The sequence below is a fragment of the Cylas formicarius genome, unplaced genomic scaffold (genome assembly GCF_029955315.1).
Source record: "Cylas formicarius isolate icCylForm1 unplaced genomic scaffold, icCylForm1.1 PGA_scaffold_8__14_contigs__length_24414737, whole genome shotgun sequence".
Classification (NCBI taxonomy): domain Eukaryota; kingdom Metazoa; phylum Arthropoda; class Insecta; order Coleoptera; family Brentidae; genus Cylas; species Cylas formicarius.
Genome location: NW_026844361.1, coordinates 21977933 through 22424261, shown reverse-complemented (window position 1 = coordinate 22424261; position 446329 = coordinate 21977933). Strand labels below are relative to the sequence as shown.

The following is a 446329-nucleotide window of genomic DNA, read 5'->3' as shown; positions in this document are numbered from 1 at the left end:
AAAAAAATATATGCCTAATACCCTCTCCGCCACTGGATCATCTGAAGTTTATCGCAAGGTTTCAATTTGTCCGTCATTTTTCAGGCTGAAACATTAAAACTAATTCATCACCTTTAACACCCATTAGTATCTTTTTAACTAGACAAAAACTTCATAAAAAAAATCGTAGTTTCATATTTGGTCACCATTTGTGAATCGCCTTCTTTCTATACGCCATGCAATATTGTGGCCAAAATAAAACACTTTCAAAGAAGTTTTACTTTTGGGATGTATGCTTAGAAAATTATGAAATTCAATGTCAACAGTTCTAAAAAGTGCTATAGCTTCAAAGTTGTTAATGATTGGAAACATATAACACGTGGAATCTCAAAATATTAATGTATAATCCAATTTTTTCTATACTTAAAACTATTTTTGTTCGGCGTGTTACATTTTTTTGACTTATCATTGGAAGAAAGGTTAAGTACTATACACGCTACTAGATGGTGCTAGATAAACGTTTCTATTTTAAGAAAAGAGAAAAAAAATTTAATTAATTAAGAGTCAAATGCCGTTTGCCGCACTTGTTGCGTAATGTACTATTTTCTTTTAATGTTTTCAAGATAACTAAATAAATCCATTAACTGTTTTTTTTTTTTAATTCTAACTAATACTCACAAATGTATAAATTAACAATTTTCGTAATTACGTAGAAAAGTTTTATTTACACATTTTACTTATATAACTTCATGAGTTAATAATTTGTGGAGTTATATACTTAAACGCAATCAGTCCATGTCATGTGCAATAGGTTATAGAAGAAACCTTTTGCTGGTTATGTATACAGAGTGATTTACAAAGTTATTTGGACACTGCCCCTAGAGGGCGTTAGTTTCACTGTATTATCGATTTATATTTTTTTATTTGTCGAATTAACCAAAATTAACCAACATTACATTCCTCAGAAATGGAATTTTTGTTTCAACCATTCAAGTTCGGCACTTTTTTGAAATATTAAAAAGATGAAAAGATGCGGAGAGTAATAAGAAATAGTAATAAAAATACTTCAAACCATTCAAATTGTAATGACACAGATAATAAGATAAAGGTGCAATAAATAACTGTGAAAATCTGAACATATAAACAAACAAATCTATATCGAAATATTTGTACATTGTAGAAAAGAGTTGATTTATTACAAGGTGATTTCTTGTGCATTTTAAATACATTTTTTTTGCTGGGTGTAGGACAAAGAAAATAATCCCCATTTTCTGGTGCTGTTGGAGTTTTTCTTTTAGTTACTTTACCTTATCAGACTGGCACTCTGAACCTCAGAGGCAAAAGCCTAACGACGGGAACACGCCTAGACGCATATTCTATGAAACAAATTCTGTAGCGTGTATTTGTTGGCCGAGTTGGATTCACAAAGAGCGAAACGCCCTGTAGATTCAGTGCCAGAGACAAATTTTAATTATTCATTCCGCTGTCGAAGTTGATGCGACGCGGACGAACGAATTACCGGGGTTTTTAAACATTGATGTAACGACAAAATTACCCGGCCCGCTCGTTTATTTTAATATTCAATAATTCAAATTTTAATTACCGGTTAATATTAATTACTGCGATAATTAAATTTATAGTGAATTTGAACGTGAAATTGCGTCGTTTCCCGACCGACTAAAATCCGCTTTAAATTTGTCATCAAGTCAATCGGTCGCAACGATTCTACGGGGTGTTTCGATTGATCAGCCAAAATTTGCAATAAACGTGCAGATTTGAACTTAAATCCCCTCTTTCTGGGACAAATAACACAAGTCTACAGTGTTTTTTATGTTTGAATGATGTTTGCTTGGGGCCCTTCTTCCAAAAAACGCTATATTTTTGCTCTATTACGTCATTTTTATTATAGCGTTATGTTATTTTATGAATATGACAAACAATGACAAAACTTTGATATTAAAGTGATAATCGTCGTCGACCCCGTCGTTTTTCCCTGTTCACGCCGGTATGGAGGCCGGATGGGCCCGGATGGTCCGCGGTGGAAGCGGGGGAAGCCGATTTTTTTGGTATCGGTCAGAATCGTTTTTTGCTATCTGAGCAAATTATTGGTTATTCTTCTTCTTTGTACGTGGTGGTCATTTACCAGAAGCGAAAATCCTCGACGGAAGTCGGCAATGGGCGAATGATCCTAGCAGTCGAGCCCAACATTTTTTTGTGAAACGCATAATTGAATTGAATTGAATGTCAGAGAGCCTGAAGTGTTTACCTTGAGCAAATTAAATGATTTCTTTAGAGAGTTGCACCTTCCGAAGGATGCATCCGAATTGTTAAAGTCCAGACTTCGTGACAAGCATTTACTGGCAGCTGGTGTCACATTATGCTTTTACCGTGATCGCGAAAAGGAGTTATGTCAATATTTTACGACCGCTAGTGTATCCCTCACTTAGTTTCAAAATTAGAAAATGTGCTGTTTATTGACTCAAGTAAGTGTAGTTTAAAATTAGTTTGAAAATTTGTGCATGTCTCTAGGACAACATGGGGGTTATACCAAAATTGGTGAGTGGGATAGTCGGGAAATGAATATTTAGAATAACCCTTACACCTGGTAGCAAAAATGTGTTAGGAGATAGGTTAGTTGACCTCAAAAAAGTTTTACTGCCACCTCGTCATCTGAAACTTGGCTTGATGAAGCAGTTTGTTAAAGGCATCGACAAAAACGGATAGTGTTTCAAATATTTGTGCCAGAAATTTCCAGCCATATCTGATGCCAAGATAAAAGAGGGTATTTTTTTAGGCCGCAGATTAGAACATTATACAAAGACAAGGATTTTCAAAACACAAAGATCAATGTCTGTAAGGACAAAAACTATTGTTCAAAATATCTTACACTTTCATCGTCTAGGTTGTAATATGGATTTGAAAGTGCAGTTTCTGTTTTCAGGCTTCAATTATTTTCCTGAAAATCTTGAAGCAGTTATCAAAGAATACAGAGAGAGGTTTTACCAGGACATTAAGGAAATGGAACGATCATCCTAAGGTAGATGGAAAGAGACGAAAATTTAACTCAAAAAGTGTTTTTTTATTTTGTTTTTAACTAGGATTTTACTTTTTAACTGAATAAAAAAATAAGTTATTTTAGAAAATTCATTTTTTTTCCTTTAATATTTGCAAAAAAAAATTTAATGATACAAATAAATGCATAGAATTTTTGAAATCATCCTACCAAAATATACCAAAAATATCTGTCAAAATTTTCAAAAATTTTGTAGACCTGTCTAATTGGTTTCTACTCTTGATTCCGAGCAGATATTTTGTGCCAAAATTGCGTAAAAAACTAGTACTGCATCAAAATATGGCTGTTGACTGTAAGACAGTATGTTGTATGTTTGTTGTTTAAATATTAATACGTAACCGCCATCGATACAGTTGGGTTCACAAGGAACGAGGTTGAAATTATACTCCTTTTAAATTTTAATCTGCTGTTGGCATTTTTGAAAATTCAATAAAAGTTTTTTCTAGTTTAAAAAACGTTTTTTTCAAAAACTATTTGATCGATTAGAAAAATTTTATGGTGTGATTATAGATCATGAAAAAATATTAGTTTTGGTTAGTTTGGTTAGTTAGTATAATTTTTATCTGCAACAGCTTGAAAGAGTATTAACTGAAATCCAGCTTGCGAGGATTTTTCAATTTTGCGATATATATCTAAGGACTTGAAAACTGTTCTGATGTCATATTCTTTCCCTATTAGTCTGATCTTTTCTAACGTTATACTATTTACGTCAGCTTTCTAATTGCTCGGTTATTTTTTAGAGATTTTGGCTCTTCCCTAGTCTGATCTGTCTAGTACTGTTCTTACTTTCCGCTGAAGTCCACTTCCATCTGATTCTAGCTTCAATTCTTTGGTTTTCAGACAAGCTTCACTAGAAAAATACCAAAATTAGATATATAGTAACAACTTTTATTCGGAATTGTAGTTTTTGTAATTAAGCAAAAATAGACAACGACATCGGCGGTTCGAAGTTCTTTCGGTCTGTCATTTATTTGGCCAATTTACGCCCGAAGGCACATTATTTGCAGGGAATAATACACCCTCTAGAAATTAAATTCTAATCCAAAAGCGAACGGGCAAAATATTATCCGCCCGCGTTCCCCCCAGTCACAATGACTTTCAATATCACAACAGATTCAATTTGCAATATGTTGTTCGGTTTCGCGGGGGTTTTTATTGGACGCTGTAGCGTGCGTACGGAACGGAGACGGACGAGCTTTATCGGCGCGGTGATTCATCTGATAAGAATGCGATAAAGGAGGAGATCATGGTAATTTTTGTCCTTTTTATTGTTACCGCCCCTTTTATACGTCACGACAGAATTCGTCGCGCCCGCGTCTAAGGGGAGGCATACACTATGTGTTTGCATTATCGTTTCGATCGGCTTATCTCGTATTGCCGGGAACTAAGGGGTGTTTTTTTTTCGATGTATAGAACTTTAAGTCAGTTTTTCTGGATGTAACGGTGTCTCGACATACACTTGAGGATTAGCTTCGCTCCAAATGCGGCAGTTTTGTTTGTTGACGTAGCCATTCAACCAGAAGTGCGCTTCATCGCTAAGCAAAATTCGCTTATGAAAATCGGGAACAACGGCAATCTCGTTTTGGGCCCATTCGACGAATCTGCGCCTTACTTGATGATCGTTTGGCTTCAATTCTTGCACGAGTTGGATTTTGTAAGCACGTAAACCAAGATCCTTCCGCAAAATCTTCCATAAAGTGGATGGACGCGGATCCAATTCCTGTGCTCGATGGCGGATGGACTCATTCGGGTCTTCCTCAATGCTACGCTCTACAGCAGCAATAGCTTCTTCTGTACGCACCGTACGGCGTCTCTGGGGATGCGAGTTATCAATAAGAGAAAACATGGTTAATCGAATTAACTGCTCTGATGGACGATTTTGCCGACGATAAAATGAACATGGTGCCCGCGCATTATTTTCGATATAAAAGCGTTGTTTAGGAGCAAGTCTATTCATGATGAATTGTCAAACCAAACTGAGAATAAATCACTTGACAGCTGTTAAATCGGTCGCCATCTTGAACAGTAATGCCAATTGAAAAATCTATACATCGACAAAAAAAAACACCCTGTACAATCAGAGTCAAAGAGTTTTATCAAATAAAAAGTCTCAATGTTATTGTTTGAGAAACTCATTGAGGGAATAGGGTTGGTTAATCGTACAGAAACTTATTTATTTATTTATCAAAATTAATGTTGTCCTTTTCAAAGTAATCCCCTCCCCCCAGATAGAATACACTTGTGCCAACGTCTTTTCTCCGAGCACTTCTGGTAAGCACTTTCTGGTGTAGCCTTGAATTCTGCCAGCGATTTTTTCTTTATCTCTCTCTGTTTCGTGAGTTTTGCGAAAAAGAAAAAATCGCAGCGTGGTTTCATTTTTGGCCAAAAATTTAGACACAAGCAACGATGAGTGAGCAGGTGCATTATAGTGACGCCCAATTACGGATGTGTTCTTCGTATTGCTTGTCGCACACGGTGCATAACTTCAAGGTAATACTCTTTATTGGTCGTATGACCTTGTGGTAAGAACTCTTGATGTACTACGCCACTATAATCAAAGAAAACAGTGAGCAAAACCTTGACTTTTGCTCGCACTTGATGTGCTTTTTTCTGTCTTGGCGATTCTGCGTTCTTCCATTCAATCCAATCCAACCCAATCATTCAAATCCAAAAGCACTAGACACATAATTAATTCTACTAGATCTAGATAATAATCTAATGTATAGGTTACATCATTTGTTAGTGGAAACCCGTAATAATTAATATAATAATAATAATCTTCTTTTCTTTTCTTCTTCTTTCTTTCTTCTTCTTTTCTTGATTGCTTGTAAACCTTTTTCTAATTGTTATCTAGCCATAGTAATAGAATACTTACGTGTACTTTGTAAATTGCAATATTTGTACATTATGTCGAGTACCGAAATAAATTAATAAATAATGTATACTTTTTACAAAACTTCTGCATTCCTCCTGCGTCGGTTTTTGCTTAGTCGAAATTGCTGACGTTTCGCCAATCATCCTGTTGGCTTCTTCAGAGCTTGACTGAAACTGAATTGTAAATATTTTCACATATATTTTGGGAACTGGATGGCAAAAGAATGAATAATAATCGAAAAAGAAGTTTAATGAATTGAGCTTCACATCCAGTATAAGATGTGTCAACCGAGCTCTATTGGAAGAGCAATCAGTGCATGACTGTAACCCATAGGTTTTTCAATAATCGATCGGATATCTGTCGATCTGTATTCGCCTTCCATTCATATCTGAAACGCTTTCTAAGGGCACTGCATATTAGGAGCTATTCATTGGATCACTGCTTCTTGTACGCCACTATGTATGATAGGATCACTCCTTCTATGCATTACTGTTGTATCCTTCAGACCAATTCTGTTCCTATTATGTCGAAAAAACAAAACTGAAGAGCTCTAAAATTTTTTTGAATCAAGCAATTTAAGCAAGTAAAATTAAAAGAAAATTCTGCTTATTGGGACAAAAACGGTATACACTTATATATATACTATGTACTATATTTCAAATAAGTTAAAACAAAAATTATATTTACATGGATCGCATCTATTTACAAATGCCGTAACACTTTGTCTTCGCAGATTGAACGTTATTTGAAAACAATGTTTTTTCTTGTCAATTTCGGTACAAACCAATATACGAACACTGTATCACGTGCTCCAAATTACATCAACATCACGTATATGTGCCTATATTTTACGAAGGCTGCTTTAACCCCAAAGTCCCCTCCTATTGCGTAGGCCCCCGAGGGTAGTTAGATAAAAAAGCTGTTCAGTGCGGTTCGATCATTGACATGTCTGCACCGTAATCTTTAAAAAGTTTGTGTTTGGTTGAGTTTCGATATCTTAGTCCCCTCCAGTTCGACACTTCACACCTTCACGGATTACAGCGGATCTATAAGGGAGAGCGTAAAGGAAATAAGATTTTATATAAAAAATAAAATATACTGTAGTTTAAAAATTGCTAAATAATCACAGATTGTATCCTGTGCGGCGATTTTATTAATTGTTTAAAATAATTCGTTTGTAATTAAGGTAACTTTTAAAAGGACATGTTATCTTATTTTATTTTAATTTGAAGAATAGATTGCCAGAAATTACAAATCACAAAGAGTGCTCGACTGGCAGAGATCACGTGTTTCACACACAAGCGACTGCCAAAACTACAATGCCGCTGTACGTTTCGTAGTTGTTGAACTCTACCTATGGAATTACTTTTTGAGAAATATTCTTAGGCTCTTGTCTATATCAAACCGCATCATTTTCAACGAGATAAAACTATTGTTAATTTAATAAATACGTATGACATCTTCGGTGACGTGTCAAAAATGTCAATGCGTTCCATATTCGGTCATATAAGATTTATATTCCATAAAAATTACCCTGGAAACCAAAAATCGGTGAATAGAATAGAAATGAAAGAGGGAGAACACACCGTGTCGTGAAAATCTGAACTTTTAGTTTTTATTTATTTTGAGAACATTAGACGTTAAATTGTTTCACATCTACTTAATTAACTCGGAAGAAAAACTACACTTTCTTAGTACAGATCGGCCGGATGAGCTTGTGGGAGTGCAAGTGATTATTAGCCTTTTGGGCCGACGATTCCTATGAAATTCGATCCCATTATAAATATACCGGGAGATTAGGTTTCGGGGTTTAATCATCGGAAATTTCGTGCTCGGAAAAGGGCCCCGCTTATTTCCCATGGTCGACTTGTTTATTTTTTGTTATAAGTTGCTTTATATTAGCGAATGGATCGACGAAATCGGTACCAGCAAGTGGTTTACTTTTAAGACAACATTAATCCCGCATATACCTAAGTAATATAAACATCCTCCTCGTTGCTTTTTTTTAACGGTTTCCCCGTCGAATAAAACATCCGTGAGTCAAGCCTAATATGCCTTTGTATCGAGTTTTATACGATAATTATACAGGTTAATGTTACACCCGTCGTATCAAGCTTTCAGGAGTACGACGCGAAGATATAACACCGTGGCGTTTCGGACATCCCTAGCGCTTCTACCGAGCGAGCAAAAAAAATCAATCGAAAACGTCGGTGGCCGATAGTCGGTAATGTATAACTCTATATGAACTAATTGAAAAGTGAGGCAAATTTTGCAATAGATAAAGTAACTTTTCTCGCGGAAGCAGAAAACACTTTTTAGGAATTTTTTGAGTCACCAATGTTTAGAAAAAACAAAAAAACAATAAAAACAATTATTCCAATGAAAAACATAAAGTTAATTGTCAGAAAAGGGTCAAAAAACTTAATAATGAATAATTAAATGTCCTCATTTAGTGGGTCTGTTTCGGGAAAATCACCACTACTTAGGAAAAACCGCGCCATAAATGTCAAATTAATTGTCAGAAAAAGATTAAATAAGAACAGAGGTAATAAAAATAGTATAGGAAATAAAATAACTAAATTCCCAAACTTCTGTCGATTTCGGGGAACGACCGTCATATAGGAAAATCAAAAACATATATTCAAGCAAGAAACGCGAAGTTAGTTCGGGTTGAATAAAAACAGATTGAATAAAAGGATAATAAATAAATTCTCTTGGTGTTTTAGTGTCACCACTATTTTAGAAGACACACAAATCCACACCAAAAATCTTTATTCAAACAAAAAACATAAAATTGGTTGTATGAAAAAGGGTCGAATAAAAACGGGAAGTATAAAAATATACATAAATAAAAATACCTGTAATAGTTAAATATATAAATTTTCAATTATTAGGGCTGAAATATTTAAATTTACATTATGAGTAGGAAATTGCCTTTTTTTTTTAATTAATTCAAACACAGAGAACGTTTCAAATGAAGAAATTTCTGTTACGGTGGTTCCTTTCGAGCCCGCATCACAGTGTAGTAGGATTTTTGGAAGATGCGTCGTTTTGACTTATGGCCACTATTTTAGCTTTTATTAAAGAAAATTTGAATACGCTCGAGTGTTTCTCGCCCAGCGTGAGGCCGAAAAGTCGATAAAAAAATAATATTATTCGGATGCGGCGGCCACTAAATTCTTTACAGCACCCCGATATATAAAACACCTTTTATGTTGTTTATAATGGTTATAAAAAATTTCGGTTTATTTACTTTTAACGCAAGAAATTATTTATTTTTGTTTGGGCATAACGTGAAAACTGGGTGTCTCGTTAGGCCGCATGGGGAAAAGGAATACCGATTAAAGAATTGGGAAGACCCCCTTTTATCTGAGATTGTTTATAATGATTAAAAAAGAGTAGCTACGACGGGGATTGCTTTAGGTAACATTTGATGTTCAAGCACGATATTTTCTAAATTATCCATAAAAGTATCGGCTAACAAAGGACTAAGTGGCTTTCCCATAATCAAACCTTCTTTAGAGATATAAATCTGTCCATTAAATTCAAAATAATTTTGGTCTAAAGATACTATTAAGCAATCTACTAAATCTTGTTTCACCAATGGGTTAACCTGTTTCCGAGTTAGGGTAAAATCTACTAATTATACCACATCCATAGGTGGAATACTGGGAAATAAGTTTTGTACATCAAAAGACAATAGTGTTGTGTTAGAAGGTATTTTATATCTTTAATTTTGTTGATTAATTCAAAAGAATTTTTTATTGCAAATTTTGGTTTAAAATCTGCGTGGAACTTTAAAATATTTACTAATTTTGTAGAGAGTTTAACTGCTGGAGCTGTTACATAAGACACGACTGGTCTAATGGGCATATCTTGTATATGTAATTTAACTAAATAATATAATTTAGGCGGTTGTGGATTCATAATTGTTAAAAAATATTTGTCTTTGTCACTAAATAGTGTGGAGCTAGTAATTACATCCTTGACTTGTCTTTAATATAACTATGTAGGATCGTGTTTGATACATTGGAAAAGTTCTGGTTTAAGAAAATTGTTGGTTTTTGAAATATATTCTGGGAGATCGATAGCTATGACCGTCTACACGTGTAAATATTATGTTATTTTCAGAAGCTTTGTTTTTGATAGTTTTAACCAGTGACATTTGAGAAATTTCTTTGTGTTTGTTGTTATCTATTAATATTATATTCGCAAATACATGTTTATTTAAATTAGAATCGTTAATGTCCTTAATTGCTAATTCGCAGTCGATCCCTAAACAGTCTAATTCTCTATTAATGTACGAGTGTTGTAAGTAAAAGCTGAAACCTTTTTCCAGAAATTCTACGTCATTTTTGGAAAATGTTGTGTCTGTTAAGTTTATGAACCTGTTGTAAAATTGATGGTCGGTATACTTTGTAATAAGTGGATCAAGTCTATGAGACAATTCAGAATGTATTACCTTTACATAAATGTTGTTTGAATCCCGTTTTCTATACTCGTGTCTTCGTTCTTCATTCATCCATTTCGTCCGGCCTTGGATCTGGGCTTCCCTTGTAGCGGGACTTCTGTTGTTGGTTTTTAATTTTATGTATTTGGGAAAAAACCTTATTTTGCAGACATTTGTTAAAAAACCAAATGTTTTGGGAACATATTCGGCAACGTAGAAGCAATTTAAAATACCAAATAGCCATGAAACCAATTTCAGCTTTTTTCAAAAATTGAACCGAGGTGGTTTTTACTTGATGAAAATCCATTTTGATCACGTTTGAACAAATGGTTTAGGCTTGTTTCACTTCCACTAGATAGTGGTTTGGCTGTATATATTCAAATCGTAACTTCCTCTAATTTTAAAGATTATTTTAATTCAACTCGTTGCGATGCCAAAAAATTAAGACAATCGGAGACTAGAGTTATGATTATTATTATTATGTTCCATGAGATTTTTTGTTCTTGTGATAAATTACGAAATTTCATCTATTTCTCCTGGTTGTTAATTGTATTTTCAATTGAATGCATAATATTTCTATTCACAAAAACATTTTTCAGTCAGTTTAGTTAAATTATCTATGAATTTAAAACAAAAGTCGTTATTTTTTAAACAAAAAAAGTTTTGAACAAAAAAGTTTTCGATTTTTATGTGAAACTTTTTAGTATATTGAGCAAAAAAGTAAGAGACCATTGGTAAAATAGTAAACTCTGAATGAATATTATTTTAATAACTAACTAGAAATTAAATATGTAGCCCAAAACGGCTAGTTCAAACATATGTGCAAATACGTGTTTTTGAGAAGAAATTGAGAAGATGAAAAATGGCAACACACTTGTTTGTACTATTTACAAAAATGATATTTTTTTCCTTTTCGTATTTTTAGATGGTCTTGTTTTTCTACTCAGTATAGTAACAATTTTCATACAATAATCTGCAGTTCCAACTCTTCAAAGTTTTTAAGAAGGTGGGATATTATAAGCAAAAGCGTATGCAATAGTGTATCCCTTCCGCCGATATTTCGCAAAAATACAAATTTATTCGGCTAAGCTCCCCAAATCTCGTAATTTAGTCACAGAACTGAAATTTTCTAAGTTACATATCTGCCTACTAATTATCGAATTTTAACAAGCTCACCCCTTATGGCGCAATTAATTCATTGCCGTCGTTGACTAATCAACACAATACCTCAGGAACAATAAGCTCCCGAAAACACCTGCTCGACGGCCGGTCGCTAAATTACGTAAAAAATCGTCCGGCCTTTTGTACCTTTAGTTGGCAGGATCAAGCGTTAGGGACTTTACGCAGACGCGGGTTGGCCGTCCTGAGGCCGGGTCGAACTCCTCTTTACACAGCAACAAACCGGATAAGGGTTTGTCGCGCGTTTTCGCTCGTTAACATGGTATTGTTTCAATAACCGGTGCATAGACTGACCAATGCTTATAAGAATCCGCTCGGTTTGATGGGCGCGTAGGCCAACAGTGTCGCGTAAACTCCGCGCGGTATCCGAAAATCGATATATTATTCCAGTTTGAACCGGGTTCTGTGAAGATTAGTGTCGGGTTCAGTGGTCTTCGCTTCAAGATGCTGTATCGTGGTAGTCTGCGATCGAGCTTTGCGTTGCTGTGTTATGTGCTCGTGCGTCGGTGAAAAACGGGGGGGGCCGCTTTTTTGCAATTGTCATAAGTTTTCTGAGAAAATTATTAATTAGATCGTAGCGGATAACGTGTAAAAAGCTGAGGCAGCTCGTTCGTTTGACGGGAAATAGAGAATTTTGCTCGAAAACCTACACTGACAGAGTGACAAGTGTTTCTCGGTGTTTATCGAACCGGACTTTACCGAAAAATCCTGTTTTCCGGTTGTCTGTGCGGACCTTTGTCGAGTACGTTCGGATTTTAATTCATGGATTCCCGCTAAATCAAAGAAAATCGTTTAATTTCTTATGTAAAACAGGTAGGTTTATTGTAGAAGTAATAGGAAGTTATGTTACTGGGGAGCCCCATTGACCTTTAACAATGTTTATTGTTTAATTATATTTCAATTAAATGGAAAATAGCAGTAAAAATGACTCAATGTGCTTGGTACAATCTTTGGTGACAAATATAATTTAAATTCAACGGTCGATATGAATTATCTTGTCCCACAAATAATGAACTTTGGTCGTTTGGCCCATATATTTGGCAAAGCAGACGTTCGTTTATCCGCATAAATTGCCGGACCAGGCATTAAAAGTTTTTCAATTCACGCTGAACTCGACGATAGGGGGGGGGGGGGGGGGAAGTTGTTTACGAGGTTGTTTATATTATGGACATTTATTTTATGAAGAATTCCATGCTTTTACTAGCTTATTAGTGGTCGCGGTGTCGTAGAAATTTTACCTTCGCCAACAAAGATGCACTTCTTCTGTCACAAATTTGTGACTAGAGAAAGTTTTGACGTTCTCAGCTCTAGATGTGCTAAGAACATGCTGTTGGAGTTTTTTGTTGATAAGTCCAACCCATCGCGGTGAAACTTAAGCTTGAATAGTTGTAGTTTGCTTGCTGTTTTGTAAAGTCTGTTCATAGATATAACAAAGTGACTGATACGAATTAACCCGGGCAAGCTGTAAGAATGAAATATGGCCGAACAGGTCCGTACTTTCCTTAGAATTTAATTATTTGGGGTTTTGTTAACTAAAAATATTAGAACTGGGCTTTTACTTGATGAAAATCCATTTATCAAATAAATAAGAACTAAAAGTTCAGATTTTCACGAAATTATATATTATGACATGACAATTGCTTCGACAACACCGTGTCTTTATCAAATGTGACATTTGATAAAGACAACAAGTCGCGGAATTTAAATTGAGATTTTTCTGAAATTAGAGAAATCCGATGACAAACCTAGCAACGAAACAATTGAAAATATGGTTTATTAACCTTAGCAAAAAACATTTTTTGTTGCGAAATATTAAAAAATATTTTTTAAGAAAAAAAATGATGTGCAATTGCTTCGCCAATTATCCTTTGTTCTTCTTCTTCTTCTTCTTCATAAGGGACTCAGGAGGAATATTTGTATATTGCCATATAGCAGCCGGTGGAAGTTTGTTTGAAAAAAATTGTAAATAAAAAAACAAAAAAATTGATATCTATTGATTTTTCGAACAAACACTGTTTTCAAGTAAAAAAAAAACTATTTCGGGCATGGTTAATCGCCGAAATTATAAAAATAATTAATTTTAATAAACATTAGATATTGAACTGAGGTGGCTTTTACATGATGAAAATCCATTTATCAAAATAAATAAGACCAAGCAGTTCAGATTTTCACGAAATTACATATTTTTACATGACAATGTTTCGACAACACCGTGTCTTTATCAAATGTCAACATCAACAACAAACAACAACAATTGTCATTTTAAAACACATATATGTTTTCAAAAAATATCTTTTGCTGCTTGAAAGCAGTGAACAGCACGTGAAAAATGAATTGAATATAAATAGTGATAAAAAAGTAAGATTTCCGGACATATACGGCGTTAAAAGTTCGGGGGTTTGTCTAAGTTCTACCAGAGACATACTTTTGAGAATACAACGTTATTGGATTAGGAAAAAACCGAACGAGGTCTTCTTGAACGTGGACAAGATTAGTCATTACTCGTAATTCGCTTCCAATGGGTCTACCTATATAACTAACGGTGAATCCAAATGGTCTTATAACGAGTATAAACGATGGAGTCGCATCGGCTTGGCGTGTGAGAGCACAAGTGCGTTAGAGCTCCGACTCGGTTCAGCGCATTTGTTGTTTCATTTTACGTTACGGGAATAACACGTATTGGGAGCGGCCGTGGTACCTTTGGAATTGAAGATAAGTGTTTCGCGATTATTGTTATTAGGATTTTTGCCGTTGCCGACTTAAATGGACCGCTGGGATTACACGTTAGAGCCGTTGTTGTCGTGGCGATATCCGATTGGACATTGCGTAATCGGATCGCTTTTTTTTTTCTTGTCGATTGAAAGCCATGCTATAGTACGCGTGAAAGAGGATTGCAAATAAAAACCCTTTTCCTGCGATGATGACATCAATCTGAAAATATACCGCTGAAGCTAGCAGCTCATGATACAATGTATGTATTTGTCTTTAAGTTACCAAAACGGCCAAACTACGAGGTTCCACAAAGTGCTAATACTATTCGAGAAGTTATTAACAAAACAAATGTCTGTTATCTGCAGGTAAGTTTCCTGGAGGTAGCCTTGTAAGAGATCCTGCGTCTTGCGACTAAGGCGCAGTTAGGGAAAAATAATATTCGCGGCGTCGACCGGGTTCTAGAAAAAATCGCCAAAATGTTTAGAAGAACTGGAACATATGCATAAAAAAGAAGACAATGAACAATGCCCAAGATTTTATGTGACGAATTATGCTTTCAGCTCTTATTTCTTTCACCCAAGCTCATGCACAATTTGATGTTGTCCATCACCATATCCGTTTTGTCACAAAACTTAAGCTACCGTGCTAGGAAATGGGAGCATTTCATTTGAAGTACCAGGTGATGCATTTAAAAACAACTTCATAAGATCTGATATTTTTCCATTTGTTTTACCCCATATTATCCCGAGCATAAAAAAAAATAAAAAAATGCTTTTTTGTTCTGAAATTATTTATTTTGTTGCACTTAAAAATACATTACGTGTGTCAAAAAAAAAGAAACATACAAAAAGTACCGGTGCGTAAATGAACCACTGGGAAAAAAACATTAAATAATGTTTTGAGGCACAGAAGATGTAACATATAATTTATACATAAATATACAAAACAATGTTCAAATTCGACAGAAAACAACTAAAAGTAGATTGTTTTCCGAATAGAACCACTGGTAACACCCGGTTTCATTTTTGGTGATATTTTACAAAGCATGAAGTATGTAAATGCATATTACACTTATTCCAAACATAAATGTGTGGCTGTGGCAGATTCGACGTCTCTTTCGGGCTTTATTAGCATGAATGTAAGATTTAAAATCAAATCGATCGCTTCGTCATCAAAACATAAAAAATATTTCAAGCGTTTTTCCAGAAAACCTATTTTTTAATTCCTCACATGACCTAAATTCATCGGATATAGGTGTGCGGGTGTACTCAATCTGACCTTTCTTCCATTTGACAGTAGAAGCAAGCCTGTCGTTCGCAGAAAGCATACGTCTTCTTTTGAATTCCAGGGTTTCATCATCTGATAAGTGCCATTGAGGTTCAGTAGTTGATGAATTACAGCATTGTTGAAGGACAGTTAAATTCTTGTAGATTTATGTTATCGTTCGTCAGTCAAGGTATCCACGTCGGGTGGAATATAGTCCGCGTCAATATGTTCTGTAAATATTTTTTCACGTTATATTTAGCATAAATTTACAAGGAATGGAATGCTACAATACATAAGAATACGTAAATCCAAATAATATTTACGACATTCATTGTTATTGTCCTCATCCGTCACGATCTCCTCCGTAGCCGCCTCTAATTCCTTTCGAGTCAAATATTGGTGCATTCACATAGCAGTAAATATTTTCAAAAAATAAAGCATAATCAATATAGTGTTTCCAATGTATGTTTTCTGCGATGTAATCTACATGATATAGACTTAACAAAAACGGCAATACAAATCCAAAATATTTTTCGCGATTTCTTCGGTTTTACGTCCTTTAGTAGCGATAATAATAAAATTTCTAAATGAATGTGCATTAACGCACCACTGGGACAAAATGGGTTAAAGAAGTCAAGTGGATTTCCTGCACTTGAAAAATCTGCTGTGGATGTCGTAAGCAAGTAGAATTATTTCAAAATAAATAAGAACTAAGAGTTCAGATTTTCACGAAATTATATATTATGACATGACAATTGTTTCGACAACACCGTGTCTTTATCAAATGTCTTGCTTCGCATTCTTCGAGACCTATGGACAACACGAAATAATGGGTGTTTTTTTTTTCCATGTCTAGAACTTTAAGTTGGCATTACTGTTCAATATGGCGACCGATTTAACAGCTGTCAAGTAATTTATTCCCAGTTTGGTTTGGCAATTCATCATGAATAGACTCACGCCTAAACATGGCTTGCAAATGGGCCCAAAACGAGATTGCCGTTGTTCCCGATTTTCATATGCGAATTTTGTTTAGCGATGAAGCGCACTTCTGGTTGAATGGCTACGTCAACAAACAAAACTGCCGCATTTGGAACAAAGCTAATCCTCAAGTGTATGTCGAAACACCGTTACATCCAGAAAAACTGACTATTTGGTGCGCTTTATGGGCTGGTGAAATCATTGGTCCGTACTCCTTCAAAAACGATGATGGCCAGAACGTTACAGTCAATGGTGATCGGTATAGAACTGTGATTACTAACTCTTTCATTCCTGAATTCAATAAGCACGATGTCCAGGAGATGTGGTTTCAACAAGACTGGGCAACATGTCACACAGCTCGTGCCACAATCGATTTATTGAAAGACACGTTTGGTGACCGCCTAATTTCAGGTTTTGGACCTGTGAATTGGCCTCCAAGATCTTGTGATTTAACACCGCTAGACTACTTTCTGCGGGGCTATGTAAAGTCATTGGTCTATGCGGATAAGCCACAAACGTTTGACCATTTGGAAGACAACATTCGCCTTGTTGTTGCCGATATACGGCCACAAATGTTGGAAAAAGTCATCGAAAATTGGACGTCCAGATTGGACTACACCCGCGCCAGCCGTGGCGGTCGTATGCCAGACATCATATTTAAAATGTAATGCCACAAGATTATCTTTCGGATAAATAAAATTCATGTCAATCGAATAATCAATCCATCGTTGTTTTATCGCAACTTAAAATTCTATACTTCGAAAAAAAAAACCCTTATTTATACCGAACTGTACTAGAACTGCTGGGATGTTATAGTGAGACAGTTAGAAGCTAATTACTATAAATCAAAGCAAACTACACATTTATGCTATTACTCGTATATGGAGGATGCCTCTGTTAAAGTAATTACGAAAATTCTCTTAGTGTATGAGTCCCTTGACGGAAGTTCGTACGGTTTTCTTGTAGTTTCTATGCAATTTTTCAAAAAAGCTTTAAAATTAAAGATTGCAAGATGCCAATCCACCAATAAAATATTCCTAAATTAGCTTGAACATTCTGTTCATAGCACAGGGTTTTGCCTGGGTGATTTTTTTTTATTTTTGTTATCTCGACATGATTTTTGAAGGGAAGGTACAACGTCTGGATGGAGAGGCTGGCGGTTTGTTTGAAGATAATTCACTCCCCCGTCTGTTTGCCGATTAAATATGTCGGAAGGCTCGTCTCAATCGGTTATCGAGCCGCAGAAGACGAGTCGGGAGACAAGGCACCACACGAAACGTTGCGCAAATATTTAAAATAACGTAAGCGTGTCCCGGGGCAATAAATACACTTTAAAATCGAAGATGTAGGCACACACGAGTTCTCGTTACGTTTTTCGGCAAATATTGGACCGAAGATCGTAGAAGCGAAGCACAAAAATACTTATTAGACTAGAACCATATTCAGGAGTCCGAAATAGATTAAAATTGCACCATATTAAGGATACGTTAATTTTTTTTTTGCAGTTTATGTTGGTACTATTGGGGATGGAGAGCACTAAGGGCCTCTTAATCTCTGACGTGACTTGACGGACTCTCAAGTGAGTGATCTGGATACTCTTAATTACCCGTAATGGCGAAGAATCTCAGGAGGTTTGTGTGTTTGTGATGTTATTATTTGAACAGATTGTTATTTAAAGCAACTTAAATCAGCTGATGTCCAATAGATAAACAACTTGGCAAGGGATTGAGATGGGCCGAAGGAATAATTAAACCGACTGAAGAACTGCAGGGAACTGCTGATTATCGCCCACAGCTTTTAAAATATATATCAAATAGACATTAAAAGGGTGGCAGAATAATTGGGTCGGTATGGGCTTCGATATGGATGCACGCGGGGGTACCCAAAAAACACCGGAATCATTTTTTATAAACTAATATATTGTTTTGAAAATCACAGAACGACCTTATCCCCCTCAAAATACTCTCCATTACAAATAATAGATTTGTCCCAGCGGTGCTTCCACTGAAACATTTTTTATATTCATCTTTGACTATAGCCGACAGCTCATCCCTCGTTTTTTTCTTGACCTCCTCAATGTTGTCAAATCGCTGTCCTTTATGTCCCTTTTCATACGTGGAAATAAAGTCACACGGAGTGAGACCAGACGAGTAAGGTGCATGGGGCAGAGGGACCATGCCATTTTTAGCCAAAAACTGCTTAACAGAAATGGCTGTGTGTGCAGTCCCCTGTCCGATACAAATCGGGTCTTTTTTGTCGAATACTGTTGCGCAATCTTCTTAAAACTTCCAGATAAAAAGCTCGATTAACGGTCTCACCTGCTGGAACGAACTCTGCATGAACTACGCCGTTGATATCGAAAAAGCAAATCAGCATCGTTTTGATGTTTGATTTGAGCTGACGACATTTTTTTGGAAGGGGAGACAGTGACGTCTTCCATTGGCTGGACTGTTGCTTCGTTTCTCGATCGTAACCATAGCACCATGACTCGTCACCAGTAATGATCTTTGAAAGAAAATCTGAATCCATTTCAAGCTGTTGATTCAAAGCACGACATGTTTCAACTCATGTTCTTTTTGCATGTCAATCAGAACACGAGGAACAAACTTGGCAGCAACTTTTTTCATTCCCAAATCTTCGGTTAAAATTCGCTGACCCGTGTTCCAAGACGACCCACTAATAATTGTTCAATTGTCTGTCGACGGTCTGTGAGCACAAACTCTCGAATCTTTTCAATATTTTCGCCGATTCGAGCAGTTGATGGACGCCCAGGACGAGGTCGGTCATCAATTGACTCGTCGCCATTTTTGAAGCGAACAAACCACTGGTACACTTGAGTTTTTCCCATCGCATCCTCTTTATAAGCTGTTTTTAACATTGAAACAGTTTCAGCAGCACTTAAACAAGTTAAATTTAAAACGAAGGTGGCGTTGAACTCGCAATAAGTTGTACTATCCACAACCTAGCGGCAGAAAGGTGTACTATACCAGCTCTGCGCGCGGCAATTCAATTCCGGTTTTTTATGGGTACCCCTTCGTATGATGCGGAAAACATATAGGACATATAGTAAGACCGGTATAAAAATAACATTTAGCATATTTGAATATAAATATGGGAGGAAGGTTCAACTAAAAAAAAAATCCTACCACTTTAATCACTTTAAGTAAATTAAACTTCGTATTGTAATTTGTATAAAAGTATATTATTGTGAATATCTGGACGAATTATTGGTGCTGTCCTGATCTTAATCCATTTGCATCAACCGAATGGCTTTATCCTGCAGTTTTCATTCGATTCGACTTAGCATTGTTTTTTTTTATATTTATATTCCTTTTAGTTTTTTTTTATTAAACTTAAAGTTTGATGTCGCGCTTTCACATTTTAATGCAAGGCATTCGCATTGAAACAGTGTATCTCTAATAAAATTAGAGATAATGTCGTGATTAAAACACAAAACATTTCGGAATAAATATTTCTAACATGTTATTAAGCTCTTTTTTATTTTGTCGTCAGTTTTTATCGAAGTAAATATTCCATTTGTAATCCAGTGTGTCAAAGTTAACTCACGCGGCCCTAATTTTTGGCACAGTTTGAAAATTTTAATTTGAAATTACTACCGATAACAATGTTTAAATTGATTTTTGGAACATTAACATTGTAATCATTTTTAAAGACAACAACTCGCGATTTTTTTCGATTAAGCTTCAAGTTGTGATCTTAAGATAACCGAGTTTTGAGGTCTTCATTTATATGCGTTTGAAATTCTTAAAAATTTGCAACACTTGTGTTGTCTTTTCATTATAGGAGGTAGTTATCATTCTTTAACTTTTTTTTTGCGTATGTAATCTTAATGAAGTTAGCTGTGACGTCACTGGGTGATTGGCTGCAAAATTGCCACGTGCTTGCCGCAATTTAACCATTAGCCATATAAGAAACCACTCCAGAAATCGCCTCTGATGTTCATACCTGTATTACACGCGGATCTCAACTCAGCGACTTTGTCGGTATCTGTTTTATCTTCCGCGAGGTATCTTCCTGTCATTGTTGGTTCGACAAATGACGGTACGGCCGTTATTCTTACTGTTATTGTTGTCATCGCGGCGATCTCGCGCGTTATCAGATCGTCGCGTCGCGGCGATGCGTTTCGCTACGAGGGGTTTTCGAAATTTCGAAGAAGTTCGAGAGAACCGCCTTTTTTTTTGCCCCGAAAAAACTATTAATTTTCGGCGATGACTAAGGGCTTCGCGCTCACAAAGACCTACCGAATTTTTACATTAACATAGAAGGTCGGGCACCTGCCACGATAAAGCGTGACGTTCTATTGTTTTTCGGTGCGATGTGTTGATTTGTCTATGCACGCCTAGGCGTTTTGTGTGCGGACCCCCGATCGCCCACTGCCATCGAACGAATTAGAATTGACTTCGCCTCGGCAACTATGTCGACGAGTCTCATCGACATTTGTGAAAGTCGTTGATTCGTGAGAATTTTTTGGCGCAGCCTGGCACTTGCTTGGAATACATTGAAGAATAATACTAGCAATTTATTTAATCATTTGCAACCAACAGACTCACAGTCCATTTTATACGCAAAAAATTTACTTCTAATAACTTAGATACAAAGAAAACAACATATTTTAAGTAATTTCTAACAGTCAACCGCTGATTTAAAAGGAATAACTATCTATATATCTGTTGCGACGGCCGTGCAGGCTTCAGGTCGCTCATGTCAGTCGAAATCACCTCAAGGATGATCCTAAGGCAAATCACGTCACACTCGTCTGGGTCCCGGGACACTATAGAATCCCAGGGAACTAGAGGGCAGATAGCCTAGCAAAAAGTGGAGCTTGTCACACAAGTACACTACCTATCGCTCCTACCCCAGTACCCGACAGTTATGTATTTGACCAGAGATCTAGCAATAGATTTCTCGATATGTGGCTTGAAGCTGAAGGTATGAGACATACTAAAGCCCTTTTTCAGGAGCCGTCCAGGACTCTTGCTTCCAGCCTTATCGGGGTCAACAGGAATCAGCTGAGGCCGACTATTGGGCTAATAACTGGACACTGGTCAATAAGAAAGCATCTTAGGAACATTGGCATTATACAAGATGTATTATGTCCAAGATGCAACGCAGCGGATGAAACTCCTCTGCACGTACTTGTCGACTGTGGACCACTCAGCGAACTCCGCAAGGAAATTCTTGGAGTGGCCTTCTTCACAGGGCCCTGGCACAATGACGCAATAAGCTGAGCACCCGGCTCAAATGAATTCAAATTCCAACATAAAAAATTGCTTTGGTCCTGACCTTTTTTTTGTCACAAATTTTACAGAACTTTGTTCGTTTAAAGTTTTGTTTTTCAATTTATACTAGTTCTTTGGAAAATGGAAGTGACACTAGACTATATTACCTGGAACCTGTCTCCCTCGTAGAACTAACGCTCATGGTCACCTTGCAAAGCCTGCGAGGTCGTCGTGCTACAGTTGTAGGTATCAGAAATCGATCCCGTCACCCCGGAAATACCAACATAAGCACATGGACCTTTAGACGACGACTCGAAGAAGCCAAAGAAACTTGTTAGACGTCATCGGGTTGTGCGCCTGCCTTCGTTGACCGGACTTAACTTTATAAGATCGGAGCCTTCTATAGATCTGAGATCATTAAAGAGCTGATAAAGGAAAACCCAAGGAAGCAATTTCTAAAACAATGGAACGAAAAAGCCGCCTTACTATGTGTGGAGTCACTAGTCAATGTAAAGCGAAGTTCTCTGTGAGGAGGAGCCACAATGGGCCTGGCGAGGCATATGTGCTCTAGTGTAGGCTACCCTCCTGCACTTTTTATACTACTTTATTTTTTTATGTATAAAATGGCCAAATACAAAAAAAAAAGGCTAATCCAAACTAACCGCACGCTACCATTAAAGAAACAAAAATAATTAAAGAAAACTGAAACTACATTTTTTTTTTAATATTTTGTTCTTTTATACCCAGTGATTTTAAGTGCCGATTGGTTAGTATCCCAGAAAGAAACGCTTCCAAAACAATCGAAAAAGTGGCATTTTAATCGTAGAATTCCACGCTAAAAGTATAAAACGGCGACAGCGGTGTTATTGTCAGCCATAAAATACCGAACTCGCGCGCGCCGGTCCCCCGTAAAAATGGTTTTTATTTCGTAAAACGGGCGAAATCGTTCTAGAAGAACGACCAACGATGCATAAATTTAATTCCGCTTCGTGGAAGCGACGATCTTGTGTTTTGGTTACAGGAGGATGCGGTTTTCGTTTTATTTATTTTTTTCCCCGTACAAGGGCCCTCCTCCGACGGTGTTTCGATTGTTTTACGCCGTGGTGCGAAAAGTTTACGCTGGTCGCGCGATGATCGAGCACAATCCGGAGCCGTTTTTGTCGACGTGTCGTAAGAGCAGAAAAAACGAAACAGAGAGTGACTTACCCGGAGACTTACCCTTTACGTGAAATGAACATTTGCACGTGTGTAGTGTCTTAAATTATTTATTTAATAATTTACCTATAACCCTCTTCAATTTCATGGTATTTTTTAAATTATTTTGGTCAATGGTCTGGTGAATTGACTGGCCAATTGACACAAAAAAGATTGGCCTGTCAATTCCACAACCCTGCCAAAGAGGATACCTTCAGTGATCATTCAGCTGACTCGAGGCGTATAGGAAGTGAGCATTACCCCTTGCAAACTTAATTTTTGTTTTTTTGTTGTGATTTTTTTCGAAAATTGTCGTTTTTTGTCAAACAAATCCCTAGCGATGCGGAAATGAGCATTACCACCCTTAAAACTTGCATTTTCGGAATATTTTGGTTATTGGTTAGGTGTCACCTTTTTGTCGTAAATTTGTCATAAACGAAAAAAATTGCGGTTTGGTATTTACAAAAAAAATCCGGTAATGCCAACGTAAAAGAACAAAAAATCCGCATCGTTGTTTTGAGAAAAAGAAAAATGGAGGTAATGCTTTACTCGGGAATTAGCATTACTTTCATTAAACCTTGCAATTTATGTGTTTGTTTTGTTGTGATAGTATTATTATTATTAACTGCATTCGGAATTTTACAACCGTCGCAAAATTCTCGGTTATCATCAAGTTATTATAAATTAACGATTTGATTCTTGTTCTATTGTTATAGATAGTGTTATGGCAACTAAAATGAATTTTTTATAATTTATACATATGTTTACTAATACATTTACAAAGAACAAATGTTATTACATTTAAACCTTCCCATTCAAATTAGCGACTTCCCACACATAGTCTCCAGGTAATGCCCAACGTTGACATTAGGCTTTTTTTCTATTTCTTGAGCTACAAAGCCACCAAACTCGGGATTTTGGTTTTCATGGACGTTAATTTTTAGCAGAGCTCAGCCGTCGATTGGAGAAACGTCCTGGAATATTCCTATTTTTCGGGGTAATTTGGAATGAATTTTAATGAATTTTTAAATGGGCTTAGCCTGAGCTCTTTTATTATCGGCATCTGCTTTTTTGCCACTGCTTTACTGAACTATCCAATTTAGAGTTTTCGGTAGAATAGAATGACTATTAAAAATTGTAAATTTATTTCTAGGAGAAATAGTATATGGATTAGAATGGCAAACAATGTATGTTTGTTCAAATACAGGCGAATTACTGTCACTTTAATTTGATATCGCAATAATTATTTACATTTCGACAATTACGTCTTTTTTGGTGAATCTTTATTCAAAATATTTGGTTTCCCACCAATAGGCATTCAGCTGAAAATCTTTGTATCTACGTAGATTGGAGAGAATTCGTCAATTTCGACTTCGTCTCATCAACTGTAACCCAAACTAACCAAAACTAATGTTCCATATTCATACCCTGTATGACACGGATTAACCATCAAAGAAGGCAATGTATGAGCTCATACTGTTATAATGGTCAATAGGTCAAATAAAAGGTTTTGTTCTATAGTACCATTTTTTTTTTAATAAATTGAAACCGAAACTTTGTGTACGTTTGATGGAAATATCGTTGAAAAGGTAATGCCATAGATGAATTTGAAAAGCATATCTTTTATTTCCTTGAACGCTGCAAACAACTTTTACGTACTCAATCTTGTTCTGGTTTCTGTTAAAATTAGAGATCAGAAATCTACTGTTTTTTTAATTATTCTGTATTATTGCTGATTGAAGTGGATATTCATTGAAAACTTGAGATTTAATAGTAATAAATGAAACATTGCAGGTTCCAGCAAAAAAAAATTGTTACTGTAATATTACAAAACAGCGTATTGGTGTTTCGTCGCACAATACCAACATCAGGGGGCGATCTAAGCAAACAATCGGGCAATAACGTCGAACATGCGGCGTTACTGTGTCAGTGTAATGGGATAGTAAACATTTCCCAGTTACGATTACACGGCGATCTCCATTATCAGTTTACAACGTCCAATAACGCGGAAAATTAATAAAGTCCAAAATTAGCGTCGTACGACTGCCATTTACAAGCGTATTTCTCGATTTACCCCCCTTAAGTGTCTATTAAATGCGTAGCAGTTCCGGCGGAATGGGTTGCACTACAGAGAAATATATCGAGGGATGCGAACCAAATTGCCTTCGTATGAAATTTTATCGCCCAGTATATATAGTGTGGTTCGTTAGAAATAAATCTCTTGACACACACGTTGTAATTTTGTCGATGCACTTTATTGCCGGCTTCGTTGAAGTCTTAAATCTTTGTTTTGTAAGTCTGTGAAGAAGTGGGGACCTTGAGGCGCACCTGATGGGACTAGAATTTGAGAAGTAAAGTTATTAATACGATCGGTCTCTATCCTTCTAACTCTACCAGAATGTTGATATAATATTGAATGATGGTGATGATGAGTGATTTGCAATGTGCAGCTGCTAATAGAGTGCCTGCTTCGTTGAAGTCTCAAATCTGTACCTAGTTTAATAAGTCTGTGAAGAAGTGGGGACCTTGAGGCACACCTGATGGGACTAGAATTTGAGAACTAAAGTTATTCACACGATCGATCTCTATCCTTCTAACTCTACCAGAATGTTAATATAATATTGAATGATGATGATGATGAGTGATTTGCAATGTGCAGCTGCTAATAGAGTGCCTGCTTCGTTGAAGTCTCAAATCTGTACCTAGTTTAATAAGTCTGTGAAGAAGTGGGGAGCTTGAGGCGCACCTGATAGGACTAGAATTTGAGAAGTAAAGTTATTCACACGATCGATCTCTATCCTAACTCAACCAGAATGTTAATATAATATTGAATGATGATGATGATGATGAGTGATTTGCAATGTACAGCTGCTAATAGAGTGCCTGCTTCGTTAAAGTCTCAAATCTGTACCTAGTTTAATAAGTCTGTGAAGAAGTGGGGACCTTGAGGCGCACCTGATGGGACTAGAATTTGAGAAGTAAAGTTGTTAACACGATCGATCTCTATCCATCTAACTCAACCAGAATGTTAATATAATATTGAATGATGATGATGATGAGTGATTTGCAATGTGCAGCTGCTAATAGAGTGCCTGCTTCGTTAAAGTCTCAAATCTGTACCTAGTTTTGTAAGTCTGTGAAGAAGTGGGGACCTTGAGGCACACCTGATGGGACTAGAATTTGAGAAGTAAAGTTATTAACACGATCGATCTCAATCCTTCTAACTCTACCAGAATGTTGATATAATATTGAATGATGGTGATGATGAATGATTTGCAATGTACAGCTGCTAATAGAGTGCCTGCTTTGTTGAGGTCTCAAATCTGTACCTAGTTTAATAAGTCTGTGAAGAAATGGGGACCTTGAGGCACACCTGATGGGACTAGAATTTGAGAAGTAAAGTTATTCACACGATCGATCTCTATCCTTCTGACTCTACCAGAATGTTAATATAATATTGAATGATGATGATGATGAGTGATTTGCAATGTGCAGCTGCTAATGGAGGGCCTGCTTCGTTGAAGTTTCAAATCTGTACCTAGTTTAATAAGTCTGTGAAGAAGTGGGGACCTTGAGGCCCACCTGATGGGACTAGAATTTGAGAAGTAAAGTTATTCACACGATCGATCTCTATCCTTCTAACTCTACCAGAATGTTGATATAATATTGAATGATGGTGATGATGAGTGATTTGCAATGTGCAGCTGCTAATAGAGTGCCTGCTTCGTTGTCTCAAATCTCTACCTAGTTTAATAAGTCTGTGAAGAAGTGGGGACCTTGAGGCGCACCTGATGGGACTAGAATTTGAGAAGTAAAGTTATTCACACGATCGATCTCTATCCTTCTAACTCTACCAGAATGTTAATATAATATTGAATGATGATTATGATGAGTGATTTGCAATGTGCAGCTGCTAATAGAGGGCCTGCTTCGTTGAAGTCTCAAATCTGTACTTAGTTTAATAAGTCTGTGAAGAAGTGGGGACCTTGAGGCCCACCTGATGGGACTAAAATTTGAGAAGTAAAGTTATTCACACGATCGATCTCTATCCTTCTAACTCAACCAGAATGTTAATATAATATTGAATGATGATGATGATGATGATGAGTGATTTGCAATGTGCGACTGCTAATAGAACTTACTGACACTAAAAACTAACTACATCAAACAAACTAAAAACAAAATAACAAAACTTTTTTTTTTTAGAGTGTCCTTTCTTGAAAATAGCGAATTTATGGTCTTGTTACAAGCAAAAATGAATAAATAATAAATAATGCAGCAATAATTTTGCTTAAATTTGTTGTCCAATAGAAGAACAATAACAGATCCAAAGTGTTTGGTAGTGCTGCAAGTAAAGTAGTAAACTCTCTAAATCATTTAGTTCATATTTCAAGTCGGCTCCTTGGCATACGGCCTTATTGCCTTCTCGCCTAATGATTGTTGCACTAAGATCGTGTTATATCAAATATCAAACTTTTTCGCTATGACCCCTCCTCTAGACTGAAGGTAGAGTATTATCACTGTGGCTTCTTGAATAAATATGATGATAGGTTCTACAGTTGTATATTAGCTATATAATCCTCTTACGAACTTGGGACACATAAGCTCTCCTTGTGCAGCAATTGTAGCTGTCTTTCATCTGTCGTCATTGGACAGTTCTGGTGAGGATGCCATAACATTATTATTAGTTAAATCAATATTGAAAAAGCGCAGGTATCCATTTCATTATATATGTAACATTACCTTAAAGCAAGAAACGTCAGTTTGGAACTTGTTTGTGATTTGAGGTGAAAACGAGCTATATTGATGTAATGTGTGTTTACAATGAAGGCTTGTAGGTCATCTCTTTGGTCTTCTTTTGGTATAACGTCGCCCATCGATGCGCAAGTAAAGCCGGCAACGTCGGTCTTGGGTACCGGAAACATCGCCGAAACCCGAAAAAGGTGGTGGTGGCAGATAAAAGCAGCGTTTCGGACCATTGTCACCGCGTTTGAGCGCATCAGTCATGGACCGGTAATTGATTTATGCCGAGACAACTATGCCCGTGGAATGACTTCCCGTCTTTCTGTGGGAGAATTTTCCACGATTCACAGTAATAACACGGTCACGTGTCAGGTGTGCGTATATAAATATAGACGTTTCCTGAAAGCGGCACTCCGTTTTAAGAACCATTCAAATTCCCGAATAGTTGTACGTCACCGGCGCTCATTGCTATAATAACAATAATAATAATAATACAAAGTGCGACGTAAATCGAATTTTTAATTGCAACGACCGGTATAGACTGGCGGGTTAAAAATTGGGCATTACCATAAAGAAAACCGATTATTACCGTAGTAACGGTATCACGCCTTTTCGTGACTGACAAAAAGACGCCGATAAAACTAATTAGTTATTAGAATTCGATATAGGAGAGAACCAGAAAATGGTCAAACAAACAAGCGAGGAACCATCTGCGCGCAAGAGCGAGACGGACCGCGACGCGATGGTCCTCATTTAGGTCGCGGCTACTTACTGCTTTTTTTTTATTATCGGCGATTTGTTTGAATGTCTCTGCTTCTATGTTATTACACGCTAATGGACACGGCAGTTTGTTATACGGAGTGTTCGGGAAACGGTGTCGCCATTAGTCGGGATGTTTACTCGCCTAATCAATTTCATTAATAAAAAATTGAAGTCTTGCGTCAAATAGTTTTTTATTGACAGCATTTTAAACAAGACGTGTCCGAAAAAATGTCGCAAATAACGCAAATTGAGTATAGAGCAGTCATACATTTTTTGACAAAAGAAGGGTTAGCACCTAAAATTATTAAAGAAAGGCTAAATGGTGTGTACGGCCAAAGTTCTCCTTCGTATTCTGTAGTGAAAGAATGGGCAAAACGGCAGGAGTCCCTTGAAGATGATTCAAGAACTGGTCGACCAGTGGAGGTCATAACGGAAGATATTGTTGCGATTGTGGAAGAGGTGGTATTGAGTGATCGACGTTTAAAGGTCACGAAAATCTCAGAAATATGCTTTCTGATACAAGTGTTGGTCGAATCCTGCATGATCATTTAGGTATGCATAAGGTTAGTGCAAGATGGGGTCCTAAAAACCCTTCGGCTATTCAAAAACAACGCCTTGTCGAGTGTGCGCGCTCTTTTTTGGAACTCTGTGGGTCGGAACCGAAGCCTGTGATAGAAACTATTGTGACGGCAGATGAAACTGGATTTTAAAGAAACTAATACCACTGTCAATGGTAAATATTACGCAGCATTATTACATATATTGCGAGACTGCATACGTGTAAAACGTCGAGGAAACTGACCAGAGGTGTGCGTCTTTTGCACGGTAGTTGGTGTTGCACAAGCTGCCACTTTAGAGTGTGGGTTCCAACAGATAGATCATCCTCCCTATAGTCCAGATATGGCCCCCAGCGACTATTATTTTTGGATATTTGAAAAAGGATTTATGTGGACGGCGGTTTAACGAGACTGTTTTAGCTCATTAGACATTTTGATTGTTTGAGTTTCTTCAATATGGACAAAACAAAAAATGAAAAAAAAATGGCAATATGAGAATCGACTTTCGATTTCGATTTCGTTGTCGTGTTTTATGTTATTCAAATCAACTATAAAAGTAGTACTGACATGGGTAAATAGGATATTAACAGCACAAGAAAAAATCAACCTTGCCCTCCTCCAGGTCAATTTAATGAAAAATCCTTTTAAAAAAAGCGTCAAGGCAAGAGTGCATATTTTCAGCTCTCATGTGCTTATCTTCAATGAACGCCTAAAGCAACATTTTTGGAGGGCCAAGGGAGTAATTAACAGGTCGGTAAACTGGAGTCCTAAAAGTTAAAATTGCAATATAAGAATATCACTTAACTCACTTAATGCCATATGAGGTGCACATCAGCTTACCAGCTCAAGTTGGTGTGCGTTTTTATTCCTGTCATGATCTTTGAAATTATGAAAGGAAAACATAATTGCATCAGTTTGTTCCAATTGAACTGCACCCAAAATAAAAATCATAACATCATAATCAGAATATATTTCGGGGTCAATGCGTTAAACAGTGTCCAAAAATGAAAATGAAACGGTTAACAGAAATATGGAATTTGTCGAAACTATCAACAAAAACAAAACAAAACCTTCTTAGGTCGTTATACTAATAATTTATTTTTCTTTATTTATTTAAGTGATTTTGATGTTTTATTTTTTATTTATTTATTTTGTTTTATTAATATGACATGACTGTTTGCTTCATATTAGGTATGATTTTTAAAAGAATTTATTTTTATGAATTGGCAACACTGGATAATATTACAATTCGCTGCAAAGCAACAGAGTTGGCGCAGATAAATAAATATATTTTCAAAATTAGGAAGTGTGTAGCGTAGCTTAAAGGCCTCGGTCCCGTTGGACAATTGGTATACTTAAAAGCAACATTGGACTCGAATAGAATTGTCCTCTAGAACAAGCCTTACACCTGGTAGCAAAAATGTGTTAAGAGATAGCTTAGTTGACCCCAAAAAAGTTTACTGCCTGCTCTTCGTATCAAACTTGGCTCGATGACGCGGTTTTTAACAGCCCTAGACAAAAATGGACAGTGCGTCAAATATTTGTGCCAGAAAAGAAAGTACTTTTATTGGGCCGCAGATAACACAATGACCAATGTCGAGAAAAGCGCCTGGGTTTCAGTTGAAGACGTAAGGACGGAAACTACGAAAATATTAGGTTAGGTAGGTTGTGATATGAGTTTGAAAGTGCATTTCCTGTTTTCACACTTGAACTACGGTTGTTAAAACGGGATATGCGCTTAAAATACACCGGTGCATGTCCGGACAACCCAGATTTCTGGCAAACAGACGAAGATTTCACTCAAAATAGTTTTTTTTCACTTTTTTGTTTATCTAGGATTCCACTTTTTTACTGAATAAACAAATGAATTATTTTAGAAATATCTTTTTTTTTCTAATCCCCTGTAATATATTGATTAACCTCTTCCTCCTACAATTTCATGCGTTTCGAAATTTATATGGTTTTTAATGGTTTATGTTTAATTTTATCGGTTTATCGGGAAATTTTAGTATGAGCCGTTAACAGTTTTGTTCGTTTTATCGAGCTGCACGTGGTATTTGCGGAAAGTATTTTTATTGTGGTATTTGTTTTTATTAAACGATGCTTTTGGTTTTACAACCGCGAGATATTAATTATTCCGACCAATTTCGTGTTGGTTACGGCACATGAAATAATCCCCTTTGTAAATTTATGCACCGACTTTAAGATATCAACTTGAGTCACAGAATTGGGAGCGATCGGAGATTCTAGCCACGGATGGGGTTCTCATTATATTCTAATTCAAAAACTAAGCTTGTTGCATAATATACTATTATAACATAATTTTGATTTATTGTTTAGAATGTATTTTTGGTTTTAATGTTTCTTCGATAAATTTATAAAACATTTTACTTGCTTACCACAAAGTAGTTTAATTGTTCTCTAATAAAACTAGTGTGTCTTGTAGTAGTTTTATAGAACCAGATCTTCATGATATACATAGATAATATATAGCTTGTTGCATAATATACTATTATAACAAAATTTTGATTTATTGTTTAGAATGTATTTTTGGTTTTAATGTTTCTTCGATAAATTTATAAAACATTTTACTTGCTTACCACAAAGTAGTTTAATTGTTCTCTAATAAAATTAGTGTGTCTTGTAGTAGTTTTATAGAACCAGATCTTCATGATATACATAGATAATATATAGCTTGTTGCATAATATACTATTATAACATAATTTTGATTTATTGTTTAGAATGTATTTTTGGTTTTAATGTTTCTTCGATAAATTTATAAAACATTTTACTTGCTTACCACAAAGTAGTGTAAATGTATCTCTAATAAAATTAGTGTGTCTTGTAGTAGTTTTATAGAACCAGATCTTCATGATATACATAGATAATATATAGCTTGTTGCATAATATACTATTATAACATAATTTTGATTTATTGTTTAGAATGTATTTTTGGTTTTAATGTTTCTTCGATAAATTTATAAAACATTTTACTTGCTTACCACAAAGTAGTTTAATTGTATCTCTAATAAAATTAGTGCGTCTTGTAGTAGTTTTATAGAACCAGATCTTCATGATATACATAGATAATATATAGCTTGTTGCATAATATACTATTATAACATAATTTTGATTCATTGTTTAGAATGTATTTTTGGTTTTAATGTTTCTTCGATAAATTTATAAAACATTTTACTTGCTTACCACAAAGTAGTTTAATTGTATCTCTAATAAAATTAGTGTGTCTTGTAGTAGTTTTATAGAACCAGATCTTCATGATATACATAGATAATATAACAGAATATAAGGGCGCCCGTTGTTGATACAGCAGATACAGCAATGAGCAATTTTAGATAACGGGATGAACCTATCAGTTACAGTTTTGGAATGTTATCCAAGTATGTAATTTTTAAAACCAAAATAACAGTTCACCAGTATGGCGAGAAGAGAATATTAAGAACCACAATCAGAACAGAAAATTACGGTTACAGAAGGTGGAGTATATTATAACTGCATCAAACTTTACAATCCTTTATGGAATACAGAGAATCCAAAGTATTTTAAAAATCAAACATATAAGACATTCTAATTGATATGGATGTATAGGATAAGAGGATCATAGTTGCTTATACATTGAAAGTGCTTTTTCCTGCTTTCTTTGTTGTTACGACACCATTTCGCTTTAAGTATACACATACGTTTGAAATAAAGTCCAGTTATTTTTATTATCTTTTAGTATAACAGAAATAATAATACATTAAAATGCAATGTCTTCTAAGTCGAAGTACATGTGCCTACCAGTGAATATACGTAATCCATCGTGTTCGTGATCTTTTACTTAAAAATAATTACGTAAACATCACCCACATGTAGACCGACCACTTACGGCAAATTGGCCGGCTATTAACGTTCGATAAACAAAGACCTCGGTGTTTATATTGGCTCTTTACGCACACCTACAGAAATCGAAAATTTCCATGGAGAAGTTATTGCCACAGTAATTGGACGCTAATCTCGCTACTAATGGGTGGTAGCGTCAATCGAAAATACCACGAGATATTTAGGAAATCGTGAAATGTCTCGAGATTGAATTGCACGGGCTGTTGGGCTTTAGCGAAAGTTTTCATCGATTTTCGCTAAGATTCTTTTCACTCATTAACTTCGCTCCCCATTGGAGTTAAGGTAAATTCCAAATCTGTTCTTGTTTTTCTAGATTTTTTTTTGTATTTGAAATTCGTAAATTTAACAGCGATTCCGGCAGTGGCTTTGTCACAGATGGACAGAAGAACAAAATGAACTGTGAGAGATCAAGGAGAGTGCGCAAAACAGAAAAAAAAATGAAAAATATATATATATATATATATATATATATATATATATATATATATATATATATATATATATATATATATATATATATATATATATATATATATATATATATATATATATATATATATATATATATATATATATATATATATATATATAAATAAATATCTTATCAAGTATTTTAGTTTATGTCTCTTTCATAGTTCGACTGTTTTCCTTGCTGACCACATCTGTATCTAAACCATATTAAAGAAACAAATATAAAAGCGCCCGTGAAAATATAAACTAATAGATATTTGTTTGCCTTTCAAATATTTTATCTTGTAGTTTATTTTATGTCATAAAACAACTCATAATGTTCGAAAATCTAAATATGGTTGGTAGCACAAAATTTTTCAAAATAAATAAGAACTAAAAGTTCAGATTTTCACGAAATTATATACTTTGACATGACATTTGATAAAGACGCGGTGTTGTCGAAACAATTGTCATGTCAACATATATAATTTCGTGAAAATCTGAACTTTTAGTTCTTATTTATTTTTATAAATGGATTTTCATCAAGTAAAAGCCTCTTCAGTTCAACAAAAATTTTATTATAATTATTATATTATTATAATTATTATAATTGTTTAAAACCTAACAGCGACCAAACAATATTTTTTCCTATTATCTTCATTCGGGTTTAAAGGCCGTCGTCGATTGGAATTACTTCCTAACGTTTCGCTAGCACGAGTGGCGAGCTTCTTCAGAGGTCCTTCCATCTCCGACGTTGGACGTAGACTGACGATTTCTCCAACCATCACCCAAGTCAAAAGTATGGGGTTATCAGAACCCTGACAAAACGAGCCCGAAGGATTTGCGAACCGGAGAACCTCCAGATGGAACTTGAACACCTAAAAACTGCGTTCGAGGCAAATGGCTACAGTAAGAGGGAGATCGAGAGATCAATGAACTCAAGATCATCAAGATCACGGGATACCGAACAACGACCCTCCACCTCCCACGCATATCTGCCGTATATATTCCGAGTGTCACCGACAGGATTGGCAGAGTATTGAAAAGACACGACATCAAAACAGTCTTTAAGCCTACAAAGAAGATCCAGCAGACCATCAGGTCAGCGAAGGACAAGAGGGACTCACTTTCAGCTGCGGGAGTCTACCGCATTCCGTGTTCATGCGGAAAGGTCTATATCGGAACTACCAAGAGATCAATGGGAACGAGACTTAAGAAGCATAAAGCAAGCTGCAGGCTAGGACATACAGAGAAGTCTGCAGTGGCTGAACACGCACTGGGCAGCGGGGAACACAGGATACACTTTGAGAGCTGTAAGTTACTAGCATTGGTCAACGGCTATCACAACAGACTAGTCAGGGAAGCCATTGAGATTCAAAAACACCCACACAATTTCAACCGAAAGGAGGAGACCCTTAGACTCAACCAAATCTGGAACCCGATCCTTAAGAACGCCCGAGCAGTACCGATCGAGCGGAAGCGGAACAAGCCCCGCCCTCCACCAATCGGCATAAATACAACCTGCGCAGGAGAAATCGTCAGTCTACGTCCAACGTCGGAGACCTCTGAAGAAGCTCGCCACTCGTGCTAGCGAAACGTTAGGAAGTAATTCCAATCGACGACGGCCTTTAAACCCGAATGAAGATAATAGCTTATCAACGGGCCGCGAAAGCCTTAACCAATTTATCAATATTTTTTCCTTTGATGGTAGGCTCTACTGTAACACCACAAACACAGACATACCTTCTTCTTAAAATTTTCCAATCATAGCTTTGTTTGAACTTTTGGGAAACTCTTCGTAAGTGATTCGTGTGTGAAGTTGTTTGTGCAATTTTTATTTCCAGGCCCTTCTAGAAAATCATAGTCAGAAAATTATCAGGGTTAAGAAATGTCCGCCCTTATGTGGTTCACGTTGTGTTTTATTAATTTGATTCTTCAATTTTTAATATATAATATATATATATATATATATATATATATATATATATATATATATATATATATATATATATATATATATATATATATATATATATATATATATATATATATATATATATATATATATATATATATATATATATATATATATATATATATATATATATATATATATATTGCGAAATAAATACAAAATATCCTACGCGGTAAATTACCATTAGGTACGCAATGTACGGTTTTCTTCATTCAATTGGCGATCAGCAGAACCAGTATTTTTGCGTCCGTTATACATGGGTAGTAGTTAAGTAACTAATTTAAAGCTAGATGAACAGGAGGAGATAAAACTATTCAACGGCGAAGCGGAGAGTCATTGTTGGGGCCCGGGAAGAAGTACTGTTTGCAGAATGCAACTGAGCGCGCTTATTGATGGGCCCGGGGCGACAAACGGTTCCGAATTAAATCGAGCGTTATCGTCATTATACCGGGCCGTTCGAGAATCGATCGCCTGTAATTGGAATATAAAATTACCGCCGATTGTTATTCGAAATAAACGATAGACAGTTTGGGAGTCCTGTGTGGGTTGACCCGTCGCCTTTTTGCATTTAATGCAAGCCCATTATTTATTAAATTCTAAAGCATTTAGGAAAGATTTCGACCATTCTATAATCGATTTATGTTGTGAATCATATTGGAAATTCTGAATTGCTAAATTCGTATCTCTAGACTCTAAAGTATTCCGTACTGATTACCTATTTGTTAGTTGTGCTTCAAGTATAATTAAGTACAAGCAGACGAAAATATTTACGTGTTCATTTTGTTTTGTGATACGATGTTGTCAGCTTTTTGAAAATATATACACTGGACCTTGTATACGGTGGGCACTTATTCAACAAAAATTACATTATAAGAGGTTTTAAACTAAGTTATTTGTTTTTATCACTAATTTCTCTAATGGTTAACACATTAAAGACATTTTTAGAGATCTTACTGTTTGTTTCTAATAGTGACCACAGATTTTCTTAAAAAGTTCTAAATATATCAAATATGTATTTTTTAAATGGAACGGGGGGTTGTTGTATTTTTGTTATCTGCTTTTAAGATCAGTGTGATTTGCAATCAAGATTTTACCTAAACTTCAAGGTTTTTAAAATAAAATATATAAATAATAAAAAATTTTGTGCTAATTTTAATTTCCCGAGCAAGTAAGAAGTATTTAAGTCAAATTTCCGGTGTAACAGAAAATCATATTTATTATTCCTCCTTTATTATAACCCCCAGCCCAATACCCATGAATTCCAAAGAGAGGTTGTTAAATTTTTGCTTACGCTAATTAAAATCCCAATTGGAAAAACTTCCCGTCTTATGCGGAGTGACTAAAAATTTATTCTAAATGCATAAGAATTTTAAATGGCTATAACTAGATTTTGTAACTTATCAGGGAACGGAGTTTTTAGTTACCCATCGAATTATAGTTGTAGCACGCCCTATACCTATTCTATGCACCATTGTGTGAATAACCCTGCATAGATGGAACGTATAAACCACTAGCTTGACCAGCTTCCCCTGTTCACATTTACAGATACGAAAAAATAATTTCTCTCGTGTACTGAACATCTTATTTTGTCTCGCCCGGTATTAATTATCGACGGCTAGAGCGTTCAACAAAAATAATCACAACGTTATTAATTATGTAACTTCATGATAAACAAACAAAATTAGAAAATAAAGCCGCGTTAATTGCTCTTCTCCATGGGGGTACGCGACGTTGCCGTTCGTTGCGGTGCGCGCTTCTTTGAATTTCAAGTCGGACGGTTTTTGAAAGAGGGAGATTGATAATAATTGTCGAATAGTTTTATGGGCATTGATGTCGCTAGTGTGCTTATAAATTGGAAAATATTTTAATTTTTTTTAGTGCTTAAGTTTGGCAACGTCGCGGGTATTAGGATCGCATCGAACACAGCTGGTCGCCACAGGTTCATTCCGGACGTCTAATAAAAATTGTGGTTAATTTCAATACGTTCGATTCCGCTCTCAGAGCATAATATATCGGAATTGTATAAGACCAGATAATAATCACTGCACAATATGGTTCAATTTCTTCGTTTCAAATCTCAAGGATTTCTAAAATGTCCCACACGGATTTGTCTTTTAATATCATTTGGTTTGGTTTTGATTCCTGTTAACTTTGATGCTACATTAATATTTTGAATTGTTAAGTTTCCTTTGGAGGTAAGATCTCATTGGAAACTCCTTATCTGGGGCTATTCGTCGTTTTTTTATTGTTGGTCGGAATAGTACAGAACCAACACGACGAAACGGCCAAAAAAAAAAGGAAAAGGACGACGCGGCCGTGTATAGAAATAATTTTCAACCGTTGCCTGCATACGAGAGAGAGAGGACGGTTGTTTCATAAATATTAATGGCCGCTGGTGTTTGAACAAAGTGTATATATATTCGCCGCGTAATTATAAATTAACCACAATGCAATTTCACGATTTACATAAGTAATTATTGGTGTTTGGCCTTACGGACATCATCATATTTATATTATACCGGGCGAGTGGGTTTCGCAGCGGCAGCAGCCGCTTACCGATTAAAACCATGCCATGCGATCGCCTTTTTCTAAAATACCGATTAAAATTACTTGAGTTATTTTCTAAAATTTCCCGACCTTTTTAGCGCACGGTATTCAATTCTTCCTTTTTTATTACTCTTTTATTTCTAGTTTTTGCGACCCTTTTGCATTTTAATTTTTAAATTCTTTTTCAGATGTCAGATGAGGATAGGAAAATATAGAACGATTTTCCAATAAAGTAGGTTTAAATTATTCACCAGAAAATAGCACTTTGCATTGCCCGTGGAAAACGATGAAACACTATTATTTTGTCAAAACTAACGTAAATGTAGGTCACTGATATTTATGTTCGAGACTGTCCAAATGTCCAAATATTTCAACCCTAACGACATTCGTATCGTAAAAGGTCGCTCCTTAAATATTTATAATTTTTGTGAACTTCAATTGTTTTGACGTGTTCATTTGTTGTTGTTTTTTTTTTCACTACTACAATTGGCATGAGAAAATGCAGGAAATAATTTCCAAACTCTGTATGTCGCTGAATTGAAATAGGGCGAATCATAAATAAATAATAACATAATTATTATTTGCGGTTAAGTGGGGTCTCCTGATTTGATTTTTTTTAAATAATTGTCTCCTGTAAAGGATAACGATCTATAAAAGTAAAATTACAAAAACTGAAACAAATTGTGAAGAAAATGTATATAGTTCGGTATCTTGCTACGTCTCAAAATAATTGCTCGTTACTCCAATCATGTCATAGACGAAATTTGGAGATATAACACGAAATTTTGACTTAAAATTTCGATTTTAATACAGGAATTTTGAAAATTTCTAAATAAAACCCGTTAGATCCTCCGTTAGTTTTCGATATGTCGCCAGTAATTGTTTGGTATTTATGTAAAGAATTCTGCTCTAAACTGCTATTCATAATTACGATTTAAAATGTTTGCATATGTAAATAGTCAAGTCAAGTCAAGTCGATGGTCAACTTTGAACTGCATAATAATTTATATTGATATAGTCGTAAATCAAACCGTGTAATGGAAGTACGAGGGCAGCACTAAAATTTCCCGTCCTGAATATGGAAGAAACAAAGTAGAGTAACAATTTTTTATTATTTTTCAATATAATAACAGTTTGTCTGCAAAATGACTTAAAACAACCTCTTTTAACTCAACCTCGTCCCTAAACCGCCGTCCACCTAAGTCCTTTTTCAAATATCCAAACAACTAATAGTCGCTGGGGGCCATATCTGGACTATAGGGAGGATGATCTATCTGTTGGAACCCACACTCTAAAGTGGCAGCTTGTGCAACACCAGCAGCATGGAGAGGTGCATTATCGTGCAAAAGACGCAGGCCTCTGGTCAGTTTTCTTCGACGTTTTACACGTATATGCAGTCTCGCAATTTATGTAATAATGTTGCGTAATATTTATCATTGACAGTGGTATTAGTTTCTTTAAAATCTATCAAAAGAATTCCTTCACAATCCCAAAAGATCGTGGCCATCACCTTTTCTGTTGACTGGCAGACTCTGAATTTTCTTGGAGGTGCTTCACCCTAGGACGCCACTCAATAGATTCTTTTCTCGATAGAGGGTCCCACAGAGTTCCAACAAAGACCGCGCTCGACACGGCATTGTTTTTGTGTTTTTTAGGAACCCATCTTGCACTAACCTTATGCATATCTAAATGATCATGACCTAAAAAAAAACGTCGATCGCTTAATATCACCTCTTCCACAATCGCAACAATATCTTCCGTTATGACTGGTCGACCAGTCGACCAGTTCTTGAATCATCTTCAAGGGGCTCCTGATCCATTCGAGAAAGTTTTGCCCATTTTTTCACTACAGAATACGAAGGTGAAGTTTTATCGTGATACTGGAGCTGCATTTATGCCAGGCCGGGAAATTTTGGCGCTAACCTCGTATATAGGAAGCACTGAGTAACGAATCTATGTAACCTAACGATGTAAGTTATTTTTGCTCTTTGATTCGGAGTGTGCAAGTCAAATCCTTTATTGGAGGTGTGTTAACAATCCTGTATAACTAATATTTGATTGGAAGTGCTTGAGTGTAAGTCAAACTATGTTAAGTAATCGTTGTTTGGGAGCGTAAAGTAAAACTCTCCATTGGAAGGTAATTTTTGATAACAAATGTAAGGTATTTTTAATTGAAAGATTGTTAGTAAAAACCGTGTATATAATCTTTGATCGAAACCGTCTAAGTTGAATTGTGACGTGCCCGTATACAGGAATCTTTCTCTCAAAATTGATTGATTCGAACGTGTAACTTTGTCAGTCGCGAAAATTTCCACGGCAGAATGTGAAACCGCGCGATGCTGGTCGGTACAAAAGCACGTCACTATCAACCGATTACGGTAGCGCTTTATGACATTTTAATAGCCCTCCATACGATCTCGACTTCCAACAGAAACGCCATTGTTGCTCGGAGGACAACAAAAGGGTAATTTTCCTAGAAGGTGCGTTATTATTTTCATAAATCGTGTGAACGTCGCGATAAAAATAAATTATTTCCCAACAACGCGGAGCTTCCGGTTTCAAAACTAACGAATTAATAATACGTAGAGCGGCTGCTCGATTTGTTAGACGTGATTTCTTACGTCTTTAATGGCCCCCGATATTTAGATTGAAACAACATTCATATTTGTCACTGCGAGCCACGGTAAAGGTTTGGTTTATTTATATTCCTTCGTTCTCTATGTGTCTTATTTATTTTAGTTGTTGTAAACTGTTGAACTAACTAAACGGGTAAGCAATAATTGTGAACTGCTTTTTCAAAGGTGTACAAGAGAGACGCGCCCAAAATAAATCATAATTCATCAGTCCTAAATCTCTCCAAGGTGTTTTGTCTGTTGATTTGTACAGCCAACTGCCTGTAATCATCGCATTGGTGATATTCCTCTGCTTTTTATCAGTTTCAGACATCTGTGACTCTTGTCCTATTACATAGATCTTTATCTCTACCCTGGTCTTACCCTACTTGATATCTCTCATGTTTGACCATCTCTACCTATTGCGATTTCATGTCCCAGGTGTATGTATTCGGCAATTACTTCAATGTTTGTTTTGTAGTGTCGGAAATTTACTGGCGGCTAGATTGTTTTGTTAAAATTTAATGTTTCATCGAGTCCCTCCCCACTCGCAACTTGTAGTGGCTGATCCATAGTTAACGAGCGAGTGAACCTGTGATGACATGAATTTTAAAACTACCGATGATAGATCCCGGATGGGTAGAACGAAAAATTCCATAATTCTACGGAGGACTGCCTAACCGTTTCTGGGAGAGGCAAGAATTCACGGCGATCTAATTTTACTATGGGGAAAGTCACTAAAAAACTGCCATTTGGTTCAGTTTGATCGTGAATGAAATTTTGAAATAACTATATGTGAATATGTATAAGGTTGTTCGGAAAGTCATTTCGTTTTTTCCCGTCAGAGGACTTAATTGCGTTTTTTCGAAACCAACTTCACACTTAAGCCGCATAACCATTATATGTCTTGAGAGCTGATATTGCAAGGCTTGTGTGTGAAAAAGTTCTATTAATTCTACGCAGTAGTTTTTGGTTGGTGTCCTTTTAAATATGGAGAGCAATAAGCAGTATTTTCGTCATATTTTACTTTTTTACTTCAGAAATGGTAAAAATGCTGTCCAAGAGAGAAAAAAATTGACGGATGTGTATGGAGACGGCGTGTTAACAGTATGCCAGTGCCAGAACTGGTTTGCAAAATTTCGATCCGGCAATTTTGATGTCGAAGATGCACCACGGTCTGTAAGGCCGGTCGAAGCTGACAAAGATGCGATAAAGGCATTAGTTGATGCAAATCGGCAAATAACCACACGAGAGATCGGTGAGAGACTAAATTTGTCGAATTGGACTGTTTATGGTCATTTGAAAGGCATGGGCTTATTCTCGAAGCTCGATGTGTGGGTACCCCATGTCCTTACGGAGCGAAATTTGTGTCGTCGCGTTGACGTGTGTGATTCGCTCCTCAAACGTCAAGAAAATGATCCATTTTTGAAGCGGATTATTACTGGGGACGAAAAATGGGTTGTATACAACAATGTTAAAAGCAAAAGGTCATGGAGCGGAAAAGATGAACCGGCTCAAAACGTGTCAAAAGCCAACATTCACCAAAAAAAGGTGATGCTCTCCGTTTGGTGGGATGTCAAAGGAATCGTTTTTTTTTGAGCTTTTGCCGGACAATACAACGATTAATTCAGAAGTCTATTGTCATCAACTGGACAAATTGAATGATTCACTTAAAGAGAAGAGGCCCGAATTAATCAACAGGAAGGGTGTAGTGTTCCACCAGGATAATGCGAGACCTCACACAAGTTTGGTCACTCGCCAAAAACTTTTACAGCTTGAATGGGACGTACTGCAACATCCACCATATTCTCCAGATCTGGCGCCTTCCGACTACTATTTGTTCCGGTTTTTGGATGGCAAAACCTTTACCTCAAATGAAGATGTCAAAAACCACCTGAACCAGTTTTTTGCCAGCAAGGACCAAAACTTTTACGAGAGGGGAATTATGTTACTGCCAGAAAGATGGCAAAAGGTGTCGGACCAGAATGGCCAATATATAATTTAATAAAATATTTATTCATTATACGAAAACTGTCTTTCATGTTCCCCAAAAAAAAACGAAATCACTTTCCGAACAACCCAATATCTCTCACAAAATGTATGTTAAATACTTAGGTCTAATAAAGATCTAAAACCCAAAATCTAAACCTCTAAAAGAAAACTTGAAACAATTTTTGCTATTGTGTAATCTAACATGTCTTCTAGTATTATATGCGTTTATCAATCATCAAGGATTTATATAGTTGCACAGGTTTTGCAACACCGTTGATCTGCTGAAAAAGGGCGTATGCTTTATGATCACTTCTTTTCGAAATACGTCCTCAATTATTCATTTTTGTCTTGTCAGTAAAAAGAAAGATGAGTTTCAAGTCTACGATAATGAATTTGAAAAGGTTTCGGCTTATTGGACTATGAAACATATTTTAATTATTTATCCGAGAAGGTTCATTTGACCTTAATTTGAAAACAGGTTTAAAGGGTGCGAAGGTAATGAGCACCAAAAGAAGACAAGAACAGGTCAGCGATTTTGAAAAAATTATGGCCGAAGCATCGTTATACTCAGTTGCTGGCGAAACTTGGGACAAAGTGAAGGGGAATACTTGACAAGGATGTTCTCCTTCGGCGAGACAATGCTTCTGTTTATGAGCTGTTAATTGCAGTGCAAAACGTTTGTTTGATTTAGTGTATGGAGACGGCGCGACTGGCTTTCGCTGCTCAAATTTGTTGACGTTTGTCGAGTTCTGTCGCTTCTGCTGGAACTTTAATTTTACTTGGTGGAAATCATTTAAAGATACTGTCAATGACTTATTTTATAAACATAGAGTCCCAAGGAAGCTATAGCTATGGCCACTTCAGAAATTGCTTTTTCGCACATTCTTCTACTTAGTCTTTGACAGTTCTTTATAGCTAGCAGCGATCGCGTGAAGTCAGCTTTGGAGACTGTTCTGATTAAACCAAACGATTCATCCAGGTTAAGGAATGATGCGGCGGTAACTTGAAATATGAAAAAATTTTCCTTAAAATACTCAATATACAACAATTTAGCAAAGCGGCCAAATATTGGCTCACTGATGGTGTTTTCTATATATAAAAACTATTTTACATGTATTACTTTTCTTAAGGGTTTAATGAATATATCGACATCGATAAATAAGTTAACTTGCTTTTATGAAACACCCTCTATAGTTGAAAATTTTTTTTAAATTTATATTTTGCGGTTCTTTGCAGTACCTACCCATTAAAGCAATTTTTTAAAGCAATGAAAAATTAGAGGGAAATGGTACTTTGCCACATTACAGCATAAAGAACATTTAAAGTGGAGAAAACCCCAGAAATGCCGATTTGATTTGAAGGTGTCAGGGTCCTTTCTATTTTTCAATTATTTTCCCATTGCTATGAATTTTAAGTACGTATTATATCTTTTTAACGAATTTAAAGAATATTTTTATTTTTTTTTAAGCAAGTACAGTGTGTCTCAATTTTTATGTCTCATGGATTTTAGATACAGGGTGAACAAGGCTCTGGATAGAGTTTGGTCAGTTTTCTTCTAAACCTCCCAAATTTCGATATACAAAACCAGTGTTTTTTAATGGAGCACTTTTTTAAAAAATTGTAAAAATATGTAACACATAAAAAGTATTTCAATTACACAGCATCTTTAATTTAATTTTTTTATGAGTAGGCCAGGGTACAAAGGTGGTAATATTTTAATTTCTCCCTCCACTTGATGTTGCTATGACTCAGGTCAATCCAAAATTACTTATATTTTGATAGGTGATTAGGTAAAGTCTAATAAAGTTTAGTTCGTATTCCAAAATTTGTGAGATTCAGGAGAAAATTGACTACGCCACTGGATCCTACCTAAAAAACCCTATCCAGGAAAGGCAGGGTTATTTAAAAATCCAACACACTCACGGCTGTGTGTGCCACCTTTCATTTTATGAAAAAGTAGCCTTCGCTCAGGAAAATAAGGGATATACCCATTAAAACCATTAAAAATGGTACACACTGTACTGCCACAAATCTTATGAATGAATAAACCGAAACTTCACGAAGACTGAATACTTATTTGCACAAAAAAAAGACATTCGTTTGAGTAAAGGTTACTGCCTCGTAATTGGTGCAGTATTTGTCAAGTTTCCCTCGTAATCTGAGCAGAACTGGAGCTGCCAATTTCGTTGAAGTATTTCTATAAACGTCGAATCCGGCGATAATCAAAATTACGTCCGCTCACATTTAAAATCGCGTAAGTTCGCCCGACGGGGGCCGGTCTATCATTAGCCAGTTTGTCTGGCGTTATGGTCGGGGGTCGATAAATCACCACCGAAGCCGAAAATATCGCACCGAAAACGCCAATTATTATTACCGGGGCGGTAATAAACCCATAAAATGTGTATTAGCCCGGGAAAATGAGACCCGAGCCTTGATTTAACGACATTTTCGCGAATTTAATGGCGTCGATAATGGACGAATTTTCGTGTTTGGAGCCATAGAAATCGATCACCCCGCTCTTGTCCGTGTTTAATATCCAGTTATCTGAGTTATGGACGCATCGCGGAACTCGGCGAAAGACACCGCGAAAACGTTTTCAGCGGAACATAATTTATACAGTGTGTCGTAATAAATATGCTCGAAAAACAGCTGAAGCTCAAAAAGCTGAAAATATCATCGAACCAAAGACCTATTGATACTGACTGATACTGACAAACAGAAATATAAGGAAGTGCAAAAGGACATCAAATATAAATGTCGCCAAGCTAGGGAGGAGTGGATAAAAGAGAAATATACCGAAATAGAAAATTTGCAGAGACTCCACGACTCTCACAGTGTGCATAAAAAATAAGAGAGTTTACTGGAACTGCTTGGAAGCAGAAATCATATACTCTTACCAATGAAGAGGGAAACATTGCGTTGGATATTAAAGATCAACTGATTCTATGGGAAGACTACATTAAAACCCTCTTCAACGATCAAAGAGAGGAAATAACTACCAACACTAATAATGAATCCGGACCATCTATTCTAAACGAAGAAGTACAAGCAGCAATAAAATCAGCCAAAGATGGGAAAGCACCTGGCCCTGACAACCTACCTGCAGAAGCGCTCAAGTTGATTGAAGAACAACACTTAGATGCTGCAACTTCCCTGTTTAATAAGATCTATGAAACAGGAATAGTACCAAAATATTTTAAGGTATTAAGGTAATTGTGACAAGATAATTTTTAAAAATTCAATAACAAACCGTGTTTATCGGATTTAATGAACAAATTCTTCCTCGGAAAATGTCTGAAGAATTTAAGTTCCTGAAAATTGGTTTTATATATAGCTGATAAAACCGTAATAATCGTAATTTTTGGACTAACGGTTTTTTGGGCAGGTTTATAGGCTGCGCGATAAATTTGAAAAAATCTAACTGAAAATCGCCGGTTGCGCATATTTTTTTTTTTTTTTTGAGTTGATATGACCAGGCCTAGCGGCTTAGTTGATAGGCGCTTTCTACAGGGTTTGTCTAATTACTTATCCTACGTTAAAAGCAGTAGCAAACTAGTAGCAAAATTACCGGTGCGCATTTTAATTCAGCGATCAACCGATTAGAATTCCATGCATTACACTCCCAAGTTTGGTTCGGTTTGGAGAGACCGATCGTTATTCAAGAGTTTTTTCCTCCTCTACGAATCAGACAAGGAAAATCCATGATTACACGTTTAAAAAATAACGGTCGATTTTTTTTTTCAATTTACAAATAAGACAGCCACACTCGCTTGATTGATTATTGTCCGAGACCCTCTAACGGCCATTTGCATAACAAAGGCGCCTCGAATCTAAATAATCCTTAAACATTTAAATGATTTCTGGTTTCCGAAGTTGCCGCGCTCTGTACCGTGGGTCGTTCGAAATTCGACTTACGTGGTGCGCTTTTTGACGTAAATGGGACTTTGTGTGGCGTGTGATAGAATTCAATTCAAGCAATAAATTCACAGGAGGTGTGAATTTTATTTCTACGGCTGTTAAAGGCGCTGTCACACCATTCGACTATACGCGATGATTTTTATGCTAGTAAATACGCGCATGCTCAGTATTCATTGTGACACTACCACAGTTCAGTGAAAACTTGTCGTTTAATTGTTTACCTTTTACATCAAATATTTTGGTAAGTTTTGCATAAAGTTCATGTTCCCTACATTGGATTTAAGTATTTGATGTGTAGTTTGAGTATTTTTTTTTAAGTAGAGCCAATAAATATAAAATAGAAGTTTGAAAGTTGTTTAAAATTAATTTTATGTGATTTTAGGTTACAAAATGCCACGGACTTGTAAAAATTCCTCAGATTATTTTTGCTACATTTGTAGGGAAGACACAGCGACATGTCATGACCGATCTGATTAAAACAGCTTATAAGCTATATTTTGGATTTTCTGTCGATGGTTGGTTGCCAAAAGTATGCTGCAATAACTGCTCAAGAACGTTGAGAGGTTGGCTTGAAGAAATTCACAAATCACAGATAAGTCCATTTTGGCACAAATTTAATTAGGTATTAGGTATTATCGCGCAGATTAGTTTCTTGCTTCGATGAATTGAGTTTTTAAATAAGTCAAGTGTAATGTCTATACTTCAAAAGCATCAAGCAGTGAGATTAATTTAGATCTATTTGTTATAGAGACGATTGAGCCTGATTGCTATATGTCAATAACAATTTAACCGACATTAAAAATGTCTGGTGTGGTTTAAAAGAGTTAGAAGCAATTTGAAATACCAAATAGTCAAGAAACCAATTTCAGCTTCTTTCAAAAATTGAACTGAGGTGGCATTTATTTGATGAAAATTCATTTATCAAAATAAATAAGAACTAAAAGTTCAGATTTTCACGAAATTTTATATTTTTACATGACAATTGTTTCGACAACGCCGTGTCATTATCAAATTTTAACAGAGGTACTTGACGGTGATTAGGCTTTTCAATATTTTGTGTTGGTATGTATGCATATAATTATTTTGGAGTATCCAGTCCATAAAAAATATGTAAGAAATAAGTCGATAATCTAAAAGTAAAATTAGAAGCATTCCCTACGAAATTAAGGGCCAATTAAATATTGTAGAAGCCTCACAAATCGCTTTGCATGCAGTTTTTTTTAGTTAGTTAGTTTTGTTTAGCTAGTCTGTTTGGAAGTTGCAAATATGTGTAATGTGTGCTAGGAAGTTATTTAAGGTTTCTATAGGACATAAATGAACAGAGCAATTTCAATTGTACTTGGATTTGAAACCATTAAACTTTTCTTTTAGTGTTGAATACTTATGAAACTACAAAAATCGCCATCTTTACTAATCGGACTATTTTTTAAAGCACACAACTCAAATATGTCAAACCAAGGTTGCCATTCCAAATTTTACTTCCGAAGTCTCATTGAATTACTGTCTTCATGCTATATGTCATTTCTCTGGTTCAACAAGAACAGAGTATTTGAACACTTGTTGATGAAGTAAGCAATCAATCGATCTAACCATTTCTTTATTAGCACCAGTGCCGTGCCGTGATTGTTTTCCATAGAGGAAAAATCTCGTCGGTTATTTGGACTGCTTTCACGACGCAAACGCATACAATGCTTCGCTCACCCGAGACTACGCGACCCTTTGAAGTAATCTCGAATAAGTACTCCAGCCCTTAGATTGACTAGACTAACTCTGTTACTCTAATCAATTTTTTTCGTTTCTCTTGTTCTAAGGCGCGCGCGCGTATGCTTTGCGGGACCGACGGGGATTAAAAGCGAAAAGGGTCGAAACCGTTAAGGGCGTTAACGTCGCACGCCTGCTCGATAATTAATTTACCTTTTACCGATATACGTACTACTAATTTGGGTAACAAAGCGTGCGAGTTTTGTTAGTTTGATGTTTATGGGAGTTAAGTTGCAGACGGGTTGCGTTTTTTATTTTTTCGACATCGGATAGCGCCAGAACTTTTGTTTCGTTTTTAGGGCAGCACTTTTTTGGGGCAACGCCGGGAGCGCAAAAGAAAAACTATCCAACTCCAAGGTGTTAGGAATGTCGACCATCTCATGGCGCTTCAGTATAACTGAATATGGTTCAGCTATTATTGACGGTGCCATAGAAAAACGAAACGTGTGCAGGGTGGCTCGGTTAAGAGGGGCCTATACCTATACAAAAATAATTACAGAAGTTGTTTCTATTAAAATGACTTTTATATTTACTTTTTTTTAATATCTATACGAACCGTTTCGAACTTATTAGCGATCATCTACAGAATTCGGGTTATGTTTAAACGATCATTGTTGGGTTGCTTATTAACATTTTACAAAAAAAAAATCGTTTCTTTAGTCAATGAGCAAATTTAAAATATTTTCTTAAAAAAATAATTATAATAATAAATTATGTATTTTTACATGACAATTGTTTCGACAACAACTACCTGCTACTATATATACCGAAAAATGACCATAAAACCTTAATTAATGTTGTGAGAATTTAAGTTCATTAAAGAAAAGGTATTTAAATCTAATTGATCGCTATTTATCCGAAACCTAATACAGAACACGAACAATTTAAAACAATTACATCCATAGGAGAACCTAGTGAAAAAGTTTCAAAACATTTGTCAAAATTTGGTTTAAAAATTGCTTTCAGAACTAACAACACAATAGGAATTTTTTTAAAAAACAATAAATACAGGTTGAAATGCGGATATTGTCCTAAAATTTACAACAACATTAATTAAGGTTTTATGGTCATTTTTCGGTATATATAGTAGCAGGTAGTTTGTAAATATTACATTTGATAAAGTTGTCGAAAAAATTGTCATGTAAAAATATATAATTTCATGAAAATCTGAACTTTTAGTTGTTATTTATTTTGATAAATGGATTTTCATCAAGTGAAAGCCACCTCAGTTTAACATTTTCTTAAAATTCGCGGTGTTGCCACGTTTCGCAAAATGATACTTTTCTCAATTTTCTTAAATGAGACAACCTGTATATTATTGGATTTTCGATTAGAAACCCGTACGTATGTTACATAATTGAAATTGCTATTAAAGTGGCAATTCGAAAATCGAATAATATACAGAGCGGCTAATCTGAATAGTTGTTCGGCACTGCGTATTCCGGTGCAATCGCGGATGTTCTTATTAGACTTCTCATTGTATAAAATTAGAACCGCTCATTAGAAGGGGTATCTTAAAATTAAAATAAAAATTATTATCAAGAATTTGAAGAATCATGGAAATTTGCGACATCACAGGAAGGTCAAAATGTTGATAAACGGCTTTCAATATCTCACCGACTTGAGGGAACCGTTCACGGAGACGGAGGGCCCTCTCCCGGTTATCTGTGCCAGAAATTATCGGAAGTTTAATACACCCAAGAAATACCAATAGATAATGTGCGAGGCCCCAAGAAATAGGTATGACGATGTTGCAAGAGTATTTCATCAGGCAATCTGTAAAACGAATTATCTAGTTGCCGAGTTACTTTACTTCAAGTATGAATTAAGAGGACAACACTGTTTTACTGTGTGTGGAAGTTATGGTCGTAATAATAACGATTATAGTAGAATTAAGGTCTTTATTCAAGAATATCACACACATTACAGACACATAAAAAATATATGTAATTAAAAAAGTATAAATATTAGCACAAAATTCAGGAAAGTTCGGAGTCCAGATAAGGCATCCTAATAAGGTATTTTCCTAATCACACTCAATCCTTTTAATCTACCAAAGAGATGAATAAAATGCAATCAGGCTTTAACACTTCTTCATGACTTACCAATTGTGTGGTTAATGATTAACAGTCTTTAAATGTTCCGGTAGTAGACCAATACCAAATAAAAAACTAGGGTCAAAAAGAGATATATAATGATATTGTGGTTTGATTTTATCTCTGCGCACTTGCACTTTTGGGTAGATCCGGAACTCCGAAATGAACACTGAGAGAAAAATGTCGATCAACCAACCCAAAACTCTCTGTTCCCACATTTTCCGCGCTTATCAAACCCTAACCAAACTTTCGACATAACCAAAATAAAACAATTTAGTCAATACCACGGCATGAATAATGGATGAAGCACCCCGTTAAAGTAAAAATAGTAGTCTCCGTGTACGTGCACGTCTAGGTACGGGAACTTCTCTCCAAATGGGTTATAAATACGGCCCATGAATAAAAATGGCAGCGCTTGGCGTCGGGCCAGATCACTCGCGAAAGTTTGTATAGCTTTGCGCGGGTAATTTCGCGAAAGGGTTTTATAATGGCGGCAAGTGAAACGTCTTTATTAGACTTCTAAATTAGGGTTCGAGGGGCGCAGGAAAAAAACTTGTCCGGGTAACTTCACACCTCCGCGTTTGTTAATTCGTCGTGACAGCGAATCGGTCCGATGTTCATTGATTTCTTTTTAAAGGGGCATTAGAATCGTAGACGTGTGTATTCGGCGTCCTTTTTTTCGGTACGCCGGAGGAAAAGAGACGACTAGACTATAATCGGACCGTATCCGATGACTTGCCTTGTTCAATGAAATATAAGGTTTCGTGCGTGGCTTACCTATACAGGGCGTGCTCGGCTAATTTGTGACGATGGGGTAAATTAAATCCCCGCAAGAAAGTACTCTTAACCGCTTTTACATCTCATCCACCAGGTGCATTCTCTCTCTCTCCCTCTCTCTCGATTCGACGCATCGGGTTTTTGTCAATAATCTATTCTATTGAGAGATTTGTCAATATAACACTGTATAACCATTCTAGGAAATCTGTTTGAATATTAAATTAGATATTGCCTCGTATGTTTTGGTTTGCGATATTGTCTGCATGAATCCACCATTTTTACTCACGAAGCTATTTAGAAACGACAAATTGCTCTGCGTTGTCTTCAGTATCTCTCTCAGGAAGGAGTCCGAGCCAGATTTTATGATTAACGATTACAATATTTTTGAAAAAGGTTTGAAACCACTCGTTATCCCTGGCAAAAGCGAGGGTTATGTAGACAGCACTACAAGACTTCCATCACTGCCTCATGTGGCAACGACCTCAATCTAGTCTCGACAATGTCTAACGATTCTAGTATTTAGTTGTATTTATTTGAATGAATTTGAAATAGAAATCTGCTTAAATCGCTGAATTCCTCGACAGCAACATTAACCTATATTTTTCTTCGATCTTCTCGTCATACTGCCGGCTCCATCACTACAGTATTTTTGACATTAAATTGCTCCTCGCACCTCTCTGGTGTTATTGGCTGTGATCAGTTACCATGTGCATAACTGATCTTGCACGATTAGGCATTTGGTAGCGAGCCAAATAAATAATAATTATGTAAGTATAAAATTTTACTGATACTAATTGAAATATTTAATGTTTTACTGAAAATTTCACTCCAGTAATAGTAATTAACCAATGAAAATTGATTTTTTTGACAAATTGCCGTGGCTACGCGCGTTTTTTACGGGAAATTTGCCTACCCTACCTATCTGCACGATTAATAGCTGGATATGGTTTAGGAGCTAGAATTAAGCTAGTTAAATTTTTAATTTTAAAAAATTTCGGAAATAATCGTTCGATTCGGATAACCAGATGGTTAAGCACTTTAAATGTTACCGCACTGTATGTCGAACTAAAGAGACCGGCATAAAGCCGCAAACGGCAATATTTCCATGGCAATTGTAGAACGGAATGCGAACGGCGATAATATCGATTCAAATTCGGCGATGAGTAATGACTAAACGGAATACCACCCTCGACCCGGCTACGAAAGTAAAAATAAGATATTCACTTGCGCCAGCTCGGTCTAAAAGGTCCCGAACTTCGAAATTTTCTCCCCGTTTAAGGGGTTCCAAAAGATAAATATTAGACGGCGGCGGCTTTAACTTCTGTCGATTTTGTACGCGGTGGTAATTAAAGACACAACTACGTGCACGAAACAAAACGTCCGTTATCGAAAACTTGAAGGCGAATACAAAACAGATCCCCGAAATAAATCCCTCGTACGAATAGGATCTGTTGGGCATAAAAATCTAACGCGTTACAAAACAGTGGTTTGTTGTGGATGTGGCGCCGTTAAAAAACATATTAATTAGTCGGGGTGTTAACTGCTGTGGCATATGTCAGTTTTATTGGAGCCGCTTCCGTTGTTGCCGCCTGACTGAGATTTATCGTGCTATAATAGCGCCATCTGAATAGATCCTGTCTAGGTTAATTTAGGATCGAAATTTGATCCATGCCAGCAAGCTTTCGGAATTGTGGAATTGTAACGCCCGTATCGCTCTATTTATATGATTTCCTTTGTTTTTCAAAAATGAATTCTGGTATTATGTATATGAGATGGACTAGATAGAATTTCTACTACTATAGAAGTAAAATGGACATGAATATTATTATTACTCAGCTTACACCTCCACATAAGTTCCGAACTTTTCGTCGTATGCTGTGGTACCGGGACCATTTTACCTCATGGGCTAAATTCTATCCAGAACCTGGCCTATCCCAAATCCAGCGTCTGCTGCACATCTGGAATAGGATTTGGCAACTGATTCAGCCTTCAGCGATAAGTCTGGTGACCTTGGTCGTAAAAAGTTACATTAGCTTGTCGAAGGACGGTTCTACTAATCATAATGTGGTGTGGTCTGGTATTGTCTTGCTGAAAACAGGATTTTGCAGTTGCTGAAGATAGGGCAACGCGACAAGTGGTTGTGTGTTCATATTTCTGCTCAAATAACGAGAGGCGAATTGCTTCCATGTGAAATTGAAGTCCTTCCCTTCGGTTTTCTACGATTATTGTGATTCAAGCTGTTGTATTCGTATCCATCTACCGGTTAATGACAATACGAATCGAGGATTGTCTGACTGTAGCCCATAACCTTCAATTCTTCGCTAGAAACATTTGATTTTACAGGTTGTTGTTTTGTTATTGAAATGACCTTCTAGGGTCCGATTCTTCATACAGCCTCACTGCCTTATATATTACGTACTTTTACAAGCAACTGATGTCTGCCCTCTGTTGTTGCAATTTTTCTTTCTTTTTATATGTAGAGAAAGTGTTTTAATTTTATGTCTAATGTTATCTCTCCATCTAAGCCAACGGTATTGCCTATTCGTCTTTGGTGACCAATGTTTTCTTTTTTTAAGAGGTATTAATAAACTTGCCTGTACAAGCTAAAAGTTTTGGCCGGTGATACATAAGGGATTGAAATTTGAAAGGTTAATTTTTCAATGAGAGTTTTACAGCTAAAAAACTACAGAAGAAGCAATGACCATCGCTAAACATAGTTATGTATTAGGTTGTACCTACCACTTGTATTTTTCAACTCAACAAAACTTCTGTTTCAAACACAGATATTTAAAAGGACAAAATCGAATTGAAGAATCAAAAGGAAATTATGACCCATTTATTTGGACCAGTTTTATTTATTTATTTATTTATTTCAACGGCTGAGCCAATTTACAAAGAAAAAGTAACAATATAAATATAATATAAATAGCAACATGAGAAAACAACAACTTAGATAACAAGCTTTTTAAATAACCCTATAAAACATATAAAAACACAAAAACAGTAAGAAACAGTAAACAAACAGTATCACACTAGTTACAACTATAATCAACCACCTGTTTTTTACAAAACTCCCGATTCCTCCTGCGTCAGTTTTTGCTTAGTCGAAATTGCTGACGTTTCGTCAATCATCCTGTTGGCTTTTTCAGAGCTGGACTGAAACTGAACAGTTTCAGTCAAGGTTCGAGTTGGCGTGATGAAATGGAATACAAAACATTGGGAAGCTTTGACGTCTTTGATAGATGTTAAAATCAATGGACTGGAGGAGAGCCGGACAGCTATATACACTGTTCAAAATTTTATAAAACTCAAGATATCGGAGTGGGTTCTAATTTCCAGGCTATCTATCCCAAAAGGCTCACATACCAGAACATGATTAATGTGAAAGTTATTGTAGATATTTATACCCGCTCTATATGCTAGAGCCTCAGAAATGCCCTCTGAACAGTCTCCAATCTATCAATGTGACACCTGTAATGTGGAGACCACACCACTGGTGCATACTCCAGTGTAGATCTAACTAAGGCGCAATAAAGGGTTTTAAAACAGTCGGATGAGAGCAGTGTACTATTACGGGTAATAAAACCGAGACCTCTCATGCTCTTGTTAACCGCTGATCCAAAAAGGTCAGTTTACTGTTGAAGATGACTTCAAGGTCCCTAACTTTGGTGACACACTCTATCGTTGTATTATATCTATTTTGAAGGGTATTAGTGAAGTAATACTAAAACACTTTCCATCATTTAGATCCAGACCATTTTCTCTGCCCCACGAACTAACATTGTTAAGGTCGCTCTGAAGAGGCTGAGATTCAATTGTTTTGTAAAATTGAAAATCATCTGCAAAGGCAAGATGTTCAGAATAAAGAATCACATCACTCACCTATGTTTGAACCCTGAGGCACACCTGAGTGCACCACAATTTCGCTAGAAATATAATTATCGATTCGGACTTGCTGTGACAAAATTCAACCAGGGTACCACCCAGTCCCATGCTCATGACTAACTCTGTCAAACGCACTACAAAAGTACACATTTATGCGTACTCTCTCTCTCTATCTCTCTCTCTCTCTCTCTCTCTCTCTCTCTCCCTCTCTCCCTCTCTCCCTCTCTCCCTCTCTCCCTCTCTCCCTCTCTCCCTCTCTCCCTCTCTCCCTCTCTCCCTCTCTCCCTCTCTCCCTCTCTCCCTCTCTCCCTCTCTCCCTCTCTCCCTCTCTCCCTCTCTCCCTCTCTCCCTCTCTCCCTCTCTCCCTCTCTCCCTCTCTCCCTCTCTCCCTCTCTCCCTCTCTCCCTCTCTCCCTCTCTCCCTCTCTCCCTCTCTCCCTCTCTCCCTCTCTCCCTCTCTCCCTCTCTCCCTCTCTCCCTCTCTCCCTCTCTCCCTCTCTCCCTCTCTCCCTCTCTCCCTCTCTCCCTCTCTCCCTCTCTCCCTCTCTCCCTCTCTCCCTCTCTCCCTCTCTCCCTCTCTCCCTCTCTCCCTCTCTCCCTCTCTCCCTCTCTCCCTCTCTCCCTCTCTCCCTCTCTCCCTCTCTCCCTCTCTCCCTCTCTCCCTCTCTCCCTCTCTCCCTCTCTCCCTCTCTCCCTCTCTCCCTCTCTCCCTCTCTCCCTCTCTCCCTCTCTCCCTCTCTCCCTCTCTCCCTCTCTCCCTCTCTCCCTCTCTCCCTCTCTCCCTCTCTCCCTCTCTCCCTCTCTCCCTCTCTCCCTCTCTCCCTCTCTCCCTCTCTCCCTCTCTCCCTCTCTCCCTCTCTCTCTCTCCCTCTTTGCCCTGCTTTGTATTTAGTTTGGTGAGCCTAAATTTGTATTGTTCTATAAATTCCCTATTCATGTCAGTGTGATGAGTAGGAGCAGCGCATTTACTGAGTTCAAAGTTCCGCGTATTATAATAATTAATATAAGAAAAATGACTTAGGCAGTTGGCCAACCGAATTCGTGAGTACCTCGCAAATTGTTTTCTCGGGGAGAAGCGGGACAACACACACACACACACCATCAAAGTAAACAAAGAAGAACGTTCTCGACATGACTTGGGTATGGAGGGACCGTGGGACAACGGACGTCTCCGTTTTTCCGTTTCCCATCTTTCTCACCGAACACGTTTCCCCCGAAATATAATATTCAGTCCGGCAAATAAACGCGTTTATATGGCGGTACAAATAATTCCGAAAAACCATGACCGGAATATCATAGAGATTAATTTGTTTCGGTACAAAAACAGAATTTTGATTAAGTTTCGAAAGCTTTCGAGGCCCGCCCGCCGGTAGGCGTATGCATACATGCGAAAATGTACGTATATATGGATAAAACCCGGTCGAGAGCGGGTATGTGTAAACTTTGTCAAAGCGTTATGCTAATTTTTTGTTATGGCACGGTCAGTTGGAATTTTGTTTGCTGGCGGGGGAAGGCTCGGGCGGAATTCGAATTTGCGACCGTCCCGCTCGTAATGCAGGAAATAAACAAACCGGAACCACGTTCGATCTGTTATTAATTATTAACAAATTAATAATAGTAGTAGAGAACTATACTGGAAATTGTAAAAAATACAGCCAGCTTTGTTTTATTCCTTTTTCGAAAAACCACAATATGTTCCTCATTGTAGAAGCCGAAATGTTTAAATCTTGAGGATATGGCCTACTATGTTGCGTACTGACGAAGTCAACTTTTCTTTCTCTTTATTTGTTTGGTCAATAAAGGAGTCAATAAAATTGAAGAGAGGGGATCGAGAAAAGAAGTCAGTAAAAGTTTCATACATACCTTTAAAGGTTCTTACTCATTTAACTCGCAAAAAACGAAGAAAATACACAGAATTTTTCAATAAAATTAGTGCGAGTGTTCAAATAATCCTCCGTTTTGTTGCACGCATAACATACTGCTTCTCAACCCTGCCTCAAATGCCCGTCTTAACCGACCGATTAAGATTAAAGAGTCCAAAATTAATAAATCGGCACTCACTAGATCAAAGGACTGGCAAGGCCGTTGTCTTTCAGACGCCTAAACATAGCTCTACCCGATTGACGTTCTTCCTGATATTTATTTAAGTACATCTAAAAACAAAAGTTGACTTCGACAGTACGCAACATAGTAGGCCTAATTTTTTTTTTCACGCGATTTTTGACATCGAAGGAAAATATTGTGGTTTGCCCAAAATGGTAACTTTCCTTTTTCACCCTGTATCGATGTAAAATAAAACAAAGCTAGATTATTTTCTGAGCTTTTCCAATATCAGATATACTGGGTAGGTAGGTAGGTAGGCACTTTGATATCTCCATAAAAATCTGCTGTGCTGCAATGAGAATAGTTGTTAGTATACGGGGCGTGTCATAAGTATCTCACAGTGCCCAATTTCCTTATTTTAAATGGAGCACCTGGTATATTATTTTTTTCGTGGTAGGTTTTTTTAGACATCTTGGTTTAATTAAAATTGTTGAAAGATATGTTATTCTAAAAATGTGCCTTAAATTCGAAAATCCGAAAATGGTATTGAGAATTATCGTCTTCAGAAATGCAAAACGTTTCTTCAAATACGACACGCTGTATGTTATTGTATGACGTCATGCATAATTTATTCTTTTCCTTTGCCTATACCTACTTTCATCATATATATCAATATATATATGATTTTTTTCGTTAGAATTTGTTTTGGTGATATTTCTTTTAGCATTTTGTTGGTATTATTTTTTTTTTTTTGCACGAATCGAAAAGACATGCTTCATACAAACGATACAAGAAGAAATTGATAAAATTAAACAAAATCAAGAACTCACAATAGCAGAAGACTTCAATGGAAGTACAGGAAGAAAAGAAAACGATGCCATAATAGGTTGATTCGGAGAAGATACGGTTAATACCAACGGAGAGGCTCTAATCGAACTATGCGAATTTAATAATCTCAAGATTACAAATGGCTTCTACCGACACAAGGAACCAGAGATCTCAGATCGATTATAGATTATATTGTAGCCAAAAGCAACTCCTCAATTAAAATAAAAGATGTCCGAGTGAGATCGTTAAAAAAATGTTTGAAGGAAACCAAATATCTATAAAAATCGAAGATAGACTATCAAAAAGCTTTAAAACAACAAAAGGGCTGCTACAAGGATGCTCCACATCACCAACATTGTTTAAAATATTTCTAGAGGAGATCTTAAAACCATGGAAGAAAAAATGTGAACAAATGGGGATTCCAATCAGAGGCGACTGTCTTTACACGTTAAATTTCGCGGACGACCAAGTTGCACAAGACGAAGAAGACCTAAGTTACAGGTTACGAAAACTGAAGGAAGAATATGAGAAAAATGGAATGGAAATAAATTTTTCGAAAACGGAATACCTGGCAACAACAGAAGATGGAGAAAACTACCTACAAGTCGATGAAAATCATCAAATAAAGAGAAGCAAAAATTTCAAATACTTAAGTTTCATAATATCTCAAAAAGGGACAACAGCCGAAGAAATGAACAGTAGACTAGGCCAGACGCGAAACTGTATCAGACAACTAAATCCAATACTCTGGGATAGACACATCACTCGACACACCAAATCACATATATTTAACACCATAGTACAGAGCGTAATGACATACGGCGCGGAAAACTGGGTGATCAACAAAAAATACAAAAGTAAAATACAGGCCACTGAAATGGAATACTGGAGGAGAAGTTGTAGAATTTCGAGAATAGACAAAGTAAGAAACGAGGAGATCGGGCAGCGAATGGGTGTCAAGAAAGATACCTTAACATTGATTGAAGAAAAGAGTATGGTATGGGCATGTAAGAAGAACGGACAGAAATAGGTGGATACACAAGATAACAGAATGGAGCCCCATAGGTAGAGGGAAAAGGGGTAGACCCAGAAGATCTTGGAGGGATGAAGTAGATGAATCTATGGAGAAAAGAGGTATCGGAGATGAATGGCAAGACAGAGATGGATGGAGGCGTAGGTTGAGAGAAGGGAGACAGCGACAGCTGTAAAAAACCCTATATATATTATATATATATATATATATATATATATATATATATATATATATATATATATATATATATATATATATATATATATAAAACGCAGTTCTACTTGTTCTGTGCATGATATTTTTATCCGTTATAATTTTTCCCGCCGATAGCAGTTGAAGGCCGAGCATGCAACAGTATATCGCGGAAATAATAATTTGAACCAAATAAGATCACACGCGTAACCTTAATTACGACCCCAAGAACAATTAATTACGATAATACGTACTTTTGAAGTGGCTCGCGCCGTGAATTATTATCCGTGTGTGGATAATTAAGCCCCAGCCTATAATCGAAGATATATTGTGAGCCGTCTTATCTCGATCGACTCGGTCTCAGGCCGGGCTGCTCCTTTTGTGTCGTTGTTCGTTTCCATCCGGCTCGAAGGACCGAAAACGTCGCGGATATCCAACGGCGCAATTTTTTTTTTCATTGCGATACACTTCGACTTGTGTGTGTGTGTTTAGGATTAAAAGCCCCGTTAAGCAGGGTTAGGGGTGGCGGCAGATGCTCAGCGAAAATAAACAAAATAAAACGGATTAGCACGGTGCTTTGAAGATCGACGTTTTTTAGCGAAAATTATTCGACAAACGTTGCCGTAATTCTTTTCGAATCAGAATAGAACGTAATCTTTCGGATTCGCTGGCAAGGAACAGCAGCAAACACAAATATAAGCCGTTGTCTACCGTAAACAATGAATGCAAGATTTGCTTCGGATTCGGCGTATCTGGGTATATCAGTGACGTGCGGAATTTACATCGTTCGTAGGTAAAAGGGTGTTTGTATGTTTGTATGAAAAATAAAACCATTGTACTGAACGAGACTTAGTTTCTTTGATCATCCAGGATTCAGGTTTGTCACAATTTATTCCTAGAAACCTCACACTTTTTCGTTTGTTTTTCGTTTTTTTAAGTATTCATAAATATATATTTGGATTCTCTTACCAAGATCCATGTTGTTTTTTTTATATTTTATATTCATTATAAGAGGGTTTTAAGGAGAGAGTTCACTTTTTTTTTTTGGGAATTTGAAAGGGGCAGGAAGTTATCTAGTTATCTGTTAATTTTTCAAAGAAACTTCGACAGGCTACTGTAATAATTTTTACAAAACTTCTGTATTTCTCCTGCGTCTGTCGAACTTGCTGGCGTTTCGCCAATCATCCTGTTGGCTTCTTCAGAGCTTGACTGAAGCTGGCTCGCATTTTACTCTGTACCTGCTTATATATTGTTTAAGGGAGGCAGAGCTAGGCTTACGTTAAATTCAAAAAATAAACAAGAGAACAACCATTTACTAAATGATGTCTATAAAGTTACTGTCAGACTGATGTTATTAATTTTTTTGTCTTTAGTGTTACCGCAAATTCTCATTGTAGAATCCTTGTGAAATTTTTAAGTTTTCCTTTTGGTTTTTTTATACTTCGTTTCGCCAATGAATAACCTCCTTGTCGTTCTAAATTGTTCACAAATTTAGTGTTTGCTCATTCGCGAATGAGTTACTTACGGCGCAAGTAACTATAGGTTCACTCTGGACATTTGAACTACTCCGTATGCCTGACGTAGACTTCGATATATGGAGTAGTAATTGTCATACAATAACAGTAGTTTGTCAAAAATGGTTATATTAAAAAAAAATGAACTAAAATTCAAAAAATAACTTATAGATATACTGATTGCATTTTTTTCAAATTTTATAAACGATCATTTTTTCCTTCTTTTTATTTTCGTTCAAGCGAGCTTGGCTAAAGCAAAAGAAGTTCGTGACGTGGCCGTGGGTGGGATATTTCAATTTAGGTCATTAGTTCAGTTGTCAGTTAGTTGGTGTTCAAGTGTTCCCGCTTACTATTGAAATATTAATGATAATAATACTTTATGGACAGATTCATGCATAACAAATATTATATTGTATATTGTATATTATATTATATATTGTCGAAATATTGAATAGTCGCCCCTTCCGCGCCGCCCCTGGCCGAAGAGTCCCGCAGCATCCGTCCCGAAACATTACGCCGCCGAAACAAAAGGAATACTACGTTCGCGCCGGTTTTATGTTTGTTTATAATTAGTTTTTATGCACCAGATGGGGGTTGAGAATAAACGCTGACTTATAACGTCGTAAATTTAGAAATTTTCGACTCGAGCCCTCCCGTTTGTCACACGCACCGACATTTATTAAATAATTATCTAATAATCAGGTGATAAATTACGGTTTCTTTTCGTGAATTCCGGACGGGCATATATCATATCTTCACGTTCCGCTTGACTCGGATTACGCGTGTTAATTTAGATCAACTTTTCTTAAGATATATAGTGTCGCCTGAGTAAAAAGATAAGCGAAAAACGCAGTCTCGTCGATTATTTAACATTAAAAACGAACAAAAGCTCTTCGTAGTCTTACATAGGCCGTTAACTCCGTTTTTGGCAATTCTATTTTTCTATTCTATAATTTGTATTATATTTTGTATTTGTATAATATTAATTTTTGTTTTTGGTTTATCCTAAAAGTACATTTTTAATAGAACTGTTTGAATTGATAGGTGATAAAATTATATCCTTAGATTCAACCAAATCTTAACCCGATGTTATTTATTTTTCATTTATATTATTTATTTGGAAACATCAAACAGAATAAGGTATAAAAATATTTATAGTATATATATTCGTTTGATTTGATTCGTTCGATATCAGTTCGTTCAACTTTCCCGCCATAGCAGTGACCACTTGACATAGGTCAAAATCAATTTTCATGTTATGAGGAAAAATATTTTCTCCTCATTCTTTATTGGTCCAAATTTTTTCCATTTGCTGCAAATTATTTGCCTGCCACTTCATTGTTCGTTTTTCTCAAACCTTTCCCAAAAAGATTCATAGATAAACTGTTTTCTGTAACATACCACCGTCGATGAAAATATTTGACATATTAAATTGTTCTGCCATTGGATTTAAGTGATACGATAAAGTATTATTTATTAGAGTTAATATTAAGTTTTCAGTATTTTACTTATTACTCAGTTTTGGTTATATTAAATAAATTAAATTAAATACGGACCTGGTTTTTTTTTTGAATCAATATAAACAAAATGCAATATGGATATGGAGTGTTTCTAGAAAAAGAAACGTACGGTAGGTTAAAGCGAATACGATATTGCAGAGCACCAAAAATAATGATTTGTTCTTACATGTTTTCCTAAAATCTACCTTCTAGTAAGAATAAAAAAGACTAAATTGCGAAGATTTTCTGAAACTGCGGAAATTTGTTTAAGGCAAAAAGGAATTTAGTAGGTCTAAAATTAACAACTGTTTGAATAGCTTCTGAATCTTTTTGTCAATGAAATGTAATTGACCCATGAAGAAAAGCCCCGAGATATGATAAAACTTTTTTATTACTCATATCAACAAATTTTAATCGACTGCCTGTAATTGTATATTAATATCATTTTTAAGGTTTCAGTATTTTATAATTTTAATTAAATTTTATAATTATTCACTAATATTCCGGCTTATTTTGATGGCGTGGGATCTCCATACGGGCCTTATTTATTGACAGACCCCCGGGATAAGATGCTAAAGCGTAGATTTTCGTAGTCTTGTGAAACCCTTGTTGTACCTATTAAGAGAATATCGTAAATCAAGAAAAAAAAAACACCCTACCGATAAACTAAAGCCAAAAATATGCCGCTAAGGACTCCTAACTTATCATTATAGGCGATTAAAGGTTTATCGCGGTTCTAGACCGGCCGACCGCCGAACGTTTATAATAAATTATAAATTACAAACAATAAAAACGCTCGCGTCTATTAACAGTCCGATATTAAGCGTCGATTAACTCTCCGAAAATTTTATTTACAATTTTAATTCGAACTCGTTATATACTTGATTGAAACGAACGCGTCGTAAATTATTTTTTACGTTAAGTGTGTGTGTGTGTGTGTTGTTCGTTTTACAAAAGAAAAATAACTTTTGGTAAGCAGTCGGTCGATGCTTCTACGACTTTTCGCCCGCCAGGGGCGTGCGATCGTCAATACACGTGAAAATCTGTGAAGAGATGACATACAACATATTATGTAATTCTAATTTTTATTTTAAAAATTGAACATATAACTTCAAAGAATACGGTTACACCAGCGACATTCCAAAAGTGGTTTATGAAATTTGAAAAACAAATGTTTAAAATGTAAAATAATGAATCAGAACGTTCATATTTTTCTGAGAAGCTTAACATCATTTAAGAATAAGTCTTGCATAAGCACCCTATTTACCGAAAACCTAGAGGATCTGCATGTACGTCTTAATGCAAGGGTCAAGTAAAACACGAGACTGTAACATAAACATTTAAGCAGCAGCATCGAAAGGAGTCCTCAAATAGTAAGGAAGACCCAGTACTTCGTACATATTATCAGGGGACCTACATAACTAAATACAGTGCAGGGTGGGAAAAATTGACGTAAAAAGCGAAGATCTATGTAGAGCCGATTGCCAGGACCGCAAAATGAAGGAGTAGCGTCTTCGGTGATGTGAGAGGAGATAATATTTTGAATTATTTCAATATTAATTGTATGGGAAAAATGTTATTATTAGTTGGTTGTTTTATTAGCTGAATTGGAGCAGACGCCACTGCATCCGCTGACTTTACAATGGTGAAAAGGTTATCTTTGAATGGCAATAAAATTATGAATATATAGCCGAATGTTTTCGAATAGACTGACAATGGAGCGTGAAATACGGAGAACATTTTATGTAATTGGCTCACGGTCTATCTAGAATCTAGAGGATAATTCCAAGATAAACACCAATTTTGTTACTGTTGACGCATCCGCTATACTGTAAAATGTTATTGAGGACGTCGTGTTGTGAAATCTATAACTAGACGGTTTGGGGATGTTGCCAAAAGCCAAACAAAGATTGGTGCCACTTTTTTTTTCAACTTTACCATTCATATTCAAAACAATGGCGACCAGAAACAATAAGATCAGCAGTTGGTTTCAACACATTTAGTAACTTTTTTGCAAATTTTTTGAAACAAGTAACAGAAATACATACAGCAAAAGGATACATTCTTTATCGTATTGGCTTTCGATGGACCCTCTTTTAATTTTAACGATGTTATTACCTATTGTTATTGGTCGTTAAAAAAATTATTCTTGCTTGAGTAACCAGATATATCTCTTTCATTCTGATATCTTTCTTTGTGTCAATGTTGAATAATCGTTTTTGCTGTGTGTTTCGAAAAATTTATTTTACGAGAATATAATAATGTTGCTTGAAGCAAAACAGATTTTGAAAAATGTGTATGAAACTTTAATCAGTAGAGGATTGATGAAACAAGAAATTATTAAAGAAACCTTTCTATTTACAAAAGCGCCAATATCGTCAATAAGGGATATTATTAATAGTGCAGAATTGAAGAAAGTAAATAGTGATCAGGACCTTATATTACACTAAATTATGAGATTGTCTCTCCTTCTTCAGAAGGGTGTAAAAATTTAGGATTATGGTTTGACGGTGACTTGCGGTTTTCTATGCATGTTGGCTTGGTGTTACAAAAGCCTTCATTTTCTCAGTAAGGAAGTCAAACTTAAATTCTGTGATATGTTAGTTTTATCCCACGTCGCTTATTACAGTATACACTATTGTGTATTGGCCAGCTATACCTAATCGAGATAAGGAGAGACTCCAACGACTCTGATTCGGGTTGGCTCAAGCTGGAGGACCGATATAAAGTTCCACTTTTTTTTACTAAGCCCCAATAAGACCCCGTCGTACTTGTTTGATAAACTTTGCAGAGGAAATGATATTCAGTCATTGTTTAAGATATTGCGTTCCTAGACACACCTCGATAACTTTCCAGAGATTTTTTAGCTCTAACGCAGTCAAATTATTTAATGAAATGAAAGTCCTTCAAAAAAACGTTAATATTGTTTATTACTGCCGCCCGTAACGATATATATACGGGTGTGTATTTTGTTGACAATTATGGTGTTGGTGCTGTTGTTCTTGGAAGAGCATGGACATGTCGCCACTCTTGTAGTGTTACTTATATAGTAATATTTTGAGCAGGAGTACATTCAAGAAGTTAAAATATATAGAAAAGATATCAGATCCATACTTAATCTGAGAGCACCTTCGAATAAATTAAAACGCATCACTATAATACAATTTGGGTCAGAAGACGACTAATTTTATTATGGTGAGGATACAAGTGCCGAACTTTTTGAATATTAGTTTCAAAACAATCTTCTAAAAAATATACCCAATAACGGTGTTATTGTCAATGGTAAATGGTCCTATATTCATATGCAATTAAAAAACAGTATGCACTTGGCTTTCTCTATGTTTAATACCATAGAGTTTTTGATAAGAAATGTAATTAATAAAATACCAATTGAGAACTGGAAAAATTCAGTACAGCACATTATAAAAATTGAGGAATCTTACATTTCTATACAAAACAATATAAACCCTATTATAATTAATCTCGATGACGGCTCTAATAGTGAAACAGAATTAGATTTTTGACATTTAGAATAAAATGTAATTATGTCTAGATATTCTTAGCTATGAATTTATTTGTATATATTTAATATCATTGTTTCTTCTAAATGAAAAAGAAAATCTTATTACGTAAACCTTTGAGAGTCCAATACTTTTTTTTTATTTTATTGCCGTGATGAAGATTGAGACGACTATACATAAAATGGCGGAAAGGCCGATTTTCACTGGAGCCCCTGTTCGAACCAGAAAAAAATGTTTTGTAATAACAAGCTGGAATCTGACCAAAATCGGCAAGAAAAACGTACTATTTGAGTGAGGTTGTACATTGTACGATATCTGCAGCTTTAATACAGTTTTCGTTACACCAAGTGGCGGGAAGGATGACTTTGACTAAAATATTATAGAAATGTTAGTTTAGTAAAAGTTAAGGGTTTGTGGCGTCTGCTCGGCATCCAAAAGCCGGTTCTCCAAAGAGCTAGCACAATAACCACGCAAACGAAGTAAGATGTTTGTATGTAATTTTAACATACAAAGGTTTTAAGGAAAATTCTCTTATATGGTTCGATTTGTCGGGAGTTTATCACTCTTTCCCAGGACGTTACTGTGTGTAATCTGATAACTGTCCCAGCCCACTCAATAGCCGTTTGCAAAATGTTTTCTTTTCGAAATGTTGACGGGTCCGTTAGAGGACGCAAAATTTGAGGCCGACAGCGCAGGCAACAATGTCGGTGGCATGCCCCCTAGAAACAATTACCCAACGCGGGCCGTTTTGTGATATTTATGTGTCTGTCAGGTTCGTAAAATTTATTCATATTTTATCGTTCTTTATAATATAAATTAACAAATTGCCCCGTTCTCTCTCTAGGCGAGCCCTGTCTAACTGTAAACGAGCTACAGGTTATAAATATGAACTGCCTCGCGTTCTAACATAATTGTAACTTACAAAATCTTTTACGGCAATCAAGACGAACGCGTTCGTCGTCTCCTGGCGATGCGATCGGTTAATAACGATAGTCCATTCCAATGCTGGGTCAGCACCGTCTATTGAATGTAGCTGATGAAATTCTTTTTGAGAATATCAAAATCGTTACCTATTTTCTCAGGGGTGGGCTCGTAGAGGTCGATGTTTTTTGTGATATACACTTTTATCTAACAGATTTAAATTTTGACAGAGTTATGTGCAAAATGTTTTATAAACGGAAATCTTTAATGAATAATGAACCTTTTCTTACAACTTCAAAACTTTTACAGCAAGACATGCGTGAATATAATGTTAAGGCATGTCCACATTGGAACGACGTTGTTCAAGAGTGACTGGTTTGGTTTGAAATAAGTTGCGGCATATCGATATTGGTGTTAGGGTTCAAGAAAAATTTGTAATGATGTTTTTTAAATGTTTCCGTTTTCGCAAATTATATATCTTAAATCTTAAAAAGGTTATTTTATTAATATACATACCTATGACGTGAATATGTTTGTTCCTTGTTAGGCATGATTTTTAAATTAATCGAATTCTATGAAATTAAATGCGATTTGGCAACACCGGCGAATATTAGATTTCTCTGCAAGTCAACTGAGTTGGGCCAGAATACAATACTTTACTCAGGAAGGACCGCTAGTGCATTGCAACAATATTCCTGACTGGAATCCTAACTTTTTTACTGAATAAAAAAATATATTTTTTTTCCTTTATTCTTTGAAAAAATACGTAATATACATAAAAGCATAGAATTTTTGAAAAAAAAAAGTCTGTCAAAAAGTTTAATTTTCTAGACCTGTGTTATCATCCGTAAGATGCAAGTCTTCTTCAATGTACACAATACACAAATTTAAAAAAATACAAGAATGATATATGGACAGCGGATTGCTCGTTATCTTCACGAGCTTAATCCAATTTAGCTGGTTTGGGCACAAGTATATAGGGAAAGGAACAAAGGGAAATGGAAAAACATGGAGTGATTAGTTGATCACTTCTTTTGGCAGTGCTAAACTGATTTAGACACTAAAATATTTTAAATACTGACCTTTAATTTTTTTTCAATCTGTTTTCGTAAACTACAAAGCATTGAACTTTATTAACAATGTATTTTAGTAACATAGGTTAAACTATGGTTGTTTGATGGCAAACAATATCAGGATGCTTTCAAAATGTCGAGCACCCTATCCGGGTTTTGCTAGACCATAGGGGATCTGCAAGGCTACGGGCATTGTCGAAAGTGACGGCAATTAATTTTCCAACGGTGCTAACCAATCAGAACGCAGCGACTCGTTCCGGTTATGGCGCCAAATTTAAACTGAATTTGTTACTCGATACGTGTTTACGGCGCATCACTTTCTTGACACATTACTGTGATGTGATTGTATGTGTTTATATTACTTTTATTTCTGTTTTTGCGGTGAATCTCGATATTAATGCATAATAATACATAATAAAAATAATAATGTCAACTTCTTGTTTGTATGATACATATGTACGTTGTTCTGTGTCTGTTTTAAATTTCCCAAAAAGATCTTGCTAAATCAGTGCTTATAAAAACTACTAGCGGACGCTATTAATTTCTGATAGCATCACAACTTCTCGCTTTTTCTCAAATGCCGTGCAATCATCCATTTAAAGTTGCTGTTAAATCTTTAATTATCCTTTGGTTCGCAAATCCTGCAGTTAATGTTTGAACAACTGTCTCGTGTAAGATATTATGGTTCATCAGTGTGCTCGACATTAGTTTCAACACACCTTACAGTAACACTGCGGCTGAAGTGTTAACAATAATTCTCAAGGTTTATTTTTTTATACGTACTACTATTTCTATCAATCTGTTTACCTATTCTTTACCGTGTGGGCAATTAGAGTTTACTTCTCTTTTCTCCCGGATCTTTCCAAATAAATTCCTTTATATTTAAGTTTTGATAAGGATTTAAATTTTTAAGTAACTCTGCATAAAGTGGAACGAAAGTCTTGTTTTTGAATATTCAGTTATTTTGGATCATTCAGATGTTGAATCTATATAACTCCACTCAAAGACCGATAGTTTGCTGAGGAGTTCCATTCTTATAGATATGACACCCGGAGTGCAAATAATCTCGTGTTCCCGAGTTTGCAGAAATCAAACCAAAACTCTCCTTCTTCCACTTCCACAAACTTCCACAGTAATACTTTTTACAAAGCATCCTGCTGGCTTCTTCAGAGCTTGACTGAAACTGTTTCAGTCAAGCTCTGAAGAAGCCAACAGGATGATTGGCGAAAATTAACGTACGCCACGTCAATCCAACGGGAGCAAAGATTCGTATTTCCGTCAACGACGGGGTCATAAAGGCGCCCACAGAAAATTTTCGCGATTTCGCGCGACACATTTTATCGTCGCACGTTACAAAAAGCGACTAAACCGCATTTATCGGGACATTTATCATGGCAGCTACCGCTACGAAATTCCCCGGTCGTCGCGGACTCGAAACGCATTCGGATTGCTCATTGCTGCCGCATCACGAACGATTTTGACACGTAAAGAAATATCATTTCGATGCTTTATATTATTGAGGCTCTGTCTGGACGGTACCGCGCGTTTCTTCTGGGGCGGTAACGGTACACACACCGCCGCCGGTAATAAATTCGACGTTTTTCATCGTCGATCGACGACGGACGGGCTCCTCGTTTCGAGACGCTCCTAATTAAGAGGATCGCGGCGGTCAACCCAGATCTCGCTCTCACGCGGACCTTGTACGGGGTAGTGCTTTATATTTTGCTCCCCGCCTCGAGAATTAGAAACAAAAAAGAGCTTAGCCAAAGTCTTAAGGCTTCGTTTCTGTTCTGTTCTGTTCATTGAACGCACTCTTCATTAATAATTCAAATGTATAATAATAATAATAATAATAATCTTCTTATCGCGCTGCCTCCTATAGCTAAACGAACTTTGGAAACTGCTGTTCTGAAAATATCATTTGACGAACATCCAAACCATCTTCGCATGTCTTTCATCTAAGAATTCTGCTTTCTTAAAATATATCAATTTTCATTTCTGCTGATTGGTTCCAGTATAGATATTTGATTATGATAAGGTCTCTTTTATCTATGTTAGTTGATTTCAGGATTTCCATTAATTTATGATGTCTTACACAATCAAAAGCCTTATTATGCATAAGTATCTACGTTCATATCTTTGCAGCGTTGGACAAGTACATTTAGAGAAAATAGAGCTTCACTTGTCCCCAAGCCTTTAGACGAGATTTAGGAGAGTTTTAGAAATACAGCTTCTAGAATGCAAATAGAGGGGCTTTTAGAGCTAGAACCTTTAGCCTTTAAAGCCGGAGCTTTTAGAACAACTTTAAGAACTAGAGCTTTTAGCAGCCCTTTTGGAAATCGAGCTTTTAGCAGCCCTTTTGGAAATCGAGCTTTTAGAGGAGTTTTAGATAAAGCCCTTAAGTTGAGATAGTCGATTTCCGTCAAGTACTAGTCAAAATCGGATTTTTGTCAGTTGCGATGGTTGCGAAATTCAGTCAGTCAGTATTCGTCAAAACTTTGGCTAAGCTACGATAATTGGCAAATTTAAATGTTAAGACTAGTGTTTAATGAAATTTACTTTATTAACTATGAAATTTACTTCATATCGATTTTATTCTTGTTTCAAAAAGAAACTACACTTGTACGGTTAGGTTGGATTATGTTGGTATCAAAACCCTTACTAATTCGGATTATCCTACCCTTCTAATGTAATACTTTCATATATTTAACTGCAACCTGGAAAAATTTTTTATTGTCTCCTTGCGATTCAATATCGTTTTCATTAATATTGCCATCACTTAGACATTGATGATGATTACGAAAATTTAACCCAACTAATACTGAATCGGAGTAGTCTGGTAGGGATCGGGCCGTGAACAGATATTAATATTTGTTCTCTTCTTAGGCGCCGTCTCTATTCTCCTCGGTTTTGGGCCTTGTCTAGGAGACTGTTTCCGTGAGTTTGTTTGAGTTTCTTAGTCACTTTTTTTCCCTCCCATGCCCCGTTTTTCATCCTCTTTGCCCTCGATAATATTTTTTATGGGTTGGACTTAAAATTTCTTCGCTGGCAATTTCAATGCGCCTTCTGACCTCCTTTGAATGATCTAGTTAGACTGAAAATAAGTGTGTCGGTCTTGGGTTGTTTATTTCTTTACTCCTTTTTGAATTGCGTTGCAAGCATCGAAACTACGAATCTTACAATGAAATTTAAATTTTAGACACTAGCATTGTTGTTATTAAAACAAATATTCGCGAATTTTGACGATGGTTTTGGCTTCTTTTAGTCGTATTTAAATTTTCGCCATCAGCCATGCATCCTCTGTCCGTTGTTCATAAATTCGATTTAACCTATGCACCATATTATTATATTAACCGCAGCATCATTTCTCTAAACATTCTTACGCGGTCAGCTCCTAGTCCTTTTTAGTTTTTCCAGATAATTATTTAACAAAAATAAGAGAAGAAAGTTTAACAGAAGGAAGTACAAATGTCTTTACCCAGTAAGAGCAAGAAGTTCCTCTCTGACGCATACCGAATTTTCATGAAAATTTCAGGCAGTGGTTTCGCCCTCGGAACATGTATTTTAAAAACTTCGCAGTTCTTAAAAACGTCCGCAGGGGTCTTGGCGACTAAAGTACTGTTCACAGGTCATTCCTTTCCGTTCGTATCCATTTACGACGCTAATAGGGGCGATCGCGGCAGTCGCGATACAGATCTGAAATTGGCGTTTTTCTTCTCTCGCCTTTTTACTTCACGAAAATGCAATTTGCCCCGAAAACGTTAAAATACCGTCCCATCGCGGGTCATTCCCCAAATACGTATCTCCAAACGAATATCGCCGAACCTCCCAATTAGCGTCATCGTCGTGATACAAACACCCCAATTCCAACGGTGCCATGTCTCGATCACAGCGCGCGATGTTGCCGCCGTTTACGAAAGCCCCGGCATTTCTCGTTTTGTTTTGGGGATGTGGTGTATCGAAATACTGTTGTTTGCACCGTTGCAAGTTTTATTGTCCCTTAAAATGAATTGTGATCGTAACAATGTCTATTCAAAACTTAATTTTACTGAATTTAAGGGGATTTCATTGATGACGGTTGGGAATGATTTCTAAGGCAACTTTTAACAAGCTAATGTTATATGAACTTTAGTTTCGGTACTTTTCACCCTTTCCTTTACTAATATTTATTTATGAGATCATGGGCATGTCAAAAATCATTTTTATTTTGACAGAAGGCAGTGGCCAACCGTAACGGAGGAGTATGTGGAGAGAGTAACATCCAGAATTAAGTTGAACTCAAAAAGTGTGGACGGCATCGATCTACTATTCTACTTACCTTAATACTAGTAAGATAACTTCACCATCATATTTTACCTGCCTCCCAATCTGGGTTTTAGGCCCGGCCACAGCACTAATGACCTTTTTAGGGCTCAGGATGTATTGCTATTACTTTCTACCAATTTTAAGGGGAGTGCCTCACGGCAGGTTTTTTGAATCTTTATTCTGATTATTATGATATTCAAATATACTTATCATTATTGATCAAAGATGTTGCTTTGTCTTGGATCTTGAAATGATTTCTAGAATCTCCAAAGCCCATGGATTTCAAGACGCAGGTTGTGCTGAAAACATTTCGAACATTTCGGAGCGCGAGCATTGAAGATGCCAAGTGAGATTTTGGCGAAACGTCTGCAGGATTCCAGTCGGATGCAAGATGTGCAGGATTCCAGTCGGATGCAGGATTCCAGTCGGAGTTCAACGAGCGAACGGATGATATCCCGGAATATAGTGTCATCACATTTTTCCATCCGTGAATCAATACGTGAGAATATATATATATATATATATATATATATATATATATATATATATATATATATATATATATATATATATATATATGTATTGTATTTTAATGAAGGTATTTATTTTTATTATTGTTATTATTATTATTATTATTATTATTATTATTATTATTATTATTATTATTGTTATTATTATTATAATTATTGGATTATACTGCTTATTATACAAACGAGGAGCGTTCATTCAAATCCCCAAACATCTGCGCTTTTTACATAAAATGTATTGTTCAAAATCGGCAATATCTATTTTTGAATGACCACTCTTTTAATTTTAAATATTCTTTCTGGATCGTTAAGTCGCTTAGGGCAGAGAGACGTGACAATCACCCTTTTGTGAATAGCGTTTTGGTTATTTCTTGTATTATTTAACAACTTATATGTGTAGTCTTGTTACAAGAAAAAAATTATGTAATTTTGTGGCAATCTCAGTGTAAATTGTTGAGATTTTAGAATTTATCTGGCAGCCTCTGTTCATCTGTTAATCTGTTAATGAAGATACTGAACCATATTCATAAGACATTGATAATATTGACAAGAACAATATGAGACTATGTGGTACAGTTCTTTGGTTCTTGTAACACCAATTTGCACAATTTTAGGACAACAACAACAATGCTCAAAATATGTAAATTATCTATCTATGTCAATTTTGGGTTGGTTTTTGCTCCTTTTCTGTGTTTAAGAGACAATTTAATTCATCACATATTTCTTTCGGTTGATGGAAGTGATCGAAATCACATCGAAGAAAAAGTGACATATTAAACTAAAAATTATTTTTAGGTTATGTTTACTTTAATACACTACATTCGTCTATAAATTTTCATCAATTCTACCGGAATTAGTGCAATTGCAATCGGACCATCGGGTTCACACGTCAGAACGTTTGCCAGGGAGCCTAGACGCAGCCTTTTTTAGACTGTGACTTGGCAACGTTGAGATGCGATATACCGGGCGACCGCCGGGGTCAGTCTCTTCAGGTTTCGAATGGCATTTAATGTGATGCGATATCGTGCGCTGTTGCGATGGGCGAAAGGTCAGTTGTCGATTCATTTCCTAAATGAAATTCGATCTTGATGGTCATTCGAACGAACGAACTTTGAAGGTGGATCTTCTTATTTGACTAACGATGGTTCCCGTATATATTTTATATTTGTTGTTGGAGCATTAAGTGAGTTTCTCTTTTGTTTGAATTTAATTCATTTTACTAAATTGAAAAATTTTAACAGGGGCGGGAAAATTTTCTTCTCATTTTAATTTGTATCATTATGCAGATCTACACTTAAAAATTAATGTGGAATTATTGAAATTTATTTAATTACACTTTTTAAAATAATTGCAACTCTTTTATTTTTGACCTAAAAATTTCTAATTGTAGTGTTTTTTACTTTTTTTTTTCATTAATTGTGTAAAATTCAAAGTCTTCTATATGGTCTCGATCTAATCCAGTGTAATGTCCAATCATTTATCAATGTTGTTGTTTTTGTTTGGCATTTAGTGAAAACTACAATATTTTGAGTTTTATGTATGTCTAATTTAAAGTATGATCAATATCGCAAGCACAAGTAAAACATGATTAAATAAGTTATTCGTGTAAATAATGAATATCAAAGGTTACAATGTGAAGCCTTGTGGGACTCCACAGTTAACTAGTATAACTAACCAGCTCACCCCTTCTAAATCGTCCATTTAGTAAATACGATTCAATTGAACTTAAATCGCTACCCTTGACATTACACTCTGCATATTTTCTAATTACAAAACGGGATTTTGTAACAATGGTTTCATTGGAACACATCTATGGGAGCGACGATCATTTGAAACTGAGGTTACTTTTCTAACAATGTCCGAATTTGGCAAAAGGTACGAAGTTGAGTGGAGTATAAAAAAAAAAGCATTTTTGGCTGTCACTTTCTATATATAATTATAATTTGGATGGTTATGACACAATTTAAACATATTTCTATATACAATACATGCGAAGTTTTGTAAAAAGAAAGTAACGTAGGTCAAAATCCCAAAGTCAAAAGATTTAACATATAATGTGAAACCTGTTTCACGCTCTCACGCACATTCTTCTTTTATGCCATATAAAAGACAGTCTGTATCACCTAACCAAATGTATTAGATCCCTTAATCCCTAAATGCTGCAAGTCGAGGACGTTTCATCCTTTCCGACTTTTTCACATTCATATCCCGAACACCGATTTAAAATTTATCTGAGCCTCTCATTGAATATTAATAGGAAAAAAAAAGTTTTTCGGTCCCTCGGGGAATATTCAAATCGTCTATCGCACATCCTGCGACAACGTCGTATTTAATCGGTACTGCAGTAACATAAACTTTGAAAATGTCACAAACATTGTGTTTCGCTCTCAACCAAACAAAATGCTCACGTTTTTCGCTAAAAAGTATGCGACTAAAATAAACAAGGGGGGCCATTAATTTCGTATAAACGAGATCTTCATCGTCGAATATAAACACTCGCCCACAATCTTGTCATAATGTTTTACTTTCGGGAAAGATTAATGCAGTTTGGGCAAGAATGACACGATTCCCAGATTATTTTCGTATTGAGCCGTTATGAAATTCGGCTTAAATTATTTCATTTGCCATAATAAATAAATTTAGATCCATTAATTTTATTAATCTGTTAGACGTTGGTGTCGGGCCTCTTCCCGCTTAAAACGAAATATGTATGTATATTAAAAAATAATGTCTTCCCTCAAAGCAATGGATGCAATGCAATCCTTATATGTAGGCAATATCAATATTGCTTCATTTTTTGATCCATTAATGGTATTAATCTGTTAGACGTTGGCGTCGGGGCTCTGCTCGCTTAAAACGAAATATGTATGTATATTAAAAAATAATGTCTTCCCTCAAAGCAATGGATGCAATGCAATCCTTTTATGTAGGCAATATCAATATTGCTTCATTTTTTCATCCAGTAGTTTTATTAATCTGCTACGCTTTGGTGTCGGGGCTCTTCCTGCTTGAAACGAAATATGTATGTATATTAAAAAATAATGTCTTCCCTCAAAGCAATGGATGCAATGCAATCCTTATATGTAGGCAATAACAATATTGCTTCATTTTTTCATCCAGTAGTTTTATTAATCTGCTACAGTTTGGTGTCGGGGCTCGTCCTGCTTGAAACGAAATATGTGTGTATATTAAAAAATAATGTATTCCCTCAAAGCAATGGATGCAATGCAATCCTTATATGTAGGCAATATCAATATTGCTTCATTTTTTGATCCATTAATGGTATTAATCTGTTAGACGTTGGCGTCGGGGCTCTGCTCGCTTAAAACGAAATATGTATGTATATTAAAAAATAATGTCTTCCCTCAAAGCAATGGATGCAATGCAATCCTTTTATGTAGGCAATATCAATATTGCTTCATTTTTTCATCCAGTAGTTTTATTAATCTGCTACCCTTTGGTGTCGGGGCTCTTCCTGCTTGAAACGAAATATGTGTGTATATTAAAAAATAATGTATTCCCTCAAAGCAATGAATGCAATGCAATCCCTATATGTAGGCAATATCAATATTGCTTCATTTTTTGATCCATTAATGGTATTAATCTGTTAGACGTTGGCGTCGGGGCTCTGCTCGCTTAAAACGAAATATGTATGTATATTAAAAAATAATGTCTTCCCTCAAAGCAATGGATGCAATGCAATCCTTATATGTAGGCAATAACAATATTGCTTCATTTTTTCATCCAGTAGTTTTATTAATCTGCTACAGTTTGGTGTCGGGGCTCGTCCTGCTTGAAACGAAATATGTGTGTATATTAAAAAATAATGTATTCCCTCAAAGCAATGGATGCAATGCAATCCTTATATGTAGGCAATATCAATATTGCTTCATTTTTTGATCCATTAATGGTATTAATCTGTTAGACGTTGGCGTCGGGGCTCTGCTCGCTTAAAACGAAATATGTATGTATATTAAAAAATAATGTCTTCCCTCAAAGCAATGGATGCAATGCAATCCTTTTATGTAGGCAATATCAATATTGCTTCATTTTTTCATCCAGTAGTTTTATTAATCTGCTACCCTTTGGTGTCGGGGCTCTTCCTGCTTGAAACGAAATATGTGTGTATATTAAAAAATAATGTATTCCCTCAAAGCAATGGATGCAATGCAATCCTTATATGTAGGCAATATCAATATTGCTTCATTTTTTGATCCATTAATGGTATTAATCTGTTAGACGTTGGCGTCGGGGCTCTGCTCGCTTAAAACGAAATATGTATGTATATTAAAAAATAATGTCTTCCCTCAAAGCAATGGATGCAATGCAATCCTTTTATGTAGGCAATATCAATATTGCTTCATTTTTTCATCCAGTAGTTTTATTAATCTGCTACACTTTGGTGTCGGGGCTCTTCCTGCTTGAAACGAAATATGTATGTATATTAAAAAATAATGTCTTCCCTCAAAGCAATGGATGCAATGCAATCCTTATATGTAGGCAATAACAATATTGCTTCATTTTTTCATCCAGTAGTTTTATTAATCTGCTACAGTTTGGTGTCGGGGCTCGTCCTGCTTGAAACGAAATATGTTTGTATATTAAAAAATAATGTATTCCCTCAAAGCAATGGATGCAATGCAATCCTTTTATGTAGGCAATATCAATATTGCTTCATTTTTTCTTCCAGTAGTTTTATTAATCTGCTACAGTTTGGTGTCGGGGCTCGTCCTGCTTGAAACGAAATATGTGTGTATATTAAAAAATAATGTATTCCCTCAAAGCAATGGATGCAATGCAATCCTTTTATGTAGGCAATATCAATATTGCTTCATTTTTTGATCCATTAATGGTATTAATCTGTTAGACGTTGGCGTCGGGGCTCTGCTCGCTTAAAACGAAATATGTATGTATATTAAAAAATAATGTCTTCCCTCAAAGCAATAGAAGCAATGCAATCCTTATATGTAGGCAATATCAATATTGCTTCATTTTTTCATCCAGTAGTTTTATTAATCTGCTACGCTTTGGTGTCGGAGCTCTTCCTGCTTGAAACGAAATATGTGTGTATATTAAAAAATAATGTATTCCCTCAAAGCAATGGATGCAATGCAATCCTTATATGTAGGCAATATCAATATTGCTTCATTTTTTGATCCATTAATGGTATTAATCTGTTAGACGTTGGCGTCGGGGCTCTGCTCGCTTAAAACGAAATATGTATGTATATTAAAAAATAATGTCTTCCCTCAAAGCAATGGATGCAATGCAATCCTTTTATGTAGGCAATATCAATATTGCTTCATTTTTTCATCCAGTAGTTTTATTAATCTGCTACACTTTGGTGTCGGGGCTCTTCCTGCTTGAAACGAAATATGTATGTATATTAAAAAATAATGTCTTCCCTCAAAGCAATGGATGCAATGCAATCCTTATATGTAGGCAATAACAATATTGCTTCATTTTTTCATCCAGTAGTTTTATTAATCTGCTACAGTTTGGTGTCGGGGCTCGTCCTGCTTGAAACGAAATATGTGTGTATATTAAAAAATAATGTATTCCCTCAAAGCAATGGATGCAATGCAATCCTTTTATGTAGGCAATATCAATATTGCTTTATTTTTTCATCCAGTAGTTTTATTAATCTGCTACACTTTGGTGTCGGGGCTCTTCCTGCTTTAAACGAAATATGTGTGTATATTAAAAAATAATGTATTCCCTCAAAGCAATGAATGCAATGCAATCCTTATATGTAGGCAATATCAATATTGCTTCATTTTTTCATCCAGTAGTTTTATTAATCTGCTACCCTTTGGTGTCGGGGCTCTTCCTGCTTGAAACGAAATATGTGTGTATATTAAAAAATAATGTATTCCCTCAAAGCAATGAATGCAATGCAATCCCTATATGTAGGCAATATCAATATTGCTTCATTTTTTGATCCATTAATGGTATTAATCTGTTAGACGTTGGCGTCGGGGCTCTTCTCGCTTAAAACGAAATATATCCATGAATGGTATTAATCTGTTAGATGTTGATGATGAAAGAGACTTTCGGTTGCAAAAAGTGAAGAAAAAAAAAAAGTTGAGAGTTGAATTTTTGATGGTACATTAGATGAAAAAAAAAACAAATAGCCCTTAATTGGGTGTCGTGAAAAATGTAATATCATTAAAATGATTAAATCAAGTAACCAGAGGCCATAAAAATATAAAATGTAAGAAACATAGTGCACCAACTGCGGGTGAGTTGCTCAAGGTGGTAATTTTATGCATTATAAATAAGTACAAGTTAAGTACAATTTAATTTTGAAAAAAATTTTAGCAATATTTTTTTTATTATCACAGTCGAATGTGTGCATTGTAGATTTTCTGTACAGTGAAACTAAAAACAGTATTTATATATGTTAATTTTTCTAGAAAGAGTGGCGAATATATAGATACAAGGATTTTCCTGTCTACCAACATAAATAAATGTCGGTTAAAAATTGTTAGGAACGTCACCTTCTTTTGGTTTGTGACAATTATTGAATGTGTCATCCTAACCGAGGAGGAGATATCTACTCATCAGCAGACACTGAGGGTTTTGACATGTTTAAATGTCGAGCATGAACGTGTATAAAAATTAAACTTGAAATAATCGGCCATTTAAGTCAAGTTTTTCCACGATCAGACTTGCGCTGTTGTATTGTAACAGTTACTTGTATTAATATAAATGAACTAATCAAAATATTTTTTGGTTATAACATCGTACGTGCTTGGGCAAAATATTTTTATACCTGCGACTTTTCTGCAGCCGGACACGTTTCGGTTCTCTATTCACCTCAATATTATCCCCCTATTCGATGTATACAGGGGTGTGAAGAATAACACCGGGGACAATAAGAAAAAAACTCGGCATTGAATGACGCCGTAAATACGGAGACAAATTTCGTGATTATGTCGAACCGTGTTTAGCATTGATTCGGGATTAAACGTGGGCAGTCCGGGTGACAAAGGCAGTCAGGTAAAAGCGTAGAAAAAGAGAAATCGAAAGCCGGACGAGCTATATGTGGATAATGGGAAATCGAGGGATGTAACGTTAGATTTATATTAGAGAATGTGGAATCGCGTATATGATGTATCAATTTTTTTTGTGAGAAATCTTGGGAAATATCTGTGGGAAGCATCACCGTGCATGGGAGGAGCGTTCTCAAATTTGATCTTCATTTGATCACTTCAGTATTCTCTGTTTGAAATTCTAATTCATCTCTTCTTTGACGTCTTCTCCAATGTAACAGACAACAGTTCATTTTCCAAGGGCACAAAGCGAACAAATATTTTTAGATATCCTGTGATCTTACGAAAAGTATGATATGATTTAAATTAAAACATTCTTATATATTAATTTCTGCAATAACAGTTTATCTTACTAGAAGTGGCTAATTTAATGTCTAGGTTACATTTGAACTATAATGTAAGACAATCATTATTTCGTTCAATACATGTATGTAACTCTGTAACTGAAACTTTCCAAAATATATGTATCTAAAGCAATCTAGACACTACTTGCATTTCAGGTCTTTCATTTAAGTTTTTTTGAATTAACTGTTAACCAAATTATCCCTAAATGCTCCCTGTGATGGCGCCAATTGACATTGACTATTATTGTCATATACCATGAAATAATTGTATGTCTAAGTACCACGGTGCGTTCGACTGAAAATGTTTTGATTGTTTTTTTATCCGAACCAAGAATTTTCAAAAATTAAAAGATCAATTTTCTTCAATATATGTTATATTCCGAACTTTGTAAATATGTTCATCTATAATTGGTCTGTTTCAAGTAGTCCGTCGAGTTACATTTCTTGTATCAATAAATAAATGAATATCTCGGACGGTCTGACATGTTTAGAAAGAGGGGTTTTGATATTTGATATTTTCAATGATTTTTGACGGAGAGATATGAATACCCGAGTTGATAACTCGATTTCGAAAAACGAAAAACATGGCGTGCCTCGGTGTCTTTTGATTCCGGAATAAAAGGCGTTGACGTGTAAAACGTGTACACGGAAACGCAGCTGCGCGTAAGGCAATTAAACTCTCTCATTTTCCACACCCTCCGAGGGTAGAAAATAATAAATTTAATATAAAGCCCATCGAGAACAGACCGCGTAATATTCTGTCGAATAAGTAAAAAGAGAAGCACTCAAAATTTGCAGTTTCTGTTGGGTGTTAGATCAATATTACGGGATTGCCAGATCTGAAAACCAATAAATACTGACTGAACTAAACAAAAAGTTCAATTTACTTTAAATATAAGTGCCTTGCATTAGATATCCTAATTAGGAGGCTTGAAAAAGATGAAACCGGTGTTAAATGACAAAAGGCATATTTTAATGGACTCTTTTAAAATTCGGAAATGGCGAGTGGAATGTCTAGAAAAAAATAGGATTTACAGAGAACAACAAAGGCCAATTATTTACTTGGATTACGGAAAAGGGTTGGGTTGACTCAACAAACAAACACGCCATCAAAAAGAGGTGAAAGAATAACTATTTTGCATGCTGGCTCTAAAGATGGTTGGATTCCAAATGGACTATCGCTGTCTGCAAAAAATATTAAAGATTCTTCTCTGGATTAGCATGAAGACACCACGGCTCATTTATTTAGTTTAAAAACAAACTAGTTCCAAACATTCCTCCTAATTGCGTCATTGTAATGGACAATGCAAGTTATCACAGTGGACAGTTGACTAAAACCCCTTCCTCATGTGACTCAAAAGCCACAATCCAAAACTGCATGTATAATAACGACATTTATTTTCGCGAAGATTATACCAAAAAGCAATTAATTGAAGTTCTACAAAGCTTGAAGCTACAAAAGCAATACGTCTCTGATAATTATGCAAAAAATCTACCTACCTTACCACTGTATATTTAATCCCATTGAACATGTTTGGCACCAACTGAAATCCGCCAATCGTCGTAACAGTGTTTTTCCCCGTGTTAACTCCAAACTTATAGGAACCGAAGTTTTTAACCTCCCTCAACAAAGTTGGGCAAATTCTGTTAAACATATAGAAAAAGCAGAACAATCGTATATCCATATTGCAAATAATACAGAACAAATAATAATTAGAACAGGCGATGATAGCGATAGATTTTAAGTAATTTAAGTAGGTAATAAAAATAATTTGTAATTTAATTTTAGATTTAAACATGAATACATATATAAATAAATAAATATTGTTGAGTATCTTTCCTAACAAAACCCCAAATAATTAAATTCTAAGCAAAGTACGGACCTGTTCGGCCATATTTGATTCTTACAGCTTGGCCGGGTCTTTCCTTAAGTCGTATCAATCAGTCACTTTCTTATATCTATGAACAGACTTTGCTAGAGTGCAAAGACGTTTCCATTCATTAACAATTATTAAATCAGCAGCACCAGACACAAACATTGAATAAGATATACCTTCGAAAAAATCCAAATGTCAAAATCAACAACACCCGCACAGAAATAAGTAACCATAACCTCTACATATGTCAAAAAGGGAAACGGCAAATGACTTCGACACGTTCCCAATCGAAATCGGTACCCCTACTTATCGGAAGCGGTTTGCTATGTGTGCTGAATGCGACCAATTTTAACCCGGGATTTTCCAGCATCACGGCATTATCGCGGAGAAATAAAATCACTATTTTACTACTTCCTTTTATCGTAAACGCGGCCTGTGCGTTTGTCCGCGTGCAAGTCGCGTTTTTTTTTTTAATAAATGCGATATACGCTTAAATAAACATTCGTTTCCGCGCGATAAGGCGTTTTTATTATTCGAAAAAAAAATTAGGCATTATCTTTTTTTTAATAAACGCACGCACTACTTTATCTTGACAGCAGGTGAGCCGATTTCGAGCCCACAATAGTCCGACGTGTAATATTTAATACGAGGTGTTTATATTGTTATAAACGGTGTTTAATTTGCTCGGTAAACAATAATAATACGGCTCGATGCTTGGGAAAACATATTTGAGCGCGTCTTTCCGTTATTCGGTTCCCGTTTGGCGACGGAGATTTCGGTAGTTTGGGTAAATATTAAAAATAAGTCAACGTCGAAAGATACACCGGTCCCATTGTGCGATAAGGCCCTTATTATCGTGTCGTATGAAATAGGCGACGACATGTAAATATTTACATTACATAAAAAAAAATAACAAAAATTATTTTGAAAAAATCTTCTAAGGATGATGTTATAACAATACATCCAAGACCACACCAGTACGTCATTGCAAGGTTGACGCGGTCCATTTTCCAACATTCATGATACTATCAACACCCCGAGACTCTGCTGCGCTTTGCAGAACGAAGCCTGCTGCAAATATTGCGACGCACCAAATACAGGCCCGTAGGCCAAATACTGTACTGGCGGATAACCAAACCGACACAATGTTCGTCATGCAGTTCTCCGCGCCACCAGAAATCAAATATACATCTAAATCTGATGAGCGAACTTCGTAGCACATTCCACGCAATATGGCGTGAGACTGATAATCCTGATAATTGGTGTTCTGACAGGTACAATGTGATGACGAAGATGCAGAAAGTAGTTGTCCTGAGGTCTCTTTGGCGAGCTTGGTGAACGATCGCTAACCGAGTGGATCTTGCCAAAATAATTACTTAACCTACGAAAATGAAGTCGAAAGTAAATTAATGGAAGTTTAATTCAATTACTTGAATATATATACCGGATTATTAAAAATTCAAAATCGTGAGCTGCAAAGAAAAGGGAAAAAGGTCGTAATAAACAAAAATATGGAAATATGGTTCGTTAATATGATGACAAATATAATATAAGAATTTTTTTTATGTTGGTTTCTACGAGGTTAGCGCCAAAATTTCCCGGCCTGACATAGATGCAGCTCCAGTATCTCTATAAAACTTTGTCTTATAAATATATATATCTTAGTAGGCTGCGAAAAAGAAAGAAAAAAAGTCTTGCGTCAAATAGATTTTTATTGGCAGCATTTTAAACAAGCCATAAAGTTTTTGATAAAAGAAGGGTTAGCACCTAAAAATATTAAAAAAAGACTGGATGGTGTGTACGGCCAAAGTTCTCCTTCGTATTCTATAGTGAAAGAATGGGCAAAACGTTGTCGAATGAGGCAGGAGTCCCTTGAAGATGATTCAAGAACTGGTCGACCAGTATAGGCCATAACGGAAGATATTGTTGCGATTGTGGGAGGGGTGGTATTGAGCGATCGACGTTTAAAAGTCAAGGAAATCTCAGAAATTACAAAGCTTTCTGATACAAGTACAGTAGTACAAGATGGGTTTCTAAAAACCTTTCGGCTATTCAAAAACAACTCTGTGGGTCGGAACCGAAGCCTGTGATAGAAACTATTGTAATGGGAGATGAGACTATGGTTCTCTATTATGACCCTCTATCGAAAAAAGAATCAATGGCCTGGCGTCGTAAGGGTGAAGCACCTCCAAGAAAATTCAGAGTCTGTCAGTCAACAAAAAAGGGATTGTGAAGGAATTCTTTTGATAGATTTTTAAGAAACTAATACCACTGTCAATGGTAAATATTACGCAACATATTTTGATAAATGGCGAGACTTCATACGTGTAAAACGTCGAGGAAAACTGCACCTGTCCTTACTGCTGGTGTTGCACAAGCTGCCATTTTAGAGTGTGGGTTCCAACAGATAGGTCATCCTCCCTATAGTCCTAAAAGGATTGAGTTGTTAACAAAGAGATGTAATAAGTGTATTGAAGTTAAGGGAGATTATATTTAAATGTAATAAAAAATTGTTACTCTACTTTGTTTCTTTCATATTAAGGCCGGGAAATTTTGGCGCTGCCCTCGTATGTAAGTAATTTTCTTATACAGATATTTTTTAGGTATCTTGCATTAGTTTCAATTATTTATTCATACTTATATGTTCACACTGAGCAACGTGAAACAAACCAACATCTTGGAATTCTTGAACAATATAAAATGCCTTCTCAAGAAAATTAGAAGGTTTGTGCTTTAATTGTTTGATAGGCTTTCGCAAATAATTGGAAACTTGTTTCATAGTTTTTTTTTAATTAAAAATTCCATGTTTCTGTGTTTCTAGTGTTCTGTTCGCTTTCTCGATAATTATTTTGGAACAAGTCAACTCAAGACAAGACCATTAATTATCTTGCAAAATAACAGATTAGAATTTAAATTGGAGAATAGATCTATATCTAATATGCGTGAATTCTATGAGGCTTATGGTATATTGAAACGTGTAATGGTACACCATTCCCGGGATAATTAGCACTGAGCATTGTTTTTAAAGCAAGTTTTGCTCTCTTCTTTGTAGAGTCTTCACATATCATCTCTTCGGGTTGTAATTATTCTCTGCTCCGCGTCTCTTATCCTTGTAGCTTGCTTTTGGGCAGCAGTTCCGCAGTGCTTTTGATTCAGTTTTCATAATGCTTAGCCAAAAATTCTATATGACAGTGTTGTGCATAGTTGTAAAGAAAAAAAAAAGAATTAAAATCAAGGAAAAAGTATAAAAACTTGTGGTTAAAGTTTGCAAGCACCAAACTGTGCGCGCGCGTGTATATATAAGCCGAAAACAAATTTTGTGTCGAATACTTTACGGTTCAATGCCATTTCATTGTTAAAATACGACGCTCTAAAAGTTTTAAAGTTCCCCGCGCAATGGTCCCTCATTAGCATAAGAATTTCACTTAACTAATACAAAATCAATTTGAATACAAATTATGTACGAGAATCGGTTTTTTATTTTAAAATTATAAGGTTTTAGGTTGCCTGCGTTTCGGATTCCACGAACCGGGACCAACTGGAGCCGCACCGTCGAGCGAGATATTAAAGAAAAGTCCTTTATTTCCACGGACGAAAAAGAACAGAATCAAAGGCGAAAGTACTCTCACCGGGCGCAAGTGTTTTGTCTTTCGGCCGTGTTTATCAAAAATCAAATTACCAAACCTATTATAAAGTAATCATCAATAAAAAAAAAGAAGGTGCATAGAAAAAGGGTTTGAAAATCAGTAATTGGTATAAAATTAAAAATGCCTCGGGCTCGTGTATACGATAATCGCCCTCGGACCCTTGGCAGCCTTTGTGTGTGTGTGTGTGTTGTAAATCAAAAAATATTAAATTGGGCGTTATGGCAGATGTTTTTGGGATGAAGCCCGACCGTCACTTTCAGGTCTGACCGCGCGCGTCTGTTTACGTGACTCAAAGGAGAAAATACGTAGCCATTTTTTTGTACGGGTCTCACAATACATGCAGCCATCATAGGACTTTCAATGTCAATAAATTATATCATTAAATCGCTGGTTTACCGACTTATATTCAATCAAAGATAGATTCCTGATAATTCCACTCTAATTATCTAAGCAACCACCATGGGTGGAGCGTATAAGGACGTCACTACAATTTTCGGACAGAAGAATACTCAAAATAATATGCAGATATACCCATTGTAGTCCCTCCCTTATATAAGAAAACTGTACTACAAAATATCCTTAAATTCTTGTTCTTTTGGTACCTCTGGTCCATTTTGGACGTTAGCAATATTGGCTATCACGACTTTGATAACAGCATATCACATATCCAGGTTCATTGAATCCGCTCTCCATACGCCGCGTTGTTGACACTATCCGGCAGCACCTGCAGTTCTTCCGCACTGTTATCCCAAGTTGTTGATACCGCCATCGATTCCGTTAAGGGCTTCTCTGACGATGCGTTAGAGTATAGATCAAAATGAAATGGTGACAAGATTGTATTTGGAATATTGATCCGTTTATCGTGTTTGACCAAGTCGAACGCTTTGTAGAAATTAATGAAACACATATAAACAGGATGACTGGACATCTTTGGAAATGGACTTGCACGCCAAGTAGTGCGTCTCTGGTTCCAAGGTTGTTGCGGAACGTGAATTGGACCTTGCTCAATTGCTCTTCCACTTTTACGTATATTCTAGAGTGTGATCATTTCAAAGGTCCGCTTTATCCGTGTTTTATTTTATTTTATTTCAAAAAGTTGTATTTAACAGTATTGTATTGTATTCTATTTAAAAAAATATATTAAACACACATTTTAGTACAATAATAATAATAAAAATTATGCCTTGATAATTTATAGAATATCCGTTATTGCCTGCTGGCAACGGCGCGGCATTGACTCTATCAACTTTTGAGTGACATTTTCTGGAAGATTTGTCCAAACTTCATTAATTTTATCTATCAACGATTGTTTATTTGGAAACGTTTGTGTACGAATGCTACGTTCTACTTCTTCCCAGAGATTTTCAATTGGGTTAAGGTCTGGCGACTGTGCCGGCCACTGCAAAACTCTAACATTGTTTTCTGCAAACCACTGTTGAACGAGTTGTGAAGAGTGTGATCATTGTCCTGTTGGAAAATAAAACGTAACGGCATTTCCCCTATAAACAAATCGATCCATTGTCTCATTAATGAAGTGTATAGGACCTACTCCATTCCATGAGAAACATCCCCATAAAAAAAACACTGCCTTGACCATGCTTAAGGTGTTACGTACTTAGGGTTAAACCTTGTATTAATTGGTCGCCTCACACGTCGCATTCCATCAGAATTGAATATTTTATATCGCGTTTCATCGCTGAATAGTAGAACTTCTTTCCAGTTTAAATGGCGGCGTGCAAAGGTCAACCTTGCTGTTCTGTTTCTTACTGAAACTAGCGTTTTTTTTTGCTGGCCGTCTACTGAACAACTTTGAAGCTACTACTCTTCTTTTCTCCTCAGTTCGGATACCAACCATAATTTCTGGAATTTCGGCAATTATTCGAGGTGCGGACTTCCGAGCAATTCTTTTAATGCGCCTGTCAGTCAAAACCGTTGTTTTTTTGGGTCTTCCCGATTTCGGCAATTTTTCTAAGTGTCCAACTGTCTTGAATTATCAGCTTGATTGGTACCTTCCATAAATGCATTTACTGCTCTTTGCTTTAGGTCTTTTGAAATTGGAATTCCTCTTGGCATAACTAGTCCCGCGCACAAATGGTTAACTTAGCACAAAATAAACCCAACACGAGTTGTTTTTGCATTTACTTTTACTAAAAGCGTCTTTTTGAACAAATTTTAGAAATGTCGCTCTATTTTCAAAACTAATGTCAAAATTAATTCATTTGTTTTGTTTGTGATCATCAATAAATCGTAGCCTACTTTAATGTCCTCAAATGTATTGTATTTGTATACAATACCTTGCATGTATAATCATAATGTTGGGACTTGTGTTAAATATATCTTGTTTGAAGATGTTGCTCTACTTTTGTCTGATAGTGTAAGCATACATGAAAATATTCAAAATTTACGCTGGGATCACGATAGCTGGGTGTTTTCAGAGGCCCCACATATTCACACACACACACACACACACTGCAACGATACCCTGGCGATGCAACATCGCGGTCATTAAATACATTGTTGCAACGTGTAATTAAATTTATTCAGCGCAGTCAATATTTAAATATTTAAATACGGCGTGTACCTACAGGAATTTGTTAAACTAAATAAATGACTCGACGTATATAGTCGTAGTGCTTATCTGCTCTTTTTTTACTCCATTAATTTATTGGGACTGTACGTTATGTCTGCGAAGAGTAGTCATTAATTTTTTGGTTTATTAACGCGGATCGCTGTATCTACTGGTTAAATTCTGGAAAGGCAAAATTGAAACTACCATTAGAGGCCATTATTCGGAATCTAATATAAACGTCAGGATCATTAGCTGGTAATTATCATTCCGAAAATGTGTTGACGTAATTTGTTGTTTTCTGCATGAAATTCGGTAAATATCGAAATGTTTTAACTGTAAATACATTTTTTTGTCTAGAAAAATGGTTAACCCTTTATTTGGCATTTTCAATTATCCGAAGCAATTTGTAGAAGAGCACTTTGAAGCAAATTTAATCTCTCTAAGCCATTTAACTGATTTAAAATTTTATTGCAATTTTTTTTTATTTGTTTTTGAAAAAGAAAGGAAAAAGAAAACTAATCGAGAACAAAACATTATTGTTTTCTTCTGCTTCGACAAGTTTAATCAGCTCTAATGATACTGCAGTCTGTTTGTTGTATATAACTGATCAATTCAATGAAATTCGTTTGTTGCGACAAAAAACCAAAACGACAACCGTCGCAGAATCGAAAAGACGCAGACTACGACTGCTACGAGGCACCCACATCTACAGCGGGCCAATTATTTTCTCCTTTGCATTACGCAATAAATTAAATTTAACGTGCAGCTTTGAATTATTTCCAGCTACAATGTACGTTTTCAGACGTTTGTGATTACGTTCGCGTCCCGATAGGAGGAATGTGTGTCTATGCATACACGCTGCTCCTCTAACCTATACTTAAGTTAAATAATGGTTGTTCCTGCTCTGTCTGTGGTTTCATGACTGGCATGACAAAACACGAAGGCATATACACACTCGCACTGGCAGAGAACGCACCCCGATCCTGTTATGCCGGTAATTAATGTAATTAGTAGAGGAAACGGTGTCTAATAACTTCTTTTAATGAAGGTCTCTTCAAAAAAAGTAGACGAAAATTCACTCGTACACCAGCGTTTCAGTTTTCCTTTCACGAAAGGTTTTCCATCATTAAAATCGACTGCGCATACATTCATTCGTTATTCTTTTATCAATGGTTTACAGTTATGAAAAGCCTGGAAAATAATATCAAAAAAGTGCTTCAGGTACATGGAAAAAATGTATTATTCTACTCCCCACTCTGAAATACCCAAATAAGCACGGACCAAGCATGTGGAAACGGTCACTTCAAAAGTCTACTTCGTTTTTCCGAAGTTTCCGGTACTTTAGTCACGGGTTTAGGAGCGATCGGATATTGTCGGTGGTTCGTGTTATTTTGCAAAAATATACCTAAAAACTGAATTAGTTAATAAACTTCTTCAAACCCGTGACTGAAATTTCCTTTATAAGACTTTTTCGATAATATGCTATTTTCCCCCAATTGCCATATTGCCAGAAATGTTTGAATGCGAAATTCTATAAGACGTTTACAAAAGACCATTAAGTGTTTTTATTAAAATTAGAGGTGGTGCATGGTGGATGTTGAAACGCGATGATTAATTATTATTATATTCTATTTGAGGAACGTATTTTTGAGTGCGTGCTTCTAGAACATTTTCTTATCACTAACTTCACTCTACATTTTTGATAGTACCAAAGCTAACCAAATGCCAATAATGCTTCATTCGGCACTGTTATAAGATTACATGCGTTTCACAGCACACTCAAGGAATACAATGTTAGTTTAACCAAGAGTAAGAGTGACAATTCAAAATACTCTCGCAGTTTTTTGGTTTTTAAGAAGTATCACATCATATTTTAATTTTTTTCAGCCAATAACGAAATAAGCCGCCACCCATACTTATTAGGAACAGGGTTTATATTATTTTGCCGTAATAATCGGTAAAATTAAGTTAAATTAAATTAAAAAAGGCCAACAGAATGAATTTTTTTCTAGCCACAATCCTTAAAAAATAAAACCAATTTTCAAGAAAAACTAATAGAGAACTGCATTGAAGAAATATAAATTATGGATAATGTGAGCCTAATGAGCCACAGGATAGAAATAAAAACTAAAAAATATCTAAAAAGCGTACGCCTAGTGTCAGCTTTTTGGGATAAGTGATGGTTATATGAATATTTAAGGCCAATTTCAGTAATATTGTTAAATATATTTTTTAAACAAATTGTTCTTTCACAATTTTGTAAATAATCATATTTGGGAGACGCTATAAACTAAAAATATTTAAATTTTCTAGGAAACCATTCCATCTTTTCTGCATTTAAAGGAGTTTTTTATGAGCTTTTGACTATTTCCAAACAATAAGCAACACACCCAATCGGAATTGATTTTCTCATCGCAAAGTTGCATTTTTAATAGAGGTTAAACCCATAACTAACACTTGGTGCTATTTTCACTCATAAATTGTACATTTAATTGTCAAATTTCAGTCAGTCCGCGCATGCGCATATTCTCAACTTTTTTTTTTGTCGCCGCTTCAAAAGTGGCAACATAGGCGTGTCTCTTTACACAGTGGATCCAACTTAAGAACTGTACACCCTTGTAAAATCTGATTGCTCAATTTTGATAATTCTTTTTTGCTGCGTAGATATTACTGAAGAGAAATGAGCTTTTTTTTTAAAACATCGACTAAAGTCATGGCTAACTGACACAGTTTTTTTAATCGGAAAATCGAGCAGTACTTTTAGATATGTTTTCAAATTGAAGATGACAACAGATTCGCATTCAGGACTACCTAAAAGTAAGTAACCAAAATTTTTAATGTTTTAAAAAAGTAAATATTGTAAACCTGGTAAATTACGATTATTTTGAATGTGATTTGCAGATCTTACAAATTTTAATTATGCAAATCTGAAAAATAATGATAGAAAAGACTTTTTAAATTATCTTAAAACAACAGCATTAATAAATGTTAGTATTAGAAAGATATAATGTAGACAATAATAAAATATAAATTAGCGAGTGAATTTACCCGTCGAATATGCGCTTCTCCATGGCAAACTCGATTTTACAAAGGAAGCAGTATGCCGATGTCAATCCATTTTGATATTTCTGTTATTTTCATTGTTAGAAGAGAATTAAATATCCTTTTTAATTAAAAAAATACAGCGTTGTAAAGTCTTTTTAGTTCGTATCTAATCCTCTCTAATGATATTTGATTTTAAAAAAATCATTAGTGGCCTTTCAGTGATGATCAAAATTGAGCCATAAAACACTTTATTCCTCAATGAAATCCCTCGGTATTTGACATCAAAAATTAATCCCAGTTAACCATGAGTTGGTTGATGTTATAAGAAATATACGGTTTTAGTGCGTGTTTGAGAGATCTATCCAACAAAAAAATTATCAAAATCAAATTGTAATGCAAGGCTTTTCAACGATGTATAGTATTAAACGGGACGCAAACGATATTTCAAACACCCCGTATTGAAACATTTTAAAAATTGATATAGTTGGGTTCTGAGTAATATTGAATTGAATATTGAAGCTTTGTATTTTGAATAGAAACCGCTTCGCAGTTTCTTGTAGCAGAGGGAGACATTGTTTTTCTATCGTGCTCCTATGGACCACTTTGGAACTTTCGCAAAAACGATGTAATTTTGATGTTCATACACTCTGTATAAAGGGTCTTTCAAGTCTCGCCGAACTTCAAAGTTACGGCAAACTTTGTTAAATATTTCAATTTGTACAAACAATAGCGATATCCAATGATATTTTTTCAATTATCTCGCGCACCCTGTACGATAGACAAAACCTGACACTCTCTCTGTCGACACAATTCACGATACTGCTTAAACCAAATTATCCCATGTTTTATAGTTTTTCATTTACGGGTAACAATGTTACCAACGAAAACGGCAATTTTCAGAGACTTGATTTTTTGTACATAATTGAAAAAAAAACTGTACATTCTTGAAAAATTATCAGGAATAAAATTTTTCGGAGCCAAATTTTTTCTGTTGCATAAATAATTTTCGAGAAATGATATTAAACGCGTATTTTTTTTTCCAAATACTTCCCGAAGCCCCAACCCCTCCAATTTCAATTTTCAATTTTCGGAAGCTTGTCGTGTTTCATAGCAACGTCTAAAAAACAGTCGAAAATGGAAAAAAAAAGATGGACGCCGAAGTTTGAACGCAGCCATTTTTACATATCTTATGTATCCCGTGGAGTGTAAAAAAGGAGCAAAACTTGAAGCGTTCCGTTCGGAAGTTATCGCCGAAAAACCCTGGAACAGAGAACGGACAAAGAAAAAATTTTTTTTATTCGACGCTGATCATTTGTGTGCATTTTTCAGAGACCTATCCCATAAAAAAAATTATCAAAATTGAACCGTAAACAAAGATTTTACACTTCTTAAGTGGGACACACTGTATATATAGGATGAGCGATATGTAACAACTAACCAAAGCCTAACATGTGTTTCTTTATTTCAGGTGTGTTATCATCACGCATATAGGCTAGCACGATGTTCGTATTAGTAGTAAGTATACTCATTTCCAATTTAGTTTATTCGTTTTTCGCTATTTATCGACTCCTCCTCGATGTCGAAAAATCTGACCGACCTAATTGTATTTCCGGAAGTTGGCAATTTGGCGCGGCAAGCTGACAGGTAAACACATCAAAGGGGCAGAACCGTCTCATATTACCTTCTGTCCCACAGGTAGAATACGGCCAATTTGCGGCGTTGCCGTTACCTCGCGACGTATATTTTTTTCATCACTCGCCGTTCGTCCGGAAAAGCTCTAGCAAAACGGATTAAGCTCGCATCGACTCTCGCGCGATAATTAATCGCCTGTCATATTTCTCAATTAACTCGCGCTCTCGTAACTTTCGACTAATTAATTTCTTCCACTGTTAATTTGCTTTATTAAAATGTATGTTGTTCTAAGGGGCGGAGGGTGTAAAAAATGATCGTCGCTCTTTGATTTATCGTTTTCGCCGCGCGGCCGCTTTACTTTGGGGATGTTTAAAGCGCCGCGTTGTGTAAAATCGCCATGGGGACACTCTTTCCACGAACAAAATATTTAGAAATTTAGATTCGATATATATATATATATATTTATCTTAATTCAAAAAAGCAAGCAAAACTATTTCCACGCCCCCCAACCCCCCCAAAAAAAAAGAACAAGAAAGAATGTAGAAGTAAATTCAATTTAATCCGAGCGAAACACTCTTATTGCTTGATTCCTAAATGAATTGAGTGACAAAACAAAAATATCGACGTGCAAAGAACAACTGTCATAATTTCTTTGCAAACGATATGGGTGAGTTGCTTCCTAAATTTGTACTTAGGCGCATAGAATAAAGCAGGCGTTCTAGTTAACAATATTGTGTAAAAAATGCCACTATGTATTATTCGCCTAATAGATAATTGCATTAAATGATACACATATTAGCTAAGGTTCATGAGAAAAATAAACTTTTTTTTAATGCTTTCAATTCTGTTTACACACTTGCGATATTGGGGAAGCCAGATCACACTGCAAACTCCAGATGGGACCGCACGTAGACGTTATAGAGTATGACCAGCAACTTGGGCTCTTTAAATTCTTTGCTAACCCTTGTAATAAAACCCAAGGTTCTGTAAGCCTTTTTCACTATGTTTTCAATATGAATTTCCAGTTTTGTGTCTATAGTTACTCCAAGATCCGTCATACGTTTTACTTCCACCCTGAGCAACGTAAAACCTCGACTTTAATTGTAGGACTTTGGCCTAGCCCTGGGCATCTTCTGTAGATCGGAACTGATGTTGGGCAGTGTCATTTTATAGGTTTTTAATAATATTGTGAGTTTTTCTATTTTCGTATTTATTGGTTAGTTAGTTTGTAGTTAAAGTGTTTCTAAACTTTCCGTTAAAGTTGCTTGGAGCGGACAGTAAAGGCATATGTAAGCTTTCTTTGTAGCTGTCGGAAGTATTATTTCATAAGGTTTATACTCTTAAATTTCTTTATAACCAGTTTAAAGTTAAACTCCTTAAAAATGTAGTATTAGTAGCAATATTTTATGAAACAATTAGATAAAATTACATCCAATGATGGAATGGAAATCTCCGCTTCTCTCGTATCATCTTTTCCATCTATCCATCCAATTTTGCATTCCTCTTCTCTTTATATCTTTTTGATCCAATTTTGTCCATTCCTCTCGAGATCTTCCCCTTTTTCTCCCGTATGACGGTTAGCAAATTAAAACCTTTTTTGGCCAACGGTTTTGCTCCATTCGTTGTATACGTCCATATCACCTAAGTCTCTCCATTTCTGCAGGTATCGTTGTAATTGTTGTTTTTACGTTAATTCTTCACTTTATTTCATTGTTTGTGATTTTAGGCCTCGGTGACACATACAGCTGGTCGGTATGCTTCTGGTTAGGTCCATGGATCATCACAGCATGGCCTAAAATAGATATTCAAGCCAATTCCTGGAGTCATTGAGTATTACTCGAAAGAATACTCAAGCAAGGATCTGCATCCTCATATGAGTGTTAAAAAATGTCTGGAAGCGTGAAATATGGCGCCAAAAATCCGCGAAACTAGTCCCGTATAAACCGGATCTTGTAGCGTCCGACTGGGGAGGGCCTAGAAGCGGCGCGCCGCTCTTTTTATTATTTCGAGGGTTGTTAAACCGACCCCGACATCCATTAATCATGTAGAATTTATTAGGTTATATTCACTTAAGCGACGCGGCGATGTGTATCAGCGAAAATGGTAATTTTAAGGGCCACTCAATTAGTTTTTATCCGGGCAGTGTTTGCGTTTTTCTTTCCGACCCCGTCGTCTTTTTGTCTCCGCCTCCGTGGTCGGTATCCCTGTAAAAGTGTTGCCGTGTAGTTTAAAAATGCTCGGAAACGGGCGGTCGACCAGTCATTTTTCATACTGACCGTTTACATTGACAAAGGATATACTCGGGGTCCGTTAATTTTGGTTTGTTTGAACGCCGTCGCACAATGCGCAAGTCTCTCAATCATCCTCTAATAATTAGCGCACTAAAGGTAGTTTAAAATATTTTTTTAGTCAACTAATAAACAATGGCTCTAAAGTTAAATTTTCGTGTTCAAATCTTAAGAAATCACCTTCGAGAGTATTGTCCATATCAGTTGTTTGAAGTTTTCTGTGGCATATTTTTTAATCTCCAGGTATTTGCTTTTTTTTTTTAATATTATAGGAACAGTTATTAGTCCTTCGATACGTTTTTAAATACCGAGGCTATCTAAAAACTTTTTCAAAAATGCTCTTTTTGGTTTCACTCAAAAGTGCCGCACCATTGCGGAAACTTGGAACTGACATACTCCGTAGACTTGGCGAATATAACAATGACATATTCATCTATCAGTCATGTTCACGGTCATTTGTATTTGTTAATTGTGTTGCATTTTGCTTTGTTTGCTTCTTTTGCTCATTTGTCACTTATGGGCGTACCCATTTCACAACTTTTAAACATCTAAACGGAGGAGATTACACTGGTCTGCAAAAAAATTTTTTTTTCTCTCCTTTTTGTTTTCATGCATGAACTCATCTTATTTTATGCTCTAAACACGGAATCTGATATACAAATAAGTACCACGCGTAGGTTTTTAATTTAATATTTATTTCATCAAAAAACAATATTATTAAAGTATAAATTATTGTAAGGAAATAAAAAAACGTGGTCGCTCGAGTTTTACAGTAAAAAATCCTAAATTATATTAACAAAACTAATAAATATCGTCAGTTATTTCATTATGGAGTGATAGAAGAAGAATTCAAATTATTTAGTAGTTTTCTTCCTCTTCATAGATTCCATTGGAGTTTCTCGGTGAATTAACCAACAGAAATCAGCAAGCATTGCTGCTGACCATTTTCCATTGTAGCGTTTTTCAATTTGCATTATATCCTGATGAAACCTTTCACCATGCTCATCTGATACAGCTCCAAGATTTTCAGGAAAGAAATCTAAATACGAGTCTAAAAAGTGGATCTTGAGTGACATCCTAAAGCTTTATAAGCAGAAAGTAGCTCCCGAATGATTTGTTGATAGTTGTCACTTTTTGCGTTCCCAAGAAAATTATGACACACCTCCACAAACGCTACCCAAGCTCTTTTTTCTGCTTTGCTCAACTTCGAATCAAAAACCTCATCCTTCATGAGCTCACGCTTCTGCGGACCTACAAAAATTCCTTCCTTCAATTTCGCGTCACTGATTCGAGGAAATTTTATTTTTAAATATCGAAAACCTGCACCATCTTTATTCATAGCTTTCACAAAGTTTTTTATCAGCCCCAACTGAAGGGGTGAAGGGGCGGCAGAAAAATTTTCTCGCATGGCACTAACGGTTTATGTGAAACATTTTTAAGTCCAGGAGTCAAACTTTTTCTTGATGGTCAGGTTTTTACTTTGTAATGTTTGTCTCTTGTGCGGCTATCCCACTCACAAAAAAAACAGCAAAATTTTGTGTATCCTCCTTGTAGTCTAGTCAGTATAGCGACAACTTTTAAATCAGCACAAATATTCCATAGGTATTGAGAATATTTAATTTTCTCAAGTAATACCTCAAGGTTTGCACAATTTTCTTTCATGCTTGTAGCATGTGCAACGGGGACAGATGGGTATTTATTACCATTATGAAGTAGAACGGGTTTCAAGCTTATTTTTGAAGCATCAATAAAAAGTCTCCCTTCACTAGAATCTTCTGGAAAACTTAGTTCTTGAAGAAGCAATGCAGCATCATTACAATATACTAAATCATCTTCTTTGGAGAAGTAACTTGTAAAACTTTCTTGCCTCGTACGAAAATATGAAACTCTGGTACTTTTAGCCAATAGATTCCACTGTTTTAACCTTGATCCGAGTAACTGTGCCTTAGATTTTGAAAGTCCCAACTCTCTAACAAGATCATTTAAGTGGCCTTGTTCAAGTAAATGAGGTTCTGTAGATGGACATGAAGATCCAGATAAAGTGCATGAAGAAAGAAAACTCGATTGAGTTTGTAGACCTGAAATATTTTTATTTTCAGCCTCCTCATTAACTGGTGAAACTGGAGGTGGTGTCTTTATCACGAGGAATTGGTCTCTTTGCAGATAGGTGGTTCGGATAAACAATCTTATCTCTATTTTTTTTCGAGAATCCTCGTGTAGATGTCATGCAGAAATAACAATCATTCTCATGATTTTGAGGCTCACTCCGAATCATCTGCACTGAAAACGGCATGGATTTATGACTTTCTTCAGGGCAACCTCTCAACGTTCTTGAGCAGCTATTGCAGCATACTTTTGGCAACCAACCATCGATAGAAAATCCAAAATATAGCTTATAAGCTGTTTTAATCAGATCGGTCATGACATGTCGCTGTGTTTTTAGTGTGTATTCCCTACAAATGTAGCAAAAATAATCTGAGGAATTTTTACAAGTCCGTGGCATTTTGTAACCTAAAATCACATAAAATTAATTTTAAAACAACTTTCAAACTTCTATTTTATATTTATTGACTCTACTTAAAAAAAATACTCAAACTATACATCATATACTTAAATCCAATGTAGAGAACACGAACTTTATGCAAAACTTACCAAAATATTTGATATAAAAGTAAACAATTAAACGACAAGTTTTCACTGAACTGTTGTAGTGTCACAATTTACTACCATAAAAATCACCTTCGGCACTTCCCTCCTTTCTCTTACAACTCACCGAAACTCATTTTGTATGTATATTTACTTTTTGTAACGTTGACGAATGAAAAAATTGGTAAAAAAAAACAAAATTTTGAAATATAAAAAAAATCGGCCAACGGGGATAGATTCAAAACGTTTGAATCATTATATTTATCATACAATTTTTTAAAGGAGGATTTTATTGCCAACCAGTGTTATTATTGAAATTTAAACTAACTTGTGAACAAATTCAAGAAGATTAGTTTAGAAGAATTATAGGATTTCTGAAGTACGGTATAATGTCAATACACCAAGTAGAAGTCGTAGATTGCTTTTAGGATACCCAACGGAGTCTGAGGCAACAGCTGACACCCCAACAGAAGCTAGGCATAGGGACACATAGGGAAAAAGTTTTCTGGTTTATTGACCACCAATGGTACCTAGCCAGACGAGGCATGCTCAGCAATGCGGAATTGCTCACCAGGAGCTGACCGATCAACAACTAATTTCATAAGCTATTATCTTGATTCGGGTTTAAAGGCCGTCGTCGATTGGAATTACTTCCTAACGTTTCGCTAGCACGAATGGCGAGCTTCTTCAGAGGTCCTTCCATCTCCGATGTTGGACGTAGACTGACGATTTCTCCTGCGCAGGTTGTATTTATGCCGATTGGTGGTGGGCGGGGCTTGTTCCGCTTCGGTTGGTCTCGGGATATCGATCGGTACTGCTCGGGCGTTCCTAAGGATCGGGTTCCAGATTTGGTTGAGTCTAAGGGTCTCCTCCTTTCTGTTGAAATTGTGTGGGTGTTTTTGTATCTCAATGCCTTCCCTGACTAGTCTGTTGTGATAGCCGTTGACCGATGCTAGTAACTTACAGCTCTCAAAGTGTATCCTGTGTTCCCCGCTGCCCAGTGCGTGTTCAGCCACTGCAGACTTCTCTGTATGTCCTAGCCTGCAGCTTGCTTTATGCTCCTTAAGTCTCGTTCCCATTGATCTCTTGGTCGTTCCGATGTAGACCTTTCCGCATGAACACGGAATGCGGTAGACTCCTGCAGCTGAAGCCCCTCTTGTCCTTCGCTGACCTGATGGTCTGCTGGATCTTCTTTGTAGGCTTAAAGATTGTTTTGATGTCGTGTCTTTTCAATACTCTGCCAACCTTAACCAAACTAAATCCAGCAAGGAGCACCGAGGACTCGAGGATGTCGATTTCTCTTAATCGGAAATCTCTCTGCAACTTGCAACTCTAAAGATTCTTCGCAAGCAAGCAAGCAAATTCTCATGAACCTGAGGTGTTATGTAAGATTGGGCGATCGGCCGTTCAGAGTTTTCTCAGTGTTTTGTTTGGAGTGCTGCCGCATAGTCGTGCGACACACTTGCCTCAATCTAATCGCGGAATGGAAATACACGATCATTCCATATATACAAACGGAATAAATACGTTTGCGCGCGTATTTACGCCGCCATTTTAGTCGGGCAACGTTAGCCGTCACAAGGGAAGGGTCAGTAATTTAGTCGTTCTGCCGCTTATGGTTCCGACAATTTTCCAGTTGCCTTCTAAGTTATTTATGTACGGTACGTTCGGATTACGGCACGCCGCCGGCCATAACAATAATATAAATAATAAAATTGTTTGATCGCCGCCCGCCCGGTTTGGAGATGATTAATTTTATCGCCTCATTATTCCAGCTACGTATACGTTTGGTATTAGAAATACAACTCTGTGGTGGAGCTGGCCTCACCTGTTACTTACATTGCGGCGTTGATTTTTCTTTTTCCAAAAGCAACTTTAAAAAATGTACAAACCATAAAATACGAGTTTTTTAATTGTTTGGTGCTTATTAGGTTATCAAAATCAAAATTAATTATTAATATACACAACAAGAAAGTGTCAAAGAATGAAAAACACGACCCTCAACTTCAGATCATTTTGAACCCACTTCCATAGCGATAAATTTAATTTTTAATTTCAAGTAATTAAAGTAGGTATTTCAACTTAACGTCAATTGAACCGAAACAGTCTGGAAAATACCATAGTTTGTTCTATACATGATATTCCCAATATCTCTGCTATTTCAGAATATAATTTGTCTCTCAAGCCGGTTTGGTGTTCAATAACGAGGGTTTTGACCGGACTTCTCTATTTAAAATCCCTGTTCTATTTATATTAGGTTAGGTTGTTCTATTAAGGTTGATTTGTATAGGCACAAGAAAATATTTAAATTAAATAATACCCCATTTTGACAATCTAACCTATTGAAGAAAAGCGAAATATAAAATTTAAGTCCAAGAAATACGCACACAATTAAAGTCGGTAAAATTGTCCGCGTGCTTTCGACGTACGTCACTGTTCTCGTACCATTAAGGCCCGAACCGCTGATTAGTGACTTTGGTCCCGTTGTACGTTATCGGGACATATTAATCCGTAACCGAGTGGCAGTTGTCATATATTTATGGTACGATCTATTGAAAGGGACAGAGACAAGAGGCTGCGTGCGTCCGGGATGCCATCTCGCGCCGGCGACTTTGTCCGAACGTCTCGCGTCGGTCTGACGTTTCCATTTTGTTGTCGGATACTTAGGTGCACGGTTGCCGACATTACGTGCTACCCGTGCCCTGGAAACGATAGTGTTGAGAGACTACCCGGATCGCAACTGCCCGCTCTAAGATGGACAGTCTAGTTTCAGGAGCAAACACTCGTGCGAATCTACCGTTAAAGAATGGATAAAGAGCTTTTTAACTGAAATGGTTATCGGTTCTTAAAGTTAAGTTCAGTGGATATACATATTAGAAGAATAGTATATTTTTGCCTCATTTTTCGTATGTTTGTTCATTCTTTATATCTTGTACAAAAGAAGATTTAAATAAGTTTCAGTAACAACAAAATAGAGTTATGAGAATCATACTGAACTGTGATAGATATACTCATATAAAGAGTAGACAGGCTAAATGTCGGTTTATTGAAAGCAAGTTTGTTGATTTATAGAATTGCAAACGATCACCCACCAGGCTATCTCAAATTATGGTTGGAAAAAAGGTCTACACTTCAATGTTTCTATAGTAAAAACTACAAATTTACAGAAAACTGTATTCTACGATGGTGTTCCTAAGTTTGATGAACTGCCGGGTAATATTAAAAATGTGTCTCGTCTAGGAGAGGCTTGCCAGGCATTTGCGAAGTTCATAGTTGATTTATGTTAGTTTGCTTATGTAAATATTATTATTATTATTATCGTGTGTAAATCAATTTGTATTCTATATAGTCGCGTCAACATGGACGGGGATCAACTTTCATACCACCTAGAATTAAAAATAAGAGTGTCTTTCTGTAATATAGTCCTTACGACCTGTGATGGCATAGTCGAAAATAATATACCAGACAGAATAAAATATACTGTTCGTGTTGCTTCCGCTTATACTTCAACAGATGCTGTCCCGCCCTAAATGTCTATTCGATTATATTACTTGGGAGTAAGAGACACAGAATCAGTTGTACTTGGCTTTTATTTAACTAGTAGGCCCATATTCAGAGATGGATTTGTGTATTTTGTATGTAATAAGAGATCGGGATGTTCCTTAATGATATGCGAATATTATTGGGATTATTATTATTGGAATCCGGTATTCTTTGAAGAGGGTTATATGTCACGCGTAATAATTTATAATAAAATATATATTGTTATTAAATAATGATAGGTAACACTAGGTAACAATTTTTGATTAGTCAATTGACCACACTGTATACAAGTAAATTCAGTTTGTATGTACGATGAAACTTCTTGATCATCACAGCCAAAATTGGTGGTGCTGGTATACCGTTATATCAAATGTATTCTCTTTTTCACAAGTTTTCTTTTATTATAATTTCTGTATGTGTTATACAACTGATCCAATTTTCTTTGGTAACTGTCTCGAGAGTTGCCTGCCAAACAGGTACTTCTGCGGTGTCATCTTGCCTTGCCTCACTTGCAATATTTTCATTAAAAAATATTTTCCACTGAGCGCAAATCAATTCTATGGCTAAGGAGGCAATCTTAAAACTTGATGACCCATTTCACCAATTCTTTCGTCTGTACCATACGGCAAGTTTGTTCTGTAAGTTTTTGTCATTGTTTAACAACTCACCTTTTAGACCATTTTCTGGGTAATCCGCTTATATTTGGTGCTATCTCTGTCCAGTGTACGACACTGGCGCCTAATAGACAAAGGTAGAACACAGGCAATCTCCATTCTTAGTATATGACTGGAATCAGGTAAAATACTGAGGCGCCTTCTCGCTTGGTTTTGTGACGGACTGTACCGCTGCAAATCGTGCCTACTATAGTTGGCGTTTTTTACCAACTCAAGCAAAGCAATGTGTTCAAATACATATCTGACCAAATTTTTAGGTTCGATTTGGTTAGGTAGCCGACATCCGACACCTAAATTTAGGTATCAGCTATGGCGGACTTGGTTTGCGATGCTTGATACTTCTCTGGACTAGGAATGCATTAGAATATAACATTAAATATTTGACAAATGCATCACGCCTAGGAATACTTCCCCTAGCACAGTCTTACTAGCCTAAATTCACCTATATATGGAGGATTCTATGTCCGCCTATGATGAAAATATTGCAGAAAAAAATGGCTGCATTTGCTTTCATTTTTACACTAGTACAGAAAACACGAAACTTATTATATCTCGACAACGCGTTATATTCGTACATGTCATGTTTGACCTCTATTAACATACCCTCCAATATGAACCAGTCAGTCACCATGTGTATAGTAATAATCATAATAACGTCTTTATTGCAAAATAGCAAATGAAGAAGTTTAATCTACTGCTTGCACTACCAGTTATAAGAAAATACATGCATTGAATCCAAGAAAGAAAAAGAGAAAAGGAAATTGAGAAAAATATCATTTCTATCATGTAGGTCTCTGAAGAGCAAGCAGATGAAATTTGAATTGTTTGAAGTTGTTTAGATTGAAGTTTCTAAAGCTTTTTTTTCTTCTTTTTGTTTATTGTCCCATCAATATAAACGGGCTCATGGTGGTAGCCAACTGCGGCAACGCCGCAAAGGTAGGTATCCACCGGCAAGACGAATTTCGTCTTAGTCATTAGTAATGTTCATCGAACTGGAATTCATCCCGTTAATAGGTTTAAATGTTTCGTTATTCGGCTTAACGACGATTTTTTTCCTAGCCCGACCTAAGCGAGTATAGTCAACGACGGAAAAATACTCCCAGAAAGTGTTAATGCAATAATCGAAACTAATTTGTTTAAAATGGTTTCGCTCGTAATCTGTTGCACGGCCGGGCGCAAAAACGTCGACAACAATGGGTTTATTGTTTGAGTAACACTTTTGCGAATTGTCTCACCGACTGTGAATACAGGGTGATTCATGAAATATTAGAACACTGTCACAATTCTCGAATAAAACTGACAATACTGGGATTATTCCACTTTTGTGTTCCAAGATACCAAGGACATGCGAATTATCAGCAACCTGTACTAGGGTTAGAAAACGGTCGTGAGTATAGAGGAAAAATACTCTGAACCTGTACAAAATTCGTCGGGGAATAAGACAGCGATGTCTACTGCCACTTCTGCTATACAACCTCTGCTCTGAGGACATCTTTAGAAGAGCGTTGGATGGAATTCGGAGTAGCATAAAGGTAAATGGATGACGCTGTTTTGATAGCTAACAGTCTAGAGAACCTACAAGAACTAGTGAGGTCTCTTAACGAGTACGGTCTAGAACTTAATGCCAGAAAGACAATGTACATGATAATCAGCAAAACTAAAACACCATATACAGAACTGCTAATCAATAATTAAATCTTCGAAAGGGTGGAGAAATCCTCTGTCTGAAGCATGGGATCGTTCTGCGGAGTTTTAAAATGTCGCTTAGAAAAAGCTCGAAGCCCTTTTGCTACAATGGAAAACCTACTCACCAACAGAGACCTCAGTTTGAAGTTGAAAAAACGATGCTTCTGTATAGAGTAGAAAGTTGGACAATATCGGAGGGCGAAACGAATAATTGCCTTTACGATGTGAATTTACAGAAGGATCCTGAAGATACCTTGGACTGATCACACGACAAATTATGAAGTGGTAAACAATGAAAAAAAATAATGAAAAACGTAAACTTGAATACTTTGGGCACGTCATGAGAATAAATATCGCCTACTACAAAAGGAGAAGGAGAATCTACTGGTTGGCAAACCTTCGCAAATGGTATGGTGCTTTTTTAGTTCATGTACGAGGACAGTGCCAAAATTTCCAGGCCTCAATATGAAAGGAACAAAATAGAGTAACATTTTTTTATAATTTTTCAATATAATCCCCCTTAACTTCAAATTTTGGCGCTAACTTCGTAACCCTGACGGATTTCGACTTATTTGCATTTAAGAAGTTCAAGGTATATTTTCTGATTTAGAAAAAAATAAAAAATAAAAAGGCAAATGAATAAATAAATAAATAAATAAATAAAAATTATTAACTATCGTTAAATATTGTTTTCTATAAATAAATGAAATCAAGAAAAACCTCGAACTTTTTAAGTGCAAATGAGTCGAAAACAGGAAAGGTTAGACGGTGCAAAGGAGAGTACCTTTTCTGCCAAAAAATAAACATTCTGTGAAATTATCGCGATTCAACCTTAATCCAAATGGTGAAATTAGCGGCCCCTAGTAGTATTATATTATGAAAACTGTCTCTATTAATGAGAAAATTCAGAATAAAACTTTGATTATAGTGTATATTGGTGATTCTGTTTTAAGTGCATTTTTTTGTCTTGTATTTTCTCACTGGTGATAACTTTAGATGATCATGAACACATTTCATCATATTTTTTAATTAATATACTTTGTCATTTAGGGTGAACCCAGTCAGTACTCTGTCCTGTGCATTTCTAAAATATGTCTATAATTTCTTAATTTTTGTTTGTCTCAATAAATGATTTATACTAATTACCTCATAATTTTTTATTTCTAGGATCAATCTAAAAAAAAAATGACACTCTTTTGGTTAATGTTTTAAGTTAACCCTGACTTTGAATTTGTATGACTCGATCTACCTTGAGATTCGTGAGTGAATCATGTTGGAACTACGTCATCTGAGTGCTGTTTACAAACACGGAGTTGATTAAATAGTGGACAGAGTTTGTGTGATTTTAGAACTCAATTTTTTTGTATGTGTGGATAAAAGAGTCGGTACCGTGGAACGGAAAGTTTGAAATTTGGTTCTCGTGCTTGCCGCATTGAAGTTGTAGTAAAATATAGTAAAATAGATGAATAGTATGCATAAAAAAATTTTGAAAGTCTAGTTTTAAAATTTCAGAAATTTTAAAAAAGTAACAATTAGCACCGAATCACCGCGTGTCCCAGATTATCATTCGAAATTATTTAAACACGGGCTTTGTGTGTGAGTGTCGTCTCCCGATTAATAATCCAACAATTCGGGGTTGGGTTTCGCTGTACGACATTTTTGTTTCGCCCGGGAGCGGGTAAGAATCCGCCGCTATGAATTTTTAAGGGAATTCCGGCATTTAATCCGAATAAACGACAGACGCAACGATTAAATTCCCAAGTCCCGTGTTTCACTTTGAGTCGAATTTCCTTATCCGTCGTCGGCGTGTATACGGGATGTCCGAAATAATAATAATAATAATAATAATAATAGTAATAACAGACCAAAGCCTAATTAAAGGAAATTGAAACATAATGTTTAAAAAAATACAGCGAAAACCATATTCGAGGTGTTCTTACTAGTCAAATCTGTGCCTATAAGTTGTCCATATTTTTTTGGAGAGGTTATTAAAAATTGTACAACTTCACATATGTCAATTGTCAAGTTTCGGTACCCGTACGAATATATCTTATGTATGCTTTAAAGCAATATTTGGTTTTTAACTCAATAATTTTGTCTTTGTCTTTGTGTGACTCTGTTAATCAAAATACATCCCGCTTTAGTAAACTAAATACAAAAACCAAAATCAATTCTTTAATAGGAAGTTAAGAATCGTTTTTTGACTATTAACGATAGATGGTCATTTATTTCAGTATTTCTTCCCTAGTACATTTGTTTCCAATTTTACTAAAAACCATTACACCGAAGTTATAGGGTTTAAAACGACTTCTATCAGAATTCACTTGTCTTGTCTACAGGGTGTCCCAATTTTAGACTGCTACAATTAACATGTTAATTTTAAATAGATAAAATGAATGTTGGTAGCTTCAGGGCATTGTGCATCTAAATACACGACTTTTATCTTATTTAATCAACCCTGTGTCTATATCTGTCTTCATGGGAATTATCTTCAACGGAATTATCCTCACCAATTTCTGCTTCTGGGCTTTGCAGTTGAACATTGCTTGAACATTTCGGCAGCTGCACTTCCCTGCACAGTCCTTTGTACATTTGCAGGAAACGGTATTGAGAATTTCAACTCGATTTTGGTGTTTATTATTTTGGAAAAAGCCAAGGTCCGTCCTCCTCCATATCCAACTCAGAGGATCCTTTGGTCTATCACACCCGACCCGGATTTGATGGTACACCCGCAGAATATTTTGGGCAGCGGCCGCACTTGTTGGAGGAAAAGAAGTCACCTCGAAAATTGGCTTTGTTAGTGATCTTGAAAATGTCTGTTAGCGGATTTGGTCCAAAGAGATCTCCTTTCACTTGCTGAAAAGAAAATCTCAGGATCTGCATCTTCACGATGAAAATAATAATATATAATTCGAACTCTAGTGATATTACTTACTATTTACAAAACTTCTGGATTCCTCCTGCGTCAGTTTTTGCTGAGTCGAACTTGCTGACGCTTCGCCAATCATCCTGTTGGCTTCTTCAAAACTTGACTGAAACTGGCTCGTATTTTATTCTGTACCTGCTTATATATTGTTTGAGGGGGCGGAGCTAAATGAGAGGCATAAACACCGTCTCGGATGACTGATTCCCATATTGGTGACAGGTAGAGACCTGAGTCGCGGTTAAGACTGTTAGGTTGTTATAGATTTCTATGGAGTCTCGGATTTTTCGTTGGTAGAAGAAGTCGTAAGGCTCTTTCGTGTTCTTTGAGTCTAGTTGATATTTTTTGTCCGGTCGCTCCAATGTATGCCGCATATGACGGGCTGAAGATGTTTTTTAGACACGTGGTGAATCTGGTTTTGACGTTATACCTCTTTAGAACTTTTGATATGTGGTCAGTGATGTTTTGAACGTAAGGATGGACCACAGTGGCAAGTGTAGGATTGCTTTCGGTCTCATTGCTATTGGAAGGTTGTGGTGAAGTGTATTTTTTGATGGAACGCTTAATATCTGTAATGTGGAAATTATTAGAGAAAAGAGCAGATGTAACGTGTTTTAATTCTGGGTTCAGTGACTTGGGCTGAGATAGTTTTGCGGTCCTGTAAACAAGAGAGTTGATAATCGATGATTTTTGTGCCGGATGGTGATGTGTTCATGCATTAAGGTTTCGGTCTGTGTGCGGAGGTTTTCTGTAAACACAATGACCCGATGTGAGGTCTGATTTTCTATTCATGAGTATCTAAGAATGGAAGGTTATTATTAGTTTCCAACTCAATGGTAAAACGTATGTTAGGGTGTATCGAGTTTAAATGTCTAAGAAAATCTACTAGGGTTTCTTGACCATGAGGCCAAATATCAAAAGTATCATCAGATTCAGATATATCTGAAATGACGTCGAGAGTTGAGGCTGTGCAATATTGAATTTAGGGGGGTTTTGATTTTTTAAAGATTTTCGCGGTTTCAAATCGAATTTCATTAGCTATTTGACATGGCAGTTTGTTTAGGATAGACTCGACATTTGAAATGATTTCCTCTTTTGGGACAATACGTGGGGCAAGGACGTAGTTGGAACCTTTTGAAATAACTAATTTACTAATTGGTATTACTTGTTAAATTTGTCAACGTCACTTGCAGAGACGGACATAATGGTTGTGAAGTTATTTCTGTGACTTTTTTCGGTTTCTTACTATAAATGCCCCGAATATCCCAAATATTTAACAAAAGCACGTTACATGCAACAAAATAACTTCGGCGGACATTCATACCTCTAGCACCATATGGTAGGCGTCAACCCCCGAAAAAATTACACGGTTTAATCGCTTCTCATTATCCGTGTATGCTAGGGACGGATTTTTTTGCGGAAATTCGTCCCAGACGTTACAACGCAAATATTGATTTTCGGACGGGACGCGTTGTATATTCTCATAGAGACATCGGCCCGCTCTATATATAAGATATTATAGAGACAGGCATCGCGAGCGTCTTTTGTGCGACACATCTGCTGCCCGCCCCTTAATGATCCCAGGGACGCATTGAGGGGGAATTCATATAGAATACTTGCCATTTGTTTGGAAACTGTACCCATTTTTCTTATTAAAACATTTTCGCATAGTTCCCAAGAATTTTGTTTCTGCCCGCCCCTGTACATTTTCAATGACCGGAAAAACTTGTTGATCTTTGATCAAGAGTAAAAAAACCTACCTTAAAAAAGGTTAGTTAATAAATAATAAAAATATCTGCAACTGAAATAGTCAATGACCGCACGTACATTTTCATGCGATCTGTAACTTTTTTTTTTAATCATAGATTCTTTTTTGAACATTGAGTATTAAGGATTATTGAAAACTTGCTTGAAAATTTTTCCCTACCAAATTTCATTACTATGCAGCTAAGGGTACTTCTTCAATGCTACAAGATGTCATTAAACGTCTCTTCGTTGTTAGTGGTGTTGGTTGTTGTAGATTTGGCGGTACTAATAGCAACTGACATCGGTTTTGCAATAGATCGCAGAGTAATAGAGTTATACCTTTCTTGAATAGTCAACAGCAAATTGTGATTAGTTTATGGGGTGACGTATATAAAACAATATATAGGTAAATTTATATTTGCTCGAAATGTTCCGAAATCAATTTGCTGCAGTGGGAGCAGCGTTGGTCCTTAAATTCTAAAATAATCTAAAATAATTAAATAGAAGAAGTAATAGGATAGGAACAGCTCGCCCCATTCTGGATATCATCGAAAGTAAATAGGTGACCAAAGAAAATCTCGGATCGGGTGCTGCCAGAAAGAAAGAAAAAAGAGAAAGACCACCAAGACGCTGGAAGAAGTTTAAACCGCCTCGTGCGCATTTTTTATGAACTTTCGGCTTTGGTTTAAAATGATATAAATGTAGTTTACGTACGTTTTTTTTTGCCGACTGATGAACACAATTGAGGAGTAATATAAATACACCGTGATTATTGTCTGTTTATTAACGTGTTTTCCCTGCTACGTCAGCAGAACGGCCGTGCCATATGCCCAGTCTGGGGACTAGAAAGTTCCCAATCCACCCCTAGTTAAACCGATCGTGAAAAGATCAAACAATAAGGAGACAGTTGCGAACAATTTCTGATACTGCCAGATATCATTTGTTTCGACGTTTTATAGGGTAGTTTAGGGGTCGCGCGGCGCCCCGCCGGGCGTCTTAAATCACCCCTTAAACACCCTTCGACAATAAAACGTGTTTTTTTTTATCGAGATCGGTATTGCCTAGTTTATTAGTAACAAAATAACAATAATAATCGAATACGACCTACGAGATGGCCTAATGTAGATCGCACTGTCGACGGGTCGTTGCCACGGGGCCGGTTAATTGATTTTTTGGGTGTGGGAGTCATTGTTTCTCAAATCTTACCGGCAAACGGGAACATCGAGGCTCGTTCGATCTTAGATTTTGTCTCCAAAACGGTTAAATCGGAGCAACCAACTGGAACTTTTTTGTTTTTTCCGAAACTGTTAACTAGAAGCTATAAGAACCATATATCTAATAAACGAACGCCTAGGGTGTTAAGGGAGCTATATGAATTATATAAATATACATATATGAAATCGTTGTTATTCTTACACTGCGTAAACTGGAAAGTTTTTTGAAATTTCTTCGTGTTTTTTAGCGAGTAATTAATTTGTGGCATCCAAATCAATTTATACATTGGCTCTTCCGTTTTGGTGATATTATTAAATGGTTATTATTTTTCCGTATTTTTCAAGAACCTGGTAAGCTCTTATTCCACCAATGGAAGTAAGGGAAGCGGTATATCCGTTCACCTTGTAAAAATGTATGTAAAAATTCTTGAATAATTAAGTTTTTTAGTTTGCATTTGATGATGAAGAAGAATCGGTATCTACTGTTTACTAAAAAAGTAAGAACTTGAACATTTTAATTGTTTTTTAACCCACCCTATTAGTAAGCTGAACGTGTCAGGAAATAAAATTTGTTCAAACCAAATGAAAACAAGTTCACTAAATTGGGCACTTTCAAATAAAAAATTAGGTTAATATTAGTGAATTGCAAGTGGTTTTGGGATGTAATGGTTGTTTATAGTAATAGATATTTGGCAAATTGGCAGCTGAAAAAAATCTCGCCGAAGGGACTCCATTTGCATGAAAATGACGTACAGAAAGCAAACATCAATAACCGTCAACAATTATAACCTCTTCTTAAAATTTCCCACGAATTCGAGCCACTTCGGACATTTCCGAGATTTTACCGGATGTTTTAAGAGATATCACCTCACGGCTTGAATTTTGACGTTTGTCAATTCTGACGGTCATGTCAGTGAATGTATTCATGTTTTGCGAAAATGAACCCAAAAACTGACGGTCGTAGAAAAAGTATAGCATGCAACACGTTCGGTAATACTACTACTATACTATTATACTACTATACTACTATAACTTTCTACGGTATACTATTCTACAACCTTTTGGTTATAATAATATTGGCACATGAATTTGATCATATATCGGGAGTCCACGTGAGAACTGTAGATGTTCGATATTTCCTGGTAATTCGTGATAACGCTCTACACTGTGGGAAAAATGTACAAATTTGCATTTTCATGGAATGTGGGTTTTGCAAGCGAAAAAACAATTAACTTTTCATTAGCTGCCGCCGCGTGTTCGAAAACAATGTCTAAATATTTATGATGACATCAAAATTTAAGTAAATCACAGATAACGCTTACTCAGTGTTGCTTAGCGGTTAAGTTGATCGGACAACGAATTTTAACCCAAAATAAACAATTCCTAATAAATAATTTTTAAAAATAACAAAATATTTATACAAATATACAAATAAATTATAAAATTAATATTTAATAAATAATAAATTTTATGACTTCATAGGATGTAGTGTTTTAGCATCGTTTTTATTAGGATTTCGTTCTAGATAAGTACACATGAGTACTGATCTAGCTAGGGTAGAAAGTTTCGCTAGATATCTTTTTGACTTTCATGCCTCTGAAGGGAAAACTAGCCGAATTTCCTAAATAAAACCGGAAAAACGGAATTTCAAATGAGAAATATTAATTAGAATTTTTTCGGCAAGTCTGATCTAAAAATACTATTTACAACGTTGCCATTTTACTTTACATTTACATTACATTTTTTATTTAAATTTTTTACTTTTGCTGAAAAGTTTCTAATGTATTAAGTTTTATCGTCGTATCACTATTAGAATTTTTGCATTTTATAATAATATGGTATATAAACGGAATTAAAATTTTACGTTATTAATAAAGTTGAGGGCTCCGTATGGAAAACTCCATATGAAAAGCTATTGATAACCGCTGTTAATTCATTTCATAACTTTATGGCAAAGCCGACTGTTTGGGAACACCTGGTATATGATTTCAAAATTTCCTAATTTGGTGCGGTTCGCGCTAGGTAAGTCGCATATAGTCTCAGTCTCAGTCTCAGCTCATGAAACACTTGATAATAAACTAAATTGATTCAAGAATATTGATATTGTACAATGATTCCTATATATACGAGAACAAATATAGGAGTTTGAATGTAATATTAATACCCCTACAAAGACGTACAATAAGCTTCCAGAAAAATTATATTAAAAACTCTAGCCTATGATAAATAATTGTAAAAATTCCGAAGGAGAGCTATTAACAACTACTTAGAGAATTTGTACTTATATATTGCAATAATTTAAAAAAATAAAGAAAAAAATGAAATAAAGCCCAATCCTTGTATTGGTTTAATTAGCATCAGCTGAAGAGGAAATTACGACTGACTGACCGCTGACCTAGCCAGAGGTCACCGCGACGCATTCTCTTCATCAGGCACCAACGCGCGCGAACGCACACACACACAAACGTTCACGACCCGGACAAATTGAAACCTTACGTCAAGACAACCTACAAAATCTGATAAGAGGAACCAAAAAGTGGTTCATAGTTTTCGTCCTTCGGCGTACAAAAGCGCAGAATGTGGGTGGAGCCGCGATACACGCCGGCCGCGCGACGACGCCCGAAAGCTCCCGAAGCTCGCCGATCGCGAGCTTGATGACATCTTCGGGCTCTCTGGTCGATGGTAGATGCAGCAACGAACGGTAGTCGGCGCTTGTATGGGTCGTTCGTTGCACGATCGTTTTGCGGCAAAAACGGGAATACGGTTCGCAATTGGTGCAGTTTGTGCACGTTTGTGGCCATTTTAAACGCGTCGGACGTCGACGAGCGTGTCGGGTTGTTCTCGCGGCCAACGATTCAGTGTTTTAGTGACTCGTGTTCAGTGGTGGATACCTTGGTCACTGCGGAGTCTTGATGTAAGTTTCTTGCTTTTCGCAGTAACGGGAGTCGACGTCATTTAATGTTTCGGCATTACCTAAAAAAGTGATTTTCCGTTTTGCAAAGTTGCAAAAAGTTGAGGACGCCTGATTATTTTAATTATCGTTTTTTACTTGGTTAGCCAACCTGTTCGCTTACCTCAGCGACGAGCAACTGTGATCTAAAACTTTGTCGAATGGTATACGAGGTGGTAAGAGACGCTGCTATAATAAGGTTTAGGCTCCGTTTTCGCCGAATTCCTAAAAGCGATAGTTTTTGATGTCGTTCAACTTATTTTTTTCTCACGTTTTGGCCTTTTCACGTATGAAATACTCTGAAAACTTGCATTTACCCGATTTATCTTTACATTGTCTTACGGAAATTTGAAACACTCACGCTCAGGGTCTCGGTATTATCCTATTTGCTCTTCGTATTTTCGTCTTCGTAGTTTTCCTTCGAAATCGTCTTTGTTAATGCTTTTTACGATGTCATTGTTCGATTAGAGATTAGAATTCGAACTTGATTTCGCGTATATCGAATTTGAACGTTATTTCTTGGTTTTTATATGTAAATAAGTGAACAGAAATACAAGAGTCTAAGCGTAGAAAAAATTTGGTTATTAGCAATCCAGATTTAAAATCCTCGTTGAATATTAATTTGTCCAAATTTTCTTATTATATTCATTTGACATTTTTTATTGAATAGTAAAAATGAAAAATAGAAATAAGGTAAGAATAAGCAAAGGGTAATGTCAGAAATCACGCACAGACTGGCTATCTGCCTTATTCGTCAAAATTCTGAAGAATGTTAACCCATCTTACCTGCTTAGCTTGCTACTTTGTAGTAAAACCCATAATTTTTCTTCTTTGTTCGACTTTCTCTCGACATCACTTGCAGATTTAAAGGTTTCCATCTTATTTGCCGAATGATAGGAAATATTTATTTGACTTTGGTTTGTTATTTTTTAATCTTACGATTTGCCAGGTCTTGTTTGCTTGCGGGTTGAAGATTTGTTTAATAAAATATACTATCCTGCTCCCGATAGGCAACTCTGTGTTGCCGGACAATTTAGATTTTTCGTAAATGTCTATGATTTGTTCTTTTACGTGAACGACTTGTTGGATCGCTCTCCCTTGATGAAACGTTTTTGGGTACAAGATCGGCACAAATCCAACAGACAAACACGTGCTTGTTTGCGAAGTCCTATTGAAAAGAAAATCATAATATTCCTTCAAAAAGATGCGGGCAGCACTCTTAAGAACGCAAACCACTCGAAGAGGAAAGTACAAACACTGTTTCGTCTTAAGAAGTAGCCCAAACATACAGGGTTTGACCCGTTTGACTTTTGTTAATTGGGCGGGGATTCTTTTCAGTTTTCTGATCAATTTAGGTTTTCGCAGGGTTTGGTCCAATTGGCATACGAAAAAGTTATTAACCGGAAGAAGTTGATAGAAATAGAAATAGGAAAAGGCCCTCAATATACTTGTATATCGTCAAACATAGGATCCTGGTAGAAGATTGGATGTAGTTTGGACCGTTGAGTTCATGGTCATGTTTTTTTATCGATGGAGTTTCGAAATATTAAAAGACGAAACAACCGAATTCCCTTAGTCTGCTATTCCCGAGTATTAGTCTATTTTTCGTAAATCTGGCCCACAAATTGTAAGAAAATGTAATTTCAATTCTCTAAAGTAGGCACTAAGAACATTTGCTTTCCTATGAATGGTGAAAAAAAAAAAGGAAAATAGTTACCAATTTAGAGGAGCTGAATCACTTTGAGGATTGTCCAATGAATATGTGGTTTGCTACTGAAAATGTCAAATACGTTAGAAGTTTTGATAGTAACAATGGTTTGCCGGTGTGGACTGAGCGATCATTCTAACTTCAGTTATCAGTTAACTAATTAAACTAAGTAACTAACTAAATAAAAATAACGTTTTGACGTACCAAACGTAGGCAAGGCGGGTTTTTTGTCGGATGTCTTTTGAATATGTCAGTGCATTCGTGGGGGGTTTTGCTGGTAATATTCGGTGTATTTGGGATAATCGGGGACAACAAAGGATAACCAAGGATCACTGGTATATCCAGTGGCGTAATATTGGATGCAGATTTTAGTTTTAGAACAATATATTTTTCATTCATTCGTTCATTCATATATTTGTAATATACCTTCTAAGTTTTTATTTCCTATCACTGTCACTAATAAAGATATGGTTCAGCTCACTTCACTGCAGGGATAATTTAATTTTTTATCATATCCTAACATTTCATAACATTCAAATTTAATATTCTGTGGTTCGTTATTGAAATGTATTTGTTATAGGCCAAGATTTGGCAGAGTTAGCAATTGGCATGTCCGTCTATAAGATCTTTTGTGACTCACTCTACAGCTTTTTCTTCCACTCCCATTAAGCTTGTATTATGTATCTTCAGTCGCCAAGTGACTCGTTAGTAGAGTTATATCATTACGGCTTTTCTTTTGTAGCCTAGCAGATTGGCTGGAAATTTGGGGGATTACCTCTGGGCATATGATGGCTTATTTTGCATAGAAGGTTTCTTATTCAATCATGTACCTTAAAGAGCCTTCGCGAGATACTTCGTCGTTGAAGGCTCGGGGAAAAATGATTTTACAATTGACTTTTCGGCAGCTTTTCTAGTAGCTAACAGGAAGCCCTAGAAGAACGTCACATGGGCGTTAAGGTGAATGGTGTGTGGGTCAACAATATACGCGGACGACATAGTTCTAGTTGCAGATAAAATGGAAGATTTGCAGAGTATGCTCAGGATTGACGAACATGGTCTTAATATGAACACCAAGAAAACCAAATTCATGATAATTACTCATAAGCTAGAAGAATTTCAAAACGCAAGCCTAACATATGACAATCAATCAATAGAACGAGTACGGACGGCAAGAAAAACAAACGATGAGATCTTGAGAAGACAATCAAACGCCGAAAAGCAGCATATATAGGCCACGTGATACGTAACGAAAGATATCAATTCCTACAGTTGATAATTGAAGGGAAGATTGAAGGAAAGAGAGGAATCGACAGGAAGAGGACGCCTTAGCTTCGCAACATCAGCCGGACATCAGAGCGGACAAATGTGATCGCGAACATCCATTAATGGATATGCAGCAGAAGAAGAAGAACTGAGATAGGCTGAGGGGAGATAACTGGATATGTGCTATCCAGCTTTATTACGGAATAGACGGCAAAAAAATACTAATTCTTGCTGCAATGTTCGCCAGCATAGGGGATGAACGGCGACTTCAAGGTTCAGCAAGGTACCGCAATTAAGAATGAATCATTCATTTCACAGTACCCACCGGTTTCGTGAAAGTAGGCAACGACGAACTTATATTTATGATCGTGTCGTAAAGGGCACCACCGCGCCTTCCGAGTTATTCACCTAGATACAAAATCCATTATGGAAGAAAGACAGCGCCGACTACGTTGTAGACCCGGCGAGAGCGAGCGCTCGACCTTTCCGTCGGAACTATTTTAAATTTAAATTTCTGAGAAGGCCCCCGAGTAGCTAGCGGAATCGCTAAAGGTGGAGAGGGCGCCTGCAGCCCGGTATACACATACGCGCGGACTCGCACACACGCGCCTAAATTGAACTGACACGCCAGAGCGGGCCCGCGATTAATCAAGATCTTTATCGGGCGAATGAAATCAATATCGCACGCCACTGCGCGACAATTTCGTATAATGGAAATTCTTAACGTTGTTTGTTTTCGCGAAGGAGGGGTCGGAGGGCGGGTCGACATGCGATCAATCCCGGTGACCTAATTGAGGATTTCGAGTGTCTCGAAGTTCGCGTTAATTGCATGCGGCTCGAGGATAGGCGTCCGTCTCTATGGGTTGAATCGGGACCCCGATATCGTCATTGCGGCAACGAATTGCGGATGGGTAGGTGTGAGGCCAATTTGCACTGAAATTTTTTGAGCGGTCCCGTCAGCGCTGCCGTAGCAGTCACCATTAGATTTGAGTTGGGGGTCGATAACTCTAGATGACACAGGGGAAACTTTCGCTCGGTAGACCACCAAAGTCTAGACAGCATCAAAGAACGCTAACGTGTTACAGGACTCTTCCTTCATTCCAATTACGGCAAAAAGACCGCCAAAATTATGTTTGGATGAAGCGGTCACGTCAGAAAACTCTCCAAATACAGACTCGTAATGTCTACGACATGAAACCATCAACAACCGAGTACTACGTGTTGGCTTGTTCCAACCGAAGCGGAACAAGAATACATTTTGATTTTGAAAATGGCGTTTCAACTAGTTAACGATCCGTTCGAGCAACCTGGTGAATTCAACGGCGTCGAACGCGCGATACCCGGCTAATTTCCACAACGATTTAAGAGTTCGAGAAATATCCAATCTAAAAACCAGTTACTACGGCCACGAAGAACTAACCGACCGATCCGGCCTGTTAAATCAATTTATTAATCAATAATATATTTTACCGCATACATAAAATATTTGTTAAAACGTATTACGTCGGGGAATTCATATTTTATCGGTTCGTTTTTTCCACGATCGAGCGCTCCGTATTTATGAGCGATCTAATTCTAATTTATGGATTCGGCTTTTTTCTATAAATATTAATAATAAATCTACGGGCTATACGGTGTATATTATGGAGATGGTCTGCGTGCATCCGGCGTTGCCGTCTTCCTTTATGGAAACGACCGGTATTCACGAAGGACGGACGTGTACTTTATATTAGGTTTTTTAGGTACAAAAGTACCTTTCGTTTTGGCCATAAATACCAATGATTGTTCTTATATTATCGACATGATGGCGTAATCGCAGCAATTGCGTATATTAAAGACATAGCAGATACGATTTTGGGAAGTAGTACTATTATTTCCGTCGAAGCAAAGAACAAATGTTTCTACGAAGGAGACAAAAATCTACATCATGTAACGAGAGCGTCGCCGGCCTTTGGAGAATTAAGCTTCAAGTGTCGTAAAGGAATCCAATTTAAGACTGATTCTAAAAATAGAAAAATAATGCACCTGATTAAACATCCAAATATTAGGGTGTGTGGTAGAAGTACTGTTTCATTTGGTGAATATGAAAGATTTGAAGAAAGGAAAGTACCAGAAAAATATGATTTTTAAAATGGAATCGCTATTAAAAGTCCGTCAAAATAATAAATAACATATGTAAGAAAATTAGAACTGCAATCGTAAAGTTTACGATCTCGTACCTATAGTAACCGTTCTCGTTAGTTGCTAAAAAGTTTAGCAGAATTTTTCCAAAATACGACGTTACGTTACGACCCCCTGTTATTTTTTGTCGGTTGCCTAGCTCTTTCGTCTATTATCAACCCACTAAGTGGAACGTAAGTGAGGCCGTACGATGCTAAATTGGTCCTTCTGCTCAAAATTGCCGGCCGGTCGGCACCGCATGGGCGAAAACCGCCTACGTTTGGCAACGTCGGAAGTGTCCGGGTGCCTTCGATCTCACCAGTAGGTATATGGCCTGGACCGGTTTTTCGTTTTTAAGCCGGAGAGAAGTGCACACACAGACACACACACACGCGAAGAGTATATAATTTGGAATTTTTAACTCGAGCGTTGCACACGACGGACGGGACCGTATGATTCTGAATTATTTCGGCCAAAACCCGTGCCCGCAAAACAAACAGACAAATTGAAGATCGACTTATCTGACGGGCAGGAGGGTTTGCTATTGCTTCTTAATTTACATATTTTCCTTTTGATCACTTTAATTATACGAATTTTGTCCGAAGAAATCTATAATTCGTGACTTCGAAGACACAGCCGGTTACCTCCCTTGTTGACCCACCCTGTGCAGGGTGTTTCAGACAACACGAGTCATCTAGAAATAAGGTAGTTCTAATATACTAATAATATTTTCATTTTTTGCAATATTTTACACAATTTTTGTCCGACTTTGTTGAAACTAACCAAAAGTATGCTGCAATAGCTGCTCAAGTTTGTTTTTTTATAAATATCTTCAATACATAATAAACTTAGTTCTAAAATATTAACCCTAATGAAAAGATAAAAATGTTACAAAAACCATTTTTTATTGGAAACTAACATTTCTGGTTCTACGTTTATATGAACTCTTTAAGAAATACCCTATACATCGCGGTCTTTATAAGTTATAGGAAGAATAATTATTGGCTCGAACGAAGTAAAAACTACCTTATTAAATGATTTTTATTTAAGTTTTTGACGAGGAATTCGAAATACACTCGTCAAATGACTTCGATTTAAAACTGCAAAGTTTTTCAGTCAAATACACTAGAAAAGAAAAGACTATTTTATGTGAAATCGCTATATCCAGATATTCGATGTTCGACCAAACGTTTATTAAAAAAAATTGAGTTGGTTTGCTGGAAACATACCGAATAAGGAACACGAATCATACGAGATGTCACTTGCGCCACTAAATTTACGCAATTCCAAGAACTATTCGCATATGTTGTCGAAAGCATAAAAAGAGGAATATAGGTTAGGTCATAAAAGTCAGATGGTTCCGCATTGCGGCCGCCAGAACCATCCAAACAATGGGCGGGCCGGGGGCCATTATAAATGACTTCTCCGCCTTTATTAGTTTCCGATAGGACGCTGCCATAAACAGTTGTTGGAGGAGTTTCATAAACAAATCATTAGCAATTATAGAATGAATTCGAAAATCGGTTTTCATCTTTTTCCAAAATACACATAATAATTGACAGAAAGAGAGACAGCAACACCATGGTATAATGAATATGATTTAATTGTAAATTATACCTCCAACCATCTCGTAAACTTCCAACAAGGCTTTCGTTCTGTCTTTGCTTTGGCATTTGGGACGGTTTCACACGAGAGCACAAGCCTCGACTAAGAAAACACTACAGTTTGTAAAAATTATGTCCATAATTGCGCCTTTGTTAGCAAATTTTATTGTCCGTAACTTTGCAATTGTTAGTGGATTAAAATCTCAAACGTATTGAATTAATAATTTGTAATGAATTCCATCGTATCAGGAACTCCGATTTTACACCATCAGTCAACATTTTTCAAAGTCGCTGCGGGAAGTATTTTGTTGAACCACAGTTTAAGTGGAATTGGGCAGGACATGGACAAACCAATTGTATCGAAGTGCTTCTAGATGCGATTGAGTGAGACCTATCCACGCGGCAGCCCCTTGAGGCTGAGCGATGATGATGATGAATAAATTCCGTATTTCAACAAATAAATTACCCAGTTCGCCCGATCAAACTCGAGTGGCGAAACATCAACCACCATTCGTCGCTCTGCCATAAATGCATATAAAACGTATACGAACCAGATTAGGAACGTTTCGAGAGCACAGTCGGCATGGAATTTTTATTAGGCGTTGAAGCGTTTGACGCAATTAGTGGTCAGATCGCGTATAGCCGACGGTGCTGAATCTTAAACGCGTAAAAGGGGAAAACAAGCCACGGCTTAATTATAATTTATAGGGTGCGGGCATCTTTAGTGGGTGCTAGTTTTGATGAATGCGATGCGAATAATTATCGTGCGCATCATGGAGACTTGAGATTCGATGTGGCACCTGAACTTCTATTTACGACCGTCTTAAATATAATTATTTGTTTTTTTTTTTTTAATTCTGATACTGAAATTTTCTTAAATCATGTAAATTTAGAAAAAGTGATATTAAATTATACATAGAGCAGGTGGAATTCGAAAGATTTGTATTACAGTAGCCGGTGGAAGTTGATGGGGACAAAAAACGCACGAAAGGTTGAAGTTATCGAAATAGAAGGCCTAAAATCAATAGATTTATGTTAGATATACAACCGGTAATTTTTTTTGTGTCGATTGACCAGAGGATAGATGTCTGAAATAATAAATAAGATGCTATTAATTTAAAAGTCTTCGCATAAGGATAGAAAACAGCCCTTAAAAAGTTATTGTTAGTTACTTATCGAAAACAGCAAGAAAGGTAGCATTAGCATGTTGAAAACTTTGAGTTGAAGTCATAGTTTTCAGGAAGAAAATAGTACAATTGAACAGTCATAAAGAAATGCAAAAAGAGACACCGTTCAGGAGTTTGAAGACAAACTACTACTACTAATAAACGATTCCATCTTTTCGAATTACGACTGCTTTACGGTCATGCCAAAGGGTTATTTTTGAGGAAGGACATACGTGTCTCATTTGAGGAAACAGCGAGATGGATCAGATACCCTCTACCGACCATAAAACGAAGCAGCACTGGATAATTTTCGTGGGGCAGGGTAATTTTTTATTCTGAAGTCTTTTTGAAAAATTGGAGGTGTTTTATGCTGTCGATGAAGGTATTAACTATTTAAATGAATTTAAAAATAATTTAATTGATATTATGTGATACCATGTGTTTATATTCTACCTAAATTGAGATAGCTGTTCTTACCAATCATTTAAATATTATATATTTTTTTAACAAATAAGTATATCAACCTCACCTTTAATTTCTACATTTTTTTACCCAGCGCAAATATAATAATAATAATAGCCTTTATTGAGAATTGAGGTACGTAATATCAGTCAGTTACTCAACATTAATCCAACACAACTAATTGGCAATAAAATTTATAAGAAGAGAACCCGTAGTAAGGAAAAATAAAATATAAACAAAAGAAAAAAGTAAGTAAGTAATTATAGAAATAATCCTGTGATTAATTAAATGACGAAATCCCAATCAGCACTTTATTTATTTAATAACACTCCTTTAATGTTCTTTCGAAACAGTTTTAAGGGCTCGTAAAGGGCAGATCTATGTTGAGGCACAGTTAGTGTATTCTCCCTAATATTTACATTGTGGGTTTGGCAGCAAAAAAAAATTATGTGTAAAAGGAAAGGAAAAAGCATTAGAGGGACTGAACGACTCAGTAACGAAATAAGCCGACTTACGTTACATTGAACGAAATTGAAATAAAAAGGAACAAAAGAAGATTTCTTTTCTTTTGCTTACTTTACTCTGATGTTATAATCGGTATTTTGGGGTAGGTAGGAAAGCCAATGTTCGGCAAAATGATTTTTGTTTAATGTTTTTGTTGCAAAACATCGAAAAATTGTATTGTTGTTTTTTTACTTGCATGGATTCGATTGAATATACTTTAATATTTTTGTGGTTTGATTTCTTTTAATTTACATTAGGATGTGTAAAAATGTGAAAAAATCGATTGTCAGATTTTTTTGAAAACCGGCACACTTTTAGAAAACTAAAATTTAGAAATTTTCTAAAAAATGACAACGTTGAAAGGTAAAAGCATTGGGTCCCGGTCTCCAAGGAACCATCAATACGATACACATAGAAGCAGGTCAGGTACATCGAAAATCGCCGCCGAGATAAACAGGGGCGTCGTTTTATTTTTATAAAACCGTCATGGGAAAAATTACAGATGCGGCGGTCCGCGCGACTGAATAATTCACAACCGGATAGATTAAAACGGAAACAATGGGGATTAGCGCGACGTCTCGGGCGTCGCGGCGCTTGACAAAACACCAGAAACCCGATTAGAAACCAAACATCAGCCCGGGCCGAATTTATCAAACGGTAATACCCGACCGGATCCGTATTTAAACAAAACCGGAGTCGGTCGGAACGGCTGAAGGGGGAAACAGAATATCGGGAATGCCGGCGATAGTCACTTAGTCTTTTTTGACGTATTTTAAGAAACTTCTGTTTTTTTCCAATGTTAAAGTAAATCGAACTGAATTATATTTTTATATGACGGATGTTATTTCAAAAAATTGGTTATATTTTCTAAAAATAGTTTTTAGTTCACAGGTTTCCTGCGCCTTCCTGTTCCCAGTCTCCATTCCAGTCACCTGGTCTCAAATTTCGTTCTGACATGGCTGGTTCTATACCTTTTTTCCACGTTATTTTAGGTCTTCCCCGTTTTCTATTTTCTCGAGGCCCCCAACTCGTCATTTTCTTAGGTATCCTTCGGTCATCCATCCTTTGGACATGGCCAAACCATCATAATTGGCGCTCTTGGATATCTTCTACAATTGTTCTCTCTACTTTCATGATCTCTCTTACTCTTTCGTTGGTGATTCTACCGCGTCTAGGTATTCCAGCTGATCTTCTCCAAAAGTCCATTTCGATGGTATTTATTAATTTAAAAAAAAAAAAAAATTACAAATTTTAGTGATTTAAATTATGTTCCAAACTCAATAACATTTGGTTACCTCTCTTGAATTTGCCCTATATAAATATATACTACTACTTAAAATAATTGTAATTGTAAAATGTTTAATTGTTTAATTCTAATTCAACATATGAAAACTCTTCCTTTGTTCCTACCCACAAAAACTATACTCTTTAATTTATTAATGGATGGTACTATCCTGACTAGATTTGCCACTTTAAAGGATCTGGGGATGTTATTTTACCAGAAGTTCTCTTTTGTACCATTACTAAAACAGTTTCCAGTGCAATGCAATACTGTTACATTAGGTCCAAGCTTGACAATGGCTCGCTGGTATGGTCGCCAATATATAACATCCACGGTCAGCAGGTTACTGAAGTATCTAATAATCGGGTAGGAAGGTTCCTATCCTGAGAGGGGAGTTGATCATGATCCAATGCTGGGAAGGTTCGATGTACTGTATGTGAGCTTGCGCAGAGACTTGTAATCTGTTTCATTTCTCCATAAGTTAGTTCATTACGGAGTCGATCGTTTTTCTGGAAGGGAGAGATCAATCAACATTTTTTCCGCAGTTACCCATTTTGAAAACCCCATTTGCAATATGTGTGTTACCTTCAGCAATCTATCATCGAACTGCGATTTATATTATGATGGCGTCGGGTTATCCGTATTGACAAGTCTGATCCTCTTTTTTCTCGTCCTTTCCTATTGTTTAGTTGTAAGATTGTTAAATTTAAGATTAGTTTTAATGTCCCCTGTGTATATATATTATATGATTTATATTTAATATTTCCTGTAATTGAGTCATGTTCCCTGTTGGAAATAAAGTACTGTTATTATTTAGAATTGATTATTACTTGACACTCTGTTGTTAGTTTTGGTTCGTTGTTTGTGGTTAGTACAGCGTCACCAGAAAAGTCCAGCTCCATATGGGAACATTTTTTATTATTAGTTTGATGAATAAATTAATTTATTGTTTGTTGCCTTTATTGTTATCGTTCAAAATGTATATATATATATATATATATATATATATATATATATATATATATATATATATATATATATACAGGATTTTTCACTTAAAAGTTCGCACGCCAATAAGTCCAAAACGAAAAGAAATATTTAATTTATGTAAAAAGTAGTCAAAGTGTGGGGTCAAGTGGATATTTCCTAAAGTTTAAAAAATTCGACGCCTGCAAAGAGCTGGGCGTCGCGACGCGTCGAAAAATTATTCGATTGCAGAGATTTTGGAAATACGCGCATACAAAAGTACATATTATTTAAAAACATTTTTGTTATTTACTCAAACTTATTTACTTTACCCGTTTCTAAGTTATACCGATTTATAGTAAACATTTCTTGATTAATAAAAAATGTGATTAACGCTTATTTTTACAAGTATGCCATGAATGTTAGTTACTATGGCCACCATTGTTATCGCAGTTGTTTTAAGTGCAATTACAAGCAATAGATTTCAACTATTTTAGTATGATTTTATTTATTATTTTTTATCGATTTAGTTCTGATAACATGATAAATAAATGAAAAAACAGTAAAATACCTACAAGTTAATAACCAAAATTATTATTGCAATTAACTACATAATAAGACATTTCAAAAATTTTGTTCAAAATTATGTCCATCTGCTCGAACACAACTATCAAAAACTTTTAACAGATGAGCTTGCGTCACTTGTAGGAGAGTCCTTCTTGTGATAGCGACACACGCTGCACTAATTTTGTTAATGAGATCAGCCATATCTTCGATAGGTTCTTCATAGATAACGTTTTTTAGGTAGCCCCAAAGAAAATAATCTGGTGGTGTAATGTCCGGGGACCTCGCCGGCCACCTTACCGTTCCATTAGTACCAAACCATCTATTGAGATATTCTCGGTTCAAATATCTCGTTACTATTTGGGCATTATGTGCAGGCGCTCCATCCTGTTGTAGCCACATATTCATTCTAGTGTCAAGAGGCACTTCTTCTAATAGTTCCGGAAGTGTAGTTTGAAGAAATCTTAAATAGCGATCTGCATTTAAAGTTCCTTCGTAAAAGTAAGGTCCAATAAGGAATCCATTTAATATGCCGCACCAAACATTGATACTAAAAATTCGTTGGTTACCTCTTTCTGTAATCCAACGAGGATGGTTTTCGGACTAAAAACGACAGTTGTGTCTATTAACGATTCAATTATTTTGAAATCGACTTTCGTCGCTCCATAAAATTTTCGAGAGAAAATTTGCATCTTGGCTATACAAATCGGATAATGTCGCTAAGAAATATATTTTTCTAGCATAATCGCCTAGTTCTAGTTTATGAACTAGTTTACTTTTGTACGGGTGAAAAGAGTTTCTATGTAGAATTCTCCACGAAGAACTTATGGTAACACCGGTATTTTCTTTTATCTCTGATAGGGATATCTTGGGGTTATTATCAACCTGCCGAATTACAGCAGCAGTATTTTCATCATTTGTAGCCGTCCTGTTCCTATCTCTTTTAGGTTTTATGAAGCTGCCATATTCTCTTAAGTTTTTACATAAACTTGAAAAGGTTTTTGCATCGGGGACTCTTCTATGCGGATAACGCCGTGCGTAAACTCTTTTTGCTTCTCTACAATTGCATCTGCATTCTCCAAACACCAGTAACATGTCTACTTTTTCCTCATTGCTAAATTGCACCATTTTCACATAATAATTCTTAGTTCTTTTTAAACCGAACAAATTTGGATATTTCTTGTGACAAAATGTGACAATTTTTTGATACAGCAATAACAACTTACGTTTGTAATTGCACTTAAAACAACGGCGATAACAATGGTTGCCATAGTAACTTGTAAAAATAAGCGTTAATCACATTTTTTATTAATCAAGAAATGTTTACTTTAAATCGGTATAACTTAGAAACGATTAAAGTAAATAAGTTTGAGTAAATAGCAAAAAAATTTTTAAATAATATGTACTTTTGTATGCGCGTATTTCCAAAGTCTCTGCAATCGAATAATTTTTCGACGCGTCGCGACGCCCAGCTCTTTGCAGGCGTCGAATTTTTTAAACTTTAAGAAATATCTACTTGACCCCACACTTTGACTACTTTTTACATAAATTAAATATTTCTTTTCGTTTTGGACTTATTGGCGTGCGGAGTTTTAAGTGAAAAACCCTGTATATATATATATATATATATATATATATATATATATATATATATATATATATATATATATATATATATATATATATATATATATATATATATAATGTTGAGTTCAACAAGCGAACGGATGATATCCCGGAATACAGTGTCATCACATCAGAAATTTGCCATTGTTTTTTATTGAAATCTTTGAAAAATACTACACCGATAGTAAAGACACGCCCCTAAAGCGGCGATCAGGTTTCCCGATTTTGTCGTCGCCGCCCGACTATATCGACTTTAAATCGCGTATACTCGAGTAGGTATATATATAGCAGGAACGCCGAACAATGCATTCGTTAATCCGGTTCGCAGACGACGAAGACTTGCAGTACGAAATTAAAACAACGTAAAAATATATTAACGGCGTACGTTTTCGCCCGTTTTATTGTTTTCGTTTTAATTTAGAGGGGGCCTCCGTTAAGAGGATAAACCCCCGGATATTGTTGACGCCGCCCGCTCGTCAGGCGTTTTCGTTTATAGTCCGGCCGATCAGACACAAAGTTTCGTGAAAACCTTGGCCGATAAAATTGTAAGACCTAAAGACCCCGAGTATCTAAAGTTTTGATTTATTCGTTATAATTGTTTAGATAATTAAGCCGGTTAGTTCTTTTTTTAACCTTATAAACTGAAAATTGGTTAGTTTGAAGTTTACAAATTACCCACTGAAAAAAGGACCCTTCGCGTTTTTTAATTGGTACAGATGCGAAAGCTCTTCTAGTAAATTGAAGATTCATTTCGCTTCATAGCAAAATAGTTGTTTGACTCAATGTTTTTTTCCTTTTGGTTCAAATATTTGCAGGAATGCGACACAAGTCAAAAATTGTTTGTTTCATATTGCACAAGACTTGGCGCAAGTAATAAAGTAAATTGAATCATCTCTTATATTTCTTATATATTTTTCCATAGAAATTGCTGTTGCCCAAGCGACTCGTAAATAAATTTCTAAAATTTTTATGTAAAACAAAATTATGTTTATATAATTTTTCGGTATGGATTTGAATAATTGTGAATGTATGATTGATGAATGTTCACCATTAAAATTGAAATTTACAAATAAAACTTGACGTTTTCAAAGAAACTTTCACGGGCTATTGTAATACTATTTACAAGTTTTCTGGACTCCTCCTCCTGTTGTTGATTAAAATCAACCAGATGTAAATATCGGCTCTTTAAAAAAATAATGCAAATAACATCATAATATACGTTTTGTGCTTCTGCATTTTCGTTGTGTAGTTTGTATCCCCATCCTGTTCCTTATATCTGATTGTACAAAACCAAAAGTGCTTGAAGTTCGTTCTACAGACGCTACTATAGGTATTAATGCAGTCTTCTCTCTTGTTCTGTTGCAATTTCAAATATAGTTATATAAATTTATGCCCATTTTCCGAAAATTCACAGGTACACGGGTACATTGCAGTCAGGAAATTAATTAAAAGTATTAAGTTATCAAAAAAGAATGTGTGTTAAATCCCTAGCTTATAAGTACATGTTTTTACATTTACGTTCTGAAAAAAAGAGAAATATTTAAACATTTACTATTAAATAGGTTTATCTAGGTCATTAGTTTATTTACAAAGTATATATAAGTATATATTGCTGTTTTTCTCTAAGTCTTATAGCTATTTCTTAAATTTGAAAAAGTAATTTGAGTTCATGTAACCAATTAAATTCACGAATTTTAACTTTTTTAAATGCCCCTCCATCTTTGAAAAGTCACGGAGAAGCATCCGTAAAATCAGCTATTAAGAGTATTTCAGCTTCAGTAAAGAAATAATATTTTTTAGAAAGAAATCTATGATAACGTTCTCCAAAGTATGCGTGTACTTTAAACTAACCAAATCCAAATGTTAAAAGTATTCATTGACCGCGCTGTTGGGTGATATCGGTGAAAAATAGGCCGTTGCCCTAATATTAACTACCTCGAGCATTTAATAACAACCGTCGATGTTATGCGAACGTATCATCGGCCCTCCCCTATTTAAATAAATTTCCGAGCTATCATCGAACGGTTTCCTTTAATCGTCGTTTTTAATCGTGATCGAGATAAAGATCGCCCGTCCCGCTTATGTTTATAAGTTTCGGTTATTTACAGACTTAAAAATGCAGAATACATTTGCATAAATTCGACTTAAATCTTCTTAACTCCTCGGACGTAATGAAATAATTCGGTATACGTATAGCTAACTATAATTAATACCGGTATACCGCGAGGCCATGGGAATCGAACATTGCGATCCTGCCGCCATATGGTCCGGGACACTGTCATTTTCTAGGGCGTTTATTCCATTTTTAATTCACTTCAATTCCATATTTCCAATATTTCTATAAAAGTGTGCCTGGCTACCCGAGTAACATTGAGAGTTATCAGCTAATCTCAATTTTAGGTGTCTTTTCCAAAATTTTCTCCAAGGTAGGTAGGTAGCCTCTCAGTGACTTCGTGTTGGAAAAAATTGACATATATATTAATTTATTTTGAATTAACCGCCCTTTAAAATGTAGTTTCGGTTATCGTAAATGCTTTAGCGGTTTCACTGACACGGATTCCGCAATTCCTGGATGCACTCGCGGATTATTTAATGCTTTAGTTGTCGAACTCTCCCAGGAACACTTAACATGTCGTTTCGTATTTAATGGTCCATAAATTCTCAGTAAAGACCATACACATACACATACGGGATAATAAAAGTTTTCCAAATTTTATATTATGTATAAATATAATTTATATTTAAATTTTAGGTTTTTGGATGATCAAATCTCTTTTAATTTGCCGTCTTTAGTCTCATTTGTTTGGTTCAATCCTTCAAATAATCTATAAAAACTTTGGATATTTAAATCTGGTGAATAACATAACATATTCAATGTTATAATTATGTTTTTTATTATCTTTATTTAAATTTCCGAAATTCGTATTCGTAAAAACAGTTTGCTGTCAGCAGATTCTTAAAACTTCTCTTTAAAGAATTGTTACCAAGGCGTGTTATATTATATAGGTAATTTATTATTGTTAAAGTTCAGGTTTAAAGGATTCCTGATCGATTTCGGGGAATCATTAACTGGTGTGCATTACGCGTGGCTAGGAATGAGTGTTAGATTGAACAGAAAAAGTAAATTTATTAGAGTGAATCACGATTAGGCTGTTGTAAATGAAAGTAGACGGTAAAGTCATAATATGAATGCTGGGAAACTGTGTTCCACGGGATTTTTTACAGTCCAAACCAAGAAGAATTCGGAGAGGCTTTTTTTGAAGACCGAACACTCTATCATAAACAGTAGGGATGACAATGATTTACAGAGGGAGTCAATATGAATAGACCAATATAATCTAGTGTCAATAGTAATTCCGAGCAGAGTGAGAGATACGACAATGTTTGTTTGTTTGCTTTTATTTATGTTATGGTTCACATTTGTATTGCATTTTTTTACTGTGCGGGTTGTTGTTATTTTTTGTTTCCTCGTTTGTGACATTTCTATAAAATAAATTCTATTTTTTACATTTGTTTTTATTTATTTATTTGTTTCTATTTTTTGCCGAAAGCTTTTTATTTTATACCGATGTATTTTGCGTATACTTTAATATTAAGTTAAATAGAATTTTAATTTTTATAAAAATTATTACTCAGTTTTATTTGTGATTATTGTGAGGTGTTGGGTATTTAATAAATATATACGGCTAGTAGATGTGCTAAAAATTCAGTGTTATTTTGTGTTTCTTCTTTATTTACGAATTTTCGCATTTGTTTTCAAATATTTACCTGGACATTATCGGTTTTATTGTTTTCATAAGTTATTTTCGAGACCATCAGAATGACTCGTAATTTTTTTTATATTTTCGCAAGTGATAATGACGCGCGTCGTGTAGTACCCGTTCGAAAACGGTTTTAATGGACATATTTATGGGCACCATGGTGTATTGTCGGTGTGCGGGAAGCCCGCGTGAGTTTTTTATGTAGTATTGTGGCCCACTCGCGGTGTCCCGACAGTTTTTATAACCGATAAATATATCACGCGCTTTCGCGCAAATAAAAAATGTTTATACTGGATATTGTCACCGTGTCTTTTTTTTTTATTGTTCATTTTCGGCTATATACGCGCTTCGGCGCGCCGCTGTTTTGTTAGCCCGCGTTGCATACATTGTAGCCGAACACAGACAACCGTTTATCTTTTGTCACGGACAAGAGTTTATATGGCGCGAAATTCGGTTTGATAATAGGGACTTTTTATATATATATATATTTATATTTATATACGTTACTAGGTAATTTCAGTAATTCCCTAGCAAAATTTGATTTACTTCGCCTGATTTATGCCCCTGAAGTTCGTAAGCATTATCAAGTTGGCGATAAATAGACGTGAGCCTTATTTTATATAACGATATCGCCGATGTGATAAATGGATCTTTGCTATATTTTATTTTTATTTTATAATTAATTTTTTTATTATTTTATGTGCCGGCGAATGGTTGTCACGCTAACAGTTCAGATGCATCCTTTGGAAGGTGTAAATCTCTAATTGACGATTTAATTGTGTGAAATCTGAGTCATCTGGATCGGAATTGGATCGGATTTTCTAGTTCTTTTGGGGCGGTATCTATCATCTGATCCATGAGAAACTGGTCGAATAGCAGAGTCAAGATTGAGATACATAATTTGTTGCAACCCTGTTGCTTTGCAGATAAACATAATATTATCTATATTATAAACCAACAAGAATATACAAATAAGGAAACAGCTTTCAAATATCAAAATGAGTGTCAGATATTTTGAGATACGTGTTTATAGGAACCCTTTGATGATATGTATCGTTATTAGTTCTTTTAACTCAGTCTTTCAAATATATTTTTGTAATAATATGTTTGTTTTTGTTTGTAGTTTTTAGATTATTTTTTTTGTCTCAAGTGGCTTAGAAGAAAATATTTACTGCTCGTTAAAATTGAATTTTCACGAAATTTAAAGGAATGTGCCTCAATCTTTTCACGTTTCGCTGTCCACGGAAATTTGAATGTGGCAGAGTTTTTCAAATGTCTCTCTTGTATGCTTAAAAGAAATACAATAAAAAATATTTGTATTTGTCTAAAATATGGTCGTCCCACCAAATTGCTTGTGTTTTTATTGAGTGACTTTTGTGCCGAAAATTAAACAATTCCAAATCGCTGTGGTAATCGTAAATCGAAAAGTTATACAAGATAGTTACAGAAATTAATAACAATAGTAATTTTGTTATTTCGAAGCTATCGACGGGAACCAGAGCAACCCTAACCGTATTCTCGGGTGCGAGACATCCCTCGGGTTCCCGTTAGTAAAGTCTTACGTTTCTCGCTCTTCCTTAAGTTAAATGATATGTTTCTTTTCTACTCAAGTCCTCATATAGATCAACTGGAACTAATAGTAATGACTTATTTATTTTAGATAAATTAAAACTTTATATTATTACAGTAATTCCCTAGCAATACTGCCATCTTCTAAAATTCGATTTACTTCGCCTGATTTATGCCCCCGAAGTTCGTAAACATTATCAAGTTGGCGATAAATAGACGTGAGCCTTATTTTATATAACGATATCGCCGATGTGATAAATGGATCTTTGCTATATTTTATTTTTATTTTATATTTAATTTTTTTATTATTTTATGTGCCAGCGAATGGTTGTCACGCTAACAATTCAGATGCATACTTTGGAAGGTGTAAATCTCTAATTGACGATTTAATTGTGTGAAATCTGAGTCATCTGGATCGGAATTGGATCGGATTTTCTAGTTCTTTTGGGGCGGTATCTATCATCTGATCCATGAGAAACTGGTCGAATAGCAGAGTCAAGATTGAGATACATAATTTGTTGCAACCCTGTTGCTTTGCAGATAAACATAATATTATCTATATTATAAACCAACAAAAATATACAAATAAGGAAACAGCTTTCAAATATCAAAATGAGTGTCAGATATTTTGAGATACGTGTTTATAGGAACCCTTTCATGATATGTATCGTTATTAGTTCTTTTAACTCAGTCTTTCAAATATATTTTTGTAATAATATGTTTGTTTTTGTTTGTAGTTTTTAGATTATTTTGCTTGAAATAGGAAATGTTAGACTGTTAGCATTTGCTAGTAACATTTTGTCTCAAGTGGCCTAGAAGAAAATATTTACTGCTCGTTAAAATTGAATTTTCACGAAATTTAAAGGAATGTGCCTCAATCTTTTCACGTTTCGCTGTCCACGGAAATTTGAATGTGGCAGAGTTTTTCAAATGTCTCTCTTGTATGCTTAAAAGAAATACAATAAAAAATATTTGTATTTGTCTAAAATATGGTCGTCCCACCAAATTGCTTGTGTTTTTATTGAGTGACTTTTGTGCCGAAAATTAAACAATTCCAAATCGCTGTGGTAATCGTAAATCGAAATGTTATACAAGATAGTTACAGAAATTAATAACAATAGTAATTTTGTTATTTCGAAGCTATCGACGGGAACCAGAGCAACCCTAACCGTATTCTCGGGTGCGAGACATCCCTCGGGTTCCCGTTAGTAAAGTCTTACGTTTCTCGCTCTTCCTTAAGTTAAATGATATGTTTCTTTTCTACTCAAGTCCTCATATAGATCAACTGGAACTAATAGTAATGACTTATTTATTTTAGATAAATTAAAACTTTATATTATTTCAGTAATTCCCTAGCAATACTGCCATCTTCTAAAATTCGATTTACTTCGCCTGATTTATGCCCCCGAAGTTCGTAAACATTATCAAGTTGGCGATAAATAGACGTGAGCCTTATTTTATATAACGATATCGCCGATGTGATAAATGGATCTTTGCTATATTTTATTTTTATTTTATATTTAATTTTTTTATTATTTTATGTGCCAGCGAATGGTTGTCACGCTAACAATTCAGATGCATACTTTGGAAGGTGTAAATCTCTAATTGACGATTTAATTGTGTGAAATCTGAGTCATCTGGATCGGATTTTCTAGTTCTTTTGGGGCGGTATCTATCATCTGATCCATGAGAAACTGGTCGAATAGCAGAGTCAAGATTGAGATACATAATTTGTTGCAACCCTGTTGCTTTGCAGATAAACATAATATTATCTATATTATATACCAACACAAATATACAAATAAGGAAACGGCTTTCAAATATCAAAATGAGTGTCAGATATTTTGAGATACGTGTTTATAGGAACCCTTTGATGATATGTATCGTTATTAGTTCTTTTAACTCAGTCTTTCAAATATATTTTTGTAATAATATGTTTGTTTTTGTTTGTAGTTTTTAGATTATTTTGCTTGAAATAGGAAATGTTAGACTGTTAGCATTTGCTAGTAACATTTTGTCTCAAGTGGCTTAGAAGAAAATATTTACTGCTCGTTAAAATTGAATTTTCACGAAGTTTAAAGGAATGTGCCTCAATCTTTTCACGTTCCGCTGTCCACGGAAATTTGAATGTGGCAGAGTTTTTCAAATGTCTCTCTTGTATGCTTAAAAGAAATACAATAAAAAATATTTGTATTTGTCTAAAATATGGTCGTCCCACCAAATTGCCTGTGTTTTTATTGAGTGACTTTTGTGTCGAGAATTAAACAATTCCAAATCGCTGTGGTAATCATAAATTGAAAAGTTATACAAGATAGTTACAGAAATTAATAACAATGGTAATTTTATTATTTCGAAGCTATTGACGGGAACCAGAGCAACCCTAACCGTATTCTCGGGTGCGAGACATCCCTCGGGTTCCCGTTAGTAAAGTCTTACGTTTCTCGCTCTTCCTTAAGTTAAATGATATGTTTTTTTTCTACTCAAGTTCTCATATAGATCAACTGGAACTAATAGTAACGACTTATTTATTTTAGATAAACTAAAACTTTAAGTAGAAAAAATTTTCTTTATGGTTTTCAGTAAAAAAATACAAGCTGTGCTCGATCATCATCAGTGCTATCATGGTTTTCTTTTTCAATAGAATAATTCTTGTTAAGACGTTTAATTAGAATTGGGAGTGTTTGCTCCAAACAACGTGTAAGAGTTCATATATTCCAACTCCTTGACTTTTTCAGCCATCTGTGTACCAGGTTATTCCTGCCATCGTTGGTGGGACATTTTTCCAGTCTTCTCTCGCACTTGGGTGTAGTGCTATCCTTAAGCAGCTCTTGAACTTCGTCTCCCTTTATATTTCTGTAAACTTGTCAGACGCACCCAATACAGACAAAACAACGGTCTCCTCTCGAGTCTCCTATTTATTTATTCACCTATGTTCTTCTTCTTCATGTACCGTCTCCACTTCGGAGGTTGGCTATCATCATTGCTATTTTGATTTTGGAAGCTGCGGCTTTAAATAGGTCAGATGATGTAACATTAAACCATTTTCGTAGGTTTCTAAGCCCAGGATATTCTTCTTCTTCCAATAGATCTTCTTCCCACAATTTTTCCCTGGATTATGAGTTGTAAAATTTCATACTTTGGTCCTCTCATGATGTGGCCGAGATATTCAATTTCCTTTCTTTCACTTCCTGTAGGATCTCTACACCTTTCTTCATTCTTCTCAGACCCTCCACGTTGGTCACACTCAGCATCCTACGATATGCCTACATCTCGAAGGCTTCCAGTTTCCGCTTACAAAACAGGTTGGGGGGGCCAAGCTTCCACACCATACAAAAGGACCGGGAATACATAACACTTGAGCATTCGAGTTCTCAGATCTAGGCTCAAATCGCGACTACAGAGCAGCTTCTTTATCTTCACAAAGGCTGCACGGGCGTTCTCAATGCGAAGAATAATCCACATTGCAGTCGACGCTCGTACACAGGTAATCATATCTCTCGACTCTGTCCAGCTCTTGGTTTTCAACATACAGATGTTCATGGAGCACTTTGGTTTTGGTGACAATCATGTACTTGGTCTTCTTAACATTGAGTGTCAGACCATATTCTCGATTAGTCTTGACGACATTGTTTAACAATTTTCGAGGGCTTTGGTGAAGATTTCCTCTGAGTAGACGTTGAAGATGAGTGATGAAAGAACACACCCTTGTCTAACTCCTCGCTTGATTTCCGCTGCTTTCGTCATTTCAGCTTGGACGCGAATCGACGCACTTTGGTTTAAATATAGTTTTACTATTATTTGTATATCTCTTGTGTCAAGGTTTTTATTAAATGCGTTATTATAATCAATAAAACAGGCATATATGTTTTGGTTGACATCAAGACACCGTTGCATCAAGACATTATAGGCAAACAAAGCCTCCCTTGTGCCGAAACCATTTCTAAAACCAAAATGAGTATCTGCTATATCCTCTTCCAGCTTCTTGTGGATGACTTTGAGAAAGATCTTCAGTGTGTGGCTCATAAGGCTGATCATACGGTGTTCCTCACATTTTTTGGCATTAGGCTTCTTAGGAATTGTGACAAAAGTTGAATGGAGCCATTCCTTTGGTATTATTCCTGTTTCATCGATCTTATTAAACAGGGAAGTTACAGCATCCAATCACCTATACTATTCTAAATGCTATTCCAACAGTATGGGCCAGGTGTATACAAAAGTATTATGAGCAACGTTTTTTTCTCCGCCCTTTATATGCCTACTTAATATTATATTTAAAAAAATACCGTAAGTGGTAGGTTTTTATTATTTAAAATCTTCCCACCTAAAATGGAATCGGTCAGAAGTGACGTGGGCAGCTAATCGGCGAGGTGGGGTTTAATTTTCACCATACCGAACGGTATGAAATTTTTCCACCGCAACGAGCAGATAAATAACTCGCCAGTATAACAATTAAGTTTTACTACATAATATTTATCTTTAATACGCGGCCATAAATTTATAACATTTCAATTTCTTAATAGAGAGATATGCCTTGGCGATATCGCCGTGAGAATTTCGCGAGTAGGAGAGCCCCCAACTAGCGATATTTCACGTATACGCATAATTTAAATTATTTTATTATGGCGCGACGTTTTCAATATTTATCCCGGCCCGCGATGGTTAATGACATTCTGCGCGAGGTTGGGATTAACAGGTTGCTTGCTTATTGTTCATGGCGAAATCTCCACCGCGGGCATGAATAATTGTACACACCTTAATTGTCCATAATAATAAGGCTACCTCGTTGTAGGTACATTGTTAACATGTTGTTACTTAATAATATTCGCACACGCGGAACTCTCGCGCCTAAAAAGTGGCCGCAGGGGTGGGGACGTCGTAAATCCCATTGCAAGTTATCGCGGCGTTGTCAGACGGTACTTTATCGTCGATGAGACTACTGATTTTTAATTAATTTCCAACACAGAGAAAAAACTAACCCATATCAAGGATTACAAAAAAATACCAGAGTTTGTAAATCGAATCCCTATTCTAACAAGTTTTCTTTATTATTTTGTTAGTAATTATTTCATTTGATAAACCCATTACTCTGGGTGATTTTTTTTCTTAGTTATATTTATGTGCCTGGTTCCGTCATTATTTTTTTTAAAACAACATCACTGGCCCTTTGTCGAGCGGATCTTTCGTAAAATTGCAAAATTAATTGTATTCGTCTTGTGCTAAATGTTTTTATTTAGATATTTTACACTGTCTTTGTTCTGGGTTTCAAATCTAATGAAAGTAGCCCTAATTTTTATACTTAATAGTCTTGTTATTGTTAATTATTTACTATAAACTATAATTGACAGAAATTCGGGATGGTAATAGTGTACAGGACAATTTTTTTTTCTGGTAGTATGCAGTTTTTATGTACATAATTTAGTTGAAATTGTAATCTACCCAGAAAATTATATATGCAAGTTTCATCAAACTATACGAAAAATGTTATTTTTAAAAGAAAATTTAACCCCTTGTATGGCAACATAATTTTTTTTTATTAACGCAAAATATTATATTTTAGATTTTTTGTAATGCGCTCTTGTTTTTTTGTTAGTTACTTAAATCTAAATGTTTTCTAATCCGCCTTTTTTGTGATTTTTATTATTTTATATTGTCTGATATTCTGTCACTGTAAAATCGTTATTTATTATCGATTAAATTAACATATTGGCACAAAATATCGTTCTCAAGTTTAACTAGTTTTATTGTTGTCTGCAGAACCAGAAACTTAACTTTAGATTAACTTTAGATTCTTAAAACGAGAATTTTTGGGGAGTATCATAAAATCCATGAATATTATAAATTGAGAGTATCAACTAATGATGGCGAAAGGTTGGAGGCTTATTTTATAGTATTTCTGAATGGACCTTATTGACCTCTAACTTCGATACAAAATTCAATCTTTTCGGAAAATCGTAGATATTTTAAAAAATTGAAAATCTAAGATTTATGAGGAAAAACATGATGATTGGGGGCTGAGGAGGACATAATAGTATGTGCGGATAAACCACATTCAAACTGACAAACAGTATTATAAAAATACATGAAAATCTATTAGTTAATAAAGGGTGATTCAATAAGGGTTTCCACATTAAAATAATAAAAAAAACTCGGAAGAATATAAAAATATACAATTATTTTTATTTGCCATTTTAGGTTAGTATATTATAATTAATATTATAAGTAATAAGTAATTCGTTTATTGAAATTTCCTATCACTTTTTGACACAATTCAGGTTCTATGCCGGCTATTTCGCGTCTAATCTCCTGAGAGTAAGATCACATGATCGCAGCGGCCAATTGATATCGCCGTTACGTGAGATAATCCGACCAGGAAACTACTTGCCCCGCAGCAATTGCATCGTTTCTTTGGATGTGTGACAAGTGACTACATCCTGTTGGAACCACAAATCCTCAATGTCCATACCTTCCAACTGCTCCCAGAAAAAATCAGATATCATGTTTCCATAGCGAACACCATTAACCGTAACAGCGTTCTCCGCATGATCCTCGAAAAAAAAGGGCCAAATATTCCTCCGGACCAAAATGCGCACCAAACAGTCACTTTTTAAGGATGCATTGCTTTTTGAACAATCTCTCTTGGATTTTCTAATTCCCAAATACGAGCATTGTGTTTGTTCACAAAGCCACCATCGTGAAAATGTGCCTCATACCCCTTGTTCTCGTATCTATTCTGTTGATGATCTCAAGGTTTCAACTCCTGAGTTATTTGGACTTTATATGAGTGTAGATGCATGTCTTTTGTTAAAATTCGCTGTGTGGTTGAATACGTAAGTCCCACTTGCTGCGATCTATGACAAATCGATGTGTTTGGATCTTACACTTTCGCGAACAATGGTAATATTTTGATCTGACCGACCTGCACGAGCACGTTGAGGGACTTTGAGGTTAGTTACAGATCTAGTTTACCCAAATTTTTGAACCATATTCCAAATCGTCCTCTCAGAAGGTCGATTTTGATCGATCATTTTCATAATAGGCTTGCACAATTTTTACACGTTGTTCAGTCGTATATTGCTCCATGACTAATTTTGTTTATGTTTTGAGGTTAGAAATCTCATATGATAATAAACCAATACAGTGGCGTTTCAAAACTATTTCAGATTGTAATGCGGAAACCCTTATTGAATCGCCCGTTATTTCAGATAGTTACCCACACGTAAGTGTACGGAACGGTGTCGCGTCCTACCGACTGCGCCAAACGCGTCGAATCGTAACTTGCGGGGACGAAATTAAACGTTGCGAAACAATTTTTGTCATCTAACTGCAATTATTATTAATTTCGTATGCGAACCACTTTTCAATGGTTAATTTTCCGTCGATTTGCGAGCGCTACAAGTGAAATGGCGACTAAAGTTAATTTTGCGGTTTCTGCGGTAACGGTCCCGGGTTATGTAAACAATTTATATTCAACGACAATGGCGGACGGTTTTTGTTTTCGCGCCAAGTCTAGGAAATGTAAAAGCGGCGCATTGTGTTTGCGTTGAGCAATAAAAGTTTACACGGTTTGATTTGATCGTTGCGCGATTTGTTTATAACCGACTAACGGGAAAAACGTGAAATATTCGCAATTTGCGCTAAAAAAAGTTGTGTAGGGACAATAGGTTACTTACACGCCTGAATTACGCCCGGAATAACATACTCATGGTAACTGTTACTGAAAATATATTTTATTAATATTCTGGGAAGTAATTTTGAAGATATGAATAAGAATGAAAAAGATTCTTACTCAAATCCTACCTGAACAGATAAAGCTATCAATATATAAAAGCATATTCGCGACAAACACTGGAAGTCACAGAGATGGATTTTCTTCAAAGCAGCTGTGGAATATCATCAATGAAAGAATGACCAAACAACGAAATACATCGAAGAATGGATGTACAAACAACGATATCGAAATTCAGAGCCACAAAACTAAGATGCTTGCAAAAATGCAATAGCCAGTTGGGTCTCCACGTAATTTTTGACATTGCGTAAGTTTTTGTGGTATGCTGCAAATCAAATGATCAATATCTGCCGGTGGTAGATCCTGTCACGACAATATTACCTCATGAAGTAGAAAATGTACCTGGTCTTAGGTCGACGTCAACTTTATTTTTTCTTGTGCTCGCCATATTGGATTTTTGCAGTGTTGGATAGCCCGTATTATAAATTATAAATTCTAAAATATTATTATAAAAACAGTAGAAACGGTGTCAAGACAATGAACTTTGTTTAAATTGGATAGAAATCTCGCTGAGTCTGCTTCGTTTGAAAACATTGTTGAATTAAGTCGTCCTGTATATGGGAGTAAATTTTGAAACACCCGGTATCCATAATATTTTATATTTATAATATTGCATCTAAATCCACATTTAATAATAGGTACATAATTATGTACTATAGAAAAATGTTCTCACGCACCCAAAACGTTCAAACAGTTATTTAGGTTTTTTTGTATTTATTTGCTTTTTGTTGTTTTTATGCAACTTCGTGTCAATAATAATAAAAAAGATGATTGGGTTTTATAAAGAAAAGAAACAGCATATGTACAGATGATAACAATTTATTATATATTGCGATACTTTTTAGTTTACAAAATTGAGGCTATTATAATGAATTTTTATTTTGTAATTGTAATTGTAAATTGCCGCGGATGGTAAAAAATACTGTAAATTCAGTTTTCATTTATTACACAATCTTGTTACGCAAAAAGTTTCACCAACTTTTTACTAAAAACTGTTGGCATGATTTCGTATAAGAAAAAACGAATTTACATTTTCTTCATTAAGAACCATTTTTCGGAGGAAACAAAAAGTGTTAATTCAGAAGTTTTTTACGAAATTTTCGAAAAAAATTATGTAATTTTAATTAGGCTGCAGTGGGACCTTCCACCCTTTACTTATTTATTATTTATTTATTATTATTAATGTCAGAAATTCAGTAATGTTTCGAGTTGTCTGGAAAATAATGAACATTTGAGGTGCTTACTATTGCAGTAAACCAAAGCTGCTTGTTCGTTATTTTTTCATTATTTATTATTCCGAATTTGTCCCGACCCAAACGAATAATTTTTCAACCGTGATTCATACCTTTCCATCGAGTTTTGCATATTATCATTCAATGCTTCGTTGCTTTTTATTTCGGTGCAAATCTCGTTAAAAAAGTAAAACGCGAACATCACGCATCGGTATGACCTAGTTTGTGTTAATTAATGTTTTTTTAAATATTTCTATCTCCCGTAAACTTGCCAGAACGCGGAGCCCTTTTTTCTAGCGAGCTCATTTGCCTCGCCTCCATTCGCTCACATCTTGCACCCTCGAAAACAAAAAAAAGCCTCTCTTTTTATATTTTAAAATAGCTGTTTTTCAAGTATTTTTAGAAAAAATATTTCCTATGAACAACGGTTTACATGATAATCAAAATGCGAAGAAGAAGAAGTTCAAAAACAGGGATCAAAATTTTATTAGCAACTGATTCCACCATGGTCAATAAATGTCAAAAACTAGTTTTAAATACGATCCAACAATATCAAAATTTTTGCCATTTCGTCACGCTTGGAAATGGACAAAAGCAAGAGATAAAATTGACTCCGATTTGAGTGAGGGGTCATTTTTGCACAGTGCCCATTGCTGCTTTAAATATTTGTATTAAATTTCGTACAAAAAATATTATTGCCGGTATCTTAATGCGAAAGACTAATAAAATGTAAGGTTGGAATGAGAGGGATCACTAAACAGAGTAGACAACTTGAAGGTTATATCGGAAAGTTCATATAAATTGCAACGATGGTCGTCCACACTATTTCGAATGCAATAGAAAGACAAGTTTGTTGTTTATTAGAAATTAGTTTATTATTCGAATAATACATTAATAAAGTGATGAATATAACAATAGATTCTTTTATTTATTTATTTATTTATTTATTTTTATTTTTTATAAAAAAAAAGAATTCTGTATGTTCCATTAAGATATTTCGTCTGTTGGTATACAATCATTTAGAAGAAAAGCAAGTTTAACATCTTTGTTTTGGGTTCTTTGGATTTGGCAGTATTTTCCCCAGCAAGGAATCAGGTAATAATGCAAGTGAGAATAGTATGAAAATCGACAAATTGTAGTAAATGTTATTATTATATTATAATAAATATTATTATGTCATCAAAATTTGGATGGTTTGTTATGTTATTTTAATTTGTTATTAAGGTCCTAGTGGGTTGGTAATAAACCCTATAACTAACTAGCTGTAATGAAGCCTGTTAGTGTGTCAAAATATGGCCAAAATATGGCCAATATATGGTCAAAATATGTACGTCTCATTAGAAACGGAATATAGTTCGTCGATTCGTTCGATTTTTTTTTCCATCATACAATCTTTACTAACCAAAAAACTTCCAAGTTTACAGGGGTTTCTTCGATAACATTTACATAATATGATAAATGACACAACACAAAGATGGAGGAGTAGTCATTATACGTTTCTCGTGTCTTAGCGAAGCCATAAAGGCATTACAAAAAATTTAATATCGTTGCAAATTTCGGTACCTTTATAAAATATTGAATTTCAATGACTTAACAGTAAATCAGTATTAGGGAACCTGACGGGTGGTGCATTTAAATTTGTTATTAACTTCCAGATACCAACTCGTACAACTGCCCTATGTTAACAACCCGTTTCTTATATTTTAACAAAAACATAAATAATTTTCGTAAAATTATTGGACCGCGGTATAATACATTTTGTTGGTGGTTCAATAAGTTGTTTTTTTTATTTTATTTATTATTATTTATTATATATTTATATATTTTTTGTTATAATAGTTTTCTTCTTTTTAATGGTGTATAAAAACTATCAATGCAAATATTTATCGAGTTCAAATAAAGTCCTTTATATATTATTGTTATTATTATCTATTCTGAAAAATAGTTTTCTTTGTAAATAACCATAATAAAATGGCTGTGGATTAAGGAGAGATAGCCTTTTCGAATGGGTACACGAATCTTCTCACTGGCATACTCTATGTCAATTCTATGTCTTTTAATCAAGAACAAATTGTCGATTCGATACTTAACGGTCTTCCTATCTCTGCGCGCGTGTGTGTGTACGTATGATTTGCATCATCTCGTAATATCCGCGAAGTATAACAGTTAGACAGAACGGAATCTTTCATTATTTGTTGATTAAATACTCGCGAAAGGTCAACATCTGCCTGTCTTTTGCAAGATTAAAAATCCTGCAACAAAGAGGGTTCGCGTTCAAAAGTCGTTCGTCCGAGCGTCGATTATACCAACTAACGCAAACATCGAGGCGCAAATTGTAGTTTTTTGTAGACGAAAGACGAATCCAAAACGAGCAAAGCGCCCCCTTCGTTGTTTGCTCCGACCCCATCGTATTTCAGTCATTTTTCGATATCGAATCGACCGAAGCGTCCTGCTGTCGCGGTATCGACAAAAATGTAATTCGATAACGACGCCGTGCTGGTAACTCCCGACCGGCTTCGCAATTAAATCGATTAGCGCTGAAAAAAAAATGTTGAGGCAGGTGCTGGACGGAAATTTAGGGCTTTAATTTCGTTTACCCGATGGATCTGTGCAGATGTTGAACAAAGTCTGTTCAGTTGTTTGTCTGTTTGCTGTCGTAGGACGAGAGAACTGTAAATAACTCGAAATGCGCGTATCTATAAAGAATTCTACAGTAGGATAACTAAACTCTAAGTTCCTCCTCCTCCTCCCCCTCAAACTGGATAGCCTGTTGGATTATTCGATTGACATGAATTGTATTTATCTGGCATTACATTTTAAATATGATTTTTGACATATGACCCCCACGGCTGGCGCGGATGTAGTCCATTCTGGACGTCCAATTTTCGATGACTTTTTCCAACATTTGTGGCCGTATATCGGCGAATGTTGTCTTCCAAATGGTCAAGCGTTTGTGGCTTATCCGCATAGACCAATGACTTTACCTAGCCCCACAGAAAGTAGTCTAGCGGTGTTAAATCGCAAGATCTTGGAGGCCAATTCACAGGTCCAAAACGAGAAATTAGGCGGTCACCAAACGTGTCTTTCAATAAATCGATTGTGGCACGAGCTGTGTGACATGTTGCGCCGTCTTGTTGAAACCACATCTCCTGGACATCATGCTTATTCAATTCAGGACCGACAGAGTTAGTAATCATAGCTCTATACCGATCACCATTGACTGTAACGTTCTGGCCATCATCGTTTTTGAAGGAGTACGGACCAATGATTCCACCAGCCCATAAAGCGCACCAAACAGTCAGTTTTTCTGGATGTAACGGTGATTCGACATACACTTGAGGATTAGCTTCGCTCCAAATGCGGCAGTTTTGTTTGTTGACGTAGCCATTCAACCAGAAGGAAAACGCTTATGAAAATCGGGAACAATGGCAATCTCGTTTTGGGCCCATTCGACGAATCTACGCCTTACTTGATGATCGTGCGGTAAAATCCCGGAAATGTCCGAAGTGGCTCGGATTCGTGGGAAAGGAAATTGACGTGGTGAAGTGACGCTTTCCGCGGTGCGTAATTAAGTATTTTACAGACGGGAGTAGAAAAACGATATTATAGTTAAATATACATCAATGGAGCGAATTGGAAAGTAAAATGCATAATTATAAGTTGATCACACTACAATTTCTTCAACCCCTTTTTATCAAATATCAAGAGGATCCAAACTTTTTAAAAATAATTATTTGCACTGACAAGTGTAAAAAAGAAGAAACTTTTGGGTTACAAAAACCCCCATTTTGTTTGTCGTCTTCTCTTTATTTTAAGACTATGTGTTGTTTTTGATGATGTCAAACTCTCAGCGCTTTTATGGCCCTCTGGGAGGTCTAGTGGCATTTGATCTCTGTTCCTTTGCGATTTTTGTTCATCCTATTGACTTGGTCTTTCTCAAGCTCTTCTGGACTATCTGACTATAACCAGCACTTCACACATTGTTCTAATATCTTGTCTTCTTGTTCTGTCTCTGAGCGTTTTACATGTCACAATCACGTTTGCTCATTTGCTGATATATTGCTTCGGGTTCCTATTGCTCGTGATGTTAACCCCTAGATATTTAAAAGACATAACCTACTAAACGCTTCTGTTACAAATCACCAGATTCGGGGAATTCGTACAGTTTTTACAGATTGTACCCAACTTATTTTAAATTCTTATTTTCCTATTCTGTATCCTCGGTTTGTTGTCCATTATGATGTTAAAAAGGACTAAACGGTCGATATTGGCATTGTAGACGCCATTATTTACCCTTATTTACGTGCTGTTCATGTCTCGTACGATTTCAGTTGCCTTTTTGGTCTAGGTTCTGTTCTTTTAGTAAATCAAGGATGTCATGCATTCTCACCCTATCAAATGTTTGCTTTAGATATATAAAGGACACGAAAGCGGTTTTATTGTACTCTACGGTCTTTTCGGCAATTTATCTTTAGATGAATATAGTATGAATGGTCGATCTATTTTGTCTAAATCCCTGTTCTTCACTAATACCACTAATATCACTACTAAACAAAATCAATTGCATTAAAGAAAATAAAGGTGGCCTCTGGTTCAAGCAGATGTGGCAACACTGCAACGCCTCAAATGTTTTGAAAAATGGATTACTGAAGTTGGTTCACTATTGCTAAATCCTTTGTTCAAATATCCCGGCAACGATTTCTAGGATTAACCAAGGATATGATTCCTTAAATTTGAGCTACCTGCTTAGTTGACGCCCTGTATATTTACAAACGAGTTTGCAGCAGTCTTCTTGATTCTGTGACTATTTGGTCTTTATGTATTTTCGCTCTATGTTCCTTCTTTAAGTTTTATCGTTATTTATGCGATACATTTGTTTCTTTTGACATCTTGTTGACAGTGGTACAATCGTTTTTCCTTTTGCCGTTCTTTTTTACGATATACGAAATCTTTTGCGGGCGATATTGGCTTTTTTACAAGTCAAACAGGTTTCGTTCAGGGGATATTGCTCAACGATTCGTTTATTTATTAATAATTCATACGCCACATTCTCGGCAATCTGTCATGCGTCTAGTCGGAATTGCTTTCGATTCCATTTTCTTTTAATTTTTTTTTCACCAGTGCCTCATAAAACTAATTGGATACTAATTAGTATTTTTATGTATACACGAGTAACTAGTCATGCAAGCGACAGATAAATTGTTTAATACGTATTTCCTAGAGTTTTATGATGTGTCAAAGGGATAATATTTTTATTTCACTAGAGGAAGTAGCCTCAAAACTTGAATTGCAAACCACAATGAACAACAAACGAGAATTTAATGGTCATAAAGTTTAATACTAATCGGATGCTTCGTTTGATCTTCGCAGAACCCTAGCTTTACATTAAAGTCAGGATAAAACAATTCCTACAAACTTGTACTGTACTTGACAAACTCAGAAAAAAACAAAATGTAACAGTTACGCAAATTATGTTGAAAATCAATATTTTGCTGATTAACATGTTCCTTAACTTGGTTTTCGAACTTATTAGCTGCTCCCGTAATAGAATATTGCTGAAAATAATAAATTCGTTCTATTTCTTGTGGCGTAGTATTTTTATGGACATATGGTACAATATTAAACAAATCGATACAAATGTACGCTTATTCGACAGAAAATAACTTAATTGGGTATGGTGCACGCGAAAATGCATTACTCAAAATATAATTTAATATATAAATAAAAATAAAAAAATAAATAAATAAATAATAATAATCAAAAGTGGTGAGGAGGGGTGTTACGAGGGTAGCGCAAAAATTTCCCGGCCTGAATATGAAAGAAACAAAGTAGAGTAATAATATTTTTCAAAATAATCTCCCTTAACTTCATGCACTTATTACATCTCTTTATGAACTCAATCCCCTTAAAAAAATATTCTTTCGGATTTTCTGCAAAATGAGCCAAAACAGCCTCTTTTAACTCAACTTCGTCGTTAAACCGTCGTCCACGTAAGTCCTTTTTTAAATATCCAAACATATAATAGCCGCTGGGGGCCATATCTGGACTATAGGGAGGATGATCTATCTGTTGGAACCCACACTCTAAAATGGCATTATCGTGCAAAAGACGCACGCCTCTGGTCAGTTTTCCTCGACGTTTTACACGTATGCAGTCTCGCAATTTATGTAATAATGTTGCGTAAAATCTATCAAAAGAATTCCTTCACAATCGCAAACGATCGTGGCCATCACCTTTTTTGCTGACTGGCAGACTGTGAATTTTCTTGGAGGTGCTTCACCCTTTCGACGCCACCCCATTGATTCTTTTTTCCATAAAGGGTCATAATAGAGAACCATAGTTTCATCTCCCGTCACAATAGTTTCTATCACAGGCTTCGGTTCCGATCCACAGAGTTTTTAGGAACCCATCTTGCACTAACCTTAAGCATCCCTAAATGATCATGCAGGATTCGACTTACACTTGTATCAGCAAGCTTAGTAATTTCTGAGATTTCCTTGACCATTAAACGTCGATCACTCAATACCACCTCTTCCACAATCGCAACAATATCTTCCGTTATGACTTCCACTGGTCGACCAGTTCTTGAATCATCTTCAAGGGACTCCTACCCCATTCGAAAACGTTTTGCCCATTTTTTCACTACAGAATACCGGCCTTTCTTTAATAATTTCAGGTGCTAACCCTTCTTTTGTCAAAAACTTTATGACTGCTTTATACTACTCAATTTGCGTTATTTGCGACATTTTTTCGGACACGTCTTATTTAAAATGCTGTCAATAAAACACTATTTTGCGCAAGACTTCAATTTTTTTTTCGCAGCCTCCTAAGATATATTTTTAAAAGAGAACGAAGTATATTTATTGAGAAAAACGTAATAAAACGTTAATAAAAAAAAGCTTTACCACCAATGCCGGAGTTACAGTTATTTGAACTTTTTTCATAAAATAATCTGAGGAATCCATCATGTGTATACATATATTGCAAATAAAGTATTTATTTATTGATAAAAAGCAGTAAGTGCCTATAGCTCTAGATCTGTATATGGTGTATATAAATTATAGTAAGTGAACTTCACACAACGTCACATGGGACGTAGACCCTCGTATGCTTGATGCGTACGGTCGATCGAGTACGAAATCAACGATTTTGCGGTCGTCACTCGTTCGTGTATCCCTTCGCGAAGATTGTCGTCATAAAAATCGAATTCGTGCGAGGCACTACTTTCTAATGGAACAAGAATGTAGCGCAAGGCGTTTGCCTAATGGACTGCCTTTTTTGAATAAAAAGCGTCATAATAGTAAGGCATCAATAAACGTTAATTCCGAAGAACATTGGGCAAGGTTTTTCTGCGCTTAACAAAAATACACCGTCGATTTTCAACGTCTTAACGCGCGGACAATAGATGACCCAAAAATGTTTATCACGCGTAATATTTTTTCTGTGTCGTTTTTTTCCCCTTCAATAATCGAAAGTGAAAGGTATCGAAGTGTGAACCGACGTTTGATCGATGTGCGTTTAATATCGAAACGGTTGCCAATACCGGGTGGTCCAGAGTAGGCCGATTTATTAGAAGTATCTGGCGATGGGACCAACGGACTTACTGAACATTTTGCGCAAAGGAATTAACCTGGGGCGTCAATCATCATCTTGCTTAATCTCAAAGACAACCGGTATATATTAGAAACCAAGCACGATTTGTTCAATTGCCCCACAAGCACGATTTTTGAAATAAATTTCCGTGATTTTTGAATTTCTTATTTCGGCATTTTACTCTAGCAATTCAGTTCAAATAAAGCGGTCAGGATGTTTTCGCAATACGGTTTTCCCAGATAAATCCTAGAAACACTCTTTAGTGATTTTTTAAAAATGACGCACCCTGTATATTATATTATCATCGAATTCTATATAAGAAATTAATGTCAAGGTTATTAATTATAAGCGTTTATTTGGATTTCGAATGCGCTTTTTGTATTTTCGCCTCTCTAGAAGCACTCTTTAGTGATTTTTTAAAAATGGCACACCCTGTATATTATATTATCATCGAATTCTATATGACAAATTAATCTCAAGGTTATTAATTATTATCGTTTATTTGGATTTTGAATGCGCTTTATGTATTTTCGCCTCTCTAGAAACACTCTTTAGTGATTTTTTAAAAACGGCACACCCTGTATATCATATTATCATCGAATTCTATATAAGAAATTAATCTCAAGGTTATTAATTATAATCGTTTTTTTGGATTTCGAATGCGCTTTATGTATTTTCGCCTCTCTAGAAGCACTCTTTAGTGATTTTTTAAAATTGGCACACCCTGTATATTTTATTATCATCGAATTCTATATAAGAAATTAATCTCAAGGTTATTAATTATTATCGTTTATTTGGATTTCGAATGCGCTTTATGTATTTTCGCTTCTCTAGAAACACTCTTTAGTGATTTTTTAAAAATGGCACACCCTGTATATTATATTATCATCGAATTCTATATGAGAAATTAATCTCAAGGTTATTCATTATAACCTATTAATTAATTGGGAAATAGAGGAATATCTTGTTTTAATGAACGAAATTCTTTATTATATCTAACAGTGTTCAAATTGCTCAGGAATTGGAGCCTTCCTTATTCGTGTTACGTAAGGTAATAAAAATTAATTTTTATTTAAAATACTTAATCGTGTTTCTAGGACTCTCCTGTAAAACCTTATTTTTTTAAAATAATGTACGGTTTTATTTAAACTGTGTTTCTAAAATGAAATCCTCGTCCAGGAATGCCTCGCATAAGCTCTACCGACGAGATGAAAAAAAAAGGATTTTCCGAATTCAGAAATTAAGAGTTATAGACATATCTATTGCTTTTTACACTTGAGTAGTCAGATCAACTTATCAAAGTGCCGGACATGCGAAACACGCAACAAGTGCATGTTTATCGATTTGTTTAATATTGTAACATATAAACACAAAATAAATTCAAGGAAGCATAGAATTAATAGAACTTTTAATTAGTTTTAATACTGAATCACAAGAAACAGACTTAATTTCTGCGATATAATGGAAGCAGTGGCGTACAATCTTCTCCGAGAGTAGTTCGAAAAACAAATTAATTAACAAAAAGGCTCTTGTCGACGTAACTGTTTTGTTTTTTCCTTACTTGTGTTTAACTTGTTTGATGTGAAATAAAAAATTTTTTTATTGGCTAATGGCTACCGGCGCTCCGATTGTCAACTGATATGCCGTTAAACGAGAGACGCCATCGCCCTCTTCGTCTCAAACCGATACCCCAAAGGAGCATGCACCTACGCCTCTGTTCTGCCGCGTGTATAGACGCGAAACAGCGCCGTGGGTTTCGCTTTTCCTTATAATTTCCAATTCAAATAATGCCTCCGGCTCCAAAGGGATTTAATATAAACTGCTTTATTCAATTTTTAACGTTTGAATAACAATTTCCATCTTGTGCACGGTACGCCAGGCGACGTGTGGTGGTAGGTATGCTTTGTCTTGCGGTCTTCGCCGATTCGAGATTCGTTCATTGGAAAGAAAACGATCCAGATCGTCATACTACTACTTCCCATGCAAGCTCTAACCTGTGGAGAAGAAGGATTAGATGCTAAGTTTGCTGCTATAACTATTTCGCAATATATAACTTGATTATAATCGTTAAGTTTGGGTTTTAAGTTGTTTTCTTATTGATCTTCCGGTATTTTGTGAGTGGATCTATTCTGCACGTTTTCAAGCTTCAGGATATTGGCAGATCAGCACAATATGTGCTTATAAATCCAATATCTATTTAATATGGAGCCTATATCATTTATAGAAGTCTTACTTGGTTAACCTCACTTCTTTGGGGCTGCCATGCTCAGCTTAGTGATTGGATACGTATTATTTTTTATGCGACAATTCGACGAAGATGTTTTGATAATGGTAGACACTTCTGGTTGTACCAGCTTATTTTAAATTGAACATTATTTTAACAACCACAATGTAATGGGTGTTTTTTTCGATGTATAGAACTTTAAGTTGGCATTACTGTTTAAGATTGCGACCGATTTAACAGCTGTTAAGTGATTTATTCTCAGTTTGGTTTGGCAATTATTCATGAGTAGACTCACGCCTGAACAACGCTTGCAAATAGCGCAATTTTATTTCGAAAATAATGATTCTGTGCGGAATACGTATCGCGCACTGCGCCCATTTTATCGTCGACAAAATCGTCCATCAGAGCAGTTAATTCGATTAACCATGGAACGTTTTCGCACCACGTTTACTCTTATTGATAACTTGTATCCCCAGAGACGCCGTACGGCGCGTACAGAAGAAGCTATTGCTGCTGTAGAGCGTAGCATTGAGGAAGACCCGAATGAGTCCATCCGCCATCGAGCACAGGAATTGGATCTGTGTCCATCCACTTAATGGAAGATTTTGCGGAAGGATCTTGGTTTACGTGCTTACAAAATCCAACTCGTGCAAGAACTGAAGGCAAACGATCATCAAGTAAGGCGCAGATTCGTCGAATGGGCAAAAAACGAGATTGCCGTTGTTCCCGATTTTCATAAGCGAATTTTGTTTAGCGATGAAGCGCGCTTCTGGTTGAATGGCTACGTCAACAAACAAAACTGCCGCATTTGGAGCGAAGCTAATCCTCAAGTGTATGTCGAAACACCGTTACATCCAGAAAAACTGATTGTTTGGTGCGCCTTGTGGGCTGGTGGGATCATTGGTCCGTACTTCTTCAAAAACGATGATGGTCAGAACGTTACAGTCAATGGTGATCGGTATAGAGCTATGATTACTAACTCTTTCATTCCTGAATTGAATAACCATGATGTCCAGGAGATGTGGTTTCAACAAGACGGCGCAACATGTCACACAGCTCGTGCCACAATCGATTTATTGAAAGACACGTTTGGTGACCGCCTAATTTCACGTTTTGGACCTGTGAATTGGCCTCCGAGATCTTGTGATTTAACACCGCTAGAGTACTTTCTGTGGGGCTATGTAAAGTCATTGGTCTATGCGGATAAGCCACATTTGGAAGACAACATTCGCCAGATTGGACTACATCCGCGCCAGCCGTGGCGGTCATATGCCAGCAATCATATTTAAAATGTATCTTTCGGATAAATAAAATTCATGTCACACTGTTCGAAGTGTTTTCGGAGCGCGAGCATTGAATATGCCAGGTGAGATTTTGGTGAAACGTCTGCAGGATTCCAGTCGGATGCAGGATTTGCAGGATTCCAGTCGGAGTTCAACGAGCGAACGGATGATATCCCGGAATTTTTCCATCCGTGAATCAATACGTGAGAATATATATATATATATATATATATATATATATATATATATATATATATATATATATATATATATATATATATATATATATATATTATTTGTACAAACTGACATGTGGACCGTTTATGTTGGGACACTACCTTATCTCAGAAACTATAAGTGATGGAGCCAAAAGTTAAATACAAAAGTTAATTGGGGTATTACAAACCTTTAATTTATTTCAATTTTGTATATACAGGGTGTCTCATTTTTCGAGGGCGAGTCTCAACTTTCTTATTTTAAATAAAACACCTGGTGTACTACTTCATTTTTGAATTCTATACAAAATTCTAGGCATATTTTGTGCATAATGTCCTATACCTAACTCTAACCGTTTTTTGACATTGTTAATTTTTTATGCGAAGAATGGGGTTTGCAAGACTTAAAATGTCTGCCAATTTTTTCATTCGGAAGCATTTATTGTTTCACTCGAGAAGTTTTGTTGTCGACGAAGGATTTGAATAACGGATTTCATAAGAAATTTCGATACATAATAATACAGGGTACCCGAAAAATAAGATTAAAAATGAAATAAAAAAAAACTGCCAAAAAACCATTTTTATAATCTTGTCATATTTAGTATTGAAATTTAAGGTAATTTCATATAAGGTTCTATATGCCCATTATTTTTATTTTTTAAAATATTTCCTTTTTAGCATTTATCTATTACAGATAATATGCTGTTGCCATATAAGTTCTGTTAGTGTGCCGTGACGGCGTTTGAACAAAACAAGTGCGAAAGTTCTTCCACTTCATAGTTGACCATACTCTTGCCGATGCGCCTATAAATATCCAAAGATTATGTATGCATCATTTATATAAAAAAAAATAAAAATAAATAAATCAATTAAAACACAAAAATGGAAGTCTCGACTTTTGGGATAATCTAAAGGACTTTCAGGTTAGCGGAACCCCGTAAAATGGCGACACACTCAAAATAACCGCAGATAAATTGAGTCGGTAGGAAAGAAAAGTTCGAGACTTGCCTTCGGATTCGACAATTTTATATGCCGACGTCGACATCGTCGACCTCCTCCCTCACGAAAAATCCATTTTCCGTTTTTTCATCGTGTATCGGCCGTTTTTTCTTTTCCTTTCGCGCGCATCAACGTCGTTAGCCGCCGACGACCTCCCGTTGCGTTTATTCCGGGAGGTCTGAAAGTTTGTCGTATCCGCCGGTCCTTCGGGAGCAGTCCCGACCGGCTTCCCGGTGTGGATAAACGCAATAAAAAGTTACATCACATTCGAAAAGTGCCCCCAGGAATCTTTGGCGCCCGAAGGGAGGCCGAGCAGCGACAACCCGAAAGTAAAGTTCACCTGGAAAGAGGGTTGACGCGGGTCCTAACGCCGTTGTTGCGGTTTGGGGAGTAATTTTAAGGCCGAAGAAAACAAGCGACAAAATATGTTACCCAACATGGCGTTTAAGTTAATTTAACTTTATTATTACACTATAGATACGCTTTCCTTGTAACGTTAATTTAAGACGAAAATGTAGTATCAATTATTTAGGACTTTTTTTTTGCGCTAAAGTCTATTTCAGATAGGTATTGAGTAATAAAACCTCGTTAGGGATGCTGGTATCGATTCCATTGCAATGTTCTTTCTTTTTCGATTTATGGACGTTGCCTATTATTATCCAAAAATCCTTCCAAAGATTCTTCTTTATGTGAGGAGCTGTAATTTTCCCCGGACGTTACAACACAGAGGGTCATTTTTAACAACTAGCATTAATTAAGTATCTAATTTAACATCATCTAATAAACAAAAGTAGTCTGGGATTTCGTTGTCAACTAATGTAAGTGTATATTTCGGGATTTCTAATAAAACACTATAAGCTACCAACAAATATGACTTTGCCCACATCGATTCGGTGCTAAATCAGGACTATATGGTGGATGGCTCATCAGATCGACGTTTTTAATGCTCAAAAAGTTCTTTGCACTGATCGGTGAGATCTAGCATTGTCGTCGTGGAGAGTGATTCGTCTTCGGCGGTTGGTTTTTTCTAATTTCTTCTAAGACTTTCGGCAAACAAAGGGTCGTGTAACATTCAGAATTGACTGTTTTACCTTAAACCAAAGAAACAGTTGCAACGCGGTCAGTTTTCCAGAAAAAACGGGCTAACTTTTGTGCACTTTGTCTCATTCTGAAAGACTGCCGCTTGCCTTACACTATATTTTTCACGGCATGTTGACATTGCGGGGAAGATATTATATTATTTCACCAAAATACTCTTTAAAAACACCCAAATATAATTGAAATGATATAATATTACTACGCCGCTCTGTTTAAGAACATCATGTCATTTTTGTAACACGTTTGAAGTACACACGGATTCCAATGCGTCTGTATGGAGTTAGTTCTTGCTGTTCGACTATGTTTCTACTTCCATCTCTTCACACGACAATCTCATTACAAGATTTATGGTAATATGTCGATAAGCGGAAGCTATTCGAATTCCATTTAAAGCCACTGAAAAAGAAACCAAAGACCTAAACTGCTCCACACCGGAAGTTATAGCTCGCAGCGTGTCGAGAGACAAATTTAAATTATAACTAGCTAGTTCGTTATCAGCGTTCTTTTATGAACCATACCTCCTGAGCTACGCGCGTGTGTTCCGATGACGGGTAAATATTAATAGATGTTAACTCGGCGTTAAGTTGGAAGCGAATTTTTATGAAAAAACTGGATAATTTTTAATTTAATTTAATTTAGTTCCTCTTTGTTGAATAACATTTTTCTTTTTGTTTTTCATTAGGTGATTCTTATTATATCCAAAGAAAACAAAAATTCCTGATGCACCTGACGACTCCTATGAATTAAGGGCGTGTAGGGTCTTTTGGATATTATGTTTTTGGTTCTGCTAAACAGTAAAGCATTGTAGTAATGACCTATATATTTTTTTTAATGTTCTTGAACACACTTTAAGTGAAATGAATCCCTGACCAAATTTTAAAATAAAATTTTCATATGAACGTGGGTCCGCAACGGCCTCTTTCTTGGCATATAGTCTTTCAAAAAAAACTGCTCTTTTTTAATTATATTTCCGAGTTTTTGACAAAAAAAAGCGAAAATGTTTATCTTTTATTGATTGTATTATCAAGCCCTTGCGGACCCATTTTACAAGTATTTACTATAAATTTTTCGTGCAGTTTATTCTCGAGACGAAGAAAAATATTTCCCACCTTAGGGCATTTATATCTCTAAAATCTGATAATTTAATATGGCGGTAATATGGGCGCCATTCCGCTCATAATCTACATCGAATTTAACTCGAACCGCTTGCGACAGTATAAAAAAATTCCCTCAATAAATCACAACCGCGGAAAAATGTAATTTAATTATCACGTAATAACGTGGGACAGTATCTCGGCGGCCATAATTCAAGAATGTGACACGGTCGGCGGCAAAAATGTAAAAACAATGAACCTATAAATCGCGTCTATCGCGGCGCTTTTAGATATCGGGCCGATTTTAATATCGACACTGTTCGAAAAATAAAATTAAAGACCGGGGAGTAATTATGCAGGAGTGCCTTCCTCGATCGACGAGGAAACTGTACGAAATTCTACGCCATATCGATCCTAGATTTATCCCGCAATCTCTTTCTCGACGCTTCTTTCCCATTTGGCCCTCTCGCCCTTTCTATCTCGTTTATGGGAAGACACGGCCCCGTACAAATAGAACATTAGAACTACAAAAAAAAGTTGCAACGTTTCTGTTTACGGCGTTGCCAATTTTAAACGCCCGACGTCCTTGTGGCCTACATTACACAGGCTTCAACGACACAAAAAATTCCCCTACTGGCTACTTTAGGTTAGTAATAGTGATTACAGTCATCTCGAAGGATACAATAAAGTAAAACAAATTAATGGCCTGGAGAAAGTAGCTTGGGAGTTATATAAAGTAAACATATCGAATTTGTCATCATATTTTTACAGTATTTAGTTTTTTACATAAGGGTGGAGCATCCTCCTCTTGGCAAAGCAAATTTCCAAATTAGTGATCACTAATAATTACAGTCCTTGGACACATACACGGCGATATCTTAAAAAACAAAAGGGGTTAATTTCGGCAACGTGGCGTCGGCGACGGGGCGGTTGGTTGGGGCAGGTCGTCGGCACAAAAGAGAAAGGCCACGAAAATTTTCGAGAGTGCTCGAAATCCACGTTTGAAGTAGAGAAGAGAGAGGAGAGTGATTATTAAAAAGTTGCTTGTGTTGCAAAGAAACCCGCGGGGGCAAATAACCGCCCTTTGTACCCCCGGTCGTGTATACGCCACGATGGGCGGCATCTTTTTTGTATTTGAAAGAAACCCCCGAAAAAAAAAAAGGGATAAAGGACGCTTAGAATGCGATTTTTACGGAGAGATTTGAGTGTCACGCGGGAGATATGTTTTTGGGATGAAATGAAATTATTTCGACTTTTCGATGCCCGCCGCCCCGTGTCGCGGGACGTCATTGGACATTAAAATTAGTTTTATGTCATCGAACTTGATATAAATTGGAATGGCATCCGCGTGATAAAAAGAAAAAAAAAAGAAAAAAGAAAAAAATGTCTTTGTCTTGTTTATCTGTGTAAATGATAGAAAAAGATGATGATGAAAAATGATGTGTAGCGATATATTTCTTGTATATATATCATATACATATTATTACTATTATTATCATTATTATTAGTATTATTACCATTATTATGATTATTATTATTATTATTACAAAATTACAAATAAAGAACTATCTAGTGCAGTCAGTGAGGCTGTGTCACGTCAGATATGCTCTGAAATAATAGAACTGGATGGTGGGTCCAAACGCAAAAGTTCCAGAGTCCTAAACGATAGGGTCAAACCGCTTAAAGGATCTCTTAGCGATAACTCTAAATGTGCACTTCGAGTTGCTGAACGTAAAATCAGTTTTCACATTACTAAACTGCATCCGAATACCAAAGCTGAGGAGGTCCGACAATATCTAGCACCGATAGTTAGTGGAGTAGAAGTGTTCCAGGTCCCATCAATGTATCCTGAGAGTTACTCCTCATTTTGTGGTGTGGAGATACCAGTGCTTAATCTTATTTTAATCAATGTTTATCGCTCTAGCTCTAGAGGCAATTTTTCTATATTTGTAGAAAAACTTGAACTCTTGCTCGCTGAAAGCTTAATATTTTGACCTCACCATCACTTTTTATTTACTATACAGTCACTCTCATACATGAGCTAAAGAACGATATGCCTAAGCACTGTGATCGCCACAATTACTACACCAGGGGATCTGAATTAATTGTCCAGGGCCATTCTAGGCTGCGCACATCCGAGTTAAATAAATTGTACATTAATTACTACAATGTTCTACCAACCGTTGTCAAGGATCTGCCATTCACTAAATTTTGTAATATAATAAAACAATTTCTATTGGAGAACGCATTCTATACTGCAGATGAGTACATCCGTGTTGCGTCACGAGTGTCTCCATAATACTAATTGGGAATTTATTTATTTATTTATTTACTTTTTTTTTTACCTAATTTTTGTTTTGTTTTGTTTTGTTTTGTTTTGTTTGTTATTAGAATGTGTTTGATATTGTGACTTGCCATTTGTTGTTCTTGTAATGTATTTAATGGCCAATAAAGTCTATAGTCTAAAGTCTATTATTATTATTATTATTATTATTATTGTTGTTGTTATTGTTTGATAAACAAAGAATATTTTGCTTTTATAATATCTCCGAAAAAAGTGCATACAAATTCACATACTTAGAAATTAAAAATATTTAATTCATTTCGAAAGTTTTCAAATTTATTTAGATTGAGCTTGCCGTTTTAAGCTATCCCACCCACCACCACCAGCACCACCATATTTTTTTTATTGAATTTCTTTCATTATTATTTATTTAGCAGTTTTTTCAGAGTTAAAAGTATCGAAAGTTCCGACTTAGAGAAATTTGGGCATCTAAAGAATAATCGATCGTTTTAATACTAAGTAGAAAAATAAAACATCGTTATCAAACAGTTCAAGTCGAATTTTGAAAAATAATTGCTTTTCCGATATACGAAATTTCCATCGTTGAAGCGTAAAATTGAGAATTTAGCTTTTTTTTTATTATTTGCACATGAGAGCAATACATTTTTATATGTTATATTGCATTATTGTTTATTGTAAACACGAATATATCCAAAAAAATTAATATCTTAACAGCAAAATGAAAAATTAAAATGTAAAATAGGAGGAAATGCGGGGAGACTTATTTTCTTTTAGAATATGTACGAAATAAGCGATCCGTCCTCGTTCGTATATACATATAACCGAAAATGACGAACAAAAGACTAAAAACGTACACCCTTATGCAATAAAACGACGTCGACGACGTCGGAAAAGCTTCGCATACGATCCCTTAAGAGACCGATTTCACAGGAAGCCTAAAATTCTCTCCAGAGTGAGTAAGAGGCAAAGTACGCCGAAAAAAAAAAAAGCGCCCTCCTATTGAAAAAAATGGAGTCGACGGCGATAGCGTCGGCGGCGTCGCGCCTAGCATCGATTAAAACTTGACGCTTTAAGTACCTAGGTGACAAAAAAGCACATAAAAGAAACTAGTCCACTAATGAGGCATTACTCCCACTCTACAGGCCGTCAACCGAATGGCGTTTTTTTTTTAGATGTAATGAGAGCGGAATTTGGTACATTTATTTGAAACGAATAAGTATACAGCGTCAATCATAAAGATAGAATAATATTAGATACATTTTTAGATTTAGATTTTTTTTGTTTATAAGGAATGAGGAATCGTTTTATTCTCGGTTTCTCGAGTAATTTTCAATTCAAAGTTCGTCATTCTAAGCCCTTTTGTCAAACCATATTTCTCGATTTTTTTCCATCTGATTCCATTAATTACATGTAATAACATATCTGGTGGAAGTTTTCGAATTTGACGCAAAAATGTTTGATTTTCTTTTAACTATGTTATTTGCTTAGTTACTCGTCATATCATGCAATGGTTATATTTTTAGACGTGTTTGTTTAACAACACAACACGAGATTTAAAAAATAATATCTTCTATTACACTTGTTTTATACATTAATATTTAAATAATAAATAACATTTGCCTCAGAAAAACCATATTAACTGCATCAAGGAAACCATTCCAGTTTGACAGATAAAGTAATTTTAACCACACCAAGTTTGATGAAATTCCTTTATTCTTTTTGAAGATAACGCGCCATCTTTTCCACTGAAATGGCGAATATAATCTTTAAAGACAATTTTAAAACACCAGTTTTCAATTTTAATATAGCGCTTACTCTTTCTATGGATACCATTTCAATATTCTGACTGCTTTAGGTTATTGGTCCACCCTGTACATATGTACAATCCAGCGTATTCGATTTGGCGTTTGCTTCACGCAAAAAATATATCGATCCCGGATATAACACGTAAAAACCGTGTCGAAATTTTCTCGTCATCGAACATTGTCGATATTTTGTTATCGTAGTCGGAAAAACGGTTAAAAATAAATCTATACGCCCGAGAAACGCGCATAGATAAAGGCATCGATCCGTTCAAACAAAAAACAATACGTCGCCGATTAGAAATAGTGCGTTTTCCTATACCAACCTGGATGACGATGTAGTAAGCAAATATTCCTGTTGTTCGTCCGGATATTTGCGAAACATTCCGACAAATGCATCGGAGCAGTTTCCACATAACACTCGAACAATGTGTAACGGCCGAGTCAACTTTCCCACGTCACGGACTTACCTAATGATTTCAACGTTCGTTACTATAAAAGTCTTAACACAATAATGGCCGCGATAAAAAAAAAAGGCCCAAACTACAAAAGAGCCCTTATTCTTCGTGTACGGTGCCTGTGTTTTTACCGGTCGAGTATATGGTCGACACATACGGCTTTTTAATGAAACCCCAATTGTTAATCTTACTTACAAGTGCGTGATTATTACGCATACCAATTACACACTGTGATGACGGTATTTAAACTTTCGTTGATTCGACGAGCAAGCACCTTGTTGATGTAGGGAGTCGGCGGTGTACTTTTACCAATGGTTAAATAATAAAGAGTACTTTTTAATATGGGTTTCACTTTAAAAAATGTATGTGGAAAAATTTTTCTTTTTTCGAAAAAACCCACACAATTAAAATATTCAAGGACGACGAATAAAGAACCCATTTGTTGAAATATGTAATAATTATGCGAAATTGGCTGATAATGACTGAGATATCGGACCGATATATACATTTTTCACTCGTTTATTGAACACTCGCTCCGCTCGTGCCAAATGAACTAGTGAGTCAAATGACGTTTTCCGCACTTGTTGCATAATATACTATTAATGTACTAAAATTATCTCCACGGTAACGACAGTTCTTTTTTTGTGTTTGCAACAAAGCGATAGCCAATTTTTATTGCAAGTTGAATTTGATTACCCTTACAAGTGTTAAGTATTTAGTATCTATCAATTGACTGAAATACTTTTTAAAATGGAATGAAATTTATATTTATTTATATTGTGAATGAATGAAAACTAAATCGATTGAATATTTTTATTGGGATTCCCCGAATCACCAAGTAACGTATTCCTAAAAGTTATTGTTATTGTTATTTCAAATATTTTGATTGAATTTGACTAGTCAATTAAGAAGTGACCAGCCCCAACACTAGTTATATTGTGTTTTCCACATCGGCGCTGTGTTCGCTAATAGTATATTATGCAATAAGTTATAAGTGAAATTTTAGTTACCGAGTTTCATTTGGCAAGGCCGGAGCTCACTATCTCTACTATTTTCACCGCCACTGATTTTTGAGTATAATTTTGCAAATCACCGCGTATACTTTTCTTGAGTGACAGTCTCCGTTCGAGGGGCGAAGAACAAATAAATTATCTCCATTGTCGTCATAAAACACTTTTTCGCCAATACGTTCAGTCGAAAGTTCGCAAAAAAAAATTGTTGGACCCCATTCGATTAAATAAATTCTTAACCTTGACATACGTGGATTTGGGAAATATTTGACCCTTCTTTTTACATCTAAAATATAAATTGTTTTTTTACTCAAATATCCAGAAAGCTTTTGACAAAATCGATCACCAAATTTTTCCGAGTAAATTACTGAACATTGGAACTTCGAATGATTTATCGAAATATGTGTCAATAACCATTTAAAGGGGGTAGTTTTTGTTGCTGCGTCAGGAGTTTCGCAAAGGTCGAATTTAGGTCCATCACATTTTTGCTATTGGGCAACAGTGTTAAAAACCGGCGAAATCTGCCCGACATCTGCTGAAACTTATTTACACAAAGTTATAAGTAGTAAATCATATTCACATTTGGAAAGATTGCAACGTAATTGCTTAAAATATTTATCACACTTAATCAAGAGGATCTCAACAACTTTTGTTACTCTTTCTGTTTAAGCTGTGGCCGCACTGTATAAACTCGTTCCTAATTCTATAGGCTGTCCGTTTCTACTGAAGAAAATCCCTTCTTTAATGTCACTTAGCTATTTTGGAAGTTTAAGGGTGTTTCGTGTGGGTGACAAACATTGTTGTTTAATGTAAAGAGAGTCTAAATAATTCTCGCCTTCCTTTTGTTTTGTTTTTATTATCGCTATAAACATCTTTTGTTTTTGGGCGGGTATAAAATATAATAGATGTATTTTATTGTTTTGTTTTTATGTATTTTCTCTGATCGGGGGTTAAAAATAAAGCAGTATGATTATTATTATTATTATTGCTATTAACAATTTTGGAAACTAATAAGAAAATCCATTCTTTTTATGAACATGCGGTTATAGGTAATGACATCTATTTCTTCTTCAGAATTCATCGTTGACTCGAATACCATTCCTTGCGGTATCAAATAAAAAATAACAAGTGGAAACGCGAAAAAACCTTTTCCGCCCGATTGTGTTTTGTGCCGAGCAACGAAATTATATTACGTAAAATTGATTTCTCGAAAAAAAAAAGTCAAAGAGGCAAATAAACAAACCCGTAACGGGATTAAAACCGCGGAAAGCGCCTCTCTGTGTGCTTCATTATACGTTGATTTAATTTTCATGCTGCGTTATTTATGGAAAGAAAGTTTTTAAATTAGCCAGACCGGATTCGAATTTCGCGGAATCGCGAGATGAAAATTTAATCTGGCGCAAAAACACAACCTGTCGTAATATTTTGTACTAGTATATACTTTTATAATGTTTAATTAAAGTTAATTTTTTACTCGTTTTGTAAAATGTTGTCAAAGTTAACACCACGCCACTGACTTAAAAATAATTGAACAATGTATACAGGGGGGTTCATCGTGGACAATAAAATTGAAGTTATTTTTAAATAAAGCAAATTAGAACCTCAAATAAGTCTAATTCCCCCAGATGTCACATTACCTAACCTTTGGAGTTTGTTTTAGAATTTAAAAAAATATATGTTTTTTTCCAGTAAGTGGGAGATGATAGATTAGGGATCGGGAGGTGGAAGTCAACGTATTTTGGTGCAATGTGATGATAACTTTTAAGTTTTGAACTTAAGTACTATTGTTTTTTCTCAAAAGCCGTTCTTTGTTAACCATATACCTTGTTCTTTCGTTTGAATTTTTTAATTATTATCAAAATAAGATTTTAAGCATTTAATTTAGTCCAGAGTCTTAGTAGTAATAATAGCAAAGAAGGGCGAGTTTAGATAAAAAAAAAGTGGAGGTCTGATCCTACATCAAACCAAACCAAGCAGATGAATGCAATCAAAAAGTTAATGTACAAATATCTAACAAGTAAAAAAAAAACTGGAATGATGCAAACAAGAGAATATAAATACACTTACAGGATAAGAAAAAATAAACAAATAAAAAATAAAAATCACACCCGGGTTGACACGGTTATAACGGTTGTTAAATTTAGTTTCTGGGAAATTGTTTTCTTAAGTGTTCGTTTTGAAACTGATTCTTTAGGTTATGAAATTTGGTAGAATATAATTTCTAAAGACCTGAGGTGTTAGCGTTCTCCAAATATCGCATATTTTAATTGCATCTCATTTCTTTCCCAAATCTAAATCGTTTTTACATTAGTTTTGCATCTTTTGAATATATCTTTATTTATTATTAGTATTTTATGGACGCTTGCCGATAAATTTAGATCAACACACTCTCTATTTACATTACCAAATAAGTCCAAAGGCGTGCTTCATCACATAATGCCCAATAATAGAATCAGAATGATATTATTATTGGAAGCGTTAGGGATGGTCATAACCGGCGATTCACAAGAGTTTGGTTAAGTGAGAACTTAAATTTTCATTCGGAGACCGTTGGACATTCTCCGTAGTTTGACGTAGGCCTGACCATTGGGACCATGTGATTTGCGTTATATCTAAAGAGTAAAATTTAACATGCATACTCCAGTCTAGAGAGATATAAAAAATCGAACTCTAGACTGGAACCTTCGGCACTGCACTAACACACAATAACGCGTTTTACCACAAACCGAAACTCAATTTTACGTACTCCACGCGCGGTTCGCCAACCAAGTTGGCATCTTCAGGAGAAGATTAAAACTCAGTTTTTTTTTTAGTTTACAATCGAAGCAAACACCCAAGTCTTTAATACTAGTGACGGCCTCGATCTCGATTACACTGGTTGTGAACCATACTCAACGAACGACTAAAGCCAATACTACAGCATTTCTTTACATTGAACGCTACACCACATGCAAACACTATCCACGTCTCGCTGAAGCAGCAGAGCATCCTCGCGCGATCCGACCCTGCTGAATATCTTCAAATCATCCGCGATTCCGAAACTACACTAACAATATCATTTATAAAGAAGTTAAAAAGAATGGGTCCAGTGTGAGAACCTTGAGGGACTGCCGAAAAAATATCAATTTTACCTGAGACATAATTATTAATACGAACCAATTGAGTACGACCAGATAAGAAACACTCAAAGGCGTTCAATAAAAATTGTTGGTAGGTGAGTAAATTTGTTACAAATCCATGCTGAATAAGCAGTTTTGGAACCACCTGGAAACGCCTCTATAGTTAGCTACATCGCTTTTATCAGGACTCTAGTAAATCGCCAAAAGCCAGGCAAAATACCTGAAGACAAGGACAGGTTAAAAATATGCTGTAGTGGCCTACTCAAAGTGCAAACACAATTCTTAATCAAGACTGATGGAAGTAAGTTCATAAAACTATTCAAACACACTCATGGAGTTAAAGTCCAAACTACAATCAGGAATCACACCCTCACACTTTTCATAAGTAGAAGCAAACTGCTTTGCAAACAAGCCAACAATATCCTGACCACGGTTGGCCTTCCTTGTGTAGTTACCATAACAGCCATTTATATTTAGGCAAGATTCCTCACTCCACCCGCCTAAATGAGTATATTTTATGAATGACTTACGCGGTCTCTAGTTCTGGCAGTCATTAATACGTTCTCCAACTCCAAAGGAAAATTAGGTTTTAGTTTCGGAAACAGTCAACCATTTTCGTTTACCCGCTTCGAGCGTCCACCAATTTATACTGTTAATCATCAATAACCGCGTAGCATGTTGGCCTTTTCCTTGTCAAATATTTCTCGCATTGTTGTCATTTCGTTGAAACGCGCTTTGCACTTGGTTGAACGCGCGTTATTCAACGAGTCGGGTGGGCGGGGGGGTATGGGGGTCACTATAAACCGCCGTCGGGGGACAACCAGAGCACAATTATTGCTGCAACGCGAAGCGGGGACCTAATTTAATTGATAACATTTCGCCGCCGATCGGATCGAAATCGAATTTTTCTGACGTGACATTTCCCTCTGGCGATTATCCGTGCGACACCCAGTACGGTGGCAATAAATTACGGCAGCTTATACGCGGCCCCGCTGCATATTAAACAGCCGGCCGAACAATCGGACTCTATGATCTTCAAAAATTCTGTAATTGCTGTTGGTTACCGCGCGTGGTGCGTGAAGGAGAGATCCTGAGACGATCGCCGAAGTCGGAAAACGAACGTCGATAATATTTCGCGCAGTGCGAACAGTATTTTTAAATGCTTTAAATGTCCGATGCCCAGTCACTGAAGTATTGTGGCATTCAAAATGTACTAAAACCCGATTTTTCTATGTAAACCTAGTGTGAACGATCTTCACACAGCTAATTCCAAATTTAACCATTAAAAATTAGAATCAACAAATATTCCCAGTTAAGTCTAGTTTTGACTGAATACCTATTTTCAAATTGAAACAAAAAAATCGATGAAGTCGAATTTTTCGAAAGTATATTTGCTTTTCAACGAAACATATCTTCGCAACAGTTGGTGCTAGGGGACCCCACTGGACAGATCAAATCACCGGAAAAAAGCAACTTTTTTTTGTCTGTTTCTCCGTTTTCTGTCCTCCATTTCTCTGTAGATTTGGCATTGAATTAGCTCCTGTTAAGCAGTCCACAGGACGCAATCCTATGAGAAATTGACGCGATTTGTGTCCATGTTTTTTTAATTTTCGACTGTTTTTTGCACATCACTATGTCCGAGATTTGAAGCCATCGACTTCAAATTTGGCAGGTAAATTGCGTTTCGTCCCCTAAGGAAACCTATTGAAGTTGGGCGCGGCTGGGGGGCCGGGCGGTATTTTAAAAAAATTAAAACACGCTTTTGCAGAAAAAAATGATTTTAGAAAACCGTTTGTGGGATCGAAAAATTTATTGGACCAAAAGATCCGCGAGATTCAGTTCTATAAAATCTTTATTGTTGGTAATTGTGGAAAACATACAGCGTGTCCAGGGTATTCGCAAAAATCTGAAATAAAATTGGCTATAACTAGAAGAATGTGATTCAGTGTCTTACCCGATGATATAGCTCCTACGGAAAGCTAAAAGTTTTGTATATGATGTTTTAGAATATTGTATAAGGTGTTTGAGATATTCTATCGTATATTCCGAAATATATTAGATGTGTCCAATTTGCAGGTATAGACATCTGAAATCTAGAAATTGGCTGTAGTATAGTATTTTTTCAAATTTTTTGAAAATTTTTTTTGAGTTGTTTTGGCTTGCACAAACAAAATATTTTCTTTAAATCTATTTACCGGATCAACAAAATTCTTGAAACAAACGCGAAAGATCCAGCATTATAACTTTTATTTTACGCATTTTTTCAATTATATACACGGTTTTTCAATTATGGACAAAAATCTAAAAGACCTTGAAAATTGTTTTCGTCTATTACATACGCTGTTCGAGATATTTGAAAAAATCCATATGAAACTCACTATTTCTCGCCTTCAATCTAGACGCGATGACGTCATTTACTATTACGGCGTACGCATAGATACAGAAAATGACATATTTTCTCAATAACCATTTACCCTATTGGAAAAATTCATGGGCCAGGAAACGTGGGAAATCCAGGGCTCTTACAGGGTGTGTTTTTGGGCAACAATTCTTTGCTTCGCTTTGCAGTGACAAACAAATTTTGTCAAATGGTCCTTGCACACCGTAATAAACTTGAACCAGTTTTTTCTTAATGGTTCTTATGGTTCGGTGGTTTATTTAGAAAAGTGCATTTTCTCCAAAATTTATGACCATTCCTGTTTCGATTCACACTAAATGGGAAATTGGGATACTGTATTCAAATGGTCGCCAAATTTCCCAGCACCTTCGTCACACATCCGCGATTCTCGTGTGAGATTGTCGCAAAAGGACTTATTTATAACGGCATTCTTTATTTGTTATCCGTATTTTTGTCCTGAAAGTTACTTATTTATAACGGCACTCTTGTTTTTCTTTTTCAGGATGAAATAACGGCATTCGGCCAAAGTCCGCCTTAAGGGCCGGACTTTCCCCCGACCATGGGTTTCGTGCTGCGCACATTGCCTATCCTGGCAATACTGTCGCATCGGACCTGCGCAGAACAAGGTGAGCGACGATTTTTCTTTTAACGTTATCATTATACAAAGTCGTTATAGAATAATTCATACGCGACCCTTTGCCGCCCAAATTCCACCAATAACAGTGCCAGTATTTGGTGTTAAGTAACCCCCACACGAAATTGTTTTGTAATCGGCGCGTCGTTGAATAATAGAAAAAGGGGTTGTTCGTTTTGGTTTCGAATTTTGAGCCCCGGTCGTTCGCTCTCGCCTAATAACGGCATTAAATATGCATACCCATATATACGGGGTTAATATTAGATGCTTTTTGCGCTTTAAATGCGACTTTTCGGTTTTTGTTTTAATTAATTTACGTCACATATTGCATTCGATCGTGGCATTTTCTCGAGGCGGAAACCTACGCAACGACTTAACTAATATATAAGCTACGTACTCCCGGTAGCTAAGTGCTTCCTTCCTTAATTAGACTAAAGGGTTAAGAGGGTCATTAATATTTAGCAAGTGCTAAAAAGGTTTTCATTAGATGGGATTGGCCGCTTCGCTGAACTGCGGTAAAGCGGAAGATTTAAATTTATTTAAAACCAAACGCCCATAGATTACTACGGCGTGATTGGTTGTTAGCGCTGAAACCACCGATCGGATTCCTTTTTTTTAAGGGAATTGGAGGCGAAATCCTTTACGTAGCAAGCGCAGGGGAGTGTCACTCCCAGATGAGTCGTGCAATTCAGGTTTACCCACTAAAATCCGACAAGTTTTATTGCAGACACGCACATATGTCCCTGGATTATTCATAATATTTTGAATATAATACTTATAGTACAGGTTAAATAAGATGTCTCAGATTGTCTCGAAAAATTGGTGTTCTTTTATGTGGCCTTTGTATATTATGTATTGGACATTCACTATTAAACCTCGTAATGCTTTCGGTCTGGCTAGTTTTGTTGATCCATATTTTGGTTTTACTTCTGGTATTGATTCTCGAATGTGACGTCCATTCCAGGTGTCTCGCCAATCCTGAATTGTCTGAACTGTTTTTTCTTGTTACCAAGTAGTTTGCTGCTGCGATTTCGCCGTCATCTACTGGTTCCGTCGGTAGGATAATCTCAATTTTTTGAGATACTCTCAATGTATTTCTGCCAAATCCTTCGTCTACTAGAGTAAGCATGTACATCCGAGAATAGTTCGGGTTTTTGGATTTGTTTTTACACTTGTTGTATATATTGTCATGGCTACTTTTCTTCGTAGGATTAACGGCATCAATCCAGATCCACAGTAGTGTTATTGGAAAGGGGTTCCTTATTGTAATTAATTTTCTTTTATTAAAATTGTTTCATCGTCGGTCATCACATGGGGCTAGTATTATTCAATTATTATCATAATACCATGTTTGAAACATAGTTTACTCCCTGTGGTCATAACACACATTGATTGTATACTCAAATTTCCATTTGGGTTGCCCGTCTATTCTTGGAGGTTTATAGCAACTTGTATATTTATGGTTGAAAAACTTTCTTTTGTGAACTGGTAGCTTTCCTTCTCTTAAAAATTATCTGTTGGAACTGTGATTTCTGCGAATGAATATTTGAGGTACATTGCGTAGGAATTGTAGTTGTGACTTGTGTCAACTAAAAGACTTTTCTTTTTTTCTCTTCACACCATTTTTTTGTCCAACTTATTGTTCGCTGTAGCCCTTTTTCAGCCACTTCCTCTGTAAACTATGGTTTTGGTCCTTTTTTCCCAGCCAATATCTCCACATACGTGAACTTAATTGCCTTTTTTATGTTTTCATATTGGAATATAAACGAATTTTCTTATTTGTGTTATGCGAAACCACAATCCCGATACAGTTAAGTGAACTCTGTGTTTTCTGATTATGTAGTCAATGATAGGATATCTACATTTTCGTATATATTTATATCGATCGCTGATAGATGATGTGTGATCACAAAGTAAGGTAATTGGGTGGGCTACGTACATTCAATCTTCGATATATTTCTTGGTATGTCTCTAATATATTCAGCCAGTTTGCATGTTAATTTTTTTTTTAGCCAAAAACAAAACCACAATCATGCCTCAGCCACCATTTTCACCGGATATGGCTCCCTGCGACTTTTTCCTGTTCCCAAAACTCATGAAACCCATGAAAGGAGGGAGGTTTGAAACAACTCACATAAAGAAAAAATTGCTGGATTGTATCTGGGCGAGGGGAGAAGGATCACTTGGAAGGGGACACCATAAATTTTCACGAATAAATAAATACTTTTTCATAAAACTTCAAAGTCACCTTACTTTTTGAACACACATCGTGCGAATGTCTACTACGTTTCGAATTTTTATTTCCCATGTAAGTCTACAAATCAAAAGATTCAGCTCTTGTTTTGGTGCTGACAAATAAATTGGTCTATAATATTTTTTTTCTAATTTTGAAAAAATTTATTTGAATTTTACGACATTTTGAAATAAATATTTACCACCTTTTTAATGGACGGCCAGTCAATAAAAGTTTGATTCAAATAAATATGTCTTTTGAAATCCCACTAACGCGAGATATTTGTAAAAATATGGTTGCAGGTCGCTATTACTGGCACAAAGCTTCACATTTACCAAAGTTTGACGTGACTTTGTGGGTAGGTTGAGTGCATATTTGAAAGGAACTTTATACAGGGTGCACGCAAATTCCATTGATTTTGCGAATATCAGGAGCACGATGTTTTGCGAAAGCGGGCAAGTTCTTCCCTCAAAATATTATACTGTTATTGAATATCGATCATAATTTCATATCAACTACCACTGTGTGCTGTTACGAAGGAGAGAAGGTATCTTTGGCCCAAAAGTTGCGGGACTGTCGCAGACCCTTATTGGTTTTCCCAACCGCATCGCAATCATTGCCCCGCGTACGTTTGGGCCGCTATTAGCCCGGACGAAATCGAACGAATCCCCCAATTAAACTCGAATTAATATTTGAAGCTCTAATTAACCCCCGTCCCGCGCAACCTTTTACCCGCAATCTACCGTTAAACAACTGGCGTCCGGGACCGCGTAATGCGCAATACGTACGCCGTAATTAAGGTCTCGATTGCCGCGGTAATTGGTCCGTCGTAATTGCGATTTGTTACAAGACGGATCCACATACGCCGGATCAGATTATGTTCATAAAACAATAATAGTCTCGGGGTGCCGTAGTAATCGAGTTATGTCTGCGGAAACCCCTGGGATAGTGCGGGAATCAGCATGGTTGCCAGTTCTGGCCATTTCGGTCGGTCTCAAAAAAATTGTCATCATTCCGCTATACACCGACGACAAGAATTTTTGTCGCATTCATCTCACGTAGACGCAATGGGAAAGAAAGTCGGTAAATTTTTAGACCTTCTTTTAAAAAATCATACTGGCGCGATTTCATATATAAATTGTCACTTCTATCAGAAATTGCTTCAAGAAGAAAAATATATAATATAAAAAATATATATAAAATATCTTATTGCACTTCTCTTCCATCCTCCTTCCTCTAAATAAAATTTGCCTCACAAAATCCTTATTGGCTGCATTATCAGCCCCATTGCACATTAGATGGAGTTCACTGTTGGTAACCCCAGGGGTCAGTGGCGGGGACGGTATTTAAAATGAATACGTATGGTAGAGTACGGCTTATGAATATGAGGGCACGTGTGAAAAGCATCGCAAATCGGATTGGCAGATCGAGCCGCTATTTTTTTTTGCCAACGAAATGCAACGTAAGCCCGTACAATACAAAAGGCGTTTCAGTTTAAACTGTCCGCAAATTAAAACGAACGCGATGTGCGAATCGAAGCCGACATTGAATTATAAACAAAGTTCGCACAATGTGCAACTCATTCTCTGGTTAAAAGAACTGGATTAAAAGGTGGTTACGGGAAGGACAGCTTTACAAACTTTTTCCGGGTTGTTGTGCCATTTTGGGTTGAACTACAGCTGTCCGAATGTTTAATTTGGAATCGAACTTTTATATAAATTTTTACTGAAATTGTTCTTAAAATTGTGGCTCACGGTTCTCCTTGAAACACCACGAAATGTATCTTTAAAAGTTTTCATCATTGGTGTAGTTTTCTTTCTCGATATCTTTTTATGCAAAAAAAATTAAATAAAAATTACGGCAGAATTTGGGATCTACAACAACATAAATTGTCTTCTTTATTTAATTGGCAATTCTCAGTCTAGTGGCCATTGTAAGAATGTTTAAAGAAAACATTCAATCAAACAACTGCTACAACTGCATATTTGTTGAGAATTTTTCGATTGGTTTTGGTTTTTTAAAGCCAATTTAGAAATATGACTTACAATTTGATGTCTTATGTCATTACGAAGATTTATAGCTCTTTAAATATTTATTTATTTCTTTGGTGAATATTAGGGACACTGCAGAAGAACTCACTTCAATGCTTAGTGTGGTCCATATTAATTATTAGTGTTAGTCAATTTGAAAGGGTCCCAGATGGGAACCCTGTGGAATAATAAAGATGGGAGCTGGATTGAGATTTGGATCCCCGATTCCCAGTTTCAAAAATGTATTATGACAACCAACAAGGTAAATGAATTTGTTTCGACTAGGCGACCAGATATTTATTTGCCAGATAAAAAAAAAAATCGGTCGCCGACATTTTACTTAGAAACTAGGCTGTCCACTTGTTGATTTGTTGTATCTTTCTAGCAATAGTTCACAATTTAGATCAGCCGCTTTTTTAAAGAAAGGGTTAACGTTTAGCAAAGAAAAAAAGTATCCTTTAAACATCAATATTGTTGAAAGAGACGACCTTGAAAAGTACAACTTGAAAGATTCCCTATATCCTTTTCATTTTTGGCATTTTAGCAATAGATCTAATATAGAATGGAATCATTTTTTGAACTGATTGTAATCGCACTGAACTCGCAAGTAATATTGGTTAGTTTCAGAACCTCGTCACACAACCAATAGCATCGCGTGATTAATAGAGTAAGACCAGTATCGGCATTCAATGTAGGAGAATGGATCTGGAATGCTGTTGGCTGAGGCGAGAGTCTGTTTTGGAAAAATTATAATCAAATTCGCTTTCGACATTCTTACTGTAACTTTCTACAGGAGGATTGTTTAAGTTTTTGCTAGAAGAACTGCTTACCGAGTCTCTTTTACACGGAGGTTAATCAAAATTGATGGTGAAAAATACTTTCGCGTACTTTACTTAACTCTTATGGTGGGTGTTTGGTACGCGCCAGTTTAAACGAACATACCGTGTGTGCTCTGATAAATGTACCGGTCGAGTGAGAGAGCCATTATCTGATTGGAAACGCTAGAAGACAACGACAAGCCGAACATCGCGGCATTAATTTTGTTTTTGCAGGTTCGCCAAAAGGCTCGGGTGTCGTTCGACTCGATCGCATCTTGAGCCGTTAACCATATTGGCGAGGTTATCTAAAATTTATACCGATGTTATACGCGGGAGGTCTCGCGAAAATATAAAAACACACCCATCGAAAACGGCCCCGACCGTTAAAAACCCGTAAAACGAACACGGGTGGTCAAAATATAAATGCGAGTCTGTCGAGAATTAATTTTCCTAAAATAGGTACACAAAGCCCGAACAGTTTTCAAATTAGAGAAGTGTGTATCAAGAGCGAGATCAATCTAGAAGCGTAGCTGTCCAACTTTGAATGAATGAATGAATATCTTGTAGAGGAGGCAAAGTTGCTAATGCAGTGTAAACCTACTTTTAAGAATCTCTAAATAAAGTTTCAATAATGTATTGTATAGTGTATAATACGATAAAAAAATATATGTAAAGAGACAAGTAAATAAAAACAAATACAATTTAGAGATATTATATTAAACAATTTGAATTATTTATTACTAATTTTATAATTAAATTTAACCCACATTTGTGAATTCTTTTGTCGTATAAATTTTGGTTTTTAGTATAAAAAATATTAATAAGATAACATCCAGCATAGTTTGGAATGTTTTTGTATTGGAAGAGTGTTGACTGCGAGAGGATGGAAATGTTGGTCAGACATAGTTCAGGTTGATGCGGCTAGTATTCTCGGCCCTCTTTGATACAGCACATATTATACATTCAGGCTCTTGTGAAACACAAGAACGTGTCCAAACGCAAATTCCCGGGCACTTGAATTGAACTGCCTGATCTTTTTACCAAATTTTTTCAGTCGGTATATACGTAGAAAAACGTTTCTCACCAAGATATACATTTTTTCATTCATATTTAAATATCGGATTTTGAAATTTCGCTATCAACTGTTGGTGAGGAAATGCTTAAGATAAGGGCCCCGGTCCTGACGGAATTCTACGCTTTTAAAACCTTGTAGTTTTGTTTTCTCCCGTTTCCTTCACATTAATTTTAATAAATTAGTAATTTAAAACCCACCCAACAACAATAACAACTTTTCAAAGATAATAATAATAGTTTATAAGCTCATTAATCGACGAGCAGTTTGTTTTTTAACAATAATTGAATCTGGTTATTCATGTTGACCATCTGTCGCACGACTTGGATGATGGTGGTCTTCTCCATAGGTTTCAAGTTGCCAAGATATCTGTTCCAATAATTTTTCTAACCCCTCTGGTTTACCATGAATCTTCACAATATAAGTGCTCATCCATGGTACAAATGGCTGTCTATTGTTTCAGGTATCAAACATCAGTGATCCTGGAGTAATAATGGACTCTACTTTATCACTTGTTAGTCACCTAGATATAGTAGTTTCTAGAGCGCTTAGTATTCTTGACTTTATGCAAGCAACAACATCAGACTTTACAAGTATTTCTGCTATTAGATACTAGTGCTTAGTTAGACCTTTATTAGATTACGAAATCCCCTATGGCGGGTACAGCTATGACTTTAAATTGCTAAAGGAGAGATTTGAACTACCCACATTGAGGGTTAGAAGTGATCATGTAGATCTTAAGCTATTTGTTAAGTTCATTGTCCCATATTGCTTTCTTCATGGATTCTTTCAATTTCGTTTAGGTATACGTATTTTATCAGCTTATTAATTCGTTCATCCCATTTGCGACAGGACTCATATCACCTTGATTTTTTTGACCATAGCTTTGATAGTTTTGTGAGTCTTTTGAAGCTTCATGTGATGTAATTATGAATTCTATACTGTTTTCGTTTTATATTTGGGTTATAATGGGATAATCGCATGGTTCTTTGAGATGATTAGTTCTATTGTACCGAGAGTGGATAATAAATAAATAAATACAATTTTAATATCGTAACTTAGAAAAAACCCCATCTTTGTACCATTTAATAAAAATCATACGAGGTTAGCGCCAAAATTTCCCGGCCTGACATACATTCAGCTCCAGTATCACGATAAAACTTTGTCTTCTTTTAAATATATATCTTAGTAGGCTGCGAAAAAAAAAATGAATTCTTGCGTGTAATAGTTTTTTATTGACAGCATTTTAAACAAGACGTGTCCGAAAAAATATCGCAAATGACGCAAATTGAGTATAGAGCAGTCATAAAGTTTTTGACAAAAGAAGGGTTAGCACCTAAAATTATTACAGAAAGGCTGGATGGTGTGTACGGTCAAAGTTCTCCTTCGTATTCTGTAGTGAAAGAATGGGCAAAACGTTTTCGAATAGGGCAGAAGTCCTTTGTAGATGATTCAAGAATTGGTCGACCAGTGGAGGTCATAACGGAAGATATTGTTGCGATTGTGGAAGAGGTGGTATTGAGTGATCGACGTTTAAAGGTCAAGGAAACAACTGATCGTCGAATACTGTGCGCGGTCTTTTTTGGACCTCTGTGGGTCGGAACCAAAGCCAGTGATGGAAACTATTCTGACGCGAGATGAAACTATGGTTCTCTATTATGACCCTCTATCGAAAAAAGAATCAATGGAGTGGCGTCGTAAGGGTGAAGCACCTCCAAGAAAATTCAGAGTGTGCCAGTCAACGAAAAAGGTGATGGTCACGATCTTTTGGGATTGTGAAGGAATTCTTTTGATAGATTCGAAAGAAACTAATACCACTGTCAATGGTAAATGTTACGCAACATAATTACATACGTGTAAAACGTCGAGGAAAACTGACCAGAGGCGTGCGTCTTTTGCACGATAATGCACCTGTCCATACTGCTGGTGTATCACAAGCTGCCACTTTAGAGTGTGGGTTCCAACAGATAGATAGCCCTCCCTATAGTCCAGATATGGCCCCCAGCGACTATTATTTCTTCGGATATTTGAAAAAGGACTTACGTGGACGGCGGTTTAACCAAAAGAATATTTTTTTAAAAGGATTGAGTTGTTAATAAAGAGATGTAATAAGCGTATTGAAGTTAAGGGGGATTATATTGAAAAATAATAAAAAATTGTTACTCTACTTTTTTTCTTTCATATTAAGGCCATATAAAATCCTTGGCAACACTGCTGGCCCGCCACAGCCGGTTCGGAGTTCCACTTAGTTTATTATTTATAATGTCCGTTTAGATATTGCCCCAACAGCGGTTTAATTGATTAATACGCGGAAAGCACGACCGAGAAAAACAATAGAGGACCGTTTATGGGAGGCGACTTATTTAATTAAGGTGTTTCTTAACGTACATACTTCGTATAGTGTGTGTATATATACCCGTTGACAACGGAAATTATTAATGTATCCACATTCTCGACAACAATATAAATCAGGTTCCGTTGAAAATTTCTCAACAGTTTTATTTTATTAAATTATATTTCTCTTTGTGTGCGCGTAACACGATTTTGGTTTTATAGGGAATTTATGTGCAATTCCATCCCCCGCCCCGCGCGATAAACAAAAACGAACGTGTCGTGTCCTATTGTTTATAAAAGTCTAGGACGCTCGCGCTCGTTTATGACGTGGGACTGCGAATTCGTGACCAATAATAACGCTTTTTTAATTTATTTAACAAGGTGGGATCGGCTCACTAATTTGTACGGAAAAAATTGTTCGAATTTAAAATAGATTCGATCTGATTTATCGGTTCGGCCTTTACACGAATCGGTTCGAACGATTTTGACAGGTATTTTGTCTCGTTGCAGTTTACAAGCGAAAAATATCACGCTGTCCTCGTTTGGGTACAGAACAACAGACTTCGTTTCGTTTTGGAACACCAAGTGTTGTAATACCCATGCGAAACTCCTCGGGGACCTTCGATTAATTATTACTTTTTTTCCCTTTTTCCGATGACGATTTATTAACAAAAATAGGATAATTTATAATCAGCAGTCTTATCCCCACAAGTTAGTTTTGGTTAGTACACAACGTTTCAGACAGACGAATGATCTAGCCTGTTCGTCGGCGGAGTTTTTCTTTTTTACTGCGCAACAGAATAATATCAATTACACGACAAGAAACATTGAAAACATGAATCGCGTAAATTATTATTATTATAAGTACAAAACACTTTTTGATTTGTTGAGCTTAATTTGTAGTTTAAAACAATCTAAAATAACATAACCCTATTTAAATAACACTGGTCTGCAATTTTTTTTTCTCCTTCTTGTTTTCATGCATGAATTCATCTTATTTTATGCTCTAAACACGGAATCTGATATACAAATAAGTACCACACGTAGGTTTTTAATTTAATATTTATTTCATCAAAAAACAGTCTTATTAAAGTATAAATTGTTATAGGGAAATAAAAAAATGTGGCGGCTTGAGTTTTACAGTAAATAGATTCCACTGTTTTAACCTTGATCCGAGTAACTGTGCCTTAGATTTTGAAAGTCCCAAGTCTCTAACAAGATCATTTAAGTCGCCTTGTTCAAGCGTAGATGGACATGAAGATCCAGATAAAGTGTATGGAGATGAAGATGTACTACCAGAACGAAAACTCGATTGAGATTGTAGACCTGAAATATTTTTATTTTCAGCCTCCTCATTAACTGGTGGAACTGGAGGTGGAGTGTCTTTATCACGAGGATTTGGTCTCTTTGCAGATAGGACGTTCGGATAAACAATCTTATTTCTATTTTTTTTCGAGAATCCTCGTGTAGATGTCATGCCGAAATAACAATCATTCTCATGATTTTGAGGCTCACTCCAAATCATTGGCATTGAAAGTGACTTTCTTCAAGCCAACCTTTCAACGTTCTTCGCTCATCGATAGAAAATCCAAAATATAGCTAATAAGCTGTTTTAACCAGATCGGTCATGACATGTCGCTGTGTTTTTAGTATGTTTTCCCCACAAATGTCGCAAAAACAATCTGAGGAACTTTTACAAGTCCGTGGCATTTTGTAACCGAAAATCGCATAAAATTAATTTTAAAACAACTTTCAAACTTCTATTTTATATTTATTGACTCTACTTAAAAAAAAAATACTCAAACTACACATCAAATACTTAAATAAGAGAACATAAACTTTATGCAAAACTTACCATTGCCAATCAGTGTGATATAACTTGATTTCCGTGATATTATGCTTTTTAAATACGAGAGACAATGGTCAAATCCAGGTTTACTGGCCGAGCTAGTTTTTGTGGATGGCATAAATAGGATCGCAGATAACAGGAGCATATTACAACCTGAACCGAATCGGAGCAAAATAAAGTACACATACTTTTAGCGCTTCAATTGCCTAATAAAGGCTCTAGCACCGTTGCTATATTACTGGTGGTTGCCGGTCCCCCTTAGATTGCTGAAGACGTTGTTTACATGCTGTGGCATCCCTGATCATTTCTTTCTTGTTTTCTGTATTCTTCGGGTCGTACATTTAGAAAACGCTTGATCTGTCCAAGATACGACCTGCTGCATTCACAAGCAAGCGTGTGCACCACTGTATACCAGTAACGCTCCAAAAAGGAGGACTGTGAGTGATAGGATCTTTGTCTGAATTCAGTACGCTTTATCTTATTATTTCTTCTTCCCTCGACTTTTCTCTTATATATATGGTATATTGCTATATTACTGGTGGTTCCCAGTCTCCATTCTCGGCGGTCATTCCAGTCACCTGGTCTCAAATTTCGTTCTGACATGGCTCGTTCTATACCTTTTTCCCACGTTATTTTAGGTCTTCCCCGTTTTCTATTTTCTCGAGGCCTCCAACTCGTCATTTTCTTAGGTATTCTTCGATCATCCATCCTTTGGCCAAACCATCTTAATTGGCGCTCTTCTACAATTGTTCTCTCTATTTTCATGATCTCTCTTACTCTTTCGTTGGTGATTCTATCGCGGCTAGATATTCCAGCTGATCTTCTCCATTTCGATGGTATTTAATTTTTTTTCTGTTTTATTTAGTTGCCATGTTTCACATCCGTATAATAGGACACTTTTAAAGACGGTATTATATAATTGGTGTTTCCTATCTTTACTTATGTTTTTCGACCATAAAACGGAGTTTGAAGCTCCAATAATTTGTTTTCCTTTTATAAGCCTATTTTCTATCTCTCTCTCAGTCCGTCCGCTATGATCCATCACTGATCCCAAGTATACATATTTTTCGCATGCTTCGATTTTGTTGCCGTTTTCTAGGTCTAGCTCCTGTTGTACTCCACCAAGATATTTTGTTTTCTTTAAGTTCCCCATTTTTCATATTGTTCAATAAGCTTTCTTGCCATATATCCTAGATCTTCCTTGTACTGGGCTATAATTACCCGGTCGTGCAAAATGTAGTATGTATAAGGTGGTTGTGTCATCTATCTCTATTCCCATGCCCTGGCAGCTCCTTCTCCAATATCTCAAAATTTCGTTGAGATATATTTTGTTTGTGTGATAGTTGTTTATTCAACTTTTTGTTATAAGGCGTTGAGCAGTTGACTATTAAAAAATCTATTAACCTATCTGTGGGCCGGTGTATTTTCATATTCATTCATAGATGTTTTGTTGGCGTGTCCCCAAAGGTTGCTCTGTAGCCCATGCCATTTGACTTGTGTATTTAGGATATAAATAAAATTTGTTGTTTGCCTTCAAGTTTGGATTTTGCTAATGATTTTTAACTGAAACCAATAGAGTCGATATCAGACTCAATTAGTTCAACCTTCAACCTTACTGAGTGAAGTTTTGCTGGATGCCATGGCCTCTTTTACTACCCATATAAATGTCACTACTCGAGCATATATAAGCTTAGGTTTTGTTTCTGCATTTAATGTTCAATCAAGAACAAAAATTACTGATTGATGCTTTTAGACTGCGAGTTGCTAAATTAGATCTTACCTTAATATATTAAAGGGTTATTTTTTATTGGCTGAAACTTTTTTCGTGAAACCTGGTACGAAGAGTCAGTCCCTCTCGACGACCTTCTTCCGTCTTAAAAGCTTGGAAGCATCTTTTTCTCGCCTTAAACTTATAATCGTCAGCGAGTGTGTCGGGGTTCGCCTCAGAACAAATTATGTTTACAAAACAACGTCGTCGGTGTGCCTTTTAGCCCGAAAGGGTGAGCGTACATTTAAAACGGCTTATTTATATATACACCGTGGGTAACTTTGTGCCTCCGACGTTTGTCAGTCTACAATTGCGGTGGGTGCAGTCGACTGTGTTTTGTAAACCTACAGGCGAGCGTCTTCTTTGTTTAAATATTTTACTTGATTTCATGATTTTATTGGAAAGATGGATGATTAGTCGCTACGTACAGGGCGGTCCATTTATCTTGGAATACCAGGTTTCATATAAGTAATATAACTTATTATTATATATTATATTATTATTATTATTATTATTATTATTATTATTATTATTATGGTGAGCCTACTAAAAAGCAGCAGACTCCTTGAAGGGCAAACTCTGGATTCTGCAAATAGGGCTAAATCATCACAGACAGGTCCAATTAAGCAAAACGCCCCCAAGTCGGAGCACCTGAATAAAATTACAAATAAAGAACTATCTAGTGCAGTCAGTGAGGCTGTGTCACGTCAGATATGCTCTGAAATAATAGAACTGGATGGTGGGTCCAAACGCAAAAGTTCCAGAGTCCTAAACGATAGGGTCAAACCGCTTAAAGGATCCCTTAGCGATAACTCTAAATGTGCACTTCGAGTTGCTGAACGTAAAATCAGTTTTCACATTACTGAACTGCATCCGAATACCAAAGCTGAGGAGGTCCGACAATATCTAGCACCGATAGTTAGTGGAGTAGAAGTGTTCCAGGTCCCATCAATGTATCCTGAGAGTTACTCCTCATTTAGGGTATCGGCCATGGATCACGAAGCGCAAAAAATTCTGGATACTTCCATCTGGCCCACGGGTGTGTTGATAAATCATTTTTTCCCCAGGCGTCTGACAAGAGAAAAAACCGATCCAATTCCAGTATCAACAGAGAGACGTCTAGTGAGTGCGAATCCCGACCCAAGACTACCGATGGAGGTAGGAACAGCATTAATATCTTGAGCTACAATGTGCAGGGTCTCCTAAGTAAACTCGATGTGGTTACTGAATATCTAAATTCTATTGATTTTGACATTCTATGTTTCTGTAAACATTTTGTAAATGGTGAGGAGTTGCTTAATATTATTAAGGTTCACAATTATAAATTAGTTGGATATTATTGTCGTCTGAGTACCTTCAGAGGAGGAACTGCTATATATGTTAAAAATAATATTGCCTGTAGCAGTCTTAATCTGAGTAAATATTGTCTGGATCTTCACGCAGAGTTTTGTGGTGTGGAGATACCAGTGCTTAATCTTATTTTAATCAATGTTTATCGCACTGGCTCTAGAGGCAATTTTTCTATATTTGTAGAAAAACTTGAACTCTTGCTCGCTGAAAGCTTAATATTTTGACCTTACCATCACTTTTTATTTACTATACAGTCACTCTCATACATGAGCTAAAGAACGATATGCCTAAGCACTGTGATCGCCACAATCACTACACCAGGAGATCTGAATTAATTGTCCAGGGCCATTCTAGGCTGCGCACATCCGAGTTAAATAAATTGTACATTAATTACTACAATGTTCTACCAACCGTTGTCAAGGATCTGCCATTCACTAAATTTTGTAATATAATAAAACAATTTCTATTGGAGAACGCATTCTATACTGCAGATGAGTACATCCGTGTTGCGTCACGAGTGTCTCCATAATACTAATTGGGAATTTATTTATTTATTTATTTACTTTTTTTTTACCTAATTTTTGTTTCAATGTTTGGTGTTTGTCTATCTGATAATTATGTTGCTCTCTATGAATGTTATTAGAATGTGTTTGATATTGTGACTTGCCATTTGTTGTTCTTGTAATGTATTTAATGGCCAATAAAGTCTAAAGTCTATTATTATTATTATTATTATTATTATTAGATAACTGTTAGCAAATAATAGTAATAGAAAAGTAATAGTAAGAAATACGAAATAAAGTCTTCCCTTAGAGGTAAAATTTATTTTCAAAATTTATAACAAATGCTTGGTGCCTCTCTCTCTCTCCCTCGCTCCCTCCCCACCCCCGCCACTCTCACTCAGTCTTTATCTCTCTCCTTTTCGATCCGGCTAATAGGATGAACGTAAGATACCTGACAAAATCAGAAAATAAATTAAATTCCTTAAGAATATTTAGAAATCTTAGAATTCAGAATGTCGCATAGATCTAAAGGAATAGGGTACGAAACACCCTGTAGTAACCCTACATATCTTAGTATTTTTAGATTTAACTTTTTGTTGTGTGTTCAGTATTTTAGAACACGCCTTCAAGTTCTCGGCGAAACAAAAACTGCAAACAGTTGATGAATAAACTGTGGGATATAGAATTTAAAATATCCAGTAAATGTAAAAATATTTTATTAATTATTTAAAACGCGGTTGGGATAAATATAAAATATATTATTATTTTTTTTATTTTTATGTTTTTTTGAAAATTGATATTTGGCATGCTGAAACGAGTATATTCAATGGATTTCTCAAAAAATTCCATACTGATTTGCGCATCCACGTAAGTTTTGGATTTTTTGTTACAGGTGGGACTGCTTAGGGATGTTTTCGATAACCCCTATTATTAATCATAATATAAAAACATGTTTATTTATTTGTGGACAGTCATTTGTAAAAATGCTGAAGCAAAAATGGTATTGTTTTCTCCACTTCATAGAACGCTATATGAAATGCTGCGTACATAGAGCATAGAGCACGATTTTTATTACGTAGTTGGTATAACCACATACTGAGTTAGAAACACAGAAAAAGTATATTCGACATATTTGAAGCCCCCAAATATCGGTTTTATATTGATCGTAGAGAAATATATTATGTGTATTGAATGCCATAACTTTACTACGACCGTTATTTTTTTTTACCTTTTTGCAAAGCAACGTGAAAACATTGGGTCGATACATGACTTTTAAAAACCCTGCGTGAATAAGGAACGTGTCATTTTTTAGAGCATAAATGTCACGTTGAAGCATTTAGTGGTTTTCCGTAAGTTTTCCATGCTTGCTTGGATGTGTATCTTATTACTATTATTATTATTCTTGTTATGAGATTAACTGATTATTACCAGTATCGTAAATGCTATTCTTCTGCAGTAAACATCGGAATGCTAACTCACTCACTGATTAAGTCTTTAGTCGACGCCAATGGTTCGTCGTTATTTCGGTAATGCGACACATTGAGAAATTAATTAGTTGCGGAGAGCCTTAACGGCTTGGGAGGTGTCGGAGGCATAGCGCGTGTCAACGCGATCCGGAAAATAAATCGGATCGGTTTTCCGGCTATTTTCGGATATTTTGTGTTTTCGGTAGAGAAACTAGACCTTAAAACCAAAGCGTCGTTCGCGTCGCGGCCCCCCCGCCCGACACACCTGAGGCCGTTGGACCTTTTATCCCTCAGCGAATTGAAGTTATTGTTCGATAGCGTAATTATTACGGCTCGTATGTACTTAAGAATTCTTACGGAATTCGATCGCCATTTGTCATTTAAACCGAGACATTCAATCCGACACGCCATTAAGCGGAGAAAAAGTCTCATTACTTTGTTTTTTGTCCGTTACACTGGTTTCCTTAAACAAATATTTCCTATTTCTAATCGAATCCGATAGTGATAAACAAGTCAAACTGTAATTATAACTCTTTCGATTTTTTCAACGGGTTTTAATAACAACTTTTTTTCAATAAATGTATTTATCCCGATTAATTTGATCGTAATTGCCGTTCTCCGGGCAAAAATCGCGTGTTAATTATTCATTGGAAAAATATTAATAACGCACTGCCACCGTTTTGTGCGACTTGCACAGCGCGCCTGTTCAGCCGTTGCACTTTTCCGTTCTTCATGTATATTTTTGTTGATGCAGTGCAATAAATAGAAAATACGACGTAAGGCAGATTAAACACTACCGGTATATTGTAATGAATCGATAACAACAAAAGCCTACCCGAATATATAAGCTAGCATTAAATTAAAATCATTTTTAGTCTATTTCGGACATCAACAAAACTCCAACTATTGCTATTTATAGTTCAAACGCTGACATTAGAGTGTGATATTGAAATGACATTATATAACTTAATGACATAATTAGCCTCAATTTAGTTCTAACGGAAATAATAATTAATAATTGTCCTCAGTTCTTTAAATTTACCTACTCATACCAAGCAGGGGGGTGACTTGATGGGGGCAGTACACTGACCAGTATATTTGAAGGGGAAGCAAACGCGATTGAGATCTGCGCAAAGATGCTCTAAAATAAGCAACTTGCAAGCAAAGAAATAATATATTTTCGTACAGTCATACTTCAGAGCTCATCCAAGATGTAAGGAACTGCCGAGAGGCCCTATCCGTGTTAGGTTGGCGTAATCAGATAACACTGACATGGATATCAGGACATAGTGGACTGGAAGGTAAAGAAAAATCAACCTCCTAACATTCCTAATAATTTCACAACCGATCAGCAAGAAAAGCAATCAAAGCCTGGATAGCAGAGGATACTTTAAACTGGGACCTGAGGCTCTACAATTGTACGCCAATTAGCGAAAGTGACCAGTCTAACTTAAAGTATGTTCCAAAAGTGTAAGGCTCTGTGCTTCAGATATTCCATTCCATATTGTTTTCTTTTTCTTAATACTTGTAGGTTGTAACAGTATTACATTTTGTTTAGGTAAAAGTGTTGGAATTAATTTACCAGCTAAGATTTTGCTCATGATCTAGGTGCAATATTACCACATATTTTGTAGGGACCTAATGGAATGAATGAAATGGAAAAAAATAAAATTAAAACAAAGCCGTAATTTTAATCATAGGAAATAAAATTGCTAGTCGCCTTTGAATTAAGAATGAGAATGTCTGCCCGGCATTACTTATTTACTTTAAGTTGTGGTTCTCTTATTATTAAAATATTTAATCTTCATTTGCATAGTTTCGAGTTTAGTTTCACTATGTTTTTAAATACAATACCTGATAATAAAAAAATGAAATTTATTGTAAACTTGACTTGCGTTGATGATTGAAAGTGCATACAAATTTTTAAATTGGCCATATTGTTACTAATGTAATTAAATAATCAAGCGGGTGTTTAATACACTTTTTCTACGACCGTTAGTTTTTGGGTACATTTTCGCAAAACAATACGTGCGGAAGTCGCTCGAATCTGTGGGAAACGAAACTGACGCGGTGTAGTGACGCTTCCCGCACGCTAGATCGGTGTGTAATTAGGTAGTAGAAAAATTGATAAATTGATAAATTATACGTCTGGCGTCTTTTGGATCTAAGTTTGAGAAATTTGAAAACAAACAATGCAGGAAATAATAATTGTCTATCGATTATAAAATATCGCTGTAAGCTAGTGTCGAATTGCCCGGCGATCGGGGGCCCTTTGAACCGCGTTAATGAAAGTTTCTCCGCCGCCACCATTTCGTGTACCTCGATCCGATCCGTCCGATTTAATCTTCCGCCAAAAGTTTTCGCCACCTCACGTTCGACGAAATGTCATTGGCAATAAAACTACCCCCGAAGTACATGACGAAAACTCATACGTTTGTGCGTGGAATGGGGGCCCCGAGGGGCGGCAGACCGTGCCGAAGCTGACAAGTGAAACAAATTGAAGGCGATCGCTTTGAATCGACTCTCGGAACTTCCGAGTAACTTCTTGTTTCGACGCGAACGCGGTATTTTGAAGACGTCTTTAACGCGGACAGGCGGTCGCCATTTTTCCTCTTTTTCTTCGCGTGCTGATTGTATTTGATCCACGGAACGATGTGTCCGTCGATTGGTTGAAAACGTACTCATTCACTAAATTGTTATAAGATTTATTTGCGTCAGTTAGGGGTGAGGTGGTATTGGCGTTATTACGTAAGACCCCACTGGATTCCATAGATATCATCTATTGATAACTTAACGCAAGTCTTATCCTATTCAACAAATCGTCCTTGAGAGAAAAATATTTGAATACAAAATATTTAAAAATACGAATTTTCCTATCGAAATTGTTTTTTAACAAATATTTATGTACCGTGTACGTTTCGGCATTTTCGGGTGCAAAAAGGAATGCAATAAAAAAAAACAAACAGTACTATTTTCTTAATTATTCACCAGCTACTTACTGTATGTAGTATTAGTTGTTATATAATACAATACAACCACAAACAAAACAAACAAACGAGATGCCCTTTAAGACCTTAGAGAGGAAATAATCTTAATAAATCTTAGTTCTTTAAAACTGTTGAAGTCGGGTTCCTAAATAATTGCGTTTGATCTCTTTTGCATCGTTCAATGTTCAAATATCAGATTCATAATCCGCAGCCGACAAGATATTCTTTTGAGTGTGTCCAAAAACCTATTTATCACGAAGAAGATGCATTCGATCAATTATAAAATAAATTTTATCATTAATTCAAACAAAAAATAAGGCCACCAATTTCCTCTCTTACTATCATATCTATAGTCATATCAATAGTCAGCTGTAGGTACTCCTACCTCAGATCCCATCGGTAGTGGTACCTATGAAGAGGGTCTGTCTGTCTATGTACTTTAGTCAGGAGGTCACGCCTGATTTTCATCTTGGCATTTCCCGGAGTAAATCCGATTCGTCGTCGGGCGCTAAAGCTAAATAATTTAAAATTTAACGCAAACTGCTGCTAGAGAAAATCGAAGTGGAACGATCCAATTTATATAGTAACGCCAGACAACTTTATTTAGAGACTAAAGGCCATAAAAAGGTTTACGGTGGCCGGAAATTTATTCTTTCCTTTTCCTGGTGCGCTACAATTAGCCTTCCTTTCCGAAAAAGATCCATTTTTCAAGTGAGATTCAGTAGCGGCGCGGCAAGTTATGGTTCATAATAGAGAGAAAATTTGTAATAATATTTAAACAAAACAAAAAAAACGGACCTCTGCGTAGCTTTATAGAGAGTCGTGTGAACGGTCAAAATGTGAATGACATTAACTCTTGTTGAATAATTATTAGAACTGGAAGAGTTAGATGAAAAACCTTCACACTTTTTTTTTATAATTGTATGTTGTATTGATTGTATGATGTATATATTGTATGCAAAGAGAAAATTCGTTTTTTATTAAAGTGCCAATAATGGCTAGAAATGGCTGCTAATATTATAAATTTATGACGGCTTTTTTTAACAGAATAAAATTAAATTATAATACCACATTTTTTTTAATTCCTTCAGATTAAATATTTTCTCCGCGAATTTTTCCCCACTATAATTATGATAATATTTATATATTTATTTGTTTATTTGCAAATTTTGTTTACCCATATTTAGTACAGTTGTACTTAGTTAGAAATAAATTCCCTGGACTAGAAGTAAAAATGTCATTCATAAAATTTAACTCTTGTGTACGCCATGTCAAATGAAGCAGTAAAGCAATCAAAATTAAGCAATTATAATAAATAAGTAAATTAAAAAAGCTAGGTATTTAAATATAAGAACATATAAATTACACAATAAGTGTTTAAGTAAAATGTAAAAATCGCTGATACGCCAATGGCAGGACGTATAAAAGCTAGAAGAAAAAGTGCTGATCTAGCCTGTCCAGCAGAAAAACTTAACGAGGATGTGCATTTTCTTTGATGCTTTATTTCCCTTCGCATTTATCCTTATGTTTTTTCACGAAAGACGTCCATTATTTTATTAAACGGACGACCATCTGAATCGTTTGACGTTAACGACGGGGGTTGGAGTTATTTAAATGTTTGTTTTTCTTGTTGATCATTATTATTCGATTAACTTTAAAAATAGTATCCTTATAAAATTTATTTCCAGATGCAAAGTGGTGCTTTGGAAATATATTTTTGTATTTGTTAAACCAATTTCACGCTTTTTTGTTTCATCCTATAGAATAACACGCACCGCCATGTTTCAACGTCAGCCACGTTGAAAGAAATAAATTGCGGCTTTCTTTAGTAGTTTGGGGTATTCGCAAACTCCAACGCGTTTGCATTCCTCCCAGTATTTGCATACCACCTCTCCCCCCCCAACCTTGGAAGGTATAAAATATATAAATTGCCGCTTAAAGGCATTCAATTTGCCGGCAACCCTCTCCCCCGGAAGACGTTAGTAAAATTGATCTTTACTTCTTAGCGGCGTCGAGGAATTCACGATAGGGCGGTTGCGGGGAGCTGGCAGAGGTAGAATTTCGTCCGGAAGGGGGGTGGAATATTTAATTCATTAAAACGGAGTTCGAAATTTTATTATAACGCGGAAATCGACTATGGTTTCGACTTCATAGGAGGCCAAATTAATCCAATTTCGTTTTTGATAGTATAAAAATCAAAAATCCGAATAGATAATTAAACTCCAATGGGGAAGCAGTCAGCTCTTATTTTTTCTAAATTGTTTGCTAAACGGGTCACATATTCTACGCCTCCGTTGTATAGCAGTTCACCAGCTTATCAGAGATAACGTAGATTCATTTTTTTTCTTTTATCCTTAGTATGCCCTTTCTTTCTTTTCACTTAAAATTACCAAGGTGCACAAGACATCAGTAAATTAGCTACCCCCTAAAATATTAAAAATAATTTATCAACACCTAAGCCATATTATGACAGGAAGGAGGTGGCAAACTCTAGAAGTGGTGAATATCATGGAAAATATCAGGGATCCTAGACGGAAGACACGTTAAGAAGAACTCATTTGAGAGTTGTTTGGAAGTTATCGGTGTCAATATGGAAAATGTTACATTTGCGATGCGTTGTACTTATACTGTTGCTGCATAAAAATGTTATGGAATTAAAGTCCGTATTAAAATCTTTTGTTTGAAACTAGTGATTTCGTTGACATAACATTGAATTAAATCGTTAAAATCTGTATCGCTTCAAATAAAACATACATAATTAAAATATACTATAATATTTCATATACATCGTAAAAACCCCAATAAATTCGTTTGAGTTTCAAAAATAATACCGTATTTACAGAAGAACAATATTTAGGACTTAACTATACAATGTATGGAATTTTTGGATCGAACTCTAGACCATGAGCGGAGAATTAGCATAAAAAATATTTTATTCATTAAATTTCGGTTGCATACCAACGTGGGGGGGGGGCAATATCAAATGGGCGAAAATTTTTAAAATTCTTCATGACATCGGTACATCCGGAACGTCAAACCACCCATCACACGCAATTTAATGACATTCCTTACGTCTAGGACGCACCCCGTATAAAACGTTTGGGATATCCCAAATTTTTCCCCAGTTGAAATACACAGGGTGGTGCCTAGTGAATGCGCCAAAAGCAATCCTACATTTTAACTCCTCAAAAATAGTGATATTGAACCAAATATGCCTTGGCAAAATGTTATTTCTGGAATTCGGGAATTTTTCGAGATGGCGAGTACGAGTCAAATCAATGACTGAAAAACAGTTCATTAAAAACGGGTAGGTTATGAATTAGAATTGAACAAATTCACATTCACGTTGACATCATTGATATTTATTAATATAAATAAAATATCTTTTAATTTTTTTTAAAAAAAGAATGAAAAACTACCCTAAGTGTAGGGTAACTAACCAAACTAACTGTATTTAATAAGTCCAAAGTAAATTGTATATAACATTTTGTTACAGCATTGTTGCCGAAGAATGAATTAATAAAATATATCAAAATCAGACTAACGGTTGGCGAGGAAGCCTATTTTTATTTTTTTAGTGACTCTTTGTGTATTTAATTTCAAATATTTGGAGAACCTTGTGTTTTCTCGAAATAAATATGGTTTTTTTAATCTGTTCCGCCATCTCCAGAAACGCACGTGTCGATTTTTCAAAAACTGCTTGGGCCATAGAAACATTACAATTGATTTTCGCTAGTCTAATCAAAGATTGCTTTGTATATTTTTAAATTACACATTACAGAACATGCGTAGTGTACGAGAACTTATTCCGCTGGAGTGACAACGCTGTTACAAATTCCCGGATAACGGTCAAACCGGAAGGGGACGGAGTATCTCCCAGGATTCGGGGCGCTGCACTGTTTTAAGACGTATTTACGTCGCAAGCGAAGAGCGAAGCGAAGTACTTAGATAATTTAGAAAAATGGCCCTCTTTCTCCTCGGAAGCTTCTTAAGAGGCCCCAACGCATTAGGATTTACGGCGAGCGTCGCATTTTTTCTTACCGTCGCTTTCATTACCACCACGTAATGTGAAAATCACGATAATTGGTCACGATCCGTTACTACATCGATAATATCCCATTGAAAGATATCGAAGGAAAAATTGCATCATCTATAAGTACAGCTCGGTCCGAGCGGGGTCCTTGAAAGATGATGGAAACAATACAATTTTGCATTTCATGTTGTGCGGAACCGTGTAGTCAAACGGTGCCAATTAACCTGGGATAGCACACACCCAGTATACGTCTTAACATAGTTCGTGGACGTTTCGAAATACGACGTACCTGCTTCATAAAAAAGTGAAAAATTGCAGTTAAAATCAGAATATTTTGTAATGAAATCTAATTCAAACCTGCACTTATCAATCCTAATCCCCATTTTTTGCTTCGAACACCAAGAAGGATGTTTTATGGTGAACCTTTCGGATACAATGATCTAAATTTCGATACATTTTCAGTTTTTAATGAACTTTTTCGGGGCTTCCCCCTGTCATGCCCGGTAGAATAAAATGAACTTTTTCGGGGGTTCACCCGGTAATTCCCAGGAGAAATACATAGCGCATTTGTTTTGTTATTATTTCGACCTCAGATTTCGTTGGAGAATATTGAGGACAGACCTTCAAATGAAGAAGCGAAAACGAAAGGAAAATTCGAAGTTATACAAAAAATTAAAAGTGGTATGAACATAGTGATATTTGTCGTGAAATGAATTTGCCTAAAGCAAGTGTCTCCATTACCTGGAAAAAAAAGATAGGATCCTCGCGTCCTATGGTCAAATGAGTGCAAGTTGTAAAAGGTTCAGAAAATCAGGTCATGAGGGCGTCAATAAGGGACTTTTCAAGTAGTTTACCCAAAAAATTAAAGAAAATGTTCCCAAAAGTGGTCCAGTTCTTCAGCAAAAAGCAAGTGAAATGAGAAGTGGAATAGAATGAAGAGATTTTGTGTGTTTCAGAACGTTTTAAGAAGAGAAATTGTATCTCTGGAGGAGAAATTGTTGGTGAGTCTACATCCATTGATATAAATGTTGTTAATAACTGGCTTATAACGGTTTGGCCTGGTCTTTGCACAAATTATGACAATGACAATATTTCTCCTACGAGGCCGGCCTAATCTACAAACTAACAACTGATAAGACCCTGAAATTCCAAGGAGAAAGGTGAGCAAGTGGAAAATTGTCCAAGATTCTGAATTCTGGTTACTGCAAACATGTCTGGGACAGAAAACAGAAAGCTGTTTGTTATAGGCAAATTAGTAAACCCAAGTTGTTTTAAAAACAAGACCCTAGCAGTCAAGTACAGGTCAAACAGCAAAGCATGGATGACATCTGACTTATTTACCGAAGAGCTGCTCCAATGGGATACAGAATTGAAGCAGAAAAACTGAAAAATTATTCTTCTGCCGACTAACCAAAGCAAACTGGTTTTTATGCCACCCAATGCCAGTTCAAAACTGCAGTCCATTGATCAAGGCATAATCCATTCCCTGAAGTGTCACTATAGGATGATTTTGCTAATAAATATGATGATGAATTGCCTCTAACGGAATGGCTAAAAAAACATTCAGGAGATCCCGAAAATACCGAGGAAGATACATACACCCAGAAAGCCTTTGAAGCAGGGATAAGGAATAGGACTGAACCAAATCTTTGACAGAAGATGATGGCCGTGGTCAACGTTCCTTCAGTAAAAGACATGGCGGAAAAAATAACAGCGACGATTCGCACGTTTTTGGAGCCACGCGCGTTCCTGAGAAAGTTTGGAATTCATTTTGTACCCTTGAAAACTATAGTGATATTCACTTTTCTGAGACTCGCACAAACCAAAATATCCGACTTGTTTATCCAAGAGTAGGTGGATACATGTATTTTTTTTTAGGTTATTTTTTAGATATTGTTTACTTGTTACAACTTGTTACTTGCTTTGTAAAGAATGATATTTAATTTTCACTTTTCCAACATTACGAAATACCTATACACATCTGCACATACATATCTAGAAAAATGTTAGTATATCGTGGCATTTTTTTGCAAAACCAACGTACATAATATTATATATTATGTAATAACCTCCATTTGTCGGGTAAACATCAGGTGTGTACAAAAGTTCATTTATTGCTTGTAGTAAACTACGGATACAGCGAACCAATTTTGGTGAATCTTTCGAGTTCACTATATCCGGACTTCACTGTAGATAATTATAGTATTTTTAAAAGATTTAAATAATAATGCCATCATATACTTTTAGTTACGTAGTTCTTTTTCTTGTGTTGATTTGACGACTTTCATTTTGGTTATATAATCAGGTTTAATTAGGACCTTCCGCAAAATTGGATCAAAAATTATAGATTGTTGTTACTTTTTACGAATTTCTTGAAAACCGCCGGCTCAATATCGATTAAAGAAATATAAAAGGTCTCTCTGGGGCATCTCATTTTTTTTTGACGTGCAATTTCAAAGAGCACTCGATTTATGCGACGATCTTGAAATTCCCATTTGGACCAACTTTCATTTGGGAAATTTCAAAGGTAATAGAAATAAAATATAAATAGGCATCCTGAATATTTTCCGCTTGCGAAAATTATGATGGGATATTTTAGGGCGTCTACCAATTTTCCGTGCGTTTCCACATAAGTCGTCGCTTTTAACAAACAATATAAATTCGCTATATAACACAGGCCATATATCATTTTTAAGCTAACTATTATTTTTCCCGTTTTTTTTTACGATCTTCACGGCCGGAGGCGTTTTTTTTTCTCTCCCCGCTCGGGTTCGGCCTTAAATACGAAAGTTCGTGCGCTGGGTATCAAAGATAAGCCGGATATAAGTAGGGACGAGAAGAAAAAAAGAAATAACAAGGAGAAACAGCCGTAAAATAATTTTATATGTGCGTTGCGAAGGCTGATTTATTCGGGGCAGAAGGGGGGCTGCCAGCTCTAAATTGGACAGGGTTTGTTCCGAAAGGTACTAATAATATAAAAAATTGTGGGTGATATATTTGTAACACAGACGTTTTACCTTCCGCTTACGGAAAACATTTTTGTTCGAGACGATTGGCACTCCAATATAACTTTTTGGGAAAATGTCGTCAGTAGTTGTTTCGACTATAATAAAAACCAGATCAAATTGGATAGTCCCGAGAAGCTTTTGTCAAATTTATCACAAGAGAAACGTTATGACTTCTTGTTATTTTTGAGTTTTCTAGATGTTTTGTGATTGAAAACTTCTATGGGTACCCACAGGTTATTCTTCATACTATTTTGATTCCATATTTCGTATACAGCCCTGAAATGTCGATGTTTTCTTCGTTTCTTCAAAGAACTTTTCTCAAAACTACTAGATGGAGGACCAGTTCCTCTGCCGCTTGCACTAGTTCTAACATGGTCCTAGCCTAGAAAACCTACCATTGCTTATAAATAACCAATTTACTCCCAGTTGTAAGACCAGTTTTTTTAATTCTACTTTGTTTAGTTTGATCTTATCATTCGCGTGACCAGATAATGTATATTTGTGCATATTATTTAATGTAAATGCAAATGTAATGCCTACAATGGACAATCAAACTTTAAACTCAGTAAAACCAAATGGATGTTTCAGATGTCATATTATTTTAAACAATAGGTTATATTGTTTCATCATTTTTTATTGTGTACCAGTTGGATTTGAACTTCTAAGCAGATATTTTTGTTACTTATCTTTACCAAGTTACCAAAATCGGTAAAAAATTTGACATTGCTGCTAATTGCTGCAAACCTGACTGTTCTGTGATCCAACCTTACTCACCTAGACCTAATCGTCACATAAATAATAAATTTTGAAACAAATCAACATTTCGATTAACCGTTTGAGCAGAAAGTAGACACATTATCTATTACAGAGCGTCCAGTACCAAATTAAAACATATGAGACTTAGGCGTAAAATTGTTTTAACCATATCAATAAAATATAACAGGTTGGATGCAAATTATTATCATCAGAAAACGCTTTGCCTAAGCAAAAATTATTGCCAAATAAATATTTTCTTCATTGTCTCTGTCACAACATGAGTTGCTTGTAAATTTGTATTCTACGGCATCTGGATGTAGTGCTAGCTATACAGTGCTGTTGCAAAACTGCACGTGTCCATGCATTATTTTGGTGAATGCTATATTTTTACCGGAACCTAGCACTGTGCCATTGCTCATCATCATGTGGTCTGCTTTTGTTAGACCGGTTCCATTATTTCTGATATGGTCCAGACTGCTTGGGTCCGACGAATTGGAAAAAAGATGAATATTTGCCGAATCCGGTGGATGATACGCAAAGAAAATCTCACAGTACAATATAATATGAAAAATTACGCAAATTGTTGTTGTGTTTGTAAATTAGTAATAGTGAGTAGGATCATCATCATCTTGGACAATATTTATAAACTATGCATCGTATAAGAGGAGCTCCAAGATACTGAAAGTTAATCTGATTGAAGGTTATAAGGGCAAGGCATATAGTTCACACAAAACTTGGAATCGAGAAGTTTATTATTATTTAACACCGTGAGAGTGAAAGTATCTTTCTATAGTGAAACGACAATTAGCATTCGTGAATTTTATTTGGATACTGTCAATTCGACCCACATAATTGCGATACATCGGACTCCAAACTGTCGACGAATACTCCAGAACACTTCTCCAGTGGTTCTCAGAATAACCCCCAAGTTACGCAATGCTACCCCAATAGCCTCTATAATGGATTTGAATCCGGTCCAGAATCACCCCTAAATCCTAACCACGTTAACGCGTGTTTATTTTATGTGCTTCAATTTTAAATTTATATTTGGATTTCTCAAATGTTCATTGATAAAGACACGATGTTGTCAAAATTCTCCTCTATCCTTTAAATTTTTCGCTACAATTTTATTTTCACTCTGACTTTTATAGTTCTTCAGCTTTTTTAGAATGGCTCCCATTTCTTCAGTGGCAGGATCAGCGGTTCATTGACAGCGACTCTATGCCGATATTTAGGTTTGAGGTCATCCTTACTGCCGATATAGGATGACAGGCTTTGGAATTCTTTCCTCAGATTTTTTACATCTACGTAAAAAAAATTAATTTCCTTGTTAATGTATTTGGTTTCCATATCTTGTCCCTTATTTTACCCTAAAATTGTCTATACTTCTCTTCTTTGGTTGTTATAGTCTATTTTGTTTTGTCCGGACGTATGTCTTAATATTTCTATTTTAACTTTTTGCTTAAGACGTTTTTGTGCGTCTCTGTCTCTGCCCCGCTACGTCTTTTTCTGAGACATTCTTTTTTCGGATATATTTATTTTCGTAGCTATTATATAATTTCATCCTTCTTTAACTGTATTGTCCTTTATTTCATTCTTGTTGTATCGTTGTTCTACGTTGGTCTTATATATTTTTTAAATACTTGGATTTTGTAACTCGCCTGTTATACTTTTTGCTCTCCGTTTTTCATATCGTCGGTATGTATTCCTACCAGAAAATGATTTGAATAGATTTCTGCTCCTCGGTATGACCTGACATTCTTCACACTTTTTTCATTAATATATAGTGTCTAGAATCCAATTTTTACCATTTGCTTTTATTCGTATTTTCTTCTATATTTTCCTTTGCTCTCTAGTCATGTCGTCGTTTATATATATTTTATGTTATTCTACTTTTTTAAACTTTCTTTTGTTTCGCATAATGCTCTTATCTTTTGCGTTGCCTAGTTCTGTAACACAAGTGCTATTTCCTATTTTTCTGGTTGCTGTTAATATTATTCTTAATTGTAAATTTGTTGCACTTCTCACAAGCCTGCAGCGAGACGGCTTGAAGGCCGAACGAGATCACGCGACGGCGTATGTCGACCTCGCGTCGCGAGATATCATTCTCAACGGCGTTTTTAATGAAAATATAAACCGAAACCGTTCTTAATTGGTTCGCGACATGCCCTAAAAACTCAATTACTATGCAAATCGAGTTGATCAAACCAAATAAGCGCGACATCTTCGATATCGGACATTCGCCTGCGTATTAAACGTCCCCTCCTCCTCCTCCCCCGTCGGATTATTTTTTTCTTTTCTTTTTGCCGCGTCAGGAGCCATTAAGGAACACCTCACTTAAGTATTATTTATAACCGCCGATACCGATCTCGAATGTTTAATCGGTGCATTTTGATTTGTCAACTCCCACGTTCCCCTTACCCGAGTCACTCGCCACAGATAGGCTGATAACATTAATCAGACCGTTATCGTCGCGTATTAAAGTCAGCAAATTGGCAGCGTAAAAAATGACCGTTTCGTTCGAGACGAATATAAATATTTAGATGGCGGTGTCGGTCGCGGTTAATAAGTTTTCGTGGAACGTCGAACACGATCGCGTTTCTTTAAAATTGCCAGCCGAGTCGGAGATTCGGAAAAGTTGATAGGAAATATACGTGGTGAAAATTACGCCAAAAACGATAAAAAGTAGCAAAGTACACAAAATCACAGGTGTCCAGATGGATACAAACAGGTTATACCCACAACAGCGTCCTCTAAGAATCCAAATATAAGTACATAATATTATTCAAAGCTTATTTAATAACGAGAATAATACAAAAGAAAGAGAAAAATAAAATAAATAAATGCGTTGAATTGAGTCCGGCATAGAAAATAAATGTAACAATATAACTAATATTTCAGATTCAGTCTTATCACAAAGAAGGCAAAAGAAGTGGAAAGAAAGGAAAAAGAAAAGGTTCTGACTTATTTATTTTTTACGTGGTGTACTTTAAATAAATAAAAGCAAGAGAAGATTACGAATCAGATAATGAGTACCGATCCAGTAGCCTAACGGTCAGTCTCTTCCTTAAGGAATCATGTGAGATCGTAAATAAATCCAGGTCTAAACTGTGAAGGTTTGCAGCTCCCAGGATACGTAGCAGAGAAGAATTTTCTTGTTAATACGAATTTTATGCAAGAAAAGAATATCAGTGACTACTCTTGGATGTTAAGAGTATACAAAGCAGTCTTACGTTGTTTAAATCTTAACGTATTAAGTTACAATTTTCTTGGTAAGACGCTCCAAATGAAAAAAGCGACATTTATGAACCCAGGAATGGCTTCCTGAACTATATAAAATAATTATCAATGCCAACGTACTTTAAAAGCCGTGTTTAGTTTTACACTAGTTTTGTTTTTTTTTTTTTGTTGAATAATTTATGTTTTATTTGATATACCATTTGAATTTTAAAAACTAGAAAACTAAGCTGATTACAACATTATGTTGGTTTAAAACTAAACTCTAAAACACACCTTTTAGCTTTAACACCGCGAACCTCAGCAAAAGAAACACTTCCGGTATTTTGTATGTAAGATGTCACCAGAAACATATCCACTAATGGTAAATTATCAGTCTAACTAGCGAATTGACGTCACAACCGGTCACAGCCAATGACAGCGTGTTTCAAACAGGATTTAAATTTTACAATGTTGACTTAGACATAAGTAGATGTATAGTGCCGATATAAGCAACAGAAACCGTACATAACCTCAATTTCCTAACCCCCCCGCAGCGGGGGCCCCCCGCGCGTGGCGTCCTAGTGTCCCCCCTGTCTACCAGAGTGCGCTCCGCCCCCCACCCAGCTTGTGTAGCGTCCTGTTTTGCCCCGGTTCCGCCCGTCGCTGCTAGATGTCGCGCGCTTGTGTAGCGTCCTGTTTTGCCCCGGTTCCGCCCGTCGCTGCTAGATGTCGCGCGCTCCGACCGTCGTAGGCCCCCCCGGTAGAGGGCGGTGACGGTGCGGCACGGAGACGGTGTGGCGCGGTGACGCGGGTGATCGGGTCGTCGGTAAACAAGTCGAGTGACTTATACAGAGTGTCTCAATAATCACGGTTTAATAAAAGAAAAACTATAGATACAATAGTAAATATTTATTAGCTCATATGTAGACAACGTAATGCTTCGTACAAGCGGTGTTTCTGGTCCATGAGATTTTCTACTTCATCGCGGTCGAGGATAATTTCGTCGCCATGATCCCGTTTCAGTATCAACTCACAGCTCTCTTCTTCGTTCGAATAGGTCACCTCGATACTGCTCCCGATGTAGACTGTTATGTCGTTCCAGAACATGATTTCTCCCACCTCGTCCTCCAGAAAGAACAAAAAATCCCAAAAATCCTGGACTTGAAAATCTATGTGCTTGTTCTTGAAGATGAAACGGACACCTGAATTCTTTATTTCGAAAATCGTGTTTTCATCGATAGTGACCACTTTGTTACACATTGTGACAAACAGACTGACTTCGGTATCAAATTCAAATGTACTTATATATCAACAACCCCCCACTATCGGTGTAATTAAGAGAGATATTTACATTTAGTCAATTTGAATAAGCATTTTGCCAAAAGAAGCAAACAAGCGCACGTAGTTACATATAGCGGGATTAAAATAGTTTTTCGATCTGCCGAGATGTTGTATTCGTTACCGCAATTGTCGTTAACGCCGCCGCTGGTGTTATTGGAATTCTTGATAGCGATCGTTTGCCATTCGCCGTGGTCTTCGTAGCTCCGGTTCGCAAAAACGAAACGTACCTTGTAATTTAAATACGGCTTATCTGCGGTAGTGTTATTCGACAATGTCACGCTAAAAGTTTGTAGCTTGTCGATTCCGTTGACCTGAGCGAGTTGCATACGCGTCCACGTATCGGGCCAAATGCACCGATTATTATGATTTTTGAAACAAACGAACGCTTCAATCACATCCTTAGGTTTATGTATATAGAAAACGTTTTGTACCACAGCCGACAACAAAACAAAGTGAGCACTTAACAAAACCATGTTTCTAGCCCGAATGAATCTATCCTAGATCTCGGTAACTGCTTTTATAACACTCAAACAATAATGACATTTATTCTGGGGAGGTGCCGGGCCGTCGATATGCATTTTGCTGTCCGGTCTGTTATAGTGAACAAAGCAGGGCAAATGAGTTTGCAATTCAAAATTGTTGCGATGTCGTACTGGTAACTTATGCCACATATTTAACAAATCGTGCGGTCTCACATGCTCCAAGAAATGTTGCACAGGAATCAATTCAAGTTGATCGGTATCCAAGCTTCTAAAATCGTCGAAGAAAACTAACTTCTTATTCATTGTTGTGAAAGATCGATAACTTTCTTAACAAATCCCTAATTTGTTTAAAGACACTCTCTGTGGGACAATTAATTGCGACAAGACTCAAGTCTATTTCACCGACTCTCGTTAATTTATTCAAAAATTCGTTGTATTCGTAATACGTTTTCTCTTTGAAAAAATACAAATGTCCGTTGGTGTATCGAAACGCGCCCGACAAATCGTCGGGCAGACCCGGAAACAGTTCCGTAGTAAAACCGTGTTCACTCGCACTCAAAGAACACTCGTCTATTTCTGCATAGTAGCGTTTACCGTAAAATATATACGTTCGACCGCCATACGTATTAAAAATAGCGTTCACTGTTTTACCCGCAGGCACACCCAGTCGCTGGACGCTTTGTCGGTCGCCCACTACCGTGAAACTCGGGAAGTGAAGTAAATAAAACGAATCACCGGTGACTACCAAAAGTTGTCCGTTGGGTCTCTGGTAGATATGCGAAATAGGAGCGTAAATAGGGACATAATCTGATATCATTTTAGGTTCCATGTAGACTTTATCACCTAATCTTATTATCCAAACCCATTTGTCGTAAAATAGATACATATGATGGTTAGACGTAACCAAAAATATGGATGGATTTACGTGACACAAATCTGGTACTTTTGTTTCGTTTTTCCCTATCGGAGGTTTCGTAGTTGTGGTAGTAGTGGTAGTTGATGTTGTTGTGGTCGGAGTTGTTACGCGGGCGGTGGTTGTGGTTTTTTTACCATATAAACGTTGAAGACCTGCAACATCGTCGTATGACAATGTCTTAGAATTTAAGCTATACCAAGGGTACATAATGGCATTGCGATCGTTACTGTGCGCCAAACCCAACGTATGTCCAATTTCGTGGAACAACACAGTAAACAAGCTCGTTTTTCCTCCGGGCGCAGGCACTTCTAAACCGTAGTACCAATCTTCGGATTTATCCAAATGAACTTCCACGCACTCTTGTTGTTGATTTGGAAAAAATGCATGTCCTAATATGTTACCCCTTCCGTCAAAAGCAAAAGGACAGGATTCGTTCCCTTTACATCTTATGCTTTGTCTGTGGGTAGTATATTTGTCAGACATCAAAATCATTATATCCGGCTCTGAGTAATTTAAGAAAAAATTTAAATTTGATTCATCACTCCATATTTTAAAAACCTCGGTTGCCAGCACTTTTAACTCTTGATAGTGACTGGGCGGTACTTGAATATACCAATTTAAATCCGTTTTCTGCCATCGCGAAACAGTCGTGAAGGCATTTTCTATTACACCACATCGGGGTTTATTTATTAGTTCGACGGTTTCGTTATTAAGAGTACCATCCACCGGTAAATTATAGAAATCCTGAAAATCCATTAGGGCACGTTGCAAACTCGACGCATTGATCTGCGTTAAAGATTCGTTGTCGTTAGGTGAAAGGAATCCGAATTTTTGTAAATATTCAATCACACCTTCCTCGGGCAGCGCGGCGACTATCGTCGACACGTCCGAACAGGTAGTAAAGACAGCGTAGCATAGCAACAAGACTCTCATCTCGTTCAAGGTCAGTAAAATACTAAAATGTATTCGGTTCCTAGCTAATCTTTTATAGGTAAAATAACAAAGAGAAGTGATGAACCAAACGCTTTTAGTCGCTATTTTGCGTGAGATGACGCAGAATATTACTCGAGAAATGGAACGAAAAAAGAATTATACTTCAATAGATTACAGTTTCGCAGTTTGTATTCATATCATAGCATTAGCGTGCTTTATTTTTACGTGTAAATGTATTATTAATTTTTTTGGATTGAAATAAAAAGTCTTATTTAAATAAAGAAAGTTTTATTTCATACAGGGATCCTTGAATACAACCAATTATATAAAAGGGCAGAATTTCTCAACGCGCACATGCGCAGTCTTCCTCCGGAGTGAAACATGCAATGGGCGTGATCCGGTTGAAATTTCGGCGGATTCAACCAATTATCATCATCGAATTTCTCCACGTTAATGACTCTGCATGCGACATCCTCCTGATCCATTTTCGACATTAAAAATTCCATTTTTGATCTTCCTCTCACGTATATCAAGTCAGCATTTTCTATCAGTAGTCCGATCAACGTATCAATGTCGGAATATTGAACAAAACCAGAACTGTATTTGAGACCGTGATGATATTGTTCGAGCCAGCGTACCGTTCTTTTTTCTGCACCGGTCAACGTGCAATATTCACGCGGCGGTTTCAAAACGTAATGACTAATTTGACATCCATTGTAGACAGCCATTTCTTTAACGACAAATCCATCTTCTAACTGGAAGCCTTGAATATCTACCGCAACGATGCGCATTTTTAATATGACTGGTTAAGATTAGGTTCCTCCGGCGGTATTTATGTTAGATTTCGAACAATCTCGCTGAGCGGTAGTTGTTCCACGATACAATCGTGAATGATGATGCAATAGGCACGTGTATTCGCGGGAAATCCCTTTTTTGCTTCGATGTCTAACTTTACGTCGACAGTGCTGGATTTTACACTGTCGTTTCTTCGAGAACAGTCAATGACGAAAATCGCGCAGTTTTTGAAAGCCATATAGTCAAGCAACGCAGTTTTTTCCTCACATCCCTTATAACTGGGGTAGAAATCCGTGTAATTGTGATGCGCTTCCACGAAGTCATTCTTTTCAAAATCTAATCGTAAACGTTCGTGAGGGTAATATTCTCCGTTTAGTGTTAATCTTATATCCGTTACGTCGACGTGATCGAAAAGCGTCGCATTTTTCGCTTCGTTGTCTTTGCGATTTGTTTGAAAAGCGACTATTACGTATCGGGGGCTTTCGATAGCCGCGCACGTCTTGACAGACCAAATTTCTTTGGTAGAGCCCGCGGTTAGGGCAGGATATTCATGAAGTTCCCATCGTCTATAGGGTATCAATATGGGTTGATCTAATCTAATCGATTTCAGCAGAGCCAATTTGATTTCGTCGTTTGGAAATATGTGCTTGACCCTAAGATCGACACTATCAATTTTTAATTCCGCCGTTGTTTTAATTGCACTGGCCGCAACACCGCCCATTGGTTTAATTATCATACAATTTTTGTCATGTCTGGCTCTTACCAATCTTATGGTTTGTTTTCCACAAGTTATCATATTATAATCATTAAATATGTTTAAAAAGTGTCGTAACGGGATTCGCATGCTAAAATGTCCATTTTCTGTATCGTGAATCGCATTTTCAGGGAAATTCCAGCCGGAAATATCTAGATGCGATGAGTCATCTTTCGAGTAACATAGATAACCTCTAATCGTACTAACTATACCCGGATCACGCACGCTATCCACTTCTTTCCCATTCAGCTCGTACGATATAGTTTCAAAAAAAAATGCTCCTGCATTGTTTACAAATTGCACTTGGTCGGTTCCCGTGAGACGTTTCAGCGATCCCTTAATGCAAATAGCAGCGTCGTACATAAGCAGCCAGGCATCTCCTTGATTGATCGTGATCTCAATGGTGTCGTTGTTCAAAAAAGATTTCACAAAGGGATGATAGGTGCGGGTCTCCACGCGCTGGATAGATTCATCAAATTTTGGCTTTCTGTGTATGTCGAATATTTGATTCGATAACATCGTAGCCCAGTGATCGGAGAAATTGTTTGTTGCTCAATGTAAGACGACCTTTACGGATACGCCTCGGTTTTGTTACTAACCCTACCGTTTGGATGTTCGCTTTTTTATATTCACCAGCGTCTCCGATTGAGTTGAAAATCAACATTACGTTAATTTTTTAAGTTCCAATCTAATGATGATTTCTTCACCTCGGAAATTAACCAACTCAAAGTTTTGATCCAGAACCTGTAGGGTAATGTTGTAGATTTGTCGTTTGTTTACTGGCAAGTACGTTAGATATTTAGGAGTTTCGTCGATGGCGTACCCCGGATCGACGGACAAGGCAAACTCGTAAATTGTGTGCGAAGGTCTGTCGTTGTAGAACGCTCCAGACGTTATGTTACTATCTACATGTATCGTTCGCACTTTTATTATATCCACGGGTAAATCTGAGGAATGCATAATATTGGGCTCCAAAATTTTCTGTGAAAACCCCAATAATTTTCCGATACTGTCCGAGTGTTGTTTAAAGTTTACCCCGTATACGGGGCTGTAGATTTCACACTTTATCGTATTATTGTTGGGTTTGATTGATATCTCCTCTATTAACTTTGGGATTGTATTCTTCTCTTCCTTATTTTTTGGCAGATGTTCGTTAATGTAGGTTTCAATGTCGCTAATTTCATAGGACCCGGTCGGAATTTCAATTACGTTTTCTTTATTGTTACCATCGAAGTAGTAAAATTTATTCGAACCCTTATCTATGTTGGGAATGTTGTTGTAAGAGTGGAATCCAATCAGCGCTAAACCGTACTCTACATCTTCATCCAACTGCAGCGGATTGACAAAGTCGATGGATAATGTCGACGTGTTCCCTTTTAACGTAAATATGATCGACATGTTGACTGCTTATAGGTCCGCGATTTCAGTCCTTTTTATAGAGAAATTGCAAACACAAATGACCGCAATTGTATTGCGTAAACTTTTGATATCTATCGTGATTATAGTAGATATTGGCGCTGTTGCCGAAATATTTAACAAGTTCTGCGGGTGGTTTAAGGTTACCGAAACTGTCAAAATACTCAACATCGTTTCCCTTCCTCTTTTTGTATGCTACCCAGTGGGTTCCTCTATTTCGACGAACATCCAAATTTACGATTCCGCATTCTTGCGATCTGATTCGACGGGGTAAACTATCTCGCATAAAAACACCCCTGAAGTGAGGAATTTTTAATTTGCGCGCCAGAGATATTAAATCGACGTCGTATAGAGCCCTTCTGGGTAGCTTTATTGGGAGTTTTTTTGTTTCTTCAGATAAAGACCGAATCCGCCGCGCGGACTCTTTTTCAAGAATAGACCCGATCCCTTTTTTCCAATCTCTTCCATAGCTCGGTTATGGCGGTTGTCCTCTTCGAGTTTCTTTCGTGCGTTTTTCGCATCGATGACAGTTTTAGCGATAGCAGCGGCTCCGCCCGAGAGCGAACCTAAAGCCCCTAGCGCTCCTAATAACGGTAAAAGTGGTAAAATACCGCCCGATTTTGATTCGAACGGTATAATTCTAGGTACCCTAATTTTTTTACGTCCTCCCGCTTTTCTTACAGCGGCTCTGCCAGCTCGAAGCGCTTCCAGTGCCGATCTTCTAAGCATTTTAGGGTTATCGATATGAAACAATTGTTTCTTCTTTAATGCATTGCGAACCTTTTTCACGACACCCTGTCGAAACGAAACAGAGGGACGCCGTTGTTGACCCATACCGAGCTTACGTTTAGTTTTCATAGTCGCGGTGACAAAGAATGCGGCAGCTTTTTCACCAAACTTTGCGTCTTTAGATTTTACTCGCTGCCACGCACGCGTTTCCAATTCTTTATCCGCTTTATGACGTTCGTCTAACGATTTGTTTTGCGAATAGGCAATGTCGTGTACCTTACACGCAGCGTCCAAAGGATTCACCCCGCTATCGCCTCGGTTCAAGCGTTTTTCCAATTTTGTACCGGGACCGCAAAACTGGTAACCCGGAATGTGTACTTCAAAAGGTAACTTGTTAATAAGCGTGTTAACGAGACCACTTCCGGACGCGAAGCATAACATACTAATTAAAGGAAATTGCTTGTGTCGTATATATATACGAGGTGTCTCGAATAAACATTGTAGTCATGCGGGTGGTGCAGCAGAAACTCAAGCTCCCCATCGATAATTTAGATTTGGTTTGCGGAGATGGTTTCTTTAACAAAAGCAAACACGGTCAACTGCTACCCAATTCATTTAGGGCGGTGTTTTGCGGACCTAGCGGTTGCGGCAAAACCAACACCATGTTAGCGCTACTCTTTAACCCCAACGGGGCAAGTTTCGAAAATGTTTACGTCTACTCAAAGTCGTTGTATCAACCAAAATATCAACTGTTATCTCGCGTATTGAGCAATGTCAAAGGAGTTGGATATTATCCCTACAGTGAAAGAGACTCGATAATCGACCCCAGCGACGCGAAAGAGAATTCTCTGTTTATTTTCGACGACGTGGCGTGCGACAAGCAAGATAAAATTCGCGAGTATTTTTCGATGTGCCGACACAAGGCCATCGACGCTATTTATCTCTGTCAGACATACTCCAAGGTACCCAAGCAATTGATACGTGACAATTGCAATATTGTCGCGTTGTTTAAACAGGATGACATGAATTTACGTCACGTTTATGATGAACATGTCTCACCCGACGTTTCATACGACACGTTTAAACAAATTTGTTCCGAGTGCTGGAAAGAAAAGTACGGCTGTTTGATAATTGTCAAAGATTTCGACGTAAAAAACGGACGCTACCGCAAGGGTTTCGACAAATATATAAAAGTCGATATTTAATTGTCGATAGAAACAGTCATGAAGGCGACGTCCGCCGACATCGCCGACGCGGCGCTAAAAAAAAAAGTAAACGAGTTGTCTAGATCTATTCGAAAGAAGTATTTAACATTAAAATTGGGTAAGAGCGAAGAGGATGCGTCAATTCGGAAGCTTTTCAAACCCGTCAGCGAGCCGCTAGAACGTATAGCAAAAATAAAGCTATCACCGTCACCGGCAGAAATAAAAACTGAACGTCGAGGTGTCAAGCGGGAACACAAAAAGGAACCGAACGAAGAAACAAAAAATAAGGTTAACGTATCATTTTTGCCTATGGAAGAAATTCAGGAAACGCCGGATCCCAATAAGAGCGTTGAGATGCAAAATATCGATGAGGAGGAAGATGATGTGTTTGACACATCGAGCGTGGCCAACGCATCCCTTCAATCATACCTGGAACAATATCCAGAAATTTCCCATTCATATATTCAAAATTTATGGGTAAAATCGCCCGACACCGATATTGTTTACGGACCCGTTTACGACAAAATATCATCCAAATGGTTTCTCGGCAATAAATCGCTGGATTTTCATCAAGGATCTGGCGATATTATTGTAGACGGCGAGAGATATTCCGGTACCCGCGGCTTATATAATTTGGTGTTTTTAAAAGATCCCATAGCATACACAAAAGACGATTTGGCACAATATAAAAAAATAATGGAGGCTACCCAGGTGCACAGGGACGCGATCGGACGTCTGAAAGGCGCATCGACTGTACCAAAATATACCAAGGTCATCCGACCCTTAATAAAATCTCAGTCGCGTTCGTACTCGTACAGCGGTCAAGGTTATAATATGCGTTATAATGACGCTCCTACTGAATATGTATACTGGGACGACGTCAATGAACTCGTAGAGCGTCTGAAATTACTAATCGCGTCGAAACACGCAGGCAACACGTCTCATGATAACGAAATAGTTTCAATCGTTGAAGAGCTAAAAGAATCAGGTTTTATACGTTAGTTTAACGATGAGTCTGGACAAGTTTGGACGTTCTAGCGCGCTGCGCTCTAAACGACCCTTCACTAATACTGTGATTAGAAGCGCCCTCGACTATATGCCAGACGGAAACGTCAATATGAACAATTTAAAAATTTGCAATGTCCAAACGCCTAGCGATGACGGTGACGTGGCTAACAAAAAATATGTGGATGAGACAAGTAATTTATTAAAAATTGCATTGAGAAAGATTATTGGACAGAAACTCGAAGCGTACACGAAAAGATTACAAATTGAAGACAAAACTAAATTCTCGCGTCTTGAAGAACAACTGAAAATGAGTAGCACTACACTCGAAAATGAAATTATGCAGTTTCGCGAAGTTTTCCACCAAAAGCTAAGCGAAATGAGCGCAAAGAAAGATTTGGAAAAGCACATGACAAAAGTCGCCGTTTTGTCACAGCAATTTCATGATATTGTAACCAAAATGGAGCGACTTACGAACGAAAATGAGAATATAATGAAGGTATTGAAACAAAGGGTTTTAAATCCTCCATCGCAACCGAACACACATTATGAATAAAGAGAAGGTACAACTGGTTCGAGAACTGCACAAGCCGGCACGCAGAAATTATGCTCGCCGCCGGACTATAATACGAGGGATGGATGACCTGTGGCAAGCGGATCTGGCCCAATTAGATCGCTACAGCAAACAAAACAGAAATTTTAAATTCGTGCTGGTTGTGATAGACTGTTTCTCAAAATATGTATGGTGTCGCCCGTTGAAAACCAAAACCGGGGTCGAAGTCGCCAAGGCGTTTTCCAAAATTCTCAAGGACGGACGGCACCCTCAAAACTTGCAAACGGATCTCGGTAAAGAATTTTACAACGACACGTTTCTGAAACTTGTGGATAAGCATAAAATTAACCACTATAGTACGTATAGCATAAAAAAGGCCTCAATTGTCGAACGGGTGATACGTACCCTCAAAGAGAAATTGTTTCGACATTTTTCTTTACGCGGGACGTACAAATGGATCGATGTGCTCGCCTCTATCGTTGATGAATACAATAACACAAAACATAGAACGACGGGTACGAAACCCATCGATGTGAGTAAGAGCAACGAAAAGAGAATTTTGAAAACCGCGTATAGTAGCATAAAAATATTCGGTCCTCGTAAACTTAAAGTCGGCGACATCGTTAGAATCAGCAAAGTCAAGCACGTTTTCAACAAAGGTTATACACCGAATTGGACCACGGAATTGTTTAAAATTGTTAAAGTACGGGTTACTAACCCCGTAACGTATTTGCTTCAAGATATGCAGGGTAAACCCATAATGGGCGGATTTTATGAAGAAGAATTGCAGAAGACAGTTAACCCGGACTTATATCTCGTCGAAAAGGTGTTGCGCAGACGAGGCAATATGGTTCTCGTGCGCTGGTTGGGATTGGATAAGTCGCACGATTCGTGGGTAGACAACGTAGACGTTTTGAAATAAATTTAGTCTCGATTTAGAAGTTCTGACATAAATACGTGTATATGATGGCTCAAGAGAAAATTGTGACATCCAACGAATTGTATAATTTATTGGAAAATTTCGAGTTGCAATTTCCTTCATCAGAAGTGCTCCCGTCCAGCTTCGTTCCTGTAGAGCAACAAACCAAAAAATCTGCGACCAAACGAAAACAAAGTGCGTCGGTCGTATCCCGCAAGAAGAAGAAGAAAACTACCACAAGTGAAGCGTTTGCAGCTCCAACGTCATCCGCTGATTGGCTCGAAGTGTTCACGGACGGTAGAGAAAAAAGTGTCATTTGTGAGGCATTCAATTTAAAAAGAAACTTGGCGTCTCAGTTGTCGGGATTAGAGTGCAATATCAACGAAATTGAAACACAAATTGCGCTTTTTAATACAGACTTGCAAGTGGCGCGGATGCAAGCTCAAGAGTGCAAAAGAAAACTAGAACAATTTAATAATTTAGCATTTAACGAAATTGTAAAATAGTAATAATGTATATAATAAATAAATTATACAATTACAAACTTCTGTGTAATTATTATGCGGTGTTGTGGTGGTGGTAAAAAAGAAAATAGCGTCTAAATATATACATGTTTATTCTTGTTGCAATACAATGGCATACAATCAATACATAAAAGCCTTATCTACAGTTACATATGTTATAATAAAACCACAGTATTAATAGTTCAATGTGCTATCAGAAAAGCGTAACTTTTTTCCATATTTTCTCTCATAGTGAAGCATTAAATTACATTCATCTTCAGTTTCTACAGTGAACAAAACTTCTTCAAAGCAGCTTTGACACCAAAATTGTTTATCGTGATATACATCATTCAAATTATTTATATCCAGCTGTAAATGATAGTGATCCAATAAAAGTCTAAAATTTTTCTTTTTAAATTTTTTAACTACTTGAAATATAAAGTGACAAGATTTACAAACTAAAATTTCCGAATATTTTATCCTGTAATAACTGACCCATAAACAGTAAGCGGATTCTCCGTCAAAATCAATGGTTGGAGTTGCCAAAATGCTATTTCTGTAAGACGATCCAAATCTCTTATTCAACAGAATGAATTCTAAATTTAATAAAGAATTGCCATCAGACTGGAGCGCTAGTTGTTTAAGGTACCTCCATCTATATTTCGAATAATATTTAAATATTAGTATCGTTAGTTTCCAAGGCAAAGGTGACTCAAGCAAAAAATCAGCACTACACCTAATATTTTCGCAAATTGTTATAATACAAAGGCTTTCTAATGTAAGTTGTTTGACCATAATCTGTAACAAAAATATATTAAAAAATAATTACGGCACTTTATAATGTCCCCACGGAAGCGTTTCATATGAATTCGGCAAAAGATAACGTTTATCGTCTAAAGGACTCAAGGCAACTTTTGTTTGTTCGATGCTAAATACATTGTGAGTGTATGAACGAATGGTTCGTTGAGTGGCGTACTTTTCCCTAAAATTTGTTAAGCATTCTACGTAGTCATCAAATGAAATTTTATTTTTTACAATATTGTACTGAATACCCTTTGACTTTTTAACTACCGAACCCGTTAAAATTTTGAAAGTATACATTTTCGACCTTAACCCAGCATAATGACTAATGATGGTGCCATTAGTCTCATCCTTCATCAACCCCAAAACCTTTTTGTTGATTTGCGGTATATTATAGGGATTGTCATTAGGATAATCAGACGTGTCAAATTTTGTTAAATCGGCCTTAATAACGCTTTCATATGCGTCATAACATTTGATATTATAAATGAAACTGTCCGTATCCATGTATTGAATTTTACATTTTTCGGGACCCAAATTTGGAAGCATGTAATTATAATGAAACTCGTACATGGTCGTTTTCGACAAATCCAATATGGACATTCCAATATAAAGTGGCTTATTAAAGCAAAGTTCCGATTTTTTTAATTCTATAAGCAACAAATTGTTATCAAGTATGGTTCTACTGTGAAATCTAGGACTAGAAATTAAATTTTTCGCACCGTAGCGACCATCCCACGCTTTAACAAATTTAACAATACGATGCTTGCGAATGTTTTCCATTGTTTTACCGTAAGCGGCATTATTAAACAATTTGTATAAATTTATACCAAATTTTGTCTTTGCTTGGGTTCTTAATTTATTATTATGATCGATATAACATTTCAACCAACGAGATTGGTTAAATTTTAATATTTTGTGAATTTTCTTTAGTACGAGACCGTTTTTGAGAGCCTGTTTTAAATTGCGATAGTGTATGACGTATTTTTCTTTATTATACAAAGTAGTCATTAGTTTTGGTAACTTTGAATTGGGGGGCACTCGATGTTCGGCACAAAATGGAAAATCTCTATGTGTGTCATGTAATTTCTGCGGGTATTCCAGGTCTACCTCTAGGATATATCCTTGGGAAGATTCATCTGGAATGTTCATGACATTAAATGAATCAATCTCTTGATGAGACATCCAGTCGAATCCTCCGTAAGGAAGAGGCTCGCACATGGCCTTGCCATAGAGGTTATTGACGTCAAAGTACATGATATAGGAATCATCCCTGGATGAATCGTAGTTGGGCATATATTTATTGTTGGCCTCCGCATATCTACCAACACACACCGAAATTCCACCTCGTATAGCCCGCTCGATAAACATAATTTGGTCAATGTCGCGCAAAAGTTCTAAACGACATTTTGTGAATCTAAGCATGCAATCCCATGTATACCCGGGCATACTGAAATACCACGCCGGATCCAAAACGTGTGTTGCCATACAAGTTTTTCGAAAATTTTCGAATATATCTGCCAGAAGAATAACGTCGGTTTTTAAATACAAATCTGAATACTCGCCTAAATTTTTTATTTCAAACGACTGCCAAACACTTTGTGCGTGGGAATATTTTTCTTCACTAATATTGCTTTCACTTAATTTATTATAGAATTCTTCAATCGGGGGTAAAGTTGTTTCATTTAATTTGTCTATATGGTCGATGTAATCGTAACAAAAAATACCTTTTTGCGACAGTAAATTTAATTTTGATTCGTCGAGATCGGAAAATTCTTTTCTTAAAATATATAGTTCATTTTTATCCATACTGGAAACTAAATTATCCAGAGATGCTCCCAAAAATCTAAACGAATCTATAAATCTAAATTTTATGTTATAATCAGGTTCGAAATATGTAAAAGAGATGTATTTTTCCTTATTAACCGGAACTATGGATACATAGCTTTTTTTTGCTAAAACCGGAAGCAGGAAGTGGCTATCGTATCCAGAAAGGTTCTGGAATACTACGGGCACTACAAATATTTTTTTAAAATTTAAATTACAAGCCTGATGGGCAAAACCTCTAAATTTACCAGTAAAATGATCATGGTCACGAACAATAACATCTTCTTTTAAAAAAGGTTTTTCACAAATATGACAATGACTCGACCTTTGATCTAGACTAATTTCACTATCCATTGGTATAATATCCTTAAATTTTGAACGAACAAATTTTGATAAATTAGATATTTCCTCCACGAACCAATCAATACAATCTAGACCACGATAACTTTTGAAAAATGATATTGAATCATCATAAGAACATTTAAAGTAATATGCAGCACTGTAAGCTTCGTGCTTTTGGTATTTCGAGGTTTTATCTGAAATTTTCAAATTTACTTTTCTCAATTGACTCTCAAAATCGGCGTAAATTACAAACGGAGTCCTTTGTTTATATATATGGTTTCGAAATTCAACGTAATCATATTTGGGAAAAGACACTTTATACTCATTGAAACTGGAACATATTGTTTCGTGGTCATGTAGACGAGTTTCGTTATTGAAATAATTCAAACACCTATCGCAAATGTATTTCTTGTGATTATATTTACTGAGCTGTGAGGAAACTAATCGAGACAAATTTTTAATGTAACAATAGTGATATTTTATTTCTTCATAATCATTATCTTGCGGATCAGGATCAAAATCATTAACTTTTGGATAATATTTATTTTGTATTAACAACAAATTTGAATGTTTTTCGCGTTTTTCTTTTGTTAATCGTGCAGGTAACACGGAATAAAAACTAGTTTTTTCATTTTTATTAAGCTCTAAGATATAAACATTGATGGAAATATCATTGTCTTTTTCAAATTTGCTTATTTTATTCATTTCCATAGGTGTTTGTAAATTTTCAGTTTTCAAAACACTTTTGTAGTATGGATATGAAGAGGGTAAATACTGACGAAAACGTGCTGGAAAGAGTCCGCATACAACTGACCAATAAAAACACGCTTGATCGTCATTTCTAATGTTAATACAAGCCCTTTTATTCGCAATTTCTTTAGGCAACTCAACGAAGGATGACCCGTTACCCATTTCAAATTTATTAATGTTAATCTCTAAATAAATAATATTATTTAAAGCCCACCCGGAATCACGTTCCTGAAACTCTGACATTTGATTTAAAATTTTATCTTGCACATTTTCAACAAACCAATCATTCAATTCTGTTCCTAAATCAACTACAGCATTTCCGGTACTCAGATATTTAACATCAACTTCGCCTTGGACATCATTTTTTGCCTTAATAAATTCACCGCAAAATGTGGTATTTACTTTCAGCAATAAAAATTTCTTTAAAATTTGACTAATTTTTTGTTGAAATATTGGACGAGAATCGTTTAAAAATTGAATTAAATCTTTATGAAGTAAATTAATTATGACACCGGTCTGAACTCTTCCCTGGAAACACGACGCTACCGATTCCCATACAACCATTTCATTTGTGTTTGTCTCGCGGCTACTACTTTGTAATCCCAATCCAAAATGCTTATGTTGATAATTAAGAATAATTTTTCTAATAGCTTTCAGATGTTGAATTGTAGTTTGTAATTTTCTTTTTAACCCAATAGAGAAATCCTTTTCGTTAGAAACGATTTGGTTGCAAGATTCAATATTTTTATTTAGTCTCCTAAGCCACACATCACTATCTCTAAGAGTGAACTTGTCGGAAATATGCTTTTTTAATTTTTGTAAGGTTAAAATTAAGATTTGCGCTCTATGAATGATCTGCTTTACGCGCATCGTGGTTTATTAAATATATAACAGTAAATAAGACTTACCCTGTATAATATGTTGATTAATTTTGAATTATTTTGAATTTCTTTAAAGAGTTGGGCTTTCCAATATCTTTGGATCCCTCGTAGACCAGTTTGTACTGCCCCGACGCAAAGTGTTCTAGTCTCGGACGGAAAGCTTCTGTCACGCGAGTAGGAAGAAATACTACGGAATTTTCTAATTGCAGCAACACGGAATTGCCAAATTTTGTATTAACAATTTTGGCTCTAGTAATTTTAAACGGAACGCCTATCGGCAATTCATGCAGTTTGACAATCGGCTGCTCAAAATCACCTTCTGCAAGACAGGTTTGATTCAGTTGACTTAAGTCCATCTATAAATTATTATTAATTATTTTATCTCAAAATTAAAAAAATAAAAAAAACTTACGCTTAAGATTGCTGCTATTCTATTTGCGGTTACGGGTTGAGAGTACTAAGATGATCTTTAGGAACTTTATAAAATAATAACAAATGTTAAAGAATTAAAATAAGACAATAAAAAAGGTACTTACTGATTTTTTGTACGAACACCAAACCACTAAGTTAGCTTCCACGTTGCACGAATAATACCAAAAACAACTACTGACAAAACAGAGAAAAATGAGATGTATTTATACGGTGCGAGAATACTTTCTAAAAGTTAACAAACGAAGACACCTCCACATGCGTTGCAACAAATTTTTCCCATTACGTTAATCCCACGGAGCAAATATAAAGGGGGCAATTAATTATTATTCTCAACAAGCAAAACAACTTGACATTTAGACTCGGCGCGTTTTGAAATTCCACATCCCATACGGAGATTGTAAAAAATGAAAGCAAGTTGGCCTTGATCTTTTGCGGCAACATACGTTCGTCCAACGTCCGAAACGGTTGCGTTCCCGTGTGAAAGCGTGTTGACCCTGAGACTCCTACCTGCACGGTTGTCTGGCGACAACATCGCGTCTATTCAAATCGGCGTTGGTGCTTGTGGGTAGAAGACCTTTCGACTTTTAATTCAACCATGGAAGGGAGTGCATGTGTATAAATACGTTGCATGTGTATTATAGACTATATTCAGTGCAATGAATAGAGAAGTGCGATGTCCATTTCCCTACGACCCTACAACTGGTAAGTTTTATATTTTAATTACCTTTATACAGTGCGCGTCTTTTCTTGTGGGTTTCAGTTTGGGTTATCACTTTTTTGGTTAGTTTCTACCTGTTTTAAAATATGATACTCATCTTTTTTACGTTGCATAATAACCGATTTAAATTGAGTGTTTTTAATAGCTTTTAAATGACAGTGAATGGAAAAGGGAATTTTGGCTTTTAAAAAATAAACAATTTTTAAATTTGTTTCAAAAATGTTTTATTTTTTGTACTAAAAAATTGCAGTTTGCCTTTTTGACAATAATAATCGAATTAAATTGAGCGTTTTTAATATCTTTTAAATGACAGTGAATAGGGAATTTTGGCTTTTAAAAAATAAACAATTTTTAAAATTACTGAAAGTTTTGTTTCAAAAATGTGCGTTTTATGGGGAAAACGCGAAATATATACATATTTTTGTTTATTTTTTGTACTAAAAAATTGCAGTTTGCCCTTTTGACAATAATACACTTACATTTAAATGACAGTGAATTGAAACGTGAATTTTGGTATGCGCGTATAACTTAAAAAACAATTTTTAAAATTATTTGATAACCCCCCTTTTTGGAAGTTTTGTTTTAAAAAAAAATGTGTGTTTTATAGGAAACGCTACATATCATACTTTGTTTTGTTCTAGAAAAAATCGCGGTTTGTCCGTATGACAAGTCGCATATTATGTTGGCGCATCGCTTAGGGCGTCACATATTCAAATCACACAAAGAGTACCGGGGGTTAGAATTCCCGGTACGACATGAAACGACAAGGGAACATCACCAGCAGCAGGAGCAACCCGGTGGATCAAAAGAAACAAAGGAGCAGCAGGAGTACCCGGGTGGGTGGTCGACGGAGTGGGACGGCGAGGAGTGCACTTCGTATTTAGATTTCCTCCGGGAACGGGAAGAAGAACAACGCAAGGAACAGGAACAATGGGATGGTCGACTGAATCGACATAAAAAGAAGAAGAAACTCCTCGCCAGACCAATTTTATAAATAAAATAAAATAAAATGTATTAAAATTCAAGTTTATTTAATTATCCTCCCGATCCACCGCGTCACCGCGCCGCACCGTCACCGCCCTCTACCGGGGGGGCCTACGACGGTCGGAGCGCGCGACATCTAGCAGCGACGGGCGGAACCGGGGCAAAACAGGACGCTACACAAGCGCGCGACATCTAGCAGCGACGGGCGGAACCGGGGCAAAACAGGACGCTACACAAGCTGGGTGGGGGGCGGAGCGCACTCTGGTAGACAGGGGGGACACTAGGACGCCACGCGCGGGGGGCCCCCGCTGCGGGGGGGTTAGGAAATTGAGGTTATGTACGGTTTCTGTTGCTTATATCGGCACTATACATCTACTGACATACAAAATCATTTTTGTTTCGTGGTTCTTTTAATATTTTATGAGCAATAATTTTCAAATTAAAATTTTGTTTAAGTTCGCTATTGTCGAGTGTTATCTATCATTATTTAATAATAATATGTATATTATAATAACATATTATGCGTTTGTGATGTCCATAACCTATAACCTCTTCAAGGAATACCCGACCACGATACTCAGCAATTCGGGGAATCTCAATAAAAATGTCGACTCCATTTGGCCGGTCAATTGAGTAGTTGAGGGGAATAGGAAACCGATTCCTAATAAAAGAAAGAACGCAGCATTTTTCGATGTTAATATAGAAACAGCACTGAATATCGTCCTGGAACTTTATGTAGTCTGAAGGTGTGGTAATTTTTACCTGAAAATTTTCAGCAACCAAGATTTGCTATAAAGAAAACATTTTGTTATGTCAGGAATGCAAATTATAAAAAACAAAGGCCCCGAATGGGAACCTTGAAGGACCCCGTGTTACCTAAATATGAATGGTTACCATGGAAACCATCTAAGGTGGGGGAAAATAATCGCCGAGAGGGTCAATAAATCATCATAGCAGTGTGAGATCTAACAGTATTAAGAATTTGATATTTCACTATAAACAGTTACGTTAAATTGATGAGCGTTTGTCGAAAATCTGCAATAGATAATACACAAATACACAAAACAAGAAAAAAGTGACAATCGCTTTGGAAACACGTCCTCCATTTGTTTGCATAGACATTCAACAACATTTCGCAATTAAATCAGCCTAGTGCATTGCAAACTTCTGAAGATTCCAGCATTTCGGCAATCAGACTTTGTAAGATCAATATGCAAATCAACTTTTCACTTCCAAAAAGTCAAGTCTTATCGGTATTGTTAAAAAAAGAACTATTTGTTATTTTATGGGTAATAATTAACGAAAAATTAGCAAGAGGTTTTACTAACGTAGAGTCACTTAAATTTCTAATTTACATGAAAATATTATTCTGTGTATCGTTATAAAACCCGACGATAACCAGCACTAGCATCAATATTTGCATCACAGTGCATTTGCGATTTGCATTCTCAACAAGAAAAACATTGAATATCATTTTAATTTAATTTAATATCATATTTCTCCTATGCCAGAGTTTATTTTACTAGTCAAAATTGCTGAGTATTATTCTAGAGCACTTGGACGAAATTTTTTTTTTGCAATATTTTGTATTGTAGTCAGGGTGATTCTTCATATATTGATACCCCACGCAGTTCTTTCATGAGTTATTAAAAGAGGGTCAATATGTTTGTGTTTTACTATATATAGTTTTTGAATTTGTCATAAGAAAAAAAAGATTAAATATTGGATATGTATTATTTTTGTATGACATCAATTTTTTAAAATAAAACAACACGTCTTCAAGGAACATGTCTCTGCTGTTTTGGAGATATCGTCATCTCGTTTATTTAAATCGTTAACAATAAACTGACTGCGAATGTCATTTGTACCAATAATGTACCGTAGATATGCACAAGTCTTATTTATTTAGACTCCCATTATTCCATTACGTCCAATCCAGGTTTCCTATTTCTCATTGAAATATTTTTTTGCAGGTAAGGCGTTTTGTGGTGAGGCACAATCCTGGTACGTTCTCGGTATTGCTGTAATGGTAAGTTTTTAATTACATTTTTGACTTCATTTGTCACTATATTATGGTATCTTTCGCCATTCAGTCTTATAGATAATTGGGCAAATAATTTTATCATTTATAATGTCACCCTGAACATATGTATTCGTTATCGCGAAAATATGAATATGAATTTGCTTAAAATTAAGTTATATTTTGTAGCTATCCCGTCGAGAGTAAACCTCACCTACCTTACGCTATATATGAGTTTGCAATTCTGGAAAGCAGTTAATTATGAAGATAGATACATATTTCAACCACGGGAATTTTCTTTCTGTTCCATACTCTCAACAAATCCAATTATGCGCAGCTGAAGCGTCAGGAAAGTGTCACTTTAAGATGTCACCTTTGTTCGCGAGTCACTTCGAGCGGAAAATTTTATTGAAATAACGATAGTATTTTGGAGTTTGTCACTGAATCAAGCTGTTCCCGCTGTTTTCCAAAAATGTATCTAGAAACAAATAGTGGTAGAAAAAGTATAGTATATTTCGGGCAAACGGACTCGTGACTATAACGTGGTTTCTCAAGCTTGTTGCGTTACATACTTATCTTCTGAGTAGTCTACAGGAGAAGGTCCATTAATAACACCTCGTCACATTGAAATGCCGCTTGGAAAAATGTGGAACTTTATTTCGCATGTCCGACGCGGGGTTAGGAAAATAAATCGGGCTTTCGCAACAAATCAAAAACAATCGTTATTGTTATAAGATTTTTTTTTTAAGATCAACGACGGAATTCTTTCGTAGCGGATTACCATAAAGCACATGCGTACACACACACGCATATCATTCGAAACAACATACATATTTCATTTGGAGAAACGTTTACAAATAAAAATGCCAGAAAGAGACAAAGATTTATTCGAATTTAACCGTTGTCTAACTAGATCCTGTAAATCAAAGTCGCAGCTTGAGTGCGGTGGTCGAACGCGATTGGCCACCGCCGGACTCATTTGAAATTTAAATGTCAAACCGTCGGCTTATAAAATAATCAATGCTGTCATTACTAATTTGAATTTTATAGGATTACGCTGTCGATAACCGTAAAATATTGCCTTACCTTTTTTGATCATGCAAAACTTTTAACGAAAAACCATAATAATAATATTTAAGAAAACGAACCTCGTATAATACTATCCGATGTGCCTGATAAAAACAAGTCGCGGTTGGACAATGCAGCGGCGTAAAATTACTAGTTCTAGTATACTTAGGAGCTATTCTGGACTTCCATCATACTGTACACCAGAATCCATTAGGGGTCTATCTCTCGGATAATAGTAAGTTAAGTTTAAAGTAATACTTGTTCTTTTTTGTTCATCTTTTCCTATTCTTCTCCTTTTATTTGTCCCTTTTCCCTTGTTCCTTTCCTCTTCGATATTAATTGTTTATTTACTTACTATTATAGGCTCTCTCTATGGATTAGAACTTAGAGTAAAGTGCTTGCAACTTATCAGAATTTGAAAGGGCTGTGCTAAAATTACAGCAGACTTACTAAGCTACAAGATACCGACTGCTTAACAGGCATCTTAGCCTAATGGGAGTTGAAGATTTCCATGTTCTAGGCGTCACCAAACAAGAAGCAATGAGTTACACTAAGGAGCCATCGAAGCTATAGGGTCCAATCAGAGCGACGAGCCTGGATAAAGCTCTATAACTAGGGAGAGTTACATTTGGGTTAATCTTAATCTTACTGGCTATGAACCCAATCTGGGAATCGCTACGATAACGTTTGTAATTATTAACGTACGCACCGTTAGATCGGCTCTCATTAAAATTGACAGCTCGTTTACGGCCATAACGCAAACCGTCAAGAATAGATCGCCCGGAGTTCGGTCATACTTAACGGACGTTATTCGCATTCTGGTTCGGTTTTCGCTTAAAAGCGGAATCCGGGCCGACCCGGAATGTTACGTAATTAGTTTTGCGTTATTTTTAATTGTACACGCGTAACGTAATTCAGTTAAAGCGGCCGTGCCGTCGTCCTACTGGTTTTACATGGTACTTTTTTACCGCCCGGTACGATTAAGACGATGTTGAGTAATAGTGTGCGATTGAAATTGCGATAGCACGTTAGACCGTTGAAGATTTTCTGTATCGATAGTTGCGAAGTTAATTAAAACGGGGCAGGCGATTTGAATGGTGCCCCAAGTGTCGAGTACGAATGGGAACTGTTTGAGGGGAATATTCCCAATTTTTCCTAATTTTAATAATGATTTTTTTAGTCCATTTACGCCATTCTTGCTGCTTCCACTTTTCTCAATCCTCTCGCGTTTACATTGTTTAGGTGGTTCGAGACTGGTTGTACTTTTAGTCTCTCTCTGTTGTCTCTCCTTGTAATTGCCAACACCGTAGGTGCTTCTTTTCCATGTGCTGTCCATTGCTTTGCCTTTTGGTCGTTTTTGTTTTAATCGATATTTTAATCTTAAGTGTTTAAAAATTTGCTTTATTTGTTTTTGGTTCTCTTTAATTTCTTTCAAACACGTATCCAGACTCCAGTTTAGTCAACGTTGACTATGGAATAATGTACCAAGACTTATTCGTCGACCCACCCATCCCATCTTCATTCGCTCAGTGTTATTAGACTTTATATCTGATGGCAGCTCTAGAATGCTATGATTTAATATAGCTTCTGGCGGCAGTGGTATTACAGTACTAATTGCACAGTTCGTGGATTGATTCAGTATAGCGTAAGGTTTTTTGGCTATGTTGATTTGTGAATCTTTTTTTTCACTCATGTCATTTGTATTGCTTGCCAATCGTTGCCCATTTAAACCTCCAGCTTATGATATTTAATTTAATTTTTACAACGCTTCTGGATTCCGGCTGCGTCGGCTTCTTTAGCTTTAGTCAAGTTCTGAAGAAGGCAACAGGATGACTGGAGGAATCCAGAAGCTTTGTAAAAAGTATTACAGTAGCCTGTGGACGTTTCTTTGAAAACTTAATTTAATTTTTGCCAACTTGCCAACATAATTATTGTATCACCCTTAATGAAGTTTGTTTTTAAAGCTTATCGATAGGGCAATTTTTTCATGCATTAGAAGACATTCCGCAATGGACGTTCTCCCAGCCCAGAGTAACAAGTTCCTAATAGAGTCATATCTATATTATTGTTATGATATCTTTTTATATTTTTTAGTGAATGTTTATGCTTCTATTTAAAGTAACTATATTATTTTTTAAGGAATACTTTTTACTCAACATCCATTACCATTTAAATATTAATACAGGGTGCCGCAGCATAACTTCCTTTTTTTAAATGCGCGCCATTCAGTTAGTTGATGTCATAGTGGGGCGCTAGTGGTCTCGTTGAAGAGGGGGTACTGTAAAGTTTTGTCCCGACAGGGTTCAGTCGCCATCATGCGTTGGAATAGTGAGGAGCGTGCCTTTGCCGTTGAGGCCTACTTTTCAAGCGGTTGTTCGGTTGTTGCAACACAGCGTGCATTTCGGAATCGCTTTAATTTAGCCCCGTTGGCTCCCGTCCCAGACCGCAAATCAATTGTTACATGGGTCACTACATTCAGACAAACTGCAAGTGCGACAAAACGAAGAACTGGAGTCCCTCGGCCCGTTAGATCACCTGAGAACATTGAAGCAGTGAGAACTTCAATGTTGCGATCACCACGGCGTTCAGCGCGCAAACACGCATCTGCCCTTGGACTATCCGATCGTTCTGTGAGAAGAATTCTTCGTGATGATCTTCATTTTCATCCCTATAAGATGGCGATAGTGCAGGAACTTACAGAACGTGACTTCAATTCTCGGATGAACGCGTGTGAGCTTCTTCTTGATGTCGTTCCCGAGGGTGCTATTGTTTTTTTTAGCGATGAAGCCCATTTTCATTTATGTGGGTCGGTTAACAAACAAAACATGCGCTACTGGGCTGACACCAACCCTCGACAATTGCATCAAAGGCCTTTGCATTCACCCAAAGTCACAGTGTGGTGTGCAATTTCCTCAGCTGGAATTATTGGTCCCTGGTTTTTTGAGGAAAATGAGGTTACAGTGACAGTGAATTCGGACCGGTATGTAAACATGCTACAGAATTTTTTTTTCCCACGGCTAGAAGAGTTGGATTTGGGGGACACTTGGTTCCAACAAGACGGTGCAACAGCACACAATTAAAGAGCATCGATGGCTGTTTTGAGGGAACACTTTCCAGAGCGCCTTATCTCAATTAGAGGCGATTTGGAATGGCCGGCACGCTCTCCCGATCTGTCCCCTTGTGATTTTTTTCTATGGGGTTTTTTGAAATCCCTGGTTTATGTGAACCGTCCAAGAACCCTACAAGATTTGAAGACCAACATCGAAGAAGAAATTGCCAACATAACACCAGCTATGCTAACAAAAGTCATGACAAACGCCAGATATCGGTTTACGCAATGTATGGAGAATGAGGGACGTCACCTAACAGATTTGATCTTCAAAACAATGTAAATAAAAACTTTAGACATGTACCTACATTACAAAAAATAAATAAAGATTTTCCGATGCACACAATAGTTTTTATTGAGTTTTGAAAAAAGGAAGTTATGCTGCCGCACCCTGTACAATACAAAAAGCTATTCAACTACGTTATAATTTAAATAAAATAAATTGACCTTGTATGCAGTTTCCATCAAATTTGTAACCTTTCCTACATTCGTTTGTTATACAATGCCGAAAATGGAAACTGGTCCCAGCATTCAATTTTCGATAATTACTGTTAGTAAACAAAAAGTTACGTTTTAAACTCCTTCTCTCACTTTCCGAGGTATTAAAAAACAATCTATACATGGTTAAGGATGCGCAAACATCGTTACCTATGCTTTGCTAACAGTAGTCGTGGGTATTAAGTTAAGAAATTTTCGATCGATGAAACCGCTTGCTGAACCTCTGCAGATTTTGAGACGCGGACCAGAAAACAACATCAAAGCGAGGCTATCCAAAAAAACACTTAACCGAGACCCTCGGTAAACGTTGATAATGGGGGTACAAAGAATGATGACCGGGCAAAACGTTTATCTCGACTTTGTCTTTCCCTCTCCGTCTCGCTCCCGCGAAGCAAACGTCACAGATTCGGTCCCCGTTTCCAGTCCGAATTTTTGATGTAAGCCTATCCGGTCGCAGGTCGAAAAAATAAATCCGAGACGGGAAACAAAGCCCCATTGTTTTATCGTCCGTTTTTTCCATTTCCGAAGATGAAATAAGGTCGAAACCCTTCGATCGGTACAGAAGAACTCCCGCACGCGCTTACGACGTTGCCAGTTTTAGTCAACTAGAACAGATTTTTTTATTTATTTATCATTTTATACCAATATTTATTCGTTTCTGTACACAAAAGTATTTTATTACTATTCTTAGATAATCATTAGAAAAAGACAAGAAAAGAGCATGAAATCCAAGTATGATTAATTAGTACGGGCATGGGCATTATGGGTGTTCGCACCACACGACTGATTATGTATAATATTTGGAATCATCGAAAAATATCGATATGGAATCATGGAAAAACATCAATACCTAGTTTTGTAGTGGAATTAATAGTGGAATATATCTATGTGACTATGTGATTGGATAGGAATGGATAACTAGAGCATTCGAGGAACAACCGCTCAATACAACGTTAGAAGAAATCCAATTATTACACATAGAGGAGGTTAGAAAAGCTCTAAGAGAGACAAAAAATAGAAAAGCGGCTGGCGTGGGAGGTATTCCATCAGAGCTTCTCAAACATGGTTCAGAATAACTTTTAGGAATGATAACAAATCTCTCCCGAAGGTGCATAAATGGGGAAAACGTCCCAAAGGATTGGCAGACTTGTCATATCACACCTATTTATAAAAAATGATCAAAGAGAGAGCCTAAAAACTACAGAGGCATTGCAGTTATATGTTCAATCGGACGTTTATACTCGTGGGTTATAAAATCAAAAATTGAACAGCAAATAGCTACAAAGGAAATGGAAGAGCCGGAAGATCGGTGATAGACGATATCTTTACTCTTAAAATCCTTGTAGAAAAGAGGAAACAGAGACACACTTAGACATGTTAGACATAGGAGTCAAGCCAAAATTAATCGATTCGACCAAGAACCTGTACCAGCACAACACTGCAAGAGTTAAACTAGCAAATCTGCATCTAACAGAACCTTTCACCACTGATAAAGGACTACGACAAGGCTGTTGCTTATCGCCAACATTGTTTGTGATATATATAAATGAAAAACTTGAAACGTGGATAAGACAATGTAAAGGTATGGGAATAGCCGTAGATGAAAACCTCCTTATGACCCTCTTCTATGCTGATGATCAAATAGTGATAGCCGAAGATGTAGATGATCTGAGCTATATGGTACGGAAACTGAGCGAGTACTATGTACATGCCGGTTTGAAAATAAACATGACGAAGTCAGAATACATGATTGTAGGTAATGACGAAGTAAGAAATCTACCATTCGAATATCTGGTTGTAATATTTAATAAGGACGGAGATAGCAGGGAAGAAATTCGGGAAAGAGTAGCAAAAGGAAGAAAGATAATCCGATCACTTAACTCAGTACTACGGGAGAAGAACATAAGGAAGACAACAAAAAAAACGAATGTACTCTTCCTTTATGGAAATAGAAAAAGAAAATACAGAGGAAATAGAAAGGCGACAACTGGTATAATAGTTTGTGTATAAATAGAATCTATGAAGCATTATACATCTTAAGTTTCAGTACGATTGCAATATGCTTCTCAAACACGAACTTTAACATTATCAGCAACAAATTTGACAAAACAATTATTCTTAAAAACTTATCCACCAGCATAGATTCTTCAAAGGACGCTTTGAGGTTACCTAAATTTTAGGGAGTTTTATGCAAGATGAGTCGTTGCACTTTGGGGCCACTATTATTTTTTATGTTTACGTACGATATAAAAAATCTTTTCAAAGCGTACTTAAATCAAAACCAGAGAAGATTATAATAACCTCCAATCTGATCTTATCTGTCTAGATAATTATTCAAAAAAATATATATATATATATATTCTCTCATTTGGCCAGACCTCCAAAGGTTGATCTTTTTCTTAGTAACAATGAGAGATATATAGAAATAATTCCAAGAGAAAATAAACAACTTGGTCCTCCTATTTCTTTGTTCTTCTTCTCCTGTTTTTTGAGAGATTGATTACTTTTTACTTTGGCTTATGCTTTGTTTGCAAAATTAATAGCAATTTAAATGATTGCAATAAGATTGCGCACTTTGTTGCCCCCAAGCTGTAGACCAACTTTTCTGCGCCAAGGGGACATATTTCTTGTCGATATCTTCAAATCAAATTACATGTTACATTTACCACTGGGTATCGACGTAGCGGAACTTATAATAAAATACCTCTAGATGTTTTTCGCTTAAAACAGTTAAAATTAATGAATAATTAGGCCTTTTTTGTTTCCCTTTAATTTTAATTGTTTTATCTAAGTGTAACACTAAATAACTTAGCCAGTTATAAAAGGGGAAGAAGTATATGAAAATTTCGTACTCTTTTACATTCTTTAAAAGTCAAAAAATACCGATTTTCTTACATACGGAGTGAGTGTCGACGGATGTGTTCGACATCGCTTAAGTAGATGAATAACAACGTCGCCTTTTTTTTTTTTTCATTCTACGCGTTTAGCCGCGGGGGAATGAAAGCGGCAAAATTGAAAAACATTGTCGAGAACTGTGCACCGTTGGTGGTTATCGTAGTCAGGGGAGAGGTTGTTTTTATACCACGCGTCGGGAAAAACTAACATTACGTTAGAAATTAGGTATATCAGCTTTATAGGGCATTATGTTTTCATCACGGTGCCGGTGGCAAAATTTGAGAGAGTTTGGGGACGAGAAATGTTTTTAATTTCCTGTCGGTAGATGGGACGGTTATTAAGAATTCAAGACTATTAATTTCATTATACAATGTGTCGGAAAGTTAGTACCGATGCCAAGGGAACTAATAAATATAGGAACATGGCGGTGCGCAGTCCAGACCACACCAATCTTCAAGGAAACTTTTGAAATTCTATACTTGCGGAAATATTGCTTTCAAGATGAAAACTACTATAAATTAGAATTAGAATTAGAAAAGGTAGTTATGAAGAAACTTTTCTTTAGATGTTTCGGTGTGAATGCTTTAGAAAACTTTTGATCGTAGATAATTTTCATGTTATCATTTATTAGGTTTTAAAAATGCAGCACTTATACTGGGGACACCCGCGAATATTCATTATTTTTTTGCTTATTTTCTTATTCTTATATTCTTATTAGTGAAACACATTCATATACCTAGTATTTTGTTTTTGTTTCCAAAAAAATAGTGCCTTTTGGAGTTGGTGAGCATAAATATGCTCAAAAATTGGATCGCGCGCAAACGACGAATAAAATATGTTTCCAATGTCAATTACAAACGTCGTCTTCAGTTTTGAAGCGAGATAAATCAGTTTCCGTACTCTAATTTGTCCGCCAAACTGCCATTTGTCATCGGTGCCGCGCTCTCAACTCGGTAGGACGCAAAAGTTTGACAGTTAAATAACGACGCGACTCGGTATCGCCATTAAAACTCGGCACGTCTCGTTAAACTTCTCCGTTTTGATTATTAGTTAACGACTAATTTGAGTCGCATAATGTATGTTTCCGAGCTAATTGGTTGCCGCGCGCAGACGTAATCGCTTTCGTTTTCTAGTCGCTAATTGGCGATTAAAACGGCAACGATTTTGCGAAATTGACGAAATTCGGAAATTTTAAGATGAAAAAGAAAAAAATTCGGGGTCGGTTCGTGCGATTTTTAATGCTTTTTTCCCAACCGCCTCTATAAAAAGCCAATTACAACATTTTGGGAGAAAGAACATATCCCAAAATATAGTTAGAAACAGATCCGCGAATAAGACAATGGTTATTAAAACAGTGAACATGTTCTAATAATAATAAATTTTAGGTTAAAAATACCATATACGATATAGGTGTTAGAAATATGAAAAGGATCCGTTATAGTAAGCACAAAGCTCCCAGTCTCTTACAGAGCCTCCTCAAAGTTGTCATATTTCATCATGGCGGTACGCAAGTTTATTAGGGTCCTCTATTATTATTGCTAGTCTTGGCTAGTTATTAATTTCGTAGTAAAAATATCGTGAATAAGCACAAAAGACAAAAAAAAAACAAATTTGAAGGTTATAATCTGTTTTCACCAATTCGTGACCAATAGAATGAATTTCTCGTCATACAATTGAAGAGCTGTCACAAGCACTTGAGGATTTGGTACAGATAGGTAAGCCAAGCAGAGCAGGCGTTTAGGTACTGCCGAACCGGGCCTTCAACCAAGGAAGGCTCTGTTTTGTGTTTGGTGTAGTCGTACACTTTGAAGTTCTGGGCAAACAGTCGATGCTGACTTTTGTTGTCAACAGTTGGATCGTGTCAATCAATCTCTGACCAAACGATGATGGCCAAAGGTCATTTAACAATGATGGCAATTATGTTATTGATTAAAAAAAAACAAGGAAAAATATGTGTGGTTTAAAATAATGTTAATGTTATTACTATATATATTTCATCGCTTTCCCAAAGGGAAAGATCTAGCATCCCGAACTATTCGGAACGAGTGGTTAGTTCGATGTAGAAGAGAGGACAACTTAATCCAGATAAAAGCTGTCTGCTCAGTTCATTTTACTGAAAATGATTACGAAAGAGACTTACAAAGTGAGTTATTAGGTTTTTTTTGTCTTGAGTAACACACTAAATTCACCACGAATTTTAAATTTTAGGTTTACATTTAAAAAAAATTATAAAAAAAACTGCTGTTCCCACCCTATTATTATTCATTTATTATTTAACCAGAAGCAGGATTATCTAGATCAAATAGACTTCATTCCAAAAATGCCAGTACATTGCGGGCTACTTAGCTAAAAAACTCAAAACAGATATCCTCAATTTAGGAGATTATGCTCCAGTTTTCCGAACTCGGTACTTATGTTATTTTAAAAATTTGATAATCTAATTCGTTTTTCATCTAACTGAATATCCATCCACTCCCAAATACTCCCCAATAGAGGATGATTATTCATTTCATTTTCGCATTCAATGCGGTCAAGCTTTTTTTAGCTACATAGAAGAACTCATTTTATGGCGAAATTGTATTTTTAAGGTGAGGGAAAACGAAAAATGCTGGGACCCAGCAGTGGGAATCCTCTATTATTCACATCTCTGATCAAATGAAAAATACCTCCGGCATGTCTTTGTTTCTTTTTTCTTGTATAATGCAATGATAAATCCCATGTATTTGCGTTAAGTGCTTGCTCTCTGTATACATAGTGTTTATACGATCAAAATATGAATAATATACTTGATACATATCAACGCTCCTGACTCCTTTACTTTGATTCTTAACGAAATGAACGGTTAGAGGAGGATGTTTTTAACAACACAGGTGTACAGTATTTGTATGTTTTTTGAGAAACAGAATTGTGTAGCCCAATCTTGACTCTGCTATTCGACCAGAGATAGACATGACTCAAATAGAATGGCCCTCTGGAACAAGCTTTACACCGGGTAGCAAAAATGTATTAAGAGATAGTTGCCCAAAAAAGTTTTACTGCTTCTTATTCATATCAAACTTGACTTGTTAAAGCCCTAGGGAAGGAATTTTCAGCTATAACTGATGCCAATGTGTATGCAAAGACAAGGATTTTCAAAACACATGGACCAAGTTCGAGAAAAACGCCCGGGTTTCATTTAAAGAAAGAGACTTATTCTTGGGAACTCTAAGGACGAAAACTACGAAAGTATTGTTCAAAATATGTTACATTTTCGTCGGCTAGGTTGTGATATGAGTTTGCAAGTGCATTTCCCGTTTTCACAGTTAAACTGTTTCCCTGAAAATCTTAGAATAGTTAACGGACAACAGGAAGAGAGGTTTCACCACATGGAACGGCGATAGCAAGGGAGATGGAGCATAACGATGATGACGAACTGCTGCACTGAACACAGCCGAATGTCCGGACAACGCAGCAACTAACCAAAAGAGTAGAGTAGAACTAGGATTTTAATTTTGTACTGAATAAAAAAATAAATTATTTAAGAAATATCGTTTTTTTTGCATTAATGTTTGCAAAAAAGGGGCGAAAATTACGTCGAATAAAACCGGGCCAGCGGGGACCGACTGACTGACGGGGTTATTAATGATGTAAGATATGAACTTGTTGCTTCAGTTTACCTTTCAGATAAGAGGAAGCGCCTGCCTTGTCGACTATCGCTCTTAATAAACTGTTTAAAGCAACGAATTCATAATTTATGTTTTAATATGTCCGTTCGAGGTATACGGATTCCGAAATTTCCGGAGACGATGTAATATTCATATTCGACACTCGTTCCTGCACGTACTCTAACTGCGGGGTGTATGAATGTAGGTGAAGCGGTCTTGTTCCCGCTTTTTTGTGCTGCACTTACTTAGGGGTTTAAAACTTAGGCTGTCCAATTTTACTTCATAATTTCAAACTCAAATCTGAAGCATGTTTGAAATAATTTTGAGGATATAATCTGATCTAAATAAAGCATTACCTAAAATAATATTAAGCAATTCTAATTTGCAAATATTTAAGTGAATTTCCAAGTTTGTGATGGCTTCATATGGGAAAATGTTGGAAACTCGTTACTCACCAAACCTGGATGTAAAAAAATTAGAACTAAAAGTTCACATTTTCACGAAATTATATATTTTTACATGACAATTGTTCCGTGTCTTTATCAAATATAATATTTACAAATTACCTACTACTATATATACCGAAAAATGACATAATAGTTGTCTGGATTTGTTTTTTATTTATAATTTTATCTATAATGGACGGGTTGTAGCCGTTGTTCAGTGCAATTTGTTTAATGATGTTAAGTACTTTGTTGTAATTTTCTGTTGAGAGTGGAGTATTAAGCATAATCTCAAGCAAATGCCATATACCATTCATATAATCATAAATTTAATAATTGTTGATTAATTTACATAAATCGTTAACTTAAATTCTGTACCAGAGTTGAAACCAAAGGAACTGACCTTTTCGAAACACAGGAAAATATTTTCCTAGTTCATGACGTATTTGTCGAAACTTTTCATTCAAACCTGTCTCTGTAACGCAAGCCAATCTAAAATGTTCAAGAGAATTCAAGTTTCTCATCACCGTTCTACCGTTTCCCCCTAATAAAAAAGAGAACCGAATAACAGCGCATTGCAATGTGCTTCGTGTTTTGATTTAATTTGCGGGGAAATAAGAAAAACGCGCTCCCCCAAAACTGGGACTGGGGTCTCCCTAATTCGCTTCAGTATAACAACGATTTACTCGCATGTTGTTACTTTGCGAATTTAAATCTTCAAGTCTGTAAAATGTCACCGCCATGAGGGCCGCAAAAGTGGTGTTTAGCAGATAGGAGACATATCTGGCCAAATATATACATACAGTGTGAAGACGGTTATGAATGTTAGTTACTATGGCAACCATTGTTATCGCAGTTGTTTTAAGTGCAATTACAAACGTAAGTTGTTATTGCTGTATCAAAAAATTGTCACATTTTGTCACAAGAAATATCCAAATTTGTTCGGTTTAAAAAAAACTAAGAATTATTATGTGAAAATGGTGCAATTTAGAGGAAAAAGTATACATGTTACTGGTGTTTGGAGAATGCAGATGCAATTGTAGAGAAGCAAAAAGAGTTTACGCACGGCGTTATCCGCATAGAAGAGTCCCCGATGCAAAAACCTTTTCAAGTTTATGTAAAAACTTAAGATAATATGGCAGCTTCATAAAACCTAAAAGAGATAGGAACAGGACGGTTACAAATGATGAAAATACTGCTGCTGTAATTCAGCAGGTTGATAATAACCCCAAGATATCCCTATCAGAGATAAAAGAAAATACCGGTGTTAATATAAGTTCTTCGTGGAGAATTCTACATAGAAACTCTTTTCACCCGTACAAAAGTAAACTAGTTCATAAACTAGAACCAGGCGATTATGCTAGAAGAATGTATTTCTTAGCGACATTGTCCAATTTGTATAGCCAAGATACAAATTTTCTCTCGAAAATTTTATGGAGCGACGAAAGTCGATTTCAAAATAATAATAATAATAGACACAACTGTCGTTTTTGGTCCGAAAACTATCCTCGTTCGATTACAGAAAGAGGTAGTATCAATGTTTGGTGCGGCATATTAAATGGATTCCTTATTGGACCTTACTTTTACGAAGGAACTTTAAATGCAGATCGCTATTTAAGATTTCTTCAAACTACACTTCCGGAACTATTAGAAGAAGTGCTTCTTGACACTAGAATGAATATGTGGCTACAGCAGGATGGAACGCCTGCACATAATGCCCAAATAGTAACGAGGTATTTGAACCGAGAATATCCCAATAGATGGTTTGGTACTAATGGACCGGTAAGGTGGCCGGCGAGGTCCCCGGACATTACACCACCAGATTATTTTCTTTGGGGCTACCTAAAAAACGTTATCTATGAAGAACCTATCGAAGATATGGCTGATCTCATTAACAAAATTAGTGCAGAGTGTGCCGCTATCACAAGAAGGACTCTCCGACAAGTGACCCAAGCTCATCTGTTAAAAGTTTTTGATAGTTGTGTTCGAGCAGATGGACATAATTTTGAACAAAATTTTTGAAATGTCATTATGTAGTTAATTGCAATAATAATTTTGGTTATTAACTTGTAGGTATTTTACTGTTTTTTCATTTATTTATCATGTTATCAGAACTAAATCGATAAAAAATAATAAATAAAATCATACTAAAATAGTTGAAATCTATTGTTTGTAATTGCACTTAAAACAACTGCGATAACAATGGTTGCCATAGTAACTAACATTCATGGCATACTTGTAAAAATAAGCGTTAATCACATTTTTTATTAATCAAGAAATTTTTTAAATCGGTATAACTTAGAAACGGGTAAAGTAAATAAGTTTGAGTAAATAACAAAAAAGTTTTTAAATAATATGTACTTTTGTATGCGCGTATTTCCAAAGTCTCTGCAATCGAATAATTTTTCGACGCGTCGCGACGCCCAGCTCTTTGCAGGCGTCGAATTTTTTAAACTTTAGGAAATATCTACTTGACCCCACACTTTGACTACTTTTTACATAAATTAAATATTTCTTTTCGTTTTGGAGTTATTGGCGTGCGGAGTTTTAAGTGAAAAACCCTGTATATATATATATATATATATATATATATATATATATATATATATATATATATATATATATATATATATATATATATATATATATATATATATATATATATATATTGCGCGAAGAGATGCAAACCGTTCGAGCAATCAGCGCTAAAAAAAGGTGTTTGTCGGAGTAAATCCATTCCGCTTACGCGGCCAATTAAGGCGAAAATATAAATCACTCCCCGTTATTGACGTTGCAGCTCCTCGATTTTCGTTCGTTATAAACAAACAGTCTCGCGGGGCCTCACTTCCTTAAAACGACTATATTTTTCCCGCCCCGTCTCTTTCTTTCGCGCGCGCCGGGAGTTGGTCGAAAGGAGCGCGCCGTACGTTACGTCCCGCCGGTGATTAAGTTCGATTTTGACACCCGCAGATGTATTTACAACCGCAGATTGGCATCAGTATTCAAATTGAATTGAATTAACCGGGGCTCACCTTCTCCTATTCTTTTTTTTGTTTCGCCTTCTTAAGATCCGACCAGCGAGAATCGTTCCGCTTCAATTAAGCGAACGTGGTGTCTTCGCGGACGCAGAAGCTCTAATGTCTTCAAATATCGAGACGCCATTTTCGAATTTATTACTTACGCGGGGATACGGGGGTTCAAATGTTGTTATTACGTCACTATAATTATTATTATTCACTCCTTATATTTATGTTTTTTTTTAAATCAATTACATATACAACATATACAACGTTGCTAGATCAAAATGAAATTCTCGTTAGTTTCGACGTAGAATTCCTCAATATTATTTCAGATGTATTAAAATCTGAAGATCTGACGCCAACCCTTGTCATCTTAGGCTATTATCTTGATTCGGGTTTAAAGGCCGTCGTCGGTTGTACGCCCGGTACTGGTACATTTAAAAAAATGGTACGATAAATAATGCCTCTTCATACATAGTATATATGTGCCAAAATTCATTAAAATAGCAAACCAAAAGTAGGACCACGCGCTCCGAAAACATTTCGAACACTGCGAGGTTATCGGCGGTGCGTGCGGTATTTATACCCTGCGCCGGAGGCGTTAACGGTGTTGCTTGTGCGGGAGGGGAGGTGGCTCCGCCCCCCGAATTGTCGCGTTGTTAATTTCGCCCGATCGTAGTTGCGATGTCCCCGTTGGCTGCTGCGCATCGCTCTGCTGTTTAATTATCGTTCTCCACGTGTTGGATAAATGCAGAGCGTCGTCTCTCGTATTGAGGTGTCCGGACTTTTCTATTTCGATGGCCTCTCGTATAATCCTAGTCCTAAAATCAGGAATATTAGCTATTTGTTTGCAAGTGCCGAAATCAATTTTATGGCCTGTCTGATGTTGGTGCTGAAACAAAGCAGATGTTGTTTGTTTGTTTCTTATGGCTAAACGATGTTCCTCGAACCTGGCTGAAATCCTTCTGTTGGTCTGTCCCACATACGTCAGGCTGCACGATCCGCACACTACACTGTATACTCCTTGGTTTTCCAGAGTAATTTTTTGTTTTGGGTTTCTTAGTATTGCTCCGATGGTATGATCAGGTTTGCATGCCGTTGATATCTCGTGTTTCCGTAATATTCGGCCGATTTTGTCAGTAACCCCCTTGATGATGATCAATACGTGCCTTCAAAAGTGACTGTTTTCAGTATTCTAGCTCTGATATTGAAAATATCGTTCAGAAATAGAGAACGATTCGTTTCCGAAAAAAAAAAAAGTCGAAAAAACTATTTTCCTGGGTACGGAGGGACCGTCGAATTAAAATACGGCCGGACCGCTTGATTTAATGGCATTAACAGTGGCATAAATGGAAATACACGGAGGTGCGGGGTAGTTTTCCGCGTTCGACGGTAAGCCGATAAGTTTTCAAAACGCGAAGTTTCAAATGACTCGCTTGGCGCGATCGCGTGGGGCTTCGGCTTAAATACGCGCCGTCGCCGGCTGCCTGGCTGGTTGCACGAATTTAATTCGGCTCGGAATTCGGCTTCGGGACAACAGTTGCATTTGCCAATTGACGTAAATATGCCCGGCGTGTTCGCATAATTCATTCCGAACGCGACACGACATGTACACGTAAATATGTGGGCATGTCTGACGACCAGGAGCGCGAAATTCGATGAATTAAGAGCTGCGACGCGAGGGTTCATTCACTATTTTCCGTCTAGAACGCTAATAGTTGCGTCGAGTGGGTGCAAGACAGAAAGTCCAAAAAAAAGAGACAGTCGTACTAAACTTTGCAAATTCATATTATATCCAGTGGGTGCCTAGGTAGTAATAATAAAAATAATAATAACACTTTATTTCCAATAGGTGACACGGCCCAATTACAATTGCAGGGCACGTAAATGCTACAATACTACAAAAAAGGGATAATAACAAACTCACTTTTTTTTTCCAAAGAAAAATATATTTTTTTAAACTTCTGGATTCCTCCTGCGTCGGTTTTTGTTGAGTCGAATTAACTAACGTTTCGCCAATCATCCTGTTGGCTTCCTCAGAGCTTGACTGAAACTGACTGAAAGCCATCGCACACTTGCCACTGTTGTCCTTCCTAACATTCAAAACATCGCCGACCACCTATCAAAAGTTCTAAGGAGATATAACGTCACGAATCCGGTGTGTCACCAATATGGGAATCGGTCATCCGAGACGGTGGTCATGCCCTTCATTTAACTCCGCCCTATCAAACAATATAAAAACAGGTATAGTCTGTTCATAGATATAAGACCAATTGCATTTGAACGGATTATCCAAGCGTGGTCATTAACATACAATGCAACAAGATTATTACCTTAATTAATAATTAACTGATTAATAATTATGTTAATTAATAATAATAATCTTGTCGCATTGTATGCTAATGACCACTCTTGGATAATCCGTTCAAACGAAATTGGTCACTTTCTTATATCTATGAACAGATCATACAGGGTATAATTGGCGAAATGTTAGCTAGTTCGACTCGATAAAAACCGACGCAGGAGGAGCAATCCAGAAGTTTTATATAAAGTATAAACTCACTTTTTCAAAGGTTTTATTATGTCTGTTATCTGTTAGTAAAAAGTATTCAGCTGGCGAGGATCGGATTGCCTGCTCTCTTTATCAAGTTTGTTGCTGATAGTCTGGTGGCACCCATGACGTATCTGGTTAACTTATCTTTTAGAGAGGCTACGTTCCCCAATGCATTAAAAAAGGCAGTTATAGTCTCAATTCATAAGGGGGGAGATATGCAGCGCTTTTCTCAAAAATCTTCGAAAAATGCCTTTATATTCGCGGAGTTAGTTCTTGCTGGATGAAATCTTACCTCACCGGTAGGTAACAAAAAACCAATTTAAAAAGTAATGATATCTCGGTTAGTTCATCTTACACTCCAGTTATCAGTGGAGTACTTCAAGAAAGCATACTGGGATCGCCTCAGATGCTAGTTTAGATATTTTCTCTACTCCCGTCTGTAAATTACCTAATTACACTCCGATCTAGCGTCCGGGAAGAGTCATTTTACCGCTTCAGTTTCGTTTGCCACGGATCCGAGCCACTTCGGATGTTTCCGGGATTTTACCGCACGGATTTGGGAGCAATCGGATGTTTTCGGAGATATTTCCAACGCTTTGAATTTTGTTAAAGTCACTCGTTTGTTAAACACTCGCTCCGCTCGTGTCAAATCAACTCGTGAGTCAAATGCCGTTTACCGCAAAAAAATATCAACCTTTGCGGTAAATTAAAAGATAACTTGTTGCAACGAAAATGGACTTGATTAAAATGAATCGCAAACGGAAGTGATGCCTTTTAGTTTGACAGATTTGAATAAGAGTAATCTTGCTAAATACAAAGCTAATGAAGTAAACAAAGCGCAATATCTGGGTGGTTTTATTGACGAACTCTTTACGTGGACTAATCAGGTCCATGCGCATGTACTTTGGCAATTGAGATATTACTTTGATGTTCAGCTTTTGTTAATTTACTATCATGGCTACGTATAATCCTGCTTGTTATATGCCATCGTGCGTTCAAAGCACAAAAAGAATACTGAAAATTACTTTATTTAAATTAAAAAGTAATATGAGGTACAAATGAGAACCCCATATCCCTTACAGTGGCAAGTCTAGTTAGGATAATGCCAACCATGATGTAATTAAAGACTATTGGAGTTTTTGTTTTGATGTTAATTTGCAATTTATTTATGAAAGTCAGCGTATATAGCATCAACTTGACTTTGCCTTTCAATAAATCACCATAAAACCCATGTTGTTGCGTAGAGAGTTTATGAACAATGTCTCATTATAAAACTTGGTAAACCGTGTTTGCCGGCAGTCATTTTGTTTTTGAGTGCTTTGCTTTCTCATAAGACATAGTTATGTTCACTAGATCGGAATTAAAGGACACGGTTGAAGATGAACATGGATCTGGCTTGGGTATCGTGTAAACGCTACCCAAATATTTTGCAAAAGCTGCGACAACCTTATTAGTAATATTGTAATAGTGAGTTGGGAAAAAAAAACGTCGGTAACAACATTAAGTGCACTGATATATCCACATCTTTAACGATATAACTTGTTATTTCCGGAAATAGTCGGAAAGTCTTTTGTGGGATGGATTTTGCTCGGGACCACTTTATGGCGTCACTAAAAATAAATCGACATTGCCTAATTTGGTGATTTGCAGTGTTTTGAAGGAACCTAAGCAGACGGAGGCAATACACACGGGGCCTTTCAGCTACTTCTACTTAAACTTAATAAAGCTGGTTAATGTTCGTAAATCGAACGTATGTAACAAATCACGTATGATACCTGTAACTCTGTGGTTTCTTCTCGGGGACAATCCATATCACATCTAGTGTTTCGCAAGGTAACCGTTCCCCAAGCTTGTTTGAAATGTTTGTCAGCGATATAGAATGTTAAAAGAAAGTTAAAGTGATCAAAAAGCAGCAAGTAAGTTTTATCTACATTTTAACAAGTGTTGTCGTTTTAGATTTATTGGCATGGTTGGTTGATGGTTTGCTATTTGAGCGAAGTATTTAATCGGCCAGTTTTGTACTAAATTTTTGCAAACAATTAATGAACTATGCGAGTTTATTGCTCATTTGCTAGGTCCTTGTCGTTATATCTTCGTCACAATACTTTTTCTATAACGAATCTGGGGTAGAAAATTTTACCGTTTGCAATTTTCCTCAAGCTTTTTTTAAATAATTTTAATACAGTAACGTACATTTTTAACAAAAAGTTGATAACAATTGGTAAATCTAATGTTATCTCTTAGACTGTCGAAATATTTAGGAGTTTTTATGAACTTGGCATTGTTGAAATTCCAATATACTTTCCAATTTAAGCACATTCAATTCCCGATTAGTATCATCAGTGGATTAAGATGAAAATAGGTACATATATAATGGGTGTTTTTTTTTTTCGATGTATAGAACTTTAAGTTGGCATTACTGTTCAAGATGGCGACCGATTTAACAGCTGTCAAGTGATTTATTCTCAGTTTGGTCTGGCAATTCATCATGAATGGACTCACGCCTGAACAACGCTTGCAAATGGGCCCAAAACGAGATTGCCGTTGTTCCCGATTTTCATTTGTTTAGGGATGAAGCGCACTTCTGGTTGAATGGCTACGTCAACAAACAAAACTGCCGCATTTGGAGAGAAGCTAATCCTCAAGCGTATGTCGAAACACCGTTACATCCAGAAAAACTGTTTGGTGCGCTTTATGGGCTGATGGAATCATTGGTCCGTACTTCTTCGAAAACGATGATGGCCAGAACGTTACAGTCAATGGTGATCGGTATAGAGCTATAATTACTAACTCTTTCATTCCTGAATTGAATAACCATGATGTCCAGGAGATGTGGTTTCAACAAGACGGCGCAACATGTCACACAGCTCGTGCCACAATCGATTTATTGAAAGACGCGTTTGGTGACCGCCTCCAAGATCTTGTGATTTAACACCGCTAAAGTACTTTCTGTGGGGCTATGTAAAGTCATTGGTCTATGCGGATAAGTCACAAACGCTTGACAAGTGAAATATATTTGTTTCTTTCTTCTATGGGAGATGTAATTTCTGCACTTACAAATAGTAGGACTCTATTTTTGTTTAAGAATTATTTATTAAGAATAATTCTATTTCGATTTTAAAATTGCAGATACGTTTGTCTCATTTTAAACCTGTGTATTATTTTGTTTTAATATTTATTTTGTCATTTATTTTTTTGTATAGTTTTTTTTTAATTTTATGTATATATATTTTATATTTAAAATTCAAAATGGGCAAACTTCGCAATGGGCACACGATTCGGATGCGCCTCGAAGGAAACCCAAATTTTCGCATCAGACTTCCAGCGTACCCCCCATATATGGCTACCGGGTTCGTATAAAAATGAACCGCTAGGCATACCGCTACGCACGGTCCGCCGTTTCGCCTAATTAGCTTTATTTAATTGGGTGTAAAACTATAATAATTAGCTGTTTGTTTAATTCCCCGCAATTCGAAGTTAGACACCATTAAGGTGCCGAAGTTATGAGAAAATTGGCCGGTAATTGCGGCCGTTTTGCACGCTGGCCGCCGCCATTGTTTTTCCGTTTTGTAAAAACGTTCGATTCCTCGCCGTTATTAACCGGCGAGAGAGATAGAGAATTTCAATGAATCCGAGTTTAATTGCTGCAATTGCGGCGCCTCTCGATTGCGCAAAGTCGATGCAAATCTCGAGGCAATCTCCCTTTTTTTTTTTCACTGCTTAACGGACGTGCAGAAAAAGTGTCGGCAATCCGTGCGTATCCACTATAGGGAGATAGCATTTGAACGTGACACAAATATCTTGACGGGCTGAGACAATATTGCCAATGCAGGGGTTTTTTACCGATACAGTATATACAAAATGGTATGTTATGTATAAGTCAAGCTGTTCTTTACTTTGGGTAAACCTAAGAAGAAGCCAGAAGATGAAACCAATATAAATATAAACCGTGCGACCCTCCATAAATTTGGGATTTAAGTACCGCAAAATAGGCAAAAGTAGTAACGGAATTACACAGTTACGCAAATTTTTGTGAAAATTGGTTTCAAAAGAATCTGTCTGTCTTGTGCTGCTTTTGCTTATTTGTTGCGGGAAAATGGACTTTTTGAAAATGAAAAGTTGTTTGTACATAGCAATTCGAAGACATGTTTCATAGACGGCGGGCGTACTTATTTTTTTGTTTTGTTTATTTGAGCTTGGTACTATCTACTGCAAATTTCCGAAGAACGCTCAGAGGCATCGGCATTTAAAATGTAATTATGAATTATAATGAAATTTTAATATTGTTGCATTATAATCTCACGCCAGTGGTTTACGGCCCCTCTCGGGAATTATTTTTTTCCCGCCTACCGTGGTTACCATAACAACCATTCCTTATTTTCATTCATAATTTTATTTGCGGTCTCTTTTAGTTGGACGCCTGTGGTATCCACGGATCCTTGAAGTTTGACGTAATACTCGGTTTAAATTTTACGACTATTCCCCGTATTTACGCGCCGCACTGATCGATATCGCCGACTATTTACTACGCGACATACGAGAAATATCAATAAACACGGTCCCGGTATAATATAATAGAAAATGGAAAGTCGAAAATTGTTTATCGGCACAAAGAAGAGTTGTTAAGTGTGTTGCGCGCCTCAAGGTTCCGCGCTCGGCCCCCCATTTATTAACGATTATTTATAAACGGCACGACGCAACTGTGGCCTGTTATAAATTTTAGATAACGGATCGGGACGGGCATCGTCCGCGATGGGATTCGAAGAAAAATGGTTTTTGAACGCGGCAGTACTGCCCAATTTGTCATCGCGTGTCAGTCAGAAGCTCGGCAGCGATAAAGGCGACATTTATATGACGGGGCGTCCAGATAAGCGAGAGATGCGCCATCTTGTTACTCGGCCGTTTCTCGTCCGCTAGTCGCGAAACCAGTTTCTTATTCCGGGAGCGGTGGTGGTATAGTCTGTTCACACATAGATAGCGATGCTGACATTTTCTCCAGTGTAGATGCAAGTGATCAAAATATAATACATAATATAATATAATGGGTCTTCTGCGTATGGTTTTTGAGGCTGCAGTTTGGTTTGGCTGGTTTCCTTGTCGATTGGACCTATTCCTGGGAGGAGATTGGTACTAAATTCGTGGTTAGGAAGAAAATCATCATGCGTAACATTCACAGCGCAGCATTCCCTTCCTAGGGCAGTCACATTTTATATGGGTGTGGCTGAAAAATTCTGATTATCAGTTATTGCCGCTGTTCAAGGTATAGATACCAGTTTTGGTTAGAGTTTTGGAGTCTATAGTTCAAAAACGATTTTAGTCACAAGTTAACTTATAGATGCGGTCCGATTTGGTTAGTTTTGGTTAGTTGGTGGTTTCCTATAAAATAGAGACCATGCAACTATAAAATAAGTTAATGTTAACTCCACTGTTGTCACGGTAATTCTGGTAACTTCGTTCCTTTTATTATTAGTATTTCCCTAGACTTTTTCCCTGAATTGCTTGGAATTCCTTTATTATTTTTACAATTCCTTCAAACTATACACCCTAATTCCTGTTTTCGTTCATGCCGAAGAGCTACATCCCAAATTAAAACTTTTTTATGTTCGATTTCGACCATAATGAAATGATTGCAAAGTGTTAAGTATAATTAAAACGAAGAAGAATTTAAAATACCGGCAGCGTCGTCATCTTGGAAGCAGAACAACTAACGATATCGCATCGCCCCGTACGTGAAACCGTTTAAGATAAGGTCGGCGGATCGTTTTGTCTTCGGAATCAATAAAATCAATCGCTACCCGAACCAGACACCGTAAAAACCGTATAATAATATACATTGTATGCATAAAATGCGTGTACTTGTGTGTACGAGCGTGGGCCTGCTTATATTGGACACACCGGTAGGATACCGTGTGAATAGCAACAACCAATACGGGCGGTAATCCCATTGAGGGAGATTGTGATTTACGGATTATATATGAGGCGAGGTTGATTGGGATCGTGTCGTCGCCAGCTCTGAAGAAATGTTTGACTCACATTGGAGGTCAAGGATTTTTGTGTCGGCCATACCCATCAACACCTGTTTAATGTATGTTTTTATTCCCATAGAAATGAGCCTAGTTGCTTAAAAAGAGTGTTCAATTAACCAGGTGATTTGGTTAATTGGAAAGGCCATTTCGATGAACAGGGATTGGAGTTACCCAGTTCTGACCCAAGTAAATCCACCTCAAAAGCGTCTGAGAAAACAGATTTCTGCTTGGTAGTGCTCTAAGATGACTACGAAGTTTTTTTGAGGATTATTTCGAACTATTGAAACTATACAAGGAGTTAATTGAATGGTTTACCAGACTAACACTTTAGTGACTTCAACAAATTCACTTTCTTCACAGGTTTAAATTGAAGTTCTAAAATCTGCGAGTCATACGAGCTTTGTACATTTGTGCTACGATATGACTTATTACTATTAATAAAACAATTACTGGTTTTACATAAATTAATAAATCAATTTATTGATTTATGTAAAACCGGTGGTTGTTGTAAATTATAATAAGTACATCGTCGGCACTCATTTCATTAGGTCAAAATGCATTTTGGTGTCCCGCTTTGCACTAACATGATTTTCCAGAATGGTTCTCAACTTGTCAACTACAAAAAAAAAGTTAAATTAACAAGGCGAGTTAAAAGACGAGGGACTAATGCGCAATTAATACGGCTGCCAAAACTAAAAAGGATACGCGAATTTCTAAACAATTAAACTGAAACAACAACAGAATTAAAAGAAGGGAGGAGGAAAGAAGCTGTTCACAAATTGGACATTTATAATATATAAATGGTATCAATTTTTTTTTTTAAATGGACTGACCTTTCTTTTTTGGCATGGCAAGTAAAAACTAACCAAAAGTTAACTCTGCTATAGAAATATGAAAATAAATTTCGTTAGTTTTTGGGACACTTGATTTTGATGTCACGATGGCGAATTTGTCATTTCCCGTAAAAACCGTCTGGACCACCCAACATACAGCTGCGATATACCTTCCTTCGAGTTCTTTCCCGCGTTCGAAGAACGGAGCTCGACGATTCCTTTTTGTTTTCAACCGGTACGGCGACGGCCTCCTCTAAATCTAGCACTTATCTCCAACTCATCGGACTGCCATTAGGAGAGACCACTGCCTGCGCCCGAAAATCGAACGAAAATCGTCAAAAATAATGACGAATTTATAAAAAGCGGTACCATTATTTTCGAGGTTTGCGACGTTGCCGAACCTTCCACCGGACGTACCGTTTTCGTGTGACCAAAACGTGTCGGCTCGGCGATACGGCAACGCCGCGCCACTGCAGTGATCCGGTGGTCGAGATAAAGTGAATTTCTAACTTCTTAATTACTCGAGGACCGCGGCCGAAACAATCGGCGGCTACCGCAGTAAAAACTAAGGTTATGTCGAGATAAAGATTTTAATGGGACCGGACGTTCACTACGTACGCGTAGACAGCGAAAGGTACCACCGGGTTCTCAACTAAACCTATGCATGCACCTGCATTGAAGCGGTACCGAGACTCAATCAACGGAACATTTATTGCAATTTGACCCAGATAAGAATTGTCACAGAACTTTCCAAAAATTTTGAAAAAGCAACGGAAATGCAGAATAGTAGTTTCCTTCCTTAATTCTTGATGTAGGTCGTGCGGATATTGACTAAGTTTGGTACCACTTATATAATATAAATGTGTAATTTGTGAACAGCCTCGTTCCTCCTCCCTTTTTCTTTTATCTATGTTTTATCCCCTTCATCTATTTACTCTTAATTATTTTGTTATTTCAGTTTATTTGTTTAGACATTCGAATATTAAAAACCATTCGCCCCTTTTTAAAATTGAGTTTCGGTTTGTGGTAAAACGCGTTATTGTGTGATAAAATATCAAAAGATGTGAAAAAAATGTAATACTGGAATTTGGTCAAGGGATCATTTAGTGAGCTGCATCTGTCCGATGTACGTTGGTATCTATTGGTTAGAGTTCTAATTTTAATTTAATCAAGACTACGAAAGAATTGGGTAGAGGAATAAAATTTGTTAAAAGAGATTAACGAATCGACCGTTTCTGTCGAATTTTAGAACTCTCGTATATAAAGAGGTGAAAAATTCAACCAGCATATATATCTTCGATATAAGTTATTGTTCTGAAAACAATATTTAATATCCACACTACAAAATAATTAGGTAGAAAAGTGAAATTTGGCAGAAAGAAACTGGAAACTGGAATATAAAAAAAATTACGTTTGTAACGAACATGCATAATAGGCCTATCTGGACGTACGGTCGTAGGCCTAGACCGCTGTGTCAGTACTGACGCGAGTGTCAGTCGGCAACGAGTCTAAATTCCGTTTGCATCCCAACAAACTGTTCCCACCCACTTTTATAATAATAAATACCGTTTGCTTGAGTGCGGGTTGTTACTCTAAGTAAGCGAGTGGAACACGTTCCATTAAATGAATTCAAGTTTTGGTCTCAATGACAGAGCTGATGATTTAGAAATAAAAATTATTCGAAAGGATCTCTTCAATGTTTGTTTTTTTTTCTCCACCCCCAACACCCATGTTTTGCACCAATTTGTAGGTACATTTTTATTGGGATCAGTCAGTCCTATTTTAGTGTAATCATTCACAATATTTAAGCGGCAACAATCTATATAATTAACTTTAATTACAACCACGCGTTCGACTCAAATCGAGCAGAACCCTACCGTAGAAAAATCACATAACTGCCCCGACCCAGTTAGCAAGTGGCCATATTAATTCCTGCGAAAATTCCACACGGCCCGAAGTAAACGATCGCAATCGATACTTTTTAAAGTTTCCGCTATTAACTCCGATTTATATTTTCTCCCAGTGATTTCGTTCTGAGCTTTTGTAATCGCATGCCCCATTTTCCTCCTACCGTTTTTCGTGGACGGGCGAGGGGAAGGCCTCGCTTCTAGATTCACGGCTCGCTTCGAAGAAATCCACTCAAGCGAAGGCAACATACTTCGCGGAAATTTACCCGATAAACGAAGCAGCAGAGATCCCGTTTCATCCCAGGAATTTAAGTACTCTTAATTAAAACTTATAAACCCTTTCGGCATCTCGAGCCCGAACTTAAGCAAAAGGGGGTCGCCGAAAGTCACAAGTTTTCGCCCATAATAATTGATTCCACTGGAGTCTTTGTTAACGGGGTCAAGTCGGGCCCCATGACGATGTCGTCGTCAATGTCACTGTGCCGTTAGGAACTTCAATAGAGTAAGTTCGTTTTCTATTCTCTTTTTCCGAGGTCTTAGTCATCTGTTTTCCGGACGAATAAGTGCTTCGATGAATTATGCCTTGATCAAAGCAAAAATTTTTCTTATTGGCAAGTCCGGCCTAAAAAGGTAGAAAATAATACATATGCTTATACAAATCAAACACAACGTACTAAAAAGTCAATCAGAGAGGATTATAAATATGCAAGCACGATAAATGTTGTGGATAGGTAGGGTAGTTGGATAGATAATCGTGTTAGCTCTTTTCTAAAGTTTAGTTCCTCGATATTCCTCAGTTTGTATGGGTCAACATGTTGATTTTGATGCCTTTGGACGTAAATGCAACTATAAATAGGCAGTTCCTAGAGGATCGTATAGTTAAGATCTTGATATATAGAGGCGGTCCTTTTTTACTGGAAAATGACCACAGTTGCCACGTGTCACAATTTATTCACAATGCTGCCGATCGTCACCTTGTCCAGAAGGTACAAGATTTCTTCATATGGTCAATTTATGGAGTGAGGAGAAGAGATTACACATCTCTTACCTTGCTGACTCGTGTTAAATGATATGCACCTTTCTATCTTCATAGAAAATTTACCCTTTTATACTCCTTACTCTAAAATATCAAACTAGGCCACTGATCAGGAGTGCTGTTTTGCAAAATGTACTCAATAATTAAGAGTTGTAACAAACTCGTGACTAAAGTGACGTACTTTTGCATAATATACTAGCAACACGTCAATTTACAATACTTTATACAATTTCAATCTACTTGACTTATAATCTCCATTAACCGCAAAGAGTTATTTAAGAGATTTTATTCCTATACTAAATACGCACTTTTCCTTGCTCTTCCCAATCTCTTCTTTAATTTAAATGTTTTATAATAAATAATTTTGCGGATCTAAGATTAAATATATTTAAATTAACGCCTAAACAGAATCTTGACTGTCTAGCTAGTTGTCCCTCCAAGACCTCCAAGACCTATTGTAGTAGTGATGAATCACAATAAAATTTATTTTGAAATTGTCCGTCATTTTTGATTGGTTGTTACCTCAGTTAGAGTAGAGTTGGTGATTCAATTTAATTGATCGATGTTCAGTTATACAAATGTTTGGAATTCTCAGACACAGAAATCTCGGAATTATAAAGGCAAGGCCTCTTTCTCGCAAAGAAACTTTCAAAATTCTGTATGTTTCAAAGGCAATAAAATGAGGATGCATTTGAAAATATTCCTTGCAAGTATGGCGACCCGTAAATAGAAGAATGAAGACCACTCAATGTTAAGATTAGATTAAATTAGTCCATAGTGGCACCCATTTAAATTGGCAACTTTAGGAGTCACATTAGATCACATTAGAAAACGGCCAAGACAAAGGTGGTTTTGCCCAGTGTCTACGCCCTTGCCATATTTTAAGTAACAAGTCTAATTTTTGCGTCTCCCCGCTTGAAAGGCACGCGTTTTGCCGATGGGAATTTAAGACCGGAGAGCGCTAGTCCCGCGGAATGCGTTAGCTACAAAGGCGCCGCTAACTTTCCCAGTTAGATCGAGGGAACGGAGACGAACCAGCGTTTCAAAGACAGTGCGGTGCTTTTGGAGTTGAGCCGAAATGAGCCGACGACATCGGGAAATGTGAAAAGCGACTTGCCTGACGGTAAATTAGGAAATGCGATAAAACTATTTACTACGCAACCTTGGCTTTGATGTATGGTTATAATTTGTAATTGATTGATGGGCCTGTCAGATATGGAGATGACAGCTTGTGTTTAGGTTAATTGTTTGACTAGAGTTTTTGATTTCTTCTTCTTCTTCTTCCTACTTTAGTCTAGGCAAATTGCCTGTTCATTTTCGTCGTCTCTGCCTATCCCACTGCCAGGTTGTCACTCCATCGTTTTCGGGGGCGACCTAAGCTCCTGCGACCCAATGGTGATTTGTCGCGTGCAATTCTGACTATTCTTCTGTTGTCCATTCTACTAATATGCTCGTTCCATTCTTTCTTTCTACGCAATACCCACGCATTAACGTTTTCCACCCTGCATGTTCGTCTTATATTTTCGCTCCTCTCTGTCCAAGAGCGTTTTTCCAGTTATTCTACGAAGTATCCTCATTTCGGTTGTCTCTAGTAATTGTTTAGTTTTCGCTGTGTCCGGTCGGGTTTCTGCGGTGTATGTCATGGTTGGTCTTACTATTGCCTTATAAATTCTCGATTTGGTTTCGATTTTAATGTTTTTATTTCGCCAAATTGTGTCGCTTAAGCATCCTGCTATTCTTGTTGCCCTTGTTGTTTGCTCTCTGACCTCTGCCTCCACATCACCATAACCCGAGATTTCTATGCCCAAATATTTAAATTTCATTACCTGCTGGATGATTTTGCCTTCAACTTCTAATTTGCATCTTAATGGTGTTTTTGATGTTGTCATGCATTTAGTTTTTTGGGCCGATATTATCATATTAAGTGATTTGGCAGTGCAGTTAAATCGATGTAATAGTCGTTGCAGATCGTCTTCACTTTCAGCCACCAGTACGGCGTCATCAGCGTAGCACAGAATATTGATTTCATGGTCGCCCATTCTGTATCCTCTCAGTAATCGTACATTTCTTATTACTTCGTCCATGATAATGTTGAAGAGAAGGGGACTCAGGGAGTCTCCCTGTCGGATACCTCGGCCCACTGCTATTGGTTCAGTCAGGATCCCATTTATTTTTGCTTCGATCTGGTTTGCTTCATATATATTTACTGTCGTTTTGATGAGGTTGTGTGGAGTTTGTCTGTTGTAAAGGAGGTGTAAAACGTCTCTTAATCGCACTCGATCGAACGCTTTTTCCAAATCAATAAAACACACGTATGCCGGTCTGTTGTATTCAATTGATTTTTCTGTTATCTGTCTTATGACAAAAACCGCATCTGTACATGATCTGCCCGATCTGAATCCTTGCTGTTCGTCGGCTAAGGGTGTTAAGTTGTTGATTTTGTTTGCTATAATTTTTGTTGTAAGTTTCAGTGCAGTGCTTAAGAGATTTATACCTCTGTAGTTTGAGGGTACTTTCTTATCTCCCTTTTTGAACATAAGGATAGTGATGCTAGTTCGCCAGTCATCGGGTATTCTATGTTGGTAGAGAATTTTCCGCGTGAGGGATGTCAGCTGCTGTGCAAGACACGGGCCACCATATTTAAGTAACTCGTTTGGGATACCATCTTTACCTGGACTTTTCCTGTTTTTTAGTTTTTGAAGAGCTGCAGCTACGTCGGCTACCTCAATTTCTGCTTTGCGATTCGTCACTATTTCGGGTGTATTCAGTTCAATCTCAGGTTTCTCTGGTTCATACAATTCGGTTAGGTAGTTAACCCAGGTTTCCTTTGTTATCTGATTTGTTTCGACTAGTTCGTTCACTTCCTTTCTTTGGGTTCTAATAATTCGCCAAATTTGCTTTTGGAGTCCATAGAAGTCTTCCTCCATTCGCTTTGAAAAAATTTCCCAGTGATGGTCCTTTGTTCGTCTTACTAATGCTGTTGTTTCGTTTCGGATTCGTCTATATATTTCGTAGGATTCTGGTGTTCGTAAAGTCCTGTAAGTGAGGTACGCTATTTTTTTTTCTTTACATTTTTCCTTAATTTCTGGGCGGAACCATGGTGTTATTATTATTCATTTTTACTGTTCGGGTACCTAGAGCTTCATATGCGGCTTCTTTAATGTTGGTCTTCAGTTTTTCCCGGGAAGCATTTATACTATCCTCTTCTTTTATTTTGTTTAGTTGGATTTTTTCTTTCAGTCTCCTTTCATATAGTTGCCTTATCGATGGGTCCCATAGTGAATCGATGTTTATTTTAGATTCCTGTGTTACGTGTTCTGGACTCTTTCTATGTTTAAATTTTATTTTGATTTTTGTGAGTAGCAAGCTGTGGTCGCTTCCCACGTCGGCAGAGTTCAGTGTCTTTACGTCGAGTATCTGGAGTGGGTGGATGTGTCTGTTGGTAACAATATAGTCAATTGTAGACCTGTGGCCTCTAGTGTTGCTGAATGTGAATTTATATTAATCTTTGTGGTCAAAAAATGTGTTGTTGATTCGCAGCTCATTAAGCGTGCATAGATGGATCATAAGTTCTCCGTTATCATTTAACACGTTTTCGTTAAATGTCTGCTTGATTCCAGGTATTGTTTCATTTCCGATACGGGCGTTAAAATCACCAAGAATTATTATTTGTTGGTCATTGGGCAGTGACTGAATTGTATTTTGGAGTTGGTCATAAAAGGATTCTCTTTCTTGCTTTGGTTTGTTATCTTCAGGTGAGTACACTGACACAATGTTCAATCTTTGGTCCTCTGCTTTCATTTTTACAACCAGGATTCGTGAAGATACGTAATTGCATTCTTGTATATTGTTGTGGAACTTCTTAGATACTGCAATTGCTACTCCTTCTTTTGCCCTTGTTTCCTTTTCCACTCCACTGTAAATCACTAGGTAATCATTAAAATGCATTTGGCCTTTACCTTTCTTTTTGGTCTCTTGTAGGGCACATATGTCGATGTTATTATCTTTTAGTTCCTTCAGGGTTTCTTGATCTTTGTTGTTAAATGATTTTATGTTCCAGGTGGCAAATCGCACAATATATTTTTTATTCCATGCCGTTATCCGTTTTCTTGCGTGTGTCGTTATCCGTGAGTCAGTCCTATTCCGAGGCAGAGTATCGGTTCTGTGAGCCATAATGTCTTTTTACGTCGGGTAGGGAGCTGGCCTGGCCCGACAACCTTCCTCCTTTTCATCCGGGCTTAGGACCGGCATTGGCGGAGTTAGTTTTTGATTTAATACAACTAATTCGATGGTACCTGCCCCGGTACCTACTGATGTTTCAAAAGCCTCCGTGCTCCTAATGTTGACTCCATTTTTACTTCAATATTGTAGGAGATCACAATATATTAGCTAAGCAGAAGTAGAACAAACAATTTGAAAAGAAAATAATGTTTTTCTTTAAGTGCTTGGCCAACCAGTATAATTTTCTATAGCCTGCAACTAAAAAATAAAGAATAGATACATTGCATCGACCTACTCAGAAGTCGCATGCAAATTAAATTAGCATTTCTGATAATTCTTATCTAAATACAACCTGCAAAAAAAACATGTTTATGGTCTGTTCCTTCAGTGAGAGTGAGGGTAAACCATATGTAATTTATTCGAAGTTACCAGAGTTAGATCCTCTCTTTTCATGAATGTTACAGGAACGATTTAAGCGTCAAAATACCATACCGTTTTCTACTCTATTTACGAAGCTCGCTTGTTGTTATAGATGCATAAATACTGACCATATAGGTACAGCAAAGCTGCTAGGCGTGTACGAGGGATGCTTGCAATTCAAACAAATTGATATTTATTTCATTAAGCCTACTACTAACCGTTACTTATAAAACTATAATTTTGGGGCCTCAAGGTTTTACTAATATCTGGAATGGATACTACCTTAAAGCATTGGATTATTAAATGTATGAATTTTACCCTCCAAAGGTTTTTATTTTTTGAGTTTAAGCGTTATATTTAGATTTTAATTTTAGCCTATATTGAAGTTTATTTAATAGTTCTTGCGATTTACTGCTTTCTTGTATCGCCTGGTATAAATGAAATATTTTAATACAACTCCACTTCTATGGAGTACGCAATATTTATAGGGAGAATGTCTTTTCCGATAAAAAAACGTTACAAAATCATAGTAAATATTTTTTTGTTGCATTATTTTGCAATTTGTATTCAGCCTGGACAGCATAAAACTACTAAATATTCTCTTCTTGTAATTAGTATTTTCTCAGTTTGAGAATTTGTAGGTTACGTTGTATTCGCCATATATAAACAGCGTAAACACGATATGATTTGGTAAAGAAACCTTCGATATTTAGTAAATATTTTCTACTAATTAATTATTTCAATTTCTAATTTCGTAATTCTTATACGTACTAGATTGTAAAAAACTTCAGAATAAGCATTTGCTCACTAATACAAAAACTCAGACAACTGGTAAATATAAGCTACTAATAATTAATATTTTCTTCTTTCTAAAGGGTGTTTTTTTTCGATGTATAGAACTTTAAGTTGGCATTACTGTTCAAGATGGCGACCGATTGAACAGCTGTCAAGTGATTTATTCTCAGTTTGGTTTGGCAATTCATCATGAATAGACTCACGCCTGAACAACGCTTGCAAATAGTGCAATTTTATTTCGAAAATAATGGTTCTATGCGGAATACGTATCGCGCACTACGTCCATTTTATCGTCGACAAAATTGTCCATCAGAGCAGTTAATTCGATTAACCATGGAACGTTTTCGCACCACTTTCACTCTTATTGATAAATCGCATCCCCAGAGACGTCGTACGGCGCGTACAGAAGAAGCTATTGCTGCTGTAGAGCGTAGCATTGAGGAAGACCCGAATGAGTCCATCCGCCATCGAGCACAGGAATTGTATCTGTGTCCATCCACTTTCTTGATTTACGTGCTTACAAAATCCAACTCGTGCAAGAATTGAAGCCAAACGATCATCAAGTAAGGCGTAGATTCGTCGAATGGGCCCAAAACGAAATTGCCCTTGTTCCCGATTTTCATAAGCGAATTTTGTTTAGCGATGAAGCGCAGTTCTGGTTGAATGGCTACGTCAACAAACAAAATGCCGCATTTGGAGCGAAGCTAATCCTCAAGTGTATGTCGAAACACCGTTACATCCAGAAAAACTGACTGTTTGGTGCGCTTTATGGGCTGGTGGAATCATTGGTCCGTACTTCTTCGAAAACGATGATGACCAGAACGTTACAGTCAATGGTGATCGGTATAGAGCTATGATTACTAACTCTTTCATTCCTGAATTGAATAACCATGATGTCCAGGAGATGTGGTTTCAACAAGACGGCGCAACATGTCACACAGCTCGTGCCACAATCGATTTATTGAAAGACGCGTTTGGTGACCGCCTATTTTCACGTTTTGGACCTGTGAATTGGCCTCCAAGATCTTGTGATTCAACACCGCTAGACTACTTTCTGTGGGGCTATGTAGTCATTGGTTTACGCGGATAAGTCACAAACGCTGGATCATTTGGAAGACAACATTCGCCGTGTTATTGCCGATATACGGCCACAAATATTGGAAAAAGTCATCGAAAATTGAATGTCCGGATTGGACTACATCCGCGCCAGCCGTGGCGGTCGTATGCCAGAAATCATATTTAAAATGTATCTTTCGGATAAATAAAATTCATGTCAATCGAATAATCCATCGATGTTTTATTGCAATTAAAAATTCTATACATAAAAAAAAACACCCCTTACAGTGTACATCGTAAACACATATATTTATTAATATTTATTTTTTTTTTAATTTCCGTAAACATGGTATAATTTACTAACAGACATTTAGAAATATACTAAATATTTCCTCGTAGGAATTAATATTAATTAACTATAACCATAACTATGTTTTAATATAATTAGTATGTTTTTCAAATTTTAAGATTTTTTCGCAAAATTTTGTAACTTTGTACGCTATGATCAAAATGGATATAAGTATAGCGCAAAACATAAGGGTAAAGGTAAACTTAAAAAACTACTTAATATAATTTTTATTTTTTTAAAATTGATACTGAATAGCATGATACATTTTTGAAAAGCAAAAATGTAGTTTTGATATAAATACTTTAAATTTGTAAATAAATGATCTTTTTTTCGGTTTTTTTTTCTGTCCATTCCGATCTCGAAGTTTTACATCTCACTTGAAAAAAATTGTAATTTTGTTAACAGACCAGGGCAGATGTGCGGCTATTACGTAGTTACTGCAATTATTTTGATCATTCAAGGGGGAACGGGATGGGTTAAATCGAAAGGGAGGATTGCAGCATCCCCGCCGTTTCTGGAACGCCACAGGGAGGGGCAGAGAACGGCACGGCACAGGGCCCAAGGGCATTCCGCGAAAATCGATACGCGACAGGTTCGCCGCCGCGACGCACGTCCGCGTTTTGTTCGTCGTGTTACGCCCACCCGAAATTCGCACTTCGGGTCGACCCCGGCGCCCCCCACCCCCGCGTTCCCTTCCGTTCGGCTGCCGCGCCCGCCCTTTACGACCCTTTTCGCGATAAGAACACAAAAGGATGCTCGATGTGGATTTAAACCTCTTCGAACGTTTGTATACGACATCGATAAAGTAGTGGTGGCAAAAAAAATGTCAAAGACAGGCGAAAAAGCGGAAGCCCGACGTCAAATCGTAGTTGAGCAGTAGAAGTGCTGTTTTAATATTATTATTATTATGGATAATTAATGCAAAAGGAACGAAACGTATTTCAGTTTTTATGATCTACGAACCTCAAATGGTTACTAAATTGGACGAACACAAATTTTTTCTTACAATAGAAAAACGGGATATTGTTACTTCGAAAAGTAAAGTAAAGTAAAACAAGTAAGTTTTGCAGATTTATAACTTCTAAGATTTATAAATGTTAACAAATTCACACTTTCACAATCACGTTATCAAGAATTGGCTTCTCAGTTTTTAAATAGTGTGTATGTCATCCAACCTCCCCAATAGGAACGATTCCGTTGTTTTTTTTTTCCTTCACTAGTTGTTTTTTAACTCTTAATGTCTCGGTCTCGAGTGAGTACTTGTTTTGCAATCGAATGAAACAAAACAAGAGGAGTTTCGACAAGGCAAAAATGACTTGGCAAAATGGGCTTGTCGGGGGATGATAATGAACGAACGGGAGAACAGGGAACGACGCCAATTGTACTTTAAGTATGAAGACAATGGGTTTAATAATCCGACTCGAAATCGGGATTTATGTACGAATGCCGCCATCAGCGACGATGATGACTTAGTTTAGCAAACAATGTACAGGGTGGTCTAATGAGGATGCTTGAAAATCACTTGCTGTGGTGAATTGAGTATGTTTTTTTAGAAAGAAATAATCAAGTTTAACTTAAAGGACCCAAATTAGATTTTTTTTTGTTGTCTTTGTAATGCCTATATATAAAAACAAATATGGTTACTAAGTTTGAAGAGCCCACAATATTTTCAACATAAAACGCAATATACATGGTAATCTGTTTAAAAATATATTATGGAACCAGTCGATGAGTTAAATAGAGAAGATAGAAATCGGGGTTCTACTTATTTCTATTTTTTATATAATTACCCATAAATTATTATTTATATGTATATTATATAATTTCTAAGAATTATTTGGTAAACATGCAAAGCGGTGTTAACTAATTTTTTTCCGACTGACTAAAATGTGTTATTCTGGGGGATTTTTGTTTTTAAAGGTTGTTCTTTAATATTTGGTACCCAATAAAAAATGTATAAGAAAAACCCTATTGCTTTTAAAACGTGACAAATGTTTGAAATACTCTACTACTAGACTACAACATCATATTATTAACATATATCAATAATATTAAGTGTTGTGTTCTCCTACAACCAATGACTAAGCTTATTCTACATTTAGAGCTAGCTTAGAGTACATGTAAATACAGTTTTTGCTAAATTTATTATTTTTGTTTGTAATAACCGTTTTCAATTTTAATTGCCACAACTAGAGTTGTTTAAACAAATTGTTTATTTCTTTTTTTAAGTAAGTACTTTGGGTTTGGCAATAATTAGATTTAAATTTCCCAATAAACAATACTAAATACCTAGCATTTATCCGAGTTTAAACCAATAAGTTTCTAAGTTAATATTTGTTAATTCTACTTGTCATTTTCCTTGCGTTGCAATGTTTTAATAAAAAAATTACATGCGTGTGTGTGGCCTATACGGTAAAACAACTAAGGTAGGACTTCATATAAAGGTGTCTACGCTTACGCAGATAATCGAATTTATTATCTTTTTATCTCCGCATATGCTAACCATTTGCGTATCGTTCTAATAAAACGGATGTCGTTTCAGGAGTGCGATTTTGAGAACGCAAAGCGGATTCCCATTCGAAAAGATTAACCCCCGTCGAAGAGTATCCAGATCGGAATTGCCTCCAATACTAGGGCTTTTTCTTGCCAGAGAGAAGTCGCGTTATACCTATCCAGACGATTCCCGTTCCATTCGCCGCGATAATGGCTATGGGAAATTCGCAACGAAACGAATCTCCGATAAAAACTGCGCTTTGTAGTTCGCGGTTGCCAGTTTTCCGAATTAGTTACTCTGTTAAGACCCGTACACACGTAACGGTACGCCTTAGCTAGCGATTTATACACAGACCCTTCCCCATTCATACGTCATTTATGCTCTGAAGAACGCAAAGCGAAGCGAAGTCAAAGCCTCTTTGCATGAAGCTTAAAGTAATTTGGATTTTTCGGCAAACATTAAAATAATTTTTTATTTACATTTTTAACAAAATATTTATTTACTTCCCTAAATCAATACGCTAATACGTAACAACAAATTGTCTAAACGGTGCTTAATAGCTCCGACAATAATGCATCGTTTTAGGATATTAGTTTCTTCAACCATTTTCGCGAACCACTTCGGTACATGAATTTCGGGTTTCACATGTTTTTGGTAGTTTGAAGTCTGTCAGTTCTGATGGTTTAGTACTGTTTTGCAAAAATCTATCCCAAACAAAACCGGCAAACACCATTCGACGTCTTCCTTTTTTGTTACTGAAAAATACAATTGTTTGGGGATTAATGTAAATGTACTTAGAAATGTTCGCTGGAGCAGCTGATCCTACGGGGCATAATCTCCATTTTATTTTAACATAAATCATGTTAATCAAAAAAACAAAATTATTTTTTACGAATTATCATTTAGTGTTCTATAATGTTCAACCCTCGACTGGAGATTCCAAAAAATAGAAAAGAAGGTGATATAAGAGAAGTTGATGGTGGTTACAATATTTCCTTTGTATATTTTTGCAAAATCAATGCTTGATCACTATAAATGACATTGCCGAATTTACATGTTTTTAAGCGTTGGTACAAGTGTACTGAAAAGCCCGTTATAGATTATTCCAAATTTGTTATCGGCTATTTTTTCGGTGAGATTTAAGAACGCTTTTTTACTTTTTTATATTCAGATTTAGTGAAACTTAACAGCTTAACGGCTAGTAACATAAGTAAATATTATTACAACTTAAAAATATTTAAGTTTTTTGGAAGTCTTCAATAAAACACTTTTTAGGTTATACGCCGACGTTTCGGCAGTTAACTATGGCATCCTTATGGCCCTTGCCAACTATGCAATAAATGTTGACAAGCTTCGTAGCCAAACTGTCTTTGAACGTTTCGAAAAACATCCATGCATCATCGGGTCAAGTCTTCTCCAAGAAATTCGCATTTAGCGTGATGTGTTTAAAGTAATTCATTTTCTAAAACAGCTGAGCCGAACGTTTCTTGACCCCTTCAACTATCCTATATTTATAAAAAAAATCATATTCGGTTGGAAATCACCACGCTTAATCAAATTTTGTTGTACTTTTCTATTCGATGTTTAATTATTTACTGTCTTATGACGTCATTGTAGAAAGATAAGGATCTGAAGTTAACGTCCAAAAATCCGTCAAATAGCCAATTACTCGCTGCGTCCACTGCTTGGTTGTTTTTTCTTTTTTTCTCGACCTTTTTTTTTCGACCCGTGCGCACCGACACGGCAAGACAGGCAGTTAAAACGGATAATGTATGCGCAGTTTGTCCAATATAAAACATCCCACACACGTATTTACATGATCACAGTCAAGGGTCTGCGTTATTCCGAGTAATAGGTTTATGTTTATCTTTCGTAATTCCTTTTTTTTTGTCGTCCTTTTTGGCTTTCAGATGGATAATTTAGTTTATTTCAGATAATGTGCAAACGTCGAGGTGTTGACCTATTTTTTTTTTAGTAAGATAATATCAAATAAAGATTTAACACAAATTGATAATAATAATTATAATTATGGTAATTAGCGCTCTTGCAAACTCTATACTGAAATTGCCTACAAAAACTTGTTCAGATACATAAACAAAAATATCCAAAAGCTACCACCAGTTTTTCCCGAAACAGGGAACATAGGTGTGTTTTTTATCCTGTTCTATAAAAAAATCGCAATATTAAAATAGTTCTCGTCAACCTGTCATGGAAGGCTGATCGTTAGGTATTAAAAGTAAAAGTTGGAAGCGCTAAAAGGTATTTAGGGTCATTTTTTTTATAGTTACCGATGGGCAAATAGGTAAAACCGAGTCCTACCTACATTTAATACCAACTTTATTGTCTGATGGTACCATTTACTTGCCAACTGTTTGCAACTTATGCAGCAAGGTTGATAAGCGTGTTTATAAGGAAATACAATTATTCCTATAACACTAGTCCCTGAAGATATTGCTTCTTTTATTCTAACAGAAACACTCGCTAATAATAATAAAAAATGAACAAACAGGTTCTTGAAACGTTTATCTGAAAACTGATAAGAGGGGAAAAGAGGAAAAAAACTTTATTCAGGAAGGAGAAATGATTTAAGTCCCAGAATTGACATCCGGAATCCACATTTTAAATATAGTAACTTCTAAATCGGTTGTACCACACTCAAGTCGCAAAGGAACACAAGAAAACATTTGAAGAAGTTACATGGGCTTTTTCAAAAATACAAAAAAGCGTAAACCCCAGATATGTGTATCTAGAAAAACAGCTGACAATGGTACCGTTAAAAACCTATATTAATACTCTCCAAGAGATGAATTTAGATTTAAATGACATGCTAACTTGTGCGCTGTTGGATCTTGGTTACCGAAGATTCTGCCATTTTCCTAAAAAACGAAACAGAGTATCTCCCAAATATGTATGATTAACTACTTCACCAGAATTGTTATTTGAACCGCCCTAAAACACATCATTTTGGTTTTTCGGAAATTAACTACTAATGTTTTTTTTTTCAAGAGTTTTTACCTTGCATCTTGCAGAGGAGGATAAGAAGTTCATAAGTGGCATCGATTGAGATTGCTTAAAGGACACCAGAATGTCGAGATTTTAGACTATATGAGCGCAGCGCTATAAACGATTTGTACATAAACATTTTCTAAAACCATTAGTTTTTGGGTTTTTGCGATGGCTCCAGAAGCCGTGACTAAAGCACCGGAAACGCTCGAAATGACTCGACAGGTGTTTAGCGCCTGACTTTGCGCGGCAGTAGAAACAAAAGAGGATTTGTGTCGCGATGCGATCGCCGGAGAACATATCTTTCGGAAATAGAACCGAATTAAAAACAAAGGAAAAAAGCGTTCCGTAATACGGAACGTAATTACAGAGTTTAAATCTCGAAATTCCGTGTGCGGTAAAATATTGCTCTTTATATCGTCTACGGCCACAAATCATACGAACTACCAATAGCCTGAAATTAACTGTTCAAATGATCGTGGAATCGCAACATTATAATCTACTTAGATAACTGTACATTATGTGGCTCGGTTGCGAATGCGATAAATTAAACCGGCGACATGGAAACCAAAGATCGAACTTTTTTAAGGCGGTTCAATTCGGTTCCGGTTAAAGTGCGGTTATTATTAACCCGGAGATTGACGCGAATCCAATATGAATGTATCAAGTTTAAAATATAAAGCAAAACAATCTATGGTAAAATCAATATTAACTTCTTTTTAAAAAATCAACTATTTCTGTTTAGTTTTGTAAATAGGCTTATATGAACGAACTTACATTTAGTTTTAAAACCGCAGAGATATATTTCGTTTGAAGACTAAAAAAAGTTTCAATTTTTTCCCACCACATTTACGAAAATTTTACTGAATGTATTTCTTATACATATCTTATAGGTCCTTGTCGGTTAGTAATTTAAATTTTGTCTCGTCTCTCTGATTATAATTTGTTTACTAAAGAATATTAGGAGTTTTCGAGGTTGGTCGACGTTTCGGTCATTTCGACGTTCATCAGGTCATTCGGTATTCTCAACTATTGAACTGCTGCTGGAGTTCAAGTTTTCCTTTCTTGATTATTATTGCGCACTTATCCTATCCAACATCTTAATATCGTCGCTGAATGCTTTCACGGTAGCAATGAGAGTGTTCAGTTATTATTATTATTATTATTATTAATATTAAATTATATAAAAAAATAAATGTTTCTACTTTTGTCGCCCGTTCGAATTCGACGCAGTCCTTAATTAACGTCGAATTTATCATTATCCGGCCCTCAAGGTATTACACTGCTTACCGAAAAAAAAGGAGCTTCGAACGGCCGCGTCTCCCTTTTTTCGAGCTCGCGATTAAAAAGGCTTTATAATTACATTTCAAAACGGACCGGAAAACAAAGATAATTGTATTCCGCTATGGAAGCTTAATTTATTAATAAAAGAAGACGGAAACGACTCAAAGAGATTTTCGTTTGTTCGCTGTCCAGCGGCGGCGGGAATTTTTGTCCGTTTTATTATACCGACTCTTAATTGGAGATCGGAAACTGGTTTGTCTGTTACTGTTAAAATCATCTTTTTATTTTATTTAAAATTAATACTCATTGAGGTGAAGATAAATGAAATGGTTATGGTTCTCGTTTTGTTACTCTTTCAGTGGCTATCGAATTTGGTTTCTGGCAAATTTTTATTCCGTTCTTTGACAAACATAATCTTTGTAAAGAAGATCACCAGAAAATTATTCAATATTTATTTGGCCCTGGGTATAGCAGGAAATTGTATATAAATTCCTTTTCCGGTCATCACTAATCATCATAAATGTCTTTTCAATAGTCCAATGAACAATACGAGTTCAAACTTCTTTTCTTCTTCTTCGTTTGGTCCAAAGAAATGGTCGTACGCCCCTGCGTCGACCAAGTAACAAACTGCGGTCTATGCAGCGAAATTCACCAACGAAGGAGAATTAAAATCATTTGCCGTTTTTGACGAAGATTCCCCAGACCGCGTTTATATCGCACAAAGGAACCCTATCGCGTGGAGACGAGACATTTTCGAGTCGTTTAAAGTTATCGAGTCGTGAAGTCGGCAATAGAACGAGACGCCAATTTTTCCATAAATAAATATGACTACGGGATCCGCAACGATCGATTCGCTTTGTCTTGGCAATGGGGAAACCGCATGTTCGCCCGAGGAAGGGAACCCCCTCGAGGATCCGGTGTACGTAGGATTGTGCGGTCACGTAAAGCGTGTGCGAGAGTATCGAAATGTGTCGTCATCCCCGCGACAACGCCGTTGCCGTCAGCGAAACTCATCCCCGGACTTCCCGGACTAAGTTTAAACTTAATCTCCAAGTTCACCTCAGCTACGCCGCACACCTTACCCTTGACTCGCCAAAGACGAGCCTTATTAACCCCGGGGGGTGGCAGGAGGAGTACAAAACGCCAACTCGATCGCGAACAGAAGCCAACATGGCGCCGTTACACTGGGTGTTATCTAAATTTAATCGTATAAGGAGAGCGATTGCTCTATACCTGTCACTTTAATGAGATAATAAGCGAGTGCGACAAAATGAGAATATCCATTCTTAGGAGAACCTAGTTTCAAGAACTATAAATTAAATCAAATTCATTTAGATAAACGGAAGCTCTGGAAGTATTATTATACAATGGGCGGCGACATCCTACTATGCTACTCTTATAAGGGGTGTTTTTTTTCTATAGAGCTTTAAGTCGCAATAAAACCACGATGGATTATTCGATTGACATGAATTTTATTTATCCGAAAGATAATCTTGTGGCATTACATTTTAAATGTAATTTCTGGCATACGACCGCCACGGTTGGCTTGCACACACTGGACAAAATTATGAGAAAAGCGAGTGCAAGTGAAAAGAGCAGTGAATTTTTTGTAGTTCTTGTTGTGAGCCGAATTAAGCAGATAAAACTAACATTGCGTTTTTATTTTCAGTTGTCCTCCTCGATACCACTGGCGAACAAAAGCTCGAATGGACTAGATTTCCATACGGACCGCAGTCCAGCACGCCTGGGGTAAGCAATCCAATGTATTTAGTATTTTTTAACTTATGTTTTCTTTTCTTCAGCATTACTTAAAAAAAATTAATAAAAATAACGTGTTTACATGTTGTATGTATCTAATGAATAAATTTTATTTTGCTGCATGTTATAGGTCTCTACATAGCAACGGGATTAATTTTATATTCGAATAACAGAAAAAATTGTGTTTGAAATAGTCGCTTGCTCTTACGCGTTCCGTAAGCTATTACAAAATAAAATCCAACTTAGGAACGAGCCTGTATATAGCGTTACAGTGCCGTCCGAAAACATCCGAGTACATTTTACAGACGGAAGTAGATAAATGAATTTATTTCATGACTGCCATTGATCGCGGCAAATTTGAAAAAGTTTTTTTTTTAATATTCGAAGAGTAAAATGTATGAATGGTGTATAATTTTGTAGAAAATGGATTCACACATACATATCTATTTTTTTTTTAATTTTTAGCTTTTGATGACCAATCACAGAGGCTAGTTTGGCATCCGTGAACCAAACGGAAATCGATAGTATTTTTCAAAACAAAAAAAAACCTTTTTGTAATCCAATGTCCGGAAACGGTTACTTGCCTTGAAAAAGTTCATTTAATTTTCGGTATCCTATGCCCATGAATTTCACTGATGAATACTAATAGGTCTGAAGATACATTAAAATTGGTTTTATGAAGTATAAACATTTCATTGCCAGAACTTTTTTCCTGGTTTGAAGGAAAAATGTGATTTCTTGGTAGAGCAATGCAGATGCAATACGTTTGAACGTCATAAAACAAAATTTAATGCAAAATAATTGCTGGCGGATATAACTTTTGCTGCAATTCGGTGTTTAATGGCGTAGGAAAAGGTATCGGGAAATGGATATCTCGTTTCCGCGAACACGCAAAGCCACTGGCGTACATAGCGTGTTTCTAGAACTATTGGGTTGTTCGGAAAGTCATTTCGTTTTTTTTCGGGAACATGAAAGACAGTTTTCGTATAATGAATAAATATTTTATTAAATTATATATTGGCCATTCTCGTCCAACACCTTTTGCCATCTTTCTGGCAGTAACATAATTCCCCTCTCACAAAAGTTTTGGTCCTTGCTGGCAAAAAACTGGTTCAAGTGGTTTTTGACATCTTCATTTGAGGTAATTTTGCAGGGACCGGAACAAATAGTAGTCAGAAGGCGCCAGATCTGGAGAATATGGTGGATGTTGCAGTACGTCCCATTCAAGCTGTAAAAGTTTTTGGCGAGTGACCAAACTTGTGTGAGGTCTCGTATTATCCTGGTGGAACAGTACACCCTTCCTATTGATTAATTCGGGCCTCTTCTCTTTAAGTGAATCATTCAATTTGTCCAGTTGATGACAATAGACTTCTGAATTAATCGTTGTATTGTCCGGCAAAAGCTCAAAAAAAAACGATTCCTTTGACATCCCACCAAACGGAGAGCATCACCTTTTTTTGGTGAATGTTGGCTATTGACACGCTTTGAGCCGGTTCATCTTTTCCGCTCCATGACCTCTTGCGTTTAACATTGTTGTATATAACCCATTTTTCGTCCCCAGTAATAATCCGCTTCAAAAATGGATCATTTTCTTGACGTTTGAGGAGCGAATCACACACGTCAACGCGACGACACAAATTTCGCTCCGTAAGGACATGGGGCACCCACACATCGAGCTTCGAGGTCGAGCCCATGCCTTTCAAATGGCCATAAACAGTCGAATTCGACAAATTTAATCTCTCACCGATCTCCCGTGTGGTTATTCGCCGATTTGCATCAACTAACGCCTTTATCGCATCTTTGTCAGCTTCGACCGGCCTTCCAGACCGTGGTGCATCTTCGACATCAGAATTGCCGGATCGAAATTTTGCAAACCAGTTCTGGCACTGGCGTACTGTTAACACGCCTTCTCCATACACATCCGTCAATTTTTTTCTCGCTTGGACGGCATTTTTACCTTTTCTGAAGTTAAAAAAGTAAAATATGACGAAAATGCTGCTTATTGCTCTCCATATTTAAAAGGGCACCAACCAAAAACCACTGCGTAGAATTAATAGAACTTTTTCACACACAAGCCTTGCAATATCAGCTCTCAAGACATAAAAATGCAAAACTAAGTGCAATAGCATTTTTTTTTCTCCAAAAATGAGGTGAAATGATAATTAAATAGCCTAAAAAGTCACTATTGCACAGTTTATAATGGCTTATAAAGTCTTCCTTTGGTCCCACGTTAGTAATACAATTTTTAAAAGTTTACTTTGCATTACTTTCTTCTTCTGTTTTGTTCCTAGAAATTTATTCATTATGCAAATATTTTAAGGAGATTTTTCGTGCATGCGTGCCGACTAATCTATTTGAAAGTGGTTTTCGCACATTCCATCAAACACAAATTAAGCCTGCGCATGCATCTTCGTCGCTTTCGTTGCTTCTTTTTCCTCGAACGATTCGATACGTAAAATCGCTCGGTAATTGTACGAATGCCTCGTCATTCCGCATTAAGAAATATTAATTTGCGCGTTTTGCGCAATAGATGCTTAATTTTGCATTTTTCTTTTCTTTAGCGCGTGATTATTAATTTTTTGCCAATACCTTTTGTAACTCGGATGCGTCCTTCCATAATAGTTTACGCAACCGAACATCTCGCAGTTATGTGCAATGTGCAAAGTAAAATGTCATTTTCTTGCGAGATCGTGGTTGCGACCACAGATTCCATGAAATTCCATTCTGAAGCTTAAATTTCGTTTCTCCATCAGTTTTAGGGGTAGTTTCGGAGAGCCAGATTGCACTTTTTCGAAATTTCGATAGGGAATTCTTTGAAAATATTTATTTTTTATAGATTCTTCAATATCTGTATAATGCTTTAGCACATTTACTAATGATGGCAGAAACAGAATTGAAGCAGCACAAACAGCGTTCTTCACCAACAGAGACCTAAGTTTGACCCTGCGGTTAAGAATGCTGGTGTTACGTGTTTTCCGTCCTTTTGTATGGTATGGAAGCGTGGACGCTGAATCAGGTGACATCTAATGAGGGGCCCGAGGAAAAAGAAGTGTCGGAAGGCGAAAAATATCCTGGCTGAGAAATCTGAGGAATTGGTTCGGATGTAGCGGCACCGAGCTGTTTAGAGCGGCTGTCAACAGGGTCCGCATTGCCATGATGGTTTCCAACCTTCGACAGAAGGTGGAATTTTAAGAAGAAGAAAGCTCTTCGTGATATATTTATGAATATTCTAGTAATAAACACAACCGATAGAAGACCTAGAATTGGAATGCCATAAATTCCTAAAATTTTCGATGTTCATATTAAAGAACAGAAATGCTTGCATTTTACATTGATTCTTCTTGTTTAGTTTCCTCTTTTTCTTAGGTTTTTTGTTTTTTTAATTGATGTTAGATGATTTTTCCACAAGTATATCCAGGAAGTTGAGGTCTAATAATATATAAAATATATAAAAATGTAACCAATTCTACCGCCATTAAATTGAGGGCTACTTTTCGCCAACACAGTGAGGAAATGAGTGTTGTTCTCACATTCGGTAAAATGTCATTACTATTTTTATGCTGTTCCCTCCTCTTTGTGTTTTTGATCAAACCACTCGATGTTATCTTGACCTAACCTTGAGTAAATGCCCATTAAAGATGGCATTTAATTCCCATCTTTATAGATATTAATTTCCGAATCCGATATAAAAAAGAAATTCTCCCGGACGAGATCATCTTTTAGCATCTAAAGCGAAGTGTATAATATCGCAAAATTAACCTGTAAAAGTTTTTATATCGCCGGTCGTAAAACTCGCGCCGGAGATATTACAAAAGTTGACTTCTTTTCTGTAACAAAGTTAAATGAAATAAGTTTTTTAAGCGATCCTAAATATTCGTTTTACGAAGAGTTCCGGTCGTTTCAAAAGCCACCCTTTGCACCGCCCCATCTTATATTGCTCAATTTTTTTTTTTGAATGGCGATCTGAATATTCTCTCTCATCGAAGTTTGTCCCTCCGATCCCCCAAATTTTATCAATTTGACACCTATTTTCAAATTTTTGCAAATTTTCAACAGATGCAAAGTTGTTAATCACATTTTGTGTGAGTGTGAGAGCAACTATTACAATATTGATTGGACAAAATTAAATATTTTATTTTAGAACCTATGAGCTGATTCACATTAAAAACAAACATCAAAAATACACGATGTCTAATATTACTATATTACGTATTGTAACGGTTTCAATTTGTCATTGGCTACTTCGACTTATGTTTCTCACATGTAGGTTAATAATTCTCGGAGACTACCTATTAAATGTTTTATTCTCACAATTGCACACTATCTTAATCCTCAAAACTACTGGTATTGCTACTTCATTCTGTTCGAACACACTGTAACTGTTCCATTGCTTGGTGTGGTTTGCATGTCCTAAAATAAATGTAAATAAGTGTAAGTCCTTGCATTTTTGCTGCAATTTAAGATGTTACTGCGGAATGCGGTTGGATTGCACGAGACGATCGTCCTGTATTCCTTCTTATTTCCGAACTAACGGCAATTTCTATTCTTGTCCCTTCCATTCATTTATTTACACTTGTTGCTTTTTGGAGAGGTTCTTCTTCTTCTTTACTTCTAATGGCCACGACTGCATAAGGTCATTCGGCCAGCTTACACAATTTTTCACATTATTCAGATATCCTAAAGAATGCCTTCTTAAGAGAAGGGTCTGGACCAATTCATCATCCTCCAGGTTATTTAACGTATACAAAAATGGAAACAACTTCTAAATAAATTGTCATAAAATGACGACCGATTCTTCAAACGGCTCCAGCAATCATCTTTTACGGGATATCCGATCCCATCCGGCCTGGTTACCAGCGTGAATATAGGACATTCGGAAACCGTATTTACATACACCTCATGGAATTACACATCACAAATCCGTGTACATCCGCGTAAGACGAACACTATTTCCCAAACTTATAGGCACTACGTCTCTATCACGTCAGATAACGACTATACGTAACAATATTTTCTTTAAACACTAATTTCGACCGATTTCTATAAATATTTTGGAACCGGGCAGGAGCAACGTCCGCCATGTGCAATGGTTCCATCGAAAGTCCTTTGGAGAGGTTATATTTCAATCCTCTGTCAACGCGAATGCACTCGGCCATTAGTACAGTTAAGCACTCGACCTTTGGCCCACGTTCGTCTTCAATTTCCTAAGACGTTACTGTGTAATCTCATTCATGTGTGTGTAATAATTGATTATTATTGGTAATAGCGGGTAGTAGTTAGGTAATATTTAGTCTCCTTGCGTTGATTAACTTCTGTCATTATTGGCCCATTGACCCTAGTGGTGTCGGAACCGAACATCGTATTGCCAGCACCATCGGTCTCTTTTTTTTGGAACTTTGTGAAACTTCATCGGTCTTTGTTTCTTTGGCCCTACGATTTCCGCCGGTGCAAGTGGTTGCAAGATTTAAATCCGAATAAGTTTGTGGCATCTCGTAGTTTTCGAGGATTAAACCGGATTGAAATCGTATAGAAGTTGCGGATCGTCGTCTTGTTGGTAGTATTTTGCTTGGACGTCCCCAACATTACAGCTTAGGCTGGATTAAAGCTAACCAACCTAGCACCTGGCACTCTTCACCGCCACCCACGATCATCAGGCGTAAGTTTCACAATTTATTTCACACTTTGCAAGTAATTATGAACTCCGCAACTCATTATTTTGTTTTGTAGGGTTTTTTTTTTGGTTTTGGATTTGGTTTTCCTTTTGGAACCAGTTTTTGATTGTTGGACTGGTTTTGGCTGCCCATTTGGTACTGGCTTCCCCAGTTCCGGTTCAACTGGATTTGGTTGGATTGGACAGCACGTGTTATGAATTCTGCAACCCAAGAATTCTTCAAGTCTTCAAGTTAGCTCGGTTCAGGACGTTGCAGTGCATATCGCCTCGTCCAAGAGTGATAAGCATTCGTGCCTATCCCACTGACTGGTGAACCCGTAGGCAGCATACAGGACAGCCATCTTAGAGCTTGCCCGACTCGTTCGTTGCTGGTAACTGGAGGATCACAGATAAGCCTCTATTTACGTTTCGGTTAATTTTATTCCTATTAAATACAAATTTCAATATAAATTAAAGAGCTCAGTTAGGGTAAAGATAAAGTACACAATTATAGAAACATTTTGTTTGTAAGAGTTATTTGTAAACGATCGATCGTAACCAAGCTTCCTGTGCTTAGTGTGTACTTGAGCCAATATATGGAGATTTAAACTGACGTGCCGGTTTATTTATTAATTATTTATTTGGTTATTTGGGTTCGAACTTTGTTAACTTTGTGAGTTAGTCACTATCACTAACTTATAGTATAGGTTGGGGTTTTGTCCTAGCTGGCGCCCCGGTTTCCAACCAGGGTTCTATACCCCGCCCATATTTTGAGAAACTGAGCTGCTTGGGCCCTATACTTACTGCTTCCAATCGGTAGCAAAGTGAGCAAAGTATAGTAGGATTGCTTCGGTCTCCCCTCCACCTTCAGTGGAAAAGAGACGTGGCAGTATCAAATGTGATAAGCCACTCTTGGTATTTGCATATGGATGAACCACCTGTCTTTGAAAAATCATGACAATCTATAAACATTCAAAATTTGTTGAATTTTTCAGTAGCAGCATTTCTTGCTGAAATTGCTTCTTATGAGCCAATGAATGATGTTATTTTCTTTTCAAGAAGAAGTGGGTATTTTTTCTTGAGTGGTGGTTGGTATTACCCATGACTATAACGGACCAAGGAGGAATAAGGTCTAGTATTTACTGAAAGTAGTCTTCATTTTGATTAATATGCCACCAATACTCAAGCTGTCCTTTGTACAATGTGCGTTCTGTCAATTCCTTAAGTATCGATTTATTTATGGTTAATAGCTTAACGTACTATTAAAATAGCTCTAACAAAATAAAGTTATGCCTCTTACTATGCTTGTAAATTATGTTAGGTGATCGGAGTTAACTCTCCTTGAGGGCGGCAAGCACTAGTAAGTTGCACTTCTTGTATACCGTGGTTTATTTAGTTAAATAGAATTTAAGTACTGTAATCTCTTACTAGAACTTTGTTCTGTCGATTACTTAATAAAATAACTAAGTAATTATTAACCTTTTTCGCCAGGTGGTTTTTATTATCCTTCCGTGAAAGCTTGCATCGCACTTTTAAAATTTTTATGCTGCTATTTTTTCCCTTCTAACTGCTCTCAAATATCGTCTTCGCCAGCATATAATTTTTTCTTTTGTGATTTCCTGCTTTGGGTTGTTTCGATCTGAAAACCCATTTCAGACATTATTTTGTGCAAGGATGGCGTGTTTTCATCCTCATTTATTACAGATTCTTTTCTTTCTGTAATTCTCTTTGGTGACCTGATGGAACCGCTTTGTCCTTATGCACAAGAACTTTTAACACATTTTCTCGTTTCTCAGCAACAAATTCAGAAACACGGCGACCCTTGCCAGCAACTGCACCTGAACAATCATCGTCACTAAGTTTTACAATTCATTTCAGATTTATAACTCGTTCGTGTTCGAAAACAGAACATAAATGAAAAGAGAAACACACTGGGATTAAGCCCTAAGGTTCCGAAAAATCTAAATAATTCTAGAGTATATGGAAAAAAGAAAATACTTAGAAAGTGCACTGAAGTTCATATGACCAGTCGTTACACTTGGTTAGGCTTTAGTACATTTTGAAAATATGAAAGAAATATATTGTTTCTCCTTCAAAAATTGAAAATGAAAATTTTAAACATTTTAATAGAAGGCTATTTGCTGCATTGAAAAATATTTCTTGAAAACATCGTATTCATTTTTCAAGCACAAAATATTGAAGATATGCGAAATCTACAATTAAGTGTCTGTTTTCTTCTCTACCAGACGATAAGCTATCGGTGTACACGTGGAAAGAAAGGAAACTTTGTATTCGGTCGGGATGGAATTAGCCAGATCGGCAGCGGCTTTTCACGGAAACGTTATCGCAATTTAGCTGACCTCCCGCGGCGAAATCCTGCGAGCGTTCTTTTTCAAAAGTTTAACTACGCCCACCGGCTATGATTTCGCTGGACGTACGAGTTTTTAAGTTGGCGCTGCGAAATTTCCCGTTAAATAAGATAAACGGCCCGGAAAGTTTGGCGCGTCTATCGCGGGTTTCCGCGTAGTGACAGCAAAAGTACAATGGCTATCCCGGAAAGTTTCCGAATTTCCAAGTATTTGTTCCGGCATTTTAAACACGGAAAACTCAAAAGTTCCGATCCGCTATGAATCGAATTGAAAAATAGCCGGACACGGAATAAATCGGATATTTGTGTGGCAATGATCGTAAATGGCGGCCATGTTTCTTTTCTCGATGCGGTTTTTTTTTCGTACTTCTGAACTGTAAATTCGCAAACTTTTCGCTAACGGTCATCGGAACCGGTGCACTTAAACGTTACTTAAATAAACCAAACTTAATAGATTTGAGACCATTCGCTTTCAGTAAACCTGATTTTGGGTATCGTACAAACGGAATGTTGCAAACGGATCATGCGTTGTCCAACCCTACTTTTTTTTGTTAGAATTTTAAGTTAGTATTATCAGCTGATCTTTTCATAGCAATGACGCCATCTTTGTCAAAAATAAGATTTTTAGGTTTTGCATTTTTTATCTTATAAAGAAAATATCTTAACATAGTTATTATAAATTTAATTGATAAATGTCTCTAAATCATCGAAACGCATTTTTATGCTCCCCCTAAAACAAAAATAAAAAAATCTATGGTATATCACGAAAGCAAATGAAATAAAATCGGTTTCTCTTTATATCATCATATTCTTCCTAAAAAAAATTCTAATAATGCGCTAATCCCACGTTCATTTTTGGCGTATTTTGGACAATTCCTCATAAACGCACTCTGGAATCTTTTTGGTGTCAGATTTTAGTTTGTTTATAAAAATCTTTTAAACTTCCCCAACATAACGGACCCTGTGTCTCTTACGGTTGCTGACATCCCTGCTGATATTACAGGAATTGTTGAAACGACGTTGAAAAAATTATCGAGATGAATTATATAAAATTATCTAACGGCTTCTTTTAAAAATCCCTCTTCACTTGCATTGATGTCCATTTGGGAAATTCTTTCGGCAATGAGTTGCGTGAACGCACGTCAGTTTTGCTGTGGGTTCATTCGGAATGTACTTCCCTCCATGGTTCGAGCATCAAATGTATTACGCTGGAAACATTCCACCCATATAACGTGTCTAGTTTGTATTGGTCTCACACATAAAATCTCATTTGCTCGTAGAACGTCTATCGGGCTGTCAGTCAACTTCAAACGTTCCGAAAGATATCGCAAAACGACGTTTCCTAACGAAAACTCGGTGCGTTGAACGAAAGGGATCCGAAACTCAATTATACGCACCCTCCATTACGGACCTGATTTAAATTCAAGATGGGCCGCCCGTGTCTCCCACTCCTTTCCCGGTGATGCGGTACAATACAGGCGCGTATTTACCTAAATTCGTACGTTCATTGCGAAAAAAAGAGGTATCAAATGAAATCGAATCGAAATAATTTACTTTGTCGATCCTACGACACAAGACAAGAGCTTTTTCTCCATTATTGTATCCATTATTTTCTCCATTATAGTATCGTTTAGGAATACCCAGAATTTAAATGGAATCGATTTAAACGGGCAGAATAAAATTTAATTTAAGAATCCAGTAGTAGATGTAGTAGAATGTTTTGTATATGTAAATTTTATTAAAACATCTTTCTGGTCAAAGCAAAATTTTTTTTTGAAGGTGTAAGGGTTTCCCAGATTTCATTATTTTATATATAGATATAGATATATTGTCTTCATCTGTAAACTATAAGTTTTTATGATCATTGATAACCGATGTTGTGTGATGTTGATAGTCAAGTATATAGAATTGAATAATATATAATACTAAATTCTTTAACCACCTAGATAGGATCACATCGTGAGATTTGCCACGAAAGTTGCCTACTCTTCAAAACTCGCCAGTTAACTCAGAAATGACATAACCCTAGATTCTTTTTCGCAAAAATTATTCAAGTTTTATCCTCGCAATAATTTCCTTTATTATTTTGAGTTGTTCTCGGAATTATTTGTAGTTATAAAATCAGACATTGTATGAACGGCAAATATTATACAAAATTGGTAGTTTATGTAGTTGCAGGGGTTTGATTGATTGATTGATTGATTTGAAGAAAGTTGGCTACTACAAAACAAAATCACTTACTATACAAATTTTAAATAAATATCACAAAACCGAATCCCTATATCTCTCTACCGAGTATAAATAAAAAGTAAGCAGGTTTACAATAATCAGCGGTTGATTTTGACTTCGCAAGGTTATTAGTTAAATAGTACAAATGACTATAACTATCGCCAATTCACATTACATATCGTGTACGCATACATATTAGTCCATCGACAGTTATCTTACAAATGAACTAGCTCAAATGGTACTATTAGAGCCTTTCCAGTTGGAGCGTACGGTCAGGATCGGCGCGTATAATTAAATGAGTAATTTCACATTCACAATCCCCTACGTCGGAGCTACATTGTTTAAACAAATATGGCAATGGATTATTTTTGATGCTACTTGCATGTGAAAGCAGTATGTCGCTTATAGAAAATCCGCGCGTATCGTCAGCGCCGACGGTCAGTCCCGGTCACACGCTTCATGTGAAAGATATCTTAGAAGTCATTTTGCATATTACTTTTCCTCATTGCCATGACAACTGGAATTCGGGTCGGTCAAATACGTCCCTGTAGGATTCTTTTCCCTTATCCAGGTCTGACAAAAAGCCCTCACTCGCATTTATTCGCCGTACGCGTCGCGTACTACGAATACGTATAATTGAAAGCCATATTTGATGTGGCGTGTCTTCGGAGACACCACCCCCTTTCGGTCGTCGGATTCTTTTATTAGCCCCGTCGTCAATTATTTATCAAACGCGACGACGACGTCTAAAAAATTGGAATTCCGTGCCCGCAGACCAAACGTTAAATAAGCCGGAACGATTTCCCTAGCAGGATCGATACGAATTGTTGAAAGCGGGAGTGCGTTTTTTCACCCACTGGCGAATTTGGTTGAACACTTAAGGTATTGGGAACGATCGTACCAATAAAATAAACATATTTTTGTCACGTTGATTTATTTATTTTTTTGTTTAAAGTACCCCACGTGTCCTAATTATAGAGGCATTTAGTTATGGTTGTTACCTTTGCTTCTTGGAAATGCAGATCTATAACTGGACCAGTATCTTTAATATACAACGTACGTGTAGGTACTTTTCAAATCTGTAAGGCTACGTGTTTCAATTTTGCCAAATTTTTCCTTATTTGCTGATAACCGCAATTTTTGATAAAAATCCTCCCTGCAAATTAGACTTACTGGATGCAGTGGGAGTGGTGGTAGTCAAAGATTCCCTGTTCTTCTCATTGTTCTTTTATAATAAACTAAGCAAATGACTTTTCTAGAACCCTTATTTCAGCACAAATAGTTGATATTGTTTGGTCCTGTCTCTCCGATGTATTATTTGCCGCATACGCATGGAATTCTGTAAACTCCGATTTTTTTCATTGACGGATTAAAGAGAGAAAAGCAGATGTAACGTGTTCTACCAAAGAAATGTGGAATATGGAAATCGGTCATCCGAGACAACGTTCATCTCCCTCCTTTCGGTTTTAATAATTGTTGTTTATTGTACGAGGTTGAAACGAACGACCCGACAAACCGCCGCGGTCCTGAATTATTGTCGCGACGACGATTGGAAACCGGAAACCCATCTAATTACGGAAAAATATTTAACCCGTCGCATCGAACGTTAGACTCCGCATAATTTCCACGCGGAAAATATTCCGGTAACGTTATACCCCACGTTTCAGAGTAAATATCCCCATCGTCAGACACGCGATTTAATTTATATTTGTCCGCGAAACGGGGAGGATTATGTTTCGTTTCGACGTAACGGGATACGCGGTTTCGCCATGATGGCGTGCGCACTTTTAAAATGCCAATAATACCAAGCGCAATTGTAGCTTAGAAATTGTGCCTTGATCGTAAGTAGCTGATATTGGCTACTTCTACATCGCTCGTCGCTTGGTGGTATTAATAAAAACTAAGTACATACTCGTAGTAGCAGGTGCTCAAAGAAAATCCGAGTAGAGCACGTAGTCTGGTAAGATAATTTAGTTAACAGCTACAGTAAGTATTTCATTGAAATAAATAAAAAACCAAAAGTCTTGGCCCCCAAATATTTTGCCTGTTAATGATTTGCTTTACCAAAATATTCAAAAACTAATGTTATATTTAAAACCTTCACAATATTTCGAATTTCACGTGTTAAATAAAACTTTGTAGTGTCATTTTGCAATGTTTGAAAAAAAGCCAAACATTTGTATTTAAAAGAGCGGTGAAAATATCCCCCTTTTTTAAAATTGCACAACAATCGACTAAAGAATAATCTAGATAAAGATTTTTGCTAAAATTTGATCCCTTTTTCCAAATTTGAAATTTAGAAAATTTTTAAAAAAATTTGAAAATTGTCCTTGCTCCCTTGCGTCATCAAATACAACGGGTGACTCAAAACTTAGCTAAGCTAAGGACTGTAAGATACCAGGTGCCTCACTGATCAGGCCACAAGAGTCTATTACTAATCTCCTCTACTATACTATACTATACTGTACTAATACTATAGAGACAAAAATAGTAAAACTACCAGTCTACTCACGGACGAGCTGGCTCATGAAAAAAAATTATATAAAATAGGCAAGGCACACTGCTTCTCAAAAAGTTATCCAAATAATTTTGGCTTAACATTTTTCAATAAGAATAGTTCATTAATAACTTTGGCGATGCTATAAGACATATAACATAGTTTCTGAGATTCCCAAATATGTAGTCAAAACATTGCCGCGTCGGGCCGTGGCGGAATGTCTTTAAGAAACCGCGAGGCCTTTTTAAAATGCCAAGCCTTTGTGCGTGGTTATCTTGTGGTCAAGAAATTTAAACGTAAAATTAAACCCCCGTTTAAAAAACAGTACTACGCTTATTTTATAGTAAACATTGGTGACGAAGTCATGTAAGCTTTATGAATATAGAGCATGTTTTAAATACCTATGTGGAAGATTTCCGACTCTCTCAGATGCAAAATTAATGGAAGGAATTTTTGTAGATCCTCAAATAAGGCGATTAATGAAAGATCAAGACTTCTTGAATACCATGATCGAATATGAAAAAGTTGCATGGGTTTTTTTATAACCTTATATCCACTATCCAAATTACAAAAACATTGGAGAAAACATGTTAGGGAAATATGAGTATATAACTACACCTTTTACACTTTCATCTGTACTACTTGCCCGAAAATCTTGCTGCCGTGAATGCTGGTTCCCCGGATATAAAAGAAATGGAGCGCAAATATATATCATGGTCGATGGAACGTTGCAATAATTATGGCAGATTACTCCTGGCCATTAAAAAAGGAAACGAAGTTTGAAGCTTTGTTGTAATATACAATGTATTAAAAATCAACCGAGATTTTCATTTATTAATTCTTTTAATGTTGACAAAACAACCTTACGTGTTAAAGGAAATCAACTTTCTTTTTTTAGACGAGCACAGCGAGTTTGTTTACAAGACAAGTGAGAAAATAGTATATTATAAGAGCGGTAAACGGCATTTGACTCACGAGTTTATTTGACACCAGCGGAGCGAGTGTCTGTAAAATACCTAATTACCCACCGATCTAGCGTGCGGGAAGCGTCACCTTTACCACGTCAGTTTCGTTTCCCATGATTCCGAGCCACTTCGGACATTTCCGGGATTTTACCGCACGGGTTTAGGAGCAATCGGTTGTTTTCGGAGTTATTTCCCACGCTTTGAATTGTGACATTTGTCAGTGAATGTTTTCGTGTTGTTTGGCGAAAATGTACCCAAAAACTGACCGTCGTAGAAAAAGTATAGTATGCAACACGTTCGGTAAACTTTTTAACTCACTCGTTTATTAAAAACTCGCTCCGCTGCGCTCCGCTAGTGTCAGATAAACTCGTGAGTCAAATGCCGTTTACCGCACTTGCCTAATATACTATTGTATAGAAAGAACGTAATACACATCTGGAGGCGGGGCCACGTACATTTCCTTAAATTGTTGCTAAATGGTGTTCTCGTCACCAGTACATTGCCAATATATATGTAAACAAATATTTAATTCAACTTTTTACTTACTGCACGTGACGTTTCCTCACGATGTAGCCAATAGCGTATTCTGGTGCTGGTTCGGATTGTTCCGGAGCCGATCGGCGTGAGGGGAGTTTTCCGTCGCCAACTAATTTTCCGGCGAAAAGCGGAGGGAAACGCGAATTTCACATGTTACGAGGACGAGGGCGGGCTGTTATTCGCCATTATTTACCGTATAAATCAACGTCAGGTACCTAATCATATTACAGGCGACCCTAGCGCTAGCAAATTGCCGCGGAGAGGTGGAACGCGCCTCCGGAATAATCCAGACGCCGACGTTTTTAGGTTCGTTCTCGCGGGATTGTTTCAAACAGATTTGGGACAAACTTCAATTCGGCGAAAAGAGCATGTGTTTTCAAACCTTGATAATGTCAAATGATGATTTGTCGAGTTGACTCTAATTAATTACGTAGGCATTTCGAGCTGTAGAGAGGGTCGAAGATCTTCATTATGGAGAGTATGCTAGTACAACGTTTATGAGCGTCTCTATTTTTGTCCGTCTACTCTCAGTATATCGTGACATCATATTATGTGTAGATCGTTCGAATTGAAGAAGCTGCGTGTAGACTATAGCTGATTATTTCTCTTTTTCATCTTTTTCTTTCAGTTATCTGACGTTGGCAACTACGTTGACAAAGCATGCTCGTCTACTGCCAGGTTAAAAAGTTCTCCTGCTGTCCGGTATCCAGTCTAGTGGCGTATGTTATGTAGCCAGGTCATCTTTCCCTCCATAATCGTTCTGAGGAGATGGTATTTCTCGCCCCTCATTATATGTCCCAGATATGCTACTTTCCTTAGTTTGACAGTTGTGACGAGCTCACGACGTGTCTTTGCTCTTCTCAGGACTTCCTCGTTGATCACTCATGCAGTTCACTAAATTTTTAAGATTCGCCGAGCATTTCACATGCCTCCAAACGGTTTAAGATGTTGATCTTCAGTGTCCAAAACTCGACACCGTATAAACTGGAAGGCAATGTAAATTTGGTTTTTCATTCCTATATTTGGGTCATGGTTATCTGTAATCAGGGACCTTAGGTATTTGAACGTGCTGATTCTTTCTATGCGCGCTTTGTTTAGTTCCAGATGAGGATTTTCATATACCTATAGATGGGTTCCTACAAACCTTTCGGCTATTCAAAAACAACGCCGGGTCGAGTGTGCGCGGTCTTTTTTGGAACTCTGTGGGTCGGAACCGAACCCTCTATCATCTATCAGAGTCTGCGAGTCAACAAAAAAGGTGATGGCCACGATCTTTTGGGATTTTGATGAATTTTAAAGAAACTAATGCTAAATATTACGCAAGTGCAAAACGTCGAGGACGTTGTTCCTTCCAACAGATAGATCATCCTCCCTATAGTCCTATTATACTATTAGACTATTATTTGCTTGGATATTTGAAAAAGAAGAGGGAGACGGTTTAACGGTTTGAGTTAAAAGAGGCTGTTTTAGCTCATTTTTCAGACAAACTATAAGGGATTGAGTTGTTAATAAAGCGTATTGAAGTTAAGGTCGATTATTCAGGCCTGGAAATTTTGGCGCTGCCCTCGTATTTATGGTCTTTAACAATACTGTCAAATAGGTTCGAAGTTATAAATCGAAATATCAATCTATTGACCTTGCAACTGAAATATCAGCTGATCGGCTGATGTATGACATCGCGTTTGTTTAGTGCTGGCATGCGCAGTGGAACCTGGTTTTTTTAACCCATGGGACGAAACCGTTTCTGAACGGCGGCGGTATCCTTTGCCATCAAAGCGAATAATACCATCGAGGATCGGTGCTCCTCAAACGGCCGATATGCCTAATTAAATTACCCCTGGAAACGAACATTATCCAGACCAACTTTATTAAATATAAGCCACTTAGGAAGTTACCGATAACCGACCAGCCCCTACAGCCAGATAGCCTCCGCCCCCGTCGGATTCCCGAACGTTTTATAATAAAGCACAGACCGCAAAGATAGCTGAGGGTGCGGGGGAGAATGAATGGATTGCGTCGCGACGAATTTAAAACAAGATTAATAAGGCTTAAGGCGTTCAGGGATTGATATGTTCCTGTGATATCCTCTTACGGATTCCTTTGAGGGGATATTCTGCGAATGACAGTTTTTTATTTCATCAAAGGTGGCTGTCAAACATATTCGATTCGAGCGAGCGCGTGTGCGAGACAGCGGGCTTAGAGATAATCAAATAATTGGCAGGATACCTACAAATCTCTAGATGATGAACTTTTAGACCGATGAGAATTGAGCAATAACCAGTAACGGAAGAGAAGTGAGGGATGATACGAATTTGGCATTGTTGTACCTTAAAATGTGTATTTGTGGGACATTTTTATGTAGAGGGTTGCATACCTTTGTATTGGAATTGTGTAGGTAACTTTTAACGATTAACGATAGAAGATTGGTTAAATAGAATATGGAATGTAAATGTAACTAACCAAAACTAACCAAAACTAACCAAAATTAGTATTTCAATTTTATAAAAATAAGTTGTACAAAAGTCTTAGTGTTCAAAATGAGAGTCTTCGTTATTGTCGTGTTTTGTGGAACGACTACTACCAACATAGAAATATTTGAAATATATCACTCTGCATTTCTTTATAACATACTAATGTCATAATTCATGTCTATCTACAATTTTAGTGTAGCTCCTAACTATACAACTTTTGCCTTTATTCGTATAAAAGTTACTCACTGGAAAAGTGGCCACTATGTATTTTGTATGAAGCTGCGGGAACTTTTGCCGTTAATTCATGGATTAATAATAATTTACAATAAAATCTAATTAAAAAAAATAGCATTTGCAATAATTATATACTGTGAAGGTTTAAAAATTGGTCGGTGTGTACTGTATGTAGTGACGAGCGGAGCGCCCTCTATTGCCAATTGCCGGAGACGAGGTCGGTAAAGGAGCGTGTGCTTTGGTAGAAACACATCCATCACAATATTTCGTATTGCAAGTAGAGTATTTGCGTTTCTTCTTTATGAGGCAAGGGTGTAAACTACTAAAAACTGTTTGCGAAAAATGTAGCAAATAATTGCAAAACTTATGCCAGTTAAAAATGTCAACCTCTGAGTGATAAAAATATTAACAATTAATATGCTCTTAAAGTTGTTTATCGCATGTATTGCTTGCGCAATGAGCCAATTATAATGCATTATTTTTATACATATTGTTGTCATTTTGTATACACGTTTAAACTCAAAATTTCAAAATAAATAAGCACTAAAAGTTCAGATTTTCACGAAATTATATATTATGACATGACAATTGTTTTGACAGCACCGTGTCTTTATCAAAAATAAATAAATAAAAAAAATAAAAATTTTTTTTTTCAAAATTACAAGACCGCTTTTGTTTTTTCGTTTTTAGGAATGTACGAAATATCGAAAAAAACTTTGTTTCAATTCTGGAGTGTCTCTAGTAAGAAAAACCTTGTAGAAGAAATATTTAAAATATAAGTCTTTACTCGTGGTGTTATACCGTCCACAAACTGCTGAACCATTCCACAGATATTATTAAACATTGTGTTGCGCCTATTGGGCAGATCTCTGAGGAGGCCCAAGAGGCACGTCACAAAGATTGTCGCCGATATCGCGAGCATCACACCCAAAAAAAATCGCGCATTGCCACGAATAAAGACTTGATGCGAATGTTATTAGTGTCCTCTGACCCCGTTATAGCCAGTTACCGTTAAAAAACTGCAAGACCCAAAAAACCACCATCACCATCTTAAAAGCCCAGAGCTTCGATGCCTTACAGAAAATGACTATTTTTCGGAGACCTCCGAATATGACTTTGAGTGTATGGGTAGGGAGTCTGACATGTCATGACAGCGAGAATGACTAAAATTATAATTTACCTAGTGGGTTTCAGGGTTAAAAAAAGTATGTTAAGTAGAAAACATCTCTGCCAAAAGTTTATTTATAATTCTAAGGCTCGAAAATTGAAAAAAAAAAGTATTATTATTTATTGGAAATGTATAATAATAATAAATAATAAACAATTTTATGGTTTTTAAGTAACTAGAAAATAATCGAATTAATGCAACCTAGTTTGGGCAATGGGCCCGCAATGCTCCGGTTGTATAGAAGGATTGGATTGGAAACGTCCACCGAAACTCTTACATTGTGAAATTACGTATGCTTCGTTGGTTTAGTATTAGTTAGAGAGCCAGGACGCAGCAAAATCTCCTTGGTCGCGACTATTCAGGATTGCAACCAAGAAAAATGATCATCCCCCTTGTTAGAAACACTCTACGTCCCATTGTTATTCAAACTCTCTATTTGCCGCATATATTTGTCACGATGTAAATAATCCACACCAGGAGATTAACTGATTTTTTCAAAATTAATTTTTGGCACCGCTGCAACGGACAATGTGCGTTCACCGAAAATAGCGTTTTCGTGTCACTCGATAGGGCGGGGAAAAAAAAATCGTAAATCAAACGCCAACAGCGGTACTTCCTGCGTGAGGGTCCGATAAATCAGATTGTTTTACGGATTTTGTCATCGCGTACGCGTAGAACGGGGAAGGTTTACGTTGTCCGGGGTCATTTTTTACTCTTTGTCAAAACAAACCTAATTTTATATAAAACTATCGTCGGACGCGATTAAACAAAGTTGTGTTTGTTGTTGGTTGTTTAATGAAGAAAATATAGGCAGTTAGCGATCGATTCAACACGCCAACGAAATGGATATTTAAAGACCGTTTTGTGTTCGAACTTCCTTGGAATTGGAATTTTTAAAATGTCACGAGAGAGTATTAACGGGTACTTACAGTGTGTCGCATTTAAGATGAAGACTCTAATATATTTTGCCAATATAAATAAATGTAGATTTGAAGTTTTGCACACCAATACAGGTTGATGGTTCATTTTTTTAAAATACAAAACTGAAATTGAAACTTTAACTACGAATCCACAAACCGCTTCGCGTGGGAGATATCGGAAAAAGTTGTTCAAAATTCTAACCGCGCATACCGAATTTTATGTGAAAATTGGCTTTTTAGTTTTTTCATTATTGTAAGTTTCTGTTTTTATTCGACAAGCTAGTACTATGGAAAGTAATAATTGCACTTTTAATAAAAAACTGGAAATAATCCGATTGTTTGGTGATATTGCTCTTGGTAACAGAGGAATTGTTGTAGAGCTTAGTAGAAGACACGTGGAAAAGTTACCAACTAAAAATTATTGTTTTCCGTTTCATCTTTGTTAGTGTTATTTATTTTATTAAAGATCATATTGTGGATATCTTTCTTTCCATGACGCAGGATTTTATCATATAAACAAACTGTTCCAATCAATCCAAAAATCAAAAACTGAAAATGCGAATTTGGTATGTGGGGTTGGAATGACGTTCGGAACACAACTTCTTCAAATTATTTTTTCCGATATCTGTAACGCGAAGCAAAATTTCGAAAATTGGTGTATTGAGTATGACTGTATTACTGTGCAAAACTTCAAATTTGTATTTATTCTTCCCCTTCAATACGACACACTGTATATAGTGTACAGAAGGGAGTTACTTCGTTGCTTTTTTCTATGAAAAAAGAGGAATGAACCAATAATTCTAGAAACTGAGATAAAATATTTTCAAAGTAACCAAAGCAAACCATATATGAATCATTTTCTACTTTTTTTTCGGCCTACGGTTGACATAAGGGATCTAAAGTAGAGTCGACAATCCAAAACATCGCAACATTTAAATTTGTTTAAAACATTTACGTCAGACTAGTAGTTTAATAAGAGATGACTGATTCATAACCACTTTAAAACTCATTAATCATATTTGAACCACTTTATCTCTCATAATAGTACAGGGTGCGGCAGCATAACTTCCTTTTTTCAAAACTCAATAAAAACTATTGTGTGCATCGGAAAATCTTTATTTATTTTTTATAATGTAGGTACATGTCTAAAGTTTTTATTTACATTGTTTTGAAGATCAAATCTGTTAGGTGACGTCCCTCATTCTCCATACATTGCGTAAACCGATATCTGGCGTTTGTCATGACTCTTGTTAGCATAGCTGGTGTTATGTTGGCAATTTCTTCTTCGATGTTGGTCTTCAAATCTTGTAGGGTTCTTGGACGGTTCACATAAACCAGGGATTTCAAAAAACCCCATAGAAAAAAATCACAAGGGGACAGATCGGGAGAGCGTGCCGGCCATTCCAAATCGCCTCTAATTGAGATAAGGCGCTCTGGAAAGTGTTCCCTCAAAACAGCCATCGATGCTCTTGAAGTGTGTGCTGTCGCACCGTCTTGTTGGAACCAAGTGTCCCCCAAATCCAACTCTTCTAGCCGTGGGAAAAAAAAATTCTGTAGCATATTTACATACCGGTCCGAATTCACTGTCACTGTAACCTCATTTTCCTCAAAAAACCAGGGACCAATAATTCCAGCTGAGGAAATTGCACACCACACTGTGACTTTGGGTGAATGCAAAGGCCTTTGATGCAATTGTCGAGGGTTGGTGTCAGCCCAGTAGCGCATGTTTTGTTTGTTAACCGACCCACATAAATGAAAATGGGCTTCATCGCTAAAAAAAACAATAGCACCCTCGGGAACGACATCAAGAAGAAGCTCACACGCGTTCATCCGAGAATTGAAGTCACGTTCTGTAAGTTCCTGCACTATCGCCATCTTATAGGGATGAAAATGAAGATCATCACGAAGAATTCTTCTCACAGAACGATCGGATAGTCCAAGGGCAGATGCGTGTTTGCGCGCAGAACGCCGTGGTGATCGCAACATTGAAGCTCTCACTGCTTCAATGTTCTCAGGTGATCTAACGGGCCGAGGGACTCCAGTTCTTCGTTTTGTCGCACTTGCAGTTTGTCTGAATGTAGTGACCCATGTAACAATTGATTTGCGGTCCGGGACGGGAGCCAACGGGGCTAAATTAAAGCGATTCCGAAATGCACGCTGTGTTGCAACAACCGAACAACCGCTTGAAAAGTAGGCCTCAACGGCAAAGGCACGCTCCTCACTATTCCAACGCATGATGGCGACTGAACCGTGTCGGGACAAAACTTTACAGTACCCCCTCTTGAACGAGACCACTAGCGCCCCACTATGACATCAACTAACTGAATGGCGCGCATTTAAAAAAAGGAAGTTATGCTGCCGCACCCTGTATATTTACTTGGTATTAGGACGTATGATTTGCGCCTAATTTTGTTTGGCAAATCATAAACAGCCTAATACTAACCCATTTAAAAAATATGGCTGGTTAGATACTATTGATTTAAAAAAGTTGATACAAATTAGATTATTTAAATGGAAATCCCTGTATTTAAAAACATTTAATTTAAATCGGATACTTTAGGAAACTTGTTTATTGAAATAATTGAAGCTTAGTTTTGATTTTTCGTCTTGATTGTTGGTAATTTTGATTACGAAATTTGATATTTGATTCAATTTAGTTTTTGCGTACACATCTCCCACAATTTAATTATCACCTTCATTTACCCATTATTATAATAAAAAAAAAACACTTTTTTTTCTGGAAAACCAAAATAATACCTTATTTGTGTAGTTTTTCAAATTGTATAGTTCTAATTACTAAAAATCAGCAAATACGAAATTTGAGATACTTTTTTCACTTTTGATACTATGTATCTTAAAAAAACGAAAAGTATCGATTTACTTTTAAATAATGTGTGTGTGTTATCATGTTTGATAGGCAATTTAAGCGCAATATATTTTTATTTTTCTTTTTAATTTGCATTGTTTTAGTTGTGTACGCTTTGTCAAGAAATATGTGTTGTAAGTAATAAGTAATAAATAGAGTATTCGACCAAAAAAAAAAGCAACGCCATAACTCAATCGAACAGAAACTGCAACTAAGTACATAAGGAAGAAGAAATCCGCCTCGTGCCGTTCGCGGGGCACGTCCCTCCCGGATACCCTTCAAAGAAAATTTCCAACGTTCAACGGAGGGGTTTATCTCGGAAGGTCAATAGCTTTCAATTTGTGAGTTTAATAGAGTTTTAAAATCTCGGCTCTCGATTGGGAAGTTGGCCGGGGAGTTTTGTCGGAAGTTCGATATAACTTTGCCGAGTCGGATCTTTTGCAAGAACGTAACGAATTTACCCGCCAAAAGATCGAAGACGAACCATTAATCGTTGTAACGGCGGATATTTTTAATCTCCGCGCCAAGTACCCTATCGGTATCCTCCAAAATACTTTAAGCCTATTAACATTGCCCCCTCCCCCAAAACGACTTACCGACAACAACCCTCCTGTTCCGGATCTGCATAAAACCGCGATAACTTTTTTTTTTCGGAAAACTTTTTAGGCGAGGCGAGACATAAAAATCAAATTATCGTTTGTCGTCGCACCCCTTCCTTGTGTTATCGCTAGGGGAGAAAAGAGGAAATAACGCGCCGTTGCCACGGCAACTAATCATCCTTCTTGATTACGACCGGGCATCGGGACTATTTTTCCTCAAACTGCCCGTTCCCCCTACGACCCCCCGACGTACGTGACCCGGCATGTTAAGACGGTTCGGGGTTACTTTTTCACCGTTAGTGTGTGGCACATTCATTTGTTACCCCGAGAGACATAACGGGCACCGTAAATCGCCGCCGGTGTTTACTTTGGCTTTTTTACGATCCCCGTTCGCGAGCCGCCAATGGTTCGCGAAATATAAGTTCCCGAAAATGAAGCACATTTGTTCTAATTAAATAATTTAACTCACATAGTAAAATTAATGTACATTATAAGGGAGGAGCAACTTGCGAACAATAATATAAGAGTGGATCACTACAAATATCTGGGAACCATCATTAATGGGGACTGGAATAACGCACAGGAAACAAAAACACCCATAGGAAATGCCAGATCAACCTTTCCTTCTCCGTTCTTCTATATGGTGCAGAATCCTGGACGCTCAACGAAACCAGAGATATGGATGTACAGGAGAATGCTAAAAATCCCCTGGACGGCAAGAGTAACGAGAACAGTGAAAAAACACCTGGAACTAATGAACACAATTAAAACCCGCAAATTAGAATACCTAGGTCACATCATGCGGAATGAAGAAAGGTACGGTCTGCTGCGGACAATCCTACAAGGAAAAATCCTTGGACGAAGACGAATCACTATGAAGATCGCCAACATTCGCAACGGATAGGCACCCTAAGAAGAAGAAGAACGAAACGTAGGGAAAGTCGACGTTTTGGCAAAATCAAATTTGCTATCTTCAGGTCTCGTTCTACGCGAAGCTACTTGTCGGTACTTGACTCGTTTGGACCGGTCACCCGTGATTTTCTAGACAGTAACTTTACAATTTTTCCAAAATATGAGCAACTTTTCTATTTCTTATTTAAAAAAATATTCTTTATAAAAAGCTGAGGTGCATGATGGTCTAAAACCTACGATATTAATTTGCAAGAGCAGGAGCGATGTAGGTGCATCTGAGCAGACGCAATATTAGATTACGTCATTCAGATAAAAATTTATCTATTATCCACATTCACAATCAGCCTGTAACATGGCGCTAATACACAGTTTCCCATCGGAATGTGCAAAAAACCGGTTACTGGCGTCAAAAAGATTACGCTTCCGGGAATTAGGGAATTATTTGTATAAAATAAATTTTAATTTGAGGAAATATTGTAATTTCCCATTAATTTCACTTTCGTTTTATTCCAAGCGAGAATTTTTGTATTTCAGTTAATAATAAACGTATGTGATGTTCAGAATTGTTTAATTCAGGGAATAAATTATATAAAATATATTTGGTAATGTCGGCTTGCAGAAAATTTCAGCAAAATTTACTGAGAACGTAATTTTATTCTTGTAATTAAAGTTTGTTATTAAAATGATTCACTTATTATTAGAATTAGAATTCTTAAAAGAATTCAGCTCAGGGAAAATTTTCTGTCTGTGTATTGAGTTGTTTTAATTTATAACAGTATCATATTATAGTATATTAGGCGACGAGTTGTTGTAGTGACACTTTGCTCACGCTTTTTCAGTGCATAATTAAATATTTTAGAATAAAGAGTACAAACAAATGTTTCCAAACCAACAGTTTCCAAATTTTTGTTACTTCTGGAAAATTACGTTTTGGTCTATAGTTTGTTTCACGGTCTATGGATGATAACTCATGAGAAGCCCTACACCCTAAAGCCTAAAGAAAACGTTTAAACATATTCAACGTGCAAACGCTAATAACTTTTTTGGCCGTTGTACATTTCCTCATTAAATAATCACGTAAGAACATTGTATGTTGGCGAGAAATAAAATTAAACCATTAATTAGTAAGCATCTCACTTGAACTTGACTACAAAAAATGGATGTTATATTTAATTATTTTTTTGTGTTAGAAATAATTAAAACAGATAATTGTATACAAATAGCCAAATAATTTATATGTTCGCTATTGAACCTATTTAATTTCAAAAATGGTGAAATATGACGGAATGAAAATTTAATTTTGAAAAACAAATTTCGCCATTTCAAAATCTTATTTTTTCAATTTTTTTACACCGTATTTTATTTAATTCAAATCAACATACGTATTACCAAACACAAATTTTAAGAACATCGAGATATGATATTTCAAATTTTTGAGACACTTTGCATCCAAAAGTAAATCGCTTAAACAATTTTTACTCGTAGCAAATGTGTTCGAAATTCAAATATGGAGAAATGTATAGGGAGTCCATAATAAAAAATATAACTTTTTTACATATTTATAGGCATCCTGTAGCCTTTATACATGGAAATAATATGTTATGCGTCTGACGCACCTCCGTATATTCCTATTTTTTTTTTTCATTCACTGTTTTCAATATATCAACCGCAGAGTAACCAGAAACGAATAATTTTTAAATTAAATCTTCCACCCCAGTCTAAATGCATTTGTTTGAAATACTACTTAAAATCTTAATATGTTTAATAATAAATTGTGATACAGATAAATTTAGGTATTACACATTAACAACTCTGACAGCATCAATTTTCATTGCCCTCTTGTTTTGAGTTTCCGTTAATTAGGAAGTCAAATTTTTTAAATGCCGTTCGTGGTCGACCTCGCAGTTATCGCTGATCTGACCGAGCGATAACACCTGCGCGCAGGTAGCAAAATCACTGGGGTGTTCGCGTCTGACCAAAACTTTTTACATTTCATCGTTTCTTTACAGTTTGCGTGAAAATTGTTTGGTAGTTCTCGGTATCAAAATAAATTATGACTGTCGCAATACGCAGATTACAGGCTGCACGAAGAGCAAATTTTTTTGAGATTATGGTATGGTATGTCTCAAAGTATACCATCAACTCTTTTGACGGCAAACACGCGAGCAGTCGTCATTGTAGGCCGGACCATTAGGTGTTTTAAAAATATGAAAATTAAATAACATATTATATTTATTTGGGTATAATAAACCCATATTATATATACAAATAAAATATATACAAGTGAACAATAATTACCTAAATAAGTACGTTTTAATATTAATTATAATAGGATCTATATTATTTTGTATGCAAATGTAATATAATGGAATGCACTCACGATTAAAGTAGAAATAAAATGTTTTGCTCTCACATTTGAGTTTTTGTACTTTTTGAATTTGGTGCTTTTTGTAGTAGGCGGCTATGAAAGCTTGTTATCGGGAACATTTTTTCAAAGATAATTTTGAGAGCAGTTTTCAAAAAGTTCTTAACATTCTTCGCAGACAACAAGAAGCAATTTGAGTCTAGCGTTAATTTTGGACTCGCGGAATCTCCATATGAACCGGCGATTTCGAGTTATACGGCCCTTTGGTCTTCACTACAATAAACTTTTCAGAGTCGAACGTTGACGTTTTTATAACGATTGGATTGGTTCGAGCCAATTCCAAGATGGGAAAACAAAAATCGACCGTTAAATACGAAATTGACAACGATGTGAATAATTGCGGCCAATCACGCGATATGCAATCACGCCATTTTGCTTTTGTTCGCGTTTTTCGTCAAATGATTTGATGAATCTTTGTTTCTTTTTTTCTCGTAAAGTACAAGTCATTGCGTCATTGGTTATTAAAGCTGTGATGTAAAATAAACGGTCCAAATTCTGAATTCATCGGAAACTCGGCGCAAAAGCTCGTTATTAGAGTGGGACCCCCGTAATTTGGCCGAGGTAATTGGTCGATTCTAAATGGCGCGTTAAGGAATAGAGAGAGAGAGAGAGAATCTTTCGTCGTTTTCCTCGATTTTCTAAAACTGGTTGCGTGAAATCCGTAAAAAGCGCATTTAAAATAACATACGCAGTTGCATATCCTTATGGGATTCTTAACAGCTATTAAAAAAACGTCGAACCCTAACCGTTACGTAATTAGCGTTAATTGGTATAATTCCACGGGATCGATTTCATTTGCATTTTTAACAATATCTTCACGGCATTTATTAAGAGTGATCTCCAGAAATTGACGAAATCTTCAACGGATGTTGCGACATACTATTTCTAAATATCAATCCAGAAAAAATCTAGACCACCTACACGAAACAAAATTCTTTTTGCTTTTGATATGGATGACGTCATTAGGAGACTGCTCCTTGGGCATTCTCTAAAATGGCTAAAGCTTTAGGACTTCGTGCATAACAATTTGTTGTGTTGTTAAGGCAATATCCAATATTAGGCTGCAAGTTCTTACATGAATGATTTATAGAAAAAAACAAAGTAGAGTAACAATTTTTTTATTATTTCTCAATATAATCCTCCTTAACTTCAATACACTTTATTAACAACTCAATCCCTTTTTCAAATATCCAAACAGATAAGAGTCGCTGGGGTTCATATCTGGACTATAGGGAGGATGATCTATCTTTTGGAACCCACACTCTAAAATGGCAGCTTGTGCAACACCAGCAGTATGGACAGGTGCATTATCGTGCAGTTTTCCTCGACGTTTTACGCGTATGCAGTCTCGCAATTTATGTAATAATGTTGCGTAATATTTACCATTGACAGTGGTATTAGTTTCTTTGAAATCTATCAAAAGAATTCCTTCACAATCCCGAAAGATCGTGGCCATCACCTTTTTTGTTGACTGGCAGACTCTGATAGATGATAGAGGGTCATAATAGTTTCATCTCCCGTCACAATAGTTTCTATCACACCACACCCACAGAGTTCCGAAAAAGACGCACATTCGACACGGTGTTCAGGAATCGACGAACACTTGTATCAGCAAGCTTAGTAATTTCTGAGAAATCCTTGACCTTTAAACGTCGATCACTCAATACCACCTCTTCCACAATCGCCTTCACTGGTCGACCAGTTCTTGAATCATCTTCAAGGAACTTCTGCCCCATTCGAAAACGTTTTGCCTATTCTTTCACTACAGAATACGAAGGAGAACTTTGGCCGTACAGAACATCCAGCCTTTCTTTAATAATTTTGGGTGTTTCTTCTTAAAAATTAATTATGTCTAGAAACGCTGTGTATATGCATCGCAACTTCGCTGTTCCCATGGATCTTGAAACCAAAAGGAGAAGAATTAGCACTCTTCAGCCAGAGTTCAACCACCCCCGCAACCCCGAGCCGTTCCATTAGGCCCGAGTGGCCGTAAAACCCAATTTAATAGAAAAAAAACCCGCGCGCCGGGTCTCTAAGTAAACGGAATCCATCCAATCGACATATAGAAAAATCCGCCGTTTTTTTCCGAACCATAAAACCAATGGAGCGGACGAAATAATTTCCTGTTTCGCTTGGGCCGAATAGGAGCGAGCGGCGGTGGAGGAGGGGGCGACGGCAAGAAATCGTTCGCGAACTGATCTTGAACGGGTGCTATTTAACATACGCTAAACGCCTCGCGACATCTTTATCGTGCCATATATATATTTTTTTATTTCGGCTTCTTCGAAGATCTCGAGGCCCGAACGAAAAACGCCGCGGTTTATCTTCGATTCACCGAATTCCTTCGCCCGATGTTTTCCGAAATAAATCGCGTCCGGATTTTGGCCTATCTGCTCCTTGTTCCGTTTACCGTAATACTTTATTTCCCATTTGGCTATTAGAGGAACAAAACAAAGAACTGAAGTTCGCTTCTCTATTTATTTTATTTTTTTATTTATTCTATGCTATCCGTTTTTGCTAGTTGAGAAAAATTATTGGTTAGATTTCTTCTTTTTACGTGTTGGTCTGTGACCAAAAGGAAAATCCTCTGCGAATGCCTGGGAATCGTATTTTCTCTCTCTTTATCCTACCGCTAAAGCTGATCCTCGTACAGGGGATTCCTTATTGATGTGTCAATACAGAAGTACGTAATACCGAGATCATTTTACGAACAAAATTTAATATGAACGTATGCCCTAAACGTCTAAACGTTGGAGTTTTTTTTAGGAAAAAGTCTTTTTATATTGTCTAAAACAAGTGTCCCATGATATGATACCTACAGCAGAGGTTGGAAGGGCAAAGTTTTAGAGGAAACTTAGTGCCTTTAAAAATGGCGGATTTGGTTGTTGTTCAGAAAAATTTCAGTTAAGTTCTGAAGTTGTCAACAGGATGATTGGCGAAACGTCAGCAACAAATTAAAATGTGACATTATTCAGATATATATTTCTCTCCAAACTCCTTTTGTAATCCCGCAACACACATTAAAATTTCCAGTTCAGTGATGTGTCACAAGTGCACAAAAGATTTTATCACACTTCACAAATCAGACGTTTTGGGTAAATTGCCGGTTGTGTTTTTTTTTCAAGAAAACGTCAGAAAAGTCGTAAATTTAATTCATTCTTGAACAACTTACAAGTTCGATACAAATTGAAAAAGAAAATCACAACGGAAACAGTTTACAGAAAATGTAATGTTTCATTCTGTGTGTAACTCCAGAGGAGGAATTCCAACAGTGAAAATTCAGGGGATCTGGGAGGCAAAGACATTGAACCATTTAATGAAATAATTCTTTCATAAAACTTTAGGTAATACACCCTGTACAATTTGGTTTCGAGCAAGCTCCAGGTATATTTGTCCGCTAAAGCTGTAGTCAATCAGAGATAGCTCTATAAGACGATTTCCTGCCATGATGAATAATAATGATCCAACGATATACCAATCAACACCAAACATGAATTTCAAATCTAGTCTGTACACGTCTGTCGGTCTGCCACTTCGTGAGGACTTCCCAGAGCCCGGTGCTTATTAAATACACCACAATCCGTCAACCTACCTACTCTCATCGAATCACAATATATAATTTACTTCATGAAAATCAGTTTTCTCGTGAACTACTGTGGATTTGTATGGATGAAACTCCTTCATATTTAATACTTTCTGGACCGTTCATTTTCGCACACCATTTTCCCGTTCTATAGTTCGTTCTTACCAATTCACTAGGGTTTTAGTTGATAGCTTGTAAAATGTTTCTGCCGCGATCTTCATTTTCAGCGTATCGGATTCTAGGGTGTTCAGGATATATCTAACATCTAACCTGTCAACTTTTTCTTCATTTGAATAGGGAATACCGGTCATTTTCAACAGGTTTTAACAATTTGCTTGTTATATTTATGATTTTAATGAGAGAAAACGTCCTACTTTAAAACACAACTTTGATATTTTGAATTATTTAACTTCATAGTCAGAATTTTCCTTAAAGAAAAGGTGACAAATAAGTCAAGACCTACTTATATAAAATAATCAAGACCTAACTTTACGAAGTGTGATAAAATGTTTTGTGAACTTGAAAATTTTACGCCGTTTCCAAAAAACTAATAATCCAATATGGCGGCCATAAGAAAAATGAATGTTAAGGCGATTTGACAAAAGACTATCGAGACCGTCATACATGGTATCTTACTTGACTTAAAAAAAAAATAATGTCAACTTTTGACATCTGTCAATTGAACCGTTTTGGATTTACTGGTGAAAAACGAAATCTGCCGTTTTTTGCCGATACTTCCCAGACCAATTGACCCATCGTAAATCTGAAGCTGAGAAAAAACTTTATTTTTATGTTTTTCTTAATTATTTTCCCATTCTTGCTGCATTTATGCAGTATATAAAAAATATTTAGTTTATAGGTGGAGCGAGTGCACTGATTGCGCGAAGAGTACTCGTAATATTTCTTCTGACACTTACTATCGAATCTGAATCGTGAAAAATTAAAAAAAAATGGCTTCAAATTAAGTGACGTTAGACCTCTAAAGAAACACGAGCCTGTACCCAAGCATATCGTTTTCGAAACATTTCAAAAACGCCAATGAGATGATGATGATGATGATGACTCACATTTACATAGATGCAGAATCCGCCCTTGAATTTCCTCGACATTCTCTAGTAAACATCTTTAGAGCATGTTCATATCAAGTGGTTTTCTTATTTCGATCTCTTAAATCAGTAGTCCGCCATGTTTGAGAATGTATCCTATCACCAAAAGCTCGGAGGTACATTTGTTTATGGTTACTATGTCGTGACTGTTCTCAAATCTTAAAATCCGAGAGCAAATGAAACTATTCGATTCGGTGGACCCTTTCATCCCACCCCTGAACAAGTTTTTACACAATTTCGTACGTTGTTCGACCCTTCGTCTATTTACAGATAATCGGAACTTCACTTTTCACCCTCCGCAGTTCCGCAGGAAACGGAAAATCGTATGGATTCGCAGGCTCGCAATTAGGGTGTAGCCTGTATTATTATTATATATAGAATATAAATTGTTTATTTGAAAAACTCAGCAATATAATATAATATAACCCATTTAACAAACAAACATTGTTATAAAGTTCAATCCTACTTTTATGGAACACCTTGTAAACAGCTAGTCTGGGACTAGACCGCCCCTGTTTAGATTCCTAGCGGCCACGGGTTTGGAACGGGGGGGGGAGGTGTAGGGGAAAAAAGAAAATTAACTCCGGTTCGGCGATACGTGCTCTGTATGTACGATATTTCTCTCGGGTTGCAATAATATTTGAACAATGAAAGGAAGCGACATAGAGGAAAAAGTCTGACAAATTGACAGTTATTTATTTGAATTTGACCTCCTCCGGTACGAGCGAGGGGCGAGAATGACCTTCGTGATAATATTGGGGTTTGTTCATTAACAGGAGACGGGTATTTATTGTACGTCATTTTAACGTCAGGGGTTTATTTGGTCTGGGATTTGGCTCACGCCGGGATAAATTTTATTTATCGAATAAACAGCCGGGCAGAGGAATACCAAATAATAGATGGAGCCGTTTAACTGTGGTAAACGTATGATATTTATTAATATACATATTGATTGTACGTTTTCCCGGCGATTAGTTTGAATTTTTGTGGTTTTTCTTAAGCTTTACGCATGCATGACATCACATGCCAATAATTGCATCTCCTTCATAATGGTTACTCGTTGCTATATGGCGATCTCTTCAATAAGTACATCAATATTAAATTCTAACCTCAAAGGGATATGAAATAACAATATTCTAATGGCATACACTATAACTAAAAAAGGAGTAGCCTATTCAGTTGAATATTATTGAAGAGGATAACTAAGGCATTTTACTACTGCCATTAGGTAGTAGGGGTTTTCAACTAGATAAATAAATAACATATACAGGGTGCTTCAAAAAAATGTATACACACTTTGAACTTCCATAGAAAATTTATTTACCGTTCTACAAAGTTAAATTTCAGGAAAATAGAAAGCTGAAAGTCCATTGTAAATGAAACATAATAACAAATGTTAATACTGTTCAAATTGGTGACCTGCAGCATCAATACAATTCTGAGCACGAGTCACCACTGATTCTGTACATCGTATCAAAACGTCCAATGAGATTTCTCTACACACTGCTTGAATCTCATTCCAAAGAATGTCTAGGTTACGTGGTTTACGTTTGTACACCTCATCTTTTACTGTGCCCCACAAGAAGAAATCCAGTGGTTTAAGTTCTGGAGAGCGTGCTGGAAACTCGATTGGCCCCCTGCGTCCTATCCACCGGTCCGACAAATTTTGATCCAGGTAAGCTCGTACGTCCCTGTGATAGTGCGGCGGAACACCATCTTGTTGAAAATAAAAATCATCATTACCGTATAATGCACGAATGGCAGGAAATATGTATGCAATCAGCAAGCATTGTTAGGTAATTAATACCAGTTACAGCGCCTTCAAATCGAAAAGGTCCAATGAGTCCCCTTGAAGACAATTGTAATGTGAGGATTTTCTTCACCCCAGTAAACACAATTGTGCCTATTGACAGTTCCATTAAGTTTGAATTGGGCTTCATCCGACCAAATGATGCTACCCATAAATCCCGGTTCACGTATCACCATCTCCTGAATCCATCCACAAAATTGCAACCTTCGATCTGGATCGTCGTCATTTAGCTGTTGCACCAGCCTTGGAATGTAAACACGATACCTGCCTCTCTTCAGAATGTGTAGCACGCTGCTAGCACTTACATCACTTTCACGTCCCCCTTGCCTTGAAGATTTGTTAGGAGAGCGTTGAAACAGTTCCAAGACTGCCGTTGATGACTCATCACTTGTAGCTGTTCGAGGCCGACCTGAATGACCTTTATGCACATCACACACTGTTCCATGAACTCCGAATTTGTCTCGTATGCGTGTAATTGTTAATCTTGAAGGTGGTTCTGTATCATACTCCCTTCTCCACTGTCTTTGAACTTCATTTACATTCTCAAACTTCCAGTACCACTTAATAACCTGCTTACGTTTTTCAAAACTCAAACGTACGTTCCCCATGTTGATATTACAAATTCCAACTGATAATATAACATAGAGGGACGATTATGCTGGCACCTGGCGAAGAAATATAACATTAGCCTTGTAGAGCGGGAAAACTACAATAGTTTAAAGTGTGTATACATTTTTTTGAAGCACCCTGTATAATGTCGAAAATACTTATTATTTAAATTTCGTAATAGTCACAAATGTTGTTGATGTTTTTTCTATGGATTCTTCCTGCATTTTGACTTCTGCAGAGCTTAGATGAAACTGTTTTAGTTAAGCTGTGAAACTAAGGAATTTCATCATTCGCCAATGCCAGAATTCTATTCTTTTAATGGTTGACGGATCTGGTCCTATCATATTCCTCGAACTAGCTTCGTTATTTTAGTGGCCTTCATGTCCTGGTGCCCACGGCAAGATCCCCTTAATGGGGCTGGCAATGTTTGAAAAACATCTTTAAATCTAATTTGGCACTCGTGTATGGATGGTTGGTGCATGGTTAACAGCAATCTTTTTTCTCTGTGTTTTTCTGCCTAATGTTCTTTTGCTGTAATCTCTAAAATACTATCCTAACATTTCACTGTTGACGTCACTGAAGCAATATGGCGGTTTTGCGACTTTTCGTTTGCATTGGATTTGTAAAAAATATATAAAGCTTAAGTAACCATTCATTGTATTTCAGAAACCTACCGAACAGCATCTGGTGCGGCATTTTCTAACCGCGTAATCGTTTTAAAACAAAATGGCGCAATCGACGTAACAACGGGATAATCATTAAAATGTAGGATTAAAAATATCCATTCTACGTGCACCTGCGTGCGCGAACTCAATAGGCCGGTTAAAATGTTGTAAAAACCTACAAAATTAATCGCCGCTGACATGTATATACTTTCCATTCCGTCGGGGTACATTGTAAATCGTAGCCCGATAAAAACGCTGTACGGCGTAGAACATGGCGATTGATAGTAAAAAACCCGCTCTGTTTGATTTCAACCGGAATGCACATGGGCTTCGGATACGATATAAGCCTTTAACCTGTAAGCGTGTTGATACAGGGTGTTTGGCTATGAATCACCTTGTGTTCCGTAAACATCGAAAAATCGAAAACTCCGTCTTTAGTCAGCTTAACTTAAGAATATCAGATCATCTAGCCCAGGCAATAACTTTTAAACACTACTCACAAAATATAAATTTCAATGCGATGATCGGTTGCGAACAAAGAGTTGTTGTAGACGACAGTTCCTCAATAGCAACTGCCGCGTTTTTATGTACGCGGATGACACGTCCATCTTCGTCTCCGGAAGGGAGGCACAGGAGCTGATCAATAGGTTCTCTAGTGTTGTGCGCACAGTTTGTTGATTTTTGCAAACAGAATCATTTGATCATAAATTTAAAAAAAAAAGCAGTTGAGATCGAATTCACTGGTCGGTATGTTAAACCTCTGACTAACCTAACGTTCAGCTTTGCGGGTTCACGCGTGGAATTAAACCACACAACAAAGTTTCTCGGATCTTACTACTACTACTACGACATAGATAGTGTTTGTAATAAACTGAACAAAACGTTTTTTGCAATGTTAACAATCAGAGATTCTTTCTTTGCATGATCCTTGTTGACTTTCTATTACGCCTCAGCATACTCGTCTATTTCGTATAATATCGTAAACTGGGGACAAGCGAGTGATGCGGAGAGGGTGTTCATTCAGCAAAAAAGGATACATGGGCTGATTTTCAGACTGCCCCCTTGCATATATTTATTTAAATTATTCATCATCGTTCATAAAAATAAAGGCTCTCACAAGAAACACACCTTCCAAAGTCAAGAGTGAACCACACGTTCTACAAAAAGTCGCTAAATTACGCAGGACCTTATTACTATTGGGGGGCGCCCTCGCGGGCGTCCAAGCACTTAGGCCACCAGATGGGCCCGTTGTGCCCCCAGGCCGCTCTAGAGGGCGTCCAGAATGCCGCCCCTCCTGTAGAAGGTCAGCAACTCCTTTAGCCCAATACCGTGCACTGAATCCGGATCGATCAGGGCCGTTCCGAAGACTCCCAATCTTGCCCATGTCAACGCAGGGCACTCGGTGCTTATTATTACTATAATTTGCTTCCTACAAGCATAAAAGCATTATCTACAAGACAATTTAAAAAGTGCATCAGAAAGCTTCTGTCAACCAATGCTTTCTAGGACCTGAAAGAATTTGAAACATATATTTATTACAGGAGTGCCCTGATGAGTTTAGTGATATTTTCTCTACATTTTGTCAATATGTTTGTACTGTTTGTATATCCGTTTGTAACTGTTCTATACTGTACTGTTAAACGTGTGTTATCGTATGGTTTATATACATAATTCCATGTATCTTTCCATTCCATTTCCTGACGAAACATCCACTGTATACATACTGGGCTTTGTGAATAAAACTATCTATCTATCTATCTATCTGTCTTTCTGTTTCTGGTACGATATATTGACATTTTTCAACCTGATTTTTATTCCGACCAAAAGTGAATTTCTTTTAAATCAGGCCAGTCCGCTGGCTCGTATGCACGCCCTTCCTCTCCATGTTACGTAATATAGCGATAAACTTTTATAGGCCATTTTGCCTTTTACACATCCGCACGCAATCTTCGTCAATTAAAACTAATTGTTTTAATCTAAATCGCGTTGGTAGTTAAGAACTTTATTTTAAGTGCCGATAAAATTGTAATTGCTCCACACCAACTTTTGCCGAATGCATCTGAGATGAACGAAATCACCGAGTAACATGGGGCCGCGAAACCGCATCAAATTTTTTAATTGCAAGTAGATTGATTATGGGTAGTGATCCTGCTACCACCCACGTAGATGTTTTCCACGGAACCATTCTTGCTCCAGTTTCACATCGTACAAAGTCCGCACAAGTTGCTTCCTTTCCAGCACCCAATCGTTCACGAACAAACACAAAATGAAACTTTCTGTTCTGTTGTAGATTCTTTTAAAACTAAAGCTCAAGGAAGATTTTTGAAAAACTTGAAAACTGTTGGGTTTGCTTAACAATGACGAGCATACTGCGCACCAAGTTTTTAAAGTGACAATTCGCTTACGTCTGCTCCTTCACATACATATAATATTTTTGGATCGGGAACACTTCAAAAAGCTCTTCTTAGATGATGCAATGGCAGAACTTTTGAAAAAAATTACTATGAAGGAAGTTGAACAAGGGAAATAGCTGGTAATATGCGTGATTATTTCCACGATATAAGTGGGATGGAGGGGTAAAGTAAAAACGTAAAAGAATAAGAATAACAAAAAAATATTTACAGTGCATGTTGATATCTCTATCTGTTTCCTAGTTATTGCCACAAGAATATGCAGACATTGCTTTTGCTTTTCAATTGTTCACTGAAGTGAAAGGAAAGAAGGTAGATATTTTGCTAGAGTACCAATGGTGCTGACGATAGGTAGAAGGGATAATCCTAGTTTTTGAATCTTAGGGAATCCGTAGAGACGAGGAATTTTAGAGTCGTGAAGGGTCTGATAGAGTAGAATCCTTACTAACAGATTTAAGGTAGCATTCCTTGGATGACGTAAGACCTTTTTTAAGTTGGCGATATGATCCATCTCTAAGAATATCTTCAATCGATAGAAATCTCAAAACAACCAAACAATTTTAACTGAGACAATGTCCATGTCCCTCCTCAAACAGTATATAAGCAGGTACAGAATCCAATGCAAATTTTCCATAAATATGAATTTTTTTCTACAACCCTAGTGATGGAAATACCATTCACGATCGGCACACCGAGACGGTATTAACATCTGAAAAAAAAAAAAGATGGAAATTATCATTGCTTGTCGGTTGTCGCATTGTTTAAGTCAATAAATCTTTCTGCAAAAGCGAATTACGCCCGGAAGCCGGTGTAATACGTACGCCCCGTTTTAATAAATAATATAAACGCGATATTTGTTAATTACCCCATAAACGCAGCGATACGTTAGCGACACGTCAAACGGATTGCGGCAAAAGTAAATATAATATATTTAAATGAAAAAAAAAAACGCGAGGTACGTAATAAAATGTAGTGCAGCCAGTGCCCGTACGACTGCGTAAATATTGAGCTAAATAATTGACTAACTTGCGTTATTGGTTGTTATTAATGAAAATTTATAAACTTTCGCAAATGTCGCGGCCTCGTAAGGCGATAAATATCGGGCCATAAACCTGTTACGATGTCGATTTCAAACGAGCCGAAACGCTGCGAACCAGATTCTGTTCGGGAACAGCGTCGTTAACCATATTCACAGTTCTGACAGATAAACAGCCGTAGAAATGCTTCAAGGTCGCTACGCGGTAAACCGACAAGGAGTATTAGACTGGACAATGGATTTGACCATAATGGTAGAGTTCTCCGAACGATATACTTTTTTACGACATAGTCCGGTATTTAACTTTGGCAAATTTTTATGAAGGTCTAACCGCATGCCCACCTCGCTTGGGTTTCTCTTTCTCACCCTCAATAAATAGATTCGCAGTTACACAAAGTCTCTTGGCCATAGTTACTCTTCACGTAAAGTTTTAATTGTTAAAACAATATTCTTCTAATACTCATCAGGCATGGTGGACGTCAAGTAGACTTTTTGGGACCCCACGGTCTTTCCGCATTCTTCTTTCTTGGACACTATTCACAACTATGTCACGTACTGTGACATACGGTGTTTTAGCCATCTCGGACGTTGATATTATGGCTCCACTTGCCCTAGATGTCGATTTAAGAAACATTTAAAATTATAATTTTTGCAGGAACAGGCAAATGTATCCGAGTCTTTGGTCCATTTCTACCAAATTGTAGTAAAATGTATATACCTTGATAAAAATGACACACTGAGTGTTGAAAAACAATTGAATAACAGTAAGTACAACTGACAGCATACTCTGATGTCACCGACCCCCACAAATCAATTGTTTCCGAAAAAACTCGATTTATTAAGTTTAGCAGATGTCTAAAATTCAAAGGAACTATTTATTAATTTAAATTTATAATTTAGCAGGTCGTGTGATCCAAAACATAAATATGCTACATGTTGATCAATCAACGTAATAATTTTTCGCGGAAATAATACGGGATGTTTTATTTATTATTTAAACATCACAACTACTTCTTATAATTTGACTACCTACCTAATATGAATGAATTCCATTCCAAAATCAAAGCATAAAAGTTGTAAAAACGGTATATCGGTTGGAGAACTCTACGAACGAATTGGTATTCAATGTTTCGTTTTGCAAGCTGGGCAACTATTTGCTCTACAGTTATTTGTAAAAAAAAATTTTTTTTTTTTGGATCTGCAGCCGAAACTGTTTCATAGAAAATTTGCGCCCATTGCAAATGGACTGTGATTCTAGTGGGTCGACTAATAAACAAAAAAGTTATTGCGAAAAATATTACTTTAATATCGGAACATTCTCTACGGGATCCAACACATTGCTTTCTGTCTTGCAAGTAAGAAGTGAAATGTTTATCCAATGAATGATATGGTGATGTCAACCTAAATAATACTTATTAATTCTGGAGCGTTAGCACTATTTGCTGACCTAACATTTGCTTTAAATTTACTTCGCAATATAGACTTTGCCGATAAAGGTCTAACCTCGATATCGAGTCAAACTAGACAGAATTGGTGTTAAAAACAACCTTAACACTTATTTGTCATGACTCTCGCGAGATGTATTTGATAGAAATTCAACTGGTCTAATATCTGTTAGAAGAATCCTTTGTTTTTCAAAAAGAGTAAAATGCTGAGCGGCCTGTTTCTAGGGCTTTTTAATGGAATATTGTTCTAATTTTTGAAATGGCGATAGAAGGCACTTGAAACAATTACATTTATACCTCTGTCAAAAACATTTTCAATGCGATTTTAATGCCCAATAATCTTTCGGCCATATTATTGAAAGTCGATGCATTTTTGATATTACGCAATTAAACATGTTCGATGTCTTCTCAAAGCAATGTATTTCCCCCCCTTCTCCGAAAGCGGGTGGCACGACGCCGCCGCCGCCGCCGCCGCCTCCATAGCGTCGTCGTTTTTCGCCGTCTGTTGATTAATGTAATTTTCATTTATTACATTACCCGGCCAAGTGCGGAGGAAAAACTTAACTACGGCGAGCTCTTAGCAAAAAGCCAACACGAAACAAATGGCAGACGACGCATCTGAAATTCTAAGCAGCCATTACTTTCTATTTTACCGATTCGAGCGGATTTTTTTTTTGTACCGCATTCGCATTAAAATCAGAAGTGGGATTTCATTTTCGCAACATCCAAATCCCAAACGGGCGATAAAACCGGACCGCGTTCATAATCAAAAGGCACCCCCGCCTCCCGCGCGGCGGTGTAATCACCCCACCGGAACGGCGGCGTTGAATCAAAATTAACGGCAAGTGTCCAGGAATATAGTCGGGGCAACTTGTTTTCGCATAATCCGCCTATTGTGTATCGGGGAAAACCCGTAATCTTGCAGTATTTTTCGACGGGGGACGCCATGCGTCATATGGCCTAATGGAAATTTATCGAAGTCGATTTATAAGTTAATTTAGAGGAGTCGATGTAATTCCAAATCCGGGGTACAGTTTTCAAAAAAAAAACAAGATAAATGATGGATCTGACTTCGGGGGATATCTCTCTCTATCTAGTTATCAGAACTAAACCTAAATCCGTGGTTATGTATGTTTATATCAGTAAGTTTCTGGTTGCTCTGAGGAATAAGCAACTATACCATAACTTCTCGCCCTTGAGCCACGAACTCGCTCTATGAGCCTCAGTATTTTATTCCTTTCACCTCGTCATATGTGACATATGTGAAAATCGCAGAACGACCTTATCCCCTTCAAAATACTCTCCATTACAACTAATACATTTGTTCCAGTGGTGTTTCCACTGTTCGAAACATTTTTTTATATTCATCTTTGGCTATAGCCGACAGCTCATCCCTCGTTTTTTTCTTGACCTCTTCAATGTTGTCAAATCGCTGTCCTGTCATGTCCCTTTTCATACGTGGAAATAAGAAAAAGTCACACGGAGCGAGATCAGGCGAGTAAGGTGCATGGGACAGAGGAACCATGCCAAAAACTGTAAAAACAGAAATGGCTGTGTGTGCAGGTGCATTATCGTAGTGAAAGAACCAGGGGACTGGTCCGCCACAAATCGGGTGTTTTTTGTCGAATACTGTTGCGCAGTATTCTTAAAACTTCCAGATAAAAAGCTTGATTAACGGACAAACTCTGCATGAACTACGCCGTTGATGTCGAAAAAGCAAATCAGCATCGTTTTGATGTTTGATTTGACCTGACGACATTTTTTTGGAAGGGGAGACAGTGACGCCTTCCATTGGCTGGACTGTTGCTTCGTTTCTCGATCGTAACCATAGCACCATGACTCGTCACCAGTAATGATCTTTGAAAGAAAATCTGGATCCGCTTCAAGCTGTTGATTCAAAACACGACATGTTTCAACTCGTTGTCCTTTTTGCATGTCAGTCAGAACACGAGGAACAAACTTGGCAGCAACTCTTTTCATTCCCAAATCTTCGGTTAAAATTCGCTGAACCGTGTTCCAAGACAACCCACTAATAATTGTTCAATTGTCTGTCGACGGTCTGTGATCACAATATTTTCGTCGATTCGAGCAGTTGATGGACGTCCAGAACGAGGTCGGTCATCAATTGACTCGTCGCCATTTTTGAAGCGAACAAACCCCTGGTACACTTGGGTTTTTCCCATCGCATAGTCTTTATAAGCTGTTTTTAACATCGAAACAGTTTCAGCAGCACCTTTACCGAGCAGAAAACAAAATTTCACAGCTGCACGTGGTTCTTTTAAATTTGCCATCGAAAAAAGCGAAATAACAAAAAAAAAAACAGCGTTAACAGAAAATGGCACTGCAAGTGAACAAAACAAGTTAAATTTAAAACGAAGGTGGCGTTGAACCCGCAATAAGTTGTACTATCCACAACCTAGCGGCAGAAAGGTGTACTATACAAGCTCTACCCGCGGCAATTCAATTCCGGTTTTTTATGGGTACCTCCTCGTATATGTCGGGTTAAGGATTATTTTTAATTGAACATATAACTGTGCTCGTACAGAAAAGTGTACTGAACTTCGTTGACGTTCGCAACTTTGAGCAACGTTGTGCATAAAGATCTTCATCTTCATGCTATTACGTGGTCAAGCGGTATCATCATGTTCACACATGGAAGCCTTGCTGCCTGATATATTTCTATTTAATATAAGAGTTGCTTTCTGGACTGTAATAATTATTACCAATTTAGACCTGAAGATACACAGTTTGGAGTCTTATGTATTACAAATACGTGGATCGATCTGAAAGAATCCAAATAAAGTTCATTGATGTTCTAAATTTTAGTGTCAATAGACACTCGCTTGCATTCACTGAAATGAAGAAGATTGTGTTGGTGACCCTTTTGTTACACTGTTAGTCTTGTGTATTAGTGTCTCGATTTTTACAAGGCTTTACTAGAAACTTTTACTTCGCGTCTCATCGGCTTTATTATTTGTCTTTAGCGTTATTATCTGTTTATATAAACAACCTTTCCTTGTACTGCAATGTAATGTAATTTGTTTTTTGTAGTTGACATTTCCCTATAATTCGGCTACTCCAGGGAGTCTATTACATGTTATGTAAACAAATAAATATTTTATTATTAATATTCTATACAGTGTGTTTTTATTAGTGGAATTTTCGCACCCAAAATGACCCATTGAACGGTTGTAAGAAAAAATCCGGTAATTTATTTATTTATTACAAGTTTGGGTCGCTTACAGTACTTAGTACCAAAAAAAAATAGCAACCACAATGTTAGTTCAAATAGGTGGATTTATACAAAACAAACATAAGTCGGATTTAGAACATTATACAGAAAGAGGAAGATATTTAACACTCATACACTGCTAAGTCACACTATAAGTCCTAATAATGGAATATTTGATATATCGTTTAAACTGCATCTGAGACATTGAAGAGGTGTCGAGGTTAAAATTCATTAATTAAGTAATTGCTCAAATGTACCAAACTTTTCTATCCACACTGCATTTTTTTTTACTTAAGAATAATAATCCGCATTGCCGGCGCCATTATTCCGTGGTTGTTAAATTAGACATTTGGGGTGCGCCTTGGCAAATCACCTATAAACAATTTCAAAAATCTCTTTCGGTTCCACGACAAACGTTGATTTTGTATTTCGTTTCGTTCCAGTGGGTAGAGGAGTCGTTCACCAACTTCCAAAAGGGCATTAATTGGCGATCGTATGTCGTCTGCGACGTCGCCTACAGCAACGCCAATAACTGGCTGTGGACGCCGTTCATCGATAGGGGGGAGGCAAACAGGATTTATATAGAAATTAAATTTACCATCAGGGACTGCAGCCTGTTCCCAGGTACGTATATACGGCGCGTCAGAGTACAAGCCATTTTGTTTGTCTTAACTTTGGGACCGGGCGGTTGAATATTCATGAGCTTAATTAGAGATTTCGCCGAGGAAAACACAAAACAAATAGACTTTGTCGATTAGGGTTTAGGCGCCTTAACCTCGGGATCCAGTCAAATTCGTTAGGGTTATAAAAAAAAGGACCCGTGCTAAAATCCACTACGCTTTTCCAACCCTCCAGGCCATAAGTCAAATGCAGACTACGATCTTCGTAGAAGTTAAATTTCAAAAAACACTAAATAAGAATTAGTTATAAATATTAAATATGATTAGTATCATCTTCAAATCAATCCATCCAAGTCGGTTGTCGGTTGTTGATGAATCGAACTTGCTGACGTTCCACCAACCATCCTATTGGCTTCTTCTACTTCCTCGCGAGCTCTGAAAAAGTCAGCAGGGTGATTGGCGAAACATCAGCAAGTCCGATTTGTCAATAACTGACGCAGAAGGAATCCAGAAAATTTGTTGATGGTACGATCGATCTCATTTAAAAACTCATGTAAAAATTCAGGTCTTATCATTGATGGGAATTTAAGTTTTAAAGAACAGATTAAGTTATACCAAAAAATTGAGTTTATTCTATGTCAAACTTTAAGATAATTTAGTCACAATGTCCACTAAAATGTCAAGTGAAATGAAAAATTTAATATCATATCGTACGGATGTTCATGTTTACCATGGAGCTTTTACAATGTATTTATTTGGATGATCACTGATTCCATGGCAAAACATCTTTCTTTTTGCTTGATTTTCTTAGCACTTCTCTCGTTTTATTCTTTTCTCCCTCTTTCTAATTCTTGTGTCTCTTTGGTTGAGCCATTAATGTTATTGTTTTAAGTTTAGTAGGATTCAACATCACCTTGCTTCGGAAGGTGGCATTATTCTTTCTGAACATCGTTTATATTTGGTCTGGCGACAAGGACCTTATGTAATTCGTGGCATTCTTTTAAAAATCAATGCAGACGGATTTATGGTTCGAGCTTTTAACTGTAATTTTTAGTTTCATTTTGTTACCGACCAATCATACTTATTCTAGAGATTATTTCACTGTGTTCGATGACAGCAGATGCTTCGATTACAAAAGATTATATTCACTATCAAATGTTAACAAATTACAAAGGAGACTCGCATTTTCTAAAGTATATCAATATCAATATCAAGATGAAGCAGATAGTCTATGTATAATGCTCTCTGAAGATAACGTAGACCTGGAAAATGAACGCAATTAACCTCGATTAGTTAATGGAATCGTATTATAGGTTATATAGTTATAATATATTGTAGGTGAAAATACCGAAGGCATTACGTCGATAGCCGTCAGACTCCTCATACCGTCGATGATGCATTGCCTTCGCAAAAATATCTCTTTTAAAAAATGACCTTATATGCATACGTACGTGTGTGCCCGCCCCGAAGACCTCGCTGGTACGAAGAGAGATCGTTATCGACGCTTATTATTTATCCGTTTTAATATACTGGGACGGGTTATGAAAATTATGACTAAATTGTATAATTTAAAATAATCGGGTGTACGATTTATCAGAATGCGGACAAGGCTTTTACGGGAGAAAGAGAGATATTATCCAATTTGCGTCTTGTGCATTCCTCCACGGTTATACAGGGTAAAACAATTCATCGGCCACCGAGATGGCGAATTAGTTAGGTTACGGTATGTTGAAAGGGGCACTTGGAATTTCATTTTCTCATTTGATATTCTCGGACCTTGTTTGACCCCCGAATCTGGTTTAGTCAGGCGGATTGCTTGTGTTGACGGAAAAATCTTCTGGGTTATTGGAAAACTTAATTTTTCTTTCAGCAGAGATTCTCTTCCTACTCACCAAATCTCGCTCGTACTGTTCTTATTCAGGAAAAATTTTCCTTTTAAATTTCATACTTATTTCATATTTTTTTAGAATTTGCCGCCATGGCATTGGTCATGAGACTAATATAAAAGTGTTTATGAATCTGTTTGTAAATCTACAGTACAAATTAATTTTGTTTAAAATAGAATTTATCATTTCAACGAAATCGTCGAGGTACTCCATTTTTGTACTAAATCTTCCAACTGATCTTCAGAGCTTCATCTTAAAACTGCTGCTCAGAAACAAGTGTTGCAGATCGATCAAGACTCACACTATCGCGCATGCGGATTAGCTTTATGGACTTCGAATAGAATACGTTCCTAAATATCAAATAAGGTTTACTAACATCATACAGATAAGCAATAATCTTAACTTAAACTTAACTGGGTTTTCAATATGTACGCTGAAACAATATTACACTTTTCAATTGTGGTGAAGAACTGGGCAAGGGGTTTGGAATTTAATAGACCAACTGTGACGAAGCTGCTGAGGCAGGTCGACCAAAAGCGCTTGTTTTCAAATAGGAAGGAGCTAGGAAAAATCAAAAGTGGTGTTTTTCCAGTAGAACGCATCTACTAACAAGAACTATGTTGCCATGGTCTTCGTTCATAATTCAGGCTTTGAAATTATTGAGCAAGAACTCTCCCGATTTGGCTTCTAGTGACTCCAGACGCGATTGCAGTCCAAATCAAAAGATTTTTTCGAATGACGTTCCAGCCCTTAGTTATCTTTATTCCGAAACCAAGTTGATAAATGGAAGAAAATATTTTTTTGTAATTTTTTTGTTTTTTATTTAAGCCCGAGGTAAAACTAATAGGACGATCATTGTATTGTGTTATTCGTCGTTTTTAAAGCCTTTACTACATCTCTGTTGACGCTGACTCAAATATGTATAAACCATCAAGTACCTGTAAAAAATACGATCTCTCAACTGATGGACATTCTAGGTTAAAGATATCTCCACTGTTAAATGCACTAAATAAAAGAAAATAACTAAAACTAGAGTAAATGAGCCTTGCATTTTTGATGAACAAACAAAAATTTACTGTTTATTTTAGGGTAATCGCTCCAGCTTCTTCCGTTAGTGATATTGTAAGCTTGCCAATTCCAAAAAATTGGATAACGATAGAAATAAAAAATGCTTCGATTGGCATAGCTTGCTTATAATTTAATAATTTATTTATTTAATATTTAATAATTTATTCCATTCCCGCGTTTTATTTATTCGATTACCGTGCAGATATATTTAATACCTAACTTACCGGTAATTATGCAATCACACTTTTTCCGCACACGATTATATATATTTATCAATTTATTACGCGTAATCTGATCAACGATATGCCGCGATATTTCACGGGTCAGCGATTATTAATTTCTTGCCGTTTTTTTTTTTTAATTATCCGCGGAGCCAGATGAATAAATGCGACGAATAAATGAATGGTAGAAAAGTGAGGCAAATTTTACAATAAAAAAAGGCTGCTAGTATTTTGTTTCCTTTTGCTCATTTTTATTTTTTTTATATTGCTCATACTTTATTTATTTTTAGATTACTAGCGTAATACACTTTCGTAACTGCCACAAAAAGGCAATACACAGTTTTTTTATTGAGAATTCTACGTTGTTTTTAATATTATCAATTTGATGGTGATTTTTAAATATCACCGATGAGCATTTATTACGATCTTTTTTACCATTATTATACATATACGATATACGTTTTTTTCGATTGCCATTATTATTTAAATATATATTCTCCGTTCATTCAACTGAGCACCTTCGATGATTGCTGTATTTAAATCTACAACAGTCGTTTGCGGTCTGATCTGGCCAACGGCGGCTTGCCTTTGTATTCCAATTTCTTATACTGGCTGTCTTTGGACTCCGGGCTTCCTGTTTACACCCTAGAAGTTGGAATGTATAATAATAATAATAATAATAGCTGGGGACTTTAACGGAAGGACGGGAAATAAAGCACATAACAAAACAGTAGGCCAATTCGGGGAGGACACAATTAATGACAATGGTGAAAGATTAATTGAAATTTGCGAATTAAACGACTTAAAAATTACCAACGGCTTCTATAAACATAAAGACATCCACAAATACACCTGGATACAAGAAACTAGGAATCTAAGATCCATAATAGATTACATAGTTGTTAGGATAACTACAACAATTAAGATACAGGATGTAAGAGTTAAAAGAAGCGCTGAATGTGGAACCGATCATCGACTAGTAGTTGCGTACATGCACTTTCCTTGGTATGGAGTAGCAAAGAAAAACAAAGAAGAGATAGCAAAACAAGAACAACAAAAAGACAACCAAAACAACCAGGAAATAAAAGAGAAAAGATTTAAAATTCACCTCCTAGAGGAAGAAACAATAAGAGATTTGTACAGACGTAGACTTGATGAAAAACTAATAGAGTTCAATTTTAATAATTTAACAGACACTTACGAACACGTGAAGAAGAGCATTAAAGAGGCAGCTTATGAAGCATTAGGAGAGGAAGACGGAAAGAACAAAAAATATACAGAAGAACTTAGTGAGGAAGCTATTGCAGCTATTCAGGAAAAAAAGCGCTTACACCAAAAATGGCTCTGTACAAATTCGGGAGAAGACCTACAGAAATATAAGGACAACAAAAAAACAGAGAAACAAAAAAACTAATTAGTAAAGAAAAAAATGAAAAATGGGATAGACTCTGCCAAAACATACAACAGTATACAAGAGGTACAAGATGCTCGGAATCATGGAGAACAATAAGATCTGTCAGATCAAATACCAAAGAGAAAGTCAATATACAGTTTACCAAAGAAACCGAATGGGAAAATTATTATCAACAACTACTAACGGAGACACGACCACAATTCTGGCAACAACTAACATACCAAATACAACCTAACAACAATCTAAAGCATGTAACAATAGAAGAAAAAGAAATAATAAAAGCCATTAAAGAATTAAAAAACAAAAAATCACCAGGGCCAGGGGGGATAGTGAATGAACTTATTAAGTATGGGTCGGACAAATTATTCAGAATATTGAAAAACATGTTTGAAAGAGCAATAAATGGAGAAACGTTACCAAGGGAGTGGAATACGGCATATATAAGCTCTATTTTCAAGAAGGGGGATCGTAGGAAGTGTACCAACTACAGAGGAATTAGCATTATATCAAGCATGGGAAGACTATATGGAAAGATAATCAAAAACAAAATAGAAGACCAGATAATAGGGAAAATAGGTGAAGATCAAGCCGGTTTCACGGCAGGGAAGTCATGCGTTGATCAGATATATACGGTAAGGCAGACTATCGAAAAGAAAAAAGCTAAAAACAGAGACATCCATTTAGCATTCATAGATATAGGAAAAGCTTATGACTCTATACCCAGACAACAACTTTGGAAAGCAATGGAAGATATTGGGATAGAAAGAGAACTAATAAAAGCCGTAGATACAATGTACAAGAACAACGAGTTGTCGGTTAAAATAGGTAATAGGTACACAAATCGATTCACAACATCAAAGGGCCTACTACAAGGATGCCCTACATCAACAACGTTGTTTAAAATCTATCTTGAGAGGACGCTAACACAATGGAAAAGAAAATGTCAAGGTATGGGAGTCCTAGTACGCGACGACCACTTATACACCCTAAGCTTTGCCGACGACCAGGTGGTCATAGCCCAGGATGAAGACGACTTGAGTTACATGCTCAGAAAGCTGAAAGAGGAATATGAGAAGGTAGGTTTGGAAATAAACTTCGAAAAGACAGAATATCTAACAACAAAAGAAGGGGAAATCGAAGATTTAGAAATAGATGAAAACACAACCGTAAAAGCAACAGACAAATTTAAATACTTAGGGTGTATAATAACAAAAGATGGATCAACAGAAGAAGAAATCAAATCTAGACTAGGTCAGGGTAGAACATGTATAAAACAACTGAACTCCATTATATGGAACAAGAAATTAACAAAGAAAACAAAAACAACAATATTTAAGACAATAGTAGAAAGTATAATTACATACGGAGCAGAAACCTGGCTATTGAACAAAAAGAACAAATCTAAAGTAACCGCCGTCGAAATGGAATATTGGAGAAGGTGTTGCCAACGAACACGCATGGATAGAATACGTAACGCAGAAATCAAGAGGCAAATGAATGTAGAAAAAGACTTATTAACTACAATAGCAGAAAAACAGCTTAAATGGTATGGTCATGTTAGACGAAGTGACGATAGACGGTGGATAAAGAAAATCACAGAGTGGAGCCCTATGGGACGTAGAAAGAGAGGAAGACCCAGAAGGTTGTGGAGGGATGAAATAGATGAAGCCATGGAGGAAAGGGGGTTGGAAGACGGAGATTGGAATGACAAAGATGAATGGAGAGTCTGGTTGAGAGAGGGAAAACGGCGCGAGCTGTAACAAACCCCATATATATATATATATATATATATATATATATATATATATATATATATATATATATATATATATATATATATATATATATATATATATATATATATATATATATATATATATATATATATATATATATATATATAAGTTGGAATGTTCTATTAAGGTCGATGAGTTTCTTGCGAATAAACTTCGATGTAATTTGGCTTCAATGGTTTAATAAAAATTAATAGATATTTGGTGCCTGTTTACTGATTATTCGTCCAAAAAATACTTAGAACTAATAAAAATCACAGTCATTTCGACAAGCCAGAACTCGAAGAACCTGTTCAATTAGAGAAGATTCCTCAACATCTACCAAACTTATTTACGTCATGATTCAAATATTTAAGGTGATAGTAACTTTTCACGTTCACTTTTCATGCATTTGGCACACTCTTTTCTGAACTTTTCTTTACCATCAGTATTGATAAACCTACAGAATCAAAAATCTGTTTCTAATAAGATCTGCAATATGCAAGATTGTCAGAACTAACACTTCTAAAGAGGTTATAATAACAAAAATAACGCCAATCTGAATTTGCTCTGGTTATAGAGAATATAATTAAAATATCCAAATCTGCGGAAAGAGTTCCTGCGCTTCTGACGCAGGTCTCGCCTCGACATGTCCAAATAATAAATCCGTTCGTGTTTTCTTTCGCAGGAAATGCGCTGTCATGCAAGGAGACGTTCAGCCTGCTGTATTACGAGTTTGACGCCGCGACGCGAGAGCCGCCGCCCTGGGACGCCGAAAGATACAAGTTAATTGGTGAGCGTGGAATTATTTTTCTTTTATACGACTAGGAAAAGTTGGTGTCGGTTAAGATTACTCCCGTCCCGCGTTGTTGCGGTAAATAAATTGTTTTCATATTAGTTTCGAATGTTTGGAGTGCGCGTCAATTGGTCGTTACTTTTTTTTACACGTGGTTAGTGTTGTTTAGTTTCTGTTATTCTGTTATTGAGTTCTATCATTTAAAAATACATACATCTGCGTTTTGAGATTATATTATATATATTATATATATATATATATTATTTCTTTGGAAAAATAAAAAATTGAAGCAGGGTGTCGAAGAACATTAAAAATTGGTTGTTAAGGGGAATACGGTTATTGAATATTTTCCGAAACTGATCACATCGATTTGAAAAAAAGAATAAAATCAGATATTTTTGAAGGAAATGTTGCCCCAAGTTAATGAAACTTAATATATGTAAGGAATAGTAAACTCGTATTCAACCATAAACAAAATTAAATGCATTCTAATAAACGTGACAGTAAGGGGTGTTTTTTTTTCGATGTATAGAACTTTAAGTTGCAATAAAACAACGATGGATTATTCGATTGACATGAATTTAATTTATCCGAGAGATAATCTTGTGGCATTACATTTTAAATATGATTTCTGGCATATGACCGCCGCGGCTGGCGCGGATCTAATCCAATCTGGACGTCCAATTTTCGATGACTTATTCCAACATTTGTGGCCGTATATCGGCAATAAGACGGCGAATGTTGTCTTCAAAATGGTCCAGCGTTTGTGGCTTATCCGCATAGACCAATGACTTTACATAGCCCCACAGAAAGTAGTCTAGCGGTGTTGAATCACAAGATCTTGGAGGCCAATTCACAGGTCCAAAACGTGAAATTAGGCGGCCACCAAACGTGTCTTTCAATAAATCGATTGTGGCACGAGCTGTGTGATATGTTGCGCCGTCTTGTTGAAACCACATCTCCTGGATATCATGGTCATTCAATTCAGGAATGAAAGAGTTAGTAATCATAGCTCTATACCGATCACAATTGACTGTAACGTACTGGCCATCATCATTTTTGAAGAAGTACGGACCAATGATTCCACCAGCCCATAAAGCGCACCAGTCAGTTTTTCTGGATGTAACGGTGTTTCGACATACACTTGAGGATTTTGTTTTGTTTGTTGACGTAGCCATTCAACCAGAAGTGCGATCTCGTTTTGGGCCCATTCGACGAATCTACGCCTTACTTGATGATCGTTTGGCTTCAATTCTTGCACGAGTTGGATTTTTTAAGCACGTAAACCAAGATCCTTCCGCAAAATCTTCCATAAAGTGGATGGACACAGATCCAATTCCTGTGCTCGATGGCGGATGGACTCATTCGGGTCTTCCTCAATGCTACGCTCTACAGCAGCAATAGCTTCTTCTGTACGCACCGTACGGCGTCTCTGGGGATGCGAGTTATCATTAGGGGTGAACGTGGTGCGAAAACGTTCCACGGTTAATCGAATTAACTGCTCTGATGGACGATGTTGTCGACGATAAAATGGACGTAGTGCGCGATTCGTATTCCGTACAGAATTCATAATTTTTTCTTGCATGTGTAATTATTATGCCAATTGGACATTAATTTAAAAATTTAACGTTACCAAGTGACTATTATTTATTCATCATATAATAATCATTTATGGATGGCATAATCATAACCCTCCATCCAAAATACATCAAGCAAATTTTAAAGTTATTTTACTGACGCCAGTGTCAGTCGGCAACGAGCTGATACAGAGATTTTACCGCGTATAACCGTTTAAATTCTGTTTTCATCCCAACAAACTGTTCCTACCCACTTTTATAATAATAAATACCGTCTGCTTGAGTGCGGGTTGTTACTCTAAGTAAGCGAGTGTAACAACACCCATTTCTTCTAAAATGCTGTTTTTATTTACAAAATTTAGTTGAAAAATGTTACCTAACCAGACCAAGTACTTGAAAAACTGAAAAAAAAATTATCTTGTAATTAGTTTTCTGTGCGCATGTGACAACATGGCCTACTAATTTAATAATTTTTGGATTTTGAAGACAAAAATCGTCACCGCTGTGAACACATCGCACTGTACATTAAGGAACGCTACACGATATGATCTCTTGAGATTTGTTCGACTGTGCTCATTAAATGTAATTAAGGTTTTACAATAGAGACGATAAAATAATGATGATTGATTAAGATCGCGCCATCGGGTCAGGGGGCTTGAGAAGTGTTGTTCATGGCAGTTAATCGTGTTCAATTGGCGGAATTAATAAACGCGGAAGGTACCAAATTACACTCGCCGCGTCGTCAGTAGAGTATATTCGATTGCGTATTTTTGCGTAAGCTTCTCTAACCAGTAGCAATTTTATCAATTCATTAGCAACTAACTGGCTAACGTTTGCAGAGCAAAGGCCATGGTTTTTGTTGAATTCATTCATTTATTTATCCCGCGAACTCGAATCCCAAAGTGCACAGAAGAAAGCAACGTGTTTGCGCGTTTGCTAGTTGCTTGATTTGTCTTTATTCCTCCATATTCCATGTTAATTGCGAGTCAGCTTAGTATATCCGTGATTATGTTATCTGCCTATCCTTTTAGTTACTCATACTTACTCTTCAATACTATATTCGCATCCCTCGAACTTTGAGTCAGCATTTTCATAGAATATAAGTATTTTTCTTTGCTTTTCTTTTTTTCCTTAAAGTTAGTATATTATAACTGAACACTTTATTTTTAGATTTTGTATATCTTTCTTTAGTTTATGCAGCAGATCTACTTTAATTTTTTTATGGGCTTGACCCATGAATAAATAAATAGGTAAATATTAATTAAATAATATTTGCAAACATCTGATGCGCACTTAATCCGAGACGGCCGGCATCCTCGGAAAAGTTGCTACGGCGAGGGGGCGAGGGCGCTTCCTTTTTGAAATTTATACGGTGTCAGGCGTATATCTAGTTATCTGAAAGATTTTCCGCTACCTCTCGCTCCGGATAAAATTGATAAATTTCCCTTCCGCTCGCTGTCTGTTTTCCTAGTTTTATCGCTGACTCGGTCGAAAGTATTTTCCATTTCGAGACGGTGTTATTTGCCCAACGAAAACTGACTCGAATGTTTTATTAGGTTGCCCCCTTTGTGCTGGGGCTCGCAGCGCCCGAGCATCACGTCCGCGTAGGAAATTATCAATTATTATTGACCGCTCCGAGCTCGATAAGTCCGTTCGCTAGCATCGAACTATTTTCGTCAGATTTTCATTTTACAGCTTTGCCATAACATCCGCTTTTTTCAGATAATCGTCCATGGGGTTAAGTATTAATATCGATTACTATGAAGTAATAATAAAGTATCACTGTTACCTATAACGAGAAATATTGTTCCTATTTGCCTATTTTTTTTTCCCGTGGCCGTATCACCATCCAGGTAACATTTGAGAGGTATGCGCCGCTCAGCTACAGCCGGAGCGGGAGTGGGTAAATTCACGATTTAAGTACCAACTTATAAAGAGTATTATTTTTTTTTTTTTATAGGGCGCCAGGTGATTTCTTTACTTATATACCCCTAAAAACACTGACATCACCAAACCTAATTCGCACTGGTGACATTAGCTACGGTTATTACAAAGAAAAAGGAACAAAAACACTCCATGACATTCAGTTATTCGATTTAATGTCGAAATGGGGGGAAGAGTTATCCGCCGCACTGGGATCGGTATACAAGATCGCAATATGTAATTACATTAAACAACTTTACACGTTTTATTTTCCTACAGCGTAAATAATCTCTCGAGAGTATAGACGAGTATAAAAAGAGGGTAACCCCTTAACGACAAAAAAAAAGGAACCGTCAATAACCTCTTTTCAACTCATCGTTCAGGTAATATCTTAGATGTACAAACAAAATTATAGAATTCGCAATAAAACTTAAGTTGGGCACTACACCAGTCCTTTTTGTCGAATCGTTTTATTTCCTTTTACGTGTAAGCGAAAATAAAAAAAAACAAATTCCACTACGTGGTACTTATCTGGAGTACGGACGTCGGTGTAGAACTCTCAGGTTAATTCCGAAGATTTCCGAAACTAAGGCGTTTGCTCTTCCCAATTTTCCGGATGTTCTAGGCGTACTATTATATCAACCAATACATGGCCTTTTCCGGATAAATAGCAACCTTCTGTTTCTCGTATCCGTCCGGGACCACAAAAAGCAAATTGCCAAAAAAAAAAGAAAAACGCCTAAGAATGGAAAAGAAAAAAAATCAAGAAGTGATACGAATTGATAAAGATTCTACAACTACAATTTTATTTTTTATTGGTTTTTGATTTCAAGTAATTTATCTTATTTATCTCAAGAGTTTAAATTTTGAAAGTAAATCATTATGCTTTTACTGTAAATGAAATTGACCTTTTTTTTTTTCCTTTATAAATGAGTTAAAATAAATTGTCCAAAAAAAAAAACGATCAGAACAACTACCGAGAACTACGCACACAATAAAAAGAGAACTTACCTCGTATCAGCACAAAAAACAAACCCAAAACACGAGACGTTTCTCTACAAAACCCAATATCTATTCAAGATAAGCTTTGGAACTTCTTAAAACAACCAGAGTACCACAAAAGTCGCCAAAGCGGGATGCAAAGTGAAAAATCCGTAAAACGCCAGAATAACTTTTCTGTTCACTAAGCAACCTAGTTATGACTCGTGCAAAATTTAAGAGCGATCACCGCGGTCACGGCTTATCGCGCTGCCTTTTTTTCTCTCGGTGCGTCGTTACTTTTTTTCCACGCTTTCGTATTTTGCCATCAACATGAGTTTACCGGGTGTCTCAAATTTCAAACGTAACATCACGTAAGAGATATTTATTTATATTTTGCACTATACCTACAGCCCAATCTTGAAGAGTTGGAAAAAACTTTAAATTCACAAGAATATCAAAAAATGCAAATCTCAAATCAGTCGAAATTACATAACTTGCATTCTCCTAAATATAACCGCAATTAGAATTTATTTGAAAAGAATTTTTTTTCTTCTATCAAGAATATAATCACCAAAATTATCATTAGCCGATTATCTACTGTTTACGTTTAAATTTTTTTTCAAATAAATCCAAATATACTGAGTATTATATTTAAAACAATTATGTTATATCCATATATTTTTATATTCTCTAATTACTAAAAGATACATCTTTTGTAAAATTAGGCTGTAGGTACGGTATCAAATATAAACATTTTTCTAATATTAATGGGTTGCACATTGAGTTTGGTGGTGTGTGATTTTTTAAATATAATAAAAATAAAAATCTTAAAATAAATTTTTGCGCCAGATATTTTGATTATGGCTGTGATCATTTCCCACTTTTTCATCTTTATACCTCTCTCTACTTATATGTTAGAGATAAAATCAATAATTAAAACGACTTAAACTCTTTTAGCGAAAAAGTTAGCCTGGGGCTCGCAAAACGACAAGCAACAATTTTAATTTTTTTTTCTAACCTATCTGTTTCCAATAGCCCAATATCTCCTATACAGTGAATAATTGTTACTTAGCGTTAATTCAACTATAAGAATCATTCAATCGACATTAAAATCTAAATAGGAAGCATAGGAAATAATTGAATTCCATTGGCGTTCACTGAATATATTAAATACAATAATAGTTGCACTTCATTAAAAAATCTATCGATATTGGGTCAACATTAATTGTACAACGCATCGATACGAAGCTTCGATGAAATAAATATTGAATAAAAATTATTTAGACTGAAGTAGAGTCCCGTTTAGAATTTAATTAACTGCAATATTTGCTTAAATAAAAACAAATTATCTTTGGATGTGTATGTTTATTAACTAAATAATATTTTGAATTTAATTTTAACGCTGCAAGGGAGGTTTGTAAATTGGGATTCATTCCAATTTCGTTAGATTCGAGTATTTTATAAATACTTCGATTTTCATGGAAGTGTTACTTTATTACTTCATATACGAACAGGTTTAAGGAAATCTTTGAAGTAATAATAATAATAATAGTATCATACGAACATATACTAAACAAATAAAACTTAACAAGGATATATTAAAATAGTCATTAAAGCAATACGGTTTCAACCCAACTCTTTAGATGTTGGATGTTGAAAAAAGCTCCAATTTCTTCGTAAAAACATTAAACATTCGAAGATGTATAAAGAATGGACGGTAAAGACACGCGAGAAATGTTATTCGCTGTCCCTCAGGGACCAATTTTACTTCTGATATTTTGAGATCTTACAATTGAACATACATTAATGATGATCTTCTAACTTAAAACCGAATGTTTCAAGAAGACAATTTAAAACTTAATCCAAGTAAATCATGCGTTGCGGTGTTCGGGAATGATAAGAATGTTAACTTCCTTATATAGTGATGGGATAAATGTGCCAAGAATCTGGAAGTTATCTTAGACAGCAAACTTAGATACAAAGAACATCTAAAAAAAATATTTTAAAAGTCCTTTGCCTTCATGAAACTTTTATATAATAATAGACATATTTTAAGTAAACAACTGGAATGAAGCTACCGTGGATCCCTGCTCCTCTCTAATTTCAATTTTGTAACCTTGCCTATGGTTTTTGTTTGGTCCAGAAAGTAAAGAATGAAGGTATTAGGTGTGTCTATTGTTTGAGGAAACTTGATCATGCATCACACTTATACAATGATATAAAATGGCTCAAAATGAATGAGCGCAGAATTCTGAATTTCTCGACATATTTGTTTACTGTAATAAATAATCCTAATTGGGCAGTTTCGATAAAAAATATTTCGTAACACGATCCACAATACAATTATTAGAAATAATGCAACCTCGTAAAGTATTTAATCTTAATGCCGAAATGTTATTTCGTTATAAATTTAATTGAATGGGTGATTGGAAGAAGGATAACATACCAGTGAAGCCGTTAATTTCACAAAGATGGTTCTCATTGACCAATTGTACACATTGACAAAGTACATTTGATGCCAAAGTTTGAACGATTTACACCTATTTGGTAATTAGATATTGGAATTTGAATGGGCCAAAATTTTTTTTCCACTCAAATTGAAAAAAGTTAGTTAAAAAAAACAAATGAGAATTTCATTATAGAAGGTTCTGTAGTCTTCGAGTATGTAATGAATTATTTTTTAAATATCTTCCAGCTTCTTATAGTTGATAGGAATGTTTCCCATTGTATGTTTTTGAAATGGGAAGATCCACATTGTCTTGTTGCTTCATATTGAAAAGGCCATGGGTGAAACCGTCAATGAATTCAGATGCTCTGATATAGCCTGTCATTGCTTGCGTATATGTTAAATGCCTGTATTTGCTTAAAGTATTGAGGCCACCAGCCCCAGGTATGTCGGTATTTGTTAGCCGTTTTACTTGAAACTTGGGATTTTTCTTCTTGGAGTAAATTCGGTCACACTTTCTTAAAGATCGCTTGATAACAGAAAAGTTTCTATCGCAATGCAACAAACTATGACCTCGAATGGGAAAATATTGATCGATAACTGCAAATCGGTCATTCATGGTCAGGGCAGGAAACAACCCGGTTAGAGTATGGTTGCGGTTTTGCCCAGCGCACGTATCACTAAAAACGTAAAGGGTTCTGACTTCTTCGGGAATATGTTGGGTGATAAAGTTCAAAATGGAAATACTGACTTCTGAGCCTCTCCCTCTGTATGAGTATAGAAGACCGATACATCGTTGCCAAGGCTGTGAACGTTAAAAACATAATACCAAAGTTTTCGCAGATAGAACATTTCCTGAACTGGCATTAATGGAAGGGGAAGATTTTGCATATAATCAAACACTTTGGCTCCAACGTCATTCCTCTCGTTACGGGTCCCCTTGATTTCTTGTAGTTTTTTGTAAAATTTGGATGCTCGTCTTTTATGAATCATAAGCTCTGCAACTGCGCACCTCTTTGCTGTTTCATTAAGAGTAGCCGACTTTATTTTTGCATTAAGTCGAGCAAACGTTGGACCCAGTGAATAGTTTATCCTTGGTATGCAAATTGGACAAACACAAAAAATAATAAATAGCCCTCAGTTTTTCTCTCGAAAGTGTCCCCGACACACGTCATTGGAATAATAAAAGCACTCTTTGATTTATCTTTTTTTAAAATCAAAATTAACTACAATAGCGAAACCCAAAACGCATTGTATTTTTCCTGGCCTTTAGTTGATCCATTAGCGTGAATCGTTCCGCATTGTATTTTACACGAATAACGATTTAATTTTAATCAAGTTTTCTCTATATAAATGTACCGTTTTATATTTTCTACTTCATCGATTTCGATTTTAATCGAATATCGTTCCCGACGATAACTCACCGAAACAAACAAATAAATAAAACGCTAACTGCAAGAATAAATATCAATACATTTGCATACTTAAATCGGTTTTTCGCTTTAGTCCGCCTTCAAATGTCCCTCCGTTTCCGTCGATAGTTAAAAATGTTTCCTTACTATCGAAAATCGTTTTTTAACCCTTACAACATTTCATTTTCGTCCCGCAAATCGTTATTTCAATGCGGGTTTCTTTAACTAAAATAAATTGTGATTTATAAAACCTAAAGATTTATTTTGCTGTTATTTATATGCCATTGTAAGCAATATTTCAACGTTCCTAATTAAAAAAATTATTTAGATATTGTAGGTTTATTTGAGTTAAGAATTGCATCGAATATTTTACGAAGCTTCATTTATTAAGCTATATAGTAGTATCAAGTATCTTATTCCTAAGTATTGCAAATTCGTCTTAAATTATCTTGGAAATAATTCACCATTATCAAAAAAGACACAATATAATCAAATTGTCAAAAAAACACAACTGTTGTTTGACAGTCAGAAACACATGGTCTATTTCCTTTTTAGCATTTTACTTGATATGATTAAATGTGGGTTTGTTTTCAGTCAGGTAATATTATGGCAATCACTGGGGCTTGAAAAGTTTCTATTTTGAGCAAAGTTTTCCCAAAGTGGGAGTATGACTGGGTTTAAAAATATTTGAAATAAATATGAACGAGAAAGAACCTACTTTCGTACATTCGGCGACGGACTAGGCAGCAGTGAGATCGCCAGAGGGGATAAATGTACGCACACAAATAATATTCCGTACTACTGATTAATTATTGTGGTCTTTATTTATTGCCCCGCCAGTCTAAAATTAATTTAAATAAACAAACTTTCGGTGTGATGGATCGGTTCACTTTTGACGAATGTTATGTCGTTTTTCTTTTTTTGGGATCCATTTTAGGGCCATATATGTATTGTCTTCTTTTTGGCCGACCTGAATCTCACTTAACGTTATTAAAACATTGAGTAACCTCGTGTTATATAAAATTCCAAAGAGTTTTAGTTTTCTATTGTTGATATCCAGTCAGTGTTAACAGTGTCGTAGGAGACATATCATTATTTGTAATTTTTGTTACACACAAATAAAAAAAACCTCACTTTTATGGTTTATTAAAAAAGATATTGCGCTGAGCCCAAAGTTCCGTTAGTTTAGGAAATATGGGCAAAAATGGTCGAATTTCACTTCGTTTCATTATCTCGATGTCGGTTGATTTTAGACAAAGCGGAATTAAGTATATTAATATTACTATTATGTTGCCCTCTAAGACGCAATCGGTATACTTAAATTTAATCTACGGGAAACCATCATCAACTTCGGCATACACTGTTCAATTTTTTAAAATTGTAGAAGGTTTTATATATATTCTTCTTAGTCGTTTGCTCGGTTTCGAGCATCGTGAGTTCATAGATTGGTTTCTGTGGTGAGCTTCCATTCCTGTCTGTTTTCTGCCATCCTGAATGACTGGCAGAGGTTTTTGCCGGTATGGTTCTTTATAAGATCCGTGTATCTTGTGGGCGACCTTCCTCTTGATCTTTTGCCGTGTACCGTTCCTTCCAGTGTGAGTCTTTCAAGGCCATTTCTTCTAACCACATGACCGAAGAATTTTGCAATTTTCTCTGCGACAACGATACTCAATCTCTTCCTAAATCCAAGTTGTTGTAGGATGGATTGGTTGGTTCTTCTCTCGGTCCAGGACACTCTTAGCATTCGTCGCCAGCAAAACATTTCAAATGCATCTATCTTCCTTTTATCATTCATTTTCAGCGTCCAGCATTCTGATCCATAGAGAAAGACTGAGAACACTACACTTTTGACCAATCTTATTTTAGTCTTAAGGGATATTTGATGGCTTTTCCACACTATAGTTAGTTTGGTCATGGATTCTTTCGCTATGGCAGTTCTTCTTTTTATTTCTTCGCTAGATCCGCCCATGTTCGATATTGTGGTGCCAAGATATATGAAGGTATCAACTGTCTCGATGTTATTTATCTGTTTTACTTCAGGTCTGTTGTTATTTTGGCGATCAATTATCATTATTTTGGTTTTCTTCTTATTTATTTGTAGACCCACTTCGTTGCTCGTCGCTTCAACTCTACGTATGAGACTGATCAATTCTTCTTCTGACGCAGCAATTAGTGTCGTATCATCGGCGTAGCGTAGGTTACAGATTTTGATGCCATCAATGGTGATTCCTCCCTGCCATTCATCGAGCGCCTTCCTCATAATCCACTCGCCATAAATATTAAAGAGTAGTGGGCTTAGTATGCAGCCCTGTCTGACCCCTTTACCCACTCTAAATGGGTTGGTTAGTTCTCCATCTACTCTGACATAGGCTGTATTGTTGTCGTATAACTTTTGAATTAACGATATTAGATGGCCAGGTGTGCCCATTTCATTTAGAATCGTCCATAAGTTTTGCCATCGTACACAATCAAAAGCTTTAGAGTAATCTATGAAGCATAAGTAGGTAGGCACATTGAATTCTCTTGATTTTTCAATTATTTGTTAGGTTTAGTATCTGCTCTCTAGTTCCGCGTCCCGGGACAAAGCCGGCTTGCTCTGGTGGTAGTTGTGGAAGTAGGAAAGGCTTTATACGTTCTGATATTATGTGTAACATGACCTTGCTAGCGTGTGAGATTGTCCTATAATTATCGCAGATGTCCTTCGGTCCCTTCTTGTGTATTGGCACATAGACCGATTTCGTCCAATCATCGGGCCAAATACCGGTGTCCCATATCATTTGACAGATCCTATGAAACAATTCCACTCCTGTTTCCTCAAGTGCAGTTAGCATTTCAGCAACAATGCCATCCTCTCCAGGCGACTTGTTGGACTTCAGCTTGGTAATTGCTGTCCTTACTTCTTCTTTCAGTATGGGAGGTTCTTTTCCATTGTATGTGCTTTTTTCTGTGTCATTGTTTGAGTTTCCAGTGTCTTCCATCAATTTCTCACAGTAGTTCTTCCATCTTTCCTTTATCTCTGCTTTGTCTGTTATTAATTTACCAGCTTCGGATCTTATCGCCCAGGATTTTGAGTTGAACGTGCGTGTAATGTGCTTGATTTTGTTAAACAGGTCTTTTGATTCGTTGTTGTGCGAATGTTGCTCAGCTTCGGCGCATATATCGTTTAGGTACTTGTTTTTGTCTTTTCTACACTGGTGTTTGATATCTAGGTTGAGCCTGCTATATTGTTCTCTATCTTCATGTCTGTGTAAGCCCGTGGCCTTGAGTTGTTTCAGCGATTCAATCTTCTTCCAGGTTTCCTCTGCAATCCATGCTTTCCTCTTCTGTTTCACAGCAGCTTCAGTTTGTGATGCCACTTTTAGCAGTGCAGTTTTTGTTTTGTTCCACAATGAGTTAGAGTCATCGTCTGATTGCGTATGTGAATTTATTTTGGAGATTTCTGCTTTAGCCTTTGATCTGAAATTTTCATTATGTTTAAGGCCCGACCAATTCCTAAAGGTTTTATTAGGCTGCGATCTGCTTAATTTTATGCGGAGCTCTGCTGCGAGAAACTGATGGTCACTGTGACAGTCCTTTCCTGGGTAAGTCCTGGTATTCCTTACTGAAGTCCTCCATCTGGATTTTACTAAGATGTAGTCTATCTGGTTTTTATGTAGGCCTCCAGGTGAGGTCCAGGTGTATAGTCGTCTTGGATGATGTTCGTGCCCCGTGTTTGTGATGAAAAAGTTGTTCTCAGTGCAGAATTGCAGCAGTCTTTCTCCTCTAACATTTCTTTTTCCCAGACCGTATTTGCCGATAATTTTGTTTAAATGTTCATCTCCAGGTTCTCTTCCAACTTTGGCATTATAGTCGCCTATTAGCATCGTGATTTCTCGATTTGGTAGAGTCTCTAGTAGCTGTTCTAATTGGGCGTAGCATTCTTCTACCTCATCATCTGGTGCTTCGCTGGTTGGAAAATACACTTGTACAATATTCAGCTTCACAGGACGCGCGTTAAATCTGATCAAGATGATTCTATCATTGATTGCTCTGTATTCTGTTATGGAGTTTTCAAGTGTCCTGTTTACTACTATGGCCACGCCGTTTCTAGATGTGTCCTCGTTGCCTGAATAAAAAACGATGTTATTGTTTCTGGATATGAAGTGTCCTGAGCCCTTCCAATGCGTTTCTGCTAAGCCCACTATGCTATGACTGCTTATTTCTTTCTCTACTATGGCGAACTTTCCGGCTTCTAGCAGTCCGCGAACGTTCCAGGTGGCTATCTTTAAACTTTTCCATATGTTCATTCCAGTAGCCCGTTTTCCATGTGATGCCTGGTTTCCTACACGCACATGGCCAGTCGCCCATTTCACACCACTAGGCCCGGACCCTGAGTGGCGCCAATTGCTAGTTGGATCGCTCGGCAATACACATCCCGTAATACTCATCAAATCATCAATATCATGAATTTTCCTGGGGGGATATATGACGCAGTGGGGCCCCTGGTCCTTCTGCGTGGTCCTGAGATAAGCATTTCCTCCTATCTCGTTGGTACGGTTATCCCGCCGGTACTCGGTCGCCAGTATATATATATATATATATATATATATATATATATATATATATATATATATATATATATATATATATATATATATATATATATATATATATATATATATATATATGATGACACTATATTCCGGGTATCATCCGTTCGCTCGTTGAACTCCGACTGGAATCCTGCAAATCCTGCATCCGACTGGAATCCTGCAGACGTTTCGCCAAAATCTCACTTGGCATCTTCAATGCTCGCGCTCCGAAAACAGTTCGAACACGGACTTCGGAGCGCGAGCATTGAAGTGAGATTTGGCGAAACGTCTGCAGGATTCCAGTCGGATGCAGGATTTGCAGCCTTCCAGTTGGAGTTCAACGAGCGAACGGATGATATCCCGGAATATAGTGTCATCACATTTTTCCATCCGTGAATCAATACGTGAGAATATATATATATATATATATATATATATATATATATATATATATATATATATATATATATATATATATATATATATATATATATATATATATATATATATATATATATATACATTTATGATCCAAACAACAAGTCTGCAATAAATGTTACATGTAAATTAAAAATAAGGGGCAAATTTGATATACACCGGAAGCATTGCGATAAACAAATCGTCCGGTCCGGTCATATATTTTTTTTTGTTATTCGTGTCCGAATAATTTTCCTGCAGCGCCGCGAACCCGCCGTTGAAAATTTCCAGCGAATAAATTCCGTGTGACGTAGTGATTAAACAATTATTTCACGGATAAATTCGCGTCGGTGTCGATTTTGTAGTACGTGCGTGCGCGAAGAGGGTTACGGCCGGCACCCGGGGATGGTAATTGTGTTTGCAGATTGGACACGAGCTCTCGTCATATACACAAATCGCGTTGTCGATATATACATCCGTATATATGTATATACGTGCATAAATGTCTTTGTTCAACGGCTTTGCAATTATTGTTTTTTTTTTATTTGGGTTGTTCGAGTATCGACGTGTTAGGAAGTGACCTACATATACAGACCTGTGAAAAAATATAGACTGAAACATATTTTTATAATATTTTTTCAATATTTTATTACACAAATGTCACTAGCATATAAATAGGTGTATAATATAAAATAGGTGCGATTGTTTAAACTTAGTTTTACTTTATTTGGTCTTGACGTTGAGGCGTCGCCTATTTGCCTTGAGCGGGACGAGTTACACTGTGAATGTTTATAAACTCAATCGAATGCAAATTTTTTTAAATGCAAGACGCATTTTGTGTATCATCATTTATCTGTTCAGTTTTGTTTTGCATTTAAATATTCCGCGTGGTAAGACATTAAATCCAAATCGAAAAGCAGCTTATTCTTGACTTAAGAGTCTGCGGAAAAACAGGAAAAGTTATAGCGGACGTCATTAGGTAGGTATGAATTTTTTTTTTAAGTTTGCAATCGAAAACTATGGTAAAATAAAATGTTCATCCTCAACAACACTGGCTCAATTGTGATCCAGGTTTAGTGAGAAAAAGGCCAGCTACGTCTCAAAGAGTTAAAGGATGAGGTTCGTTATACTCTGTGCCTTCTTAAAAACCGAATTGGACTTTATCGACTGGCGTATGACTGTTGTTAATTATCATGCAATGTTACACGATTACCTTGTACCATTCATTAGGCTGACTGAAGACGAAAACATAATTTTTCAACAGGGCAACCCTGTAGGTGCAACTACAAAACAGTGATTTCAAGATTCAGACCTAAATCCTATAGAGAACGTCTGGGAGATATTAACGACGAAATTGTATGAAAGGAAAAGCCAAAAATAAATAATATCAATGAAGTCAAACCAAGACTGCGATCAACCTGGGCCAAAATTTTAACTAATACATCTAAGGACTTAATTGATAGCATGCCTAAAGGACTAATAGAAGTTATAAAAAATGAAGGTGGTTGTTTGGTTGGAGTGAGATTTTCACCATAAGTAAATAAAAAATGTAGCTAATATATCGACACTTTTATTTGTGTGTACTATTTACGTACTATTTTCCGAAATATTCAATTGGTTTTAAACGAAATTTATATATATGTACTATAATTTTTCCCAGGTCTGTCAAGTGATCGCGTTTAGGATTCCGTTAAAAGTTTTGGTGAACAGTTTTTGATACTGCACGCTTCTGTGTACTTCCCCAATCGGATAATGACACATTTTTTTACACTTAATTTTTCACTGTATAATGGTCGGCGTTGTTTACCTTATGAAACTATAATCACATAGATAAACAGATACATAGATCATTTAAACTATTCAATTAATTAAAATAAAATATAATAATAATAAAAAAATTATCAGAATTGCGAGTGTTTGGTACGCCATATTGACTTCCATTTGACAGGCCGTTGGATTGCCTAATTCTTTTTGACGCTAGTCCAGGCAGGTTAGAAGTTACATGGTCCAACGATAAACATCAAAAACCAAGGCAAGGGAAAAACCATGTAGCTAACTGCAACTTGAAACCGCATGTCTCCAAAAATCGGTAAATATTTCTAGAATGTAATTTAAGATCAGTTGAATGGAAATATTACGTTACTGAATTAACCGTATTAAACTTGGGACTGGAAAGGACAATATAACACATGAATCAAGCCGCGAAATGGTTACTTTTTAGACTGTACAAAGTTGTGAAAGTATAGCTTAGTAGGAGACCTTTCAAATATTACTTTACGAGTATAGTTCTTCTTCTTCGTTATTTCTCTTGGCCTATAGCCAGCGTTGGAACCCCCCCATCATATTTTGTAACACATATTCGCGCATTACGGAAGGTTCCAGGGGTATCTATTCCTAGCCCTAACCGTACTTATAAAATTCTTTAAAAAGAGAGCGATAATACAGAAAACAAATGCGTATTGATAGTTTTTGAATTGAGATTTGGACTATAAACACCTTTAGTTTTAGTGTGGTCCTTCAAATAAATGCCAGAACGCAAACAAAAAATACAAACCCGCATAAATTTTTGCCGGTAGATCCTGGAAATTTATTTGAAATATACCAAAGTAACCAAAACTAAACCTCGGGTCGCCACAACCCATATTATTAGTACGCATTCGTCTTCTGTATTACGGTTGGACCAAAGCCTACTTATTCAAAATTAAAAAAGTCAAATTTGTTTGAACACGTCTCGAATAAAATATGTTGCCATATTTTTGAAATGGTAATTTATTTGTTGCTGGGCGTCCCAAATAAAAAATCAATTTTTAACTATTAGTGGAGCGCCGTAAGACATAAAAATGGTAAAATCTCGGAACCCAGGGGCAGTCAATGAATCTGTGTAACAAGTGTTTGACTTGTTATTAAAAGCTCAAATAAAAATGTTAAAAAAAAATTGGCCGATCTCGCAAAAAAATGATTTACAAAAGAAAATTTAACCTTAACTATATTGATTATTGTTCATTATTGTCGTCGTCGATTTCGTCGATGTAGATTGAAGGTAAAGGATTAGTACAGCTATCACTATTCTAAGCAAGCTGCACTGCAGTTTAATCCACTTTTCCTGCATCCACAAGATGCTCCACATCCTGTTTTGCCTGCGCAAAAAATAATTTTTAGTAAAGATTCTGAAGCTGGTCGCTGCGTCATTGTTTGCGGTATCAATATTCCGCGTTCATTTTTCCAACCCCATTCTTCTGGTAATATTCCTTTTCCGAACCATGTTTGAACTTGCAAATATACTCTTTTGAAGTGTTCAAATGCGGCATCTGCAGTAGGTGGTTAAGACGGCAGTTTAACGCAGGTATTTTTAAAATTTTTTTATAAAAAATAAATTAAAAAATTAAAAAATTTAAAAAATTTATCGATGTCTTTGCATTCATTTTTAAAAACTGTCGCAGCATTTTGCAAGTCCGTTTATTTGCAAACACGTTTTTGCCACGTTGAAAAAAAGCTGACGTATTTCGTATTGTTGTTTTTTAAAACATATGATTGTATTAGATCCAAATTTACTGGAGAATACAATATTATCCTCATAATGGTTCATTAACCTCATTTTTATCGTTTTATCATCAGGAATATTATCAATTGTCACAATACTTTTTAATTCTGCCAGCGAAAACTGGCAGTCATCATTTTCAATATATTTAAAAATCTGCTCCATTGCTCCATCTAGTTGTATTGTGACTGGATGAATTTTTTTATCCCTCTGGGTCTGTTTTACACACCTACAATTCTTTTATGGATATCGCGACAATATTCGCTTTTCTCTTCGCTTATCAAATTTAAAATAGTTTGCTTGAACTCAGAAGTAGTTACGTAACCGATTTGCTGTCTTACCGATTTGGACTTTCTTCTTTCCTTCATTTCATCCGCTTCTTTTTCACATAAAAAGCACTTAGCAGAGCTTAATTCAGAGCTACATCCATCTTTGTCACAAATGAGGCAATCATTATTTATATTATCACTATTCGCTGGTTCAGCCATTTTGATACGAGGCTGTAACAACAAATATTACTAATATCAATAACTAACCTTTATAACACAATTAATTAAAATTTCAGATGTAAGGATTGGAAATGTCTTTTATTTTTAAACAAAAATGTGAAAAAATCGGAATTTTCACTATTTTTCCGATTAATTAAATTATTATTTCTGGATAAATAAAATGCATAAAAATAAATCAACTGTTTGTGTAAGCACTATCTTATAGGAAATTTCATGCAGATTCCAAATATATATTAAATTTTACCATTACATTCTAACTTTTAACATCGATTTATTGTAAAATATACTATTGAATATTCACAGTTGTTTTCAAAACCACGTAATATAATAAATATAATAAATACTATTAATGCCACTATTTCCAAGTTTGTAAAACAACAACTACGTATCGAGCCTAGCAAGTTGCCACGTGTATTATTCTGTTAGGGCCCGCGTTAACAACACCCAACAGCTGCTGTTGCTGCTGTCTCCCTCTTGCTGTAGCCATTTGCCTCCAACGCAGTTTTTAGGTGTTCAAGTTCCATCTGGAGGCTCTCCGGTTCGCAAATCCTTCGGGCTCGTTCTGTCAGGGTTCTGATAACCCCATACTTTTGACTTGGGTGATGATTGGATAGAGCATGCAGGTATCTGTCCGTATGGGTTGGTTTTCTGTAAACTGTGTGGCCCAGCTTCTTACCTCGATCAATGAACTCAAGATCATCAAGATCACGGGATACCGAACAACGACCCTCCACCTCCCTCGCATATCTGCCGTATATTCCGAGTGTCACCGACAGGATTGGCAGAGTATTGAAAAGACACTACATCAAAACAATTTTTAAGCCTACAAAGAAGATCCAGCAGACCATCAGGTCAGCGAAGGACAAGAGGGGCTCACTTTCAGCTGCAGGAGTCTACCGCATTCCGTGTTCATGTGGAAAGGTCTACATCGGGACTACCAAGAGATCAATGGGAACGAGACTTAAGGAGCATAAAGCAAGCTGCAGGCTAGGACATACAGAGAAGTCTGCAGTAGCTGAACACGCACTGAGCAGCGGGGAACACAGGATACACTTTGAGAGCTGTAAGTTACTAGCATCGGTCAACGGCTATCACAACAGACTAGTCAGGGAAGGCATTGAGATACAAAAACACCCACACAATTTCAACCGAAAGGAGGAGACCCTTAGACTCAACCAAATCTGGAACCCGATCCTTAGGAACGCCCGAGCAGTACCGATCGATATCCCGAGACCAACCGAAGCGGAACAAGCCCCGCCCACCACCAATCGGCATAAATACAACCTGCGCAGGAGAAATCGTCAGTCTACGTCCAACATCGGAAATGGAAGGACCTCTGAAGAAGCTCGCCACTCGTGCTAGCGAAACGTTAGGAAGTAATTCCAATCGACGACGGCCTTTAAACCCGAACCAAGATAATAGCTTATTAAAGAATTAGTTTTAAAAATGTCGCATTTGTGCCAGATTCGCAAGCATGGTCTTGGTTAGTTTGGTTAGATTTTTGGGCGATTTTGCCATACAAGCTGTTTATATTGTAATGTTTACTTCTCTTTTGCCTTTGACTTACTTGTTTTTTTTTTGGGTAAGTCGTTTTCAACAACAAACGTTGCTAAATTTGTAGCAAGTTTTGCTGTAATCGAAGGGCCGTTAAAAATATAGTGTGCTCACGCGCACTAACGAGAACCGGATAAGATAGTTAACCGCTTACGTAACTCCGTATCGTAGTGACCGACCCCAGGAGCGGAAATTCGAAAATGTTATTTTCCACATGGTTTGATTCCGCGTTCAGCGATCACGCCGCCCGATATCCTACCGGGTAATTGACTGGATTATTATAATTATAATTGGCGCGGCGGCTGTTGAAAAATTTTTCCCGCCGCTGCCCCCAAACGTTGAAAAGCGGGCAACGCTTCACTTGAAATCTTTATCTAATTGCCAATTAGACGGTTGAAATTATGCACGTGCAAACCGATACGTGCAATATACCGGGCGGCCGCTTTGGCAATGTGAGCCGTATATGCGTACATTCTGATGAACTGTTTGCTAGGAAAAAGTCTGCGGTTTTCCTTACTTTCCTTGATGTTATCGCAAGAAATGAGTGTTTCTTCTATCATATGTACCATACCATACGATATATGGAACACCACCTATTTTGACAATGACAATTGTTTAGTCAAAATCATTTATAAATACCGCTGACGATACCGAATATCATGATAACAGACTTCCTTAGCAGACGTAAACAGTGTGCTTAAAAAATAAAAAAAATTATACTAAGAAAAAAGTTACGATCATTTAAGAGTATCAAAAGTGCCTTTTCTCAATCCTGTAATCGCACCGAGTGTGCTCCTTTTCTGGCTAGACAATTGGCTTTTCCGTTACCTTGCAGTCTACTATGCCCTGGTTATCTTAATACCACACCATAACATGGATCGGGTTTCCTGGTAGTCTCTAAAGGACAGTTTGCTTCCTGTGCAATTTGGTGCTTCCCGTAAGTCCCAAACTACTGCATGCGTTTTCAAGCCGTTTACTGACTACTCTCTATTAAAAAAAAGTGTTTATTTAGCCCACATATAGATTCAGGTAGACCCAGTAGATTTTGCAGGGCCGTGAGGGGAAGGCTCAGTAGTAGCTATTGTTCTACAACCAATAAGTTTAAAATAAACGAAGATCATCGACGAAGAGCATTGACGTTTGTTTCTGTTTCATTGGACAAAAATCGTAATCTACTTATCGGTATCGTTCGCGATTGAGTGCATTTATGGAATCATCCGAGTCTTCGTCATAAAAGAAAACGCTGCTGCTTTCAAAAAGCATTAAATAAAAATTATGCCAATAATAGCTAATTTTATGCTTTAATCTTACCTAGGGCACACATATCAGGAAAGCGAATTCTCGCGACAAAACTCTATATTCTTTGGACATTGAGAAAGTATCAGGGTATGGTCTGTTCATAGATATAAGAAAGTGACCAATTGCTTTTCAATGGGTGGTCATTAACATACAATGCAACCAGATTATTACCTACCTATGTTTAATATTCTTTGGTCTAAGTTCATTAGTAATCATTCTCATTTCGTGTGTAATACAGCGTGTGTTGAATCTTGTGCCGATTTTGCAAAATATGTGCGAGTCTAGTGTATCTCAGGAGATGCTCCCTCGCAAATGTAGAAAACACTATTCTATTGAGACTAAGGAAGTCATAAACAATGTTTATTTGACTCTCATTGAACGTGGTGCCAGCAAGAAAGCATCTTTAGAAGAACATCAACGGTATGGAAAATTGTGAATAACTCCATTTCAGCGAGGAAAAAAAGAAGCGATGCTGACATTTTCTCGAGTTTTCTCAAGTTGAAACCGGTGTTAAATGTGGCAGAACTACCTCATGGAAGTGTATTCAACACATGAGTTTTAGATTTAAAAATATTGTCAAAAGGAAAGTTTTAATGGAATCTTTTAGAATTCGGAAATGACGACTGGAATATCTAGAAAAAATTAGGAAAGGCCAATTATTCGACACTTATGATACGTCGAAAAGGGTTGGGTTGACTCAACTGATATGTGTAAAACAAACGCGCCATCAAAAAGATGTAAAAGAGTAACTATTTTGCATGCTGGCTCTAAAGATGGTTGGATTCCAAACAGACTTTCTCTGTCTGCGAAAAATATTAAAGATTCTTCTCTGGATTACCATGAAGACACCACCGCTGCTTTATTTGAAAGTTGGTTTAAAAACAAACTAGTTCGAAACATTCCTCCTAATGGACAATGCAAGTTATCACAGTAGAGAGTTGACTAAAACCCCTTCGTCATGTGACACAAATGTAACAATCCAAAACTACATGTATGATAACAACATTTATTTTCACGAATATTATACCAAAAAGCAATTAATTGAAGTTCTATAAAGCTTGAACCTACAAAAGGAATACGTCTGTGATAATTATCCGAAAAAATCTAGGGCATACAGTTTTAAGGCTTCCACCTTACCACTGTATATTTAATCCCGTGGAACATGTTTGGCACCAACTGAAATCTGCCATTCGTCGTAACAATGTTTTTCCCCGTGTTAACTGCAATGTCCTCAAACTTATAGAAACCGAAGTTGGGCAAATTCTGTTAAACATATAGAAAAAGCAGAACAATCGTATATCCATATTACAAATAATATAAAACAAATAATAATTAGAACAGGCGATGATAGCGATAGTAATACTGATATATTATGTGAATAATTTTAAGTGATTTAAGTAGGTAATCTAAATAATTTGTAATTTTATTTTAGATTTAAACTTAAATACATTCATAAATAAATAAATGTTGTTTAGTATCTTTCCTAACAAAACCCCAAATAATTAAATTTTAATCAAAGTCCGGACCTGTTCGGCCATATTTCATTCTTACAGCTTGCCCGGGTCTTTCCTTAATTCGTATCAGTTAATCACTTTATTATATCTATGAACAGACTTTTTTAGGCGTTCGAAATGCATACCTAGAGTTTGTTGAACGGAAAGAGTAACACATTTAGAGATATTATAGTGAATGGAAAAAGAAACAGGGCTAGTGAACATCGGAAGAAGCTTGCTTGCCTAGGTCACATTATGCGAGAGGAAAGGTGCTGAAATTAATAATACAATGAAAAGTATAAGGCAAAAGAAGTGTAGAAAGAAGACGCACTTCATGGCTGAAGAATTCCAAAGAGTGGTATTAATGTACTTCAATAAAATTTGTTCAAACAGCCGCGTGAAAAGCACACTTCCTTATCGCCGCGTTTGTTTACTGACAGCAGCGCCACCAGCGGAGAACAAGTTCGCGAATATTGACTTTAAGCAGGTCCAGTTCAGATGAAATAACGGTTCTATATGTTTCACGATCCCGACGACACGTCATTTGCTATGCCGGCCGTGAAATATCTGAAAGACCATCGACTTTAATTGTCCCAATCGCGAACAATAGACCCGATAATTATCATTTGCCAATAATGCATATCTGTCTGTCATTCGGCTCCGCTACCTGATGGAAATTAATCCACTACCGCGCCGCTCGGTCGCAATTAATAAAATAGAAGTGCGCGACTATTAAAAAGAATTAACTACGGTTATTAGCAATTACATTTCTTTTTAATGTTAGCATTTAAGTGTTACGAGGTGGTAACACGATACTTACGCAGGCCAATAAGCTCGTAAAGCCGTGACGGATGCATGTTTTGCTTATGTCATTATGGTAATGAAAAATATCGCTCGTAAATATTAATCGACTGTGGAGGAATCTAAACAAAGACGGCCGAATCCAAAGGTGACTTGATATCGACTCGTTTCTATCCAAACCTGGTTCGCCTTAAAAGCGCCTTTTTTTCACTTATTTGAATTTGAATATTGTTTTTAATAAATTAATATTTATTTAACACGTGTCACAATGAGAACAAGTGAATGCGGTTTTCCCTTTTATAATTTACCAAAAAAAAAATAATTGAACTGAGGTGGCTTTTACTTGATGATTTATCAAAATAAATAAGAACCAAAAGTTCAGATTTTCACGAAAATGACAATTGTTGCGTCGACACTTTATCTTCATCAAATTTAATATTAACAAACTACCTGCTACTATATATACCGAAAAATGACCATAAAGCCTTAATTAATGTTGTTGCGAGAATTTAAGTTCAGTAAAGGAGAGAGGTATTTAAATCTAATTGATCGTTAAGCAATACATTTGAATGTCTCATTTTGTTAATCTCCATGGCTTCCAATAAATTTAATTTTCTACTTTTTGTGGCTGTGTGTAATATATCAAAATTGTCGTCAAAAATGTGTTTTTCTGTAGTGTGTAGCATAATTAGAAGCTAGACTATTGTTTTTAAACACTCTTTTATGTTCGTTAATGCGTTAAATGTTTAAAATTGGACATATTTTAAGACAAGTTCCCTCTGCTACGAGAAAAATGATATCAGCTGCAAATGTAGTCTTTCCTTATAAAATGTCACACAAACCGGAAGAATCTAAATTGCTGAACATTCGAAACGGCCTTTAAATAGTAATATTGTGCAACGACCATTGTAAACGGCATTTAAATGAAGAGTTAATTTGACAAGTGCGAAACTCAGCGGAGCGAGTGTGTAATATTGGGTAGTGGGTAATATCCCCGAAAACATCCGATTGCTCGCAAATCCGTGCGGTAAAATCCCGGAAATGTCCGAAGAGGTTCGGATTCGAACGAAACTGATGCGGTAAAGTTACGCTTCCCGCACGCATCGGTGTATATAGTTGGGTATTTTACAAAAGGGTGTAGAAAAAAATATTTGGACAACGCTTATTTTATCCGCTACCGCTAAATATTCGCAGAAATGCATCACGCGGAGAACCTATTAATTACGTACTTATCGGGTACAAAAATCGATCACTTTTGAAACTTCTGTTTTCACTAAGCTGACTGGGTTGTAATACGCGTTTTATTCACTAAAAAGGAGGCCATAACAGGTGAAAAATTATATTCTAACTGAACTTAAAAAACACCACCACAATTGTTTCTCTGAGCAAATTAAAAGATTTTTTTGCTTTTTAATACATCGCGTCTCACCGCTACGGTCGAGGGCCGAAACGAACAAGGCGGAAGCTCACCGAATTCTCATCAAAATCAACTTGTTAGGTATTATGAATATAACGAATATTTAAAATAAATCAAAAATCAAATATCCTCCCGGTACATGACTGAAAAGTTAACAAACTTCAAAGTGCTTTATATTTCCATCCAGGACTTTTCCTGGTCTATCTGGACTTTTCTTAGCAGGTTTCACTTGACGTGCTGGCCTACTCTTCCGCAAAAACCGCAAAACACCTCAGTTATTCGGGAAGATTCGTTGACAGCTTTTTGTACATTAAAATTCGGGTAATCTTATTTTATGAATGTGATAGTTAAGATTTATCAGAACATCTCCTTATTGGTGTGAATTTATTATATCATTATAATATATAAATATAAAATATTATGGTATAATACTGTGAACACTGCTTAACAGATATAGCCTATAGCCAAAAGAGAAAAGATGTGAATGCCACAGTGTTTAAAATCAATTTTTTTGATTTCTTAACACAATAATTTAAATTGTCATTTGTTTTGACAAATTTCCGCACCTAAATTCTTCCGATTTCACGCCGTTTCGAAGGCGATAAAAACCAATTCAATATAAGTACGGCGAAAATGCAAAATTTAATATTCGGTAGATGACGTATTTGGAGGGGTTTTTGTTTGCTCTCCTGCTACGCTGGTACACCGAAAATATCGATATGGATTCGGGCTCTTGAAAGCTTTTTCGTCCCATACGATACGGGAAAACCGGTAATGGATTCCGATGTATTTTTATTGGGGTAATATACGTTTTTATCGTCGAGGTGGTGGGGGGATTGTAAAAATACGCGGAGTAGGTATTTTACCGGATTTATTCGCCTTGAATGTGGCGCGTGACTCCTTTTAAATTTATCGATTTTTTCTGTTATCGTAAATACGCATGCCTCTTATTTATTTTTCGAAATATTGGCATGTAAACCTCAAGCCTCTTATTATGACCGCGTGTGGGGTCATTTTGTTTGTCGATAGTAGCATTTATTATTATTATATATATTTAGCACTTATTATATTTAAACGATGATGCCTGCGCAATATTTTCCTCTTTAAAGATCCGTTTAGGCGTATTTTTGCACTTGTTTAACATATGTGTAAATCGCCCACATGGTCTGCCAAGACTACAGTATCGTCTGCGATGTCATATGGAGCTTCTTTTAATATTTGCAGTTTGCATCCTTTGCGGACAACAATAGATAATGTAACGTAATATTGAACTGAAATACAAAAAAGACTTAGCGTTTCCTTTACTACGTAAAGTACAATCCCAATTTTTATTTTTTGCAGGTCGTATAGCGGCCGGAGAGGGTAGGTTCAACTCTAACAGCGAGGTCAACATAAACACCGAAGTGAAAAGCATACCGGTCACGAAAAAGGGCGTCTATTTCGCGTTCAGAGACCAAGGCGCTTGCATATCTCTACTCGCTATCAAAGTCTACTACATCACGTGTCCGGAGGTGACGATCAACTTTGCCAGGTTCCCTGCCACGCCGACCGGCAAGGAGATCACCATCATCGAACAGGCGAACGGCACGTGCGTGAGCAATGCCGAAGTGGTCGGTGGAACTCCCATCTACCTCTGCAAGGGTGACGGCAAATGGACGTTGCCCACCGGCGGGTGCAAGTGCAAGGCGGGGTTCCAACCGGATATAGAGAAACAGACTTGCAATGGTAAGCGACGTAGAAACGGTTATTCTAGAGCCAGCAACTTTTGGAAGCATTACTTTGAATGTGGGAGGAAATGTTTCAGTGTGGCAACTAAGAGAGCTTCCCACTTCCATTGTCTTTACCTGACTTAATTATCCAACGTTGGATGGATAACCTTTCTCTATTCGATGTTACGGGTTTTGGTCGGAGCTCTTCTTAAAGTCGCTCGTGAATTGAAAATTTCAGTATTGAGACTAGGGGGGAATACACTGAGGTAGAAAATAAAAAAACTACTAGGGAGACCAGAGAAGGGAACAGTCAATACAAGAGGGGAACGAGAATAAATGAGAGAGCTTGATATCATTACGATTCTTTCAGAAGACAAGACCACTACTGTATAGTAAAATGTTGGCAGTACCTATGATGAGAAAATCAATGAATTACTCGTTAATGGCGAATATAGGTAAATATCCAGTGACGCTATTTAGAAAATTAAAGGAAATTCAACTTAACTTGATTGATTTTAAAATTTCATTACTGATCACGTAGGAATATATCTAACACCACATCGCAGAAACCAAACCACCAAACATTCACCCCTTAGATCCACCAGCTGTTCAAAAAATTAAGCAAGAGCAGCGGTCTTAGATAAAATTAATTGTTCTCTTCATTTGCGAAGAACTAAACACATTTTGAAGATATTGTTCAATGTCCACCACCATTTTCAAAAAGGACTTAGTTGCCAGACAACAATATGCAGTGATCAAGGTGGTTATGATCAGAATGGTTATATTGAAAAATACGTCATTAGAATTATAACCATTTGTAAAAGAGACTCAATAGTACATTCATCTGTCGAAGTTATAGGAATGAAATTCTAAAACCTATTCAAAGTTCAATAAATTTTTCCGTCAGTTGTCTAACGCGTACTGCTTCGCATCCAATATTATTACTTATTGGTCCCGTTCTTCTGCGGCTCTCTGATTGCTATTCGTTCCTTTCTGGTGATTTTAGTTGTTCTATTGTCTGGTCTTTCTTGTACTGTGCTTAGTTGTTCCCGTCTAACTTTAGTTTTCAAGTCAGGAGCGACTTCGAGAAGTATTTAGAAGTATAGAGATAATTCTAAATGTACACCTTGAAGCACATAAAGAACACCAGATGGGCCTGACATAGAAAGCTGGAAGGAGTGCAAGATCAAAGAAGAGGCTTCCAATCATGAAAATACCCACGATTTGGAAACCATTAACAGAGCCGGTATCCCTATATACGTTAACTTTAAAGTTGTCTGCACTTAACTAGTATGAACAGCTCCATCTAGTATGCAAACCCAGTAGTCTTCGGAATTAGTTTATTTTCATTTCATAATGAACATTTTGTGTTTAAGTCAAGTGAAGACAATCGACGTTCGAAGTTGTTTTAGTTTCAACTTCTGACAACCAATTTCTCTACCCTCCAATAGTATATCACTAAAATTTTATTCCTCCCAAATAACATAACTCCCGGTTTAGTATGCAAACCGGAAACGTATAAAGCTGACGTGGGCGACGGACCCTGTCTTCCATGTCCGGACCACTCCCAAGGCCCGGACTACGGCCTGTCGGAGTGCAGATGCAACCAGGGACACTTTCGGGCTTCGATTGACCCGCGAAGTATGTCTTGCACGCGTACGTGGTTTCTTCGTCTCGCAAACGGTAACGGTTTAACCTAGGTTTCGTTTCAGAACCACCATCGAAGCCTGTCAACCTGACGGTCAACTTCGTAGACCACTCGAACGTCATACTGAGCTGGTTACCGCCGGATAAGTCCGGCGGCAGGAACGATATAGTTTATAGGATAAAATGTGATGCCTGTAGTTTAGGACTTGTACAGTACAATCCACCCACCGTAAGTGGTTATTAACTTCGTTAATTGATATCCCAGGGATAGTGTGTAACTAATACAGCTTCAAATTCGCAAACACATCGCAAGATTGCCATATCTACTTATTCTATTTTGACTTCGACTGACTCACAATTTATTTTTATTAGTAAATCAACAAAATGAAGTTTATACCAGGTATACTCCGATTATGTTGAAACATCAACTAGTTCGGGCACGTTGTTGTCCTCATTTAATTTTGTATAATAGATATAATGAAGAATGAATGCAAAACAGTACGCCATGGACCTCTCAATCCCCGACTCCTTACAAACACCTTACGACCCATGGTAACAAAAGTTCCATCTATGTATGGGAGGGCTTAAAACACAAGTATTCATTCAAACATTTGGACAATAGCAAATAAATCAAAGATCAAATTACATACCGGTAAAACAAATGGCATCATACCCACGAATATCAACCAATGTTAATTTCGTCGGCTGATGCACTTCACGTTAGGGTATATCCCATTTTACCTTTGAGAAGTAAAAATACGCCCTAAGTTTAAAGCGAATGCCGAATCCTTTTTTTATTAATAAGTGGATTTAAACGGAATTTTGTAGAGTTATTTAAAGGTTCGGATATTCACTAGACCAAATACGGTCGATCCAGAAATTCCAGAGTAGTACCCAACCAGGAAATCAGGTTTTTCTTCAGTATCCGTTATTTTTTGTTTTAATACGGAAAGCATTTCTGAAATTGTATTCGAATTGTATTTAACACTTTTGAACCATAAAGCGATTGGATAACACAGAAGTGATTACGGTTTTACTGTTTTGGCGCAACTTTGACCAACTTGGTCGTGGAGAAAGCAGCTGGATACTTTTTGATCAAATTTTGCAACCTTGTTACATTTATAAGAAAAAAAATCGCTAAAGTTTTGTTAGAAACTGAGGTTCTTGAAAAATTTAAAAGAAAAATCGATAAAACCGGACGGTAGAATAACTAAACACGTATTTATAACATATTTTAAATAAATACGTGCCTAGGCGAATGACCATAATGTGCCGAAAATTGCTTTATTCCAAATTAATTGTATTGTTTTGATATTTTACCTTTAACAGCTTTAAGTACTCCCTCGATATCCAAAGTTCGTTATTGTTGATAATAAATTATATAATAAGTAAATTACAACAATTATTGCTATATTATTATCCACCCTTAAAACATATTTTAAAAAAATAACCATCCAAGATAAGAAGTGCCACTTTCCTGTATTTTAATTGCCGCGGTTAGATCAAACATGGGTCGTAAATCCCAAACCCAGTTTTTTTATATGCGGAATGCGTACTATAGCCTGTATATCCCTGTCGCACCGGGTGCCAAAAAGTACCATCGGGGAGTGGCTATTCTTATCTTGTTTCATTCGGCGGCATGTCGTTCTTGCTTTCCAGGAAACGTTCAACGAGACCAGAATCCACATAAGCGGCCTAAACGCTGTAACGACCTATAGGTTTCAAGTATTCGCGGAGAACGGCGTGTCCCATTTGGCGAAACGGACGGCTCCGGAATACGCGGACATAGTCGTCACGACGGAAGCGTCCGGAATCAGCGGCATCACCAACATACGGGTGACGTCGGTAAAAAGTACGGAAATAACACTGGCGTGGGACGCGCCCTCGCTTAACGACGGCTCGGACATGGAGTCCGATCAAGTCATCGAATACGAAGTCCGCTGGTTCCAACGGAACGACATCGAATACAGCAACTCCACCAGCTTGGTTACCAATAAGCTAAGCGTGACCATTACCGGGCTCAAGCAGAGAACCGAATACGGTTTGCAAGTGAGAGCCAAGACTTTTAGGGGAGGTTGGGGTGAATATTCGCCGGTCATCTTTAAAACCACCGGCCAAGTGTTGAACACAGGTACGACGAATAAAAAAAAACGTGTCGGTTTGTATGGAGACGCTTACGTTGCAGCCTACGTCGGACCGGAAGAAGGTATGCGACTCCAGCTGGTGGCGGGTGGTATAGTGGTCATAGTGGTCATTCTGGTGGCCGCTATAGTGCTCACGGTGGTGTTTGTGAGGTCCAGATCCAACGACGAGTGCAACAAGAAACAGCCCAGCGATTGCGACACTTTGGAATATCGCAACGGAGAAGGTGAGTTTAGTGACACCGGACTAGACGGGAAGTTAGAAAAGGAGCATCTTGCTTAGGGGGGTTTAGACTTTTAGATACACGTTACACTATAGGTGCAAGGTTCGTTATAGTGTGTCGATCTCTCATTTTTTAGTGCGACTTTTTGTGACACGGATTTTGTAGCGTTTTCTTTTATTAGCTGCAAAGTTGTTCTAAAATGAAGATATTTTCCTGAATAGACATTTAGCTAGTGACCATAATTTACCAATCAAAATTTTCGTTTTTTTTAATACAACTTTAATTCTACATCGATTGACTATGCCTAATTTTTGTATGTACTCGTAAAGTTTGTCGATAAAATGCAGATATAAAAGAACCCTGTAATAGTGAGCTACCCTGTATATCAACGTAATATTCAATAATTGCTGAGAAATACGAGACTGAAATAATAAAAATGAAAAAACAATAATAGAAGTGAAAACGAATTATTGGAATATATAAACTAAACAAAGCAAGGGCGCGAAGACATTTTTTCCACGAGAGCAAGACCCAGTGCCTGCAGTTTACCTCTTATAGTTATTCCCTATGTTAACAGTTTTCCAAGCAAGTCGAGAAAAATAATTAAAACTTTGGAAAATCGTTCTTCTTGGATTTATTTAATTACGAATTTTAAAATGTTGTATAATTACAGTGGCACTTTTTTCTGACCAAAGAAAACTATTATATCCATGACGGTATAAAATGCATTTTACTAAATAATATTTTATTATAAGTTACTAAAGAAATATTACCACGGTAGCCCTTTTAAAATGCGGCAAAAATTTATTACTTTAGTTATGGCCTGGTTGCCCATAAAAACTGTTCAAATGTTAAAAAAAGTTCTTTTGATAATAACCCTTGAACGCGTGAAGTTATCGATATGCGGTTTGAAGTTTTTAGAAAAGGAGCATCATTATTGGAATAATTGTATTTGGAATAAATGTTTGAATTAGCGACCTCTAGGTGGAGCACTGAAAACTAGTTAGTGACAGGTTAGGTTTTCTTTAAATAAGCAAGGTTTTTTCTTTAAAACCAGACCTAATTTGTTCAAATATGTTGAGTCAAACTAATGTTATAGATATTTCAATAAGTCGTCTCTTATTTGATGCCTTACAATTAAAATTACAAACTAAAATTGCAAAATTTTACACAGATTGCAGTCGTCGTATTCTTTTTTAACTTACTTTTGATTAATTTTTGATATTCTTATCACATCCGAAATAGCGGTTATTATTTTTAAACATTTACAAGTTTTGCTGGAAACTAAAAAAAGAGATCGAGAATAACACGCCACTTAGAGCTAGTTGTACGTCATGTTAGTGCTATGTGACCTCCGACCTATAACCCGTTAAGATTAACATTGCCACCCTTATTGCACTTTCACGCCACCTCTAACATCCAGGACTGGTAGTTACGTACAGTAAGTAGGTTTAGTATTAAATAACCCATTTTCCCCTCTCCTTGTTAACGATTTTTCGGTTGGTTTTGGGTTCCGCCTATCAAACGACAGATTCGATTTTTAATTTTTTTTGTTTTGTTTTTTCCGCAATATTTTTAGTTCACCACACCAGCTTGGACAACCCTCCCATTGTAACCACCCATACCAACGGTAATTGTTTTGCTTTTCGTTTGGTTACTTTTTCCACACGGAATCGCCGAACCCCGCCCTAAGTTTTGTTTTTTTAGTGACCACGCCACTGTTTACCGGAATCAGCGGTTCCTCGCGGACGTATATCGATCCTCACACCTACGAGGATCCGAACCAGGCCGTGAGGGAGTTCGCTAGAGAAATAGACGCCAAATGTATAACCATCGAGGCCATTATCGGTCAGTGACGTAAGCAAACGAAACGATCGTCCGCGGATTGACGTTTACATTTGTAGGCGGCGGCGAGTTTGGCGACGTGTGCAAAGGAAAACTGAAAATGAACGGGGCGGACATCGACGTGGCCATAAAAACCCTCAAGGCCGGCTCTCTGGACAAGAGCCGAAACGATTTCTTAACGGAAGCGTCGATAATGGGTCAGTTCGAGCATCCCAATGTGATCTTCCTCCAAGGGGTGGTCACCAAATCCAACCCGGTTATGATTATAACCGAGTACATGGAGAACGGCTCTCTGGACACGTTTTTAAGGGTATGCCAACACACGTAATCAATCCAACAAACATATACTCATATACTCATTCCAATGCTCCTTAATGGTGGAATAATTGAAAAATCTTTACATATTTTTTAATCTGTTATAATTTTATATTGATTGTGGTATGTATTGCCGATGTGCGCTGGCGTCGAAATAAAAGGATCCAAAAGTGTTCTTGGTTAACTGTCAAAAATATGTAAGCTACATCTGTCACTTATAGGGGAACATATCAAAATTCGATCTTTGACAGCTATCAAAAATGTGTACTCAGCTCTATGTACACTATTTCCAAATCTCTTTGAAAAGATATTAAATAATTTAAATTTTAAAGATTTTGTAATCCCTGTATAGTCTTAAATTTAAATTGGGTCCAACAAATATTTTAAAAAAGTACTTAGCGACTATAACAAACCATCTTGCTGTGGAACTAGATAAAATAACAGCAGTAAATATGGTAACACTGTTACATTTTAAACGGCTATGATAATTTTTGACATGACGTAATGCTTTACCGAGCATGCACGTGGATTTTACGCACTAACCATTAAGGAAAAACTCACTAACCGTCCACGGCCATGTTGATCACCGAAAGTTTATTGTAGTTTAAAAGCGACGTTTGATATAACTGACGCACGCGCATATTTAATGTCAGACTTACACAATTTTGAGGTTATCTAGCTTTACAGTTCCTTGTAAAAAATTACCCCCATACATCACTCGATCTAAACAAAATCTATTCTATAATAGAACAAAAATAAAGAATTTACTATTAGCAGTTATTAAAGTCCACGTATAACAAAAAAATATTTGAATATCTGGAAATCGCCAAATGCCCAGAAGCAAGGGGTTTCGCCTTTCCATATGTAGATGGCGCGCAGTACGTACGAAGCAGTAAAATCGTCCGTGCTATGCACATGGCAATATCTATACGTATGGCCGCTAATGTAGTAAATTTTTTAGGCAAACGACGGCAAATTCAAAGTGATACAGCTGGTGGGCATGCTGAGAGGCATCGCGGCCGGTATGCAGTACCTGAGCGAAATGAACTATGTGCACAGGGATCTGGCCGCCCGAAACGTATTAGTTAACGCGGAACTAGTGTGTAAGATAGCCGATTTTGGCCTAAGCAGAGAGATCGAAAGCGCCACCGAAGGGGCGTACACCACAAGGGTGAGTTCGTCGTTTTTCCGCCGTAGCTTTTGAAATTCTGATATTAGAAATGGAAACAGTATTTGTAACGACGATATCCCAACCAAAAGATGAATGTTTTAAAACTAACTGTAACTGTAGATGATTTGTATTGATGGGAGTGATTTTTCATTTTAAATGTTAATAAAAGACACGAAAAAAGATTTTGTTTTCAAGTAGATAGAGTTCGAAATTAATTAATAAACAAAAAATACACTTCCGAAAGAAAAATTTCTCTATTCCTTTGAAAATATGTTTAAGGCCACTTTACCTAGTCTATTGCAATAATGGTTTGGTTCGGTTTAAAAAGAAAAATAATACCCCAACGATGTTTTCCCAAATCAAGTTAATTTTTAAAATTCTCTTTTAATATGCTTGTTCTAAACGATTTTTCGTTTTTAAGTAAATAAATATAAAATTATGTATACAAAAATCTATCTCAACCGATTAATTTTCGGAAGAATAATATAGAGTTATATTATTTTAAATATATAAAAGTACATGTCGGAAAATAAATTTTCATGAGAAGTAGGTTTTGAAAGGTTAAAAAATCACATATCGTTGTCCTCCTTAGTAGTTCAAATGTACCATATGATTATTTCAGTTTTCCTTTCTTTTGTGATGTTTTGGTCTCTGCTTAAAATGATTTTATTTAGTTAATCCTTGGAAAATCGGTGGAAGAAGCATTGTGGAGAATGTACTATGTTTTAAATAAAAAAAATTCTGTTCAAAATGAAATTAAACAATTGTTTTAGAACTTCTTTTTGTTGAAAAGATAGTTCAGGATTTCAAGGGCAATATATAAGTGATGATTCTTAAAGAAATCGTAATTTAAGTCGGAGTGCCTCTATTTAGTTAGTTATTTAGCCCTTAGCACCTTTTCATCCTTTTTGCTCACATAGTAGAAGACAAAGTTGAGTAAATTTCGAATGTAACCTAAATTTGTCTAGGGTGGAAAGATCCCCGTGAGATGGACCGCGCCCGAGGCGATAGCGTTCCGGAAATTTACATCGGCCAGTGACGTGTGGTCGATGGGCATCGTCTGCTGGGAGGTGATGTCATATGGAGAACGACCATACTGGAACTGGTCGAATCAAGACGTCATAAAGAGCATAGAAAAGGGTTATCGGTGAGTAAAGTCCGTGGGCGTTATTGGTAGGTTAAGATTGTACGGTTTTGGTGTACGGCAGGTTGCCTGCGCCGATGGACTGTCCCGAAGCGATTTACCAGCTGATGCTCGATTGCTGGCAGAAGGAGCGCACCCACAGGCCCACATTCCAGTCCATTGTAAAAACGTTAGATAAGTTAATTCGAGTTCCCGATACTTTAAGGAAAATTGCTCAGAACCGGTGAGTACCCGCAGAATTTAATACTCCCCCCCCCCGCCCTTAAAACGTATGAAACGGACGATAGTCGACGAATTTAACCCGAAAGTTCTGACACAGGATGGAAAATATCAAATTTAGGTGTCGAGTCAATCAAACTTTTCGGCAATGTTGTACGTGTATTTAATTTTTATGTGTTTATTTGCAGCATGAGAAACTCTATGCTTTACATGTTGTAAGTTTCATCATTTTTTTGCACAGTTTCGCTTTAATATTTTGCACCGGATCCGTGGCACATTTTTTTCAACCCTATAATGTAGGTGGTAGTTTTTAATCAAGTTATTACTTTCAAAATGCACAAATGGTGTATGTTTTTGAAAACTAAATTCTCGAGCCTCACGGAATAAGAATATTTACAATCAAGTACTGTATCAGTTGCAGCATAAAAGGTACATACAGCATAACTTCGACGGTGCGCATTTCAGTTTTTCTAGTTAGAAAAGGATTTCGGAGAAGTAAAACGGTAATAGACTTTTCTTCAAACATAAATTTAAACATCGGCAAATTCGCTCATTAAAATCAAGAAGGTCAGGTGATAAGAAACAGTAAATTTTAAGTGGCACTTGTTTAGACAATAGCCCTTTTTATTTATTCCGCACATATTTAGCAGGAAACTTCTTGTTTGATAATATTATATTATTTTTATAAGTACTTTTGTCTGACGGTACCTCGTTGCTGTATTTATTAAAAATTCCTTTATTTTCTTTTATATAGCAATGTCTTAAAATCTCAGAATGTTGCCAATAAATACATGACTCACAGAAGAAGAAGGCGGATCTGATTGATTTTTGATCGAATTTGAAGATAACTGACTAACCAAAACTTTTAACATTGAATATCAGTAATAAAACGAAATCAAAATGAAACGAAAAACCCTTTTTTATAATCTAAAATGTGCAACACAACCACCATATGTAAAATTTGTTGTCATATCGTTTGTCGAAAAATATGAATTTTATGCAAGTGGAAAGTAAACCTTCATTATAAATTTCACTTTTCACATTTCACCCAGAAAAATGTTTCCTAATCTTAACCTCATATTTTTTTAATGCTTTGAATACTGTATCTATTGGTCTAGTGCCTCCCCGGATAATCGAGGTTGTGCTGTATGGATCTGGACTAATTTCATTAAATCTCGAAAAATGCCGATATTTTTAAAAAATATATGAATCGCTTCTGCTCCAATTTCGCACCGTTACCCGTCATTCTTACTAACAATAAATACTTTGTGTTTTAAAAAAATTCTGTTAGTAGGTTTTTGACATTTCTTTCCAAAAATTACGTCGATAGCTATTTTCGCGGAATATAACCGAACAAGTGATCGATTTTATCTAATTCATTTAGACTCGCATTATTGGTTACGAATTTACCAAAAATAATATAATAGAATAATAGAAAAATAAATATTATCCTCATTTTCTTAATTATGGATTAATGAATTGGAAATAAAAATTGAACAAAAAGTAAATTATAATAATTTTTGCAGTTTTATCGGAATTTTTGCTACCGAATCTCGAAAGGCCGTCTTTAATTATTGTGGATAATGCACGGTGTCATTCTAGACTTGGTCAGAGTGTACCAAATGCGTCGACAAGAAAATAAGAAATTATCAATTGGCTGCGCAATGAGCGGAATAGTTACCGAGAAAATGATCTAAAAATCACAACAAGTTACAAAACAAACTTGTTGTATGCTACAGACGAAATAATTTTGTCTTCTTACCATAGAATTGGTGTGGGCTCACTGCATTTTTTTTTTAATAAAAATATTGTAAGTGAGACGCACGATCATACTGCAGCAGTATCTGTTCCAGCCAGTTATCGAAGAAAATTGGATGTATAATACATACAAAAAATGTAGTAAAACAATACCGGAAAAAGAGAATACACCAATATAATGGTGAAGTTCTCCAAAACAATATACGGCTTTTGCGACATAATCCGGTATTTAACTTTGGTAAATTTTTATGAAGGTATAACCGCCGCGGTCCTACCTCGCTTGGGTTTCTCTTTCTATAAATAGATTCGCAATTCCACAATGCCGATCCAGGACCGTACTTCGGTACTTCGTGCATACAAATGCTGAAAGCTGACAGATTTATGTACGGTTTCATCGGTGAGATTTCTCAATTATTATCCAAGCGGTGAAAAATCATCCATTCTTACTTTAAAACGTTTACTATAAATATAAATGAAGGAGTAAATTTAGCTACAAAGCAATGTTAGAATATTTATTTAAAAAAAAATTTTTCTACATCAAAATAATCATTTTCGTCACTAGAGTCAATAATACTTCTGACACTAGTCGACTTCCGTAAATATTTTCTTCTCCGATGACATGTTCTACACGTTTCATTTTGTATGTAAATTTACTTTTTGGAGCGTTGACGAGTGAAAAAATTGAAAAAAAAAAAAACAACGGGGATAGATTCAAACAGTTTGAATCATTATATTTATCATAAAATTTTGTAAAGGAGGATTTCATTGCCAACCAGTGTAATTTAATATAGATAGCAACAAGAATAACAATCTATTTTATTCCGTCTGGCATTTTATTCCTGACTATGCCAGCACAAATCGTACCGTCTGTATAATGTATAACTGTAATTAATACATTTGAAAAGAATGTGTTTAACAAGAAATTAAATGCGCACCGCTTATACTTTTCTTTTTCATTCACGCTGTTCCGTTTTTAGAAGACCGCTACCGCTTAACCATCCCAACCCCCGGCACTTACCAAACCAACCATTTCTGCACCTCCAAACTACCCCCGAACTGCCCACCGGCAACCCTTATTTCGGTTCGTTGCAAAGGCCGCGGAATTTTCACACAACCGAGAACGGTAGTAGATACGGTCTGCCCGACGTTATTCTACTGCAAAATTACGGTTTCGCATCGTACTGCATCGCCCACGAAGAGATGGAGCGTAGGTTCCAGTATAGGAACAACGTTGCGGAGCAGGAGATGAAACGCAGATTCAACAGCCTGTTGAATTTGCAAGAAGAAAACGCGACGGGAGACAACCACCAGATGAACCAGCTGAATACCGAACGATGGCTCGAGAGCAACTTCGACGGACAACACATATACGAGGGCTCCTCGAGCAGCGTTACCTCGTCGAATTTTTTCAACCAAAAACCGCATTATTATCCCAACTTGGACAGTAAATTTTTCGATAATAAGCGGCCGGACGAGGTGTTCTCGCAGTGCGTCTACGCGGGCGAACCGTCGAACTATTCGGCGAAATGCACGAACCAGTTCTCGAATAATTTCGGCGCCGACGGCAGTTCGGCGGAGTTGTTTGGACGCGAAGACGGAAATTACGGGACGAGCGAGGGACCTACTAAAACGAGGGCTTGGGTCGATTTTGCCAATTTGTAAATACACGCGCTTTTTAGTCAACCCGCACCCCCCCTTCGAAGGTACACGTTGCTTTATTTACTTGTGTGCGTGTGGATGTGCGTATGTTGCTTGCCATATTCTTGCATGCGCATGCCCTCCCCCTGCCCCCCACCCAACCCCATTTTCTAATTTCGATTTGCCGTGGTTTTGGTGACTTTTCGTTGTCGCATAATAAACGTGTCGGCGGTTGCTTCTACACAGGGTGGAATGGAAGGTGCAGTGCAAAGTTATGACCCTTCATCTAGCCACGATGCGAAATGTCGGAAGTAGTAAGGGGTGTTTCTATTCGACATATAGAACTTTAAGTTGCAATAAAACAACGATGGATTATTCGATTGACATGAATTTTATGTATCCGAAAGATAATCTTGTGGCATTACATTTTAAATATGATTTCTGGCATATGACCGCCACGGCTGTTCGTCCAATTTTCGATTACTTTTTCCAACATTTGCGTCCGTATATCGGCAATAACACGGCGAATGTTGTCTTCCAAATGGTCAAGCGTTTGTGACTTATCCGCATAGATTACATTACATAGCCCCACAGAAAATAGTCTAGCGATGTTAAATCACAAGATCTTGGAGGCCAATTCACAGGTCCAAAACGTGAAATTAAGAGGTCACCAAACGTGTCTTTCAATAAATCGATTGTGGCACGAGCTGTGTGAAATGTTGCGCCATCTTGTTGAAACCACATCTCCTGGACGTCATGGTTATTCAATTCAGGACCGACAGAGTTAGTAATCATAGCTCTATACCGATCACCATTGACTGTAACGTTCTGGCCATCATCGTTTTTAAAGAAGCACGGACCAATGATTCCACCAGCTCATAAAGTGCACCAAACAGTCAATTCTTCTGGATGTAATGGTGTTTCGACATACACTTGAGGATTAGCTTCGCTCCAAATGCGGCATCGCGAAACAAAATTCGCTTATGAAAATCGGGAACAACAGCAATCTCGTTTTGGGCCCGTTCGACGAATCTACGCCTTACTTGATGATCGTTTGGCTTCAATTCTTGCACGAGTTGGATTTTGTAAGCACGTAAACCAAGATCCTTCCGCAAAATCTTCCATACAGTGGATGGACATTCATTCGGGTCTTCCTCAATGCTACGCTCTCCAGCAGCAGTAGCTTCTTCTGTACGCACCGTACGGCGTCTCTGGGGATGCGAGTTATCAATAAGAGCAAACGTGGTGCCAAAACGTTCCATGGTTAATCGAATTAACTGCTCTGATGGACGATTTTATCGACGATAAAATGGACGTAGTGCGCGATACGTATTCCGCACAGAACCATTATTTTCGAAATAAAATTGCACTATTTGCAAGCGTTGTTCAGGCGTGAGTCTATTCATGATGAATTGCCAATCCAAACTGAGAATAAATCGCTTGACAGCTGTTAAATCGGGCGCCATCTTGAACAGTAATGCCAACTTAAAGTTCTATACATCGAAAAAAAAAACACCCATGACATGAAAAAACTTGTAGGTCTAACGTGCTATCTAAAAATGAGATAAAAAAACTAACCAAAGCTTGTTTCTGTTTTCAATCTATTCCAATATTTTTTCTACAACCTTCTGTGAAACACCTAATTATACACCGAAAGCGTCCACTTACGACGTGAGTTTCTTGTCCCACGGATCCGAGCCACTTTTCGAGAACACGACTACGAAGTTTGTCACTTCTGACAGTCATGTCAGTTATGGTATAATATGCAACGAGTGCGGTAAACGGCATTTGAGTCACGAGTTCATTTGACACGAGTGTTTAATAAACGAGTGACTCAGAAGTTAACCAAACGTGTTGCATACTATACTTTATCTACGACCGTTAGTTTTTGGGTACCACATCCGCACGCTAGATCAATATATAATTAGGTTATTTTTCAGAAGGGAGTAAAAAATTACATGTATTCGTGTTGTTTTGCAAAAATGTATCAAAAAAATTAACCGACGTAAAAAAGGAAATATGCGACAAGTTGGTAAACCCGTTAACCATTTTTTTATTTATTTAATTGCAATCAACAGACTTCACAGCCCAATAACAGATCACAAAACCAAATCTTACATTAATCGCACGTGATCGCAATCTATGAACTAAAAAAATACCACCGACGTGAAATTTTCCAAATAGAATACTTTAGATTTTAAATGAAATTTTTTTCATGCGGTTTTTGAATGAATGGAAGTACAATTAAAAACGTCCACTTCGTATTTTAAACTGTTTGCTAAACCACACATTCGGAATAGTGGAGAGTTAACGCCGACATTGGTACGGGGTATTTAATAAAATACGCTACTTCTATTTATGAAACTTATGCTTATGAAAAGAACAATCAATTTTATAATGAACTAATTTATAAAAGAACGTTAATGCAGATTTCTTCCGTCTTGATTCTAGCGTTTCGTAACGAATTACTTGAAGTTTGATATGGTATGTCAGACCATAAAAAATTCTTCTGATTTTTTTCTATTTCCTCAGTATTTTTGTTAAAGGAGAGACCAGACTAACGAAGCATACTCGGTATACTTCTTACTAGTGAGTACAAGGTTTCAAAAGTTTTCATTTATTGAAAATTGCATCCTGCCAACATTACATACGCCCCTTTTCGAAGTTTATTTTTGTGTCTAATAATGCCGTTGTATTTGTATTGGCACAGGATAAAATTATGATCCTAAAATCTGATTGGTCAGTTTTCGCACTAGGGCTAGATCAAGTCATAACGTTTTAGTGCGACGGGTAATCTATCCGTGACGTACGAGAGTGGTCGAAATATCACTCGTCATCACTCATCGAAGATTCGAGTTTTTTTAATTACACCTACAACAAAATTATAAGGGAACTGGCGTAAAGCCCGATTTTCACACAGCAACAAATATGCTGATAAGACTTGCTGCCTTTTCTGGTTGCTGCAGTTTGTTGCATAAGTATTTAGAGGGTGAGCTTTTCGCCTAATTTGATACGTCAATTGAATAGATATTCGTAACATTAGCATAGAAGACAAACCGACTGGCCTCATCACGTGGGTGGTTCAGCCTTAGAGAGTGTCATGTCACTTAATTAGTAAAAATATAAATTTAACTGAAGGCTCATAAAAAACAAATTCTTTATCGATTGATTACGATTGAGCAGGCAACTAAAACTGATATTAATTGATATCATCTCAAGTGAAGTGTACATCGACCTCTCGTACGAGTTGCCAACGTTATATTTATGTATTTTTCATTATCTAATGGCAAGTAAAGTTACGTAATTTTAATTCGCCTTTTAATCATTTCAAAGGTATTAAAATTCGGCCAAAATTTTAATTTGGTAATCTTGTCAGCTTTAAGCTTGGTAATAACAACTGTTTACGTCACAATTTGAACAACTTTTGACTGTAATAAATAACATTATGGTAAATTATATTAAAATATACATTGTGATATCATTGTGATCTCCCGACCTGTATTGCACTATAACGCAATAAGAATATTTTGACCGCCCTAGTGTTAGTAGATGCGTGCTGAATACCCGTATTACCTAGAACAAAAATGACTGTTTGAAACTATTTAATAGTCTCGTTTGCACGATTTTCCAATAGAAATTTTGATTTTGATGTCCACTGAAAATGGCAAACCAAACGTTCTGCGAACCTAGGCCATCTAAAAAAAAGGCCAAACGAAGCTTTTGAAGGGGTCGCTACATTTATAACCACAATTTACAATCCTTAGCGCATGTTGCGGTTAGTTTCGCGTTTTTTAAGTGTCAATGAAACTTAAATGTGAAGATACGAATTTTCAAACACCTTGCCACCCTGTTTAGTAAGCAGAATTTTTGTTTACATTAAAAAAAAAAAATTATATGCATCTCCCGTAGAAAAGATGAAACATGTTGTGCAAAGGCAATCACCGAAAACCACATTCAAATACAATCGCCTCTCCCTGCCGCTCAACCGTCGCCCAGTTGAAATCGAACAAATTTCATGTCTACGATATTTCAATAATCATCACGTTCGCAGCTCGACCAACCCCCTGTCCGCAGACGCCCCCGACCTAACCCAATTCACGTCGGTCGAAGAGTGGCTGAACTCGATCAAGATGACGCGGTACTTGGAGAACTTCCACGCGGGAGGCGTCAACAGCATGGACGCGGTAGTGAATTTGACCGTGAAAGAACTTACAGAGATGGGCATCACGCTCGTCGGCCACCAAAAGAAAATAATGAACAGTGTACAGAACATACGCGCCCAAATTAGGGTCAACGGTAACGAGGGATTTTTAGTTTGAAATGACACGGGGTGTTAGTGAAATGGGACGGGGGTGCTAACGCCGTTTTCAGAGCTTCAATCGACTTATCCGACGGTACTCCCTGATAAAAAAATTATCGCAACCGAAATTAATTAAATATTTAAACAATAATTCGGAGATTCACAATAAACCACCTCATTGTGTCCTCGGCACTCACGAAATACGTGTATCAGTTTATTGTAGGCAATGACTATAAATCAACATATTATAGGGACCTGCGATTTACGGAGATCCAACTAAAACTAAAAATTGGGCAATAAAAATACAATAGCTGTGTCTATATACATGTCAATAAAATCAGTACAAAACACTGTTAAAATCGACATCACAATAACACAATTTCCAAGGTTGACGTTTAAAAAAAAAAAAAGCACAATTCGGTCCATAAAACAGAGCGTGAATTCTTCGTTATTTCTTTTAAATTCTGAACAATCGTTTTTATTTTTATTCCGCTAAATAATGATAAAATTGACACGGTATATCAATAATTGCTTATACCATTACCAAAAAGGCTCTATATTGTTTTCCCTGCTTACTTGTGGAAATACGAATCAGCGATCTAGTAGAGCGTTTAAGGTTAAAAGATAGTCGTATGGAATTTACGTTTTTAGGGTCAACCAATATTAGGGCTCAATTATACGGTAAGTTTTTTTACAAAAAGTGCAGACCCCGTTAAAATTTTTCGCATCGGCCGCCACTGAATGCTAGTAGATAAAGAAGTATGCATAGACTAGTTAGTCGTAATTTTGTTGTCTTTCAATTATAATATCAGACATCGGGGCACGTTTCAATCAGACCTTCGCGAAATTTGACCGTCCATCGTCCAGGCGGTATCGCTCGTGAAACTCTGAAAACGGCAAAAAATCCAACCGTTATAAACTACCAGTGATTTTGTTGTTAATATTTTAACCTAATAATGGCAGCTTACGTGCTTATATTAATTTTTACAAGTGAACAATATGTATTTTGGAGCAAATCAAAAGGGGTGGTCGAAGACACTTAAATACATAGATTGTGATTTTTTTTATACATACTTTTATAGATTTTTATACCCAAGGTTTTGTATCGCTTCGTGTAACGTCCCATCTATTTAAATACGTATACATATTGGTAGGTTTTAAGATTTTTTCTATTTAATATTATAGTTTTTCTGTACAGTGTTATATCCCACTTCTATTCGTCGCTTCGTTTTATTAATTTATTCAATTTTTAGCTTTGTCGAAAATACATTACTTTGTATGGAACAATTAAAATAAGGGACAACACCAAAACGTAAAAAAAAAGAGAAAACACACGAGGTTTGTTTATAGGCGTAAACGAGAGGAGATAAGCATTATTTTTTCACATATCAAGTTAACGAATAAGATGTTTATACCGCATGTCCTCCAATTAAATGGAAGTTTCCTTAATTCCGTCGATTTTCTTTTAAATTAACAATCAAAACTAGTATACCTATCCCACTAATTAATCTGTGGCTAATACATCAAAAACGTTTTCTACAAATTCAGTGTTGATTGTAAATAATAAATGTTAAAAGATTTATGATATTTTCAACGATCGCGGTTGATTTTTCGCGCAGACTTTGACTTGACCGATATTCTACTCTCAGAAATGACGAGACTTTTTGGTTTGCTAGACAAAAAAATATTTTTGAGCTTTTTGACCGGCTAACGGTTTCCCCCATATAATTTCATTTGTTACGCGTACAACTTCTTGTCGTCGGCAAAGGAAAACTTAAACTAGATAGTTAAATTGATGTACAATTACTGTCCGTAGATATAAAAACGAGTAAATTAAATAAAAAAAGACTGTCGTCTAAGGGTTAATTCTAAACTAAGAGTAACTAATATCCAGAGGAGATAGCAATAATTGAATGTTTTTTAATTTGTTAATGGATAGAGGGCGGGTTGGACCTTTTATTAAGGCTAAAACGCCATAATTTACTTTCGTTCCCTTATTGTAAAATTTGCGATTCGTTGTACTTAACTAACTCTTTTAGTGCGTGTTGCTCAAGAACACTTTGCCTAACGTCTATTTAAGAAATTTTTTGTAAATTTTGTATTCGTAAATGAAAAACAGGACTGAGACTTATTGTATATTGTATAAGCTATATTTTTGTTTGTTTAAATAAAGTTTTCTGACACGATTTGTAATTAGAATGCATTCCATCGATTGTCGATTCGATTCTGCGCTTATTTTGCTTTGCTCTTGTTCCTCTTCTATCGCCACATCAAAAATAAAAACGAAAACCGTTAGCGGAAGAGTGGGGTGATAAAAGAGGGCGATGAATTATTCTTTTCTTCTATCATTTTTATGCCTACAATCAGTGCGAGTGATGGTGTAAAAACAATTTGAAATGGAATCGAATGTTTTTTTTTTACTAAAATTTATACAATTTTTAACAATATATCTTTCTATACCACTTATTCGAGTTAAGTCAGTGTAAAATTGTAATATATTTGTAAAATATAAGGATATTAATTATAAAATATTAGCTTAATAACATTGGAGTTTTATTTATCAATGCCACAAGGTTTCTAACCTCTCCTTAACATTGTCCACGCTTTTATCTAGCGTTATTTTTCTCAAGTCTATATTCTCATTATTTTAAAATTAGTAGTTGCCACTAACAACTGAGGAAATTAAAAGTTTTATAATGAGAAATATAATTTACAATGGCAGAGGACTATGGCCTTTTCATCATATCAGTAATACAGATATAGAGACCTGCCTATGCCGATAATACAGGAACTTATGAAGCAACTATGGAAAGCACTCGAGAACCAACATGGCCGCTGACAGATGCGAAAATATGCTTAATTAAAATGTTTTGGGTTAAATGGGGCATGCGCATTAACCTTTTCTACGGAAATATCACTATTTTATCTAATAGCTATATGATATTCATACATACCTATAAATTTTACACATTTACGCAACTTTCTTTTTAAACAGCTATCTTCAAAAACCTTTTTCCTTGAAAAACATTTTTTGATGTTGGCTTCAGAGGCGCCTGTATTAACATTATCAGCATAGTCAATCGCAATTGTTTCGCATGCTTTCCAAATCCTCAAGAAAAATGATGGTTAATTCATCGAAATGCATGGAACATGAAAATCACGAAATGTAATGTAAACAGGGGCAGTTCGAAAAAGTATATTTTTTCAATATTCTTGGGAAGAAAATCAAATTGTCTTAAAATATGGGGAGGTTGCAAAATTATTCTAAATTTCAGTTAACACTAGAATTGTGTCAATCGCGATTGTTTCGGTGTCACTTTTATTCAATCACTTCATAGGACCGAACGATCGAATGCAACTTGTTCGTTGTCGCTGCCGCACTGACCGGTCTGAAGTGACCGAATACAGAACGACCGATCGACCGACCGTACCAAAACAAATCGAATTCGCCGGAATATGATTCATTTGAATGGTTTAAGATTTAAATGCATGACTAAGACACGCCACGCAAAAAGGAATGGAAGTATTGTTATAATTATTCTATAGTATTGAGTTGCGACATCGATTGGTAGATTTTCTTGTGTTGAATGGAATATTGAATGAAATATCTATTTCCAGACAGGTATTTAATATAAACAAATTAAAGTATTACTGGCACAACCCAATATGTAGCACCTATTTTGATAAAATCATGATTTAATAAAAAGCAGAACACAGCTAAATATTATACTAACTAGAACAGAAAATTTAACATATAGACACAACAATAATTAAAATTCAAATAAATCTGAATCGGTCGTTCGGACTGTTCGGATTCAGTGACTATTGCCACTTATGTTGGCATCAAAAAGGATTGAAATGAACAATTGATCCTATTAGAAATCGGTCACTGATTGATTCGGTCCTCGTAAAATGAATGATTCACACAATGCTAGTTAACACACTAACGCACGACTTCCTGCCGACCACCATGTTCCTTAAAAATAGCGACGCTGTCGCGATTCTCGGAAATTCTCGGATTCATTCGGAGAAACCGACTCCCCTCTCACACGCGACTACGCGATTGGTAAAATTCCGTTTAATTCTCAGTTAAAAACAAAATGGCAGTGTATTGAACGTGAATGTTGTTTTCTTGCGAGTAATTCGTCAAAATGGCCAATTTTATTTTTACTGACATATCAAGTGCGGACGAGAGTAAAATTAGTGTTCCGTTTACAACAATATACCGCGTGAAACAGGACATTGTCAAGAAGAAACCCATTTTACTGTGGACACGCCAAGGACGCGATTGTTGTTCGACACATTGGAAACGGCACGTCCTCCACAAATCACGTTTCACAAGAGACTGCATTAGACATTGTTGTTATTAACAATCGAGAAACAAATTGTGTAAAATGTGGTCGCACACTTTGTTGCCCTCGGGCAACGCTTTTTTGCCCTTTAAATCGCATCAGAAGCGTGGTTTCAGCATGATACCACAAATGATACCGATTATTCCCGCGAAAGAATTGAAGAATTCCAATTTCGTCAACAATGTTGTCAATTCTATTGACACATTAGCTAAGAAGTCAAATTGTTCGCAAATAATCACTTCAATTAAAGAGAAGTGCCCTGAAATCATTTCGTGTGGTGACCCCCAACAGACTGGTAGCCCTAGCATAAAGAAAATGAGGAAAGAAAAATCATGCAGGTTAAAAGAACCTCGTAAAAATTCCAAACAAAACCAAACCAAGCAACAATTACAGGAAATGTTAGCACTAGATTTTGACGGGGTGAAGTCAGAGGTTAATTGTAGCCCCAAAAGGCGTACCTTCACCCTTAAGGACTTTATTGTAAGTCAGCCACCTGGTAAAAGTACTAAAATTGAGATACCTTTTGTAAATAAAGCTGAAATGGTGCTGACCATAACCAAATCCCCTCCATGCAGTCAAAGGCAGCTGTCAGAGTCTGAGAGCGATGACAATTTTATTGTTGAGAATGAAGATTCACAAAAACCAAGGTGTTGGAGGCAAAGGCAAGTTTCTTTTTGCGAGAGTGAGGACAGTTTTATCATTTTTGATAGAGAGGATGCTGTATCTGAATCAAGCTGTGATATCGATGAAGAAAGTAGTAGTGAAGATGATAGCAGTGGAGATGAATCGTCCTATTCAATTGTTGAACCCAAAAAGGTATGCTACATTGTTTTTCACATCAATTTACTTCAGAATTCATGTGGGAAATCATAAATTCCAAATGTACTTCAATAATGGGTACTTAACTGAATGGTGTCATTTATTTAGAACAAAGTTGTTAATATAGCATTTTTTCCACACATAGGTTAGGTTTGCATCAGACGATAAACTATGTGACGTGCATCCCATGATAAAATGGTCCTACGCTTATCAGGCAGCGCGAAAAGGTCCCTGGGAGCAACATGCCAGGGACCGGTCTCGATTTAACGACCGGGTTTTGAGAGTGGAGCAACAGATCAAACATGTCTTCAATCCCAAACACAGAGAAAACATATACAAGGAAAGGTTTAAGGAACTCTTGTAAATATTGTACCATGTAAATAGAATTTTTATATGGTTTTCTTCCTAATTGGGAAACTTATATACAGAACTTATATACTTGCTGTCGTAAGAACCACTTTATCCTGATTAGATAATAACTGAAAAAAAAATTAATAACCTCTTATCCAAGGACAATCTTGCCAATTTTTAATGTTACCGCGACAATGCAAATTTTTTAATTTGGTTTGGTGATAAAAGTAAGTAAACTGTACTGTAGCAAAAATAATTATTATCAATGTGCGGTTGGCTGCCATTATCAGTTGACTGTCCTTAAACTAGATATTTGCTTTTCAAGACTGACTTTGTTTTTCATTTATTGCGTCATGATGTCATGAATTGTTGGAATTATGTTTACTTGTGATTATGATTTTTTTAAGTTAGTAGTAGGGATATGGGTCACTTGGTGCAAAAGGAAAAGCATCGAAGTTTAGCTTTTCCTGATAATGGTGCTAAATCAATCATAAAATTACTATGTGTTATGTAAAAAATATGTAAATATGTATGTTATATTGATAGATAAAAAATTAATGCAGAAGTTATATCGAACTATTTGTTTTATGTACGAAAATATATTAACAATAAAATAAAGCATAAATATTTCAAGCAAACTGTGGCATTCAATCAGAATTACTCTCCCCTTCACTCAGATCCATTGCCGTTAGCACCTTGCGGCTTCCTCTATAAACCGCATTTTGGTTCGTAACCGCCTTTTGCCTAATGCTTCGCCTTTTGTTTGCTACAGATGTGTCTGTTGAATTATTTTTTAGGTTGCTCCCAAAAATGTTGTCATAGGCTCGATCAAATTCCTCAATCACAGAAGAGGGGAACAGAGAAAGACTTGGGCATATTTCTAAAAAATTGATTAACTTTTATCAACATTTCTAATTCTTTAGCAAAACAAAGTATTCAGGTTGTAAGTACTTATATAAATAACATGATGTTACTACATCTATGCATCTTAATATTAAATTTAATCTTCTAATGAGAAAAATATGAAAATGTAAAAACAGATTGTAATCAATTTACCTGCATATTTCCTAAAAGCCGCGTCATATTTGGTGCAGACAGTGCCTAAATCCTTAACTAATCCATCTTGGATCAAGTCTTTGAATTTAGCTAGAGAACTTTCCGTACCTTTTCCTTGAAAAGTGTCGTCAAATGTTGTATTGCTATGCTTGGAATTATTACTGGGTTTTAAAGGTTTGTAGTGGGCAACATAAAGAAAAGCTTTGTCACATTTCATTTTGGCAAAGATGTACAAGGGCTCAAAATGATTTTGACTTTTTGCCATGTACATCAGTTCCTTAATGGACTTGAATTCGCTCAAAGTCAAACGAATTTTAACCAAACCCCTAAAAGTTGGCCAAGAAATTAATATGTTTCGTATAAAATAGTTTACCTACTTTATTGGCTGCTTGTAGTATAAACCATATAACAAGTAAAAGGCTCCCATTTTAATATATGGGTTGTCCCGAAAAACAATATATTTCTTCACTGTAGAAAATGCAACTTCACACAAAGTTGTTAACTCGGTCACATAATTCTGATCACTAAAATCAACGAAATTTCAATTTGATTTGTTTCAATTAAATTTTGGCCATGTTGACTTACGCGTAAATATACGTAAATTGGCGAACTTGCCATAAGTTTGCAAAATCTGTGTAATGAAACGACTTTAGTGATTCGAAATATTCTAAAAAATTTTCGCAGTCGAACTTAAAGGCAGTTAAAACAGATTTTTCGTAAATTTTTAATACCGAAGATTTCCGAGGTTTAGTAGGTGGACACGAGTTAGACGACTGTTTTTCTTTTTCCGACATGCTTTGAACGATGCGACAGATAGCTTTAAACTTTATTTTTAAATGATTAACGAAAAAACAAAAATTGAACAAAAACTTAACCTATTAATCTCAGTACCAGAAGGGGAAACCAATTTGCTCTTGGCTGGGCAAGACTGTTGTGGACATTCGCCCATGTTCCGGCATCTGCCGAGGATTTTTCTTTTGGTAACAGGTCAACACGTAAAAAGAAATATACGCAACATTTGTTCTCAGCTAGCAAAAAAAGGACTTTGACCGATACCAAAAAAAAACACGGCTTCCCCTGCTTACACCACGGACAATGCGGACCCATCCGCCCTTTAAGCGGCGGGAATTGCAAAAACAGCGGGACCGACACACTAAAACACTTTAAAACATTCACCAAGTACTTCGCAAACAAAAATAATACGAAAAAGAACTGATATCAGAGTTTTTTGCGACGGATACAGTAATCGAACGGAGGTAAACCGCCATGTGCAATGATTCACTACATTCGTCGGGAAAATTAAATCCCACACAACTGAGGCGATTTCAGGGGAAGTTTTGGTAAGCTAAGTAAGTCGAATAGCTACTAGAGATAAGAGGTCTTGCCAATATTCCTACTACTGGATCATATGACGCAACTAACAAAAAAATTGAGAAGGTAAATTCAACTTGCGCATGCCCGATATTTAAAATCTCGTTTTTAACCAACAATTTTTAACTAACAGTCGTCAAAGTTTGGATGCAGAATTTTACGACCGTATTTTCTGGGATTCTATTAAAGAACGGTTCTCATATACGTGCTTCACTGTGGTTGACTTGGCGACAAAGCGTTAATTTACTAAAATAAATTTACATATGATAATTTACATCGAAACGATCTCGATTAAAATGTTTATTGCAAAAAATTCAGGCAACTTTTTATAAGATGAGCAATTTGTTTTAGCACTACTGTGTGAGTTAGACTACCGGAAGGGGAATTTCAAACGATTTTTAAAAGACTGGTAGAAGACAAACAAATTTTTTAAATATTTTAGAATCGTTTTTGGTGGCTACTTTAACACCTGTCTAGTGCCAAACTGAAAATATTAGTGCCCTCCACACGCGTATTTTGTAGCAATGAGATTCGTATTTCTACTAGTTCGAGCAGATCTGCACTCTATACGCGTTAAGACGAACACAAGCGAGACGTAGCGCAAATAAATACATTTTAGCGCCCGATGAAGTCGAGCGTAGCAAAAAGGAATTAAAGTGCATAGCGCGTTGTTATTATTTTATGAAAGAGCAAAGTGGGGAGTCCCATATATAAATATATATATAAACTACTTTTAAATCTTTTAAATTAACTTATACATAAAGCAACACTTACCTGTGTCTAGAAACATTCGTTTTTTGCAGTTGTGAGCACTAAAACAACTTTTCCAATGGGTGGGAGTTTTTATCACAAAAACACGAAAAAATACGGACATAATCACCTAAACACCAAAAATCAAAACAAAGCCACAGGAGCGTTAGTATCCTGTGACAATATCAACTTTTTTACAAACTGATATCGCGTTTTTATAAAAATAAATCAATTTTCCATAAAACTCGCGATAATATCGGAACTGCCGGTTGTCACGAACGTTCGAAAGATCATTCCCAACTGTACTAAAATATCATGTCATCTTCGGCGTATCAATTTTTACTAATAGTTATATAGTTAAAGTAAACTCTAGCATTTTCTAGAGGGCTAAGCTATGACGTCACAATACAAGCAAGGAAAATTTCAATAAGCGAAAAAAAAATGTTACGGAATGTAATCTATCTTCTGTGATAAAGGATCAGGCCACATTCTGAATTTCATTCAGCATTGCTATTTAACCGTTTGAGTATTTATTATATTTAATTTCTAAATTATTACGCCACGGAGTGAAACTAAATCAACGTTCTGTTGTGTTTTGCGTATTCTTTGTTGTTACATATATTGCACCAAATAAATGGCATTTCCGTAAAGTTAGAATTGGAAAATCGTTGTGTCTCGGTTTTATCTTTAGCGTATCTTGTCGATTTCTGGAAGTTATTAGTTATTGTGACTTTTTTCAAATTATCCTTTGGAGTGAAAAATAAACTGCCCATAATAGCTATGTAAAATGCTTTGATTATTTTTTACATTTTAGATGGCTTTATATTCTTTGGTATGAAGACAATTCGGTCAATATTTTTTAACTAAATGGTACATCGTCCCTAATTACATTCGTCTGCAAATTAATAAATTTCACAAATCAACAAGATCATGTCATTTGCGAAATAAATGTAATTGGGGAAAGGAATTTTAAAGCAGATATACAGTCTCCGTATTTTACTTCCTTTCAGAAATGTTTATTTTTCAAGAATTTGGTCTTATTAAGTATATAAAATACCCACAATATTATGCTGCTTGGCCAGTTTTTTATTCTACATACGTCTTCAGTTCACTGTCTTAAAATTTTATTCTATTCGGCGGTAATCTAACAGTGCCACTCCAAAACTCACATAAACATTCAAACATATTTTTCTTGACAATATTGAAGTGGCTGGATCATAAGAGCAAATTTTTTACTAGCAACAAGGGGGATATGGTGTTTTTTAAAGTATTTTTCTAAATTTTTCTAGAAAATTAATACAACCCTTGTTTTTGTCCTGTTCCTTTTACCTTAAATTCACCTTCAAATTGAAACAGCGTGTTTAATTCTTCCTACCGATTTCCAACCACAGTTTTTTTTATATATTAATACTTTTTGACTCATCAAATCAATGAACAACATTCTATATTGTTTCTAGATATGTTGGCCGGGAAAACATTGGTGTCGAAGTCAAACTTGCAGTACATATTTTCATGTTTTTGACATTTCAAATAATAAATTATAAAGAAATATTGTTTCTATAAATTATAATTATCATCGTGGCACTTACTACCTCTCAGGGAGCCATCAAAACTTATAAACAATGTTTTGTTTCCAAGGACAATAGTGATATTGATGATTAACGATCGAACGATGATAAACGAGTTATTTTAAAAACAGCTACATCAAACACTGACAAACTATATATTTAAAAAGTACTTGTTCCACTTAAAAAAGTGAAGTTGTTAATTTTTTACACATTTGCAGGGCTCATTTGTTTTTATTGGTATCTTCAGAAGTCATAGCGAAAAAATCATACTTGTATAAAAAGTTTTTGCCTATCCCGTTTAATAAACTTGAGTAACTTTCTCATCTCCTGATAACTGGTCATAACACCTCGGCACAAACTCCTCTGTTTCTTGCTCTCGGATACATCAATTTTTCCTCACAGAATGTTGATTCCACCTTAGGGTTTTTTGCACAATATTCTTGAAGGTAGATTCTGTGATGGAACCGCACACTTGCTAAGTTTTGGCTGCTGACCTGACAAAAAAAACTTTAACCACCTTCACTTTAATTCCACTGTCTTTCGCTGGAAAACGATGAAAATGAATGTTCCGGTCAGTTCCTTTCCTTGATTTACGTCCGGAAACGCAACAAGCCGTGTTGTGTTTTGTTTTGTAAGCAGTAAGCTTTTCCTTTAACGTTGAACAGTGGATAGTCAATTTCTACGCCAACACACACGAAAACAAAGTAAAATTACCTGCAATGAATGTTAACAATTTTTGTCGCTAGAGGTCTCATTAGGTGCGTTCACTGCTGAAGCAAATTCAACAGTTTGTTTTTGTCTCAAATACTCAATTATTTTTGTAATTTGCATTTATATATATAATTCCGCATTTCAGATGTTTCAATAATTTCGCCCATGCCCGTCATCCATCATTTAACTAGTAACTTTACTGTAAAAGCAAACATCAATTTTCTGCTTGCCAAAATACCGGCGGCTTCTAAAACACAGTGTGCTGGTAACTAACATTTTGGTGAATGTTGAAAAATTCGGTGCAACTAAGATGAACTACGACTTATAAGGGTTTTTTAAGAAATGTGGTGACCTAATTCAATTCAATTCAATTATGCGTTTCACAAAAAAATGTTGGGCTCGACTGCTAGGATCATTCGCCCATTGCCGACTTCCGTCGAGGATCTTCGCTTTTGGTCATTGACCAACACGTACAAAGAAGACATATAACCAATATTTGCTCAACTAGCAAAAAAACAAATTTGACCGATACCAAAAAAAACCGACACCCCCCGCTTCCACCACGGACCATCCGGGCCCATCCGGCCTCCATACCGGCGTGAACGGGGAAAAACGACGGGGCCGACGACGATTATAACTTTAAAACATGCACTGAACACTAACAACACTAAGTCCACACAGTGGAAACCGATATCAAACTTTTGAGGACGAATACAAGGGATTCTGTCGGGAGCGAACGGAGGTTAAACCGCCGCGTGCAATGCTCCACCACAGAATCCATGTGGTGACCTCAATTTTATTTATGTAAATAGTTCATAGAAATTCTTCTTTACAATTTACGTAACGTTGGGCATGTCTGCTAGGGGCACGCGCCAAATCACACATCATCACAATCACAAAATTATATTTATAACGGTTCTGGAGATAGTGTCATAGACATGAATTATACGTTTGATAAAAAAAACATTATATATTAATATAATTGCTGTAATAGGTTACTAAATTGCAAAAAACACTAGTTAAAATCAAATTTTATTAATTTTTTAGCATATCGCATTGGATCTACAAAAAATATATATTTAAGCGACCTAGGGCAATACCTAATCTTCTAATATAAAAATAGTATGTACACCGCCCTAATTAGAAAAACGTAACAAACTTCGTCATATCACAACAATAATATCTTCAAAGAAAAAAGTGAACATCAGCACAGATTCTTAACGTATTAATCCATTATTTTCCATTAATTTAACTATCCGCTTCCATCATTTCATAATTCCAGGGGCGCGCCTGGATCCGGTGTGAATTTCACCCATAAATTATTTCAAATTTGCGTATTTCTTATTTTTAAAACTACTTTCGTTGTCCAATTCACTTAAAATATTTGATGGGGAAGGGGGGATAACAATCAACGCACCCAAGAGGCGCGCCCTGCCTACTTGCGATCGCTCTACAGTCTGCTGCTCTCGTTCCCGTTTCTTTTGGTGTTTCTGACTAGCGCCGTTATTGTCGGCAAGTTGGTCTCTTCCGGTGTAAAGACCACATTGTCGACACCGTTAAGCTCTTTCGTGGGCGGCGGACTGTTGTCCGAGTCTCCCGCTCCGGGCATCAAGAAAACGGTCATCAGGAACATGAGCGAACCTAAAGATCAATCAATCACTAAATACAAACTTAAAAGATTCACGTACTTACATATTATTTGAAGAACTGAAGAAGCCGATAAAACAGGAAACTTTGCGAAGCAAGTATGAAAATTTTTTTGAGAATGTCCATAAAGAAAAAGCGCATGTGCGAAATTTAAAATGTAAGGTTTTATAGCGATAGGAGATTTTTTTTATGATTTGGTTGACATGTATGTTGCAATCAGGTTTATTTGTTAAGATTAGTCCTAAGTACTTATAATTTTGTACTCCTCTAATTTTAACATTGTCCAAAAGCAAGTTTATATGACAGTTTTGTTATTTTTTTTGTTTGATGATCATTTATAATGTGTAATAACTATACAGAGACTAATAGAAAATAGATAGATATTAAATAGATAGATAATAAAAAGGCTCGAGAAGGAAACACTATATTAAGCCGTAATCTTATTATTTTATTTAAAAGATAAATTTTGTTTTCTGTTTTGCTTTTTTTTCATTAAGTAAAATGGTAGCTACTGCCGTAGATCTTAGTACTGCGGCGGAACACTGCGATTCCATTAAAAAAAATCCTTTTCGGATGGAAATAAAAACGGAATACGGAAGGGAGCACATTTGGAGATGCTGATGTTGCTTGTTTATGACATACGGGGACTAAACTTTAAAAAAATTGCTATTATTATCATAATATTGGCACTAGTAACATAAACATTGACGTCCGGGGGGTTTTCTACATGAGAATATGGAATATGGAAATTAATGTAATTCGTAGAGGGCGGTAGGTGAAGCCAATCGGTAGAAGCAAAAAATGTCGAATTTTTGTATGTCTAAAAATCAAACGGAACATTTTTTATTCTGTTGTTCAATATTAACCACTTTCGAGAAATTTGCGATCAACGTTTCACTGCTTGTGTTGTATTTTTATTATTTAATGTTCAGTTAATTCAGTTCACCTAAAGGCAATTCCGGTATGTCAATTTTATGTCGCTAATGCCAAAATTATTATAAACATAAAAACTTTTCACTTTTTGTAAAAAACTTTCATCCAAATTTGGTTTAAACGTCTAATGGGAAATTCAGAAACTGGAGATGCTATTGGGTTGTTCGGAAAGTCATTTCGTTTTTTTTGGGGAACATGAAAGACAGTTTTCGTATAATGAATAAATATTTTATTAAATTATATATATTGGCCATTCTGGTAAGACACCTTTTGCCATCTTTCTGGCAGTAACATAATTCCCCTCTCATAAAAGTTTTGGTCCTTGCTGGCAAAAAACTGGTTCAGGTGGTTTTTGACATCTTCATTTGAGGTAAAGGTTTTGCCATCCAAAAAATTTTGTAGGGACCGGAACAAATAGTAGTCGGAAGGCGCCAGATCTGGAGAATATGGTGGATGTTGCAGTACGTCCCATTCAAGCTGTAAAAGTTTTTGGCGAGTGACCAAACTTGTGTGAGGTCTCGCATTTTCCTGGTGGAACACTACACGCTTCCTGTTGATTAATTCGGGCCTCTTCTCTTTAAGTGAATCATTCAATTTGTCCAGTTGATGACAATAGACTTCTGAATTAATCGTTGTATTGTCCGGCAAAAGCTCAAAAAAAAAGATTCCTTTGACATCCCACCAAACGGAGAGCATCACCTTTTTTAGTGAATGTTGGCTTTTGATACGCTTTGAGCCGGTTCATCTTTTCTGCTCCATGACCTCTTGCGTTTAACATTGTTGTATACAACCCATTTTTCGTCCCCAGTAATAATCCGCTTCAAAAATGGATCATTTTCTTGACGTTTGAGGAGCGAATCACACACGTCAACGCGACGACACAAATTTCGCTCCGTAAGGACATGGGGCACCCACACATCGAGCTACGAGGTTAAGCCCATGCCTTTCAAATGGCCATAAACAGTCGAATTCGACAAATTTAATCTCTAACCGATCTCTCGTGTGGTTATTCGCCGATTTGCATCAACTAATGCCTTTATCGCATCTTTGTCAGCTTCGACCGGCCTTCCAGACCGTGGTGCATCTTTGACATCAAAATTGCCGGATCGAAATTTTGCAAACCAGTTCTGGCACTGGCGTACTGTTAACACGCCTTCTCCATACACATGCGTCAATTTTTTTCTCGCTTGGACAGTATTTTTACCTTTTCTGAAGTAAAAAAGTAAAATATGACGAAAATGCTGCTTATTGCTCTCCATATTTAAAAGGGCACCAACCAAAAACTACTGCGTAGAATTAATAGAACTTTTTCACACACAAGCCTTGCAATATCAGCTCTCAAGACATATAGTGGTTATGCGGCTTAAGTGTGAAGTTGGTTTCGAAAAAACGTAATTAAGTCCTCTGACGGGAAAAAACGAAATGACTTTCCGAATAACCTTATACATGCTGTATTTAAAGTAAAAGCTGCGTGTGTTCGTTGTATCTATCACATATTTTCGCTCTTGGGTTTAACGACTAAGCCATCGATGGAAAAACTAATAATCTGACTTAAAGTATTTTTCCAATAGACCCGAGGGCGCATAAATATTATAAAATTTGAAGTTTTACGTACTAATTCCGTAAAATCCCGCGTAGAATATGTACAAGCTCTCTCTGTAACCGATCGATTTGGACACCGGTTCCACGGCAATGGGAAGATTGCCTCCCACGTTGTTCATCACGAAGAGAAACACTCCGACTGTAGTGGAGCGCACATGGAGGGGCACGATCTCGACCAAGATGGCGAACAATATGCCGAACCACATCTCAGCTGCGCTCGGAAGAAATTGATTTAATTTTATTTACGGTTTAACCAATTTGCAAAAATTTTACTTTCATTAAAGGCGAAAGCTTTAGACAGTTACACGCTTTCAGCGTTCTTGCAAGGGGTTAACAGCTTCGTGTAATATGAGTTAAATTGTATGCTATGTAAAAGAGTTGGACAATATAACCGACCATTCAAAATCTCGAAGAGAAAAACTAAATCACTCTTTAATCAATATTGAAGGCCTTAGTTGTAATACTGAAGTTGAACTGATACCCATACACTTTCTGGCTGTCTATATGGCTGGAATAATACAGGGATCATACCACAGATCCATACTCCAGCCTAGAGCGAACCAAAGAGGTATAGAGCAGTCTAAAGCAATGCGGAGTGAGTTGGCCGCTATTGCGTACAACAACCTCAACGACTCGACCATTTCGGTACAAAATTTATTAAGATAATTGTACAAATTAGTTATTAAGGGGACAGCTTCTAGATGACAGAATAACTATAAAACATGGGTTTTCCTCAGTGCAAGGCGATCCTCTTAATAAATTTTATGACTTTTAAGATGTCGGGTGTTGTCCAAATTGTCCTTGTATTTTTTTGTATAGTATAAAAAAATATCTTAATATTACCGAAGAAATAGGATACTCCGAGAGTGATCATGGCACCCACTGGTGAGAAATAGACGCTGCCGAAGGCGAATGGCGTCGCACAGATTTGACTAACCGCCAGGATTACTACCCTGGATCGTATGCCCATTTTGGCGACGAATTTGTCAGAGACCACGCCCCCCACGACCACGCCGATGCTGCCTACTATAATAGTAACCGCAAACAGCCACCAACCTGTCAACAAACATGTTTTGGTTCCTGTGGGGCTGTTCCGGATATCGCAACTCACCCAAATCGTAATCGGGATAATACATTTGGTAGAACAGATCGCAGTTATACGCGAAACACATCCCTCCGCAGTGTCTGATTGAAGCTGCTAGACAGAGCATGATGATTCTGGGTTCACTCATCACGGTCCTTAAAAAAATGACCCGTTACGTTAAAACATATAGTGACATGTAGTGATAATTGTCGCTCCACCTTCAACCTATTAACATTATAACATAATTTTTTACTTGTATAAGCTTTTTAAGGTTCATTCGTAGTAGATCATAGGGGATACAAGGGGCTTTATCCAGCACAATACTTCATTTGATTATATTAAATTGAGTTTTCTAAATATTCAATAAGAATTTAAATTGGGGCCTGTGTCAGCCGAAAATTAGGGAAATTATTTCAGGTCTCAACAATATATATTGACGCCACTCTTCGATATCGATATCGACAGAACAAATTTCCTGCAAATCTTTGTTTTATTGTTTCAAGATAAATACACGTACAGGAACTAATTACTAGTTGCACACTGTATAGTAAATATTGTGTAAAATGATGACCGCATTAATGCCCTATAAATTCCACCTGTGGGGTATAAATTTTAACCTTCTAATAACCTCTCCTTAATAGTGGGTTTAGTATGGATATTGGTAGACAACAGCGGCAGATAATTATTTTACCAGAACATTAGTTTCATTCTTAGCATTAGCTGCAAAGTTTGTCCAAAAAGTTTCTGAAAGGAAAAAAGCAAAAAGTCGGAGTTTATTATTCTTTAATAATGGGTGGCAGTATCTAACAATAAGACAAGCGATAATTGCTATTCTCAAGTCAAGATCCCTTATCTGGTCGGACTTCAGACAGTTCTTGAAGGATTTCTATAATATTCGACCTCTAAGTTCTATTCCCAAACGTCCAAGCCTTCGTAAAATACCTTAAACATATACAGTGCGATTCCAAAAAGTTTCCGTTAGCTACAAAGCTTAGCAAAATTTTAATGTATTAAACTGGTCAAGAAAAAAAAGTATAGTGGTGGTGACGAATTTTCTTTGAAACCAAACCAAAATCAATAAAATGGTTTAGTAAATAAAATAAAAACGTAAGGAAATTGTACCAATTATACTCACCAAATAGTCACTTTTTTCGCATTGGGGTCATTCTGAGCAGCGGCATCTTCACCGATCGACTGTCTCTCGGGTTCCTTCAGAGTAAACCACGTCAAAAATGCCACGATAAGGGCAACTATGCCCGACGAGTAGTAACATATCCTCCAGCCCAATCCCAAGGTGTTCATGGGTGGTACATATCTACCAACAGGGAATGCGATACCTGAAAATGGAAAGAATGTTTCTTTTAAAATTCATGTTTTTAAAAAGGTTTAAATAGAATTAATCAACTAATTAAATAAAAATATTACAAAGTTTACTTAAGTTTCTGAAAGTGAGATTTTAAGGTTTCATCTTTATTATGGAGGATGGTAAACAGGATACAGCATTTTTTTTCTTAAAAATTTCAAGTATAAAAACATTTTTTTTTATTTTACCTTTATTATTAAATTCTATGTATTCAAAACAAACAAAAAAAAGGATGAATCTTTACCAATTTTCAGTGTCCTCAAATGTTCTTAAGAAATTTAATTTTTTATTAAATTTTAATAACCATTTTGTGTGTTTTATACATTTTAAAGAAATTATTTTAGCTGTCTGAAAATTAAAAAATAGTTTCAACGCATTTGAATCTTTGTTGAATCCTTTCTAATTTTAATTGTAGTTTTGCGCTCGTCATTCTTCGCTGCTCTTTTTCAAGGTCTTACCGTATCCGCCGTAGATGCCCCAGTTGAATATGGACATCACCAGAGCCCTTTTCTCTTCCGGAAATATGTCGGAGAGGATACCGGTCGCAAGGGGATTGCACGCGGACTCGCCAGCTGCCATTATCATGCGAAGCAGGACGAGTTGCCAAAACTCGTTGACGCCGCCGCTGAGGATAATGGCGATGGAGAAGATCACCGTGCAGCCTCCCAACATTTTGACCCTGGAATATCGTCAATCGTCCAATTGAATTTTTCTGAGGGCTAGTGATTTTATAAATAAACAAATCTGATTAAGAGGATGTGGTACGCCCTCTGTGGGGGCAATTATAGTATGAGAAAATTATAATTGCAACTCGCTTAACTCCTGATTAATTCTTAAGATGACAACAAGATGATCGAAGCCCTTGTACACTAGACGTACATTAAAAAATGGAATGAAAATATTGGTTAATTACGACAAAAAGGCTTTTTTACAATATACTAAGTAAAATTGTGAAATTCAGTGCCGTTCTGGAAGGTATTTTAACAAGTAGCACTGTTTGGGTGAGCTAGTTAGTTTTCTTTCTTATACATACGATTAGATAAACTCTACAATAATAATAGGTATAACAATCTATTACATAACATATAAAAACAAACAGGAATATAAATGAAAAAAAAATCTGGTAATCGGGTTATCTTCAGTTTGTATTCCTCTATAGAGTAAAAACAATGCTCCCAAAAAAAAAGATTTTATTTTGGTTTAAAAAATTTTTAATAGCAAATGGTGATTTGATTTGGAATTAACTTGTATAAACTAAAAACAATAATGGACCCATATCGGAACCCTGTGGAACTCCGTGCATAATATTTTGTGAAAACTTTTTTCACTCTTGAGTTGTTTTCCTCAACATTTATTTTGTGGATCCTTTGATAGGAAATATATCTAATTTTAGACAATTAACAAATATGATTTTTTTCTATTTTTCTGGATGTCGAATGTTGGACTATGTTTTTTGATAAACCTTTTCTGTAAGATCAAATAAGAGTTATGCATAGTATCTATATTACAAATGTCGGGCTATTCTACAATCTAAACTACAATCTACATCTTTTTTACTCTTTTAACGTTCAGCACCAAATAAATAAAATTACACCCGGGCTGTCAAAAAATTTAAATAAATTAAAAAATAAATTATAAAGTGGCCTTGATTCGTTTTCATTAGCATATTTCCGCAAACGCATTTTTGCCTTTCTTTAATACTTAAATGGTGGATAAGTATCTAGACAAATAATATACAAAGAAATCCTTGTCTGAAGTTTTGTTCTAAATGTCTAAAGGAACTGGAGTATGCCTAGATGGCAGACTGCTATTTTTGATGCAAATATTAGTTTTATGTACAGTATGAATATTTTACTTAAAATGCTTTAAATACCATTCTTTATACTTATATAGAGGGCGTTTTGTTTTAAATTACCCAAAATGATTTTACTTCATTGTTTTGACACCTTCAATTATTCTTCGGTCAAACTTTCAAAATGTTAGGAGAATTTTTTTCAAAATTATAAAATGTCAATTAGTGTAATAATAATTCATTTATTTTTTTTGATACAGTCTCAAATGACTTGAAAACTACTTGCCAATCCTTTTCGTTGTACTAAAGAGCGAACAACAGTTGTTAGTAGTTCATCTATTCGAACACTAAAAAAATACTCTGGAATGGGATGCATGTGCGCAATTCCTTCAAGCAAGCAACCGGAATGCAGTACCGTAACATTTCTATATATCGCGGGTTAGATATTTATCTCAATTAGCTTATGACATTCCGCTTTATGACAAATTGTAGAACAAATTATGTTTTTATACGTTGCGAGATTTAATTTTAATTTAGTATTTTGCGATGCAAGTGGTGCGTAAAAAATTATGCCCATTCCTATGCAAACCAAATAAACATTTTAGTCGTTTTCAGAATTTTGCAAATAATAATTATGTTTTTGTAGGTTAATCATTTCAGAAACAAGTCGCTATTTATAGTTTATTTGGTAGGACATTTTTTTTGTTTCAATTCAATGTTGGAACTGGGTCCGCTTAAAGTAGTCTAATTAGTAGATTTCTATAAAGTTTGAATTTTATTTTGACATTCGTGGAGACGTTTTTTTGGTACATTAATTTAAAAAACGAAAATCCACCACCATTGACCAAGGATAACATCGTGAGATAATGAAATTACAGATTAGTAACTAACCAAAGAAATTACAGGTTCCTATCCAAAACTAACCAAAGTTTCGCATCACAGATGGCAGCACATCTTCCAACCAACAAAGTTTCGCCGCGCATACAGACGGTTGCTCTAACCAGATTGCAGTTTCCAAAGAGCGAAATTTTTGCTAAGTTTGCAATCTATAATTCTTTGCCGTGCTGTATGTGAGAGGCGAAACTTATTCTGTGGGAGTTGGGGATCTGCAATTTCTTTGTGCTGCCATCTATAAGTGATAACATGTGCTGCCATCTGTCGACAAGTGGCGAACCTATAGTTAGTTCTGGTTTGGAATGTGTAATTTGTTGGGTTAGTTAGGAATAGATGGAGATGATATATATCCCCACAGAGGGTAGAAGTGTAGAAGAAAGAACAAATTGTGGCTCAGAAATATCAGAGACTGGACACACACATACCGGTGGTAACACACTACTTCATGGAGCCCGCAATTGGGAAGACTTTGCCATATTGGTCTCCAACCTCGCTAGAGAAGAATAGAGGATTTGAAAATCAGGTTAGGGGAATCATCCTTGGAGGTTAGGAGGGACATTGATTATTCTTGAAAATTTCTTTATTATTATTATATTATTTAGTAATTTTATGCGGTCGACAAATTGAAAATGACCACCACTCCGGTGAGTTGAAAGGTCGACTAATCGCATTCAATCGCAAAGCAATCTGCTATATCTTAGCCTTAACATTCAGCGCTCGTGATCACGGGTCGAATAACAAATTGCAGTTGCAATCCGCGACTATGCAATTACCCATACCAATACCCGCGGCCAAGACTCCAACGACGACTTGTTAATCGCATAAAAAAGGGGACACAATGCGGGAAAAACAATGCAAGTTTCGTCGGATTACACGGAGAAAATCGCAAATAATCTATGGGTTTTGTTTATCATTCGTTTACGGTTTATTTTCCGCACCGTAATTGTCAAGAGTAAAACTGTGAAATTATTTATGTATTCGTCGACAGTCGCGGGCAATTTACGCGTTCGGATTCGTTTTAATTGCAAAAGATCGATTTTTTTCCCACAAGATTTAGTTTTTGACGTCGAAGCTCCACTAATTGGCTCGTTGGAATGTTTTCTGTTAAATAATTCGACATGGGAATTTGCAACATGATTGACCTTGAGTTGCCCGCCAATTTGCTTCGTATAAGTTCAACGAAAGAGATTATTTTACTTAGAGCAACGGCAAATATACTTTTGATCATGGAGTGATTTCTTTTTTCTAGGTTGGGTTTGTCAAGGAACGTACTCAAACTAAACTAAACATTTTAAAAGTTCTAATCTATTTAGTACATCACAGTGTCTCACAAATACGCAATAATAACAAAACAATTCAAAAATGTGCTGCGACCGCTAAAAAAAAGTGAATAAAAATTTAAACAGAAAGCCCAGAGGAAGATAACTCCGTTGGTAGCTAAATGCAGACTTTTAGTTGTATGTTGGCTGCAAAATTAACCACAGGGTCCAAACTATAGTAGTCCACCACCAGTATCGTTCTTTCTGGACGCAATTTTGGTGATGAATCTGCTAGTATCTCCAAAGCTTTAGTTTCAAAATGTAAAAGCCCCTTATATAGTGTTAAGAAGAATAAAAAGATAAATTTATACATATAGCTCGAGATAAATAGATGTCTTACGAACATAAGAGAATACGCAGGATTGATATTTTCCCCGCGCATGCACCAATAACTTGAAGCCTGATGTCCAACGTGGCCGCTAACACTACTAGCTATCAATTCGTGAATTCGAATGTTTTTTACTTCGATCGTAGACAAAACGTGTTAAGAATATGGACACGGAGTATATGACTGTTTAAAAAAAAAGGTAGCACGTGCTCGGGAGATAATTTGAAGCTAGACAGTAGTTATATGAATTTATACATAAAAAAAATGCTGTAAATAAACTAACAAGTTACAGTTCACAGAAAATACACAACATCAGTATTCAAAATAAATCAGAAATAAATGTTCAGATTGTCATGAACAATTGTCATGTCAAAATATATAATTTCGCGAAAATCTGAACTCTCAGTTCTTATTTATTTTGATAAATGGATTTTCATCAAGTAGAAGCCACCTCAGTGCAATATCCCAGAAATTTGTGCTCACTTAACCACCAAAATAGCATACTGGATATGAGCCAACTAACGTTCAAAGTTTTTTTACTTTGAAATAGTACTTACAGTAGAGAAAATATTTTGGGCAAATATAACTACATATAATGCAAAAAGTCAAAAACAAAAGTCGTCCCATAAAAATCTCTACCATTTTTTCCTGTAAACCTTTACAAGGAAAAATTCTTTACACAGTCTCATGATTACTAATAAACGCTGACAAGATATGTTTGATAGAAATATTCTGAATATTACATTTGCTGTCTTTACTTTTATTTCCAGTTCACTTACATCATTTTGTTTACTTATCAATCAGAGAAAAAAATTGATATGCTACATACGGATTTACGTTATATTATCATTATGTAATGCAAGTACTACGATACTTTAATAACCCTTACATTTCCAATGAGGCAAGATGAACTTAAAGTATATTGTCGTTAGATGGTTAGTTTTAATGTTTCAAATGCTTATTGAGCATCTTCTTAACATTTTACGAAATATAATTTTGATACGGCTTTGAGGAAGGCTATATAAATTTTGGGTGAGCCATAGGGGTGTGCTAATCTCTTAGGGAAATTGAGATAAGACGTTGGCTATTCAGCACAATACTGTACGCATAATTAGAATGAAATTCAGAACACTTATTGATGCCTTCTTGTCACTTAGCTTCCCCCGAGCTAACAGGTCTGTTTCGGGTGTGCTGTTTGAACAAAACTGTATTGTATTGTATTAATACTGACCTAGCATCAGTGAGCTGTCATCCCGCTGATGTAGAAGTCACTCGCGCGACTCACCTGTTGAATTTGTCGGCCAAATACCCCATGAGAACGCCCACAATGGTGAACACCGCAATGAAACTAGGTCCGGCGAGCACTTGGTAATCGATACCAAGACCGTTGTAGTTCCACTCGCAATACGGGGTCCCGTTGATGTTGTAAGACAAACACGTCTCCGAGTTGTTGGCTTCCGAGCAAGCAATGGGCAAATCGCTTATGAAATATTCGGTGGTGTTGAGTTGGCACGTGATGTCGCCGAAATGGAGGTCCATAGCTATCGCTTTGCTCGTCACGCCTATCATGTAGTGTCCCAGTTCTCCGACCACGTAGCCGATGGACACTATCGCCAAGACGTACGGTTGGTAGAGGAAAGCTAGTTTCTTTGTTAGCTCCAACATTTTTGTTATTGTTTTTGAACCTGAAATCGTAAGTATATTATTGCTAAATGAATCTTCGAAAAGGTATCTGAAGAACCGCTGATTGTGGCTATTGTCCATATAAAAATTTGTATAGTTAGGTTATGTATGTATGTATGTATCACATTCTGGCAAGCATTTACTGCCCTTCCCTAGACGAAGGTGCCACATTGTAGAATTATCTACTGCTTTAGCAGTATTTGCGTCATCTTAAATGAAGATTTTGGATGATATTGTAATTTATGCAGGTAATATTTGTGAAACGTGTAGTTTTCTTCACAAGTCAGTGATAGGTGCTTCTGTTATATCATGTGTTGTAGTACGTGTCTATAGCATATACTTCTATGTAAAAGAAAATTACATGATTTTAGCATTGCATTTGGTTAAAAATCACGAAAATAATGCACTGTTAGAGCAGAATATATTGTGTAGATAGGGTAGTATTTAAAAAAATATACTGTGTGTACTAGTAATGCCTCCGCAAATATTTTAATGTCCTGATGTTTGAAGTTACATCCGTATTTAACCAAATACTTCAACTACCTCCACAATTAAAATAGCATTCACATACCCAATTATGTTCATTGTTCTTAAAAGAGTTCTTTGGCGAGATAAATGGACTGTATTAAACCGACAGTTGCCAAGCGTAGATACACATAATTCTAAAGAAAAGAAAAGAGAAGAGATGGAGGGGGAAGGAAAGGAAAGGAAAGGGGCACGTGTTTTGTAGAAGAGCTTAATATTAGCGCGTACGTAACAACTGCTTTTTGAAATTGTTCCTAAACGTCGAGTTGGACTGATTAATATCAAAATTAGCAATAGAGTTAATGCAAATGGCTATATTATAGGAATCTTTTAAATAATTATTTGCGGTGACGGGGTATAACTAGTCAGTGTCTTCCACGCAGATTCAAATTGTGTATTGATATGTTAAGAGTAATTTTTCTGTAAAAATAAAAAGGTAATTTTGTTTTAAGAATTTTGAAATAAAGAGATATGATCTCTCCTCCTTACCCCATAAATTAGCCTTAGACAGGAGTTTTGAACCTTCTGGACACGGTAACGATCGGACGCATCCAGGCACGGTCCGTACGCAGCACTGCAGTCATTAAATTGTGACAAAGTACATGTCTATTGCCATAAATTAATCTTAAATTAGCATAGGCAACCCTTAGTTTATTAGTAATATGTTCTCTGAACCGCAACTGCGAATCAAGAGTGAGACCCAAGCTTTTGCATGAATCAGAGAGTGGCAATTTTATGTTATTAAGTTTAATTGTTATGTTATACTTTGCGTGGGTTAAATGATTATCATTTCCAAAGAGTATTACTGAAGGTAAATCGGTTGCAATGTTGCTGAGATTAACACTAGCTCAAAACGGGTTAGTTGGTGTTGTGCCTTTAGCTTGTTGGGATTCGTTATTAATAAGAATGTCTTAATAGGCGAAGAGAAACAATGACTAATGGAAAATGCTCAAAATTGAGCAAAACTAATTACTAAGTTCATGAAACACAATAAATTTCAACTACAGAAGTTTCTTTCAATGAGAATAAATAATATAAAAATGGATGCCGCGCACCTGAAAGTATATTTTGTTTTTAATGTTGCTTGCCGAGTTTTGAAAATTTTGAAATCAGTTTTTTACATTTCTAATTAATTATTCTTATACTAGGTTTGTGGAGGGAACATTTTAGTAATATTGTTAATCATAAAGTATAGAGTCAACATTAACTGACGCTATATAGGCGATTGTGAGACGCATACGAATGAGTATGCAAATCTCATGCATGCAAAAACGGCATGAAACGACACAAATTCAATAACTCCATGGTATGTAGTTATTGAATAAACAACCTGACATCACAGAAAAAGTGGAGGAAAGATAAGGTGATACGTGTATGCCTAAAGTTTTTGTGAATATAACTCTTTTATATATCGTCCACATGTGTCATTTTTTATAATCGGATATTACATTTAACTAGATCAATTAATTAGATTCATTGTTTGTTAGTAAATTTAATAAACAATGGGGATTGATATAATGATGCCAATAATTGTTGTATTTTTCTCGAGAACCTGATTAATTATACATTCTCTCGTTCGTATTAAAAGTGACAGGTAGTCTAATTGTTAAGAAAAAAATTATTAAAATACTATGAAGTTGTTATACTTATACATGAGTGTTGTTACTTCCTTGTTGTTTACGAGCCATTATTTTCTTTGCCTTCATAGCAGTGCGGATTCAGGGGTCAAATGCGTTTGAAGGCTTACTTACTAATACATCGCTTGAAATTCTAAGAAAAACTTTGAAGTGTTTTATGTAGCATATTTTATCGAAACCCTAACGTATTTGTAAGATATTTAACTATTTTCGTAATATACATATTTCTAAAAACTAACTAACCAAAACTAATTATTATCTCGAAAATGGCTGAACATTTTCCGAATTTTTCATAGCGTCTAAAATTGTAATAATGTACACAACATTCGAATGAAAAACTTTGGGGAAAAATTGTCATAGCATTTAACATTGGTCTGTGTATTATTAGATATTCTTTAGTTTGGGTAGCCCGTGATTAATTAGTTGGGTTAATTAATATCTCTCGGCAAGTAATAAATTTTTTTCAGAGAAAGCACATTGAAATTTGCATTAGTGAGCGAACGAAGTCAATTAATAATTGTTATGCCGGACCTGTGATATCATCAAAGCATTGCTATAATTCATAGCAATCCTAGTTCATATCTACCAGCATGCGCGTTGCTTCAAAACGAATCTGCGCTCCCATCTTGTAATACTAATCAATTATTCCTCTTTTTGAAAGGAACAAATAACAGGTCATTCGATTGTTTAATGAACAACGCTTAAACTGTCTTGCTTGAATTGCAAATTGGCTCGGGTTCTCTACCAGTATAGTTTTTTATAGACTGTACAAGTCAGACTTTACTGCCTTGCTAACGAAACTGTAATTAGTTTAATAAACCAGTTACAACCTAAAGGAAAATGGTAGGTATTGAATACTCTCATTGTTACGGTTTCCAAAATATTAGCAGTCCTTTTAAATTTATCATTTTCCTCAATATCAGAAAGTTGTCTTCCTTCTCTTTTAATTTTCATTTTATAGTGAATTAACATTTTCAATTGTGAAAAACGACAATTACTATTTGTATTTGTTTTTTTATTTATTTTATTTATTATTGCGTGAATTCTTTTCTGTGTCGTATATTAAAGAAAGATTTTGCAACTAGCTTTTGCATTGAAAAATAACTATTTTGATGGATTTAAATGTTTTATTTTCCGATTTTTCTAAAGCAATTCTATTCGATTAATTTATGTATTATTTAGTAATTATAACCTAGTAACATTCGTTTGAAGTTGACATTTGCCATTTTCGAGATTACTGAGGGCTAAAATAAAGCAGTAAAATCGCAATCTCGACGAAACGAGTAGATAAGAAAGTGGCATTTGTTAATCGAAAACAATATCAAATTTTGGCATTCCCATCATTACCAGATTGGAACTATTTTTTAAAAGCTATAAGATTTCAGATTTCGTTTGACGTCAATTTATGGAAATAATTTTGATTACCACGATGGAAATGAATGCAATCGTTATAACTACTATTTGGTCAGAAAATATGTTTAAACCGGACATTAACCGTATCTCTACAGTTTTGCTCCATCCATTTTTTTTTATTTTGCACACACTGTAAATTCAATATTTAACTAAGGTTCCTGAATCGTGAACAAGCCAAGCCAAATTAGCCAAAACTAACCTCAGCACTAATTATAACTATTAATTGTACATATACGAGGTGTGTTCCAATAGTAAGGTGACTTCTAAGTTTTATCAAAAAGTATTTATTTATTTATCAAAATTCACGTTGTCCTTTTCAAAGCAATCGCCCCTCAGATATAATTCTGGTAAGCACTTCTTAGATTTTTGGGAGCAAGAAAAAGTGGTAAAAAGTTGGACACAAGCAACGATCGCGATACAAAATCCATGAATTGTTTTCCCACAATTCCGAACCTTTTCTTCGTATTGCTTCTTGCAAACGGCGCAGAAGTTCGTACAACCTTGTGGTAAGAACTCTTGATGTACTACGCCATGATAATCAAAGAAAACAGTAGGCAAAACTTTGGCACTTGATCGAACTTGAGGTGCTTTTTTCGGTCTTTGCGATTCTGGGTTCTTCCATATCAGCATCATCATTGACGTAGTTGAACAGCTCTTGAGCGATGCTCCTTCGATGCTTCATTTGTTCAAATTTAAGTGTTTTCAGACCAAATTTTGTTGCTACACGTTTCATGCCGAAAACATAGGAAAAAATTGCATGGCACGGGCAATACAGATCCCGATGATTCCATCAACGTTGTTTGTTTCACTTTTTCAACACTTTCATCAGTTATTGACGTGCTGGAGCGTCCAGAGCAAAGTTCGTCTCCTCGGCCATCTTGGAACAGCTTGTTCCACTTATAAACATTTTTTTTTGCTCAAAGTAGATTCACCATATTCCGTTGTCAACATTTTAAGTGTTTTGCAGTACTGCATTCCATTTTTTACGTAAAATTGTATGCAAATCCTTTGTAACTAACAACTACTAATAACCGCTAACACAAAATAATTTCACCTGACGTGCATGCACGTGCACACACTGTGTATTCAATGTTTAACTACGCATCGAAAAAAAAACAAGAAAGATTTGTGAAAATAACTAGGAACCAACAAGTCGAATGGGTATCGGAAGGCTTAGCAGAGCCTCCCAAACGGGGGGACAATGAGGTGAAGAAAAACACTCAAAAATACTTATATATAAGAAGAAGAAGAAACAATTTAGAAAACATTATCAGCGTGAGTAAAAACACGTTGACTCGCTACAAAGTAGAGGTATTGATTATCCATCTCTTGCGAAATAGCGATAATTCTTGGGCGAGGAAAAAAAAACAATGAAATTTAAATCACGCATGCGATGCGCGCGACTTTGAAAAAAATGAGTCCGCTGTCCGCCAACACTGCAATTTAATAGGCTATTTTTCGCTTCAGGGTCACGGTCGTACAGGTATACCGGATTATTCTAATGGCGGCTGTAATAGGATCTTTTGTTTCTCTTTTTTTTTCCATAGGTTGGTGCATAAACGTCAAGTGATATGTCGCGGGGACCTTGAAACGGATACGTGAATTATTACTATTTAAACAATTAGAATGTATTGTTGAACGGAGACATATAGAAAAAAATCGCGGGCAATTGAAAATGTCACTGGACGTATTTACGGGCTGCAAAAAAAATGCGTGGAATTTCCGCAGCTAGGAACGCCGGGCACGGTTAAACTATAGACGGTGGACCCGGAAATAACCGCTCTCTAACCAAATATACCTTGTGACGTAAAGATACCTTAAAAATTAATCAAAACATAGAGAAGAAGTGTAAAAAGCAGTTTTGACAGTCTTTACAAATTTAATCAGATCATCCTCATAAACGGGATTATATGGTCCTTTTAAACCATTAAAAATAAAATCATTAAATGGGATAAAAGTTGGGTACTAGATGCCTGAAGTTGCCAAAATTAAATTATCAGACGTGGACTAAGAAACATTTTAGAAAAATGATTTCTTTTGATTTTAGTGTTTCGGCACTTAATATTATTTGCAGACAACGGCAAGCAGTCTGGGACAAAACCGTCTTCTGACCCAGGGTGTATTATGGTCATACCTTGTCCTTTATTTGAATGTCCTTTGGTATGAGAGTTTTGATTGGAATCAACCCATCCTTTGGACACAGTGTCGTGTGTATCGAACCACGTTTCATTAAGGTAAATCATGGATCGGTTGCCTAATCTATATCTTTTAATTTCTTGAAGATTCCATTGCTACTTTGTTCCATTTTGGGGTAGTTAACTCCCATTTTACAAACAACTCTATGGATGGTGGCAGAGCTTATATTCATATTGGTTTAATCTTTTCGTCATCATTTTCAGTGTATCTAAGATATATAAGTTTATCCAAGATAGGAAAAATTTCGCATTGATAAGATATATTTTCCTTCTGTTAAGGTCGTGATTCTCCACTATTAATAATATCCCTTATCGATGATCTACCACATGAATATCGATGAATATCGATGAAATATATAGGAACGAAAGAAATATACGTGGCCCACCCCTGCCTTGTCAATCAAGAAAGAATAACCAATAGGTAATAACATCGTTAAAGTTTCATTGGGGAGGGTTCGTCCAAAGCCGACACGATGAAGAATGAAACAGACTATAACTAAAAATAACTTTCGTTGAATATATTTTTTTCAATTTAATTAAAAAGACACCAATTGTGACGTATATGGTTTTGCTTTTTGTTTATGTTGTGTAGAAAAAATAATAAATGCAAATTCACCAAAAGAAATCCTCTGTGCTGTAGAAATTCCTTGAAGGCAACATATTATCAGTCTGTTTGGTTAAGAGTGGCCACGGCCAACCAAAACTAATCAAAACTACTGAAATTGGAGCTTCTGGAAATAATTTTATTAATAAAATTCTGAAACTTATTTTTGCTCTTCGCCTTGCACCGCAAGAGTCACAAAATCAAATCAAATTGCCTTATGAATTTAATAATATCATTATACAGCCTGAATATACTGAATGTCTAATTATTCAGAATACTGTATCTTCTAGCTATGTATCTAGAGCGCGATGTTACATTTTGAACCCGAATTTAGACAAAAATCCTCTTTAATAAAGGTATTAGCAAATTTTGCATTTGTTATATCAATGTATATTGAAAAACTATATTTAGGTTTAATAAAAATAAAACCAATGGACCAAACCAAAATGCTTCCTGATCTGTTTTTCTTGTTCCTTAATAATTCCTTCCAGAGGGCAAATATCAATGGAAATTAGGACCACAAAACTATTATAAAAGAAGGCGTTGGACGAAATTTTAACATGGTTTCGCTGCTAATGAAAACATATGTCAATTGCTCCATAAAGTAGAAGAATACGAAACGGTAGAAATAAAAACTTAAAAACTGTTTTTTTTTGTTCAATATATTCAAGAATAAAGGAAATTCTAACAAAAACACAGTGGAAACGGCTGGTAATTATTATTAACAATTGTGGTTCGTTGCGGATTGTAAGACGCAATAATATTATGCTCATTTGGATTTTTTCCTTCATATTTTTACATATTAATCGCTCGTAATCTAGATTATTCATTAGGCGTATGGTGGAAGTGATTGTACAATTTTTCTAGTTTGCAGCGCTTTATATTTTTACCCGGATAAAGGTGGTCGAGTAAATTAAAATAGAAATTGGTTTCTTTAGAAGGGGACAGTTATAAAAACGCCAATTGTTTGCCCAATCTGCAAGGTCGAAATTCCGCTCGAAGGAAATATAGAGCGAAGGCTGCAATCAAGAGCAAGTAGAAAATAAATAAAGAAGACATGAGAAAGTTGCAAAGTATTGAAAAGTATTCTTTTGGCAATAACTTTGAAATGGAAGACATAAGATTTTCAGTTTTAACAGCTTCGCTTCCAAATTAAAGGATAAAATAAAAAAAATCTGTTAGTTTGGTGCACTGCGTACTACGCACTACGCAATTTTTCTTTGAAGCAAGCCTAAGTTTGTCAAAATCGGATAAGTCGTTTAATATAATTAAAGTAATAAATTAACTTGAAAATTTTCGGAGGACGGAGTTTAAAAATAATTTCCAAAATAGTCTTGTGCCCACGTTAGTCATGTTTTGTTTCCTGAGAAAAAAAAAATATATATATATATATATATATATATATATATATATATATATATATATATATATATATATATATATATATATATATATATATATATATATATATATATATATATATATATATATATATATATATATATATATATATATATATATATATATATATATATATATATATATATATGATGACACTATATTTCGGGATATCGCTTGTTGAACTCCGACTGGAATCCTGCAGACGTTTCGCCAAAATCTCACTTGGCATCTTCAATGCTCGCGCTTTGATATTTTTTTGATACAATTAGGTTGTAGTGGGTGCTAAATTATTATTATTAATGTTTGTAACAGTTTCCTTTCTTTGTTCTTTCTCCCCGACCTATATGATTGTTTCTGATTGCCATTAACGTTAACTTCAATAATGTAAACATAGTTACATAAATAGTGTACAATGGGTTGCATATTTGGATGAATTTTATCGTGTTTGAAATTCCTTCCTTTGTTTGGTGTTTTATATACGTTAGAGTTGGCTGTGTAGTTGGTAGCATTGACCGGTTTAAGAATGACATTTTTAGGTTATTGCGAATTGTTTATAACATAATTTCCCGCATATTTAGTTCCCTTCTCGACAATACGGAGTGTCGTTTTTTATTTTATTTTTCTATCTTTAAATATTTTATTAAACCAATCACTTTATTTTATACACCAATGTCATCTCTCTATGTGTAGTGGTTGAAAGAGGCGTGTTGTGTAAGCTTTTTTACTTTTTTTTTGGTTCGATTGTTAACTCTGATGAAATCTTTTTTTTTCTCTATATGATTTAGCCTGTATCCATGGGCGAAAGCTAGATATTACAATAACAATATTACCTTTGTACAACATGTATTTGATGTTTTAGACAATGGTGAAATCTCCTTAGCGCTCTTTCTTGATTTTTCAAAAGCGAACGATACTGCCATGACATACTTTTAAATAAACCATATATGTATGGAATAAGAGGAGTGGCTTTAAGGTGGGTGGAATCGTACGTTTCAAAAAGAAAGCAGCAAGTGATAATGAACAAGGGCGAAAATCGGCTACTATCAAAGAGGAAAAGCATAGATTACATTACATTAAATATACAGAATTGTATGTATTTGGTCAAAATTGTCAAATCACGCCGATGATATCAATATTCTAATTGCAAATAAAGATACTACAAATACGAGAAATGCGTGATGGGAGCGGATAATTGGTTTACTAAGAATAATACTAATACTGCGAAAAATTAATGGAAGACACTGGAAACTCAAACAATGACACAGAAAAAAGCACCTACAATGGAAAAGAACCTCCCATACTGAAAGAAGAAGTAAGGACAGCAATTACCAAGCTGAAGTCCAACAAGTCGCCTGGAGAGGACGGCATTGTTGCTGAAATGCTAACTGCACTTGAGGAAACAGGAGTGGAATTGTTTCATAGGATCTGTCAAATGATATGGGACACCGATACTTGGCCCGATGATTGGACGAAATCGGTCTATGTGCCAATACACAAAAAGGGACCGAAGGACATCTGCGATAATTATAGGACAATAGCTCTAATCTCACACGCTAGCAAGGTCATGTTACACATAATATCAGAACGTATAAAGCCTTTCCTACTTCCACAACTACCACCAGAGCAAGCCGGCTTTATCCCGGGACGCGGAACTAGAGAGCAGATACTAAACCTTCGACAAATAATTGAAAAATCAAGAGAATTCAATGTGCCTACCTACTTATGCTTCATAGATTACTCTAAAGCTTTCGATTGTGTACGATGGCAAGACTTATGGACGATTCTAAATGAAATGGGCACACCTGGCCATCTAATATCGTTAATCCAAAAGTTATACGACAACAATACAGCCTATGTCAGAGTAGATGGAGAACTAACCAACCCATTTAGAGTGGGTAAAGGGGTCAGACAGGGCTGCATACTAAGCCCACTACTCTTTAATATTTATGGCGAGTGGATTATGAGGAAGGCGCTCGATGAATGGCAGGGAGGAATCACCATTGATGGCATCAAAATCTGTAACCTACGCTACGCCGATGATACGACACTAATCGCTGCGTCAGAAGAAGAATTGATCAGTCTCATACGTAGAGTTGAAGCGACGAGCAACGAAGTGGGTCTACAAATAAATAAGAAGAAAACCAAAATAATGATAATTGATCGCCAAAATAACAACAGACCTGAAGTAAAACAGATAAATAACATCGAGACAGTTGATACCTTCATATATCTTGGCACCACAATATCGAACATGGGCGGATCTAGCGAAGAAATAAAAAGAAGAACTGCCATAGCGAAAGAATCCATGACCAAACTAACTATAGTGTGGAAAAGCCATCAAATATCCCTTAACACTAAAATAAGATTGGTCAAAAGTTTAGTGTTCCCAGTCTTTCTCTATGGATCAGAATGCTGGACGCTGAAAATGAATGATAAAAGGAAGATAGATGCATTTGAAATGTTTTGCTGGCGACGAATGCTGAGAGTGTCCTGGACCGAGAGAAGAACCAACCAATCCATCCTACAACAACTTGGATTTAGGAAGAGATTGAGCATCGTTGTCGCAGAGAAAATTGCAAAATTCTTCGGTCATGTGGTTAGAAGAAATGGCCTTGAAAGACTCACACTGGAAGGAACGGTACACGGCAAAAGATCAAGAGGAAGGTCGCCCACAAGATACACGGATCTTATAAAGAACCTTACCGGCAAAAACCTCTGCCAGTCATTCAGTATGGCAGAAAACAGACAGGAATGGAAGCTCACCACAGAAAGCAATCTATGAACTCACGATGCTCGAAATCGAGCAAACGACTAAGAAGAAGAAGAAGAATAAATTACAGCTGTAATACTGTTTTAAGCGATTGCACAATGTTTTATCATGGGAAAATGCTGGAAATAATGTAGTAGATAAATTAAATGGACACACTTCGAACACTGTTTTCGGAGCGTTAGCACTGAAGATGCCAAGTGAGATTTTGGCGAAACGTCTGCAGGATTCCAGTCGGAGTTCAACGAGCGAACGGATGATATCCCGGAATATAGTGTCATCACATTTTTCCATCCGTGAATCAATACGTAAATATATATATATATATATATATATATATATATATATATATATATATATATATATATATATATATATATATATATATATATATATATATATATATATATATATATATATATATATATATATATATATATATATATATACAGGGTTTTTCAGTTAAAACTCCGCACGCCAATAAGTCCAAAACGAAAAGAAATATTTAATTTATGTAAAAAGTAGTCAAAGTGTGGGGTCAAGTAGATATTTCCTAAAGTTTAAAAAATTCGACGCCTGCAAAGAGCTGGGCGTCGCGACGCGTCGAAAAATTATTCGATTGCAGAGACTTTGGAAATACGCGCATACAAAAGTACATATTATTTAAAAACTTTTTTGTTATTTACTCAAACTTATTTACTTTACCCGTTTCTAAGTTATACCGATTTAAAGTACACATTTCTTGATTAATAAAAAATGTGATTAACGCTTATTTTTACAAGTATGCCATGAATGTTAGTTACTATGGCAACCATTGTTATCGCAGTTGTTTTAAGTGCAATTACAAACGTAAGTTGTTATTCCTGTATCAAAAAATTGTCACATTTTGTCACAAGAAATATCCAAATTTGTTTGGTTAAAAAAAAACTAAGAATTATTATGTGAAAATGGTGCAATTTAGCAATGAGGAAAAAGTAGTCATGTTACTGGTGTTTGGAGAATGCAGATGCAATTGTAGAGAAGCAAAAAGAGTTTACGTACGGCGTTATCCGCATAGAAGAGTCCCCGATGCAAAAACCTTTTCAAGTTTATGTAAAAACTTAAGAGAATATGGCAGCTTCATAAAACCTAAAAGAGATAGGAACAGGACGGCTACAAATGATGAAAATACTGCTGCTGTAATTCGGCAGGTTGATAATAACCCCAAGATATCCCTATCAGAGATAAAAGAAAATACCGGTGTTACCATAAGTTCTTCGTGGAGAATTCTACACAGAAACTCTTTTCACCCGTACAAAAGTAAACTAGTTCATAAACTAGAACCAGGCGATTATGCTAGAAGAATGTATTTCTTAGCGACATTGTCCGATTTGTATAGCCAAGATGCAAATTTTCTCTCGAAAATTTTATGGAGCGACGAAAGTCGATTTAAAAATAATGGAATCGTTAATAGACACAACTGTCGTCGAATTTTTTAAACTTTAGGAAATATCTACTTGACCCCACACTTTGACTACTTTTTACATAAATTAAATATTTCTTTTCGTTTTGGACTTATCGGCGTTCGGAGTTTTAACTGAAAAACCCTGTATATATATATATATATATATATATATATATATATATATATATATATATATATATATATATATATATATATATATATATATATATATATATATATATATATATATATATATATATATATATATATATATTTTCACGTATTGATTCAGGGATGGAAAAATGTGATGACACTATATTCCGGGATATCATCCGTTCGATCGTTGAACTCCGACTGGAATCCTGCAGACGTTTCGCCAAAATCTCACTTGGCATCTTCAATGCTCGCGCTCCGAAAACAGTGTTCGAAGTGTGTCCATTTAATTTATCTACTACATTATTTACAGCATTTTCCCATGATAAAACATTGTGCAATCGCTTAAAACAGTATTACAGCTGTAATTTATTCTTAGTAAACCGATTATCCGCTCCCATCACGCATTTCTCGTATTTGTAGTATCTTTATTTGCAATTAGAATATTGATATCATCGGCCTGATTTGACAATTTTGACCAAATACATACAATTCTGTATATTTAATGTAATGTAATCTATGCTTTTCCTCTTTGATAGTAGCCGATTTTCGCCCTTGTCCATAATCACTTGCTGCTTTCTTTTTGAAAGGTACGATTCCACCCACCTTAAAGCCACTCCTCTTATTCCATACATATATGGTTTATTTAAAAGTATGTCATGGCAGTATCGTTCGCTTTTGAAAAATCAAGAAAAAGCGCTAAGGAGATTTCTCCATTGTCTAAAACATCAAATACATGTTGTACAAAGGTAATATTGTTATTGTAATATCTAGCTTTCGCCCATGGATACAGGCTAAATCATATAGAGAAAAAAAAAGATTTCATCAGAGTTAACAATCGAACCAAAAAAAAAGTAAAAAAGCTTACACAACACGCCTCTTTCAACCACTACACATAGAGAGATGACATTGGTGTATAAAATAAAGTGATTGGTTTAATAAAATATTTAAAGATAAAAAAATAAAATAAAAAACGACACTCCGTATTGTCGAGAAGGAAACTAAATATGCGGGAAATTATGTTATAAACAATTCGCAATAACCTAAAAATGTCGTTCTTAAACCGGTCAATGCTACCAACTACACAGCCAACTCTAACGTATGTAAAACACCAAACAAAGGAAGGAATTTCAAACACGATAAAATTCATCCATATATGCAACCCATTGTACACTATTTATATAACTATGTTTTCATTATTGAAGTTAACGTTAATGGCAATTAGAAACAATCATATAGGTCGGGGAGAAAGAACAAAGAAAGGAAACTGTTACAAACATTAATAATAATAATTTAGCACCCATTATAACCTAATTGTATCAAAAAAATATCAAAGCGCGAGCATTGAAGATGCCAAGTGAGATTTTGGCGAAACGTCTGCAGGATTCCAGTCGGAGTTCAACAAGCGAACAGATGATATCCCGGAATATAGTCTCATCACATTTTTCCATCCGTGAATCAATACGTGAGAATATATATATATATATATATATATATATATATATATATATATATATATATATATATATATATATATATATATATATATATATATATATATATATATATATATATATATATATATATATATATATATATATATATATATATATATATATAAACGGATTAGTTCATCACAAAAAACACCAGCTTTATATTCATTGTATACCATTAGGTGTTTTACTGTAAAGGGGGATGTTGAGTTCGTAATAACGTAATACTGGTACTTTTGGAAAACCAATTGTGAGCTTATTTTCAACTGTAATGATCAGTAAACATTCTAAACTATTCTATTTCTGATCCTGATACCATGCATCTGGGGTGAAAACTTTATTAGTATACCAAGGAATACATTTTGAGTAACAATTTTAACAAACAAATTTGAAATAAGAGTCTGAAAAAACAGAATACTAAGAAACTTTTCGACTTGAGCATTATATACTTTTTGCAAACATACAGGATAGCGATTTTTAAATATAATAAGATCGCATGGCAAATATTTTAGAACTGCTCATCATTATATATCGCTTTTCATGATTATTGCAAATGTGATAGATTATGCAAATTTAAAATGTAAATATAGCATTTTTATTGTGAATTAGTGAAAAATTAAGGTTTGCAGATGGATACGTATAATAGGAAAGCCTTGTAATTGGTCAAAATAAAAAAATAATTATAGTATATAAGATTTCACAAACAAATAAACATAAACCGGTATAACATAAACATAAGTAGGAAGTTTAATTTAAATTAGAGAAAAAATAACAATTACGAAACTGGAGAAAACGCCAATAGAAGCATTAGAACTGTCTTATTTTATATTATTTTTATCACTATTTATTTATCTATATAGTATAAACTAAATTTCTCAATGAATCCCACTCACCTTTCGCCTATTCCAAACAAAAATCCAAGAATCTTCAGGTTCCAAACGGCAGCTGAAACCGACGCCACACAAAAAGTCACTTAAAACCGATTCATTTTCAATTCACGAAAATCGCGTCTCAAGTCTACTCTATATAATGGACGGTGGTTCCGCACTTTTCGTGGTCGAAGTTTTTGCAGAAGTGCCCACGACACTTCTTCAGGGAGTCGGTCCTAGCAGGACGTATATTACTTACTTTTACGCGTCTCCCACCAACCCGGCCAGAAAAGCAGTACCGCAGAAGACCTTGGGGTCGATTCAAGTTCAGCGACGGCGACACCGAAGCCTTTCGAGAGCTTTTGCCATAATCGCCCTCTTGCGGGTCAATATCGCGTTTGCCGAATTTGATATTTGATTGATCTTGACGGTGAATGGCTTTTGTATCATATTAAACATATTGTATAATAATTTTTCCTTCTGCACATTACAGTATCTTCTACTTTAAAGGACTTATTTTTCGTTGGTTGTGGTTTATTGAAATGAAATTATATTAAAGTGGCTTTTTTTTTCTTAAATTCGCTTATTTTACTTTTTATATATTTTAAAATTCAAATTTTTAGAAGATTGATTGATTTGAAAATAATTTTTAGCAAAAATTATTAAGATCACCAATCTAATATTTGAGTAATGATATGTATTAAGAATAACAATTAATAAATATTTGTTAATTTTGTATTTATATTATAATTAAATAAATGCGTAGATACAAAAACCGAATACTGAGTAGGTATGACATTTTAAAAAGTCAAAAATATGGTATTTTATAGCAACAATCGTTCAAGCTGTCAACCTTGAAAATTTAAGCAATATTTTTAGTAAATGAAAATTTTTTTTTTGTGTTTGCTGGTTCGGAAAATGATTTTGCGCTATTGACAAAAAAGTGAGGTAATCAATAATGAATTTAAGTACCGTAAGTATTTCGTATGCTAAATCAAATAACACTTTAAAATAAGATTAAGGCGACAGATAGACTTCGATGTTTGATAGGAAAGCTTCCTACATGAATATAATATTTTCGTAAGTAAAAAAATCTTTCAGAACTTTTTCCCAATAACATAGAGGTGATATATCAAAATATACTACAATCGTAATAAAAACAAGTACAATTTTATTTGAGACTACTGAAACAATTGAATTTTAGTAGACTCTTAAAACATGTGTAAATTTTTGACTCCTCCATTCTCCATAATGTAAATTGAGCTTATTTGCCCGATTTCAATTAGTTTTGAAGAACATGTTGATTTTGTGTTGCATTCATTTATATAAAAAGTCCATTTAAATATATTCAAACTCTGTTGTTAATGTTGGTAAGTTATCGTGAAAGCGGAGCGGTTATCAGTAGAAGCCATTTCTGTTGATTGATGATCGTTTTTGTTGCAAGGGTTTTTTCTAATCAATACTGAACTAACAATGTAACAGCATTGTTAAACCTATATTTTGTGTTTTTATATATTGTTCTAAAAATGCATAAATGAAGAATCGTGCAGGAACTGTCATATGGAAAACAACATTCATTCTAGGATTAATATAAATAATGGAAAATATACATTGTTGTGGGGAATCAATGAAGGTTTCACTGGTCGAGGTACAGCAAAATCTCCGAGTTCGAGATAACAGCTTTTTATTTATTTTTTTAAATTCAAAATATGCAATTCAAATTATAGCAATTTAACATTGTTATTAAACAATGTGTAATTTAAAAATACGCAAAATCAAAATCAGTTCAGAGGATACAAATTATTTTAAAATTCTTAGTATACTAAGCGTACATATTCGGAAATCAAGGGACGTCAAATCTGGGGATATTAATGGTCATACTATAATACGTAAATTTAAACTACAGTGAGTGAGAACCCTGCCTACAAGAACTAAAGTGATAACCAGCAAACTAGTGAAAAAAGGATTGTTATTGGTAATCATTGTATTCCAGCCCTTGTGGCTGTTATGTCTGGGCTCCTGGAAATTATATTTAACATGATTATTATATGTGATCAATTTTCTGAGATCAAACAAAAAAATGATAAAATTATATTCTCATAAACATAATATTTCAAAAAGCAGCAACATGGATTTTTGCCGGACAGGCGACACCGACAAACTTTGCTATTCTGATACAGTTGCTGAAACTATTCTTAACAAAAACCAATTAGAGTGCCCGAAGATATTTAATAATGTTTCATCATGTTCCGTTTCTCTGAAAGACCCTGTAAATTTATGTTTAGGTGTTACGCAGGAACCAACAGAATTCAAAGTGCTTTATGCCTTCATCAGGCGTACTTCAGGGAAACAACCCGGAACATCTTTGGCTTGTAAAGGATTTTCCAGATTACTTTTATTCCTCTAACAGCCCGATATTTGCAAATGACTTTAAACTAGGGCTGTTACATCGAAAGCAGTGAAATTTTGATTAAGGGTTATAGTGATATTGTCTCAAAACGTACAGTGTCACTAATACAAGCAGATTTTTGTAGGTCACCTATAATTTTGAGTGTAGGGGTAGACTAAAATGAAAAACCAACTTGCCACTGGGTTAGTTTTCATTTAAATAGGTCATGTTTGTAACGAATGTCAGATTAATTGCGATAAGTTAATATTTAACAGAAATTTTACAATGAGAACACTTGTACCAGCGCTGGATAGTGTGTGTAGTCGACAGATTGGACAAATACGTGGGTAGAAATACATAAAAGTAAAAGTACACAAATGCCCGTTAATATCAGGTTAACCAAGCCTTCCACGCTGCTGATATTTGCCGTTCGACCATAAAAATATGAAAAAATATGTTACATTCGCCCAGCGAAGCACATTATTATATGGAATTATCGTCAACGAGACGAGAGTTATTTCCCTCCGTCGCAAAGTATTGGGTTATTCGAAGAAACCCGAAATAAAAATATATGGAATACTATGCTCGTGACCTACGGTGAACTGGGAATCCCGGTGGAAGTCATCTCCACAAACGTAAAGGAAACAAAAAATCGAAGAACCTGTTTCCTTAATAGCCTCCGCTATGCGAGCAACATTTTCATTGAAATAAACTAATTCGGGGTTTGGCCGTGACAAAAGTTATTTTGGAAAAACTGGCGCTTCACCGAAAATCCGTAACGCGTGACATCACCCGTTATCGAAATAACAATCTCTCAATGATCGAATCGGTGAAAACGCATATTTCGCTCTTTGCTTCGGCGTAAAATCTTATTTGTTATTTAAATCTAAATTAAAAAATTATCTCCTAAATAAATAAATTCTTAACTAAATCTAAGTTATACTGTACTGTACTTCATTAGAATTCTGCTACCTTTGTAACAAATGAGCAAATAGAATTGTATATTTTACATGCTTGGTTAAAAAATTAAAAGTGGTTTCTATTGTATTCTGTTCTATATATTAAGTTAAAAATAACCAACGCTAACCAAAAGTAACTAGAACCAACGATTTTTTCAGAGAGTTTTGAGAGAAATTGTTGATTGTTTTATTTTTCCCCGATTTAAGTAAACTTTGCAGTTCTGTTTTCAGCGATGCGAGGTTGTCGCCTCTTCCAAAAAGTAGTACCATCTTTGAGATTTTAAACGGGTTGATATTTTAAAAGGCTCGCGTTGAATGATATACTATTGAAAATTACATCTTTTTGAAAAACGAAAATTAGATTTTTCAAATACAATATTATTCTGTGCGGTTCTTAATTTGCGGTCCTTGGATTTTCCCCTCCGTGGAAAACTATTTCGAGCAATTACTTCAAAATTTAGTACCCACCTACCACTGTATGGTGTGTCGTATTATTTGCGAACGAATAGAATTTAATTTTAAATATTGCAAATGAAAATCTTTAGAATAGGCAACTTAACAATTCCATGTAAGAAAAAAACTTCAACATTTAAGGATATAGAATTACTATGCATGAGGGTTTAGCATTTTCCTAGAATTTGAGGTACGTTCCAAATTTTTGGGAGTTTTAGCAAAATTTACAAAATAATATATTGTTCTGCAAACTCTGGTTTTGGCTTTGCATAATAGGTCGTTGCACTCTGAAATCAGCGATAACCAATTAGGCTTCAGAAAAGGTATGGGGACTAGAGACGCTTTGTTCGGTATAAACGTGTTAGCGCAAGGATGTCTCGACATTTTTTTGTTCATTTTGTAAAGGCGTTTGATAAATTTCATCACCAAAAAGTTGTAGAAATATTACAGAACATGAGCATTGATAGTCGGGATATCAGAATCATAGCGAATCTTTACTGGGACCAAACAGCAAGAGTCAAAATTCAAGATTAGCTTACAGATGAAGTGGAGATTCTGCGAGGCGTGCGTCAGGGCGGTATTCTTTCTACGTCACTCTTTAACGTATATAGTGGGACAATTTTCAGTGAAGCTATGGATCAGCGACAGAAGGGTGTTATCACAAACGGACAGATTTTAAACAACTTACGTTATGCGGACGACACCATTATAGTTGAAGTTGAAGATCTGCAAACCCTGCTGCAGAGGCTAAATGATACATGTGAAAGCTAAACATGAACCTTAAGAAGACTAAATACATGATTATCACAAAGAAAGTAAATGATAACGAAATTCTTACTATAAACAACATAACGATAGAAATACTTGTAGCAGTCTCATACAATCTAAATTCGGATAGAAGTAGCCAAGAATGCTTCGATGCTACGTTTTTTCAATATTACTTACCGGGTCAGAAACACGGACACTGAAAAAGGCAGATATGGATAAGAAAGATGGTGTTAGAAATCTACGAAGTAGTGCAATTAACCTAATTAACGCTATTTTGAAATTTAATCTATAAAAAACATACATAATATATCATTATCAGCTTCCTATCTGCTCGTTGCTTTGCCTTAAGATAAAAAGTATTTTTTAACCTGTATTTCACATTGAAACAGGAAAGAGTAATAATCTAAATTTCGAGACGAATTAATTAGGTACCTAATTTTGAACTGAGATCCAGAAGATAGTAGATTAGAGCAGTTTTAGATTGCGCAACTTTTAGAATATTGCAATAAAAAGTAACTTAACAAAACTAATACGAATTCACAGTTCTTTAAGGGAAGAAAAAAAAAGAGGTTTTGAAATTCAGAAAATATATGCAAACATATTTTTAAATGAACGACACTTGGTTCTAGACATCTTGTAAAAATATGTCTAAAATGTAATTTATAACCTATTGTCGTGTTACACTGCTAAAATCTCAGTTAATTATAACCTCCACAGATAGAATTTGCAAACGAATCGATCAATCGAGACTACCATGTGTTCTTCGAACCAGTCAAGGTCGATAAACATTTCTACCTGCCTACCCAATTTTTTTTATTGCGGACTTGATGAAAAATCACTTTAATGGCTTTATAATTGAACTTGATGGGCGAATAAAAATAAAAACAAATGACGGCACACTACAAAAAGTCTCGATTATGGCCGCATTTACACCAAAAAGCACCAAGCTGTTGTAAAAAACATTGCGGAGAATGCAAACCGCACCATGACACCGCCACAGTGTCCGCAACCTTCTAATAATTTTTTCTCCTGCGAAATGCTAATTGTTTTTCGTGAGGATCCGACTCGAAAAAAAAATAAAACTTCTCAATATTCAGTAACATTAAACTTTGCATCGAATAATGAGCGTTAATGGACGAATAAAGCTCAATGACGAAATAAAATATTGTTTACTTGGAAATTATATCAATTTTGCAATTAACTATGTCCGTATAGTTGCGTATATTTAAGTGCCCTGCCAGTTGACTATTCTTTTAATGTGGTGACAGCAAATTGCACACAGCAGTCTTGTACGGGGTGCTTCAAATATCGAATTTATTCTAGCAAGCAAATAATTTGGTGAATATTTTGATTTTTTTCACAATGTGATAACAATAAAAGCTGTTTTCACGCCTTTGATTGAAGTTTACCCCGTGCACCACAGAACAAATTTCATGTTTACAATGTTTCGTCGCATATTGGAAATTGGCGAAGTCTGTCCAACATCTGTAGCTTAAACTTGTGTAAATGCTTAAAATGTAGATATTATTCTCCAAGAGGATTTGGTCCACTTTGGTTGCTTTAACTGTTTCCCGTGGAGTCTTTTAAGCTAAACGCGACAATCTCTTTTTTAATGTGAAGGGGTGCCAACCAAAGTATTTCATTTTCCGCATTCTTCTCTTATGATTCTTTGTTTTGGTTAGTTAGCGCTTGCTTCACTTTTAATTTAAAAACGTGTAGCTCTATTTCTGGTATGATTCAGGAACTGAAATGGATTCAAATCGACAGTGTGAATATCAGGTACAAATGAAAATACAATTTGCCCCGTTTTGCCCACAATTGTGTTAATTTGCTCAATTCTTTTCCTGACGAATTCCAACTTTTTAACATTGGCAAATTTAAATACACATTGAAGCTATGTCTTCTCGAAATACAATATTCTCATATATATACCAGCTACACACGCTGATCATAAGGTGGTGTGGTTCTGGACAAGGGACTGCAACTACTGGACCAGGTGACAGGCCACAGAGCCAGGCGTGTATGGCGATAACAGGTTCCCTCAGGACAATGCCTGATTCAGTCATATAAACCCCGGTCCCCCATACAACATCTGACGGGAGAGACCACCAAGCAGGTGGGTTCAGTGTAAGACTGACCTAATGGTATACTGACGGCTCCCGAACCCATAAAGCCGTTGGCGTTTGTATTTATGGAGAGTGCCAAAGACCGGAAGCATCAATCGGTCTTGGAATATATCCCAGCACATGACGGTTGTGTGTGGAAGATGAGGAAAAAACAGAGCACATACTGTGGAGATACCGGACGCTGAGAAGGATCAGCTACTGGAATTTGGGCGCTGAAATCCTCAGGCATGAGAATCTAAATAAGTTACCTCCTTATAGATAAATGATTAGGTCGCAGCGGAAGGCTGGAATATCGGTCACACAAAATAAATGCTAATCCCAATATTACTATTGTTTCGATTATGTGAATTTATAAAATAAATAATTAATCATTTAATCATTGTGGAGTAACACTAAAGGAGTGGCGGTTGTTTCGTCAGAAGCCGCCGAAAAGGTTTGAAAAGTATTTTAAAGAAGGTAAGTCACTTCCCGAAAATGCTAAAGGTGAAGGTAAAGAAGCTGAAAGCAAAGAAAGCAAACCAGAAAAAGAATTAGCATCTAGCAAGCCACCACCCACTTCTAAACCTCAAGATCAAGTTGAATGACTTGACAGCGTTATACTTTTTCTAGATATATTGTCACGTAGTAGTTAACATAATAAAATACCCTGTTTATTTGTATATAATTTATTTTGACGTTCAGGTAACATTTTGCTAGGAGCTGAAAAGTTTCCATTCAATCCAAAATCATTAACATTTATTTCCAATTTCTAATGAACGCGACGTTCGCCTTCAAACGATCGTCTCCGTGCGTTCGACACGTCGAGTCTGGAGATGATCCTGCCGCCTCTTATCGATTGGGACGGCGCAGAGTGCGCCCGTGAATCCGATCAACCCCAACCCTGAAAGCGACGCTCTCGACGCCAAAAAGCGTCCCGAAACAGCCATCCCGCTTTGCCGCGCATCAGAGGGAGCTTTCCTGTTTTCAGTCGAGCTTTGGCTAGCGCGTTGGCGTAGTCCAAACAGCTGCCGATCGAGGTACTGGCTGTTTATTCACCCGGTGGTGTTTCCTACTGGTTTCGCAGCTGCAGTCCGAGAAAGAATTTAGTCAAATGTTCACTGCCTATTCGTAGAAACTGTTGCCTTGAAATCTTGCTCGCATATAGCGACTAATTCGTTCCATGCTGGGTTGACACCACGTGACAGCGGGTAAGTGAAACATGGTTTAGCCTTGCAATATGTTTGAGACGCGCACGAATATTATGCAAAGTTTGGCTGTTGTGAGATAACAACTATTGTCAATATTTTTACCAAATAATCTACCTACTATTAATAATACATTTTTCAGGTGCTTTCCAGTTTTTTAAATGATTGTTAGTAATCAGAGTATGCACTTTTAGAAAAACAAAGTAAAAGCGAAGCCAGTACCATAAAATTATAAAATGTTTTAAATTTTTTTTATTGATAAACAAAAAAGTAGACACTACATTTTCAATGACGATTAACAATTTAACTTTGTAAACTCAATTTACTCCGTTTTAAATTTGAAGTTTGTTTTGAGCGTTAGTTTTCCCATATTCTGAGCACTGAATCGTTTCTTCTCCTTACGATATCATAGACCACTGTACCAACTTGGTATACTATATTTATTTCAACCAATCTTAGCATAAAAATCAAAGGGCGTAAAATCTGGTACGCATCTCCTAGCAAGTATTTTATCGACACAAGTTCAGTGTTATCTTTAGGCAGCAGTAATAGCTAAAACTTGTATTGAACCGTACTATCTCGAAAACAGGTTTAAAATAATCGCAGGTATCATGTACCAGACATTTAAAATTTCTGAGTCCTTTTATTGGACTACAGAGAATAAAAATTCTCAAAAGTATTCAGGTAATATGTAGGTTAAATTAAGATAATAATAATCAGACTAGAGTTTAAGGTTATGGCCAAAATATAAATCAAGAGTCTTAGTATTCTGTTAGGAGTTGCACTGTGTTAATACAGCTTTAGTTCTACATTATGGAATACAAAACATGTCGTGTTTGAACATATAAATTAAATTAAAACTCAAAAAAATTATATTTTCTTACTCCATGCCTTGAAAATTAATATTTGGAGCGCCACCTAACGGAAAAAAATTGAGGTACATTGTTCCTTAATGAAGCCAATCATTCTAATGCAACTATTATTGAATTTTGTTAGGAAAATCGGACTCCCGAATCTTTAATATCAGAAACCGTGTTTAGAGAAGTACCTACGTCCTAATTTGAAATAAAAGGGGGTCAAGATGCGAACCCTGCTTGGACACTCCCATTTAAGTCCCAGTTTATGCTAATCTGAATGTCTACAAGGAAGTATTTGCCTACATCAAAATCTACTTTTGTTGTTTCAGACCATATATTTGCTTAATATCGACCCTATGATGCACGTTCCATATAACATATAAAAACAGTCAAATATTTTTTTCATGGGGAAAATTGAATTTTTAATTAGGGTTACCAAGTGTGTTTATTTATTATTATTAACAGTTATACTATTAAAAAAACAATTAGAAAATAACTATAAACACTTCCAAGTAATGACCAGTAACCAATAGACTATTTAAGCCATAGTTAGTATCCTTAAATGGAACATGAAATAAATCCTAAGACCGCGTCCTGAGATTTAGTTTAAAATTCAATTTTTAAAAAACAAAACTATAGTCAATGTCACTTGAACATGAAGCATAGATTAGCATGCAATCTTTACGTTTCTAGAGTATTTGAATGACTGTAAACTTTAGGTCCTTTAATTCAATATATTTTCTAATAGTTAATTGACAAAGGCAATTCTTAAAAACGGATGGTAATAAATTGACGCTAGAAGTACTTAACTGTTACATAAAATCAGGCTCTTAATCCTCTTAATCTTTAATTCAATTCACCCCTTTTCAGGGGTAATCAAAATTACTTGTTGAATATTTCCTAGAGAAACATACAGATGCATTCATAACATTTAATATCGAACAGTGATACCTTGAATTTATATCAGACTGGAGAGTCAGAAATTGAGGTATACCTAAAAAAACGCCAATATCTCGTGATATAAAACCAAATTTTTATTTTATTTAGATGATTTTAAAGCATCTATTTTTTTATTGGTTATTTACAAAAGTTAAATTATTTGGAATATCAAACAAAATGGTGGCTTCTATTTTTATCTAAATATATCAAACCAAGGAAAAAGAAAAAAACAATATAAAGATATCTTGCCTAATTAAGTGGATCTAGGGCATACCAGAGCAGACAGTAGTGATGAATGATGACAAAGCAGCCCATGTAGAAGAACATGCTGGTATTCAGTAAATTCGGAATAGTAACTAAACTGGGAATATTCCGTGTAAGACACCAAATCAGCCAAAAAACATCTGACCATTATAAAAATAAAAGACCAAAATGACCCAAAAACAATATTCAACGAAATTAAACAAAATTCCATTAACCAAAGCAATGGTCCGAAACTATTTCTAAATGTAAAAAAGCTAGCTAGCAAAGCGGAGCTGTGTTCGTTGAATGTGAAAACGACGTACAACAAAGTAAACTAAAAGAAACTTACGAAAAATAATAAAAGCTTTGTTTTGAAAGAAGCCCAGAATATAGATCCCTGTATTATGATAATTGATATTGAAAAAGGATGTAAATGGAATGAATTTATTTCACTTCTGGAAGAAAATATAGAATTGAAAAAAAAATTATTAGAAGAAGGAACTAAAATGATGAAGCATATAACAAAAATGGATTTAAATATAGTTAAGCAAAACTGGATATTGCAGATCTAGCCCAACATTTTTGTATGGTTTATAAAGAATAAAACAAATTCTATTTAATACATCCAAATCTGTATTCCATAGGTAATTCTCTGTAGATCTAATAGAAGACTTATGTTCGAAAAACGAATGTGATATTTTATATTTTCCTTCAGGGTTATTACACTGGCAGCTAGTTTTTGTAGATAATTAGAAAATAAACATGGTGGAAGTGCAATATTTGTGAGAAGCAATATTAAATTTAAGGCACGAAAAGACATTATTGATTTAAGTGAGGAATTTATTGTCAAATGCGGTGGATGTGAGGTACAAAGTGAAAATAAAAAAAAAGAATAATAATTTTTGTTCAAAATAAACAAGACGAGAATTTTAATGATATAGTTATTATAGTGGAAGATTTCAGTTTGGATCTCATGTCCGAAGCAAGATAACAAGTAATAATAGTATCTGAATTGATAATATACCAACAAATTTCGTTGGTAACATCAAGTTTTACATAAATTGATTTCACATCGCACTACTCAGAAGTTAGCATTATACACTGAAATACAGACACCTGATTATGTATAAAAAATAAATTTAAACATAATAGATATAAGATAATAGATATAAAATAATAGATATAAGGAGCCCAATAGAACAAAGAAGAAGGAATGGAACTTTATACACCAATGTCATCTCTCTATGTGTAGTGGTTGAAAGAGGCGTGTTGTGTAAGCTTTTTTACTTTTTTTTTTGGTTCGATTGTTAACTCTGATGAAATCTTTTTTTTTCTCTATATGATTTAGCCTGTATCCATGGGCGAAAGCTAGATATTACAATAACAATATTACCTTTGTACAACATGTATTTGATGTTTTAGACAATGGTGAAATCTCCTTAGCGCTCTTTCTTGATTTTTCAAAAGCGAACGATACTGCCATGACATACTTTTAAATAAACCATATATGTATGGCATAAGAGGAGTGGCTTTAAGGTGGGTGGAATCGTACCTTTCAAAAAGAAAGCAGCAAGTGATAATGGACAAGGGCGAAAAAAAAACATTACATTAAATATACAGAATTGTATGCATTTGGTCAAAATTGTCAAATCACGCCGATGATATCAATATTCTAATTGTAAATAAAGATACTACTATATATATATAAATATATATATATATATATATATATATATATATATATATATATATATATATATATATATATATATATATATATATATATATATATATATATATATATATATATATATATATATATATATATATATAAATTGACACATGGAAAGAATTTTTATTTGCCTAAAAACGAGCTGTGCGAACTATACTGCAGCTAAATTTTCGAGAGTTATGTAGAGAAGAATTTAGAGAAAACAAAATTTTAACCTTAGCTGTAATCTTCATAGAAGAGAGTATATAGCGTTCGTCTTGAATTATAGAAACCTATTTGAAAACAGTGAGTGTCAGGAATGTTATAGTTCGAGAACTATTTTACATATCCCGGGCACAGACTGATCGTGAAGGGGAAGGGTGCGTATTATCAGTGTGTTAGGTTTTATAGTAATCATCCGAACAACATAAACACAATTAGAGATTTAAAAATGTTAAAATTTTTAACTAACTCGTAGGAATAGAACCATATAGCATAGAAGAATACTATCGATTTATTCAAAGCAGATGGAACAACCGCTGCAAAAGACACTATTTTAATGTAATTATCCTTCAAAATAAAGATTATTTATTATTTTGATTATTATTGTTCTTATTAAAGGGAGTTTTGTACACCCTTAACTATATTTTTTTCTTTAATATTTTCTTTTTTAAATTTATAAATTTATTTTAAGATCAGGTTGTATTATTTTCATTCGGCAAGTTTACATTTTTAGTGAGACACTTAAAGAACTGGCGTCTCATTGTAACCATTTTTCTTGTAACAAAATAAGAATTTTCCGGGGTACCCCAAAATTCCTTCGTTTCAATCATCTCGGCCCTCACGCAAATGCCCTTATCTCGTTCCATCTCGAAAAGCGTTGTTATTCATGTATATGAGTCTGCGTTAACAAGCAGATGTGTTGCTTCAGACAAAACAGCCGAGCAAAATGGGAGACACTAAGAGGTGACAAGATAGATTAGCCATTTTTGGTTGACGTACGCTGTACGCCTCTAAAAATCCCGTTCGGGTTTAGCGTGTCCGCGAAAACAGATCCAGGCCAAGGACGACGTTTAATAAATGAGGATCATCAGATTGACGCCCGAATAGCACTCGTTCTGGCTGTAAAGCCCGATGTAGGGCTTAAATAAAGTACAACAAAAGACGTAGCAGTTATTCAGTCAGGGGTAATTATTTATTATTTTTGTATTTATCGACGGAGGAAGTGTCTATTATTATACACACCAAAGCAAATAAAAATGGGCAACTATAAGATACTCACTCATACTTCACTAAGTAATCTACAAGAAAAAGCAACAAAAAACTGCACGAACCATTTTTCGCTGAGAAGGCTGAAACAGGACGGTAATTTTTGACATCGGATTCGTCTCAGGTACCAATGGTACCATAGTAAATAGGGACCACAAAACTTGTCCTGCAAAAATTTTGACAGTAACCAGATTTTAATTAATTCTTAACAATAATATACAGGGTGTTTTCTAATTGAATGTCAATAATGTAGGGGGCATTTTTGGGTTCCTTTTAAAAAGATAACTTCATATGAACATATGTTCTAAGTTTTCTGCTTGTTGTCAGAGAAGAGGTTTTTAATTTTTTAGGCGAAACACATACATCGGATTGAAAAAAATGAAGAAATCAAATTTCTTTAGTTTTATTATTTTTATTATTTAAAAAAGATTTCAAGCATTTAAATCCATTCACCATAAATCATAAGTAAATAATTTGTTAGGTATATACAGATTGTGTTTCGATTTCGATCTAAATTGGGATGAATATATTTGTAGAGTGAAATTATTGTGAAAAGTGATACAAACATCTTGGCGGGCTGAGACAATGTTTCGGGACATCGCCGGGATTTTTTACCGACATATTATAAACAAAATATTCAGTGTATTCAGGTAGTTAAATTAGAAAACTAACTCAATAGCGATGTGGTTTGTTAGAAATGTCTTTTGTTAATGTGCCGCTTACGCCAATGTTTTTAACGTCGATTTCACATGCGTCTTGTACTACGCCTGCTTTTGTGAGAAAAGTGACTTTATGAAAATGAAAAGTTTTTATTAAATATTCCCATTAGAAAAACTACTAGCAAAAATGCAGCGGTACTATACAGTTCGTAATGAACTCGGCGGGTTAATTCGGAAGTGTCATTTCATAAGTATTTATGAAGTAAGACGTGTTTCATAGGCGGGTGAACTTATTTTCTTGTTTTGTGATTTGTGCTTAGTATTGATGATTTTACAATTTAACGAGACCTCTGACGGAAAAACATATTATAGATTGCAAGTAAAACTGAGAATGGTTGCATTGTTTTCATATGTATGAGTTGTATTTTTTATGTTAAAACCCTAGTTCGTTTTGTATAGTTCGCGATTCAGTGCTGTTGTGGATTCGTCTGGAAGTTCAACATTAATGGAAAAGCTTAGCCGTTTCACATCTAAAGACAAAACAAATTGTAGTTTCTTTTTTATTTTAAAAGAAATCAGTGGCGTCCCATCAATGTCTGCCAAAATAGACAGGTGGAATTCCGTACTGTCGCCACTTAAAAAAGTTGTGCACTAAATAATGCCTCTTCATACATAGTAAATGCGTGCCAATTTTCATTAAAATATCTAAAGAGGTATTATGGACATTAAAAAATATATATTTTATTTTTGGAAACTTTACCAGCCTGTATCTCAGAAGCTTAGACGTTTAGGACCTACGTTTGGTACCAAAAATCTCTGAAAATAGTTAGGTCCAGGCCTTTTTATTCTGTACAAGGTGGTCGTATTTGAAGATGTCCCACACTGGTTAGTTGAGAAATATCTAATGGCGATATTATTGCACGTACTCAGACTTTAACCGTAATAACCGTAGGAGAGTAGGACAATAGCAGCAAAAAATTGCTTTAAGAAAGCTAAAATAACTGAAAAATCAAAAATACGAAATCCAAGAACCATTCAATATTTTAACTTAAATTTTATTGATATTTAATTTTAATATCATTAGCATTCAATTTTAATATTTTAGAACTCCCTGTATATATTTTGAAAAATGCTTATTACAACCATCAGGAAAATACAAAATATTAAAATTCTACCCAACTAATAAATTGGTCCCCAACATTTAAATGCATTACAAAAGGTTACAGTCAATGCAAAGTAAAGTAGTTATTCTCTAGTCACTATAGGGCATTGTAATAAGAAGGGATATTAAGACGACTTTTAAAACTTATGAAACCTTTTAGCGAAGTTTCGAAATCAATGAAACATCTCTTTGCCATAAACTACTAAATTTCAAAAGTTCAAAACTCTGTCTTATTTTAGAGAACTTTGTGTGTAATTGAATAGGCCCAATTTTTTCGGCATTTTTTTGACGAGGAAAAATGGGGTCGCTAGTTACATAGTATTCAAAAAACTCTAGCTACGGCAAGTAAATTAGGGTTTACGTAAACAATAAATTTTGAATTTGTATTAAATTTTTAAAAAATTCTTATCATTGCTCTTTAGAATCAAAAAGGAGAAGTTCCGAAATACATAAAAAATACATTTCATGGAACGATATTGTTGTGGTTTCTGCTTTTATTTTCGTAATTTTATACTTAACTATTACTATGAATTATATCGAAATCCAGTTTTCTCAAACGCCACAGCCACAGCCGCAGAGTAGGGAGTGGAAGAAATAATTGTTTTTCGAATTTGTACTAACGAGCATAGAAAATTACAGGCCAATTAGTCTGCTATCTGTTTTTTATAAGCTGTTAACCAAAATCATCACAAACAGCCTGAGCCAAAAATTTGATTTCTACCAGCCAGTAGAGCAAGCCGGTTTCAGAAAAGGTTACAACACCATCGGCCATATCCAGACGGTACGCACGCTGATGGAGAAATGTACGGAATAAAATGTCCCACTCCACATGGCCTTTATAGACTACCAGAAGGCGTTTGATTCAATCGAAATTTATGCAGTGATGAATGCAATGAACAATGCCCGCGTAGACTGGAGACATACTCGCTTACTTCAATACATCTACGAGACTGCCATCGTACATGTAAGAATCAATAAAGACTGGATCACCGGAAAGATTCCAGTGAGAAGAGGCGTTAGGCAAGGTGACACAATCTCACCTCACCCTAGCTATGGAAGATATATTCAAACGTTTATCATGGGAAGAGAAGGGTATCGATATAGACGGAAAACGCCTCAACCACTTACTTCTCTCTTCAGCAGCAACACAAATGAGTTGACAACAATGATTCAAGAACTGAATCTGCTTGGGAAAGAAAATCAGACAGCAGAGATCACCGGAAGAATCAATTTCACCTGGATAGCATTCGGGAAACTTAGCTATATCTTCCGCAACCCGACTATACCAGTGAATTTGAAAAAGAAGGTCTACAATATGTGTATCCTCACAGTAACAACATACGGACTCGAGACTGTGAGACTTACAGTGGGCAGTGCAAATCGACCCCGAGTCTGTCAAAGAGCAATAGAGAGAGCAATGCTGGGTGTAAGCCTAAGAGAGAGGATCAGAAACGAAGAGATAAGGAGAAGAACAAGGGTCTGTGACGTTGTAGAGCGGATAGTGAGTCTCAGGTGGCGTTGGGCAGGACACGTTGCTAGAAACAATTTGAAATGGACCAAAACACTAATGCAGTGGTGTCCAAGGAAAACGAAAAGAAGTGTGGGGCGTCCTCAAGCGAGATAGATGACATTCAACGACATGCTGGGAAAAACTGGATGCAAACCGCACAGCAAAGGTTTGGCATGGAAATCACTGGAAGAGGCCTATGTCCAGAAGTGGATGTCTAGAGGCTGAAGAAGAAGAAGAAAAAACAGCTTTTTGTATAAAAGTCTAAAATTAACTAAATACCTCGAATTGTATTTTCCTAATGAAAACTAATTAGCTTCATTGAAACATTGCGAAAATAAAATTTTTATTTGCGTTCTAAATTAAAGCTGTGCTATTTTTATTACAGGCGAACTTTGCGACTGACCGCGACCATTGCGTAACTACCGATTCGGATCGGTTCTTGAGCTTCTGGTTTTTGCCCTGTCATCGGAGCCGCTTTTTCTCGCTCACTGCGACCTTGAAACTAACAGTTAATAAAAAACCGCGGGCAAAATGCGAGGAAAATTTTAGCCGTTCTTTAACAACAATGTTCGCCGGGTGTGACACGAAATCAACTTCGATTTTTCACGCAATTCGTAATAAGTAAAACTTTACTTCCTAAACGGTGAACGGTTGCATAAATTTCGGATACCGGTGCATTATTTCTGCACCAGATTACCGGTTGGAGATATTAATATGAACTCACCAATAAAATAACCCCATAAACACGACGTATCATTTTTTCTTCTTTGTACCTTTTTTCAAATATCTTTATAATTCAGGTTGTGTTGAAAAGCTTCTGGTTACATTTCATATTATAGTCTAAGAGCCAGTGGGCGGCTATCTGCATGTATTTGACCAGACCTGGGTTTTTGTACATTCAGTGTTCGAAGTGTTTTCGGAGCGCGAGCATTGAAGATGCCAAGTGAGATTTTGGCGAAACGTCTGCAGGATTCCAGTCGGATGCAAGATTTGCAGGATTCCAGTCGGAGTTCAACGAGCGAACGGATGATATCCCGGAATATAGTGTCATCACATTTTTCCATCCTTGAATCAATTCGTGAGAATATATATATATATATATATATATATATATATATATATATATATATATATATATATATATATATATATATATATATATATATATATATATATATATATATATATATATATATATATATATATATATATATATATATATATATATATATATATAGATGGATAGTTTGTAAATATTACATTTGATAAAGATACGGAGTTGTCGAAACAATTGTAATGTAAAAATATATAATTTCGTGAAAATCTGAACTTTTAGTTTCAATCTATTTATAAAAATTAGAAATATGATCATATTTTCTTAAGCCATACACAAAGCGCACACATTGGATTTGAATTTTTTGAATTCTACCCTCACTTTCATTCCCTATATAAAAATCATATACAAAATTACAATAACTAAAATTGGATAAGACAAGAGACTCGCACGACTTTTTGCTTTAATTTTGACCTAAAATTTGTCTATTACTGTATAATATTTTTTATGAAGTATACACTCTTTGAAATATACTTTTTAAATGTTCCTTAAATTCCAGCTCGCTATCTAAACAAATACCCAAGTTCTTAGCATGATTAACGAAGTTAAGCACCGTGCCATCAATTAAAATATTTAAATAAAATTTTGATCTTATTTATATTATTTTTATTAATAGTAATAATATAGATTTTGTCGGATTTAATTTCGGATTATGGCTTTTATAGAGTTTTTGTTGTACCTCTAAGAGATCATCATCATCAAAACAATAATACATTTGTGTATCGTCGGCAAATATATGGACTACAGTACTTTAGCATTAACATATACATACATACATCTCTTAAAATTGGAAGTGTGACATATGGAAGTGTTGAAAGGACAAATAGTAACATACTGCTGCAAAATTTAACGCAATAAAGGTCAAAACTAAAGAACAAAAACTAGAATACGTTTCATTTCCGCCTTTTCTCGAGTCGGTCTGTGGGTTCGAATTCAGTTTCCTCTTGGCTAGCGGGATAAATTACAAATAAAAATTGCATGTTATTTACGGCTTCCGAGTCGATTCGTGGGTGGAGTCGAAAACACCAGCTCGAGGTTTTTTCCTCTTTTTGTATTCCACGCCGTTGTTCGCATTTCTACCCTAGATACCGAGTGTTGATAAATGTTTTGCGTAAATGTTTGCCGAGGTTATAACGGACACGTAAAAATGACAAGGTAAAGTCTATACGTAGTCAATCGGAACAGCACAAAACTACAGGCTTATAGTTTTTTTTCTATTTTCTATTCCAAAATATGTGCGTAAAATGTCCCTTTTAGAAATCAGTTTTATTAAAGACCGCCGTGAGCCATTTCGGGCATTTCCGGTACTTGGATCGATCGGATGTTTTCGCTCGATTTAAAACTCTGATGGTTTTGTTTACGTTCATCACTTCTAGTGGTCACGTCACACGTTACTCACTGAATGTATTAGGGCCGTTTTGAAAAAACGTGAACTAGTAGAAAAAAAATGCAATTCGTAAGTAAACTGTTTCAGACATTCGTTCATTTAACACAATAACGAAGTGGCATAATATACTAGTGTAAAATACTAGTTAACTATGTTTTTCAAAAAGGTATGGAGGAAGTATCCTCTATGATTACACTTGTTTTATATATTTTAATAGTATATCATACGCAAATAACATAATTTTCCATAATGTTTCTACTATATGCCTTCTCATTGCCATATGAAAAGGGTAGCTTAAAAGCTTCAGTTGTATGTATCAAATTAACTAACTTAAGGAGTAGCGCTATCCAGATATGTTCAGCTTTATAGCCCGATTGCGTAGTATATTAAATATATTACATTAAGTCATTTCCAATATTTTAATACTTTTTTTATAGGAAATTTTTGGCAGTAATTAAATTTAAGCCATACTTAACCTATAATATGCGCAATTCGAGGCAATATATCGAAAACACAAAAGATAAAGAATAGAATAAGAAAAGATGTAAAAGGAAAAAAGTACAGAGAATAATACCAAATGAAATCGGGAACGCATTTTAGAAAAATGACTATATCCCCAACATTACAAATATTTGCCGTAGATCAGTATTTCCCTCTTTTGATAACCTCATAGTCCTTTTTACGTATATTTTCAGTAGGAATTTCATCCTGTTTGCTATACATTTATTTCTTCAGGAACGCTTAAGATAACAAAACCATAAAAAAAGATAATTACCAAACATTTATTTCAGTAAACTTACGCTAACACGAAATAATTCTCTATACAAGCGAACGTATCTCACAGCCGCTCCCGAGAAGGGAAATAAAATAATGATTAGCTTTTTGTTCCTCCTACTTACTGCTATGTATTTAAATTTACCCGTAATTCAAATTTTGATATTTTAAAGCAGTATTTTTCAAGTGCCAATCAAGTTATGCGTGCTAAATATCAAATTATTATGCCTTGACATTTAAAAAATATTTCATAAACTTATCTAATTCGAAATTCATCTTAGCCGTTTAACATAAATGTTGATTCATCTCAAAAAATATATTTTTAAAACATAGCCAGTCATGTTTCCTATTTATTTAAACATTTTTATTATATAATAACATAACATAGGAACGAGTAATACTCTTTTTGCTCAAAAATGCGCCAGAGAGAATATTTCGAATTTGATTTTATAAAACTGACAAACCGATACCAAATGCATGAAAATTAAATTGAATTCAATGCATATTCCTGTTCCGTCTCCTAGAAGAGTCTCTCGAGGTAGTACAGTCGTACTTCTATGATCGGGAGTCTGGATAGTTGTCTAGGCTCGGTGAATTGTGCTCCTAGTACTCTAAATTTGCTGTTATCTAGTTAGGAGATTGGTTGGAGTTTTCTTCTCCACATGGCGGTGCCTTCTCAGATGGCAGTATCCTTTTACGATTCTTACCAGCGTTCGTAGTCGTTAGTCCTGGGGACTGGACTAAAGGGTCCTGCATTTAGGACCCTCCACCGCCTCAGTCCTTGCAAACGTTAAAAACTACCTACCGAGCCATTTATTGAATTGGATTTATTCATTCGTTAGTTATGATGATCCGGAATTTTAGAGAGAATATTGTGATCCAAGGAAAAGTGGACTGCAAAAGAACGAGAGGTAGAGGCAGAGAGTAGAGGATAGCATGGAGAATTATTGCAGCATCAGTCACGATATCAACTATTTGTCTATGCAATGTCAGTAAAACATCACGATAAGCACATAGAAACATATGGAACTAACGCAACCGTTTCCAATTTTAATTATACCTTTTTTCCGCCAAAGCTCTTGATGAATTCTAAAATTGCGAGTTGCCACCAAGATCTCAACGAATAAATCTGAAACAGACTTTCAGAATTTACTCAAACCCGCGCGTCTCGTGCGGGGGCGCAAATCCTGCAACGTTCGACACGTAGTTTAAAGCCCATCCGCGTCCCAATCCGGTAATTCCTTTTCAAAATATCAACGTCTGCGTGTTTCAATGTGACGTAAGCGTTAACGATTGCGTAGGAAAAAAGCACTAAGCTTTCGCTGACAGTAGAAAAGGCATCTCGATGTTTTATCCGGGAGCTGGGAGATAAATAGCGCCGGTCCGTTTGAAAACGATTCTGCGAAGCTCCGAATAAAATTTCGCTACGATCGAATGTCGTCGTACATTTCGGAAGTTTGGCAGATTTGTCCTGGGTTCCGTGTAAAGCGTCCATTTGCCCGTATCGACGCGGAATTCCGGGAATACGCGAACATTAGGGGGGGTGCAGTTTTCCGGGAATTTTCCCGTCGAATGGATGCGCCAAAGTCTTACGCTTCTCGGGAAACGGTTAAGTGAAATTTTAGAGGAGCTCGGACGATATCTTGTCGAGTGATTGCATTTTTCACGTGATTAAATCTCTTTCAACGTAGATTTATGTAATCGTAGTGGTCCACGTAAGCAGCTTTGGTATGTATGTGGATCCAGCGTGTTAAATGAAATGACGGGGTCATCTATTTAGCACCTAAATTGCATAATCAGACTATTGGTTCAGTTGGTTTCAAATTAATAACATCTAAAATTAATGGAAGCAGATTATTAGGTTGATTAACTTCAAAGTTTTTTTAATTGATGGGAACAGTAAAATATTTTAATGTAATACCCAACAGATTTTTGGTTAGGTTGGTTTTTGGTTAAAATAATAGAGTTTTTCGTTATGAATAAAAAAAAAGCGCAAAAATTGATTAAGAGATAAATTGATTTGTCGAACAACAAAAAAGACATGGCGTAGAACAGGCTGAAGGTGGGGGGTGGGGGGTCCACATAAAATGAACCACTATGCCATTGGCGAAAAGTTTCTAAAAAAAATCTGTGTTTTAACCAACCAGCTACTACTACTACTATGTTTTTGTCTTCAAGTTCAAATTTGTCAATTTTATTTTTATGTCTGGTTTTCACGCCATTATTTCAAGGTGTTCAAATAGTTTTAGTTTTGCGAGATATCTATTATCGTTATGGAATATATTTATTATATATTAAAATTGATTTTGTATTATACTGGCTTTCCGAAAGTATCAAATTTGTATTGCATAGCATTTTTGAGTTCTGACGTCAAAATCAGTAGATTTTTATCTTAAGTGTAATCTTAAAAATTAAAATATTTTCTAAATGCTAGCCAACCTACCTTAAATTTCATCAATACTTAAGATGTATTTAGGTTATGTGAGGCAAATTTTCAGCAAATTTGGATTGTTAATCTCGTGGTGTTTAGTGCAAATGAAGAAAATTATTTATATGATTTTTGTTCTTCGAAAATATCATCAAAATTTGTTCTGGTTAATTTTAAACATGTGAAAACTTGTTATTCTTAATAACACATTTTAAAGCATACACATATTACATATTCACAAATTGACATCTTGAATAAAATATCTGATATTTCTAAATATCATAGGCAGCTAGATACAATTAAACTTTTATTTGGAATAAACCAATGGCCGCAAAAAAATTTTACCATGTTTTTTTTAGCAAGAGTTAGTTATTTAATACCAATTGATGGGTAATTAAATAATACATTATTACAAATTATTTAAGAAACCTTAACGCTAAGTTATCGTGAGCCTTACTAGGTCACACTTATCTTGAAGTGCCGTTTAAACAATACAACTTCGATACTTTCATCACTTTTGTGAGAACCTGCATAATATCAAAGTAATTTTATCCCAAAATTACAATCCAAAAGTAACTCATTTTTCAAAATAGTATTTATATAATATTTTCAAATAATATAATAGATTTAGATTTTTAGATTTAGTTCAAAGTTCACACTGATTCTGGTTAGCTGATTTCCGTCATTTTTCTAGCAATGCAAATATGAATTTGCTATTTAATACAGGAGATTTTTGATGTGTTCACTGAAACATTTTTTTTTAATTTACCGTCTCCGCAACAAGAAAGCAATTGACACTTTTTTGAAATTTTCCGATCATTACAACGCCACAGGTCATCAATCAAAATCAATTAAAATCGATTATTTTGGCACGTCCGTCTTTTTTTCGCGAACGAACCAAATCAAGCCTGGCGGGCGGGTCTTACGTAAAAAACATTGACATTGACTTTCGATTTCCGAGTTTCAAGGTCAGCGCGTGCTAATTGACTTACCATAGCAAAACGTTCGAGCGATTATGATCCGCTGATTAAAATCGTTGATTAATAATGCGTAGAGCGGCAGCCGGCCTATTTTTTTTTGACGTATTTATTTTGGACGGAGGTAAATGACGTCGCCACCGTCACCAAATACTGGTGTGAATCCGGTGAAGAAAATTAGAACACAGACTTTGATCAAATATTCTCATTTCTGACGTGTTTGATCCTTTACCTAAATTACAATCTGTAACCGAGTGACGTGCTGAATGGACTGAAAATTGACATTTAAGCAAGGATTTAAATTAAAAAAATAATATAAATTAAATCAAATTTTGATATTCTTACCTTTCTAACCTTTTTCTGGTAAAACATAACATTGGCGTAGGAGAGGGTGGGGCAAGGCGGCTCACTTAAGGTTTTTATTATTTTTTGTGGCGTTTAACCATCAAATTGATTTATTTTCGACTAACTTTAACTAAATTTACCCAAATTTTGGCGAAGCTTCTGGTCATCGTGCCTTATTTATAATGTTATATATAATATTTATATTTAGTCATTACATAGTATTTGGTAAAAAAAAAGAACGTTATTGATTAGTAACTATTTTTTTATCTATTCAAAAATTTGTTTTTGGCATTTAAAAGATTTTCGAAAGCCCTGGCTTTAGGCTAAATTTATAGAATTATCCAAAAAACAAGCTTTCAATAAATTAATTATCATTGAACGGTCCATTTTACCCCTGGTATTACGCAAAGGGCTAAAAATGTACAAATAACCAGAATTTATAATTGTAATAACGAAAAAAAAATTAGTTAATTTTTGAGGTGGGCTTGCCTTAGGGGGTCGCCTTGCCTCACCCTCCCCTATAAAATGTAAACTACATACATTTTGCTGTAAACTTTAAGTTTTAGGAGTTATAAAGTGCACTAACTAAAAAAAGAGATTTTGATTTGACTTGATACGTATTACAAACTTATAAGTTAATATAGCTTGCTTTTTAAACGCCTTTCTTGATCTAATGGTGGTAGAGCGGAAGGACATTATTACATTTTTGTTTGCAATCGAAATGACGGTGTTTTATACAGTGTAAAGGTTAATAACATGCTGTTCAAAAAAAAAATTAAAAATTCTTCAGATTTCGTTTTTATTTATTGTTATTTAAGGAGATCTAAAAAAAATTAAGGTCGCATTCTCGATTTTTTGAGCTCTACGTTTCGTTTGGGGCGAAATCATCATCAACGTCATTTTTTCATTTTTTCATGCAACGATATACGACACAATATGATTCCACATTGTTCAAATCACAAAAAATTGTTTTTATTAACTTTTCAATATTTTGGTGTAGTAGGTTAAAAAATGTCAAAATGATGTTTTCGATATTGGTGCATGTCTTTCTTTTAAATGTTGTTGTTGCGTCTTTTTGCTCTAAAATTTATGTATGTATTTAAATAACTAACAAATTGTTTTGTCACTAAAAACTCCTGTGAGCCTCTAGTTCTTTTTGCTCCCTCTAACTGGAATCATGACTTCAGTTTCTCAAACTTTAGCCAAACTTGCGCACAAGAGTTTCTGAATGACACCCCAAAACCTGTCATTAACCACATGGTGTCTTTTAGACGATAGAAACATAATTTTGTTTTTTTTAAATATGCATTTTTTCGGGGATTCTTCGCCTCCCTCAGAACATAATTAACCAGCTACAATGAGTTTTCTTAAGAGCTCCTCAAAAGGTTTTACCTCTACACTACTAAAGTTAAGTTGGAGGCTTCGTCGAAATTTAAAAATGATTTGAAATTCGACACAATCTTATTTGCACTAGCATTCACTTTTTATTTCTTATTAATCCGTACAGCGACAATTTATCAACGTTGCTTTTAAATGCTTTTCAATTGACTGCGATGTGAAAAATTTATCCTTTTTATCACTTGTTTTAATGAATTTCATATTTTTACGGCGCATTTGAGAGTTCACAAATTGTGCCCCAAACTGGATCAAAACTGGCAAAAGTGAGGCGAATTTTACAACAGGTAAAACAGCTTGTTATGGGGATTATTGTCATTCTCTTACCTTTTTATTTGAAACTAACGAAAACTAACAAAAACCAAATTATTACTATTACAATTATGGAAGGGTACGGTAGGTATTAAAGTTTTGGTAATAATGCAATTGATTTGTTTATTTATTCAGGTATAATCTTATTAAATTACATTAAGAAGGAACAATGACATTAAATATATACAATAAATTTTATTCTAAATGTCTACATCTAATTCTGTTTCAATATCAGAGTGGTCATTGAGATTAATTATAATAGGATTTATTAGGTTTTGCATAGAAATGTAAGAGTCCTCAATTGGTATGTTAATAATTACATTTTTTATCACTGGGACTTAAAATAGGAGTAATCTGACTTGGTTCCACAAAGAAGATAGTAACACAGTATGCCTAGCCTGTTCAGCCAAATTATCGCATACATACTGTTTTTTAATTGCATATGAATTTAGGAAAAGTTGCGTTTTTTTGTAACTGAATTCAAAATAAATATGATTTTTTAACAAATATTCCTCGATTTCATTTTTTGAACTTGATGAGGCTGACGTTTTTTATAGCAGTCAATGACAATAAGACCGTTATTTTGAACATTTTTTAAAAATTCTTTTGAATGCAATTTTCAAAAAGTTCGGCACTTGTATCCTCACTATAATCCGGGCTAGAATCCTTAATATTATTTGCAGACAACAGCAAGCAGTTTGGGACAAAACCGTCTTCTGACCCAGGGTGTTTATGGTGATACCTTTTCCTTTATTTGAATGTGCTTTCGTCTGAGAGTTTTGAATGGAATCAACCCATCCTTTGGACACAGTGTCGTGTGTATCGAACCACGTTTCATTAAGGTAAATCATGGATCGGTTGCCTAATCTATATCATTTAATTTCTTGAAGGTAATGAAATATACAAGTGCGTAATCTGTGTGATTCCATTGCTACTTTTTTCTATTTTGGGGTAGTTAACTCCCATTTTACACGTTAGAGGTACAGCAAACTCATGGGTTAAATTTTACCTCTCCGAGAGAGTACAGTAGGTTGTGATCGACCCTGTGATCCCGCAAGGATTCTGCCTATCACCGCTCCTCTTTAATTGTTTTATTAACGATCTTCTTCAGATGCACAGATGCATTATTTGTACTGTATGCAGATGAAACAAGCATTTTAGTCACAGATAAAAGCAGAGCTAATCTAAAAGGGGCCGCAGAACCAATCGTCACGAGGGTGAATGTATGGTGTCGCGATAAGGGACTAATATTAAATAAATCTAGATGAATAGCTATGAAAATGGTCACAAAAAATACTCGCGTTGATTCCAGTATTCTTCTCCGATTAGAGGGACGTTCTCTAGAAAACGTGGAGCCTACTAAGTTTCTTCTACCGTAACCTGATTGGAACAGCCCATAGTACATCAGCTTTAAAACATCAATGGATACCGTATCTCGGTAGATGAACACTCTATTTTAATGTGACATGACGTGCTTAATATACCCATATATGTGTTAAATGTAGTATCGAACAGGGAAATAAATATCTATCTATCTATCTTCTGTCGTTTAATCCGCGGAGAGGTAGACCCGAATTCTCAGGAGGCTGACGAATCCATATTTTGTTTCAAGGTTGTGTCAAAAACAACCTTCCGGTGAACCGAGATCAAAGCTCCGGGAGTTGTTCGTAAAATTATTCTTTTGTTTTGTTGCTTCGTTGCTTGAAACGGCGCAAAATATATTCCGTTCGTCTGCCCCGTACGCCGATGTGGAAAATATTGCCAAAGCAAAAATCCCTGTTACGGATTATTGGCAGATAAATTAACATTTTTGAGCCTGCTTATGGAGATGATTGAAATGAAATTTGGGGACAAGTTGAGAAAGGGCAATCTGTTTAATTCGTGAAGTTGTTTATGTGATAGAAATAGATAAAAATGGAATAGATAGATAGAAAAATGTTTGATTATTTTATTTTTTATTTGTAATTATTTTGTAATAATAATAATAATAATAATAATAATAATAATAATAATAATAATAATAATAATAATAATAATAATGAGAAAATTCCGATGCTTGCACACAAATTCATCGGTAAAAGGGCTTTATCTTCCCAGAAAAAGCGGAAGCAGAGGTCTAGTGACCATCTATATTCTATGCGACTTCTAGACTCGCAGGACCGCTTAATACATTTGATCGCCGAGGAGGACAAAGGGTTCACGCCACTTAATTTGCAGCACCGAGAAATCACGTTTGATCTGAACACGAGACAGGAAAACCAAACTTTGTGGAGACAACAAACTCCACATGGAAAATTCCCTAGAAGTCTGGATGCAGATCACATTGATAAGGTCGCCTCGCTGGCTTGGTTGAACGCTGGATATCTATATCCCGAGACTGAAGGCTTTATTATGGCTATTCAAGACAGAGTCATGAGAACCCGCAATTATGAAAAACACTGCCTCAATCTCAACGTGGAGGACAACTGCAGAAAATGTGGTTCAGTTGGAGAATCCATCGAACATATTATTGCCGGGTGCCCTGTTCTCACGCAGAGCGCATATTTGAACCGTTATAACCAACTTGCTAAAATAATCCACCTCCAACTAGCCTTAATGTATGGCCTTCTAGAAACATACCAACCGTATTATAAATACCAGCCCTCGGCTGTACTCGAACATGGCAGAGCTGTACTGTACTGGGATAGACCTATTACAACGGATAGAACAGTGAACGACAATATACCCGATATCGTTGTTATACACAAAGAAAAGAAAAATGCCCTCATAATTGATATCGCTGTTCCACTCTCCCACAATATCAGTAAAACTGAAACAGAAAAAATACAAAAATACGAAAATTTGGCGGTGGAACTGAAAAATATTTGGCAGCTCAATGAAGTGTTTATCTACCCCATTTGTAATTTCGACGGAGGGAATTGTCTCCAAAAATTTAAAAGACATCGGACTTCCACCGAACATCATGGAATACGGACAGAAGGCTGTCATACTACAGACATGCCACATTGTTCGTAAGTTTCTGAATTGGGTGGGAGGAATTGAACTGTTTTCTCGCCTGTTCAGAGATCCCGCAGCAAAGCGTCGGGTGAAAACAGGCCAGTGAGAGCTGAGATGTACTCGTATAATAATAATAATAATAATAATAATAATAATAATAATAATAATAATAATAATGTGTAATGTATCATCAAGAGGAGTATATTACAATAAATTTATCACGATAACTCCGTACGCAGTCTAGCATATACAAGTTGTTCTACTAAACCCGAGGTTGACATTTAACTTTAGATATTACGCTGTACCTATATATTAAAAAAATCCTATAAAAGCCATAAACATTTTTACACTACGAAAATGTTGTTTTTAGCTCAAACCCAATGTAACAATATTTTTTATATGCGTTATCCGATGTTGAGGCATTGTAAAGTTTATAGTACTTCTAATATTTAAATTATGTAACTAACCTCAAAGTCCCTCAACGTGCTCGTGCAGTCGATCGGATCAAAATATTGCCATTGTTCGCGAAAGTGCAGCCGAAGATCCAAACACATCGATTCGTTATCGATCGCAGCAAGTGGGCCTTACGTATTCAACCACACAGCGAATTTGAACAAAAGACATGCATCTACACACATATAAAGTCCAAATAACTCAGAAGTTGAAACCTCGAGATCATCAACAGCGCCGCGTGTTTGCCGGAACGGATACGAGAACAGGGGCACATTTTCACGTTGGTGGCTTTGTAAACAAACACAATGCTCGTATTTGGGGATTAGAAAATCCAAGAGAGATTGTTCAAAAAGCAATGCATCCTCAAAAAGTGACTGTTTGGTGCGCATTTTGGTGCGGAGGAATATTTGGCCCTTTTTTTTTTTTGGGACTTTGCAACACGGACGTTGATGTAGATGTACTCAGTTGTTCAAAATTTAACATTTTACGTTTCATTTTGTTTTGACATCTATAGATTCTTGTACATAACAGAATTAAATTTAAGAGAAATGCAAAAGGCTAAAACTTTTTTTCCTTATTTCTATTCTAATGTTCTCATTATGGCGCAAGGGGATATCCTCAGGCGACCTATTTAGAGGATATCTGTGGTATATCGTGGATGGATTTTACAGTATATCCTTAGTATATATGCTAACGTATATCCTGATATCCCTCACATGTCCCAGGACATGCGACTTAAATGGGACATTGACCAGGATATACTGGGGATATTGTGTGCTATCTGGGTAGAATGTCCACTGTTTAGAGAGTTATGTAACACTGTAAAAAATGTCATGTAATAAATAAAGAAATTTTCAATATGTTTATGGTTGTTATGTTGTCGTATGTTTTCCCGTAAACACTGACAAATCTTGGTAAACGTAACGCTGTTTATGATGTTCGTGTCTGACAATGATTTACAGGATATGGAACGGAATGAATTGGAGCAGAGCCACCTTGACGGCGACGGGCCCAGACACCGAAGTTTCCGCAACGTTGGCTCCCCGTTTGCCGTCTATTTTGCGAACTCCGTTTGTTTCGGAACCCGTGCAACAGACGTTTGTTGTTTTGGTTGCGTAACAATTAAAGTAAATTAAAGTTGGACAGCGTGCTCGCCAAAGAAAAACTTTTCCGTTGTCGTTTATTATCGCCAGTTTGATTAAAGTTTTTAATTGGTTCGCAAATTTATTTCGGAAATTTTAATGATTACGCTCATTAGTCGCGTATCAAGCTTCCAAGGTCGTTTCGACAATACCGTGCCTTTTTTTATAAACGCACATTGTTGCCGAAACAGCTGTCATTTAAATATATTTATGTGAAAATCTGAACAAAGTTTGTTCGTTCTTATTTAACTATTTTAAATGGATTTTCATCAAGTAAAAGCCACTTCAGCACAACATTCAGTATTCCATATTATCCCAAATAGCACAAGGACGTTCGCAAAACGTCCTCGGGATATCTGACGGGACTATTGCTAATTGGAACGTCCACAGAATATGAGATACATATGTCCGTAGGATGTGGGTTAGGACATACTAAGGATATCCAGTTATACTAGTTGAGACGTCGTTAGTATATCCGACTGTGAGGATATAGGATCTTACATAAATATACCAGTAAACCTTACTTAATTATTAGGTTATGTCCAACAGCCTATGAAAAATACTGGAAAGGTAATGTCCAGTAGTCAAATTGCTTGTACTACTACAAAAATTCTATCCCGCTATTTGGTACTCGCGTGTGATGGAACTATTCGGTATGGTTGGTGAAGTCATCGATGGAATAGCGGGAAATAACCTCAAAATCTCATTTTGGGCTGAAAAATCGGCCCGAAAATCGGTGGTTAATTTTTAAAGTTTTATATCTCGCTTATTTATAATTTTGAGAATTTTAAGTCTACATTATATGCTTAAGTCTTATCCAAGTTGTAGCGTTTGCCGTCGGAAACGGTTTTTGTGGGACACTGCAAATTTTTGAAAAATATTTAATTACGATTAAATGGAGCGGGGTGGATGGGACTTTATAGTATTGAACCTCCGCCTTCCATAAAAATTTCAACCTTCTCGGAGCAACGTAGATATTTAAAAAAATCAAAAATGTAAATTCGACTTTCTCTCTCTGCGAAAAATATTAAAGATTCTTCTCTGGATTACCATGAAGACACCACCGCTGATTTATTTGAAAGTTGGTTTAAAAACAAACTAGTTGAAATGCACAAGTTATTATTAATATTTAATCTTTAATTTTGCTTTTGATGGTAAAAGTGAAGGACTGCCGATTGATAGCATTAATAAAACAGATTTCATATACTATTGTAGATATAAAAAAATTGTAGGTACATAATATAGCAAAAATATAGAACAACCTAACCAAAAGTAGCTCTTTTTTCAGCCATGCAGCTATTGAATTCTCACATTCTTTTGATGTTTGTGATGTGTTTGCCTTCTTATCCGCATTTGAAAATATTTTTGTTTTGAGAAAGGTTTTATATGTCTGTACTTTATAAAAAAAAATAAAAAGAACGAGACTGGTACCTTATATGTTTAAAAAACAGATTTAAAAAGTCCCTACGTCCTCCTTTTACGTTGAGGCTTGATAGTACTCCCATGAAAGTGATCTTAGATGCTAATCGCCACGATGATGTAGGTATGTATTTCATTTCATTAAATTCAAAACTCATTAAACTCTCATCGGTAAGATATTTTTTATGAGAGTAGGTACTATAGGGCGCAAAAAAAAACTAGCACAAATATGACTTTTCAGTTTGACAGTTTTTTTTTTTTTGCTCGTGATGGTACCTGCTATCGCCATGAAAACAAGCCTTAAAAACTAGGAAAAACGTTTTCTTGAATTAACCTAATTGTACTTTATGCAGGGTGATTGCTAAAATTAATATTTGGGGGCTGATTCTTGCGTCTATTTTAAGAAAAAAATATACTAACTATACCATATATTTATAAATATAATTTTGTTCTGGGGGATTTTCTCTAACACTGCTTGCTTAAATAAAAGATTAATTTAGAATCTAAAACGTATAATATAGGTTACAAAAAAGTCAGTTTTGTCTTAACTTTTTGACGCAATTACTCCTTAAAAAATGTCAAATAAACAATCGCCATATTATATATTTTATTAAATTATATTCCTATTTATATTACATTTACATTAAAAAAGGCAACATCTACTTGGCATTCAGTTTTTTTTTAGGAGTTGCCGACGATGTAGATGTGCACAACAACGTTGTCAATAAAATGTCTTCCAAAACACCACAAATCTAAAAAAACTAAGTATTTTCCTTCTCAGTTGTTTTTAGGTTTAATTTCGTTTTACGGTTTTTCACTTTTTTTGGCGCAAGTGGATATCCTCAGGCCATCTACTTAGGGACATGAACATTGTCACGGATGTCTAATTCTAATATAGTCCCTGTTATACTTGCACCAGAATTATGCTTCCACAACCGAACCCGTCATTAACTTTACCTACAATTTATTACACCAAAACCGCAGCCCGCCGAGCAGACCCTAACCCATAATCCTTCCAGGACTGTCCTAGGAATTTATCTACCTACAGTAACAAGCGAGATATAAGTATGTTTTCATTTTTTTTTCTCCGAGCAATTTTTGAAACACGTACATAAAGAATTAGTACAAAGTAACAATTTATTACGTTCTATAGTACATGTTTTTATCGCTGTTTTTACTTTCTTATAAAATTGTAAACATTCAAAACAATTTGTTTTTGATTAATGGATCGTTTTTTTTAGTTGCTGAGGTAGTTCGTCTTCTAAATTGTCATTAGGTGACTACCATCTCAACTTGGTCTTGAAATTCTGCATCGTTTTCCATGTCTTCTTCTAACAGGGGAACATCTGCTTCATTCCACGGTATTCACGTTTTAAAGTGTTAAAAAAAATGTTTTATTGTATGATTCTAACAAATATTTATCTGTATTCTTATTCTTAAAAAAACAACTATATGTTTATAATAAAAAAAAATAATAAAAAAAATTTGACTTTAAATTGCGCGTTTGTAAACCCTAGAACTTTTAAATTAAACTTCTTTTATAAAATGTAAAATGAAAAGGTTACTGGGGGGTAGCATTTATAACAAATCACTAAGTACATTAAGCATTTCTTACAAACTGTAAGAAACATTATAGAAAAAACAAAATATTATTGTCGCACTTTTTTAATAATTCTATCTATCCTTCCAACGCGTCAACCAAAACCTATAACTCATTCTTTGCGAGACCGGCACGGGTCAAACTTTTTAACTTTGATTTCGGTACGCAAAAACCAATGAGCAAAAACGATCATCAATCTTTTAGGGAAGCGCCCATTCCCGGCCGCCCTACGCACCCGACCGATTGACAAACGAGTTTTGTCGCGATAAAAGTTGGGCCTTTTGTGTGGAGTCGCTCCTGAAAAATACGAGCCAAGGTAGATACTCGGCAATACGTGTACCGAAAGCTTTTCGCAAAAATGCGCCACCTCTAAAGTGCTGCATTATGAATGACTTATAAAAGAGAGTTCTAATTCGGGACGAAATGTTTTTACAATAATTTAAGCGAGGCGCAAGGGTAGCGGGAAAATATTGAATAAGCCGTTACAGTTTATTGGAAAATGTACGTGACTTGAATAAATTTCACGGGGTTGGTTTCGTTTTGATCCTAATTCGACGACCAAACTTTAGAAAATAATCTACAAAAAATTACACGGGTTAAGGTACCGCCTCCATATACAGACCGCCTCCATATACAGACCGCCTCCGTATACAGACCGCCTCCATATACAGATCGCCTCTGTATACGGACCGCCTTCGTATACGGACCGCCTTCGTATATGGACCGTCTTCATAGAGAGAACACTTTCGTAAATAGATTGTTTTCACAAAGAAATTATATTTTTATATAAACAATCAATTTATCATTTTTTTTAAATACTCGCTCTACTGCGCTCCGGTCGTGATTAAAGTGTTTGAAATAATATTTTTATATTTAATTAATTTATATTTAATAAAATTAAATAAAACTGAAAATGAGATGTAAATATAAACATCCGTTAATTAAATATATTTTAATTATATGTTTTTTTAGACACTGGCTCCGCTGCGCTCCGCTCGTGACTAAATTGTGGAATATAAGATTTTTATGTTGAATATAATAATTTGTTTTGGTAAAAGAAAATTAAAATTGAAATAAAAATTTTTTGGTACTAAGGTAGTTTTAAATACATATATTTGAGTTTATTATTATTATGCATTATTAATTTATATTTAATTATATTTAAAAAAACTAAATAAAATGAAATGTGGCAAAAATTATTTTGTATTAAAAATGTAAGTAAAAAGATTTCCTTATTCGTAAGATGTTTGGTATGTTTTTTTAGACACTCGCTCCGCTGCGCTCCGCTCGTGACTAAAGTGTTGAATATAATGTTTTTATATATAATTAATTTGTTTTGGTAAAAGAAAATTAAAGTTGAAATAAAAATTTTTTGGTACTAATGAAGTTTTAAATATATATTTTTCAGTTTATTATTATTATATATTATTAATTTATATTTAATTATATTTCAAAAAAATAAATAAAATTAAATGTGGCAAAAATTATTTTGTATTAAAAATGTAAGTAAAAAGATTTCCTTATTCGTAAGATGTTTGGTATGTTTTTTTAGACACTCGCTCCGCTGCGCTCCGCTCGTGACTAAACTGTTGAATATAATGTTTTATATATAATTAATTTGTTTTGGTAAAAGAAAATTAAAATTGAAATAAAAATTTTTTGGTACTAAGGTAGTTTTAAATACATATTTTTGAGTTTATTATTATTATGCATTATTAATTTATATTTAATTATATTTAAAAAAAATAAATAAAATGAAATGTGGCAAAAATTATTTTGTATTAAAAATGTAAGTAAAAAGATTTCCTTATTCGTAAGAAGTTTGGTATGTTTTTTTAGACACTCGCTCCGCTGCGCTCCGCTCGTGACTAAACTGTTGAATATAATGTTTTTATATATATTTAATTTGTTTTGGTAAAAGAAAATTAAAGTTGAAATAAAAATTTTTTGGTACTAATGAAGTTTTAAATATATATTTTTCAGTTTATTATTATTATATATTATTAATTTATATTTAATTATATTTAAAAAATAAATAAAATGAAATGTGGCAAAAATTATTTTGTATTAAAAATGTAAGTAAAAAGATTTCCTTATTCGTAAGAAGTTTGGTATGTTTTTTTAGACACTCGCTCCGCTGCGCTCCGCTCGTGACTAAACTGTTGAATATAATGTTTTTATATATAATTAATTTATTTTGGTAAAAGAAAATTAAAGTTGAAATAAAAATTTTTTGGTACTAATGAAGTTTTAAATATATATTTTTCAGTTTATTATTATTATATATTATTAATTTATATTTAATTATATTTAAAAAATAAATAAAATGAAATGTGGCAAAAATTATTTTGTATTAAAAATGTAAGTAAAAAGATTTCCTTATTCGTAAGATGTTTGGTATGTTAATAAATTATTAGATATATAAAACAATTCGCACTATGGCATTAAAATGGTCAGTGCAATATTATGTTCCATTCCATTTGAAATTATTGCCATGTAATGTCACGCAGTGGATCTAGAACTATCACTGACACTCACTAATCAATTTGGGCACCTAGGCTATGGACAATCAACCTAGATCACTAAAAAATTGGAACTGAAGGTAGCTTGGGTTGTGCGAATAATACCAATCTTAAACTCTGAGTATGTTTATGGTTTCAATTTATATGAATAAAAAATATCAATACGATGCTTTTGTTATTTCAATGTGAGAACAATCGTTCATATCTAATGTGTCTATTATAGGCGCAGGATTCTGAAACAATGTTATCCATCATCGACACTTTTTTTCCATTCACTTATCGACAACTCTCGTCGTAACTTTAAATTCCTGGGTTTGGTGAAAATCAATATCTTCCCCTTCTCCTGTTTGAAAACTCAGACCACTAACATATCTATAAATTTTCATTTTGTAAACGTAAGCTGCTTTAAAGTTAACATCAAACATAGTTGTTCTTCGTTTGTACTAGTTTCCGGATTGTGAATTCACTAGAACTCTGCCGTGGTCAAAATGAACTCTGCTTTCTACATTTTATCTCCGAGAACATGAAGAATTCGTTTTGCACAGCAAAAGTGGGAAAAGCACATACTCGCAGAATGGACTACCTGCTCTGTTTTTTTTTTCATTTCGAGTGTACTCAATCCAAATTATGCTCATTTTTATTCGTTCAACTCAGTAGTCGAAAATGCGACTTTAGTGTGTTTACATCCGTTCCTAAAATTACACTGGTTGGCAATGAAATCCTCGATATGATTTTTTTTTATATTTCAAAATTTTGTTTGTTTTTTCAATTTTTTCATTCGTCAACGTTACAAAAAGTAAATATACATACAAAATGAGTTTCAGAGAGTTGTAAGAGAAAGAAGGGAAGTGCCGAAGGTGATCTTTATGGTAGTCAATACGCGCATGCGCAGTATTCATTGTGACGCTACAACAGTTCAGTGAAAACTTGTCGTTCAATTGTTTACCTTTTATATCAAATATTTTGGTAAGTTTTGCATAAAGTTCATGTTCTCTAAATTGGATTTAAGTATTTGATGTGTAGTTTGAGTATTTTTTTTAAGTAGAGCCAAAAAATATAAAATATAAGTTTGAAAGTTGTTTTAAAATTAATTTTATGTGATTTTAGGTTACAAAATGCCACGGACTTGTAAAAATTCCTCAGATTGCTTTTCTACATTTGTGGGGAATACATACTAAAAACACAGCGACATGTCATGACCGATCTGGTTAAAACAGCTTATTAGCCATATTTTGGATTTTCTATCGATGAGCGAGATAAAAGTTGGTTGCCAAAAGTATGCTGCAATAGCTGCTCAAGAACGTTGAGAGGTTGGCTTGAAGAAAGTCACAAATCCACGCCGTTTTCAATGCCGATGATTTGGAGTGAGCCTCAAAATCATGAGAATAATTGTTATTTCGGCATGACATCTACACGAGGATTCTCGAAAAATAATAGAGATAAGATTGTTTATCCGAACGTCCTATCTGCAAAGAGACCAATTCCTCGTGGTAAAGACATTCCACCTCCAGTTCCACCAGCTAATGAGGAGGCTGAAAATAAAAATATTTCAGGTCTACAATCTCAATCGGGTTTTGTTAATATAATTTAGGATTTTTTACTGTAAAACTCAAGCCGCCCCTTTTTTTTATTTCCTTACAATAATTTATACTTTAATAATATTGTTTTTTGATGAAATAAATATTAAATTAAAAACCTACGTGTGGTACTTATTTGTATATCAGATTCCGTGTTTAGAGCATAAAATAAGATGAATTCATGCATGAAAACAAGAAGGAGAGAAAAAAAAATTATTTTTTTTCAGACCAGTGTTATTATTGGGTTGTTCGGAAAGTCATTTCGTTTTTTTTTGGGGAACATGAAAGACAGTTTTCGTATAATGAATATATATTTTATTAAATTATATATTGGTCATTCTGGTCCAACACCTTTTGCCATCTTTCTGGCAGTAACATAATTCCCCTCTCATAAAAGTTTTGGTCCTTGCTGGCAAAAAACTGGTTCAGGTGGTTTTTGACATCTTCATTTGAGGTAAAGGTTTTGCCATCCAAAAAATTTTGCAGGGACCGGAACAAATAGTAGTCGGAAGGCGCCAGATCTGGAGAATATGGTGGATGTTGCAGTACGTCCCATTCAAGCTGTAAAAGTTTTTGGCGAGTGACCAAACTTGTGTGAGGTCTCGCATTATCCTGGTGGAACACTACACCCTTCCTGTTGATTAATTCGGGCCTCTTCTCTTTAAGTGAATCATTCAATTTGTCCAGTTGATGACAATAGACTTCTGAATTAATCGTTGTATTGTCCCGCAAAAGCTCAAAAAAAAACGATTCCTTTGACATCCCACCAAACGGAGAGCATCACCTTTTTTTGGTGAATGTTGGCTTTTGACACGCTTTGAGCCGGTTCATCTTTTCTGCTCCATGACCTCTTGCGTTTAACATTGTTGTATACAACCCATTTTTCGTCCCCAGTAATAATCCGCTTCAAAAATGGATCATTTTCTTGATGTTTGAGGAGCGAATCACACACGTCAACGCGACGACACAAATTTCGCTCCGTAAGGACATGGGGCAGCCACACATCGAGCTTCGAGGTTAAGCCCATGCCTTTCAAATGGCCATAAACAGTCGAATTCGACAAATTTAATCTCTCACCGATCTCTCGTGTGGTTATTCGCCGATTTGCATCAACTAATGCCTTTATCGCATCTTTGTCAGCTTCGACCGGCCTTCCAGACCGTGGTGCATCTTCGACATCAAAATTGCCGGATCGAAATTTTGCAAACCAGTTCTGGCACTGGCGTACTGTTAACACGCCTTCTCCATACACATCCGTCAATTTTTTTCTCTCTTGGACAGCATTTTTACCTTTTCTGAAGTAAAAAAGTAAAATATGCTCTCCATATTTAAAAGGGCACCAACCAAAAACTACTGCGTAGAATTAATAGAACTTTTTCACACAAGCCTTGCAAGATCAGCTCTCAAGACATATAATGGTTATGCGGCTTAAATGTGAAGTTGGTTTCGAAAAAACGTAATTAAGTCCTCTGACGGGAAAAAACGAAATGACTTTCCGAACAACCTTATATATAAGTATTGATTGGCAGATAGCTGATAACTTTGTGACATAATTTACAGTAAAAATATGAATTAACAAATTGAAGTAGCGCAATATAAATATCTAAGCACTAAACTTCTACGACCATATAGAGTGAGTTTCTGAATTATTTAGTATTTTTCGAACTCAAGCTTTTAAAAGTGTTTTTATTCAAAAGTTCCAAGAAATGGTATTTCCACACTTTTTAATGATTCTCATAAAAGAAATATCGAACAAAAATGTATAGTGCTGTCAAGTCACATTATTTATGATGTTATTTACTGGAGGCTATCAAAAATAACAATTTTAAGTGCCTTTGTGGCAGAAATATCGTTAAAAAGATTGTACGGTAAAAATAACAATTACTGTCTAATAATAACCTCGATTCAACGCAGTTTTTTATTGGACATTTCCCGCTATATGTTAAATGTTCAGTTTTGTAAACATATTAAAATGCACAAAGTCAATTTTTAGTGCAAAATAGAATTAAAATCAGAAAACCTGTTTTGAAAATAATTCAGTAAAGCCCGTAGCGACAGCCAATTGTAATGAATTGTTTTCGAAAGTTAAAGCCGAAAAGAGCAATATTTAATATACGCGAGAGGCTGCGTAAATTAAATTTAAAAAATAGAGCGAAACCGGGAAAATCGGTATACGTTTATAGCGCTCTCTTGTTTGAAAACGACGCGTTTAATTACAGACTCGAATATTACGACCAAACTATAAAGTAACTAAAAAACATATAAATCTCGCGCGTAGGCAGAATACTATTAATTAACTTTTATATATCTAATGTATGGTGAGAAGAAACACACCCAGCAATTCCTGACATACCAATTTTGAGTTCGTTCCAACCTTGAATCACAGTTTTCCGAGATTTGCACATCGTTCTCAAAGCGGTAAGGTTCATTACTGAATTGAGAGGGTTTTTTTTTTAAATTTCTTTAAAAAGTATGGAAAAATGAATTGAAATTTATGTTGTTTGCGAGCAATACCAAATAAATCGATTTTTGCTGTGCATTTATGGAATCTGAAGTTAGAAAAAATGATATTTATACACTCTTTTTTTGACTGGATTTTTTTAGGGCAACTTGACACACCAAAGTGTAATAATTTCTTACCCATCTTACCAATGTATTTTCGGAAAAGTAATTGACCATTGAAACAAACTCCTTAGGCTGGAAATTTTACTGATTAACATAATTAGGGTGGAAGGAAAAAATGCGCCTTGAAAAACAATTTTAAAAATGTTTCTTATTTACAGATTTAATAATAAATTTTAATAATAGAAAATTTAACAGAACTAGTTTTGGTTAGTTAGGTAAGACGTAGCTCTGAACAAGTCAACAGGGTGAATTGGCAAAACGAAATTCAGAAGATTTTTTTCTTTAAATCGTTTTGCGCGTACAAAGCATGCAATTTTAAGAGAAAACAACTATAGTTTTATGGAATATCAATAAAATATTGCAATAATTGCTGAATTTGAGAAAATGCAGCGGCAAAATCGCAAACATTTAGCAAATGGTACCGTAAATATCAAAAATGGTGCCATCTAGAGTAAATCAATATTCTGCTCATAGTGGCTTTTTTACAAATTCTGTGTTTTTCTATTTTTTTTTAAATAGATGCGAAAGAAATCTGAAATTTCCGATTTTTTAATGATTTTTGGGGGTACGTATTTTTTCGTTCAAATTTGAATCCCACTCCTAATCGTTAATATGCCTTTGGGCGGCGACTCCATTGACGTCAACCCATGTTTAACCAGCTTGATGTATAAACTGAATCCGTTTCATATTAACATTCGACCCTCGATCAAAATATCCACCGCTTTGTTTGCTACGCCGACTCGCACCCTCCGAACATTGCTATGAATATTCATCGGAAACGACCATTAATAATAAACCACCCATTTTTTTTCAGACGCCCGTACGATGCCCGACGGAAAAAACCGTGTCTAATCCCCAACGCCACCGAAGCCCTGTGTGATGAAACATACGTTCGCCATTCCTGAAGTATGGGCAGCCTTCCGAATTTGCACGAGCTGGGTAAAAACATCGACGACGGGGAACAGAGTGAGTCACAATTTGGTCCTGCGAGCCGGATGCGTTAACGCATACACTAATAAATTTGTTGTTATCGTCTGCGCCACCGATACATACAGCGAGAGTTTATAAATAAGCTTCCTTACTTTTTTTTCATTATTTCGTAATATTATTTGTTTTCTATTTTTTTCTCCAAAATTTGATGCTACCAATACTTATATATATATATATATATATATATATATATATATATATATATATATATATATATATATTCTCACGTATTGATTCACGGATGGAAAAATGTGATGACACTATATTCCGGGATATCATCCGTTCGCTCGTTGAACTCCGACTGGAATCCTGCATCCGACTGGAATCCTGCAAATCTTGCATCCGACTGGAATCCTGCAGACGTTTCGCCAAAATCTCACTTGGCATCTTCAATGCTCGCGCTCCGAAAACAGTGTTCGAAGTGTTTTCGGAGCGCGAGCATTGAAGATGCCAAGTGAGATTTTGGCGAAACGTCTGCAGGATTCCAGTCGGATGCAAGATTTGCAGGATTCCAGTCGGATGCAGGATTCCAGTCGGAGTTCAACGAGCGAACGGATGATATCCCGGAATATAGTGTCATCATATATATATATATATATATATATATATATATATATATATATATATATCATGAATATTTATCATGAATCTAAAATCATTCATTGTGATCCACCGGAATAACTGAGGTTTGAGATTGAATAATGACTACTGCCTTGAGAACGCTTGGAGATACACAACCATCCGAAACGTTGAGATACAATTCATATAAAGACAACACTAAGCGCGTAATTTTTGTGTACTTATTGTTAAATAGCATTGCTTTCCATGGCGAACTGATACAAATAAGAATATAATATGATTTTTTGAATTGTCGCAATTATTCATAAAACCATACTACTTGAATATACTATTTGACGTAATTTTAGGGAAAGTTTTCTTTTTAAAGCTTTAAATAATACTCTGGAAAATGAGGTTTTGATCATTTTTGTGTATTATTGTATTGTCAAATGTCAATGTCAAATGTGTATTATTGTATTGTCAAATGTCAATGTCAAACGGATAATTTAACAGCAAAAGACATTGGTAACATGAGAAAAAGTGTCTACCGATAGAGAAGAATGCTGTCTACATTACCACGAATCACTGGAAGATATTGGACTGTTATGAATGCCATACTATTTTTTATGTCAAACTAAAAGTCATGTCGATGATACATTCGATTATTTTTCTAACTATTTAATGCAGTTATACATACAATAGAAAATAGGCATAGTTATTGTAGTGGTATCAATTTGTGTTTCGACGCAAAAAAAAATGTTTGTGATTTTGACCCATCGATTCATGTTAGTATTAAGAAAGTATTGCCACAAATTTCTATTACCGGATATCGATTTCGTTTAATACGAGCTTGAGGCAGGAAAATAAAAAGGGTTTATCAGGTCTGTCAGTGGCTTAAATGGACATTTAGATTGTTTTTAGAGAGCAAGGATGCAGCAGACTGTTTTGTGGACGACCTGTATTCTGTAATTCTCCAAAATCAACTGCAACTTTTCTTTCACATATGTGGGCTTCTTGTACTGCTGTACTATGAATTATTTGCTTCTTTTTATGCTGCCCATCCAGAGATTTTTAGGTTCATATGTTTTTTGAAGGATGATGATTTACAGGGCTGTTACGTTTAAGTTTTAGTTATGTCATATTTTGGAGAAAAAAATATTTTTTGGATAGTGATGCCCTCTCTCCTTCCTACCACATATCGAAGACGTCATTCTTCATTTTATTTGTAGACGTTTGGATACAATCTATAAAAAATTAACGGAAATTTCTATAATATAATACAATAGATTTTTATGGAAAAAAAGCAAAGCAGAAAGAGCATTGCTGAACCGATACGTACGATGACGATGAGTTAGATAACATCAAAGACGGGTTGAGCTTAGCTTAGGCCATAGCCGCCTTTAAATAAATCAGCAGACCAAAACGAAAACTTAAAAAAACAACAAGGATACACACTTTTCAAAGATTCTTTTTTCGGTTCACTGTAAACTTCCCACCGACCATCTGGTATAATATAGATCGAATGGAACTTCCTTACTTACTGCATTTCTATTGTCAACATAGTAAGGCCTTTTGTTTGTGTTGGGTGCCGGTTTTCAGCCATTTTGGGAGTGACTTGTCTGGTCTCATAGGGTTTTGTGTAGGCGGTTATAGACCGGGACCGGCACTTGGTCACCTTTGCGGCGGCTGCAACGCTGGTCTCAGCAACGAAGAGAAGTCCAAAATATTGCACAGATACTCGGGCCACGGCAAAATCACCAAGGCACGAAGCAACCCGCACGACTCGAATAAGATAGTTTATGACGACCTAACGATGGAGGTAAAACCGCCAGGTCTTCATGGCCGATCCCTTATTTGAGGATCTGTTGCAGCATATGGCTACTTATTCGCCAGTTTCGGCCAGATCCAGGTATAACATCCATATGCAAGGGGGGCCTATTAAACGGATAGACTCTATGGCTAGTTCGATTGGGGCGACATCGGTCAGGAGGCTTTTGGCGGTGGTGCGAGGGGGTGCGCACAATTCTTCTACCGGTATAATATAATTCCTAATATTAGTTTCATAAGTATTCCAAATTAATAAAAAAATAATAACACTTACCCATTTTTTACCCCTACCGATTTTTTGGATGAAAATCTGTGTTTATACAGAACATGTTTAGCGCATTTATTTTACACAAGATGTTAGATGTGACAACTATTGTATGGAGAAAAGTTAATAGTCTTATTTTGACGCATACATTCTGTATTTTTCCCCAGTAAAATTTCATATCAGCATATCAAATAATAACGACCGAAAACCCTATCAAATATAAACAAGGAATATTTTAGTTTCTAGGTTTTCCGCACATACATTTCTATCACTGTCTGTTACAACGCTCACAATTCCATAAAGTTCTAAAAAACCACGTCCAGGTATAACCAATAAGCGTTGCTTCATTTTGATTCTCGCTTTCAGATAGACTTTTTCCTTATTTTGCTTAGCTTTTGCTAGCAACTTTTTCCGGCCTTAGAGGAGCAGTGCAGTGAATTTAATGTTATGTTGTGCTTTTTCTAGCACCTTTCCACAGATCTGAAACTAACCAAACCAGATTGCTATCTACCAACAGATACCCATAAATTCCAGCGGCGAAGCTTTGACGGAGACGTTTCCCAGTTTATATTGTTCTTTGATTTGATTATTGATTTATCGCGCCTCTTCAGTTAAAAGAAAGCATAAGTGCCAAACCCGAGTAAGTACAGGACTTCTTTCTGGGCTAGTTTGGATAGTTTAGTACAGTTGAGTACTCTGAATCAGGTGAATTGGAGCTTTCCTTCTTTACACAGTCCACATGTGCTATTGCCGGCTACATAATACGGGGGTGCGTTCCTAGATGGAAGTGACCTGCCAGAACTCGTACCAGAGCTTCTAGTACTTGACGACTGAGACTGTTTCCTTCTTGTGATTTGATTATGAGCTTGAATTTGGGTGTTAAAATGTGTAAAAAGCGTCTCAGACTTTGACTTGACAATGGACTTGCTTTTCTAAATAACTTTTCTTAATTAACGAGTTGTCCTAGTTGAGTTTCAAAGTATGAACGTAACAACAGCTTTCGATTGACAGGCAGGGCAACCGGTGTGCTCTATACGCGTCGCATCCTGCTGGCCAACCTGGTGGTGATCTGTATCTGCCACCTACTGACGACCGCGACGTTCCTGCCGTTTTTGGCCCTTCAGAGCAGCGTCTCCGTGTGGGTGCAATCTCTGACCACTGCCACTTTCGAGATAAACACCGGCTCGCTGCTGATGTCGGAAATATTCGCGGTGGCGGCCGTTTTCGCACTGTTCGCGCCATGTTTCGTGAAAATGGCCGGCACCAAGTGCGTAGCCGCGTTCTGTTACGGTACGCCGCGGGGAATTTTGGAAATTCATTTTGTAAATTAGTACGTTTTACGATTATTGCAGCGTCCGCGACGACTTTTTTCGCGTCCCACCTCTACCCCGTGATTTACGTCACTGTGCCGACGGGCGTGCTAATGGGCGTAACCTTGGGTTTACTCTCGTGCGTCCAAATCTCGTCGCTCATGATCATATCCCACAGGATAACCGGGTTATTTCACGAGGACGACGGGGACGGCAGACACGCCAGGAAGACCTGCGCCATTAGACGGGTCGCGAGGGCCTTCCAAGTAATTTGTAGTTTGTTTAATAGTTTTACGTTTGGGTTTATATGGAATGTCTGAAAAGAGGAACGCTTTTAATGAACGGGGAGTTTAGGCGGAAAGCAGAGTGGTTGAAAGTGAACAGACGTGTTTTGCGAATTTTGCTTACATACTTTCACGCTAACCCAGATATCGTCGCCTTAGAGAAATAGTGCAAAGTTCAAGGGCTGAGAAGATCATATTGAAATAACATTTTAAAAGTTTTATGATCGTCTTGCACTGCAGTTGGGGTTTTACTCTATAAAGTAGGCATGGAACGCAGTGTGTCGAAGTACCAAGTAATGAAATTACATGAGACCAAAGTTTTAAATAACTGTATTTATCACACTAATAGTTGTCCACTTCTAAATTTGATTTTTCGTCCCATACTGATAATATAATTACCAGCTATGTATTCCACTCATTTATTTCAGCCACCAGATGGTCTTTTTCATGCCCTTTGGATCATTTGTGAGAGCTGACATAGTTTTCTTTTTAAATTTTGGAGTTATTATATTCTTCTTTAGTTTATTTAATTTTATTTAATTCATTCATTCATTCATTTAATTGCTATGATTTAGAGATACAGGATATCAACATTTTTATTAAAACAGATATTGTGATCCACTTTGCCTAGAGATTTGTGGTACGTTTATTTTTTTCTATTTTAAATAATCTTGTCGTGTTAGTTATCTTTCGTTTCTTTGGCTACAGGAGTTCTTCAATTTTATTCATTTGAAAAACATAGTGTGTTTTAAATAATGATTTTTATTTTGGATTTATGAACTGATATATGCTCGTATTTTCACTTTCACACGTTCACACTTAATTTTCTTAGTTCTATCTATATCAGTATTAAGAAATATATGATATGTCGGTTAAAATAGGTAATAGGTACACAAATCGATTCACAACATCAAAGGGCCTACTACAAGGATGCCCTACATCAACAACGTTGTTTAAAATCTATCTTGAGAGGACGCTAACACAATGGAAAAGAAAATGTCAAGGTATGGGAGTCCCAGTACGCGACGACCACTTATACACCCTAAGCTTTGCCGACGACCAGATGGTCATAGCCCAGGATGAAGACGACTTGAGTTACATGCTCAGAAAGCTGAAAGAGGAATATGAGAAGGTAGGTTTGGAAATAAACTTCGAAAAGACAGAATATCTAACAACAAAAGAAGGGGAAATCGAAGATTTAGAAATAGATGAAAACACAACCGTAAAAGAAACAGACAAATTTAAATACTTAGGGTGTATAATAACAAAAGATGGATCAACAGAAGAAGAAATCAAATCTAGACTAGGTCAGGGTAGAACATGTATAAAACAACTGAACTCCATTATATGGAACAAGAAATTAACAAAGAAAACAAAAACAACAATATTTAAGACAATAGTAGAAAGTATAATTACATACGGAGCAGAAACCTGGCTATTGAACAAAAAGAACAAATCTAAAGTAACCGCCGTCGAAATGGAATATTGGAGAAGGTGTTGCCAACGAACACGCATGGATAGAATACGTAACGCAGAAATCAAGAGGCAAATGAATGTAGAAAAAGACTTATTAACTACAATAGCAGAAAAACAGCTTAAATGGTATGGTCATGTCAGATGAAGTGACGATAGACGGTGGATAAAGAAAATCACAGAGTGGAGCCCTATGGGACGTAGAAAGAGAGGAAGACCCAGAAGATCGTGGAGGGATGAAATAGATGAAGCCATGGAGGAAAGGGGGTTGGAGGACGGAGATTGGAATGACAAAGATGAGTGGAGAGTCTGGTTGAGAGAGGGAAAACGGCGCGAGCTGTAACAAACCCCATATATATATATATATATATATATATATATATATATATATATATATATATATATATATATATATATATATATATATATATATATATATATATATATATATATATATATATATATATATATATATATATATATATATATATATATATATATATATATATATATATATATATATATATATATATATATATATATATATATATATATATATATATATATATATATATATATATATATATATATATATATATATATATATATATATATATATATATATATGATATATAAGAAATATATAATATAAGAAAAAGACTATCAGGTCACATGTGCTCACATTCAATATGTGATAATTTCACTTCAGACTAGAATAAACAAAAGTTCAATACTGAGAAAGACAACTTCTAGGATAAATAAAGCAGACTGGCTAAAAAAATCATTTACTCTTACCTTGAAAATTAAGAAATTTTTACTTGAATAATCTATGCAGGTGCGGAGTGAATTTTAAGTATATTTTAAGGATGCAGTTATAATCATTAATCAATCAAGATTAGTTGCAGTATCTCCGTTCGGTGCTTTTGGGGATTAACATTAGAAGACTATGAACTATAACTCTAACTATAATAAGTAGTCCACTCCAGCAAAGAAATAGTAAAACATACAATCCATTATAGTATTTCAAATTTAATGTGAGCGACTAAGGCAAAAAAAAGTCAATATTATTACAGAAGTCATTAAATAATTTCATCAATTGATAGACAGGACCTTTAACGAAAAAATTAGTTCTAGTTATTAAGTGAAATACAAGGTGATGCCCTTACAGTCCTTCGTCAGCAACTCAGGGCAATCCACTAATGAATTGCAAAGTTTATATAAAAACTGAAATGAAAGGTACCTCCTATGATTCAACAGTGAGGGAAGCTTCAACATTAGCACCCATTAAACAAGTGTACTCTGTGGCAGTCCCCTAGCTGGATAGAAACCATTTACATGGAAGAGAAGAAACTGAAGAAACTTTCTCTGCAAATTTTCAATTTGAGTAATGTACTTACCAAATATTGGCGGCCTCACTGTTGAACCGTTCTCTAGTTTCAAGCGAACATGACTATAGTATAACAGTTTTAAAGTACGTTCCCTTTCAAAATTCTGGAATTTCTCACTCTGAACCCCAGCATTTTGAGTGCACTTATTCTAGGGTAGGTTATTAGAAGCACACCAAGAACCAATAATATCATTCTGCAAAGACACACAGTCGACCACACTATCAATCATTCTAAGCAATTCCACATCATCAGCAAAGAGCTAAATTTGACTATCAATGTTAGCAACGATATTATTAACGAAAAGCAAGAATATCGATGGCGCCAAATTGCTACCCTGGGGAACGCCGCTACAAACTACGAGCCTAAACGATAAGTGACCGCGGTGCTCCATATACTGTATTCTGTTATGCAGATATGACTTTATAAATGCTACAAGATCATCACAAAGTCCAACCATCCTCAGTTTAGAGAGCAGTACAGTGTGGCTTTTGAAAAGTACGTGTACAGCACTCATAGAGATGATAACACTGGTCTGCAAAAAAAATTTTTTTTCTCTCCTTCTTGTTTTCATACATGAATTCATCTTATTTTATGCTCTAAACACCGAATCTGAGGTTTTTAATTTAATATTTATTTCATCAAAAAACGATATTATTAAAGCATAAATTATTATAAGGAAATAAAAAAATGAGGCGGCTTGAGTTTTACAGTAAAAAATAATAAATTATATTAACAAATCTAATAAATATCGTCAGTTATTTCATTATGGAGTGATAGAAGAATTCAAATTATTTAATAGTTTTCTTCTTCTTCACAGATTCCATTGGAGTTTCTCGGTGAATTGACCAACAGAAATCGGCAAGCATTGCTGCTGACAATTTTCCAGTGTAGCGTTTTTCAATTTACATTATATCCTGATGAAACCTTTCACCATGCTTATCTGATACAGCTCCAAGATTTTCAGGAAAGAAATCTAAATGCGAGTCAAAAAAATGGATCTTGAGTGACATATTGCATCCTAAAGTTTTATAATCTCCCGAATGATTTGTTAATAATTGTCACTTTTTGCGCTCCCAAGAAAATTATGACACACCTCCACAAACGCTACCCAAGCCCTTTTTCCGCTTTGCTCAACTTCGAATCAAAAACCTCATTCTTCATGAGCTCACGTATCTGCGGACCTACAAAAATTCCTTCCTTCAATTTCGCGTCACTGATTCGAGGAAATTTTGTTTTTCAGTATTGAAAACCTGCACCATCTTTATTCATAGCTTTCACAAAGTTTTTTATGAGCCCCAACTGAAGGGGAGAAGGGGTGGCAGAAAAATTTTCTCGCATGGCACTGACGGTTTTTTAAGTCCAGGAGTCAAACTTTTTCTTGATGGCCAGGTTTTTACTTTGTAATGTTTGTCTCTTGCGCGGCTATCCCACTCACAAAGAAAACAGCAAAATTTTGTGTATCCTCCTCGTAGTCCAGTCAGTATAGCGACAACTTTTAAATCAGCACAAATATTCCATAGGAATTGAGAATATTTAATTTTCTCAAGTAATACCTCAAGGTTTGCATAATTTTCTTTCATGTTTGTAGCATGTGCAATGGGGACAGATGCGTATTTATTACCATTATGAAGTAGAACGGCTTTCAAGCTTATTTTTAAAGCATCAATAAAAAGTCTCCATTCACTAGAATCTTCTGGAAAACTTAGTTCTTGAAGAAGCCCTGCAGCATCATTACAATATACCAAATCATCTCTTTGGACAAGTAACTTGTAAAACTTTCTTGCCTCGTACGAAAATATGAAACTCTGGTACTTTTAACCAATAGATTCCACTGTTTTAACCTTAACTATGCCTTAGATTTTAAAAGTCCCAAGTCTCTAACAAGATCATTTAAGTCGCCTTGTTCAAGTAAATGCGGTTCTGTAGATGGACATGAAGATCCAGATAAAGTGTATGAAGATGAAGATGTACTATCAAAAAGAAAACTCGATTGAGATTGTAGACCTGAAATATTTTTATAACTGGTGGAACTGGAGGTGGAGTGTCTTTATCACGAGGAATTGGTCTCTTTGCAGATAGGACGTTCGGATAAACAATCTTATCTCTATTTTTTTTTTCGAAAATCCTCGTGTAGATGTCATGCAGAAATAACAATCACTCTCATGATTTTGAGGCTCACTCCAAATCATTGGCATTGAAAACGGCATGGATTTGTGACTTTCTTCAAGCCAACCTCTCAACGTTCTTGAGCAGCTATTGCAGCATACTTTTGGCAACCAACTTTTATCTCGATCATCGATAGAAAATCCAAAATATAGCTAATAAGCTGTTTTAACCAGATCGGTCATGACATGTCGCTGTGTTTTTAGTATGTATTCCCCACAAATGTAGCAAAAACAATCTGAGAAATTTTTACAAGTCCGTGGCATTTTGTAAGCTAAAATCACATAAAATTAATTTTAAAACAACTTTCAAACTTCTATTTTATATTTATTGACTCTACTTAAAAAAAAATACTCAAACTACACATCCAAAACTTACCAAAATATTTGATATAAAAGGTAAACAATTAAACGACAACGCATGCGCGTATTTACTACCATAAAAATCACCTTCGGCACTTCCCTCCTTTTTCTTACAACTCTCTGAAACTCATTTTGTAACGTTGACGAATGAAAAAATTGAAAAAAAAAAACAAAATTTTGAAATATGAAAAATCTAGACGTGATAGAAAAAATCGACCAACGGGGATAGATTCAAAACGTTTGAATCGAATCATTATATTTATCATACAATTTTTTAAGGGATTTCATTGCCAACCAGTGCGTTCGTAACCTGTATCAGGAAGATAATCATATTGCTCTACATATGCCGAGAAGTGCACTCAATGAAATCGACGGTGTTAAAGTTTAACTATCAAAATTGTTGCTGCTCAATACTCCTCGAACAGCCCTCATATGTTAAACGCCTGGCAGATCCATATATGCCGAAAGGGCTTTGCATAATATCGACGCACAATATCAGCTTGAAAATTAAATAACTTCCTCACTTTGTCGGCCGTAAACAAAACTAAAACGAAATTTATTAGGGAAACTTTGACCGATACAGGCCCGATGAAAACTCGATCTTCCTTTTGTAGACAACGAAAAACTTCGGCGGTGTAAAGTTTGCCACTTAAAACGAATTTTCGCGCGACACGTGTTTCCAAATTGCACCGTCAGCTCGACGAAAGCTTTTACCCGACTCGCTCGAGATTTCTGCCACCAGCGTATTTCCTTCTAGGGTGCTCACGACTTCGGTTTAATAATCGGCTCCATCTTATCCGCCCTTTTGATTACCTACACGGTAAATCTAGAACATCCTACGTACGGTTCGGAGTTTGAGAACGCCACGGTTTCAAGCGTAAGTACTCGATTCGTATTCTCCGACACTTTTAAAACCGCTCCGTTTCAGGATTGCGTCGCAAATCGAACTTGCTCGAACCGGACCGAATTAGCATTAATATCTACGACGATCCCTTACGATTACAACTCTTTCCTGGACGATATCTTCGACAGGACGGAAGACGGTCGCCTCTGTGGGGCTCAAGCATGTCCAGTCCCGTCACTAAGCAACGGTACTCTGGAAAGTGGGTTCAGAGTGCTGCCCATCAAATCAGCCGATATTCTAGCAGGTGTATATTCCGGAATGTGCGGGATCGCTTTATTACTCGCCCTTTTCGGAATGGACAGCATAAGAATGCTGGTTAGTGCCCCTCAAACCCCCCCCGCGCCCTAATAACGAGTCTCGATGTTCCCAGATCTACCAGGATCCGCTTGAGCGAGGAGTGGTGCTGGCCGTCTTGAGATCGATGAGAGACAGCTTCAGAGACCCGAGGTTGCAGATGACTGCCCCGTTGTGTTTTTTTATTGGCATGGAACAGGCTTTTATGTATGCCGACTTCAGCAAGGTATCCGTATGTGCGCAAATAAAATGCTTCCTCCCAATCCACCCATCCAATCTTGTTCTTCCATTCCTCTTGCCTGTGAAGGTCGTCCTTTTTTGCTCCTATTTTCCATTGGTCAATTTAAAATCATTTCTTTTCATTTGAGTCTGCGTCTCTTCATTTCTTCTGATATCGTTGTTTGGACATTCATTCTTCGTTTTAATCCGTTGTTTGTTATTCATTACATCCTTGATATTCTTCAACTTCTTCTCAGAAAATATCCTTCCTTGATTAATGTGGAAGAATATTTTTCTTCTACATTATTTCGATGTTTTGTATGCACTAAAAAATCCCGCCGACACTAGGAAGATTATATATTATACACATATTTATACTAAATCTGCTTTGAAATATCAGTATTTCGAAAGTTTTTTTTAATAGTGTTAGTTGGAAGTGTCCATGCCAAGAAGGAAGCTTGAGTAAATGGTTAGGTATTTGGATTTAGTGGGTGCAAACGCAATCATGGAAGATCAAATAATTGTTCTCTGCCATAACGCTCGAGTAGATTATATCTTTTCAGTCCTACGTGGTATGTACTTTGGGAATCCATCGTCTCAACCTGGTGTTCCTCTCGATGGGTCTGCTGCAATCAATCGCAGCCTGTACGTTGAGCATGCTGCTCCGAACCATCAGGCGGTACTACGTCGTAGGTAAGTTGATCGAGTAAGATGATTGAGTTAATTCCACAAAAAAACTTCCCACATTTTACTTGCATAACTTCATAACTTCGATTCTAATCGACTGTTGCAGCCGTTGGTTTTGCATTCCAAACGTGTCTGATAATGGTGTTGCTTCTGTGGAAGCCCATCGAAGACGACCCCGCCCTGTTCTACGTCATCTCCGCTTCCTGGGGGGTGTGCAACGCCATATGGGAGATGATAAGTTTCAGTGAGTATTAACTTTAACATTACACCTAGTTTGGTTTCATGTTTTTTTCAACTTCCGGTTGAAAATTTCTCGAATAAATTAGATGAAAGTGCATACTAGTAGAAACCAAGAAAAAATTTTGATCCATTAATCACGATCACGATTTCTGCCTAGTGCCGTTGATTTTCATGGAGCTAACCAATAGCAGATTAGTGAAATTTAAATCCTATTAATTTTTTTTATTTTCAAAGCAAAACTCTTGCATTTATGGTTTTATACAGACCACGTTTGCAAACCAAAACTAACCAAAACTTTACTTGATGAAAATCCATTTAAAATAGTTAAATAAGAACAAACGTTGTTCAGATTTTCAGGTAAATATATTTAAATGACAGCTGCTTCGGCAACACCGTGCCTTTATCAAATGCAAATATCAAACGGTACCGATGTTTATCAATACAAAACAGGTAGTAATTACTCAATGTGAGGTATTAAATTGATATTTAACAAGGGGGATCCATTCATATCCAGTTGGTCATTACGTAATACATTCGAACCTCTCGTTTTATGAATCTCCGTAGCTTCTAGTAAATTTAATTTTCTACCATTCAAACCCAGATGGGTTTGAATGGATCCCCCTCGTGAAATCTCAGTTTAATACGGCACATTAAGTAATTACTACCTGTTTTATATTTCAGCTAGACTGCGCCGGAGTTGTGATAAATTTATTGTAATGTACTTTTGTTGACGACACATTTCACAATAAAAGGCATTTAAAAGGCGTTGACACTTGAATTTGTGTCTGCAGTTTAACTATGGTTTATATCAGACTTTTTTGAAGTGGTCTCTGGTGGCCATTTCAAAAACTTGAAAACAATTACCAGCAGTTTCCGTTGGCCGATTTACCTTATATTTTTTTCCAAATTTGTGGGACCGTCTGTTTCCCTAATACAGTACTATGTGATCTTATATTTTTACTTATTTTTAGCGTTGCTTACTGGACAATACTCGGACAATTGGGAAGCGGCGTTCGCGAACACGGCATTTTTTAAATTCTCAGGACTGTCGGCCGCGTTTGTATTCCACAGTTTTGTCTGCAATTACCTAAAGCTTTACATACTTGCATTTGTTATGGTAATGGCGGTGATACCGTTCGCCTGGCTGGAGTTTCGGCTCGAAAACATACGGAAAATAAAAAATATCACCAGATTATGACCGAAGCTGCCGCTTTTTTGATCCGCCAAACAAATCTTTGTGACTCATACATATCACGTCTTGCGCAAAATAGATTAGTTGGTCGGGGCTTTAGTTTTCGTGGAAAACCAACATTGTGAACCGCGGTTTTCCCGTAACAGAAAGCGTTTTTCATTGCGTTGTTGGTTTGCGCGCATTTTCTCTTATAGGTAATGTATTTTTTCCATTAGTTGCTCAGGATAGCAGCAGCGCGTGCATCTCGTTATCAAAATGAAGAGATAGCATTAGTCCAAATATTTATTTAGGCTGTACACCAAAATTACGCCTCAACTTTTCAGACGAAGTAAATTTAAACAATAAAAGAATCAAACGATGTTAAACAATTTTAGTTTAGTATGAAATTTAAGTGGGTGGTTTAGGAATATTCGAAACCCTATTTATGAAATTAGAAAGTGAAGTTCATGGATACTGCCGAAATTAAAAAGGGTATGGGGTTTCTGAGTAGCATATTTTATCTTGTTCCAAAAAAGTCACATTATAATTAATTTCAAATCATTGGAAACTAAGAAAAAAAAAGTTACAGTGCAACATAACATGATAGGAAACTATCACATAATACAAAAATACCTTGTCTTCAAAATATTAAAAGGCGTGCCTTTGAAACGACAAATCTGCGTTTTTTAATATAGGTTAATTTAGTACTTATCGTTTGTGTCAATAGTAATTTCTGAGAGCAAAATCAGATTTAAATCATAATAATACAGGGTCTTTTCTTTAAAATCAATCACTCTAACTGGCAATTATTGTGAGTTGTCTTTATGGTACTCCATCGAAGGGTAAAATTACTAAATAATATGCATTAAATTTTTTCATTCCTTTATTCTAATTGTTCGAACTTAACTACTGATTCAGGAATATTATTAATAGATTGTTGCGTTAATAGGCATAGTTTTCTTTAACCATTTCGTGAGGTTTTAAGATCGAGTACCAATTACAAATACTAGTTTCGTTTTTTATAAATATTCCAAAAATGCACAATCTTCAGGGTGGACACAGCCAATAGATAAAAAAAGTGATTTTCTTTTTCTCGTAGGACTGGAAATAAATGTGATGGGAAGGCAATATTGAAATCAAAAAAATTTGTTTTTCTAAAATTATTTTTTAGTTATATCCCTCTTACGGCCTTTCTTTGTGTCTGCTGCGAACATCCATTGTCTGATGGCTTATTTTGCAACGTTATGGACGTTATTTTGCTGGATTGCATAGCTTTTATTGCTTGATTGTCGGTATTGATCGAAGTTATCTAATTATCAATTGTCGCTGTTGCTAACTTATCCATTGGAATAGAAGTTTTTGTTTTCGTCCTGGGTTCATATATTCCAGTTCCTATTCCTTTGGTTTCGGTACCAGATTGTATCTTCTCTTATTGGTGCGCCATTTTTACAATTTTCTCATACTGATATTTCAGTCTTGTAATTGTTTAACAAGGCAACACTTGGGTATCGTGCTGTCCATGGGCAGCCCTAGGACTTCGCCTGCCTCCATCTCCCTGTTGATGACTAGCCTTGCAGAAATCTATATGCTTTACCTCGTATATAGATTTGCATTGGTGGAATATGCAGTAGGACCTCTAGTATGATGAGCTGTGCGTCTCTTTGAGGTTTAAGAAGATGTGTTCATCGTAAAAATAATGTGTCCCGTTATGTTACTCTTACATACAGTCTACACCATACATCAATACCAAGTTTACGAGTTTTTCTCATGTCAGTAACTTTTCACTTGCTGTAAGTATAGCCTTTGTTTATCACAATTACATTCTGGATAATATAAAGAAGCACCAACAAGAAGCGAGCATAAAATAATGATCTGTAATAATTATCGAATAACTAGTTATAAACATATAAAATAAGTACATATTTTGTAATTGTGTTCTGTCGCACCTACATTACAAAAATTGACATTATACTATTTTTATCGATTATTACCCCAATCAGGAACACTGTTTGGTAGGTACCGAATTCAACCGATCAATTTGGTATGTTTCAAAACATAATTATTCGCGTGATTAGACCACTAAGACGGTTATGGCGCTCTCCGAACAACGCTTAAGATAAAAAATTAATAAAACAAGAGAATAATAATAAATGAAAAATAATCTTTCACCCTTCGATCGTCGAAATCCCATGCAGCGTGATTCACAAGTAACTGTATATATTGAAATTTCTAAATTCGTATTAACAAAAAGGCATAATGCTATTTATCGAAATCAATAGAACCATTTTGCCACAATCTAAATAAAACAAGACATTAATGACATGTGAATAGCAAGAGTTCTTTAGGTCATATTTTAATTTATTAATGAATCACCCTGTAAAGGGTGGCCGATTTAAAAGTTGTTGTTTCCAGTAACATGATCTAATTTTTTTAATTATTTTAATTATTACTCAATTACATACAGAGTGGTCAAATAAAGTTATATTATTTTATTACATTTTTAAAAAACTCCTTTAAAAGACGAATTCAAGGATATATTTAACTATCTATATATCTGTCTCTAATGCACCGTTATTAGCGAATATTTTCGGGATTCAGGTAATTTATTTTTATTTTATTTATTTATTTATTAAATCGAAATTAATTGAATTAAAATGATTAAATGACACAATTTTTATTAGTTCATTTATTTTTCAATAAAGAATCAGCAATTTTTCAAAAAAAATATTAGAAACGCTTTCAGAATTAATCAATTTTGCCTCGGCATTGATCTTCGGAACAGTGCAATCTAAAGGGCAATCCGAAATTGCAAAAATATACGGGGTGTTTAATTTACAAAAATTGAGGAAAGTAACGTTTTCCGAAACATCATATTTAACAGAAACATTTCAGTTTTGAATATTGCTGAGAAAAAGTAATATTTTCTAAAATGTTTTCATTGAATGTAAAAAAAACTTTCCAACATAACCTGAACGGTCCATTAGAGACCGATATATAAATACTTATATATATATATATATATATATATATATATATATATATATATATATATATATATATATATATATATATATATATATATATATATATATATATATATATATATTCTCACGTATTGATTCACGGATGGAAAAATGTGTTCGAAGTGTTTTCGGAGCGCGAGCATTGAAGATGCCAAGTGAGATTTTGGCGAAACGTCTGCAGGATTCCAGTAGGATGCAAGATTTGCAGGATTCCAGTCGGATGCAGGATTCCAGTCGGAGTTCAACGAGCGAACGGATGATATCCCGGAATATAGTGTTATCATATATATATATATATATATATATATATATATATATATATATATATATATATATATATATATATATATATATATATATATATATATATATATATATATATATATATATATATATATATATATATATATATATATATATATATATATATATATATATATATATATATATATATATATATATATATATATATATATATATATATATATATATATATATATATATATATATATATATATATATATATATATATATATATATATATATATATATATATTTATATATATATATATATATATATATATATATATATATATATATATATATATATATATATATATATACAGGGTTTTTCACTTAAAACTCCGCACGCCAATAACTCCAAAACGAAAAGAAATATTTAATTTATGTAAAAAGTAGTTAAAGTGTGGGGTCAAGTAGATATTTCCTAAAGTTTAAAAAATTCGACGCCGGCAAAGAGCTGGGCGTCGCGACGCGTCGAAAAATTATTCGATTGCAGACACTTTGGAAATACGCGCATACAAAAGTACATATTATTTAAAAACTTTTTTGTTATTTACTCAAACTTATTTACTTTACCCGTTTCTAAGTTATACCGATTTAAAGTAAATATTTCTTGATTAATAAAAAATGTGATTAACGCTTATTTTTACATAATGCCCAAATACTAATGAGGTATTTGAACCGAGAATATCCCAATAGATGGTTTGGTACTAATGGACCGGTAAGGTGGCCGGCGAGGTCCCCGGACATTACACCACCAGATTATTTTCTTTGGGTCTACCTAAAAAACGTTATCTATGAAGAACCTATCGAAGATATGGCTAATCTCATTAACAAAATTAGTGCAGCATGTGCCGCTATCACAAGAAGGACTCTCCTACAAGTGACCCAAGCTCATCTGTTAAAAGTTTTTGATAGTTGCGTTCGAGCAGATGGACATAATTTTGAACAAAATTTTTGAAATGTCTTATTATGTAGTTAATTGCAATAATAATTTTGGTTATTAGCTTGTAGGTATTTTACGGTTTTTTCATTTATTTATCATGTTATCAGAACTAAATCGATAAAAAATAATAAATAAAATCATACTAAAATAATTGAAATCTATTGTTTATAATTGCACTTAATACAACTGCGATAACAATGGTTGCCATAGTAACTAACATTCATGGCATACTTGTAAAAATAAGCGTTAATCACATTTTTTATTAATCAAGAAATGTTTACTTTAAATCGGTATAACTTAGAAACGGGTAAAGTAAATAAGTTTGAGTAAATAACAAAAAAGTTTTTAAATAATATGTACCTTTGTATGCGCGTATTTCCAAAGTCCCTGCAATCGAATAATTTTTCGACGCGTCTCGACGCCCAGCTCTTTGCAGGCGTCGAATTTTTTAAACTTTAGGAAATATCTACTTGACCCCACACTTTGACTACTTTTTACATAAATTACATAATTCGTTTTGGACTTATTGGCGTGCGGAGTTTTAAGTGAAAAACCCTGTATATATATATATATATATATATATATATATATATATATATATATATATATATATATATATATATATATATATATATATAGATATTTATATATATATGGTTGGATTTGTCTTTTTAAGTTGTATTTTAAAATGT

At 36.0% G+C, this 446329-nt stretch overlaps 6 protein-coding genes and 1 long non-coding RNA gene across 11 annotated transcripts; 4 read left to right on the top strand and 3 right to left on the bottom strand.

The window, feature by feature from the left end:
- The first annotated feature begins 12024 nt into the window (after positions 1–12024).
- LOC132706855 (ephrin type-B receptor 1-B) lies at positions 12025–352327 on the top strand. Of its 5 annotated transcripts, none has more exons than XM_060678453.1 (17): positions 111968–112180; positions 165970–166093; positions 258158–258237; positions 300428–300608; positions 307654–307758; positions 333041–333424; positions 334909–335064; positions 335121–335284; positions 336715–337186; positions 337241–337423; positions 339000–339050; positions 339128–339268; positions 339325–339575; positions 340542–340751; positions 341720–341898; positions 341960–342118; positions 349562–352327. In XM_060678453.1, the coding sequence occupies exons 2-17, from the start codon at positions 166027–166029 to the stop codon at positions 349827–349829; spliced, it is 3051 nt and encodes a 1016-aa protein (XP_060534436.1). In that variant the 5' UTR covers positions 111968–112180; positions 165970–166026; the 3' UTR covers positions 349830–352327. The 5 variants fall into 5 exon arrangements, with proteins under 5 accessions (XP_060534435.1, XP_060534436.1, XP_060534437.1 ...); XM_060678454.1 differs by lacking the exon at positions 339000–339050 and adding an exon at positions 338844–338861; XM_060678452.1 differs by lacking the exon at positions 111968–112180 and adding an exon at positions 12025–12369 and having other exon boundaries at positions 336715–337423.
- LOC132706715 (uncharacterized) lies at positions 207343–212207 on the bottom strand. The gene is made up of 3 exons (XR_009619634.1): positions 212092–212207; positions 211707–212035; positions 207343–207876 (listed from the first exon to the last, which is right to left on the bottom strand). It is a non-coding gene; the product is annotated as an uncharacterized LOC132706715 (long non-coding RNA).
- LOC132706713 (uncharacterized) lies at positions 212675–213823 on the top strand. The gene is made up of 2 exons (XM_060678198.1): positions 212675–212813; positions 213471–213823. The coding sequence occupies exons 1-2, from the start codon at positions 212768–212770 to the stop codon at positions 213821–213823; spliced, it is 399 nt and encodes a 132-aa protein (XP_060534181.1). The 5' UTR covers positions 212675–212767.
- Positions 352328–353779: 1452 nt separating the features above from the next.
- LOC132706615 (uncharacterized) lies at positions 353780–355345 on the top strand. The gene is made up of 2 exons (XM_060678050.1): positions 353780–354978; positions 355127–355345. Exons 1-2 carry the CDS (start codon positions 354205–354207, stop codon positions 355343–355345), a joined length of 993 nt encoding a protein of 330 aa, XP_060534033.1. The 5' UTR covers positions 353780–354204.
- A 618-nt stretch (positions 355346–355963) lies between these two features.
- LOC132706616 (snRNA-activating protein complex subunit 1-like) lies at positions 355964–357290 on the bottom strand. Its single transcript, XM_060678051.1, has 4 exons — positions 356974–357290; positions 356766–356912; positions 356389–356714; positions 355964–356212 (listed from the first exon to the last, which is right to left on the bottom strand). The coding sequence occupies exons 1-4, from the start codon at positions 357180–357182 to the stop codon at positions 355980–355982; spliced, it is 915 nt and encodes a 304-aa protein (XP_060534034.1). The 5' UTR covers positions 357183–357290; the 3' UTR covers positions 355964–355979.
- Positions 357291–361802: 4512 nt separating this feature from the next.
- LOC132706347 (protein spinster homolog 1) lies at positions 361803–388178 on the bottom strand. The gene is made up of 8 exons (XM_060677630.1): positions 387959–388178; positions 373036–373435; positions 367876–368096; positions 367190–367391; positions 366082–366209; positions 365814–366026; positions 364984–365181; positions 361803–362429 (listed from the first exon to the last, which is right to left on the bottom strand). Exons 2-8 carry the CDS (start codon positions 373413–373415, stop codon positions 362239–362241), a joined length of 1533 nt encoding a protein of 510 aa, XP_060533613.1. The 5' UTR covers positions 373416–373435; positions 387959–388178; the 3' UTR covers positions 361803–362238.
- Positions 388179–395619: 7441 nt separating this feature from the next.
- LOC132706057 (uncharacterized) lies at positions 395620–444314 on the top strand. The gene is made up of 11 exons (XM_060677129.1): positions 395620–395816; positions 428045–428196; positions 430422–430597; positions 430650–430812; positions 431882–432160; positions 432223–432446; positions 438608–439069; positions 439125–439274; positions 439831–439960; positions 440061–440198; positions 441166–444314. Exons 2-11 carry the CDS (start codon positions 428139–428141, stop codon positions 441390–441392), a joined length of 2007 nt encoding a protein of 668 aa, XP_060533112.1. The 5' UTR covers positions 395620–395816; positions 428045–428138; the 3' UTR covers positions 441393–444314.
- The last annotated feature ends 2015 nt before the right edge of the window (positions 444315–446329 follow it).

Coding starts and splice junctions, on each gene's coding strand:
- LOC132706855 (XM_060678452.1), top strand. CDS start 166,027: ATGGGTTTCGTGCTGCGCACATTGCCTATCCTGGCAATACTGTCGCAT. Junction 335,285..336,714: donor TACAGTACAATCCACCCACC/GTAAGTGGTTAT, acceptor CTTGCTTTCCAG/GAAACGTTCAACGAGACCAG. Junction 340,752..341,719: donor AAGGGGCGTACACCACAAGG/GTGAGTTCGTCG, acceptor AAATTTGTCTAG/GGTGGAAAGATCCCCGTGAG.
- LOC132706713 (XM_060678198.1), top strand. CDS start 212,768: ATGAATAGAGAAGTGCGATGTCCATTTCCCTACGACCCTACAACTG. Junction 212,814..213,470: donor TCCCTACGACCCTACAACTG/GTAAGTTTTATA, acceptor GTTTTGTTCTAG/AAAAAATCGCGGTTTGTCCG.
- LOC132706615 (XM_060678050.1), top strand. CDS start 354,205: ATGTGGTCGCACACTTTGTTGCCCTCGGGCAACGCTTTTTTGCCCTTT. Junction 354,979..355,126: donor CAATTGTTGAACCCAAAAAG/GTATGCTACATT, acceptor TTCCACACATAG/GTTAGGTTTGCATCAGACGA.
- LOC132706616 (XM_060678051.1), bottom strand. CDS start 357,182: ATGTCGGAAAAAGAAAAACAGTCGTCTAACTCGTGTCCACCTACTAAA. Junction 356,913..356,973: donor CAATTTACGTATATTTACGC/GTAAGTCAACAT, acceptor CGTTGATTTTAG/TGATCAGAATTATGTGACCG. Junction 356,715..356,765: donor TACTACAAGCAGCCAATAAA/GTAGGTAAACTA, acceptor GCCAACTTTTAG/GGGTTTGGTTAAAATTCGTT.
- LOC132706347 (XM_060677630.1), bottom strand. CDS start 373,415: ATGTTGGAGCTAACAAAGAAACTAGCTTTCCTCTACCAACCGTACGTC. Junction 366,210..367,189: donor GCGAAAAAAGTGACTATTTG/GTGAGTATAATT, acceptor CATTTTTTTAAG/GACCGTGATGAGTGAACCCA. Junction 366,027..366,081: donor TTATCCCGATTACGATTTGG/GTGAGTTGCGAT, acceptor GTTTGTTGACAG/GTTGGTGGCTGTTTGCGGTT.
- LOC132706057 (XM_060677129.1), top strand. CDS start 428,139: ATGGGCAGCCTTCCGAATTTGCACGAGCTGGGTAAAAACATCGACGAC. Junction 428,197..430,421: donor CATCGACGACGGGGAACAGA/GTGAGTCACAAT, acceptor GGTTTTGTGTAG/GCGGTTATAGACCGGGACCG. Junction 439,275..439,830: donor TGTATGCCGACTTCAGCAAG/GTATCCGTATGT, acceptor ATATCTTTTCAG/TCCTACGTGGTATGTACTTT.